This window comes from Cupressus sempervirens, chromosome 6, assembly GCF_028749045.1.
Source record: "Cupressus sempervirens isolate cs-2001-9-10 chromosome 6, ASM2874904v1, whole genome shotgun sequence".
NCBI classification, from domain to species: domain Eukaryota; kingdom Viridiplantae; phylum Streptophyta; class Pinopsida; order Cupressales; family Cupressaceae; genus Cupressus; species Cupressus sempervirens.
In genome coordinates this window covers 383,679,948-384,256,663 of record NC_143123.1, presented here as the reverse complement: position 1 = coordinate 384,256,663, position 576,716 = coordinate 383,679,948, and the positions used below count along the sequence as shown (strand labels likewise).

Genomic DNA, 576,716 nt, shown 5'->3' with positions numbered 1-576,716 from the left:
TGTATATGTGGTCTCTATGGCATGATAAACTACACATCATCTAATAGTTTGCCACTGGTTTTATTTTTCCTATCATGTCCCATATGATCTCCTTTCCACCTTGGTCTTGCTCTGCTACCTATACCTCCTCTCATCATCACCCTACTTTAGCCATAGACCTCTCTAGGTCTCTCTGCTCCACCATCTCTTAGTCTCTATACTGGGCCTTGTATAACAATCTACCACTATGCCAACATTGCTGCCTGACCTTGGCCTCCATATCTCCACTATACCCTGGCTTCACCTCTAGCTTTACCTCTAGCTTGACACCTACCCCTACCTCTCCCCTGGCCACCCTCATCATCATCATCCTCCCCTCCACTTAACTCCTCCTTAATGCCAGGTATCATCTCTGTCAAATCTATGTATCTCAAGAATGGGTGCTCTCTAAACCATTGTGCATAATCCCCCTCCATCCCAACATCTTCCTCTCCATCCCTCAAAGCCAATACCCACAATGTCTTAATCATCTACATAGATGCCTCATGACATGCCTTGTACTTCAATGTTAGCCCCCATATTGGCCTCTCTAACTAGATCTCAACATAGTATGGTGATCCTTATGGCATGCCCTACCAATGACCAAACTACCTCATTACCCTCTTGAAGAAAAATCTCTCTATCACCAAGAGAATCTGGCCAAGCAAAAATTGTGGACAAAATAAGTACACCATCTCATCATCATCCTCAACCCATGGCTCTATAAACCTATATGGCTTTCATATGACCTCATTAAGGTCATCCAAAATCCATCACCAATACTCTATCTTGTCCAAATGGGGCTGAATGATCATGCCTGAATATGTATATATAAGTCCTATCCTATGGCCATTGTCAAAAACATTCCATTGCATAATGGGAAGATGCTCCCATGTCTAGATCTATAATAATACCACCCTGCTAACAATGAAGCCACCTCCGCATACACCACCTAATGCAAATCATGATAGAGGTGGGCTAATATGTAGCTCCCCCATGAAAATATCTGTGGTCTATCGATCATAACCTAAATAATACAACCCCATCCCATAGGAAATCCATGTCCTCGCCTATTTTGCAGAATAAGTCCTCCTATCAATCAAACTAACACTATAGGCAATGACTCATACTATAGTATCTAAAACTAGGACACACTATCATCCTTGATGCTATCATCCCCAAATACATCTCTGAGTGCTATCTCATCTACAACCTAATAATAAACTAGATCCCCCATACTAGGAATCTTGAGAATCCTATAAACATCCTCTAAGGTGATTGTCATCTCTCCAAGTGGCATATGAAAGGTGTTATGATTTGAGTGCCACCGCTCAACCACAACTGTTAATAAACCTCTATTCACCCAAAACTGAGGCATCTATAATAGATAAGTAAAACCACATGTGTCAATCACTTGTTTCTCTATTGCAAATAATCTACCTATTAACTCTAAGAGCCATAGGTGCAATCCCCAAACCATGAGCTTCCACCTGCATACCTATTTCATCAAACAATGGCATCAATTTTTATCACAAGTGATCCTCTTACATCAAATATAAGAATCTAGCTAAACAACTAATGGTTTTATTTTGGACCAATTATTTGTCCTACTCTACATCTTGAGATAGATATGCTAGTTTTTCCTACTCTGTATCCTAAGGGGGGCACTATTTTCTACCTATCTAACATCAATGGATTATTTTTACACATCACTTTGTGACCACAAATTCACTATTGTTTGATTTTTTATGTGAACATGTATCTAGGTTGCTCCTAGATTCATCAATTTCACATCAGAATCCTATCCTACGCTCTAAACAATCCTAAATATATCCAAACTCACCTATTTGGTCATTTCGCTATTAGACACACCCTTAAACTATCCTTATACACTATCTAATACATCTAAAGCATTACAAAATCATTTTACACTATTTCATTTGTCATACACACTATTAACTCAAGAATTCATGCAACAAAAACCAAATGTGCTATCACTTAGATCAAATGCACTATTCCATAACATGGGAGCACTACAACAACAATAAGCACTATCTGTAGTAGTATATGCACTAGTCAATGAATTAGATGTACTACAGAATGTATATGCACTACTACATTCATCACATGCATTATTTGATCAATTAGATGTGGTACAATAGACCAACGTGCTAGGAAACTCAACATATGCACTATAACACATGCATCTACCTTGACATCTATCATCATTTCAGCCCAGCAAACCCTAACTCTTAGATGTGCTATTCTATTAGGTGTATGTGCTAAAATACATCTCACATGTGCTAAAAGGCTTAAAAGTGCTACAAAACCATGTGTATGCACTACAATTTAAATGTATGTATTATTTTATTATGTGGGTAGGGTTTCAAATGTGCTATTCTAACCTACAGATGCACTATCTTAAGTTGTGGATGCGCTAAAATATTTTAAATGCACTAAAATAAGTCTCAAATGCATTAAAATGCCTAATCTACACATTTACAGAGCAAACCCACACAAAAATTAAAAAATCCGTGCAGAAAATAAAAAATCTTAAACAAAAAAGGATCTCGATGACTCATTGGGGCACTGTAGTTAGTCAAACACTCGTATCTGTGACCCCTCTCAAATCTATGCTCTCACAATGGGACAACCATCCTCACTAGCTCAGAGCTCCAAAACACAAAAAGTAAAAGGGAAGTGTAAAATTGACAAGGGCAAAAAGTCTTTTGATCTATTTAACCCCCCCTTTAGGGAACTATATGATCCCATCTACCCAAATTAATGTTTTTGGCTCATTTTCTCAAACTGAGTATCATTTTCCAAAATAACTTGATCACTTACATCTACCCCACTTTACTATAAATTATTCTCATTACATTTTCAGAAATAAAATTGAAATATCCCCAATTTTTCACATCACGTTTTCCAATTTCATTTGTGGGGGTATTATAATGGGGCATCAAAAATTTTCAAATATAAAAATGTTCTACCCCAACCAAAATCTCAATATCAAATCAAACTGGAGCATCCAAGCAAGATATTTTAAACAAAGGATTTAAAAAAATTGCAATATTGAATCAAACATCAAATCATCAATAATCAAACATCAAATCATCAACAATCAAACATTAAATCATCAACAATCAAACATCAAATTATCAACATTCAAGCATCATATTAACCTCAAATCAAGAAAAAATAGTTGATTAGAAACTCAAGCAATAAAATTGGCTAAAAATAAATAAATAAAGACATGTAGTTAAACCTCCACCTCCAACAAGAAAGACATTTCCTCTACATAAAATGAACAACATAAGCTTAAACATAATCCTAATCGTAAGTGTACTAGAGCTCTTGTTATTTCATTTATTGATGCTAATATTTTCAAGGCTCTTGATGGTACTCCTTATATTGCTACTTAGATTGCTAAATATCCTTCTCATGGGTGTCTTTTTAATCCTACTTCTATGGTTAATGTTATTACTATGTAATATTTTTATTTGAAGCAAAAAGAATGTGATTTCTATAATTCAACTAATCCTTAGATTTAGACTTGTAATGGCTTATCACATAATCCTTAAGGTTCTATTTCTTCACTCATTGATATTTGTGGTAAAGTGGTGAATAATAACTTTGTCATCACTCCTACTTTTGATCAATTCCAAGTGAAGCTTGGTTTACCTTGGTTGACTTCCATGCAAGCTAGTTCTTCCCCCATTCATTAGTGTATAAAATTTCCTTATGATTGTGAGATTAAGATGATCAATCATAGTATTTATCATCCTTTTAGACCTTGACATTATACTACTCTAGATTTTTTTGGCCTTCTACTCCTCCTACACCTCCTACTCCTCTAGATTATATTTTTAAATCTTTTCAAGCTTATAAATGTCAAAATATTGTTGATTTGAGTATGCCTAGGGATATCTCTCATGGTCTTGTGCTTATACCTTCTATGCCTATTTCTTTTGATTCTTCTATTTCTAATGGTCAACCACATCTTGCATATACTGATCCTCCTAGTGTGGTTCCTTCTTCTACTATGGATATTTCTTCTAGTGTGGTTCCTCTTTCTAGTGTGGTTCCTTCTTCTACTTATCATCCTACTATCATTCCTCTTGTTAATCTTGGAAAGGAACCTATGGTTGTTGATCCTTTCTCTTCTCATTTTTTTTGTGTGGAAAAACTAAGAATAACTAATATGCTTGTGAATGTTGAAAGAACTATTAGGATAATGCTAAATTTCGTATGAATGCTTCTCATTAACCCATGTCTATAGAGGAACTTCATGCTAATGAGATAGATAGATCTAATATTCTTATTTTGGATTTTTTTTCTATTAAAATTGATGAAATAGATACTTTAGATGATGATGAACATGAGATTATTGATCTTGATGTTGATTTACCTAACATTCTTTTTATGTAGATCATGCTTACATCTATTCCTGAGCATAGTGACTCTCTCAAGGGTCCTTCTTTAGGTTTAGCTATTATTCTTACTATGTTGGATATAGCTCCTCTTGCAAGTTGTCCATATTCTTTTATTAATACTAACTAAGATAGGGGAGGGAGGAAACCTTCCTAAAGAAAGTACTCTAGCATAGTATCCTTTTCATGTGTTTTCCTGTTGTAATTTTCTTCCCTAGTATTATATTTTCTTAATGTCTTTTTATATTTCTTTAGATGACCCTTTTGCTCCATTAGAACAAGGTGATAAAGGAATAAAACTATCATTATTCTATTTGCATCTCATTTCTTCTATGTGTTGTTATATGTTATGTTGTAATGTGCTATTGTTCATACTTGTATCCTTGTGTTGTCTTCTTAGATTTATGACATGGTAGCACCAATTCTTTTGAGCTGCCATGACAGTAGTCAAAAGTGACTTTTCTATATAACTTTTATGTATCTTTCTTCCATTGTGCTATTGCTCTAATTACTTTAAGGGATGATGATATTTCATACTTGATATAATATTTACATTTATCATATGATCATACTGACCTTGAATTTTATAGATCCCTTTGTTCTCTCTATATGTTACATGCTAATTTACCTTGATTTTCCTTCTCTTGGGTGGAATCTTATAGTGGAAACATTTCTTAGTGATTGTACTATAATTTGTTAAAGACATTTCTCCTATTAAAGTGTTAGCAATGAGTTTAACATCGGGGAATACACTCTTTTCAATTTTTTATTCCAATAATTGGGTAGTGAATATGGATTCTAAGTATACCTATGGGTACTTTAGCTTTGGATTCTTAGTATGCTTCTCAAGTTATCCCAAAATCTATGCATTGCTACTTCATCCCTTTTTCAATGCATACATTTTGTGAATCCCTTTATGGATTATGCACAATCCTAAAGAATTGGTTCTTCATGCACACATTCAATACAATAAGTGAGTATCATTGACATTGGGCCCCACTTTTCTTTGCGTACACATATGATAAATATCATCTATGGCTAATGCATAATGATTTTCTCTATCCCATACATCAGTAACAACAAAGTTATTGGACTATGCCATTGTGATACGAAGAATGCTGATCTATGGATGGGCCCTCTAATGGGTTGACTAGTGGATTACCACACCATTAAACTATTCAATGAAATCTTTTTCAAAAACTCTTTCAATGATTCACAATAGTGTGGGAACTCTATTGGGTGGGATAATCAATTTCCTCTTCTCTCTTCTTCTCTTTGTCATTGATATCTCCCTTACTATAATCTAGGAGTTAAAAGACTCAATCCTTTGGGCCTTGACTAGTTCTTTGTCTTCTTAGTCATAATAAGAGTATCTTATGCTTTATGCTCTACTTCACCTAGATTTTGGATCAAGTCCATACTCTCAATAAAGTGGGGGATTAATATATCATCTTAAATTGGAAGATCTTCAATTCAATGAAGGTTTAACACCTATTTAATACAATATCATCAATCTCCTTACATATTTCTTTCTTTCTTTCCTTTTCTATCCTTTCTCTTAGGTGGGATTGGGGAAACCTAATAGATCCTCTTTAAAGATCCTATTTTCATGGCATTAATATTGAGGTAGGATCTATCCTCCTAGGTCATCCCTTCCCATCATTTAATCACTTGGAATCTACTCTCTACACTGAAATTACTATATCTTAGATTTTAACCTTGATTTTTTGGATTTGAGACCTTTTTTGGGATTGGAGAGGGATCTTGGAGGTTTTAGGCCCTAGTTTTTAGGGGTGTGGTGTGCCCTTGATCAATTAGGACATAATGCACCATTGATGGGCCAATTAGGGTCCTAGTGTACCCATGATTGGACTCTAATTTGGGTCCTCTATTTGGGTCTTATGTCCAGATACTTTAGGTGTGTTAATTCCTAATTAGGTTGGCTAGTGGGAGTTAGTTAATTTTGAGCTCTACATAAGCCCTTAAATTTTTGCCATTTTATAGAACAATCCACAATCCATCATATCTTGCATTCATAAGTTCAAGCACTCTAACAGTCAAACATTTAAGAATTCAATTCTTGAAGCCTTTAAGAATTCTTCGAGCATTACTCCATTGAAGATCAAGGATTTAAGCATTCAAGCAATTGTGGGAACCATCTTCAAGATATCCTTCAATCAATTATAGATCTTTTATTGCATCTTCTACATCCATTCATCTTCATCTTTTTGATGCAAACCAATTGATGAAGTAAGCACACTGGATTCAATTTGAGAGATCCTACTATTGTAAAGTAAAATTATAGATTTAATTTACATCCATTTATTTAAATTATTTAATTTATTTCAATTTAGGGTTAATTCCTAAACTCAGGTTTGATAGAGGAAAATCCCCATCAATAAAAAAGACCTATTCTTATTGTAGGTTGCAGATATTAGATCCTAAACAAGATGCATATCTAAGTACCCTTTTTGACTTTCTTCAGAATTTTGTTGATTTTCATGGATATATTGTAAATGTATTAAGCACTTCCTTATTAGGTATGTGTGTTCCAAATGTAACATCCTCTTAGATTTATATATAGAAAATAGGTCATAAATAGACATGTCCCTTCATGAGACATGTCTATTCATTGATCAAATATTTAATATGATAAAAAAATTAATCATATATTCATATATATATATATATATATATATATATATATATATATATATATATATATATATATATATATATATATATATATATATATATATATATATATATAACCTTATATCTCATATATAATAGGTTTATCCAACTAAAGCTATCAAACATCAAGAACCCCTCTTAGCTTAGAAAGATAAACATATAAGAGTCAATATTACTTCAACATAATATTAGAAATAAATTTTTAATGGATATCTTAGAAGATTACCACCATTTTATATCACATTCGATATCATGAGGATTGGTGTCCTAGAATACCAATGATATTTACCAAGTACTCAAAAGGGTTTTTGATATCACATTAGATATCAAGAGTATTGGTCTCCTAGCATATCACTGATATTCACCAAGTACTCAAAATGAGGTTTGATATCACATTTGATATCAAGAGTATTGGTCTTCTAGAATACCAAGTACTCAAAACAAAGTTTGATATCATATCAAGAGTATTGGTCTCCCATAATATGAATGATATTCACCAAATACTCTTTGAGTAATGACCTTCCAGAATGTTGAGATGCAAAACATTCACCATATACTCAATTTGTTTGATATCATAATACAAGTTATTATAAGACTGTCACCTTGTAGTAACTTATACAAATACAAGTGACATCATTTGTAAGTCATCACTTCCTCATGATGTACACAAGGGATAGGCCCATTAGAATCACATAGTCATGAGGTATATTCATGAATCATAGTTCTCTTCATTACTACATTTTATTGATCACTAGAGAATCCATCTCCACATGGTTTACTCCCTATAAATCAATATAAATGAGATAGCTAAAGGTTGACCAAATTATATCCTATATCTACTCCCTCTCTTTCAAGGTTGCCAAAAATGTCAGTCTCCCTCTTTTTCCTAGAAAAACATTATCGGAAGAAAAGATCAAGATAGTATAAAATTACCTTTAATTATTATGTATAAACATTTATAACTATATGTATAAATGAACATAAATTCATACAAAAATGAAATAAATTCATAAAATTACCACTTATATTCTTCTAATGGAACTTGAACTCTCTTCCTTCCAACATAAAAGATTGAAGAATATGGAGCCTCTTTATGATCCTTATCATGTGTCTTGGTTGTTAACTATGATGGAACCGTGGATTATATATATATTTATCTAATAATGAGTATCAAATGATGTATCATAGAAACCTTTTGAATTTGTCTCTTTATTTTCCATGTAATGGGCCACCCCTGCAAGTCTTTGATGATTACCTTATAATTTCCTTATAGAATATATGAATTTCCTATTACTTGATTAGTGACATCTTTCTATTCACCACTTCTTCAACAATATCTACCATACTCAATCTTGTTGATCTTTATCATTTAAATAATTTAATTGCTGCTTATTTTCAATGTCATCGTGTCTTGAAATAACTAGGATTTGCTTCAAGAGTAAAAATGAGCCTCTCAATGCAATGGCAAATGTATAAATTTGAACCTAAAATTAGGAGAGCCACAATAATTATGTAGACTACATTTGATAATGTGATGTCACTAGTTTAAACTTTTGATTTCACTATCTTGCACTATTTTTAGCCTTTATCATGGGTCTCTATCTATCAAGTAAAACTACGTAGTTAAAAATTCATGGAAAAATCATTCTTTATGAGCATATGAAAATGATTTCACCTCTTTTGAGCATATCATATATATTTAAATAAAATCCAAGTCCTGTTCTGCAACACTCCACCATCCATAATTGAATGTAATAGTTCGAGATTCATTCTATACAACAACCACAACTTTGTAGAGAAGTGTCATCATTTCATTATGTATTGGTGTTACATAGAATTTAACCTTATATAACATTTTCTTGTATCATTAGAATAGATTAGGAAGGTAGAGACATGCGTTTTAACAATGAATCTATTAACTCCAACATACTCTTCATGTTATATTTTTTTGATTCTATTGTTAAATACCTTTTCTTCTTTCCATGTGTTGATCTACCTTCAAGTTGTTAGGATTTTTAGAAGGAACCTTGCTTTGATACCATGTTGATTTTCATGGATTGACTACAAATGTATTGAGTGCTGTCTTATTAGGTATGTGTGTTCCAAATGCAACATCCAACTAGATTTACATATAGAGAATAGGCCATGACTATACATGTCCCTTCATGAGGCATGTCTATTCATTAGTTAGCTAATTAATATGATAATGAATTTAATCATATATCTATATCTATCTATATATATATATATATATATATATATATCTCATATAAGAATAACCTTATATCTCAAATATAAAGAACATACATACATATTATATCTCATATTTAATAGGCTCATCAAACTAAAGCTATCAAACATCAACATAAAAAAAAATAAACTTAACATTGCACTCATTCTATCAAGGCCGATTAGATCACTCTGATGCATCAACAATGACCGGGTCACCCATGATCATCTAGTTTGGTCCTAATAGACCACCAAAAAATTTCTAGGTTTTGTCTATCATGTAGTTTCGGGCCTAGATCTCACAATTTTCATGTATTTTGGTCATTAAAATAATAATAAAAAAGATTCTAAAGGTGTGTTCTTTACATTCTTTGTCTCTTTAGCATATTTAATTATATCCAAATCTATCTTATCATATCACCTAAGGTCTTCAAGGCTTTAGTTTTTTTTCCCTTATTCTTTCTAGACCTAGTTTGTATTAGTGCTCCTTTCTTGTTTGGTTAGTGCTAATCTTTCTAGATCTAGTCTCTTAGAATTGGGATTAATAAGACTTATTTTCTTAACTTACCTCTCTCCTTTATGTAATGTGGATGGTTATGTGATGAACTTAGTTCCCATACCCTTTATTCACATTTCTACTACTAGAAAAAATTAATATATTAAACTCACCAAATTATGATTTAATTACAAATATAGTTCCTTTGAAGCTCAATGACACATACCAAACATATATCTTCTTTTCTATGATTATCAAATCTTAAATATTGAATCACATCACCATACAAACAATATATGGATGCTATTAATCCAAGAGAGCATCTTTCCATTGCACCCTTCTCAAATAACTAGTTAGGTTGGCCTATTAAAACTTCTGTAGTGTACAATTAATTACATATGATCTCAGTAATGCATACACACCTTCTTCAACATCATTATAATTATTACAATAAGGTTCTCACATGTTACAATATAACTAACACAATCTTCAAGGAAGATCAACATGTTACATCAACATAGTTAACTACCAATAAAATATATTTTACTTTTTGAATTCAACAACCTCTCCAAAATTATCTCTACACATTTCTATCATGAAAAAAGAAATAAAACCATGTCTTCAAATATGATCCAAGATGACTACTCTTAATTCCATCTCACTGATAATATATAGCCAATTTACTAGTAACTATCTCTGTCAATATTTCCTCCACATTGGTTTGCTACTAGTCTTCAAAAAATAAATTCTAACTCAACCAATACTCATCATAATTATAAGAAAAAATAGATGTAGAACCTAAAATCATCCATGAATATAGTCCCAAGCTTTAATAACTTAACCTATTATGAGACAACTTTGTTGTATCAATAATCTTTTTTAATGTACATATTCTTTATCTTTCACAAACTCACAAACATATGTTGTCATCAATGGAAAAAATTATCATAAATACAACACATAACTATAAAATAAAAGTTACAACTAAATTGAAATTTCTAACAATCTCCCCCTTTGAAATTGATGGAAACATATGGTGGAAAACCATCAATCCAAAATAATCTCCTAAATACAATTTTTTGAATATCCTCAACATATACGACCTTTACATTTTTTTAATATCCAAAACATTTACAACCTTCCTAACAACATCCTTATCAATATTTAAGAGGGGTGGGGGGTGAATAATTTTTATTCCAATTAAATATTGAATCCAACTTTAATAACTAATAATGTGAATAACTCCAAGATATAGAACATACACAATAACAAAATGATTTGTTAATTGGGGAAACCCTTGATGAGAAGGAAGATCCCAAGGGGGATGAAACACACAATATGATGTACTTATATAAAATTTCAATGTGCAAGTATGTTACTCTATTAGGAGCCAAAAATAATACAATCAATACAAATAGTTCCTATTAGGAGACTCTGAATCCTTGTTAGAAGATTCTAGTCCTAGTAGGAGCAATAAGGAAGAGCACTAAACCCACTATCCAAACTGCTTCAATGTTGTTATAAAGAAAAATCTTTACAATAAAAATTACAAGTTGTGAATTGACCAAAATCACAACTTTATTTCCAATATAGTTACTTTGAAGTTTGTAAACCAACATCAACATAATCCTCTTCTCTACTCTAATTAAATTTACACCCTCTAATGACATCCACATTAATACAATACAATATGATACTTACAACCAAGGAAAATATATTTCCTTTATACCTGTTCCTAACAACTAATTGAGTCAACCTTTTTGAGCTTTGCCAATGTATAATTACTTATATAGTACCTCAATAAGATATTACAATTACAACTTTCAAAATAAATCCTAGTTCAAATTTTTGGCTTGATAGTGAACATATCCTACATTATACTTCAATTACCTCCATAAAATAATCTCTAGCATATCCTAGCATGAAAGCATAATGATGAACATGTCTTCAACCAAAATCTAAGCTTACCCACCTTCATTCCATCTTTCTTATAAGATACAACTAAAATAACAACCACCTATTTCCTACACACTAGCTTGTAACTAGTCTTCACTAAATCAACACTAACTCATCCAATCTTTTATATTGACATGTATGAACACATTTATACAATCTAAACATATTCCTAAACATGAATCCAAGACCACATAACTCAACTTGTCATATCCCAACCTTTGTAACCAAACCAACCTCTATGATGCACAAAAATATTTTCAAACATTGATATGTTGACATCAATGCCACACTTGTCATAATTATAATATATAAGCATCCAATTATAAGAACCTATGTCATTAAGGACTTTTAAGACCATATTTCTTAGGATAATTAGTTTAAACATAATATGAATTCATTAAATAATTATTTTTAAAAAATTAGTGATTATATTTATGATAGAAATATTCATAGCACCATTAGTGAACATGATGTGGGTTACGTATCATGTTTCAATGGTTGATTCTTAATCTCTAGTTAATAACATAATTAAGGAGGTTCCCTTATGATTCACTTAAATATAATTATCCAAATTTCATTCATCATTGGATATGATTAACTAGACTTCATAGGTCCTCTAAAACTATTTTGGGACTAAATCTTTGATCTGAAAATGTGTATGTAATACTTGTTATAAAAGGCTTGTCCTTACATAGAAAGTAATATGTTGGAATTATAAAACTTATGAGAAATTCTTCATGATTTCTCCTTGGATAAAGGTTAAATGTCATTATTTAATGTAAGTTCATACACATGATAGGGAATACTTCTTTTAAGAAAATTAAATTATTGTGCAAAATAGGACTTGACTCATGAATGACTAGGAATGCTATTGAAGGTATGATAATATATATATCTCTTTGTGTGTGTATAACATTAGGGTAATTAGATTAAATAATACTATTAGTAAATGGTTACTAATAGAGGTCTAAGGAATTTTAAACATCTCAACTTGATGACATGATGATGCATATGTAATAGGGATACATAACTTGAAAATAATTGAAAGAATTAGATATGATATATTTCATCCTATCATCAATTTTCTAATTGCTAGCTCTAGTTTTGAGTCACCATGGTTATACTTTATTTTCATCCTTCACTCTGAGAATCTACACTAGCAAGTTTTTTGTATTTACAAACTTGTGTGTCAACTTATCTTACCTCCAAAAATCAAACTTGTGATGCCTCTTCGTGAAATTTTCCTCTTGAACCTCTTTGAACAATAATTCAGAGCAGTTCAAATAAGTTCAACCAAAATTTTGAAACTGAGTCTTGATCTTGCAAGTGGTCCCCCATCAAGCATGGCAGTGATATTCTTTTGAAATACTTTGAATCTCTTTGAACATTAGTTCAAATTAGTTCAAAGTAGTTCTATTACTAAAGATTTACACTCATGAGTATTATTGATTTTGAAAAGATGATAGTTCCCAAGGTATCAGATGTGGCATTAGAGTAATGATTAAGGAATCTACTTTGACTCATCATCACTTGATGTGGATAGTGAGTTGGTGGCATAAGGAAGAAAAGGGTAAATATTTCACTTTGAAGCTATATTGGTTGTCAAGGGGTTCATAATTATTGCAAGGATGTTCCTTTAAGGTGATCATTTAATAAGGAAGTACCATCACTATTTTAAGTGTGTGTGCTAGGCCATGGTGATCTCATCTTAAATACCCCATTATGAGGTGGTACTTTCACCAATATGTTAGCCTACTTTTAAATGCCAAGTTTACAATATTTTTTTATCCTACACTGAGGTGAATCGAAGGCAAAGCAACAATAGAAGTTTTCTAGTTTTCTTTCAGTGGATTACAGGCTAGAGTGTGAAAAATCTATTATCTCTCCTTCTATGTTGTTGTTTTGAAAGATATAGTGCTATTGGGCTATTTGTTTCCTTTTTGTTAAAATGAAGTTCATTCTTCATTTTTTAAGGAATGCTTCCAATCTTGAATATAAAAAGCTTTTAATTTATGATACCAACTTGATGGGAGTTAGGGTTGACAAGTTACAAGAGAATTTCCTTGAACATGCTGATGAGGTTACAGGTGTTTAGATGTTCTAACAAGTGGCTTACTTGAAGCTACCACTTTCCCTCTTTCCCTTTTAAGCCCATAATTACTTCAACTATGTATTGACTATTATGGTGCAAGAACTAAGTATTTTGAATAGGAATAGGGATCCATTGTTGTCCATCACCAAGGAAACTGTTTCATTGGTCTTGTGATTACTAGAAATAACCTTTATTGCTTATGACCCTACCTAGTCCTTGGTTTAGTATCAAAAGAACCCTGCAAAGTACCGCAACCTAATGGCTTGGAAGTAGATGAAAAAAAACTATAAAGGAAGTTCAAGGCTAACCAAAATAGTTACCAAAGACCATATGAAACCTCATATCCATGACTTGATGGTTCTATTGCACTGAGCTAAGGAGTCTATTGATGTCTTACTTTTTGAGGACTAGATGTATCATTACATAGATATTATCCTAACTAGGAAGTAGTTTCTAGATTGGGTAGAGTTGATAGCTAGCTCACTAAGAAATCAACTCAAACACTGAAAGATCTCAAGACATGAATTCTATATGTCCTCTTACTTGACTTATTGCATTTCATGTATAAGTAATATTACTTTCATCCCTCATGAGCCTTGGAGTGAGGATATAACTATCTATCAATATTGCCCCTTGTTATAGAAGGACAAAGTGTTAGAGGAGTTTAGAAAAGTGCATGATATTTTAATGGGGAATGTGCACCTAAGTCTCAGAAAAACCCCAATGCTAAGGATATCCCAAGAAGCTAAAAAACTAATCCAAATCTATGGGAGCTTTTACATCCAATTTACAAGGTTCACATACTTGAGAGTGGGGGGTTTGAAGAAGATCTTGTTAAATTTCCTTGGTATGCCCTAGATTGCTTTGCAAAGATATGCAAAAATTTATTTTTTACAATTAAAGATAATCTTCCTTAGGAAAAATGGGAGTTTTTTTTCCTCATCAAACTTGGTCGTCAGGCCTATAACGCCGTGATTAATGCTTTTGTAATCGAAAGTAACCTGCTTAGCTTTAACCTTAGGTTTTTATCAAGGGAGGAGGGATTTTTATAGTAAAGGTTTTGACACATTAGTGCTTAGGATAAAGGGTCAACCTCCATCGACTTCTTCCCTGGAGGATTTGTGGGAAAATTGTGGTAACAAGCATGAAGTGGTTAAGAAAGACCATTTGAGATTGATGCTCCCCTAGCTTACCTCATTAAAGTTAAAGTTCAAGTTGGATGGAATGATTGAAGATGATTCAAAAATCATTGAACTAGGCTGGGAGGAAGAAAATGAGAAAATTCAAGTGGAAGTAGATTGGAGTAGAGACAAGGAAGATGATATAAACCTTAGGACTAGATCCATTTTGGCTTGTACAGACAACTAGTTGAAGAGGAAGAGTATGAGATAAATCATCAAGAAACAAATTTCAAAATCTCTCAAAGCAGTTTCTTTCTCTAAACCTCTAACCCATGACATCCCATTTTCAACCCATACTATAGGTAACATTTCAATAGCTAAAAGAAAGAAGGAAGTGACATATTCAAAGCATCTCATGGCTCCTAGAACTAGGTCTAAAATCAAGTCTATATCACTTGCTTAGGAAACAGTTCAAATAGGGACTGCTATGGATCAAGGGTAGAACAAAGAGGAAGAACTCACTCTATCAGACAACCAAGAGGGTGATGTGGAATTGATAGAAGCTTTGAATGTAGTTCAATCTAGTTTCATGAATCCTCCTAAAAATAGTCAAGAAGTAGTGACCATTTCTACCATCCCACCCTGTGTATCCAATCAGTAAGAAAAAAGCATAGTCTCTAGCCCGTGTCTATGCTTGTTAAAGACATAGTCACAAAGTATGCTGCTCGTGTCCCAAAGAATAAGAAGATGAAAAATGATGTGCGATTGATCAAGGATATTGTAATGGGTAAGGTTACAATCAAAGTGGCTACTTACAAGTAGAAAGAAGGCTCAGGGGAAATTGATGCTAAGGGCTTCAAAGTTATTACCATGGACTTGGGAGTCATATCTAGAGACACCGAGAATCAATTTTTTGAGTTTTTTTTGTAGATCATATGTTAACTTAATCCAAAAAAGATAGTAAGGAAAAGAGAGAACTAAAGAAGATGATAATCATCATGGATGAGTATATAGACTCCTTGATGAATGTTGGTGCTCTTCTACTGATACAAATTCTACAATCTTTTGATCCTAACTCATCATACAACCAACAACTAGTTTGGAAAATGTAGAGATGAAGGTTGATTTTAGAAGAAATAAATGAATGGGTGGAGTCCATTTTGAAAGAAGGAAGAAAATTTATCTTGGACTTCACCACTACATACATGGAAGGAGAAGTGCTTTTAGGGGAAGTTCAAACCCTCATTCCAGTATGGGAGACAAATCAAAGTTAGTGCTAGGTAGTCATGTTTCAAATACATGAAGTGAAGAAATATGATGTATTGAAGTTCCTAAGTGAAAACTTATAAAGGCCATGGACTCGTGCATGCTATTCATCTTAAAAATAAATATGAATTGGAAGTACTCTATCTATAGGATAGCCATAGAAGAAATGCTAACAATTGAACTTGAATTTTTTGGGATGCACAAGGAGATATTGAAAGATATGTAGATCATAAACCCCACCAGTATCTTGCAATTTGATGATAGTAGCATAGATTCTGATACCTTGACTAAAAGATTTAGTGACACGATGTCTTGGATCAAAGATAGTGACAACCCTTCCTCTTGAGACTTCACCACAATAGTTAACATCAAATTGATGTTGTACCTAAACAAAGAGCTCATGCCTTGGTAGAGTAGGAGGATCAGGGAACTAAGGTGGTAGAAGAATGTGTGCAAATCAAAGTTGCTCAGTTTGAAGAACCCCCATTCTCATGTGGTCAAGGAGTTTACAAGTGGCTTCAAGAGTTGGAAGTTGGTAAAAAAAAAAATGGTGGATGGGGAGAAGCCTAACAAAGAAGTTTAGTTATGGACAGTTATCTTTTGGTTTCTATTTTTTTTGAAAAACTATTTTAAACTATTTGTGTCTATAACCATTTGTAACCAAAAGGTTGGGTTTTGATGGAGGCCTTTTTTGGGTTTGTGAAAAAAAATAAATGATGGAGCATTAAACTAGGAAAAGGTTAGATTTTAGTCAGATAGAAAAACATTCATATAAATAGTATCTTTTTGAAGCTTTTTTTGAGATAGTAATAGGCAGAAGGTGGTGATATATGCAACTATTATTTCTTTAAGAATTGGTGCACGAGAAGTTTACTTTAATATATAGATCTATTAGTATTTTTCCATGGTTTGAAACTTGGAGTTTGAATTCAATCATTTGCAGTTAGTTTGAAAATTGTTATGATTAATTGTGGATAATATTTGTTACTATTTCTTGTGATTGCTGTACCTGTCTCTTCCTTAGTATGAATTGATCTATGTTTTTGTAGGATTTAAATTGTTCTTAAATATTGTTCTATTATGGAGAGACTATGTGCTTTCTAGTCATTTTCTTTAATCTCCAAATTTGTGAATTTTACCTCCGTACCTAAGAGTATGTGAGATATCTTTAAGCACTTTTAGGGAAAAGTGTGTATTTATGTAATTCTTTAGTTAATTTATAGTCATTGATAATCAATTGAAAAAGGGATATGTGCCTATAAAAATTCAAAGGGAAATGATTAACATAACATCTACCTAACTGTTGTGAGCATCATTAATTTCCTACCGTGGGCATAGAATGAATTATTGAATTTCACAAGGAAAGACAATATGTTCACTAACACTAATTTATGTTGACATAATCATGCACATATCTAGATTAGCTAATGAAATTAACTTTATAGATAAACATAGTATCAAATATTATCTCATAATGATAATCAAGCACTTTCAATAATATCATTATGGTCAATTAGATTGAATAATTGCCGTGTTACAATCAATATGTTCTATATAAAGTGACTCTAACATGGTAATGGTTCTAATGTGTATGTTGAATTTTTGAATATTGGAAAATAATGAATTGATTTTTTTGGTTAATGATACAATTTATTTACATTATATATGTGTATAGGTTTTTTTTTTTACTAATGTATGAATTGAATTATCCAGGAAATTCATTGAGAAATAGGACTAAATCTATGTGTGGAAGTTGGGTCTACAATACCTTATAGCAATGTAATTTTTGATGCAGGCAAGAATAGAATAACTAGGGCCAAAGGCACAACCAACTATCCAAACCACCCTACAAGACTTAACACAACAAAAGTGATCACAAAGAACAACAACCTAAAGGAGGCAGAAGAGTGAATTACTTTTATTGATTCATGAAGAATATCTCCATACATACCCAACTGTAATGCCTTTTGGGTTATAGCCAATTACAAAATACCAACTTCTTATCTTCAACCTATCTATCTTAACTCTAAGCCTAAGCTCTCTATTTATACTTGCCAAAATGGCTTATAGAACATTCTAGAACATTACATAAGAGAAATGTCGACACAAGATCCTATCATTAAATTCACAATCAAAATTAAATATGTAGGTCGACTCCCACTGAGAACCAAAAATAGACAACTCGACACTCGCTAGGAAACTGGCACTCGACATCCACTGGCACTCGGCATCAACTAGAAACTTGACACATGAAGAATCACTTGGCATACATTGAGTAACTTGATACTTGTAGGAATCACTCAGCTTACACTGGGTAACTCAGCACCTGAAGGAATAACTCGGCTTACACTGGGTAACTTGGTACCTAAAGGAATAACTCAACACATGAAGAAGTAACTCAACACCAACTAAGGATGAACAAAAATGAGCAGGATAACAAGGCAACCTAGGATGCTCCTACATCAAACAATCAAGGTTGAAAGAAATGATTCTCCTGAATCATTGAGATGTCCCAACTTGAGCTAAATCCAACTCAAATTGAGAAATCCATGAAGCATCTTCAATAGGTCTGTTCTTCCACTTCACCAAATATTCATAGTATTCTTTTCCTCTTGTACTCTTGCCAACTCTCTGATCCAATATCTATTCAACTTCCTCAATCTGTTTCTTAGGATAATCATCTAGTATAACAACTTCATCCTCTAACTCTTGATACTTATAAAAATCAATAATATTAAATATAGGGGATATATCCATGTCATTAGGTAACTCAACTTCATAAGCATTACCACTATCAAACTTCTTCAGGATCTTACAAGGTCCAAATTTCTTCATCTTCAACTTGCTATATGTTCCAAATGGGAATCTTCCTTTCTTTAGATGAACCATCACCTCATCACCAACTTGAAAATCATGGTGTCTTCTAGACTAATCAGCATTCTCCTTATACTTCTAATTACTTTGTTCCAACCTCAATTTCACTTCTTTATGCAAAGATTTCATGAAATCAATAAATTCTTCCCCTGCAACACTTTTCTTTTCTTCACCAGCAACATCTCTCAAATTTGATATACCTCTAAGATGCATTCCATTAACAATCTCAAAAGGTGTCTTCCCTGTACTCCTATTCACAAAATTGTTATATGCAAATTCAGCTTGTGCCAATACCATCTCCCAATTACTCGACTTATTTCCAACTAAACATCTAAGAAAATTACCCTAGCTTCTGTTCACAACCTCTGTCTATCCATCTATTTTTGGATGGAATGTAGAACTTAACTTCAATTTAGTACCCATCTTTTTCCAAAAAGTCTTCCAAAAATAACCAACAAACTTACTGTCTCTATCTAAAATAATGCTTCTTGGTAATCCATGCAATCTCACAATCTCTTTAAAAAAAAGTTCAGCAACATGCTTAGCATCTGATGTCTTCTTACATGGTATAAAATGAGCCATCTTAGAAAATTTTTCCACTACAATACATATAGAATCATACCCCTTCACTGTTTTAGGCAATCCAAGAACAAAATCCATATTGATATCAGTCCAAGGTTTCTTAAGAACAGTAATAGGTGTATACAAACTAGTATTCTGACTCACTCCTTTTGCAACTTGACAAACTCCACAACTCTTCACAAATTTTTGAACATCCTTATATATTTGTGGCCAATAATACCTCTCTTTTAGCAAACTCAATGTCTTATCAATTCCAAAATGTCTAGCTAATCCACCACTATGCTTTTCCTTAATTATATTCAACCTCATAGAACTTCTAAGAATACACAACTAAATACCTTTGAACAACGTACCTTCTTGAATGAAATACTCATCATACTTACTTATGTGATCTATCAGATTTGGTGCTCAACACTCTCTCCATGCCTCAGAAAAATTAGGATCAGCATCATATAACTCTTTCATCTCATCAAAACCAATAACTTCAACCTTCATTTTAGTCAACAAAGAATATATTCTACTCAATGTATCAACAACTTAGTTAGTAACTCCACTCTTATGCTTGATCACAAATGTAAAACTTTGCAAATACTCAACCCACTTCATATGTCTTTGATTCAATTTATGTTGACTTCCGAAGTATTGTAAAGCTTTATGATCAGTATACAACACAAACTCCTTAGGTATCAAATACTGTCTCCACTTCTTCAATGCTTGAACAATAGCATAAAACTCTTGATCATACACATAATATTTCCTTTTAGCATCATTCAACTTTTCACTAAAGAAAGCAATAGGCTTACCTTCTTTACTCAATACAACTCCTATTGCATTACCACTTGCATCACATTCAACTTGAAATACTTTGTTGAAATCAAGTAAAGCCAATACAGGTAATTCAACAACCTTTTGTTTCAAAGTCTCAAAACTCTTATCAGCTCAATGTGTCCACTTGAATTCCTTTTTATCTCCCCTCATTGTTTGAGTCATAGCATTACAAACAACACTATAATTCTTTATGAACTTTCTATAAAAACTAGCCAAACCATGAAATGATCTTACCTCACTCACATTCTCAGGTGTAGGCCATTCCAAAATTGCTTTAACCTTCTCAAGATCCATCTTCAAACCATTAGCTGAAATCACAAATCCTAGATACACAATCTCCTCTTGCATAAAAGAACACTTTTTCAGATTAATCAACAACTTTTCCTCTTTCAACCTCTACAATACTTGTCTAATATGCTCAAGATGTTCTTCTTTAGTCTTGCTAAATATTAGAATATCATCAAAAAAACAATCACAAACTTACCCAAGAATCTTTTTAGAACTTCATTCATCAACCTCATGAAAGTACTAGGTGCATTAGTCAAACCAAAAGGCATAACCAACCATTCATACAAACTATCTTTTTTCTATCATTTTGCAAGTGCTCCCACCATAGTGATGCATGACCTTTCAGCCTAGTGACTACAATCTTCACCTTTCTATTATCAAGAGTATTTTCATACTCAAAGAACTTCTCCATATTAGAGATCCAATCTAGCACAACATTGGTATCCAATTTTCCATCATAAGGAACAACTTCTATAGCAGGTTTTGAATTTTCCCTAGACAATACTTGCAACAATCTTTCCTCATCTTGATCTTCTTCAGGTTTTGGATTATGGTTTGGTGCTACTGCTTCATCATCACTTACATCATCAAGATGTGCTCCTCTCCTTTGGGCTATCTCCACAACATCTAATCTAGCTACAATTTTTCTCAACTAATCCAATATAGCATTATCAACATTATTTCCTCTACCATGAACCATCTTTACAAATTAGGTTCCTGCAAGATCGTAACCCTCTACAAGTTATAGGTCAAATCCATAGATCTGCCACCCTACAACCAAATCCAAATCAGGGTTCTACACGATCCAATCTCCACAAGGATGAACCTCAAGCTCTGATACCAACTGACACAGGCAAGGATAGAATAACTAGGGCCAAAGGCACACCCAGCTATCCAAACCACCCTGCAAGAGTTAAAACAATGAAAATGAACACAAAGAATAGCAACCCAAAGGAGGAAGAAGAGTGAATTACTTTTATTGATTCATCAAGAATATCTTCATACATGCCTAGCTGTCAGGCCTTCTGGGTTACAACCAATTACAAAATACCAACTTCTTATCTTCAACCCATCTATCTTAACTCTAAGCCTAAACTCTTTATTTATACTTGCCAAAATGGATTACAGAACATTCTAGAACATTAAATACGAGAAATTCCAACATAGCATCCTATCATGAAATTCATGATCAAAATTAAATACGCAGGTTGACTCTACTGAGAACCAAAAATAGACAACTTGACACCCACTAGGAAACTAGCACTCGACATCCACTAGCACTTGGCATCAACTAGAAATTGGCACTCAACATCATCTAGAAACTCGACACATGAAGAATCACTCGGCATACACTGAGTAACTTAGCACTTGAAGGAATCACTTGGCTTACACTGGGTAACTATTAACTAGGGCCAAAGGCACACCAGCTATCGAAACCACCCTGCAATAGTTAACACAACAAAAATAAACACAAAGAATAGCAACCCAAAGGAGGAAGAAGAGTGAATTACTTTTATTGATTCATCAAGAATATCTTCATACATGCCTAGTGGTAAGGCCTTCTGGGTTATAGCTAATTATCAAATACCAACTTCTTATCTTCAACCTATCTATCTTAACTCTAAGCCTAAATTCTATATTTATACTTGCCAAAATGGCTTATAGAACATTCTAGAACATTATATAAGAGAAAGGCGAACACAGAATCCTATCATTGAATTCACAATCAAAATTAAATACATAGGTTGGCTCCCACTAAGATCCAAAAATAGACAACTTGACACCTGCTAAGAAACTAGCACTCAACATCCACTAGCACTCGACATCAACTAGAATCTGGCACTCGACATCAACTAGAAACTAGGCACATGAAGAATCACTTGGCATACACTAGGTAACTCGACACATGAAGGAATAACTCAGCTTACACTGGGTAAATCAGTACCTGAAGGAATAACTCGGTACATGAAGAAGTAACTCAACACCAACTAAGGATGAACAAAAATGAGCAGGATAACAAGGCAACCTAGGATGCTTCTGCATCAATTTTTTCCTAAATGAGACCACTTGGAAGTATTCTCTAATGTGAATTAGTAAATTTTTAATTATATAATTCTATAATAGGCATGTCAAGTAGGTGGTGTGATATGTACTTGGGGACTCACTTCAAATTTATAATTTGATCAGGTAGAAAATGGAAAAAGTTCAATTGAGAAAGAGTAGGTTGGAGATTATGCTTTATGTTGAGTCATGTACGTTCCCTTTGTTAAGCCCTTGGTTAAAGAGCTTTCAATATGGTCAAAAATATGTGAAATTATTTTGTAGTCTTTAAGTAGGTTTTACGGGGGTTAAGGTGACTCCTAGGGTTGGGTTGAGACCCATTTTGAAGGTCCACACTATAGACCTATGCGTTATGATCATTTTTAGCAATATAAACACTCATTATGGACTTAAGAAACCACCTAAAAGTTGTTTTTTCCAAGATGGTTGAATTTGAAGGACATTCCTTGAGGAATGTGAAGGTTGAGAAGCCAAAAAAAATTCTCTTGAAGGTTTTGTAAGTAGGAACATAAACCAAGGGAATTTATTGTGAATAGGATAGGTGGGGAGGAAAAATAAATGCCACCCACACCCATACCGAGAGAGCTTGGAAGATATGGAGGGAAGGAAATGATTTTAAGAAGAAGGCCACTACAACATTAGAGGCCATTTTATGATGCCTATTTGTGATGACAAATGCATTTCAGTATAATTTTTCAATTTTTTTAAGTATCTTTGATTACATCAAAATTATGATAGCATTAGGTTTATAAGTTAAGAACAATAAAAGGTGTAAATCATTCAAAAATTGTGTGACATATTTCATTCCCAAATTGGAGCACACAAGTACTAGGGAGAAGAGAATTTTGGGAAGGAAAACCAACAAACCAATTCCAATGAAAAGTTGGTGTCATTTTTCCCCCTGTAATCTCTTCAAAATAATTTTTGTTATAACCTTAGGTTGGACAAGAATGCAAAATCATTCTGCTAGGGTTTTGCATATTATGCAACATTTTTCCTAAATCCACTTCAAGTTCTGTCATACCACATTTATTACGAGATTATTAGGGGTTTTTATTATGACTCCAACTAGTTTTAGCCTACTAATTTCTACTAGTGCTAGAGCTACTATGATAGATTCTCATGGTGCCTCCTTTGAACAAGCAACTGAGAAAATTTGTCCCGAAGGTGTTTCATGAGGTAAGCCTTCCTCTCTCGACATTGTTCTCAACTTTGAAGAGTTTGATGATGCATGAAAACGCTAGAGCACCATACCCTGATTGGGTATTTTGTGGGTCACACTCCTCCTAAAAACATGCTTAGAGAGTGGATTGCCATGAGTTAGACTCCTCATGAAGTCTGGCTTGATGGCATTCAAAGCCTCACAAAGGGCTTCTTCTTGTTTCTCTTTGCAAACCCCTCCTAGGCTGACATAGTTTTTAACCATGGGTCATGGTCAATTAGGTCCTCATTACTAGTTTTTTAGTGGTGGTCTCATGATTTCTCAGTATGAGATGACAAAAATTTGAAAGTCCTTGTTTGGGTCGAGTTTTTGGGTCTTCCAGTCCCCTGTTGGAAGTTTATCCCTATTATTGTACAAACCCTTGGTCGGGCTATCTGTGTTGAGCCATATAATTTTTTTGATGCTCGTCCCTAGAGGAGGGTTTGTATTGAGGTTGAACTCTCCCATGACATTTGTATGCACACTAAAATGGCCACCTAGACTATGGGCCGCCATTATTCAATTTATCAATTTATCAATTTCTTGAATCAATGGTTTGCAATATTTTATTAAATCAATTCAAATCAATTTCCTTGATCAAATTTGATTATTTCAATATTTTCTAAGGTTGATCATTTTATCCTAAGTCTTATTTAATTAAAAGAAAATCTCTCTTTTAACTACATAAAATAAGTCCCCATTTAATTAAAAGAAAACCTCTTTTTAAATTAAATAATTAATCCACATTTAATTAATTAAGAGAAAAACCCCTATTTTAATTTAATTAAATATTTTCAATTTAATTAAAAGAACTTGCTCCCTTTTAATTAAATAAATCTACACTTAAAGAGGAAATAAAATAAATAAAAATAAAAAATTTCTCTACACTTAAATTCACATATTTCTAAGTGGGATTCCATTTAATTCTTTTCCTATTTCTTCATTGGTGGATCTTTATTTCACATGGATCATTCTTTCTCCAACTTTGATTAAATATTTTTACCTCTTAATCTTGATCATCCAATCTTCTTTATAAGGGAGAGCCCTCTCCTCATTTTACATACACAGACTCTATGCTATTGTTATGCTATAGGTTTGAAGAGAAATTTTTGAAGAAGGAATTTGAATATTAAAGGATTTTGTGGAGAAATTTTATCTTATAGTCTTCTTCTCTCATGCATATATGGCTTCCATTATCATATCTCATTCATGCATTTTTATATTAGATTAGATCTTGTATTGATAAGATTAGATCTTGCATTGTTTTGCATTGTTATCATATATATTAGCTTTCATCTCTATTTGCATGCATATTGGATCATTGAATCTCTTATTTTATAGTGTACTTACATGGGCATAAACTAGGTCAAAATTGAGGGCCTTCATTACAAACCCTTGCACTCCATGAATAGAGAGCTATGAGTCACCATTCGAGACCTCATTCTTGAGAAATTTTGGATATAATGACTCATAAAATTGTGCTCACATTTTAAGCATAGATTTTTGACACCCACCATGGGGCAACCCACCTTTACTTGCTGGTTTTGGACATTTTTAGATCTAACCCCATTGTATGGATTTGTTTGGAGACAAAAAACCTTATATCTTAAAAATTTGATCATATCTCCTAAACAGCTTGGTGTTTTGGTTTGATTTTTTTTTTTTGCAAGTTGACAACACATCAGAGAAGTTTCAGTGAAATTTTTAGATTTTTTTGAAGTAATTTCTATTTTTAAATAATTTTTTCTTGATTTTTCATGAAAAAACATTTAAGAGCACAAATTAGTACAGTTTTTAGAAAAAATTGGATTTTTGGAAAGATCTTTGAATTAAATAGGGTTGGTTCTTTGTGTTTTGATTTTAGAGATAATATTAAGGCTCAATAATTGGATTTGTAAAAAATAGTCTATTTTACCAAAATGGCTCCCTAGGGCACAAATGAAAAGATATTTTTAAAATTTTGATATTTTTAGAAAGTTTTTAAATTTTTGATAGGTGTCTATTTTTTGCACTTAGGGTTTTGGATCCAAATTCATGATATAGGTCCAATTTTGATGACCAGGTAAAAAATCAATATTAAAAAAGGGCATTTACTGAATAGCTTGCATTTAATTTTCACAATGGATGAATGCATGATGTGAGCTTTTATTTGGATTATTTATTGATTATTGTCATTCTTAAAAATCAAATTTTTAGATCTAACCCTAGTTTTGCATAAGTTGGATATATATTGCATATCTTGTGTTTGCTTGTTGCTTTGTTAGTTACAAGAGAGCATTAAAGCATAAATGGAAGGTACCACAAAGAAAAGATGCATTGCAAGGATTATCAAGTATTTTTTTGGATCTCTATAACATTTGAATTTGGAACTAAAATGAACATCTCATGTGTTTGGCTTGAGTGCTTTTACATGCTTTCATAGATTCACACTTCATTTGGTGCTCTAAAATTGGATCTAGATTTGCTTTCATGGATCTTTGCTTAACATAGTAATTAGGCCCTATGAACACTATTTTGAAAATCTTGAGAGACTGAGCTTCATTTGCTTGCTTCACATGCAAACCTTCTCTTGACGATGGATCCCATTGTAGGTAGGAAAGGATATTTGTTATTATCTCACTATTCTGCTTTTGTCCTCAAAATTCATTTGTAATTTCTCTTTCGAGATTGGTGGTGTTTGTTGGATTTTCCAAAAATTTGGTGAGGTGATTTTGAATTAGCACATCAAAAAATCTTATTTCTATGTTTGGGTAAGGTGAAGATGTAGATTTTACCATCACACCAAAAACACATACTGATGGTGGAGAGGGATCTCATTAAGGATATAGTGCTATGCCAACACCCCCCCCCCCCCCACACGATGGAGTCAGATGCAGCCATTTATCATGTGGTATTTATACCCACTACATACCATGTTGATAATTCAAGCCTACATGGATAAAGGGTCAAAGGGCTTGAGGGACTCAGACCTGTGACTTGCGCTCTAATACCATGTAGATTTTTCCATGACACCAAAAGCACATACTGATGGTAAAGAGGGATCTCATTGAGGATATAGCCACTAAACCAATAGAAGAGGCTAGAGGAGTATGCTTTATTCCCTTTTGGGCACATTAGAAGCTTGGAACCTTTAAATCTAAACCAAGTCCCCATGTGGTACAACTTTGTGAGTCTTCCTTGATTAGAGAGGGTTAACTATAGTGGACATTCTTTTTATTGGGTTAACCATGTGGATGGAATCTCAAGCTATAATAACCATTTTTGACATGGTAGTAGCAACTAATTTATAAATTTCCTTGTGGCAGAAATCCTTACAGGTGTAGTATTTTGTTAGGTTGTTAGATCTCGTTAGCATCTCTGATTGATTGAATTCTTAGAATATGTCAAAACTCTGGTGCACCAAGATTGGATTTTTTCGACTCTAGATTGCAAAAACTATAGAGTTGAACATTATTAAGAACCATAGTACTACCAAATTTTCTTTTCTAGGACTATGTGCATGATTGGAAAACATCTTGAGAATATATACAGTAGTAGTTCTAGGGATTAGATTTATACTATGACACTATTCTTGTTCATGTGTAAGGTTTCTTTGTCCCTTGCTCATTATTTGAAGACATTTTCTTGAAATCTCTGATTGTTATCTTGCATGCCTAGTTCATGATAAAAAATCTATTGATACACCTAGTTGGACATTTAAAAAGAATAAAATTTGAGGTCCTCAATCAAGACTTTATGATGAAACAACTATGTTTTCCTATCATTTCCAATCTCCTTAGGTTGATCTAGTTTAGATTAGGCTACTTACCCCATTGTTAGAAGCTTGGTTGTACCTTGGGTTATTGTGCTTTAACCTCTTGAATTAGTAATCATTGATTTCACAAGTGACCTTTTTTGGAGTTGGTGAGTTAGAGAGCATCCTTTTTGAGAAAGATATACTTTTGGATCTTTTGATATTATGCTTAAAGAGTCTTAGTAATATCTTGTCCATCCACTTTCATCAAAATTCAATTTCAATTAATTAAATTTGGATAAATCATCTTCTTGGTCCATATATGCTAGGATATTCACCCAAAGTTGTGGGCACCTTTGTGGTAGTGTCGGTTTATGCCTATTGTAATATTTTATCTTATTATTTCTCTTTTGAACGACTGCGTTCTTTTTATATCCTAGTTTGGTACCAATGTTTCTTATGGTTATCCTATCAACTAGTACCTTTTCTTTCATGTTGGTTACACATGCTATTACATGTTGCTCAACATTAAAATGAACTCAAATGATATTGAATTTCACAAAATGACTCTTGGTCTTCTTTCTTCTTCATCTTCCATGTCTTTCTAGTCTCCCATTTCCATTCTTCCTCTTCTTCATGTCTTCTTGATTCTTTTCCTCCTATTATCATATAGTCTACCTTCTTCTATTCATCCTTTCTCTTCTTCCATGCTTGATTCTTCTTCTTTTAGAATCATGGATCTTGAATGTATTGTTAGGGACCCTCATTTGAGCACATATGAACTTGACCTCTTTATTGAATTTGAAAAGTGTTGTTACACCAATAGATATATAGATGCTAACCTTGTGACAAAAATGATGGAAAAATGGAAAAAAAAAAAAAATTATTGCTAGGATCATATGCAAGATCATATCACAATATCCTTCTTCCAAATATTCCTTATCTTCCAAGTCTCACCATGATTCTTCTATATATCATACACATTTCTCATCTTCTAAGTCTTATCATTATTCTTCTAGATGTCATTCACATTCTTCATCTTCCAAGTTTTATCATGATTGTTCTAAATATCACTCACATTCTTCATATTTCAAGTCTTACCATGATTCTTCTAAATATCATTCGTGTAGGTCTTCACCTACCTCTTCTTCATGATATCATTCTTCTTATACTTCTACCAAGAGTCTTATTCCTCTTTTTGAGACATACCATAATGAACAACATGAAAAGTCTTATGATATGCCCATCTATAATGCCTATAGTGACAGTGATTATTATGACAATGAATATTATATTCCTATGAGTCCTAGAAGTCCTCCAAGTCCTATGCTTGTTCTTAAAGGGGATGAGTAACGAATAGATATTGATGGTAATCCATATGACTCAAATCTTTAAAACAACATTGATAAATTTTTTGAAAAATACCTAAATGATAAATCTACATTTTTTGAGGAAGAGAAAGCATTTTTTTGTGCTTAAATAAAACATCAATGCCATAATAGTTCCTCTTTTAAGAAACCTCATACTGAAAATAAAGATTACACTCTTGAGCAAGACCATGTTAATGTTGAACCTTTATCTTTTGATGCTCCCCTTCCATCTTATACTTCCTCCACTATCCATACATCCCCTAAAGATTCTAAGTTTCTCAAATCTTCTACCAATCCTTCATCCAACAAAGATCCTAATGCTTTTCATGTGGTTTCCTATAGTTATCCTCAAAGGCTACCTCTTAAAGAAACTCAAGCTAACCTTCACTTGGATGCAAATACTTTTGATAATGCTAAACCTAAAGAGCCTAAGCCTTCATGCGCTATAATTCCTACTTTAGTTAGTCCTTCATCATCTATTACAAAGTCTTTCATAAAATTCCAACATGCTTCCTTCCCCTTAGGAGTGGCTTCGTATCAAGAGGACTCTAAAAATGATAAAGGAAATAATTAAAAGAAAGATCAAGATCAAGAACCCTCCATCTCATCCAATTATTTTCATGTTTTCTTTGATCCATTTCATGGTCCTTTTGATCGTCCGTGCCCTTCCTCATTCATTCCACCATGTCTTAAGTCTTCTCCTAAGCAAGATCAAGCTACTACTTACACCACTGAGCCTATTGACAATTAAAATGACCTTAATATAGTTGCACCTTCCAAAGATGATACTTTCATTAATGTTATTAAAAATAGTGTTGTTACTTCCAATGTTGAGTCTATTGAAAATCAAGAGAAAAAATCTACACTTATGCCATCCAAAGTTCCTTTTCAAGATCAAAATCTTCCATCTTCTTGTTCTACCACTCCATGTTCCCTTTGACTTTCTACTCTTCCTAAGTTTTCTAAAGCTTCAAGTACTCCTATCAAAGAAGTTGCTCCTATTCAAGATGTTCATTATCCTATTTCAAATCCTAATGCTAACTCTAAAGATATTGATGTCCTTGATTGTCATATAGATGTTGATGAACTTATTGATTACCCTTTTGCATCTTCCACATCCATGTTTGGACCTCCCCCACTAATACTAAATGCTTTATGTCTTCCTTCCATCTTGAGTCCTTATGTCCCTTCACTTTCTCCTTCTAAATCTCCTAATTCATCAGCCATCTTGGGTCCTTATGTCCCTCGCTCTCCTATCTTTCCTCAAGATCAATGTAGATGCATATCCTTGAATCCTTTTAATCCACCCACTCACCTAAACCAGCCATATCATCCTTCTTCTTCTACAAGCTCCAAGTCTTTCAGAAGTAACCTAAATGTTCAATAAAAGAAAAATAATAAATTCAAGAATCCATATAAAAAAGAAGACCACCATGTCTCCTCTAGTCGACACGGGGGCATAAAGTCAAAAGAGATATCTAAAAAATAATTATAAGACAAGTATGGGTTCCAAAATCCATCATTGAAGATATTATCTCTAAATCAACAAAAAGAAATGAAAAGAGGCCTATGGCTATATGGATTCTAAAGTCTCTCTTTAGAGAGTCTAATGTTGAACAACAATTGAAGTTGACACTCAAGCTTCCAAAAAATTCCACTTCATCTTCTTCCAAAAGTATTCTTCCATTCCATGTGCCTAAACCACAATGTCTTCTATCCGCTGACCATGTTCCTTCATGTATTCTTTCATTCAAATTTTCTCAATCCTCTGACCACCCTTTGAGGTGTGTGTTGATGTTGATATTGCCTTCATTTTGATCTTCCAATCTTACTCACTTTGCATAAAGTCATACCCTCCATTTTTGTCTTCTATCTTCCTTTCCCTATCAACATCTTTGAGCATATCGTTTCAGCTCTTTTGCATGTCATGGTTTAAAATTTCAAGGAGCATTATCTAAAAAGCTTAAATTCTTCCAAAAAATTCAAAAAAATTGAAAAAAATTGAAAAAAGAAAGAAAAAAAATAAAAATTTGCAAATGTGCTTTGGTGAAAACTTGGAAATCAGGCACCTTGGAAGCAAAAGTAAAGAAAAATAAATTCATCCTATGGTGAAAACCACTCCCTTGTGGCACCTTGGATAAGTACCATGATGAAAACTTTACAATTAGGCATCATACATAGTTGTTCTATATCTTTCATCCACTTCATCTTCTCTCTTTGATCTTGACAATGTTGACCTATACACAAATATTTGGCTATCTTGTGAGCTATCTTATGATGATCTTGTTTTCATTCCTTTCATGTTTAGCCTTCATATCTATTTTACTCCATTCATTCTAGTCTTTTTCTATCCTTTTCCCATTTACCCCTTTGGTCTTGATCTAATAAAAAAGAGTAAAATAAGATGCTATGAAGCCTCTTGACATGTCTACTCCTTTGGATTGCATCTTTCCCACTATTACATTATGCTTTCATGAATTATGCTATGCTAGCCTTTCATTTCTTGTCCAAATGTACTTTACATGACAATTTTTCCCTAGCTTGGGTATTGTTGATGAGTTTTCCCTTGAGGATTTCTTCCCTTTATTCTCCTTCATTCTCTTATCTTTCATTTCTTCAACCAGCTTGCTAATCACTCTTTTCCTCAACCTTGCTAGACATTGGGACTACACGATTTGATCTTGCTTGAGAGTTTGGTCTTGATTTTTGTCTAAGGGCATTATATATCTTGGGACATATTTATTGATCCCAAAAAATACAAAAAAATCACATATTTCAAAAAATCCAAAAAAAATGATATATTATGAAAATTCTAGAACTTGGAAAATGTACTAAAAAAATGATCATCTTAGTGAAACCCTAGCAATAGGTGCTTTGATGTATCTCCAAAAAAATTATATATTCCAAAAATACAAAAAAAAAAAAAAAAAACTTCAAAAATTCAAAAAAATAGAAAAAGTGCCTTGGTGAAAACTTGGGAACAAGTGCCTTGGTAGCAAAAATACAATTTTTTTAATAAAAAGTCCTAAAAAGAAATAAAAAAATCCAAGTGGTGAAAACCTGTAAATAGATGCTACTTGAGGCCTTTGCACCCCAATTTCTTAGTGCACATCCTCAACACTTATCCTTTCTCCATCACACCTTGTCCTTGTTTCCTTGGTTTGGAATTGGTCTTTGTCTAAGGTGCATAACTATGTTAGCTTTGGTCTCTTAGATGCGTTAGTCTTTAGGACACCTCAAAAAAAATATTTTTCAACACCACCCCAATTGTATTTTTCAATACAACCCTTGACATCGAGTGTTTTTCAACACTTATTGGTTTGGTCTTACCTAGTTTTGTCATGTAATCTTACCTATTTGCAAGCATTCGATCCTTATCCTCGAAAGTTGATATTAGTTAACACATTTAATTTTTAAACATAAAAACTTAATGTTTGAGCTATGTCATGATATTTTCTTTGTGTGCTGACTGTTATTTATAGTCATTGAGTGCCATTGTTCCTAAGTCTCTTTGAGATGCATAGCTAGAGGACTTGGGGCATGAGGCATATGTTTTATTTGCTACTTTAAATTGGGTAAGTTAACATCAAAGTCATCTTGAACTTTATGTCTTTGATGCTTATGTTAGAATCTTTCCACATTTCAATATGATATAAATCGCATTCATATCTTCATAGTTGCACTTGTGACTAGTGGTGATTGTGTGATTTTTTTATGTTCGTTAATAATGGCCCAATAATGAAAATAAGTTCCTTTATATTCTCTAATGAATGATGAACATAAAATCTTATGTTACAATTGTTCTATTTCAAGTACACCTTTTCATTTTCATGTACCTTTTATTGTTAGGGTTCATGTTAGTTTGCATTTTTAGGTTGCATTATGTGTGTCAGAGGGTTTTCCCTTCATCTTTCTTGTGGACTTTTAATCAACTGTGATCGCATTTTGGTCTTCATTCTCTTATCTTCTTTCATAATTTCAATCAAAATTTTCTATCTTAAACAGTTGATTGATTTTGGACCATTCTCTTTCTTCTTTCCATTTCTTTCCATCTCTTCCAAATTTCTATCTTCCATTTACTTTCACCCCACATATTTTCTTCTAATTGACCTTTGGAGCATAATATTTCATGCTTGATGACCTGCCTTGATTTGTGATTCTTATATCTTTCATCTTACGTTAAGAACCTTATCTTTAGTTTGATTTGATCAATTTGATCAATTTTCTATTTTTTCTCTATCTCATTTTGATTTTCATCATGCGGGGGCACTATTTATCAAACTTCAATCTTTGATTCAATTTTATCAATTTTATCCTCAACTTTTTCAAGTCAAAATTTATTCGTATTCTTTGTCTTGATGTGTTCCCAAATCGACCACACATCTGGGTTGTTTTGTGACCCTAAATTAACCTCACACTTCAATTTCTTTCTTTGACTATGTGTGTTCTCGAGTCAACCACACATTAGTTAAAGAGGGGCAAATGTATGCACTCTAAAATGGCCACCTAGACTATAGGCCCCCATTATTCAATTTATCAATTTATCAATTTATCAATTTTCTGAATCAATGGTTTGTAATATTTTATTAAATCAATTCAAATCAATTTGCTTGATCAAATCTGATTATTTAAATATTTTCTAAGGTTGATCATTTTATCCTAAGTCTTATTTAATTAAAAAAAAATCTCCCATTTAATTAAATAAAAGAAGTCCCCATTTAATTAAAAGAAAACCTCTCTTTTAATTAAATAATTCATCCACATTTAATTAATTAAGAGAAAAACCCCTCTTTTAATTTAATTAAATATTTTCTATTTAATTAAAAGAACTTGCTCCCTTTTAATTAAATGAATCCCCACTTAAAGAGGAAATAAAATAAATAAAAATTAAAAATGTCTCTACACTTAAATGCACATATTTTTAAGTGGGATTCCATTTTATTCTTTTCCTATTTTTCTTATTGGTGGATCTTTATTTTACATAGATTATTCTATCTCCACCCTTGATTAAATCTTTTTACCTCTTAATCTTGATCATCCAATCTTCTTTATAAGGGAGAATTCTCTCCTCATTTTACATACACACACTCTATGCTATTGTTATGCTGTAGGTTTGGAGAGTGATTTTTGAAGGAGTTTGAATACTAAAGCTTTTTGTGGAGAGCTTTTGTTTTCTAGTCTCTTTCTCTCATGCATCGATGGCTTCCATTATCATATCTCATCCATGCATTTTCATATTAGATTAGATCTTGCATTGATAAGATTAGATCTTGCGTTGTTTTACATTGTTATCATATAGATTAGCTTTCATCTCCATTTGTATGCATATTGGATCTTTGAATTTCTCATTTTATGGTGTACTTGCATGGGCACAAACTAGGTCAAAATTGAAGGTCTTCATTACAAACCCTTGCACTCCATGAATAGAGAGCTATGAGCTACTAGTCGAGACCTAATTTTTGAGAAATCTAGGATATAATGACTCATAGAAGTGTGCTCACATTTTAAGCACATAACATTAAGAATTTTTTGGAGATTCAATTTGGTGCACATATCTTCTCTTAGAAAGTGCTCTACCTCAATTTGTCAAACACTTGTTACATGTGTCAGCCAGTTGATCATAAGATTAAGGATTGCTGATGAGCCTATAAAATGTCATATCTATATTCACTTGTTATAACACTTTACCCCATGGTTTTAACATATATATCCCTACCATTTCCACATATTAACTTGGTTTATGAAGCATTAACTATGATAAATGATGTATTGATTAAAAATTGCATGTATAGCTAGTTGATGCTAGAAATGATGATTTATTGTGAAAAATGGTTAACATTGAATAATAATATTCTTGACATGGTTAACATGTTGTATGTGAGTTATTTGAGTTGTTCATGCAGGTAGAAAGAAGGAAAAGCAAGTTGACACTTGTCAATATTCAACAAGTGCAGGAAATGAAGAAAAAGTTAAAAGTCAGTTTCAGAAAAATAGGCATATCTTGCTCAATTCTTAATGAAATTAAGAAGGGTTTATGGTTTTGAAAAGATAAGAAGAAGGATCATAAACCCTTTAGAGCATTTGAGTTCGTTCAAAGTAGTTAATGGGCAACATGGATTAGAAGTTGGTTGAGGAAAAAGTGGCACGTTTTCAAGCAACATAAAACCACTTTCAACAAAATAACCATAACTTCCACATTACTGAATGAAATTTAGATTTTAAAAATTATATAAAAATATGAAATGAAGGAGCATAACATGGTAAAGGGGTTTGAACTAATTCGCAATAATGAAAGAGAACCATGCGTTTGAAGTGGACTGCTGAAAATGTGGAACTGAAATTCAACACTTTGTCATTACTTTTGTAATAAGATTCTTCCTTATTTAAAATGATGATGGGGAAACTTGTTAAGTGGTTAGAAAGTTGTGAGAGGGATGTAGAGAGGTAGAGGTAGAGATGTAAATAGTTTAGATAATATACAGTTCCTACAACAACTACTGTGCAGTTTCATGTAGCCATTACTGTGTACTTAGTTTGTTTCTAGCATTGTTATAGCTTATATTTTGCAACGATAGAATGGCTTAGAAATTTTTATGGTGGGTATACTTTGTAGAATTTTTTCAAGTATACATCCTTGGGTTGATAATTTGAATGAGCCTCATAATGGGAGAAATAGTCCTTAGTTTGAATATATTATTCCTAAGCAAGGCCTAGTGCATGACTATGATACACCTATTGTGAGGTAGTCAACATAGTACTTTGGTAGTGAAGGATGTCCAATCCTATAGCTAAAAAGGTATTATATTGGCTAGACATTTTTGGCACCATTGCCGGGGACAAGTCAAGCTGTGAGAGTCTTTGAGTTTTTAGCAGCTCTTTGTAGTTTTTCTAGAATCTTAGTTTCTTTTCAAAGCACTTAGGATCATAGAAGTTTGCATGTAACACAATATGATTTTTGAATCCATGGAGGATGAGAATGAAGATCCAATATAATTTTCAGAAAGTTTTGAAATCAATGAAGACGTGTTCTCTAGCATAGTAGAGAATTTTTGTTCACATATTGATGAAAAATTGCTGATTGGTGAGGAGGAAAAGAAATACAGTCTTGCTTTGCAAAATGAAGAAATCACCATGCATAAGGTTTTTGTTTAAGGTGAATGTGATATCAAATTAGAACTCCCACTTCAAGAAGAGAATTGCAATAAAGTGAAAATCAGTCCTCTCATGCATAAAAGTAAAGAAGATATTAAAGAAGATCAGCTTTGGGATGATTTAGAGGAGTTTTGCTTAACATTAGATGTTAAACCAACATCTTTTGTAGAGAAAAACTATGAGCCCTATGAACATGGTGCAAAAATTCTTGTACTTTTATCAAATCAGCCACATAAATTGGTTTTTAAAAGTCAAGAAGAGACTGGAGAAGCAACTCATCTATGCCAAGCTAGCAAGGAGAGTTCAAGATTTGTGCTTTCATGAGGGTGTCCTATTAGACATCTCATTCATATGGAGCAAAAGATATTATCACAAGCTAAGGTTGCAGCAAAAGAAGAACTTGTAGTTGAAGGCAAAGATACACATGCAGCTGCACCTAAAAGAGACACATTTCAACTTACTTATATACTTCAGTATAGCAATATATATTATCAACATGGAGTAATAAGTGAGTCTCTTAATGTATTTTCAAAAGTTTTGTTTCATATTAAGTTTCAATTGCTACTGCAACTCTTTCTCATTATGCATAAGCATGTAATGCATTGGAAGACTTTGAGAAGAGGAAGATATTTCAAAGAACTAGTAAATGGTTTTGTTTGAGTAGGTCATGTAATTAGGTTAGTGTAGGGTAGGATAGGTTTTTCATTCAATAAGTGTGCTTACATAGTGTCCTAGAGTTAGTAGTTGTCTAGTTTAGTTTGTTTCCTGGTTGTTCTTTTCTCAATGACTATTTTCGAGGAGTTCACAGTTGGTTGGTTGCTCATATTTCAAATCATTTTTCCAAGGGTGTGAGTGAGTCAAGTTTCTACTTGTGGAAGAAAGTATTTGCATATGTTTCCAAACACTCCATTGAGTAGTTGAGTCTTCATGATGTCAGGAATGTTCTATTCAATGATGGTGTCTAGTTGGTCTTATCTGTAAGTCTCATGTTGTAAGAGTCAATCCTACAACAACTACTATTTGATTGTAATAGTCAATCTTGTAGCTAAAAAGGTATTATATTGGATAGACAATTGCCATCTGGTAGTACCTTGCAAGCCAACTCCTGTTAATGAATTGCATGCCAATTTTGTTGATAACACCAAAAAAGATGAGCGGACACTAATGAATTGCAAGGGTAATAAAACATCCTTTCTACCCAAACAACATGGGTCCTCTTCTTCTCAACCTTTGCTAGAAATTTATCTTGTTTCTAGCCCAGTGGCATCTGTTTCTTCTATGGTTTAAGAACTAGTTTCAAACCCTATCTCCTAGGGGATGGATGTAATTTTTAAAACTTCTTGACCTTCTTGGGTCCACACTCCTCAAGTAAACTCCATAGTTTTTCCCCATGGGACACAAATGTTACATCACTATCAGAGCCCTAATGGGTTCAGAGAAAACTTAGATGGGAAGCATAGGCTCATCTCTATGGGTGATGCCTCTCTGGTAGTTATTGCTAGCTATCTCTTGTATAATAGTTTCTCCTCTCTTGGGGAAAAGGATGACATGCAAGAGTTATTTCTATAATTTCCTCTCATGGAATGTTTGAGGCTTGACTAACCTCTCTCATAAATACTATGTGTGAGATGCTAGACACAAGATTGGTATCCTAGACATCCTTTATCTCTAGGAAGTCAAGATTTATGATTTCATGTTAAAGGCTGCATGTCGTGTTATTTGGCCTAACAACACTATTTTTTCTTCTCAACATGTAGCTGGTAGAGGTGGTGTTGTTTTTCTTCTCTCACCTAATTTAATTTCTTCTATTATTGATCATGGTTTTGACCCCATGCATAGGATTGTGTGGATTTTTTTGTCCTTCCAAAATCATTCTTTTGGGATTGTTAATGTTCATGCTCCTAATGACATTGTTGAATGATCTCAACTTTGGTGTTGGATGGTAGATTCTCTGCCACCTACCACTTGGGTCCTTTGTAGGAATTTAATATGGTTGAGTTGGCTATAGATAAAGAAGGCCTTCTACCTTTTCATTGGGCATTTGGTGAATGAGAGACTTGGTACTACATGCGTAATAAATTGCACCTTTTTGATCTCAATATAAATTGTCTCTAGCTACGTGGACTTTGAAACACTTGGTCTAATTTTAGAGTTAGGTCTAATAGGATTTTTAAAAGGCTTTATCATGTGATGATCTCTGCACAATATTTTTCCCCCTTTTCTGAAAAAAGGGCTTTACCTATTATTCCCCTACTTTATGTCCCATTGTTAGACCACTTCCCCATTCTCTTTACTATCACTTGGAAAATACTCAACATCATCATTCTAAGACATTTTTTTCTCAACATGTTTCTATTGTGTCATGAGCCCACTATGTCTCACATTCTACATGTTTGAAATTTAGAGCCTTGGCCCCACATACAAGTTGGATGGATACAATGGTGGAATGATGCCATCATTTGTACAACCATATTTATCCAAATATATGTTAGGAAACTTTCTATGTATCACATGCATTCGTATAAAGCCACTATCAAGGATCTATGTGCTACTTCAGATGCTCTTTCCTTGAATCCTTTTGATTCTAATCTACAATAGAGGCTTCCCAATCTTTACTGATAAGAGAAAATTATTGATAAATATGTTGTAAGAGGAGCTCAAATCAAAGCTCATCTCCATTGGCTTCAAATTGGAGATTAGGCTCGAAAAGAGTTTTTTCAAGCTCTTTGTGCTCACCTTACCTCTATGGCTATCAAAAGATTTAAAGATGGAAAAAAAGTTCTTTCAAACCTTTTTGATATGCTTCAAGCCTTTATTTTTCATTACAAAAAGGTTTTCACTATCCAAGATTTCACTCTAGAACATGAGAAAGCCTTGAATGAGTGTATTGTTGTTACTCCAAATAGGCTTGTGGTTGAGCAACATACCTTTTGTGAGAAATTTCTTACCCTTAGTGACCTCAAGGAAGCTATGTTTTACATGGTGGATGATAAGGCACCAGGGTGTGATGGGTCTTTGATGTAGTGAAAAGTAGGAGAGTCCCAAATGGAGATATCCTATCCCCCAGCTAATAACCACACAACATAAGATAAATAACAATGCAAGATTTGAAGTCAAATCACAATAATTTATTCATAGATATAACCAATTACATGCAATGTGTTAGGTTGTAAGGAATTCTCATTTACACTCAAATACAAAGTAAGTAATAGTTCTAAAAGATCCCTCAAGATCCAATCCAAACCCTAGCTAGTCTAGATCCAAACTCTGGTAGAAACCACCAAGATCTCAACTTGTGCTCACAAGCCACCAAACAATCTCCTTGTTTCCCAAGCCTTAGCTACTAGCTCTCTTCAAAATTTACTCCTCTACCACCTCCTCTTCTCCAAGATGGATAAATAAATGACCAAAGACTTCACCACAACCCCTACTTATACCAATCTGAGCCACAAGTCAGCCTAGTATGCTAAAAACCAAATATCCCTTACATTAACTACTTAAAGAGCGAAAAGTTAGCCTCCAACAGGAATTAAACATTAAATTCCTTTAAAGGCTTACAATAATTATTAAATACATCTAAATTAACTACCCAAGATGCAAATAGGTCCACTCAACCCTACCAAAATCTCATAATCATGTAGGATAGCCAACTACCCAAGAATGCTCCTGCATTAGACTCCCTAGGTGCAAACAAAAGTTCTCATTAGATGGAAGAACATCTTCTAGGATTTAACACATAAATCCCAAACTATTTCTTCACATACATCTCCTCCAAGTCTTTAGCTTATACACTCTTTCCCTTTCTCTTTTTGCACTTTTCCATCCTTGGTGTTCCACATATTTTCTATCCACACTGATCGCTAACCTTTTTAGAATTTTCCAACTCAACTCGACTACCAATACCCAAGTTCCTTCTACTAACCTCTTAATTCTATAAAGGAATCAAGGAATGCTTCCTACTAGCTTTCTCAATTGCAAATACATTCTTGACACAATCATGCATAGCTTTACAAACATACTACCAATGTCTACTAAGAAACACATAACAACTATTCATGTCCACAATATCACACAACACTTGATCCTTATATTGCCCAATCTAGAAATCAACAAGGCACTACTCCCTCACTCCCAAAGCATACTCACCTTGTAACTAGCCAATCCTATAAGGATAAGGATGTCTCATTCTCTTTAAACCAAGTTTCTAAACCATCTCCTCAGTAAAAAGGTTATCCATACTACCACCATCCACAATCACATCACAAACCTTACCACAAAACTTACAAAAAGTCTAGAACAGATTACTCCTCTAGCAGGATTCCAGTGTTCTCTTACCAACCAATACTCACCAAGCCAATAAACTCTCTCCTTGCTTAGGCTAGCTATCAAGGACTAAAACCTCATTCACAATAGCAATTTTCCTTCTAATTAGACATTCAAAAGACCTATGCCCTTCTTGATCACACCTGAAATAGTTACCTCTAAACTTGCCTCCACCTATCATTCTTTTCTATTCAACTAGTTTTGGTTCATCTTCTGCCTTTGATTTAGCTTGTGCTAAACTATCTTGCTTTTGTTTCCCTCAAGAACTACCTTAAATCTTCCTCTTTAGCTTATCCTCTACTCTCAAAGCATACTGATAAGCATCCTTGACTAAAGAAATATTTAGCATACTAACCTCATCCTGAATATTAAGTCTCAAACCATTAATGTACTGTGCTACCTTCTCCTTTGACAATTTTCTATGTCTAAACTAAGTAGTCAACTTGTAGAACTCCTTAGTATAATATTTCATAGTCATATCCTTCTACTTTAGATTCTACAACCTTTTAAACAACTCAAGTTCATAATTAGTAGGAATGAACTTAGCCTTCAACTTAGTCACCATTAGTCTCCATCTAGTGATCTTTGTTTCACCTTCCTCTTCTTTGTCCCCTTACATTTCCTTCCACCAAAGAGTAGTATGTCCCTTTAGCTTAGTTTGTCCTAGATCCTCAAGCTCAAAGTATTCCAATTCACCAATCCAATCAATCAGGTCTTCAGGATTCAAAATACCTAAGAAATTAGAAAATCCATCTTATGCTTCGACTTCAACTAAGATCCAAGTCTAGTAAAATGGCTAACCCTATTTCCCATAGGTCTCTCCACATGATTAGTTCTGGCCTCACCACTCAATCCAAAAAATTCAAAGTCTTCAATGACTTCCTCATAACCATCTTCAATACCCATATGCTGAGGTACACCACCTAAAGCACTCACAATTTTGGCAATCAAGTGACTCTTCATCAATGCCATCTCAAATTTGAAAGTGGCTTTAACCTCCTCTATTTCAAATCTAAAATTTTCTTTAACCTTCTCTAAGATCCTTTCTTCCATAGCATAACTAAGATCATCAATAGCCCTAGGGTCCAATGTTCTTAGAGGCATCTTCCAAGATCCACTTCACAAAACCTAAGTGCAAACTACCTCAACTTTGGCACTTAGTCTATACACTCAAGAACAACCTTCACTCTGATACAACTTGATGTAGTGCAAGGCAAGACAATCTCCAAAGGAGATATCCTAGGAAAGATAAATAAAAATGTAAGATTTTAAGTCAAATCACAATAATTTATTCATAGAAATAATTTATTACATGTAATGTGCTAGGCTATAAGGCCTTCCTAGTTATGACCAAATACAAAGAAAGTAATAGTTCTGCAAGATCCCTCAAGATCCAATCCAAACCCTAGCTAGTGTAGATCCACACTTTGGTAGAAATCACCAAGATCTCAACCTGTGCTAGCAAGCCACCAAGTAATCTCCTTGTTTCCTAAGCCTTAGCTACTAGCTCTCTTCAAAATTTTCTCCTCTACCACCTCCTCTTCTCCAGGATGGATGAATGAATGACTAAAGACTTCACCACAACCCCTACTTATACCAATCTAAGCCACAAGTTGGCCTAGTATGCTAAAAAATAAACATCCCTTACATTGACTACTTGAAATGCCACAAGTTAGCCTCCAATAGGAATTAAACACTAAATACCTTAAAAGGCTTAAAATAATTATTAAATACATAAAATTAACTATCCAATACCTAAATAGGTCAAATCAACCCTACCAAAATCCCATAATCATGCAGGACAACCAACTACCCCAGGATGCTCTTGCATTAGTTTCCTTGTGAATTTTACAAAGTCTCTTGGAAGGCTATTGGACCTAATCTTCATAAGGTGTACCTAGAATCTTTTCACACCAAATCCTTAGGACACATCATAAATAAGGGAAACATCAAGTTCATACCTAAATCTAGTGACCTAGAAGACATTTAAAACTACCAGTTGATCACTCTACTAAATGTTTCTTACAAGATCATAACTAAAGCTTTAACTCTTAAAATTCAACATCTTCTACCCTTGATTGTTTAGTTTGAACATACTGGCTTCATCAAATCCTATTTCATCTTGGAGAACATCATTGTTGTTTAGGAGGGCATGGAATGGGGCCGTAGATCTAAGTAGCAAGCTCTCTTTCTTAAAATTGATTTCTCTAAAGCTTATGACCACATAGAATGGCATTTCATTCTTGCCATGCTTTGAGCTCTAGGATTTGGTCCTATTTTTCTTTAGTCGCTAGAGATAATTTTGGGGGATGCCTCTGCATGCATCACTATCAATGGAAGACAATTAGATGCCTTTGGGATCTTTAGTTCCATTTGTCAAGGTTGTCCCTTGGCCCCTACTCTCTATGTGTTGGCTACTAAAAGTTTTGGTTATCTGCTAGCTCAGTCTATTTTTACTAGTCAGATCCATGACATTTCACTCCTGGAGTCTTTTTCTCAGCTGGTCAATGGTTTTTTTGATGATTCTTTTCTCACTCTCATTAAGGAGGAATCAAATGTTAGCAATGTCCTCGAATTCTTGGAAACCTTTTTTAGAGCCTCTAGGTCTATCATTCAATAACACAAGATGCTTTTCTATAGGAAATTATTCCTCCTTTCCCCATATTGGCTATCTTAGTACTAGTGGAGATGGATTCAACATGGAGAAATATTTCAATTTCTAAGCATTTTTTTTCTTTTTAGGCATTAGTGGTGGATCTCTAGAATGCCATATTGGGCAAAATTGCCAAAAAGTTGGACTATTGGCTCACTAAGCCTCTCTTCCTTGCTAGAAAATTCCAAATCTACTCTAAATTTTTAGTAGTGACTCATGTTTACTACTCATCCTATTGAGCCCACTCTATAGCCTTCTATGCTAAGATGGAAAAAGAGACCTTGGACGTGAAGCATCATGACTTCCATTGGGTTGCTTGGGATTACTATTATTTTCCTAAAGAGTCTGGTGGTTTGGGTATTATATCCACTCAAAAGAAAGGTATTGCCTTGTGTGTTAAGTGGATCCTTACAATTCTTACCTGGGATGAAGCTTGGAAAATTATCCTCCAACATTACATCTCCTTTAGGTTTCTTGCCCATCGTTCAATGTGGAAGGGGATAAGTTTTCATACCCTTCTCATCACCTTAGAACTTGTGTACATTCAAGGATCTTTTATGGTCAAGAGCATATAGAAATCTTGGGGAGTATTTAAACCATAGCTTTTTAAGGTGAGCAATAGATTCAAAGATGGGATTTCCCTAACCTAGCACAACCTTTGGTGGTTGCACCTGTTTACCATTGATAGTGTTCCCCTAGATAAGATTCAAGGTGTTAGTGCTATGTTTTTTCAAACATGGCATTAACCAAGGATATTTTATCTAGAGTCACTATCAGTACAAGATCTTGGGATGATATGTAGATCTAGTTTTGTTTGTCTCAACCAAATCGACAGACTTTTGTTTTACTAGTCTCCACTTTCTCCTCTCATTTGCTTCACAAGCTTGACATCCAGTACATTAAGCCTTAGGGGAAGAACTAGAAATGTATCAACATAATCATTTTATTAATTAAAAGCCTAAGATAGTCTATATGTGGTTGGTGCCTCACTTGCCCATGGTTAAGACTCTCAACTAGCACTGGCATCTCCACTACACACTAAAAAATTAGAGATACAAGTTTAATACTATTTGGAAATTCATTACTGAGCCAAATGTTACACACTTTTTCTAGTGTGTCCTCTTCCAGGGTCTTCAGGCATCTAGGTATTCTTGACCCTCAATGCCCATTTTGTGGTCAACTAGAGTCTTTCATGCATATCTTCTAGTTCTATCATAGAGTTCAATAGTTTTTTTTTTGGATTCATGATTTCTTTAGACCCTTTAGGCTAGAGCCTTTCTCTTGGCATATGATTCTTCTCAGGGAATCCACTAGCATTCTCTTTAAGTTTTCTCAGATTTGGCATGCTTTTAGGCTAGAGATTTTTTTCACTTTATGGAAAGATAGAAATGTTGTGCTTTTCATTTGCACTTTTCTTGACATTAATATTTCTATGTATACTAAAACTTGCATATGTAATAATATGTTGCTCTAGATTCAAGCACAAGCCAACAAAGTGGCTTTGAAGGTGGTCCAATTACAAGAGCTTTTTAATCATTGGGGCAATACTCCATATATGGTTTCCTAGATTCCACTAGATTCCACTATGGTAGAGCATACTCCACCTTGTGGGCACTATCAAGTGTGTAGCTCTTTGGCTTGCCACTCGTAGATGCCTCATTCTTAGGCCCCCCACTACTCTCTTATCAACTAGGATGTTTAGCATTGCTACTCAAATTTTTCACAACATGTTTCTGGGTGGTCCCCAGTTGCTCCTCCTACTATTGCTACTACCTTTGTTGGTTGGTTGACTCCTCCTACCTCTGATCCCAAGTGGTCCTCCCTCACCTAGATCTAGCCATTTCACTCCCCAAGGAAGAGGGAGAAGAAAAAGATGATAATGTTGCTGCTAAAGATGGATAGGCTCCACCTAAGCCTCCTGCTAACCCCTTAGATCATTGGGGTTTTAATGATAAACAATACCCTCCTCCCTTAGCTGGCACTGCTTTGGTTGGTTGAGGGTTTTTTTGATGAATAGTTTTGGATTCTGGCATAGTGTTGAGTGGACTCTTGTGGGGTGATCTTGTATCCCCCTACCCATTTTTTATGAATATGTAACTTTTATATTTTAATTTAATAGAGAAGGGACTATTCATAAATTTTTCCTTTTGTTGAGATTTAGTCATTCTAATAGGATTCTTGAGTGAATATATATTTTTTCTCTTGCCATGTCCTTGTGAACTATGTATTAGAGTTAATATATATTTAGCCTCCTATTATCCCCTTGTGATCTACATTACTATAGTGATATTTTATAGTGTAGAAGGAAGTAAGGAAAAATGAAGAGGAAGGGTTTTTGGAATTGTAGGTTATTTGCTCTCAATTGATGATGTATGAACATCTAAAAATTGTGTATTGTTGTACCATCATATGATGTTGTCCTATCTAGTTTTTCAATTCATTCATTCATTTATGATTCAAAAGTGAATATATATTTTGTCTCTTGTCGTGCCCTTGTGATCTATGTCTATGCAGTGATCTTTTTTAGTGGAGAATGAAGATTTGTATGCTCAAACCTACATGGTCCTAAAACCACATGACTTGACATTTGAGATTAAAAAAATACTTGTGTTGTGGGTTTTAAATTGTGTAGGGGTTTATCATAGTGAAAAGAAACAATTGTCAATTAAATTAAAAACTTAATTTTTGCTATATAGTAGCTAAAAAAATTCTACTCACAAGAGTTTTCACAACTCACTAACAAATTACAACAATTCTACATTTAAATATTCTATCTTTCTCTATTCCAATCCTAACTCTTGACCAAATCAAACATGCTTAGGATACACTCAATTATTTATGTAACACTTCCATTCTTTGGTGAATTTACTTTGCCTTGATGATTTGTAGTTTGTATTGGTTTGCCAAATTACTTCATTATTCAAAATTTAGCTCATAGTATGGATGATTTGAGCATTTCAATCCTTAAGTAACTAGGTCTCCTATTAATGCACTCACATAAAATAATTTCTTTTTCATCACATTTCAATGACACTTTACTTTTGAAATTTCAAAATTGATCATGAATAGTTAACATATTTGAAATTCCAATCTTTTTTGACCAACTAGATTAAATTAAGGATATCAATTGAGAAATTTGAGGTGCACAATATAAGATCTTCTAAACATATAAGTTGAAAAATTATCTTCCACATGGTATCATTGCATAAACCCTAAGATAAAATCAATGAAAAGAAACAAATCTGAACACCGAAGTAATTCACCAATCTCACAACTGAACAATTTTTAATAATTCTATAGACATAATCATGTGATTTTTTATATAATTTTTATGCCACAACCAAAGTATTGGAATAGATTTAGATAAGTTTCATAGCCCCTTATAGAAAAAAGATAATCCTTATGTCTATGCTAGATTGCTATGTCATTTTCAGATACTTTTCTCAAGATCTTGAAGCTAATTTGTGTAAACATCACACACTAATTTCATTGTCTAGACTTGTCGTAAAGGATTATATTTTCAAGTAATCATGTAAAATTAATCATAGGGATCTCCTATATTCTTCAAATATGTTTTGGATTCAAAAAAATTCAAAAACCAAACTAGCTCCAGGATATTGTCCATAAGTTCCATGAAAAGAACTACGGTCAATGTATCACTACTAGCTCACAAAATTTGAATAATAATATGCATCAATTCCAATAGTCATAAAAATAAAAAAAATAAAGAGTGTCATACCATTGCAATACTCCAAAGATATATACAATATATTATGATCAATCACAAATATATCAAAACTCTAAATACATGCCACCCTCTCTTTTCTTGAGATTTCATTACCTTCATAACCTCCTAATATGTTCTATAATCGAGAAACTACCCATAATCACATTGATATCTTCTTGATAATACGTATTTGTTAGAATTGAATTTTGAAATTTAAGTTGCTAAGCTGACAATAAGTTGTCAACTATGGAAACATTACAACATTTATCAATTATATTGATTAATATATTATTTAAAAACCTTATGATGACCTTGTGACACTATCTAACCCCAAAACCCTTAATCACCTACTATTACCCTCTTATGCCATATTTTTTATATAAGGAAACTTATGACAATTTTATATTATTAATTCATCTTATTACATCTAGGGGGACTAATGAACCATTTTACAAAGTCTAAGTCCTTATAAGGTCATTTCTATCTCTATCCTCATACTATTTTCATGGTCCTTCATCCATTGTTCCTATTTTACCATGGTCTCTTTGCCATATCCTAGTGCTCCTACACTAGAGACCTAAGCAGTAAAGGGAAGGTAAGAAGATTTCAAGACTTGATCAACTCTAATACTTTGACACCAAATGGAATGTGAATCCTTATAAACACACCATATTTTATCCAAACAACCTATTTTCAATTTTAAAATTCTTATTCAATCTATTTTCACCTATTTGACTCATGATATCACCATGAACTTGATTGGAGAAGTTAGGATTCAAGAATTAGCTTTCAAACATACCAAGTTTCAAGAGAAGCCATGAACTCTATAAAGAGATCCAATAATTTATGTTAGAATTAACCAAAAACCATCTTAAATATAATAAAATATATTATAAGAATTGATGGTTAATGTAATTTCCAATTCTATCAACATGAATGGTTAATACTCTTTGAATTTGATGCATGTCTTTTTTTGTTTGGATTTGATGCATGTCTTTGTTTGTTTGAATTTGATGCATGCCTTTTTTTGTTTGGATGTTGATCCTAGTAATAAACCAAATTATATTAACTTCAATGACATTTCCTCTAGAGGTGAAGCATTAATGACTTGTGTTTGTCACTATTCTAAACATAATCTTACTCATAAGGATATTCCAGAACAAGATGATGATATCATAAATACCTTTCTTAATGAAACATTTTATTTCAAACACATAAATCACAATCTAAGAAATGATATTGAAATGGTTAACACATGTACCTTCCCTAATATATATCTTGGTTTCATTCTTGGGGGGAAATAATAATATTTCTATATTGGACTAAGGATCCACTTTTCCCTTGTTAAGTTGATCTTTTATAACTTAATGCCATTTCTTGCATAAAATTGTTCCTTTTTCTTGAAAATTATGTATTTGTTAAAAAGTATACATTCTTGGTTACAACATCTTCCTTTCTTGAAAGTGAATGTCTATTATAAATTATCTCTTAATTATAATTGAAAATTTGTTATCCTTCACCAAGAACCCATTTACCAAGAAATGGTGCAAGTCTAAATTTTTGTAAGCCTTCCCTTCTTTTAGTTAATGATGTCAAATTTTATCAAGATCTCCTCTTGGAGGTGAATTTGTTTGAGCAAACATGTATTCCTTCCCTCCTACAAATGATGCCTTTGCACTTGTTGCAAGGTATCTTTTTTTCAATTATCTTTTCCTTTCCTCAAAGAGTTATGCACTTTTTGGATTATATTACTTGTACATAGTTTCATAAATAATATGTCTTAGTGTTAAATATTGTTATCGGTTGTGTTCTTCTCCTTAAAATTCTACAATAGTGCTATGTTTCCATATCAAGTAGTGGGCATATATGCAAATTATTTGTTATGTTGTTGGATTTCTATGATGTTGGTGTAAAATAGGCATTTTACCTTGGTTAATCATCACTTGGTATAGCACACCTACTATTTTCATTGAGACCTTTCCTAGAAGGTTATCTTCATGTGGTTTAGGTAATCCTAATTTTTTTCTACTCATGTCATGCCCATTTCATTTTATACGATCATCTAAATATTTTGTCAACCTAAGATATCAATACCTCAATTCATTCATTCATTTGAGATTCAAGAGTGATTATATATTTTGTCTCTTGATGTACCCTTGTGATCTATGTCTTAGTAGCGATCTTTCTAAGTAGAGAAGGAAGGGTATCAGTACCTAGTATATATGGTGCCTTCATTAAGACCTTCTGAGGTTTGTATGTCCCAAATTTTGACCCTCTAATGTGTATTAGAAAAATCATGTGTAATATTTAACATTATCCTTTGAATTGATTTAATGTTGAATGTTACAATGTTTATTGTTTGTAGGACAACTCTTACTTATTTTTTATGCAAGTCACCTCCAAAGACATTCATAAATGAATTGCATTACAAGTTGTTGTATTCTTCTTGAGGTATGTTAACTCATTGGTTCACTACAATTGTTGACAAGAAAGAACATTAATTTTGTTAGAAAATTATTAAAATTTCCCTTCTACATTACAACTCTCAAAGTCACAATCTAAAATTTCTTTTATTACCCTTGAGTGTAGCTTATTTTACCCATCATTACAATAGTAAATATCTCTAAGTTTATTCCAAACTTCTTGAGAGGACTTACAATGTTTTATCTCAATAGACACACCTTTGAACAAACAATGTAAAATGACACATCTTTCTTTTGCATATATTTCATACCCCCTTTTAGCATCAACATCCTTAGGAAAAATTTCTAAGTGCTTTTACCCATTAATAACAAAAACCCACACATCAACTCCTTGAGACAACAAAAATATTTGTTTCTTTATTGTCTTAAACACATAATCAAAGCCACCAAAAAATTAACCTAATAGTTAAATTCACTAAGTAAAACTCATATCATGTTATACCATTATTATATCCACACACATATATAGATGGTTTCAATAGTTAGATTCATTAGGTGCAACTCATAATTTATTAGTACAACTTATACCACGTTGTTGATGACAGGCTTGTGCCCAAAGACATTTTTATGGTCAATTAAAAATATGATCTTGTTTTTGAAATATCTAGTAGTATTTGTAGTTATGGTTAATTATGATACAATGCTATCTCATAGATCATTACATTCCAAGAAATTTTAGTTTTGTCTATTCTTCATACAAATAGACTTCGAAAAATGAAAATGGTATTGTTAAATTTATAGTTTTATTCAACTTTTTATATTTTGGGTGTATGGTGGACACTTATAGGGATAATTATGAGACATATTTATAGTTTTATCCAATGAGGGGAATATTTAAATAAGGGAGAATTTATAGAGTTATCCAAAGAGGGAAATCTTTATACACTTTGTGAAGAGAATGATGAGACATGATGCAAATACATATCAGTTCATCTTGGTTAACACCACCCCATTACTAATCACATTTCATATTCATCATATTAGTCATTTTTTCAAATCATCATTGTCTTCTTCATGTAAGGATTAGGCCACATGTCTCAAATCCTCATGTGCAAGTACTTTTTGTTGACCATGAACCTTACATACAAATGGTTTTGGCTAACTAGAGACCTCTCAATTTGTTTCGGATATTAATGAGTAAATCTACAATAGATTCAAGAAACCATAGACCACCATAGACTTAATATTTTATAAAAATATACCAAGTTATTTCAAGTTGGACATGCATACATTTTGAGATTAAAAAAGGGCTAATTTTAGTTAAAGAGTTTTCATCTTAGTAGATGTCAAACTTAAATTTTTTCTACCATAAAATTCATTGTTCATTTTCAAGGTTTCCTCTCTAATGTTATTTTTTGGTATCTATAACCATGTTTTCTATTAGTGTCAACCACTTAGTCATTTACAAGGAAGACTTAGATGATCATCACTGTGATTGAGCTACTTTATATAGGTTGAGTCATGTACATAAGCGAGTATGTATTGAGCTCTATAGGAGTTGAGTAAGTGTATGGTCATAGAATAATTTCTATACGAGCCAAGCTCATCAGAAACTGAGAAAATTCTAATAATACAAGTACTAAGTTATATAGTGTGTGCTGAGCATAATACATGTCAAGCATCAAAAGGGTAATATAGGCTAAGCAACAACAATGTTGAGCATCAAGAAATAATAAAGACTAAGTAGTGTAGAGTTTACATAAAAGTCAAGAATGCAACAAAATTTGAGGCAAAATGAATATAAGGCCAACTTGCAAGGTATATTTAAGTTTTGAAGAGGTTGTTATAGAATATTTAATACTCATAGAGGTTGTTACAAATATTTACACGATGTGGATCAAAGATCCCTATGTTTTGTGTTCAATGATCAAGATGAAGAGGCAAAACATGGAAGCATCTAGAGAACTCTTTAAATAGTGATGATCTTAACCTAGATCAAAAGCATGTAGAGTAAGAGAAAGGGTAGAGAGGTGTATGTATGTGAACAAGAATAATATGCAAGAGAAGGATTAAGAAAAGATCATAAGTCAATGAACGATTCTATTATCATTTAATAGAGCAAGTGACCTAGTCATGGTAGTGAAGTGAAAGGGAAAGACAAGTTTATTAGATTAAAGGAGAGGATCACTTAGCAAGGAGAAGACTAAAAATTAAATTATAGAGAAAATTGAGATTTAGGTACTAAATTAGTTTCAACTGACTTGACATAGGGTAAATCTCTTAATAGATCTTTGTAAATCTCCTAATAGAATCCTTTTAGTTGTAAGTGTTAAGTCCTCTAACAAGGTGAGACCTAGTAGTCTCTTAAGACTTTAACATGGTAGACTCCTCATAGGGTAGATCATATCTTATGATCAAACATTGTAACCTTAACTGGATAACTTTATTATTATAGTATTGAAGATTTATGGGTGTCATCTCCACCCTAGTTTTACCTTCACCTTGGAGGGTTTATGGGTAACAAATATTGTGTTATGTGTTTTATTTTTATGCATGTGATTGATTTATATGTTACAAAAAATTTACATTACAAGTTATTGATAGATGTGAATGAATTGGTGAAAAGTATAAAGTGTTAAAAAATAAAAATTCACCCTACTCTCAATATCCTATTTACAATTCCATAAATCAATAATTAGTATCATAGCATTGGTTCTCTGAGAGAATCTTAATAGATTTTAGATTAGATCTTGGAGATGGAGGCATTCAAAATGGGTAAGGTTATTGACAATTAGGTGATTGTCATTTAACTCATACTATAGGAAATTATGAAGGCAAGACAAGATCTAAAGGATTCCCTAAAAAGGAGAAAGGAAATTGCCATCTAGATAATTTTTTTTTCCTATGAAGAAGTTGAGACAAGAGGATTGTTTGAATCAATCAATCCAAATGAAAAAGTATCTACAGATCTACTTGAAAAAAAAAAATCATGAACGAAGAAATAAGGGGACTGAAAAGAGAACATGAAATCCAATCAGTAAGACTATGTGAAGTGACTTAACAAAGAAAGAAAGCTAAAGAAGACATGACTATGGTTGAAGAAAACAAAAGGCAATGACTACTGGACTTGAAGAAAGGATATTAGATGTGTAGAAGCTCAGTAATAATCAACTGCACATGATGAATCAAATAATGGTTTTAATTAAGGAATTGGATCATAAGGATGTGGAAATTGAAAATCTCAAATCATAGAATGACATACTGAAGAATGAACTAAAAATTGAGAAGAAATCTATGGGAGATTCAACACACCTAAAGAGGCAATGAAGTACTTTTAAGAAATTATGAATTCATCAAGCTGTTCTAATGGGTTAGGAAATTCATGCACTAAGAAAGGAGAATCATCCAAGAATGGAGAACTAAGAAATAAAAAGTCAGAGAACAAACCAACATGCTATCACTGTGGAAAACTTGGTCATAGTGTAAATATCTGTTAAAGAAAACATGGTATGTGAAATTATAAACCTAAGTTTATTGGTTACTATTTTTATTGCAAGAAACAAGGACACTAAATACATAAGTATAGGTCAAGATTGAGGAATACATCTACTACACCTAGATTTGAAGGATATTGCTATAACAGTCAAAAGTATGGGCATAGAGCATTTGAATGTAGATCAAAAACAAAAATCTACTAGAAAAATTAGAGAAAGAATTATGCAACTAACAATGCATGTTCCAAATGTCACAAGTTTTGACATCAAAGTAAGAATTTCAGGACTCAAGTACATTCAAAAAATTTGGCAAAAGACAAAAGCAAAGGCAAAGTAAAGATTGAGAAAATTAGGAATGAAATGAACCAAAAATGGAAAAGGAAAATAGAAGATGGAAATAGTAGAGTTAATAGAGAAAAGGTCAACCAATCCAATGGAGAAGGTGATTATGTCATCTCAAACTAAGAAAGAGAGGTATGTATGGAACTGTATACTTAATTGATATATCATATATAAGTTCCTTACATACAAATTTTCCAAAAGTTCATATTTGCATACATAAGATACATGAGAAAAAAAATGTGGAAGATTTTTGAGTGTCAGTAAAATTATCTATGTTGATTGAGAATTGCAACATAGATTGAGAATTTTAGAAATGATATGGAAGAGACCAAAATGGAATGACAAAGATCGAGTAATATGGAAGAGACCAAGCTATAATTCAAATACCTAGTTGATAGGCATCAATATTGATCGAGATAACTATCTTCCACTCACCTAAATACACGACATTAATGGAGACTCTAAATTGATCAAAATAAGGTTTATAATAAATTTCAAAGACATTATTTCATACCTTGCATTTAGATTTTTGTGAAGCATAGAGCAATTTGGTGATTAAGAAATCAACAAATATTTCAAGAGCGATTTGGTTAAGAAGCTTGAATGAGTTAAGATATGAATTGTGCCGATTATCCAAATAATGAAGAACTTTAAACCCTAACTACAAACATGGAAACTTCATCAACTACCGAAATGAGTCGATAGGTATGTGAAAACTTGATAAGATCTATAAGATTATCTAGTTTTAGATTTTTAAAGTATGAAATATTAGATAACAATGATAGAAATAAAGTTGAGGAGGCTATGGTAGAAATGATTGCGAATAAAAAATTAGCTCCTAGTGAAGTAGAGAAGAAGATACCCAAGGATCTATATGATAGATTGGAGAGAAAATGATAGTAGGTTGAGGTAGTAGAGAAACATATAAGAACTATCACATTAGTCAGAGCAATGTCTCATCTATCCTAGGAATAAGATGACACATTTTTGGAGTAGTATAGAACATTTTTGATAGTATTGAATAAAGAAGAAGCTGTACAACATCAAAGCGAGTTGCTGTGGAAGATCATTTTTGGATTATCTGCAAAGAAATTAGAGACATAAAATATAAACATCAAAGATGATTATAGCAATGGAGAAAGCTCATATGTGCCGAGTTCACAAGGCAACATGTCTCCTATACATGCTGACACCCTTGACACTCTAGAAGCTGAGTAGTCAAGGCTTAGAGATACAAAGGCATATGGTGAAGACAAAGAAATAAGTGTAAATGATAAGATTGTTTCAACATCTCATATTGAGGAAGGGAAATAATCAAATAAAGATAAACCAAGTGTGAATATTGTTGTCTCAAGCATACATGCACAAGCAAGACCAAGTGGTGAAACCCCATCACCAACTCCTAAGGAAGTTCTAAGAAACAAAACTCCTTCAACGAGCAAGAAAAGAGAAATAAAAGATGATTCACCATATATTGAGGTTAGTTTGGATGAAATCATTGAGATTCTAGAAGAATTTTTGGCAAAGAAAAAGAGACAAGAAGAGCTCAGGAGAGAGCACAAGTGGAAACAAGTATTGCATGATGTCAATCATATTTTTATTGATGCTTTTGAAATTCGTAATTTTGAAAAAGATGAACCAATCATAAACCAACTTGTAAATATAGTTGATTAAGTGAATCCTGAAAGCATGGAATCAAATACAAAGCTAATGGATTGGCCAATAAGAAGATTTGAAGCTAAGGTTATGGACAAAGTTTCCATAACTATTGCCAAGCATAAAGTGCTACTACATGAGAGAGTACATATTATGATTGAGCTAATTTAGAAGGTATAATATTTGTACACAATTTTGTCAGATGTGCCAAGATTTACTAACAATATTTAGGGACAAATAAATAAAATTTAGTCTAAGCTGAAGAGATCCAACAACATAATTTCAAAGTCAATAGGATCAAGCATTGATCATTACAATAATCTACTGAATGCTCAAGGCACATTGATGAAGCCTTAGGTAGTTGAAAAAAACATAAGATACAAATTAATCTCTATTTAGGTAATGATGATACCTCATTTGGAGGTCTCTTTCTAAAAATAGCCCAGGATCTTATCATAGAAGATCACAATTTATTAGTGGCTGAGAGTTTAATTGATTTGGCTACAAGACTTTAGTTGTAGAATAATGTTTTTGAAGTAGAAAGAACTACATGAGATCACACACTATCCATGATTACCAGAGTTCATAAGTAATTCATTGGAAAAAATGGATTACTTCCACCCATTCAACAGTGACATATCTTGTTCAAAAATAAGGGGGAAATATAATTTATTAGGGAAATGTGATGTGAATAAAATTTCAAATGAAGGTAAAGGAAATAATAAAGATTTGAATCAAGGGTAAATGGATTTTTTATTCATTTTTGCATTATTTATATATGATTCATAAGTTATAAGACTTAGAGGGAGAGCTCATTTATCAGATTGTATTGTAATGATGTAAATATGATAAAGTGTTTTTTCCACTAATGTCAAAGGGGGGAGATAGTTGGTATCTCTAACCATTGTTGTCTATTAGTGTTAACCACTTAGTCATTTACAAGGCAAATTCAAACAATCATCACTATGACTAGGATACTCTATATAGGTAGAGTCATGTACATAAGTGAGTATGTATGTGCTCTATAGGAGTCAAGTAAGTGTATGGTCACAAAGTAATTTCTATATGAGCCAAGCTCATTAGCAATCGAGAAAATTCCAAGTATACAAGTACTGAGTTATATAGTGTGCACCAAGAATAATACATGTTGAGCATCAAAAGGGTATTATGGGCCAAGAAACTACAATGCAAAGCATTAGGAAATTGTAAAGACCAACCAATGCAAAGTTTACATAAAAGTCAGGAATAGAACATAGTTTGAGGAAAAACAAATGTCAGGATGACCTGGAAGCTATGTTTAAGATTTGAAAAGGTTGTTATACAATATTTAATACTTATAGAGGTTGTTACTAAATATTTACATGAAGTGGATCATAGATCCATATGTTGTGCATTCAATGATCAAGATGAAGAGGCAAAACATGGAATCATCTACAAAACTCTTTAAATAGTGATGATCTTAACCTAGATCAAAAGCATGCTAAGTAAGAGCAAGGGTAGAGAGGTGTATGTATGCAAACAAGAAGTACTATGCAAGAGAAGGATTGATAACAGATCAAAAGTCAGTAAAGGTTTCTATTATCATCTAATAGAGCAAGTGACCTAGTAATGGAAGTGAAGTAAAAAGAAAATACAAGTTTATGAATCAAAGGACATGATCAATTAGAAAGGAGAAGACTCAAAATCAGCTTATAGAGAAAACCAAGAGTTAGGTGCTAAATGATTTTTAACTAAATTGAATTACGATAAATCTCTTAAGAAAGTGGTCTTAACAAATCTTTGTAAATCTCCTAATAGAGTCTTTACTTTGTTTTAACTATTAAATTCTCTAACAAGGTGAGATCTAGCAGTCTCTTAAGCCTTTAACATGGTAGACTCCTCATAGGGTAGATCGTATCTATGATCGAACATTGTAACCTTAACTAGTTAACTTTATTACTATAGTAGTGAAAATTTGTAGGTGTCATCCCCAACCCAGTTTTACCTTCACTTTGGAAGGTTTTTGGATAACAAATATTGTGTTATATGTTTTATTTTCATGCATTTGATTGATCATATTTATATGTTTCAATAGATTTACATTATAAGTTTTACATGCACAAGTTATTGAGAGATGTGAATAAACTGGTATAAAGTGTTAAAGATTTTGATTCACCTTCCCTCTCAATATATTGTTTATCCTATTTACACCTCCATAAATCAATAGTTATTGTGTAGGGGAAAATGGTTATCAATGTTAGATCTAGAAAGTACAACCAATTGAATAAGAGTACAAACATAATATATTCCTATCAATAAATATAATGTCAGATAATAGAACTAAATTAGATCAAAATAGGGAAACAATCACTAGATTGGTGTCTAAATTCCAAATAGAAGGTGATAGAAAATTTTATTATCCCCGTAAAGAGGTGTAAGGGATTAAACACTAGAAATATCCTAATCCAAATAGCTAAGATATATTGTAGGGAAAATGGTCATATTGAAGGGGGGTTAGAATATTATCCATTGGTAAGTTTTTTAAATATTATTTTAACAATTAATATACATATGAAATATGATGCAAGAGTAACCTAGGGTAGTTAGAAATCTTGTATGTAGGAGCATAGAGATCAAATTTTTGGACTTATGGTTTGCATAATTGGGGATGTGTTCAAGACACATTGGGTAACCTTGTCCTAAGTGCGCATAGAGTTTGGAATAATCATTTTAGAGTTAGAACCATTTTGGTGACTGTTGGTAATGTGTTCCTATTTCTTGAGTAGACTTTGGAGATTATTTTCATGAGCTTTGATCCAAGGGAGTTGGCATGTGTGTTCTTGGATTTGGATCATTGGATGGAACATGGACCTATGTCTAAGGAAGTATCATTTTATGTTTTCATGATTTATTTATGCATTGTAAACTTGGGGTTTGTCCTAATTATTTAGTTATTTCATATATTTAATATTTGTTCCTAAGATGACTTGTAGCTTGAGGGTTTATTTAATGTGGGTATTGAAGATGGATATGAAAAAGTTGTTGAAGACTTTTAGGTTATTGGATCTAGTAGTAAAGATAGATTTCATCACATGGAGAGACCCATGGAAGACAAAATTGACCAGTTGGATAGATCTGGAGCTCAGTCAAAGTTAAAGCATAAGATGTATATTTTTGATTTATTAGGTACTTTGAAATATGAGGTTTGTATGAACTAAGTTGAAAGGACATGCTGGTTTAAGGTGGAAATACTTGCAAAGAGACAAAGAAAAGGAAGGTGAAATTAATATCACTAGATAGAAATTGATGGTGACAAAATTGAAGGCTAAAGTTCTTCTCTTCTAATTATGAACTTGAATTGTTTAAGAAGTTTCAGAATCTAAGACAAAAGGATATCACTATGAAAGATTATACTCAAGATTTTTAAAAATTAACTATTTGGTCTAGACATAGAGAATTTTTTAAGGAAAATGTGGCTATATATATTAATGGTTTGATATTCAATGTTTAGGATGAGATTGGTATGTTAAAGATTAATTTGGTTGAGGATGCTTATCAGTATGCTCTAAGGGAAAAAGAAAAATTGAAGAGAAGACATCAAGGTAATTCTTGTACGAAGGAGATGAAGGAATACTCTATTAAGGATAAGTTAGTGGTTGAGGATGATCCAACACTTGTTGAGAAGAGGAAGGGAGGAGGTAGAGGTGTATTTAAAGGCACTTGTTTCAAATGTGGTGAAGAAGGACATAGAGATTTTGAATGTACCTAGAAGGATGGTGATAAAAGAGTTGTGGTAAATGATAATTTGGATTTAGTGAATGAGCTTGAATAGGAGCAAGAGAACTTGTTGGTTTGACAAGTGTTTCTTGGTAAGACAATGTTGGGCTTGTCAAAGAAAGAATTTGTTCAAGAATTATTGTAAGTTTAGGGGAAAATATTGGATTGTGATTGTAATGTTCATAACTTTTTGTAATTTTAGAGATCAACATGGAAAATAGACCCATGGTACATTGACGAACAATATCTGAACAAACATAGTAAAAATTTGTTTGTTGTAGGAAAGGATTTGTAAAAGTAGAAGGAAGAAAAGAGTGTACAAGTTGACGTGGTAGAGGACATGCATGTGAGGAACCATTTTAGGGTTTGTGTGCTAAACCCTAAAATATGTTCTTCCAACTATTGAGAAAATCTTTTCTTTACACTTCGGGTAGTATTAGAGGACATGTATGTGAAGAATCATTTTAGGGTTTGTGTGCTAAACCCTGAAAGATGTTCTTCCAACTATTGAGAAAATATTTTCTTTGCACTTGGGGTAGTATTAGATTTGTGGACTTATGGTTCACATAGTTTGGGATGTGTTTTATACACATTGGGAAACCTTTTCCTAAGTGTACATAAAGTTTGGAGTAATCATGTTAGAGTTAGAACTATTTTGGTGACTATTGGTAATTTGTTCCTATTTCTTGAGAAGACTTTGGAGATTATTTCATGAGCTTTGATCCAATACAGTTAGCATGCATGTTATTGGATTTGTATTTTTGGATGATATGTGGAACTATTCCTAAGGGCAAATCTTTTTATGTTGTCATATGATTTACTTATGCAATGTAAACTTGGGGCTTGTCTTAAGTATTTAGTTATTTCATCTATTTAATGTTTGTTGCCAAGATGAGTTGTGGCTTGAGGGTTTAGTTAATGTGACTATTTATTTAGTATAAATTTCTAGGCCTAATTATGGATTTCTTTAGTATAAGTAGATGGTCTTGTGATGTCTTCAATCATTATTCATTCAACATGGAGTAGTTGAGAGAAGAAAAGTTGAGAAGAGCTAATAGCTAAGTGGGGGCTTGGGAAAAAAAAAAGTTGCTTGGTGACTTGCAAGAACAAGTTTAGAATCTTCTTGGAGTTCCTACCCGATCATAGTTTTGGAGTAGTTGGTGCTTGGATCTTATGAGGTCTTGCAAAATTGTTGTTGTAATTTCCATGTATTTGGCCATAACCCATAAGGCCTAAAACCATACATGTATTACGAAAATATTATGATTCTATTTTGAGAATTGGTGTTGTTTGGATCTAAATCTATGTTTTATTTTTATACTTTTGTTGTAGGGTTATTTTTTGGGGGCTAGGACATCTCCTTTGGGGATTCTCCTACCTTGTACTACATCAAAATCACTTGATGATGAGATCGAGATCATAGTTTTTTTATTTTATAATTTTTATATAAGTCAATCTCCCCATCAAATACATGATATGGGAAAAAATATCTTGAAGAATATGGTTTTGGAACTAGGGGAACATGAAAGTATGAATATTGAAGCTGAAGATCATGATTCCATGGAAGTTGATGATCACGTGCCAAATTTTTTTTTTGAAGATGACGATACAAACCCATTGATCAATGACACATTTAGTACTCACACAATTGATGATGATGATCAAGATGACATTGATGTCATCCATGATATACCTCTACTTGAGATGAAAAATATGACCCTTTATGAAAGCTTCCAAACAACTCTTCTCTTTGTTGTATTATTATTAGTGAATTTGAAGGTTATGAATGGTTATCCAACATAACAATGTCATGCATGCTAAGGTTTTTCATATATGTCATTATTTTCAATAAAGGGTAAAACATGTACCATTAATATTGTTTATATTAATGAATTATACTTTTTGTTGTAGATTGATAGGCAAGTTTTTGTTACCACCATCGAATATTCTCCCTTGCTCATATTAAGAATTGTGGGCCATTATGAAAGATATTGGAATTAAGTATCAAGAAATATATGCTTCTTCCAATGATCATATTATTTACCATAAGGAACAATTTTTTTTAACAAAATTCCATAAACGTGATACGAGTAGATATCAACTAGATCAAATAACAAAAAAGGTGCCTTACAAGGTTCTTCATTACATACCCATTATTATACTTTTGTGTGATTATTTAGGTGTAGTAGCTTGGAAAAATTTATGGATTACCATGCATGCAATAGAAGTCAATATGAATTTATTCAAATGCCTACAGAAGGTTTGACATTTATGGACATAGAGGAAAAGTGCCCATAGTTCAAATAAGAATTTCAAAATCTCAAGCTTTCATTGGCACCATAGTGTCAATCCATTTGGAGAGCTGAGATACGTTTACTCAATGAGGCCTATTTTTGTTATCAACAATAACCTTCCTCCATGGATGTCAATAAACGAGGAGTAAATTATGTTATAAATGATTGTTCTAGGTATTTTATCATTTAATATTTATCTACATGTAATTATAAGTCTTGCAAAAAAATGGTCATAGTAATTATATAATATTATTATTGTTTATTGAACTGGGTAAGTACCAAGTTAAGATATGAATCTATATATTGATTCTCTTATTGATGACTTGGTGGAGTTATCAAATGGTGTGACTATGTATAAAATCTCTAGGCCATGAGGAAAAATACAGTTTTAATTCCATGCAATGCTTGTATGGACAATACATGATGCTATTGGAATTCTTTTAGAATAACTGGGCAGGGTGAATTAGTTATTCAAGGTCCAGATGCCCAAATAAAACTTTTCACAATTCAGTGAACCCATAAAAATTTTTCAACCATGCATGCATTCAATATGTGTTAACCAAAACTAATATGTTACTATAACATTAACATGCAAAAGTATAAAGCATAAAACACAACATATCCATTAGCACACTTGACACAATGATTTAACATGGAAACCTAATTTGGAAAAGACCACCGGTAACATGCTACTCCTTTTTCACTCTTTTGAAGTGATGCCCTATTAAAGGCCAACCCTATTAAAGGTTACAACACACACTATTAAATGTGACCCGTTTAAGAGATTTCAATCACCCTATTAAAAGTGAGCCTTGTTAGATGACTTTAGCCCACTCACTTGGAATGCCACCCTATTAAAGGATTTTCCAATGAATATTAAGTCAACCTTTCTCTAAAGGATTTACCCTAATATGATACAATTGTTAGAAAGTAACAATAGAGCTTTGATCTGATACAACTTACAACCTTACTTGTAGATTACAGATCACTATTTAGTCCTCAACTTTGCTTGGCTTCCAACATTTGTAGTTGTGATAGCTTTTTTACCCTTCAAGTATTCATCCTCATTAAGCCTTCTTGCTTAGTTTTCCACTGTAGACTTCTCCTCTTGGGTCACTTGATGAAGCAAACCCTCTTCATTCTCCTTGTCAGATTTTTACATCAAAACTCTCCAACCTTTGACCTCTCAACCTTTGATTCATAACTAGAAATCCCTATATATAAGAAATTAGAACTCTTTTCTCGCTCATTATCCATCCCCAAAATTAGGGTTTTCAATGGATTAGGTAGGATACACTATATCTACCCCATATCTTGTCTTTTCTAGAAACTTCTCCTAGAATCCATTTGAATTTGCCTCCAAAATGGTTTACATAAGATTTTGTTGCCTCCAAATCATCAATATTATCTTCCTCCTAATTCAAAAGTTCCATGAAAACAAAATTTTTAGATTTTATTTGTTGAATCTTCGGTCTTTTTCATAATGCAACAACTCATCATTAACAATTTACTGATTCTCAGCACATACTGTGTTACTCGACATCAACTAAATTTTACTGATACTTGAAATCAACTAAAAATCACTTAGCTTCAACTATCTTTCTCGGCACCCACTAATTTTGCTTGACATCTACTAGTTTTCTTGGCATCCACTAGAAATTGCTTTCACTTAGCTCCAACTAAATTTTTTCTCGGCTTGCACTAAATTTGCTCGACACCTTCTATTAACTTGGTCAAGCTTAGCAAATGAACATTGTCTAACCTTATTCTTTTGAACTTTCTAAGTGTAGCCAATATTTTTGTAACCTCAAGTAGATCATCAATACATTATTTTATTACTATCTTAACTAATTCTTGCACTTCAATACATAATCGTAACTTAACCTTTCCTCTAGGTACTTTTGTTGCACCTTGTTGATCAAATCCTCCTCATCAATCAACTAAGAAATAGTGCTTGAAACATATAAGTAATTATCTTACTAGCCTATAGCAGGTTTCAAATTAGTGACAAAACAATCTTCTTTCAATAATCTTCCTACTCAAATGATATTTTCAATCATATATCAACAATCTCCCTCTTTGGAATTGATGGAAAACCAAACTGATCAACTAGTCAAACAAATGATGAACATCTTGTTCTATCAAACTAACTAGGTTGAAACAGTAAGGCAATACCAAAAAGAATTTTTTTGAATAAAACTTCTCCTTCTAACAACAACTCCCTCTTAGGTTACAAAATACAACTCAAAACTTCTCCCTCTAAGTTTCTTCTTTTGCTAATGTACTTTCTCCTTTGATTTTTTGCTTTGATCATCTCCCTCTTGATTAGTATGCACTTGATTAGTTTACTGTACTTTCTTCCTCTTTGACAACAATGCCAAAGACATATACTCAACTGATGGGGACTCAACCCAAGAACAGAATGGACACAATAGAAAAGGAAAATTGTATTAACTAAGAAAATAAGCTAGTACAAACAGTACAGAGAAAATAAACTTCAAAACATGCCCTAAAGGCTTACAATAGCATAAATCTGGAGATAATTTCTCCTTTCAGTACCTCCTCTCAAACTCCACTCCGAACTGCCTTTTATAATGCCAGAAATCTCCTTAAATAGACCCCAGAGGGTTAAAGACTAGGAGTATATTCTAGAAAGTGCTAGTAGGCTTCCACCGACCAAATAGAAGGTTCTGGAAGTTGTGGTAGAAGTTGGCGCAAATCTAGAAGAATCTAGAAACGGTAACCGAACTTTCGGGAGGCATAACTTTTGAATTGTAGCTCCGATTGACAAACCATTTACATTTTTGAAAAGCTCTCAAAGTGCTCTATAGCCCTATGGACAAGATTTGCTCATCCCCCATTTTTTGACCCTTTTCAAGGTCATTTAATGCCCCTAACCTAACTTTGAAGCATTCTTAGGAGGTCTTCAAAACTCAAAAAATTGCAATAACTTTCAAACCATGGGGCCTATTGACCTGATTCTTTTTTTGGAATGCTCTAAATCATGATTACATTCATCTGGTCAATTCACACCTTCTAGTTTACCAAAATGATGGTCCAATCACATGCTCCTATTTTTTTGAGATTTTCAAACACACTGATAGTGGAATTGTGAGAGTTGGAACCTTTACTTGACCCAAATGGGTATCCAAAAATGAAAAGACATGAAACAGAAACTAAGTCTAAGTACATTTTTTTGGGTGACACAGGATTGCCCTTATACCTCTGGATGCTCCTGCATCAGACACCCAAGGTAGATTGAAAAGTGACCCTGTCACTTTATGAATGGTAGAGGAAATCCCAAATGGGAAACCTCAGCTACTAAAATCCAAGTTGAGTCCTCGATCGATCGTCCTTTCCATTTGACCAAATACTCTTCATACTGCCTATTTCTGGTACTCCTACCCACATGATGATCTAGAATGTCTTCTATCTCCTCCTTCTTAGAAGTAGGAATTGGACATGGCTCTAACACCAGCTCCTCATCTGCACCATCATCATGATACTCTGTTAAATCTGCAATGTTGAAAATGGGAGAAATGTGAATACCATCTGGCAGCTCCACTTCATATGTATTTCCTGAGTCATGTTTCTTCAAAATTTTGCAGGGGCCAAATTTCTTCATTTTCAGCTTGTTGTAAGTACCGGCTGGAAATCTTTCTTTTCGTAAGTGCACCATGACTAAATCTCCTACTTGGAATTCTTTATGTCTTCTCCTTTGATCAGCCCTAGCTTTATACTCTTGATTCATCTTGGTAATGTGTGCCTGAACCTCCTCATGTAGACGCTTGATATATTTAGCAAATTCTTTCGCTTTAGCACTTGTCCTCTCCCCTTGCTCTATCTTCCTCAATTCTGGTGCAGTCCTTGGGCTATTCCCATATACGATTTGGAATGGTGATTTTCTAGTACTCCTATTTATAGAGTTATTATAAGCAAACTCTGCCTGTGGTAGAATCAAATCCCATCCCTTGGGCTTATCCCCAACTAAACATCTCAAAAAATTGCCCAGACTTCTATTTACCACTTCTATTTGGCCATCAGTTTGTGGGTGATGTGTGGAACTAAATTTCAAGTCTGTTCTCAACTTTTTCCACAATGTCCTCCAGAAATACCCCACAAATTTAGTATCTCTGTCAAAAACTATGCTACTTGGAAGACCATGTAGTCTTACCACCTCTTTGAAAAAAAAGTTTGCAATATGGACAACATCATGAGTTTTGTGGCATGGAATGAAATGTGCCATTTTGGAGAACCTATCAACCACCATGAATACTGAGTCATTACCCTTTTGTGTCCTTGGCAATCCAAGAACAAAATCCATACTTATGTCCTCCCATGGCCTAGATGGAACAGGCAATGGCTGATATAGGCCAGTATTATGACTAAACCCCTTGGCAACTTGACAAACCTGGCAACTCTGTACAAACTTCTTCACATCTTGTGAAATTTGAGGCCAAAAATAATGTTCTCTAAGAATGGCAATGGTCTTATCTTGACCAAAATGTCCTGCCATCCCTCCGCTATGTTTCTCCTTAATCAGATTTTCCCTCATGGAACTCCTTGGAATGCACAATTGACTACCTTTGAACAACATGCCATCCTGAATCAAATAGTCTAAACACTTGGTTCTATCTACAGCAACAGGTTCTTTACAAGCTTTCCATGCTTCAGCAAAATCAGGATCCTCGGGGTACAAATTCTTGAGTTCATCAAACCCAACTACTTCAACCTACATTGTTGTAAGCAACAACTGTCTCCTACTTAGTGCATCTGCAACCCTGTTAGATTTTCCACTTCTATGCTTCAATACAAATGTATAGCTCTGCAAGAACTCTATATGCCTCTGATTCAATTTACCTCGACTATTTAGGTACTGTAATGCCTGATGATCAGTATACAAAACAAATTCCTTTGGCAATAAATAATGCCTCCATTTCTTTAAGGCCTGAACTATTGCATAGAACTCTTGATCATAAACAAAATACTTCTTCTTTGCATCATTCAATTTTTCACTAAAATATGCAATAGGCTTACCTTCTTGGCTTAATACAGCCCCAATAGTGCTACCACTAGCATCACAATCCACCTAGAAAACTTTTCTAAAATATAGAAGTGCCAACACAGGCTATTCTGTCACCTTCTTCTTCAGCAATTCAAAACTTCTCGCAGCTGCTGCAGTCCATTTGAACTCTTTTCTATCCCCTCTTATTGTATCAGTTAGGGGTGCACATATGCCATTGAAATTCTTAATAAACTTCCTGTAAAAACTAACCAGACCATGAAATGAGCTTACCTCAGTAGCAGACCTTGGAGTAGGCCATTCCAAGATGGCTTTTACCTTCTCTAGATCCATTTTGAGACCTTCAGGTGATATAACAAACCCCAAATAGACTAACTCCCTTTTTGCAAAGTTACACTTCTTCAAATTAATTAACAGTTTCTCTTCCCTTAGGCTTTCAAGGACACTACGAATATGCAATAAATGTTCTTCCAAAGTCTTGCTGAAAATTAAAATATCATCCAAATAGACAATAACAAATTTTTCGAAGAACTTCTTAAGTACCTCATTCATGAGTCGCATGAAGGTGCTTGGGGCGTTCATCAATCCAAAGGGAATGACTAACCACTCATAAAGACCCTCCTTGGTCTTGAAGGTTGTTTTCCACTCATCTCCTTCTCGAATCCATATCTGGTGATAACCACTCTTCAGATCTATCTTTGTGAAATACTGAGCTCCACTCAAGCAGTCCATAATATCATCCATCCTTGGCAAAGGAAATCTGTACTTGATGGTGATCCTATTTATAGCTCAAGAATCTATACACATCCTCCACTCTCCATCCTTCTTTGGTGCAAGTACTACAGGTACTGCACATGGAATCAGGCTCTCTCAAATCAAGCCCTTCCTCAATAGCTCCTAAACCTATCTATTTAGCTCCTCTATTTTAGTAGGAGTCATCCTATGAGCAGCCTTGTTAGGCAAACTAGCTCCTGGAATCAGATCTATCTGATGACTGATTTGCCTTACTGGTGGCAATCCATCTGGAACATTATCAGAGATAATATCTCCAAACTCCCCTAGTAAATCTAAAACTTCAACTGGTATTTCACTACTGCCTTCTTTATCTTTCCTAGGAATCAAAGCATAGCACATATGCTAATGTTTCATGCCATCTAAAAACTTCCTTCCATCAACAAGACAAATCCTAGCACTACTACATACCTTTTCACCTTCCTTTTTCATGGGCTTCAATTTGTGGCGAACTCCATCCTTTGTTAGAGAGTATGTGTTTGCATGTCCATCATGTACTACATGTCTATCAAACTGCCATGGCCTACCCAACAATAGATGGCAAACATCCATCGAAATAACATCACAAAGAACTTCATCATGGTAACTCCCAATTTTGAATTTCACTAAACATTGTTCACTTACCAGGACCTTATGATCATCTTTTACCCAAGCAATCCAATAGGGCTGGGGATGTTTCTCCCTCTTGAGCTTTAGCTTAGAGACCATCTCTTTTGATACCAAGTTATCAGTGCTACCACCATCAATGATCACGTCACAACATTTATCCTCACACTTGCATATGGTACGGAAAAAACTCCTCTGTTGTCCTAGTTCAATCTCACCACTTAGTAGGACTCTTTCATTTACCAAGGTCTCTCCTCTTTCTGCATCCTCTGAATGTGATGATTGTGCCTACTCATCCACATGAGCAACCCTAGCTTGGCCCTCAGCTCTCCTATCTGTCCTTCCTTGTCATTGAGGGCATTCAAAGGCACGATGAACTTCTTCATTGCAATGGAAATAGGTACCACAGAAGCCTCCTCTTCCTTGTCCATGTCCTCTACCTCTTCCTCTCTGATTTCCAAAGTCTTGATCATGGCATCGGTTGAAACCCTCATTCCTCTGATTCTTGCTAGTACCCACATCTTCATTTTTCTTTTGGGTTTCATTGTGGCCTCCAGATGATCTACCGCTTCCCCTTCCTCCTTGACCGTGCCCTCTTTGTCTTCCTTCAAACCTTTTATTCAGCTTCTCTTCAACTTGTAGGGCAAACTGGTATGCCTCTTCAACGCTGGTCATTCTTACCAGACTTAATTCCTCCTGGATGTTAGGTCGCAACCCATTGATATAATGAGAAACCTTCTCCTTATTTGCTTCTACATGTCCCGCTCTAATCAAGAGTTAGTAAAATTCTTCTGTATATTCTTGGATGGATCTTCTTGCTTGCTTTAATCCATGCATCTTCTTAAACAAATCAAGCTCATAGTCCACAGGAATGAATTGTTTTTTCAATTTGTCCACCATGCGATCCCATCTTGTGATCTTCTCCTTTCCTCTTCTATTTCTTTCCAAATTGGACCTCTTGCCACTAGATTTTGGCATGGCCTTTTAGTTTGGCCTTTGCAAACTTAACCCTATCTAGGTCCCTGATATCCTCATACTCAAAGTATTCTTCCAGTTCATTGATCCAATCGATCAACTCATCTAGTTTCAAATTTCCTAAAAATACACCCATTTCAATTGTAGGTCTTTTCCCAAACATAGTAATGGCCCTAAAAAGCCTTTCCTCTGCATGATTCAAAACTTCCCTGTCAAATTCCCCTTCTGGTTCCATTACATCTTCTTCATTATCATCCTCATTGTCATCACCTACGGCAACATTTGCTCCTCTACGGAGCTCCTCTTACGATGCCTGTACCTGCCTTTGGAGGGCTCTAACCTCCTTAAGATTAATAGCTCTAGCCCTTCTGCCATGCTTTCTTCATGGAGGCATCTTCTAACTCGAACCCACAACCACACAGTCCTGGTGTAAACTGCCTCACAGTCGGCGCTCTGTCTACACACTCAGGAAAACCATCTCTGATACCACTTGATGGGGACACAACCCAAGAACAGAATGGACACAACAAAAAATGGAAATTATATTAACTGAGAAAATAAGCTAGTACAAACATTACAGAGAAAATAAAATTCAAAACATGCCCTAAGGGCTTACAATAGCATAAATCTTGAGATAATTTCTCCTTTCAGTACCTCCTCTCAAACTCCACTCCGAACTGCCTTTTACAATGCCAAAAATCTCCTTAAATAGACCTCGAAGGGTTAAGGACTAGGAGTACATTCTACAAAGTTCTAGTAGGCTTCCACTGACCAAATAGAAGGTTCCGAAAGCTGTGGTAGAAGTTGGCACAAATCTAGAAGAATCTAGAAACTGTAACCGAACTTTCGGGAGGCATAACTTTTGAACCGTAGCTCCGATTGACAAACCATTTACATTTTTGGAAAGCTCTCAAAGTGCTCTATAGCCCTATGGACCAGCTTCGCTTTTCCCCTATTTTTTTGACCCTTTTTGAGGTCATTTAATGCCCCTAACCTGACTTTGAAGCATTCTTAGGAGGTCTCCAAAACCTGAAAAATTGCAATAACTTTCAAACCGTGGGGCCTATTGACCTAATTCTTTTTTTGGAATGCTCTAAATCACGATTACATTCATCTTGCCAATTTACACCTTCTAGTTTACCAAAATGATGGCCCAATTACATGCTCCTATTTTTTTGAGATTTTCAAACACACTGATAGTGGAACTATGAGAGTTGGAGCCTTTATTTGACCCAAATGGGTATCCAAAAATGAAAAGACATGAAATAGAAACTAAGTCTAAGTACATTTTTTGGGTGACACAGGATTGCCCTTATACCTCTGGATGCTCCTACATCATCAACACTTGGCATCTTTATATATGTAGACATAGGCTTTTTTAGGCTCTTCAATTTTCTTCCTCTGTTACCTTACTTGTGATTGATTTGAAATTTCAGTTCTATGATTACTTTAGGCAATTTTCTAAAGTAAGATCCACTGCATCAATTTATATGAAAATGAGTGTTAGCTTGTTTGATGCAGGGTACTCCCTTTATGTTTTACATAGCCTTTGATAGGGGTATCACCCCTAATTTATCTCTCAGATACTCATAAGCATCCTTAGGTAATGCTTTGGTGAAGATATCAACAATTTTCTCCCTTGTGTTAATATATTCCATCTTCATCTCTTTGTCTTGAACCAACTCCCTTACATAATGATACTTTATTGCAATGTTCTTTGCCTTTGTATGCATAATAGGATTATTTGATATATTTATAGCACTTGTATTATCATAATAATGTGTCATTGGTTCAGTGATCTCTTCCTTCATTCCCTTTAGTAGCTGTTTGATCCATACAATGTTTGTGCAACTGAGAGCAACAACAACATACTCTACTTTATTAGTAGATTGGGAAGTACAACTCAGCTTCTTGTTTGTCTATGTAACAAGTCTTCTGCCTAAGAAAAATGCTCCCCCACTAGTGCTCTTTCTGTCATCAATATTTCTAGCCCAATCAACATTAGTGTAGGCTTTCAGTTCAAACTTTTCATTCTTCTTATAGTATAAACCATACTCTTCTATTCCTTTCAAGTATCTCATTATCCTTTTGATGACCATCAAGTGATTCTCTCTAGGGTTAGTAGAAAATCTAGCAACTATCCCCATAGCTAGTGCAAAATTAGGTCTATTGTGTACTACATATTACAATTTTCCAATCATGGATCTGTATAATGTTTGATTGACCTCAGCTGAATCATCATTCTTTGATAGCTTGAGTGTTGTTACCATGGGTGTACTAACTAGTCTTGAGTCCTTAAGTCCAAATTTCTTCAATATCTCCTTAACATATTTTGATTGAGTGATATATACTGTCATGCCCAAAAAAAGTAAGGGCAAAAACACACACAATTTTTTTTTTTGTAAGAAAAATGATTAGATAAGATAACAATGGACACAAGAGATTTTACATTTTAACTATAATGGGATCAATTGTTCGAGAAGCTTAAAATTTGGGTTACCATAGATACTTTGGAGATAGATACAAGTTCCCTAGAAGGTTACAACTCAGTGAACGCTACATAAGAGGGTTATATTTATCTTGAACTGAAAGTTTCTAATAAATCAATTATATTAAGTAAAACAAATAATTCCATTAAGCTAAAGTCATAATCCATCAATTAATTTTAAAGATGCAATTCAATTACGAGAATAAAACCCCTAACCCTAAAGATGGTTTAATTAGTTAGCCCCTCAATTAACTTAATAACTTGATCGACATTACAATCTAACCCACTTAAACAAAAAAAAAAAGAACCCGAGACTAAAGAAGGCCGAATAAAATTTTACTATACCACCAAGCTAACTACGAATATAATTTTGATGAAAACCTAAACTAACTCATTATCTTATCACTTACATTTGAAAATGAAGTTTAAATTAAATTCAAAATCTATAATTTAATCTACACTTCAATTGAAAATATCATAAATGTAAATCTACATTAATAAGCCCAGTAACTCAATCAACAATGTTCACAATGGTATAATAACTCAATCAACAATGTTCACAATGGTATAAAACTAATTAGTAACACACTTAAAATTATTTTACGTAAAAAAAACCTTTTTAAATTGGAAGTCCAAAGGACTTAACTAAATAATATAATCATCAAACATTCACATAACTAAACTTTATTAAATCTAACCTAAAAGACATCTTTTTGATAACACTACAATTAAATAATCAATATAATTGATTAAAATAGGAACTATAATCCTAACATTAATTTAACCAAATTTATTATCTTCATTCTTACCACCTAAATAAATTACAAACAAATGATGATAATATAAATCAATAACATGCTAAACTTAAATTCACTAATAAACCAATTAACTTAGACTAAGAATCTTAGCTCATTCTACTAATACAATTAATTCTAATTGACTCAATAATAAAAAAAATTTAACTAATACTAGTTAAACAAAACTAACTAAATAATCGAGACACTCCTAACATGAAATTCACTAAAACTAATCTTAATGCTATCCTAAGCTACCTACCACCTAAATAACCTACATCCCTTGCTAGCCAAGTGGCCTAGCCACCACTTGGCTCCCTCCCATCTAATCCCACGCTACCCAAGTACCTTTACGCTAACCTAGGTCTATCAACACAAACTTGCCCCTTCATGGCCCTTGCGTGAGTTGGGGTTTCAGCAAGGAAAGATTGCGTATGGGGGTAAGGTGTATGGGAAGAAGTAAATGCAAGTTTACTTTATATATATATATATATATATATATATATATATATATCATTTTGTCCCCTCGTCAGTGGTATGGTATGGTACGGTACCCATACGCAGGTGGATGGAAGTTGCCATGCCTTGAGTTTAATGGGAAGGGTTATCAAGTTAGAAAATGGGGGGGAATACAATAGTTAATGCCAAAAAGTTAGTTTGGTGGAAGTTTAAAAAAAGAATTATTAAATTATATATATAGTACTTTCCACCATAATAGTCATATATATATGAACAAGAATTCTGAATAAGGGTTATTTTAATGGAGAATCAGGGAGAGAATATGCTCTATTGTCTCATGAATTAAATTTACTTGCACATACAATTTCCAGAGAGCAATTTTGCTCCTGGGTGTGTATATTTTGTTTGTGTCAAGTTCCATTTTTGAAGCCAATTTGACTAAGTGTTGGCATAGATCTTTTCGATATATATTCATCTTTATCTCATTAGTGCATTCTAATCTAATGACAACATGGATTTCTATAACAAGTATCATGTTCCAAGGTTATGCAAGGGGTATGTTTGTGTCTTACATCTTATAACTTATGATTTATTTGTTCATTACATCACAAGGTGAATCTTCCTTCATTCTGAATTTAAGGAATACATGATCTCTAGATCAATTTTTTATATTCAAGATGAAACTTGGCAATGAAGGAGTTAACTTTGTGAATCTTATCAAGGAATTATGAACCTAAATTCAGAATTCAAAAGGTGATGAATAATTCTTATCAAATTCAATTGTATTACTAATGGAGCTTAACAATGAAAGTACTAGCTTGGTGATCATAATGTAGGATTATTATTATAACATGTTATTGTTCAAACATTTAAAATGAAACTTCAACACATCCATTTTCCTTTCATTATCATAATTGAAACTCAAAATTTCCCAACTCAAGACATTTACTATCATTCTAATTTCTCACATACGTATGCCAAAGTTTGGAAACACATGAGGGCATTGCAAGAAGAATTTCATAATCTTTTTCTTTCCTTTATTATTCATCCTGGTTCAAGGCTCCATCGGGAAAGAACCATTAAGAAAACCCAATGTCTTTGCCACTACATCAAAATCAATTACAACTTACAAAATATCACAATTCAATGAGATTTCTTCAAGGATTCCACAAGAGAACTTTTATCAAATGTCTACATTGCATCAAGGTAAAACATGAAAGGATTCCACAAGAGAACTTTTATCAAATGTCTACATTGCATCAAGGTAAAACATGAAAGAGACAAGAACCAACATGGAGGTAACAACACAAGGAGATAATCAAATTGAACATGCATTCCCACCCGATTGCACAATAGGTCCAACAATGAACCAATATAGGGGAAAGGTGGATTTTCTCAATAGGAGAAGTCAATCACCATACCTTCACTTAACCCTTTCGGGGCTAAAACTTCAAGAAATTCCATTCTTTCACAAGGCCCTTTCGAGGCTATATCCACAAGGATTTTCATTCTATTCCACATTCAAGAATTCTCAATAACAACAAGGTATGGGATGACAATTAGGGGCCCATACACCCTACCCTTTCTCCCTCCTCTCACCATGAGAGGAGACTCTACACCATTGAGGTCCAACTAAGGCCCTTTCCCCAACATGGCCACTTCTTCCCTATCCAAGGGTGAGTGTTACCAAAAACATCCCCATGAAAACTTCTCAAAAACAAACAAAACATTAAGGAGGCATATGAATAACATCCAAAGAAAACAAGATAAAATCCCTCCCAAATCCACCCCCAACACTCAAGCAAGAAATGCATAACTACACAATGTCTCCAACATGATTCAAGCAAGATTTCAACATGAACACACATAAAGAACCATCCATGGAGTGAAGAATTCCTACCTTCATAAAAGAGTTATGGAAATGGTGGTTTGAGAAGAGCTTCCCTTTCTTCCTTCAATCTTCAAGGCTTCCTCCAAAACTAGAGGATTGGGTGACAAAAAACTAAACTCCCCCAAAAATGCCTCTAAGTATGGTCCTTAACTCTACTAAGCTTCAAGTAACTCAAGATGGAGGTTTGGTTTCACTAACCCAAGTAAAGAGCAACCCATTTTCGAAATCAGCCTATAATAGGGTTTTTAAGAGACCCTAAGAGTCAACCTAGGAGGCTAAAGGGTTGGAAAGTACCCCCACCCATACCCTTACCCATAGGGGTACTTAAATTTAATGTTTCTAAGCCTTTAAAGGCCTATTAGGAACAATTAAAAGTTAGGAGAATAGTAAGATCCAATTACAACCTTTAAAGAATTACAATATAAGGTTAGCACAAAATTAACAAGTAGTTTAGCTCCGCTTTTCCATTGAGTTGTCTTGGCTAATTTTCCTGCACACTCATTGCACACATCAGTAGGTCCAAACCACATGCATAATGTGAATTACATATTAGAGGAATTATATAAATTAAAGCATCCATTTCTCAATAAATAATTGTTTATCTAATTTTACTCATATTTCTAACCTTTCGACTTGCATAACCAAATGTGTTAGTGTTGCATACATTTTCTTCATCGTTATGCATATTTATAAGCATTAAATGACAAAATCAAATAACTGAAGTAAACATCACACATCGTAAAAATAGCTTAACAATGTTCAATGTATCCAATAATGTTCTGACATAACAAGCATGAGTATCAAAATAACAATGTATCATCGGTGCTAGGATGGGTTGGGGCGAGGCCTCACATATATATCATAATTAATTTGATAGACTTGTAATCCCATAAAAAATTTGATCTCACCAAACATTGACATTTCAAACTCTTACTTCATCTAATTTGCAAAATCTTTACAAACCATCTTGTCCTCCAAATATTATGTCATCAACAAATATTTTAGATAATAGTATACCATTTTCTTTATCTATCTTCATGTATAAATTGTTGTTATCATATGTCCTTTCAAATCCAATCTTAACAAGATAAGTATGAAGTCTTTCATACCATACTCTTGGTGCTTGTTTCAATCCATATAGGGATTTATGTTGTCTACATACCATGTTCTTATTATTTTTATCCACACATCCTTCTGGTTATTCTATGTAGATTTCTTCTTCTAATACCCCATTCAAAAATGCAGACTTAACATCCATCTGGTAAAATTTGAAATCTTAATATGCAACATAAGCAAGTAGAATTCTTACTCCTTCCATTCTTGCAATAGGGGAAAAAGTTTTACCATAGTCAATTCCTTCTTGTGCAGACCATTTACAAACTAGTCTTGCATTATTTCTTGTCACTTCACCATTCTCATCTAGCTTGTTTTTGAACACCCAGTTTGTGCCAATCACATTCTTATCTTCTGGTCTAGGAACTAGACTCCAAGTCTTGTTCTTTTCTACCTACTGAATTTCCTCTTCCATAGCCTTGTACCAATCATCTTCCAATGTATCTTTCACTATCTTGGTTTCCTTCATTCTTAACAAACACAATTCACTTCTTAACCTATTCCTTGTCATTGGCCTTGCATCTTTGTCTCCAATGATTTGATTTGTAGGATTGTGTCTTTTGAAATATTTGGATAATCTTGGCTAAGTTCTTGTGGTTGTATTCTATCTCTCAGCTTCAGTATCACTATGTGCATCTCTATCAGGTGTATCAACATCTCTTTCATGTGTGCTAATCTCAAAGTCAGATTGTGCATTCTCCTTATTTTTCAACTTGACATCTGAATGCAACTTGACATTGACAAGATGTGACTCGGTAGTTGTTAAAACTTGCTGCTGGTTTACTATATTATTTGTAGCATCTTCTTCAGTAGGAATTCCTTCATAATAGTATAAAAATGTCTTATAATCTTCTAGTTCTTTTGTAGTTTCAACCTCATGTGCTTTTGTAATCTCATCAAAATTCACATTTGCACTTTTCACAATTTTGTTAGTGTTAGTAATTAAACACTTGTAAGCTTTATTTCTTGTGGAGTAACCAAAGAATATACCTTCTTCACTCTTTGCATCAAACTTTCCACTCCTAACATCTTTAAGAATATAAAATTTTCTTCCAAATACCTTAAAATATTTCACATTAGGTGGATGACCATATCATACTTCAAAAGGTGTTCAGTGAGTACCTTTCTTTACTTTCACATGGTTCAAGGTGTATACAATAGTACTTACAACTTCTCTCCAATATTTTAGAGTAACATTTTTCTCCATCATGAGTGTTCTGGCATAGTCCATTACAGACCTGTTTCTTCTTTTAATAATTCCATTTAGTGGAGGGGTCCTAGGTGCTAATGTTTGTCTCTTGATTCCTTTTCCATTGTAGAACATCTCACATTCATGTGAAGTGAATTCACCTCCTATGTTTGATCTCAAGCATTTCAAGCTCTTACCTATTTCTTTCTCAACTCTTGCTAAGTACCATTTAAACATCTAAAAAGCATCTGATTTTTGTTTTAGAAACATGATTGTCATCATCCTAGAGTAATCATCAACAAGTAGCATTATATACTAGTCTTCTTTATAACTTTGTACTTCAATAGGTCCACACAAGTCAGTATGAACAATTTCAAGTATTTCCTTAAAAGTGTAAGCTTTACTTTTAAAGCTTGACTTTGTCATCTTTCCTGGTTGACATTTTTTGTACATTACATTTTTTGATCTCTTCAACTTACAAAAACCTCCAACTCTTTTCATGTTACTTATACTAATTAGATTATCAAAATTAACATGACATAATCTCTTGTACCAAAGCCATACATCATTAGAGTTTACAATAAGATATGTAGCATCTTCTATATCCAAATATAACAAATTACTCCTAGTTTGATCTCCTTTTCCAATCAAGTTTCCATTTGTATCATATATCTTGGTTGATTTGTTTTCAAACTCAACTTTGCACCCAAAATTATTCAATCCTTCAACATAATAAGCATTGTCACATGGAATCTTGTCTATGAGTTTGATTCATCCTTCATTGTGACATTTATGTGAGGCCTCACCTCAACCTATCATATCATAGATATTTTATTTCCATTTTGTTACTTAGGACTGGATATCTCAACATATATATTTGATACTTGATGGATAGTAAATTTTGCTACTTATCCGATGATATTTACCTTTTGATCTTTCATTATGGTATGTATTAGGACTTAATTTGCTTAGTCAAAGAATTAATGGATATTTATTTAGTATTTCACTATCATGATAAGAAATGGAATTATGATGTGATTCAAATACTTAATTTGATCTTGTTAGAAAAGTTAGTAATATGCAATTTGTTTTTGAGGGTTATAGATTAAATGCTTTATATGTAAATGATGGAGAATAGGAAGTTAATTATGAAATGTGTTGTATGTAAATGGTAGAATAACAAAGTTATCATGTACTTTTAATTTCATATGTATTTTATATGTGATTTTACATTGGACTACTGATGCTCGAGTTTAGTGTGTAGGAAAGGAACCATGGAAATATAATGGAGAAATAAGGTATAAACACATGTTTATATGACACTGCCAAGGTGAATCTTTAGAAGATTCATAAACCTCATTGTGATGTGTTTACTTTGTAAATGTGAGATGTATGTGTGTAGTATGTACTTCATGAGTAGATTTAGAACATGTCATGTGTGATGTATAGTGAATTTTGTATGTGTCACTTGACACTTATACTCATTATGTGAAAATGACATGTTCTTTGAAGATGGATCATATAGCCACCTTATCTCAAGTTAGATTTCTTAATTAAGAATTAGACTTATTGCCTTGATTTATTAAGGGAAACAAAGATTACCACCATAGGGAAATTGAAATTGGACTTTACCTAGCATTGTGAGGGCCAAAAAAAATCTCCAAGGTGTATTTGTGATGAAAATAAATCCTACCCATGACAATACTTTAAGTTAGGAGGCTAATAGTGATCCCTGGGGTTCTTAGAAGACCCAGGAGACCCCAGAAAGAATGCATTTTATATTGAATCCGAAAATGGGAGTCATATATAGAGGCATGGCCAAACTAGAAACCCACTTGCCCACTCTATTTCATTTGCCATTGCTTGGAGTAATGTTGGTATCCATGATCCATGGTGTCTCTTCATTTCATCATAGATTTAATATGGTGTTCTTCCATTATTTGTAGCTTTGTTATGGAGTAGATGTGGTTTGTGAAGAATCTTCTTGTATATGTGTTGAATGTGAGAAGTTTATGAGATTTCTTTCTTGAATCTTGTTTTTTTTTTCATGTTGATTGTTTATGTAAAATGGGTGTGAAGCATCACTCACCCTTGGGAGGGAAGAGATGCTTGGGTGAAGGGGTTAGTTGGGCTCACCCACGAAGTTGAGAAAACTCTCCCATATGTGGAGATGATTTTGAGGTGTTTCAATGGAATATGGTCTTCATGATTACTTGCATTCTTGGGAGGTATAATGAGGTGTATGTAGAAGGAAGACATTGTTAAGCCTTGGAAGGGTATGTGACTTATGAGAATATGTGAATATATGTGATTTATGGATTTGAAATTCTCTTCATGGAGAGAGCCCACCTTCACCCTATATCTTAATTCTATGGTAGAATCTATGTGCAAGCCTTGGGATGGGTTGTATTGAGTTGTGTGGAATTGTGTGGTTATAGTTTGCATGATATGTGAATGTGAAAGTGTACAACCATTTGTACCTTATTTCCCCAAGCTTGGTGAGTGGCCTCCTTGAGGCCTAGGTTGGGAGGTGAGCCTCCATGGTTTTGCATTTTGTCTCTCATTTGTAGGTATTTTCTTGAAGTCTTGGACATTTGGAAGTTGAGAAGTCTTACCTTTGCATAGAAGAAGAGAACACTATTGTATTTGTATTGCAATGGAGGACAACTCCATTTTTGTTATGTGAATTTATTTGTTTTGTAGGAATGATATTATTGATTTCATACATATGCAATAGAGAGATTGTGAATCATCTTGCTTGTAAAGGTCCTTCCATTGTGTATCTTGGTATGATGATTTAACCACCCTATTTTTTGCTTGATATTGTGTTGAATGAAAATCTTGAGAGGAATATGAAGGAAAAATTTCATTGTTTTGATGTTTTCATATCATTACTTGAATTAGAATGTATTGAAGAAAATAATTTTTTATTATTATATACATTGGAAGAATGAATAGGATATTATCATTTTATTATTCTCATCTCCTCAAATTTCATATGAATAATTTAGTTTCATTGGTGTTAAATCTTGATTCATACTTAGTTGTAGAATATGAAATTGATAACTAATGGATTCATAGATAGTTTTAATCATGAAATGAAAATCATTTTAGAATTTGAATACTTGATGTTCATGGGTTTACCAACAAAAAAAAGGTGGTTTTCATTTATATACATAGAGGAATATCTTAGGATTTAGACTTTGTTTGAATTATGTTAGTAACCTATGAAATACATTAGATTTCTAGATATAATAGGTAATATAATGAATTATACAATGTTTAATTTTATCAACCCAAGTATAAACAAATTTAGAGAATGCATGAGGAAACTAGTAAAAAATTTATAACTTCATAAGTAACTTGTAGGTGCAAATTTGCTTGTTGGAAAATGTATGGCAATAAAAAAAAAAACCTCTCCCAAGATATAGTCAATAGACTATTGATATTAGAATAAAATACACATATTTTACCCTAGCAATAAAAAATAAAAAATGTCAACTATCATAATTATGAAGGCTATCCAAAAGTGAACACACAAAAAAATATAATATAATGCCATAGGGTTGCAAGGAGTACAATGCTAGTCAAACAATAATAAAATAATTAAAAGAATAAATAAAAAATACATAAGTCCCCCATCATAGGAGGTGACCTGATAACCATCTTGTCATGGTATGATGAAAACAATTTTTATTATTATAAAAAAAAATAAGTTTATGGGGTTAAAGTCAACCCCCTTCCCCTTCTAAACTTGGTGGCCTTATTAAGTAAGGTGGGGAGGCATTAAATATGGTATGGGAAACTATAAAAAGGACACCTCCCTCCCTCCTCCTTCCACATGGGAAGAGAGAGGGGTAGAAAGGAGGGCTAGAAGATAGGGTGGGGGGGTAGGGGTGTAACACCCAATGTAATGCCTCACCAAGGGATCCAAAGAATTAACCTAACATTTCACTAAGATTGGTAGCATTTTTTTAAATTTTAAAATATGAAAGTTAAACTATTCATAACATAGTAGCAAAAGCAATAACATCATTCAACTGAAAGTAAACATACATAACAGGTTACATTCCTTAAGGACCGCTTAATGTTGAATCACTATTAAATTAACTATTATTAATTCCAGCTAACATCACATCCTGATGAAGTAATAATAATAAGTCTAGCATTCCTAAAACAATATACTTTTGTTCTGAATGTCCCTTAGTAAATTACACTTCAGAATGCTCAATCATCCACTGTACATGCCATAGGGTATGAAAAGCTTAAAAGAATATACATGTGTGAAAATAAAGTACATCATCCTATTCTAATCTATGATGCAAGTGAAATAAAGTAAATGAAACCAAATACCATACATGATACATCATCATAGAAGATATAAACATCCATTGTAAAAGTATAACTATATATCATCAAACATAATTGACTAAGTGCATAGTTCCTCCCAACCGTAAATGGCATCATTAGACCATCGTGGGCCCTAGCCATCCCTTTGTGCATAACATCCCAAATCATCGATATTATCATTGTAAGAATGTCACCCCTAAAACATACTACATCATATGTAGAAAGAATTTAACATACTACAACATGTGCATAAGAAATCTAATCATACAAAATAAAGCATAAGATAACATCATCTAACATATGCTAATCATCAATATAAGGATATGTGTCCACCATCATAATCCATGAACAGAATAAAGATAGATGCCAAAAAAGAATGCTTCAGCCACGATGTCTCAGATAGATCTCGAATGGTAAGAGTGAAGAAGCACTACCACCTAACCGCGTGGAACCTAAATGGTCCACTCCCACCATGCCAAGGAGATAATATCAAGTCCCAAACAAGCTATCAAATCACATAGCACAAATACTCTCTAAGACCAGGAAATCCTAAAAGTATACTAACTCAAAGGTTCCAATCAAAAAATGACATCTAATCCCAGAGGCACATAAAGACATGTAGGAAACCTACTATGTAAGTGGGAAAGTGTCATCGCATGGATCATGCTAGAGTTACCCTGGTAGTCTCTCAATAGACCCTACCCCCCTAGTGATCCCTATGCGGCCACTAGTATCCTCTCATACTGACGAGGCATACTATGAAATGCAAGGTCACAACCAAGCATTCTCTCTACTCCCATCCTAGTCTGTACTAGCACTCAAGGCATGGGAAAGAACAAGAAATTATCTTATTAGGTTCATTTAAATCAGTATTAGGTGTAATGTTTTTACTTTTTAAAACAACTTACAATGAGTTACCCTGGCAGCCTCTTAGGGCCCCGGCCCCCATTGTGAGCCACTTCCTGACACTACAAGTAGATAACCTACCCTAAGCTCATGGAATCATAAATCACAAAATCACCATAGTCCTATACAAGTGACTAGAAAATTACCAAAAAATAATCCACAATAAGAGCATTAAATCTCCATGAACAACTAAAAAGCATACATAGATAATCATGACCACAATAGTTCTCTATTGGCAACTGAAGGTATCACTAATAATCACAACATCCATTGGTTCTCAACAAGCAACCAAAAAGTATCTCAAAGTAATACTGATCGAAGACTCCAAAATGGTCGAGTCAAAACATGTCACAACATGACATCATCAAGATCAAATAAACACTTCAGTCCCATCAAGGCGACTGAAAAGTAACCCAAATACAATTGATCGATTACTCATAAATAGTTACATATGTCACAGCTTACACAAAAAGACTGGAAGCAATATCAATCAACATGCCATCACATAACCATGGTTGAGTTTAAAAAGATCAAGATCAAAAGACATCATCATGACATCACAATCATAACCCTCAAGCCTCTGGGAGACATCCTATAACTAGTCAACAATCTAATCAACCCCAAAAACCCTAAACAAATAGCATAGAGAAAGCACAAAATACAAGCACATGTTTGGGTTTGCTAAAATTTTGTAGTTGAATTAAGTGTGGAGGTCTCAGTTTCATTTCAGATTTAGATATCAAGTGGAGAAATTTGTACATTTTACCTAACCCATGTATTTGTTTGGTAGATAAAAGTATTCTCCCCATAACCCATTAAATCTATATTTTAAGATGTTTCTAAGAGTATACGATACTTGAAATAGACCCCCATCGTGTTCCAATAAGACACATAGAAAATTCAATGTAAACAAATATAATTCATTCTCATTTATCCATCAATTAAATTATATTTATATTATTAAACTAAAATATTATAGAATGATTAATTATTAAGAGAAATATTAATAAATTTTACATATTAATTAATATTATTAATATTTAATAATATATAATAATTAATATATAATAATATATAATAATTAATATTAAAAAGTTATTAATTTTGAATAACAATATAACATTAAAGTCGAATCACATATATCAATTAAAAAATATAATAATAATAATAATAAATATAATATACATTATTAAACCGCTGTCGCGGTAGACAGGCCCTTGCTATCGTAGGGCCTGCGACCAGAGCAGGTACATTGTACCCCCTGTAGTCATAGTACTTGCGATGTCAAGTACCGTGCGAAGATAGAGAGGACGGGGCACGGGTTTCGTCCCCCCCCCAAAAATTCAATTAATTTTTTTTTTAAAAATGTTTTTTATTAAACGTTCGGCCCAATATGCGATTTAGATTTTTTTTAATATATATTCGAATATTATCAGCAGCATTTTTCAATATATATATATACATGTATATGTATATATATATATATGTATATGTATATATTTGCGCACGTGCGCACACACACACACACACACACACACACACACACACACACACACACACACACACACACACACACACACACACACACACACACACACACACACACACACACACACATGTGCAAAATTCATAAACACATATGCATATATTAAAAAGAAAACATTTACAATAATGCCTACGACCATGAACATAATTTTTTTAAAAACAAATAGGGCTTTTCAATTTTATAAATTAGGAATTCTCCCCATAATCATTGTTCTCTATTAATTTTTTTTAATAGGTTTGTCCATAAGCATCTGAAAACCCTAGCCCTATAGTTTCCTCAGATCTACGCATGTGGGAATTTCTCATATAGGAATTTAACTACCCATGTCAAAATGCATACAACCAAGATATTCAACACATGAAATCCTCAGAAAGCATTTAGAAGACACGAAGAAGATAGGACATGCAAGAAGTGAAATATCATATGCAAAAAAATCACAAGTGTCTACCTAGACACTGATGCTGAATCACTTCTCCTCAGAATCTGTAGAGCAAGCTCCTTCCTTCTCCAATGTTCCCGAGTCCTCCAAACACACTCTCCCCGAGCTTCTAGGAGTGTTTGAATATAAAAAACTCTTAGGAAGCACCTAGAAGGTCTCTAGAAACAACTAGAAGATGAGATAAGCATTGACAACTAAGCACGAGCTTTTTCCAACCTTCTAGATGAATCACAGGGTTGTAGACACCATGTGCTTAATTTGTGCTCTAACTCCTGTGTTGCAGACACTTGTGCATTCAAGAGGTGCATTTACTCCTAGGTAGACTTATAACTTTTATTTTAATTCTTTTATTAATATTATTAATTTATTTATTATTTATTATTATTATTAATTTTAATTTTTTTAATTTAATTCTTTAACTCAATTAATTTCCATTTAATTAATTAAAATCAAAATATCAAAAGATCATGATATTATATTAATTTTACCCAAAATAATTGAATTATTAATTAAATCTTTTAATTTTAGACTTAATTAATAGAAAATTCACCATTGACCTCCAAGATAAAATATGAAAACCCATCATAGAAAAATCCACACAAAATTAGTCTAAAGGGTTAAAATCATGAATTATGTCATCTGACACATTCAGATGGTAAAATATCTTGGATACTTGTCTTACCTCTCTAGGACAAATAGTTTAAGGGTTTAGAATTTGGACTTGAGAATTTATCTCCCCTCTCTTACCATTGAGATAGTGTGATAGGGTACGCTCATCCTGGCAATTCAGGGAAGTCGATATCCGATACTTGCAACTTGCATAAAATTCATGCATGTACATACAATATATATATGCTAAACTAAATAAGAAATGGCAGGAAGTGGTGCATCGTGTAGATCCTGACTAGCAAGTGACTATGACTCTCTTCCTTAACCACATTAGAAATGCCATACATATGAATTAAACATGCACACCATACACATGCAAGTATGGGGTAAGTATCCATAAGAAAACACATGTGATAATAAACCATCTAACTAATCATCATCAATAACTAAAAGTAATGTAATCATCATCATGCATAAATGAAATGTAGAGTCTAAGTAATCTCATCATATATCAACTGAATCCATAGCACAATATCTGATAGTCTCGAAACAATACTACTAACCAAAAACTAGTCTAATAAAGTTTGACCATGATAGAAAAAATGTATCTAGAAAAATGTAAATGAGGGTAGGCACTACAAGGGGTAGTTAAAGTAAATTTAGGAAATTCAAGGAGCTTAGGTAGATGGGTTAGTCAAGAGTAAATATGGGTTAACTAAAATAAATTGTTAAGGGGGTAGTCTTGTAGCATGGTCTTAGGGGTAGATTAGAATTAGTTTTTTTTAAAGTTTGAATTTTTTTTAATATTATTGAGTATGGAAAATTAAGCTGGGAATTTTGCTAATGGGGTGCCAAAACAAATATAGTTTTATGTTAAGTAAATTTAAAAGATGTTAAGTCTAGATTAGTTTTAGAAGGATTATTTTGGGTAGTGTCATGTATAACTACTTTAGATTAATATTTGAAAATGGTAGCATAGGTAATATAGGTAGATAGGAAATTTAACTTTAAATTTTTTTAAGTTAGTTAATTAATTGCTTGTTATTATTATTAGCCATGGTAGACAAAGATACGTGTTTGTAGTAAGATACTACAGGATTAGATGATAGTTCTAATCCAATAATTAATTGAACATTATTTGAAAATATAATAATTTAAATTTAATATTAAATAATAATAATGTTAACAAATGAAATAAAAGATGTATAGGTATAGGTGATTGTAAAATAATAATTATAATAGTAAATAAATAATAATAATAAAATATTAATATAAAGATAATCCTAATATTAATAGAAATAAAATGATTATTTGGTAAAACATCTTTCCATTGCATTCCCTAGATCTTTAACCACTAAATTGACACAATTTGAATTATACTTGCACATTAGAGTGACTCATATTGAGTTCATCTGATTAAGGACTCATAACCATAACATCTCAACGTAGTTTTGCATTTAGTAACTAACAACCAGGTGCCCCTCTCATAGGGAACTTGAAATCCAAATTTTGAGTAAAACAAACTTTGTTTCATCATCTTACTTCATCACCTCTAAGTTAAGGATAGATCATGTATCTTATCTTCAGTTTTCTCTCGTGTTTTAAAAAAAGAAAAAGAAAAAATTAGTTGTGTTTTGACTTGTAGCATATTGGGCATGAAAATATACCACTTCATCATCATTTTCATTAGATTTATATTCATCAACAATGTAGCATGACTTCTTGCCTTAATCTCTATAGTCTCTTCCATCATCTTCTCTTCTATTTTTGTGCTTGTTTCCTTATTTGAAGTTCTTCTGTGTACATCTTGCTACAATATGACTACATTCATTGCAATTAAAACAAATTATAGGCAACTTACCTTTTCCTTTGTGGAATTTTCTAGCCAACGATGCTTCCAACTGTCTAATGTCTTCCTCATTTATACCAATGCCATCTCAACTGTCACTAGATGCATAATTTATCTTTCTTTTCTTCTTCTTTGGCTTCACCTCCTCAGAATCCTTCAGTAACAATTTTTCTTTGAAAGCTGATTCAATACTTTCTGGTCTATAGTTGTCAAAATTAGATAACTCAAAAGAAATGAGTCTTCCTACTAGTCCTTCAAGGGTTAGATCATTTCCTAGCATATATCTTAACTCTTGGATTGTAGAGACTCTAATTGCATAAATAGGAAACAATGTTCTCAAGACTTTACTTAGCATGATATCATCATCTATTTTACTAGTAGCACCTTTTATTGCACTTATAACTTATTTTATTCTAGAAACATATTGAGCAATGTTTTCACCTTCTTCCATTCTCATGTCATCAAACTTACCTCTGAGGCTCTCTAACTCGGCTCTTTGAACATTTTTGTCTCCTCCATAGATGGTGGCTAAGGCATCCCACATCTGCTTTTCACTTTTAAGGTCTTTGATATTCTCAAACTCAACATAGCTTAGGGCAGAGGCAATCTTGAACATTGTCTGATTGTGCTCTTTATTTTTATTTAAATCTTTAGTAGTTAGGGCTCCTATTGGATCAACATGTTCTACTAAAATGCAAGATTGTGCATAATCTCCAAGACCTCTAAGGTGTAGCTTCATCAAACTTTTCCATGCAAAAAAATTATCTCTATTTAGCTTGGGTACCTCTCTTTTTGATATCCTGATCGTTATGATTTTAGTAACTTAAAACTAATCCTCTTAAGCAACTATGCTCTGATACCAATTGTTGGAATTCTTTTAGAATAACTGGGGGGTGGATCAATTTTTCAAGGTCCAAATGTCCAAATATTTTTTTTTACAATTTAGTGAACCCATAAAACTTTTTCAACCATGCATGCATTCATTTTGTATTAACCAAAACTAATATGTTATTGTAACATTAACATGTAGAAGTATAAAGCATACAACACAACATATCCACCAACACACTTGACACAATGATTTAACATGAAAACCCAATTTGGGAAAAACCACTAGTAACATGCTACTCCTTTTTCACTCTTCTAAAGTGATGCCTTGTTAAAGGCCAACCCTGTTAAAGGTTACAACACACACTGTTAAATGTGACCCAATTAAGGGATTTCAATCACTCTGTTAAAAGTGAGCCTTGTTAGAGGACTTTAGGCCATTCACTTGGAATGCCACCCTATTAAAGGATTTTTCAATGATTTTTAAGTCAACATTTCTCCAAAGGATTTACCCTAATCTAATACAATTGTTAGAAAGTAATAGTAGAGCTTTGATCTGATACAACTTACAACCTTACTAGTAGATTACAGATCACTATTCAGTCCTCAACTCTAGTTGGCTTCCAATCTTTGTAGTTCTAACAACTTGTTCACCCTTTTAGCATTCATTCTCATTAACCCTTCTTGTTTAGTTTTCCATTGTAGACTTCTCCTCTTGGGTCACTTGATGAAGCAAACCCTCTTCCTTCTTGTTGTCAGATTTTTGCATCAAACCTCTCCAACCTTTGACCTCTCAACCTTTGCTTCATGACTAGCCATCCCTACATATAGGAAATTAGAACTCTTTTCTTGCTCATTATCCATCTCAAAAATTAGGGTTTTCAATGGATTAGGTAGGATACAATGTATCTAACGCATATCTTGTATTTTCTAGAAACTTCTCCTAGAATCCATTTGAATTCACCTCCAAAATAGTGTACATAAGATTCTATGCCTCCAGCTCATCAATCTTATCTTCCTCTTGATTCACAAGTTCCAAGAAAACAAACTTATTGGCATTGATTTGGTCAATCTTTGATCTTTTTCATAATGCAACAGTTTGGCATTATCAATTTACTGATGCTCGACACATACTATATTACTCAACATCAACTAAAAATCACTTGGCTTCAACTATCTTTCTTGAAAACTATGAACTTTTCTCAACATCCACTAGTTTACTCGACATGTTCTAAAAATTTCTTTCATTTGGCTCCAACTAACTTTTTGCTTGGCTTGCACTAACTTTTCTTAGCACCTTCTATTAATTTGGTCAAGCTTAGCAAATGAACTTTGTCCAACGTTATTCTTCTAAACTTTCTAAGTGTAGCCAATCTTTTTGTAACCTCAATTAGATCATCAATACATTATGTTATCACTATCTTAACTAATTCTTGCACTTCAATACATAATCATAACTCAACCTTTCCTCTAGGTAGTTTTTTTACATCTTGTTGATCAAATCCTCCTCATCAATCAAATAAGTGATAGTGCTTGAAACATATAAGCAATTATCTTACCAGCCTATAGTAGGTTTGACATCAATGTCAAAACAATGATTGAAAACACACAATCTTCCTACTCAAATGATCTTTTCAATCATATATCAATAGATGCCCTAAAATTGACACATTTTTGTGGTATGTTATAGTGAATTCAAGTTGTACATGATAATTCTATTTATCAAAATTAACATATTTAATTTAGTTGGATCATTATCTTGTAGGTAAAGTACTAATTTGATTATCTCTTGAAAAATGGTTATTGAACCTTTCAAAATTTATACTAATGAATGGTTTATTTGATGTAGTTGGCAGTGGAAAAAAAATCTTGCAATATATCTAAGACCTGAATGTTGACATATTAGTCAAGTTTGTTATTAGTGACACACACTTATTCATAATCTATATAGCTATCGATCTCATTGAATAGTTTACAATGTTTTTCATGTAATTTAGTAGCCATCAAGTTCTACAATTGCTATCGAGTCCTTTGGACCAATTCTAGTGGTTACCAAGAAAATTCAGTTAGTGCAAAGTCCAATAGTTAAAACTAAGTATTTCAATATATACCATGCTTATTAGTGGTTACCAAGTTCACAGATCATGTGATGTGAAGCCTATGTTTACCAAGAATTGTAGTGTTTACTGAGCTCACATTTTAGGTGATGCAAAGCCAATGTTAACTGAGCCACTTCATGGTAACCAAGTGATTCAGTGTTTATCGAGTTGCACAATATCTACCAACTCACTAATGCAGACCGAGTTCAAGACTACTTGAAAGTGACTAGTATGGACTGAGCTTCCACATCTACCAAGAGCATGATGATGCCAAAAAGTGATAGTGGATGCCAAGTATCAAAACCTCACCAAGTTAGTCTTCAAAACTTGAGTATCTTCATGTGGGCCAACTTTGTAATATTTGTGTTAACTTATGTCATGGTCAACTTTGTAATTTTTTAATTTGGATTGGTATATATATGTAATATATTGTATCATTTCAAATGAATGTAATATGAAAGCAAGAATGCAAATATGAGCATATATATTGTGAATGCAAAAAAGTTCAAGTTTTGATAGCAACAGATAAAGATTTATAAAGGCCATATTAGCATAAGGAGTAGTAGAGACAAATCTATCGCAAAAAAGTGATCAATAAACTAAGGAATCTCTATCAACAAACTTAGTTGCAAGTCAGAGATCTACTACTTCATCCTAACATGTGAACCAGTCAAAATACTTTAACAAGGTAGATCTAATAGTCTTCTATAAATTTCTTTATCAAGTGCATACTTTATTGTATGTTTGTAAATCCTCTAACAAGGTGGACCTAGCAGTTCTAATTCCTCCTTATAGGTATAGATCATTAGAAGTGATCAATGTAAGCCTAAACTAGCCAAATTTATGCTATAGTACTAAATTTTGTGGGTATCATCCCCACCCCAATTTTACTTTCTATTTGGAAGGTTTTTTGGTCACCAAATCTTTGTGTTCAAGTGTCATGGATGCTTTCATATTTTCAGTTTCTCATGCATGCAATTGGATTAGATGTGATGAACTAAGTGTTAATTGATTTATTGGATTATGAATTGAAATTGTTAAAGTTTCAAAAGTTACTAATTTATCCCTTCCTCTTAGTAACTTAGCATAGTCATAAATATTTCCAACAATTGGTATTAGAGCTTTTTGGTTCTTAGGAGAAAGTTTAACAACTTGAGCAAAGATCAAGAATATGGAGATATTTAGACTTGATAAATTTATTGATAATGAAAAGTTGGATCTAGAAATGGCCATTGCCCAACTCAAGAAAGCTAAGGAGAAACTTTTTCAATCCTTGAAAAGAAGAAAGGAACTTGAAAATTAAATGAATGATCATCTTTACATTGAAAAAAAATTTGAAGAATTTTTCCCTTTAAGTAGCTCAGATGAAGTAAATAATGCAATCAAAGAACTCCTAGAGAAGAATGGTTCCCTGCAAGAAGAACTAAGAAAGCTGAAAAGAGAACAAAAAATTTAGTCAGTAAGGTTATGTGAAGTCTTGGAATAGAGAAAAAAGATAAAAGAAGAAATGGATGGAAGGAACAATGAAATCCAGAACCAATTCCTCGAGCAAGTAGACCTTATTGATCAAATCTCTAATGAAAATGAGGAAATCATGAGCCTAAGACTTGAAAATGAAAGAATAAGGAATGATCTAAATTTTGAAAGGTAAATCAATGAAGGAATAAAAATTGAGCTAAGATCTGAAAAAAAATTAGTGAAAGATTAAGAAATGACCTAAACACTGAGAAGAAAATCAATGAAAGAATGATGAAATCTCAAACTGACATGGATCAACTAAATGAGAAAAACCTCTATAAGCAAAAAGGAAAAGTAGGAATTGGATGCAAAGAAGAAGGTGAATCCTCCAAACAAGGTCCTCAAAAGAATCAAAGACCTACTTGCAATCACTTTTTGGGCATTCGTTTTGCATGAGGTCAATGACATGAATCCATTGTGTAATTCCTTTCTTGAAAAGAAAATCTTTTTAAGGATCCACTCCAAGGTTCAATATTTGTCTTTTGACGTACCAAAATCCACTCAATAGAAGATAAATGTGAGTGTTCACATAGAGGCCTTTGCTGGTACCAAAGACTCTTTTGTCTTAGAATCAAAGTAAACATGTTCGCTGTCTCAAAATATCACACCAAAAGAATAATATTTTTCTATTTTTTCAATGAATGCATTTCTAAAAATGTAGCTACTTTGAGGTCCTATTCTAATAGGGGGTTAGTAAATCAAATAATGAAATTGAAAGCAAGTAACATGAAATCAAATGACTTGAAATTGAATTTCCTAAATGAAAATAAGCTATAGAACACAACATGCTGTGAGTTAAACCTTTGAAGAAATCAGTGAGAAACCAATGAAAATAGGAGCAATGCTTCCTAGAATCCACTAATGCAATTGTCAATGAGAATCTTTAACAAATCAAATGATGTTTCACTCTTCATCAAATTGCAAGGCCACGAAAAGTGCACTCATGCAAGATGAAAAGCTATGTAGACACAATCAAGTGATCTCTTTTGAAGCTCGTTATGTCAGTAGAATTCATATATCTATAGAAAATACCTAAACTAAAAGATCACACAACAAGAAATAATGCAATAAACCTTTGGCTCAATTACAATCTCATGAATAAAATCCACAAAACAATTACACATTCAGGCAAGAATAACTACACTCCAAATGTGAGCACCATAAGCATAATTTTATTGCATAATAATGGTAGCAATTGTTACATTTTACAATGCGGTATTTATAAGAAATCATCTCCTCAATTTGTGTTGAGAGTGAGAGATATCTTGATGCAATAAAATCCTTTTAAAACATTAAAACAAACTAAATATATACAAACTAACAATCTAATTAGTGCTTAGAAGGACTCCATACCTATTTTATTCATTATTTAGATGCATGATCCCTTTACATGTAAAAAAAAGAGAAAGCATGAGAGAGAAAGTAGGAGGAAGCCTTCAGTCAAAGTGGAAGTGCATGGAGGCATCTAAAATAGAAGCTGGTTCTTCACATGATGTGTGTCAGAGTTAACTTGCCATCAAAACATGTTCCCAATCCATGGAAAGTGCTATTTTTGGAATTGGTAGTCAACTATTGGTGCCACTCTAAATTCTAGAGCTATAGACCTACGAAGCAGTGGACTTGTGGAGCTGCAGACCTCGATTGGGTCAAAATCTCAAAATTTTACTTAGTGTCAAAATTGAAATTCTGGCATCTGGGTTTTGTTCATCCTCATCCTAAAGCTATGTTTGGATGTTTGACCCTGAATTTTTCTATGATCTCAGTAATCTTAGTAGCATTTGGAAGATCCAAAGCCTCATACTTATCCTTAACCTTCTACCTATAGTTTTCTACCTCAACTCGAGCCTTTGCAAAATCTCTGAGTTTGGTGTCCAACTCAAACAATGCTTCCTCTGTCCTAAAGGATTTTTTGATGTCTTCATCATTAGCTGCTTCCTCTAAAGTCTTCATAAAATTTTCCATGACTACCTTAACTGGCAACAACTTCTCTCATTCTTCATCTTCAAAAATGTTCAAGCATGCATCACTATACAACTTTTTTGCTTCCAAAATTTGCTCTCGGGCTTGGTACTTGAGCCTATGTATCTCATCATGCAATGTTTCCATCACTTTATTTCCATCAAAAATATTCTCTATCCAATCATCTATCATGTCTAATTCTTCTCTAGTATATAGATCAATCAGAATGCGGTAACTTTACCCTGTTATGGCTTGTAAAGTTTGCAAACCTTTTCTCCATGCCCGTACCTCATCCATTATACTGAAGTCCTACCTCAAAATTTCCACAATCTTATTAATAGTATCTTGTGTAGCATGCAAAAACTTTAGACTTCTTGTGATTATAGTGAGACCCTTATCCTCAAGGCTATCCCACCATTCCTAACAAGCTTTGAAAAATGGATTGAGCCCTACACCTTCCCCTTCTCTAAGAATGGTATTCAAAGCCTCCTCAGGGTGTTTAGGATCAAGAGGACCAATAACTTTGGCTAGATATCCCTTTAGGATCTCAACTTGCCTACGAAGTGTTCTGATTTTAATCTCATCCTATTCCATGTGTTTGAGAATCTCTTTGACTCCTATAGTCATCATCTATTGGGATGTATCCCATGTAGGCTTTCCCAACATAATATCTTTCACTTGATAGTCCTCAAGACTAACAAATTCTATATCAGTACCTTTGAGAGGGTGAGCCACTTGTGCAAATAAGTCCTAGTTTCGTATGGAAGTGATGAATGCAAATGATATTGCATCATGTAATGGAGACTCAGGCTTGTTCAAAATCTCTGCAATATCACAAATGTCATCCTTTGAAGCATGGAATTGATGCTTGGCACTTCTCATTATTTCTTTCCGAAACCATCTTGGGATATATCTCTCTACAACCTTGGCTCTGGATGATGAAGGGATGTGTTCAACTACCTACTTCCCTTTATCACTCTTGCTCAAAGTCTCTTGTTGTGAAGACTCTTCTTCTGTAGTCTCAGTCTTTGTAGATCCTGTAGTTTGATCCTCAACTTCCTGAGAAGGTTGTTGTAAAAATTCTACTATCTATGCCTCCTTTGATGGCTCATTAGTAACCCTTGGTTTTGGTTTCTCTTGTAGTGATGGTTCCTTTTGAACATGTTCCTCTTCCAAACTTGGAGGTGGAGGAGTGACTAAACCCTTATCTACCATTGTGACCTATGGTGGAGATGGAGGAGTGATATGAGGACCTTATGTTTCTGGTGGCATCTACGTCTAATTTTTCTATTAAAGTTCACCTATAGGGGTTTCTCTGATCTTATCTCCAACAAACTCTGTACCCATAGGCATGAAATCAAAATTTGGGATGGAGAGAACATCATCACCTTGCTCCCTTTTCTCATTCACCCATCACTACACTTCATCCTTCGAAGAAGAGAGTTCTATAGTTTTTTCTTGGGTGGGAGGAGGGGGTATTCATAACACTCTTCCTTCTTTCCAATTCTGTGGCTTTTTCCAATCGAGTTCTCCTTTGTAAGGGTACTTGTTCTTCCTCCTCATCTGATTTTGTTTCCTCCTCATCTAATTCTTCCTCTGGAATGGTCTCAAGAATAGATGGATTAGGTACTACTCTTTTATGAGCTCTTTGCTTGTTGTTCATTCTAACTTTGATCCTCTTTTGTTTATGTGAACCATAGGATAAGTGGGCTCTTCATGCACTGGAGGAATGTAGGTCTCTAGAATTTCTCCCTCTTCTCATTGACTTGATAAAATAGGAGGTAATGGAAATTCAACCTAGATATGAGAAGCTCCACCATCCTAGGGCTCTTGTGGACTCGATTCCTATTGTTGGGAGGAGACCTATTCTTCAACATGCTTCATTTGAATCCTCTGAGGAGAGGTTCTCTTCCTCTTTCCCTTCCTTTTAGGAAGGGGATAATATCCCACTAGGCAATCAAGCTAATAAACTGTCTCTGGCCTAATAGGAGATTGGAGCACAAAGATAGGAACTATGACTTTCCTTCCCTTACCCCTTTCTGAGCAAGCATGTGCATGAAAAATCACTGTATCCAAAATTGGTTCAAGAGGAAAGGGTTTCTTAATCCAACTCTTTGTCATTTGAATGACATGTCTCGTTTGATAATTAATATCATCTCCTTCCTCTCTATCAACTTTTGCATTCAGAATGGGTCTCTCACCAACTTTATCTATATTGAATAGAGGATCCAATAGTTCCTTGGAGTCTAGTAGCTTTATCTCATCAGGGACAGTCAAATGGAGAGCCTTTTCTGCTAAATACAAAGTCATCCTACAATAGTCCTTGATGCAAACATTGTAGTCATTTGTGGCATTCATCCAATGATCTTCAATGGCATCCTCATGATAGAACTCCTTTCTAATAAGTTTTTCCACTTTACCAACATTATTGAAGAATGGCCAAGGAGAGTTATACTCTTCAAGAGGGTAGTTCTCCCATTCCCCCTCAAAAGTTAGGATATCTTGCTTTCTCTTCACCTGATATGCTCCAACTATGAAAGAGCAATCCCAACAAGGTCTCTATTTTCTTTTGATCCTCTCATAAGTTGACTCAATCTATTGGGATATTTCTATTAGGACCAACTTATCACTAGGGTACCTTGGGAGTTTGTTCAGATTGATAGATGCACCACCTACCTGAATGTATGTAAATGTCCAAAACTGGATTAAATATGCTTCGAGAGCTGTGATCTATGCTTTGGTTTCCTTAGACAATCTCTTCCCATAGTCCCCCTCTATGAATCAAATGATGGCAAAGATGAAGGCCTTGTTTATAATCTTGTACTCTTTTCTCTATGGCGAGAGTTTCTTCTTCACCAAGGGTAGACTATATATGGCCATGCATTAGGGTCCTACATACTACCTTTCTTGTATAACCTGGGATAGCTCGTTGTCCTCACTACAAGTAAGTACACCACATAAGAATTCATATAGAACTTCTTATTATTATTTACTATCCTCAACTGATCACACAAGTTCTCGCTAAGTGTGGTAGCCCAATCTAGTGGTATCTTTGCGTATCTGATGGTCTTGATGAAGTTGACCATGAATGGAGCAAGATGACCTACTGCAGGCAAACCCATGACTTTGCTCAGGAGAATGATTGAATATCTGATGTCATCCTTCATGTATCCTTGAGTCATATCCACTTTGCTAATTTTATTTCTCCGAGGTGGCTTCTCAATGAAGTATAAGGAATGTATGATGTCAATGGCCTCTTGGTGATGATCCTTATACCATCTTTCAGCTGCTTTATAGGAGAGTCAAATTAATTGATTGGCTTTAGGAAGATGAAAAATTCTCTTGATGTTGTCAGGTTGCAGATCCAAAACCACTTCTTTGGTGATGCTCTTAACTACCCTCTCCTCAAGAAAAAAAATCTTGAGATATGGTCATGATCAACTCAGCTGATTGTATTGACATAGGATGTGATGCTGCATTCACTAATCTAGATTGGATTAATGTGGAACTCAAGGATGACCTTTTTGTTGGACTATTACACACTCTCAAGAATTCTCCCAAGTCTGTGTGTCCAAGGTTCGTGTCTTTGATCTTAGTGTAGTCATCATGTAATCTTGATTTTGGGGTCATGCCTTGAAATTTGTAAACAACTGGTTTTGCTGCTGATCTGGATGTGGATGCCATTTTATTGTGTTACCTGCACATCACAAGAAAGAAAATATGATCAGTCATTGGATAGCAAGAAAAATGCAAGTGAGAGAAAAAAAAAAAGGTCCCCCTTGGGGACTTAATCATTTTTTATTTGAAAACTCCTTTTTTTAATTTTTAAATATTTTTAATAATTTTTTAATTTTCTTATTTATAATTTTAATTTTAAAAAATTTTCAACCTTTTTTGATTTTTTTTGTGATTTTCTTGGAATTTTGAAACAACTTTAACCAAATTTTCTTCTTCCGACTCTCGAACTATGAGTCTAGCAGTCAAAAAAAGTAGGGGGTCCCCATTCTTGGTGAAGAATGGGGTGTGTGTTGTGAATACCACAACAAATAGTCTCAAAAAAAATAAGAAATGACAAAGGCATTTCTTCATCAACAAACATCTCTCTAACATGTGTCAAACACAAACCAAGCTTTGAACATCTTGAGCATCTTTCAGATAACTCTTCAATCAAAATCTTTGAACTCGAAACCTTCCAACTCAGTGTGTGCATTGTGTATTCATTCCCCTTTGACATATTTAGAATGTAGTCAGTCAAAGTTTTCTGGCAACTGTAAACAATGTTCCATTCTTTTTAGCTCATTCATTCAGGAACTCCACAATGGATTTTGTCAATTGATTTTTTAACCAGATGAGAGAATTAGTTCGAGGGCTCTTGGCAAGATTCCATGCTCTTTTAATTTTTGGCTTTTGAGTAATTGCTCCATGTCATTTGAAACATTACTTTTGATGAAGCAATAGTTTGAGTTGAAGATACTTTGTTTTGAGACCGTATCTTTTTCCATTTTAGATCTTTGGAATCTTTCAGATTTAACATGGTATTATTTCCTTTTTTTTCCCTATATCTTGACTACACTTAGACTGTGTAATCAAAACATTGGTGTTGTTTCTCAGATTCAATCTCTTGTGAACATCCCTTGCTTTCCTCTTTTAGAACTCTTTGAAAACTCTCACGCCAAACAATGATATTTAGTAACCCTTCAAGAAGACCCTTCCTATTTGAACTTAGTTGAAATTTGGATTGTCTATTGCCATTTTTGAATTAACACCTAAAACAATCAAATCTTTAAATTTGCAAAGTGTTGAGAACTTGGTGGTTTAAGCCTCTGATTTTCAAATTGAGAGTCCCCTATTTCCACAAGAAATATCCACTACTTGGTTGGTACAAGACACACAATCATCTAAATGTTTTGACAAAGAAATACCTCTTCCTAAAATCGGGACCAAGAAGTGGTTAGTGAAATTTTAAGAGAAAATCTCAAGTACACCTTACCCCCTAGGATTGACGCAACTTTGAAAGGAGACACACGACTGAAAGTGTAGTACCTGCTCATAGTTCACATTTCTGTTATCTTTGTTGAACTCTTTTAGGCTAGTTTTATGCTGATGATTAGTAGCATCATTTTGAGATTATCAGACATTGTTTCAAATTTAGTTGATTATATGATAATATTTCTTGATACTATATACTTCATGTATGCATGATGATTATTACAATGCTTTTAGTTATTAATGATGATTAGTTAGATGGTTTATTAGCATATGTGTTTTTTATAGATACTTACTCCATACTTGCATGTGTATGGTGTGCGTGTTTGTTTTATTTATGTATGGCATTTTTGATGTGGTTAAGGAAGGGAGTTGTAGTCACTTGCTAGTTAGGACCTACATGATGCACCACTTCTTGCCATTGTCTATTTAGCTTAGAATATTGTGTTTGTACATGCGTGGATTTTATGTAGGTTGTAGGTACCAAGTATAGACTTCCTTGAATTGCCAGGATGAGCGTACCCTATCACATTATCTCAATGGTAAGAGAGGAGAGATGAATTCTTAAGTCCAAATCTCAAACCCTTAAGCCATTTGTCCTAATTGAAAATTAAGAAAAGTATCTGAGTCATGTACCCTCTGAATGCATTGGATGACATTAATTCATGATTATAACCCTTTAGTTTGATTTTGTATGTGTTTTGCTGTGATGGATTTTCATATGTTGTTTTATGAGTCCTTGGCATATTTTCTATTAATTAAGTCTAATTAAAAGATTAAATTAATGATTTAATTTAATGAAAAATTATTATGATATTTTAATATTTAATTATATTTAATTAATTTGGAGAATTAATTAAATAAAAAGAATTAAATTGAAGATAAAAGTTATAAGGATAATTTTAGAATGTGATAATATTTATTTAATTTAATAATAATATATTTAGAGTTCATTTTTAAATAAATGCTAAATAATATTATTATTTAAGTTAATAAATATTTTATCATTAAGTTTCGAAAAATAAATTTAAAAAAGTAAAAATATATTAATTTATTAAAGTTTTAAGATCGCATGATTTATGCATGAGTTTAAAATATAAGAAATAAATTAAAAAGATAAAATAAGTATATTTAATAAATATATTTTAATTGTATAAAGTATGCATGGGATTAAAGTTAATAAATTAATTAACAGTGAAGTCAAGTGAAAATTAAATAAAGTTATTTAATAATTCAAATTAACGTGCATGAAAAAGATTAAAGAAAGATTAAGAAAAGTTAATTTGAAGTTGAGTTTGGTGAGCACAAAGTTCTCCTAGGTGAATGCACAATTAGTGCCTCAATTTAAGGAGAGGACTCCTTATCATCAATGTATGGTTCATTTTTGAGGGTAGATTTTTGGAGGACGAATTTGGATGCAAATTGGTGGAAGCGAATTTTGGAAAGGAATTTTTGGGGAAAGTTTTTAGAGAGAAGATTTTGGATAGAAGTGAATTCTCTCACAATATAGAGGTGGTTGTGTATTAACATCAGATTCAGGTAGGGTCTTGTGCTTTAATCATTGGATGAATGATGTAATTTGACATTCCTGTCTACTTTGTGATTGTAAAAGAAAATTGTATTCTCAAAATTCATTGTATTTCAATTCCATTTGTACATCTAGATTGGAAAACTATTTAAAAACCCTCGTCCTACAATTGAATGAAATTAGTTTTAAATTAAGGAGAGTTTGAGATCTAGAAAGGAAAATTTTAATTTAGAAATTTGTTTATATAAATTTTATATTGAAAGAGACAATATTCTTTTAGAAAATTTAAATTTAGAAATTCGAATGGTTAATCGAACTTCTCCTATCAGACTAGGATTACAAATAATTATAAAAAATAATAATTATAATAAAAAAAGTATATTTATACTTTGAAAGAAATTGTTTTTAAAATGTTTTTAATAAACAAAATTATTTAAAAGAAAATTAAATATAAATAAAAATGTTATTACAACATTTTAAAAAAAATTAATATAAAAAAAATTAAATAAATTTGAAATGGGAGGCGGGGGCCACCACCTCCCCCACCCCTACTTACCTCCTATCATTACTGCCGTAGTAGCAGGTATTGCCATATGGCAGCACACTGCTGCTACTGTAGTAGTGGTGCTGCCACGACAACCACCCTTTGTAAGGGTCAACAACTTTAAAACTTGCATTGATTTTTTTTATGGTGTTAAAAAAAAATTAATATTATTTTATTTAATAATAGTTTTGTTAATAGTTTTGTAATTATAAATATATTCATTAATATATATTTTAATTTAGATAATATTAATTAATGAATTTAAAATGTTAAATGATTATTAATGTTAATAATAATATTATTAATATTTATAATAAATGTTTAACAGATGATTTATAGGGATTAATATATTATATTAATTTAATTAATTTAATAATTTTAATTAGATTGGAAGTTATAATATAAATTGTTGAACTCAATTTTATTAATGATATTGAATTTTAATTAAATTGCAAATAAATTTAATTAAGTTTAATGTATGCGTAGAGTTATTTGGTGAATCTAGATTTATTTTATTGAATAATAATATTGACTTTAATAAATAATTGATAAATGTTTATATATAGATTTATTGATAATTACTTATTAATTTAATTAAATATTATTTAATTAAGTTTATTGATAATGAAGATAAAACTAATAGACTTATAAATTATTCTATCAAGAAGAATTATTTTAATGAATTAAATTAAATAAATTACCCTTAGGTTAATTGAGAAAATTGATTATAAATAATTGGGGTAATTCTATAAATGAATGGGTTGACTTGTAGGATAACTGAGACACTTATAAATTTGAACACATACAATGAAGCCAAGATTGAAAACCTTACATTGAATTCAACTATATGCTTTCAAGTCAACCAAGTGAGACTATGATGTTTTCTATGTGTTCTCTATGTTTTGGGGTTTTGGGTTGTCCTAGTGTTGACCAGTTTAGGACGTTTACCAAAGGCTTGGGAGTTATGAGAATGTGATGACTATGATGTTTTGGTCTTGATCTTTATAAAACCAAACCATGGTAATGTGATGGTATACTCTATGATATGATTTTATTTACTGTTTGTTATTAGTTTCCAATCTTCTTGTGTGAAGCTGAGGTGTATGTTTATGAGATACCTGACTTAACCATTTTTGAGTCTCGATTAGTTATATTTGATTTGTCTTCTAATCGCTTTGAGAGGATTGAAGTGTTTGCTATGTTCTTGATGATGTCATGTTGTGACATCTTTGACTTGACTATTTTTGGAGTCTTCAATCAATATTATTTTGGGATGCTTTTTGGTTGCTTGTTGAGAACCAATGGATATTTTGGGATACTTTTCGGTTGCTTGTTGGAGAACTGATGGATATTGTGATTTATGATTTGATGCTTTTTAGTTGCTTGTGAAGAACTAATGTGATTATTGTGGATTATCTTTTGATGCTTTCCAATTGCTTGTATAGGACTGAGGTGATTTTATGTGATTATGGATTTGTGCTTTTATGAGCCTAGGGTAGGTGATCTACTTGTAGTGTTGAGAAGTGACTTGCAATGGGGGCCAGGGCCCTAAGTGGTTGCTAGGATAATTCATTGTAAGTTGTTTTAATAAGTGAAAAAATTACACTAAATGAGGATTAAAATGAACCTAATAAGATAATTGTATGTTTTTGCCCATGCCTCAAGTGCTAGTACAGACTAGGATGGGAGTAGAGAGAATGCTTGGTTGCAACCTTGCATTCCATAGTATGCCTTGTAGTTATGAGAGGATACTAGTGGTCACATGAGAATTAGTAGGAACCTTGGAGTTCTAAGCTAATTGCCAAGGTAACTTCTACATGATGCATGCGATGACACTTGCCCACTTACATAGTAAGTTTCCTACATGTCTTGTGTGCCTTTTGGATTTAGATGTTGATCTATCTTAGAACCTTTGAATTAGTATACTTTAATGATTTCTTGGACTTAGAGAGTACTTGCATTATGTGATTTGATATCTTGTTTGGGACTTGAGATTATCCCCTTAGTGCAGTGGGAGTGGGCCATTTAGGTTCCACACGGTTGGGTAATTAGTGCTTCTTACTCTTACCATTGAGATCTATCTATAGTCACTGTGGTTAGAGCTTCTTGGGATGCTTGTTTATCATGATTGGGTGATGTTATTTTTTGATTCATGTCCTTATATTGATTAGCATGTGATAGATGATGTTATCTACTTTGTAGGATCATCTTATGCTTTATTCTTGCATGTTAGATTTCTTTATGCTTATGTTGTAGCATGTTAGATTTATTTCTGCTTATGATGTAGCATGTTCTAGGAGTGACATTCCTATTACTATAGTACTAATGATCTCTTCAATGGCTTGGGATGTTACACGTGGGGGATGGCTAGGGCTCATGATGGTCTAATGATGCTATTGATGGTTGGGAGGAACCACACACTTCGTTAGTTGTGTCTTGTGATCGATGTTATATCTTCTATGATGGATGTTATATCTTTTATGATGGATGGATGTATCATGTATGTTATGGTTTCATTTAATTTATTGCACTTGTATCATGGATCCTAAAAGGATGTACCTTTACTTATGTATATTCTTTTAACTCTTTCATACCCTATGACATGTATAGTAGATGATTGAGCATTCCAAATTAATTTGCCAAGGGGCATTTAGATCAAATGTATAATATGGACTTTGGACTTTCTATTATTCTTTCATGTGGATGTGGTAGTTGTTAGACTTAGTGTTAATTAGATTTATATGTAATTCAACATCATGGGATCCTTAAGAAATGTAACTTGTTATGTATGTTTTAGTTGACTGTATGTTATTGCTTCCGCTACTATGTGTTTGATGTGCATGCTATACTTTCTTACTTCAAAAATAAAATAAAAATGTTGGTAAACTTAGTAAAATTTTAGGTTAATTCTTTTGGATCTCTTGGCAGGGCATTACAGAAAGCAAACACTCAACTTGAAAGAAAACACACTTCCAAAATACACACACTTATAGGAATTAAAATCTAAGCTAAATGCAAAAATGAAATCTAACTAATTAATTAATTAATTTTTTTTCCATCTCTTAGGCTTCAAAATAATGCTTGAGAAATTGCCCAATTATGAGCAAGGCAAGAAGTGCCCCCTGTAAGGAACTAAACCTAAAAGTGTTTTCTCCTAGAAAAATTGCAATTTGATAAGGGCCTATCCACAAGTGTTGAAACTTGGTATGACTACCTAGCTTTTCTTTTGCCTTATCCCAAAGTAGCACAAGGTCAAAAATCTGGAATGATTTGATTGTGTCCCTCTTGTCGAACCATCTTTTTACAACCACCTGATGTTTAGCCAGGTGCTCTAATGTAGCTGTTTGTTTCTCATCCATTTCCAAGAGATTCATTAATCTAATTTGAACTTTATCAGCATCCTCAACATACCTGCTCATGAATTTCAAAACTAAAATTCTGAGATTAAGTGGGAACACTAGTTCTTGTCCATAAACAAGCAAGTATGGAGAGATCCCCAAAGCATTTTTAACTCTCACTCGATCTGTCCATAGGGCATATTTTAGTTGTGTATGCCAATCCCTAGGATTCTCCTTCAACAATCATTTTATTACTATGATCAAGTTCTTGTTTGTGGATTCCACTACCCCATTCTGGTAGTAATTTGAAGAGAACTTGATAATGACCTTGTTTTCAAATGCCCATTGGGTCAAGAATGTAGATGTGAAAGCAAATCTATTGTCACACACTAGGGCAAATGGCATTCCAAACCTGGTAACAATGTGTTCTTCCAACAAGTTAGTCACCACCCTAGCAGTGCAATTTTTGAATGTCTCTGCCTCCGCCCATCAGGTACAAAAATCCGTAGCTATAAGGATGAATGTATGTCTAGTTGATGATGATAGATTTACTAGACCTATGAAATTTAGTCCCCACTTTGTGAAGGGGAACACCTTATACACTAGTTGTAATGGTATTGCTAGGTGCCTCTCTTTGTTAGCACTAGTTTGGCATATATGATCCTTGAATATTGATGGCCAAAAGTAGCCCGATCTTAGAGTCATATGAACTATTGCTTTTGATGAACCATGTCCTATACCATACTTGTCATGGAAATTTATCAATATATCCTTAGCTTCTTCACATCCTAGGCATTTCAAATAGATCCCTTCATAGTTCCTTTTATACAACTTATTATCAAGTAACATGTAAGACTCACATTTAATCTTAAGTCCCCTAAGTTATGAACTATTCATCCATTTAGGGCATTGGTCTTGTAATAGATAATAAACAATGTCTTGGTACCATACATCTGTCACCACACCTTGGTTGATATCAACTTGTGATACAACCATCTTCTTTTGATCATCTTCATTCATTTTATCGTCAAACTTGAATTCCTTTTCATTTCCATCTTGGTTATTAGCTATCATTTTTGACAACCCTTGACCTTTGACTAATATCATAGATTGAATTTTGAGATTGAATTCTTGAAGTATGGCCATCCACTTTCCTCTCCTTTCACCAAGTTTATTCTACATTAGAAGTGTCTTTACTGTGGGATTAGGTACAATTGTAAACACCTTACTTCTGAGTATGTAGTGATGGAACTTCTTTACTGCCTTGATTAACATTGTAGATGTTTAAAATTGTCCCTAAAGACCATATTAATTTATTAATATTGTTCATGATATTGTAATTAATTATTAATTAATTAATTATCTTCGTCACATTCTTCTACTTATTTAATTTAATTAATTAATTAAATAAGTCTATTCTCCTAAGTATTTAAATTTAATTTAAATACTTCTAGCCTTAATGTGTTAAATTAATTTAGCACATGATCCTCCATCATCCCCCTTTTTAAATAAATTTTGTTTATTTAATCCTCACATCCTATTAATTCCTCTAAACCCATGATTAAATTAAATTAAATTAAATTAAATTTTAAACCTAATCTAGAGCCTAGCCTATAACCATCATTGTCATCTTCTTAAGCCTACTTCTTCTCTAATTCCACTTAATTATTCCTAATCATCTCCCTAATCCTCCTCATTAGCATAAGAGTGTGCTTACACATGTGTGAGATGGCATGCCTACACACTCCCCTTTGCACTCTTGTCTCTCACTCTTCTTCTCAAGTTTGCTCACACATGTGTGAGAAAACTTTAAATTTTTGACCACTTGCATGGCTTGCATGTCACCGTATGTGGCATCTACATGGATGCCACCTCACCAAGCTCTCCCTCAATCTTATAAATAGAGGGCTTGTCTCAAGCATTTGCATCTCTCATTATTGCATTATTACCATGCCATTTTGAATCTTGAGTTTTCATGTTAGAGTTTTCATTGTAGTTTGAGTTTTCATAGAGATTTCTAGGTGAATACTAATTATTTGGTAGCTGGTTTAGCTTTTCATTTGCATTATTGGTCTAGTTTGCATGCATTTTCTCATCTCTATTTTATTTACATCTTAGTTTAGCTTGCATATCTAGTTAGTTTCCTTGTTGCATTTCATATTTTCATCATTGAATGCTTTCAAGTATGACTTTCTCTATAGCCATTTCTTGAAGTGTTCTTCAACTCATATAGTTTATGGGTCATATTACATCATCACTCACATTTGCACATTCACTTAAGAGACTCATCATTTTGTTGTGTTTGGGAGAGCACCCCAAACATACCCTTTATTTTAACACACCAACAAGGCCTCTCATGGGTGCCTTTGTTGAGCTGTAGAGGTGGCTAGAAGACTTGATTTGTTGGTTGCTTTGAGTTGCAAAACTCAAGCAAGAATTAGTTTAGTTTTCTTTCAGTTTGATGAATTCTTGTTACATGTTTTGATTTGAACTAATATTTTCTTGTTGATTTATGTTCTCAATAGATCACATTTTCTAGCACACATTTTGGCATGCCCGATGGGACCCATGTCCCTGTTTTCATTTTAAAAATCTGTTAAAAATTTGTAGTCTGTAGCAAAAAATCTTGCTTTGTCGTCTGTACCAAATGTAGTGCCGTCTGCATTCTGTCGTCTACGCAAATCGACGTCTGTGCAGCTTAGCGTCTATGCATATTCACATCTCCACATGTTTATGTTTATTTTTAAATTTTTTAAATTTTTTTCTCTTCTGTCATCTCTGAAGTTTGTTTTGTCGTCTCTGCATATTGTTGTTTGTGTTGTGTGTGCCTCTACTAAATTGTCATCTCTAACATTTGTTGTCTGCACTTTTAACCTATTTTGTCGTCTGTAATTTTTTGACGACCTTTTATTTTGTCGTCTGCGCTTTTCTGGTGACCTATTCTATCGTCTGCGCATTCTATCATCTCCGCCTGCATTCTATCGTCTGTATTTTTTTTATTTTTTATTTTTTATAATAAATATAAATCAAATTTTGAATTTTGGTGGTTCCATAAGAATTGAGTCATTCTAAGCTTATTTAGATATAGAAAAAATAAAGTAAAAAGTTAAAATAATTTTTTTCCATAGTAAAGCCTTCATTTTGATATTTTTTTGTGAGGCTAATCAAGTTTATTTTTCTTGCAGATTGGAGCATTTTAAACACCTAACCATATTTTCTTACAAATTTTTCTTAAAGTTTTATTGCTTTTGAGAATTCACCTTGAAAGACATAAAACAAACTAATAGTGATTTTTATCACTAAGAAAATTTGAAGTGATTTTTATCACTTAGACTCAAAAGTTAATGAACTTGTATGGCTTAATCACTTTCATTTGAATGGATGAATCTTAGCATAAAAAATATTTGGACTTGGTGCTTAAAATTGACATGAATGTTTAGGCTAAAACACATTTAGAATTGGTGCTTAAAATTGACATGTATGCCTAGGCTAGAACACATTTTGATTTGGTGCTTAAAATGAAGTTATACACTCTTGAATGCCTTAAAGTAAATTGACTTTATTTTTCACATTTTATTTTTATGCACTTGCTTTACTTTCTTGTTGACGAATCTACATTTTTAATTTACGTTGGCACCATTTCAAATTGGAAAGAACATTGTATGTTTTAATCATGTGCATCTTTAAGTAGATTACAAAACCTAAAGTTTCATTGGGAAAGAATGAGTTTCTTTTGAGCCCTAAGGCCACTTATGTATTCTCTCCCCTCGCGCCTTTGGGTGATCTTGGGTGCACAAGAAATAAGTGATCTTATTTTTATTTTCTTTAGGAGGCCTGGTTGGGGATTTCATCACCCCTTGGGACAACCTTAACTCCTGTGTTCTAGCAAAGTATAAATAGCGAGAGGTGAATCAAAAGACACCTCTCTTGGAAGAAAAATATTGTCACTCTTGGCTAAGCCCCAAATAACTTTACACCTTTGGGAAGTGAAGGAGGAGATTTGGGTTACCGTCTTCCCCCGACTGTGTGGTAGTATTTTCTTCCATCTACAGATTTGGGCCTCACGTACTTTGCGTATATCGAAGACACCCTCTAGTTGATCCTTGTACATCCTAGTTGCAACCTTATAGGTTTGTTGGTGTGTTCTACGTGCTTGAATGTTCAAAAACCTCCCCATTCGAAGGGGACAAACACCATCTAAACTTGTCTTGTATATATTTCCTTATTTGATTTTGCATTCCAAAATTGAAAAACCCAAAAACATTATAAAGCACAAAAATAAAAAAAAACATCATAAAACATGAAAATCCAAAAAATCATAGAAGTTCAAAAATCCAAAAAAAAACAAAAATCTAAAAAATCTCAAAAACAACAAACACAAGTCTTAGTTTAAGTCCTCTTAGTTAAGTTTTCCACATCTCTTCTACATCACTTCTTTCCATCAAAGTCATCACCCTCATACATCTCTTGTCTTCATCATTCAAATCATTACTTGACACCTTCATCATCACCCTTTGTCCAAATCATTCCCTTGTCATTCAATTTAATTCATAATCTTCATCCTAGTCATGCTTCATCATCATCTAGATCCAATTTCATCTACCAATCTCATAATTCATTCTTAATTCAATCCTTCACATCATCATTCTTCTAATCTAATCCCTTGTCAAATTTACTCATTTCTAATCAATTCTTAATTCAATCCATTTACATCTTCATCCATAATCAACATTTCTAATTTCATTCAAATCTTCTTCTAATTCAACTTTGCATCAAATCTTCTACTTTGGACATAGAAGCATTACCATAAAAATTGGACTTTAATTCACTTGTTTGCAATATCATAGGGTTTTTATCACATCAAATAAAACCCTAGTCAATCTCAATATCAATATGAAATCAAAATCAGATCATATCAAATCAAATTTAATCAAATTCAATCAAATCAAATCAAATCATATCAAGTCTAATCCATTTCAAATGAAATTATCATAGAGCTCCTAGTCCTAAGTTTGTATCCCATCCATCATCGAATCTTTCGTCACTCTTCCTCTAACATATATGGATCTGAATTTGCTTAATCAAATGGTTGACAATCTTCAAAGAAAATATGGAGTTATACCTCCTATTCAACCTACATATCAAATTCATCCTCAACACTTCATATCCAACTCTAATCCATCTCATGTTCATTATTCTTCTACCTTTGACAAGGGAAATCCACCTAATTATCCTTCAACTACATACAATTCCACTCATAGCCCACATAATTCCTCAAGCACAAATACCCTTGCCATAGAAATGGAGCAACTAAAGAATTATCTTTTAGCAAGTCAACAAAAAGAGGCCACCTTCCATGCCATGTGTCCTCTTCCCCCATTTTTAGAAGATCCTAGTCCTCATGTCCCATCCAACCCCAACCCTCCATGCAATCCCTTAACCATAGTTCCACCTTCACACAATCCTAATCCTCCAAAAACCTCATCCCCACCTTTTAAGGGGTTTTTCGCATCACTCTTGGCTAAGTGTAAAGAACAAGATAAAGAAAGCTAATCACCCACAATGATACCCCCAATTCCACCTCAAGACCTTCACCCAAAGCATGTCACTATAGATTCCTCTTCTCCTCTAGATCTGAACATTTCTCCATCCCATCATTCCCTTATCCTCCAAGACCCATTTATCCCTCCTAGTCCATGTCATGATTCCCTTCCTAAACAAGATCAAGACATTCCATGTACCACGCACCTTAGCTCTTCCATTCCATCTCAAAAGTTAGCCTCCATAGATCCTCCACTTCATAAGGAGATTCCTTCCACTCCATCCACTAGCTCTCCTCCATTTCAAGATCAAATCACCCTATCTCATGGATCCATTCCCTCCACTCCATTAAATGATCCTATTCCATCTAATGATACATGCATTCCACTCCATGATCCTCTTCTAAGTCAAGATCAAAGCACCCTTTCATTTTCCTTTCATGATCCCACTCCATCACAAGATCCTATTATCCCTCATAATCCTCCACATGATCCTGTCACACCTATCCAATCCACTCATGAACCCCATCTACATGGACTCACATCTTATGTTGAAAATAATAAGTATCCCATTGAAGAAAACACGGCTCAAGATGTTGGTACACCTTCCACTTCTTCCAAACTTAAAATTCCTCCATCCAAACCTAAATGTTCCCATCCTCCATATTCCAAGTCCATTTTGGGACCTTATATCCATATTCTCATTCCTTCCTCATTTCCATCCATTCTAGGTCCCTATGTTCCCCGCCAAACCCTTCATCCCTTCCTTCCATTTTGGGTCCTTATGTACATCCCTCCACCATACCCATGTTTTCCACTTCATCCTCTCATGCTTCTAATCAAGATCAACAAAGGCACACATCCTTGAATTCCATCCAATGTTCACCATCTCTAAGCTCTCCACCCCATTTATCTACATGCACCCATACCATGGCCAATGGTAGAAAATTGGATGCTAAAGAAAAAGAGCATAAAGCCAATAATCTACAAAAGCCCAAGGATCAATATGTCCCCTCTAAAAGACATGTCCAAGAAAAGAAAAATCTGATCCAAAGAAAAAGCAAAAGGCCACAAACACTAAAAATAAAAAATGCAAAATTTTTGTGGATCCCAAAGCTACTTAATGTAACAATGAATCTTAAAGAAAGATTCACAATGACATGCAATTTGGCTAATCCAAAGGCTTCCACATCCATTTTGGGTCCTTATGCCCTAAAATCCACCATCCTAAATCCATCATCTCCTTCATCTATTTTGGGTCCCTATATCCCAAAATCCACACTTTCCCCTACATATCCTCCACAATTTCCTCCTTTCCATCACCCTTCAAGGTGCGTGCCAATGATGATCTTTCCATCTACTTCATCCACCCATTCACAAGTCTTCCAACTTAGCATCCATCAACCATGTCTTTCTCCCACCCCCTCCACCCCATTAATCCAAACCTTTTCATAAGTCCTTGACCTTCATTCCCCAACCCATTTCATCCTTCTTTTCACTACCCTACCAACATCTAGGAGAAAATAGTAAAAATTCCTTGAAAATAAGAAAGAAAGAGAAATACATATCAAGGGATACCATCCATATAACTAGATGTTTGAGTCCTCCCTTCATTCTCCTATCATGTCTCCATTGTCTTCCACTTCCATTTATCCATCCATTCACTTTTCCTTCTCCCACTTGCACTCTACACTGGGGGCAAGCTCCCTCCATACGAAGCTTCCATACATATCTTCCCTCCTTCCCTCTACCATTCATTAGCCCTTTTCCATCTTTGATCTTTACTTTCACTTTCCTTTCATCCATCCATATGCTCACTTGACATATCCCTTATGCATTATCCACACATTTTCCTACGTACTTCCATATTTCTTTCATATATTTGATCTTGACATGTTATCCATATCTGGCATTCCCTACTCCTTGTCATGTTCATTTCATCCATTTTTCATCCATACACCTACATACTTCCATCCTTTTTTCATATGTCCTTGATCTTGGTTATCCAATCCATCCCATCCCTTTCATATCACACACTTCATCTATACCCTTCATATCGTTACCCCTTTTCCATACCCTCCCTCCCATATCCCTTGTTCATTCCACTTTCATACCCATGCTCGTGATCACTGTTAGAGGCACACTACCAAAATGATTATACATGCTTTGGAAGAGCACATGCCTTCCCGTCCTCCACACGCTAGCCTTCATACCATCTTTCCCTTTTCATGCATCCTTTCCCACCATATTGTTTTCCATTTTCCTATCCTTGGTATGGGGCATTTAAGCTCCTTTGAAACATGGTTCTTGGCTCCCCATTATCTGATACCATATCCTTCCGTCCACCCATTTATTCAGATATCTCCCCCCTTCTCATCCATTTCCCATTCCTTGGTTATCCCTTGTCATTGGTTCTACTCTATTCCACCTTCCATCAATTTTCAAGTCTTCCAATCCCTTCAATCAATTCATTTCTCCTCTAATCTCATCATATTATCTTCTTCTAATCATTTCATTCAAATCATTTCCATAATCAATTCCTTCATTTTTCATTCTATTTGCATATACCTTGATCAAATTTCTAGTCTTCCATTCAACACATTTTCCTCTAGAGAACTTTATCATTTTCTCTCTTGCATCCCCCTTCCATTCCAATTCAATTCATCCATTATCTTATCATATCTTATCCAAATTTTTCTATTTCTCTCATGACACTGAGCTTTAACCCATCAAACTAAGCTTATCAAATAGTGATTGCAAAAAAACTTACAAAAATTCACACTTAGACTAAATGATTTAAGAACATTGTTCTTTTCACACTATTGCCAGCGAACAATCACATACATTTCAATACAATTCAATCAAACAATCTATTTTTTTCCTTACAGGATGAATCCTTCCTACATAGGCTTAACAATTTTCACTATCAAAATCAAGTTCATGGAAAACATGATGGATTGAATGACTACTTGGTCATAAGGTCTTTTTGTGGATTTTATCTTTGTGTGTCAGTGATAGCCTTCCCAAGTGTGCCTCGATCTTCAATATCTTGGTATCATTTGAATGGTTTAACTTGATTACATGTGTCATTTTGCAATATGATCTATTCTCATGATTCTATGGCACATCTCTGTCAATTTTTGAGTTATGATTATGCATTGCTCACTAGGGGCAATGGGTTAGTACACTTTCCACCAAGATCCCTAACAAGACTTTGGGTGTGCCCAAACCTCTCTAGTGTGTATATGTCATTGTTCCATCATGACTCTGAAACCTATATCTATTGTGTTGAGATTCTAGTCCATGCAAAGGAATATTGTCATCTATGCTACTATAGCATTTGATGCATAACTCCTCTTGTAATATCAAAATAAAGTGTGCTCTCCCATATGAACACAATTGAATCTCATGCATTCATGTAGTTAATTTGCATTTAGATTAATCATTATCCACTTCACCCCGCTTCATGTCGAGCTTACCAACAAGTCATGCAAGGTCATCTTTTAAGCCTTTTCTCTTTCCCTTTTCTTTCCCGTGTCTATTTTCGAGAAAATGGGGCAAAATATATTCATTTTCACCCCATTTCCTTGAGGGGGAACCCTCCTCCCTTGTTGTCACTTTAGCACAACTCCTAGACTCCTACCTTCTTTGGGGCAACCTATATTTTATTTTCTTTGATTTGATGTTGTTTCGACATCACATCAAAGAGGGGCAAAATGTAGATGCTTAAAATCATCCCTAAAGACTATATTAATTTATTAATATTGCCCATGATATTGCAATTAATTATTAATTAATTAATTATATTGGTCACATTCTTCTACTTATTTAATTTAATTAATTAATTAAATAAGTTCATTTTCCTAAGTATTTAAATTTAATTTAGATACTCCTAGCCTTAATGTGTTAAATTAATTTAACACATGATCCTCCATCATCCCCTTTTTAAAACAAATTTTGTTTATTTAATCCTCACATCCTATTAATTCCTCTAAACCCATGATTAAATTAAATTTCATTTGATTTAATCTTAAGCCTAACCTAGAGCCTAGCCTATAACCATCATTGTCATCCTCTTAAGCCTACTTCTTCTCTAATCCCACTTAATCATTCCTAATCATCTCCCTAATCCTCCTCATTAGCCTAAGAGTGTGCTCACACGTGTGAGATGACATGCCTACACACTCCCCTTTGCACTCTTGTCTCCCACTCTTCTTCTCAAGTTTGCTCACACATGTGTGAGAAAACTTTAAATTTTTGACCACTTGCATGGCTTGCATGTCACCTTATGTGGCATTTACATGGATGCCACCTCACCAAGCCCTCCCTCAAGCCTATAAATAGAGGGCTTGTCTCAAGCATTTGCATCTCCCATTATTGCATTGTTACCATGCCATTTTGAGTCTTGAGTTTTCATAGAGATTTCTAGGTGAATACTAATCATTTGGTAGCTGGTTTAGCTTTGCATTTGCATTATTGGTCTAGTTTGCATGCATTTTCTCATCTCCATTTTATTTACATCTTAGTTTAGCTTGCATATCTAGTTAGTTTCCTTGTTGCATTTCATATTTTCATCATTGAATGCTTTCAAGTATGGCTTTCTCCATAGCCATTTCTTGAAGTGTTCTTCATCTCATATAGTTTATGGTTCATATTGCATCATCACTCACATTTGCACATTCACTCAAGAGACTCATCATTTTGTTGTGTTTGGGAGAGCACACCAAACATACCCTCCATATTAGCACACCAACAAGGCCTCTCATGGGTGCCTTTTTTGAGCTATAGAGGTGGCTAGAAGACTTGATTTGTTGGCTGCTTTGAGTTGCAAAACTCAAGAAAGCATTAGTTTAGTTTTCCTTCATTTTGGTGAATTTTTCTTACATGTTTTGATTTGAACTAATGTTTGCTTGTTGATTCATGCTCTCAACAGGTCACATTTTCTAGCACACAAATGCAAAGGAGTATTTATCAAGATTTGAATATTTCAACTCTAAGTTCTTCAGAAGAAAACTCATAAAAGAAATTGGTTGCTCATCTTCCTTCTCTCTCTTTTATGTCAGGACCCTATGCAAGAGTGTTCATAAGCAAAGGAATAGATCTTGAATGACAACTCGTAATCTAGACTCACCAAAACTAGGGCTATGGAAATGGAAACATTAATATCTTTGAATGATTTCTTTATCTCTGGTACCCATTCTATCTTAGCCCAATTTTTTGAGTAAATCATTGAGGGGACGAACTATCTCTACGAAACCACTTATGAATTTGTGTACAAAGTTTATCTTTCCAAAGAAAGATTTCAAATCCTTCTTACTATGTGGAGGTGCTAACTTCAAAATAGAATCAACTCAATTTGGATCAATGGAGATTCTGGCTTCAAAAATGACATGTCCCACAGGCTTTCCTTTAGTAACACCGAATGAACATTTCTTGGGATTAAGGGATATGCCGTATTTTGACATCTATTGAATACCTACTTTAGATCAGCAATATGGGTACTTTGATCGTTTAAAAATACACTTATGTCATCCATATAAATGACTATACACCTATTTATCAATCCTTTGGAAGCTTCATCCATTGCTCATTGAAATGTAGCTCCTGTATTAATCAATTTGAAAGGCATCCTTCTGTAAGCAAATGTTGCCCACTTGGTTGTGCAAGTAGTCTTTAGCCTATCTTCTTCATCAACCATCACCTGATTATATCCCAAGTAACCATCCAATAATGACATCATCTTTGAACCATTAACAATTTGCAATACCTCATCTAGTGAGGGTAGAGGATAGTTATCCTTTTGAGATGCTAGATTCAAGTTATGAAAGTCAACACAAAGATGAATCTCTCTATTCGTCTTTCACATAGGAACCAAATTTGCCACCCATGTGGAATGATGGATAGGATGATCTTAGCATCTAGTAGTTTCTTCAATTCTTTCATAATCAGTGGTTCGATAATAGGATTTACAGGTCTATGTCTTTGCTGAAATGGCTTTGCATTAGGTTTTGGCGAGACGTCATGTGTGATAATCATAGGATCATAAGTCTTCAACTCTTCATAGCTCCAGGAAATGACATCCTTATACTCAATGAGTAATTTGAGCATGTCCTCCCTTTCTTGTGAGGTACATTCTTTTCCTATCTGTACCATTTTTGGTTCTTTATTGGTACCCAAATTGTATGAAACACATTCTTTGATTCTCTTTTCTTGAGTTTCCCTTCTATTGGGTGTCGATTTTAAGAGCTATGACTCCCTTTTTGAGTGCAAAGAGGAGTCCTCTGATTAATGCCTCATATTTTACACCATTGTTGGTACATTTGAATTGCAATCAATATGTAGCATAGAAAGATCTACCTTTTGGGTTGATTAATTTGATACCCACACCAGCTCCCATGTTCCACCTAGAACCATCAAAAAGGAGTGTCCAAATTGCATTTTCCTTGGGTTTTCTAAATTTTTGCTTATTCGTCCTTAACTTCTCTTTTACCTGAGCCTTGAATGATTGTTTCTTAGGAACCCATTGTAACTTTCCTCGTGTAGGGCTTGATGAGTCCCCTTCATAACTTATGGATAGAGGAAGTGTGTGTTTTTCTTGTTTCTCCTAAATTTTCCCTATTAGCTCTTTGATTTATTCAACTTTAGGTTTAGGATGAATGACTACTAAAGTCCATCCTTTACCTTTCACATATCATCTTCTTCTTTGAACTTTAATCATCCCTGGAGGAGGAGAAGATAAATCTCCACCATTTGAAGAGGTATCACTATATGAAACATTTAGATCTTCAATTTCTTCTTCGGTCTTTTCAACAAAGTTGGATGAATTCATTGAATCTTGACTTTCTGTGAGTTCATTAATTGAGGTCTTTGTATCCTTGTTTTCCATCATGTGGCTCAATACCTTTGCAACTGCTTCTTGACATGATGAACATTCAAATTCACAGTGACTAACTTTTTGTAATCGACAAAATCCTAGGAGGAGGATGCTAGGGTCAGCTTCTTCTCCTAAACATTGTAAATTAGTCACCATACTTTTTATGAATTGTGTCACAATTTCACTTTTGGGTACCGACACCTTAGGTTCTTCATTTTGATCTTGAGGTGTATTGTTTGGAACCATATTTAGTACCATCACTTTGTACAAACCCAAATCTGATTGTTAGAATGCTATCTCATTTGGGGCATTGTAATCTATGATCATTGTTTTCAATTTGAGCTTAGCATCTATCTTGATTTGATTATTCAATCCTTTCTATGGCAACCATAATTGAGTAAAATCTATAGAGAACCATCCTCTGAGACATTTTATCCATTCTTTGCTCAGAAGTAATCCATATGTCTCTCAGATATCAACCACATGTATGTCAATAATATCCTAGATCTAAGGATCAACTATTAACTGTATCTACACATCTTTTAATGCTCTAGTGACTTTTATCTCTGTTTTATTCAACTGTATCACCACTCGGTTAGAGGGTTGAGAGCTAACTCCTAGCCTTTGGGCTATTGATAATGGCATTACATTACATGATGTACCTGAGTCAATGAGGCAATTGTGAAGATTCTTCCCATATATCTGTATGCTTAGCAAAAATGGGGGTACCTCAACTTTGTCCTTGAACATAGTGGGCATCACTTCTACAACATTTACTTGTTGTGGCACCAACTTTTGAGGGACAACATTTGTATTGTGGGAAACCTTTGTATTATCCAATGTCTTCATGAGCACTTCTTTTTGTTGTGGATAATTCTGCAACATGTTGAACATGGACATATTGAATTTAGTTTTCTTTATATCTTCTGCTACATTATACTTTATAGTATACCAAGCGGGGTTCTTCAGTATTATTGGCATGTTTACTTGATTCTGATACTATTGTCCTCCTTGGGCTGGTCTTATCGGTGGAAGATTATTGTTTTCTCTTAGATTAGGTGGAGTTGGTTAATTCCATCTATCAAGGGATCGTTTCTATTTTTGAGATTATATGTATTCTGATTGTCATTTTGAAAGGCAAACATCTCATCATGTTGAAGGTTAGCTTCTTGACTAAATGAGAATGAGTATTCCTCACTTCCTTATTGTTCCACTTGTGCATTCTGTGTAGATCATAATATTCCAATAGCATCGCATTGAATTAAATAGGAGGAGGATTGTCATTCACTTGTGATTTTTGATTCACCTCCTAATTACCATTATAGTATGAATCATCATTGCTAGGCACATTTTGGCTATCATCATACTAATTTATATCAGCATATTGAACGTTGTTGTTGTTGTTATCTGTAGGAATGCTTCCATTATTTAGTCAAGTGTTCCATTGTCAATTTTTCCTTTGGAAGCCATTGTTGTGATCTAAAGGATTTAAGTTGTTTCCTTTGCCATTGTTGTTTCCTGCATTGTTGTTACTATTATTGTTGAAGTTCCTATTGTAATTCTATCCAAAATTGTTTTTGTAGGGGCCAACATTATTTCTTTGGAAGTTGTTATTTTGTCCTTGTGACAATATAAGATATGTCAACACATTGTTCATTTGTGACATGGTCTTCTTCATTTGACCAACTTTTGAAACAAGATTATTATCTTCTTCCATAGGAACCATTGCTTTCTATTCAAAGAAAGCTATTTTTGGAGGTTCATACCCTGGATATGTTATCGCTTGAGTTTGTGGGGTGGGTGCCTACTACAATGGAATCAGGTTCATAGGTATGAACTGGCTAGGCATGGTGGGTGCTCCCATGGGGCATGTTTGTATCATAGGGACTGCTTGTGCTGGAAGCATCATTCCTCCTCCATTAGGAGTAGCTTTCTTTGTGAACATGATCACTTCTACAAAGACTTTGTCCAATGTGTCAATATTTTCTACAGGAAGTTTTCTTAGAAAGATCATAGGAAGAGGGTCCATAGCATTCAAATAAATCTGAATGGTAGTTCAACTGATATTATGTATGGTGTTTCCAACTTGTGGTAGGCCATATGAAAGTGATAGTTGAAGCATGAAACTATCTCAGCTGGGTCCCTTTTTATTGATATGAATTGTTGATGTATCACAACTGGATTGATAAATGTTTTGAATTGTTCCAAAAATATTTTTTTGAACATATCCCAATCTCCAATGTATTTGGGTGGCAAATTGACATACCAATTGAAGGAAATTTCCCCTAAAGAGTAGGGAAATAGACGAAGAACCACATCCTCATTAGCCACTTTCTTTCGATTGTAAATTTCTTTAAAAAATTTGACATGATCTTTAGCAGTCCGTGTTTCACCATAGATGAATCTTGGGAAAAACTTCTCAGGATTATTTGGGAGGTCATGGAGTGCAGCTCTCAAGTTTATTGGTGAGTTTACAACATTTGCAAAAAAGGTCATGGGAGGATTTGGTGGACCTAATAGTGGTTGTTGGAGAGTAGCTATTGGAGTATGTGGCAGTTCACTAGGTGGTTGGAGTGGAGGTGGAGTTGAAGAAGATGATGAAAGTTCAAAATTGAGTGGTTGAACTCGAGATGTTCCCTTGTCACTACGTGGTTTGCAAAAGTGGGTAAGCTTGAGAAATTCATGTGTACTTGTCATAGATCTTAATGCTCTCTAAAATGGTGATTTTGGATCAATATCCTCCAAATTACATCAAATTTTGGAGAAAAGTGCACCTTTGCAGAAGTACACTTTCTCACAGTTCTAGATTTTGCACACCATAGAGTTTTGTCAACTTGCGGATCTGTAGATCTGTGGACCTGCATACCTACATACTTGCAAACTTGCAAAGTTGCATACCTAAATTTCTAAAAATTTCATAAGTATTTTCTGCACTTGTACAAAATACAGTTTATTGCAAGGGTGCAAAAAATTTTGAAACTTAGTCAAATTTTCCTCATTTCTAGGAGTATGTTCTTTAGTTTGTGGCCCTCTTTCTAGCACCACTTCTATTGGGCATTCATTTTGCATGAGGTCAACACCAAGAATCCATTGTGTAATCCCTCTCTTGGAAAGAAAATCTTTTTAAGGATCCGCTCCAAGGTTCAATATTTGTCTTGTGACGTACCAAAATTTTCTTAGTAGAAGATAAATATGAGTGTTCACAAGGAGGCCTTTGCTGGTACCAAAGACTCTTTTGTCTTGAAATTGAAGTAAATCTATTCACTATCTCAAAATATCACACCAAAAGAACAATATTTTTTATATTTTTTCAATGAATGCAATTTTAACAATGTAGCTACTATGAGGTCCTATTCTAATAGGGGGTTAGTAAAGAAAATAATGAAACTAAAAGAAAATAACATGAAATAAAATGACTTGAAATTGAACTTCCTAAATGGACATAAGCTATAGAACACAACAAACTGTGAGTTACACCTTTGAAGAAATCGATGAGAAACCAATGAAAATAGGAGTAGCGTTTCCTAGAATCCACTGATGCAATCATTAGTGAGAATCTTTAAAAAATCGAATGATGTTTCACTCTTCATCAAATTACAAGGCCATGGAAAGTGCACTCATGCAAGATGGAAAGCTATGTAGACACAATTGGGTGATCTCTTCTCAAGATCGTTACGTTAGCATAATTTGTGTATCTGTAGCAAACACTAGAACTAAAAGATTCACAACCAGAAAAAATGCAATAAACCTTTGGCTCAATCACAATCTCATGAATAAAATCCACAAAACAATGATGCAATTAGGCAAGAATAACTACACTCCAAATGTGAGCACCAAAAGTATAATTTTATTGCATAATAACGGTGGCCCTTATTACATTTTACAATGGGGTTTTTATAAGAAATTGTCTCGTCAATTTGTGTTGAGAGTGAGAGATATCTTGATGCAATAAAATGTTTTTAAAACATTAAAACAAACTAAATATATATAAACTAACAATCTAACTAGTTCTTAGAGGGACTCCATCCATATTTTATTCATTATTTGGAAGCATAAGCCCTTTACATGTCAAAAATAGAGAAAGCATGAGAGAGAAAGTAGGAGGAAGCCTTCAACCAAAGTGGAAGTGCATGGAGGCTCCAAAAATAGAAGTTGGTCTTTCATATGATGTCTATTAGAGTTAATTTTCTATCAAAACACATTCCCAATGCATGGAAAGTGCTATTTTTTGAACTGGTAGTCAACTGTCAGTGCCACTCTGAATTGTGGAGCTGCAGACTTCGACTGGGTCAAAATCTCAAAATTTTACTAAGTGTCAAAATTAAAATTCTAGCATCTAGGTTTTGTTCATCTTCATCCTAAAGCTATGTTTGGATGTTTTCCCTTGAATTTCTCTATCATATCAGTAATCTTAGCAGCATTTGGAAGGTCCAAAACCTCATACTTATCCTTAACCTTCTACCTATAGTTGTCTACCTCAATTTGAGTCTCTGCAAAATCTCCAAGTTTGGTGTCCAACTCTAATAGTGCTTCCTCTGTCCTAAAGGCTTGTCTGATGTCTTCATCACTGGATGCTTCCTCTAAAATCTTCCTAAAATTTTCCATGACTACCTCAATTGGCAATAGCTTCTCTCATTCTTCATCTTCAAAAATGTGCAAGCATGCATCACTGTACAACTTTTCTACTTCCAAAATTTTCTCTCAAGCTTGGTCCTTGAGTCTATGTATCTCATCATGCAATGTTTCCATCACTTTATTTCCATTGAAAATCTTCTCTATCCAATCATTTATCATGTCTAATTCTTCTTTGGTAAATACATCAATCAGAATGCAGTACCTTTTCCCTTTTATGGCTTGTAGAGTTTGCAAATCTTTGCTTCATGCCCATACCTCATCCATGATACTAAAATCCTACCTCAAAATTTTCACAATCTTATCAACATTATCTTGTGTAGCATGCAACAACTTAGACTTCCTATGATTATAGTGACACCCTTATCCTCAAGGCTATCCTACCATTCTTGACAAGCTTTCAAAAATGGATTGAGCCATACACCTTCCCCTTCTCTAAGAATGGTATTCAAAGTCTCCTCAGGGTGTTCGAGATCAATAGGTCCAATAGCTTTGGTTAGATATCTCTTTAGGATCTCAACTTGCCTACGAAGTGTTCTAATTTCAATCTCATCCTATTCCATGTGGCTTAGAACCTTTTTGACTCCCATAGTCATCATTTGTCAGTATGTATCCCGTGTAGGCTTTCCCAACATAATATCTTTCACTTCATAGTCCTCAAGACTAACAACTTTTTATCAGTACCTTTGGGAGGATGAGCCACTTTTGCAAATAATTCCTTGTTCTATATGGAAGTGATGAATGCAAATGGTGTTGCATAATGTAATGGAGACTCAGGCTTGTTCAAAATCTCTACAATATCACAAATTGTATCCTCTAAAGCACAAAACTAATGCTTGGAACTTCTCATTATTTCTTTGTGAAACCATCTTGGGATATGTCTCTCTACAACCTTGGATCTAGATGATGAAGGGATGTGTTCAACTACCTCCTTCCCTTTATTGCTCTTGCTTTTAGTCTCCCGTTGTGAAGAATCTTCTTCCATAGTCTCGATCTCTGTAGATCCTATAGTTTGATCCTCAACTTCCTGAGAAGGTTGTTGTACACATTCTACTATCTATGCCTCTTTTGATGGCACATTAGTGACCCTTGGTTCTAGTTTTTCTTGTAATGATAGTTCCTTTTGAACATGTTCCTCTTCCAAACTTGGAGGTGGAGGAGTGACTGAACCCTTATCTACCATCATGACCTATGGTAGAAATGGAGTGAGATGAGGACCTTGTATTTCTGGTGGCATCTATGTCTAATCTTGTTGTTGAAGTTCACCTGTAGGGATGTCTCTAATCTTATCTCCAACCAACTCTGTACCCACAGACATGAAATCAAAATTTGAGATGGAGAGAACATCATCACCTTGCTCCCTTTGCTCATTCATCCATCACCACACTTCATCCTCCGAAGAAGAGAGTTCTACAGTTTCTATTGGGTAGAAGGCTGAGTATTTGTGGCACTCTTCATTCTTTCCAATTTTGTGGCTTTTGCCAACTGAGTTCTCCTTTGTAAGGTACTTGTTCTTCCTCCTCATCTGATTTTGTTTCCTCCTCATCTGATTCTTCCTCTAGAATGGTCTCAGGAATAGATGGATTAGGCACTAACCTTTTACGAACTCGTTGCCTCTTATTTTTTCTAACCTTGATCCTCTTTTGTTTCTATAGAACCACAGGAGAAGTGGGCTCTATTGGGCATTCATTTTTCACGAGGTCAATGGTAGGAATCCATAGTGTAATTCCTCTCTTGAAAAGTAAATCTTTTTAAGGATCTGCTCCAAGGTGCAGTGTTTGTCTTGTGACATACCAAAATTTGCTTAGTAGAAGATAAATGTGAATGTTCACTAGGAGGCCTTTGCTGGTTCTAAAACCCCTTTATCTTGGAATTGAAGTAAAATCCCTTTGCTGTCTCAAAATATCACACCAAAAGAACAATATTTTTGTATTTTTTATTTTTCAATGAATGCAACTCTAACAATGCAGCTACTATGAGGTCCTATTGTAACAAGGGGTTAGCAAAGAAAATAATAAAATTGAAAGAAAATAACATGAAATCAAATAACTTGAAATTGAAATTACTAAACAGACATAAGGTATAGAACACAACACATTGCGAGTTAAACCTTCAAAGAAATCAATAGGAAACCAATGAAAATAGTAGCAACGCTCCCTAGAATCCACTGATGCAATTGTCAGTGAGAATCTTTAAAAAATTGAATGATGTTTCACTCTTCATCAAATCACAAGGCCATAGAAAGTGTTCTCATGCAAGACAAAAATCTATGTAGACACAATTAGGTGATCTCTTCTCAAGCTTGTTACGTCAACATAATTCATATATCTGTAGCAAACACCAAAACTAAAAGATTGCACAACTAGAAACAATGCAATAAACCTTTGGCTCAATCACAATCTCATGAATAAAATTCACAAAACAATGACACATCTAGGCAAGAATAACTACACTCCAAATGCTAGCACCAAAAGCATAACTTTATTGCATAATAATGGCAGCCCTTGTTACATTTTACGATGGGGTATTTATAAGAAATCATCTCCTCAATTTGGGTTGAGAGTGAGATATATCTTAATGCAATAAAATGCTTTTAAAACATTTAAAACAAACTAAATATATACAAACTGATAATCTAATTGGTGCTTAGAGGAACTCTATCCATATTTTATTCATTAATTGGATGCATGAGCCCTTTACATGCCAAAAACAATGAAAGCATGAGAGAGAAAGTAGGAGGAAGCCATTAGTCAAAGTAGAAGTGCATAGAGACACCAAAAATAGAAGCTAACCCTTTACTTGATGTGTGTCAGAGTTAACTTGTCATCAAAATGCACTCCTAATGCATGGAAAGTGCTATTTTTTGAATTGGCAGTCAACTATCGATGCACCTCTAAATTGCAGACCTACGAGGTTGCGGAGCTATGGAGCTGTGGACCTCGATTGGGTCAAAATCTTAAAATTTTACTAAGTGTCAAAATTGAAATTCTGGCATCTTGGTTTTTCTCATCTTTATCCTAAAGATATGTTTGGATGTTTGCCCTTGAATTTCTCTATAATCTTAGTAATCTTAGCAACATCAAGAAGATCCAAAGCCTCATACTTCTCTTTGACCTTCTATCTATAGTTGTCCACCTCAATTTGAGTTTTTGCAAAATCTCTGAGTTTGGTGTCCAACTCTAACAGTGCTTCTTCTATCCTGAAGGCTTGTCTAATGTCTTCATCACTGGATGCTTCCTCTAAAATTTTTCTAAAATTCTCCACAACTACCTCAACTAGTAAAAGCTTCTCTCATTCTTTATCTTCGAAAATGTCCAAGCATGCATCACTGTACAACTTTTCTACTTCCAAAATTTGCTCTTGGGCTTGGTCCTTGAGCCTATGTATCTCATCATGCAATGTTTCCATCACTTTATTTCCATTTGCATTCTTTTCTATCCAATCATCTATCATGTCTAACTCTTCTCTGGTATATACGTCAATTAGAATGTGGTACCTTTGCCCTTTTATGACCTGTAGAGTTTGTAAATCCTTGCTCCATACCCTTACCTCATCCATAATACTGAAGTCCTACCTCAAAATTGCCACAATCTTATCAACATTCTCTTGTGTAGCATGTAATAACTTTAGATTTTCTGTGATTATAGTGACACCCTTATCCTTAAGGTTGTCTCGTCAATCCTGACAAGCTCTCAAAAATGGACTAAGTATTACCTTCCCCTTCTCTAACAATGGTATTCAAAGTCTCCTCAGGGTGTTTAGAATCAAGAGGACCAATAACTTCAGCTAAATATCCTTTTAAGATCTCAACTTGCCTTCGAAGTGTTCTGATCTCAATCTCATCCTGTTCCATATGGTTAAGAACCTCCTTGACTCCCATAGTCATCATCTATTGGGAAGTATCCCATGTAGGCTTTCCTAACATGATATCCTTCACTTCATAGTCCTAAAGGCTAACAACTTCTTCATCTGTACCTTTCAGAGGGTGAGCCACTTGTGCAAATAAGTCCTAGTTTTGAGTAGTAGTAATGAATGCAAATGGTGTTGCATTGTGTAATGGAGAGTCAGGCTTGTTCAAAATCTCTGCAATGTCACAAATATCATCCTTTGAAGCAAGGAATTAATGCTTAGCACTTCTCATTATTTCTTTCCAGAACCATCTCGGGATATGTCTTTCTATAACCTTAGCTCTAGATGATGACGGGATGTGTTCAACTACATCCTTCCCTTTATCGTTCTTTCTTGGAGTCTCCTATTGTGAGGGTTCTTCTTCTATAGTCTTGAATTCTATAGATCTCATAGTTTGATCCTCAATTTCCTAAGAAGGTTGTTGTATACATTCTACTACCTATGCCTCTTTTGATGGCTCATCATGTAACCCTTGGTTCTAGTTCTCCTTGTAATGATGATTCCTTCTAAACATGTTCTTCTAAACTTGGAGGTGGAGGTGTCACTGAAACCTTATCTACCATTATAACTTGAGGTGAAGATGGGGGAGTTGGATGAGGACCTTGTGTCTCGGGTGGTATCTGCGTCCAATCTTGCTATTGAAGTTCACCTGTAGGAGTATCTCTAATCTTATCTCCAACCAATTCTGTACCCACTGACATGAAATCAAAATCTGGGATGGATAGAACATCATCACCTAGATCCCTTTGCTCATTCACCCATCTTTTTACTTCATCTTTTGAAGAAGAGAGTTCTACCATTTCAGCTTGGGTGGGTGGTGGGGTATTTGTGACACTCTTCTTTGTTTCCAATTTTGTGGCTTCAGCTAGTCAAGTTCTCCTTTGTAGAGGCACCTACTCCCCCTCATCTGACTCTATTTCCCCCTCATCTGATTCTTCCTCAGGAATGGTTTCAGGAACAGAAGGATAGGCACTAATCTTTTATGAAATCTTTGCCTCTTGTTCATTCTAACCTTGACCCTCTTTTGCTTCTATGGAACCATAGGAGAAGCGAGCTCTTCATGTATTAGATGAATGGATGTCTCTGGAATATTTCCCTCCTCTTGTTGGCTTGAAAAAATAGGAGGCAATGGAAAATCAACTTGGACATGAGAAATTCTAGAGTCTTGGGGCTCTTGGGGAGTAGATTCCCCTCACTACAAAGGGGCTTATTTTTCAACATGCTCTATCTGAATCCTCTGAGGAGAGGCTCTCTTCCTCTTTTCCTTCTTCTTCTCTGAAGGATGGTAGCATCCCACTAGATGATCAAGCTGGTATACTATTTTTGGCATGATAGGAGATTGGAGTGCAAAGATAGGAACTATAACTTTCTTCCCCTTTACCCTTTCTGGGTGAGCATGTGCATGAAATATCACTATATCTAGAATTGGAACAAGTGGAAAGGGTTTCTTGATCCAACTCTTTTTCATTCTAATGACATGTCTCACTCGATGATTAATATTATCTCCTTCCTCTCTATCAATTTTTGCATTCAAGATGGGCCTCTTGCCAACTTTATCTATATTGAATAAGGGATCCAATAGCTCTTATGAATCCTATAGCCTTATCTGATCTGGGATGGTCAAATGGACGGCCTTCTTTGCTAAATAAAAATTCATTCTACAATAGTCCCTGATATGAACATCATAGTCATTTGTGGCATTCATCCAATGATCTTCAATGGTGTCCTCATGATAGAACTCTTTTCCTACGAATTTTTCCACTTTACCAACATTGTCAAAGAATGGTTGGGGAGAGTTATATTCTTCAAGAGGATAATTCTCCCATTCCCACTTGAAAGTCAAGATATCCTACTTTCTCTTTACCTGGTATGCTCCTATTACAAAAGGCCAATCCCAACAAGGCCTCTTTTGTTTTTTGATCCTCTCATAAGCTGACTCAATCTGTCAGGAAATTTCCATTAGAACAAACTTGTCACTTGGGTATCTTGGGAGCTTCTTTGGATGGATGGATGCACCACCAACCCAAATGTATGTGAATGTTTAAAACTAGATGAAATATGCACTAAGAGCTGTGATCTGTGCCTTGGCCTCATTAGTCAATCTCTTCCCATAATCCCCTTCGATGAATCAAATGATGGCAAAAATGAAGGCATCATTCACAATTCTATACTCCTTTCTCTGTGATGAGAGCTTCTTCTTAACTAGCTGAGGATAGACTATATATGGTCATGCATTAGGATCCTACATACTACCCTTGTTGTACAACTTAGGGTAGTCAGTGGCTCTTGCTGCAAGTAGATATACCACATAAGAACTAGAAGTCATATAGAACTTCTTCTTTTCCTTGATTATCTGCAACTGGTCACACAAGTTATCACTAAGTGTGGTGGCCCAATCTAGTGGCATCTTTTCGTATCTGATGGTCTCAATGAAGTTGACCATGAATGGAGCGAGATGACCTACTGTAAGAAATCCCATAACTTTTCTCAGGAGAATGATTGAATATCCAATGTCATCCTTCATGTATCCTCGAATCATATCTACTTTGCTGATTGTCTTCCCCTAAGGTGGCTTCTCAATGAAGTATGAGGAATATATGATGTCGATGGCCTCCTAGTAATGATCCTTATGCCACCTCTCAAGTACTTCACATGAAAGCTTGATAAACTGATAAGCTCTAGGTCGGTGAAAAACCCTCTTGATATTATTAGGTCATAGATCTAAGACCACTTCCCCTATGATGCTCTTTACCACCCTTTCATTAGGAACAAAATATTGATATAGGATCATAATCAATTCAGCTGACTATATGGTTCCAGGATGTGATGCTACATTTATCAATCCAGAACAAATTAAGGCAGATCTCAAAGATGATCTTTCGGTTGGGTTGTTACAAACTCCCAAGAACTCTCCCAAGTCTGTGTATCCAAGTTCTATGTCTTTGAACTTAGAGTATTCATTGTACAACTATAATTTTGGGGTTACGCCTTGGAACTTGTACACAACTAGTTTTGCTGCTAATCTGGATGTGGATGCCATCTAATTATATTACCTACACATCACAAAAAAGAAAAAAAAAAGATTAATTATTGGATATAAGAAAAATGTAAGAAAAGAAAAGAAAATGTCCTTCTAGAAAACTTATTTATTTTGTTTTTTTTTAATATTATTATTATTATTATTTTCTCTTACAACTAAATTAAAATTTAAAAAAAAAAATTAAATAAAAAAAGGTGGGTGGAGGCGTGGTGGCGTGCACCGCCACGTGTGCCCAAAAGTGGGGAGGGGGCAAGCACCACTGTATCCTAAAGGTTGTGCACAACACGGCACTGTGCACCCAACAAGGCATGATGGTAGTGGCTGCATGCAACCCAAAGGGTGCGCGCAGTGGCTGCGGTATGCATCCATAAAGGGCGCAGCGGCAACGGTCGTGCCATGCATCCAAAAAGGGCATAGTGACAGTGGCCGCACGCAACCCAAAGGGCATGCACATCGGTGGTTTCGTGCACTTCCTCCTGTGGTCACGCACACGCACGTGCCGGGGTTTGAGAGGGAAAAGAAATGGAGGTAGGGGGGAGGGGGTCTCCATACCTCTCCTTCTTTGCCCTTCTAAAAAATGAACAAGTAAGAAGGAGAGGGGAGTTTTATAACCCCCTTCCTTCTTTTCCTTTGCAAAGCACATGTGCCTTGATGTGCGTGCACAAGATTTTTTAAATTTTTTTTTTTTGGGTTTTTTGACTCTAAAATTCTAACTTATTTAATCGATTTTTCTTCTCCCAACTCCCACACTATGAGTCCGAGAGTTGAAAAAAGTAGGGGGTCCCCATTCCTCTCCTTCTTTGCCCTTCTAAAAAATGAACAAGTAAGAAGGAGAGGGGAGTTTTATAACCCCCTTCCTTCTTTTCCTTTGCAAAGCACATGTGCCTTGATGTGCATGCACAAGATTTTTTTTTTTTTTTTTTGGGTTTTTTGACTCTAAAATTCTAACTTATTTAATCGATTTTTCTTCTCCCAACTCCCACAGTATGAGTCCGGGAGTTGAAAAAAGTAGGGGGTCCCCATGCCTAGTAAGGAATGGGGTGTGTGTTATGGAGACCACAACAGGCTCTTCATGCACCAGAGGAATGGAGGTTTCTAGAATTTCTTCCTCTTCTTGTTGACTTGGAAAAATAGGAGACAATGAAAATTCAACTTGGATATGAGAAGCTCCACCATCCTGGGGCTCTTGCAGACTCGATTCCTTTTGTTGGGAGGAGACCTGTTCTTTAATATTTTTTGTTTGAATCCTTTGAGGAGAGGTTCTCTTCCTCTTTCCCTTCCTTTTAGGAGGGGGATAATGTCCCACTGGGCAATCAACCTTGTAGACTATCCCTGGCTTAATAGGAGACTAGAGCGCAAACATAGGAACTATGAATTTCCTTCCCTTTACCCTTTTTGGATGAGCACGTGCATGGAAAATAACTATATCTAGAATTAGATTAAGAGGAAAGGGTTTCTTAATCCAACTCTTTGTCATTCAAATGACATGTCTCACTCAAAAACCACTTCTTAGATGATTCTCTTAATTACCCTCTCATCAGGAACAAAATGTCGAGATAGGGTCATGATCAACTCAGCTAAGTGTATTGACACAGGATGTGATGTTGCATTCACTAATCCATATTATATTAATACAAAACTCAAGGATGACCTTTCTATTAGACCATTGCAAACTCTCAGGAATTCTCTGAAGTCTGTGTGTTTGAGTTTCGTGTCTTTGATCTCAGTGTAGTCATCATGCAATCTTGATTTTGGGGTCACACCTTGAAATTTGTAAACCACTAGTTTTGTTACTAATCTGGATGTGGATGCCATTCGATTGTGTTACCTGTGCATCACAAGAAAGAAAATATGATTAGTCATTAGATAGCGAGAAAAATGCAAGTCAGAGAAAAAAAAAGGTCCCCCTTGGGGACTTATTCATTTTTTATTTGAAAACTCTTTAATTAATTTTTTATATTTTTAATAATTATATATATATATATATATTTTAATTTTTAAATTATTTTTTATTTTATTTTTAAAAAAAAATTTCAACTTTTTTTGATTTTTTTGTGATTTTCTTGGAATTTTGATGCAACTTTAACCAAATTTTCTTCTTCTGACTCTTGAACTATGAGTCTAAGAGTTAAAAAAGTAGGAGGCACCCATTCCTGGTGAGGAATGGTGCATGTGTAATGAATAACATAATATCATTGTGGTAAGATAGATCATACATCAAACCAATGTTGGAGTAATGGAAAAGAAAAATTGAATGAAAAATGCTACAATTGTAATCATCATGGTCATAGGGCTAATGAATGCAAAGAGGAACCAAGATTTGAAGGAAATTGTCATAAATGTAAGAAACATGGACACAAGGCATTAAAATGCAAAAAAAAGACATTGAATCCTATAGAACAAATTTTGAAAGCAATATTTGGTTGGGATTACAACACCTGGTGTAGATGTCATTACTATGGAGAATTTAGACACATTGGTATGAATTGTGTTTAACATCATATGGGAAAAAAGGATACCACTAAAAGATGTTTTATTTGTAAAAAACTTTGTCATCTTGCCAAGAATTATATGAATATTGATAAAATTGAAGATGAAAAGAAAGTAAAGGTTGATAACATCTGAAAGTAAATGAGATGGCAATGAATTCTAAGTCTATCGAGGATACTAGTCTAATCAATGATAGTCAAGTCACTCAAGAATTGGGTGACTCTAGCATTCCTAATTAAGTTCTCAAGGAAGAACTAGAACCAAGCTATCAAAGAAATCATCTAAATCAGTTCTAGTTGAAAAGGTGACAAAGATCCAAATCTGTATACAAGATACAAAGGGATCATTGAGCAAGAACTATATTAGTTATTACTGAGTTATCTTCTCTACCAAGTAAGGTGGGGTCATAGATTATACCAAGCAAGATCAAGAGTAACTAAGTCATTTATGGTTATAGAATTGTTAAGACATTACCAAGTGATCATTTGCATAGTGGATGACAGATTGTCAAGCATAATGTTAACTAATCTACCATTGTACCAAGCATTAATGGCAATTTTTATTAAAAGGCATGGAATCAAATTTATATCTCACCATGAAATTTCAAGTGCCATTATGAAGAGCTATTTTTTATGTGATCAAGTGACTTGAGAAAATTTCTTGCAAAATTTTTCGAAGTTCTTTCAAGCTATCAAGTGAAAATGGCATCCAGCAGCAGCAAGGTGAAGAAAGGGTTTGATATGTTGGTTTGAGGTGTTAAATAGAAAGTGTCAGACTTCAAGATCAATCTCAAATCCCTCCCAAGGTATTTCTTGTTAATGACATTCAAACTCATTTTTAATGTGCAATTCAAGAAATTGGTACTATGGAGATGGATGATGCCCTAGGTCAGTTATGTGTTGATGGAACCCTAAAACCCAAGCATCAACATTTGGAAGCAAAAGGGTTAACACACATTCCCTACATGCCTTGAGAGTTTCAAATAAAATGGATTAGGTATATCCTTAGCTAGGTGAATAATGGAAAACTATGGTTAGAGCAGCCAATTTTGATAGCCAAGAAAATGACTCATCAAATAATTGGCCTTCCCATGCTCGCCAAAGCTAAAAAAACTATAAACCCTAGGTTGAGTAGAGTTGGAGAAGAAAAACCTAGCTAAGTGGGATGGTAGAGGCATGATAATAAGTAGTGTTACTAATGTAGAGCTGAAATTTGGAATTCATGTTATAGCTCATAAGATATACAATTCAAGTTGTCTTAATAGTGTATCTTGTGAAGAGGTGGATTTGGCATATAAAGTGGTTAAGAACAACCTATCTTATGACCTTTCCAAGTTGATGTTGAGGCAATTCAATAAGAATATGGAAAGTATTAGAACTTCCAAGAATAATCTGTACAAATTTGGTTCATTGTTAACCTATTTATTTGTCTATGTTCAGAAGTTCTTCCCCTCTAAAGGCACTATGATTTGGAGAAAAAATGTGCCTGTACTAAACCAAATAAATCAATATATTGCAAAAATGGGAGAGAACTAAGTAGTGTCATGGAAAACTACTTTGATGTGTTCAAAGAGAAAATTAAAAATAGGTTCAAAATTCCAAAGAAGTTAGTTGAAGATTACAAGGATGATGTGTGCTTCATGGTTGATTGTGACACGATATATATCTAGGTGGTCAAGCCTAGAGTTGTATGGGTCAAATATCTTGGCTATGAGGTGAATATTGATGAGACCAAGGATATCATTGAAGCCCTTGTTAATGAACCTATTGTACCCAAGGCCCCTTATTTTGGTACTTATGATGAAGCTAAGGAAAGAACAGAGCTAGAGATAAAGCTTCCACAGGTGGTTAACAAAGGGAAGATAAGGATAGCCAAACTAATATCTAGTGCACCTCTCATTTTAATTGAGGGTAAAGGTGAAGATGAGGAAGAGGTAGAGGATGAAGAAGAATCTAAGAAAGATGAAGAACCTTTGAAGAAAAAGGGTAAGGCAATCATCACCAAGTCTACAAAGGCATCCACTACAATCTTCACAAGGAGGTCATAGAAGAAAGGAAGTGCCATTGTACTCAATAGACCTCCACCCACCTTCTAAGAAAAGTTGAAGCAATTGGAAGAAGGAGCTGGAATAAAAAAATTTAAATCTTTGAAATATGAAACTAGGATAGAGGTAGAGAAAAAGCAACTGGAAGAATTGGTGCTGAGAAAAATGGGTAAATGGAAGTACTCACTAGACCAAATTGCTTCTCAAATCTCTACTGAATTACTAGAGAAAATAAAGCCAAGATGGGATTTTTCCATCCAAATAGTAAAAGACATATATGTACAAACCCTAAGGCAGTTACTACTGAGCATATTAGATGTTGAGGTAAAAGAGTCTTTAAAGAAAAATGAAGAGAAATTGACTCTAATGTTTAATACTTGTTTAATTTTGATTAAGGATATAGAGCATGTTGTTAAGAATGCCACAAACACTTGGAAAAATATTTATCATCTTCATAAACCAAGTGAATATTCAATTAAAGTAAAGGATGTTGATGAAGAAGAAGATAAGAGAAAAATGAGGAGGAAAATGTTGAAGAAGTGACTCTTTGCCCCAACTTAGCTCAGCATATCATTGATAGAAGTGAATTCCACTTCATCAACCAAGCTAAAAACACCCTATTCATCTATTGAGTTGAGTTCTTCAATCATAACCTCTCCAATTTTGACTTCTTTAGTTTTGAGTACATCCATGGTAAGCACTCTAGTTTTGTCTACTTCAATTTTGGATTCTACAATTTTGACTTCATCAATTTTGGATTCTTCAAGAATTTCTATAAGTATTCCATCAATTAGTACATTATCAATTTTTATTGCAAGCCCTAGTATGTTCGCTATTGTTTCCATTCTAGGTACAAAGGCAATAAGTACAAGGGAAATTGAACCTAAGGTTCAATTGAGTACAAAATTTTTGAAAGGAAAAGAGATAGAAGAAGATATAGATTTGGATGAGGAAATAGAAATTCCCAAATGGGATATCTCTATCTTTCTACAAAACAAATGCACATATTTGGTGAACTCCAAAAAAAAGCCAAGCAACCAAGATTGAGAGAGGAGAGAGACAGAGAATACAAGATAATAGATGATGCCAAGGATATTTTGTCTAAGGCTATTGGAATTGAGGTTGATTCTTCTCAACCTATTTTGTTTCAGCTTGGAGAGGTAGTCCAAAAGTTCAATGAGGACACCAAAAGTTAAGAAAAAATGGTTGAAAAGGCTTTAAAAAAAATTCATTAATAAAGTGCTAGAGAAAATTGCACAACAAATAGCCATTCATCAAGTTGAGCTTTCAACAATTTTGGTCAATCTTGAGGCATATTGTTCAAATGTGTCATCACTTTTTGCAAAACTATGTGATGTCATCGAGTATATCAAGGAAGTTAAGGAAAAATTGTCCAAAATTGATATTGATCTTCAAGCAAGTGCTCAACAGTTGCAACTTGACCCTAGTTCAAGCTCTACACACTTCAAAAAGATCATTTTTTTGTTAGACTTTCAAGCAGAATTGTTAAGAGAAGAAGCAAGGATCTGTTCAACATTGGTTGATATATAAAATATGATCCTTCTAGTCATGGATTCTTTGCAAAAACAGATTGTATATTCAAAGACTCTAATCCATGATAACAACTTCTTTATTTTTGACCACATGATTGTATTATCAGAAAAAGTGCAAATTGCCATTCATATATGTAAGGTATTACAAGAGAACTAGGATAAAACTTTGGAAATTATCCTCAAGGTACACTTTGCATTCTTATCTCATTTTGGTATCTCCATGTAAATAGATTGAATAAATCTTTAGCATTACTATCAAAAAGGGGGAGATGAGATATGGGAGAAAAGTTAAAGGGGGAGAAGAGAAGAGTTACAAAGAAGAGAAGAGTTACAAGGGGATATATGTACATAAGAGAAGAGTTACATGTACATAGTAGATCACATATTATGGGGGAGAAATATTATATGGTGTATAATTACTCTGTATATACCTTACAGAGATCAATTTTGAAAAATCTCAAAAATAGACCGAGCTGGTATCACATGGTGATGAATACAAGGTATTCAATTTTGGGCTAATAAGTGTTTTTGTCACTAATTCCAAATGGGGAGATTGTTAACATATCAGTCAAGTTTTTTATTAGTGACACACACTTATTTAGAATCTGTATAGCTACTAAGCTCATTGAATAGTTTACAATGTTTTCCATGTAATTCAATAGCCACCAAGTTCTACAATTGCTATCGAGTCCTTTGTACAAATTCCAGTGGTTATTGAGAAAATTCAATTAGTGTGAAGTCCAACAGTTCAAACAGAGTATTTTAGTGTGTACCAAGCTTATCAAAGGTTACCAAGTTTGTAGTTCATGTGATGTGAAGCCTATGTTTACCAAGCATTGTAGTGTTTACCATGTTCACAGTTCAAGTGATGCGAAGCTAGTGTTAACTGAGCCACTTCATGGTAACCAAGTGATTCAGTGTTTGTCGAGTTACATAATATCTATAGAGTCACCAATGTAGACTGAGTTTAAGACTACTTAAAAGTAATTAGTATGGACTGAGCTTCTACATCTACAAAGATCATGACAATGCCAAGCAGTGACAATGGATGTTGAGTATCAAAACCTCACTGAGTCAGTCTTTAAAACTTGAGTATCTTCATGTGGGTTGACTTTGTAATATTTGTGTTTACTTGTGTCATGGGCAAATTTGTAATTTTTTAATTTGGATTGGTATATATGTAATGTATTATATCATTTCAAATAAATGTAATATGAAATCAAGAATGCAAATGTGAGGATATGTATTGTGAATGCAAAAAAGTTCAAGTTTTGATAGTAGTAGAAAAGGATTTATGAAGGCCATATCAACATAAGGAGTAGTAGAGACAAATCTATCATAGAAAGGTGATTTGCACACTAAGGAATCTTTATCAGCAAATTCAGTTGCAAGTTAGAGATCTAATTCTTCATCCTAATAGGTGAACCAATCAAAATCTTTTAACAAGTTAGACCTAACAGTCTTCTATAAATCTCTTTACTAAGTGCATACTTCATTATATGTTTGTAAATCCTCTCACAAAGTGGATCTAGTAGTCCTAATTGCTCCTAATAGGAAAAATCATCAGAAGTGATCAATGTAAGCCTTAACTGGCCAACTTTATGCTATAGTACTAAAGTTTGTGGGTATCATCCCCACCCTAGTTTTACTTTCTATTTGGAAGGTCTCTAGGTCACCAAATCTTTGTTTTCAAGTGTTGTGGATGCTTTCATGTTCTCAATTTCTCATTCATGAAATTAGATCAAATGTGATGATCTAAGTGTTATTTGATTTATTAGATTATGAATTGAAATTGATGTTTTAGAAGTTTGTGAAAAGTTCCTTAAATCATGCATTTAATATTTGTTGTGATCCATAAAGCAAATGTAATTTTCTAATTGGACCACATGGTGGTGCTTAGTTGTATTTAGGTGGAAATTTTAGAAGGTTGTGGATATTGTAGAAGGTTGTGGATATTCTAGAATGATGTGGATAAATCATGCCTTGGGTGGTAAGTGCCTATTTAAGGAAGGCTTATGTTCATTTGTAAGCAAGCTCTTCAAGTGTAAGCTCTTGTAGTGAAGCTCTTTGAATGTAATCTGTTGTAAGGAACCTCTCAAGGTGTAGCAAACAAGCTCTTTTATTGTAAGCTCTTCTAGTTGGAAGCCCTTAGTGAGGAATCTCTCTTCTATTGTAAGAATTTGGAGTCATTTCATTTGGATAATATTGTAATGAATTTCAAATATTAATGGATGCTTTATGAAGCATTTTTTTCATCTCTTTCTCTCCATCTTTTTGTGATTTTGGTTGTGAGTTGGTACGGGTGGTGTGGCTCTACATCAGTAGTATCAGAGCATATCTTTTTTAGTGGTAGTAGAGAATACCTTCATCAGTGGTATCAAATCATACCTTTGTCAATGGTAGCAAAGTGTACCTACATTAGTGGTATTAGAGTGGGAGTTCCTGAGTGTGCGTACAGATTGTTGAACGTGAGGTAGTTTGCACTAGGACCTTGAATTGGGTGAAGTTTGTCAAGAAGTTCTTGATTGTGTAGACATATCGTGACTGTGAGGTAGTTTGCACAAGGTTCTTGTGTTGCACTAGATTTGTCTTCTAAAGACTTGATTATGGAGAAGAGAAAGAAGAAGATGACTTTTGTGATTGGATAGATTTTGAGGATTCCTAGACTTGAGAGATTTAGAAGGAGAATGCAAGAAGAAATATTTTTGGATTTGTAGAAGCAAGTGAATGAATTAGAAGCTGAGTTGCAAAAATGAAGAGCGTGTCACTAGAAAAGAGATGTTGATAATTTTTTGGATGTAGAAAAGAAAGAAGATCCAATGGAGTATCAAACATGTGGTACAAAAGAAGAGCAAGTGGATGAAGAGGAAATCATTTGCAAACCTAAAGTTGAAGAAAATGAAAAAGAAGAGGAAGAGAATCAAGATAATAAGATTTATGAACCTAAAATAGATCAAGATGATGTGAAGATTGCAGCAATGGAGGAAAAGTATAGTGCCTTTGTTGGAGATCAAGCAAGTGGAGTAATTACATGCATTGTTGATGACATGAAAGAGGCAAGAAAAGATGTAGATGTCAAAGAGGTAATTTTTTATGAATTATATGATGCTGAATTTGAGTTGAGTTTAAAAGATATTGATGATTTTTTGCATGAGGATCTTGTTTGTGATGTATGGTATGCAAAGGAAGATTGGTATGGTGTTGCTAGGTTTATTACAGGTTTGATTCATTCAACAAGATTGGATGAGGATGAGAGTTATGCTTGGATAGAGTTCATTGCGAAGGAGTATTTTCAACAGAAAATAGTTGTTCTAGCTAGGTGTTGGAAAAGAAGAAAGAAGGAAATATATCAGCACTGAATACTTGTTCCAGCTATGTGTTGGAGGAAGAGAAAATTTTTTGTCAACAGTGGCTACTTCATTTTTTGAATCCATATTCACAAAATTTTTCCTACCATGGGAGTCAAATGCGGGAGCATCATGCATCAGAAAAAAAAAAATGTGGAAGATTTGCATGTTGGTTTTTTTCTTGTCCCTGTTGAGGTGGAAGCTTGTGGTGAAGATGAAGATGGTTTTATCTCTTTATTTTGGTGTCAAAGTGTGGGACACACTTTTCTATCTACCAGGGGAGTTTGATGCAGGAGCATCTTGCATGGGAAAATTAAATTATTAGAAAAAAAGAAAAAAAGAAAAAAAAAATTATGGAGGAGAGAGAAAGTGACAAAAATAGAAAGAAAATAATAAAAATTGAAAAATAGGAAAAAAGGAGAAAAGAGAAATTTCTATTTTCAAGGTGCATAGGTGGTGTAAATAGAAAAATAGGAAAATAGTTGTTATTCCATTAATCGAGGTGTGTAGGTGGCATTTTAGAAGTTTGTGAAAAGTTCCTTAAATCATGCATTTAATATTTGTTGTGATCCATAAAGCAAATGTAATTTTCTAATTGGACCACATGGTGGTGCTTAGTTGTATTTAGGTGGAAATTCTAGAAGGTTGTGGATATTGTAGAAGGTTGCGGATATTCTAGAATTTTGTGGATAATCATGCCTTGGGTGGTAAGTGCCTATTTAAGGAAGGCTTATGTTCATTTGTAAGCAAGCTCTTCAAGTGTAAGCTCTTGTAGTGAAGCTCTTCAAATGTAATCTCTGGTAAGGAAGCTCTCAAGGTGTAGCAAACAAGCTCTTTTTTTGTAAGCTCTTCTAGTTGGAAGCCCTCAGTGAGGAATCTCTCTTATATTGTAAGAATTTGGAGTCTTTTCATTTGGAGAATATTGTAATGAATTTCAAATATTAATGGATGCTTTATGAAGCATTTTTGTCATCTCTTTCTCTCCATCTTGTTGTGATTTTGGTTGTGAGTTGGTACAGGTGGTGTGGCCCTACATCAGTGTTATCAAAGCATACCTTTGTTAGTGGTAGCAGAGTGTACCTTCATCAATGGTATTAGAGCATACCTTTGTCAATGGTAGTAGAGTGTACCTACATCAAAAATTGTTAAAGTTTTCAAAGTTATTGATTCACCCCTTCCCTCTCAGTAACTTAGCATAGTCTTGAATATTTCCAACATTGAATCATCAGAAGTTATGAAGCTAAAAGTGAGTGACAACACAAATTATTTATTTTTTTAAGTGTGTTATAAAGGAAGGTTTAGAGTATTTAGAACAAAAGGATTTTTAAAGGTAAATGTTTTATAACAAAAAAAGTTTTTAACTATTTTGAGCTCTTTATTAGTTCAGCTACAAAGATGAATTATGTTATGGTAAGTGTGATAGAAAATGGCCAATATTTTTTTGCAATTTATTGCTAGTTCATGGAAAATAGGTTTCTAATGCCAAATAAATATTGCCACTTTTTCATGATTAAACTATAGTCTATGACTCTTCATCAGTTGAGTCAAGCTTGAAACCTTTAAACTCCTCATCCCTAGTTAATTTTTTTCCACTCACATAAATAATAAAAAGTGAATCCTTCTTATAATTAATTATGAAATCACCAAAACATTCTAGCCTCATTCTAGAGCATCTTCTACTTGATATTGACCTTTTCTTGCTCCCCCTCTAATAATCCTCTCCATGATATAACATCCATAGAACTAAAAATTTCATGTCAAATTGATACTTAGTGAGAATCCATTATGTGTTTTCTTGATGACTTATTTTTCCTTGAGTATCCTTTTGAAAGTAACTATTTCATATGATATAAATTTCTGATTGAATTCTCCTATTTTTGGTGTTCGATGACTTGAGGTTATAGACTCTAATAAATTCCTAGTGGGTGCTTCACCGATATTCTCTTTTGATTAGATGACTACCCCAAAAAGATTTGGCTTGAGTTCAAAAAATGAATAATTTTCTATCCCTCTAAATAAGGCTCATGACCAAGAGTTCTTTGGATTTTATAAGAAGAAGTTTTCTCTAACAAAAACTCTCTTTAATTGAATATAGATACCATTTGATGATACTGGGCCTAACAAGCATACACTTGATTCTCAGATCTTCCATTATTAGTACTATTCCTCAATCTTTTATTTTTTGCCTCTATATTTGATAACGGATAAAGCAATAATTTACAAGCCTTCAAATACATGTATAAGCTTTGATAAAACACCCATTTTTAATGTCATTTTTCCTATCAAGCTTTCTGATCAGTGACTCATATCTTTTGGGAATGGATTGAATTTTTTTCCAAGGCCAATTAAGGATAAAAAAGATGAGTCATTTTCTTTCTGAAGTTGGGTATATACATGATCGTTGAGTAAGGTGGAAGAATGGTGAATTTCTTTCAAAATTATTGGAAACCCTCATACAGAAGGTGTTGAAGATAAAATACTTCACATCTTAAATTTCCACCATTCATAATTTTGATTCTTAGGTATTTTCTAGCATTTTGAACAATATTTTAAGTGGCATTGGTTATAATTAAACTATTTTGTCCATATTGAGTAAGAGGGGACCCTAGGTGGATTGCATGTTGAGATTTTTATGTTTCTAATAGTTATTATGATGATTATAAAGGTGGTTATATTAGACCACTCTACATTACACAAAAAAAGCAATCAAAATAGTATTCATCATTGATAAAGTTAAGACATTTTTTATTAACAACAAAATATATATATATAGAAGGATGCAACACTAAAAGAAAGGAAGTAGTACTAATTTCTAAGGTGTTCTAGTATTGGAGAAAGAAACATGATATAGGAGAGAATGAACCATTAACCACCACTCTTGGTTGGTCAACATTAGTGCTTACATGATTCAAGAGTAAAATTAAATTATTTTGATTTTCATGATTTGATTTTTTCTCTACTACAACTTAAAAAGCATGAAATTTGGTTTCATTTTCATCCTTGAATGATATTAGATGATGACCTTGTTCCTTCTCTAAGGGAGGTGAGAGAAAACTTGTCTTAAATTGTGATATTACTATCATGATTTAACTATGTGATTCTAAGTCAAACTCATTGACCCATGTTTCAAGAATAGTGATTCAACATGAATCCATCTCTCATGAAAATAAATGGAATACTTAGCACTCATTGGATCTAGGTGATGCTCAAAGGGGTGAAGCACCAAGACTTACTAGGAGGACACCCATTCTAGTACGACTCCAACTTGGGTGCACTTAACTACAAAGTTTCTTTGATGGTTAAACCCAAAGCTTGTAACCCCATTTTCAAAACCCTCATCAAGTGTTGTGCCTTATGAAAAATTAATTAGAAAGCCCCTTAAGCTCATCAATTGATAAGTAGGAGATAATTTCCACAACAAGTCAAATTATGGTATTGCTATTAGGATTTAATTGTGTGATTTTGAGTCAAACTCATTCACCTATGTTTCATGAGTAGTGATTCAACATGAATCCATCTCTCATGAGAATAAATGGATGGAAGAACTAGTTAACATTCCTTGTGAACATATTCCACAATTACATGAAAATCTATGAGAGACTTACAATCTCATGTTTTGACAATAACCTTCTATCAGTTATGATTTGGTCAATATCTATAACTTCTTCTAAAGAAAAATTAGGACATGAGTGGGAAGAATAAAAGTAAAAAAAATTTCAATAATCCCCATTTCTATAAACCTCTCTATTTTTATTAGAGGTATTTAAAATGGTTTTATAAATATTTACAATTGTAACTATAGGACTAAGTCCATGAAACATCGATGTCTTCTCTCTCTTTTTTCTTTAAGTTTTTGTTCACAAATAAAACTATAGTCTATAAATGATATTAATTAGAGATAAATATTTTTGCTTGGGGATTTTGTCACCATGATAAGAATAATCTCAAATAATATTATTAGTTCCTACTTGGAGTTTAGGCTATGGAGTGTTTGAATATATTATAATATATTGGTTTTGCAAGGATCTAAGTATTGTAAGGAATCTACAATAAAAATAATTTTCTCTTGCATAGTATTATTTTTTATGGTTTCCCATATTGAATCTTCATGATGAACAAAATAGATTTTTAAGATGATAGCTAGGTCAGTAGATAATGAGTTAATGCTAGAGGATGGCAATAATCTTGAGCTAGGAATGTTTATAGAAATATGAGTGACTTGGCTTGTCTTTTGATTCTTTTAGATACACTTTGTGTAAATGTCTTCTTTGCTTTCTTTTACCAGTGTATTATTGCCTATATTTCCACCTTGGGTTTCTTCTTTTCCAGCTAGTTTACAAATGGCTGTTGAGGGTCAATATCTCCAGGGCATTGTTTTGACTATTATTCATGTTTGGATTATAGATTACATAGCAACTAAAATCTAACATGGTGTCCTTAGAAAAATTCATCTCTAATTGGTCTTAATATAATTGGGGGTGTGTCTATCATTTCATTTTCCTTAGAGGTAAGACTATTGTATATTTTCATTTCGACTTTCTTTGTGAAAAATTCTCTTTTCATAGTTGTCTATTAGAATTATTTTTCTATATATAGATAATGGGACATTTTAAAATATTTTTACATATAGACTTAGATTTAAATTTGACCTAACTAATTCCTTAAACTAGCTCAATCCTACATAAACATGATTTTCCTAGCAATAGGGGTTCCTACAAATGTTTTTGCATCCACAAAATTTACTTGCATCTTAGTCAAGCAAAGTAAATAGATGCAAAACTGTATATGGCCATAACTTTTGATCTAGGTTCAACACTCTCTATGCTTTTATTTTGATGCCAACCTTTTTGAAATATTCTCTGTTTATGCTCACATTGTAAAGAAAACTTGTAATCATTATACTTTAATAAAATATTTTTTCTTTGTTAAAAGAGATCAGATGCTTTGTCTACACATTCACATATTTTATCTTTGCATGAAATTTCTTTATCAATGTAATGATCATGTGAGCTTCCATAAACCATTTTGGGCTCAATCTAAAATCATTTCAACATAAATGGTTCCTCTTTGAGGTAGCATGTTAAAAAGTATAGGTCACAAGAGCAAAAGTAGAGCTTGAAACATGAAATAGAAGCTTGACCATTTGGAAAGCTCCCTAACACCACATATATTATTGACCATTTTGAAAGCTCCCTTGACTATAGTTAGACCTAGAAAAGTTACATTCTAGCATGAAATTTCCACCATCCTGCCATACAATCTTTGGTAGGAACTTAGCTACCCTACAACTCTTGTTTGATAGTGGAAAGTATAGGAGGATTGATGAAATCAAATCCTTTTTGAAATTAAATAATACTCTAAACCTACATCCCATTCAAATACAATGTACAACAATCTTGACATTGATTATACCTTCATGATTTTGATTTACTCATAATTTGATGTAAGAGCCAAAATATTCAGATTTTTGGAACCACTCTACCCTAAGGTAATTGTAGAAAAAAATTATTTTCCATTTTTATTGAATCAATAAATTTATGAAAATCAATTATACACTTTGTGTGTTTCCAAATTACTAAATTTCAAATATTTTTGTGCATCTCATTTCTATGACATCTAAGCTTTGTTTCTTTGTACTAATTGTGAGTCATGATTAGATGTTTAAACAAATTTTGACAATGTAATGTTTAATTAATATGCTAATTGATATTTCTTGTTGGATACAATTATTTAATTGTGTGTTTTCTTTGATGCTACACAAATGTCATATCAGTCAGTAGACAATATCTACTAAGCTTAGTTGATCAGCAAAGCAAATTTTAGAGTCTACCGAGCATTCTTGGAAATTACTCTATGAAAATAGTGTCTATCGAGCTCACTTGAGAATCAAAGGATTTTGTGCTATAAGTCAGTGTTAATTGAGCTCACAAGGTTAATAAAAGAAAGTCAGTACTTACCAAGTTCACTCAGTCTCCAAATGATTTTGTAGGATTCATAGTGTTAATTGAGCTTCAATTGCTTAACACTACAAATTAGTTTTGAAGGAGTGTTTACCAAGCAAGGTTAGCCAATGAAGGATTTCATTGTTTTGGGAAATAAAGTTTAATTATTACATGTAATGATTGTAGCTGATTGATGTAATGATTATTGATAATTGTAAGTTGTAAATGAGCTAACTTGACAATTTGTAAGGTATAAATAAAAGGTCAAGTTGAGAATTCTAAAGTAGTAATGAGTGAGCATGCAAGTGTATTGATTGTGTGAAGAAGGAAGAGTGAGAAAACTTTGACAAAGGATCAGATATCCTTGAGGAGCAACAAAGATTTATCCAATTAGAGAGGATCTAGCCAAGTAGAAAAAAGATCTGTATCAACAATTTAGTTGCATCTCATACGGGGCTATTCACTGTTACTTTCTCACCATTGTAGCAGTGATTTCTAAATCTCTTAACAAAGTTGATTTAATAGCTATTTGTAAATCCTCTAACAAGGTGACAATTCTTTTGAATTGTTCTAAAGACCTCTAGCAAGACCACTCCTAATAGGGTGATTAAATCCTTTAACAAGGTCACACCTAATAGTGTGTTTTGTAACTTTTAACTGGGTTGGGTCCTAATAGGGTTCACTTCAGAAGAGTGAAAATTAGTAGCTAGTCACTTGGTGGTTTTTTCCATATTGGATTTCCACATTAAGTTTGGTGTATCATGTGTTCATCTTATTTCTTAAATGGTTGCATGTTAATCATTGTGAATGCTTAAAGATTAGTAATAAGTTAACATACATTGCATCTATCAAGTTATAGCATTTTTCTGTATGTTTATCGAGTGACAACAGTAACTAGTTTATTAGACATCTAAGGGATCTGTGGATTTGTTTTTGTGGTAACTGACTCACCCCCCCTCTCAGTTACTCCATCTATATTTCCAAAAATTTCTAACTGTATGATGTAGAACTTAAGGAGAAATATACATCATGTAGATAGAGGAAATTTAGCCATTACTAAGTACAATCATCATTAATTCTTCCATTTAAGAAAAAATAAGATAAATGTACACTAATTATATACATAAACTAGGTATAAATTACTAAAGAAATGATTGGGATTAACTTGAAAGATAAGAACCAAGACAATGTAGAAAGTTTACATATTGTATGGTCATTCTTTATAGGGGGCTAGCTAATTGGAAGAGCGCTTGCTTTCCAAGTAGATAGATGATGGTTTGATTCCATCGTTCCCTATTATGCCCAAATACACAATTAAATATGCTACTAAATATTTGATCAAATACACTACTAGATATGCTACTAAATATACCACTAAACATGTGACTATATATACTAAATATGTGATCAAATATATAATTAAATATGCTACTAAATATATTGCTAAATATGTGACTAAATCAACTATCAAATATGTAACTAAATATGTGATTAAATATACTACTAAATATGTGACTAGCCACATGATTAAATATACTACTAAATCAACTACTTAATCAATTACTCAATACACTACTAAATATACCACTATATATACTACTAAATATACCACTACATTAATGATCAAATAAATGACTAAAATTGCTTAGTATTAAATTTAGCAATGCTATAAATGACTAGATATTAACTACTATTAGTCCTAATATTTAAAATTGTGCTTATAGTTCTCTGTTTACAAAGAGGTGTATTAAATAAGAAGATTTTAGACTTATGCCAATTTGTTTTTTGTCCTGAAATGTCCCTCCCACAAAAATATAGTATCTTCTTCATCACCCTAGCCTTTCTTTTAGAATCCTCCCCTATTAAAAAGGTGTCATCCACAAATTGAAGGTGGGAGACTATCTCTACCCCTTTGGCAACCTTCACCCCCTCCCAAGAACCATTCATTCTTCTTTTAGTAATCAATCTTCCTAACACCCCAACCAAAAGAATAAATAAGAATGGGGAAAGAGGGCCCCCTTTCCTTATCCCTTTTTCTACTTAGAAAAACCCTAAGGGCTACCATTGGTCAATATAGAGAATAATGAAGTAGAAATACAACTCTTTTCCCATTTCACCCACAATTGATCAAAACCAAACCTTTCTAAAATTTTCAAAAGAAAACCTCTATCAACCTCATGATAAGATCATTCAATATCCAATTTAACCATCAATTCTAGCTTCCTTAATTAAATGGATTGTATCATCTCATGTGCTATGATTACCCCTTCATAGATAGAGCACTCGAGATTTTTTTTTTCTTTTCTTCAATTCAGTGGAGATCACATCATTCTAAACCCATTTTAATCCATTTTCTATTACTTTTTCTATGATCTTATATAAAATGTTACCTAAAGAACTAGGTCAAACATCCTTGAAGTTTGTGACTTCATTATTTTAGGAATAAAAGAAATAAACGTATTATTCAAATCCCTAAGAAAAAAGCCTCCCCTACTAGACTTCTCAACCACTTCCCAGATTTCATTTTCCAATAAGTCCTAAAAGGCTCTAAATAATAGTGTAGGAAAGCCATTAGGACTAGGAGATTTATCTTTTCCTAAACCCCATAGTGACTTTTGTACTTCCACTAAAGAAACCTTTGCAACAAGTGTCTTATTGTGTACTTCAAAGACCTTTTAAGGAATGCAGTTTAGCACCCCATCCATATCCACCTCCTCCCCTTGTTCTTTCACCCCTTTTCTTTTGAACAATGCCATCACTTCCTCATTTATCTCCTTTCCATCTTGCAGTAGTCTACCATCCATGTTTTCAATAGAGAATATCTTGTCATATTCTCTCCTCATCTTGACCAAGTTATGAAAAAACTCAATATTCATACCTCCCTCATTTAATCATGTCTCTCTTGATTTTTATCTCCAAAAGATCTCTTCTCTAGCTAAAACCTCCTCAAATTCCTTACCAAGGGATTTTTATCCCTAAAATTTCTCATTCTACATCCCATTCATGATTACCTATTTAGTAAGTTCCTTTAGATATTTCTCAAGCTTGAGCTTATGAGAAATATTCTAGAAATTCTCTTTATTCCAAACTTTTAGTGATTCTTTAAAATATTAAAATAAATAAATACAGAGACCTTATTCCCTTTAAAAATTAGGGGATGAAGACCACTAATTCTCAATAAGCTCCTTAAAACCATCATTTCTCAACCACATTGCTTCAAATTTGAAAGGGAATCTATCATGGGAAGAATCCTCCCATAAGAAATGATATAATTAATGAATAGATATGATTTATGCTTCTATAGTCTAGTTAGAGATAGCCCAATCACTTGATAGTAAAAATCTACTGAGATTTTCTACAATATTGTAATAAGCTGCCATTTTTATGACAAATTTTGAGGTGAAATTGTTAAGATGACCACCACTAATGCCTATCATTCTAAAACTTCCCTTGAGTTTGTAGGAATTGCAAAGGTTTATGATTTGTATGTATTATAGTTTCTTTTCCCAAAATATTATGCTTCCACTATTTACAGGCTTGAAAAATGGCATACATCTCTTTGACATAGGTGGGGTACCTGTGAACTATTTTAGAAAATGTCTCACTGTGATATGCAACAGGATGCCTATGTTGCATGAGTACAACACCAAGAGTGTAATCTAATGCATCTGTTTCTATTCCAAATGACTGTTACAAATCTGGAAGAACCAAAATTGGAGCTGAGCATAGTTTGAGTTTTAAGTCCCCAAACACTTTTTGTTTTTCCTCTATCCACTAAAATTTTTCTTGTGTTCCACCTTTTAGTGACTGATTAAGAGGCCATGCTAAAAGAGAAAAACCAAATATAAATATGTTATAGAAGTTGGCTAGATGCAAGAAATTGTGAAGTTCTATGAAATTATGAGGAGGTGACCAATCTCTAATTATTTGTATCTTTGTAGGGTCTACATGGAAACCCTCATGATCAATGATGTACCCTATGTACTAGATGCTTTTCATACTAAAAGATCACTTTTCTATGTTGGCATAGAGTTTATGTTTCTACAAAATCAAGAGTACTTGTTTAACATGTTGCAAGTGTTTAGACCAAGTTTTACTAAATATGAGAATATCATCCAAATAAACAACTACAAAAGGATCAGTGAAGGGTCTAAGAACATCATTCATCAACCTCATAAATGTGGCCAATGCATTTTTCAAGCCAAAAGGTATAACCAACCATTCAAACAAACCTTCCTTGGACTTGAATGTAGTCTTCCATACATCCATTGGTTCAATTGGTAATTGGTGATATCGATATTTCAAGTCAATTTTTGTAAAGAACTTAGCCCTTTAAGTTGATCCAAAAGGTCAACAATTTGAGGAATTGGATATCTATTTTTTATAGTAATTTTGTTAAGTTCCCTGCAATCAATACAAAGTCTCTATGTCCCATCTTTCTTTCTTGCCAAAAATATAGGACTACCACAAGTGAAGAACTTGGGGCTTGATATGTCCTTTTTCAATCAATTCCTAATTTGTCTCTTAATTTCATCATTTTCCAAAACTGATCTCCTATATATTGGTTCATGAGGCAATGACATTCCTCGAATTAGATCAATAGAATGATTGACTTGGCAGTGTGTTGGGACCCCTATTGGTGATTTAAACACACTGATACTTTTCTAAGATTTTATCCATCTCCCTTTTTTGGTCTACTATGGTGGCCACATTAGTATGTGTGTTAAGGACAACTGACTTTGTTTTCTTAGAATGAATCATGAAGAGTACAAAAGTTATAGTTTGAGAAATTGAATATTTACATTATTTTGTAGTAATTAAAGAAGCAACTTGAGTTGGAAATACCTCTAGTATTGATATCTCTTTTCACCAAGCTTGATTGTAACACTAAATGATCTAGATTCATAAACCCCATGCCTTTGATACATGTATGGCTATCCTACAAAAATAGCACATACATCTAAAGGTGCTACATCATAGATTATTTCATCCTTGAATGGTTTTATTGAGTATGATAGGTGACACTACTAATTTATCTAAATATCTTTTCCTTCACTAACCCATCCCATAGAGTATGGTTGTGGGTGTCTTATCATTATTAAACTTAATCTCTTGGTTGTATCTATAGAAATTAAGTTCTTTTGGCTCCCACTATTAACAATAAAATGTAGAGGCTTTCCATCAACCTACATCTATGAATGAAACAATCTCTCTTCATCTTCTCATGGAACTAATTTTTCTATTACAAAAATGACATACAATTCTACTTCTATTACTAAATCATTTTTAGGAGTTTCTATTGGTTTGGATTTAGGCTCAAATTCCTCTCATATTTTTGTCATCAAATTCTTAATTCTTCAATAATCCTTTGTGTTATGAGTTGGACTCTTATGTATCTCACACCACATACCCGTATTTGTTTTTGTCTTTTTGGTAGCCCACCACACATTCTTGGGTGGATTTGAGGGAGGGTCCTTCCCCATTATTTTTCCCCCAAATTTATTACTACCTTCACCCCTTGTCTTATTATTTGAAAAGTAATCCCTTCTTCCTTTTTGTTTTAACTTAATTTTTGTAGCATATTTTTAAGCAGTTTCCAATGTTTCAATATTTAAGAATTCCATTTCATTTTGAATTTATTTATGAAGCCCACTATGATATTTTATAATTTTATGCTTTTTTAAATCTTCTATACCAAATTTTATAGAGAGTGCATCGAATGTATTGGTGTAATCTTGCAGAGTTTGATCCCTCTTTTATTGAAGCAACTCCCATTCTATATATTTTTGTTCATATACATCTTCAAGAAGGTATGCTTCTTTTATGTATTCCAAAAATCCCCCCCAAGTGGCTTTTTTATCAGAGAGTATTTCCAACTCTTCTCCTACCTCACTTTCTTTATTTTATACTCTACTTTCCCATGCTAGTTTAACATGAATTTCAGCTTTTAAGAGGGAAAGTGTTATTTTTTCTGCATCATTAAAATTATCTATAGAGAAATATCATTATAACTTGGATAACCAATTAAAAACAACGTCAACATCAACATCAGTATTTCCTTCATAGTTTGGGATATCAAAGTTCACTTGTACTTTAAAAGGGGTGTTTCCATGAAATAGTGTTAGAAATAGATAGCACTAAGAGGGCATGGGCGGGGGGGGGGGGGATAACTGAATATTATTAATTAACTTGGCACATGCATAAGAAAATAAACTAACAATGCTAAATAGTAAAAAAAAACATACATAGAGATAGCTCATAACACCATATTTTGTTAACTAGGGAAACCCTAGCCGAGGAAAAATCCTGGGGGGATGAAACCCACTAGATGATTCACTATATAGAAGAATTTGATTAAGGATACTCACCCTGTTAGGAGACTAGGCCATCTTAGAAGCCTCAACCCTATTAGGAGTTGGTAGATCATATACAAATGTGTGCAAGAAGAGCCCACGACCCTAACATGAAACTATACAATAAGTTCTTCAAGAGAATATATATACATAAAATACAGAATCACTTGTTGCACTTCACAATACTTCTTGATTTTTATTTCTTCATACAAGAATGACTGCACACATATCAATTTGCATCATATCTCACATAACATTGCTTCGCATCACATATCATAATATCACATTCACATTCTTGCACTTTAACTTTGCAATTGAATTTATTTACTTATATCAAAATTATTAATAAATTCTTCCTTAGTTGGCTTACATATCATCCTTAGAGTTAGCACAACAAGATTTAGTAATCAAAACAATTCTGCAAGGTGTACAAGTCAATTTGCTGACATGATTTGTTCTGCATTATGAGATAACTACATCAATAATTCCTCCATAACTTGAACTTGGTTGATCATATAGAAATGTACATTGGTATGTTTTATTAGGATGACATCATGCATCTAGGGTTAATTGCACAAGAGAATATTCCAAGGGAATATTTCATGCTACTGTAACACTATCCAATACTTAGATAATTTTCCTTCATAAATAATCATGACTAAATAGAAAAACAAATGTTCTCATAAATGAAAACCACACATCACACCTAATTTGATCCATTGGTCATTTTACCAACAATCTCCCCCTTTGGCATTGATGGCAACTTTTTAAGGAAATTGGCTAAGTCCCAAACATGCTGTCAGATCGATCAAAGTATATAACCATAACATAGTAAATACATTGTATTCATGTTTTGAAAAGATTATATCCCTTAGAACTCTGATTACAAATATTTCTTAAATAAAAAATTACGACTATACTTCAAAATATAATTATATAACTTGCAATTACAATTTTACTTATTTCTCCCCCTTTGACATCAATGAAAAAGGTGTCAACAAAAGGAAAATCCTATCAAAATTTGGAAGCTATATTAAAACTTGGAAATACAATCACTAAAGTTAGTCTTCAACTATGCAAGGTTTTTCTTCCAACTATCTTTTAGTGCATTTGACACACTGATTAGCGCACATAGAGCATATGCGGCTAACTATACTACATTCAAATTTGTAGCCACAAAATTTTCATATGAGGACTTGGCTGCCAAGTATTCTTCCAACTAATTTTGTAATAATGTAATTTGTGGGGATATTTGTTCCCTTAAAAGAGTAAATCTTTTCAAAAATTTCTCCTTTTTTGCTTGTATATCACAGATGCTATCATGAAGTGCTTGAATTGTATGCTCAATGGTTTCTAACTTCTAATTCTAATTTAGAAAGTTCTCAGTGAGTGTCTGAAGCTTAGTTACCTTATTTTTTATTTTCTCATCAAAAATATGAAGACACTAATAAATTTGGACCTAATTTTCAACCAATTGTGGTTGAATTTTGACCAAGGTTCATCACTATTTTTCTCATCAAAATTTTGACCAAATTATAGGTTGGTCAAAATTTTGATGAATAAATTATAGGTTGGTCAAAATTTTGATGAATGTATTCATCAAAATTTTGACCAACCTACAATTTGGTTGAAATTTCGATGAGAAAAATAGCAATGAACCTTGGTCAAAAATTGGGTCTAGATGTACTAGTGTTAGTTTTCCTTTTTGGTTAGGAAAGATTACCATGATGAGAAGGAAGGTTGTAATTCCCCTATATAACCTTCTTATCAAGAAAACTAGGTCTAAATATTTGAAAATATTGTTTCAAGGATCATAGTTGATTCTGCCAAGACTATGTATGTGGAGATTGATGAACCACTAGTGCACAAACTGGTTAAAGAACTTAACCATTTAGATTACAAGTTCACCAAAATTGAACTTGGGAAACAATTACAGGTTGCTTGTTTGTAGGATGCACATGGTGCACTTTCCATTGTACCAAAGAGTATGAATTGTGGGAGAAGAAGAATTAGCTCAAGTAGTAGAAATTTTCACCTAAATGAGGTTATTCAATAACAATATTTACAACATGCATACATTATATCTCAAACACCTTGAGAGAAATGTATCATAGAAGTGGAAAAAATATGGTTTGGAGAAGTTGTCTCTAAAGGAGTGCAATCCATCAAATATTTAGTCAGAGTTCTTAAATGTATAAGAGAGATTGAAGAAACTATACATGATTATTTTTATGAATCAAGAGGAAAGCACTCTAAAATAAATTTTAGTAGATTGGGAGGAGATATCTAATGTTGATTTGGATGGGATGATGGCATATGAAGTGATTTTGTCTTCAAATATTTTTTATAGATGTCAAGATCTCATTAGGCATAAGGAAGAGACATTGCAAAAACTATTGAGTAAATTGTGGGAAACCTTGGAAGACTATCAAACATTTGAGATAGATATTATGTGCAATTTGGAACAAATAGGATGCATTGTTCTCATTGAGAAAGATAATTTGATCTTTGTAGAAGAAATGTCTTCAAAATACACAAATAGAGTCAATGTTGAACTTGATTTTGAGGAATTTTTCTCATAAATGGTTAATAAATTTGTAGCATATAAATCAATGGAAAAAATTTATATGATTTCAATTGTAGCTAAATACAAGATTTTAAGATCAACATACACCAATATAGTCAAGATTGAAGCCATATCAAAATCAATGGAGATCTTAGATCTTCCCATAGTGTGTGACTGCATCATTAGATACAAGGCACTTCAAAATAATCCTTAGGATTATTTCCTCATTTTATGTCTTCCTCTTTATTTTAATTTTTGTAGATTGAAGAGGATGTATTACATGAAAATGTTTAATTACATGTAATATGATTTAGATTTCCTTATGACATGTAATCCAATAATTTCTCTTCGTAGATAGATTGGGTCAAAGTTAGTTGAGTTGCTCCCACTTTTTCCTCCTCTTTTTTTCAACTCCTTTTCCTATATAAAGGAGTCCCCCCTCATTGTTAAAATCTGATTCTATTTGTATGCAAGAGAAATCTAGAGAAATTATGCAAGTATAACTTTGATAGTGTAGTACTATTTTGAAAGAAAAATGAATACAAAAAAAAATTGAATTTAAACTTTGATTGAGTAAAATTGTGACTTGTGCAAGTTGGAAGATTTGACTATGATTTTCATTTTTAAATCTTTGATTCATTTATTTTTGTGTTCTTGATAATAAAGTGTAAAATTTTAGGAAGCAATTGGAGCCAAAGCTTTGGCTGGGAGTGGTTGTGGAGATATATAGACTAGGAGCTTTGATTATAGCTTGTATCTCTTTCTTATTTCAAAAAAAAATAGAATTCTTTACTTCTAAAAGTCTTTGTGTCCTAAAAGTAAAGGTTATTCTTATAGCATAGATTAAGACCAAAATTAGAGCCAAACTAGTATGCTTTCAACTAGCCTTTGTGTTAGTGTTGGTTTATTAGTATCACTATTTACAACTTTAGATAGAAATGTAGTTCGAGGTTTCATCTTGCCCATTACTCGCTCCACAAGTAAGTGGATTATTGTCAGAAAGTTAAGAGGAAATATTATTGGTAATAAATTTTCAAAATCTCTTGACTTCTTTATTACCTTAAGTTGATCCAAGCAATGGTGAGAAGGGGGAGCATTCCCTATAAGGTAGGATAGACTTTGCCTCACACATTGTGGCTGGTCTACCTATTTTGTGACCAGATTTTACCCAAAACTTTCAATTGAAAAATATACACCCAATAGTATTTTGGCAATTCCACTAGTAATATGAATACATTCAAAGGTCCCTTTTTTTCTATTTGAAGTTTCAAGTCCTTATTCTAATTGGCACTACTATCTATCACACTAGCAAGCTTTGATCATGTGTATACGAGGAGAAAGAAGGCTAATAGTTCCACAAGTTCTCTTGGATAATTTTGGTCTCAACAACCTTGTTTTTGATTTACTTACTAAAATACCTTCTATTTCCCAAACCACCAGCAACCCACCTTCTAAAAAGAAGACTTCTATAACCAGTGAAGATTCCTAATTTTTCCTCAAGCCCCTTATTTTTGTTGTACAACTAGTTCATGTTATTTGTACTATCCATATCCATATTAATATCAATATGGTTGTTGGATTATAGGAAGCTTCTTTTGGTCCATTGAATCTTGCAACACTGTTACACACATTACCCTAAGGTTCCCATAAGAATTTTCCCAAACTCTAAGGAGATGATCAACAAAACCCTAATGAACACATTAAGGCTTTCTAGATTTTTTGTAGTATTTTTTGGTGTTGAACATGTAGATATCTTTGTAAGGCTCTTTATTGAGACCTCACAAGGTATAGTAGTTTATTGGTTCTACAACTTGGAACCCAATTCCATCATGAATTGGCATCCTTACAAACCAAGTCTCTTGAAAGATTTAAGCCTCCAGAAGATGAGCATGCTCTCCTAGCACAACTCACACAGATGAAGAAAGAGGAAAATGATAGGATGTAAGAATTTATTGCTAAGTCCAATGAATTGGCTAACTAGATTTTCATTACTTCTCAACCTACTACTACAAATTTGAAGTATTTCTTCATTAACACTCAACTTCCACAAGTTAGCTTCTTGTTGAGAAGGGTTGCTCTTGCTACTTTGAATCTTACACAAACATTGGTGACAAAGATTAAAGATGATTTGATAATTATGGGGAAGATCTGTAAAGATTTCAATTGGTTCAAGAATAATTCCTGTATAGAATCTTCTTCATTAGGCTCAACTGATCCATTGGTTCAAAAACTGGCAAATGAACTTCTTCCCCTTAAGAAGCAAATATCTCAAGGTTCATTTTCTTCTCCTTACAAGGGCATTCCAAAGAAGCCATATCCTAATGCTTCAAATAACTATGCATCTAATAACTAGAATAAGCTTCCTCTTCAATCAAATATTCTTGCACTTGAGTCACCACCAAGTAACTTAGCCATTGGTTACTATAAAGCTGATTTTATTAATGATAATCAAGAAGACTACCCTCCTAAGGATAATTGTGCTCTTTATCATCAAGATAATCAAGTAGATGGTGAGTCTACTATTGGATACATCCAATATGAAGATGAAAGTCATGATATTGATTTTGCACAAGCCTATACAATCATGATGCATTCATAGATAAATTTTGCTCAACAATAATAAAAAGCTATAAAGAAGATGGATGTTCCTCAAATGCATATCACCATTGTAAAGAGGGGAACACCTCTTCCCAACCTACCTATTAATCCAATAAAAAATCAAGTGTTGATCATCATACACCTTCATCTAATATTTTTCAGCCCAATGTACCTAATACAAATAGAAAGCCCCAGGATGAAAATTTCAATTCTTTCTTAGCTAGTTCTTTCCAATCATTTGATATCATAGATCATGCTAAAAAGACCAAAATCCAAATGTATGAGGTAGAATATCTACAAAAATATCTACATCAACTAGATAAGCTTACTAATTTTTTCAAAGAATCCCAACCTACTCAACCTCATTTGGTTGTCACTAAATCAAAAAATATGCCCAATAACATAGTTACTATTCCATCCTTAGTTCCAAGGAAGATTGAGCCTTTCTATTTATCCTTATAGATTAATGGTTTCAAGCTAAGAAATTGTGCCATTGATTTTGGTGCCTTTGAAAATGTCATGCTAGCTAAGATTTTCAATGCTTTGGGATTAATTGACAAAATATTTTGGTAATTGTTATTAGATGGAGAATAAGAAAGTACCAATAAAAGGGAAAATAAAAGATGTCCAATTTTTCTTTGTGTCATTCCAAAACAAGAAGATCAAAATGATCATCCTAGTTGCAAATGTTCTTGCTTGTTGTAATATGTTACTTGGTCATAATTTTTGTAAAAATGTACATAGAGAACTAAATATAGATACTAGTGAAGCTAGAATATCTATCAAATGTGTTATGAGTGTTATGCTAAATACCTATCACTCCTATTTTCAAACTCCAACATTGATCATCCATCATCTTGACCTTGATCTCTACCATTCATATGAATTTAAAAGAAAGATTTTTACCCTTGTCAAAGGATCCATCCACCTTTTGAATATTGTTATGTAACATGTTTTCTAATAGGTTTCTTTGGAGCTTTGTGGAGAACTCTTATTTTCTTGTCTTCATTCTCTCATTCCATAGCATTTTAGCTTAATATCATTTTTCATGTTAGTTTCTCTTTTGTAATGATTCATCTCACATAGCTTAACTAGGCTAGTGGTAACACTCTAATCCATGCTTAGCATAGCTACATTTTTGCATACTCATTCTAGTTTAGTCTCCACTTACATTGCATTATTGAGGCATTATTCATAGATATTTTCACTCTTGCATCTTGTCTCTAAGAGAACCTCCCATTGTATGGTTTACTAGCAAGAAGACCATTTCTAAGGCTCAGTTGAGAGTCCTCATATTCAAATCATAGTCTCTTACACTCTGTAGATAGGGAGCTCTAAGTTGGCATCCAAGCATTCTAAACTCATGGAATCTCTTGAATAGAATTCTTTAGAGTGTGAAACTCTATTAGTATACATTTTTGGCACCCACCATGGGGCATTATACTAGACTATTAGCCCCCTTCTCAATATTTTGGCTAATTTAATTAATGATTTACCTAGACCAAATTGCTAATAATCAATTAATTTGATTATAACCTATAGTTTTACTATGCTATCCTAAGTTCATTATTTGGTTAAAAGAACATGTCCCCTTTTAATTAATAAAAGACCCCATTCTTCTAACCCACTTAAAGTTCACATATAAATTCCTTTTTCTATTTTTCAAATTAAAAGAAAAGGCTTTGTGAATTTTGTCTTATATGGGAAGTCAACTTCTATTTTATTAATCGACTTGCTTGTGCACATGGATCATTCCTATTTTCAAAATTTACCATTGATCATCCATTATCTTGACCTTGATCTCTACCATCTGTATGGATTTAAAAGAAAGAGCTATCCCCTTGTCAAAGGATCCATCCACCTTTTGAATATTGTTATGTTGTAGGTTTTCTAATAGGTTTCTTTGGAGCTTTGTGGAGAAATCACATTTTCTTGTCTTCATTCTCTCATTCCATAACATTCTAGCTTAATACCATGTTGCATGTTAGTTTAGTTTCTCTTTTTCAACAATTCATCTTACATAGCTTAACTAGGTTGGTGGTAACACTCTCATCCATGCTTAGCATAGCTGCATTTTTTACTATAATATTCATTATAGTTTAGTCTCCATTTATATTTCATTATTGAGGCATTCCTTGTAGACACTTGCACTCTTGCATCTTGTCTCTAAGAGAACCTCCCATTGCATGGTTTACTAGCAAGAAGAGCATTCCTAAGGCTTAGCTAAGAGCCCTCATATTTGAATCATAATCTCTTGCACTCCATGGATATGGAGCTCTAAGCTAGCATCCAAGCATTCTGAACTCATGGAATCCCTTGGATAGAATGGTTTGGTAGTGTACATTTTTGGCAACCATTGTGGGGCAAAACACTTGGTTTTGTCCTTTACCTTGCTATTTTTTTGTTATTCTCAGCATGCTATTTGCACTTTTCTTTTTTTTAGTCATAACTTTTGGGTGATATTTTTTTAGTTTTGTACATCATTTCTATGACTGTAGTGCGATACTATTCCAATAAAAGTGTTGCACAAGAATTTTGAACTCTATCACGCCACTATAGTTTATTCCATCACCTAGCATAGATATAAATATCACACAAAAGGAAACTATCACACATGTATATTGTAAAATACCACATGACATGCTTCTAGAAAAAACTATCACCTAGTTTGAACTTGTTTGTTGATTGAGTGATTAAATCAGTTTCTCAGTCACACTTGTTGTTTGCTAGATTTTTAGAGGTCTATAGTGGCTTTATAGAGGTATATTTGAAGGTTACATGTCATTTTGAAGCTAACTCATGGTGTTAATGGTTGTGTTTGTAGGTTATTACCCTGAGATGTTTTCCTAAGTGCTTTTAAAAAAGAACACATGTCAAAGCTTCAAATGCACAAGGGCTACTAACAATTATTTGCAGGGCTTCCCAACACATAAAAATCCAAACTTGCTTGCTTTGTTTTTTTTTATTCCATGTGCAACATCTACTAGTTGTTTGACTTTTGTAAGCACATTAAACTTGTAATTGGGGTTCTTTGGTGATAGGAGAGTATGATCTTCACCCTTGTGGTGAATCAAAAATCTTGATTCACCTTTGGATTTTAACAATAAGGGGATTAATTGAAGCTTCTTGGTGTGTTTGGGGGAAGCAATCAAGATAGGAGAGTATGCTCTTCACCCTTGTGGTGAATTAGAAATCTTGAACCTTGAGAGTGGATCCAATCTATGGTAGTTAGAATCTTTTAGAGGGCTTGCTCTTGGACAACCTAAGAGGAACAAACCAAGTGGGGACAAGATAATACCTAGCTCTTCCAACCCACTATAAACTCAAGGATATCAAGGACACACAACCTTGGTAGATGTATTGTTTGTCTTTGCTTAGTGTGATAACTTGTGGGATTTTTTCCATGAGGAGATCACTAGGAAAGAATTCTTAAGGTTCTCTTATGACCATGAGGTATGTTACCCACCGTAAGGTGGGGTGCCTCTTAATTGGGTACAAGGGTAAGATTACAAATAAAAGCCCTTTCCAAACACTCTAAGTTAGTAGCTTCCCTATTTTTTTGCTCAACTTCTTCATGCAAGGATCGATCCTAGTGGATTACCTGGATCACTCCAAGATTTTACACTCACCATCTATGTTCCCTTTTTTGTCCTTATGGCATTTCCATGAAAAAACCAATATCTCTTATGGAAAAAAACTTGGTGTTAGGTGAAGGAGCATCAAGCATAGGCCAAGTTGTTGAGTAATGAACCATGACTTCTAGATAGATATATTGGCAAGTGTTCTCAAATGTTTTGACTCATGCAAAAGTTCTTTCACATCAAATATCTCATTAGCATGGTAGAAATTTGTTTTGATATCACATGAAATGCATGTTGGCAAGGTTGCTTTGTCCCTTGCTCAACTGATTGAGACATGCAAAATACCTTTACTATCTGTAAACCATGTTGTTTATTCACACAAACTAAAATATCACACTGTCTGATATGAAAACTACTTGATTTTCAAACTGAAATATAAGTTTTTGGGTCAAAACTGTCTTTTTTTTACACTTCACTAGCAAATTGTTGCATCCTTTCTGGAGAAATATTGTATGATATTTTTTTTCCAAAAAAAGTATCACCTAGTTACTTTGACTAATATCTCTTGCTTATACTGAGTTATGTTACATTGCTGAAGAAAAATTATTGTACCAAGAAAAACTGTCATCCTATTACTACGAACAATATCATACAACATTTTATGTTTTCAAATTGTTTCTTGAGTTACTATATTGTCTTTCCTGGTTGCTAAACTAGATTTATCTTGCTTCAAAATTGTTCTTAGGTTGTCTAAAGTATCTATACTTGGTTTACCATGGTTCCTTGGGTCTAGAAGCTACATGCTAGAGTATGTTTTTCTAAAATGACTACCTTGACTTCTAGATTGTCTTGCTTGATTGGGAGAGTCATTTACTTGTCTTTACCTATCTATCTACTTGGCTACTTGGATATGTGGCTTCTTTCCTAACTCTTGACTTGAGTCATTCATGTCATAAGTTTTTTGGACGCATTTTTTGAAAACTCATTCTCTCATTGCTACCCTCTATTTGACAAGTGAACATTTCCTTCTATAGTTTGAACATCAAGTTATCTTCTAGGCTCTTTTATTCTTGGCCTTGCATCCACAACTATGAGATCTAAATATTGTGCTATTATATCTCAACCAATTTTGGATGATCCTAAGTTGTTTGAGCTCTTTAGGGAATTGCAAATCTTACAAATTCAATAAAATAAACTTGAAGAGACCCAAACCTTGCTTACACTAGTCTCACTAAGGGCATGATAAAAATATATGCTAGATTTGAGAAAATGGTCAAGAAACAAAAAGATCATCAGATTATTATCTTTCTATGTCTCTACATGTACACAAGTCACCCTCTTTAAGGTCATCCTCTTCTTTTAGGTCTACATGCTCTACTTAAAGATATCAATTGTCTTCACCTACTATATCTAAAGGCCTTTTTAGAGAGCTAGAAAATGATACATCCTTTGAGGATATGCTAAAATTTCCCAAAAAGCCTATCTTTGACCAATAAGATGAAGACATGAAAATTTTTTATTTGCTTGAGAGACAAAAACTTGATTCTAGACATGTTTTTGAGAGAACTTTTACTCCCATAAAAAATTCTTATGATGACATTTTGAGCACACTTCTTGGCATCGAGCTCATCATGTTGCCTAATTCTAGCTCCTATAAAAATCCTTTTTTGGATTATTATTGTTCTTATCATCGATCTAATGACCACACTACTTCTAATTGTATAGAGCGGAAACATAAAGTCCAAGATCTCATTGATGATGGGTTTGTTGATACCTCTAATGAATTGTGTGATGAAGATACTTTTTTTGAGCAATATTACATTGATGACCCTATGTGTAGTAGTGGCTCCATTACATCTTCCACTTATTCTAACACTCATACATCTCCCAACACTTCAAATCTTTCCAACATGCCTCTATCAAAAAAAGAACCTAATGCTTTCCACATTGACTATGTGTATCCTCAAAGGCTGCCTCTAAAAGAAACTCAAGCTAACCTTCACTTGGCTGCAAACCTTTTCCATGCCACTAAAACTAAAAATCCTTAACCTTCATACAATTCTATGCCTACTACTTCACTCCCTCTTCATTATCCCTTGTTCTTAGAAGTGGCTCCATGTCAAGAGGACTCTCAAAAAGAAAAAGCTATACATTTTAATAAAGATCAAGATCAAGAACCCTTTCATATCTTTCAAGATTTTCACCCTCCATATCCTATATCTTATCCACCTCTTAAGTATGATGAAGACACCAGTTTGACTATTTTATTTGAGCTTATTGAAAATTATGAGAAAAGTTCTCTTCCTATGCTATTTAAAGCTAATTGTCAAGATCAAAGCATCCCCTCATGTTCTACTTCTCCATATCCACTTCAAAATTGTGCTCAAGCTTCAAGTGCTCCTATTAAAAATGTTGTTCCTATCAAAGCTACTCATGAGTCTATTAATGGATTTGACCATGTTGCTCACTCTAAAGATGTTGATATCCCTTTCCACTATCCATTTGCATCTCCTAAGTCTATCCTTGGTCCTCATTCATCAAAGCTAAAGCCTTCAAACCTTCCATCTATATTGGTACCTTATGTTCCTTAATCTCCTTCATTTTCTACTCCTATCTCTCCCATCATACCTCAAGATCAACAAAGACACTCATCCTTTTCATGCACCTATCCATCTAAACTAGTCATATCAGCCTTATTCATCCACAAGTCCCAAGTCCTTTGGAAGTGAGAATAAACATAAGAATCCATTAAAAATGAAGATCACTATGTCCCATCTAATCAACATGTGAATGCTAAGAAAGAAAAAACATTCAAGAGACTACAAAGGTCTACTACCCAAAGAGCTAAATCAAAGAAAATATGGATTCCTAAATCCATCATTGAAGAAATGCACTCTCAAGCATCCAAAGAAAAATAAAAATCTAAAGCTATATGGATTCTCAAGTCTCTCTTGAAAGACTTGAATATATCAAAGTTTACATTTGAGCTTCAAAATCCTTCCACTCCATCTTCTTCCAAAATTTCTTTGCTACCTCATACAGCTAAACCTCAAGCTATTTCCTCCATGATTCTTACATCATTCCAATACCCTTCAAGGTGTTTTTCAATGTTGATCTTGCCCAATATTTCAGCTACCCTCATGAAACCCTCTAAAGCCTAAACTTACATGGTATCCATACTCCAACAATCCTTTCTATACATGAACTCTTATCCTCCATATACTCTTCCTACTACCATTTCTCTTCCATCACCCTATCAACATCTTTGAGAATATCTTTCTATGGTCTTGGCTTATCATGACTTGTCTTTCCTATAGGAGCACTATCTAAATTGACAAATCTTGAGCTCTTTTTGAAAATTAAAAAAAAAAAAATAGAAAAGGAAAAAAATAAAAAAAGAAGAAAAAAAATAGAAAATGTGCCTTGGTGAAAACCACTTCTTGTGGCACCTTGGTAGCAAAGGTAAAAAGAAATAAATGCATCTTGTGGTGAAAACTACTTCTTTTGGTGCCTTGGATAAGTACCATGATGAAAACTTAGTAAATAGGCATCATTCATAATTCTTCCATCATCCATCTATACCCTCTTCCTCTTTGATCTTGACAATGTTGAGCTATCCTTGCATATTGGCTATCTTATCCATTAGATTCTCTATTGTGCTTGCTTATTCATTCATAGCCTTCATATCTATCTTCATTCTTATCTCTCTATCTCATTGCTATCCTATCTAGTTGATCCCTTGGTCTTGATCATAATAAAGGAAAACATGGTTCACATAGGTATCATGACATGGCCACTCTTTTGGACTACACACTTCATGCTATCTCACTTGTTGGCTTCACTACTTATCCTACATGCTATCTTACTCATTGCTTCCATTGCTTATCCAAAACCTACTTCACATGACTATCTTTCCCTAGCTTGGGTACTCTTGAGGAGGTAGTCATCAAGGATCACTTTTACTTGCTTCATATTCCTTGCCTATCCATCTCTTCTTATCCACTATCTTGCTGCTCCACCATATTCTATACCTTGATATACATTGGGAAAAATGGATGTGGTCTTGCTTGAGAACTGGTAATCTCTAAATTATTGTAAAAAATTCATAAAAATCATATATGATGCTAGAAAAATCCTAAAAATCAGAAAATCACTTGAAAAAAATGATCATCTTAGTGAAAACCTTATAGGCACTTTGATGTATCACCACAAAAAATCCAAAAAATCAAAAATCCAAAAAAATTGAAAAAAATATCCTAAAAAATCTATTAAGTGGTGAAAACTTGGAAAATGAGCACTACTTGAGACCCTTGTACCTATGTCTATCAGCCTCAATTAGTTAGTTCACAACAAATTTTCCTAGCTTTAAATTGTTTCTTGTCCTCATCTCAGTGGTACAACTGCTTAGCCTATCAAGGTTTCCTTGTGAATTAGGGTTTCTTTGGAAACTCACAAAACAATATTTCTCAACACTACCCCCCCAATTTGACATCAAGTGTTTCTCAACACTTTTTAGATAGTTTACTTAAAGTCTTTGATGTCATGATATTTCTCACTATCAAAATCAAGTCTTGATGAAATGGCCAAGTGACTTACACACACACACTTAAACACTTAAATGACTAAGCTATGTTGATCTTTATTTTCATGGTTTTCTATCTATGATAATTTCTTTGCTATGTGTTCCCTCTCTAATAGTCTTTCGAGGATGTCATGGACTAGAAGACTGGGAGCATGGGGCATGTTTTCTTGATTTCTTCTTGTGGGTATACTTTGTTTGTCTATGATGTTTTTGAGCTTTCATGCTTGTCCTATTTGACACTTTGACTTACAATATATTATCCTTGACTATTTTTGCAAGATCACACTTGGGGGTTATATTGGCATTTACACCTTGATATAGGTGTAATCTTGCTATACTAAACTTAGGAATCTAATCATGTAGTCATCTTGGCTTACATGTCTTTGATGCTTAGATTGGATTTCCACATACTTATTTGATATCGATCATATTCATATCCTCATAGTTATACTAGTGATGGTTGTATGATCTCATGATGTCCCTAATAAATGCTCAATGATGAAATAAGAGTCTAAATTTTATGTGCTTCTTGCTAGTGAACCACTTTTCATATTATCTTGCATTATAGGTTCATTCTCTAGCATAGTTTTCCTTTTTTTCATATGAGGAGAGCACTCTCTTCATCTTTTCCCATACATATTGGCTAACTAATTTCATCTCTTTCTTTTCTTTCTTCTTGATCATGTCTTTTCATCTTCTTAATCTTTCACTTCATCTATTTTTTATCCTATCATCAATCTATATAAAATTTTGACCTCTTACATAATTTTGACATCCTAGATCTATTTTTTGGGATTACAATTGAAATTCTAGTTCATCATGCTAGTAAAAAATTCTACCTTCTTTCGAGTAGTTAGTTGACCTTTTTGGGCCTAATCTTCAAATCTTTTCTGGGGCATCTTCATTTATTGATGTCTTCATCATTTCTACACTCCATATCTACTTCAATTCAACTTTTTATGTCTAAAATCACTTTTCTACTAGATTTGACCTAATTTTCATGCTTTATCCTTCATGGTCAAACTCTAATCAAACTAGGACATTCTGTCATTTCGTAATAGTCAATATTTGGTTCTAATCATCTATCTATCATCTTGGAAATTTTTATATCTCAATTTTATCATATCTTGCTCATTTCTACATCCCCTTAATTCATTTGGATTTTGATCTTGAGGGGGCAAAAACACTCTATCATTGCTTGCTACAACTATCTACTTCTCAAGAGAATATGATTGACATTTTCATTTTCGTTTGATCTATCTACTTTGCTAGGTTTTAGCATTCTTCTTGAATTCTGACATCATCTTTTTCTAGTGTTCAATACTATCGCTATTAGGTTGTACATTTAGGATTTTCTATCTCCTTTAGCATTTCATTCTTTGGAATCAGATATATATATCTATTGCTACCCACTTGGCTTTTGTTTTCTTTGACATAATGTGTTCCAAGACCAATCACACACTAGTTAAAGAGGGGAAAATGTAATCACCCAAAAATGGTCATCTAGACTATTAGGCCCCTTCTTAGGATTTTGGCTAATTTTATTAATCATTTACCTAGACCAAATTTCTAATAATCAATTAATTTTATTATAACCTATAGTTAGACTGTGTTATCCTATGTTCATTATTTGATTAAAAGAACATGTCCCCTTTTAATTAAATTAAAGACCCCCATTCTTCTAACCCACATAAAGTCCTTTTTTTATTTTTCAAATTAAAAGAAAAGGCTTTGTGACTTTTTTCTTATATGGGAAGTCAACTTCTATTTTATTAGTTGACTTGCTTGTGCACATGGATCACTCCTCTTTTTTAACTCCACCATTAATCTTCCATCATCTTGACCTTGATCTCTACTATCTATACAAATTTAAAAGCAAAAGAGTTCTCCCCCCATCCACCTCTTCACAAATGTATGATCCTTGACTATTTTTGCAAGACTGCACTCGAGGGTTATCTTGGCACTTATGCCTTGATATAGGTGTAATCTTGCAATATTAAACTTAGGAAATCTAATTGCTTAGCCATTTTGACTTTCATGTCTTTGATTATTAGATTATATTTCCACATACCTATCTAATATTGATCATATTCATATCCTCATAGTTATACTAGTGATGGTTGTATGATCTAGATTCTCAATGATGAATTAGAGTCTAAATGTTATGTGTTTCTTCCTACTAAACCACTTTTTAGATTAACTTGCATTTTAGGTTCATTCTCTAGCTAAGTCTTGCATTTCTACATATGGGGAGAGCTCTCTCTTCATCTTTTCATGGACATATTTGTTAACTACTTTCATATCTTTATTGCTTTCTTCTTGATCATGTCTTTTCATCTTCTTGATCTTTCACTTCGTCCCTTTGCTATCCTATAATCACATCTATATAACCTTTTGATCCTTGGCTAATTTTGATGTCCTGGATCCATTTTCATGATTGAAATCAAAATTTGAGTTCATCTTGATAGTCAAAATTGTATTTTAAAATTCTACCTTCTTCTAAATAGTTAGCTAACCTTTTCAGGTCTAATCTTTGAATCTTCACTGGGGCATCTTCATTTCTTCATGTCTTCATCACTTCTATGTATCATATCTTCTTTAATTCACCTTTTAACGTCTAAAATCACTTTTCTACTTAGTTTGACCTAATTTTTCATGCTTTATTCTTTGTGGTCAATCTCTAGTCAAACAGGGGCATTTTGGCATCCCTTAATAGTCCCTCTTTGGTTCTAATCATCTATCTATCATCTTGGACATTTCTATATCTCAATTTGCTCATATCTTGAGCTTGTTTTTGCATCCCCTTACTACATTTTGATTTTGATCTTGAGGGGGCAGAAATACTCTATCATCACTTGCTACAACTATCTATATCTTAGGAGCATATGATTGATCTTTTCATTTCCTCTCAATCTATCTACTTTGCTAGGTGTTAACATTCTTCTTGAATTATGAAATCATCTTTTCCTAATGTTTAGTACTATCACTATTAGGCTATTTATTTAGGATTTTCTATCTCCTACATTTCATTCTTTGGCATCAGATATCTATATCTATTTCTACCTACTTGGCTTTTGTTTTCTTTGATAGAATGTGTTCCAAGACTAATCACATTAGTCAAAGACGGGCAAATGTAATCACCTAAAATTTTTCATCTAGACTATTAGCCCCCTTCTTAGCATTTTGGCTGATTTAATTAATTATTTTCCTAGACCAAATTGCTAATAATCAATTAATTTGATTATAACCTATAGTTTGACTATGCTATCCTAAGTACATTATTTGATTAAAAGAACATATTCCCTCTTAATTAATTAAAAGACCCCATTCTTCTAACCCACTTAAAGTGTACACATAAATTCCTTTTTCTATTTTTCAAATTAAAAGAAAAGGCTTTGTGACTTTGTCTTATATGGGAAGTCAACTTCTATTTTATTGGTTGACTTGCTTGTGCACATGGATCACTCCTATTTTCAAACTCCACCATTGATCATCCATCATCTTGACCTTGATCTCTACCATTCATAGAACTTTAAAAGAAAGAGCTCTATCCTTATCAAAGGATCTGTCAACCTTTCAAATATTATTATGTTGTAGGTTTTCTAATATATTTCTTTGGAGCTTTGTGGAGAACTCCCATTTTCTTGTCTTCATTCTCTCATTCCATAGCATTCTAGCTTAATATCATGTTGCATGTTAGTTTAATTTCTCTTTTGCAATGATTCATCTCACATAGCTTAATTAGGTTGGTGGTAACACTCTCATCCATGCTTAGCATAGCTGAATTTTGTATACTCATTCTAGTTTAGCCTCCATTTGCATTGCATTATTGAGACATTCTTCGTAGACATTTGCACTCTTTCATGTTGTCTCTAAGAGAACCTCCTATAGCATGGTTTACTAGCAAGAAGAGTATTCCTAAGGATTAGATGATAGCCCTTGTATTCAAATCATACTCTCTTTCACTCCATGGGTAGGGATATCTAAGTTGACATCCAAGTATTTTGAACTTATGGAATCCCTTGGATAGAATTGTTTAGAGAATGACACATTTATAGTGTACAACTTGCAGATGTTCATTCTTCTTATGATATGTTACTTGGTCATAATTTTTGTAAAGACATAGATGGTGAACTCAATATGAATATGAGTGAAGCTAGAATACCGGTCAAAGGTGTTATGTAAATGTTGCATCCTAATGGAGAAACAATATATGTGGTGATGTAATCTAATGACCCACATGCTCAGATTCTTTTCAAAACATCTAGAATGGGTATTATTACCTACATGTCAATGAAGTGAAAATATTTGCAAAGGACTAGACACATTATGATAGTTCTTCCTTTCTTTCTTATTCTAAAAGATTTTGTGATGTTACTAATGATTCCAAGGAATGGTGGGAAAGGGGAGCCTTCTCTTTAAGGTAGGAGAGACTCTATCTCACACGATGTGGCTATTCTATCTATTTTGTGACTAGATTTTACCCAAAAATTTTGGTTACAAAATATCCACCTAATGCATATACGCAAACCATTGGGTGGTATTAGATCTTCTTTTTTATTGTAAAATCATTGAAAATCATGTAGTTTCCAAAATCCAACTCTTGATACAAGATTTAGGCTTTGGGGTTGTCAAATTTCAACATAATGTACTTCACCTTTTCTTTTGGTTCAAGGTTCATCTTCTTTTTCCCAACTAGAGTTATCATATGATACTACTCCAACTTAATTTTTCTTCCCATGTCCCTATAAAAGCTTTAGCTTAGCAACATATCATAGCTAGCTAGAATGTTAGCCACTAGAATGGCGACCTTTAATCTCTTGGCTGGGTGGGCTACTAGAGAGACATGTGCATCTTTAATTTGGCCAACCAAGGGGACTTACTTGGCATCCATTTTGTAATATCTATCAAAATTCTTGGTTAGAGGAAGCCTAAGAGAATGGACAATAGTTATTGGCATGAAATTATTTGAAGCTGCTAAGTCAATTATACAATTTATCAATTTGTGTATGTTGATGAACAATGTCACATAAAATAGGTCAAGTTTTTTTCCCCTCAAAGAGGTAGCCAAAATACGCAACTTTGCTTCTAAAAATTCAAGTAGAGATAGCTCTTCCTTGGGTGGATAACTTAAGAAAGTATTAACATTACTATTACCATCTCCTTTGTAATATTCTAATAACTTCTAGATTTCTATTGGATTTCACATTAAGTAGTCTAGTGGGGATATCTAGATATGAGTATTTTTACAAAAATAAACTATGTCCAAGGAGCTTGAGCCCTTACCTATTTGTGAAATATTGGATGGTGAAGCTCTTTCACTAGTCACTTGACTAGAACTACCCATAGGTTCATTTTTCTGAGGCTATGTGGAGGTAATCAAAGTTTTTCCTTTCTAGCTTCTCATCAACATAGTTAGTGGTGTCCCATCTAAAGTGGCAAAGTAATCTCCATCCTTTTCTAGATCTAATTCATACTCTAGGTTAAAAAATTTAAAGTATCCATTTGGAACTAAATCATCTTTGTGTTGAGGGATTTCCCAAGCTATCTCATTCATAGTGCTCATTTGCATGTACTTGGTAATATCAGGACACGTCTCTCCATCATGGTCATTAGTAAAGTGGAACATGAATGTGTTCCCATTTCTAGGTAGTGCTTCAATAGGCCGCCTATACTATGTTAGGAGAAACTACAACAGCTTTTTCCCATGGTTCTTCCTCTAGATATCATGATATGGTTGCTAAATGGAAGGCTCCAACATTGATATTTGTCTCTTTATTGCAATCATCTCATTAAAGAGTTTTTGCAACATAGCCTTTGAACCAGTTACATTACCTTTACTACTCTTCCATTTTCCAACATAAATCAAATAATCTTCAAGTTTAATTGATGTGTTTTGAGTTGTCACAAAATCCACCACCCCAGCTCTCTTTAGATTGAAATTAATATTAGACAGCATGGCTCCTTGAAAAAAGTTCTTCTAATTATTCAGGGTCATCCTATTGGCTCTCGAAATCTATTTTATGATCTTATTAAACTTTGCTACAAATTTCTATGTCAAAATGATCAACTCCTTCTTGATGTATGTGAGCTAGGTCAACAACATATGCTTATCCTCCATACTTTTGAATCTTGTCTCAAATTGCCACTTCATATCTTCCCAATTTGTGATACATACAATTGAAAAGTATTGAAACCAATCTACCATGTCATCTACCTACATATCCAAAAACATTCTCATAGATACATCTTCATGTTGTGGTGCTACCATGTTGCATGCTATAAAAAAGGAAGAAATTTATTCTTTAGTAGACAATTTTCCATTTCCACTAAACTTGGGGAATTTCTTTCTTGATGCCCACGGAAAGTCATTATTTGTGACCAAGAATAGGGGACCAATAGAATTTCCCCATGGTATTATCATTTCTCTAAGAAATTTAAAGGAATGGGTTAGAATTGACTCTCTATGGTGCAATGGTGTTATAAAAAGTTAGATCCTAGCACATCAAACTTATGATATGCTGTACTTAAGTGGTCTTTCTTCAATTTTGATGAATGAGATTATTTAATAAGGAATTTAGTTTCTAAATGTTATCAAGGATGCTTTTATCCCTCTCTTCTCCCTAACACCTCATCAAATGAGTTCCAAAAGTGGGAAATTAGCTTTTTTGATCTCTTTAAAGACCAAGTCCATCTTCTTGCATCCCTTAGCACTCTTGGTGTACTTGGACTCTAGATGGAATAGGTTATTAATGTTTTCATTATTTTTTGAAAGAACCAACTTTTTGGTGCTCTACTACTACTAAGTACACCTTTGTCATTGGAGGAACCTTTTCCAATTCTCAACTATGACTTCTTCTCTTTCTAGGACTAGGATAACTCTTTTCTAATGTTCTATATTTCTTTTGAACCTCCAAGATAAGCTATTCAAATGTTCAACAATATCTTCTTGCTCATCCTCAAAACCCAAGTTTTGTTGAAGGACTGAGATAATGCCTTCACAAGGAAGTGCCATTTTTCCTAATAGTCTGGGGTGGATGATCTACTAACATTTTTTCCTTAGTAGGTTCTCCAAAAACTATTAGTTTTTAGTTTTGTTCTCTCATCTTTTCTCAACATAAATTTGACTCTCTCTTACCCAAGGGGAAAGAGAAAAACTTGTGGAAAATAGATGGGAAGCTTATTTTGGTCTCTCTCCTCCTTTAATTTCACTTTGAATTTTAAAGGTACATATCCCTTCTAGAATGATATGCAATGAATTTTTTTTACTCCTACTCTAATGATAAGCATATGCTCTTAACTAAAGAGAAGAATAGGCTAATACTAGGTTTCTTGTAACCACAAAATACTTAGGAAAGATTTAGGATTTCCAACTCAACTACTCCCACAATCATGAAAAAAATGAACCCCCTTTTAGCACATGAACTTCTAATTCTACTCTTATAAAAAAATCCTACAATGCAATGGTAACTTGCAAGCTTCTCATGTGGGAGGTCTTGGGTTCAAATCTACCTATAATTAAAATTAATCTAGGCTTTGGTTGTTTACCGATCCAAAAAAAAAAAAACTTCTAATTATACTCCTACATGCATCTACCCATTTAACTAAGTGACCATGCAGCCCTACTTCTAAATGCAACTATAGATAGAGGAAATAGAGTTATAATATAAAAAAAAAGTAGCTCTCAGACCACCAAAACCACTAAAGCTAAATGATATATTAAAATTAATGGTTTTCTAGTTCATCCATATCCCAATTACCAAACAAAGAATGAAATACATACCCATAGAAAAGGGAAAATAAATATACATGAAACCATGACAATATTCAAACCACCCAAACCATTAAATCCCAATAACCCATTGTAAAATTAATGATCCTCAGTTCCATTATTATTGAGTTTCCAAAAATGCAAAAAAGAAATATGTAATGCAAAGAAAAATAGTCTTGATGAAGAGTTTTGAATCTGATATAGTGGTATCAGCCATAGGGGAAAAATTGACACCAATTTTTTTTGATCCCTCATTAATTGTCAAATTGTTACATATATAGGGCCTTTATCTTTTGGTCATTACAAATATTACATTGATGAGAGGATAAAAAGAAAGAATCTACAAGAAAAAGAACACGACACTTGTTATCTCAAAAAATGAGAAATAATTAGGCTTAGGGACATGGAACATTTTAACTTCCACTATCTATTGGTTTAGCCCTTTCTTGGCTCAAGTTATGTGCCTTCATTTCCCTAATGATGACTACAACATCATCAACATAGGGATTGACACATTGTCTAATAGAACCAACCAAAATTCATTATCTGCTACTAGTCCTTTTATGGTGTTGACCTGGTTTTGTAGTTTCTTTGACACCTTCTTCAAAATTCCATGTATGGAAGTTAGAGTGTGGAGATTGAAAGTCTTGAATTTATTAGGGTGCACTAGTCCATAAATGAAGTCCTGATTGGTAGTCTTCACGTTCTTGGGATCAACTACTTTGCCACTTTTGATCACATGAGACTTCATGTACAAACCCCATAGATAGAGAGAAACTATTTCTCCTTCCTTGTTTATTGATTCATATAACTTTTTCATCTACTTCTCATATTTCACCATACTATCTCTCTTAAGTTCAAGATATCTCATGTAATGGGATAGGGGCTCATCCCCATTCTTTAGAATTCTCAAACTGGTAGCATTCTCTAATTTCATGTTCATGACTTTGTATATCATGGATATGGAATCCTTGTACTTCTTTATATCTATCTTGAAAGAATCAATATTGTTGTGCATGATATCTTTTAATTTTTTGATCGTTATACAAAGGCATCCAAATTTTCAATTGAGGGTAGACCCCTCACCTTCATATTCTTACCCAAGGAAAGAAATGTGAGATTTTTCTTTTGTTTCTTAGGAGTTTGTGTTTGCTTCATTTTTTGAATGATCAGGTCCTTTGAGGGCACACCTTCTTTGATTATTTTTCTCTTCCTCTCAATTGCATTCTCCAACTAAGACTATAAGGTAACCACATTAAGTGAGGATTGAAGCATTGTAACATCAAAAAATTTCCTCACCATGGGAGAAGTATTTGTCTTCTTTGCAGAAAATGGAAAAAAAAAATAGTTTTGGTGGCAGTAGTGGCATGAATATTACCTTGGGTATCAGGTGCTTGAGGTATGTCATGTAGCGGTGGCCCTCCCTCATGTCTATCATCTGACTAGGCTCCATCTGAACCATCTAGACTAATCAATAGGATTGATGCATCTTTATCCTTATCACCTTTAGATTTTTCTTCTTTTCCCTTCTCTTTAGCTTAATCTTTCTTAGGCTCCTCTATTGATCCTATGATTGGGATTAATCTTCCTCTATAGGTAGGAGTGATAGGAACATTTCAATCTTGAGGTTGTTCTCTTGATCTCCCCCACCTCCTCCTATGGTCTAAGAAGGTCCTACAAATGTGGTCACCATAGTAATTTTCATACTAGTGGAGATTGTGGAAAATGTTTGTGCTAGTTGAGAATTTAATGATGAACCACTAGTTCACTTTCTTTGAGATTTTTTCCATTTGACCCATTTATCTGTTCTTTTAATCATTCTATTAGTTATCTCCATTAGAGTGTCAATGGTGAAAACTAGATGAGGGATGAATCAATGGGCATATTTTTATTTTACCTCAAATATGTGGAGCACTACATGTGTTGATCATCATAATCAATGTCTTCCACATCTATGCTTACATTGTATAACTTTATTTGCTTGAATTTTATTCTAGAGAAAAAATATATGCTAGCCTAGATGGCACATTTAGCACAATAATCCTCTAATGCAGAAACATGCCTACATCTTGACCCTAAGTACAAATTGGTCTTGATATAATAGACATTATCCAATTTGAATTTGAATACCTCATATTAATTAGGCTTATATTTCTCCTCAAAGGTTTGAAGCATGTTCTTTGCATTTGATTGGGAGGCACATGGCTATACTCCAACTACAATCAAGAAAGGGATGCCCTCCTTCTTAATGTTTGTACACAACTTGTTCACCTCCAAAATATGATGACACATCTTGATTAAAATAATATAGTCATCTATATATCTTGGAAGCTTCCATGGGAAGCCATCAAATCTTACAATCCCTATGTAGGAAAAATCTAGGAATGGAATAAAGTATCTTCCAAATTGGGTCACTACATCTACTACTTTTGGGGAAAGACATTGTTTTGGACACCCTTGTGGCATCTAAAAAATTCTCATAGTGAAGGTGTCATTTACCTTAGTAAACTCTACATAACTCCCATGCAATTTTAGGGATGGATTAAAGTTAAACTTGGATATCTTCATCAAATCCCTCAACATGCAAAAACCGAGGCCACAACTAAATAGTATTTAGAGCATAGATTAAGTATAAGGACATGTAAAACTACTTCTAAACATTTTTTTTTTGGATCCAACTAGTTAGGTCATCACTAATTATTTGTGCCTAGTGTACATGCTCTCCTTCAACACAAATTTCTTTCACTAGGTAGAAATAGTGCTCTAGAAAATTTAGGGCATCTTCATTTCCTTTCATCCTATGTAGAAGAACCATAATATCTATAATTTACCTCTTAAAATTGGTGCCATAAAGAGTCTTAGGCACTTTACTTTTATGACCCCAAGGGGTTTGGAACCATGTAGCCATCATGTCAAATCTCTTCATAGATTTATTCTAATTATACATAGAGGCAAAGTTCAAGAATTTCATATCATTATATACTTCCATTGTTGGCAACCAAAAATAATGTTTTAGTACATCTCGCTTGAGAGAAAGGAGAACTTTTTTGTCTAACATCTTGATCTAGCAAGTATCTAGATCAATCAAGTTAGGGGCCTACACTATCAAGAAACCCATTGCCTCATCTAAGCTTCTCTCTTTCAACTTATTGGTGACTAGGTAAATGGGGTTCACTTGTAATCTCCTATTTAAGTCACTAAGATCATAGAATTGTAGTTAGGTGTCAATGAGGTTTTTCTATGTGCAATCTATCCTTTTTAAAATATCAGATCCAATGAACTTAGTATCCACGATTGTTAACTTATAAGCACTCAAGAAATTAACTTCATTGTGAATATCAAAGATAATGAAATATGTGGAGAAAATCTTACTTTATAGATCCTTCCTATTTCTCATTGGTTGGAAATCTAACCAATCATATTTGCATTAAATTTAGGGGAGTGCTTTGAGCTTAACGATCATATTTTTAATTAATATAAGGGATTAACAAGAATAAATGACATCACCCACACATTTTTCATACAATTTTTCCTTCATGAATCTAATTTCCTTCAAAATCCACCACCTTAAGTGGGAGAAGCAAAGTCCTCAATTTATTGACTTCAATTTTAGCTAAGTAAAATGATGGTTTCTATTTCATTCAGAAAGATGGCTTCTACATGGTGGATGTTATGCTTAATGAGCTAGAGAAGCACTTTTACTACTTTCCTATAGATCATTGATTTTATATGCTTTTCCTTCATTATTGGAATCTTTAAAAAGAACTTCTCCCTAGACTATGCCTTAATTACCCCCACTTAATTATTCTTCACACTTCAAACTTATACCTTATTGCTGAGGTACTTTATAGTTATGTGGAGTTTCACTAGGATCACTTCATCTTTGGGCAGATAGGGAGTGGGATAGAGGAAATCTTGATCCCCATACCCTTGAAACAATATTGAAGGACTTAGGAACTTTTCTTCTCATTGGGGGGAAACCTAAGACTTCCTCTAAGGGAAAGAGCATAATTAGAACAAAGCCACCTATGCCTATACCCAACTTAAGGATTTTCCACACAAAGAAAGAAGGGAGGAGATGATGTACTAGAATTCTAAAAACTTGACCAAAGGGAAAAAGGGATACTAATTGAGAAGTAACTTTTACCAAACTTGACTATGGACTTAGAATATTTTTGAGAACATGGGCTCGGTAACTACACTTTATTGGGGCTACTAAGGGAAAGCTTGAAAATAAGGCTGATAAAAAATGGGGCAACATACATATAATATGAAAATAAAAGAACATAAACCTACAAGAGAAATTGATTAAATCAAATATGACATGAACATACAATAAGTGTAACTAAAATACAAACAAAATAAACTACTAAAATTAGAAAATGCAAAAAAATGGAGCTAGAAACTTGGATCTCCATGTTGGGCACCAAAAATGTATGCTCAAAAGGTGAACACACTTCTATAAACCATTATTCTCTAGGGAAACCACTATGAAGAGCATCCCAAGAGGCAGCCTATAGCTTCCAATATATGATGTGCAAGGACTTGAAGTAGTATGGTGGCTCTCAAATGAACCTAGTTAAACAACCCTTGCAAGGTGCACCATAGAATGGAAGATTGAAAGTAGTAGAGGCAAGAGTGCCAATATCCAAGAACCAATAATGAAATTCAAGATGCAAACTAAGATAAATGAGATGCAAGATCTAAGATAACAAAGAGTTAGAAAAACTCCTAATTAGACTATGTGAGCTAAATTAATACATAAAAAGTGTTAGAAATGCTTTAGAATAACTAAGAGGGGGGTTGGTGGGGTGAATCAGTTATTCAAGGTCCAACATGTCCAATTCAAACTTTTTCACTAAGTGTAGTGAGCCCATTCAGCCATAAATTCATCCAAGCTTTAATATTCCTATTCAAAAAGTTATTATAAATCAACATGCAAGCATAACACATAAAAGATCAACAGATAACATAGTGATTTATGTGGAAATCCAATTTGGAAAAAACTACCAGTAACATGCTACTCAATTCTCACTCTTTTGAAGTGATGCCCTATGAAAGGCCTGCTCTATTAAAGGCTACAACACACTATTAAATGTGACCTAGTTAAAGGATTTAACCACCCTATTAGAAGTGGGCCTGGTTAGAAGACTTTAGAACATTCACTTGGAATGCCACCTTGTTAAAGGATTTACAAATGGTTGTTAGGACAAACTAAGTCCATAGGATTTTCCTTCTATCCTAATTAATATAATTTCTAGAGAGTAAAAATTAGGGATTTTGACCTAATTGCAAAATACAACTCAACTTGTAGATCTAAGATCACTTCTTAGCTCTTCTTCATCTACCTATCATTTAGTCTCTACAACTCTTAACCACTTGCCCTCCTTTCAAGATTAGTCTCCTTGAGTCTCCATGCTCAATGTACTAGTGAAATCATCTCTCCTTGACCACTTGTAGAAGTAGAGTCTCTGTGCTTAGTTCTTCCTTCACCCAGATGTCTTTTCCTTGACACTCTTCTAACCACTTCACAATTTTGCACTCTAGTAGCTCTTGCTTCTTGGCCTATGACTTCTTAAATAGAAGTCTAAAATTCCTTTTCCCTCTTGATTCTTCACTCCTTTAGTTTAAATTTGTATGGATTAGATAGTATTCATTGTATCTAACGCATATTATGTTTCTTCTAGAAACATCATGAAGAATCCTCTTGAATTTTCTCCAAAATAGTTTACATAGAATTTTGTGCCATCACCTCATCATCCTTATCCTCCCACTATTTCACAAAATTCTAGGTAACAACTATGTCAGCTTAGATTTGGTGAATCTTCAATTTTTTAATAATGCAACAACTCAACACTATTGAAATCTTGATGCTTGGCACATATTGTGTTACTCAATATTAACTACATTTTTACTAATGCTCAACACCTAAAGTTCACTCAGCACCAACTAAGATTTTTTGATGCTCAACACCTAATACTTTGCTCAACACTTAAACTTCACTCGGCACCTAAAGATCACTTGGCACACACTAGATTTTCCTTTTTCTCAGCTCCAACTGAAAATTTGCTTAGCTTCAACTAGCTTGCTCGGCACCCACTAATGAATTTAGTTTAAGCTTTGTAGTCAACCTTGTTACAACTTATTTCTCCAATGTTTCTAAGTGTGACCAACCTCTATATCTTTGAATATGTTATCAATACATCATTTAACCATTTTCTTAAGTAATCCTTTCACTTCATTACATCATCATAAGTCAACCTTTCCCTTAGGTTCTCTTGTTACATCTTGTTGATCAAATCCTCTTCATCAATCAACTAAGTGATAGTACTTGGATCTTATAAGAAAATGCCATTCATACAAATAGTAAGTTTGACATCAATGACAAAACAATGATTGAAAACATATTGTTAACAACAATCTCCCTCTTTGGCATTGATGGAAAACCAAATTGATCAACCATCAGACTAAACTATTTAACCAAATGCAAACTAGGTTAGAATAGTAAGTCAAATGCCAAAAAGTAATTGTGTTACATCAATTTTCACATCTCCCTCTTTTGATATATTATCCTGATTGTTTCATTTTAGCTTCTCCCTCTTAGCTGCTATATCCTTTTTCTTTTCTTTTCTCCCTCTATATGCATTGCTCATCTTCATTTGATTAGTTTCTACTTTAACTCCCTCTTTCTTCATTCTTTATTTTCTCAACAGTTGTTGATCAATTTTATGACATCTCCCTCTTTGAAAACAATGCCAAAGACATATTATTTCAACATCTTATCATGCAAGTGCAACATTTACAAGTTCATTCAATTTCTCCCTCTATCGCCTTGCTTGTGACTGATCTGTAACTTTTGCAATTTGATTACTTCAGGCATGAATCCTAAAGTAAACAACCTCTACATCAATGTGTAATATCTCAACAATCAACTCATTTGATTTAGGGTAGTATTGCTTTTTCTTTGAGTATCCTTGGCTAGGGGTATCACATCTAGCTTACCTCTAAGATACTCAAAAGCATCTTTAGGCAGTGCTTTTGTGAAGATGTCAAATTTTTTTTCCTTTGAGCTAACATATTCCATCTTTAATTTTTTTTCTTCCACCAATTCTCTTACATAGTGATACTTGATTGCAATGTGCTTGGTTTTAGCATGAATTACAAGGTTCTTTGATATGTTGATAACACTTGTATTATCACAATAAAGTATCATAGGCTTGTTTACTTCTTCCTTCATAAATTGCAAAAAATGTTTGATCCATACAATATTTGTGCAATTGATAGTAGTTGCAACATATTTAGCTTCTATAGTCGACTGTGAGGTACAAATTTGCTTTTTGCTAGTCCATGTAATCAATCTTTTTCTCAAGAAAAGTGCTCCTCCACTGGTGCTTTTTTTATCATCAATATTACCTCCCCAATTTGCATCAGTGTAAGCTCTTAGTAAAAACTTTTCACTCCTCTTATAGTACAAACCATAGTCATCAATTCCTTTTAGATACCTCAATATTCTCTTTACTTCCATTAGATGATTTTCTATTGGATTTGTAGAAAATCTTGCCACTATTCCAATAGCTAATGCAATGTCTGGTCTACTATGTACAACATATTGTAAATTTTTAATCATTGATCTATACAATGTCTAATTGACTTCAACAGACTCATCATTCTTGGATAGCTTATGTCCTGTTGCCATTGGTGTGCTAACTAGTTTTGAGTCTTCTAATCCAAATGTCTTGAGTATCTCCTTGATGTATTTTTATTTGGTCACAAATATGCCATGCTTCAATTGATGTACTTGCAATCCAACAAAGAAATTGATCTCTCCAAACATGGACATCTCAAACTCATACTTCATTTGATCAACAAAATATTTGCATAGATCATCTTTTCCTCCAAATATTATATCATCAACAAAGATTTTTGATATCAAAATGTCTTTACCTTTTTTTTCCTTGACATACAAGTTGTTTTTGTCATTTTTTCTATCAAATCCTATCTTTACAATATATTAGTTCAATTTCTCATACCATGCTCTTGGTGCTTGCTTCAAACCATAAAGTGCCTTGTGTAGTTTGCAAACCATATCTTTGTTCTTGTCATCAACAAATCCCTCTGGTTGTTCTATGTAGACTTCCTCTTCTAGTATACCATTCAAAAAAGAAGACTTCACATCCATTTGGTAGACTTTGAAGCCTTTGTATGCATCATATGCAAGTAATGTTCTTAGTCCTTCCATTCTTGCAATAGGGGCAAATGTTTCCCCATAATCTAGTCCTTCTTCTTATGCATAGACTTTGAAAAATAAGCTAGCTTTGTTTCTTGTTATCTCACCATTCTCATCAATTTTGTTCCTAAACACCCATTTGGTACCAATTACATTCTTATCAGCTAGTCTAGGAACTAAGGTCCATGTTTTTTTCTTCTCAATCTGGTTTATCTCTTCTTTCATAGCTTTATACCATTCATCATCTTGTAGTGCATCCTTTACTATTTTGTGCTTAACCTTGCTCAATAGACATGATTAATTCATTAGTCTATTCCTTGTCATTGGTTTGGCATCCTTATCACCAATGATTTGATTTGCAAGGTAATATCTTCTCACATACTTGGCTAACCTTGGTTCAGTCCTTCTTTCCATGTTTGATCCTTTAGCTTCAGAGTCATTTTGTTCTTCTCCATCTATTATTTCATCATTTCTTCCATGTTTACTATTCTCAAATTTAGAATGTGCATTTTCTACATTTTCCAACATGACTTCTGAATGTAGCTCAACATTCACTAGTTGTGACTCGGCTAATATTGAGATTTATTGCTAATTCCCAACTTGATTTGTAGTATTATATTTAATAGACATTCTTTCATAGAAGTATACAAAAGATCTATAATCCTTTGATTGTTTAGTTCCATCAACCTAAACAAAGTTTCTATAATCCTTTGATTGTTTAGTTCCATCAACCTAAACTTCTGCATGCTCATCAAAATTTATATTTTCACTCTCCACAATCTTGTTAGTGTTAGTGTTTAAACACTTATATGCCTTACTTCTAGTGGAGTAGCCAAGGAATATGCCTTCATCACTCTTTGCATCAAAATTTCCATTTCTAATGTCTTTAAGAATATATAATTTACAACCAAAGACTTTGAAATGTTTAACATTAGGTGAGTGACCATACCACAATTCAAAAGGTGTTGCATTTGTACCTTTCTTGACTTGGACTCTATTCAATGTGTATATTGTAGTGCTTACAACTTCTCTCCAATATTTTAGAGCAACATTTTTCTCCATCATCAAGGTTTTAGCATAGTCTATCACTGATCTATTCCTTCTTTTAGCAATACCATTCTGTGGTGGAGTTCTTGGTGCTGATGTTTTCCTCTTCATACCTTTATCATTGTAGAATACTTCAAATTCTTTTGATGTAAACTCACCTCCTTTTTTTGATCTTAGGAACTTTAGACTCTTTCTTGTTTCCTTCTCAACTCTAGCCAAATACCACTTAAACATTTGAAATGCATCAAATTTTTTCTTCAAGAACATAGCAGTCATCATGCTGGAATAGTCATCTACAAATAACATTATGTATCTTTATTATAGGTAACTTTGCACTTCTATTGGACCACATAAGTCTGTATGGACTAACTCTAGTACTTCTTTGGAAGTGTATGTTTTTCTTTTGAAACTAGACCGAGTCATCTTCCCTAGTTGACATTGTTTGCACATTGTGTTTTCATGTTTCTTCATTTTGAGAAAACCTCTGACTTTCTTCTTCTTACTAATGCTAATGAGATTGTAAAAGTTAACATAACACAATATTTTATGCCATAATCACACATCATCAAGTCTAATAACAAGACAAGTTACATCTTCTATATCTAGGTAAAATAAGTTACTCCTAGTTTGTTCACCTTTTCGTATTAGATTTCCATTAGTGTCATAAATCTTGGCAGTTTTGTTTCCAAATTCTACTTTACAACCTACATTTCCTAATTGGGATGCACTCAAAAAGTTGTAGTACAGTCCTTCAACATAATATGCATTATCACATGAATTTTTTTCTATAAGTTTAATTGAGCATTTTGCTTTGATTTGACATGGAGCATCATTACCATATCTAACACTATTTCCATCATATTTAGTAAAGGTAATAAAATTACTTTTACCTAATGTCATGTGATGTGAGCACCCACTATCTATGATGTACTTTTCATTCTTGTTCACATAGGTTACCAATGTTGTTGCTTCATCTTCATCTTTATCTGATTCATTGTTCATGGCCACATAGACTACTTCATCATCGTTCTCATCAAAATATTCTTCAACAATGTAGCATCTTTTGCCTTTTTCCTTGTAGTCCTTGCTACCATCTTCTCCCTTGTTCTTGTAATTGTTTCCTTCTTTGTAGTTCTTCTTTTGTGTGCACCTTGCAGCAATATTTCCTTCTTCATTGAAATTGAAACATATGATAGGAAGCTTACCTTTGAATTTACCTTTACCTCTATGGAATCTCCTAGCCAATAGTGCTTCTAACTATTCCACATCTTCCTCATCTATGTTGCTATCACTGGATGCATATTTTCCTTTTCTTCTCTTCTTGCTTGATGTCTCCTCCTCAGTGTCTTTTATTGTCATCTTGGCCTTGAAAGTAGATTCAAGGTTCTCAGGTCTGTAGTTATCAGAGTTGGACAATTCAAATGCAGTAAGTCTTCCCACTATTCCTTCAAAGATTGTGTTTTTCCTTGTACACACCTTAGCTTTTGGATAGCTAAAACTCTAATAGCATAGATAGGGAGTAGAGTTCTTAAGTATTTTTTGTTGACAGTTTATTCTTCCAATTGACCACCCAAACATCTTATTGCACTTACCACTTCTTTAGCATTCTCACCTTTCCCCATTTTCATGTCATTAAACTTTCCTCTAAGGATTTCTCTTTGCTCTCTGAACATTCTAATCTCCTCCATAGATATCTATTAGGGCTTTCCACATCTTGAATGTAGTGTCATAATCTTTGATGTCATCATATTCTGCATAGATGAGTGCAGAGGCAATCTCCAACATTGCTTGATTGTGCTCCTTCCTTTTGCTCAAATCATATATAGTACGAGGTCAAGTTGGGTCTACATGTTCTATTCCAATTGGGGTTTTTGCATAATCACCTATTGATCCAAGGTGCAATTTCATCAAACTCTACCATGCAACAAAATTTTCTTTGCTGAGCTTGGGAACTTCTCTCTTAGACATCTTGATCTTCCTACTTCTAGTACCTTGAAACTAAACCAAAAGATGTCTCTGATACCAATTGTTAGAAATGCTTTAGAATAACTAGGGGGTAGGGTGAATTAGTTATTCAAGGTCCAACATGTCTAATTCAAACTTTTTCACTAAGTGTAGTGAGCCCATCCAACCATACATTCATCCAAGCTTTAATATTCCTATTTAGCAAGTTACTGTAAATCAACATGCAAGCATAACACATAAAAGATCAATGCATAACACAGTGATTTATGTGGAAACCTAATTTGGGAAAAACTACCATTAACATACTACTCAATTCTCACTCTTCAGAAATGATGCCTTGTTAAAGGCTACAACACACTATTAAATGTGACCTAGTTAAAGGATTTAACCACCTTGTTAGAAGTGGGCCTAGTTAGAGGACTTTAGACCATTCACTTGGAATGCCACCTTGTTAAAGGATTTACAAATGGCTATTAGGCCAACCTAAGTCCATAGGATTTTCCTTCTATCCTAACTGATACAATTGCTAGAGTAACAATTAGGGATTTTAACCTAATTACAGAATACAACTCAACTTGTAGATCTCAGATCACTTCTCATCTCTTCTTCATTTGCTAGCATTCAGTCTCTGCAACTCTTGATCTCTTGCCCTCCTTTCAAGCTTGGCCTCCTTGATTCTCCATGCTCAATGTACTAGTGTAATAATCTCTTCTTAAACACTTGTAGAAGCAGAGTCTCTGTGCTTAGTTCTTCCTTCACCCATATGTCTTTTCCTTGACACCCTTATAACCACTTTGAAATTTGGCACTCCAATAGCTCTTGCTTCTTGGTCTGTGACTTCTTAAATAGAAGTCTAGAATTCCTTTTCCCTCTCCATTCTTCATGCCTTTAGTTTCAATTTGTATGGATTAGGCAAGATTCATTGTATCTAACCCATATTAGGTTTCTTCTGGAAACATCATGAAGAATTCTCTTGAATTCACTCCAAAATGGTTTACATATAATTTTGTGCCATTAGCTCATCATCCTTATCCTCCAACTATTTCACAAAATTCTAAGTAACAACTATTGCACCTTAGATTTGGCGAATCTTCAATTTTTCAATAATGTACCAGGTCGACACTATTAAAATCTTGATGCTTCACACATAATGTGTTACTTAGCATCAACTATGTTTTTACTAATGCTCAACACTTGATACTTTGCTTGGCACTTGAACTTCACTCAGTACCTAAAGATCACTTGACACACACTAAATTTTCCTTTTGCTCAGCTCTAGCTGAAAATTTTCTCGGCTTCAACTAGCTTGCTCAGCACCCATTGATGAACTTAGTTCAAGCTTTGTAGTCAACCTTGTTTTTTATTAGATAAATAGGTTTTATAGGGATCCTAAAACCCAAGTTAAAACAATACAAAAGGCTGAAAATAAGCAATTAAAGCCCAGCCAAAGGACAATGGCCAAACAAAAGGCCAATACTTCAGATCACCAAACAAAAGGTGACCATTGACCAACATAGGTTTTGACTGGGCTCTTGAAACCCAACAAAGAAAAGGGAAAAAATTCCCCAACCATGATACACTACAAAGAATAATAGGCCAAAAGCTAGGGGACAAAACAAAGAACAATAGGCCAACAGAAGCCAGTCAGGCTTTGCCTTTAGATCCCTTCTTTTGAGAACATAATGCCATATCAAAAGAGGTAGTGGAGGGCTTGATCTTTTTTCCTTTTAATGTGGTCCATCCATTCCCCACCAAACCAGCAGCCATTTTCCACTGTAAATCAGCAACACCAAAGCCAGTCCCAGAAATCCTCAAGACCACAGAAGAGATTTGTAGTCAACCTTGTTACAACTTATTTCTCCAATGTTTCTAGGTCTAACCAACCTCTGTATCCTTGAATATGTTATCAATACATCATTTAACCATTTTCTTAATCAATCCTTTCACTTCATTACATCACCATATCTCAACCTTTCCCTTAGGTGCTCTTGTTACATCTTGTTGTTCAAATCCTCTTCATCAATCAACTAAGTGATAGTACTTGGATCTTATAAGCAAATGTCATTCCTATAAATAGCAGGTTTGACATCAATGACAAAAAAATGATTGAAAAAATCCTGTTAACAAAAATTTCTCTCTTTAATCAATTTTCTTCATTAATGATCTTTTCAATTAGATTTCCAACAAAAAGAATTTAAACTAAGTATACAAGTAAGCTAACATGAGTGCAAATGTGCTCAAGAATGCAAGCACAAAATGACAACATAACACTATCATGAGAGTCTAAGATCATGAAAGAGTGTGGAGAGATCTTCCTTTTAAAGAGAAATGGATGATAGAGATTAAGGCAAGATCTATGGTGGAGAATGAGTCTAATGTTCACTTTGGTGCATAAGAAACTTTAGAAGCACGATCGACAGATGTGTTTAAGAGGCAAAAGAATTGTGGAGAAGATAAAATATTCTACCCACCTTGAAAAGGGTTCCCTCACATGTGCAAACAAAAAATCTTTTAATTTTATTTTTAAAATAGAAATCATTCATTTCATGTGCACACTTAGGATAAGAGGGACTTTGGGGACTTTATTTGATTAAAAGGGGATATGATTCTTTCAATTAAATAAGATCTTAGAATAAAGTGGTCAAATATAAAGTATTTTTAATTTAATCAAGATTTGGTCAAAGATGATAGATAAAAGAAATGTAGTCTAGCATTTAGGAATTTAAAAATGCAGAAAGGGGTCTCATAGTTTACTAGACCATTTGTGGGTGATTATAGGGTGAACCAATTGTGCAATGAAATTTGATTCTTTAAAAAATTCACCATCATAAGACCTCAGAAATGAAAGATGAAAATTAATGCATAGAGGAAACCACCACCATAATACATAATAAGATATTTAATTACGTGGAAACCTTATTAGGGGAAAAACCATGCCATAGGATCAAACCCACTAGAAAATGTACTAGCCCAAACACCCTATAAAAAGTAGAGGGGGTATGTATGTGCATTTGGGAACACCACCTAAAGCTCACTTCTCAAAGATACAAAAGGAAACTAGGAGATTACAACAAGGTAAAAAACCCTTATATAAACTACATGTTGGACTAACTGGTAGTCTTCCCCTTTGGGATTCATGAAATGGCTTAACTACCTCTTGTACATTCTATAAGTCTAGTGGGTTGTATTAGGCATTAACAGGTTGATCTTTTGGTGTAACGACAACTCTAGCTTGTAACAAGCATAGGTTTGAATCCCCTTAGATAACATTGAGGGGGGAATTTTTGGACTAACTAGTAGCCTTCCCCTTTGGGATTTTTGATATAGCTTAACCACCTCTTGTGTGTTCTATAAGTCTAGTGGGTTGTATCAAGCATTAACAAGTAAGACTTTTGGTGTAACGACAACTCTAGCTTGTAACACTACTATCCACTATGGACACTAATCTATTGAATTATGAACTGATTGATATAATATGAAATGTCAATACAACTATAATGAAGTACATCAACTCTCTCACTTGACAAGTTCCATTCATACCTCTTCTCTTGGTCTCTGATATAATTTTTCTACATGCATTCACATCATATGCTCATATCTCATCACACATCACTTTCATTTAGACAAATGATTTCATCTTTATATACATTACATAAACATAAAAAGGTCAACCTTAATCATTACTTTAGTCATAATAACCAATTTTATTTGAGACATGTTGTTTAAGGCACAACTAGGAACTATTAAACAAATAATCTTCAACATGCCACAAACCATTTATCATGCTCAAGATCAAGTGCAACACAAGACATCACCAAGTTGGCCAAAAACACTTTAACACTTTTCATAGATAAATTTGGGGAGGGGGAGGGGGAAAAAGGGGGTGAATCAGTTGTTTGATTAAGCTTGATGCTTAAAAAAAATTGCAATAATAAGGACTTACTATTGAAAGATAAAAATTAATGCATAGAGGAAACAAACACCATTATACATAACACCAAATTAAATTATGTGGAAACCTTGTTAGGGAAAAACCACAATGGGGATAAAATGCACTAGAGAATGTACTAGCACACACACATTGTTAAAAGTAGAGGGGGAATGAACATGCATTTAGACTCACTACTCAAATATGCAAAAGGAAACCTAGAGATTAAAACAAGGCAACAACCTTGGGATGGGATACAATCCCCTATGGACACTAATCCACTAAATTATGAATTGAATAATATCATATTAAATTTCAATACAAATCTAATGAAGTACATCAACTCTTTGTCTCAACAAATTGCACTTATAACTCTTGTCTCAGTGTCTGATATAATTTTCATTCATTCAAATTATATACTCTAATCACATCATCCATCACTTTCATTTATAGAAATGATTTCAACTTTACATGAATTACATCAACATAAACAAGGTCAGCCTTAATCATGACTTTAGTTAAAATATCCAATATTATCCAAGACATTCTAATTAAGGCATCTAAGATTCATTAAACAAATAATCTTCAACATGCCACAATCCATTAATCATGCTAAAGATCAAGTGCAACAAATTACATCACCAAGTTGACCAAAAACACTTTAACATGCTTCGTGAATCTTTTTATATCAAATAAAATAGCTCATTGTGATCCAACAAAAATAATATGGCATCATTAAGAAACATCAATAAGTGTCATGAAATACCACATAAACAACAATAACATCTCTGCCTTGAATCTATGAACAAATTTGCATTGTTAATCATGAACATCACAAAACAATCTATATCCACTCTAGTTGAGGACACATACTGAATTCCTAAACACATCATCATGTTAACAACAAAAAATATTGCATAAGTGATCCATACTAATCCAAATACTCTAACATTTTTATTAACAAAATAACTTTAAAATATCAATAATCAATTTTGATCAATGTACTATAGCTCACTCAAATAATAATATCAACTTTTTTGATCCAAGAATGATCATCTACATACATTTGTAAAACCATCTTTAATTGCGCAAGATCTGATACATAATATAAAAACCAAATTGGTTCATCTCTTCACTGAACAAACTAAGAACATTGTCAGGAAGAAGAAATATGTTAACATTAACGCTAGCACACATTATGCAATCTCTTGCAACAATTCCAACAATATCCCACAAAAAGACCCTAATTGATTTTGTTGTTCAATGTGGTTTGCAACTAGAAGTATATCTACATGATAGTGGACTAATAATATCAAAAGAGTATTTATCCTTCTTTGAATTCTTTTAGTTGCTCTTGACCTAGAATTTCATTGAGTCTTTCAAGTGAAAGTTGACTTGAAACTTTGAATCTCAAGCATGTGTTATATGCTATCATGTACTAAAACATATCTATGGCCATTTATTGCACTCTTGTCAAACTTGATTGGGGCATAACCAATGTAATTTTCACTAGTAGAAAGTGTCAAGTTTTAGCTCTATATAGTACATCTAGAAGAAGAAAACATATGAATTGCCCTATAGGAATCATGATATATTTATCAATAAAAATTGTGTCAAAACCAAGAAAGGATCCATATATGAAAAATGACAAGAATGTGGAAACAATAGGTATTGAATACATCTTAAATAGTTCTAAAGATATTAAGTATTTGTTTTTAATGTAGTGGGGGCTATCTTTAAAGTTAAAAATATTTTTAGGAAGGCAAGAATCCAGTAGAAATGTTAAATAATTAGCATTGTAAAAAATCAAATGCAGAGAATCTCAAGAAGATAGTCAAAGATACAACTGGATAATATACATAATATAGCATGAAGGTGTGATGCATGAGCATCTTGGGTACTTTGGAAAACTTGCAAAACTTGCACCAACCAATTTTTTTTTCCTATTTATTGTTTCTTTCTACTATTCATGGAATGGCCCTTGTTGTTCATGTTCTTCCTTTCTACATAGTTGGATTCTTCATGTAAACCTATCATGGATACTTATCCTATGACCACAAAATTTAATTATATCATATCTAAGAGTTATCCTTCTCTTTACTTGAGGCCTACTCATCTCCTGGCATACTAGGTAACTATGAGTTTTGACTTAGCAAATTTTTGTGATATCAAGGCTTTCCATGGCCTTGGGGATCTCTTCCTAGATCACACCTAGACCTATCCTTGTCCCCTAGATGTTATTTTGTTTAATTGTTTGGTCTCTAATTTTTCCTTTGAGACAAATCTTGCTAGCTATATAATTCGAGATCTCAGATTAGAGTAAGTAGAATGTAGTAGAAGAAAGATATGATAAGTTTGTCTCTATAAGTCTGAATGTATTTCAATTGTTAATGTTTGCAACTAGGTAGGCCTTATGCCTAGCATGTTTTATTCATAAATTGGATTGATTTAGAAAAATAAAAAATTGGGATAGGGTTAGAAAAAGAAAACCAATTTAATTTATTATTTTGTATTAATTTAATTATGTTTCCCTATCAGATCTATATTGGTATTATGTTAAAAAAAACATTTTTACCATAATAATTTTTAAATTACTATGTAATTGTATTTTATTATTGAATGTTGTTGGGGGGTGTTTGTCATTCTTTTAAATGCTATATATATAGATACTATTAAAAAATAAGGAGAGGAGGGGATATGACCTACACCCCACCCCCACCCCCGCCAGCTATGATGTCAGGCATGCTATCTTAGGAGTAGACATTGCCAAGGCAACAAGTATTGCCAAGGCAGCAAGCTACCAAAGCAACTATGCCACTTGTGGCTTCCCCTTTGTTGGGGAGAGTTTATTTTTTAAAACTATTATTATTAAAATAATAATAATGATGATGATTATTAATAAATTAATATATATTATTTTATTAATAATTTAATAATTATTAATACAAATTTAATAATAATCATACTTAATTATAAGAATTTGTTAATTAGTATATTGTTTATAATTTTGAAATATTGCTTTTTTAAAGAAAAAGATCCATTTAAATTGGAGGGTGTTATTTTAAAAATGGATTCAGTTAATATGAAAACTATTTCTACGCTAAGGAAAATTGAGTTCTTTTGATAATTGCCTATTAGAATAGGTCTTCAGAATCAATAAAAAATAGACAAGAATTGGTTGAGATGGAAATGAGCCAATTTTGGGGTATTACATTTTGCCCCTCTTTGAATGAATGTGCGAGCAGCATGTTCAATTCAAAGAAAATCAGAAAGCATGATGCGAGGATCAAGAAATGAGATTGGTTTCAAAATTGATGATACAACGACCAATTGATAAGATTTTAAGGACTATCTCTATAATAGAGCTTAATCCTAAGGGATCCAAGTAGAGCACCTAGATACCTAAGATTGATAAGCATTTAAAAGACTATCTCTAGAACGGAGCATAATCTTTAAGGATCCAGACAGAACATCTAGATACCTAAAATTGATAAGAATTTAAAAAATTATCTCTAGAACAGAGTGTAATCTTTAAGGATCTAGATAGAACATCTAGATACCTGAGATTGATAAGCATTTAAAAGATTATCTCCAGAATGGAGTTTAACCTTTAAGCATCCAGATAGAACACCTAGATACCTAAGATTGAAAGCATTTAAAAGATTATCTCTAGAACAGAGCTTAACCTTTAAGGATCCAAATAGAACACCTAGATACTTGAGATTGAAAGCATTTAAAAGATTATCTTTAGAACAAAGCTTAACCTTCAAGGATCTAGGTAGAACACCTAGATACCTGAGATTGATAAAAGATAACAAAGTCTAATCATGAGTCATAGAATCATCCCCAGAATGAGGCTTAATCCTCAGGAGTTAGGGTTTAGACTGTCTGAATACTTGTCCATCAAACTCTAAGATGAGCTGTTATAAGGTTGATCAATTGATGAAAAGATAAGATAGATAACAAAGATGCCAGATAGAAGGGAGCAAGATGTCTTGAGTGATGAGATGCCCCGAATGATGAGGACATAAGATGGGAAAAAGATGCCCCAAGAAATAACCTGCCCCCTTGGTAGTGAAATTGAAAGATGACACACCAGAAATGTGACATAAAGTAGTTGAAGAAATGTGAGATGTAGTAGAATGTTTGAAGCAGAATACAATTTAGAGTTGAGTTGCAATGATTTCGAGGTCCCAAAGACCAAGTGTGACCAAAAGTTGACCACATTTGACCACAGTTGACTTGAGTTGAGTTTTCAAAAATAAATTTTAAAAACATGAAGAATTTCGAGTTGAAAAGATTCCAAGAATCGCAAAGTATCAAAAAGATTTGGGCTGCACAAGCGTTCAATTGTGTTGGTCCCCAAAATTTTAAAATGCATTTTTGAGGCACTTAGGTGTGTCAAATTTTGAATTTGATCCCAAAAATAGATTTAGAATGGTCAAATTAGCCAGGGGAGTGATTTTTGTGCAAATTAGAGCACTTTGAGAAATTAGATCAATAGCTATATAAGGGCCCAAGGGGTCATTTTCAATTCATTTGTGCTTTTTGTCTTGTAGTGAATTGAGCTCTGAGAGAGACATGGCAGTGAATGTGAGATATCATCATTTTGAGCACTCTAGATGACACAGTTGGCCAGTAGAGTATAGACTATTGGTGACTCATCGATTTCCCATCTTCACACTTTCATTTCACGCTTTACGAGGTCATTTATTGCATTTTAACATATTTTAGGGTTGTCTAAATGATCTTCGAGTGAGACTATCCTTTCTCATGCAAAGATGATCTCTTCTTGTGCGAAGAAATAGGGTGCGCTATTTCTTCGCATGCATCAGTGAGGTTTCTCGCGCGGGAGACACCCACTCTCATGCGAAGAACTAGATTCTTCATGCACAAGAACTTCATTTCTCGCGTGGGGACTTCATTTCTCATGCAAGAATGAGATTCTTCATGTAAAAGAGGGAATCTTCATGCGAGAGTCAGAGATCTTCGCACGAGAACCCGTGATAGTAGTGTTTAACATTTTTAATTTTGCACGTAAAATTTGTATTTTTATTAGCTTTATTTTTCCATTTCATACCGGTACTGATCATTTTCTTGTCGTTGTTGTTTATGTGTGTGCAAGAGGTCTTTCATGTTGTGTTGTTTAGATCACATTACCCACCATATGGAGAGTTATTACAGAGTCTTGATGATGCTGATTGGGCACAAATTGCTCGATTGGGTTTGTGCTCTCTATGCCAGATCCTAGTCGTGATGGTAAATCACGGCTTACTCACAACTTTGGTGGAGCATTTCCATTCAGAGACAAACACCTTTCACCTACCTATGGGGGAGATGATGATCACCCCAAAGGATACTAAGGATCCCATTCCATGGAGCCAGAGTCATGTATGATACAGTGCCCTGAGTAGGCACAGAGGCACTTTCTATTGTGTTTGAGAGGGAGCTGCAGAGAGGTCAAGCCATTAGCTGGGATGAGTTGATGCATACATACAGGCTGACACATAGGCTGGAATTTGTGCTAGCTATATTCATGAGCTACTTCTTGTGTCCTGACAAAGGATAGCATGGTTTGGAGTGTGGGTGGGGAGTGATGCTACGCTAGATGGTAGAGGCACCTAAGATTTTTGGATGGGGTCAGTGCATGCTGGCCCACTTGTACCATGAGATATACGAGATAGTCTTCCATGAGAAGAATACTATGGCCACCACAGTTTATGTGCTTCAGATTTGGGCCTAGGAGCATCTTCCTATATGTAGGCCAATTTTTGAGGATTCTAGAGAGCTGATGGAGCCCTACATCTGCCGATATCGAGGGCACATTACCCAAGTCTTCTTGGGTAAGATAGAGCATTAGAGGACACATCTCGATGACCTAGTCTCCGTTGTATGGCAGCTCTGGTGAGAGATTGAGGACTGGGATGATGCCCCTAGAGAGCTTCCTTGGGTGTTCAGCTCACAACCACTTTTGGGGAGGACAACGCAGATCATAGAGTAGTTTGAAATTTCATAGGTGTGGCAGTAGTATGGCCATCCATAGGATATTTCTCAGGAGTACTGCGCATATCCCAAACTAGCAAGGGATGTAGGGTGAGGGTGGCCTCCACGTATGGATCCAGGCCAATCCATGATAGATGTATGCAGCCTAGTTGCAGTTTAGTGGGACTAACTGCTAGAGGTAGCAGATGCAAGGATGATGCCTACATATCAAGCTTATTTGATCAGCTATTGGTTCCCAAGATTTACTGATCCACTGGGGATGGTAGGTCAAACAGAGAGATAGGTTTCGCAGTAGCAACTAGCATAGCCATAGCCACAGGTGCATCCATAGGTCTGGCACTGGGTAAAGTAGTTGTAGATTCCCCCATGGTAGATGGGATCAGACCCAGGTGCCAGGGGTAGTGGGATAGGACATTGTCAGTGGTGAAGGCAAAGGATGGAGGAGTAGGCCCCATAGCAGGAGGCTCCACAGTAGCAGGTGCCACCACAGTACTAGGCACCCCCATAGTAGCAAGCACCTAAGATGCTTGATGAGGATATGCCAAATTAGCTTGCAGCTAGGGTGCAGGACACTGTACGACGCTACTGAGAGCAGATTCATCAAGTCTCTTGGCAGTTGGGGGATTTATAGATACAGGTAGCTGTTTGGGACTCTTAGCTGGTGGAGTGGTAGTGAGAGATTGATTAGTGGAGAGAGTGTGTCGAGACTACTGAGCAGTGATTGGAGATTGCACAGGTGGAGATCTGCCTTCAGTCGGCTCAAGCGGCCTATTACTTTGCTGCATATTCGACAGTGGTGCCTAATGAGGCTTTGCAGGTGTAGTGATTTTCATAGTATGCTCAAGAGTCAGGAGGTGCATGACCTCCTGCTAGACCTGACTTGCCACCACCTCCTCCTCTACTTGCGGCTCCTGCTCCTGCTCCTCTTGGAGACAAGAGCACTGGGTAGAGTTAGATGTTGTGCATTTGGTTCTTAATTTTTGACCTCTAGCTATGTATTGATTGGTGTGCCAGCACCATTTTGTATCATTTTGATTGATAGCACTTGAGTAGTGCCCATTTTTGTACTGACACATTCTTTTGAGATATACATATGAGATTTTGAGTCGAGTATTCCTATGTTCATGTCATTGTCTATATCTATATCACTTTGATATACATGAGATGTCAATATGATGATTATGAGATGTATGTTGTACTTTGATATGAATGCATATGTATGCTGGTGTGATGTGATGTGATTATGAGCATGTAGAGTAGATATTATGAGTATATGGATGCAATGTATATGGAAATGGATTGACATCTCATGTAGTGTTATGTATTTTTGCTTGACAGTGATAGGTATTCCATTGAGGAGCACAAATTGACAAACCAAACAATTGTGCAGCTATGGAGAAACCTGATAAGTTTGAAGATGCCCCCAATCCTTCATGACACAGGGGAGAAATGGAATCACAACCAAATTGTGTGCATATGCAAGTGAAGTATGTAATGCAAGACTATGTTAAATGCAACCCTAGGTCTGGTTACCAAACCTCGACGATTTATCATCACTGGACATAGAAAAAAGCTCGTATGTTATACAATTCCCACTGACATTGCAATTATGGGAATATGAATAAAACATACATTATAGGTTTGTCAAGATTAAATGTAAGCATTCGAGGCACAAGAAGCCAGAATGACTAGAACATTTTTCCCTTTTAATATAACAAGTTAACATAAGCATCAAATCATAAACGCTAGGATGACTTGAATGTTGCTTTCATGATAGACACACCAAACACATGGGAGATCCACCTTATGCTAAGTATTCAATATTTAATCTATCTGCAACGACCCTTGCATTTGTAACTTGAGATAGAAGTGTGCTAGGTATACTCGTAGTGACTCGTAGGTTCACTTAGTAAGATGAGTATCAATATTTATTGTAGCATGAAGAGTTCACTCCAAAAAAAAAGGAGATGAACCAACATTATTGATGTATTCATATAAAAGGATTCGAGGTACATACAACCATCCAATACGAGATGGAGGCTCTTATAGTGGACACCCCTCTTATAGGAATATGTCAACTAATTGGAACTAAATCAAAAACAGAAAGCAAAGAAAAGATCATGCCCCTAGTCATTACTTCTCTAGTCAAAGATGACATCATCGAGTTTCTTGAGGAGATATGATAAAGCAAAAACAAAGAAAACAAAGAAAAAGCTGAGTATATCCAAACAAGTATGTCATTTTTAAGTAAATGTTTTTGGGATTAATGTCAAGTGTCAGTGTCCAGAACACATTTGAAAGAAATCTCTTTAGTAGGGTGACAATAGTAGGTAGACATAGTCAAAATGACTGGTGATTGAGGTCAAATAGGAATCTTCATGATGAAGAACCTAAGAAGGACTGAGTGATAGTAGACAGACACAGCTAGGATGACTGGTGACTGACACAGGAGAGATCTTCCATAAAGGAACCTAGAGTCGTAACCCAAGCAACAATAGGCAGACACAGTTAAAACAACTAGTGATTGTTGTGAAAGAGATTCTATGAGGAGAATCTTTGAAAATGAGGGACATTGGTGACAGTAGGCAGACGCAGTGAGGATCACTGGTGACTATCATGAGGGAGATTCTATGAGGAGAATCTCAAAAATAGTGACACTAGCGATAGTAGGTAGACGCAGTGAGGACCACTGGTGACTTCACAAAGGAGATCCTATGAGGAGAATCTCAAAAATAGTTACACTAGCGATAGTAGGTAGATGTAGTGAGGACTACTGGTGACTGTCACAAAGGAGATCCTATGAGGAGAATCTTGAAAGTAGTGACACTAGTGACAGTAGGCAGACACAGTGAGGACCACTAGTGACTGTCGCAAAGGAGATCCTATGAGGAGAATCTCAAAAAGGGTGACACTATAGGGGAATGTCCTCAAGCTATAATAAGACTGAATCCATGGATACATGAGCAAAAAGTAGGAAAAGCAGGAAAGTGAAAGCATGAAAGCGACTATACATGATAGCCAAAAGATGTGTTGCAGGATGGAGCATTGGGAACAAGAGGCACTTGTTTACTAGGTTTTCACCTTCTTGGGAGGATTTTCCTTCTTTTTCTACCATGATGCCTGTTTCCAGGTTTTCACTAATAGCACTTTTTTTGTTTTTCAAAAAAAAAAATTGTATTTTTCTCTCTTTTTTGATTTTTTTGTATTTTTCTTTTTTTGAATTTTTTTGTATTTTTGAGATTTTTCACTTTTTTTTAGTGTTACCAAGGTGCCTATTACTAGGTTTTCACCATGGTAACAATTTTTTTCAGGACTTCTTCAAGTTTTTAGATTTTTTTCAAGACATATAAATATGTACAAAGAGCTTGTTGATATTAGATCAACTATAAAATCACTTCAAGTGGAGAGTGTTGATAGGTTCTTTGAGCACTTCTACCTTAGTTGTGGAAAGCTGATAGGCACCAGATCCATATACTGCAGTACTAATATAGGGACCGAGCTAGTTTGGTTCAAACTTTCTTTTTTGTACTCGTTGTTGTTGATTCTTAGGGTTCTCTCTTAGGATGAGATCACCTAGCTCGAAGTCACGTGGCTTGACCCTTTAATTGTAGCTTCTTGCCATTCGTTGTTGATATGCTCATAGATGATCACATGCCACTTGTTGACGTTCATCTAGTAACACAAGCTCTTGAAGCCAAGCTATCCTATAGTCATCATCATTGATAAGGCCCTTCATAGAGATTCTCAAGGTAGGAATCTCAACCTCTATTGGGAGCACAACATCTACCCCATACACCAATGCAAAGGGAGTTGTGCCCGTTGGAGTTCTAATGCTTGTCCTATATGCCCATAGAGTTGGATTGATCTAGAGATGCCAGTCTCTCCCTGACTTGCTGACTATGCGATGAAGAATTTTGAGGATCAACTTATTTGATGCCTCAACCTGGCCATTACCCTGGGGGTGATAAATGGAAGACCAATGTTGTGTGATTTTGAATTTCTTGCACAATTCCTTGAGGTCTTTGTTCTTGAATTGTCCTCCATTGTCAGTAATGATTAAGGATGGTACACCATATCTACAGATGATGTAGTTTGTGATGAAAAGTGCTACAGTTTTTCCATCAGCAACTGTAAGAGGGATTGCCTCTACCCACTTTGTGAAATAATCTGTAGCCATGATAATGAACTTATGTCCATTAGAGGAGGTTGGGTGGATCTATCCCACCAAGTTGAAGGCCCATTATTGAAATGGCCATGTTGTAGTAGAAGGAATCAACTGTCTGGCTGGAGCATGAATCAAATTCCCATGTAGTTGACACTGCTTACAAGACCTAGCATACTTGATAGCTTCTTACTCCATTTTGGGCCAATAGTAACCAGCATGAAGGAGTTTGTGAGCTAGTGTCAAGCCATTGGAATGAGCTTTGCAAATGCCCTCATGAATGTCAATTAGTGTGTGTTTGGACTCTTCAAGTTCTAAACACCTAAGGAGTGTTCTGTCGAGACCTCTGCTATATAGATTGTCAGCAATAATGACATAGTGTGAAGCATTATGGAGTAGGTAATGTTTCTCATTTTGGGTTAGACCTTGTGGAATGGTTTGATTACAAAGGTAGGAATAAATGTGATGATAGCGAGATGATTCTTGTCCTATAACAGAACAGATCATCTTAGAATCAGGGGTGTCATAGGCTAGGTAGTGTAATGCTTCCACCAAGAACTCATGTCGGAGATCATTTTTAGGCATTTGTAGTAGGGAGGCCAGGGTGGCCATGGCATCAACCACTTTATTATCTGCTCGTGGAACTTGCTGGAAGGTGATGTGTGCAAAATACTTCTTGAAGTCATCAACCATGCACTTGTAAGGAATTAGTTTCTCATCCTTTTTTTGGTACACATCATTAACCTAGTTGATGACAAGATGAGAGTCACTAAAGATATATAACTAATCCACTCTCCATTTGGCTACAATTTTCATGCCATTGATCAAAGCCTCATATTCAAAAATGTTGTTTGTACAAGGAAATAGAATCTTGTATGCTTTAGACAGTGAGTATCTCTGTGGTGTAATGAAGAGTAATCCAACACTAGATCCTTGTTATGTGAAGGACCCATTGAAGAACATAACCCATGTGTGGTGCATGAGTGTCAGAATTGACTCATCTGGGAAATCAATTTTCATTGGCAGAAGACTCTGTATGGGTGCATTGGCTAATTGATCTGCAATTGCCTATCCCTTGATAGCCTTGCATTCAATGTATTGGATGTCAAACTCACTGAGTATCATAACCCATTTAGCCAATCTTCCTGTGAGAGCTTCCTTACTGAGCAAGTACTTTAGTGGGTCTATTTTAGCCATGATCCATGTAGTGTGGGCAAGCATGTAGTGTCTCAACTTCTAGGAAGCAAAGACAACTACCAAGAAAGCTTTCTCAATAATGTTGTAGTTCTTCTCATAAGAGACCAATGTCTGGTTCAAGTAATAAATAGCTCTTTCTTTGTTGTCCATATCTTCTTGAGCCAACAGGATTCCCAAAGATGTTTTAGTGGCTGAAATGTATAAAAGAAAAGGCTTCCCATGAATAGGAGGCATCAGGATTGGCGAATTGACAAGATATTGTTTGATCTATGTTAAGCTTTTCTCACAATCCTAGCTCCAATTGAATTTCACACCCTTATGTAAGGGCTTTGTGAAGGGTTGTGATCTATCTGCCAATTTTGAAACAAACGTGCAAATAGATTGAAGCCTTCCCTGTAGTCCTCTCATCTGACTAATGTTCTGCAGTGGTGGCATGTCCATTATTGCTTGTACTTTTTTTGAAAATACCTCAAATCCTTTTGCAGAAACAATGTATCCCAACAACTTTCTTGATGTGACACCAAATGCACATTTCTTAGGATTGAGTCAAAGACTGAATTTTTCCATATGATCTAGGATGGGCCCCAAATCTTGTAGATGAGTATTACGTTTAGCACTTTTGACCAATGTATCATCAACACAGTCTTCCATGGTCTTATGCATCATATCATGGAAAATTGTAGTAATAGCCCACTGATATGTAGCACTAGCATTCTTCAAGCCAAATGGAATCACATTCCAACAAAAGGTTCTCCATGCACATGTGAAAGCCATTTTCTCCTAGTCTTCTAGCACAATTTTTATCTAATTGTATCCAGAAAAACCATCCATAAGTGAGTACATCTCATAGCCAGCTGTCATGTCCATGATCATATCAATATTAGGGAGCGAAAATTCATCTTTAGGACATGCCAAGTTAAGATCACAGAAGTTTGTACAAACCCTGATAGATTTATCGTGCTTGAAAACTAGAACAATATTGGATATCCATTCAGCACAATAAATTGCACGAATGAAACCAGCCTTTATAAGTTTCTCCAATTCTACTTTGACAAGCAATGCAACGTGAGGGTGCATTTTTTGAAGCTTTTATTTAATTGGTTTGATGCTTGGTGCTATGGACAAATGATGCATGACAAGATCAAGATCCAATCTTGGCATGTCAGAGTATGTCCAAGAAAAATTTATTTTCTTTTCTTTGAAAAAGGAAATGAATTGCTCCTTCTCTTCAGGTGATAGTGACTGTGCTAGATGTATCATATGAGGATGTTCTTTTGTGCCCAGGTTAATTGGCCATGTTGGCTCTATCAACATTGATGATATCTCCTAAAAGTGACTAGGAAGTACATCAAATATCTCATCTATGGGTGCCTCAAAGAGGATTTTACCCTTGGATACATCTTTTGTTTTTACTTTTTTGGGTTTCAATACTACCACAATGTGGTTTTCACCATCGGACCTTTTTGTATTTTTTCTTTTTAATTGTGTGACTAAGATATTTGATGTCAACCTTAGTCATGTTGATGCTTTTCGCATTGGTGGAAGATGTTATAGGTTCGATAGCATTTAGGTAACAAGCAAGAGCATAGTCATTCCAAAATGTGGGGACTTTGCTAGATGCATTGGGGTTCCAGTCTATAAGCTCGAGATGTGTGAGTGAGAGAGTAGTGGTTGGTTCAATTATGTTCACAATATATTCATTAAGTGCTTGGACCAAAAATTTAAGACCTACGACGACCTTGTCCACAGGTGTGTTCAAATGCCTTGAAGTACGAACATTAGTATTTGATGACTCTAGGAAACTAGTTGGATCCTACCCATGTGACCTAACCCTAGACATTTCACCCACTTCAATTTGGTTTTCATAGACATGCACTTGGTCAATGTCTTTATCAGTAGTCACTTCTGAAAGAGAGTCAAACTCATATTCCTTAGAATCAGTGCTACATGGCGAGAGATTATAGAACTCCCCTACAATGATAGGGACATAGTCACCTTTGTCCTCTGGGTTCTTACACAAATACTCAACATGGCATGACTGACTAGATTCTCCCTTTTCTGAGTGATATTTGAGTTGTTCAGTATTGTCCTCAGAAGAATCACTAGTATCATCCACAATGCTAACACGTGGTACAAAGTCATTTGGCTCAACAAATAATTTAGCGAGATCATAAGGAATAGGATGAGGGTAGGAATCCTCATCTTTAGATTCTTCCTCTTGAGTATCTGACTCAGCTTGTGACTCATTTTCAGATGAACTCTTAGGTGTTGGTATGAATTTGTTTGGTCCCAAATGAAAAGGAACCTTCTTAAATCCTAGGCTAGTTGTATCATAGTTGCTTCGAGCTCTTGCTTTGAGAGGATCAATTAGGCCATTGTTATTGCACCCAATAGGGCCAGTTCCCTTGTAACCAAAATGCTTCATAAGCCTAAGACAAGGCCCATATTTCTTAGGAGTGATTTTGTGAGCTTTCTCTATTAGGTCTACTAGAGCCTCTTCTCTGTAAAGCCATGCAACAATGGCTCTTTTTTCACTTTCATCTTCTAAGGGAACTATAGCCTTGACAAAAGAACCATTATACTTGGTCTGGGGTGTCAGTATGAATGGCTTCTTTGCCTTTGAGGGTCTCCCATAATGTCAAGGAGACTTTGGGAGAGACATTAATGATAGCAACGGTTCAATGTGGTACTCTCCCATGCCAGTTTATTTTAGTTTGAATGACTGCTCAATTTGTTTCATCTTATTGTTGTGATAATCAATGGACTCATGGTTAGCAGGGATGAAAGTTTCAACATCTTTGAGCATATTGTAGGTGTAGCTAGTAGTGGTGAGAATAGTAACTTCAGAGCCATGAAATGGGAACTTGATGCATTGGTGGTATGTGGATGGCACAATATGCAACTCATGTATCCATGGCCATCCTAAAAAAATGTTGTAGGCCAAGGGAATGTCAAGCACCTGACAGGTGACATCCCTTTCGATAGGACTAATGTGAATTGGTAAAACCACAAGACCTAGAGACTTTTGTTCCACTTCATCATACACTTCGATAGTGATCTTTCATCGAGGATCAATAGAGTCCTCAAAACAATTCAATTGTCTAAGTAGAGTAGTAGAGACAATATTTAGGCTAGCACCGTTATCAATGAGTACCCGACGAACACATGTATGATGGATCATAACCTCAATGTGTAAAGTTTGATTGTGTGGGTGACTCAGTGAGTTATCATCCTCCTCAGAGAAGATCATAAGATAAGGTGAGGTTAGGTGACCTACCATGGATTGAAATTTCTCAAGATCAAGATCTTGAGGAACATTTGCCTTAGCGAGGGCTTTGTCTAGAATTTGCCTGTGAGCAGGCGAGATTTTAAGCAACTCAAAGATGGAAATCTGAGCAGTAGTTTGTTTCAATTGATCGAGAACACTATAACTGGTTGCTGTTAAGTTTGTTGTGGGTTTTACACCTTTTCCAGATGGTCCAGCAAGGGCATTTTCTTTGTGTTTTACAAGATCTGGAGTAGGAGGCGCAAGGCCTTTGAGCACTAACTTGGCACGAGAACAAGTGACAAAATTAGCACAGTGTTGTGAAGGTGTATTATCCATTCCATTGGAAGTAGGGCCTCTCAAGACAAATGGTGTCTTGGGTTTGTCATTATCTTGCTTGCCCTTAATGGTAATAATTTTGTAGTATTCAGAATCTATGGGTTCAACCATGTAAATGACATTATCATCATTGGAATATGTATAGTTGACCTTGTTGTAGGGTTGTGGCTTTAAAGTCTCTCCTTTTTCATAAGCTGGGAAAGGTTCTTTGAATGCCTTGTGATCTGAGAATTTGTTATGTCCATCTACCACAAGATCACTGACATCAATCATGTCCTGGACTTTTTGGCGCAAGTTTATATAGTTTCTAATTGTGTATCTTGGGTTTGTCATTATCTTGCTTGCCCTTAATGGTAATAATGTTGTAGTATTCAAAATCCATAGGTTCAACCATGTGAATGACATTGTCATCATTGGAATATGTATAGTTGACCTTGTTGTAGGGTTGTGGTTTCGAAGTCTCTCCTTTTTCATAAGCTGGGAAAGGTTCTTTGAACGCCTTGTGATCTAAGTTTTTGTTATGTCCATCTACCACAAGATCATTGGCATCAATCATGTCCTAGGCTTTATGGCACAAGTTTATATAGTTTCTAGTTTTGTGTCCCTTGTTTTGGTGATACTCACAGAATGAGGTCTCGTTCCACCATGGTGGACATGGTTGTGGATCATAGGGATGAGGGTTACCCATTGGTGAAATAAGCTTATGTTGTAGTAATGTTTTGTAAACCACATCCAAAGGTTCTCCCAAGGGTGTATACTCTTGCTTAGGGCATGTTGTCCACAATTTTCTTGGTTTTTTCTTGGATGTTTTGTTGTCAGGGGGAGGTTTCTTAACATTTTTGGCCACTTTGAGGCCATCTGTGAGATTAAATGCTGCTTTAGTAGATTTGGGTGTGACATTGTCAACAACTCCATCATGTACAATTTCTCAGTTCTTATTGACATGTTTGGTTTTATCCCTGTTGGAAGTGGAACCTTGTTTTATGTCTCCCTAAAGAGTGAGTTCACCTTTCTTGACCATAAATTCCTCAATACGGATAGCATGTGTGATCATGTCTTCAAAGGTATGTGGACCTTGAAGTTGGACTCTCTATTCAAAATTAGGTAGGAGGTTATTAGTGAAAATGTCAAGCTTCTCTATTTCTAGAATTTTGTGAGAATACTTAGTGTACAACTATCTCCAACATTGGAGGAATGTGAGAAAAGGTTCTCTAGCTTTCTGTTCAAGGTTGCATAGATCTCAAATATTGATAGGGTGTTGTATGTTATGAGAATATTGCTAAACAAATAGATTGGCAATTTCATCAAACATCTTGATACCAGGAGGTAAATGTGAGAACTACTCCAAAGTCTGACCACCTAGGTTTCTAGGGAATAAATGCATGAGGTATGTTTGATTATGTATAAAATCCATAGACAAAGCACCAAATTCCCACAAGTGATATTGGGAATTAGTAGTTCCAAAGTACTTGTCATATTTGGGTAGCTCTACACCTTGTGGGAAAGGTGGCATGTTTATGTTTTTATCAAATGGAAATGGACAAAGAGCGTCCAATGTGTATGTCTTTGTAGGTTTCTCTTTCTCATGCATCATCTAAGCCAATTGGTCTTGCATAATTTTCAATTGTTTTTGGATTTTGGAAGTCTCAGTTTCTTCTTCAAGTGTGATAATGGTTTCCACATTGAAATGAGAGGGCAGTTTAGCTCCCTCTCAAGCAAGTTTGAGAAAGTACTTTTCTTTCTCTTCGTTGAGTAGGATTCCCATGACCTTTTGAAAGTTTTTGTCTGTTCAACATTTTGCTAGGTGTTTAGGGAGTATTTCTACTTCTTCCTATTCCTCATCAGTATCATGGTCTTTCTCTTTCTCTTTTTCATTCCTAGGTGATTCTTGATGTTGACTATAACTACCATGTTCAGGTTCACGATTAGTCATTATAGGAATGTGTTCAGTTTTAGTGTGTTGTGTTTCAAAAGGTCCTCTAAAAAAGGAATCAGACATCATGTTTGGTAATGCAGGACCTCTACCTATCTCAGTATCCTCTTCGTACAAAGGATTCTTAATTTGTTGCAAATTTATGGAAAATTTTTACTGAATTCAAGGTGACCTGGCAGGTGAGGGGGATCATGAAGATGCCTCACTAGTCGAACTAGATACAGATTTTGTAATGAAAGGTAAGTGACCTCTGCTGCAATTATGACCCCTGGCATGACCTCGCCTAAGTCTAAGAGGATAAATTATGTTGCTTCTTTTGGTTGCGACAGTCATAGACAAGGACAAGAAGCAAGAACCTAGACAAGGACTGCACCAAGACTAAGTCTCAAAAATGACAAGATAATAGCAAGAATGCTATCCCCCAAGGAAAAAATGGTCTGATTTAAAGGCTAGAACAACTAGAGATTATGACCAATGTGATGCAAGGTATGACACGTATTAAGAGATAAAGACAAAAGGTAACTTAAGAGATGAGACCAGTCAAAGTACAAGACACAAGCCTTCAACTAAGCAAAGTGTCATTGTTTCAGGATTGTTCGTACATAGAGAGTGATAAGAGGATGCAAAAAAAGGTAGTTTACAGGCCGTAGATAGCTAAAATAGACCAAAAGTGGTAATGCTGACACAAATTCTCGCATGAGAAACCTTTACAGGCCACACGAGGAAGTATTCTGAACCACGTGAGATTATACTCTGTGCCACGCGAAAGTCAATGACAGTGTTTTAATTTGGCAAGAGAAAGTTTCACAGACCACACGAGGACAAATGATTTTGTGTGAGGACAAAATGATTTTGCATGAGGACAAAAATGATTTCGCATGAAACTAAAAAGTTTTCATGTGAGAAGGCAGACCAGTTTTACAATAGCGACTGATTTTGACAAGATTTTCAGATTGTTTAGATAGAATAGACAGTTTTACTAGACAAATTCAATTGGACAAATAGTGAGGTTGACTTAGCAAGATGTTTAGACAATGTTTTGAGTTTGCAATTCAAGAAATGTGTTTAAAGAAGACAATGGGAAGCAAGGAGTAGTTGAAAATAGTCCTGTCGAGGAAAAAGCAACTCAATAGGATAGGGGAGTCTTGACTTTTGTTTGTTGTAAAATGGTTTGGACTTTGTTGATGACTTGATAACAAACATGCTTTTATCCCTAGCAAGAAAAATGGGTAGAGAAGGAAAAACCTTTGTCCCACATCTTATGCGCATGTGTGTACCTCACATAACCATGTCACCCCCTAGAGGGCACCCTTGTTTTTGGTATATTCAAAGGACTCAATAGTATACGCTAAATGAGAACCCTTGTGGTAGGGGAAAAGTGTGTAAACCACCTTCAAACATCTAGTAGCATGCCTATGGTGAGTTCTATAGGAGAGATTCTTCCCCCTCCTTACACAAAGATTATGCCTCCTTTTGAAGGTGAATTGGGTGGCTTCTAACTAAGAGGTTTTTAATTGACTTCCATTTGTATTAATTCCTGGTGGCTCCACAAGTGGAGTTGAGACCAGTAGCCCACACCAACATTTGAAAGTGCACACTACTTTCTTAGCAATCCAGGGGCTAGTGCTGACCAATTCACAAATAGAGCTTCCCTTTGATATGTGATATCAAGAATCAAGGGGAATAAATTAATCTGGCTTTGGAGTCTTTCACTCTACAAAGCATATTGACTATCTCTTCAGCAAAAGGAGTGTGCTCACTTGGGTCATTCTTAGAGGTTGGATCACTCTGGCAGGCCCTCTGAAGGATTGACACAGACTAGTGGTCTAGATTTAAGGGTCAAAGTTTTTGGTTTCCCTCAAGGGGAAAGAGCATAATCCTCTACCTTATTTCCTCACCCAAACATGCAAAATAGATTAATTACCCACTTGGCTTAATCAATCCAAACTCATTCTTCCTTAAAGATTTTGATTCCCTTAAAGGAAATTATCTTATCATAGAAGAGAATAAGCATTGGAGAACTACCAAGCTACTTGCCTTCTTTGGAATGTCTTCTTTCGGAAGCATCTAGGTTTCTGATTCACCCTTGGTCATGACCTCCAAGTAGTGAAGAGCATAATCCCTTATTCTTCCATCTTGTACCCTAGGAAGTTCATAAGCCCTAATTAGACTAGTTTGAAAAATAAAAAAAGCAGACACACTATTTTGTGGGTTTTAAATTTGATCTTTAACAAGCGTATCTTCAATAATCGTCCTGTAAGAAAACCGTTAATCCATGTTTAAGTGGGTTTTACAAGGAATATTTAAAAAACATCCTGTAAACAATAGTTAGGTTGCAGCAAAAAACTAGAGAATAGATTAAGACAAGCACGTTAGTGAAATCAGATAATCTGAAGATCAAAAAATGCTCAAAATTTAAAGTTGTTGTTACAAGATCTTGCGCGAGATCTCTGACAAAGCCATGCAAAATTGTTTTTTGGCCCGCACGAAATTACTTTATGACCTGCATGAAGAAAACAAGTGCCACGTGAAGTTTCACTCGGGCACTTTCTCGTGTGACACGTAGAGAATCTTCTCATGAAGATTTAGAATCCTCGTGCGAAAATGAACAGTCGCGTGCGAAGATTCAGAACTTGTACCGAATTGTATGGATAGAGAACACGAAAATGATTAAAAAATGCAAAGGAGGCCTGAGAAATTAATTTTCTCGGCCCCATGGTGGGTGCCAAAAATGTACCTGTGAATTGTGGGCCTCTAAACCTCATACACACTTCAACGTGGTCATTACTTGTAAAGTCATCCCAAAATGAACATTGAATTGTTCATCTAGAACGATCAATAGTGTGACCTATTACCTCCTATCTAAAGGGATTTTGCTTGTTAATATCCTTAGAATCAAGGCATAGGCAACCAAACCCTCTAAGAATGAAGGATTTGAATGCAATTAAGCTATATGAATGTGCAAATTTACTCTAAATATATAATGCAAACTAACTTAAGAACTTGTAAAAGAAACTATATTAGATACATACAATTTTAATGCTAAATGATGAAAATATGTGAGAATGTATTGAGCTAAGTGAGTGCAAAATGTGACAGAAATTCGATAGCATGAAAATTCAACCTCTATAATGAGGAAATAAGGATCTCTTAAATAGACTTTCCTAGAATCCATCAAAGGTTGAGATTGATTTTAATCAATGGTCAGGATTGAAGATGAGGTTTAGTTAAGGTGGAAGATTCCAAAATTAGAGGGAGTTAACTGGCTCAGATCTGAGTGTAAGAGCCAGTCAACTTAGATAGACTTCAGTGTGAGAGTAAGTGATCTAGGTCACTTCTAATTTGATCAGCAGTGAACTAGGAATTTCCATTCTTCAGTTGAAGAGAAAATTAGGAGAGATATTTAATTTAATAAAATGAGATATGCTCTCATAATTACCTTTTTCTATTTAATTAAATAATTCTACTTAATTAATTAGAGACACTTTCTTATTTAATTAAATAATTCCATTTAATTAATTTAGGAATAACTTCCCATTTAATTAAATGACTTTGTTTAATTAATTTAGAAGTAGCTTCTCCATTTAATTAAATAATTTTATTTAATTAATTAGAATAGGCATATTTATTAAATTAAATAAATTTAATCCTGTAGCACATTAGCCTTAGGAGATCATTTAATTTAATGAAGTATGAATACTTTAGATTAAATTAAATTGAAATCAAATAGGTTTAATGTGCCTAATATGAGTGCATACTATAGGGATTAAATAATGAGTATCATGAATATAGATTAGGGTTTTCTATATCTGACAATTAAGTCAAGTAGTGAGTAGCAAAATGAGAATTGCCTATTAGAATAGGTCTTAAGAATCAATCAGAAATAGACCAGAATTGGTTGAGATGGCAATGAGCCAATTTTGGGGTATTACAATTGTAATTTGTCTTAATAAGTGATAAAATTTCATTAAATAGGTGTAAAATCAATTAATAAGAGTCAATTTTTTACTTGTCCATGCTTTGAATGCTAGTACAAGCTAGGATGGGAGTAGAGAGGATGCTTGGTTGCGACATTGCTTCATTACTATGCCTTATTTGTATGAAAGGATACTGAAGCTGTATAGATACACTACGGGGCTGGAGTCTAGAGAGGTTGCCAGGGTAACCTTAAAGTTGGCTCATGTGATGACACTTGCTCATTCCTATGTGTCTTTGTTGCCTCTATGTTTAGATATTACTTATATCTTGGTACCTTTGAGATAGATTTCTATCAAGGTTTCCTTGACCTAGATGTTGGTTATGAATTTTGGATTGATATCCATATGGGACTTGAGATTATCTCCTCAACATAGTAAAATTGGGCCATTTAGGTTCCATGAGGTTGGGTGATAGTGTTTCTTATAACATTGAGATCTAATAGTTGGATGTTGTTGGTGGATGCACTTGTGCAATTGTTCTTTCATTCTAATCTTGTATTCTGTTAGATGGTTGTATTCTATTGTATTGTACTTGATTATCAAAATTCTCATGAGATGATTGTATTTATTCCTGATGTATATTCTTTGGGCTTTTCATACCCTGTGACTTGTACAACATATGATTATATATTCTAGTTATTCCATGTGGCATCTTATGTAATTATATATTATTTAATTGGATTAGTACTTGAGGTTTATCTATGATGTGGATTTGTTATATATTAGATTTAATATTAATAAAAATTATAAATGTGATTCAAAGGCATGGAACCTTAGGAGATGTAATATGTTTATTGATGGTTGTATTCATGTAATTTATTGCTTCTGCTATGTTATCTCTTGTTGTTTATTATTTTATTTTTAAAAATGTATTTGGGAAAATTAGTGAAACTTTAGGTTAATTTACTTTGGGTTCCCTGGTGTGGTGAGTTGGTAGTGTTTCCTATACCATTGAGATCTGACAGCTGGATGTCATTGTTGGATGTACTTGTACATGTCATGCCCATATTTTGAGCAAGAGACACACACATAAATACTATTCAATTTTAATTTTTGAAACACTTTTAAAAATCATATTAAATCATTAACATATTATTTCTACAAACTTCAATTACTTTTAATCATATTCAAGGAAATATTTAAAGTGAAATGTATTCACAACATTGAAATGTCTCTTTAAATATTACAATCACAATTGGATATTTACAACAAATCAAAATTACATAATGAATATCTACATGTGATCTTTCACAATTTAAAAGTATTCATGATAAATCATCTTGAAATCTCCAATAGAAAATGAAATATTCCAAGATTTTCTTCAACACAAATCCATTTGAAAACCTATAGAAAAAAACACTAAAAACCATGGAGAGCTCACCTCCCAACCTAGGCCTTTATGAGACCACATGTTGATCTTAGATTGGTTTTGACAAGTGAGTGTCAAAACACTTAAACTATTTACTTAGTTCATGCTGAGCACAACATGTAAATATTAGACCATCGCGAGTTGCAATGAGTGTTGAGTCACTCAAGTGTCAAGTAGATAGACCATGCCAAGTTTATTCAAGTGTCGAGTAAATAGTAGATATTGAGCAGTTCATGTGCCAAGTTAGAACCATAAATATAATGTATGTCGAGCATTAGAGACTTCATATGCTGAGTGAAATAATTTGGACATATATTTTTGTAATGACACAAACAACTATTTAAACCATTTTTGAGCTGACTTAAGGATAGATTTAGATATTTTGGAGATAAGGATGAATTATATAAGGATTCCCTATGAAATTACATGTAGCTAATCAAAAAATGGGAAGTTTCAAGTGGAAAAATGGATGAATCTTAGCTATAGATTCATACCTAAACCTAAGCCATCAAAGTCTTCTTAAGGAGGATGAAGCCCTAAATTTTTAACGATGATGAGAATAGTACACAAGGGGTGAATGATCAAATTTGATGAGTGAATAAGACAATTTGCAAAGCATTACAGGTGACTTAGCAATAGTGAATTACATAATTAGTTAAGTGAAGAATAAAGGATAGAGAAGGATACAACATTGATACATTAGATCATGAAGGATCAATTAGAGATTGGATAGAGGTGATTTGTTATCAAGAAAGCAAGTGCTAACCAAAGGATCTATGCTAAGACATTTTGATAGGTGATTTCAGTTAAATCTCTTAACAGTGTAGTCCTAATAGGCTATATGAAATCCTTTAACAAGGTGCTTACTTTATTGTAAGTTGAATTCCTCTAACAAGCACACTTCTAATAGGGTGTTGAAATCCTCTGACAAGGTGGGACATAATAGTCTGTGTAAGCCTTTAACAGGGTGTGCCTTTCATAGGGTAGATCATGATTCATGGGAAAACCATTGTGACCTTAATTGGTTACACTTTAATTTTGTATTAGTGAAGATTTTTGGGTGTCATCCCCACCCCAGTTTTGCCTTCTCACTTGGAGGGTTTCTGGGTAATCATATTTGGTGTTATGTGTGTGTGTGTGTGTTGATTACAAGATTGATGCATATGTTTTATATGTTATTTTAGTTTATTAATGCATGTGATACATGAATGGTAAAAGTTTTACGGGTCCAAGTTTAAACTTCTAATTCACCCTCCCTCAGAACTTTACTCTCTTCCCACTTATAAATCCAACACCACCCACTAAACTTGAAGAACCAAGACCAACTAGGTAACAATCAAGTACAAACATAGAAAACAACAATGAAGGTGTGCCTATAACCCTAAGGAGAAGGCAAATATAGAAAATCAAATTTTCCTTCACAAGGCATACAAAATAAATACCAACTCACATAAAAATTCTTCCCTTATCACCCCCAAAGTACATAAAAATGTATTGGCACATGCAACCCATACTACATGCTTATCCCTCTTCCTTCCAAGGAAGAGAATCTTTACTCAAGGGAGAGGTCCAACTAACCCCTTCACTTGAAGGCCACTTCTTCCATCCCAAGGGTGAGTGATGTCCTTCTACACCCATAACATCATAATTTCAAAATCAAAGTGAAAAGAAGGCAATAGAAATTCATCCACACCCAACAATACAACATGGACAATGAAACATGCACACATGCATCTATAGAAAACTTTATAGGACTTTTTCTAAGAAAAATAATATAATACATAATTAATAAAACATGAAAAAAGCTCCAAACCTTCTCCAAGCTATGGCAAATGAACTGATTTGAGAAGATCCATCTATGCTTCCTTGATCAAATCTCCAAAAAGTAGAAAATCCCTGAAACTAGAGAGTGGCTAAATCACAACTCTATTTTTCAATTCCCCTCTAATAGGAAATAATTTCTTTTAGGTTCCCTAGTGGGGCAGGGTGGTAGTGTTTCTTATACCATTGAGATCCAATAGCTAGATGTCATTGTTGGATATACTTGTATAGTTGTTCATTTCAATCTAATCTTGTATTTCTATTGGATGGTTATATTTTTTCGTATTGTACTTGATTATTAGAGATCTTATAAGATGATTGTATTTATTCCTAATTTATATTCTTTGGGATTTTCATACCTTGTGAATTGTACAATGGATGATTATGCATTCTGGTTATGCCATGTGGCATCTTATAAATTGTATATTATTAAATTGGATTTGTACTTGTGGTTTATCTATGATGTTTTCATGCCCAAAATATGAGGGGAAAAACAATTTTTTTTTAATAATAATAAGGTTCACTAAGGTTTAAGAGTTGATTCACAAGTGCAAGAATAGGTTTACTACATACATCTTAAGTGTATAATCTTGAGGAGGAATAAATCATTAAAGATGTGAATTTTTTATATATCATATTTAATACTAAAAAAAATATTTATGTGATTCAACATCATGGAACCCTTAGGAGATCTAATTTGTTTATGGATGGTTGTAAGTATGTGAGTTATTGCTTCTGCTATGTTCTATCTTGTTATTTATTATTATTATTTTTAAAATGTGTTTGGGAAACTTAGTGAAACATTAGGTTAATTTCTTTTGGGATCTTTGGTAGGGGGTTATATCTAGCATCAGAGCTTAAGTTACTAAATTGGGAGCTCTATGTATATCGGAATGCCATTAGATGACAACTAGTCAAACTAAAATGAAACTTGAATATTTTTATGCATCTCTACAACTTGAACATTTTGAACTTCAGACTCAATTACTTAAACATGGAAAGAAAGGAAGAAATTGGATAATTCTTGACTTGGATTGTAGACATATTTTTTATTATTATGCTTAAAGGTGGTGTAGACACCCAAAAATTGGCAAAGACCTAAAACAACACAATTTTGATCAAACGACACAAAATTAAGAATAAAATCAGATGAAAATGATTGATTTTCAAATCAATCATTACATCACGTCATTAATCAATCAAATCCTATATCAAATAAAAAAGACCTCAATCAAATTTAAAAAGAGAAAGAAATTAATTCACAAAACCATAAAATGAAATTAAAAAAAGGAAAAAGGAAAAGACAAAAGTTGAAAATAAATGGAACATTTATTAAATCAATAAATCTATTTATTCTCACAAAAGTGAAAATCCTCCTTTTTACATTTAAAAGAATTGAAAAATCCTCTTTTATCCTCACAAACTAAGTTTGTTGAACTCTTTCTCTTGGTGCCTTATGAGATATTTATAGTTTCACCATTACCCTTCTATCAAAATTGAAATCTTGATCTTTACCCCAACCCCTTCTAAAATCCTATAAATAGGACTATAAATGGGAGGGAAATTCAAGAACAAAAGGGACCCAAGTTTTAGGCATCTGCACTATAGGAACATTTAGAGTTATCATCTTTTAGCATTTTTATTAGTGAATGCATGCCATTTTGAGAGCATTTTAGCATTCTTTTCATGTTTATATTTAGTATAATTTAGCACATCTTTAGTCTATTTCATGCTATATCATAACATTCTAGGGTTATTATACTCATATAATCTACATTCTCAAATAGATCTTGCATACGTCTTTGTAGATCTACATTCATGGCATACTCCTATTCTAGAACTGCTACTGACATATTGGTCTGAGAGAAATCTTAGTGGTTGTAGTTAGAGAAATATGGGATGTTCATAGAGTCTCTATTTGACAATGATTTCTTGGATTTAGGTTAGTTTCTTTTCATTCTATTTTAACTCTTCTCTAAGGTCTCATTAATATGCAAATCCACTGTGTACAAATTGGTGCCCACCGTGGGGCTTCATCTTAAAGCCTTTGTGTTTTTCAAGTTTTCTTCTAATCTTTTCTTTTTCTTTTAGATTTGTGTTTTTCTCTAGTCATTGGTGTAGATCTAACCCATTGTAGGTTCTATAGTGTTTGGGAAGCTTCATAACAAGATCAAAAAACTTCTAAAGATGTTCCCAAGCTCACAAAGATTAGATCTGCCATTTTCTTGACGTTGCAATGCTTTTAAAAATTGTTTTCATGCTTCTGACCAATCTTTTAATGCATTTGAAGTGTTCTATAATGATTTTGAAGATATTAGCAATGCATTCGATTATTCTTACAGTGCATTTTCTTATTCTTATAGTGCATTTGCATTATTAAATAGCATATTTGATTATTCTTATAGCATATTAACAACTTTCTGTGGCACATATGTTCTTTCCTATCATACATCTGATTTGGGCTATTAACCATCACACCTAATGTTTAGATTTTAATTCTAGTTGTTTGCAAACCTCTTTTAAGCTAATAAGAACTCTCAAGCTACTAAAATCATGAGGCAGGAATGTAGACCCTCAAAAATGTGCCTAGCCTTTGCTAAATTCAAACCAGATAAGTATACCTAGACCTTCGTCAATTGGAGTGTGGCATTTCTAAATCCATAACTTGTTCAAAGTAGTAATTTTGATCTCACTAATCTAATCAAAATTAGGCCTATTCTCTCAACTCACAAGAGTTGATCTGAATGCTAAAACTTCTATGAGGGTTAGTAATAGTCAAACAAGGAATGAACAAACACCTAGCTTAATTAGGAACCCCTTTGTCTTCTTTAGTCAAGGGCTTGGAATTGAAAAAATCTTGTCTATCTTTTTTGTGAGATTAAAGTAGTAGGGATATTCCCTCACTCTTCTAAAGTGATTAGACTCCTAAACCTACTTTTGATTTTTTCTTTTTTTTCTTTTTATTAGATAAATTAGTCTTCCATAGAAGGGCTACCTCCCAAGATTTTCTTTAGTAGGTCTAGTGAGAGGGAATGCCTTCCAATCTTGTAGTCTTGATCAAATGCAAGCCAACCATGCTGAAAATATAGCCTTCCTCTAGTAGTCTCACTAGAGATTGCACCAAACCTCCTTAACATTGGTGGGAAGCTCTCTATCACAAAGAGGCAAATTCAAACATTGTTGGGTAAACACTAAGACCTAGTAGTCACCAGCCTTAAACAACCTTGTTAGGAAGCCATTTGTTTTGTTTCTAGGTGTGTGTGGGCTTAATTTTTCATTATTTTTGTAGCAATTGTGTGTGGATGTGTCTATTGTAATACACAATAATTTCAAATTTTTAGACCACAACCCTTTTAAGAAGATGCAAATACAAACTAATACAAAATACAACTTTAAAATGTTGAATAACCCAAATATAGCACATCCAATCCATAAAATAATATATTTGACCTCTTCTGTGATACATTTACACCTTGAAATAGTGCATATGATTGATGAAATAACACATTTGAACATTTAAATAATGCATATGCTCTACAGACCAATGCCTAGTGAACTATGAAATAGTGCATATACTCATTGAAATAGCACATCTAAAACTTTTTGTAGTGCATTTGAGAAACATCCTAAAATAGAAGCTACTTGGATGTGTTATTTTTACAAATAGAATATAGAATTGGATACCCTTTTCCCTTGTTGACATACTACCAAACTGGGAGATTCAGAAATTGGCCATCACCATTTTTCAAACAAGCAATGTTCTAACTCCAACAAAGACCCTTATCCAATAGTTATTGTTATTTTAGCCTTGCACATCAAGTTAGAAATGAACCAAAAATACACGTCTATTCCCTACCTGACTTTGTGAGCCTGAATTCCACCATTATCAACATTTTCAAACATCCTCCTAGACATATCTTGTTGCTTAACAAACTATGATCTACAAGAAATTCTCATGTTTTCAAAATGAAAATGACCTAAAGGAACCCAAACTACATCTCATGCCAATGCAAAAAACTAGTGTAGCCATGAAACATAAATGATCACCTTTATAGGTGAGTACCAGAATAACCAAAAGAACCATCAAATGTACAAAATCTCCAAACCTTAGTGAGCTTGTAACTCCTACAAACTATTTGTCAAATACAACTACCCATGAATCACCCTTGTTCAACTAGAATTTAGAGCCATTTTCAGAATGGGTTCATCCAACACATGGGATGAAAAGAACATCAAAATTAAAATTGAAGATTTTCAAAAAAATAATGAGCTTGTTGATATCATGGACAAAATACTCAAAAGACGCAAAGAACATTACCTGCTAGCATTAACACAACAAGGTGCAAAATTGTCATCTGACTATGACATTACAACTTTTAAATGAGATGAGGAGGAATCACCATTAGATGTTGTTACACAAAAACTAAAAGACTTACAACTAAAAATGGAAAGGATGAAAAGAGGGAAAATCCAATCTATAAAATTTAGCCCCAAGAAGGTGTGTCCCCTTCCCTTTCACAAGAGCATCACCTTAACTATAAGGCCTCACCCCAACTGTCATAGTATAGATGACATATTTGCATTATGATACTTCTAATTCAATGCTTTGATACACTTTTGAGACTATAGGGTTATTTGATTTTAATATCTACATTTTGATGCTTTGCACATTAGGACCTAATTGATATAATTAATGATTCCATTTCATGTTCTAAATTATTTCAATTGCTTTAATAGAAACAAAAATTGTAGAAATGCTTGAAATGTCAAATTATAATGTTTAAATAGAAATTAGTTTTAAAGTATAGATTTTGATATGCAATAGAACCTAATTTACATGCCCGATGACTTAATAGTCATGATTTAATATTTCATCACTATGATAGAAAATAGTTTATAAGGGTTTTTAGAATTTTATTTAGATCATGTTCAGTAAAGATCAATATTGATATGTAGGGATTGATATTTTAATGTTATGAATATTCTACATGAAAATGATTAGAAAAGGAAAAATTTGAAATGATGAAATATGAAAGCCTAATGTTGAATGGGATAATGATTTGTTGCACATATTTACTTATTCCTTACATGATTTTCTTTGACTACTGATGCTCAAGTTTAGTGTGCAAGAATTTGACCGTGGGGTTTAATTGGAACCAAGGCTCAAGTCCATGTGAACATAACATAACCAAGGTGAATCTTTGGAAGATTCAAAGCCTCATTGTGATGTATTTATTTTGTGAATGTGAATTTGCATGTGTAGTAAATTAAAATTCATGAATGCATTAGAGACATGTCATTGTGAATTGTGATGTGTTTAAATGTGTCACTTGACACTTGTGTTGTCTATGTGGAGATGACATGTCATTCAGGGTTTTGCAAGAAGAAGCATAACCTAAACCTAACCCCAATGTAGTACCAAAGTTAACCTCACATGGATAAATGTTATAAGAAGTATCCATCAAGGGAAATTCGAATTCCAACTAATTATTGACTTGTAGGAATCAAAAAGTGGTCCTAGAGGGTTATTTTGGTGAAAAATGTGTGCTCTCATAATATGTCATGCCCAAAATACAAGGGCAAAAACACAAGTAATTTTTTAAAAAAAATTAATAACACCACTATGTTTGATATGTTGTTTTCACAAGTTAAAGTATAGGTATAATGTAAGACAGATATAGGTTCTCCTAACAATGTCCAGACATTCCATCTAGTTTATAATCATCATCCAAAAATAAATCATTAAATTAAACTTTCATTTTTAAATCGATTAATTAAATTAAACCATCCAATTTTAATTAATTAAAAGATCTAACACATTATTTCTTTTATTTACTTTTAAAATATTATACTCACAAAACAATAGTATAATAGACCCACTAGTAAACATAATTCACAATTGATCAAAATATTAATTAACCTCATAATTATATTCTTCTAATAACTCATAATTAAATCTAACATAAATAAGATGTCTTTTAATTTAATATACTTATAATAATTATAATAATCATAATCCCTAAACAAACAATTCCACATTAAATTAAACCAATTCATTGTCTTTGCACTCACCACATGAACATATATAACACAATAATTATATGAAACTTAAGTTGAACTAGATAAGAAATAATATAACTAACTCTAACAACGTTTAATATTATTTAATTTAAATATACTAAAATCTAATTTAATAAGACACTAACTACCTTTAACTAAATATAAAATAAATGCTAATAATAATATATACTAACAATAATTACCTAACAATAAAACTAACTAAACAATACAAACTTCCTCACATCTAACTTAATATTAATACTTAAAGTAATACTCACTACACTTAATTAAAACTAAAATATAAAATAACAACTAACTATAACTTTAATTATACTAAATTCTAAATTAATAAAACTAACTAAATAAATAATAATAATTTTAAAAAAACATACTAACTAAACTTTAACACTTATCCCTTTACTAACCTAACAATAACTACTCACTACAAACCTTTCCCATCATGCCTAGATTCTGCACCCCCTCACTTTTAATTTTGCCCCCCCTCTTTATTTCATTTCTCATATGACATGTTAGACTGACATGGGATTATGTGAGAGATTTTTTTTTTTTCAAAACCAAGGCCTTGTCAAGGGGAAAATGAAGGGCACGCATTTGTGTTTTAAAGTTTTATAGGTAAGTGTAAAGGTAGAACAAAACAATTTATGAATAAAGCTAAGTAGATAGGATATTTAGGATATTTGTTTCAATATTTTTTTTTTTTGGTTTTTTTTTTCCTTTTATTTTAAGAAAATAATATTTAATAAGTTCAAAAAAGATATTTGAAGAATCTTTGAGATTCTCAATTCCAAAAAGGGGGACGATTTTTTTTTTTTTTCCATACGAACTCCAGAGAACATTTTTGCTCTTGGGAGGGTATTTTTCTTCAAGTCCATATTTTTTTTTTCTAAGTATGGATTTTTAAATGAAATTTAAATTTTCAAAGACATGGGGGATTATAATTTTATTTTTTTCTAAGTGTTGGGTTTGTGCAAATCAAATCTATTTAACCAAGGTGAAATATTATTTTTCTTTGTAACGTTGATTATAGCATCAGGTTTAATAGTTTGTTTAAACAATAATGTAGATTATTATATCTCCTAAAAATCAAGAAAGTAAATCAAAGTTCCAATCATAACATAAATTTTTCCTTAACATATCTAAACTTATAATTGCATAATTGTATATCACCATTTTATCTATTTTTCGATACACATGCATATAACTAAATTGCAAGAAGAAACTCATATAAAAGAATACTACTCATTTTTTTTATTGAACTACCTGATTCAAAGGCTTCACCGAGAAAGAACCAAGAAAAAAATCCGACATCATTGCCATTTCCACAATAAGTTTAAAAATAACATTTTTACACAGGATTATTATCTCGAGAAGAAATCTCCCAACATAATTGAATTTCAATAACAATTTTGAATTTCTTCTTGGCTCCACAATAGGGAAACCATTATGAAGTCTGCAACACATCATGGTGGTCATGGAGAGAATGAAAACTGACTAGGAGACAACCAATCTTAACATGAAGACAAATTCAAACATTCACTCCCATCCAAATTTGTACAATAGGTTTGTTATTGAACCAAACTAGGGAGAAGGTGGATTTTTTCCAACAAGAGAAGTCGGCCACAACACCATAATAGGTGCCCTTTCTGGGCTATAAACTCAAAAACTTCCATTCTTCCAATTCTTATAATCTAAAACTCAAAACATGGTTTGTACTTATGAGTAGGGGCCCATAACACCCTATTTTCTTTCCCTCTTCTCATCTTGAGAAGAGATTTTGCACTATTGGAGTCCAACTAAAGACCTCCTCCCATACATGGCCACTTTTTCCCTATCCAAAGGTGAGTAATGCCAATACAACCCATACAATCCCTTCGAAAATCAAATGTAAAATACCTAGAAAAACATTTAAGAAAACTCATTTCAATCGCTTCCAAACATATGCAAACTAAATGACTTAAGCATGAAACACAACATGAACCAAAAGAGCTTGAAGGGTTCCTACCTTCACAATAAGGTTATGGCAATTGAACAATTTGAGATGAGCTTCCCTTCCTCCTTCTCCTTCAATCCTGAATTGCTCTTTAAAACTATAGGTTGGGTGAATACTCATTCTTTCTCAAATTTGCCTCTAAATAAGATACTAACTCAACCAACTCAAAAAATGCAATAACTCCCCCACTTGCCTAAATGTTCTATAGCCTTCTAACTCAACTAGTCATAAGGCTAACTTCAAGGTGGAGTTAAACTTATCCAACTCATGATGAAAACATTCAATTTTCTCAATAAAGAAAAAATTGGATATTTTGATGACCATAAAAGTCAACAAAAGAGGCTAGAGGGGTGGAAAATTCTCCCAACCCATACCCATACCCCTTAGGTACTTAGTTTTCATGATTTGTGGCTTTTAGGACTAATAAGGGACCCATCAAAATGCTAGAAAATTTTGGACTTTCTAACAATCTTTAAAAATGCAAATTAATCACTAATCCGGATTAGGGTAATTAATCTTGATTACAAACTAATTAATAAAAAGGTAACTAATCTAGTCCAACTTAGATCTTTAGGTTACTTGATTAATCCTAATTGTCATGCTAAAATGCATATACAAATCATGAGTGTCAAGTGACACTATAAAATCACTATTACAAACATTAAAACTTATTGATTACAGAATGGTACATTCATTCAACTCACAATACAAATAAAATATGAACAACGGGTTTTGCATCTTTTGTTAGACTCAATACTAGTTTCCACAAATGGTACATAGGGTCTAGTTCCAATTCTCTATTAGATTTCTCAACTAAAATATCCTGGACACTCATTTCACACATCAGTAGCTCGATAAAATCACATACATATATTCAAAACTTATCTAGATAGTCACATAAATCAAAACATAAATCTCTCATATAATTAACTATTTAGTTTATTTTTGCTCACATTTAATCATCAGTAATTACATAATCAATATAACATAACTTATTCATTAATTCAAATTAAAATACTAGATAATCATCATTAGGCATGAATATACCTAATATCATAAACATCACCAATTGAGGAATACTAATCTATCTAAATGCATATAACCTAATCTTCGAGGTACCATAATCAACATCACCATCATCAGGTGAAAACACCTTGTATCATTGTCAATAAAGTTTTAATGTTTAAACAGTCAGGATAATGTAGTAGTTCTCGAACCACTGAGTATTTGAAACATGAATGAATCAACTGATCTCAATTTTTATTAGGACATTCAAACCATAAGACATTACTTCATATCCACTTATATTCTCCTATAATAGATTTAGCAAGGAAATTCATATTAAATAAGTACATACAAGGAGGGACCCTACATGATAGTAATATGGATTGGGGGTCTAAATTTAACCTCTAGTAAGCCTAGATGACCTTGGGAACCCTCCAAACAAGTCACTTTCAAACCAATTCAAAATTTGAGTTGTCCCATGAGTTTACCCCCACTTTTTCCACTTAGTCAAAGTGGCAATTTTGGTACAGACAAGGGTGTAAGAAATAGTGGCTTGATGTTTTTGCCAAAAAAAAGATAGGGGGAGAGTTTTTTTAGTGGACTTGGACAAACTAGTAGAGTATCTACCCACTCTCTAGCTTTAGAGACTCTTAGGGTTTGTGAGTTGGGGAGGGAGCTCTTCTACAACCATTTATTACCATTTTTCAAAAGGATTCAAGACTAGTTTCTTCTTTCCCATGTAGTATTTTTCTTCAAAATTTCATAATGGTGTTTTATTCATGAGCATGTAGGAGTGTGAGATTCATATTGTATGTAGATTGTATGGTGTTTATTGTGATGTAGCATTCATATAATTTTTTTGAATGCTGATCCATGTTGTGGGAAGATTTTGATATTGTTGTGTTGAGATGAAATGTGTTGTTTCTTTGATTTTCTCTCTATTTCCTCCATTTCATTACGTATGCCTTTTTTTAAGGGTGTGAGGACTTCACTCACCCTTTGGGAAGGGAAGAGAAGTCTAGGGTGAAGGGGTTAATTGGGCTTGAAAATGTATTTGAGAACCTTGGAGTATGGGTTCCACTATATGCCATAATAATTCATATCTTATTGGGGGTGATAAGGAGAATATGGTGTAGAAAGGAAGTTTATGGAGTATGGGCTCCAAGGAAGCTACAACTAATGGTAGTGTGTTTGGAGGATGATTGTGAAAGCCTCGAAAGGGCATGGCATTTCCTAATATTTGATAGCCCTGAAAGGGCATGAAAATTATTTATTGAATATATTTTTTGATATGGAAAGTCTCCATTTGAAAAGCACACCCGAACCCTATGTTTATGGTTCCATTGGTGAACCATTGTGAAATATCCTTGGGATGGAATTGTTCAAGTTTTGAAATGTAATGTATATCCATTTGCAAGATTATATGTGAAACCCATTTTGAGCCTTGTTCCCCTAGAGCAGGGGTGGTCTCTTTGGAGGCTTGTGGTTGGGTGGAGAGTACCCATGGTCCTTGTTGTTTTTTTTGTTTTGTTTTGTAGGATTTGTGAGAATGGTTCCTATGAAGAGATTAGGGTTTCACCCTTGGCTTTGTTCAAGGATCAAGTTTTGTGGTGAAATCAACCTCTCCATGTCATCTCGTAGTGTGTTGTGCTATCAAACTTCTATTGTTTCTCTTTGTATTGTGAATGGGATTCACCCACTATTGTATATTATTGCAAATGTGAAAAGTGAGATTTGATATTATGTATATAGGTAGCAATGTAAAGAAGATGATTGTAAGTATAGGAAGAAAAAGGAAAATCATCAAGGGAAGAAATATCCATCATCCTAGAATTCATGTTGTAGATAGGAGGTTGAGTTATTATACACATGTAGATTTATGTATTCAATCCATAGTTTAAACCTTGTGGAAATTTCATGTGAGAAAGTTAGTGTTAATATTTTATTTCTAAGGTAGAATGAGTGAGATTATCATAAAGTTTCTTGTTATGTGATTTGGTGAAATACAAATAAAAATTTCCAACATTGTATTTGTATATAAGTATGCATGGAAATAATTTCATTTGTTTCTATGAGTAGTTATTTTCATATGTGATTCTAATTATCTTTTCAAAACATTTGAAATGGACCCTATACATTTAAGTGTTAAAATTTGAGTTTTCTTGCACCATTAAATCTCTAAGATTATATAGAACAAAGGATAACATAATTTTATCACCAAAAAAACATCTTATCTTCATAGTTGAAGTGAAATAAAATAACTCCTTATATGACATAGTTAAAAAATCCATAAGAAAATTTTTGTTGTAGGTGCACTTTTATTCTCTAGAATTTTTATGAGGATGGAAAAACAAGTTGATATCTATTATAGACTAATATTTTATTCAGAGTGAATATACCTTGGGAATCTAATGCATAGAATAATAATAATTAATACATTGAGAAATGAGACTCAAACAAATAAAAAATATCTAGCTCATAAGTATATGTAAGAGCAGATTCATATGAGTCACATGACCCTTGTGTCACAATTTCAAAAAGAAAAAGAAAAAGGAAAAACAAAGAATTAAATAAAATCATGTCAATTCAATTATGATGAAGGACCTAGAAATTCACCTCTTCCCCCTTAGACCTAAGTAGTACTCTACTATCAACATCAAATAAAGCATAGGGAAATATCATCCCAGGGGAGGAAGTCAACCTTTTTAAAAGGGAGGAGACCTTGCATAAAGCACCACATATGTGTAGGGGATGGGAAGGCATGTACACTTCCCCATATTATTCTCTCCCACTTGTTTCCTCTCGCATTTGCAAATCAAGTGCCTCCCCATTCCTTGATGTGGCCTTATTCTTGAAAAAGTGCCTAGGCTTAGGAATATGTGCCTAGAAAGTACATACACCTAGGAATTGAGCTAGGGCATGTGTAAGAAAATAAGGGTGGAAAGTGCTTAGGAATAGAAAGTTAGTGAGAAGTGGAATAGGTTAGTAGAATTACATTCTCCCATTGTTGGGTTACTTAGTATGGTACTTTGGTTTTATTTTCCTTTAAAGGGATAATGTTTACCAAGGAAAAGTAAATAAAGTAAACATTGTTTTATGTAGTTATGGGGAAAATCTTAGGGGTTAGTTTAGTATGTAGATAATGATAGTAACTCAAGTGTTTAGGGATAGTGAATGTTAGGAAGTACATGTTTAGAATTAGTTAGTTGGAAAGGGCTTAGTGTATTTAAAAGCTATAATTAGTAGTTAACACTATCATAGTTGGGGGTAAAGTATAGTAGAATACAATGCTATTTAAATAGTAATTAAGATAGTTGGATAGTTAATTGACAATAGGAATATATATAATAGATATGTGATAGTGTAATTATCCTAAGTATGTTATGATATATTTTATTGCATAGCATCATATATAGTAGGTATGTCTTAAAGGTGAGGAGTTATGTGGATTTAATAATGTAATCATATACTATATGTGGCTGACTTATATAACTTACATTTTGGGATTTAACATTATATGAACTAAGTACATAAAAGGGATAAGACTATTGTTTTGGGGGTGTATATTTAATATAAATGTATGTAGAATAGTATTTATTAATTCATTTATTTAATTACTGATCTTTATTAAATCATCTTAAGTTAGATGTGTGAACCCACCATCGAAAGAGCGATTATGTGTTTTATATTTGAAAATTGCAAAGCGAATCTCCCAAGGGTATTCACCCCATCTAGACACAACCCATAGTTCCCTTGGTCATAATGATGCCTAGAGCTTAGTTAGCAATGATAATGTAAACATAACAATAAATAAAACTCTATAATTGCTCAACTAACAAAATAAGCTTGTGTATACCTAGTCTTATAGAGATTCTTGATTAGGTTTTTTTAATTCATTAATTATATGATCTTATGGAATTACTGTATTAAGCTTAAATTCAATTCCTTGAAATGAGAATCTTGTGAAAACAACATAAGCATATTTTACATGAATATATGCAATGTGACTCTTTTGATGAGAGTAAAGTATGATATTGAGAATATGATAGTATATAGGTATTAAGTAATAATATGTTATATGTGATATAGAAAAATATTATTTTACATATGTGTGTGTGTGTGTGTGTGTGTGTGTGTGTGTGTGTGTGTGTGTGTGTGAATTGAAAATATATAAATATAGAACATTTCAATTAGTAAGTTAAGTGGAAAGAAGTTGATAAAAAGAAGAAGAAGAAGAAGAATTTGTATATTGAATAGTATAAAAGGAGCTAGTGGATAATTCCTTGTTAGAAAGAAAAGGTTATTAGATGCATGCAAGCTTAGTTAGTTTTAGTGTTAGGATTATTAAAAAAAATAAAATACTAATTATTGACAAGGGTTATTAGATGGTAATTCATTTGGGAAAAATAAATAGTTGATAATTGATTTAAGAAGCTAGTTAGTAGTACCTAGTTCATATGAAATCAATATGGTTGAAGTTAATAAAGGATAAAATATAAGAAACTCATTAAAAAAATTATACCTATATAATAATAAACTAGAATAGAATTGGACATATAATGTAATGAGTTAAGGTTATATATATGGTAAGACAACTTGAAATTGGAACATTTAGGATAAGTATAAACATCTTCACATTCACAAACTATTGAATTATTGCAACTACATTGATACAAAATTTGTACTTCACATTTATATACATAATGTATTAATACAAGGATAGGATGTGGAATCAAAATGACAACATCATCTAGCTCTTGAATTCCAATGAATATTAGAAAACTAATTGGTCTCTGTAGTGCCTGCCCTAGTTTATATTTTTCTAGTTACATTGTTGCTATCATTGCTGAACTCTGTTAGGCTAGTTTATGTTGATGGTTAGTGGCATTGTTTTGAGACTATCAGATATTGTGCTATGGATTCAGTGATATATGATGAGATTACTTAGACTCTACATTTCATGTATGCATGATGATTATTACATTATTTTCGATTATTGATGATGATTAGTTAGATGGTTTATTATCACATGTGTTTTCTTATGGATACTTACCCCATACTTGCATGTGTATGGTGTGTGTGTTTGTTCTCCTTATGTATGGTATTTATGATGTGGTTAAGAAAGGGAGTCGTAGTCACCTGCTAGTCGGGATCCACATGATGCACCACTTCCTTCCATTACCTATTTAGCTGAGCCTATGTGTGTGTGTGTGTGTGTGTGTGTGTGTGTGTGTAGTATGTACATGCATGGATTTTATGCAGGTTGTAGGTGTCGGGTATCAACTTCCCTGAATTCCTAGGATGAGTGTACCCTATCACACTATCTCAATGGTAAGAGAGGGGAGATAAATTCACAAGTCCAAATCCTAAACCCTTAAACCATTTGTCCTAGAGAGGTAGGACAAGTATCTGAGATGTTTTACCTTTCAAATGCATCAGATGACATAATTCATGATTTTAACTCCTTAGACTAATTTTGTATGAATTGTTTTGTGATGATTTTCCATATTTTATTTTGGAGGTCTTTGGTGATTTTTCTATTAATTAAGTCTAAAATTAAAAGATTTAATTAATAATTTAATTATTTAGAAAAATTAATATAATGTTATGATATTTTGATATTTTGATTTTAATTAATTAAATGGGAAATTAATTGAGTAAAATAATTAAACAAAAGAAATTAAAATTAATAATAAAATAAAAAATAAATAAAAAATAATAATGATGATGATAAAAGAATTAGAATAAAATTCATAAGTCTACTTAGGAGTAAGCGCACCCCTTGAATGCACGTATGTCTACAATGCAGGAGTTAGTACACAAATTAAGCACATAGTGTCCACAACCTTGTGACTCATCTAGAAGGTTGGAAAAGGCTCATGCTTAGTTGTCAATGCTTATCTTATCTTCTAGTTGTTTTTAGAGACATTCTAGGTGCTTCCTAAGAGGTCCTTATATTCAAGCACTCCTAGTAGCTCGGGGAACGTGTTTGGGTGGATCCACAAGCATTGGAGAAGGAAGGAGCTTGCTCTATAGTTTCTAAGAAGTGATTTAGCATCAGTGTCTAGGTAGACACATGTGATTTTGCATATGTTATTTCCACTTCTTCCACTTTCTGTCTTCATCATGTCTTCTGAATACTTTCTGAGAATTTTATGTGTTGAATATTTTATGAGGAAATTGCACCATGCATAGATCTGAGTAAATTAATGGGCTAGGTTTTAAATGTTAGATAGATTAAAGAAAACACACTTTATTCTTTCATCCAAATAATCTGTGCACATTCTTCAAAATTACACCTAAAATATATATATATATATACATACATATATATATATATATGTATATATATACATATATATATATATATGTATGTATGTATATATATACATATATATATATATGTATGTATGTATATATATACATATATAGATATATATATATATGTATGTATATATATATATGTATGCATATATATATATATATGTATGTATATATATATATATGTATATATATAAGTATATATAAACATATATATATACATACATATATATACATATATATATATATATATACATACATATATATACATATATATATATATATATACATATATATATATATATATATACATATATATATATATATATATATATATATATATATATATATATATATATATATATGTACATATACATATATTTAGCTCTGAAAGATTATCATTTATTTAACCGTTGATGTTAAATCAGATATACTATAATTGTTATGTTGAAAACATTTATTTTGAAAACGTTATACAAAATTTTAAAAAAACACGGGCGAATTCCTTTTTAAAAATTATAATTAAATTTTTATTGGTGAGGGGTAGGCAGTCACACCCCACCCCACTGGTGGTCACTCTCCATGATAGTGGACCCACCAGTAGTCATTTAAGACTGCATGGCGCCACTGCCATGGCAGCATTCCATATGGGAGTGTTGCGTTCGTAGTCTGCAGACTGTACTTTGTAGTACAACATACCGCGTGGTGCAAAAATTTATATAAATATTGCTTTCAAATTTATTTATTGGGTGATGTTAATATTAATTATTACATATTAATAATTAATAATTATTAATTGTTATATAATTTGTTAATGATATTTTATTCGAGTATTAAGTTATCAAACAAAGATGTAGTTATAATTAAACATTAAAATAAATTAGAATTAATTTAACAGATATGGGGATGTTTAATAAATTATGAGGATGTTTTATAAATGATTGAGATTATAAAATTAGTTGTTTGAAAAGTGATAAACTATTTAAATAGATAATTCTTCCTAGAGTAATTTAGAGGAAATTGATTTGTTAAAAGAAGGAATCGTTTATCAATATAGTGATTAAGGAAAATATTCTTAAAACATTTTAGAAAATTGAATTCTAAGAGTTATAGGGAGAAACCTTTATCTATCAAAACAAAAACAAGGGGTTAGGAAAAAAGTACAACTTCTTCCACTTGATATTTAAATTTGAAAATGAAAAATTGAAACCCCATATTTATCTCAACCAAGTTATTTTAACGAACCAAAACATGTGCTTGCATTTTGTGTTTTCTCTATGCTATCTATTTTGAGTTTTTGGGTTGACTAGATTGTTGACCAGTTATAGGACGTCTACCAGAGGCTCAAGGGGGTTATGATTGGTGATGTCATGATGATGTCTTTTGATCTTGATCTTTTTAAACCCAACCATGGTTATGAGATGGCATGTTTTGTGGTGTGTGTGTGTTTACTGATTGATATTATTTCTAGTTTTCCTGTGTAAGCTATGATTTATGTAACCATTTATGAATTATCGATCAATTGTATTTGGATTACTTTCCAGTCGCCTTGATGGAACTAAAGTGTTTATCTGATCTTGATGATGTCATGTTGTGACATGTTTTGACTCAACCATTTTGGAGTCTTCGATCAATATTATTTACTTGATATGCCTTTTTGGTTGCTTGTTGAGAACCAATGGGTATTATTATTATCATTAATACTTTCGGTTGCCAATAGAGAACTATTGTGGTCATGATTATCAATGGATGCTTTTTAGTTGCTCATGGAGATTTGATGCTCTTATTGTGGTTTATCTTTTGGTATTTTTCTAGTCGCTTGTATAGGACTGTGGTGATTTTGTGATTTATGATTCCATGAGTCTAGGGTAGGTTATCTACTTGTAGTGTCGAGAAGTGGCTTGCAATGGGGGCTGGGGCCCTAAGTGGCTACCAGGGTAACTCATTGCAAGTTGTTTAATAAGTGAAAACATTACACCTAATATTGACTTAAATGAACCTAACAAGATAATTGTTTGTTCTCGCCCATGCCTCAAGTGCTAGTATAGACTAGGGTGGGAGTAGAGAGAACGCTTGGTTGTGACCTTGCATTTCGTAGTATGGCTTGTTAGTATGAGAGGATACTAGTGGCTAAATAGGGATCACTAGGGGGATAGGGTCTATAGAGAGACTACCAGAGTAACTCTAGTGTGATCCGTGTGATGACACTTTCCCACTTACATAGTAAGTTCCTACATGTATTTTTTGTGCCTCTGGGATTAGATGTCGGTTTCTGTTGGAACCTTTGAGTTAGTGCACTTTTAGGATTCTTGGACTTAGAAAGAACTTGTGCTATGTGACTTGATAACCTATTTGGGACTTGAGATTATCTCCTCAATGCAGTGGGAGTGGGCCATTTAGGACCCACGCGGTCAGGTGGTATTGCTTATTCACTCTTACCATTTGAGATCCGTCTGAGACACCGTGGCTAAAGCATTCTTTGATGGCATTTTGTTCTTGGATTATGATGATGGACACATATCCTTATATTGATGGTTAGCATATGATAGATGATGTTATTTACTTATCCTATGCTTTATTTGCATGATTAGATTTCTTATGCATATGTTGTAGTATGTTAGATTTCTTTCTGCACATGATGTAGTATTTTTTAGGAGTGACATTCCTACTATGATAATACTGATGATCTCTTTGGTGACTTGGGATGTTACACACAGAGGGATGGCTAGGACCCATGATGGTCTAATGATGCTATTTACAATTGGGAGGAACCATGCAATTAGATAATTATGTGTTGTGATTTTTGGTTATCTGTTATGATGGATGTTATATCTTTTATGATGATGATGTACCATCTATTGAATATGGTTTCATTTACTTCATTACATTTTCATCATGGATTAGAATAGGATGATGTACTTTATTTTCATGCATGTATATTCTTTTAAGCCTTTCATACCCTGTGGCATGTACAGTGGATGATTGAGCATTCTGAAATACAATTTACTAAGGGACATTTGGAACCAAAGTATATTGTTTAAGAATGTTGTACTTTTTATTATTATATCATATGGATGAGGTATTAGATGGAATTAATATTAGTTAATTAAATGTGAAACAATGTTAAGGGATCCTTAAGGAATGTAACCTGTTATGTATGTTTATGTGTACTTTTAGTTGAATGTTGTTATTGCTTCCACTTCTATGTGTATGATGTGAATGGTTTAACTTTCATGTTTAAAAAAAGAAAAATGCTACCAAATTTAGTGAAATTTTAGGTTAATTCTTTTGGATCCCTTGGTGGGGCGTTACAGTCTCCCTTGGTAACTTGAAGTCTCAGATTTCAAATGAAAGAAATCCTCCTACATCAACTAGAATAAATTATCTTCAAACTATATCCTAAAGTTCTATCTTTCTACCCATGTATCTTAAGGCATGTTGAAGCATTCCTAAATGTTGTTAAGTATTACCTCTAACTCAATGATTGAATAAATAATACCTTAATGTTTTTGAGAAAACATGAGTTGTTGTATTCCAAACACCTGTCCATAGTTTGATAAAGTATTCGTAACAAAATATAGGTCTATTGGTAATGTCCTTTAGTTCACCTTTCAAAAAAAATAAAAAAAATTTGGTTATGTTTTGCCTTGTAAATTTTGGGCATGACATTTATTCCTTTTCTGTAGAACGTGCAACTACCAAAATATGATAAGTATGTTGGTACATCTAATCCTCATGATCACCTTAGATAGTTCTATACTCTAAGTATGGAATTTTTCAATGACACAACTTACCTAATGTAGTTGTTTCCTAGAAGCCTAGGAGGACAAGTGATGGAGTGGTTTTCAAAACTTCCCTCTAGCATCAAATCATTTGATCAAATAGTTGTTATGTTTATCACACAATACTTGTATAACATTGAAATGAAGACCACCATGGTTGACCTATGTAGCACCAAACAACTACCAGGAGAATCCTTCAAAATGTTACTACAAAGATGGAGGCATACCTTTGCCAAACATCATTGGGACATCCTAGATAAAGAAAAAATGGATATATTCATTAATAGCCTCTCAAAACTGATGAATTATTGGCTACAACTCCAAGGTTCTAAGGACTTTAAAACTACATTATAAAATGCATCCAAAGTAGAAGAGACCCTAATAAAAAATGATATCATGAAGCTATCAAAAGATGGTAAGTGTTTCCCAAACAACTCCTCATAGACTCAAAATGCATCTAATTGGTCCACCAATAAATAAAGGTCATGGTGGAGAAATAAAAACAAAAACATAGTCAATGATGGGGTGGTTGAAGCTATCCATGTTAAACCACAAACTCAACCCCATCAAAACTAGTAGTATCCTATCATCAATAACACTAATGTGAATACTAGACAAAACCCACCTAGACAAGATGATGTTCATCCATTTTACCAATGCAATTTGGCTGCTCCTTCAATGTCAAATCAACAAGTAGCCTATTATCAAGCTCCTCCCTTGAGAGGATACTAATCTCGTAATCTACCTAAGGAATATAAGCCTATTGGGGTGTCTTATGAGAGTGCATTACAAACAATCTTAGTCGATGAACTCATTTTACTCCCTAAGGTAAATCCCTATGAACCACAAGATAAATCAAAATGATGGTGTGACAAGCATATTTGTGCCTACAACTAAAATAGGGGGCACTTAACCAACAATCGTCACACCCTTAAAAGGGCTATACAAAAATTGATCAATATGGAACTACTGAAATGAATAATCTTTGCAACAATGGAGACCACACAGCCTTTAAAAGCCATTTCATGAGCCATAAGAAGGGTAAATCCTCCAGATAAAACCAGAACACACCTCTTTATGACAAGGTTAATTATGCTCATCATTACAATAATACCATTAACATGATCTCTAGATTTGATGATGCCAAAAAATGTCATCATAATTAAAGATAAAAATAAGAAATAATCATCAAATATTGTTACCCAAGGTCAAGCCTCTAAAGTCACTCTATGATTCTACTAGGGATTGTGATAGGTTTTGGTCATGCAACTATGAGTTCCACCTTACCCAAATACAACTTGTTGAACTAGTTACTCAAGACTCCCACCCATATCTCTCTTTTTGAGTTGTTGCAAATCTCCCCTAAGCATAAAGAGATCCTCACCAAAGCCTTAGTCCCAAATGACCTTGATGTTAGTAGGCTTTAAAACATGGTAAGTAACCTTGTTGCCCCTCATTGTGTATCTTTTTCAGCCCAAGATGACATGTTTTTCATCCATCTGCAAAATTCTTTGTTGCACATTGAAGTCTTTATCCATAGAAACAAAGTCAAGAGAGCCTTGGTTTATGGTGGGGTAGGCCTAAACATTTTCACATTGAATTTGGTAAAAGCCTTAGGATATATGGAGGAGAGATCCTCCACTATTAAGGCTTATCATGATGAGGAGAGATCCTCCAAGGGCATGGTTATTCTACCAATTAGGATAGGTCTAGTGGTAACATAAATTTTTTGTTAGGTCTTGGACTTAAAATTAACTTACAATATCATATTAGGAAGGTCATGGATCCATGACATACAAGTTGTTCCTTCCACTTACCATCAATGTCTAAAATTTCCATACACAGGTCAAGAGGTGACCATACCTAGGGATCAAAACCTTTTCCAATATTGTAACTTCCTTGTTCCTTATAACAGGGAAGAAACCAACACCTCAATAGATGGCATCAGTTGATCCACATCAACAAACACTTCATGTTCCACCAATTGAGATAACAACCACTTATCTACATCAACGAAGGGTAAAGAGAAAGTTGGTTGTTCCAGTTCTTCCATTCCTTCAAAATCATTAAGAAAATATCCCAAACAGTCCCATTATGAATAAATGGATAGGCTAATGAAAGATTTTGATAGGAAGTGAAAACTACAACACAAAGGGGTAGGCGAGTACTTAGTCTCATTATTTGATCCCCCACTCTCTCTATAATCTCATGATGGAAAGTGGTGTATCTTCAGATTCCATAGAGGAAACCAATGAACAAATACAAAATATTGAAATTTCCCATCACTTATATGGAAAAGGTTTTGATTTAATGAAAAAGACAGGATATATAGGTGATGGCCCTTTAGGGAAATAGAAAGGCATTGTCAAACCCCTAGCAGCATAGTTCAAGTCTAAGAAATCCAAAATAGGGGTAGGGTACAATGAACAAGACAATGCACATATCACTTCCAAGTTTGATTTTAAACACAATTAATTCTCCTTTTCCACCTTGGTTTGGGTGCCCAAAGAAAGGGATGGTAGTAACTAGAAAGTGACTGACACCAAAAATGTGAGTCTATCCTTCCTAGATTCACATCATACAAGAGAACCACTCATGAACACCCCTAATAAAGAAGACAATGATGATTCCACCAAGTGAGAATTTGAATCATTATTCAAAGAGTCCATTCATGACAAAGAATATGATTTTTTCATATTCTCTCATCCAATGGTTCCATTGCATAAGGATCCACCTCTCATTTAAACTTTACTTCACCAAGAGCCAACACACATCAAAAAAACTTAGAGGTTGATACAAAATAGATATGTCACATCACATCATATGAGGATGATGAACCTATTGATGGGTTTTAGTTTCAAACTATATTTCCTGAGTTCTTTCTAGAAAAAGTCAAAGATGAGTACAATGAGCCACTCGTAAGCTCTACTTTTCCTGATACTTTAGAGGAAGCACACATTATAGACCTAACTTAATTAGTAGAAAGGAGTGTGTCTTTCACCCACCTTCTCCATAAGGACATTAAAGACACACATTATAGAGGAAGCACACATTATAGAAATGCATCTTTAGTCTTAAATGCTTGTCTGATATCCTCATTAGTGGAAAATTCTTCAAAAGTCTTCCAAAATTGTTCAACAACTGCTTGTATAGTCATTAGTTTATCTCTTGAATCATCTTCAAAATTTTCCAAACAAACATCATTGTAATATCTCTCTACCTCCAAAATTTTCTCTTGGGTTTGATCCTTGAGCTTATGTATATCCACGTGTAATGTTTCCATTACTTTATTACAATATGCAATCTTGTCTATCCAGTCATCTATTTTATCTAACTCATTTATAGTATATACATGCATCAACATTCGATATCTCTAACCCTTTATTAACTATAATGCTTACAAGTCTTTACCCCAGGTATGTACTTCATCCATTAACCTAAAATCCTAATTTAATATAGCAACCAACTTATCTACATTACTCTATGTGTGGTATAGCAATTTAATATTTCCTTGTATAATCTACACACCTTTCTCTTCAAAACTTTCTCACTATTGCTAAAAAGCCTTCAAAAATGGATCTAGTTGTACAGTCTCCTTATCCATTTTATCAAGTGCCATATTTAGAGTCTCCTTGGGATTTTTAGGATCCAATGGAACAATTACTTCATTCAAATACCCTCTTAGGATTTCATTCTACTTTTGGAGGTTTATCAATTCAGTCTCATCCTGTTCCAAGTGCCTAATCACTTCATTGATTCTCGTAGTAACCATTAATTTGGTAGTATCCATAGTGGGTTTTCCAAGCATGACCTCCTTGATTTGGTAATCTTTTGGAGTCAAATCCTCAATATCTATATGTAGAGGAGGGATAGCAACATGGGCAAACAAATCCTAATTTTGATCACTCATGACAAAGGCTAGTGTTTATGCATCAGCTATAGGTGGCTCGAGTTTATTGAGAACTTCAATTAATTCTCCCATTCCCTCTTCTTCAGTAGAATACAATTTACTTTTATGCCTGACCATCACCTATTTCCTCGATGATCTTAGAGTATTTTCCATTGAAAATTTATCTTTAGATGAAGATGGAGTCTATACCGCTATTATTTTTCCCTTATCACCTCTCTCTAGAGTCTTCTCCTTTTGTGAGAGATCCACATCAAGCATCTCTATGTCTTTTGAGTCCATAGCCCTCACCTTAGTATCTTGGGAATCCTATTGAGGTTCCTCATATATTTTCCCTTCCTTTGACACTTCATCAGTAAGTATTTTTTGTGGCTTTTCTTCTTGTTCAACTTGGACCTATTCTTCATGGCCCGAAGGGAGAGGAGTAATCAAACCTTTATCCATGAAAAATGAATCTTTATTTGGTGATGGTGGAGCAATATCAGGCTCTTGTGGTTGAGGCAACAATTGACTCCAATCATCTTGTTGAGGTTTATTATTTAGAGTATCTATTATCTTATCGCCTACCAACTCGATGCCTATAGGCATGAAATCAAAATTTGACATCTAAAAGACATCAGCTCCTTGGTCTTTCTGCTCATTGATCCATTGTTGTAATTCATCCTCTAAATTTGTAACTTGAATAGGCTATGTATTAATGGATGGTGGTTTTATAGTGGAGCTTCTTCTCTATTCTACCTCTATAGCCCTAGCAAGATGAGTCCTTTGACTCAAGATAAGGTTATCTTCTTCATCTTCATCGTCCTCTTCTCCCTCTTCTAGAATAACTCTTGGGACTGATTGAAAAGGAATAACATTTCTCATCACATTTTGTCTCCATGTCCTTCTAATAGGAGTTTTAATCTTTCTTCTCTTGGGAGCTAATGGGGATGCTTCTTCCTCTTTTTTAGGTAGAGATACTTCTTATGTTTCTACTTCATCTTCTTGCCCCTATTTTGGTGATGACACTTAAGGGTTATCATGAGTCTGGATATCTTCTACATTCTTTGCCCCTTTGTTTTGGTTCTTGAGTTGCCTCTTCTCCAAGCTTAGCTTGTTGGGGGAAGTTCTTTTCCTTTTTCCTTTACTCTTCTGCACCCTAAAATACCCAACTTTCCTATCAAGTTGATGCATTTTTTTTTATCTTACTAGAGATTGAGCTGTGAATGTTGGCATTGTCACCTTTGCTCCTCTACCTTTCACTAGGTAGGTTGTAGCTTGGAAAACTATAGTTTGTAGAACTAGATCTAGCTTGAATGGACTTTTGATCCAATCCTTGGTTAATTGGATGACATGCCTTGCCCTATGACTAATATCTGCATTTTTTTCTTGATCAATCTCTGCATTCATGATAGTTCAAATATCTTATCTCTGTTATATAAGGGATCTAGGACCTCTTCAGTATCTTGCTGCACTATCTTTAAAGGGATCTTTATTTTCAAGGCACTACCTACAAGATAGAGAGACATCCTACAATAATCCTTGATTTGAATTTTGTAGTCATCCATTGCATTCATCCAATGATCCTCTATGACATCCTCATGTTGAAATTTTTTTCCCACCAAGTACTAAACTTTTCCAATGTTATCAAAATAGGGATGAGGAGAGTTATATTCCTCCAAGGGATACTGATCCCATTGAAACTCAAAAGTCACATTATCCTACTTCTAGCTAACACTAAATAGACCTATAGTGATGGGCCATAACCATGTCTTCTTATGTTACCTCCTTACTCTCTCACATGCAGACAAAAGTTGTCATGCAATCTCTAGCAATATAAGCCCATCATAAGGATACCTAGGGAGCTTTTTTGGATTAATAGTTGTACCCACTACCCTTAAATAGGTGAATGTTTTAAATTGGATGTAATAGGGACTGATTTTTGTAATCTTTGCCACTACCTCATTTGACATCCTTTTTGCATGTGAGGCCTCACCCCAACCCATCCTAGCATCGATGCTACATTATTATTTTGATACTCATGACTTGATATGTGAAAACATTATTTGATGCACTGAACATTATTATGCTATGTTATGTTGTGTGATGCTTTACTTCAGTTATTTGATTTTTTCATTTAATGCTTTATGAACATGTGTAATGATGAAGTAAATGAATGCAGACTAACACCTTCATTATGCAATTCTAATGGTCGAAAATATGAGTAGAATTAGATAAACAAATGATTATTAGAAAAATGGATGCTTTAATTTGTATGATTTTTCTAATATGTAATTTACATAATGCATGTGATTTTTTGATCTACTGATGTGTGCAATGAGTGTGCAAGAAATTTAGCCAGGAAAACCCAACGGAAAGATGGAACTAAACCACTTGTTAATTTTGTGCTATCTTTGCATTGTCTTTCTTTGAAGGTTGTTATTTGGGCTTACTATTCTCCTAGATTTTAATTGTTCCTATTAAGTCTTTAAGGCCTAAAAATATTAAATTTAAGTACCCTAGGGGTAAGGGTATGGGTGGGGAGTACTTTCCACCCCTTTAGCCTACTTGGTTGACTTTTAGGGTCACTCAAAAACCCTACTTTTGGTTGATTGCGAAAATGGATTATCTCTTTACTTGAGTTGGTGACCCAAAACTCCATCTTGAGTTTACTTGAAGTCTAGTTGAGTTAAGGATCATACTTAAAAAAATTTTGGAGTAGTTTTGGGTTTGTCACCCAATCTCTAGTTTTGGAAAAAGTTTGAAGATTGAAGGAAGAAAAAGAAAAGCTCTTCTCAACCCACCATTTTGCCATAACTCTTTTGGTGAAGGTAGGAGTTCATCACTTCTTGGAAATTGTTTTCTTCATTTGTTCATGCTTGAATCTTGCTTGAATCATGCATAAGGCATTGTGTTGTTTTTGTATTGCTTGCTTGTGTGTTGGGGTTGATTTGGAGGGATCTTAACTTGTCTTTCTTTTGATGTTATTCTCATGCTTGCTCTGATGTTTTGTGTTTTGGAAGGGGATTTCATGGAGATTATTTTGGCATCACTCACCCTTGGATTGGGAAGAAGTGGCCATGTATGGGGAAAGGGCTTTAGTTGGACCTCAATAGTGTAGAGTCTTCTCTCATGGTGAGAGGAAGGAAAGAGGGTAGGGTGTATAGGCCTCTACTTGTCATCCCGTACCTTGTATGAAATTTTTTGAATTCTTGAAGAAGGGAAGAAATGAATACCCTTGTTATATTGGCCCAAAAAGAGCATTTATAGAAGAATGGAAGTTCTTAAATGTTGGTCCCAAAAGGGCTATGTTATGGTATGGTGATTGACATCTCCTATTGAGAAAATCCACCTCCTCCCTATTTTGGTTCATTGTTGAACCTATTGTGCAAAATCAAGTTTGGAATACATGCTTGAATTGTTCATCTTATTATGTTGTTTTACCTCCATGTTGGTTCTTGTCTCTCCCATGGTTTCATTGATGCATTGAAGAATTTGGTAAAGATCTCTTGTGAAAGCCCTAGAAGAGAATTCAATTGAATTGTAATATTATGTAAAATATATTTGAATTTTGATGTATTGGCAAATACATCGGGTTTTCTTACTAGTTCTTTCTTGATGAAGCCTTGAACTAGGATGAATAATAGAAAAAGAAAAAGGATTATGAAAATCTCCTTGCATTGCTTTTATATGACTTTCAGGTTATGCATATGTATGTGAGAAAGTAGGTTAATAGATTATGTCTTCAAATTATGAATTCTCAAGTTTTTCAATTATGTAATGAAAAGTAATTTGATATGATGAAGTTTCCAATTAAAGGTTTATGTATCAAGAGGAAATTAAAATCCTACATTGTGGTCACAAATTTAACTCTCTCCTTGTTAAATTTCATAATTGACACAATCAGATTTGATTAAGAATTATGCATCACTTTGAACTCTGAATAAAAGGAACATATATCATTGTAATATGATGAATTAGAAAGCATAAATTTATAGGAGAGAAAAGAAAATATAACTATATGCACATCCTTGCATTAGTATGCTTGTTCAAAGAAATCTATGTTGTCACTAGGAATGAATATCACTCTTAGTATAACACAAAAAAAATTATTGCAAGAAGCAAGTTATATCATCACTTAGAAAATTGGTTTCAAAAAAAAAAAAAGTGCATCCCCAGGAGTGAAAAACCTCTTTGGAAAATGTATGGAAATTTTTTTAATCCCCCCACTAAGTCATAGAGAATATGCTCTGAATTATTCTTTGTGTTGCAACCAAAAATCATTATTAAATCTTTTTAAAAAGAATATAAATCAAATACATTTGAAATTCAAATATTTAAGAGGATATCTTGTTGACATATCTCACCCATAAAAATTTTGCATTAAACTCCATATAGCTTTAGGGAAAGGTACTTGCCTAGGGTTTACTACCTATTTAATTTTTAAATTAAAAAAAAATCAAAGCTACCCACTAAATTTTCTTTCCCCATTCTCTTACTTTATTTTTTCACCTATCCCATTTAAGGGCTAGGTGTGAGCAAGGGTACTGCTGCCATCTCATGGCATTCTGACATGTCATATCATGGGGGCGGGGGGGGTATGTGGGGTGCAAAAAGTAGTTTTTATAAAACCTTAATGAACTTACCTTCCACCCACCCCATGCCTTCTCCCTCTCATGTGCTTGTTCTTGCATGAGTCTTAAGTCACGCAAGGTGGACGTGAAGGGAGGGACCAGGTCTATAGTGCACAGGCCTTGGACAATGCGTGGTACTTGGGAAAAGTGGGGCCACACATGGTAAGGCAGGGCCACTTGGCTTAGGGGTTGGGGGGTTAGGGGTTGGGGGGTGGGGGGGGGGGGGGGGGGGTTTAGATTAGTAGTTAGTATTTTATTTTATTTATGTTTTGTTTGTTAGTATAGTTTTTAGGTTAGTTTTAGGGATGTTGATTAGTGTTAGGTTTATTAATATTTTAAATTAAGTTTAGCATTATATTAATTGATTAGATCTGTGGTTAGTTTCTTTGTTATTAGAAAGTAGTTAGCATTCTATGTTAGTGTTAACTTAGGATAGTATTAAGTTAGTTTAATTAATTTAATTTTGGGAGTTGTCATTTCATATTTAGTTGGTTTTAAGTCAATTTAATTAAGTAATATGCATTTTTCAATAAATTGTTGGTAACTCAATGTATGTGCTAAATGTTTAGTTAGTTGTAGATGTATGTTTAATTAAATTTAGGATTAGTCTTTTATTATTTAGTAGATCAGTAATTAATTTATGACATTAGAAAGTAGTAAGAATATTTAGTATGTTAATGTAGATTTTGGTAAATAGTTTTAGAATGTTGTTAGCTGGTGAATCTTATGGTTAGTAGTTTTATTTCTGTTACCCTTTATTATTATTTTATTTTATTTTATGCTACTGATTAGTCTTATATTATTGAGAGATCATTTGGATAAACCCTAATATTGACATTTTAATGTTGAATTTAACTTTATAATAGATTAAATAAAGTTTAGTTTAACTTATAGATTTATTGAATTTGTTCTAGTCATCATTTTTAATGGTAAATAATAAATAAATTAACTGATTGATTTACTAGAAATTTTTAGTTCATCCAACTATCTATTTTATGATATGATCAAATTGAGTTGTAACCTCGTTATATCATTGAGAACTTGCACCTAACTTCAAAGTACCTATGGATTTCTAAATTTTTAAACTACTCGAACAATTAGTTCCATCATAGATTAAACATCTAAATCTCTATCAACCATTTTATGTTATTAAATCTTAGTAAAAAAAAAAATTGTGTGTTTTTGCTCTTATATTTTTGGCATGACATTGCATAATCTCCTTCAATGAGCCAAATAATTATGAAAATGAATGTTTCATTCTCTATTTTTTATTCCTTTCTATGCTCTGAAATTTTTTTCCTTACTAATTGGGGGTATACCACATAAGGCCATGCGTTTGCATCTTACACATTGCCTCTTTTGAACAATCCCAAATAATCTATTGCTCTTGTAGCTAACAAGTACACCAAATAGGATGTCATGTAAAACCTTTGGTTGTTCTTGACCACCACTATTTTCTCATCTAAATTCTCACTAAGAATTGAAGCCCAATAAATTGGCATCTTTACTATTTTGATGGTCTTGATAAAGTGTACCATCCAAATGTTTAGGTGTCTAGCTGCTGGTAATCCCATAACTCTACTCAGGAGCACTATAAATGTCTGGTATCATCTTTCATAAAGCCCCTTGTCATATCTACTTTTCATGCTTTTCATCCAAGAGAAGTCTTCTCAATGATATACAAAGATTGGATGATTTTGGATGCTTCCTCTCCATGTTCTCTATACCACCTTTCTGCTTGATGATATGTTAACTTGATGTACTAATCCATTCTCAAAAGATGGAATACCTTCTCTATATTCTTAGGCCTCAAATCTAGGATGATCTCTTTAGTTATACTTTTCATGACCCTTTCCTCTAAACCATAATTTTTCACTAATGCCATAATCAACTCTTAGGACTGTATTGATACCAGGTGTGACACTGTATTAACTAGCCCTAATTTGATAAGTTCAAATACCATAGAAAACTTCTCAGTTGGTTTGTTGCATAAAACTAGGAACACATTCTAGTCGATATGGCCAAGTTCAATATCTCAGATCTTTGAAAATTCATCCTAGAAGTGTGATTTTGCTAGAACACCTTAGAATTTGAAGACTGCTAGGTTCAGAGCCATCTTTGCAGTAAAGGAGGACGAGGAGGAGGCCATTGAATCTACCCAAAATAAACATCCATTAGTCTGGAAGATCAAAAAACTTGATTAAAACAAACCCTAATTACTAAAAACTATTAAAAATGTTTAAAAACCTATTTTCTATCTCTAGAAGACAAAGAAAAATGGTGCACCTTGTGCACATCGGAGCTATGCTAGGTGTACCTTCCTGCACCAAACCTCTTAATACTAAGGGTGTGCATCTAGTGCACCTCGTGGGGTGCACTAGGTGCACACCCTTATAACAGTGTTGAATATACTAAACATCAAGGGGGGTGGGGGCATTGAGCCTTAGTAAAGGTGCACATGTGTGCACTTGTGCACCTTTCACTAGGTGAAGCTTGTGTTTAGGTTCTTTTAAATGTTTTTTTGTTTAGTTAATGGAAAAGGTGCACACCTTGTGCACCTCAAGAGGTGTGCACATTTTTGCCTTGGTTTACTTTTTTAATGTGTGTTGTGTGTGTGCAGGTGATGGAGATCTAGCAGATTGGCATAGCTCAAAAGTTATGGAGGTGTGGTAGCTAGGAGCTTAGAGGAGAAAATGATACGTGAGGAAAGGGGGTGGGGTCATGGGCTTTATAGGCCCAAGATTGAGCACACCTCTTGGAGGTGCACAAGTGCACACTTCCAAGAGAAATATGTTTTTCTTTAAGTGACTAGCACAATATTGTACCTTGAGAGGTGCACTAGGTGCACTAGTGCGCCCCTTATAATGTAAATTTGATTTTTCCCCTTTAGAAACATGGTTTCTGGTGCCTAGGTTTTCAGACAGATACCCAAATTAGGTAAAAACACCATTAAAACCTTTAAAAAGACTCAAATCCCAAACTAGGTATCTAGAAAGCTAAAAATTAAAGTAGAGGGTCCCCATTTCTAAGCAAAATGAGGTGTGCATTGTGAAACCATAATAATTTACAACACTAGAAATCTATAAATCTATAAGGATTCTCAATTGATCATCAATCAAGTCATGGACATGTATCAAACCAAAGATGAAAAATTATTACCTTACAAGCACATGTTTGATATGCTTAAGGCATGTTTTGTTCACATTACTTTTGAACAAATTCCTAGAGATAGAAATAGAGCAACAAATGCCATGGCCACCTTGGACTCCTTGCTTCGGTTACTAGAGTAGCACAAGAAATATGAGTTCTTAGTAGAAGAGGTAATTCAATCCACATTTACTCAACCTGATTCCATCATTATTTTCCATTTAGACACCCCCAACTCCCTCTAGTATAGCTCCATCATCACCTACCTCCACAATAACACCACTCCCTCTGATCTTTCATGGAACCAAATACATAATTTTATTGGACAGATGTTGCACTACATTTTGGTGGCTAATATTTTGTATAGGAAAGGTCTTCATTGTACTTTTTTTAGATGTCTTGAAAAGGATGAGTTGAGAGTTACTCTATGAAAATTCCATGCAGGCATCTGTGGGTCACACTCTAGCAGGTTTATGTTAGCAAATAAAATTATTAGGATGGGCTATTTTTAGCCAACCATGGAAAAGGATGCTATCGACTATGTTAAAAATTGCAAAAAGTGTCAAATCCATGGTAATGTTATTCATGCACCAGCCCAAGAGCTCAACCCTTTGGCCACACCATGGCCTTTTTATCAGTGGGGCTTTGATTTGATTAGAGCCATCCACCCACCTTCCTTTGGTGTACATAAATGGATAATCACCACAACAGAACATTTCACCAAGTGGGTTGAATTGGAGCCACTTTCCAACTCTACAAGAAAAAAAATCTCTTCCTTCATTTTGAACCATATCATTTGTCAGTTTGGCATACCTCATGCCTTCCTAACAGACAAGACCTTCTACTTTAAAAATCAAATAATTGATGAATTATCTTAGAAATTTCACATTATATACCTTTCCTCATCAATCTATTATCCCCAAGGCAATGGCCAAGTAGAGGCCACCAATAAGAACATTATCAACATTCTTAAAAGAACCGTCAATGATATTGGTAGAGATTGGCCTTTACAACTAAAGCCCACCCTCTATGCCTATAGGAAAAGTGTTAGGATGCCTATATACACTACACCCTTCTCCTTGGTTTATGGTTGTGAAGTCATTCTTCCTTTATAGGTTGAGATCCCATCCTTAAGAGTTACTCTTTGTGATATCTTATCTGATAAAGACTACAGAGTGACCTGTCTAGAGCAGCTGGAACTCTTAGAAAAGCATCAATGTACAACACATGAGCATCTCAATTAAGTGTACCAAAATAGGTTATCCTAACAATACAACAAAAAAGTCAAACCCAGTGTCTTTCAAGTTGGAGACTTAGTTCTCTAGGAAAATCCTACAAATTAGGCAGCTAGAGAAAAGAAAGGAAAATGGGAGGCCAATTGAATTGGTCCTTACACTATCATAAAATTCCTTAGCATTGGCACCTACAAACTTTGAGGTTGTGATGGAGAAGAACTAGTAGACCCTATCAATACCATCCATCTCAAAAGGTTTTATGTCTAAAGCTTTGAGGAAACACCTCATTGCCAAAAATTTCAAAAAAATAAAAAACACTAGAAAACATTAAAAAAAAAAAAATGGTACAAAAGGAATGAGAAATACTGCCTTTGGTTTAAAAGGAACAAGAAATAGCACCTTCAGGCTTCCCTAAACAACACAAGTACTTCAATTCTAACAAACACAAAGGCATGACATAGGAAACTCTCTCTAAGACAAATTTTTCTTGTTTTTGGTCTTTTCACTTCATATTGCCACCATACCTAGCACAATTGAGTTAATTTCACACATACACAATTGAGAAACACCTCTGGGTTACAATTTAGTAGTTTCTAGCATCAAACATAGTTTGTATTAGTAGAGATGACCAAAAAAATAGGAACAAAGGGAAGATATGCAACTCAAAGGAAACATGAAGTTTGATAATGTTCCTAGATATCACAAACATGAATTGTAGGAAAATTAGTGCACATCTCGACTATCTACACAACCAATAGTTCTCAATATCTATTTTAGCCTTCGTAAAATCCATTGGAAGTCCCAAAAATTCTTTTCTACCTCCATTGTCTCAAATATAGCTCTTTAAGCCCACTTTTAGCCTTTTTGGACCACTTTTAGTCTCCTTCACTTTTTATGTGCTCCAATAAGGCCCCAGTTATCTCCATATTCCAAAAAATCTCACTCACATCCTCATTCCTCTCCTACTTGTTTAGAACAATTGTTTAAAATATTTTAAAATTGTCAAAAACTATTAAAAACATTCAAAAATTATCAAAAATTGTCGAAAACATTCAAAAATTGCCAAAAATTGTTAATAATACCCAAAAAATTTCAAAAATATAAAAAATAGCCCAAAATTCAAGCTCAACATCACCCAGCTCAACCCAAATAGGCTACTTAGTGTTGCATAAATTATTTTTGTATTTTTTAAACCGATGATCCATTGATCTCATGTTGAACTGGTGTCTGTCTATAATTTTTGCTCCTTCAGGATAGGTTTGCATACGTCAATCAGTTTTATATGAAATCAATGGTGAGGCCCACTATATTGAAAGTATTTAAATATTTTATGGAATATTTTATTTCCCTATTACCTTAGGATACAACAATAAACAAGTGCATCAATTTATTAAGAAGTAGTGTGATTATGTCCTGAAACATCTCATTGGGCTTTGGAAAATCTGGCACAATGTAGATAGCTGATAAGGTTCTAGCAGAGTCCCTTTTTGTTGGTCCTACCAAGAACAAAAATTCCCAATAGATTTGCAGTGTTATTTATGTTGCAAAGTCCATGATTGATCTAGACCTCTTTAAAAAATATATCAATGCTATCCCAAAAGGCTCAAATATCTGTCAAACCCTTTCATTGTCACCTAATAGGGGGGCACAGATTAAGTAAGCATATGCTTGAATGAATGCAACATCTCCTCGCCTTCTTGAATAAATGAAGTCCATCTAGAAGTCCATTCAGTTAACTCGTAACCTTATCTAGTTGTATGCTTGGTACAATTTTATTACTCATAACAGTCAACAAATATTCACGACCATATTCTCGAAGTCTTGGGAGAGGGTGGGGCACGAATACTGTCACTAGTAACCCCGTACCCTATTGTTACACATCCACTTAATTTTCAAGAATCCCTTTGGTAGACTCATCATTTGTCACTTTGTTAATAAAATTCACAAGAAAGTGCCTTGAAATTTAAATTCAAGATCAAGGATGAAACATCAAATGCAAAAGTCTGAAAATAAAAGAAATAAAGAGTGGCCACAATAGTAAAATTTTAATCAAGAAGTGAAGGCATGACCTAGAGGCAAAATAGAATCATCAATAATAAAGTTGGCTAAATAGCCCCACATCACATTGTTGGGCAAAAAGGAAAGAACATTAAAATACCAATATCTGAAATCAGACATATAAGGGAATAAATCCAATTACTTACAAAATTTACATTACTGACATAATGCAGTCATACTAGGGTCACTAAGGAATGAGGAATCTTAGGTCTTCCAAATACATTACAGGGATATTGAATTAAAATTGGATGGTGGTCTAAAGATCATGTCTCTCAAACTCTGATTGATCCCACCTACTAACTATAAAGCTCACTTTATCGATGTCGCCCTACTATTAGTGTTTACTATACCAAGGGGTTTGGCTTGGTTAGAACATGCTTCAAAAATGCAAATGCGAGGATACTAATATAAGTCCCCTTCAATCCTCTTGTTGTTACATTGGTTTCCTTTACTTATGTTTGAAAAGTCTTAAACAATACTAGTTCACTTGATCACTTTGCATGTTTGATATGAGCTACAATGCTTCCACAAGTGATCAGGTCAGACAAAATCTACCTTCTACTAAAGATGTCGTGAAACACTATTTCTCTAATCATTAGGTTGTTTACTTGTTTCCACTCACATGATTGGAAAATGTTTTAGGGTTCTTAATTTAGTTTTCCTTCAAGGTGATCGTGTTCATTTTAATTTTGAATTCTTTATGAGATCATAATATATTTTAATATAAATATAACATTCTTGCATCTGATAAGTTATTTTTAGTCATTAAGATGGGGTCATCTGTTTATGGTTGACCATTTACAGTTGTTAATACTAACTCCAAGTTTAATCTACTTAATCCTAATCTATTCACTTTCAAAACATTAACATTTACTGATTATCAAAATTTATATCTCAAGCCCTATATATATTCGATTGTTATTATTATTATTATTGTCAAACCCCATCCTTATACTATATAAATATCCTAACCAAGTCATCGATTACTAGTTTGATGTAAACTGACTTGAAAACACTATTCATTTATATACCTATAGAACTACAAATCATGACCCTATTCCACAACTTATGTCCCATTTAATTATTTATCATCTACAATAGATTTAATTTAGATAGCTATAAAGAAATAATTTCAAAAAAAAAATTCTTGAATTATATTTTACTAATATAATATTAACTAAAAAAAATACTAAGTAATGGCATTTTCAAATCAATTTAGCAACAAATTATCAAATTTAAATCTTATTAATCAAAATATTAAAATTACAACAAATAAATGACTATACTAATATTAACATCTAATATACAAACCTATCTTAGAACTTTAAAATAATTTAATAAAGTAATTTAAACATTTAATTTAAAACTTTAAAATATACTATTAATCTAAAACAACATATCTTAAAGATTTAATATAATTTAAATAAATAATAATAAAAACATTACAATAAACTAAATTTTTAATTTTTTACTTACTAACATTTATATCTAACACATACTAATTAAAACTAATTAAAAATCTACTATTAACACTAGCATTAAAACTTAAAAAGTATATCCTAAATTCTAGCATCTTTAATATAATACTAATCTAACCCCAAACCTACCGTAAACTAACTCTAACTGAAATCACAATCTAATTACCCCACTAAGCTTCCCTGCCACTTGGCATCCTATCCGCTTACTTCCCAATAACCAATGCTATTGGAGTGCTCCCCCATGACCAAGCATGTTGCACTAAGTACATAGTACACTGCCCTAGGCTTGCATGGCCATCAACTTGCCTTGGGTATGCATGGCAAAAAAAACGTGTTGAAGCTTGCCTTGGGTACGCATGGCATAAGTGACCAGCCCAAGCATGCATGGAAAAGTTAATAAATGCTTAAAATTGCATGGGAGAGAGGGAGTTAAGTGAGTTAAAAAAAAAAAAAAAGACTTGCCTCCATTGTTGACTTGGTTGCCTCATATTAACATGCAAACACTCGAATAGTGATGGATATTTGCAGCAAAAGCAAGAAAAGGTGGTACTTGATACCATGAGTCACAGACACCAAGGAGAGGTAGGTGTAGCTCATTAGATTAGCCTATAACTTTGGCCACCATCCTACACTTTATACAATGCATTCTGAGTCTTTTTATTTATTTATGGATTTTAAAGCTAATAGTATATATTAGCATGTGAATTCAGGGCATTAAGAGAAGAATTTTCAATGTCATTATTAATTTGTCTGATACTTTTACGTTGCCTATATGTCCAAGACTAGTCAATTCATCTTACAAACAACTAATTTGAACACTAATTCCATTGCAAAAATGTCTCCCTCATTGTTGTTGTTTTTTGTCTTCACATGTCACTAGGTGATGATCACTTTGAGCATTTCTAAGGTTTGATTTGGGTATATGATTGGGTTATATAATCTTATGGGCTTGTTGAAGATTGATGCTATTATTGATAAGATGAAGAAAAACATGAAAACTATTTACTCATAGAATTAACAACATTTAATCTATTTTAATAACTTTTTCATTTACTAGAAATACTCTGAAATTAAAATAAATACACTTTTCACATGCAAAATTCAATGTTTATTATTTTATTTAACCAACTGATTCATAGTACAGAAGCAAAAAAAAAGATGTTAAAGACAACTGCATCCTGCACCAAGCCTAAGACATGAGGTGGTCAATTAAAAAGAAGATATATGTTATGTTATCCAAGAAGTCATGCCCACTTGCCTTGGACGCCTATCCACAATGATGTTTGCAAACAAAGGGTAATTTCAACCCTACACAAGTAGTTTTTAAACAAACAATCCCTTGCAACTTTCCTTGGGCACTTCCCCATGTTTGCACATGCAGACCAAGGATTAGAAAAATCTAGCCAAAAGATTTTGAGGGAATATACCTAGTAGGTGCAGACAAGAATTTAAGGCAAAAAAAAATGAGTCAAGGGGATTAATTACAAGTTTGCTCACAGTTTGATTTTTTTTAAACTTCTAACCCTCCTTACTTGGCCACTTTCCAAGCTGACGTCATCCACATTGGGCACTCCCCAAGGCTGGGCACTCTTTCCAAGCACTATGAGTGCTTCCCCATTTAAGTACGATTGACAAGGATTTTGATTAAAAGAAACAAAGGGGGGTGAAATTAATAAAAACTTTCACCCCATTCAAACTGCCTACCTTCTAATCAAATCTGCCCAAGTCCAGGTGCTTCCCAAGGGTCCTCCCACATGGATCAAGACACTTCCTAGAAAGGTACACATGGTAGGTTTGACTAGCACCAAAGGCTCTCCTCCAATAAAAAAGAACATATTTAGAATCTAGAGATTATATCACTATAACTAACACAAATAAGACAATCATTTAATGTTTTTGTGGGCATCAAGTATATTAAAAACTAATTTATCATTAGTTTTATGAATTTTAAGACATGGAACATTAAATTCCTTGCTCCTATGTTTATTTGTCCAAATGTTGATTTGTAGAGTTTGATATCAGGTCTTTCTATTTTGCAATCACAAGCTCCAAATATTTTTTGGATGAGTCAATTAACTTTTGCAACCATTGTCCCTCTCGTGATGTAGGAAGAATCTCGCAATGCTAGCTATGGCTACCTAATTTATATTTTTATATTATTAATTATTAATAAATATGGATGTGAGTAAAACATGTACTTTCTATTGTATATACTTGATTTAATGTGGTATTACAAAATCTATACAATCGTAGCCATGTGGAAATGAGAAGATATGCATAAACTCCCTTATAGGGTTTTAAACACAACTAATCTTTATTCAAGATTTGATTTTAAGTGCCCACTTTTTTGGGGAGTAAGGAAATTGGGGTGACATCAGCACCCAAGTGGAGGATGGTTTTTGTTTTAAAGAATTTATGAAATAAAGTTTTGTTGGTGAAACAAAAGAGGATAAGGTAAGATTTTTTTTTTTTGTTTATTAATTTTTTTTTATTCATTTGTAAATTGCAACATTTTCTTTTAAAATGATATTTAAGGATACCAAATGGAATCAAAAGGGAATATTCTCTATTCCAAAAAGGGGGAATTGTTTATTTTTCCCCATACAAAAGATCGGACTATTTTTCTCAAGGGATGAGCAAATTTTCTCAAGCCCCCATTTTTTCTAAGTGTAATTTTTTTAATTGCAATTTATTTTCTTAACAAGGGGGTGTTTTCTAAAAAAAATTGAATTATAACATATAGTTTCAAATGTCTTGTTAATACAATAACATAGGATTATTTTCCTTTCTAATCAAATATGAAAATGCAAGAGGAGATTTAATTCATGTACTTTTAAACGTCCACACTTTGGATGGACCCATTGTTGCCCAAGTGTTATGAAACTAGGCTCTGATACCAAAGTGTCATGCCCAAAATACAAGGGCCAAAACACACCATTTTTTTTAAAGTGATAATAGGATTAAATGTAATACATAAGTATTCGAATAGAATTACTTAACTTCCTCATACTCGTGTAAAATTACAAAATTTAAGTACCAATCAAATGTGAATTTTGCTAATCATATTTTAAACATAAATTGCATAACTTAATATATATCACCATGTTATCTAATTAACCTCAATCAAATGAATATGATTTCAAAACATAAGAATATTGCAGAAATGTGAAACATCATTTTATCCATTTTTTTGACACTCGCATACATATAATTGAATTACAAGAAGAAAATCATATGGAAGATTCATACTCTATTTTTATTTTTTTATCTCAATCATCTAATTCAAGGACTCCCTCAGGAAAGAACCAGGGAAGAAAACCTGAGATCATAGTTGTATCTACAATAATTTTAACAATCACATTTTTATAATGGAACCATTATCCTGAGGAGAAATCTCTCAACATTTGAATTTAAATACAACTTTGAATTTTCTACTTGGTTCCACAATAGGGAAACTATTACAATGTCTGCAACACATCATGGTAATCATGGAGAGGATGAAACTGACCGGGTGACAAACAATTTTAACATGAAGACACAATCAATCATTTACTCCCACCCAAGTTTGCACAATAGGTTCTTCATTGAACCAGACCAGGGAGAAGGTGGATTTTTCCAATAGGAGACGTTGGCCACAACACCATAACATATACCCTTTTCGGAGTTAAAATCTCAAGAACTTTTTTTCTTTCACAGATGCCCTTTCGAGGCTGATATCACAAGGACTTTTGATCATTCACTTCTCAAATTAAAAAAAACTCAAAAAGATGGTTTGTGCTGATGAGTAGGGGCCCATAACACTCTACTCTCTCTCCCTCTTCTCATCTTGAGAAGAGACCCTACACTGTTGGAGTCCAACTAAAGACATCCTCTCGTACATAACTACTTCTTCCCTATCCAAGGGTGAGTAATGCCAATACACCCATACAATCCCTTCGAAAATCAAAGCAAAAATACAAAGAAAAACCATTCAAGAAAGACCCATTTCAATCCCTCCCAAACATACTCAACACACACACAAACATAAATATGCAAACAAAATAATTTAAGCATGAAACAAAACATGAACAACATGAGCTGAGAGATTCCTACCTTCAAAATCGGGTTATGGCAATTGAACAATTTGATATGAGCATTCCCTTCCTTCTCCTTCTCCTTCAATCCTGAATTGCACTCTAAAACTAGAGGTTGGGTGAACACACAAACCCTCTAAAAAATGCCTCTAAATAAGATCCTAAACTCAACCACTCTAAAAAGAAATAACTCCCCCACCTGTCTAAAGTTCTAGAAGCTTCTAACTCAACTAGACATAAGACTGACCTTAAGGTGGAGTTAAAGTTATCCAACTCATGATGAAGACATTTGATTTTCGCAATAAATAAAAAATGGAGTTTTTGAGTGACCATAAAAGTCAACAAAAGGGGCTAGGGAGGTCAAAAATGCCCCCAACCCATACTCATACCCCTTAAGTACTTAGATTTCATGATTTTAGGCCTTTAGGATTAATCAGGGACCTATCAAAAGCTAAGAAATTTTAGGATTTTCTAACAACATTCAAAAAAAATATAGATTACTCACTAATCTTGATTAGGGTAATTAACTTCAATTACTAACTGATTAGGAAAAAGGTACCTAACCTAATCCAACTTAGATCTTTAGGTTACTTAGTTAACCCTAACTATCATGTTGGAATGCATATACAATTCACGAGTGTCAAGTGACACTGAAAAATCACTCTTACAAAATATTAACACTTAATGATTACAAAATGATACATTCATTCAATCCACGACAAAAATAAAATACGAACAGAAAGATTTAAACCTTTTGTTAGACTCAATCTTAGTTTCCACAATTGGTACATAGGGTTCAATTCCATTTCTCCATTAGATTTCCTAGCTAAAATATCCTCCACACTCATCGCACATATCAGTAGCTCAAGAAAATCACATACATATATACAAGACCTATATGGATAGTTACATAAATAAAAACATGAATCTTTCATATAATTAACTATTTAATTTATTTCTACTCACATTTAATCATCAGTAATCACATAATAAAAAATAACATAACTTATTTATTAATTCAGATTAAAATACTAGAATAATCATCATTAGGCATGCATATACCTAACATCATAAACATCACCAATTAAGGAGTATTGAACTGTCTAAAAGCATAAAACTTAATCATCAAGGTACCAAAATCAACACCCTTATCATCAGGTGAAAATGCCTCATATCTTTGTTAATGAAATTTTAATTTTTAAACAGTCGAGATAATATAGTAGTTCTCAAATCACTGAGTATTAAAACATGGATGTATCAACTGATCTTAATTTTCATTAGGATCTTCTCAACATAAAACATTTCTTCATATCCATTCTAATCTCCTACAATAGATTTAACAAAGAAATTCATATTTAATAAATACATGCGAGGAGGGACTTTACATCTTGAATAATGATTATACCATCTAAAATGGATCTTTTAGGTACAAAACTTGTTCTTTAGTCATCTAGATAATTCCTTTGAGAAGATTTTATATATCATGTTATAGAGAGCTCTAGTTTGAAATCACTTGAAACTTCTAAATCTTCTTTTTTGGGTTTGAGAGTTAAGAAAGTATGGTTGATCTTTGTTAGTATTGAACCACTATTTCTAGAGGCTTCTATAGCTTTCCATAAATCTAACCCAATAATACCCAAATGTTTTTATAGAATAAATCCTAAAAGCCATTTGGCCTAGGTGATTTAATAGGATTTAGGCTAAAGAGAGCAACCTTGACCTCTTATAAAGATAATGGTTTGTTAAGAAATGTGTTATCTTTTATAGTAACCAATTTTGGTATAGATTCTAGCATCTTAATTTGAGTAGATCCATTAGAGTAGTCATATTTGTTTAAGATATTTTTCAAATAATCTACCAATAATTCTATATTTGTGGGATTTTCAATAATGTTTTGATTACGTAAAAATGGGTTTTAAAGGACCCAAAACCTTTAACAAAGTATCAGAGTAACAAGAACATAAAAGTTAGAGAATAGAGGGCCTCAAAGCTAAAAGAGAACATACTAAATAAGCTAAAAAAATAAGAGGCCAGAATACAACTATGCATGAAAAGACAACAAAAGAAAAGCAAAAAGTAGCCCCCAGACAGCTAGAGTAATCAAAAGGTCCATTGCTTGGTCTACTAGGATGTTTATATTTTTCGCAGAAGATTTCATGTCATCCATTTTTTTTTTCTTTCGCTCCTTCTTTCTTCTTGGAATTAGCCCCTGTACACTTTCTTGGGCCCTAATCCTCATTCACAATATGGGATTCTTGGTATTTACTCTACTCCAATTTGTTCAATAGGGTGTTAAAGTTTTCAACCACGGTCTTCAAAATAATATAGTTTTGATCTGCCAGTTTCTTGACTATTTTCTTCATGTTACGTACGCTAGTATCTAGACCATTGATCCTTTTTAAAGATCTTTTCCTATCTGATATAAATTCATGTTCTTGGTTTCAAGTGTTGACATATGCTTCATCAAATTCTTTACCTCTTCTGCATTGCCAATAACCTCAAAGAGTCTATCAATGTGTTGACCCAATGTTCTCTCCCCCCTTGTCATCTTGATAAGCTCATCAAAGTCCCCTAATATATCCTATATTTTCTATTTTAGAGTACCAATATCCTTCATCAGTTTCCTTAAGTTACCAATGATTTCCTTTAGAGACCCTTGATCATCCTCATCCCTGTTATGCTCAAAGTAGTCCTCATGCTCCCCCTATTTATTCCTATCTATATCCACCTCCTTAAATCCATTCTCATCACCTGTATCCTAAGAAAGAACCTTTCTTCTTTTTCTATCAACCCTCTTAATTAATAGTTCATCATTAGAGGGGATGAAATCTCTTTCAGGATTCTTCCCCCTATTTCCTAAAAACTTTCCCAAAGATCCTCTCTTCTAAAAACTCATTTTTTGCTCCTCATAAGCACTATCTTGTTTCGATTCACTCTCCTTTTCCTTTCTTTTCTTCTTGGAAGATATTTTAAGATCACCTTTCTTCCTCTTCTTCATTTCAACCTCTGCCACCTCATCCTCTTTTTCCTAATCAAATTCCTCCTCAGATTCACTACCCTCTGTCTCACAATCGAAAGATTTCTTTCTCTACTTGGGCCTGTCCACCTTTTTTTATTTCAAAAGGTTCATTAGTAAAACCATTAACCCCTAATGACATACATGATCTACCTTAGGATCATTTTTAATGGCTGAAATGGAATTACCCAAAGATTGTTTGAGGTAAAAGGGTAAATTTATCCTAACCCTATGCCTAAAATGGTTAGTCAACATAAAATGGTGACCATATATCTTAGCGAAGTGTCTATATAAGGTAAGATACTCAATCACCACAAACATAAAAAAATCTACAAGGTCACAAAATGGAGCCAAGGCTAAAGTAAGAATTACCTATTTTCACTAGTTTGTTGTGTTCCTTAGTCTAGTTTGCAAACTCTTCAACCGCCCAGTCAAAGAGCTTCCTGTCTTAGTAGAAGTTAATACCCTCCATGTCAAGCCCCATTTCTTTAGCAATGATATCTTTAGAAACCTCCATCCTCTGATTCCCCACCAAAATACTCCCATCTTTCTATGTTTTGATGAATTATTGGGTAATGGTAGGGTTACTTCCTTTCAATTTTTTAATAAAATCGATAAAATTCCCTTGCTCCAGTATGTCCCAAATCTCACTCTTCTTCTTTCACTCTTTGCAACTTGTTGATTCACTTCTTTTTCTCCTTCATCCCATATTCTTGTCTCTAACATGAAGACTCTCTTTTCTCAAAAAAAACCCTATACAAAAGAAAATCAGAGTCGAAATTGCAGCCAAGGATTTTTATGGAAAAAAAAATCCACAATTAGTGTGGTATTGAATCGTAAATACACTATCCTTCTCATAATAAATTATTTCATCCCTATCCTGCCCATATAATAATTACTCCTTGTTGGCATATTCATCATTATTGAAACTTTTTTCTTTACTTCTAGCTTTGTCATGCTTGATCAATAAAAACCCCTCAATAAGGATGATATCATTGTGACTCCAAATTAACTTTTCATCACTCTTGCATGCCACATTAGCTGCCCAATCAACAACTTGATTCGTTTCTCTATAGTTGTGAGTGACAACACAGATTTCAAAGGAATTGATAAGATCTATGGCCTTACCTATAATATTATTAATAGTCCAAGAAGGATTAGTAACTTTATTAAGATAATTAATTATATTAAGGGAGTCCCCCTTGAGCCATATCTTATTCAAATTCAAACTTTTTTGCATGGCTAAGACCATAGAGGGCTGCACTTCTACCACATGGTTAGTTTGAACCCCAATATGAATGGTCATTCCACTCACTCTATCCCCATTCATATTCCTAATGATGATACCACAACCAACTATTCCTGGGTTTCCATTTGAGGCCCCATCAAAATTAATTTTATATCAATCCTTCGGAGGATAATCCCATCTTGCTAGATCCCTAAGGTTAGGACCATTTTGCACCAGACTAAGACCATTCAAATTCAAATTTTGAAACACTAATTCTTCCCAAACATTCTAAGGTTGGTGTCCTTTTCCATAGGATCTGATATTCTCAGACACCATATTCTTAATCTTATAGAATAACTAACCTAGATTAGTTTCTAGACTCCTAAACACCCTATCATTACATTCCTTCCAAACACCCCAACAAAGAAATGGGAGAATAAAATCCCATAATCTCATTATCAAGGTATTAGTAGAGGGAGACTTCTAACCATTGAAAAAATCTTGAATTGTAGCAGGGAATACCCAAGTAATATTCAACAAGCCACAAACCTTTTCCCATAATCTTCTAAGAGAATAATGAATAGCCAAATGATTAATCAATTCATCAGCATCCTTATAGAGATAACATCTATTAACAATGTTGAACCCTCTCTTTAACAAATTATTTGTTGTCAAAATTTTATCTTGTAGAAGAATCCAAAAAATATATGTTAAACTTTGGGAGTCATACCTTTAATCCAAGCTTTATCCTAGCAAGGCTCATGATGCTCTTCAAAAGCATTAGCATAAACCAAAGACACAAGAAATAATCCATTAGGATTATATTTCCATATCAGAGCATCCTCCTCATGGCTTAAAAAGATAGTATTCAAAATCTTGTTGAGATCATTAAGGTTTTTATCCACTCTATTGAGGTTCAACCAATTATTCTTCTCCCAATAGTCTTTTATAAAAATCCTAAAGAGATTCTTGCACTGCTCCATAAAACCATTCCACCTTTGATCAGCACTGAGGGGGTGATTAAGAATTTAAATATCATCCCAAAAAAGAATAGTCCTCCCATTTCCCACCTTCCATCTAAACCCTTTCTTAATAATTTGCTTATTTTTTTGTGCATGTTTCCAAATCATTGAACGCCCTTCTAAAGTCTCATTGTTAAGGAAGAGCTTAAGATCTTGATTCTCCCTATTGTACTTATCTTTCCATTCTCCTTCCTCTTTATGCCATCTCCATATCAACTTGGAAAGAAAAGAATCATTCATAGAGGAAACTTTTCTTAGACCAAGGTCACCTTTATTAAGAGCATGCAAACTTTCTCCCAAGCAATCAAAGCCAATCCTTTCTTTTTTTCCATATCCATCCATAAGAAAAGCTTTTGAATTTTTTCAATTGCCAAGGAAAACTTTCTAGGGATCTTAAAAACACTCAAAGCATATAGCAAAATATTTTTTAATGTTGATTTGAGAACAATAACCTTATTAGCCTAGCTAAGGAGGGACCCTTTCTACCCTGCTAACTTGAAATGGATTTTGTCAATCAGCAAACTCCAAAAAGTCTTAGGTGGGTCTAGAAAAAGGTTAATCCAAATAAGAGCCCAATAAGGTGCCAATCTTACAACCAATAATTATTTTAATTTTATTCTACCTATTATCATTAACATTGATGAAATATATCAAACTTTTGTTCTAGTTGATAATTTGACAGAAGCTTGTCCATAATCCTCTAAGTGTTCTTGATATTCCTACATTCCTCAATGAAGCTTCTCCCATCACTATAGAATCATCCACAAATTTTTGATGAGAAAAAATCAGCTCTTTAGATGAGGGTTTAAGGCCAATAAAATCCCCAACTAACACCATTTTCTCCACAAATCTTCCCAAGTATTCATCTATTAGAATGAAGAGGATAGGAAAAAGTGCATCCCCTTGTCTCAAACCACGAGAAGCCCAGAAAAAAGGAGTTGGAGATCCATTCACTAGAATAGAGAAGGTGGTAAAAGAAACCAACATAAGGACCAGCTCCTTAAATCTCTTAGTAAACCAAAAGCTTCCATCCCTCTTTGTAAAAAAGCTCTATCCACCCTATCATAAGCTTTAGATATATCAAGTTTAAGGAGGAAGCCCTCTCTCATGGATAAGGAAAGGAAGTGAATATTCTCATGCACTGAGATGATAGAATCCAAGATTTTCCTACCAAGAACAAAACCATTATGTTGTCTGAAAATCAAATTAGGGAGGAAAGAAAAAATTATGAGAGTTAGCACTTTAGATATAACTTTATCAAAAGAGTTACAAAGACTGATTGGTCAAAATTGGTCCATGCTATCAGCACCTGACTTTTTTGAAATCAAAGCAAGGAAGGTATCATTTAGCCCTTTGTGAATTTTCCTAGATCCAAAGAACTCCTTAACCCCATTATAAACATCTTCACGATATACCAATACTTATGGAAGAAAAGGAAAGGAAACCCATCTGGCCTTGGTGCCTTGTCTCCATCAAAGGGGAAGACAACCTTGCTACTTGCAGCATTAGATGGAATATCTATGAGGAAATTATACTAATCCTTTGATATACAATTTGGGATATAGTCGAGAAACATATTCTACTTCTCCTTGTCTAGATTGGGATTTTCAATAATGTTACCTTTTTTATTTTTAATCTTTTTTATTTTATTTCTAGCCTTATTAATTATAGTACTATTATGAAAATTTTTTGTATTATGATCCCCTTCTACTAACCACATTTCTCTTGATTTTTGTCTCCAAAAGATCTCTTCTTTTGCTAATATTTCCTCCTTTTTTGCAAGAAAATCTTTTTCTTTTAGGTATTTCTCAGTATCCATTCCCTTTTTTTATCACTTCATTGTTTAGTGTTTTTAGGTTTTTTTCGTTATCTAATTTTTCTTAAAATATATTATTAAAATGTGTGTTGTTCCATTTGAGTATATGTTCTTTGATCATTTTCATTTTTGACACAAAGCAATACATTTTTGACCCTTTGAAGTTTCCTTGGGACCACCATAGTTTAATGTGTTCCATGAAACTATTGTCAAGAAACCACATTTTTTTCACATTTAAAAGGATTTCTTAAGGGTTTTTTTGGTTCAGTTAATTCCAACCTTACTCAATAATGATATGATCCTGCTATTGTTAATATTGTTGACTGTAGTTCCATATCTATGTCTCTTAATTCCCCTCTGAAGAAAAATCTATCCAATTTTTTTGCTATAATTTTTTTCTTCTTTTATTCCATGTATAAATTTCATTATTAGTCAGGACATCTAATAAGTTGTTTAGTTCTATCCACCTCTTGAAGTCGAAAGAAGCTTGTGAGATGTGTTGCATCCCACCATATTTAAAATAACATTAAAGTCCCCACCTATTAGTATGTATTCATTTTTTATGATTTCTAATGAAAATTCTTATTTCTTCCCATAGGTGTTTCTTTTTTTGCAATTTGTGTTGGTCCATATATATTTATTAGGGTAATTTGGAGATTATTCCTGATACTCTTGATTTTATAGCCCATCCAATTATGGTTAGAAGATCATATCTAAGCTTCTCTTCCTAGGATTCCATATCATGCCTAACCGTCCTGAAGCTTCTCTTGATTCCTACATTATTATGTTCCAACTACCCATTTTCCTTTCTAACTTAATTCCTTCTTCTTTATTTAGTTTAGTATCTAGTATTAATATGATATCATATTCAAATATAGATATATTTTGCTTTAATAAGAATTTTTTGCTAGGTGCATTAATGTCCCTATCATTCTAAGTTGTTATCCTCATATTGACATGGGAAGGCTCTACCCCTTCCCTACTTTTAGAATTTGAACTATCTTTTGTTGCTCTTTAGCCTAGCCATCTGCCTCTCTTAATTCTTTAAGTGATTTCCTCCCTCGTTATAACTTTTTCTTGTTGCATTTTAGTGTCTTTATTCCTTTATGATTTATTGATATACTCAGGTGTTCTAGATTCTTATCCTCATATTGACATGGGAAGGCTCTACCCCTTCCCTACTTTTATAATTTGAACTATATGTTGTTGCTCTTTAGCCTAGCTATCTACCTCTCTTAATTCTTTAAGTAATTTCCTCCCTCATTATAACTTTTTCTTGCTGCATTTTAGTGTCTTTATTCCTTTATGATTTATTGATATACTCAGGTGTTCTAGGTTCTCCTTAGCAGTATTGATGCTTGTTGTTTGGTTTTCTCCTTCCCCATTTTATTTTTCTCCTTCTAATTCTTTGATTATCTATTCTGATAGATCAATCTATGTGCCATATTTTTTAGTGTTTTCCTCAATCTATGTGCTCTCTTCATCTTCTTTTTCAAATACATTCCTCTATTCTATATCCATCAAAATTTCATATTCTTCCCAATTCTACCATATACCTTTCTCATTATCTTTTGCTAAATTCAAAGTGGAAGAGCAATGCTTGTACCTGAATGCAAGCACTTGACTACATAGATATTGCAAGCTAAATGATCTAAGAAAGGCATAGATTCTAATGTACTCCTTGCAATACTTGATATAATGAAAGATAGGATTGAAAAAAACTTCAAGTCATCTAGCTCTGGAAATCCTAATGCTATACATAACCTATTATAGCTAAATATACTACTAAACATGCTACGAAATGTACTCATACAATGCTATACACATTGTATGATTATTCTTCAAAGGGTAATAGCTCAATGGAAGAGATCTTGCTTTTAAAGTAGGAGGATGGTGGTTTGATTCCATCATGCCCTATTGTAACTAAATATACTACTAAATATGCTACTAAATATATTAATTATGTGACCAAATAGATCACTACATATAAAACTAAATATATGACTAAATCAACTTTCAAATTTACAACTAAATATGTGATTAAATATACTATTAATTATATGACTAAATGCGTGACTAAATCAATGATTGAAAACAGTGACTTCAATATACTACTAAAATAGTTAAATTAATAGTATATTTTAGTCACAGATCAAAATCAGTGACTAAAATCGCTTAGTAGTATATTTAGTAGTGTTATAAATGACTGGATATTAACTACTATTAGTCACTTGACTGATTTTAGTCGCATATATACAATTTTTAGTGGGTTTTTTAGTCCCCATTATTTTTTCTATTTTCTTCTGAAGTTGTTGTTGTTCTAGATATCACTTTATGCAGCATCGAGGTGCTCATATCCATCTTTCTCAAGTTCTCTATGTTGAAAAGCCAAGAATTTTCTCTGTCCTCAATACCTTGTATCTTTGTTTGCTCCTATTCAAGATCCTTTGTATTGTTATTATGAGCTATCTTGATTTCTTCTTCTTGATTCTGATCCTTTGTAGTCTCTGAAATAGATTTTTCTTTATTTGTGTTTTTCTGATCCTATTTTTGTTTTAGGATCTCTATCCGATCTATGACATCATTGATTTTGAGTTTGATTTCTTCATTGAGTTTCTTAATACTTCTAATATTTTCCTCTATTTCTATCATTTCTACTTCTGGTTGCTTTGAGTCTTCTTCTAACCTTGTTACTTTTCCACTTAATGAATTGAGGAGTTTGTTTCCTTCCCTATTTCTCCTTTGTGTAATTTGATTGATTTCTTCTTCTAAAATTTTTGGTTTCTTCTTAAGGCTTCTGAGTACGCGTTGTATGATCTCAGGTTCTGTTATCTCACCTTCTTCAAACTCCTTTTTGTTAGTTACTATTAAACTATCTATTTTGTTTTGTACATTGATCTCTCCTCTATTGATGTCCTTTTCTTTTATGGTCAACTTTGGTTGTTGTTTTTCTTTTTTATTATCCAATTTGATTTCTTCAAAGTATGAACTATTTGTTGCCCTCCTTTTCCCTTAAGATATTTTACAAATTTGATTTTCCCTAGGTATTTGATAAAGTCGATATTATATATTGACCTATTTTTGATAAATTTAATTTGATCTTTGATCATGGAGTTCAGATTTTAAGTTTGCTAAGAGTTTTACTATTGTTGATTTGGAGTGATGTGGTTCATAACCTTTAATTCCACCTAGTATCTCTCCTATTTGGATAAAGATATTGATGTCACATAATTCAGCTAGAATATTATTTAAAGATACCCATATTGGTAGATTAAGTGAATTCACCGCTATTTCATTAAAGTTGGGTTTCCATTTCAAAAAATTTAGACTATAACCATTTATGAGTTTAAGGGCATTATTAAGAAAAAAAGACCTAAAAGTTAAATCTATGCAATGAAGATACACTAAAGAATCTAAAAGGAAAGATATACTTACCTATTTAGAATCCATAGATTTGAACCATTTCACCATTTTGGATCTTTCTAATTTTGGTCCTCTCCATACAACATACATAACATTTCTTTCACACTTGAACCATTTATCTTCACTATTTTTGTTACTGATGATGATTGTGGTGTTCACCTTTGTTTCTATTTTTGGTTCAAGTGTGGCTATATTAAGTTCAGTTTGTAATGAAATTGTTCAAATTAAAAGTGGGGTTGATAAGATGAAGTTGATTTATCCATAGGGATTTAGTATAGATACCCAGTTGAGGATTAATAGGAATGTTATTAGCTTCTAAAACTTTAAATGGTTTAGGGTATGTCAGAGTGTCAAAGAAATTTAGGGTTTGTCTATCCTTAGATGCGATGCTAGATTTTATGTTGTTAGCTTGCTCAGAGGGTTCTTTGTTTGCTACAATACACTTCAATTGAAAAATCCTTGCATACCTAGTCTCTTCAAAGAAGATAACTTGTTTTTTCTATCTATCTTTCTCTTCTTTGCCATTATTCTATAAATTTCTTCCTTTGTTTGCCTTGTTTGTATTTTGCTTTAGATCTATCTTTTTTTGAGTCACACTTCATGGACAAACTTGCTTCCATCCTTCTTTCAACAATGTTTCTTTCAATATTTATAGATTTCAGCATTTGAGGATTAGGGTTCTGAGTTGTTTCCTTGCAAATCTTTTGGCGGTGTTCAGCTATTTCTCTAATTCATTCTTCATGGCGCTCGACTAAATATCGAATTGATTTTTGAGGGGGAGTTGTTTCGACTTAATTTTTTTTGTAATGTTTGTCAAATTTGCATCATGACCTAGTTTTATTTGCGTGCACAGTCTTCAATAATTAAGGATATTATTATTATGATTTCCTAAGAACTTACTGCTATTCGCTATTTTCACTTTTGTCTACCATTTTGGTATTTGGAAATTTTATTAAACCAAGGAATAATCAAATATTATCAAATAGAATTAATTTTAATGATTGTTATTATTAATAAGTTAATATGTATTATTTTAATAATAATTTAATGCTTATTATTATTAATAAAATTTTAATAATAATAATAATACTTAATTATAATACTTTGTTAATTAGTAGATTGTTTATAATTTTGAAATATTTTTTTTTTAAAGAAAAAATGTCCATTTAACTTGGAGGCTGTTATTTTAAAAATGGAATCATTTAAAATGAAAATGATTTCTACACTAAGGGAAAATGATTTCTTTTGATAATTCGAAAACCTTAGTAATTATGACATTTTGGAATGGAAAACTGATACCTTTTTATATATTGAACCTATGTTTTGGAAAGCAAATGAACTATGAAAACATTTGTTAAAATTACTAATGAGATGTATATTGTATTTCATGTTCGGGGTTCAGGTTTGATTTAGTACGTTGACTAGTCAAGATGTTTACTAGAGATTTGGAGAGTTTTTTTATGTGATGATGTTATGGTGATTATTTGGTCACAATCTTGTATACCTGACTATTGTGACGTATTCATGTATTTCTATGACGAGTTTTAATTAGTTACTTAGTGCTTTCCAATTACTTGTATAGAACTGAGGTGAATGTTGTGATTTTTCTAGTGTGACCTTAAGTTTTTGATCAATTATCCTTTGATGATTTCCAATTACTTGTATAGAACTAAGGTGATTATTGTGACTTTCTTGCTATAGCCTTTGCTTCTTTGATCCATTATCTTTTGGTGCTTCCTAGTTGCTTGTATAGGACTGAGGTGAATATTGTGTTTTATCTTTAGGTGTTTTCCAATTGCTTGTAAAGGATTGAAATGAAATTTGTGTTTTTATGAGTTGCACTTTTCATGAGCTTAGAGTAATTAATCTATGTGTACATTGGGAAGTGGCTTACAATGGAGGTCAAAGTTCTAAAGAGGTTGCCTAGGTAACCCATTGTGAGTTTCTTTAATAAGTATAACATTTCATTAAATGAGTGTAAAATAAATTAATAAGAGTGAATGTATTTCCTCTCCCATACCTTGAGTGCTAGTACAAGCTAGAATGGCAAGAGAGGATGCTTGGTTGTGACCTTGCTTCCTAAGTATGCCTTGTATATATGAAAGGATATTGATGTCGCATAGAGAAACTAGTGGCCCAGAGTCTAGAGAGGCTATCAAGGTAACCTTAGAGTTGGTTGATGTGATAACACTTGCCCATTGGAATAGTAGATCTCCTACATGTCTTTGTTGCCTCGGGGTTTAGACATTACATGTGTCTTGGTACTTTTGAGATATATTGCTATCAAGATTTCCTTGACCTAGATGTTGGTTATGACTTTTGAATTAATATTTGTATGGGACTTGAGATTATCTTCTCAACATGGTGGGAGTGGGCCATTTAGGTTCCACAAGGTCGGGTGGTAGTGTTTCTTACACCATTGAGATCTGACAGTTGGATGTTGTTGTTGGATGTACTTATGCAGCTGTTCCTTTCATTTTGATCTTGTATTTCTATTGGATGGTTATATTCTGTTGTATTAAACTTGATTATCAAAGATCTTATGAGATGATTGTATTTATTCCTAATGTATATTCTTTGGGCTTTTCATACCCTATGACTTGTACAATGAATGATTATGCATTCTAGTTATGCCATGTGGCATCTTATGTAATTGTATATTATTTAATTGGACTCGTACTTGTGGTTTATCTATGATGTGGATTTGTTGTTATATATCATATTTAATATTAATAAAACTTATATATCTGGTTCAATGTCATAGAACCCGTAGGAGATGTAATCTGTTTATAGATGGTTGTATATATGCGAGTTATTGCTTCTGCTATGTCATCTCTTGTTTTTTATCATTATTATTTTTTAAATGTTTGGAAAACTTAGTGAAACTTTAGGTTATTTTCTTTTGGGTTCCTTGGCAGAGCATTAAAATTTGTTGTAAGGAAATTCTCTAATTATATCTGCATTTTTAATCAATATATTTCTTGTGGTTTCTTCCATGTTTGTGTTGGCTTTCGTGTGCATACTCTAGCAAGGTATTTGGTGAATGTCTCTTGGGTTCATTTCTCCAACTTAGCTTGTGTTGGTATCAAAATGAATGTTTCTTTTCTTGCAATTTTTTGGGATCACTGAGAACCCTGATTGGATTGGTTGTAGAGTGGAAAATTTGGGCTGTGACCTATAACTTGTAGAGTGTTATAATTCTTGCATAAACTATTGTCAACATGCTTCAAGGTAGAGGAAAGACAAATAATGCTACAATGGACATGTTGAGACAAATTATAGCTAGAGTTGAAGTTGTTGAAACAACTTAGAGAAGAGGAGTACACATTGATGATGTTTTAGATGAAGAAGCAATAACACCTAATCCTGAACCTAAAGGAGAACAAGATGAGGAAAGAATTTTTAAGGCTTTCATTAGAGAAAATTCAAGACTTGCTTTTGAATTTTAAATTTGGTGAGGGAAGCTTGATACTGATGTTTTGTTGGACTAGATCTCTGAGATTGAGAAGTATTTTGATTATGAAAGTATCCCAAAGGATAAGAAGGTGAGGATAGAAGCTACAAAGTTTAAAGGACATGCTTGTCTTTGGTGGGAACACTTGCAAATTGATAGAAAAATAAGAGGAAAGGAAAAGATCAAGACTTGGATGAAGATGGTTGGCAAGTTGAAAAAGAAATTCCTTCTTGTTGATTATCAAGTTGATTTGTTGAGAAGAACGTAAAGTTTCAAAAAGAAGACATGACTCTGAAGGATTATGCTAAGGAATTCTATAAGCTAGAAATTAGATTTGGACACGTTGATGATAAGGTTGAAAAGGTTGCTAGATACTTGAATGATTTGATGACTTCAATTCAAGATGAGATTAGTTTTGTGAAAATGCAAAGTGTTGAAGAAGCATACTTGTATGCCTTGAGAGTTGAAGAAATATTGGTAAAGAAGCAAGAACATACATAAAGGACAAGAGGTGGAAGATTTCAGCGAAGTAGAAGTAATTCTTGTGGAGAAAGTAGTAGATCTAACAATACAGATCAAGATAAAGGCAAATCTAAATGGAAGGAAGATAGTGCTAACAGTGGAAGAGGTAACTACACTAGAGATAATTATTGTGGTTACTCTAGAAATAACAACATTGGTAAAAAGAACATAGATATTGGTTTAAAGGCACTTATTTTAAGTGTGGAGAAGAACATAGAGCCTTTGAATGTACGTTTTCTAGTAAGAAGACATAAAGTAGTTGTAGAAATGATTTGATTCAAGAGGAAGGTGTTGATGGACCTAATCAACCTAAAAAGGGAGAAAACATAAAGATTAGAAGAACCTTGTAGAATGAGAAAATGAGTGAAGAACCTTTATAAAGAAAAAGTCTTTTCAAAATCAAAGGTAAGATTGTAGGAAAATGTTGCAAAGTTATCATTGACAATGGGAGTTCTAATAATTTGGCACATGACGTGTTGGTATCTAAGTTGAAGTTGCAGAGATTGAAGCATCTTAACTATTATAACTTTTCTTGGATCAAGGATGAGCACAAGTTACTGGTAGGTGAACAATGTCTTGTGAAGTTCAAGATTGGAACTTACTTTGATGAAGTCTTGTGTGATATTATGCCTATGGGTAGCTATCATATTCTTTTGGGAAGACTGGTAGTACGATAGACAAGCTTTACATGATGCTACATTGAATCAAAATACCATTTGAACAAACGAAAAGATGCAAATTTTGTTACCTTTTGTAAGAATTTTCCTTAGGGAAAAATTCAACCAAGACCAAGGAACTCAAGCACAAGCACAATAATAGACCAAAAAGAGTATGATCAAACTGATGATATAATATTCATTCAATGTGAAAGTACACTAGGAGTGCCTGTATATAAAGGCCTCTAGAATGCTTGTAGAATGCATAGGAATCAACATCATGATAAGTCGTACAACTAGGTACATGGCCACTAGACATGGGTTATCATCCATTAAGAACAAGAGTAAGTGTGATGATGAGAGGATAAGCCTTCAAAGGTGTAGCATGCAAAATAATGTTGTAGACACCATGTGCTAAATTAGGAGTGTGAATAACTATGTTGTTTACATGACAACTCAATGAATTATGCAAACTCCAATGTTGTAGACACTGTGTGTTGAATTAGAGTTGCTTACTCTAGTGTTGTCAACATGACAACTCATAAGAGTACACAAACTCCTAAGTGTCTCACCTAAGAAATAATAAAATAATGCATTAACTTAAGTAAACTTAAGTAAAGTGTAATAAGTACACTTTATTTACACCAACACCCCCCCTTAAGTGCAATTAAGGGGAACGCACTTAAGCTTATGAAAGCTAGGATGAAATGCATGATGGGTCTCGGCTACTAGGCCATGTTAGGTACCCATGTACATAATGCAATGCAATCTCTCATAAATCAGAGAAAGAGGGAAAACCTCATGGAAAAAATCCTCCCCCAAAAAGAGAGATGAAAAAACTAGATGCATGGATGGATGGAGTAATCAAGACCCCCCCATTACAATATACATCAAGTATATACAATAGAGAAATATGAGAAGAACACAATCCCAAAATAGGAAAAGGTCCCTCCCACAAGAGAGAAGAAGAAGGAGATAAGGTAGCCCCCTCCCCCTACAAATGTAGAATGCTAATCAATGATAGCTACTCTGATGTAGAAGTTGATCTAGGATTGCTAAATAATGTTCCTCCCCTTTGGAAGAAACAATATCACAAGTACATAAAAGATGCTTCCCTTGTGTGTAGAAAGAATGTCGATGATCAATAATGCTTTTGAAACCTGCTCAACTATCCCTGTGTCGATACTGACTGTTACCCCTTCCAATGCTGCTGAAAAGAACAATGTTGGATCTAGCAAGGATATATGTAGAACCTATCCCAAAGAATCTACTAGCTCCTCAACTGATAAAGAGACCACCTGCAATTGTTGTACATAAGGATCAACAATCATATCAACCTATGAAAATTGATCATGTAGAGAATGGACATGAGGGTCAGAGTGAGCCCTCACAACAATTGAAGAAGGATCTTCTCCATCAAAGAGAAGATGTATATCATTAATGATGTCTTCCAAATCTACTATTTTTGATTCCACAAACAAACTTAAAATGTTTGTCAAGAAGTCATCCACTAATGCTGAAGTCATCCACTAATGCTGGAGCTGGAAGACAAGGTGTACCTTGTTGTGCTGGACCTATCACTGTGGCAATATATGCATGTGGAATGTGCTAATGTTGTGACCTCTCCTTGCATTTGTCATTAGGATCCTACATATTTAAGTCTATTGAATCACTATTGCTGGTGTCACTATCAATTTCCACAATGTATGAAGTGCGGAGAGGATTAGAGAATAAGTTGGGTGAACTTTCCTCAAAGTTTACATTCCTCTCTATGAAAATATCATGAGTCTCAAGATCCATAAGTTAGTATGCCTTAGCACTATCTTCATATCTAATGAAAGTACAAGGCTTAGGTGGTGGTGCCTTGCATTCCTTGGAAGATATGTTTGCCCATGCTGGAAAATTAAAGACTCTGAAGTAAGTCACAGCTAGTTTTCTACCGCACCATGCCTCAAAAGGAGTCTTTCCATCTAAGGCATTATGAGGAGACCTATTAAGTATGTGATTGGCACTACTGATTGCTTTGACATCAAGTGATAGATCAAGAGACTTGGCTTGTATCATGCAACTTACCATAGACTTAAGAGTACGTATCCTCAGTGCTGCAACATCTTTCTTGTGCAAATTGAATGTTGGTGGATTTTGATGATCAATACCCTCAAGTTTGCAAAAGTCTTTAAGTCTTGTGTACACATATCTGCTTTCATTGTCCATCCTTAGAACCTTGATGGCTTTCCTTGATTGATGTTCAACATGACTCTTGAAGGCTAGAAACTTGTCCAACAATTCATTCTTGTGATGAAGAAAGTAGACCCAAGTGAAGCATGAAAAGTCATCAATGAAAATAAGTATGTAGCGACCCTGGCTGACTGATGTCACTGCAACAGGACCTACTAGTACCATGTGAACCAACTGAAGAACAACTGGTGCTATTGAAGACTTCCCTCTATGTAACTTATCCTCTGGATGCATATCCATTAAACATGTTGAACATTCACTATGGGAAAAGTTGATTGTAGGTAGACCTTTGACTATATTGCTTGAGCAAAGTTGTTGAAGATAGTGGAAGGCAAGATGTCCATACCGCTCATGCCATAATTTGATTTGTGGATTAAATTGAGTCAACAAGGCATGTGAAGGAGACTTAGGCATAAAGTGGGAGAAATAATACAACCTTGTGTTATGATTCACTTTCCCCACTACAACCAATGAATCATCTTTGAGAGTGCGCACCATTACTAAATCTAGAAGGAACTCAACCTTATTTTCATCTCCAAGGTGAGTGATTTGGTAAATTGAGAGGAGATTAGAGCTTAGGTCAGAAACATGGAGAACGCCTTTGAATTCCCCATTTTCCATCTCTACTTGTCCTTTCCCTTCAATTTCCATTTTTGTATTATATCCTACAAAGATGGGTGGTACCTTGGACTACTTCAATGAAGAAAAAATCTCCTTTTGAAGAACCCATATGATATGAGGCACCTGAGTCAAGAATCCATTCCACTGAAGAACTTGAATTTTCCATAAGCGCTTGCCCTTTGCCCTTTGACTTTGAAGATGAGGATCCTTTTTTCTTGTAAGTATTAGGCAATGGAACATTATGTTTTTTTATGATGTTCATTAACTCATCAATCTTTTTATGATAACACTCATGTTCATCGTGATGCATCTTCTTGCAATAAGCACACTTTTTCTTCTCCTTATTAGTGTCCCCCTTCTTGTTTGAATTCGAGGAAGACTTGTCTTGTTGATTTGATGGTGGTGTTTCCTTTTCTGCATCCTCTTGTTTGTTATTCTTCCACTTCTTATTCTTGCCCTCTCCTTTATTTGAAGATTGACTAGCGAAATTTTGAGAACCCTCATTATTGGCCACCAATGCTTTTGACATGGATGACTTGAGAATCCACATTGATTGCAACTTCTTTTCTTCTTCATCCAACAATATAGCATAGCGATCAAAAAAGACTTTCTGATAGGCAGACCCTAATGTAGTCTTTGAGGTGTTATAAGAAGAAACAAATGTGGAGTACTCAGATGACAACTTATTATGAATGAGATAGATTAACCTATCATCTTTAATAGGACTCCCACAACCATCAAGCTTTGTTCTTAATTCATTCACCTTTATGATAAAATCCTGTATAGAATCAAATGTCTTTGGCTCTAAGGAGACAAGTTCATCTTCAATTTTGTAAACATCCTCTTTAAGCACTTTACCGTATAGGTTTTTGAGGGTATCCCAAGCTTCCTTAGATGTATGAGACTTCTGGATTTGATAGATGATCTTATCTTCAACCCACAAACAAATATCACCTAAGGCTTTCCTATCCATTGTTTCCCAAGCAGAGATGTCACTTGTAGATACTTGATCACCTATTGGTTTAGGAAGGGTACCATCTACATATTGAGAAACTTCATTATGCATTAAGTGACACCACATTTTAATTGACCATGTAGCATAGTTATGAGCTGTTAATTTTGGAGACTTGAAATTTCCCATGATGCAAGAAATGAAAAAAAAAAAAAGCAACAAGAAAAGAGGAACACAACACCAAAAACACCCCCCCCTTTCACTCAATCAAGAAAGCCCCCCAAAAAAAAATGCTTTTGGAACTTTATATATAGTGCATTTACAATGGCCACTTGCCAATTTGGCCTTAGTAGGCTTTTGATTTTGCCTTTTTACAACCTCCTTATGGAATTCAAAACTAGAACATTACAATGTATCTCAGATATACAACAATTCTGAAGTTATGTCAAAGTATTACACTGCAGAAAAGGACCTAATTCTAAAAGTGACACTTTTCTTCCACACAACCCTATAATCTGATTACAAATATGGAAAGTATATGAAAAATAACGCACTTTCAAAAAAAACAAAACCTATTTTCAAGTTTAGATGAGCCCGTACGAAGCATTTGAAATTGCAAAATGCAAGATTGGATAGGTACAAATACCAAAAGATACAATTTCTGACAAATCAGTACACCAAAACTAGAAAAAAAATTGTACCACTAAAAAGTTTAGGAAATTCTACCCAAATTCAAAAATATTGCACCTTGTTTGGAGTCCGGATGACTAAGATATGGCCTCCCAAAGTTGGACTGTCAATTTGAAAATCAATCTAGAAAGTGGTTGTATCAACAAAAGATGGGGTTAAATTTGATGGTCAAACAGTCGTCGCATCAATTCTATTTTGCCTCTTGATGACAGTCAAATGACCATCAAATTTGGGCTCATGAAATTGATGACATCAGTGAAAACTCTGCCCTTGAATGACGTCAACACCATACGAATGGGTATTGACAGTATGAAATTGTACAAAATTTGCAGACGTTGATTGTGATGTGTTAATTGTACGTTGAGGTGTTGTATGATAGGCTAACTGGTTCGCTGATGTGGGTGGATGAGTCATGACAGACATGGATGAATTGTTGAAAGCCATGTATCTTTGGCAGAAGAAACGATAGTTGCCAGAGGTTTTATAATGCCGTCATCGGTGGAGGAAGGCAGGCCAGAAAATATAGTAGCATCGCCAGAGACATCGCTGTCCTTGCCAGAGATTGGAGCCTTCGATGTCATTGGGAGGCTGGAATGTGTTTTGGGAGCACTGGGAACTTTAGGAATTATTCCACATTGGTGGGAGAAAGAACCTCTGTGGTATTTAAAAGTTGAAGTCCGTGCAACACAAAACAAAATAATCCAGCGTGGATGGTCTTGGTCGGAAGGTGGTGGAGGTTGGCTGCTTGCTGGTTGTGGGATGTGCGATCGGTGGCCAAATTTGGAAAAGCCACCCAAAATTTGTGAAATATATGTCCGCCAAATAATAGGAATATTCTATGAATATTCTCTGCAAGGGCCAGAATGTCACTGTCCGGTTCTTGTAAAAAGAAATTCTCTATAAGGCCAACTAGCCGATTTTTTTTTGAAAAATTTCAAAAATTCGACAATAATTGTAGAGACTAATAAAATTCAGATTTGAAAATAAAATTTCCAGATCAAATAAATGACCATACCCAAGTTGCAAATCGAGTCTTCGAGTGCCAGCTTGCAAAATTCTTTTTGTCTCAAAATCGACTTTGGCCCAGCATAAGCGAATTTATTGTCGATTTTCACCGAATTGATGTTCTAGACATAATGGCAAGGTCCATTTTGGCTCTAAATGCTCCCAATTTCTATGGATTCTTCGGATTTGGGTCAAGGTGTTGAAGCAAGAATGGTCTCAAACGACTATGTAAAAAGAATCTCCCACAGCTCTAATACCATATAAGAATTTGCTTTACAGAAAAAATTCACCCAAAACCAAGAAACTCAAGCAAAAGCACAATAGTAGACCAAAAAGAGTATGATCAAAATGATGAGATGATATTCATTCAAAGTGAAAGTATACTAGGAGTGCCAATATATAAAGGCCTCTAGAATTCTTCTAGAATGCATAGCAATCAACATCATGATAAGTCATACAACTAGGCACATGTCCACCAAGTATGATTATCCTCCATTAAGTACAAGAGTAAGTGTGATGATGAGAGGATAAACCTACAAAGGTGTAGCATGCAAAATAATGTTGTAGACACCATGTGCTAAATTAGGATTGCAAATAACTATGTTGTCTACATGACAACTCAGTTAATTATGCAAACTCTAATGTTGTAGACACCATGTGTTGAATTAGAGTTGCTTACTCCAGTGTTGTTAACATGACAACTCATAAGAGCATGCAAACTTTTAAGTGTCTCAGCTAAGCAATAATAAAATAATGCATTAACCTAAGTAAACTTAAGTAAAGTATCATAATTAAATACTTATTTACACCAACACCTTTAATAGAGAAACTTGAGAAAAACTATTGTACAATAGTTAAATTTTGCTTAGTTGAAAGAAATTAGTTTGTGAAAGACATGAAGAAAGAAAATGCTTGTTTTTCTTTGATCCCTACAAAGATTGAGAAACAAGATGAACTTGAACTTGCCCCTAACATTAGATCTTTGTTGATTGAATTTCAAGATATTATTTCAGACAATGTATTCGATGGATTACCCCATGTAAGAAGTATTAGTCATTTGATGGATTGGATACATGGAGCTTATTTTCCTAATAAAGCACCACATAGACTAACACTTGCAAAAAATGAAGAGTTCAATAGACAAGTGCAATAATTACTTGAAAAAGGTCTAATTAGAGAAAGTTTAAGTCTTTGCGTACTACCTTCTATATTGACACCTCAAAAGAATGGAGAATAAAGAATGTGCACCAATTCTAGAGCTATAAAAAAAATAACAATGAAGTGTAGGACTTATTTTCCTAGAATGGATGACATTATGGATTGGTTAAATGGAGAAAATTATTTTACCAAAATTGATTTGAAAACTAGATGTCATCAAATTAGGATTATAGAAGGGGATGAATGGAAGATCGCTTTCAAGACTAATGAAGGTTTGTATGAGTCATTGACTACACCTTTTGATTTGACTAATGCACCTAGTAATTTTATGAGATTGATAAATGAGGTTTCAAGGAAACTCTTGTGTAAATTTGTAATTGTATATCTCAATGACATACTAGTCTACAATAAGACCAAAGGGAACACCTTTAAATGCATATTAGACAAGTATTGCAAAGGCTGAAAAAGGAAAAAGGTTTTGATAAACTTGAAGAAATGTTCTTTTATGAAGGAATAAATTGTATATTTGGGCTTTGTGATTTTTGCTAAAAGATTGAAGATGGATCCTAAAAAGGTAAAAGCTAAGCTTGATTGGCCTACACCTGAGAATGTTGGAGAAGTTAGATCATTTCATGGTTTGGGCAAGTTTCTATAGAAAATTTATTAAAAAAATCAATTTAGTATGTAATGGCATGACAGACAATGCGAGGTGATAAAAAGGAATTCAAATGGACACGTGTAAAAAGAAAAAGTTTTGAGATATTGAAATAAAAGATACCTAATTTACTTGTGCTTGTTTTACCTAATTTTAATTAAAAAAATTCAAGTTGATTGTGATGTTAGGGGGAATGCAATTAGAGTTTTTTTGAGTCAAGAAGATAAGCCTATAGCTTTTTATAGTGAGAAATTAAATGATGCTAAGAGGAACTATTGAGTCTAGGATCAAGAGTTCCATGCAATTATTCAAGCTTTAAAGAAATGGAAACATTACTTGATGTTTAGAGAATTTGTATTATACATTGCTCATAAAGATTTACAATACTTGGGAATTCAGAATAAGTTGAATCAAAGACCTATGAAATGGGTTCAGTATACACAACTTTTCTTTTATGTTAAAGCATAGAAGTGGATAGTCAAAAAAGGTAGTAGATGCATTGAGCAAAAGAAGTTTGTTGATAGAGATGAGAGTTGAAGTATTTGGATTTGAGGATTTGAAGAACTTGTATGAAACAAGCCTAATTTTGCAAAACCCTTGTAGTCTTGTAAGAATCACATAACAAATGAACAAGATAAGTGGGTTGATTATTTCATTCAAGAAAATATGTTGCTCAAAGGAATTCAGTTATGCATACCAAGAGTCTATATTAGAGATATTATCTTTAAGAAGAAACAGCGGTTGACAAAGATGACATTTTGGGATTGATAAATCAATAAAGTTGATTTCAAAGAGATACTTTTGGCCATAGTTGTTTAAGGATGTTTAGAAAATGGGAAGAGTTGCAAAATTTGCCAAGTAGCTAAGATAACTAGTCAGAATGTTGGATTGTATACACACCTCTACATGTTCTTAGTAAACCTTGGGAAGATAACAGTATGGACTTTTGTTATTGGGTTAGCTAGAACTTAGAAAGGCAATGATTCTATCTTTGTAGTGGTTGACATATTTTTTAAGATGACACATTTCATACCTTGTAAGAAGACATCAAATGGAGTACATAGCAAATTTATTTTTCAGAGAGATTGTGAGATTGCATGGATTAGTTGAGACTATTATTTCTAATAGATATACTAAGTTTGTTGGTTATTTTTTTATAACACTTTGAAAGAAGTTGAACATTAAACTTAATTTTAGTTCTACGTTTCATCCCGAGATAAATGGACCAACTGAAGTAAGTTTGGAAAACTTGGTAAAATGTTTGATTAGGGATGATCCTTCTACTTGGAACTTGATTTTGGCACAAGCAAAATTTGCATATAACACTTAAGTAAATAGATATACTAAGAAGAGATCTTTTGAGATAGTGAATGGCATGAGTCCTAGAGGAACTACAAAGTCGAGGAACTTGGATATTGAAATGAAGAATAGTGTTGAAGTAGAAGAATTGGTAGACTTTATAAAGAATTTGCATGAGGAAGTGAAGATCAATTTGAATGACAATAATAAAGGATATAAGGAAAGAGTAGATAAGAAAAGAAGACTTAAAACTTTTGAAGTTGGCAACGAAGTAATGGTACACTTGAAGAAAATTAGATTTCTAGTTGGAACATATAGCAAGCTAAAAACAAAGAAGTTTGGGTCTTGTAAGATCTTGAAGAAACATTATAGTGGAAATGCTTTTATGATATGGATATTTCACCCATTTTCAACATTCAAAACTCTTATGAGCATTTCAAATTTGATGAAAAGACATCTAATAATCCTAATTATCCTAAGAAGAAGACAAAGGGAATCAATAGAATTTTGGATACTAGAGTCAAAAGAGCACCAAAGGAAAGGATTACAAAGAGTACTTAGTTCAATGAAAAAATAAATTTGTTGAAGGCAATTCTTGGATATCTCAAGTTGAGTTGGATCTCTATGATATTTCTTAGAATATTAGGGCTTATTGATGTGAAGATCAATCCTTATTTGCCACAAGTGTCTGGTGCAAGAGCATCTTGGGTACTCTGGCAATCTTGCATCAAACTAAAAAATATTTCTTGTTTATTGTTCCTTGCTGGTGTTCATGGTATGGCCCTTGTTGTCCGTGTTCTTTTTTTTTCACCTAGTTGCTATCGTGGATCCTTATCCTATAATTGCAAAATTTAATTCCATCATATGTGAGACTTGTCCTCCTCTTTGCTTGAGATATGCTTATTTCCTAACATATTGGGTAGCGTGTGGGCTTTGGCTTCCGTGTGCATACTCTACTAGGGTAGTTGGTGAATGTCTCTTAGGTTCATTTATCCAACCCGCCTTGCATCAAGGAATTTATCTCATGTTATAGTAGAATTGTGATGAATCAATTTTGAGCCTCCACTTGTGTTGATCATAATTTCATGCATTTTTTTTATATAAATTATGTTATCTTCTTTTCATAAGTACATTACTTCAAGGTATGTTTTTCGTGAGATCATGTTCTAAGCTCAATATTATGCTAGCGTATGAATACCTACATTGATTTCTAAGTAATTTTCTTGTATGAACAATAGTCCCAATGCACCCTACTAAATAGACCAAAAAATATATTATGATCATTTCTCAATAGAAAGGATCATTATTTTTATTTTTATTTTTAAATCAAAATTTCAAATTTTAAACATACTAATGAATAGATAACAATATTTTTGTTTGAGTGGTAAATACCAAATTTTGAATGCATGTCTTTAATCCAAGGATGGTATTTTGAAATAGATTTAGGAAGACCTCTCTTCATTCTCTGAACACTATTATCTAAATCCATCAATCATGGAGGGTGGATTCCTCAATCAATGCTCACGGAGAGTCATCTCAGACAATGAGAAAGAATATCTAGCCAAAGATATTGCCCATTGCACAAATTCCCCAAACAAAGCAAGAACAAGGATTTCCCCAAAACCCATTGCCAAAGCAAAGGGATTAAATGAAGGAGATGCCTAAACCAATTCAAAATGAGTAGTTCTAAGAACTATACTAGCTCAAGTGGAAATGGTCTTAAGAGGATGTTATAAGATCATGAGATACATGGACTCATCAAAATTAAATAAAAACCATCCACAATAGAATGATTGGAGAGGGCATTCTACCACCATGAATCTAAGATCAATATACTTTTATATGGACAAAAAGCATGAATAGATAGCCGCGTTAGTTACTTTGACAACTATATATAAAAATAAAATAACTTTGACATCACAAAGAAAAAAATAATAGAACTTGTCATTATAACTGCTGATTGTTCACATTTCTTTATCAACTGAAGTTTTTGGCCAGCCCAACAAAGTAGCTGCAATCATTTATTGAAATATTATTTTTATTGCACCATTTTTTGGTTAAAATCCTAAAAATATAGATAAGCACCTGAAACCTAAGGAAAGTCTTTCCAATTTGGTATATCATCAATTTTGGAAAAGTCAAAAAATTTATGACCTCAATAATGAGAATTCCATTTTTTGAGCAATACTTTCACTTGTCTTGTATAGAAGTAGAGTATATCTGAAAATAACCTAAGGAAAGTCTTTCCAATTTGGTATATCATCAATTTTGGAAAAGGAAAAAAATTTACGACCTCAATAATGAGAATTCCAGTTTTTGAGAAATACTTTCATTGTCTTGTATAGAAGTAGAGTTTATCTGAAAATGTTGAAAGCTACAAAGAAGGCATTTCTTTCATCTATTATCTATGGAACAAATATTCATCGATGTGAAAAAAACATAGTAGACTTCTAACAAGATCTCTTATTTTCTATCCTAAGAATTATCATTTCATGATTGATTAAGCTAGATATGCCATTAATCTTGACTACTGATGCATGCATCCTCCCTCATTTGAAGCAAATGAATAACTGTTGACAAAGAAGCCCTTAAAATTATATGCAAAGTGCCTGGACTGACTCATACATGTAAATTACCCTGATACCATCGATTCATATTCACAAATGTTAGATTGTTTGTCTACTATCTAGTCTTCTTTACCGTATACCATCGCCAACATGAACATAACAAACTATAAATTACTATCTACTTCAGTTTGACCATACTTTTATTAAATTAAAAAAACTGGAAATACAATTCTTATTTTGAAACAAATGATAAATTTCTACTTCAGTTTGAGCATACTTCTATTAAAATTTAAAAATGAAATACAATCCTTATTTAGAAACAAATATGAGGGGGTATAAGCTTCCCAGGGTTCATGATATTATTGGGATCCAATGCTTTTTTTATCCTTGCCATTGTTGTCAATGCCTCGATGCCCAGTTCCTTTTCAAGATACTGCAAAAGCCACAAGGAAAAGAGGATTATAAAGCATATTTCATGTGGAAACTAAAATTCTTTTATTAAGAGCTCAAAACTTTAATTTCATATTGACTACCAATAAAAAACACAACATCAAATTATATATTTTTAACATTTGTTTAATGTATTTTCTTTTGACAATTAAAAAAATTCCAATTATATCTTTTATTTGATTTTTTTGAATAAATATTAGGCGTCATATACATGATTGGGATATTTCCACTGACTAACTACAATATTTTGTTTCGATAAATAAAATCTCTTAATAATAAAAATGTGCCACTGATAAAACAGTGGGAGATGACATGTAAATTGTAGAAGTCAGTATAGAACCAGAATGATAGCAGCAGCCTTGAAGGCTATATTTTGTGGCATAGCTTAGTAAAATTCAAGAGATGTACCAAACAAGTTACTAGCTGAAACTGAACACTATGCAACTTAAAAAACAATTAGAGATGACAAGCAAATCGTAGAAATTAGTATAGAACCAGAATGATAGCAGTGGGCTAAAAGACTAATTTTGTAGCATAGCTTAGTAAAATTCAAGAAACGTACAAAACAAGTAACTAGCTGAAACTGAACGAAAATGAAGACATATCAGCAAAAGTAAAGTAGCAGAAAACAACATTACATTGCAGGTTTCAACCATGTATATTCATGAAAATGCATTGTATTTTCCTAGTTTCGGTTTTAGAACCAGTGTAGCAATCAGAGTCCCATGGCCATCTATATTGCCAATTCATGCGTTACCCTTGGAAATTTAAATCATCCACCTATGTTGTATCCTCAGTGGCACTGAAATTCTTGGGGAAGTTAGATGTACTGTTGTCCAAGTCATGTTAAATAGCATGAGATTGAAATGCTTCTTTTCTCCACATTTGATATGCACCAAGGAATGTTTTTATTTCTTCATTGTGATTGAGAATATTCTGATAGAAAAGCTTAGCACTGAGATGTTATCTTCTCATTTGGAAAGATAACTTTGCATGGATGAAGCTCCTTTCAAGGTTGAATAGTTGCTGAGTGTGCCATGCTGGACAATTTGTGTGTCCTGGGCCTTACAAATTTCAGCAAGGGTATCATTGATGTTTTCCAGTGCAATATGCATGCATTAATGTTTAGAGTTTGAAAATTTTCGAGGCTTTTTCCCATCTTCCACATCACAGCTAGAAGCATGCATAGGGATCTATTCTTCAGCATGAATATTTGGTTATTCAGGGATCTGAAGTTAAGTATGCATGCAAGATCTGAAAAAACTCGTGGGGAGTCTCCAACACTAGGAGACTTCCCATAGAAGGGATCTGAGCAGTCCTGGGAGATAGACGATTCCCCCCTAGAACTCCTAACACCCAAGGTGGAAGTCTACAGGCAACAAAGAAGACAAAGGTAAATGTTAGCATGCCCCTGAGACTTGTGCCGTGAGAGAGAAATGCTTTGGGTGCATGACCCTTATAACTAGTGTTGAAGTGTTGGGGATGCCTAGTGGTACTGGGTCACAAGGGTGAGAAACGTCTCACTCATCTACCCTCCTCTAAGAATGAATTGATGGTATCTCAAGGGTGTTGACTACCTCCAGCATCTATGGCATAATGAAAGAAGAAAGTAATTACTGCCTCCACATGTTTAAACAAAATTGTCTACCAATTTTGCTAGAACAATGTAATTACGTATATCTCTGATGGCCGATACTCAGACAGTCATTTTCTTTTTGGTTGATACAGTGAAAATCTAATTTTGATGATCTGAAACTAGAAAAAAATATATGTATATTTTGATCAGCTATCTTTAATATACATAACAAGTTAGAAAATTTAAATAAAAACTCAAGAAATGGCATAACAAATGTGATACATCATGATTATTTCAGATTATTCATGTCTATTTCAAGTGTAACACTACTGTCCTCTCTACTTTCTGATCTAATGCTTTAACAAACAAAAATAACTACTAAAAGTAAACCTTCACATCTACTGCCTTAGGTTACATCCATGAACCCTTGGAGCTGTTAGAAGAATGAATGTAATAAGATTGAGAGAAAATCTATTTGGCCCACACTCCGATGTATTTTGTGTCCATTAAGATACAAAGAAGTTACATTGGTAGTTATAACTTACAGTAAGTTCTCACTGGTAAAAACTTGAGTCATTACATCATGATAATGAGAAATCAACTCATGCGTGCATAATAGTATAATCATTTAATATTATATAAAAAAAACCTAATAACTAAATTTGGAGACAACATTGAGTCTTTTCCAAAATTTGACAAATAGATTTGAACCAATATTTTTAGCCATCAGATCACTAGCTTGCTCCAAAGATGTGGAGTAGACAATAAGATAAGATAAATTTATTAATGACTACAAAATGAGTAATAGGGACTGCCAAGAATAACAGGGGCACCAAACAGTGTTTGAGGAAACAAAGCAGAAACAACAAGAGACAAACTGAAATACCAAAACAAACAAACAAACCAAAGAGAGAAATGTTGTCAAGATCAACCAATCAATAGTAAATGTCAATGTATTTGGCACAAGCAGAATAAATTGAATCAAGCTTATATAGCATGGTCTCCAATGTGTATACGTTGCAGTGTTATATATGTGAATGCATAGATTAGGCCAAACAGGGTATTAGATCCACGTACAATGATGTTGAAGACAAATACGGTACCAAAAGAGAGATCAGTAATCAATGATGGCACTATGAAATGATGAAAGAAAATTGTCACAAACAACATTTGTACTAAATATAAGTGAAGCATTGAAGTTATGGAGTCTTTCTCGTGTCCTTAGAATGCATGCATGGTTTCTACTTTTCAATATTATTCTCAATTTAGTGATTTTGATGGTGAAAGACAAAGATATTTGATGGATATTCAGTTCATACCATTTGTATCTTGTCAATATAAATTATAGTGTACAGTTAGCATGAACCATATTACAAGATTAGTTCAATTGTGAATGCACGTTTCAATTTCACCAATATTGGGTACTTGAAAGCATGCTTACATTCCAAAAATCCTCCACTTCCCTTTCAAAATTGCACTGTTTCCGTGGCATAGTGAGCAGTCTTCTTAAGCATAAATCAGTTTCATATTATCCATCTATTTGAAGCATCATCCATCATTGTCAAGGTTCTTAGGATTCTTAGATAGCTTTCTAAACCCTAGTTTTTTGTGCTAAATTTTTTAAACAATTTAGAGTAAGAGAGAACTAAATTTGTAGCCAGCAAACATTTATGTAAGCCCCTTTGATTACCAACAATATCACAACTATCTACAGAGTTATCTGAAAATTGTCAAGACCTAACATTAGGAACCTTGGGATTGTCTCATCTGATCATATCCAATTATACCTAAACTTTCCTTATCGAAAAGAGGATAGAATATACTTGGTCTATTTTATTCTTTGTTGGTGGCAAGGAAAACCCTCATCAACAAAAAGAAATTGGATAAAAAATAAAATTATACAAAAATTCAAAAAGAAGGTTGATTCTAGAAACCTTAGACAACTACCTATGCTAACATTCATTTCCTAAGTTTGACAACGCTTGTTTGTCAAAATTACAAGAACAAAAACATTGAACAAAAATCTAAAAATATAGTCGATTCTCAAAAACTTCGACAACATATGTTAGCCTTCATTTCCCATGTTTGGCAACATTTGTTTGTCAAATGTACAATAGTTGCTAATATTAATTAATTGTAGGATCTAAAATGTCCACATATGTCCACATGCATAAGTTTGTTCTACTTTTATCTCTACTATCATTGGCAAATGCAAACTAGTAAAATGTTCTATAGATGTTAAGTGGCTGACATTCAATTGCAAGGTTTTTGGCAACTTCCTATGAGCACAAGCATTCTTAAAGGTCAAGATTCATAATATAATATAATACAATATAGTTCTTTTAATGTATTACAACAATTTAACTCACCTTCACTTTCCCAGTTCCTACACCATGCTCTCCTGTACAAGTTCCTGCAAACAAAGAAACAAATTACATTAGCGCATGACACTAGCATATGTAACACTTATTTACAAATGCAATTAAATTTATTTTTTCTATTCAATTGTCAAATACCTCTAGCATTATGCGGTTTGCAAAATTTCAGTTGATCATTTAATGTCTATAATAAAAAAATAACCAATCAAATGAATATTACTAAGGAAAATGAATTTCACAGAGGTGGCGAACAAATGTATTCGTGATAATTAAGAAAATAAATAAATAGTTAAATGCTTCATAGTTATTATCTTAGACATCGAGTTTCATTTATTCCAAAATTCATGTAGTGATATGATTGCTGTTTATTTTTCATATGCATCAACATTCTAAAAATAATCATCATCAGAGTAAGAGTAAACTACACACAATGACAATGTTTCAAAATTTCCACAATTTAACAATTCACCTCATCTATCTTAGTGCAAATATGTTTAATCTTTTTTCCTTCAATGACTAAGCTCTAATTCTAGACCCAAATTCAAAAATATTTGTATCATTATTATACTAGATGTTGAATCACAAGCATATTATCCTATAAATAATTTCCTAGCTTATGATATGTTCACGGGTGATTATTGATTTGCCTAATAAAGTGGATTTCAATTAATGCCATTTTATTTCAATATGAATTCAAAGGAAAATGCCACCATCTTATTCAGTCCCTGTGAAATTCAGTCCAGCATATATTATTTGCATATCAATTTCAAAGTAAAGAGGAAATAAGTATGTTGGACAAAATGGATTATTGCGAGAATGGTATTTTTGTTGGGTCTATGGTTCCCCACTAAAATGCATTCTTTGAGGATAAGTGAGGCAGCTCGTCCAAAAATTTAGGATAAGTCTTATAGTCATATAATCCAAAAGCCTTTTGGAAGATACTAAAATATCAAGCATTTGAAAAGTGAGTCAATCAAGTCAGCTAGTCAAGTCAATCAAGTCAGCTAGTCAAAGTGTTTGTTGATATTCATAACAATGAACTAATTGTAAACTATACAAAAGTAGTTTTATTGATTAGAAATGGAAACTTTCTAGTGCAAGGCTACCTCCTTGCTAGAATAGTTAATAAAATGGAGATAAAAAAACTTATATTGTAAATCAAATTGCACTAGAAACTAAATGCATGGTAATAATATGCCACACTGTTCTCTACAAAATGTATTGGTAGCATCATAAATTACACGTCATTCCTCATACAAGATGCCTCTACGTTAGCCAAACAACCAAAATTTCATATCAGCATCCACATCCCTAAATTTGATTTGCAATTTTCCCATCTAGATCCTTGACCACGAGGCTTGATCATCTTAGGACACGTGTTAGAAAGTAAAGTCCACCAAGATAATTGGAGGCGGGGGGGGAGTGGGGGGCTTGGTGGGTAGCGGGGTGGGGTGAATCATTTATCAAATCAATTTAATTTTTATCAACCTTATTAAACCTTAAGCATGTGAACAATGTAATGACCAACCATGATAAGATACACATACACAATGACACCAGATATGTTGACAAGGGAAACCCTTGATCAGAGGGAAAACCCCAGTGGGGATGGTACCCACAAAATGATGTACTAATATAAAAGTTCCTTGTAAGAGGATGGACTTTGTTAGCAACCAATGAAATACATTCTGTACATATCAGTCCATGTTAGCAAACTTTGAATCCTTGTTAGGAGATTCCAACCCTGTTAGGAGTTGTAGAAGGAAGATGAACCCACAATCCAAATAGCTTCAGGGACAAGATCACCGAACTCACTGTCCAACTGTTCCTTATATTATTCCTTGCAGAATAATAGGAATGTAGAATAACTTGAACTCCTTCTCTATCCTCTTGATTGGCCCAAACCTCTTTTGATCTCAATACTAAATCACCAAATCTTGCATCTAATCCCTTAGATCGCTTACTCACATTGCCAATTCCTCTTCACATATAACTTGCACAATTACACAAATCCACACTTCATCACAAGGAAAGTAACTTTCCTTTATCCCATGTCCTCAAAATAATTCTTTGAGTCGGTCGTGAGGCTTTCCGAATTAATTATAATAGGACCTCATTAAGACATTACAATTCATTCAATCTTTTCACAATTACAAAACATTGTCGGCTCACAATAAATATTCAAATGTATCCACTTTTGCAACCAAACATGTTATCTCTGTAGGGTTCAACTGTAAAACATTACCTATAGATCTTGTACTAGTGTCAATCAACTTGCCATCTTTATCCTTGATAATGCATGTCTTCTCCGTGAATTGTAATTGATATCCCTTATCAAACAACTATCCAACACTTAATAGGTTATGATTTAATCCATCGACAAAGTAAACTCATCTATGTTAGTCTTTCCATCAAGAGTAATAGATCCTATCCCTTTGATAGGACAAGCTGCATTGTTACCAACTTTGACAATCCCTCCATCATGACTACTGAACTTAACAAACTTATTCATGTCACCAGTCATATGATGTGAACAACCACTATCTATGATCCAGTCAGCTTTCTTTTCAACCTACAAAACTAGCGCTTTCTCTTCTCTAACTTTTATTTCAGGATTTTCTTCTTTTATAGCTACAAATCCTAACTCATCATCACTTTCACTCTGAACTCTTTCATTAAATTCATCATCTTCATTTGCATACAAACAATCTCTAGGCCTTCTAGACTTGAAATTCTTCTTGTACTTTTTCTCTCTTTTAGCACACTTAGAAGCATAATTACCAAATTCATTGCAAGTTCAATATTTAAAGTTTCTCTTACACTTTGGTTCTCTCCTTAAAAGAAAGGCAATTCCTTCTTCAATTATTCTGTTGTTGCTACTAGCATAATCTCCACTGGTGCTTGCACTTCTTAACAAGGGCAAACACTTAATGCACTAAAAACAGTTTCCACTCTAGGCAAATTTCCAAATTGCTTCAATCTCACTTCTGTTGCTTCCAATCTTCCAAGAAGACTCTCTCTGGTAAACTTCTCAGTGTAAGGTATCACTTGCTCAATCATCTGTGCTGTTTTCTTGAATTGTGGTGTCAAGGTTTTCAAAGTCTTCCATATAATCTCATCTTCATCTTTAGATCCATTACAAGACTTAATTCCTATTAGCCGACTGGACGGTCCGGCGGTGTTTCTATATCCTGTAGCCGACGGTCCGGCGGTGTTTCTGTATTCTGTAGCCGACGGTCCGGCGATGTTTACCGGCAATGTTTCTGTATTTTGTAGCCGACGGTCCGGCGATGTTTCTGTATTCTGTAGCCGACGGTCCGGCGGTGTTTCTGTACTCTGTAGCCGACGGTCCGGCGGTGTTTCTGTACTCTGTAGCCGACGGTCCGGCGGTGTTTCTGTACTCTGTAGCCGACGGTCCGGCGGTGTTTCTGTACTCTGTAGCCGATGGTCCGGCAGTGTTTCTGTACTCTATAGCCGACGGTCCGGCGGTGTTCCTGTACTCTGTAGTCGACGGTCCGACAGTGTTTCTGTATTCTGTAGCCGATGGTCCGACGATGTTTCTGTACTCTATAGCCGACGGTCCGGCGGTGTTTCTGTACTCTGTAGCCAACGGTCCGGCAGTGTTTTTGTATTCTGTAGCCGACGGTCTGGTGGTGTTTCTGTACTCTGTAGCCGACGGTCCAGTGGTGTTTCTGTATTCTGTAGCCGACGGTCCGACGGTGTTTTTGTATTCTGTAGCTGACGTCATCGATAAATAGTTTGTAGCGGATAGAATATTTGTGGCCAACGGACTCCTTCGGGAAGGTTCGGCGGTAGTATTTATATCCCGTCTGGGATCATTGTAAAGCATCATTCATCTACCATTGCGAATATAATTCTGCTGTTCGTGTTCATTGTCTGTATGCGTTCATTTTCTTTATCTGTACGGTAAACATTTGGCGTCGTTGCCTTATGAATCTAGAAGGTGGGAGGAATGAAGATTAATGCCAAATCAGCTTAACAAGGATCGGAATAAGGTGAAGGGAAAAGATGGAATCCGTATTGCGCAAGAGAATTTAATTCTGGCACAGCAAGCCGAACGCCGACGAAGATTTCAGAAGATTGCCGACGGAAACCGAAGTGCGGAGGAATTGTTGGAGGAGACTCGACAGCGGGTGGAATTGGTGGAAGAAGCACGGGAGGAGTTCTTGAATTTGTGTTCGCTGAGGGAAGAAAATTCAGACGGGAGAGCATAAACTCGCACGGCTCGCAGTGCCAACGGAGCACGAGCGTGGAGTGACCTCTCCGTCCAGGATAGACTTCCACGGGAAACAATTTCGGAGGATCCTTCGTCTTCACCAAGGTACACAGCTGTCGACACCTCCAGTGTGGGAGTGTAGACCGCCGGTGTGGGAGTTCAGACTATCGGTGTGGGAGTGTCAACCGCCGGTGTGCGAGTGCAGACCGCCGGTGTGGGAGTCCAGACTGCCGGTGTGGGAGTGCCGACCAATGTAGGAGTGCAGACCTCCGGAGTTATGGCGGGACCCAAAGAAAAGCTCTCGAAATTTGAAGGTGATGGTACAGCCAACCCCATCCGACATTGCAAGACATGTGAAACGATCTGGAGGGCAAATGGCATAACTGATGAAGATGACTGGATGAGGCAATTTCCGGCAAGCCTACGGGGTTTCGCAATTGATTGGTTTTCGGATATGGATCCGTAGAAGCTGGATACTTGGGATAACATTAAAAAGGAGTTCCTAGCAGAATTTAAACTCTTGCGAGATGATAATGAAATCATAGTGGAGATTTTCAATACCAAACAAGGGAAGCACGAAACTGTCTATGTCTATGCCAATAGATTAAAAGACTTAATAAACAAAATGGAAAGCAAGCCGGCGGACGGATTGCAGAAAAGGTGGTTTGTGGACGGCCTACGCTCACAGTTGCGGAGGAAAATGAAAATTGTGCCACCATTGTCATATGCCGATGCTTATAATAGAGCACTGGACCTTGAAAGTGCGCAGAAGACAAAGAAGAAGAAAACCAGCTCCTCTGACTCTGATGATGACGAATCTGCTGGAGATGATAGCAGTGACGACGAAGGTAGTAACAAAAAGGTTCGTGCCTTACAGAAGGATATGGTTCGAATGATGGAGTTTAAAAATATGTAGAAAGAGCCAAAAGGTAGTGAATTGTGGTGCACGGAATGTAAGATTGATTGTCATACTAAAGGATCGTGTCCGAAGAACCAATTCTGTGACATCTGTCAGATCATGGGACATTCGACAAAAGACTGCCCCTTTAACATGAAAACAAGAGGATCTCCGCAGGTGCTTCTTACGCAGTAGGCTTCCCCGTTGGGCAGTAACGGAAATGCAAACAATGATGGTGCCACATCCGGAGGGTATACGAATAATAGCAGAGGGCAAAATAACAACAATGCAAACAATAACAATAATAATGGAAGCCGAAGTCGAACCCAGTATGATGCAAATGGACGGCCGGTCGTTCAATGCCGAGCATGTAATTTGTGGGGTCATTTTGCGCGGGATTGTACAGCGGCAAACACACCGAAATTATTATGCAGATGGTGCGGACCCGGCGATCACGAAGATTCCAAGTGTCCAAAGGCTGAAGTAAACTTGATCACTGTTGGCACGGATGTAGAGGAGGTTCTGGCAATTACACGGAGGCAAGCGGAGGAAAAGAGAAAAGTGGGGGAAGCGCAGGTGGACATTGCAAAGGCATCGTCGGTGGGGACATCTCAGTTGAAGGACATCACCGGCACCTTGGCAAGGAACTTCGCAGAACAAAACATTGTACGACAGATCTTACAAACAAAGATACCGGTCAAGATAAGTGACCTCCTCACAATGCCCCAGTTACGGACGGCCATTCTGAATCATACACCATTTCCGAAAGTAACGGAGGACATAGGAAGGGACAGTAGGGAAGTGATGACAACAGACCCGATGTTGCTCGCACTCACCTCTAGACGACATCCGGCGGTTGTCGAGATGGGGATTTTGGGAAATGTTTTGACAGAGACAATTGTTGACGGAGGGTCTGGTGTGAATGTCTTACCGAAGGATACCTGGAAGAAGTTGGGAAAGCCGACGCTGTGGCCACCTACATTTCAGTTTCTCACGGCGGACCAGCATGGAATCAAACCGTTGGGAATCTTGAGGGCGCAACCGGTAACCATTGGTACGCAACCATTTTTATTGGATTTTGTGGTCATTCCATTAAAAGAAAAAGGATATGATTCTATTCTGGGACGGGATTGGTTGGTGCAAGCAAGAGTAAAACATGATTGGAAACGAAATACTCTATCAATGGAGCATGGAGGCAAAAGATTCACAATTGACCTGCACACGCAAATGGTTGGCGAGGAGGCAGCATTGTCAGATTCTGACAGTGAAGGCGAGAGTGATGACGAAGGAAAGAGGAGAATGGAACAGGATGAAGGAGTATTGAGACTTGACGGAGGATCGAATGACAACGACCTGGAATCGGTAAATGGCCTTTACCACTGGCAGATAGAAGACTACGAACTCTTTCCGAGTTGTAATATGCTAAGGGTCGATGAAGATGAGAAAAAGGAGAAAAACGAATGTCCGAAGGAATGCAGGGAAGTGGAAGAAGAAAAAGCTGCCATGGCTGAAGCTGAGGGGAAGAACATACAGTCTGAACACAGAAAAACGAAAAATCCCACTGTCTGGTACATGGTGAATGGACCGTGCGGAAAGAAAAAGTTACACCGCAGCATAAAATTAGTGGAAGGGCACCGACAGCAAGGAAATAATCCAATTGCGCGACGACTGCAGGCACAATGGGCGACGGGGGTGGCACAAAACAAACGTAAGGCGTACGACGGTCAGAATGAAATCAAAGTGGAAAAGTTTAAGGGCAGATGGGTTGGACCATATCAGATTCGAAAGGTCGGCGACAATGGAGCGATTAGATTATCAACTTTGGACGGGCAGAAGATACCTCCGGCAGTCAACAGATCTAAATTCAAAATATATGGTGCCAGGAAGACTTCGTCGTTGTCACAGGATGGCCAGCTGACTCCGTCGTCGTTGCAGAATGGCGACGCCTGGAGGCAAAATGGAGGTACCTCTGTTATTTGATTTCTTTTAGAAAAAAAAAAAAACGACGACAGAATCAAGTTGTTCAGAATGAGTGACAGATGATGCCAAAGGGAAGGGGACGCATCTGTGGTTACCAGAAAGAGTGCAGAATCGACAGAAAATGACAGAAATGGTGGGTTCCATGCATTTCTGTGTGCGTTGCCCCCTGGACCCCCAGTCGTTGCGGATATCAGTCGTGGGAGTCTGACCAGTTCAAAAGAGTTGAAGTTGCTGCAGGCATGGATTGTTTGTGTACCAAAGGCAGTGGGAGCAGGTGTTGGCTGTGAGACTGTCTTGGTGGATGCGTAGAGAGCTCGGGAGGAGCTGATCATCCAGTTGGAGGTAGTGCAGCAACACTTGGCTCAGGGTACCGAGGAATTGAAAACAGAGGAAGCAGCACAGGTGGCTATCAAGGTCAGCTTGAGGAGACAGTATTGTGCTAGCAGAGGCTACAGATGTAACGGGATGAATGTGGAAGTGATGTGGCAGAAGCAGATTTCTCTTGTTGTAATCCCTCTGTTAATGTATTTTGTTTGTTAATTTGTCTCAGATATTTTGTCAGTCGTCAGGAGACGACTTTTCTTTTTGGGGGGGATGGTGTTAGCCGATTGGACGGTCCGGCGGTGTTTCTGTATCCTGTAACCGACGTTCCGGCAGTGTTTCTGTATTCTGTAGCCGACGGTCCGACGGTGTTTCTGTACTCTGTAGCCGACGACTGTTTCTGTACTCTGTAGCCAACGATCCGACGGTGTTTCTATACTCTGTAGCCGACGGTCCGGTGATGTTTCTGTACTTTGTAGCCGATGGTCCGGCGGTGTTTCTGTACTCTGTAGCCAACAGTCCAGCAATGTTTCTGTACTCTGTAGCCGACGGTCTGGCGGTGTTTCTATACTCTGTAGCCGACGGTCCGGCGGTGTTTCTGTATTCTGTAGCTAACGGTCCGGCGGTGTCTCTGTATTCTGTAGCCGACAGTCCGATGGTGTTTTTGTATTCTGTAGCCGACGTCGTCGATAAATAGTTTGTAGCGGATAGAATATTTGTGGCCAACGGACTCCTTCGGGAAGGTTCGGCGGTAGTATTTATATCCCGTTTGGGATCATTGTAAAGCATCATTCATCTACCATTGCGAATATAATTCTGCTGTTCGTGTTCATTGTCTATATGTGTTCATTTTCTTTCCCTGTACGGTAAACAATTCCTGCAACAATTTTTGATATTCTACCAATATAGCTTCTTATAGATTCATCTTCTATCATCTTAGGATCTTGAAACAAACATATCCAATTCTGTAATTTGATTCTCTTAGCATGCACATCACCTTCAAAGGTAGATTCTGAAGCTTTCCAAATTGCATGAGATGTTTCTAAGGATTTTACCTGACTATATTCATTTTCAGGAACATCTGACAATGATACTTCTCTGGCAAGCATATTGCACATAAATAGATCTCTTTTAACTTCACTGAATTCTTCAAGTTTGCTTTCTTCCACAATCTTCTTTCTATTCTTCGTCATCAGCCAATATCTTGGACCCATACATAGAAAATGTGTCTTCATCTTCTCTTTCTAGCTTCATCGAACTTAGAACTTTCTTTTCTGAAATGACTCGCCATTGGTCTCCTTAAGCTGTTAAGATTTTCTTTCAAGGACCCAATTCTCTGATACCAATTGTTAGAAAGTAAAGTCAGGGGGGAAGGGGTTAAATCAGTTATCAAATCAATATAACTTTTATCAACCTCACTAAACCTTAAGCATGTGAACAATATAATCAGCAACTATAAGAAGATACACATACACAATAACACTAGATATGTTGACTAGGGAAACCCTTGAGCAAAGGGAAAACCCGGTGGGGATAGTACCTGCAAAATAATGTCCTAATATAAAAGTTCCTTATAAGAGGATGGACTCTGTTAGTAGCCAATGAAATACTTTCAGTACATATCAGTCCCCTTTAGAAAGCTTGCATCCCTATTAAGATATTCCAACCCTGTTAGGAATTGTAGAAGGCAGATGGACCCACTATCCAAACAGCTTCAGGGGCAAGACCACCGAACACACTCTCTAACTAGTCTCTATATTATTCCTTGCAGAATAATAGAATGTAGAATAACTTGAACTCCTTCTCTGTACTCTTGATCGGACCAAACCTCTTCTGATCTCAATACTAGATCACCAAACCTCGCATCTAATCCCTTAGATCGCTTACTCACATTACCAATTTCTCTTCGCCTATCACTTGCACAATTACACAAATCCACACTTCATCACAAGGAAAATAACTCTCCTTTATGCCATGTCTTCAAAATAATTCTGAGTCGGCGTTGAATTTTTCCCAATTAATTATAATAGGACCTCATTAAGCCAGTACAATTCATTATATCTTTTCGCAATTAAAAAACACTATTGGCTTACAGTAAATACAACTTCTCACACGTGCAACCTCTGACCTTGTGCACTTGCTGACATCATCATTGGGTTGTTTACTGTCACTATCTAACTTCCCTCATCACGATTCTATCCTTGTTAAGAGATACAATTCAAATATCAAAAACTACTTCTCAAGTACTCTATTTGCACACTGTCCTCTATAATTCTTTAATAACTCTCGCATGTCTTCAACTCTCTGCACACACTTGTCCAAGACATTAAGACATAATGTAGAACATATCCTCAACTACACTTGACCTCATCATCAATACACAATCCATACGACCTCATTCTCTGTCTTCTACTCTACCAGTCTTTATAGAAACAATACAATGTTGACATCAATGACAAACTCAGTCATGAATGCAACATGCCAATCATGCTAATAGTCTCTTCAATGCTTAGGATACTCCCCCAAAGGATTACCATCAGCATTCATGCTAACAACGTGTGCACCACAGAAATGTATGGCAACGTGCATTCATCCCATGAATCTCTGGATGAGCAATCATTTGAAACATTACAAATGCCATCCTTGTAGTGTAACACCTACCACCGCCCATTGACATCAAGAATCATTTGAATGGTTTAAAACTTCATTCCTTGGATTCATTGGGTCTTCTTCTTCATAGTTTCAAGCATCCTAAGGCAATCCCACAACTTCTACATACTTTCTTCAACTCATTCTTGCATTTGGACAGCTCTTCACAACATTGTCAGCTTCATCATCTCACCTTAACTCCATTTGAGCTCCAACTTTGTATGAGATGTCCTTCAAGAAAAATCCAAGAGCGAGTTGCTATTGCATCTTTCATCAATCCACAGCCTCTATTCTTGTTTCCCCATGCACCTTTGCTTCAGTATTGGCCATGACAAATGAAGGGACAATACCTGTTTGAACGATTTTTCAATATTATTTAAGCTTGCACACTAATTAGAAAGAACCACTAACATATACTATAGTCAATGGAAGAAAATTATGAACCTGACGATGTTGGGCAACGAAACCTTTTCTATGAGTTCTTAGATATTGAATGCATTTATAACTACATTCCCCATGTGTTACACATTCCAAACCAATGAATAGTCAATCAAGGATATAGCTCAAGCCCCACATTATTATATATTCATGGAAAACTCCATGTAACATGTATAATATTATCTAGCCCATGGTCAGTCTCTACACGGAGCTGGCAGCCATCTCAGAAAGTGTTGGCTAAATATTTTGTAAGTCATTAAGACAACTTATAAAATGGTAATTTTAGGCAATACTATAGTGAGATAAATCTCTCTCAGCAATGAGGGAGGCTCTCTTCTTATTGTAGATGGCTACAACAAAAACTTAACTAAAATTGACAAATGGAAGGTTCTTTGAATCTCCTCTTTTTTCAGGAATGTTTTTGTGGTAACAAATACTACTTACAAATTAACAAAAGGTACTTATTGCTATGGTAATATTGATTGATTAGTAATTGATGTAAGAACAACTCTTAAGACAACAATTATAACTAAATTTCTTTGATTGATAATAAGAACACAAAGTCTCTTATGATTAATCCTTTTGAAGAATAAAGTGAATAGCTAACAAGGCATGAAGTCTCTTGCCATCTATCAATGTTGAAATAAAATACTAGAAGTTTAAGCACAAATTCTTTAGTCTCCAGTACTTTCAACCACTACTAAATTATAACAATTATGTTTCCAAAAGCTCGAAGTATACAAGAAACAAAACTAAATGCTCAAATTCTTTTCAAAGATACATTATAAACTGAAACAAAGATAAATCAATCAATGCAAGTTATGAAAAAAATGACCAACTTCAAGCATCACCATACAAAGTTTGAGAAAACTTGCTTCTTTATTCAATTCAAAAGTTTTGTATCTAGACAATACAAAGTTCCAAGTTACAAGCACTTCAACTTCGCCTCCTTGTACAAAGAAAAAGATGATTATTCACTATTAGCTTTCTTCTTTAAATAGGAAAAGAAGAGAAAGAAAGGTGGCGAGGAAAGGGAAAACCCTTAACAACCTTGACTTATTCTACTAACAAACTCCTAACTTTGACTTATTCTAAGTTGCACACCTAATGCTATTGCAACTTGATTACATAAAGTGTGTATACAAGTGCATGTTTCTTGTTATTATAAAGTACACTACTTCTACATGTAATCTGTCAAAACTATTTCTATCTCTACAAAGCATAAGAAAGAAGTGATCAAAGCACTTAGAAGATCATCACAACGTATCCATGAACCCACTGAATTAGTGTAATGATTCTTGTAGAACTGTTGCATCCAATTCTCCTTTGCTTCGTGCAACGACTAGTAACTTACAAGTGACATTTGTGCTCTGTGTAGTAACATTGCTAAACTATTTTACCTTGCTTTGGAGATCGCATAGTGAGAATTTGTAGCTTATGAGAGTATCAATCTCTCCAAAATCAAAGTTTTTCACCGCAAGCTATAGGCAAATAAGTTCCTTGAACTCTGCTACAAGAACTCCCTCATCAAAAAATTCTCCATCTTTAGTAATAATTGCACATGTCAGCTGCTAAAAACCATTGTTGATCACGTGCTCTTGGTCTTGTAAGCATTTTACCAATCCTTCGCCTTCAACTACTAGGATTTGCAACACTTTCTCCCTGTTGTCCATCAGATGCAAGGTGTTGTAGTACATCTCTACTGAAGATAAAATACCATAACCATGGAAAACATCTAGTTGACTTTTCTCATAGTCTTCCGTACATTCAAGTCTACATCAAGAGATTTAATTTTTCGATGAAGTGAACCAAGAAGTTCCCTCTACCTTGCTGAAATGTCTCTCCCATGTCTGAGTGTCCAAAAGCTATTCTTGATCACATCTACCCCTTGTGTCACCTAACAATCACACCAGTTGTCCATGGCTTTGGCTTTCTCTAAAATTCATATTGCATGTTTAGAAGATTCAGCTATTAGGGAAGAGGCCTTCATCTTCTCAATAATGTCTTGCAGTTTGACATTCTCCATCTTAAGTTTGTTCTTCCTTTCCCATAGTTTATTGTTCTTTTGTGTGGGCATGCTAAGAGCATTATGTGCATCTTGCTAACGGGCCAAGCGAGATTGATTACCAAGTTCAATGGTGGTGAATTTGTAATCACTAGTTTGCATTAGATCTGCTAGCTTTTCAACAGGAGGAACAGATATCTCTACATATTTGATGTTATCAACACTCACCACGATCCTTGATACTACCTTGGCCTTCTTTGTCTTGGGAACCTTGGCTTTTGCAACCACATTGGAATCATCATCTTTAGGTGGGAGTTCCTCCTTCTTTTGAGTAATTGCAACAAGCCAAGGAGGAAGATTAAAGGAAGAGGATCCCATGGCAGTAGTAGGAACTGCAGTGGTGTTAGAAAGTAAAGTCCACCAAAATAACTGGGGGGTGGGGGGAAGGAGTGGGGAGGGGGGGGAGATGAATCAATTATACCATTAAACAACTCTCAATATCTTTATTAATTTTGAAACATGTAAACAGTAGATGCAACAACCATAGAGAGATAACCATGCACAATAACACTAGATATGTTAACTAGGGAAACCCTTGATCAGAAGGAAAAACCTGACATACTAATATAAAAGTTTCTTGTGAAAGGATAGACCTTATTAGGAGTCAATGAAATACAATCAATACATATGAGTTGTAATGACCCTCCTCAAATCTGCCCTCAAAAATGCTGATGAAAGCTCACGGAATTTCATCAAACAATTCACATGCAAGGGACGTATGACTGATATAGTATTTCAGCTAGCTTCAAATGACTTTTTCTTCAATTTGCATCAATGAGAATCTTGTGCTAGAAGACTACAATGGACTACACAATGACCTAACATGAGTGTGCTACTAATTTTGACAATATTCAGTGCATATATATGATCTAAGCATGAGAAATGAACACCTACAGCCAACTGGCATTTTTACAAACAGTTGGTATGCAAACTAACTAGCTGATAAATAATGATATTAAATTGCTTAAATGACACCAGCAACTATTATCTTCTTAATTGCAATGAAAATTATAATGCTTATGAAATATGGCCAAGACTTTGGCATTTACATGGATTACAAAATGATAATGCTGGTATAATGCACACTTACAGTTGAAAGCTTATAACACCCTGAAAACAATACTAACAAAAGAACCTGGTTGTAGATGGCTGTAATAATTTCCTTCTATGCTGCCCCTTCTGCTTTGCTTTTTTCGAACTGCTTTTTCAGCCTGCTTTTTTTCGGTTCTGCTTTTTTCGACTGCTTTTTCGTACTCGCTTATTCAGCCTGCTTTTTCGATTCTGCTTTTTCGGACTGCTACTATGTTGAATCTCAAGACCATATCTTTCAATGACATCAAGATTTCCAGCTTGAAGGGATTTCGTCCTCCAAACTATTGAGACATAATCTCCAAAAAATTTTCCAATTTTTTTGATATTTCCAACCCTGAATAAATGAGAGCTATCCTCTTTCTTTTAATCCCTTCCTCACTTGCTCCACGCTTCCGTGTTGCCAATGTGGGATAATACATGAGTTTTAATATTACTTCTTTTTTTTCCTTTTACAAAGTCCATGTATGTACTCAAAAGGGGAACTCTTGATTTTTTTTATAAAGTGACTTTATAAAATATTTTATAATTCAATTCACTTTATTAAATTAATTAAATATAAAGTTACCTTTTAATATTTATTTATTTGATAACTTTATAAATAATAAACTTAATACCACTTATTTATTTAATTAAAATAATTAATTAGTCATCCTCATAAAATATTCATTATTTTGGACAACCTAATTAATTAAATTAATTAAATCAAATTGCCTCCAAAATGGGGACATGACAGTCCGCCCTTCCTGAAATTGTTTGTCCCCAAGCAATGGCTGAACAATAAACCAATCAATCCGCCTGGATCCCAAATGTAGTCATGAACTATACCACTGTTAATTAACATAGGCTCCTGCAATATTTTCTGCAATATAACCAAGAGGAATCCATAATCAAACTGACAATTACAGCTCAACCAAACTCCAAAATCACAACTGCCACAGTCAGAAACCCACGAGACAAACTCTTAGAACATCAGAAACCAAGTAAAGTGGGAAAATCAAGCTGCCAACACAGTAAATACCATCAACGCATCCCACTTGCCTATACGGAATGTATAATCCAACTCTGCAACAATGGTGAACGCTCCCGAATGAAATTGTACCAAGCATGGAGAATCCACACACTGTACAACTCCTGCAGTCAACACAACTCTGCAGATCACCGACCACTGTCTCATAACCATAACTCCCATGCACCGCTGATGGTGAAAAGACATCACAAGATAAACAGCAAGAAATGGAACCCAAACCAAATTTGTCTGCCATCAACTCCTCAACACAAGGATCAAATGCTAACTGATGTACATACCCTACAATATAATGCTGATAAAAAGAACCAACCTTAGTCAACAGCTCACCATGAACAAGTGATACAACCCATTGTAACTGATCACCAGTTAAGTCAGGAGATATCATAGCCAAAGGCGTAGAATCAATAACTACTACTGAAGCATCACTCCCAAACTCCTGCTCTAAGTCATGTATTATCAAGCTGTCAACCGCAGAACCTATCGCCATGTCATGCCCATCACAACTCTCATCCTCTGGCGTCAAACCATCCCATAACTGATGACAAGCACTAGGAATCAAAATATATCTCTGTATCATCATCTCATCAACATGGTCATCAAAGGTAAATTGATGAGCATACCTCACAGTGTAATGCTGATAGAATGCGCCAATCTTAGTCAGTGGCTCAGACTGCAACCCAGATGAAACTAACTGCAATCGATCACTAACCAAGCTGGAACTGACTACTACCTCCGAAGACATTGCCAAGGAAGTAGTATCACTAGCAAGAACCATGCCAACTGTCGGCTCACCAACATCACACATGATCTTTGATACAACATCTCTAGTCTCTGTGCCATCAGTACTAGAGGCCACCACCATGTCAGGCATACCACAACAATTTGCTGCAACACCCAACTCAACTGAACCTGACTCTAGTGAGAACGAACCCGATATGCCAATGTTAGTATCAAGGATGGATGCATCCTCATCTCCACTGTCTCTGACAATCTCGACCATGGACATCCTCGAATCACCAGACACCACAACTTGTGACTCTACAAAATCTGGTAAAGATTGCAGTTGCTCTAACTCCATGGTCACCTTAGCCAAATGAAACTGACTCCTCGAAAGCCAACTGTGTACTCTCAAGAATCTCAAAAGTCACCTCGAGCTGCTGAGTAAGCTCACTCACTTCATCTTCCTTGGCCAATAATGCTTCGTATGCTGTACTCCCCCACTCCACAAGATAATCTCTGTCGGCTACCAACTGCATATAATTCTGTCTTAGAATCTGAATAGCCTCCCATAAAGAGTGGATCTCCGTCAAGGAAAGATAACTGCCTCCCTGCTCAGTACTAGTAGGAGAACCCCATCCATAAATTGCTAACAACTGACGAGTAGCATCGAAATGCTCACAAACGATAGCAATTTCTTGCTTACTAACTCTCAGCTGACTAGACACATGATTGTGTTGGCTGGTCAAACTCCTATACTCTACCCCTGGTACACTGTCCAAAGGAGTAACCTCATAATAGCTATCGTCTGTAATACTGCCATCCAAATTCTGAAGTCCAACTGCTGAACTTGTATCATCAAACGGAGTGACTGAAGCATCAACATAAACCTCTGTATCAAAGGAAACTGTTGAGGAGACTAAGTCCTCAAAACTGTCCACAACATCCCCCTGGGTGTCATCTGTAATAATTAGATCCTGGGACTATTCTGTAAACTTTGTCATATCTGAGAGATCATCAACCCATTCCAACAAGAATGGTCGACTGGATACATGAACAATGCCCAACAAAGGTGTGTAAAAACTAATTCCAGCATCAAACAAGCTGCTGGCATGGATGAGAACTACACCTGGCAAACTACTAATCAAGTCCATGATGATGCAACAGATACTACTACCAAAGAATGATAAATATCTCCGGTCAAAACGATCCCAAGTACTAAGATAAGGATCCCAACATCTAATCCATGAACGGAAACCAACTGGCAATTCAAGTAAACTTCTCACCTGAGTAATGTGAACCATACCAACTGACTTCATGAACCTGTCTACAGTCTTTGAATCCTGAGTGTGAATGCTAGACGTACTCATATCATCATCAACATGTGACTCGACTGTAAAAGGAAACTGAGTCCCTGCTATATGCGCTAACTCTCGAACTGAACTCATCTCAAGACAACGCTCGTCCACATGTCTCTCAGAATCCTGGAGAGCCAACTTCATTGCCTCCATGCCTTCCTTGATTTGTTGTAAGTTGTCACAAGAAGAACCTGTTGTGACTCCTTTCTGTCTCTCTTGCAATTGAATCATCCAAATGTGATTCTCAATCAATCCATGTATCCTATCATGATGGGATAAAGTCGTGACAATATTCTTGTCCCTTGTCTTTAGCTGGCTTGCCAAACCAAGTAAAGAGCTACTAGCCTCTATCTCATGTGAAGAAGCATCCAACTGTCCGTGATACTCACTTTCTGCAAAGTCCTGAATGCTCAGTTTCTGATCAACTGTACTATCCTAAAACATGACAGTATCCTCAACTGCTATAACTTCATCCAGCCCAACTGTACTGGAATCACTATCTGTGTCAATCACACAATCCGGTGCTTGTAATATAACCTTCTGATGCAATTGGCTCAACCTGCACAACATCTGTAACCCCTTCTGCCTATGAAGATGATGCAGATAAATCATTACCTGAAGATGTGCTAATCTTGCCCTGTATCGAATCAGCATGTCTGTTAAACTCCTCATACAAGTTTCTGCCTGTCATAGAGAAGGTACGATCCTTAGGCCTATCAAAACGTTCAATCAGTCTCTCCGTAAACTCTACATATGAGGTAATGTGTGCATGACCCATAGTGACCATACCATGATGCCACCACTCGTGTGCTAACCCATCTAGGTGAATTGTTGCATACTTAATAGCTTCTTACTCAAGCATAGGGTTCATTTGAAAGTATGTGTCAAGCCTTTGAACCCAAGCTCTTGCTGTAGACTTCCCCGAGCCATTATAATATGGTAACTGAAGTTTCCCTACTTTCTTCCGTAGCTCGTAGCTCTGGTTCCTATCATGTCCACGTGGCATATGCTTCATCCGCACATCTATATACTCCCTAAACATAATTGCAACAATAAAATCTGGACCTCCGACTTCCCAATCTCTCCTCAGCCGGTCTTGTATATCAGTGATCTGGGGCTCTAGTACAAGCTGCTCTGGAGCTCTAGGAGGAAATGTGGGAATAATGGGCCTCAAACTCACTATCCTAGTTTGCTGGGGTGCATGACCGAAATTGTTCTCAATTTGTTCGCCTCCATTATGTGTCCCATCTTGATTATTACCACTCTGGTTATTACCATTCTGATTATTTCCTCCACCCACATTAGCATTCAAACCCATTTGAGAAGCCATCATCTACATCATAAGCTCAAATCTCTGACTTTGTTCCTGTGCTCTATGCTCTGCTGATCACTGTCCCTATGCTAAAGTGTCTAATAATTGTAAGAATCTTTTCTTTCCCTGATCTGGACCGGCATTCATTTTGTCAAACATTTTTCTCTCTATCTGGCTATTCCAAATTCCCTATAAGACCTCCATAGGATGGCAGGACTTATAGCTTTGATACCACTGTAATGACCCTCCTCAAATCTGCCCTCAAAAATGCTGATGGAAGCTCAAAGAATTTCATCAAACAATTCACATGCAAGGGACGTATGACTGATATAGTATTTCAGCTAGCTTCAAATGACTTTTTCTTCAATTTGCATCAATGAGAATCTTGTGCTAGAAGACTACAATGGACTACACAATGACCTAACATGAGTGTGCTACTAATTTTGACAATATTAAGTGCATATATATGATCTAAGCATGAGAAATGAACACCTACAGCCAACTGACATTTTTACAAACAGTTGGTATGCAAACTAACTAGCTGATAAATAATGATATTAAATTGCTTAACTGACACCAGCAACTATTATCTTCTTAATTGCAATGAAAATTACAATGCTCATGAAATATGGCCAAGACTTTGGCATTTACATGGATTACAAAATGATAATGCTGGTATAATGCACACTTACAACTGAAAGCTTATAACACCCTAAAAAAAATACTAACAAAAGAACCTGGTTGTAGATGGCTGTAATAATTTCCTTCTATGCTGCCCCTTCTGCTTTTCTTTATTCGAACTGCTTTTTTGGCCTGCTTTTTTTCGGTTCTGCTTTTTTGGACTGCTTTTTCGTACCCGCTTTTTCAGCCTGCTTTTTCGGTTCCTCTTTTTCGGACTACTACTATGTTGAATCTCAAGACCATATCTTTCACTGGCGTCAAGATTTCCAACTTGAAGGGATTTCGTCCTCCAAACTATTGAGACATAATCTCCAAAAAAATTTCCAATTTCTTTGATATTTCCAAGCCTGAATAAATGAGAGCTATCCTCTTTCTTTTAATCCCTTCCTCACTTGCTCCACGCTTCCGTGTTGCCAATGTGGGCTAATACATGAGTTTTAATATTACTTCTTTTTTTCCCTTTTACAAAGTCCATGTATGTACTCAAAAGGGGAACTCTTGATTTTTTTTATAAAGTGACTTTATAAAATATTTTATAATTCAATTCACTTTATTAAATTAATGAAATATAAAGTTACCTTTTAATATTTATTTATTTGATAACTTTATAAATAATAAACTTAATACCACTTATTTATTTAATTAAAATAATTAATTAGTCATCCTCATAAAATATTCATTATTTTGGACAACCTAATTAATTAAATTAATTAAATCAAATTGCCTCCAAAATGGGGACATGACATGAGTGCATGTTAGAAGACTTTGAATCCCTATTAGGAGATTCCAACGCTGTTAGGAGTTGAAAGGAGGACAACTGAACCCACTGTCCAAATAGCCTCACTACTATTCCTTTTGAATAATACAATGGGAAACAATTGTCCAATTAGAAACTTGTCTTGCCAAAATGCAGTTCCTTGTAATCTTATTGTGCCTCAACCACACCAAACTCTGCTCTAATCTTCACAAATTCGCTTATCAGGCTTGCACAATAGATATTACAAAGATATGACCGCATATCATTTCCACCTCTACCACAAGGAAATAACCTTTCTTTTATACCAAGTCCTAAATTTTTTTATCAAGTCGGCCTTGAAGCTTTCCCAATTTACAATAATAATATAGGACCACCTTAAGATATTACAATACACATTACATTACAATTTTACACTTTATTAAAGATTACACACAAGCTGTCAGCTCACAGTCTTCATAACTTTCCACTTGATGATCATCAAATTATGCCCTCTAAACCAAAGCATCTCTAACATTTCTTCAACCTCTGTCTCAGTCTGCTCAAGTTAATTCCATCCCAATTAAGAGATAGAATCAAAACAATAGTAAATGCCTTCCAGAAATGTTGTCTGAAAGATGCATTCACTAAAATCCACATAACTTTGTCCAATCTTCATATTTCCACATGAGATTTAGTTGTAGCATCTAGACATACTATAGAACATAACCTCAAGTGCGCATAAGCTGATCTTCAATCCTCGAACTGCGCCAAATGCTTCTTCCTATGTAACTTTGTCAGCCTTCATAGAATTACCAATATGTTGACATCAATGATGAATATTGTCATGAATGCAACATATAGCCACTGAATCATGTCACCAACAATGCTAATATACTCCTACATAGGAATATGATCAGTATTCATGCTAACAATCTCCCCATTTCACATTGATGGCATCCTAGATGGAAAACATCTATGTTCCATGAATATGATATAAACTTCTTCCTCATCTTCTTTTGCTCCCTCATTCATGTTGCTCGTGAATGTCATCTGTCATCAAGTAACGAACATACATAAGGAAGGTGTTAATCTCCCTCATACATCAACATCTTTCTTAAACCTTCTTCATCAATTACACATCTCTCCCCAAAGAATGTTCAGCTCTCCCTAAACACATCTTTCCCAAATGATGTTTTTCATGTACATAACCCTCCTCCATTGACATCAATGAAAAAGGTATCATTATGTCAATTCTCAAAGTTCAATCATTTCCAAAACAATCTGTTTAAGCTCCAGTGTCCAAAGACACTATAGAATACCAATCCCAAGAATCCTTAATGACTTAGCGCAAACACACATACTCCCCCATAGAAGAAGCATCAAGCATCCAGTCCAAATAAAGAAATAGTGCTCTGCTACCAATTGGATTGATGCAATCTTGACATCAACTACTTTGAAGTAGGTTAAATGTATCATTAGCCAAAGGTTTTGTGAATATATATGCTATCTGCTCCTTTGTGCTAACATATTCCAATCATATCTCTTTTTCTGCAACTTTTTCTTTCAAAAAGTTTACTTAATTAATATATGCTTTGTCTTTGAGTGTAATACTAGATTCTTTAACATACTTAAAGTACTTGTGTTATCACAATGTACGATAATAGACTCAGTGAACTCTATCCCAATATCTTCAACATTTGCTTCATCCAAATAATCTGATTACAATTGTTTGTTGCTGCTATATACTCTACTTTTGCCGTACTCTATGATATGCAATCCTATTTCTTGCTCAGCCAAGAAACCAATCTTCCTCCCAAGAAGAATGCTTCACCACTAGTGCTCTTTCTGTCATCTACACTTCCTATCCAATCAACATCAGTGTATTCACATAAAGTGAAATCATGCGATCTGTCATACCATAATCCATAATAAGGTTTGCTTTTCAAATATCTGAAAATTATTTTACTGCTAGATAATGCGACTCTTTAGGATCTGCTTGAAATCTTGTCACAATTCCAATTAGATTAGCTATATCAGGTCTAGTGTGTGTCAAATACTACAATCCGCCAATCATAGATCTGTACTTTTTATGTTCAATGGTAGAGGATTCATGTTCACTAGATAACTTAAATCCAATTACCACGGGTATTCCAATGGGTTTACAACTTTCAAATCCAAATCTTTTCAGCAAATTTTTAAGATACTTCAATTGTGATACAAAACTGCCATCTTCGTTTTGTACAATTTGCAATCCCAAGAATTATTTCATCTCTCCAATCATACTCATCTCAAATTCTTTCTTCATTTCTTCTGTAAATGCTTCGCTTCATCATTACCTTGAAAAATGTTATCAACAAATACTACAACAATCAATAATCTTTTTTCATTCTTTTTGAGATACAAATTATTATCAACAGTACCTTTCACAAATCCCAAATTTGTTAGGTGTTTATCCAATCTCACATACGAGGCTCTAGGTGCTTGTTTCAATTCATACAATATTTTTTTCAATTTGCAAGCCATACCTTCTTTATCTGTCAAGGAAAACCACCAGGATGTTCAATGTATACCTCTTCTTCTAGTTCTCCACTTAGAAAAGCTGATTTGACATCCATTTGATAAAATTTAAAATTCTTGTTAGTTGCATATGCCAAAAAAATTCTTACTGCCTCTAGTCTAGCAACAGGTACAAAAGTTTCTTCAAAATCAATTCCTTCTTGCTTTGAACAACCTTTACATACCAATCTTGCTTTGTTTTTCACAACTTCACCTTGTTCATTCATCTTATTTCTAAATACCCATTTAGTTCCAATAACATTTTTATCTTTAGGTCTAGGAACCAATTCCCAAGTCCTGTTTTTTTCAATCTCATCTAATTCCTCTTGCATATCTTTTATCCAATAATCATCTTTACAGGCTTCATCAGCGTTCTTAGGTTCAACTTGAGAAATTAAACATAGTTCTTCATGTACCTTGTTCCTTGTCATAACTCCTTTCTCCGTACTCCCAATGATTTGTTCAACAGGACAATTGTTAGCCACATTCCTATTAGTTGTCACTTGTTCAATTTTGACTTCTACTCTTGGTTTTGATCTAGGTGCTTCTCTTAATTCAGTCTACAAATCAATGTCAGTTTCATTAAACAATTCATGCTCAACATTCTGCATGTTTGTTCTTTGATTAGTTTCCACATCATAATTATAATCAAGTATCCTTTCTTAAATTCTAAACTTCTTATCAACTCTCACATTAGCACTCTCAACAATAGTCTTTGATCTCTAATGAAAACATCTATATGTTTTTCTTTTCAATGAATATCCAAGAAACATTCTTTCATCACTTCTAGAATCAAACTTTCCAATATCATCTATCTTAATATAGCATTTATTTTCAAAGATTCTAAAGTACTTCACAATAGGTGCATGTCCAAACCAAAGTTCATAGGGGGTCTTATCAGTGCCTAGTTTGATCTGCACTCTATTTATAGTATATACTGTTGTATTTACCGCTTCTCTCGAAAAGATATGTGATACACTATTTTTCAACATCATTGCTCTTGCTGCTTTAGTCACTCACCTGTTTCTCCTTTCTACTATCTCATTCTGCTCAGGTGTCTTAGGGGCTGAGAGTTGCCTCTTTATACCATTGTCTTCACAAAAATTGTTAAACTCATTTGGAAAAAAACTCCTCCATCAGATCTCGAGCATTTAATTTTCAAACCAAATTCATTATCAACTCTACTCCTAAATATCTTGAATTTCTCAAAAGCTTTAGATTTTTCTCTAAGAAATGCAACCCATATCATTCTAGTGAAATCATTAACAAGAATCATAAAATACCTTTCACTGTAGAATACTCTAGTCTTTGTAGGACCACTCAAATCTATGTGCACAATCTCCAGCTTCACTAAAGTAGTAAACTTTTTTCTTGGAAAAGAATTTTTCTTCCATTTTGCCAACACACATCCTGTTAGTAGGTTTCACAATCTTAGGCAAGTGTCTAACTGCAAATGCAGTACTAACCTTCACAATGTTATCAAAGTTGATATGACAAAATCTCTTATGCCATAGCCAACTGTCATCCATCTTAGCAACTAAACATGTCATTTCAGTAGGATTCAACTGAAATAAATTACTTGTTGTTCTTGTACCAATACCAATCAATGTGTCATTCTTATCTTTGATAATACAAGTATTCTCTGTGAATTGCAACTAATATCCCTTATCAACAAGTTGTCCAACACTCAAAGGATTATGTTCCAAACCATCCACAAAGTAAACATCTTTAGTGTCAGTCTTTCCATCAAGTGTAATAGATCCTTTCCCTTTTATGTGACATGTTGCATTATTTCCAACTCTAACAATTCCACCATCATAACTATTGAATTCAACAAATTTGTTTATGTCTCCAATCACATGATGGGAACAACCACTATCCATAATCCAATCAGACATTTTCTTTCAACTTTTGATACTAATGTTCTTTCCTCTATTATTTCTTCTTTTTTCAAGATTCTCTTCTTTAATAGCAACAAATCCAATTTCATCATCATCCTCATTATAACTATCATTCAAGAAGTCTACCATTTTGAAATCAAATTCACCATCCTCATTAACATAAAAGCAATCCTTAGGTACTCTAGATTTATAGGGCTTTCTAGACTTAAACTTCTTTTCTCTTTAGGACATTTAGAGGAATAATGACCACAATTCTTTACATGTCCAACAAACAAGGATTTTGTTACCATTTAGGTTCTCTTTTCATAAGCAGCGCAAGTCCTTCAATCTTCTTGTCTTCTTCATCTCTTGTTTGGCTACTATTAGCATAGTTTCCACTTGTACTTGCACTTCTTGTCAACATAGGTTTGTGTCTTTGTACGCTGAAAGTAGTCTCCACTATAGGCAATTCTCTACTTTGTTTCATTCACATCTCAGATGTCTGCAATCTCACAAGAAGAGTCTCTCTTATAAAGCTAGGTGTGCAAAGAATAACATGTTCAAACATTTGTGTTGTTTGTTTATAAACAGGTCTCAAGGTCTTCAATATTTTCCAATACAACTTCATCTTGTAAATTTTCTCCTCCACAATTCTTTATTCATGTAACAATCTTTGATATTTTAGAAAAATATCCTCTTACAGTTTCATCTTCCAACATCTTAGCATCTTGAATAAACATATCCAGCTCTGTAATCTAACCTTCTTAGCATGTTTATCACCCTCAAATGTAATATGTAAAGCATTCCAAATCTCATTAGCAAGTCTTAAATATTTTACCTCTCCATATTCAGTTTCAAGATGAGTTGATAACAATGCTTCTTTAGCAAGCATATTCTACAAGAATAGATCTTTCTATGTTTCTTCACTTCCTTCAAGCTTGTCTTCTTCAATGCAAGGTTTAGGCTTTATAGTTACCAAAAAAATTCCGGACGCATGCATAGCAGGTGGTTTTTCATCTTTTCTTTCCAGCTATCATAATTAACTCCATCAAACTTTACACTATCTTTCCTGAAATGTGCCATAGATCTCCTTAAGTTGTTAAGTTTGTCCTTCAAGGACCTAATGTTCTAATACCAATTGTTAGAAAGTAAAGTCCACCAAAATAACTAGGAGGGGGGTATGTGAATCAGTTGTGCAATTAAAACAACTCTCACTATCTTTATTAATTCTGAAACATGTGAATAGTAGATGCAACAATCATAGAAAGATAACCATGCACAATAACACCAGATATATTAACTAGGGAAACCCTTGATTAGAGGGAAAACCTCGGTGAGGATGGTACCCACAAAATGATGTACTAATATAAAAGTTCCTTGTGAAAGGATAGACCTTATGAGGGGTCAATCAAATACAATCAGTACATATGAGTCCATGTTGGGAGACTTTGAATCCTTGTTAGGAGATTCCAACCCTATTAGGATTTGAAATGAGGACAACTGAACCCACTGTCCAAAAAGCCTCAATACTATTCCTTCTGAAAAATACAATGTGAAACAACAACTATCTAACCAACAACTTGTCTTGCAAAATATAGTTCCTTATAAGCTCACTATGCCTCAACCGAACCAAACTTTTCTCTGATCTTCAGAAATTCGCATAGCAAGCTCGCACAATAGATATTATAAAGATATGACCACATATCATTTCCACCTCTACCACAAGGAAATAACCTTTCCTTTATACCAAGTCCTAATACAAAGTATTGAGTCGGCCTTGAGGCTTCCCCAATTTACAGTAATAATATAGGACCATCTTAAGATATTACAATATGTGTTACATTACAATTTTACACATTATCAAAGATTACACACAAACTGTCAGCTCACAGTCTTCATAACTTTCCACTCGATGATCATTAGATTATGCCCTTTGAACCAAAAGCATCTTTAACATGTCTTCAACCTTTGTCTATCTGCTCAAGCCAATTCCATCCTTGTGAGGAGATAGAATCTAAACAATAGTACAACTTTCCAGAAATGTTGTATGAAAGTTGCATTCACTAAAATCTTCATAACTCTGTTCAGTCTTCATATTTCTGAATGCGTTCTTAGCTGTAGCATCTAGACATACTGTAGAACATAACCTCAAGTGCACATAAGCTGATCTTTAATCCTTGAATTGCACCAAATGCTTCTTCCTCTGTAACTCTGCAAGTGTTCACAGAATAGCCAATATGTTGACATCAATGACAAACACTGTCATGAATGCAACATATAACCACTGAATCATGTCACCAACAATGTTAATCTACTCCCCCGTAGGAATATCATCAGCATTTATGCTAACAATGGACACTGGATCAACCTGTGCAATTGTAGCTACAATAGATGGGGTCTCAAACATAATTTTCGTTGGAGTTGGGCTGCTACGAGTGACCTTTGCCATTAATTGCTCAAATTGTGCCGGTGAAGTATCCATCAATGAATGGAAGGAACCACAACATTTGGGATGGACATGGAGTATGAATCAAACATGCTCTTAAAGCTATGATATTGCTCCAACATTACGACTATAGGAGCAATTGAAGAGATAGGCTTAGCCAGTGTGATTGAACTGGGATCATTGTGGAATGGTGCCTACTTAGAAGGAAGAGTGTGCATGGCGGCATGCAAGGGTGAATCTACCGATTCATCCAACGCTGGCACAGAATTAGGAAAGGTATCGTCGTGGAACAGCGCCTACTTAGAAGGAAGGGTGTCCATGGTGTAATGTCCCCATCATAAAATAAATGTATTTAATTTCCTCGTCATAAAATAAATGTATTTAATTAAACTTCTGTAACGGGCCGATTGATTTAATGTATCTCGGACCCATTTTTATCTTTGTTTTCATAGTTTGTGTCACCATCGGCTATCTTTGTACACCCTCGGGAAGTTTCCCAATGGTTATTTAAGAACGGCTTGTAGGTAGTCTATGGGTATGCTTTAGATTATTTTTTCTCTGTATTGCGAACTCTTGTTTAGGGTAATCTGTAATTCGTCATTTCTGAAGTGAAAGACCTTCCCTATTTGGCTCGTGCGGTTTCGGTGGGATTCAACCCTCACCCTATTCCGTTGTTGCATTGTACTTCTTTGCTCGGATCTAGGAAGCCAGAGCACCATCATATTATGAACAACTATAGGTTCGATTTATTCTTTGTTCTGTGCACTTCCATTTTGGTGTCTCTATTATTTTGTGGATTCCATCAACACTCTATGTATGAGCAACATTGTGTTTCCGTCACCAACTATGTGATTCCGCACTACTCATTCCTCACCCCATCCATCCTTCTGTGCCATCCTTCACCTCCTTGTATAGCTTGGGCCTTCGAGTCATCCATTTGAGCCATCATACGGCCTATTATTCTCACTGTACAGCCTGCTACAAACATCATACGACTAACTATCCTCCATTGTACAGCTTCCCAACCTCACTCCATACAGATTGCCTCTCCATACCATACGGCCACTAGGTCACTGTACTGACTGGCAACCACCATGTACAGCCACACAACCTCCATTGTACGGATTGACAGACTCCTGCTTACAGCTAGCAATCTCCACACCGTATGGCTCTAAATTTTGCCCTCCAAATTTGGCTCGTACAACCTCTCAGTCTGTGCATTCATATTTCTATACCACTATTCTGGTTCTAGAGTTAGTTGGAACATTACAGTGGTATCAGAGAAAAAATCATCGGGAGCATCTCCGAAACCGTTTGGGAAAGTGGTTGCACAGCACGGGCAATGGTTGCGCAACATGGGCAGTAGCCGTGCAGTACGGGCAACTGCGGCCGCGCAGCACGGGAGCATCTTTGAAACCGTTCAAGAATTTTTTCCGAAACTTTTGGGAACATCTCTGAAACCGTTCGGGAACATTACACATGGCAGCATACAAGGGTGAATATACCGACTCATCCGAGGTTGGCGCAAAATCAGGAAAGGTGGATGCAACCAATACTTCTGGAGGAGGTTTCTTTGGAGAGCACTCTCTCAGTGGAGGACGAAGCTCACTGTTGCTAAGAACAATGTGAACCTTCTAAGGTTCAACAAACTTTACCTCAAGCACACATCCTTTTCTTTGTCACCCTTGATGGTGAGCTTTCCAATGGTTGTCATTGAAGACTCTGTACTATCCTTTTGTTTACCCCTCATTTCGACCCTTAGTTGGACCGACCAAATCCAAATCTTTTATAGACTTCACCTTTATGCTCTTCAACCCTCTTTTCTTTAGTCAAATGTTTTTGTTGGTAAGAAAAGGCTGAAAACAGTCCCAAAAGGAGACACTTTCCTTGGATGAATAAGATGGAGACAAGATAGGAAGCCTATCAAGGTGATGCTTGGTCTACTCTAGATCCAAGACTCCATCATCATCTTCAACTCTAGCAAGGATCACTGCAAGATTGAAGTCCAGAATTTGCTTAAAGGTTAATTAGCAATAATCCATTCAATGTATGTTAATCTCCATGCACAAATCAATCCAAAGGTCCTCAAGGCCATGAGCATGAATGTATGATTTTATCATTCATTCCTCACTAATGAAAGCGAGCACATGACATGAGCTTTTTCAAAGGGATCCTCTAAAGTTCGAACTCCATGTTCTTGGCCTTTGGCACTATGCCAAGTGAGTAGCTACCAATCTTCAAAGGATTCTTTGACAAAATACCAATGCCTAGACTATACAAAGAAGATTGGTATGAATGTACTGTCATTAACTTCCTTGCTAACTCCACGAGAATGACCTTGTCGGTAGGATACCATGGAAGAGTATATGGCTCATCTCTAAAATAACCATCATGTAGGTAAAGTTGGGAAACTGGAGGGAGAGACAATCGTATTCATTTACCTTTGCCCATGCTTTATCAGACACCCATTTCTTTGGAAGCTCCTTGTTGAATAAGCACATATAGTGCCCAAAGAAGGCATCTTATACTCTCTTTTAATGCATGCAATCGGACCTCGTTGGTCAAAATACTCCCATACCATAGTGTCATACGGTCAACCCTGGTAGATAGGGCTGAGGATGAACACAAGGCAGCAACAATGTAGGCAAAATAAGAGTTAATATAGAAAGTCTCAATCGTAAAGAGTAGGGACATTTTCTCCAATAACATGTCACTTATCATCTCCCTCCAAATGATTTTCTTCTGTTTTGAACGGACGTTGAGAGAGATATACTTGTACGTCCAAAACTCAAACACATTGGATTCTTTAAGTCCAGTAATGCGACTAAGTAAAGGGATGAGATCATTAATTCCTTCCTTGAAGTCGGAACGATGCACACCCTTTGGCCATCTAACAAGATTTGGCCTCTTGTTTATTATTGTTGGCATTCACATACCTACTACACTCAACCATATTATGGATCCATCTTTCCAAGGCCTTTTGTTTAGTGATGTTAGTTAGCAAAAGAGAAGGTGGAACTTAGAAGATTCGATCAATAGTCTCTGGATCCAAACTGATGATGGTCTTCCCATCTTGATCTGTAATTGTTCTTGATGGAACATCCAAATTCTTGGTGCAGGCAAATATGAACTTGGGCTCATGAGCATCCAAAAGGAAAATTCAAACTAGATGAATGCCACTTTGTTTGATAAACAACATATCACTTGTGGATGCATCATCTAACCTTTTCAAGAAATCCTTGATATCCAAGAGTGAGATATTGGTATCCTTGATGCCTTCACAATAAGAAATGACTTGTGAAGGAGGAATGGAGTTATGATACTAATCATACTGGCACTTCATGTTCTATCTATCTTTACCTTAACCTTTATTGATGTCCCCTATCATGATACTTGTGTATGCACAAGCAACTATGACATGAATATTCCACAGCATAAGTACATCTTCAAGAGGAGGATCCATAGTGAATTTTTGAGCATTTAAGCATAGAATATGGGACTTCTGCATGGAAGGTATGGCCGGAAGTTATTGGGACAAAGAATATATACAATAATTTGAGCTCAACAACATGCATTTTTATGGTAGCATACCCAAAAATGGGCTTTTAGAACATGAAAGTATGTGCGGACAGCAATGGTGTTGTATGGGAAATGCATGACAATGAATGGAAGGATGTTTATTTATAATGAGATTATGTTTTCGTCACAAATAAACGTGTATGTACAAGCAACCACCATCATGGGTTTTTAAATCATGTGGCTATGGTATGCAAGATGTGGACGGAGCGTATGGAAGCACTTAAGTGGGTTTTTCGAAAGAAAAAGCATGTGGTAAATGTGCTCACTTTATGAGGATGTTTTTCAAGAACGGTTTTTTAATCCTGACTCCATGTACAAGCAAGACAAAGAGCTTGAACATGCCACTTAGAGAATTTAGATGGAAAATAAAAGGAGCACATCATATACAACATGCAAATCTGAAAATTGAAATGTGAGGACTTCAATAAGCAAACCAACAGATATATACAACAAAGCCCCATGAAAATGACAAAGAATCATATCTTTTTTCCTCAATAAGAAAAGGAAGAAGTCTTTTAACCTCATGCAAAAAATCTCAAAATGAAATCAAAGATATTTCTTGGATTTAGAATCATTGCAAGATGGAGAGTTAAATGGATTTCAAATCTTAACTCAATCTTTGTCAAATTTCAAGTGTAGGAAGACAATGATTAAAGTTGCACCATTTTAGCAACCATTTTGACCAAACAATGTACAATATGCAAAGCAAATTGAAAATGGCATCCAAAGCATGATATTAACTTAAAAGAGTTGTATGAAAGCTAAGAATGATAGGACATGTTTTAGAACTTACATTGAACCAAATAGTTGCTGATTTGATGAAGAGAAATGCTCAAATCTAAGGTGTTTTTGGGCAAAAACGTGCCCTAGATGGGTTGTAGAATAATCCTTGGTCAATTTCATGGAAAAAAACTCTACAGATCTTCAAAAACTACCAAGTATTGCCCAAGTTATAAGTGATTCAAGGCTGCCAATCCCGTTTTCCATGAAAAGTGGCCAAAATGGTGGGTTTTCGCATGTCAAAAACATGTGTTTTTGAGTTTTAAAAAGCCACTTTTGTTTGGACAACCAAAAAGCATTGTAAAAAGAAGTAAAGACACTTTTTGATACCAATAACATGTGCTTTTGAACCAAAAATTGTCACCCTGACAAAATGCATGTATAAATGAGTAAAGACATGGTTTTGCAAGTAAAAAGCATGTGATTTTGAGGCCAAAATTGCCACCCTTGTGCTTTCTAGTTATAAAAACACTTAAGACACTTTTTGGTGGCCAAAACATGTGCTTTTGGGTTGAAAATCACCACCCTTATGTATTTTGGTCTAAAATGCATGTTAGAAAAGTAATGACATGCTTTTCAATTGCAAAAGCATGTGCTTTTGACTTAAAAATCGCCACCTCTATGCATCTACAAAAAAATATAAGTAATAATGTGCTTTTAGGATTGAAAATCACATGTTTTGGAGTCCCAAAAACCCACCATATGCATTAACATATTCAACATCTCTTGTAGAAGAAGTATTGATGTGTTTTTGAGGAGGAATAACACATGCTTTTGATAATGCATGTGATTTTGGGTTCAAATTCCCCACCTATATGCATTTTAAACTAGCTAAAGTTAATAAACACATTAATAAACTTCAAGAATGTAATAACAAGTGCTTTTGGGTTCAAATTCCCCACTTATATGCATTTAAGTGACAAAATAACTTGTTATTGCCTTTAAAAAGTCCACTTATATAATTTTGAATTTCTATTTATTGGCACTGGGATTTTAATAGATGTCTATAATGTTGATATATGCTTTGAGTGATAAAAACCCCATATTTATGCATTTTCAATATCTCATGTAATTATATTTAATTAAAAACTATAGGTTTTAATAAAATAACATGAAAATGGACTTAAAAAAACCAATTTTCATAAAACAATAAAAACTATTGCAAATCAACTCAAAACGAGAGAAATTTTTTAAATGGATGTCAAATCCACTTTAAATACCAAATATAATTTTATTTCATCCAATTGCCAAAAAAAGCCCACCTTTGGAAGTGTTTTCTGATCACAATGTGTTGTGGGCCTAAAAGATCCCACCATTTTTTTCATAACTTGAGCTAGGCAACTCCATTTGAGGCCTAAGCTATCTCTAAATGAGCAAGATTGCAAGGGCTATCATCATAAGACAAAAACAAGACTCAAAACTATTTACAACAAAAAGAAAAACACATAACAAACATAAAATTTTAAGAAAATCAAGTATCTACAGTCAAAGAAAAAAAATAAAATCATGAATAAAGTTGCATAAACTACAATTTAGGGATAACAAATTGCCTTAATGATGCTTTACTTATACATTAAAACAAAGAGGCTACACCTACAAATTCATGAGAAAGTTATATAGGGTTGCCTCAATTTTGTGATGTCAAAATTGAGAACAGCAAAAAGATCCAAGAGGAAACCCGAGGAAGTGTTGCCAGTGACGAGAAATGTAGGTAGGGTGAACAATAATACCATCCTAAATCTCTATTGTGTAGTATAGAATGTCATCTTTGGCTGGAGGCCCCAATTGGGATTGACCCAAGTGGTTTGAATGTACTGCCTATATATATATATATATATATATCATCCCTAATGCATTAGTTCAAGTCCTACCTAGAGAGGAGAAGGTGGGGAGGGGCAACCAAAGAGTACTTGAATGGGGTAAGATGGTCAATGGAGATCTCGATAGTACTCAGAAGGGAGGTGGCCCCAACAAACCAACCATGAGACTGACTGGGGGGAGCAACAACCAGTGACTCTGAAGAATAGTAGGCAGGTAGGGGCATCTCCGACGACCATATCTAGAATTAGCAAAGCCCCAAAGAAATGGACAAACCATATAATGTCAAAGATGGTCTCAAGCACGAAGGGGTCCACCCTGAACTCAACAAGAACAATACAATGAGATGCGGACCGTGTACACTTGATAAATTGTCAAAGGAGAAGGATTTGCACCTACTCAATAGAGGTCCAATTGTACACTAGGAGAGAAGGTCCCCAAATCATCGACCCCTAGAGAACTATGGGGTGTACAAGAGTGCCAAGAAGTGTGATCTTGGACAAGATGTCCTCGACATGATACTTAAAGCATTGCCTCTCAACAAGAGCAAGGGAGCCAAACTCTTTGTGAATATAGAGCTAGAAAGTAGGCCTCAAACTGAAACAGGGACTAGAGAACATGATCCCTAAGTACATGTAAGTTGTATTAATCTTGATCTCAAAACCATTGAACATGAAATGAAAATGGGAGATCTTGGGGCAGTTAAAGATCATTAACATAGTCTTAGTCATGTTCATAGAAAGTTGTTCAAATCACAAAAGGAGGCCAAGCAGTCCAACTGTCTTTGTATGCCCTCAAGAAAGGAAGCTTAAAGAACCAAATTGTCCATGAAGAGAAAAGCCTAAATCGATACCTAGTGAAGAAGGCAACCATCACCCAAAGGGAGGTGATCACAGAAAAAGTCCTCGAGCTCATCAATATAAATCCCAAAAAGAGTAGGCGAGAGAAGACATCCCTACTTCGCCCAAATAGTGCTACTAATGAAGCTACAGAAGTCAGTAGGAATCTTGAGGTGACCAAGGACTAGCTCATAGAGTCTCATGATAGTAGTGATAAGTTTGTCTAAGATGTCAATGTCCCATAGTCTCTAAAAGAGTGCCAAGCGAGGTATTGTGTCAAATGCTTTGCGAAAGTCAACAAAGCAGCAATAGAGCTTCGAGGAGCATGAGCAAGCCTCCTTAATCATAGTGTAGAGTCAAGATGTGATTCATAGTCAGACAGTCCTATCTAAAGCCTCCTTTTCCTCTGGCCCTAGCGTAGCACTGATTAAGCTCTCTAGAAAGAAAGATATTAAGGGTTGTACCATATAACTTTGAGAAAGAGTGGCTGGTCATTATAGCCTTGTCGTTACCTAGACCAAAGGTAGGACCCTCCTTATGGATTCGATGGATGAATGGTGGGGGCTAGGAAGGAGGGAACCCCAAGAAAACCACCTAATTGAAGAGCTCTAAGAGATGGGGACCAAGCACAATGGCACCAAGCTTGAAGAGCTCAACTTGGAAGGTCTCCTCATCAACACCTCTACTAGTACTTGTGTATCCGATATCCTCCAAAATAGTTGAACAAGTGAAGAGATACCAAGAGGTTAGGGGGCATACTAGACGAGGGGTTGGCTAGGGTATCATTCAACAAGATGCAAAAGAATAAGGTGGTTTGCATGAGCTTAGGAAAAGGAGTGGAGTGACAAAGGAACAAGGTGCACTAGAAAGATGAATGGCGAAGGGAGGAGTGGAGGGGAAATTTGCAATGGCCAATGAAATGGTGCTTATTGTCACAGAGGAAAAGGCGATAGGACAACCACAAGGAGGGGAAGGAGGGGTGGTAGTGAGAGTGAAAGGCCTTACAACATAAAACCAACGGTTCAAAGGACAGGAATGCTCTGGCTTAGAGTCAAAGGGGATGACCTAATGGGGGACGGATAAAAGGGCAACTTCCTAGATAGTCGTGGAAAGGGGGGAGAACAGATTGCAGAGGGTGGTGTATAGGAAGGGGTTGTCTAAGATGCGAGGAAAAAAGCACAGGGTCACCATCCTCAAAGTAGAGAAAGGTGTAGGAAGAGGGGCAAATCGAATGAGAGGGAGGGGCCAGGGGGTAGGAGAGGGAGATAGGGGAAAGGGGGAGAAGACGCAAGGGATGGAGAGATAATGCAAAAAGTGGTCAACCAAGGGAAGAGGGATGATTGAGAACACAAAGATGGAGGAGATGAAGGACTGAGAGGAAAGAAGATAGTCAACAACATCAGCCCCACCACCTTGAGGTCTAATGGTGAAGGTATGAGATCTTGTAAAGCACTAGAGCTCATCATAAATAACAAGGGCAGAAGACTTGCAAAGTTCAAGGTGTCTGACATACTTAGTGAGTGGGCCCGCAAAGCCAGTTAAAGATTTGTGAAGGCCACATACACTATTCTCAATGTCCGTACCAAAAGAGTCAGTAGCTCTGTCATTGAGTGGTGTCTGTTCAATTTGAGTGTGGGCATTGAAGTCCTCAAGAATAATAATGTAACCAACGGTTGAGAACTATGAGATGTCAAAATGATCACTATACAGTTCTCCATCAATACCATTGTGAATAACGTAGGAGGATGTGGGGGAAATTAACAAACTACAATAAAGAGATCCCTGGAAAGACCAATAGGAACACACATTAATCTAGTCCAATTGTTAGAGTAGGCACTAAAACCTAACTCCAGATAGAATCACAAACTAAGCATCCAACGCACCCAAAGCCACAAACATCACTTGAAAATCTAGTCTCCAACCAACATATAAACAACCACTAAAAACCTGAGATGCATGGAAAGGGATGAAGAGGGCTCTCATGAAAGAAACCTAAGGCATCATAAAGAAACCTTGAAGAAGACCAGAAGGAGTCATTGCCATTCTAGCAATTAACCACAAGGTTAGAGTCTAGAGAGCTCACACACAATCATTGGTTATAAAAACATCATTCGACAACCTCTTGGTGCTTTTTAGACCAGCCAACAGGAAAGGAGTCTTTGATGGCAGCTTTAAGATTATGGATAACTACTCATTTACCATTCTTTCTAGCATCAACAACCAAAATTTGCATTGGTTAAGTTCAAAAATATGTGATTTAGTCAAGTCCTCATCGAGATAAACCTTAGAAGGTTGCAAGAAAAGCTTGTCTCTAGCTTAGAGATCACAAAGGCGATTAGCAGAAGTTTTGAAATGGAGAATCAGAGATCCAAATCAAAACCAAGCTCTGTAAACGATGATCTCTGTTAGACTTAGGTTATCACCAATAAAAGTGCTAGCAGCTACCTAAATGTTCGGTGATAGTTGTAGAAGCCTGCAAACCCATAGAATAAGTTCTTTAAATTTGTGTGCTCTTTCTTTAGTAATTTTAGTCTACACTAGTGCCTCCACACTGGTGGCAAGAGAAGAAGAGCCATTATCATTGTTGCTGCAAACTGATGCACATGACTATATTTTCTTGTCTGTTTCTACAATAAGGTTGTTGTGGGAAGATAATAGTTTTGGATGCTTGGCCTTTAGTTTTGAGAAAACAGACTCCTTCACACTAGTTTGTGAGATGTTTGCCTTGATCAAAGAGGAAGTTTAGAATTTTTGGTGACAAGACTAGAAACTGAGGTGGACAAATTGGAGACAGTGGCTTTCAAAGGGGGATTTTCATACTCGAGTTTCACCAAATAATCCATGATGTCATGGAGTGAGGCATATATTAACTTTGAACGCTAGTACATGAGCAGAGGATTGGAAATAATGTCTATGAGAGAGGCAGCCATGGAGCCGCATCGCATGTCTGACATTGGAGCGAACATAGTGGTTAGAACTGTTAGAATAATAAGATATTGCCTTATTAATTAAATCATTTTGATTTAATTATTCACTTATTATCTCGAGTTTACTTAAGCTAGACTTTAGGCATATAATGATTAATTATTATCATGCAACCTAGGTTTTACCTGTTAGGGTTTGATCTCCTTTTATAAGGATTGATCTCTTTGTAATTTTATTCATTTAGTTTTGATAATAGAAATCTCCTTTTTGCACATTAAGAATGTCTTATCTGTGGATCTGAAAATTCCAGCCTCTCACAACTTTTTGCTTCTCTCGTTCTGTGACAGGTATTTGCATGCAAGTGATTCTTGGGAGCTGTGGGGTTGATCTTTCATCAACTTCAACAAGAACCACATTGACCAGCCCACAAGCACCCAGAAATATTCAGCAAATGCAAATGCACCAAGCAATTTTATCAAATCAAAACAACATCTGAGTGTATTATGAAAAATCCTTCACTTCTTTGGTAGCATTCTCTAGAAAAACTCTTGGCATTTCATTTCTTTTCCTTTTCTTTTAATCTGGAATAAAGTGTCTTATTGTATAAATCTGATTGATATAAAAAGTCACTTTAATTACTCTATTAAATAATCAAGTTCTCATTATTTTTCAACAACTAAATATTTTAATTATTTAATTAATTTCTGATGTCCGAATGGGGACATTATAGGCCTCCCTCTTTAAAGACTGATTATCCTCAAGAAATTAGAATTTGGTATGCCAATGCTAGGATCCTGTTGGTGCTTGAAAACATTACCAGTTTCCAATTACCTTGATGTGAATATGGTACATCTAGGGGCAGCTAACTCCCATCTTTAACATATCAATTTAGACACCGGGCCAACTATAAGGCTTTGACCCTTCTTCACTTCAGGCTCTGCAAAACCTAGGCAGGTGGACCTCAGATTCAATCAATATGGTACCAATGCAAAAACATATTCGTGAATCTATTAAAGCAAATAAAAGCCCTTATATCTTCTAACACTTATGCAATGACACATATCTGCAATAGCTAAATGCAAATTCTATGATATTCACAAGCTGAGTGAGGGCATCACATTTAGGTTCTTCAACATGAAAGGGAAAGAATGTTTGATTAATAATGTTGAATTCAGCAAAACCTCAAATATGCAGCATTAATAACTAATGATCCTGTAGATGACCAGTGCCTTATCCATTGGGCAAATCCATGAATCAAATGCATACATATGGATACCTGATACTTATTTATATATTCAGATATACGATCTATCTATTCACCTTGTAAATAGACATCCATGTTCAATCTAGATCTCATTCTTACATGATATCCTTATCAGTAAACTTGCAACCCTGGTGATTTCCCTGAAGCATTTACATAACCCTTTGAGTTATAAGCAACAATGAAATAACATACAGCCTTAAGGGACTGCAACTACGACCTAGGCTCTTTGTTTCAAAGATCATAGAGCACTAAAGATTACTAATAAAGGAGACAAGATTCAAGATAAAACTCAACTTGCTGTTCTTTGTATTAATTTCTTTGAAACAATACAACCAAATGCATGAAATCAAAACATGAGAACACCTAACATATCATAACTAGCTGTATTATCTTTCCTATTGCTGTTCATACACGAGAATTATGCTAAAGAATGAAAGTGGAATCACAGATTTGGATCCACAAAGTGGTCTCACAGAAAGACTGAAAATTCCAACAAACAATGGTCTCATAGTGAAAAAACTAGAACCCTTACAATGGATGAAAGAAAGAAAGATATAGGAGAGAAAGAATTCTTGGATCTGTTCTATGTCTGACAACTGTCCACTTGAAATTCTCTCCTTTGTAATGAAAAGAATCTCTCTTATCTCTCTTTGTAACTGATCAATCAAATCTTTGATCATTTTTTGCTTTCTAACTGAAAATTGGAGCCAAATTATACCAGAATGGTATAATATCCTCAAAATTGATCCAACAGGCTTTTTACCAAGTGTTTTTACCAAACCTGTAATTGCATTTCCAATTTTCACTCATTTTACCGAGAAGACCCAAATTTTACGTTTTTGTCTATAACATGAACAAATGAATTCCTGTGCAAAAACGAACTCCATAATCGAAAAGTTTGTCTTCTCTCGATTCTAGCGATATATAATATCGCATATTTTTCTTACTAGGAACCCCTTAAATGTCACTTTGAAAATCACCCCTCTGGTAGAAGACTTAGGGCTGCAACTTTGAAAATTTTAATTATCGAAAATTTAATTTAATCTAAAGTTAAAACTTTAGACTATAACCTTGTTGCCATTTAAAAAGACCTAAACGTGACATTTTCTTGAGAAAATAATAAAATATTATTTTTTATTGTTTTCAAACTTCCCCTATCCTCTAAATTTGGGGTCAAACCTCTGTTGACCAAGCGCCGCATGGTGGCTTTTGACTGGTCCGCCTCTGCGATCGAGCACCACGTGGTGCTCACCCGCTTACTCGCATTTTCTAAGCACTGAGCATCTTGATCTTGCGGACTTGTGTCGTCTGTTGGATCATGACACGTGTCACAATCTAAGCACTTCCTGCCAGAGACTACTGTCGATTTCCACGTCACCACACATGGGACCGGCTGCCAGATGTCAAAATCTCGCATTCCCGCATTTATTAAACCTCCGGCAACTCTATTTTGTGGGAATGTGCTCTCCACACGATCTGGCCACATGTCGAAATCTCACGCAACCTCGCTACATCATTGCACTTGCGTGTTTGGTCAAAATTTTGCTTATGTCACCCTCCAATTAGCATCCACCAGTACACGGGTGGGGACCCACAACAAACCCTATGGCTTTCCAAAAGCCCATAGCCTTCAAGACACTAAGCTTGGTGTAAGGACTTGTATTTAAAGTACTAAATGACCCGCCCACAAAGAATGTGGGATAAATGATTTTAAAAAGAAACCATACCCTGTTCTACATTTTTTAAACTTGTGTTCTTTTTAAAATATGGGTTCTTGCTTAACGCTGGTCTACCTTTTTATTCCAACATGGGTTCCTTTTATTCAGTGGTGGCTTCCTTGTTTTAATTGCTAGTGGCTTCTTGTTAACTGCATGGAGCTTTCTTGTCGTGAGTCTCCCTTTTTGAAACTGCCCCTTCATGCTCTTCCCTCCAAACATGGCATCTTCAATGGCGTTGACCGCTTGTGGGCTTCCTTGCCCCTCACGTGAACTGCCCTGCTCTTACCTAGCGCTTGTTTGGATGCCGCCTTTAACTTCTTCACTGCGGCTCTATCCTTTCAATGCGTGGGCTCTGAAGCCATGATGATAACCTTTCAGGATTCCTCCATTATAGCCACTGAATGTTATTTGATTTCTACTGCGGGCTGTTACTCCTCTTTAACGCCGCCCTTTGCTCTATTTTGTCTCTCTTTTTACTTGCGGCTTTTTCTTTTCATGGGCTGGCTTGTTCTAGTCACCTTGCTGCTTCTAAGATGCCTATACGTCTCCTCCTTACGGCTTCATCTTATGGAAACTCCTTTGTTTACATGGTGTGAGTTCCTTTTAAAAGGCGTGTGACTGCTTTGTTTGAAGATTGGTTTCTTTTCATTTTTTTAGCGGCCTTTTTTTTGTTGCTTGCGGCTTCATTTTATGCGCAGGTTCTTTGCTAGATGTACACAGGTTTCCTTCTATTCATGCTGCTTGTCTTATGCTATGCGTTCTTTGGCCGGCTGCCTTGTAATCATGGGGTGGATTGCCTTATTTGGTGTCTTTTCTCTTTTCACACAGAGCTTCTCCAACGTGGACTGCTCCTTTTTGGCGTCCTTGTTCTGTTTTAAAATGTTGAGCCTCCTTTTACACATAGCTTGTGATGTCCCCACTCTAATATATAAATTAAATAATAAATAAGTATTATACTTAAAGTGATATTAATAAAAATATTAAAGTAATAATATTTTATATGTAATATTATATAATAATATCCTTGCATTATAATAGCAATATGAAATTATGAAATTATGAAATTAATTAAATAATAATCTAATATAATAAATAATTATATTATAATGATTAAAATATGATTTCATATAGAAACACTATTAATATAAAATATTATAATATAATAATATAATTTATACAGTTGATATATTAATAAAATGATACACGTTACACTATAATTATTATTAATAATAATTTTATTAATATTACAATTACTAATATATTAATAATAATTAATGTTACAGTATATTATTATTATTAATATAATATAATTACTATTATAAAAAGACACAACACTTAGAAATGAAAACTATATATATATATAGAATATAATATGGAGTGATATATGATAAGAGGAGAAATATAAAGGGAAATAAAGGGAACTAGTTGTAATCTGGGAGAAAAAGGAGAAAAATACACACAATAAGGTTATGAATTCTAATGTTCCAAAAATGGTTCATTACAAATGGTATCAGAGCAAGATTTTCTGCCAACTTGTGAGATTGAAAGGGAAAAAAAAATTCAAAAATGTAGAATCTTCATTGGAATCTTAATATATTAAAGGTTTTATCAGCCATAAATCGTGTTGGCATAGTGTAAAATCAACGTGGTGATGGGAATGGACAAAGGTTTAATACAGAGGGCAATTATGAAGAAATATGGAGATGGAAAAGCTAACAGGTGTTTGAAAACTAGTCACGAATTGGCAGATATGTACTTACAAAAAATCACACAGTTGCCATTTGACCTCCCTAACCCTAGTAATGAAGAATCAACCAAATTTTTGAAAGGACTGATTGGTTGTATTACAAAATGAAGAATCAGATGATGGCAGCTTAAGCAGCAGTGAAGGGTCAAAACAATCTACTAAAATTCTTAAACAATTGGATGCTCCTTTAAGGATTGCAACCAAAGAACTGGTGATACCAAAGAGTTATGATGGTGCAACAGCAAAAGAAGAAACGTCTCATTTGAAACCCTAAATTAAAGAACAAACCCAAGCATAGATAGTTACGAGTACAACCTATGTGCAAGCGAAGTATTGGTAGAGTTAGAAGCGGCTGTACAATATGATGCAGAAAGTGTGGACTTTTCCGTAGAGGTTGATATTGATTATCAAGGATCGTGCATTTATGAATAAATAGTTTTCAAAATAAAGTCAACAAAATGGATATCAACTCCTGTGTCAAATCAGTCCACGTAAACATCAGAACATGCAATGGAGATTATTGATGCAAGCGAACAAAGAGACCATTTGTTTAGTTATGTGATCGATGAGATGAAGATTCAGTTGTGAATGTGAAGGATTTATAACAAACCATGCTTTGAGAATTGATAATCTGAATTTTCTGTTTGGAGAAATACTCCATTCACTCGACTTCCAATTCATGGTTCACCAATGTCCACATTGTTTCTCAGATATCTAAGAAAGTTGCATCGAGTTGGTACAATTGGAAAGCTTGTGTACAATCAAATATTCAAATTGTGACTTGTCACAAGGATCGTGGTATCCTTTCTAACGCCTATGAAACAAACTCACCCTAGGCTGATAAGGGTTTCAATCATTTTGTTTTGGGTGAGGAAAGGAGACACTTGGGGCAGACTGGCAAACAAGGAGGATAACACCACCATAGTGTACGAATTCTACATGGACGAAGGCAATAAGATGTGAGCGGCTTCCTAATCAAAGTATATGGGAATTGCATAAAGAGACATTGGCCACATCAGGGTACAAACCGTATATCACAATGGGCTAGGTAAGTATGTAGAATAATACTGTAGGTAAGTATGTAAAATATAGTGCAGGAAATTTAGTTATGTAAAGTAATATTTTGTTAGTATTAGTTATACCATGAATATTTAGAGGTAAGAACATTTAATTGTATTTAGTTATTTTGTAATAGTATTATGACTATTACATAATAAGAGTAAGTTTAGATTAGTTCTATGATTCAATTTACATAGATTACAATGTCAAAATTATTAATGACATCAATTAGGGTTTGTAGTAGCAATGAATAGATATGATAATGAATGTAGTATTGATCTATTTTATATAAATTTAAATATAAGAATTCTTAAGATCATTAGAATTATGACTAGGATTCACAATAGAGGTGAATAGAAATAATAATGAATGTAAATCATTTAGAATGTAGAAAAATTATTGATTTATATTTAATATGAATTTATTAAAGAGAAATGTAGTGCATGTAGTCTCATAGGTCTTTGAAGGATGATGGCAAACTAATCGAGGATCATTCTGAGGGACCTGGAGGGTCTTCCTAGAGCATTGTGAAACCCGACTTGAAGGGTGAAATTGTTCTCAGAAGTGGGGACATTACAAGAAGCAGGTGAGACAAACATTGAAGATCCTTTTTCACTATTGTCTTTAGAAGAAGATGAGATATGATCAAGGGAACATCAATAACATTCAGTCAATGAACAGAGAGGGAAGCCAATGGAGCTTCGAGGAAGTTCAATCATAGTTAAAATATGAAATTGTAAGTTTTCTTAATTAATGTAATCATAAAGGTGTAAAATTGATTATTTGAGAAATGATTTAGGGATTTCAAGTAGCTTTCCTATGGAGTCTACAATCAAGGAAGGTCTGTAAGATGCCTTATTGTAGTACTAGTTAAGGGAAAGACTATATAGAAATCCTACCATATATAACTTTCCTATGGAGTCTACAATTAAGGGAGGTCTGTTAAGACACCTTATTGTAGTACTAGTTAAGGGAAAGGCCATATTTAACTTTCCTATGGAGTCTGCAATTAAGGGAGGTTTGTTAAGACACCTTATTGTAGTACTAGTTAAGGGAAAGACTATAAGGGCGTCTATCCTTCCTATGGAGTCTACAATTGGGAAAGAGCTGCTATGATACCCTATTGTAGTACTAGTTAAGGGGAAGATAGTAAGGGAACCCTACCACTTTCCTATGGAATTTGCAATCAGGGGAGAACACCCTATTCTAGTACTAGTAAAGGGGAAGATAGTAAGGGCACCATACCAACTTTCCTATGGAGTCTGCAATCAAGGGAGAGCGGTTAGGACACCCTATTGTAGTGCTCATTAAGGGAAAGATAGTGATGGCTCCTTTTCACAAGAACCTTTCTAGCCAAACAAGCAATCCACTAAGTAGACCACCTCGTGTGGATGCCTAACACCTGCCACCGGGGACAAGGGGGCCAAAGTTCCGCTCTTGGGCTTAGTATGGAACTAGCTTGGATTAACTTATTATCATTTGAATTTCTTTGAAGTTTATATATATTTACATGCATGTATTGATGCTTATTTTGTGGTTGCAGGGTTCATAAGCCTAATGAAGGAGTATAGTCATTGTGCATTGTTAATTTTAGGATCTAATCAAGGTTATGTATGATGTGTCTTCGTCGTGTTTGCTTCATGCCTTCATCTGTCTGCGTCTTGTCTACTTCGTGTTTTTCATAAATCTCTCTTGTCCTTCAATGCAAATGTGTTTTATGTCTATGACAAAGTTTGTGTATAAAAGATTTTGTTTGAGGGCAAGCAAATTCGAGAGGGGAGGATTGTGATGTCCCCACTCTAATATATAAATTAAATAATAAATAAGTATTATACTTAAAGTAATATTAATAAAAATATTAAAGTAATAATATTTTATATGTAATATTATATAATAATATCCTTGCATTATAATAGCAATATGGAATTAATTAAATAATAATCTAATATAATAAATAATTATATTATAATGATTAAAATATGATTTAATATAGAAACACTATTAATATAAAATATTAAAATATAATAATATAATTTATACAGTTGATATATTAATAAAATGATATATGTTACAATATAATTATTATTAATAATAATTATATTAATTTTACAATTACTAATATATTAATAATAATTAATGTTACAATATATTATTGTTATTGTTAATATAATATAATTAATATTATAAAAAGGCGCGACTCTTAGAAATGAAAACTATATATATATAGAATATAATATGGAGTGATATATGATAAGAGGAGAAATATAAAGAGAAATAAAGGGAACCAGTCGTAATCTAGGAGAAAAAGGAGTAAAATACACACAGTAAGGTTATGAATTCTAATGTTCCAAAAATGGTTCGTTACATGGCTATTGCCTGTTATAAACTTCCTGCCTCCGATACAAGACGTCCCTGCCGCTGCCTTAGACTGTTATGACTCCCTTGTTTTGTTTGCAATAGTCAGGAACATGGGAGATTCCATATTTTAAGTGGCGCCGCTCATTTCCCAGATGTACATAAAATACAAATCAATTGCAAGGCATGTGGGAAGAAAAGAATTATTTTATTCCCTTTCTATTCCATGGTGGGCATTTGTCTCCAATGGTAATGACATACCCGTGCTCTCTTTTCAATTGTAATTCCTTGTACAGTTGTGACTATAGACTAGACAAGCTTGGACATATTCAAAACCAAGGCCTCAAATACACCTCTCTTATTATCTCCTCCACCGGCAATATAACATTGGTCACCTACTGCAACACCAACATGCCCAACCCTAGGACTAACCAAATCATTTGGTTGTTGAGGATGTGACCACTCCATCTTCAAAGCCATGTGTACCAAATCAATCAGTTGAGAATAGTTTTCCACTTATAGTCTACAAATCAAGGACGTGCAAATCATTGAAACATGTAGAATGAGAACCACCACCAAAGATAAGTAGATATTGATTAGCATATATAGCAGTAGTGTGATCCGATCTTGGTGCTAGAGGTGTACCCACAGCTTCAACCACATTCATGTTCTGTAAGGCACTTTCATTAGATGCCTTGAAATGTTTCTTTTAATCTATAACTAATTCAATAGATTGACCTTTTGTTTCCACCCCAGGATCAGAAACCTTTGAGTACCACGCAGGATCTTCTTCCTCCAATATTTTGACAAACAACCTCATCGCCTCTGTGGAAAACAGCTTACCAATGCCATTCCAGCGGTTGTCACATTTCTGATGAATTTAGCTGGGCCCCAAAGTGGGTTCTGCTAAAAAAATTTCATTTTCGAACAACTGAGCTGGAAAATTGATCTATTGATCATCTTGAACTGATTAGAATCAAGTTCGATCACTGAACCATCAATTGAAACTCACTTTATCACTCATTTGCAAACTGCCAATTTAATGCCAAAGGGTCCTTTGACTGGCCTTAAAAACTAACCAGATCACCTGATCAGGCTCTGAAAACTGGCACACTGATTCTTTGTTCCACAAACTTGCACCCCATCAAATCTCGTCTTATGACGAATTATCAGTCAAAAGTTATCAACTGTCAAAGTTTCCTTCTCAGAATTACCTACAAGAAAACATGTCAGAAAACAATAAAACCCAGTTTGGATTCGGCTTCAAAAACTAAGTAAACGGGCACATGGGGAAACAAAAACTGGGGCATTGGTTTTGTCTCATGAGGACATTATGAATCTGGAATTTGGGCTCATGACGAATAATTGGGCGCATTTGGCAAGTGGTCAAAGTGGGCTACTCGGATTTTGTAGATTGGAAACAATAGTAGAAAAGCATTTTTTGCAAATGGAATGGACCTAGAAAAATGTGCAAATGGATTCGTCAAGATGTGAAAACGGGCACACTTAAAGTATTTCTAGAGGACAACACAATGGTACAATCCATTCTATCTTACCAATCACTGATTTTGAGATATAACATGACGAACAGGGGTACTGACAAATTTGCATGTGTTGACACTAGTGAAAAGTTAGAAATTGTATTTGGAATCGCGTCCAAAAACCAATGAAATGGATTCGTCATGAGCTGAAACTTGAAACATAACAAGTCTCTGACCTCTACAATGCAACACAAAAGGAATTTCAACATTTGGGTGAACTGGGTCAAAATTATAACACGTCAAACAGGGCTTCCCAAAATTCAGAACAATTCATATCAGCATGACATCAGTAAATGACCAACTTTGAGGGATTCAAAACCTAGTCAAATGGACTCAAAACGACTCGAAATCTAAAAGATAGGCTCTCAGGTATGGACACTAGACACTCCCAAAGCAGTGAGTCATGAAACATTTCTAGATATGAGATATTCAGTTGCAAACATGCCCCCCTATCGCTGTTTGACACTAAGGTGAAAATGCAGAATTGACAAGTGCTCAAATCAGGACATCACAAACTAGCTCGGAATGGCAATTTAACATCATGGAACATTTAAACACACTAAATGAAAGGTGTTAGAAACATTAAACACCTCATGGGGCTCAAAGGTACAGCCAGGTACACATGCATCAAAAGCTTTTATAGGGCTTGATTCTCCAATGGTGCTCAAAATCAAGGCTACAATTTTGAGCGCCAACAGATCCCTTGTCAACTTGAAAAACATTGCTACCCTAATCTGCTATGCCACTCTAAAAGAACAACACTACGTCTCAAGTTGTGAAGCAATTCATCATTATCCATAAGTAACAATACACTAATTCTTTCCACACGTGGATTCCACACTGATCTATCCATTCGGCCATGAAGTAGAAATAGAAGTGCATCATTATACAGTCTTCATACATCATCCATCCAAATAAGTATTACACCCAAAAGATGCAAAAAAAAATTCCATTATACGCATGGGTCAACTCACTAGACCACGTAATGCTGCTTCTATAAATTAGGCTGGCAATAGGAATGATGTCAACGGTATCATTGTACCCATGAATAAGGAAAACTTCCATCATGTATGCAATTCCCAATAAGGATTAAAATTTCTGCAAACTCCTATGCGATTCAACAGCTGTTGTAGACCATGTCAAATCTGAAAGTACATTTGAAAACCAAATAGGACAGCCACTAACAACTGAAGTATCGTGGAAGTTTAAACCACCAGCCAATAAATAAACAGCTTCTATATCATATGAAATTGGTCATAAATCTGAAAATGAATTGTTAATGTCTTCATCACCCATCAGTGACAATTCTTAAGTGACTGATTTGCTAAAAATGTCATCACTCAACTCAATTTGATCATCAATGAAATTGTCAACATCGAGTAAAGTTTCAGAGCTAGGAAGCCTTTGTTGATCACCAGCCAAGGAGTGCTAAGTGTCATGGAGGTGTTGAAGATGAAGCTCAGCTTATTGTGTCATCCACTTAGCTTGTCTTGCTCTTTCTAGCCATCCTACATCCAATTTTTGCAAGTTTTCTATATCAGCTGCTCCAAGGTGCAACGAAACAGTCCTATGATAAAATGCATTATCAAAATTCTCATGTTCCATCCTTCTGTCTTCTATACCACCAATAGTAGAGCATGTTTCACTAATTTTAACATTACTATAGTCTGCAATGTCTTGAGGAAGAAAAAGCATTTCACCTCTGTCCTGATCAGAAAGTTGGGACTGATTTCATTCTTTTATCCCTTCCCTTTAAATTCTTCAATGATATGATGAACTAAATCAGACCCTTTGGAGTTCGGGTCCACAATATATCCCAAATTTTTATCACCCACAACTTTAGTACCAACATACACTCAATAGCATCATCCTCATGTGAAAAAGTTGTTACTTCGTGATGGTGTAAAGAAAAATGAGTGCTGTTGTAGAAATCAGAATTGATGTCATACATTGGTGTTGTCTTCAACCTTTACAAGTACCTCTTACTTGAAAGCTTTATGGATAACACCTGCACACTGAATACCAACACTTGTATACTCCTCTTCATTAGTTATCCAATGTGTAAAGGTTGCAGATTCATAAGAATGGGAAAATAAACTATTGACGTCCTGAATTAGAGTTCTGACCTCTATGCTTCCCTGGAACTCATCAAACATCACCAAAAGTTGACTTCTCACATGCTCTTTCTAAATGATTAAAGGTGGTAGTGTCTCACTTTTCCTCAAATGATGTCACAAAGCTGTGCGGGGTCCTATTGTGAAGCTCTTCAATCCTTTCATCAACCTATTGAATTCCAGTTCCTCCTGTTATGTCATTCTACCCCACTGAAGTAGCTGCCATAGTGGACAGATTTTCCGATTTGTATAATGAATTATGAGACATACTCAACAGACAAAGATGAAGACCCACACCCCCTATCTCTTTTTTCCACCAACTTGGATAATGTATGCGATACCCCACCTACTGGCCAGCTCGAAAACTAGACCAAACTTTCCAAACCACATGATGATGTCTCCTAATGTCATTTCACTCCAATTAAAGTCTCCATCTCTCATCTCATTTCCAATTTTCTTATCTGATGGTCTCCTAAGTGGATATCCAACTACTTCATAATGCAGAGTAAGATTTATACCAAGCTGAAAATCAGATTCCAACTCAATTCCATGATCCCACACCTTATTATATCCACCAAGTGCAATGCTGCAATCAAGGGTAGTCCCTCACCCAACTGAAAAATTGGATTGTCATATGTGATCCCATCACCCAACTCAAAAAATGGATTGTCATGTCTACACATCACCCAGCTCAAAAAATAGATTATCCTGCCTCCCCATCAGCATCTCAAACAATGGGTAAATGATCACGTCAAATTGAGTCTTCTATCCATATTCATTCAAATCAAAAAGGATTTTTGCTATGATATATATCAAAATCAGACCCTATGTAATGACACCTTGCCAAATAGGCCACTAATAACCACTAATACTGAGCTGTGTAATTTCATCAAACACTTGGCATACTACTGTGGAAGTTAAGTGCTGAATCATGTGATATTGTTGTGCAACAAATCCAAACCAAATGATGCCAAATGGCTTAAACTAATTGTGACAAATTCTCAAACAGTTGGCAAGCAATTAGCAAATTGCAATAATACTAGATACTGAAATTTGATATTCAATTTCTTCTCTTTCAAAAACTGAACATTACAATAACTTCATTTAATAATAGGAGATGTAAATTAGAATCATACTCCTTAGCATTGATAGTTCCAACTCCTCAAAACATAAGATTAATCAATGGATTTTTTCTAAATACAAATTCTGATTTAAAACTTAACAACCTGGAAATGCAGGAGCTGATGTATTGACTTGCCAAACTCCACCAAAAATCTGAAATAACTAATCCCTGCTTAATGCTGTAATGGACTGGCAGTCCTTCAAATTTTATGTTTGTGTTGGTGACATTTTTGGCCTAGAAATGAATCGCAGCTATCCAGGAGTCCTGCGATTTAATTGTAGGAATTTTAAAATTTTTTTTTTTGCCCTGTTCAAACCCCAAAATGCTGACATAGGCCTGACTGGTTCAGTATGGATGTCCGTACAGACTGTACGGCACCTGCTGCTCACAATACCCTGCAAAAACTCCTTCGAAAATATGCCAAAAATATTGATTGAAAGCTCCTTGCGAAAATGATAAAAAAAAATTGAGTACCCCAGGCTGGGAATGAACAACCAAAAACTCTCCAAATTAATCAAACTTGAAATGGCTGAGTGCCACTTCCAAAGAGCAACCCTTTATTCAGAAAGTACAATAATACATCAGCTCTTGTACTCAAATATTTTACTCAGTGTAGCACAAATAGAAGACTGAAGTATCTTCCTCCCAGCTGCAATAATTCAAGTGATATTTCACACACTCAAAATTGCTATCAATAGGAAGTTTTCGTTTCCTATGACAGAGAAGTAATCTGCAGAAACCCTCCAAAATGGGGACATTACACCCTATGCCTGTTGGCTAAATTTTTTGTAAATCACTATGACCACAACTTAGAAAATTATGACTTTAAGCAACATCTCATGAGATTTCTCTCTCCTCAAAGCAATAAGGGAGGGTTTGCTTCTTACTGTAATTGACTTCCACAAGAACTTAACTGAAATTGAAAAAAGGGTGATTCTCTTAATCAATTCCACTTTTTTCAGTAATGATTTGCATACAACTACTACCTTCTAACTTAACAAAAAGTGTCTTATTGCTGCAATTATACTCGTGACCTTGGAATTCATGTCAAAACAATACCAGGGGCAGCAACTTACTTCTTATATTTTGCAAAACAAAAACAGGAACCCAAAGTCTCTTGCGCTTGTCTCATGAGGATCCAAGCAGAATAACTAGTAAGGCACAAGTCTCTTATTGGATACTCTCAAGTTTAACAAAAACACTTAAACTGAATCCCAAAGTCTGAAGTTCTAAGTAATATCAGCCAATATCAGCCACGACAATCTATCACAATTTCTCGTTTTGCAGCACAAGGGTCTCCAAAAGTTCAAATCGGCTTTGAATGCAATAGGCAGCTCAAAATCTGCGCAATTGAATCCAAAGCCCTCTTGAATCAAAGGATTAAAAGTCACAATCAACTCAAAAAAATGTCATCATGTAACAGTTTAAATTGGCACAAAGTCTCTAAAATAATCTGCCTCTTTTATTGAAAGCAATCTGATTTACATCCAAGCATAAAATCTTGAGTGCATAATACAAATTGGCAGAAATTTTTCCTGTCTTGCCAAAAGATGGTTATTGGCAGTGAGCTCCCTCCTTTATAGGAAATCAAGAGAGAGGATGGCAGAGAGAAATGGGAAAACCCTCAACCACCTTGACTTACTCAAAAAACAAATCCTAATGTCATTTATTAATTACAATTACTTGATGCAAATATGTCGATTACAAATTACAAATGCATGATGAAAATATTCGAAGTACAAAGACTACAATATAGGGATAACGAATTACCTCAATGACATTATAACAATACATTGAAACAAAGAGGGTACATGTACAAATCCATGATAAAATTGCATAATTTTGTGAGGTCAAAATTAAGGACAAAAATGTTGTAATTAGTAACTCCATAACTATCTCTTGTCACCTGTACCTCTCTGTTTAGAAGAGATTCACATCCTCATATTTTATACTTGTACACTCAACCAAATAATCATCCTAAAGTCCTTCGTGCTCCATAGAAATCTCTCTATCACTATTTGGTGCATTTGCCTCCTTTTTAATGAAGTAAGATTTCAGCTTTACACATTGTTTGAAAACATTGCTGACCAACTCATATGCAACTGTACAAACATATTGTTCTTATCTCATAATGATAACAGCCAACAATATACATATAAGAGGCTAAGAGACTATCACATTCATTAGTGACTAGGTTTTTAATGGTTTGCATGCAAGAGAATAAATTTTCTTCATGATCCTTATTAATCGTGGCTATTTAAGTTTGAAACATATAGAGAATGAGATCATCATGATTCAAACCAATAATAAGAACACAAATTTTGACACTAGCCATTAATTCTAGAATCTTCACCCTCCTACCATAAGATTAAGTCCTGGCATCTCATAGCCCATGGAAAGTATTAATCATCAATTGTCTAATCTCCGTCAATATGTCATCTCAATGAGATACACTAGGAGATGAGATCCTCATAATGTCACTAGGGAAAGTGTCCACTAAAAGTTTCCCATCTTCATATAAATGTTTCATCATTTCGAATTGAACAACCAAAGGACACTCTGTTGCACATTTCATCTCTTCAAAATCTGGCTGGTCCAATTTTGTTAAACACATTTCCGTTTCCCTCACCTTGCTAAGAAGAATATTTTTGGATTGATGTTGGAATTCAAGTTGCTTTCCTCAAGAATAAACCATGACTCACGTTTACCACTTCCAATGAAGGCTCGGAGTTAATAATTTTGAATGATTTCTTGGATTGTTCTCTTAAACATCTATCTCGTATTTTCCATCACCATTTAGTTTGCACAACTTCCACCAGTACAATTATGTGGGCACTTTGTCAAACAATTTACTTATAGAGAAAAATTATTGTTATTGATTTGCATACAATTTTGTGATCGAGATTAATGCATTGCAAATGAATATAAACTTGCTTTCAAATACAAGAAATATACACTTCAATGAAAAGAACACTTCCTAATCGTAGTGTTCAGTCAAGTTGTGCAATCGAACTAGTATGAATCCTCCAACTACATTAGAAGTTTCTAAAATTATGGTTTGCAACTGCATTCAATGCCAGCTTCTACAAGAGCATTATTCTATGATCCATCCAATAATATACCCAAACTGATAGAATATCCTAGAGTTGCACAAATGCCAATATTGTAGCCACCACCATATGAAGTATTTTTCAAAGAAGATGAGGCATGTTCCCCATCTAGTGGCCTAATCTAGAAGAAAACACCAAACATGCATAAAATTACATAGGAGTATGAGATATCCTCTTAGAAAAATCCAAGAGCAAGTTGCTATCGCATTTGTCTTTAATTGACGACCTTTGTTCCTACTTCCACATGCAACTCAACCTTAGCATGGGCCATGAAAAATGAAGGAATAATTTTTGTTTGAATGACTTCTCATTATTGTGTATGCTTGCAAGATAATTACCAAGAGTCAGAAATGCATACAATGTGAGATAATTTTGATCCTAATGATGTCTGGTAACGACACCCATTATATGCATTCATAAATATTGAATGCATCTACTACTACATTCTCCAAGCATTACACATTCTAAACCAATAAACAATCGATCTACAATAAAGCTCGAGCCCCAAATTATTGTTTACTCATGGAAAACTCCATTTAATATGCAGTTTCGAAGGTAAGGAATCTCAAATATTTCCTCACGTTCAACTCTAAAGATCACAACAATCACATTTTTATCAGGCATCCAATATTATTATCAACTCCACATAGATTTGGCTTAATCAATATCTCCCTCAATATAGAATTATGGAAAAGCATTCACTAGGAATATTAATATGAACTATAGGACAATCCATTAAATTAAAGCTTGGACCCACGACATTATTGAATACATTTTCTTTATAAAGATACCTGGCTAAATTAACGTTTCACCTCAAACATTAACCCAACCAACAATACACGCACACACACACATATATCAAAACATAACCTTATGTTTGTGCAAGCATTAAATCTTCATATTGTATCACCAACAATATTATTAATGGCACGTATAAGTTAATGTGTGCAAGTTTTTCTTTAAGCACTTCAAGACTAGGATTACTTATTTACCATGCAACGAACACTAATAGGAGTAAATATTTATGAATTAACAAAAACCTTATTTATTCAAATCTAGCAAAAGTGTGAACTCTGTCATGAATCCACTCCTAGGAAGAACCAAGTTTCCATCTAGCTCTTCGATCAATTCTTCAAGGTTTTCATCCCTAGAAATATCTAGCTAATGCAAGTGCACTAGGTAATTTTATCAAATCAAAATAACATATGAACCTATTTTGAAAATTCCTCCCCTTTTCCTTTAAAAGCATTATCCAAACAAATCCTTGGCCTTCTATCAACCTATCCCTTGGCATTCCATTTCTTTGCCCTTTTTTCTAATCTGAAATGAAGTGAATTCTATTTTATAATTCTGATTGATATGAAAACTCACTTTAATTGCTGTATTAAATAATTAAATTATCATTATTTGACAGCTAAAATTTAAATTATTTAATAAATTTCTCATGCCTAAAAAGGGAGACATAACAATATATAATTTGAATTTCTAGCCCCTCCATCTTATCCCAAGTTGATGATGAATGTGTTTGATCAAAAGCCTTCTTATACCATGAAATTAGAAAGGATGCACCTCTTCATTGACGGTGGGACACCACTCTTCATAACCTGCTGATTAGACCTTAGGATCCTCAACAAGAGAAAGCTAGCAGCTTCCCAAAGTTCTCCAAAGAGAAACTAGAAAATAAATCTCAAATCCATGCATAGCTGAAAATGAACGAGACTCTCTCTTTTAACGCTCAATGGCAACTCTTCAACTCCCTTCTATCTCTTCATATTATTCCCCCCTTTTGTCACTTTGACCCACTTTATAATAATAAATTGACTCTTTTTTAAATATTTATATTATGTTCTCATAAGTCAACTTAATATTACATGAACATGTCCTTAATTTCTTAATGTCTCAAAAAAGGGACATTGGAGATAATGGGGAAATAAACACAACAATTAACAAATTTTAATCTTGGAAACCTCAATGTGAGGATATCCGACAGGATGTAATATCCCCTCCAATAATGGAATAGCTAATTGAATATTAGATAATCAATAATAATAAATAAGTCAATATAATAGATATGGATGTATGCCATAATCAAATATTATATTTATCAATATTGAATATAAAATAATATTATTTCATTACTAATAAGTATATCAACGATCCTACTAAAATAAACAATGCTAACTAAACTAGCAAACAAAACAAATATAACCTAAGCTAATGCTAATTTAAGTTAATAAAACCTTTATAATGAAAGGGCATGTCAACAAATACCAATGTCAGATGGCACCCTCGAGTCATGACCTTGTGGTCATACCATCATATAGTGTAGACTAATTATTAGATATAATGGAGGAAAAATATGGATGTTAAACCATTTTAAAAGGGGGATATCGAAAGATATAGGAAGCGTGAAAAGAAATGGAACAACATGATGAAATAAACAATTATGTAAAGATACCATCGATCAAATGAAAGAAGAAATAACTCAAGTTCACTGTCAATTATTAAGGGATAGTTAAAAGCAAGGCATTTGAATTAGGACAGGCCTATGCACCACCGAAAAAGAGGATTAAGAAGAGAGTGCGCTATGAAAGACAAGGGGAGAAAGTAAGAAAGAGCGAAGCCTATATTCATTCAATCCATGTTGGCATGATAGTTAATACAAGACATAAATAAATTACACCAATCACGGGGACTTCTATTGAATAATAGATATAGAACAAACATGTGTTTTCATATGCTTCACTGCTAGGGGAACATAAACATTGGAATAAGGAGACAATTAAACTAGAGAACGTGGACTTTAATATGGTACATTATCATGCACATAGATAACAGATAAGGTATCGAGAACCGGTAACAAAGCATTGCCACACTTGCAAGGATAGATTGAAGACTAGGTCAAAGGGTTACAGACAATTAAAATAGCCATGATGGTGAGTGTGGACGGAAACCATACGAAGTAAATGACGAATAAGAACATCAAATAAAAAGTAAATACAAAATCAAAATAAGGCAATATCAGAGGGAGGAGCAGCCATGTGGAAAGGCCATATTACATTTGCATTGGGTTACATCATAAACCATAAGGTGAAGTCCACTCAAAAATCATGCAACAGTACAAAATAATTTTTGAGCATCGGATTGTGCGGACGGTGAGGAAGTGTGGAACCCATGCCTTGGGTCAAGGTATTATGCAATTTTTAATTGTATTATGTATTATTTGTATTTATGGATATTTGTATATAATCATTTCAATATAATGTATAATTTAAATATAAGGAATTGTGATTATTTGAATGTTATAAAGATGTCATTTTAATGAGACAATAAAGTGATTCCTTATGTAAGGGATATTTGATCCTTTGTGTTAGTCAACATGACTGACATCATGGAGATTAATGGATCCCTATTATGGGGTGTGTGAGGCATTAAGGTCTCCATCTGAACACCATGACTAGGACCAATAGATGATCTCCATGTGTCAAAATAGTCTGATAATGCCGATTGGCCTTGGATAGAGGATGTCCCGTCTAAGAAGAATCTTAAGGGTTGCACTTCAGGGAAGGTGGTGGAATAACTAAGGGTAAGGAAACTTGATCTGGAGACCCTTTAAGGTTGGGGTTTAAGATAGGGTAGAATAGTGCAGTTAGATTTATTATTTCTTAAGTTCAAAATTTATTTTGCAGGTATTATTTGTCCCAAACTAACCCTAATAGTGGGGACATTACACTGGATGAGGTAAATGCTCAACTTTCTTAATTTAAAATTTCCTTACAGCCAAATATTATACACAAGGAGAAGGAATACAACAATATAAAATCAGCTAGTGATGTTTTCTCATATCATCACTCTTGATTGAATAATTCTTTCTACAATCAATTCCTCACTTAAGTCATATAACAGCCACATCTACACACTCATGCTCTCTTTTGACAAGTGTTCTTTTATAATGATGAGTGAATGCCCTTTCATGAAACAAAGGATTTGCAAATATTCTGCAAATAAATACAACTGTTCTTCTCTTACTCCCATAAAAAAAATCTTGACAAAATTACCAGTTCATATTATAATGTCGCCTTTCTGGTATGGATGGTTTTGAAGACAATTACTTGATTTCCTTATACTCCCAATTAATTATAACTTATGTAATTGACAACACGGGAATGAAATATATGTATTTATTACCAACCATTTTCTGTCTCAGATGTATATAATGAAAGATATGCTGAAGTGAATTGACAGACTTATGCTATAATTGCCAATATATATATATAGTTTTATATATAAACATTCAGTACATGAAAAGGCTGAGAACAGTATTGCATACAATGATAATTTCCATCTCTGATAAATCTTTGGTCTGCATGTACCAGGTATGCCAAATTAACTGATATTTCTAAACAGAGCAAATTCAATGAGGATAAACAAATAAGAATAATCTCTTTGATGGCTTGAAAAGATAAATCAATGGCTTCTATATACTTGCATTAGATAAATGAAAGGATGTGAAGATGAGACATGCCTCGCTTTTTTGATCATGATGGTGCCTCTTCAGTTATGATTTGTTAACTCACAGTCCTTCATTATTTCTTAATCATATTCTGTGCAACTGAATATTGACTTAACTTAGTCGGCTGATTAAGACATTTATACCATCAATACCAATCTAATCTTATTGCCAGTCAGCTAATGGTGTAAATGCAAATATGAATATCAAGCATGACTGAGATATGATTGTACATTATAAAGATGAGGTATGGGCCTTTGAGATCGATACCAATCTGTGGTATTGCTGATAGACTCCGATCACATGCTTAAGTGAACTGTCTTATTCAAAAGACTTCAAAGTTTACTGATAATTATTATGGCTAATCAATTAAGAATGAATCATGCAATTGAAGTATAACTGTGTTGTTTACCGCATAGGTTAATTAAGAATTGCACAGAGACAATGAACACGAACACGAACAACAAAACTCTTCTTATTATTATTCGCATATGCCAGAACATTACATTATGCTTGAAAGATAAGATCATTACAATGCTTCCCGATGGGGGTTATAAATACTGTCCGAAGAACTTTCCTGAAGGAGTCCGTCGGCCACATACAACATGTCGCTACATAACAAAAACCTTTTCGAAGGGACCCATCGGCTACATAACAAGAACCTTTCCGAAGGGACCCGTCGGCTAATACACAATTTCTACCTACGACATCATCCCCCCCAAAAAGAAAAGTCGTCTCCTGACGACTATTACAAAATCTCTGGGACAAATCAACAACCAAAATACATTGACTGACTAACTGGTCTTCAACACTGTAACCTTAGCTAATCTGACATCTGACCCTGATAGCCACCTGTGCCACTTTCTGCCTTCCAATTCCGAGTACACTGAACCAAGTGTTGTTGCACTGCCTCCAACTGGATGATCAGCTCCTCTCGAGCTCTCTACGCATCCACCAAGACAGCCTCATTGCCAACACCTACTCTCAGTGCCTCTGGTACACAGACACTCCATGCCTGCAGCAGCTCCAAGTCTTCTCAACTGGTCAAACTCCCACGACTGATATCCGCAACGACTGGGGGTCCAGGGGCATACAAGGCGGGGTCCAGGGGCAGCACCCCTCACCGCCAAGACAAAACTAGCACTCCGAAACCCACACAAAACTGCACGGAACACACCATTTATGTCATTTTTTGCCGATTCTACACTCTTTCTAGCAATTGCTAATGCTTCCCCTTCCCTGTGGCATCATCTGCTACTCATTCCGAACAACTTGAATCTATCGTCTTTTTTTTTTTTTTTTTTATTTTTTTTTTAGAAAACCTCCTGTCACTCTTCTGTGCTACCAATGTACAGCTACACCATACATCCTACCACTGTATTGACTCCTTCCTTATGCAATATCCTGTAACGTCCTCCAAAGTCTGAATGCAATAACAGGGAGAAGTCGTACGCCAAAACCTATAGAATCAATTCGCCACATTATGCAAAAACCATACCCCATATTATGCAAAATCTGTACGGCGATGTTTTCCTTCAATCTGCACACTGCATCCCAATTGGTAATTTTCGTACGCCAATTTGCAAGTAGATTACAAAATCCGTATGCTAAAACCTTAAGAAAATCCGTACTTTGAATATGCTAAAAAATTCGTACAATGACCTGGCTCTAAAATCCGTACTACGACTGATGAAAGAATCTATACACTACTTGCTAAAACCCATGCGCTGGAACCCCCAAATGTGGTAATCAAATTTTATAAAACCTGTGATGAATTCAGAAAACTGTACGGTGGCTGGAACCCGAAATCTGTACACTACCCACTCACAAGAAATCCGTATGCTATTAAATCACTAAAAATTCGTACACTGTCTCCACAATCCGTACGGCAACTGTGAAAATAACTGTACGGGAATTGTCTTGAAAATTCGTACGGTATCTGCAACTAAAAAACCATACGATAGTATTTAAAAACCGTACACCACTTTTTTATTATAAAATCCGTATGGTAAACCAATAAATTCCATACACAACCTCCAAAAACTGTACGCTGAGTAGGTTAGTGCCTTTTTCCATTTTTCAAATTTTTTATTTTTTTAAAATTTTTTCAATAGCAAAGTCAGTTTTCCCCTCGACCGTCGGCATCGTCTATCTGCAATGACGAAGGGGTCACCTAAAGGCCATTCTCTAATGCAAAAGTCTTCTGGCCGTGGTATACCTTCAGCTTCGAGCCATTCACCGTCTGAGGCACTTCCTATCCATCCAAGGTCCATAATTTTATTGCTCCATTGTCCCCTACTTCCTGGATCTGATATGGCCCAACCCACTTAACTTTGAACTTGCCTGGTTTAATCTCATTCCGGTCATCGTACTTCAACACCCACTGTCCGAGTTGAAACCTACTACGCCTGTTCTGTGTCATCTCCATATCGCCCAGTTTGTTCCCGAAGCTCGCTACCATGGACTCCGTCAGCCGCCCCTTCTGTCCGTCAATAACACATTCACTCTCAACTGCTACAACTTTTATTGAACCCTTCGTCTTTGTTGCCTGTGCAGACCATATCATGTGTCTTCCTTGCTGCCGATACCTTTCTATTATATCTGTGGTTCGACATAATAATTTCTTCCTACGCAGTTGTACAGTAGAATCTTTCCTTCTTTTGGGTTCGTACTGTATGTTCTGTCCTTTAGCTTCAGTCATACCCGCGTTTCCTTCTTTGGCTTCCCTGTGTTGCTTCGAACATTCATTTCTTCCTTCGGCTTCTCCACGTTCCTTTAGACATTCATTTCCTCCGTCAGCTTCTCTGTGTTCTTTCGGACATTCATTTCCTCCTTCGGCTCCTCTGTGTTTCTTCGGACATTCATTTCCTCCTTCAGCTTCTCTATGTTCCTTCAGACATTCATTTCCTTCTTTCTTACCTTTGTCGATCCTTAGCATATTACAACTTGCAAAGAGCTCGTAATCCTCTATCTGCCAGTGGTAAAGACCATTTACTGAATCCAGATCGTCATCTCCTTCCAATCATAGGACTCCCTCCTCATTGGGTTCCATACTCTGCCTCCTCTCATCGTCTTCTCCTTCAGAATCCGACGATAGAGCTTCTTCTCCAACAATCTGAGTGTGTAGATCGATGACATACTTTTGGCCTTTGCTTTCAAGTGATAAAGTATTTTTCTTCCAATCGTGTTTTGCCTTGGCTTGTATCAACCACCCCCGGCCCAGAATGGCATCATATCCTCTCCGCTTTAGTGGGATCACGACGAAATCCAACAAAAATGGTTGTGTTCCAATCGTCACTGGTTGTGCTGTGAGTACTCCCAATGGCTTGATTCCATGTTGATCAGCTGTTAACAACTGGAAGGTAGGTGGCCACAACGTCGGCTATCCCAACTTTTTCCAGGTATCCTCTGGTAGCACATTGACACCAAACCCTCCGTCCACGATCGTGTCCATTAGCACAGTCCCGAGAATGCCCATTTCAACAACTGCCGAATAGCGTCCGGATGAAAGAGCTAACAACATCGGATCTTCTGCACTTGCGCCACTTTCCTTCTCCTTTTTGTCCACTGTACTTGCTCCTCTCCTACTTCCTTTCATGTTCTCCTAGTAGTTGAGCAGCGGGAACGATGTTTGTGAGTGCCGATCGGAGCTGAGGCATAGTGAGCAACAGATCACTTATCCTGACGGGTATCTCGACTTGCAATATTTGTCGTACCATGTTCTGTTCTGCGCAGTTCCATACGGAGGTACTCGGTGTGTCCTTCAGGTGTGCCGTTTCTATCTGCACTGCTCTCTGGATCTCTGCCCGTGCTTCCTCCTGTCTCTTCTTTTCTTCCGTCGGATCAGGGTATAGCTTTGCCTGCTTCCGAGTGATTGCCAGAACTTCTTCCTCGTCTGTCCCGACGATAATCAAGTTTACTCCAAACTTCGGGCACTTAGCATCATCATGATCGCCAGGTCCACACCATCTGCATAACAACTTCGGTGTGTTTTCCGTTGTACACTCTCGGGCAAAGTGACCCTACAGATTGCATGCACAGCATTGAACAATTGGCCGACCATTCACATCATACTGAATTCGACTCCTTCCACCTGTATTGTTGTTGCTGCTATTGTTGTTGTTTTGACCGTGCCGGTTGTTTCTGTATCCGCCCGATGTGGCACCTTCCGTACTGGTGTTCTCGTTCCCTCCTAATGGGGATGCCTCCTGCGTGAGGAACACTTGCTATGGTGTTCTTGATTTTAGGTTGAAAGGACATTCCTTTACCGAGTGTCCTAGAATTTGGCAAATCTCACAAAATTGATCTTTTGGGCAGGATCCCTTCATATGGCCTTCTTTCTTGCACTCCATACACCATAGGTCATTGCCCTAGTCTCCTTGTTCATGTTTTTGAACTCTTTCATCATCCGAAGCATGTCCTTCTAAAGAGAACGGACTTTCTTGCTGCTGCCTTCATTGTCGCTGCTATCTTCTCCTGAAGGCTCATCGTCATCTGCATCGGATGAGTTGGTCTTCTTCTTCTTCTTTGTCTTCTGTTCACTTTCGAGGTTCAATGCTCGATTGTATGCTTTAGTATATGTCGATGGTGGCACGATCTTCATCTTTTTCTGCAGCTTCGGGTGAAGGCCTTCAATGAACCATCTTTTCTGGAGCCCATCTACCGGCTTATTCTCCATTTTACTGATTAAGTCCTTCAACCTCCTGGCGAAGACCCGTACTGTTTCATTCTTCTTTTGCTTGGTATTGAATATCTCCGCTACAATTTCATTATCATTGCGCAGAAGTTGAAATTCTGCAATGAATTCCTTCTTAATGTTATCCCAACTATTTAACTTTTGTGGATCAATATCAGTAAACCAATCAATCGCAACACCCCGTAGGGTAGCGGGAAATTGTCGGATCCATTCATTTGTATCTGTTATGCCATTTGCCCTCCAAATCATTTCACATATTTTACAATGTCGAATGGGATTAGCTGCTTCATCACCATCAAATTTAGGCAACTTTTCTTTCAGACCTACCATTATCACTGTATGTTGAGGGTTTTGTTGTGTACCTACATTGTTTTGCACTCCCGCGCTATTTTGAGCACCCGCGCTGTTCTGAGCTCCCACGCTGTTTTGAACACCCGTACTAGTCTGGACACCCGCGTTGTTTTCGACTTCCACGTCGTTTGGTGAAGAAGAGGGTTCGTCAACCGAAGTTGTTCGTTCCGAAAGTATATCTCGAACGAAGAGGTCACTCCACGCTCGTGCTCCTTCGGCACTCCGAGCCGTGAGAGTCAATCTCCTTCTGTCAAGATTCTCTTCCCGTGGCATATGCAGGTTCAGAAACTCCTCCCTCGCTTCTTCCACCAAATCAAGTCATTGTCAAGTCTCTTCCAACAATTTTTCAGTGCTTTTGTGTCCATCGATAACTTGCTGAAATCTCTGTCTGCGTTCAGCCTGTTGTGCCAAAATTAAATTTTCCTGTGCTGCTCGTAATTCATCCTTTTCCTTCAACTTATTCTTATTCTTGTTCAACTGATTCGGCATTTAATCTTCATTTTCCTGTCATCGTACCAGGTCCATCAGGCAACGACGCCAAATGTTTACTGCATAGGTTAATTAAAAATTGCACACAGACAATGAACATGAACACGAATAATAGAACTCTTCTTATTATTATTCGCATATGCCAGAACATTACATTATGCTTGAAAGATAAGATCATTACAATGCTTCACGAAGGGGTTATAAATACTTTCCGAAGAACTTTCCCGAAGAAGTCCGTCGGCCACATACAACATGTCGCTACATAACAAAAACCTTTCCGAAGGGACCCGTCAGCTACATAACAAGAACCTTTCCGAAGGGACTCGTCGGCTGATACACAATTTCTACCGACATGTGCATGGCTGCGTAATGATGTATGGAGTACATCGCTGGTATGCAACATGTAATAGCAATGGATGTGTGTGGATTCGTGGAATATGAATGTAATCATGATTTACGGCTACTAAATGCAAGCATGAATGCAGGTTATATGATGATGGGCGGGCTTAGCCGATCATCACATCACCAGTCCTTCATGAAGTCAGCATGGTTGTGGTACCATTTAAGAGTGATCAGGTTATCGATCAATGTTAGATAGTATCATTACAATACTGGCTGCATGGAGTATCAACGTCCTGGTGATTGATTAAGTGCATGGATGGCCATATAATCAGGAACCTCACTGTGGTTCATTTATTTTTAAATATGTAATACAACTTATGTACAAGAGACAGGGTCTGCCACTCCTTGTCACAACATTTGTTTATTTATGAAGAATGTAAATAATTTAAAATTAGGGATATCACATGTACACACCAACAACAACAAAAATTTATACATGGTAGATGACTGATGTAGGGGTCCTCTGTTTCCTTGATTCTTAATGGATCAGATCATATCTTCACATTCCATGTTTATTGCTTAGTTAAGTTCTTGGTCCAATGATAGTGGTGGGACAGATCTCAATTGTGAATGTATCTTCAATAATATTTGTTTGAACTATTTGTTCTTTAGAACATTGGTCAGGGCCTTATCAAAAAGCTATTAAGTAGAGTCAACCTTCAATCGTTTTCATGCATTTCTTTTGCCGTATCTTGTTTTGTATATACAATTTTCTATGGCTTCAATATTATTTCTGAGTGACTTGAGGTCTATTTAAAAAATCCATTATCTTCGTCAAAGTCAAATTACATATACTATTCATGTCAGTGTTTTTAAAAGTTACTGGAATACATTTTTTTCAGCATGCATCATCATTCTAATTTTTGCACACACAATTTCATCAATGTCACTGTCTTGAAAATTTGTGCATTTTTTCTTGTCAACCTGTGAACCCAGGCTTGCCAGCAGGTTAACTTTTTGTCATCTCAGAAACAAAATTGTCAACCCAATCAGTTTTGTCTGGCGGAATTTCAATCTGCAATATTTTCTACCTTTGCAAGTGTTCTCCTTTGAACACTATTTTTTTTATAACTCCCCTTTCTTTTCCCAGACCTCAAGAAATCCTTTTAGACTGTTTGGAAACTGTATGCTACCCACTTTAAAAGCTATAGAACACCACTTGTTTCTCAGTCTCTGACTGAACTTTCCTAGGATACATTTAGTTATTATCTAAATTCCTTCCAAAACTGCGTCCAACTTGATTGTACCTTTACTCGAACAATAGTAAAGCCATCATGATTTTGTTATAAACTTAATCTTGTACTTAACAATCACTTTAAGGGTGTGCCTCTAAAGATGGGAAAAGGAAATGCCACTTTCATACTTTGCCATCCATTGGAATACAAGGGAAATATCTTACCTTCCATTGATAATGCAGTATTGACCATGAAATGGTTTAAACGCTCTGCTTCTTGTCTCTGCTCTTCATTATTAGGATCAAATAATATTACAGTATGGAAATTCCCATCACCTGCATGCGCTATAACTGGGCTGTATTTGACAAACATAAGCAATCTTAAATACCATAGACAATCAATTTTTCACAATGCTTAATAATAAAGAAAATTGCAAGCAACTAACAGAAAAGGAAATTGTGGAGAAACTTAAACCCCAGAGACCATCTACACACAGCAACCTTAGAAAAAAAGCATGGGATCTACAAATCTTAAAATTCATATAAGGCAGAAACATTAAAAATTCCAATACAACAGCTGAAGAGATTTTCTTCTTGAAAAATAATGAAGCAAAATCTTTCGACTTTAGAGACTATCTACAAAATCAACTTTGAGCATAACCGGAAATCCACAAGTGCTATGTCCTAGTTAATTAAGTCACTCAACCTTTTAGAAAGAAAATTATCAAAAATTCTAACCGAACAGTCACATAGATTCGCTCTTCCAAAAAAAAGTAGAGCAAACTTTTTAGAATATGCCAGTGAGCTTACCATGTCAAAGGGGAAGAGTCAATTTCTGCTTTAGACTTTGAAATGATTTCTGCAAGATGAGATAGTGGGACACAAACATCCTGTAAAGATTAACAAAATTAGTAAGGGGGCTGAAAATATGTTTTTCTTTTATGAGCCTTTACTCCTAAAACAAAAAAAGAGCATCAAGAAAGAATCAAATAAAACACATCGACAAAAAGAAGAGATTAGCTCTGACACAAAATCCCTGCTTCTTTGGTAGAAACGAGTAATGGCTAAGAAGCCCATATATAAACTAATTTGTTCAAATTGTCACAACAAATCACTGAAAAGAAATAATGAGGAGCTTCTGATTTTACACACAAAATCAAAGACATGTCTTTCTATCTTAGAAAACAAGAAAAGCACATGATTTATTTTTATGTTGTGGCTATATCTGAGGAATAACACAGGATTTACTTGTCATGCATGTATATTTCAGCAAATCTGTTAAGTTTGAGTAAACTGGCATGGAAAATTGTTGACTATTGATTAGATTAGGAAACCAAAAGTTTGATATTTTTACAATATTGGTCAATTGCCAAAAAATAGACAATATAAATAATTTGTTGCAAACTAGGAGCATCCAGCCAGAAGACTTTATTTTGCTCTGCTTATCAATACTCATAATATATTGAATGGTATCCTGGGTATAACTAATTAATCACTACACAGGCACATTTCTTGTAAGCAATCTTAAAGTTTTGAGCTATGTGGGTATCTCAGAGTGTCTGTTTATAGGAAGCATGGGTCTCACATGTGACTTTTGTTATTTGCATTGTCATAATTTCATCAATAACTTCCAACCGATCACAAATTCCTACTGCCTGGTTTAGCTAGAAGAGGAGCATTGCCAAGAAACTATGTTACAAAAGTCTTCCTTGGCAAGCCCAACGTCTGGTCCCATTTTTGCAAAAGTCTGGTCCTTATCATATTCTTGCAAAATTCTGTCCAAATTCTGTTAGATGAACCTGACACAAATTTTGCAGTTTCAATGGCAAATTGCCAAATCTGCTACAGGACCCAGGCTAGATTTTACCAAAAAATGGAATTTCTTTACTTTTTTAAAGACTTTTTTGGTCCACTTAGTAAATCCGATCCTCCAACTGTAAAGTAGACCACAAAAAAGGCTAAAAAGAGAGAGCATACGCTATTTGGACTTAAACACATACATATATACATACATACATAGTGGTGTATATTGCTATGTTGCTTTACTATTAGCATAGTGGTGTATTAACTTATATCTATAGTGGTGTATGTAAACAGGTTCTCTTTTGCAGGCTGCTAGCTTGCTCTAACAAATGTCTTAAACACTGCTACTCACTACTCATCACCAACATGTTTTTTGACTTGAGTCCAGCTACTCTCTTTCTGTAACCGCTCTTCAGCTTTATTCTTGAACCTGCTGATAGCTCTGTATTTGCTCAGACCTTGACAATTATGTGTTGTTAGCACACTTCTCTGTCATGAATCCCCCACAAATGCTGAATATAAATCAACGGCTTGTGGAATGCATGGCTAGGCTTGAAACTGAAATGCACAATTGAAGGATGTGGTCCTTTATCTATCCTCCCCTGTTTCTCATCTGAAATTACAATTTGCAGGGCTTTCCTCTACATTAGACAATGGCAAAGAACAAGTTTGTCAATTTTGCAACCAACAGGCTGAGTTGGTGTGCAAGCAGTCATCCCTAGCTTTTGAAACTAAACAAAAATTAAAATCATGAGCCTCAATTTGCAGCAATTCCATCTCAATACCACTCTCTAGGGTTGAGCAGCTCATCCAAGCCAAGCTGGCCAACGAGTGCGTTTGACAAGTTCATGAACTCAATTTGTGGGTTCAGGGCTTTCCTCCCTCCACTGATCCTCTCCCTGCAGGCTATTCCTTTCTCAATGATCAGCTGGGTACTGATATTATTCTAGACAAGGCTTGGGTTGGATAGGATCATACTCTTTTCCATAGTTCCGAAAATCGCCCAAATCGCGATAAGTTTCATGCTTGACTATTTTTTATGAATCTTGAACCGCTAGAGCCCAATTTTTGGCATGAATCGCCGATTCAGGCGATTGATGCCAAAAATCGCATGAATCTTTATCATGAATCGGACGTGGCAGCTAGGAAGTTGACATGAAAATTATAAAAAAAACACATGTTTTATTTGCTTTCTTTTGTTGCCTTTCCTCTTTGCTATAACCCTAAAGGGCCTTCTAATTGTTAAGCATGAATAGAAGGAAGGAAAAGTGAGAGAGAAGAAGAGAAAAGAAAAACCATAGGTTTCCAACCAGCAAGAAGGAAGAGCACCAAAGAGATCAGAAGTCCATCTGGGGAGGCCATAAATTGCATTGGGAGCATTAAGGAGTCAATATCAACACTCCTCAACTCATTTCCAAGAGGTAAGTGCTGGTTTTTTTTTGCATGTTAGTGTATTATGCATTTTTTGTTAAATTTTTTTAGTTTTCATTTGAAAATCTTGAATGTTTTTTATTTTTACTAAATTGCAAACTAGGATTTGTTGTTTTGTAACTTTTGTTTATTAATTTCAAACTTTGATATTTTACATGAATTTTTTTAATGCAACAGCCCTTTGCTTTCATTTTTCACAATGGGTAAAAAAGATGAATATTGGAAATATAATGAAGAGTTTCCTGGAAGAACCAAATTTCAAACAAAATGTATATTTTGTAAAGAAAAAATAAATTTTGGAGGTATTTATAGATTGAAATACCACATTGCTGCTATACTTGGACATGATGTCACAATTTGCACTCAACAAACTACTGAGGCAAAACACACTTGTTTAGTGGCATTAGAAAAAATTGAATAAGAAAATGTAACTTGAAGGGTTAAGAGGTATTGGCTCCCATGTTCCCACATCCACAACCACATCTACATCTGCATCTGCATTAGCTTCCGCATTCGTAGGTTGTGTTGGAGAGGGTTTTTCTAGGCCTTCTTTTCGTCCTAGTTTTAGTGCTCATGTGAGTGCTAGTGGTAGTCGGTCTTAAACTGAGACAGAATCCAACACCAACCTATTGCAGCCTAGAGTGCGGAAAAACATAATGGATAGTTACTTTGTGCCCCGCACTACTCCTGGTTCCCAACTCATGCTTGAGGGCATGGGTTTGAACAAGGAGATTCATGATGTTGCCAGAAAAGAGATTTGCAAATTTTGGTACTTTTGCAACATTTCATTTATTGCAACCAGGTAATTGATTCTTTTTTCTTTGTTTTCTTTAAAGTTAAACTTAAAAGTAAAAGTAAAACTTTAATTATATCTACTTGTTTTATGATTTGAGTTTTTGACATCTAAATTTCTATTCAATATCATTATCTATTTGTGATAGGGCACCTTATTGGTAGAACATGATAGATGCAATTGCTATTTGTGGTCCGGGGTTTAAAGCCCCAACTAAGGCTGAGTTGAGTGGATACATCTTGGATGAAATGGTAGAGGATATGAGGGTTGAGCTTGAGGAGAACCGAAAGGAGTGGATCAAAAAGGGTTGCACATCATGACTGATCGTTAGACAGATAAGAGGGGAAGAACGCTCCTCAATTTTCTTGTATCTTGTGGAGGTGATTGATCATTCTACTTTCCTACATACATTAGTTTGAATTGTGATTGATTATTTCAAATTTTGATTTGTTGATTGTTAATTTGTTGATGATCCATTTAACATTATAATTCGTTGTTTTGTTACTTGTAGGATATACGCCATGTTCCACAAATCCATTGATACTTCCACTCATGTAAAAAACACCACATACTTATATGAGGTTATTGAGGAAGTCATAGCAGAGGTGAAGGAACATGTGGTGCAAGTGGTGACAGATAATGCAGCAAGTTATGTTGCTGCAGGTAAACTTTTAACTTTTCAAGTTTTGAAAATTAATTTATTTGAATTTTGAACTTTTTCTAATTCTAAGTTTCCTAAGTTCTAACATGTTTGAAATTTGAATTTCTAATATACTTACAATTGTTGTAGGTAAACTTTTGAGGAAGAGGCACCCCACCATATTTTGGTCCCCTTGTGTGGCAAACTATTGGAGGAAATTGACAAACTTGAGTGGGTCAAGTCATGTGTGGAAAGGGCAAAAAAAATATGCAAGTTTGTTTATAATCATTCATTTGTCCTTAGTACAATAAGGAAGTACACAGGAGGCAAGGAGTTGGCTCGTCCAGGGATCACAAGGTTTGCCTTGAATTTCATCACCTTGCAGTCCTTGTTAACATCAAAGGATGATTTGAGGAGCATATTTGTTGGGTGGGAGTGGATTTCATCTTCCTATGTTGCGACCACTGCAGGGATAGATGTGGTGGATTGCATATTTGATGATGATGGTTTTTGAAAACTTGCTAGAGAAATCCTTAAGGTAAATTTATTGCAATTTAACATTTAGTATTTTACAGTTTACCACGTTAATTGTTTAATGATTTAGTTTTACCTTAAGTTATATTATTCTATATTTAAGTTTTGACTTAAATTTTTGTTTTACTTTATATGTAGGCCACTGAGCCCCTTGAATCTCTCCTACAAACTGCTGATGGGGAGAAGCCCTCTATGGGCTACATATATGAGGGCATGGATAGGGCCAAGGAGGCCATTAGAGCCTAGTATGCAAGAGTGCACGAGAAGTATGCCCCTATTTGGGATATCATTGATAGGAGATGGCAGAATCAGCTCCACAAACCCATCCATGTAGCAGCTTATTTTTTCAATCCAGCATTTTGTTTCCGTCCTGACTTCAAGGCGGATGAGGAGGTTCACCGGATTATATACAGTGATCCAGAGGTTGAGTAGTGATGAGGATAGCGCTGCTACAATTATTGAGCTCGATAAGTTCAATAATACAGAAAAGCCACTTTTCTCTAGCAGGATGGCCATAGATGCTCGGGCAAGAATAGAATCAGGTAAAAATTAAATAATATATTCAATGTTCATGAATCTAGATTCTAAACTTAAAGTTGATTATGTAATTTTAGAGTTGTAATCTATAAATGAGACGAATTTTTTTTATTTTCCCTTATTTCAGATAGATGGTGGCAAATGTTTGGGGCCACAACCACAAAACTTCAAAAAATTGCCATCCGTATTCTGAGTCAGCCAAGCAGCGCTTTTGGATGTAAGCGCAGTTGGTCCATGTTTGAGCACATCCATTCGAAGAGGAGAAATAGGTTGACAGTATAGAGGTTGAATGATCTTGTCTTTGTTCATTACAACCTCCGTCTTAGGATCAAATAGATTTTGGGGCACTGACTCCTCTCTAATCATTCTAGAGGAGATTGATCCAGAATTAGAGTGGCTCACAGAGGTTGTAGATCCAGTCTTCACTAAGGAAGACCATGCATGGGTTGACCAGGTGGATATAGAGGCTCAGGCAGCTAGAGCACGTTCTTTAGGCATTGGTACACGCACACGCACACGCGCACGCACAGACACAGGCCCTAGCGACATTGTTCGTGAACCCATCTTACATGCGGGGGATATGGCTCGGCGGTCCTCTAGGACCTACATTAGATGTCTTTCTAGTAGGCAGACTGGATACTTAGAGGCTGAGGCTATAGCCGAGGTTGAGGATGATGTTAAGGATGATGATGACTATGAGCCTAAGGCTTGAGCTAGAACCTTGTTTTTAACTATGAGCCTAAGGCTTGAGCTGGAACCTTGGTTTTATATTTTGTTTACAAATATTGATACTAAATCATTGATAGACATACGATTCAAACTTTCATGGATCTTCATCTTAGATTCTTACATACATTTATGATTTGATGTCTTATGGATCTTCATCTTACATACATTCTATGATTTGAATCATTATGATCATTTGATTTCTATTTACTTCAGCTAGCCTACAATTTACATTTTAGATAACATAGTTACATATGTGATGGATTTTATGTTCCAAACTTTCATGTTTATGTATGTTAAGTTTTAACTTCTATCTGATGATGTTATAGTGTGTTTAAGTTATATTCAATAAAAGGTGCATGAAATAAGTTTTAAATTGTTAAAATCTCTAAATTTAAAGGGTTTTTCCAAATTTTCCGATTCATTGCCGATTCACGATTCAATTCGGCATTGTCGATTCCAATCTGATTCCGATTCTCGTTACTTTGCTCTTTTCCTCAAAATCCTCGCACTTGCTGCCTGCTTGCTAGTTCATAGGGCAAGGAGGAATCTTTTTCCTCTTTCCACTAAGATATATCTTGACAATAACCTCACCTAATCCCAGATGATAGAGTTGAGGCATTCCTGATGACCTGTGGCACAGGCTATGTACAGTGGGAGTGGGTCGCTATTGGAAACCTCAGAATTGTTATTCAGAACTATCCCCCATATGGGTGGGAACCGAGGCTAGCCACCAAGGCCAAATGACAGTCTTAGCGGCAATTTGACATAGTAAAGCCTCCTAGTGGTTCTCTACATGTCAACTATGAACGATAATGGCTCTTTATGGTTCTTGTCATGTCTTTTTTAGGATGCCCTTAGTTCAGCCTACATTCTCCTTGTTACAAGGACTCATGAGAGCCTTGTCCACCCTCTTCCTAGCATTTTTGGTTATCAGTGGTTGTATAAGTTCAAGGATGAGGTCGAGTGTTCTAGTGGGGTAAGGGGGTCTAGTGATGTCACATTATAGTGACATCTACATTGTGTTGTGCTATTTTTTGTTGGCTTGCTCATACTATGCAGTCAATAGTGTAAAGAGTGATGATCCTTTTGAGGACCTGCATGAGTGTATCACTAGGTTCTCTATCATAGGTGACATCATTATTTTGGACTTTAATGTACAGGCCAGAGATTTCAAACCCCCCTCCACAACTATGGATCCAAATTCGTTTGTTCAACTGAATCAGATCCAAGCACCATGGGTTTACAACGTTTCTTAGAGGACAGTTAGGGACCCTTTACTAGATAGTCACCATCTATTATAGTTATGTGAGGCTTCTAACTTGGTGATCCTAAACGGGCTTCATTGCCTTCCTAGTTCCAACCATTTCACCTACTGGCCTCACTACGGCAGTGCAAGTGTTGTTGACTATATCCTCTCGTTAGACCTGCTTAAATACATTTTCTTCATATGAAGGGCTTCCTCATGGATCTACACATTGATGCACTTTATGAGTGGTTTCTACAAGATCTAGGTAATATAGCACAACAAAACTTTGATGGCACTATTTATATCAGAGTGGCACAGTTGTTATGTCCTTCATTTAGTAGGTTGTTGTAGCTAGGTTTAGTCAATTCATCATCACAACCATCATGAGCTAACAGTGAGATTTAAGGGTCTCATTTGTATACTTGCTATTTATAGTAAGTTTATTTTTGGATAGTTCCTAATTTCGGCAGTGTGGTGGTGGAGCAAGTGGTTGGTCATCATCTACACAGGATTGAGCCATGTATCGATGGAGTTCATATTTATTAATTTGTTATTGAGGCTTCATTGTTATTGTGCACTTGATTTTACTTTATGGTATAGTATGAAATTGTGAAGTGAAAGCTACTTAACTGAGAAGTGTGATGATGAAGCGAATTTGCACAATTGAGATTATAAATATGACTCCAATGTTGAAGAATGATTAGCCAATTGTTGTTATCTTTGTTTGATAATTTGTTGAGGGTCAAAAGGCTAAGTTTCATCTCCAATGCACTATTGAGGTATAGTGAGATTGAGTTATTTGGTAATCTGAATACTGAAGCTTTTCACATCTGTTTTAACTGTACCTAGGAAGCTTATAAATGGTGTTGAATGTCTAGTTTGAGCCCCACTACTATCTGTTGTATGGATGTGGGTTTCTTATGTTAATTGGTGAGCACTACAACTGCATTTGAACGACTAAGTCCCTCAAAGCTGTCTAGTTCATCTTATGGAAAGCAAGGCCCTAAGAAGGAAAAATCAGACATTAAGTGTCCTATGCAAGTCTCTTTGGATCAGGATACTATTAATGATTTGAGGAGAAAGAAGTTATGCTTCTACTTTAGGGGACCCTATGATGTTACTCATGATTGCCCTATGAAGCATGTGGGCAAGAATAAGATAATGGAGTGGTTCTATGACAATGAGGATTATTCTAATTATACAAGACAGCTAGCTGATTATGATTGTGAGGCACATAGAGTCATTGGTGATGATGATGTGGTGGATAATTCTCACCTAGAGGTTTCTTATGTCTCTAGAATGCGGAAAGAGGGAGCTTTTAGGATGCATGGCCTTTTGGCAGGGCAGTGGGTGATCGTACTATTTGATACAGGTGCCATGCATAATTTTATTGATTCCCATTTGGTCACCAAGAGGAGGATTAAGACCAAGGACTTTGAGGGACTACGGTTTTAGTTGGCTGATTGTTGCACCCTTAGATGACACAAGATGATTTCAGATCTTGAAATTAAGTTGAATACCTATGCATTTAAGGCAGATTTTTATGTGGTAGATATGAGCAGCACAGATATAGTCCTTGGCATGCCATGGTTGCACACCCTTAAGGGAATTTACATCAGCATTGAGAGAATGGAGATGAGATTTATCAAGGATGATAGACCAAAAGTCCTTAAGGATAGCAAATTTTGTCACGAGGATGTCATAGATTGGGCAGCAGAGTATAGGTTGATGTCGTCATTAGACAATACAACCTGTCTACCACTCTGATATTTAACAGTTGAAAACTAAACACTCCAAAGTGTTTAGTGACCTACCACCTAGCAGACCACCTGACTGAGGGATTGATCATATTATAGAGCTAGAGGAGAGCACTCAGCCCATTATGATCACTTCTTACCGACACTTGTAGCAGCTCAAGGATGAGATAAAGAAGATGATAATGGAGCTGCTTTATATGGGACACATCGGGTCAAGTAAGTCTCCCTTCACTTCATCAGTGGTATCGGTGAAGAGGGATGATACATTGCAGATGTGTATTGATTACGGGATGCTTAATAAGAGGACAATTAAGAAGCGATAACCTATCCCTTGGATCAATGAGCTTATTGATGAGTTACATGGAACTCAGTTCTTCTCCAAGATTGACTTGAGATTAGGGTACCATCAAATCTAAGTTAAAGAGCAAGATGCGGAGAAGGCAACCTTCAGGTGCCACTATGGTCATTTTGAGTTTCTCGTCATGCCATTTGGCTTGATGAATGCCCAGGGCACTTCCCATTCTACTATGAACAAGGTGTTTCTCAGTCAGTTGCAAAGATTTGTGTTGACATTCTTCGATGACATCCTTGTTTATAGTGAGACCTAGGGCGATCATGTTGAACATCTTGATATAGTATTGGATATTCTAGACAGGGCTTCCTTGTACGCCAAGGAGTCCAAGTGTGCACTTGGTATGACATAGCTGATCTACTTGGGTCACATTATCAATGTAGAGGGTGTTTGCATGGATCGTGATAAGATTTGTGTTATCTTAGATTGGTCTACACCATAGAACATGACATAGTTGAGGGGTTTCATTAGACTTTATGCTTTCTATAGCAGATTTATGGAACTATTCTCAAGACATGTAGCTCCCCTTACGGATTTGACTCGTAAGGGTGCTTTGTAGTGGACTCCTTAGGCATAGGAGTGCTTTGAGAAGTTCAAGGTGATTATGACTTCATGCCTAGTATTAGCTTTGCCAAATTTCACGAGGTCATTTGACATACATTGTGATGCCTGAAGGGGAGGTTATTGGAGCAATTTTATCCCAAGATTGTCATCCTATAGCTTTCAAGAGCAAGAAGCTACAAGATCTTGAGAGATCATTCAACATCTATGACAAGGAGATGCTGGCCATTATGCATGCTTTGGCTAAGTTTAAGCAGTATTTAGTTGGCAGAAAATTTTGTATTAAGATAGATCATAACAGCTTAATGCATTTCATGGGCCAACGAGACCTAAATGAGAGGCAACAGAAGTGGGTTAACAAGTTACAGCCCTGTGATTTTGACATCTCCTTCATTAAGGGTACTTAGAATGTTGTTCCAAATGCCCTTTCTCAAGGCCCCACTTGTGCTTGGTTACTAAGACTTTTGAGGACTAGAGGCACTTGATCATACTTGAGTATGCAAGGGATCAATGGGCAGCTAGCATTGTAGATGCCAGTATTCAGTACACCCTTGCAAATGAGCTGATCATTTACAAGGGGAAGATTTATCTTGTCCCAGGATCATGTGTTCGAGAGACTATTTTTGAGCCTTTCATGATTCAACTTTGGCTAGTTATCCTAAGTTCTTCAAGACATACAAATAGATTTGGGAGAGATTTACATGAAAAGGCCTGAAGATTGATGTGCAACGTTATGTCGGAGAGTGCTCCGTTTGTTAACAAAACAAACAAGAGCATACCTACCCCGCAAGGTTCCTACAGCCAGTTCCTATTGCTAAGTGAAAGTGGGAGAACATATCTATGGATTTCATTGTGGGCTGGCTTGCCGAAACCCAAGGGTAGAGATTTGCATCTTTGTGGTGGTTCAGCAGTGTGGTTAAAAGAGTTGTTCTTCCGAGAGGTGTTCAAATTACATGGCTTACCTCGAAGTACTATAAGCGACCACAATAGAAAATTCATTTGTCACTTTTGGAAAATGGTTTTTAGATTATGTGGGACAATGTTGACCCCGAGCACTAGTTACCACCCCCAAATTAATGGCTAGACTAAGATAGTCAATAGCTGGGTGGAGGGCTATTTGCAGAACTATATTTCTTCTTAGCAGAGGGCTTGGATGAAATAGAATCATCTGATAAGTATACAGATGTCCCCATTTAAAGGTCTATAGCTATGACCCTCCAAGCTTTATGGATTTTCTTTGCAGCGATAGTAGAGTGCATAGTGCAAGTGATATGCTACAAGACAATCAAGATATTATGAGGACATTGACAAGTAACATAGAAAGGGCATAGAATTAGTAGATGCAATATGCTAATGATAGGAGGACCACTCGCTCTTTCCAGGTGGGTGATATGGTTTACTTAATGCTTCAATTGAACAGGGAATCTTAAATCCAGAAGAGTGGAGTTGAGAAGCTCAAGTCAGTACTATGGTCCATTCCACGTTTTTAGGCGTATTGGTGAGGTGGCATATGAGTTGGATCTGTCAGATGACAATAGGATATATAACGTGTTTCATGTTTCGTGCCTCAAGAAGACGCTAGGCAGACATGTGGTTCCATCTCTTAGTTGGATGATGAGGGGAGGCTTGAGTTGAACCCTAAGGCAATTTTGGATACTAGGGAGAGACAGCTGCGAACGAGGACTACTAGAGAGTTTTTGGTTATGTGGTAGGGACTTTCGGATGAGGATGCCACTTGGGAGCCTAAGAATATACTTCAATGCCCCAAATTGCAATTGCTTTGGGACAAGCAATCTTGGGAATGGAGGACTATAATGTTCCCAATTTAGCAACTTCCTGTAGCCAAGTTTGGCCAATTCATCATCACGACTCTTGTGAGCTAACAGTGAGATTTGAGGGTCTCATTTGTAGACTTCTTATTTGTATTAAGTCTATATTTGATTAGTTGCTATTTTTTGCAATGTGATGGTGGCACAATTGGTTGGTCAACATCTACATAGGATTGAGCTACAAATTGATGGAGTTCATAGTTATTAATTTCTTATTGAGGCTTCATTATTACTGTGCACTTTATGTTAAAAATGAAATTGTGAAGTCGAAGCTTCTTAAAGTGAGAAGTATGATGATGAAGCCAACTTGCACAATTGAGATTATAAATATGACTCCAAAGTTCAAGAATGAATATCCAATTATTGTTATCTTGCTTTGATAATTTGCTAAGGGTTTGAAGGCTAAGTTTTATCTTGCTGAGATATAGTGAGATTGAGCTATTTGGTAATCTGAATACTGAAGATTTTCCCATCTATTTTCACTCTATCTGATTTGAGCATGATTACTGTCTGCTCTATGGATATGAGTTTCTTATGTTAATTGGTGAGCATTGCATCTGCAATTGAATGGTGAAGTCCCTCTAATTAATGACATGAGGGAGCCATCAATCTAAGGTGTTTACATATCGGGAATCAGGCGCCTGAATTTCCCGTCCTCTGGCGTTGACCTGCTGTTGATTATGGACAACATAAAACCTGCAGTCAATGCCTGTGTTTGGCACATGAATTGTTGGGGATTAATGGCTCTCAAATAGGCATTCCTTCTTGTTCTAATCGTGCACCGTTGCTAGCGATTCACCAGACTATTTGCTGCCAGCCCACATTCATATATGATTCCTATTGACTGCAGCGATTTGACAGAGACAAGCCTGCAGGGAAAATTGGAGAAACTATGAAAGACAGACGCACATATCAGATTCCTTTTGGATTTGTAAAAATTGAAATTTGAAATAATAAGTGCAATATTGATTGTGGAGTTTGATTACATATTTAATTCGGTGTTGGTTATTTTAGTTGGCTTGTTCATTTGCTTTCAACATTATTCTCAAAATATCAAAAAATAATAATATACTCAAAAAAAAAAGGAAAAAAAAACAACAAAATTTTCAAAAAAACATTACATTCATCCAGATTGAGCACTGAGAGTTGTCGTAGGCTCTTTACAACAGCAGAAGTTTGATGACAATATCGTGTAGCAGAAGCTTGATGACAATATTCTATGTTGAAGAAGAAGTTCGTTGGCAATTCTCTCATCTCGCCTTAGTGCTTTTTTTGGAACATTGGAGCTAATGGCTTTGGTCTGATGATGGATTGCTCGAGTATAAGCAATCTTTGGGTGGCATTGATTTGTGACATCCACAAATTTTTAATGCAATAACTTAACTATATTAATTAAGTGGTCCTAGAATTTAAATAATATAACAAATTATCTAAATATTTTAATTATTAAATATCGGAAGGCCTAATTAATGAGTTAATAAACTATTGTCGACTTGTGTCATATTGTAACTTTCGAGACACTTGGCGGCTTGTACATGAAGTGGTTGGGCATTGGAAATGGGGATGGATTGAATTTGACTGTTCTTTGATTTTCTATAGATTAAAGTTTGAGGAAACAAGTTTGCAGTTTCGGAGGTGGAAGATCCTCCCTAGTCTACTATTTGCAATTTTGGTGGTTCAAAACCACATTAGTCTGCAATCGGAAATATCATTTGGATTTTTATATGCCAATTTGTAAAGGCTTTATTTGAAGACTAATTTGTAGTCCCTCAATTGTTGACCAACACCATTGAAATCTGCAATACTTTCATTTCTCTACCAATAAGTATACAAGCATTGGCTTTTGCCAACAACCAATCCACGTTCCTTCTTATGATCTTAAGTACTATTGTTATCTATGCATCTGCATTTTGTTCTGGCGATTACTTTGTAATGACCCCTACCAATAGGCCACTAAAAACCTCTAATGCTGAACTGAGAAATTTTGTTGAACACTTGGCATGCAACTGAAGACTACTACTAAAAGTAAATGTTGAACATAGGAAATTGCTCAAAACCATATGCCATTCATATATCAACAATTTGCAACAATGCCATACATATTTCAGCCAATAATATGATCATCAAACCCTAGGTTGGCAATATAGATAATCTAAAAATTACAATACTCTTTCACTTGCAAAATCTTAGCCTTCCTTTGATATCAATAATGCCAAATGGCAAACAAAGACAAGTACAATGTAAAATAGTAAAGTGCTGAAGCTATATTTTGTACTCAGCTGAAAACAAACATTTCTCAGAAAATATACCAAATGCTAAATGAGAAGTGAAGAACCTGATTGTAGATGGCTGTAATAATTTTTACAAATGCTAAAGATGCCAACACCCAAGCCAAAGTCACCCCAAATATGAAAATGTACTTCCTTGTAAATTTTCGAAAATGTCTAGGAGTTTTGAAAAATTCCTTAAAAATAAATCATGGCATTCTGGTATCTTTATCTCCTCGACGATAGAAATCTGATGCGAAAATACCCAGGAATGATATGCTGAGTAATGAGGAAGATATGAACAAAAATATGGTTCCAAAGCCCTATCCTGAAATTCTAAAAATTGGATCAGACCTATAGCAAAAACGAACCAGCAGCACCTGTAGCAAAAATGAACTAGCAGCTATAAATCTTTCCTCCACCACAATTAAGCCTTCTAGAGATGTTCTACAATCAATTCATGATAGCACCCAACCAATTACTGCTACCAAAAAGTGATAAAGATCTCTAGTCAACTGAATCCCTAACGCCAATATAACAATCTCGAGTCCATATCTGTAAACTAGAATCAGCAACTCAAGCAAACTCCTCACCTAAGTAATATGACTAATACCAACTAACTCCACATACCTGTCTGACACTGTCCCTGTATCCTAGATGTGAATGCAAGATGAACTCACAACATTATCAACGATCACATTTGATCCGCCTGTCTTAGGAAGCTGAGTATTAGGTTTGCAAGATGGTACTAAACTCAACTCCAAGCCATGTTCATTCCCATGTCTTTCCAAGTCCTGTAATGCCAATGGAGTATTCACCAAGGAAGCTCGAGTGTCCTCAAGCTCGCGAGAAAGCTTGTCAACTTCCTTCTCCTTCCTCCTCAAGGCATTTTAATAGTCACCAGCAAGGCTAAGAAGATGGTCACGATCTGATAGAAGATGTAAATAACTCAACTTCATCATTCCCATTCCTTCTCTAATTGCCTGTAAGTCAACACAGGAAGACTCTGCCTGAACTCCCTTATATCTGCCTTGTAACTGAATCATCCAGATGTGATCCTCTATCATATATCGCATCCTGTCATGATGAGATAATGAAGTCACAATACTGTCTTCGCTCACCTTCAGCTAGCTGGACAAATCATGCGAAGTACTACCAGCCTCAACCTCATGTGACAAAGCATCCAAATGTGCCTGGTACTCCCTCTCAGCAAAGTCATGAATAATCGATGTCTACTCATCTCTACTAAGCATCTCACCATCGTGCACAACAACATCCTCAAAATCATCATCTGAACCCTCTACGCTGTAGTCACTACCTATCGTAACTAAACCATCTCGAGTACCTGTGACATCACCCTCTAGCGACCTGTATACAACTGTCTCAACTTGAGTATCAAGTTGACCGTTACTATCAATCTGTGCAATATCCTTTACCAGTACCTCCTGTGGTGGAGTAGAATCTGAGACCTCTGCCTGGCTGTAAGCTAGTTTCTCGAACTCCTCATGCAAGTTCCTGGTAATTGTGTCATCTCCCCTGTGAGAAGATCTGCCAAATAGAAATCCAGTCAACTTATCCACCTTAGCTAGGTCAGACAGCATGTCATTCATCATACGGTGGTGCTTAACCAACTGTTCAGACATGTCATGGCTTATTTTCCTAAGTTCATCTCAGATGTCTAAATAACCATCCTTTCTACTGTTCCGACTTTGGATCTTCCTATTTTTTCTATCAACTATCAAAGATCGTGTCCTCTGAGACTATGTACTATACCTGTCCATTCTGGATAAAGTAGAGTGCCGATCACTCATACAAGACGGCTCTTACCCAACAAGATGGCAAGAAAACCGCTCTAATACCACTGTAATGACCCCCTACCAATAGGCCACTAAAAACCTCTAATGTTGAACTGAGAAATTTTGTCAAACACTTGGCATGCAACTGAAGACTACTACTAAAAGTAAATGTTGAACATAGGAAATTGCTCAAAACCATATGTCATTCATATATCAACAATTTGCAACAGTGCCATACATATTTCAGCCAATAATATGATCATCAAACCCTCGGTTGGCAATATAGATAGTCTAAAAATTACAATACTCTTTCACTTGCAAAATCCTAGCCTTCCTTTGATACCAATAATGCCAAATGGAAAACGAAGACAAGTACAATGTAAAATAGTAAAGTGTTGGAGCTATATTTTGTACTCAGCTGAAAACAAACATTTCTTAGAAAATATGCCAAACGCCAAATGAGAAGTGAAGAACTTGATTGTAGATGGCTGTAATAATTTTTACCAATGCTAAAGATGCCAACACCCAAGCCAAAGTCACCCCAAATCTGAAAATGTACTTCTTTGCAAATTTTTGAAAATGTCTAGGAGTTTTGAAAAATTCCTTTAAAATAAATCATGGCATTTCGGAGCTCCAAAATTCACCTACCTTAATCTCCTCGACGATAGGAATCCGATGCAAAAATACCCAGAATGATATGCTAAGTAATGAGGAAGATATGAACAAAAATGTGGTCCCAAAGCCCTATCATGAAATTCTGAAAATTGGATCAGACGGTAATGTTCCGTACCTGGCACCTGCTATGAGCCTTTTAATCAATGTACCAGTTCCTAAATTGAGGCCGTATGGACTGTAATGCAAGGAAAAACTCATACGGAAACCAAATAATGTGGTGTCGTTGCTAGAAGGAGGCCGTACGGTCTGAAATGAGTGTCTGTACGATGGGTGGAGAATGCACAAAGGGCAGTACGCTAAGGCAGGATGGCGTACGGTTAGAGCTGAAGCCGTACGATAGGATGGCCGTACACCATGTGCAGGATGTCGTATGGGGGGGATCCGTACAGTGTCTCAACAAGCCGTACAGTGATTCTAGCGAATAGGTCGTACGGTGTGTACTACAGCAGTACAGTGAACAGGAACAGGGTCGTATGGTGTATTAAGAAGACAATATGGTGATTACTGAAAGGTGTATGGTAGTACCAATGATGGAATTGAGGGATATGTACAGATGAGAGATGCACAGTTGGCGAATGAAACAATATTGCTCATACACAAATACGGAGTGTTAATGGAAACTACAAAGGATAGAGACACAGAATGATGAAAGTGCACAAAACAAAGAATAGATTGAACCAATAATCATTCGTAATATGATGGTGCTTAGGCTTTCTAGATCCGAGCAAAGAAGTACAATGCAACCACGGAATAGGGTGAGGATTGAATCCTACCGAAACCGCACAAGCCAAATAGGGAAGATCTTTCACTTCTGAAATGGCGAACAATCTCGAACTCCAATAGGAATCTGCAGTACAGAGAAAGATAATCCAAAGCATGCCTATGAACTAAGTACAAGCCGCGCTTAAATACCCATCAGGAAAAGTTTTCCGAGGGTGTACAAAGTTAGCCAATGGTGACACAAACTACGAAAAACTAAATAAAAATGGGTCCGAGATAAAATAAATCAATCAGCTTGTTACAAAGATTAAATGAGTACATTTATTTTATGACGGGGACATTACAATCCTCCCGTCCCAAAATTTGCTTGTCCTCAAGCAAGTGCAATGTTGGGTGCTGGAGGATGTGTTCGCCTTCCCACGTTGCATCGTCCAACGGTAGATGTCGCCAACATACCAAGTACTCCCTGACAGTTCAGTTCCACAGGACCTTTTCACGCACTTCGAGAATCTTAGTAGGTTCCAAAATGAGTTTTCCTTCCTCATTGAGCGATGGAAGATTGGTAGTGACGGTGATGTTTTTCCCGATAGCCTTCTTCAGATGGGAAACATGGAAGACATTGTGAATGCGGCTACCCTCCAGAAGCTCTAGTTCATACATTACCTCACCAATGCGACAGATCACACGGTAGGGACCATAAAACCGTGGCTTCAGTTTCTCCTTCCTTGTTCCCTTTAATTAGGATTTCCAGTATAGCTGAAGCCGGAGATAGACCAAATCCCCCACTTCAAAACTCCTCTCTATTCGATGTCTGTCGGCGTACACCTTCTGTCGGTTTTGTGCCTGCTATAGGTTTTTTTTCAAGCTCCTCAGAATGTCCTATCCCTCCTAAAGCCAATCCTTCACCCTTGTAGTGCGGCTGTCGCCCAAAACTGTATCAATGAAGGAGAGTGGTTTGTGCCTGTACAGCGCTTTGAATAGCGCCATCCCGATCGACATGTGATACGTGGTATTGTAGCAGTACTCCTCGAGATGGATCCATTTCACCCACGCACGTTGTTGTGTCGAGATGTAGTTCTGTAAGTAGCCTTCAAGCCATTTGTTCACAATTTCAGTTTGGCCATCTGTTTGCCAGTGGTAGCTCGTGCTCAGTGATAATTCAATCCCTACCATCCGAAACAGTTTTGTCCAAAAGATACTGACGAATCAACCATCCTGAAAGCCAAATAGGGAAGATCTTTCACTTCTGAAATGGCGAACAATCTCGAACTCCAATAGGAATCTGCAGTACAGAGAAAGATAATCCAAAGCATGCCTATGAACTAAGTACAAGCCGCGCTTAAATACCCATCAAGAAAAGTTTTCCGAGGGTGTACAAAGTTAGCCAATGGTGACACAAACTACGAAAAACTAAATAAAAATGGGTCCGAGATAAAATAAATCAATCAGCTTGTTACAAAGATTAAATGAGTACATTTATTTTATGATGGGGACATTACAATCCTCCCGTCCCAAAATTTGCTTGTCCTCAAGCAAGTGCAGTGTTGGGTGCTGGAGGATGTGTTCGCCTTCCCACGTTGCGTCGTCCAACGGTAGATGTCGCCAACATACCAAGTACTCCCTGACAGTTCAGTTCCGCAAGACCTTTTCACGCACTTCGAGAATCTTAGTAGGTTCCAAAATGAGTTTTCCTTCCTCATTGAGCGATGGAAGATTGGTAGTGACGGTGATGTTTTTCCCGATAGCCTTCTTCAGATGGGAAACATGGAAGACATTGTGAATGCAGCTACCCTCCAGAAGCTCTAGTTCATACATTACCTCACCAATGCGACGGATCACACGGTAGGGACCATAAAACCGTGGCTTCAGTTTCTCCTTCCTTGTTCCCTTTAATTAGGATTTCCGGTATAGCTGAAGCTGGAGATAGACCAAATCCCCCACTTCAAAACTCCTCTCTATTCGATGTCTGTCGGCGTACACCTTCTGTCAGTTTTGTGCCTGCTATAGGTTTTTTTTCAAGCTCCTCAGAATGTCCTATCCCTCCTAAAGCCAATCCTTCACCCTTGTAGTGCGGCTGTCGCCCAGAACTGTATCAATGAAGGAGAGTGGTTTGTGCCTGTACAGCGCTTTGAATAGCGCCATCCCGATCGACATGTGATACGTGGTATTGTAGCAGTACTCCTCGAGATGGATCCATTTCACCCACGCACGTTGTTGTGCCGAGATGTAGTTCTGTAAGTAGCCTTCAAGCCATTTGTTCACAATTTCAGTTTGGCCATCTGTTTGCCAGTGGTAGCTCGTGCTCAGTGATAATTCAATCCCTACCATCCGAAACAGTTTTGTCCAAAAGATACTGACGAATCGACCATCCTGATCACTGATGATGTTTCGGGGTAACCCATGCAGGTGGAAGACTTCTTGGAAAAACAATTTGGCAACTTGTGCAGCCTGGAGGTCTGAGGGAATGGCAAAAAAGTGAGCATACTTTGTCAGTCTGTCAACCACCACAAAGATGCAGTTCTTTCCATTCAACTTGGGAAGAACTGTTATGAAGTCTATTGATAGACTTTCCCACTTATGTTCAGGAATCGGCAGAGGCTGTAACAGTCCGGCAAGAAAAGTGTGTTCGGATTTGTTTTGTTGGCAAACAGTACATTCTCTCACATGCTGCAAAACGTCCCCTTTCAGTCCCTTCCATGAAAGTCTCTCCCGAACACTTCTGTAGGTTTTAAGGAAGCCGAGATGTCTAGCCAAAGGGGAGTCATGCACTTCCTTCAGGATCTTCTACTTCAATTTGGATTTTGGTACCAGGTATATCCGGCCTTTATAGTAGATGAAATCATCCACCACTCTATACTGATCATCATCGATGTGGCCATCCATTATCTCACAAGCAAATGTATTCTTGGAATATTCTACCAACAGTTGTGCCTTCCAGTTAGCGGAGATTCAGTCTAGTGAGCAGATGGTGGGTTTTCTGGACAAGGCATCTGCAACAACATTGTTCTTCCCTCTTACATATTCAATGTCGAAATCAAGCATCTCCATCCACTATATGCCAAGAATGACTTCCATGTCGGCAAGATCCACTATGAAAAAGTCCTCTATAACCGTGTGATTCGCCATCGTGATGCTCAACTGAGGGACAAGGTCCGTGCAAGGCAAGAAAGTCCCTCTGGCAACCTTGACCTGAAAGCCTGCGTGTGGTTCCGTAGGGAGACTTCCGCGCTTTACCAAGCATGAGTTTATAAAGTTCAAAGTAGCTCCACTATCCAGCATTACCGTGACCCTTTGTCCTTGAAGGGTACCCTGTACACGGAAAACTATGCACTTCGGACTGCCTACCAAAGCAATGGATCCCACACGCTATACCAAGGCAGCAATCTTCTCCGTTCGGTTTAAACTGGCCATGTCAGTGTCACCGCTAGGTTGGATATCTTCCACTGGCATTTCCTCTTGTTCCTGTTCGTCCTCTTCATCAGACATTACCTCGATGTAATAGATCTTCCCCTTCTCGAGGCATCGGTGGCCAGGCTCCCAAGGCCCCTTGCAATTTAAACACTTCTTCCTTCGGAGTTCTTGTCGGGATGCTTCATCCAATGATGGCTTCTTGGGCAGAGGTCTGTCCCTCGAAAACGTCGGTGGTTTCAGATGTGAGTAACTCCGAGATGATGAAGATGATGTCGATGATGATGCTATGCTTCGGGCCTTACTAATCGCTTCCGAAAGGGTTGACGGATTGAATCCCTTCACCCAACCCCTCAGTAGTTCTACCAACCCGTCCATAAAGAGCACGGCACACCTCCTTTCGGAGATGTCCGTGACCAATACGGAAAGTTTCTAAAATTCTGCAATGAACTGATCTATCGATCTAGTTTGCCTTAGTTTCGCCAGATCTTTGAAATTGAGCTCGGGGTCTTTTCCATCAAATCGTTCTATTAATCTCTTCATAAATTCTACATAGGTCTTTATTTGATCATGCCCTAGTGTGATAGTGTCGTGGTGCCACCATTCGTGTGCAACACCCTCCAAGTGCAACGCGGCGAATTTGACAGCTTCTTCAGGCATAGGATTCAGTTGGAAGTAGGTATCGGCTTTCATCACCCACGCCTATGTTGAAATGGAGCCCGATCCATCAAATGAAGACAGATTCACCTTACTCAATTTTCTCTTGAGATCATTGTTAAAATATCCTCTGTTTCCGCCTCCTAAGTATCTCATCCTCAAATCTACGTAATCTTTGTAGGAAATATCCTCTTCAAGGTTTGCATTTCTCCAGTCCTCTCTTCTCTCTTCGAAAGTTGGTAGTCTCCCCCTTTGGTGCACTTCCATTCATGGTGGGAAAATCGGCATGGAAGGTCGAGAGCGTGCTGGCTGAGGGTGTGGTTTACACGATACTGAGTCAACACTATGCCCATTTTGTTCACCAGATATTTTGTCCTCCGCCAACTTCTTGAGGGTTTCCTCCATAAGTCGTTGTGTATATGTGATATGTGCTTGATTTTGGGCAAGTTCCCTTAGAAGTGCCACAAGTTCGGCGCCGGTTGGTTCCCATTCGTCGGCCATTCGGTCAACGAAATATGTCCTTCTCTTTCGACTATAAACTCTCATTCATCATCCACAGGCTAGCAAGAAACCTGGCTTTGATACCACTATAATGTTTCGTACCTGCTATGAGTCTTTTAAACAATGTGCCAGTTCCTGAATTGAGGCCATACAGACTGTAATGCAAGGAAAAACTCAAATGGAAACCAAATAATGTTGTGTGGTTGCTCAAAAGAGGCCGTACGATCTAAAATGAGTGTCTATACAATGGGTGGAGAATGCATAGAGGGTCGTACGCTGAGGTAGGATGGCGTACGATTAGAGCTGAAGCTGTATGACAGGATGGACGTACACCATGTGCAGGATGTCGTACGGGAGGGATCCGTACGGTGTCTCAACAAGTCGTACAGTGATACTAGCAAATAGGTCATACGGTGTGTACTGTAGCAGTACAGTGAACAGAAATAGGGCCGTATGGTGTATTAAGAAGACAATTGCACAAGTGGACTTAGTAAACACATTGGTCACTACATCTGTAGTAGGTTCATCTTCCTTCTCTTTACCTCTATAGCTAAGTGCAATAACATAGAAGAGAAAGAAGGAAGAAATCTCACCCAAAGATTATGACTTCAGATAAGTTGCTAGACCCAAGGCCCCAAAGAAGAAGAAAGCAAAAACATTTTCAAGGGTTGTGGTTGGGAATGATGAAGTCAAGTATGCCAAGGTAGTTGAGCCTTTAGTTGACCAACCTACAAAAGTGATGTGATCCGCAAACTACAAGTTAACTAGAATCAAACATGGGAAGCATACACGTTTGAATTGTCAACAAGATGCATAGAATTCGGTCAACATGATCACATAGAAGAATGATAAGTTGTAGGAGAAGAACAAGTTTAAGGAGGAGAATGTTGGACACTTGGATACAATAGGAAGAAAAAAGAAACTCTTCTCTATTAATTGATCATGTTTCTTCTAGGTGTGTTGTATGGGTGGAACATAAGGCAAAGGCCTTAGATGATTGGAGCAAATGCATTGAATTATAAGGTGTACAAGTGATTCAAGATATGTATCAAGTGCTGAAGCACAATAGAAATACAGAAGCTGCTTGAATGAGCTTTTCTTATCATTCAATCATCAACACAGTACATTGGATGGAGATCATGAGGTCTGGAGAAGCATGACAGAGGTAAACGTCGATGTCCTATGTGAATATGAGGTCATCTTTTTTGTAGACATATATTATGATTATTTATATCTGATGATTAACAAGGAAAATGTAATGTCCCTTGTTAGGACTTACATAATTTATTTCAATTCTTCAATCTGAACGTTTTGCAAACCAAATTTTATATATCTCATTTTCTCTTGTATATCTTTTTCAATGATTGATATTTATTAATATACCTTGATATGCAAAAAGATGTGAGCCTACAACACAACAATAAATTGTGAGCCTCTTATCTGAGAGGTATTGGGTTTGAGTCTACTCGAGCTTAATAAATATACTAATTAATAAAAAGTAGATAATAATTAATCTTGGCTTCGGCCTCTTACCGATCAAAAAAACAAAAAAAAAGAAAAGATGCGTCTTTTCATTATATTATTTGTTAAAATTAATTTATTATTATGCTATTATTTATTATTTATAATTTTATTAATATTAATACAATTCACTTTATATAATATTATTAATGTTTTATCATTTTATGTAGTCATATTTTAATATTAATATATTATCCAATACTATAATATGATTAATGTTATAGTATTATTATTTTATTTATTTATTATTTATCTATATTTACTTACTTGACAGGATATCACAGTCCTCTTTAAAAAATTCTTGTCCTCAAGCAAGATCATAAATTTTCTCATAGAGCCAATATACAAAGCATATAATTGGATGCAAGAAGACATAAGGGATTCATGGAGTATGCATGAAAACACGAAGCATACACAAAGTAAACATGTAGTGCATGAAAACATGAAGTAGACACATTAATGCATGAAGACATGACACGATGCAGACATATAATGCATGCATTCTTGATTAATGCCTTACAATTTGCAATAAGCTAGGGTTAAGAAAAGATTTACAAAATTTACATCTTCAATAGAATCCTGCAACCAGAAGTGGTCATTAGTACACACGTGTATGTATAAGTTTCAAAGAAAATGTGATTTAGAATAAATTATTGCAGGCCAATCCCATACTTAGTCCAAGAGTGGAAGTTTAGCCCCCTTGGCCTAGGTGGCGACGGTTACGCATCCACACAAGGTTACCTACTTAATGGGATGCTTGTTTTGTTTTCTTCTTATTATTATTTGTTGTCGAGAAGAACACTTAGGATGTAAATGAATTGCTTATGGACCAAACTCAATGGTTTCCCTCGAGACTTTATAGATCCAAGCCCTTAAGCCTTTCTTGGACATTTCCACAAGGCACTCAGGGATGCTGATCCTATCCTTTCTTAAAATACTTGATTGGCTGGATTTCCATAAGCCTCTCCCTAAATACACCTTTGTTCTCTCTCCTAAGGCTACCCTTATATGTAAGTTAGCAAGAAATTATATGTGAATTAAAAGGTCATGCTATCTTGGTAATGACCCATTGTGAGTCATCTATTTGTATTTGGATAAATCCATCATAATTGTGTTAACTTGATAACATAATTTAATCAAGAGTAAGCTAAGGAAAACTAGGAAAATTCAAGCCATTCGGATTAGCTTAGAGGGAATGCTAAGATACAATAGGCCACTATGAGACCAAATTCAATGGTCTCCCTCAATGTTTTTGTGGATCCAAGCCCTTAAGCCTGTCTTGGACATGTTCTCAAGCATTCAGGGATGTTGACCCTTACCAATCTCAAGATAACCTGTTGGCTGGATTTATGTAGGCCTTTCCCATATTGTATCCCTACTTATTCCTTCTAACTTAGACTTATAATGGGACTAAGCATGGATAGTATTTAAGTGAATTGGTTTTAATTATTGTAATAGATAATATACTTACCTAAGAGATACATAAAATCTTACTCTAGTAAACAATTCCTTCTGTGTTGGCAATGTAGAGTAAATCTGATTGTATCAAACACAGATGGTAGAGTTATTCTTAATTATTTATTCCCCTTTCTGGGTGTTCTGTGTATAGTTTGATATCTGCCGCTTATTGGCTATATGTGCCATTTATACCAACTACAATATTAATTGATTTTCTTAATCTTTCTTTCTCTGCTTCTAATTTTGTACAGTAGTAATATTATTTTTCTTTCAATAAGACATGTATTTTGAGACCCAGTACCTAGACAAACCAACAATCGTACTTTCAAGGTCCTGATGTGTGTGACTTTGTTTCTAATATTCCTCTCTTATACATGATTTGCAGTTGAAATAATCTCCAGCAATTCTCTTCTTTAGTATTAAGTCTTCATGTAATACACCTACTATATTATCTGTTTTATTTATTTTCCTGTCTCTATCCGATGCTCCATAAAGACTCAACATATAGAACAAATAGTCTTTCACTTGTTTTCGTTCCTCATTTATCTTCTTTTTTTGTATTCACTCCATTTTATGTTTCGATAGTGACTATTGGTTGCAGTTGTGATCACTTCTGTTATCCTCTCACTTCCTGAATGAAATGATTGTCATTACATATTCAACCAACCAACACATTGTGTCCCTCGGGGTATAGAGATATGTTCATAATAGTATTAAACTATAATTGCCCCGTCAACATATGAATGCATAGCCATAGTCTTTCACAGCAATTATAATAGCAACTCCCTGAATGCCTGTGAATAACCCACACATAGGAAGAGGATAATTGCGCACAAGAGACTTTCATGGAAAGTCAGAAAATCATCATCAAATTTTCGATTAGCACACTAGATATAAAGGCAGCCGTGGCTCACAAGCACAACAAATATATCATAGGGAGTTGAAAAAATTTGTGCCTTCGGAAATCTTCAAGTTTCTCTCGCCAATGTTTCAATCAAGGAAAAATATTGTTCCACCAAGCTTAGCTTGATATTTCAATATACTCACTTCCTTCCAATGATTCCCATGTAAGTATTCTTAACACTGCGATGAAGCCCGAGGTTGGGTTCACCCCACATTCATAGACTATTTCAGTATAAACCTTCAACTCCTCTTGCTGACACGCCAACAAAACATATAAGATGGAGCCACACCAAATTTTATCTTACACAGTGTGATTTAATTTGATGACATTAGGAACCTCCGTGATTGTTTTCATGGATTTTATTTCCACCAACACATCATAACGGAAAATGGTGTAACTCAAAATATATCAACCAATACAAAAATATACGACTTTTAATAAGCAGCAATCTTTTCAATCTTCCATCATCGGAACCCACCAACAAAGAGTTTATTTTTCAGAATAGTGAATAAAAAATTCAATAGAGCTGTCCTCAAAATATGACCATTTAAATCATCTGATAAAAACCTCTATTTTTTAATCAATTTTTGGTCTGTAAATATTTTATTTCTGCAAAATTTTGACCCTTTAGGATGGCAAAATACACTGCTTTGGTACCAATTGTAATGTCCCTTGTTCGGATTACATAATTTATTTCAATTCCTTAATTTGAACTTTTTGCAGACCAAATTTTATATATCTCATTTTATCTTGTATATGTTTTTGCGTGATTGATATTTCTTTATACCATGATATGCGAAAAGATGTATCTTTTTCCATTATATTATTTGTTAATATTTATTTATTATTATGTTATTATTTATTAATATCAATATTAATATAAACCACTTTATATTATATTATTAATGTTTTATCATTTATATAATCATATTTTAATGTTAATATATTATGCAATACTATAATATGTTTAATTATATTATTATTATATTTATTTATTATTCATCTATATTTAACTATATGAATCTTACTTTGACAGGAATATCATAGATAAAGTTATGCAAGGACTTATGGTTGAGATCAAAAGTGGCAATGGAACAAAGCGATAATCAAGAGTACATGATTAGCAAATGTTTACAAGAACTATCATGCAAGATCACTGCTAAAGATGGTGAGTTGGTTAATAAGGAAGACATTCCAGCAGAGTTTATAGGAGCTATAAATCTATGGCTTGAGGCAGACAACTTCAATTCCAGCATGATAGACACACAAGCAAGCTGGAAGCCTTCGTTAAGTGCTTTACAAAGTAAGCTGAAAGGATGTAACAACGTTATTTCACAAGGTGCAAGCATGCTTTGAAAATTAACCATTATCGCACAACATATTGGTGCACTAGATGTTGCATTTGTACGAGAGTCTTTGCAAAAGTTTGGGAAACTCATTAATGTTGTACATGGACATCTCTCAAGTGTCTTAGACGCTACCTTTTCTATGCTTCAAAAGAATAGGTGTAGATTTCATGAAAGATTGCATGAAGATGCAAAATTCTTTGTAAATATACAAAAAATGTACTTGTACAGTTGCTTCATGCAATCGAGTTGCACACACATTAGGTGCTACAACATTGAGTAAGTCATAGTTAGTCAGTTAGTTATTGAATAAGTCAAGGTGGTTGAGGCTTTCCCCTTCTCTCTCCACCTTGTCCTCTACCCTTTTTCTATATAAAGGAAAAAACTTATTATATTTTTTAATCTTTGGTTTTTAACAAGGTCAAACTCGGAGATCTTGTATTTTGAAGAACTTGTATTTCATAGCACAAATTTCAGAATCGAACAAAAGAAGCAAGATTTTCCAAACTTTTTGTTACAACTCATGGGATTGGTTAATGGTTTCTTATGTTACATTGATTAACCATTCTTGAATTCATGTCAGCTTCACTTGTGTGAATCAATTGAGCATTCACTCTACCTTTCTTCAAGACCTTGTACTTTGAGGAAAGAAAATTGTTATAACTAAGTCCTGGCTTTAATCTCTGAAAGTGGAAGACTTTGAGCTTTAACTTTTATTGTTTTGTGATATTTAAGAACAATTACTAAGATACTTTGTGCCTTACTATTTATTCTGAACCTTTCTTAAATTAGGTCAATCACGAGTGACTTTGGGTTATTGTTCTTGATCTACCCTATATAATTCTAAAATTGTTGTCCTAGGAATTGTCCTTAAGTCAACCTCCAAGCCACCTATATTATCATGGAAGTAAAAATTTTTTGTTAAAATTGAAGGTTGTAATTGTTTGAAAATCCTTCTTGAAAAAAGAGATTGATTAAGCAAACCACCCTTTTGTGATTTCAGTTAAATTTGTATCAAACCCACCTATGGTAAGAAGGTAGCCTCCCCTATACTATGAGGAGAGATTTATCTCATTGTACATTGCCAAAAGCTACAATTTCGCAAGCTGTAGGGGAAACAACCTAGTAGCCACCCAAGCTAACTTTGCGCACCTTGTTGGGTGGATAATTTGCAACCAACAGTTTGGGTAAAATCCAACCACAAAATAGGTAGACCATCCATAGCGTGTGAGATAGAGTTTCTCCTACCTTAAAAGGAACGTTCCCCCTTCTCACCATTCCTATGAGGGGTGTTACCAATATTCTTTCCTCTTAGCTTTCAAGAAAGAATCCACTTACCCGCAGAGCGAGTAATGGGCAAGAGAAAATCTCTTACTACAGTTTTGTCTAATAGCTAGAAACAGTGACATCAATAAACTTAAACCAACTCAAAGGCCGGTTGAAAGTGTACCACTTTGGCTCTAACTCCTATTGTAACGTATTCTATAAGAATAACCTCTGTCATGGAGGAGGGAACTATTTTTCGTGAATTTGAGATGGTAATACAAGCTACAATCAAAGCTCCTAGTCTCTATATCATCACAATCACTCCCAGTCAAAGCTTCGCCTCCAATTGCTCCTTAATCCACCATGCTCTATTATTGAACACACAATAATAACATGAGTTAAAGACAATAGGCACAAAGTAAAGTCAAAGCTTCGAATCCAATTGCTTCTTTTATTCACTTTTTTCTCAAATTGGTACTACACAATCAAAGTTATGCTTGCACAAGTTTGGCAGATTTTTTTGCATGCAACAAAAGATGATATTTACAATGAGAGGGCGCTCCTTTATATAGGTAAAAAAAGTGGAGGAAAAAGTGGGAGGAACTTAAAGGGAATTTGAGCTTTTCATGGCATACATTTGGACAAATGTGCAATAACAAGCCATAATATGCATGGAAATAGCAAGATAAGCATGAATTGATGAGTAAAGTTGAAAATGTCCACTTACTTGGAGATTAAAGAGCCAAAATAGGAAGATTGATAGGTTTGAAGACAGTCTCCTCCAAATTTGAATCCTCAAGCAACTAACTTGACTCTTTCAACCTTGCAAATGATGAATCTAAAATGAGAATTGAATAGACATTTTGCATATAGAAAATCCAAAACCGTGGTTAAAGATAACTTGAATAGAAATTGTTTTTTGCAAAAAAATTCAAGAAAAACCCGTTTTTATCAAAAACGTGGTCTCAAAGGGTCATTACATGAATCCTTTTTGCGCTTAGAATGCAAAAACATGTTTACCAATGGCAAGGATATAGATTGAAACCCCAAAACAATTCATCCTTGGTCAAAAACGTAATCCAAAAACTCAAAATCTGGGCATTTTTTGCTAAAATGTGGCTCCAAGACATCATAAAACTCAACATTTTTTGCATGAGAATCAACGCTTAGGGCATGGGATGTTAAGAATGTTAGCTATGTGAGAAATTGAAACTAAAATTTGTGCCTATAGATCTATACTCTAATTATGTATTACATGATTGATTCATTAATTGTATATATATATATATATATACATAAAATTAAGTTGAGCAACTAAATCATGTAATATTAATTATATTGAATAGATTAATATTGGCAGCAACATATATTATACCGTAAGTTGTTATCGATCCTTGTTCTGACTGTTGTGACCTTTTGCAAGGGATCGTTTTCTTTGGTTGAAACGACACTATTATCTCGTACCCATATATATATATATATATATATATATGTATGTATGTATGTATGTATTTATGTATGTATGTATGTATGTATGTCTGTAACATGATCTGCTATGAGAAGATCGATCAATAACCACGGCAATTAGATTCTTCCCTAGCAGATTACCATTTGAAATTAGATATTATCATTAATTCAGTATTTCCTTCTTAAATTTATTGACTCCTTCAAAAATCAATAATCAGAGATTATAGTGTGAACAGTTCCACATAGAATATAAATTCTTCATATTACTACATATATTGAAATTGAGATTTACACCAATCAGAAGATATAAACATATAAAACTTTACATAGTATCAGAGCCAAATTGGTAGAGAAATCTTGAATTTCAATTAAAGGAAAGAAATAATGACAAATAACATCAGAGTGGAAGATAGACTTGAAGGTGCATCAAATTTTTTCTCTTGGAAAACTCGTATTATTACGATTCTGGAAGAACTGGAACTAGAAACCTGCATTGAAGAAGATATTCCAATACCTCAAAATGAATCAAAAAAACTCACTTGGAAAAGACGAAACAATAAAGCAAGGAAAATCATTGTTGATTCAGTAAAGGATCACATTCTTCCTTCTATATCAGATATCAAAAGTGCATATGAGGTATTCAAGATCATAAAAAATACATTTGAGATAAATAATTCAAGTAGATTGATCACCTTAAAATCTCAATTACTGAATACTAAAATGGAAAAAGGAGATTCTATTCAATCTTATTTCGAGAAAATTTCTGAAATGAAAAAACAATTATCGTCTATTGGAAACAAAATAGAAGATCAAGAACTTTCATTAATAGCTCTGAGAGGGCTACCAATGTCTTGGGATACCTTCATACAAGTGGTAAGTAGACCTTCAATTCGTACTTTTGATTAATTAAAAAATGAATGCATATCAAAGGTTAATCTCCAAAGGAATCACTTCAAATCAAGAGGGAGAAAATCAAGCTCTTCACACTGTCTCAAATCCTATTATAAAGTGACAACTTTATTTTAGTTGATCTATCTTCAAACAATAGTTGAAGTTAGGGTTATCTTTGTTCTTCGGGCTAGATCTTGCCGAACACACAGATAGCCTTCATGGTTCTTCGGACCGGATTTTGCCGGACACCATGAAAATCCATTGTGTTTTTTTAATCCTTAGTTTAAAACACTATGATGATTACACCTTATTCTATAAGTTGTTTTATTTCAATTTCCCTTGCTAAAGAGGGAGTGTTAAGAATGTTAGCTACGTGAGAAATTGAAACTAAAATTTGTGCCTATAGATCTATACTCTAATTCTATATTACATGATTGATTCATTAATTGTATATATAATATATATATATATATATTATTATACATTATGTATTATACATATATATACAGAAAATTAAGTTGAGCAACTAAATCATGTAATATTAATTATATCGAATAGATTAATATCGGCATCAACATATATTATACAGTAAGTTGTTATCGATCCCTGTTCTGATTGTCATGACCTTTCACAAGGGATCGTTTTCTTTGGTTGAAACGACACTCAATTATCCCGTGGCCATATATATATAACATGATCTGCTATGAGAAGATCGATCAATAACCACAGCAATCAGATTCTCCCATAGCAGATTACCATTTGAAATCAGATATTATCATTAATTCAGTATTTCCTTCTTAAATTTATTGACTCCTTCAAATATCAATAATCAGAGATTATAGTGTGAACAGTTCCACACAAAATATAAATTCTTCATATTACTACATATATTGAAATTGAGATTTACACTAATCAAAAGATATAAACATATAAAACTTTACATGGGAATGCTAAAATATACAAAACCAACCATGATCTTGGAGATTTTAAGCCATAACATGGACAGATCTAGGCATTTTTGGTGAAAAATGTGTTCTTGGAGAGAGAAAACATGAAGTTTTTTGCCCTTGGATCTTCAAATTTGGGTTCTATATTTGTCAATGCATGAAAACAGATGCAAACCGCACTTTAGGAGAAAGCTTGCATATTTTAAATAAGATGGATTGGGCTTTTTATGCAAAACACACTCTAGGAGTGCATCGGCATATTTTTAAAAGCATGCACTTGTCCTCTAGATGCAAAACGCATTCAGATGGGCAATGCATGTTTTAAAAACTTGTTAAAATAAGCATTTTAGTGCAAAATGCACTCTCCAAGGGTAATTCCATATTTTTTTTTAAAACTCAAATATGCAAGTCTCAATCTAGAAGGCCCATTGCATATTTTGAAACTTGCATGTAAAGTCAATCCTTCATAAACGCACTCTCGGGAAGGCATTACATATTTTGAAAATATGTGATATGTAATATGTTTTTGACAATTTTGACTTTGGAAAGCCAAAATGTGGACTCAAGATGTAATTACATGTGAAGTGGATTATATGTAAAGAAGGTTTTTTATGCAAAACAAAGTCTAATAAGTCCATCACATGCATTTTTTGTGCAAAATGCACTCTTGGGGGTCCATAACACATTTACATGTAAATGGGTCAAAAGTATAAATTTACACTATATAGTTTAATTACTATAAGTATATGCAAATGTCATTCAAAAAGTAATATTTACTTAAATGTTTTAAATTAAAACATAAAGTAACTCAAAAATTTAAATCAAATTATATAGGTAATATAATCACTTAAGTAAAAAAAATAAAAAGCCAACTCAACATGAAAATATAACATACAATGCTATATAGTCACTTAAGTGATAAAGTAACTTAAAAACATAACATAAAGTCAATTTATGTTATATTTTTCAAAAAGTGAATGTAAACATTAAAATATAACTGTATAACATGATATTTTATAATATGCAATTGCATCTCAAGGTAACACTTATTGGGCATCATATCTTTCTACTGCCAAGCTTGATTAAGACTAAAAGCAAGAGATTGAGAAAAACCAAAAGACCAAAAGAAAACAAACATGCGCTCAAAAAAGAGAAAAAGGACGTTGAAGACTTCAAAACTCAAGCATAGGCTTAATAAAAAGAAAAAGGAAAAAGACTTGATGAAAGCGTTCAGTAAAATGAATCATTATATGAATTGGAGTTGATTGATTGATCAATGTTAGCCGATTAAATAATGAACTAATCTTAAAGAAATGCGAAACTAAGTTGAAAAGGTTTCGTACTATTACCTACATCTTATGGTGACAAAATGCAAGACAACACACCTACAGTTCCTAATACATATGTTGAAATTTGCCCCTTTTTTTGGCGAACCTCCATAGTTGAGTTAAGAGCTTAAAGCTAACCTTACGCCTTTCCCACATTTACGGAGCTCTCTATAGAACTCGTAGAGTGCAAGGTGGTCTATAAGTGTCATTTAAAACGTTCGTCCAAAACCTGCCACACTAAGACCCCCAATAGCTGCTCACCCAAAAAATAGTACTTTTTGCACAAATGGACCAATCAGCAACCAAGAAAACTAAAAAATGAACAAAAGCGAACGGTTATTGGTGTTCATGGTGATTTTATTTGGCATGTTTTTACACACGTAATGAGGATTTTTTTGGGCAGAAATTGGGGGGGAAAGGTAACAGCGAACATGGTGGCATTGCGTACATGGGCAGCAACCGGTTCATTTCCCCTAGTCTTAGTGACCTACAAAAATATTTAGCCAACACCGCTCTATAAAACTTTGAAAATAGGTGGTAATTTGGAAATTTTTTTTTGTTTGTTTCAATTAGAAAAATGTGATTCTACAATTGTCCAATCCCTCAACAACTTTTTTTAAATATTAAATCCTCTAAGGGACTTGTATAGCATAAGAAAAAAATTGAAGCCATATTTATTAAACTCCACAAGATGCCAAGTATCATTTATGCTCCCACAAGTGTTTCTAACCTATACTCCCTAAGCTTTTTTGCAAATTTTTTAGCAAACACACCAAGTTTTGTGCCTAGTACTCAACAAGTCCAACCCATTTCCTTAGACATCTTCCCAACAATGTTTAAAGATATGGATTTTTGTAATGTCTTCTTTTTCTATCCATATTTTCATGATGCGTTTTTAGCCCTTTTTTTGCCACGGTCCCATGTGCTAACAAGGATTTTATAGAGGTCAGAGTGAGATTTAGCCTAGCCACTTCCAGTTTAGGCCAATTGGAGTTGATTAGGAAAGATTTCCAGATACTTACTATTAATAGTAATTTAACAAGGCTGAATCTTTTGGCAATTTCAGAATTGGACTTGGAATATACCACTGAGAGCTTTCTAGCAAGCTATCATTCATAGGTTTCTGAGTTCAATTGGTTATTTATTTTAATGCCAGAAGATTTAATAGTCTATAATTATTTCACTTTATTATGAAATGAATCTATTAAATTAAAGTAGATTGATAAAAGATATAGTAAGAAATATGATGAGACAGACAAGGGAAATTGAAGTCACAGGGATGCATTACAAAAGGACTTGCAGTGGCTCATTCTCTTCATGCTTGGTTATGTCTTGATTTCAAACTTCTCTTGAAGATGTCGAAGCTTAGCTTCAACCATTTGAGGAAGGAAACCCTAAAGCAAGAAGACAGTGGACAAAAACCCATTGTTTGTGGGAGACGTCATATTAGGTGTCTCACTTATGCTTGAAATCTTATCACCTTATTATCTGATTTGACTCCTATTCTTTTGTTTACGATTGCATCTGATTATTATTCTATTGATGAGCTAATTGTAATATTTATTTGGGAAATCATATTGCTTCTCATTATTTTGTGAACTACTAAAAATTGGAAAGAAATGATATTTCTGAGACTATTATCTCTGGCATTCTGTTGGTTGTATTTGAAAGTTGTTGCATGAATTAGGTGTTTGTATTTCTGAAATTGTTTGTCTCAAAAGTTTGGTGAAATTTCTTGATGGCGATATTACACTGGTATCAATGTCAATTTTCTTGCTAGCTTGTGAGATTTTATCAAGACAATTTTTTAGAAAAGTTTATTAGAGCCAAAGTCCAATAGGCTTTATCAAATTTTTTATTCTGCTGCCAAGCCATGAGATTTCTTGTGTAATGATATATATCATTGAATATGATATATAATTTCATTTTTATAGAATTATTTTAGTGTATAACTTCAAGGCTTTTATCTTTCAGCCAAATCATTGTCGAGTCGTTATTGAGTAAATGTCAAGTCGTTGTCGAGTTGCAATAGAGTCATGAGTCAAGTCGGCCTTGCCAAGTCCAAGCTGAAACAGAGATTAGGAACTCTGGTCTATATGGACCTAACCAGATACCACAAACCATAGTCAAGTGTAAATAAATTAAAACTTAAATCGAATAGGCCACATCTTATCCTTTTTCAATTGGATTGCCATCCCATTTATTCTCCAATTAATGAGCTTCATGAAGTAAAAATAGGTAAAGGGTCCAGTGATAAAGAAGACTCTTTTATATTGATAACCATTTACAAATATGTTGCTCATATGAGGATCCACATGAGACCAATACTCTTGAGACCACAACAATGAGACTAATACTAGCTCTATTTGAGCGACAACACAAGAACCACTTATGGAAAAACAACAGTAACAACTTTTAAAAATCCACTTATTGCAGAAAATAACTCCACACTAGAAGCTAGTTGTGGAAGACAGAGTCACAACTTAGAATTGCATATTAGATGCCCTTAAAGATTTGAATTCCAGCTTCCACAATGAGAACTCAATGCTTTAACCAATTAAACTCAACCCCTTCGACTTAAAGAGTCTCTTGAAAATCTATAGTCAGTACAAAGGCATAACTCATTACCATCAATTACTTAACCTTGTACTCGTTGCATGTACTGGAATTATGGGCTATTTTGTAGCTCTTGGTTAGTTATAAATTTATAATTGTATTTAATAGTTACGGTTCATATACTTTTATATTGATAAATAACACAACATTATGTAGTTATTTGGGTTTTCTCACCCTCTCACAATCTATTTACTCTCAAGTTTTTTAGTTGTTCTCCACTGCTTTGTATTACCAATTATAGCTTAGCATTTGGATCTAGTTATAGTGACCAGATTTTCAGAACTTCAAATTTTCTTTGTATCTGTGTATAAATCAATTAAACATGAAAAGATTCATGTAATGTCCCCATTTATTGACAGCATCTGAATTTAAGGGATTATCCTAATATTGGATCCTTGTAGGTCAATGAGGATAGTTGGAGGGTCTTCTAAGGATTGATTCATCTCCAACATTCAGGAATTTATGGATTTGGCCTTCGTTCGATATCATTTGGACTCCATTTGCCATACTATTTATAGTAAGTCAGGAGTAATAGAGATGGACCCTTTCTATTTTTACAAAGTGTAATTGGTCACATAGGGAATTATGAGGAGAGATTCCTGTTTTAGACGATATGGCAATCAGACAAGTATTTCAAGAGATATAAAAGTTCAAGTGACTTAAGTGATTAATTTAAATATTTTAATGTTATTATAAAGTTATCAAGTAACTTATAAAAATAAAGTCACTTTAATATTATAAAGTGCAAATGTAAAGTTACTTTATTACAAAAGTAACCTAAGTGACTAAAAGACGAAATTGACTTTTTATCCTACATTGCCTAGTTGTTTGTGTCTTCTCTCATATCGAGGTTTAAAAAGTAGAGCTACATTGGGATTGAGACCATGAGATTATTATTTTGAAGACAATCTTGGTTGCTTAAATGTGACTAGTTTACTAAAGGACGAAAATCCTTAAGGAGAATCGAGAGGCTAGACGTAGCCCTAGCATCTCACAATGAGTTTTCAGACTAGAGTTAACATTAGCTCGTGCAAGATAGTTGGAAGGCTTCTGGAGATTGACGGCAGGTAACAAAGATCAAGTAGTTGAATTTGATAGTTTATGGAGCCGAGTATTGGGATATGAACAAGTGAAACAGCTAGTAGTTGACCAGCACATCAAAGGTCCACCATCAACCAACATAACAGAGGTACCATTCAAGATATCTCTGTGACATTACGTAAATAGACGTTGTGTCATGAGGTGGCTTGCTCATAGGGACATTGATATTTAGTCAGGTTGCACTAGAGGATAGTGTCGTAGAGCTTTTACTACATTCCATGACTCAGCCAGTTGTGAAAGCCATTAACCCCAGCATGGGACGTAAATAAGGTAGAACATGTAAAGGCTACAAGTCAAGTGAACAGCTGAACAACACTGGGAAACAAAATTGTGATTAGTGAGCAACAAATTCAACAAGGATCCTTGTGGTAACCGTTGCCTTGTCAGCTTCCAATAACAATAGACTCTCTTAGGGATAAATGGGTGTGTGTAACATCTCATCAGTCTTTTTAATAAGTTGCCTGTGTAATACGATATCTTCCATTTGTATGAGGTATTCTGTTCAGTATTTCCTGCACATCAGATTTAATATATTATGTCATTGTTCATTATGAATTTGAGTCTCCATTCTTGCTATGCACACAAATGACCTTGAGTTACCGATAACACAAGTCTTTGGAGATATTTAATAGAGACGTGGGTAGCCACTTTCTTATCATAAATTTGGAAAAATAACCTTAAGATTACTGCAGTCGTGTTAGCATACCTAGCAGCCAGCTTGCACATCAACTGTTTGTTGAAATTCCAAGGGAAAAATTGATGACTTAAATCCGATTAAGGGCTGAAACATTACAGTGGTATCAGATCTGGTATCTTCAGAAGGGATGGCCATTGAAGAACATGCCAATGTGAACAATACCTTTTGCCTGTATGCATGTTGCCACCCATCTGTAAGTGATAAAATGGAGGGATAATCAGGTCTGCAAAGTTTAACACCATTGATTTGGTATTCAGTGAAGTTCTCGTATAAATCTGAGATCATTATATTATTGGTTCAAGTCTTCTTTTAGTCACCATTTCAAAATTAAATTTGGTTCCTTGGCAAGAGATTGTTGTGTTATTTCTAGTTGTATGGAAATCTGATACACTTGGCAAACATCCTCAAACCAAATAGACATTTACATATTGAAGAAACTATGAAGCATACACAGCATCCAAGTTATACACAGCATCCGAGTTGTACACCAACTATTTGCGAAAATTCCTCAAGTCAAACCAAGGGGGATTATTACAGTGGTATCAAAGCCGTGTATTCTGCCAGCCTGTGTGGTTATCGGAAATTGTTTGTTAGAAATTCTAATCAGAGATTTCATCAAAAACATTTTACAAAAGGTTTAATTTGAATGATTTAAATTCTCTGATAAATGTTTTGAAAATTGTTTTCTATTGGAGGTTTGGAAGAGTATTTCTATGTGAGAAATAAAGTGTTGCTATTGCCAGAGCTGGTTTCCTGCCATCCTGTGGGATAGGAAACTTATTTTATTTTCAATTTTGTTGTTGCATTTGGAGTGACCAGCACTCTAGTTTTTTTTCCTATGGATAGACATAGGAGGACTGGTAGTTCTAGAAGCTAGTAGAGTAATGAGGAATTTAGCATGAAAAATGAATGCTTTGCAGGAGAGTATAGAAAAACGTAAGCTTCATCAATAGAGGTTGGCGGAGAACTTGTCGGATCCAGAAACAATTGAGAGGGTAGCGATGTATATAGTTTCTGCCTTTAGAAGGCCAACATCGAGGTTGCAGGAAGGAAGCTTGAGTTTTCCTCGACAGGTGTCCATGATGCAGATGTACCTATATTTAGTAAGACACCTGCTAGTTCTATCTACAATGTTGATGATGGACCCATTTCACAAAGGTCAGGAGATGTGTCAGTACCCTTGGTGGATAGCGGCAATAAGCTTCAGCACGTTGAGTCCCCTAGAGTTTTTGTAGTTAGTGCAAAGACAATTGATGCAGTTGTTACTACTAATACTTCAGGCTCTCTTGAGGAGGGAATTATTATTGGAGATTGGTATGTGAGTTGTCATAGTGTTGCTCTGGTGTAGGAGGCAGTTGCTTCCTTAGGTGGGACCAATGCATGTATGGAGTCACCCAACTGTGATGACGGTGATTTGGGTGTTACAACGGAGTTAGTAGATGTGGGATCATGCTCTAGCATTATTAATTCACAGCCTTGCATAGATTCATGTGTGCAAAGTCAGGTGATGGCAGTTGAGGCTCTAATAGGTGATGGGGATGCAAACAGTATGGACACCTGTGATGAGTTGTTGGATGATGCTATGAGTTGCACCGGGTATGATAACCCCTTGTCAAATATTGGGTAATGACTCTAAGGAGGTTTTGGATGAGTCCCAAGGTCGATGTTTGTAGGATCTTACTATTGAGGTGGAAACTGAGATGTGGGGAGATTGATATTGTGAGGGCTCCTATTTGTTCAGAGGATTTGTTTGAAGTACATGGTACTTGTATCTTGGATGCAGAGTTGAGCAAGGACGATAGCACATGTATGAGTGATCTTGTGGTGGACAATACTGATTTAGTTTCCTATCATAGTACAATTAGTGAGACACAGAGCTTGCATAGGAGTTAGGGGTTACAGTTAGGGGTTACAAATGCATCATGTTACTTATCAGCTAAAGGTGACTGATTGTGACATTTTTTCATCACTTGATCATTATGATGCTATACGTCATATGCTGGCTACATTCTAATATTCCCGTTATAAAATAAATTTTAATTCAGCTATTGTAATTGGGCCGATTGATTTAATATATCTCGGACCCATTTTTATTTTGTTTCCGTAGTTTGTGTTATTGTTGGCTATCTTTGTACACCTTCAGAAAGTTTTCCTTGACGGGTATTTAAGTACGTCTTGTAAGTAGTCATAGGTATGCATTTTTAATCATCTCTTTATTCTATGAATTCCTGTTGGAGTTCTGGATTGTTCGCCATTTTGGAAGTGAAAGATCTTCCCTATTTGGCTTGTTTCCGATTTCGGTGGCATTCAACCCTCACCCTATTCCGTCGCCTATAATACTTCACTCGGAACTGGCAAATCGAAGCACCATCATTTTGTGAATTGGAGAAATCATTGTGTTTAATGTGATCTAACTTTGTTGGTGTTAAGTGAATGAAATCTGTGGCAAACGTTTTGTGTGTTTTCTCTACATATTCTATACATTCAATTGTATGCATTTCCATACACTTCAAATTCCGTACATCACCCACTAAAATCCTCCATTTGGAAAACAACATAGTCTTCAACCGTACGACCTCCATTTGTCCATCATACGGCCTCTAGCCTTCCACTGTATGGCCACCCCACATCTACCATCCATACGGCCTTGTGGGCTTCCCACCATACGACCTCACTACTCCACAGTACGGCCATACTCTTGTACTCTTCATCACCATACAGAAACACAATACGGACATAACTAGTGCCTCATCTTGGCCCACTGTACAACCTCCACATTGCCTATACCTTTGCATCTGGCTTTCGTACACCAAATCCACCTAACCGGACTACCCTCCAAGATATCGTACAGGTTGTCATTTGATTTCCATTTTTGGAGAAAGATTGTTTAAGAGTAGTTGTGTAGGACGGATCATCACAGTGGTATCAAAGCTCTAATCCTGCCAGCATGTGAACAGCGAATGAGAGTTTATAGGCGGAAGAGAAGGAGAAACCATTCGATTGATAGAATGGTAGCAGAACCAGAACCCATAGCGACCGAACTCATGGCACTGCTAAGAACACTTGCAACGAATCAGGAACAGATCAATGATACTCAGCGACTTGTGGAAGAAACTCTCAAGAAATTGGCAGACAATAAAGTATCCGATGAACAAAATAGTCATAGCAGGGACTCTGCGTTGGGTAAGCCAAACCCTCATCCTACACGTTCACGACCTTCCATGTCGTCTTTTCCCCCAAGAACGAAGGCACCTCAAGGATGGAAGCAACCAACTTTTGAGGAGGTTCAAGAACAACTGAGAGAGGACTAGAAGAATGTGAATTTTGAGGAAGATATATCTTACAAAGACTACACAGATTTGAGAATGAGATATTCTGAGGCAGGAACCGAGGATATTTTAATGATGATCTCAGGAGGAAGTTGAGTAAAGTAAATTTGTTTCCATTTGACAGATCCGGATCCATATCTGTGCAAGTGTGGGTAATGAAGGCCAATACTTACTTCCAACTGAATCCTATGCCAGAAGAAGAAGCAATTAAATTTGTGGCATTACACTTGGAGGGAGTTGTGCATGAATGGTGGCATCACGACACCATCACATTGGGGCATGATCAAATAAATACCTATGCAGAATACACTGAGAGATTGATAGATCGATTTGCTGGTAAAGATCCAAAACTCAATTTCAAAGGTTTGGTACAGCTAAGGCAAACTAGATCGGTTGACCAGTACATTGCGGAATTTCAGAAACTCTTTGTTTTGGTCACGGACATTTCTAAAAGAAGATGGATAGTGCTTTTCATGGACAGGCTGATAGAACCACTGAAGGGTTGGGTAAAAGGGTTCAGTCCTGCCACCTTGTCAGAGGCCATTAAGAAAGCATAGAGTATGGCATCATCGTCGACATCATCCTCTCGAGGTTACTCACATTCCAAACCGCCTATGTGACCGAGGGACAAATATAATAAACCTCCACCAAAGAAGCAGTTGTTGGACGAGGCTACCATACAAGAGCTCCGAAGGAAGAAACTATGTTTCAAATACAAAGGACCATTGGAGCCGGGACACAGATGCTTCAGGAAAGGAAAGATCCACTACATTGAGGTTGTGTCCGATGATGAGGACGAACAAGAAGATATACCCACTAAAGACAACCAACCCCACGAGGACACCAAAATGGCTAGTTTGAAAGTACAAAAAAAAAATTGCAGCATTGGTACAGCACGAAAGAACTATTGCCCTAGCCAGTAGCCTGAGGTGAACAGTGTTTCATATAAGGGAACCCTTCAAAGACAAAGGGTTATAGTGATGCTCAATAGCGGAGCTACTCTAAACTTCATAAACTCCTCTCTGGTGAAACGAAGAGGTCTACCTACGGAGATGCGCGCAGGATTTGAGGTCAAGGTTTTCAAAGGGACTCTCTTGCCCTGCACACACCTTGTTCCTCAACCTAAGTATCACAATGGCGAATCACACAATGACCGAGGATTTCTTCATAGTGGACCTTGATGATACAAAGGTTATTCTAGGCATATAGTGGATGAAGACACTTGATGAATATACTCAAAGCTTCAAACAGATGGATTTCACTTTTGTTGTTGATGGAAAGAAGGTTGTCCTTCACAGAATAGCAAATGAAGGTCCTAAGGAATTTTTTGCACATCGGATGGAGGCAATTTTTCGGCGTGATGGCGTTTCTTGGGCTGCACATTGTTTTGTCTTGGCAGAACCTACAAAAGGGCAACGAACACCTCCCTAGGATGATGATCTCTGGAATATTTTGAGTGAACATGATAAAAATTTTGTTGACATCCTCCTGGCATACCACCTCATCGAGGGTGTAGAAAACCCGTCTTGTTACTGCTCTTTAATACACCAATTTCTATGCAAATTTACTGTTTGATGTTTTGTCAACATTTGGCAACCAGACTAATAGCAAATATTGATAAACAATAAATAAAGTCGGGGCTATGAACCTCTATTCATCAAATTTTAGTCATGGTACGAATTGAAATATGAAACCAACAAAGCAATTGTTGTCAATTAGGATTGCGCCTATAGCAAGATGTAAAATCTAGCTATCCTGCTGAAACAATGGTTACTCTCTCGGGTGGTGGGTTGTCCTAAAACAAGAGAAGAATCTCCGGAAGCTAGGCCGGTTCCTAAATTTTGATCACCTAATCCTAAATTGTACTCGAGATAAGGGTAAGAAATGAACGAATGAATAATAAAAAAACTAATCTAAATGAGGTGATACACCAATGGTTTTGAATGTAACTTTGACCACTTCAGCACGAACTACGAAAGACAATTGATTCACAATACTCAGAGAAACACGTAATCACAAAAGTGTTTCTATGCAAGGACTGGGATCTCTTGCTTTGAAGGGGATGCCTAAGTTTCACCAATTTTCTGCAAGAAAACAATAATCACAAACATAGACCTACAATCACATGTATCAGGATTCAAATATGCAACTAGGAATGTAACTAAAATGAAGGCGAACACAACATTAAAGTAAGAAATTCACAAACTTGCACAAGAATCTATGAGAAGGAACCGTTGAATCTCTATAATCAATGCTGCAAAAATAATCTTTGCTACAAATGCCCTTACAATCAACTTAAAATCTGCAATGTGCAAAAATCTGAATCCGAAAGAAGGTCCTTCATAATGAGGTGAAAGTACAATATATAGAAAAATAACCCTAACTCGGATTCCAAAATCATGCCTAGAAAGAATCACCAAAAAATGATGAAAAAAATGAATGAGCCTCTGAAAACTGCACTCAACCACCTGCCCAACTGATGGATAACTCAAAATTGCCTCTAGCTTTCCAAAATCATGCACAAAATGATCAAACTCGGATGCACTACGTAACCCACAAGAATAGCATGTGAAACTGCTCCTAATTATGCAATATATGCATAAAATAAGCCCTCAATCTGAACTGCATGCATAACTGATCATATCTGCTCCATGGACTGCTAAAAATATCAACAAATAACTCACAAATCTGCATGTGAAACCGGAACTGAACTTGGCCTCAAAAATATCCCTATATCCAAGCATTAACTAAATGTCTTCTTTCCCCTTCTAAATATAGCTCTCCTTGCATTTAGGCATATAAAAAATGTTAACTCCACTTAATCCCTTTTTTATGTAATTAATAAAAATTAAGGGCCTTATAATGATAGCCATTTAATTTATTAATTTTACAATTATAAATCTTCTTTTTATATATATTTAATAATATTAATGTGTTTCATATAATATTTCATTTATAGCACATTATTATTATTAAATATATTTAAAAGGGAATATAAGTTTTTATATATTAATTTTATATATATCAAATGATTATAATGGATATAAAACATTTAATATATATAAGATTAACATTCTTTGTGCTTTATTTATTATACTAAGTTCATAGCATATTTTATTTTTAGCATTAAAAGTTATGCATATGGACTTAATATATTGAGTCTCATGCACTTGATTTTGCATGGACCCGTAATGCATTTAAATGTGGCATATTTTGCTTATAAAAAATAAAAAGCAATAAACAACAACATCATTTGTGTTGTGTTTATGCTCATTTACGTGAGGTATGATGAAGGGTTTCTTTCAAACCCTAGTTGCAGCCATATTCTTGCTGTCGTATATTCACCATGTGGATTTTTCTACAGTCATGGACGCCATCTTTATTGATCCTTTGGCCTGCGGGTTACTTTGATACTGGACAGCATTGAGACACCATCTCCTTTTTTTTGGGTTCTCTCCATGCGTTTGATTTTACTGGAAGTGTTTAATGAGTTCTATTTTGGGGCAGCCGTGAGTTGCTGTTGTAGCTCGAACATACCAAGCTCTCCTGTTGGTATGAGACGCCATGCTCACGAGTTTTATTTTTGATTCCATCTTTACTGTGAGTAACCCGCAGATCTGGGCATATTATAGTTGAAATTTCATGGGTTTTTCTCCATTTGCGAGCACCTGTTGCTGTTCAGTGCTAGGTGACATTCTCACTGGTATGAGCCTCTGTCTTGGATCTTTACTGCAGATTTTTCAGTTGTAAGCTTTAAAATCTCCATTGTTACATATGGGTCTGCATATATTCTTTTAGTTTTTTTCTCATAAAATACACTTGATGTTGTATAAGAGCTTATTTTACTGCTACCTCAAACATGATGTGAAGGGTACATTTACTGGCTTCTTTTTCTTTAAGAAAAAAAATCGAACCCTGATGTGAGCAACTGTTCTTGTTGAAAATTAATGACCTACTGTTAGATTCTAGCTATGGGTTTTATTTCTTGCACTTCTGATATATGAACCATTAAATAATGGCTATACTTTCTTTTCATAGATTGCTTCATTTACTTGATAAAAATAAGAGATAACATCATTAAAATCTGCACCTGGGTTTTGCATCTCTTTGACTGATAATGGTTTTAAATAATGGCTCTCAATCCTAATGAATCTGCATAACATTTTCCCTGAGATTGTTTGCTTGCTGAATGCAATCTATAAGAACCTCATTTCGTGTATATTATGAATATGAAGAGAAGTGAAATAATATTCTCAAATTTTTATATGGGCTTGAATACTCTAACTGTTGCAGATTTTAATACTCCTTTTATACTGTCATAGGCATCTTCTTTGGCATCTTTCTTTTTCTAGTTTCAAGATGTTGCATTACCGTTGTTTCAACTAGTAACCTTGCACCTGTTGTTGATTCTTTCAAACCTCAATGTGGCTTGTTCTTTAAAGATTCGAGCCCTGTTACTGTAGTATCTCTGAATATAATTCTCCCTTCATATACTGTTATGCATGAATATTTATTGCTTTTACCATTGTACCTGAAGGGGCAGATGTAATGTATGCTTCCTTGGCATATATCAGTATCAACTTACTTGCTGTTAGCTTGATTATTATTGTAAATACCATAATTGATTACATGAGCAACATCTCTAAAATAATGTCAAAATCTTTTAAACATAAACATTTGATATTCGCATCTTATCTTTAAGGGATCCTGAACTGGTTATGTATTCCACAAAACCTTTTGTTTCCGTAACAGCAAGATGATGCTCATTTTGTTCCTGTTTGTTTACAACTTGATAACAGTCCCTTGATTTGACCTTGGATGTTAACACATGTTTAAGTACCAGTCCCTTTACCTTTCCTGTTATTTCTGTATGTCTTTCACATTGTTAAACAGTATACATTAATGTTTTTCCTTGATGTTAATGCCCCTATTTACGCTTATTATATTTTCCTGCAACAAATTTCTCTTTTCCTCTATTGATTTGGCACTTGATCCTTAGTTTTGACTATCCTTGTGACTGATTGCATCTGTACTTTCTTGATATACGCTGAAATATGCTTGCAAAAATAACTGAACCTTATGTATGCCTAAGAGTTCCAACTTTACATGTCCTCCATGATTTGACCGGAAGGTCCCATACCTGAAACTTATGTATGCCCCCTCGGCAGTCTCCTCTTGTCCTTTTCCTTTGCCGCTACATGATTCAACCAAAAAGGTTCCACGCTTGTAGTGTATGCGTGTCCCTTCAATGATCTCCTCAAATCTTTGGTCTTCGCCACTCTTTGATTTGACCAAAAAGTTTCATGCTTGTAACTTATGCACGTCCTTTCAATGATCTCCTCAATGTCTTCAATCAGCTACATTGGTTTAACCGGAAGGTCCCATACCTGAAACTTATGTATACCCCCTCAACAGTCTCCCCAATATCTTCTGTCTTTGCCCGAACAAACTCAGCCAAAAGGCTTCATGCATGTAACTTACGCATGATCCTTCTATAGCCTCAAGTCTTCATACCTGTATCTGCACATGGAACAAACTCATTAGTAAAAACATGTTTTATTTTCTTCGGATTTTCTTGCCTTCTTTGATAACCATGTTGTATAAACAGCAAAGTATAGATGATAGGAAAGTTTTCCATTGCTCAGTTCATATGAACTGACCCATTTCTTCATTCATTTTTTGCAGGTTTACTCCCAGATGGAGATGCGGGATCAACCCTTCAACGTTCAGCGCAACAACCTTCCATTCAAGCAATGGATGCCTTTTCTCTTATCTTCCTTTTTCAGTACTTTTCTGTTTGTACAATGTGTTTAATTCAGATATTTTTGTTAGGAGCTGAGAGCGTTAGTAATATCTGAATGCATTGTATTCAAGTACTATGTAAACATGAACACTTTGTAAAATATTTTTTTGAATACTTGAATAAAAAATATTATTCCAGTACTTGTATGATTCCTGTCTTTTGCTTACTACATTCTTTTTGTTCTGTACTGTACATTCTCAGCAACTAAACACACTTAGTCAGCAGATAGAACATATTTAGTTTAGCATAAAACATAACAATTTAAGAGGCATGTTAAATTGGTAACAGCAATATCATCATATCATTCACTATAAAAATATTGTGCAGATCACAATTTATTTAGAATAGAACTTTGAACCTAATGATATAAAGCCAATCCTAGCACTGCCTTATTAAACAACAAAACATCAACACCCAATTGGAAAGAGAATGTAGCTCCAAGAATATAGTCCTCACAACAGTGATTTACAATGTGACATCAAGTCATGAATTTGCAAACACACACCAATTTATATATGCCAACCACCGATTGCTGGTCACTCTGCACATTGTATTGATTCCACAGATTCGCTAACTCGCAAATGTCTATAGCAGCAGATTTGAAATGCCAATGCCTAAGGAAAAGATATGCAGCAGGTTTCAGCAAGGACGAGAGACAATGCAAACTGCCCTCTTTGCGTTATTCCTCCTTGACACTTCAAAATCCAGCAGCAAACCAATGCTCATCTTGATGTCTAACTGAAACAATCTTAGATGCAGCCCAAATGATAAAACAGCAGTCCCAGTCTCTCCAATTGATTATCAAATCGATTTCCAAATGCACACAGTACAATCAATTTCATTCAAAACACCTATCTCTATAACCACAGTAATCATAGCAGGAGATTTAACAGATGTATACCTTAGCACAAATGTCAATGAAAGAACTCAAAAATTCTTCAAACCCTCGCTAGGTGATATGAGCAAATATATATAATTCAGAATTATTCTCCTTAGCTATAGAAATACAGTAGGAGAAAGTTGGCCAATTGTATACTTTAGCACAGTCGCCAAGAACTTTTCAGTTGAGACCCTTATACTTCAGCAAGGGCTCATAAGTCAGAAATCAGGAAAAGCCACAAAGGCACAGAAACAAATGTATATTCAAGTGTTCTTTTTCCCGATGAAAAGAGTTCTCAATTATAAGTTTTTCGTTGGCAAAAGTTTCCACAAAATTCCACTTCAAAAAACGTGGAACTTTCCTAAAAAAACTCAACACTAGAAACTTTCCAACTTGTTTTTTAGAAATATCTCTTTAAGTCATTACTACAATAATATAAACATTATTATAATAATGTAACTCAATGAATAAATAAATAAGAGCTCATGTAATTATTAACCTGATCAACCGCAGATGACGACCAACTGCCAAGCCATCCATTGCGCTGATAAAAATAGCAACTGCCCATAATAGACTTACTAAAAAATACTAAGTAATCAAATGAAACCCCCAAAACACCCTATCAGCTCATGAGGGTTGCTATGATGAGCTAGCTCAATCAACTGCATAAACTGGCCAAAAACGGGGACATTATAGAGGGTTTGAACATACTATCAAGTTGGAAGATGGAGCCAAGTTGGTCATAACTACACCCTCCCACCATCCCAACAAATTCAAAGATGAGATTGAAAAGAGTATTCAAGAACTGCTGGAGAAAGGATGGATCCATCCTAGTTCTAGCCCCTTCGCGTCATTACTGGTATTGGTCAAAAAGGACAGGACGATGTGCATGTGTCTGGATTATTGTGCGTTGAACAAAAAAAAATAAAGAATAGATATCCCATTCCAAAGATAGATGAGTTGCAAGATGAATTACATGGTGATGTCTATTTTTCGAAAATAAATCTTCGTTCCAGATACCATCAGATACACATAAGGGAGGAAGACATGGAAAAAATGGCCTTTCGTTGTCACTACGCGCATTATGAGTTCTTGGTCATGCCATTCATAATAACAAATGCACCTACTACATTCCAATCATGCATGAATTGCATCTTCAACAAACAATTGCATAAGTACTTACTAGTATTTTTTGATGATATTCTTGTTTATAGTAGGACATAAGAAGAGCACCTAAAACATCTAGACGAAGTCCTACAGATCATGAAGGATCAGTCCTTGTTTGCCAAGCGATCCAAGTGTGAATTCAATATGATGCAAATATTGTACCTAGGGCATGTTGTCAATAAATATGGAGTTCAAGTTCATCAGGAAAAGACTCAGGCTATCCTTACTTGACCTCCCCCAAATCACTCACAAAGTTGCAAGGATTTTTTGGACCGTACAATTATTACCGGAGGTTTGTAATAGGATTCTCTCAGCTCAGCGCCCCATTAACAGATCTGACAAGTGGAATGAAAAAGAAAAACTCACTTTTGATAAGCTAAAAGAAGCAATGAGCACTTGTCCAATACTTGCATTGCCTGATTTCGCTTGACCTTTCATTCTGGAGTGCGACACATCCGGAGAAGGCATTGGTGTGGTACTGATGCAAGATAGACTCCCCATAGCCTATGAGAGCAGGAAGCTTACGCAAACAGAACACTTATATTCCATTTATGACAGAGATGATGGCCATCGTACACGCACTAACCAAGTTCCAGCTATATCTGGTGCACGCCAAGTTTGTTGTTCGTACGGATCACAATACTCTGAAATTTTTTCTAGAGCAACAGGACTTGAATGAGATTTCAGCTGACTAGAAAGCACATTTGTTGGTAGAATATTCCAAAAACACATTTGCCTGTGAGCTAATGGATGGCAACACCTAGGATGATCGGTACAAAGTGGTGGATGACATCATTTACTATAAGAATTGGATATTTTTAGTGCTAGAATCCAAATTGAAGCAGAAAATCTTGAAAGAAGTCCACGACTCACCCTTGACAGAACACCCAAGCTTCCTCAAAACTTACAAACGTCTCAAGGAGAGGTTTTCATGGAAGAGTCCTAAAGGAGATGTATTGCAGTATGTAAGAGAGTGTGCGGTCTGCCAACAGAACAAATTCAAACATACTCTACCCGCCGAGTCACTGCAACCTCCATCGATTCCAAAATAGATGTGGGAAAGTATCTCGATGGATTTCATTACTGGACTTCTCAAGGTGAACGAGAAGGATTGTATTTACGTGGTGGTTGACAAACTGACGAAGTATGCACATTTCTTTGCCATCTCTTCGGACTTTCAGGCCGCACAGGTAGTCGATCTATTTTTCAGAGAAGTTTTTCGTCTGCACAAGTTACCCCGAAACATTTTCAGTGATTTGGATGGATGATTTATTAGTATCTTTTGGGCAGAACTATTTCGATTGGCAGGAACAGAATTGTCGCCAAGCACTAGTTATCACCCTCAGACAAACGAACAGACAAAGATTGTGAACAAGTGGATTGAAGGTTACCTTCGGAATTACGTTTCGGCATAGTAATGGGCGTAGGTCAAATGGATGCACCTAGGGGAATATTGTTACAATACCACTTACCACATGTCCATTGGGATGGCACCGTTCAAAGCACTATACAGGTATGAATCCCTTTCCTTCATTGATACGGTTTTGGGTGACAATCGCGCACCAAGGGCGAGGGATTGGCTTCAGGAGGGATAGGACATATTGAGATGCTTAAAGGAAAACTTACAATGGGTAGAGAATCAATAGAAAATCTACGTCAACAAACATTGAATCAAGTTTCAAAGTGGGAGATTTGATCTATTTTAGACTTCAACCATACCAGCAATCCTCATTGAAGGAAAAGAGGAAAGAAAAATTGAAGCCACGATTTTATGGTCCTTATCGGGTAGTTTGCCACATTGGTAAAGTTGCCTATAAGTCGGATCTTCCAGACGGGAGTCATATTATAATGTTTTGTATGTCTCCTACCTTCGGAAAGTTGTGGGACAGAACATCACAATAGCGGCAGACCTTCCACCGCTCAATGAAGAAGGAAAGCTCGTATTGGAACCAAGATCATTGAAGTATGTGAGAAGACCCTATAGAACCGCATGGTGAATGAATATTTGGTATGTTGGAAACAATTGCCATTGGATGAAACAATGTGGGAGGGCGAGCACACTCTACAACATCTAGCATTGCAATTGCTTGAGGACAAGCAAAATTTGAGATGGGAGGACTATAATGTTCCCATTATAAAATAAATTTTAATTAAGCTATTGTAATTGGGCCGATTGATTTAATATATCTCGGACCCATTTTTATTTTGTTTCTATAATTTGTATTGCCATCGGCTATCTTTGTACACCCTCAGAAAGTTTTCCCCAACGGATATTTAAGCACGGCTTGTAGGTAGTCATAGGTATGCATTTTGGATTATTTCTTTATACTGCAAATTCCTATTGGACTTCTGGATTGTTCGCCATTTTATAAGTAAAAGATCTTCCCTATTTGGCTTGTTTCTGGTATCGGTGCGATTAAGCCCTCATCCTATTCTATCACCTATAATACTTCACTCGGATTTGGCAAAGCAGAGCACCATCATATTGCAAATTGGAGAAATCATTGTATTTAATGTGATCTAACTCTCTTGGTGTTAAGTGAATGAAATCTGTGGCAAACGTTTTGTGTGTTTTCTCTACATATTCTATACATTCAGTTGCATGCATTTCCGTACACTCCAAACTTCATACATCATCCAATGAAATCCTCCATTCGGCAAACAACAGTCTTCAACCATATGGTTTCCATTTCCCAATTGTACGGCCTCCATTTCTCCACCGTACGGCCTCTAGTCTTCCATCGTAAGACCACCCCACATCTACCATCGATAAAGCCTTGTGGGCTTCCCACCGTACGGCTTCACTACTCCACCGCACGACCATACTCCTACACTTCATCACCATACGGACGCACAATACGGACATAACTAGTGCCTCATTCTAGCTCATTGTACGGCCTCCACATAGCCTGTACCTTTGCATCTGGCTTTTGTACGCCGCCAACACCTAACCGTACTGCCCTCCAGGATACCGTATGCGTTGTCATCTGATTTCCATTTTTGGAGAAAGATTACTTAAGAGTAGTTGTGTAGGACAGATCATCACATACATCTGGTTAGGGTACACCTGTTTTAGATGAGCATGGTGATAGTAGTCTTTCCCTAGCAGAGGTTCATGCACTTCGAGAGCCTGTTAAGATCTTGAGGCATAGTTACTCTCAGTTAGTTGATGATAGAGATTACGTTCTGGAGTGGGGTAGCACCTGCTATGAGACGTTGCTAGGGAAAGAGGAGGTGATTGAGCTCACCCGGGAGCTTGAGGTGATAGTGGACTCCATTCAGTATACTCAGTTAGCTCTTCAGGAGTCATGGTTATGATTGGATGAGGTTACCCATAGAGTTAGAACATGTACAGTCAACACCAGCCCCCGACCTTGTTTAGTTACATATTGTGGTTGGTAGTGAGTTTTCTTGTACGGTTGAGGATGAGGAACGTGATGATTTGGTGAACAAATTCTTCTAGGATATGAGTGTAGTATGTACAGAGGAGGTGAGAACATCAATGGAGACGAGCTCTCATGGTGACTTACTTCCTTCTACTGGAAGTGAATCTATTTCTTCTTTTCATATAGCTGGTAGTATTGAACAGTTGGCATTGTCACATTTTCAAAGAGATCAGTTGTGGATTGTCGGGGAGCAGATTGATGCTTCCACATATAATTTCTAGTCACTGAGTCATTCATCGAGTATTTTCTTGAGAGCTCAGATTTGTGGGAAGTTTCATATAATATATCTATGGGTGCTCTCATTCAAGGCTCTAGTGCTATTCGACGATTGGTGAGGAAGATTGTAGAGTCCTTGGCTACAATGCTTCCCAATAGGGATTTTGTGGTTGGGCTTGCTGAGAGAGTTGCCCAGGATCCTGCCCGACAAATAGTTCAGAGTCAAAGATTGGAGCCACCTTCTAATTTCCAGTTTGATGATGATGAGCCTTCGACAAAGATTGGGAGGTTTTATCGGCATTACACTATGAGGAGCACTCATCACTTTTCTCTTGACCCACGACTTGGTTTTCAGCATTATGGATGATGACAGAAGGTTTGGTATTCATTACACACTCGGAGGGCGTACTTCTCCATCAAGCGAGGGAGATTCTGAGATTTAGTGTATTGTGAAATAGTTGGATGTGTTAAAATATAAGATGAATCAGAATCACAAACGAATGACCCAACTAATTTCGAATTCAAGATTTGAGTACACCGTGATATTTTTTTTACAAAGAGCGAAATGTGATGATACAGTTGCGGCTTCAGATTTGTGGGATATTTCTTATGAGACACTACATTAGTTGGGCACAATTGAGGTGGAATGTGATGAGAATTTATGTCAAGTTAAGTTAGATGATGCAGTTGTTGGCATGAGTGCATATTGTAAAGTTTCTACAAATTCTACTATAAATCAGATTGAGATAATACCTTTATAGTGCTAGCTGAAGATGATCTTCTATAAATCATCTTTTATGAAGTGTTACCAATAGGATAAATAATATTCTGAAACTGTTTTATCTCTTCAATAATTTGGATAGGGCAGAATTGCTAAAGGAGCAGACCATATATTATTCCTGTGTCCTTTATCCACAAACATGCCCTATATAAATATTACAACCAAAAGGCATATCCCTAGAAGGGACATGTCCCTATTTAGGTCAGCCCTGAACTATTTCCTTAAAATAGGTGTCCAAAGGAGAAAACCTTTACTTAAGGTTTAACCTAACTAATTTGATTAAGTTTAGACTTTTAAAAAATTATCCATGGGAGACACTAATCACAACTAAGACAAGGCAATTATTTATCGTCTTATATAGAAGGAATTTCATTCAAATTTAGATCTGCACAATCTGTACAATCAGATCAATATGAAATCAAAGTTACAGAATTAACACTCCCTTTAACTTGATAATCATACTGAGAGATAACATATCTAGTATCATCAATTAAGATGAATAATCATAGATTGATATTCTATATCTATTTGAATCTTCTAATCATGTAATATCATCAAACACATGATACTATGTCATATTACTATACCTGTGATATAACTTATCACTTATACTTGTGATACTAGTATTGTACAAAAGCAATATACAGGATAAAATCTGGAGAATGATTAAATTGTTCCTTTATCCAAGTTGTGACTCATAGGTACTAGCAGGCCTATATCACAATATGATCCTAAATTAAGATCTACTAGTTCACAGGATCAACTCCAAAGAATGATTAAATTCTTCCTTTATCCAAGGTGTGACTCATAGGCATAGAAATGTCTACATCACAATGTGACCTTGATCTCATCTAGATCTGACAGTAGATCTCTACCGTTCAGCACATTATCTAAGAGATCGTCATCTCTCATAATGTCTTTTATACAAGTGTTCATTATCTCAGAGATCATCACCTCTTAGATAATGAATACAAATGGTGAAGCCCATAACAATCAATATCCTAACAATAATAATTTTAATTCAAAATTATTAATAATTAAAGAATTCAAATGTATTACAATTCAACCATACCAAGTCTTTTCTTGAAGTGACCTATTTTCACTTAAGAGAGGTTTGGTAAGAATATCTATTGTCTGATCTGCAGTGCAAATGTATTCTAATTTTACAGTATTTCTGTCTACCATATCCCTTACATAATGGTAAAGAATTTCAATATGCTTGGACCTGTCATGAAAAAGTGGATTCATACGAAGCTTGATAGAACTCTGATTATCACAATGAATAATAGTAGGATTTATGGGTTGACCATATAGTCCCACAAGTAACTTTCTGAGCCAAACTGCTTCTCGAGAGGCCATTGTTGCGGTAATATATTCAACTTTTGTGGAACTCTATCCTACTAATGCCTACTTTCTACATATCCAAGATATCATCGATGAGCCTAAACAGAAACAACATCCTGAAGTGTTTTTCCTATTAGTAACACTTCCAGCCCAATCTAAGTCTGTGTACCCATGTAGATCCAAGTCAACTTTCTCATACTTGAGCCCAAAGTTAAGAGTGCCTTGTAAGTATCTCATGATGTGTTTGACTGCAACTAGGTGAATCTCCTTTCACTCACACATAAACTGACTTAAAGCATTAACAATATAATAAATAGCAGCTCTTGTATTTACCAAGTACATTGGAGACCCAATCACCTATCTGTAAAGAGTAGAATCTATAGAGGGTGATTCTACTGCTACTTTCTTAAGTTTATGTAGACTAGTCTCCATTGAAAAAGACATAGGCCTGCAGTTCCACATTCCAAATCTCTTCAAGATGTCTAATGTATACTTTCCTTCATTGAGTATGATGTTGTCAAAATTCTTCCATACTTCCAGTCCCAGGAACTAATGAAGGAGTCATAAATCTTTCATCTCAAATTCTCTAATTAGATTTTTCTTGCATTGATCTATAAGATGGTCATCACCTGTTATTAGTAAATCATCAACATATAGTATCAATATTATCATATCATCTTTATTATTTTTATAATAGAGATTTGGATCAGCTTCATTCTAGGAGAATCCTAAACTAGTGAGATACTTATCAATTATTTCATAACATGCCCTTGGAGCCTATTTAAGCCCATAGAGAGCTTTCTTGTGTAATGTTTTGTTCCTGTCACCTCTACCTAACCGCTTAAACTGATGACATACGGTTGATAGTCAGATGTCCGTACGGTAGGGTAAAGATCTAGCACGAAGATGATTGTTAGAAGTCTGCACGAGTGTCTTAGAAAAGGTCGTACAGTATGCAATGTAGGAGGGGTCGTACGGTATCTAGATCTGGGCCACACGGTGGATGATGGGAGATCGTACGGTAGGCAATGCCAGGAGGGCCCATGCTGTGTCTAGATGTGGACGTACAGTATGGTAAAAGGAGGCTATATGGTATGCTGAAAAGAAGACCGTATGGTATTGGAAGAATGCTCGTAGGTGATGATGTGAAGATCGTACAGTGGAAGGACAAGGGTGTACGGTGATGTGGAAGGTCGTACGCTGAGGGAATGTGAAGGTCGTACGACATGTTGGGGAAGGCCTCCGTAGGGTGTAGTATGGTATCTCCTTCAGATTCGCCAAATGCTAAGTCCTTTGGAATGAAATGACAACTCAATAAATTATACAAGATACACCAAAGAATAATGACATAGCACAGATAAATATAGATATGTTCCAAATAACAAATGGTGTTCCAGATTTGCCAAATCCGAAACAAACAGGCACAATGGACAGAATAGGGTGAGGTTGATTCCCATCGAAAATGAAGAGCCAAGTAGGGAAGATCTTTCACTTCTGAAATAAAAAACAACAAAGAATCCCAAAGGGAATTCGCAGTACAAAGAAATAATCCAAATTCCATACCTACAACTACCTACAAACTATGTTTAAATACCCATTGGGAAAACATTCTAAGGGTGTACAAAGATAGCCGACAGCTATACTTACTTACAAAAAGAAAACTAAAATGGGTCCAAGATATTTTACATCAATCGGCACATTAACAAATATTTGATTAATAATCTATTTTATGACGGGCATATTCCATCTTGAGCTTGCAAACAAAAACTTTAGGGTTATGAGTTTCAAATCCTTTAGGTTGTTCCGAATATACCTCTTTTGTAATCTTTCCATTCAGAAATGTTGTTTTTACATCCATTTGATGTACTTTCCATCCCTTCGATGTTGCAATAGCTAGGACTGATCTTACAGAGGTGTATTTGGCAACTGAAGAAAAGGTTTCTTCATCATCAATTCCCTCTTTCTGAGAGAATTCCCTGGCTACAAATCTGACTTTATATTTTTCAATACTACCATCAGCAGCATGCTTGATTTTAAATATCCACTAAGAAGAAACAACGGATTTTCCTTCAAGTCTTGGAACAATTTCTCAAACATCATTCTTAATAATGGATTGATATTCTTCCATCATAGCATCTTTCCTAGCTATATTTTTAATAGCATCTAAAACATTGGTTGGTTCTGATTTAGATAAATCACTCATGTTTGCTGCATAACTAGAGAATCTTTTGTGTCTTTTGCTTTCTCCGAAGGTTCCAGATGGTTCAAAGAAGTCTTGTGCTTCCTCCGTAGTCTTAATAGACCAAAGTGGTCTTTTCTTTGGATTTTGAGTTTCCTCAAGATTAAGATATTGAATTTCATCTTCAATTTCTTGAATATTCTCCCTCTGAGACTCGGATTCATGATTTTCTTCAGATTTAGGTAAATGTGTGGGATCTTCAAAACTTAGGGCTCTTTTCAATGCTAAATCTTCTTCAAATATTACATCCCTACTAGGTTCAATGTTTTTCTGACCAGGTATGAAAATCCTATATGCTTTAGATGTTTCACTATACCCGACAAAAATAGCTTTCCTCCTGAAGGGTTCTAACTTAGTTCTCTTTTCTTTTGGAACATGTATATCTACTGAGCGCCCAAAAATCCTAAGATGTCTTATGTTAGGTTTAACCTTAGTAAAGACTTCTTCGGGAATTTTATCTCTACGGCACGAGTGAGGACTTTTGTTTTGAATATAGATAGCAATACAAGAGGCCTCTGCCCAAAGATAATATTCTAAGTTTTGATCACATATCATAGTGCTTGCAGGTTCTATAATTGTTCTATTCTTCCTTTCTGCTAATCCATTTTGTTGTGGATTATAAGGAACGGTATACTCCCTCTTAATTCATGTTTCTTTACAAAACTCTTTAAACAAATCTAAAGTGTATTCTCCTCCATTATCAATCCTAAAAGTTTTAATTTTGTGTCCTGATAAGTTTTCAATTAAGGTTTAGAATTCTTTAAATCTTTTAAGGATTTCTTCTAATTCTTTACACTTTAAGAAGTAAATCTAAGTTTTCCTAGAAAAGTCATCTATAAAAAGTATATAGTACCAGAATCCTCCAACAGAAGGAACAGACATAGGTCCACATAAACCTAAGTGGATTAATTCCAAAAAATTGTTAGCACATCCTTTGCATATGCTTGAGTGATCTTTATTCAACTTAGGATAAATCTTTCTTTGGTTTGTCATTTCTTTGATTTCCCTTCTTCTTCTTGAAGTGCTTCTTCTTAGCTTTATACGAATTTGTGTTGAGAACATGAAGTTCTTCATCTTCAATTTTCAATTTTTCTCCTTTCTTAAGTTTCCTAGATTCTTCTTGCAGGCAATATCTTTTTAAGTCTATTAAAGTTTGGAAGATTGTCTCAAGCACTTACTCCTTGTGAGAATGTTTGCCATGAATCTAGTAACCCATCTATAGCCATAAGTGTTAGTTCCTTGTCTTCAATTATGGTCCCTATACTTGCAAGTTCATCTCTTAGACTAGCCACCCTTAAGAAGTATGAGTTCATAGATTCTCCCTTCTTTATCTATATATGATTTAGTTGCCTTTTAAGTCCAAGGGTTCTAGTTCCATTGTTAATCTCATATGCATTTAATAATGCATTCATCATATGAAATGTTGTTTGACGTTTCATTAGCATAGGTACGATTTCATTTTTCACTCCATCCAATATGATTTGCATGGCTTTCGTGTTTCCTTTACTCCAAATAGTTTTAGTAGGTTCTGATGCAACCCAATTTTTTGCAAATTTTAAGGCCTCCATTTATGAAATAATGTTGGACACTTAGATTAAGTATTTTCATTGATGTTATTTTCTCATTAGAGGTGTGAAAGAGGAAGTTATGTATGTCACTCTTGGAGTTTCTTGAACAAATCTAATACACTACCTATAGGAAGAAATTGGTTCCAATATTGTTTATAAGTTTCACAGATGGCTTGGTTGTTGCAACAAAGGTTCAATAAAAGAGACATAATTTATGGAATTCTTAAATGAAACATTTCAAATACAAGGAATGAAGTCAAACTACTCATTAAGACAGCTTAGGAAAGTAGATTAGAGGCAGAACTGGGTCAAATAGTGATGGATCTTTTAAAACAAAGTCAATGAAATATGGCCTATGTTAAGTGCAAGGAGCATAACATAGATAGCTGCTGAGGCAAAATCTATGCTCTGTCCTTTCTCAAAAGATGATGCAAATGCAGTTGTAGAATTAACTAATGTATTGTCTGGAATACCATTGTTAAATATTGCTTGCGTACAAGAGAAATTCCAATTTCTTTCAAAGACCTGCTCAGTTCAGATGAACTTCAGGAAGTAGACTTGTATTACATTTATAATTTTCATCTCATAACATTGGTGCCAGCCACCCAGCAATTGCTGAGCATATTATTCTTCAATGCCTAAGAGTTATAGCTTATGCCTACACTCTGCCAAACAACAATAATCAAACAAATATTGAGGGGCTATGTGTATGAAGACATTTCAAACATAGAACTGCGTAATTCAAATTTGGAGAGAAGGGAGTGATAAAAGATGCAATAAATATATCCTCAGAAATCATCCCTATGCTGTGAGTTCCATGATAGTCCACTACTAGAGTGCTTTTGACAGAATATTCAAATCAAACATTCAAATCAAATATTCAAATCAAACAGAAGCTGTCAAACATAGTGAGGGGATGCATGTGATATCAGGAGCAATGTATTTTTGAAATGATGTCTTTGACATACACACCTGGAGATGTTGCCGCCTCTAGAGACTCAAGCGATGAAGAACAATTCATGAATCGAATGAAAAAAATCTAGTAATAGGAAGGAATAAAAGCAAAGATAAATATTTAGAAGAATTTTCATATCACCATTACAAAATTGAGCATGTGTCATGAAGAAGGGCTTGATGAATTAAATAAAAGAATAAACAAAAAATTGCCATCGCAATCGATGACAATATACGGCAATAGAGGAATGGAAGGAAGTGATTTGTGGCAGACAAAACCACATTGAGTGATGTGTTCAAACTCTTCTAAACAAATGATCGCATCCTACAAAGTTGCATAAAGGAGGAAAGTATCACCAAGGAGTAGAAACATGTTTCAGAAGACAAGGGAGGACGAACGCACAAGTCATAGAGATTAAAAGACATACCTTTTGTCTTGTTTATTATACAAAACATGTTCAATGACGGTGATGAGGAAGACTATTCACGAGCCTCCCTAATGATAATATGTTAATATGGTAGTCAAATAATATTCGTGTTTAGTTTACATTTTAATCGATTCCAAATATTAGAATTAGATAATTATTTTCTATTGTAAAGGGACACATCGATTGAAAGGCTATTCTTTTAACCCTTCATCCACATATATATAGGCAATTACCAAAAAGAGAAGACATATTTGGAAACATTCAAATTCATATTCTCAAAGAAGAAGCATTTTATATTTTGTATGAAGGGATAAAGAGCTTAACATGGCTTTTCTAATGTTAATTCTATTATTTTATTTTAATAATAAAATAAAATGTTATTTGTTTATTATTAAAGGCATGGAGATTTAAACTGCAGATGAATTGTCCTTTGCAATTATTTTTTGGAATTTTGTATACAATTTAAATGTTGGATCAGTGGACTTGGTCATTTAGCATTTTAAATTCAATTATCACAGATAGTGTGAAATATTAAATTGTTTTTGCATCTGTGTTCAGTTTGTCTCCCTACCAGAGGAGTTAAAGCTCAATCTAAACTAATTTAAGATTGCATAATATTTGATTTGTCGCATCTTGATTATTTAATTTGTTGGCAGTTCAAGCATATAAGAACTTTATAAAGTTGTACATGAAAATTCACTGAAGTTGATTCTATTGCCCGAATGAGCAAAGGCACTGGTCTTTCTATTATTGAAGTCAGAAAATCTATATATTTCTTCCTACAAGCATCAAATTCATTATTATTCAAACCTTCTACAAAAACATTCAATTATTTCAAACACTCAACATTCAGTTCCATTTTAATCGAGTTCAAGAACCTTGCGAGCTAGAGAACTCCAAAGCTTAAATTTTCTTTAGAAAAGCTCTGAACCAAGTGATCAGGTTCAAAGAGAAGGTTTACCTACCTAGGTGTAGCGGAGCCTGAAGTGCAGGGGAATCAAGAAGTATTCTCGTTTGTTGGCCAAAACTGATTGCGGAATCCTATCAAAGAAGTGACAGGCTCTTGGATTTCCAATCTACGGTTTTGGGAACCAACAGGTTCAACATTAGGTTGCTTAGATGGTTTATCAACAAACTGTTTCACATCATTGTGTTCAAGAATCATCATAATTCTGAATTTCCAAGCAACGAAGTGTTCTTTTCCATCAAACATGTCCTAGGGTCTGATTGTCCTTGCCATTGAAGATAGAAGGATGTTGCTAGATATTTAAAGTTTGATTGTCAATTTGCAGAGCCTATGTTCAACTACCAGAGCTCTGATACCATGTAAAGTTTCTGCAAATTCTGCTATAAATCAGACTGAGATAATACCTTTATAGTGCTAGCTAAAGATGATCTTCTATCAATCAGACTTGTATGAAGTGTTACCAATAGGATAAATTTTATTCTGAAAATGTTTTATCTCTGCAATAATTCGGATAGGGCAGAATTGCTAAAGGAGCAGAACATACATTATTTGTGTATCCTTTATCCACAAACATACCCTTTATAAATAGTACAACCAAAGGGCATGATCCTAGATGGGACATCTCCCTATCTAGGTTGGCCCTGAATTGTTTCCTTGAAATCGGCGTCCAAAGGAGAAAACCTTTAGTTAGTGTTTAACCTAACTAATTTGATTATGTTTAGACTTAAACAAAATTATCCAAGGGAGATGCTGATCACAAGTAACACAAGACAATCATTTATAGGCTTATATAGAAGGAATTTCATGCAAATTTAGATTTGTACGATCTGTACAATCAAATCAATATGAAATCAAAGTTACAGAATTAACACATATGGTTCTCCTATAGCTACGTCTCTTCAAGGGATTGTTGATCAGAATTGCAATCTAGAATATAGTATATGGGTGGGGACCAAGATAAGGTTTGTTTCTTGTGGGGTATTCTTCTAGTGATATTATAACTCCTACATCATTAGCAAAGGTTTTGAGTGCTATACTACAAGTTATGTTGTTGGTCCTGATAATGTTAGTGGTATGCTATTGGTTCAATGTAGACAAGGGTGTCATATACTACTTCATTTGGGATCCAAGTGGAGGTTGGAGTTCACTATGTTGTTAGATTGCTTGAGGGCAAGCAATCTCGAGAAGGGAGGATTGTAATGTCCCCATTTGTTGCCATCATCAGAATTTCAAGGATTAACCTAATATTGGATCCTTGTAGGCTAATGAGTTTAGTTAGAGGGTCTTCTGAGGATTGATTCATCTCCAACATTCAGAGATTTATGGATTTGGCTTTCGTTCGATATCATTTGGACTCCATTTGTCATACTCACTATGTATAGTAAGTCATGAGTAATAGAGATGGACCCTTTCTATTTTTAGAAAGTGTATTTGGTCACATGGGGAATTATGAGAGATTCCTATTTCAGACAACATTGCAATCAGACAAGTATTTCAAGAGATATTAAAGTTCAAGTGACTTAAATAATTTATTTAAATATTTTAATATTATTATAAAGTTATAAAGTAACTTTAATATTTTAAAATGCAATTACAAATTTACTTTATGATTTAAAGTCACTTTATGACGTAACTTAAGTGACTAAAAGACAAAAATGTCTTTTTATCCCACATTGCCTAATTGTTTGTGTCTTCCCTCATATCAAGGTTATGAAAGCATGGAGTTACATTGGGATTGACACCATGAGATGTATTATTATTTTGAAGACAATCTTGGTTGCTTAAATGTGACTCGTTTACTTAAGGACGAAAACCCTTAAGGAGAATCGAGAGGTGTGAATGTAGCCCTAGCATCTCACAGTGAGTTTTTACACTAGAGTTAATGTTAGCTGGTGCAAGACAGCTGGAAGGTTTCTGGAGATTGACGGCAGGTAGCAAAGCACAAGCAATTGAATTTGATAGTTTCTGGAGCCGAGTACTGAGGTACGAGCAAGTGAAACAGCTAGTAGTTGACCGACATATCAAAGATCCACAATCAACCAACGTAATAAAGGTACCATTCCAGATATCTCTGTGACATTACGTAAATAGAGGTTGTGCCATGAGGTGGCCTGCTCATAGGGACATGGATATACAGTCGGGTTGCACTGGAGGATAGTGCCGCAGAGCTTTTACTACATCCCGTGACTCCTTCCCAGCCAGCCGTGAGAGCCATTAACCCCAACATGGGACATCTACAATGCAGAACATGTACAGGCTGCAAGTCAGGTGAACTGCTGAACAGCGTTCGGAAACAGAATCGTGATCAGTGAGCAGTGGATTCAACAGGGATCCTTGTGGTAACCATTATCTTGTCGGCTTCCAATAACACCAGATTCCCTTGGGGATAAATGGGTGTGTATAACATCTCATCAGTCTTTTTAATAAGTTGCCTGTGTGAGGTAGTCTGTTCAGTATTTCCTGCACATCAGATTTAATATTTGATGTCATTGTCCATTGTGAATTTGAGTCTCCACTCTTGCTATGCACACTAACGACCTTGATTTACCGATAACACAAGTCTTTGGAGATATTTAATAGAGACGTGGGTAGCCATTTTCTTATCATAAATTTGGAAAAAATAACCTTAGGAAGATTACTGCAGTGGTGTTAGCATACCCAGCAGCCAGCTTGCACATCAACTGTTTGTTGAAATTCCAAGGGAAAAATTGATGACTTAAATCCAATTAAGGGCTGAAATATTACAGTTGTATCACATCTGGTATCTTCAGAACATATGTCCATTGAAGAACACGCCAATGTGAACAATACCTTTTTTGGCGTGTTCAATACCTTTTGCTTGTATGCATGTTGCCAACCATCTGTAAGTGATAAACTGGAGGGATATTCAGGTCTGCAATGTTTAACACCACTAATTTGGTATTGAGTGAAGTTCTGGAATAAATCTGAGAACATTATATTATTGGTTCAGGTCTTCTTTTAGTCACCATTCCAGAATAAATTTGGTTCCTTGGCAAGAGTTTGTTGTGTTATTTCTAGTTGTATGGAAATCTGATAAACTTAGCAAACATCCTCAAACCAAATAAACATTTGCATATTAAAGAAACTAAGCAGCATTCACAGCATCCAGGTTGTACACCAACTGTTTGGGAAAATTCCTCGAGTCAAAGTTTAATTTCTTATATCAGACCAAGGGGGATTATTACAATTCGTTACAAAGTATTTATCAATTTAATTTTAATACAATACTTTATTTTACTTTTGGATTGACAGAAGTTCTTACTGAGAAAGATTGCTCTGCTTGCTTTTATTTGTAATGAAAGATATACTTCAGTGTAACAGTATATACAATGCAAGTTTAATTCAATATTTCAATGTAATTCTATGTACATTTGATGTACAGAATTACATTTGCAGGAATTTAAACCCAAATATACTAAACTTCAGCTTAGAATTTGAAAATAGGATAATTTACAAAACAATGTTCACTTAAATAGTTGTAATCGATGTTTTATATAAGGTTTAAACCACCATCATGGTAGAGAATAAAGTAACCAATTGAAAGACACTTTCAAAGAGACTTACCGTTGTCATTGCTTCATTTTCAGGCTCCAATGCCAAGTCTGCATAAAGTGCTTCCTTTCTCATCTAATAATTTCAAGTGTACAAGCAGAAGGCATAAATTATTCCTGTATGCCTATTCTTTATGGGTGTTAAGAATTCACGAATCATCAAATCTTAAGTATCCTACGGAATTCAGTATAGATTGTTTATTTATGCCTCAACTCATATATAAGTCAATCCAACAATTATAGAATTCGATATAGATTGTTTATTTATGATTCGAAATTTCAGCCAATTTAACTATCACATCGCATAATATACAAGAGAACACACCTTCCATAATTCCTCTTTCTCCGTAGCACTTTGAACAAATACAAAGTCTGAGCCATTGCGTTCTGTAGCAATCTTCTCTACACGGGCAGTTTGTTCACGGGCATAAGCTTCTGCAGACAACAGCTAAGACATGCATTATCATATGGTACAACTATAACAACATTAAAGACATTTCTGCAAAATCAGAAATAATTAAAAAGAAATTTGCATGAAGTATTTTGATAAAAGTAGAAAAGAATAAGATCCATGTCAAATGACCATAATGCAATCAATGGTACTCCCAAATACATCGCCACCATCTCAAGGGATTGTCTATAGCATCTCTAGAAATCATTCCAGATAAATTTACTATAAATAAAATAGTGTCAGTGTGAGATAGAGTGTTTGACAGTATACCATAAAAATTTTCATTAACAACTTCCTCTCATCTATCCATACAAACCCACAACTAGCGAAGTTACCAAATGACTCATAAACTGAACCTTATAGTTGTCTCCCATGTGGGGATGTCTCCAAACATCAGAATACTTCAGAAAAGTTTCTTTTTATCTCTGTAAATCTCCTAGAATTGATACCTAACTATTGGGAAACTTCCTATAATGATTTATCAAATAAATCATGTAAAATAAAGTGGGTATTCTTAACATGCTGACATGGTTGAGAGAAGCTAAACGAAACATAGAATTAAATTAATACAGATGTAATTGTGTGTAATAACTATCTTAAATTACATGTATGAAGATTAATATTACACATCCACAAAACATGAGTGTGCCAAACATCATGCCCCAAGGTCAACAGAAGCCAATTTAACAAAGAAATTTGAACAAACAAAAGAGAAGGCCAACAAGCAGCGAGAGCTAAATAATTAGTAGGACGTGGATAATGATCGTCCAACTTTTCCCAAACATCGGCAGGTTCTACTTTATCACGAACAGGCTCACAGCCAATAATCACACCCTCTTCATCATCTTCTTTAGGAAGGGTCTAAGAATCACAAACAAGAGAAATAGGAAAAGTAAGACAAGTACTTTTGCAAAATCCCAAGGAGCTAACAATGCAAAGAAAAGCAATATTAACACCTACATGCACTGAAGTTTTATCAATTCATTGCAAAAATAGGCATCTCCATGGAACACAATATCATTCTTTTGAGCTTTTTTTCATGAAGTTGGTGATTCATAGTTCAATGTTATTGTTGGTGCATTATTTTGGTGAGAAGGTCCTTCATCTTTGTGAAATTGGTACTTCACATTTAGGTATTGGTGCCTACACAGTGAAGGAATTAGTATCTCTTAGGAGTCAGTGCCACTAGTAGGTTGGTGCCTACAAATATTTGTAAAGAATTAAACATATAAAAGCATCAATTTTCTGCAATTTTCTCCCATTAGGGTCCCCACATAAATTTCAGATTCCTTTGTGTTTTTTACATGCATCTGTTATTGCATAAGATTTATAAGATATATCCATTACATCCGATCAAATTTTTTTTTTTAAAATTGGTAGCCATATTGATTTGTCCACCCGCCTTCCCCTCTTAGTATAGTCCTGTGCTCTTCAACCTTTCTGCCTATGTCACAAGGTTCGCCGGATTTTCGACTTCAAGTTCGAAAATAGGCGAACATATAAATTTTTAAGAAAATTTGTATAAATTTGGCTAAAATTCGCACAGCAAAAAAGTAGCATTTTCTTTTCTTATAAAATATTTTATTGATTGTGTTTTAAGGTCTTCTGCTAGTTTTCTTTGTAAATAATTCCCTTGACTCAATAAAACAGAAATCTTTTTAAGTCATTTGTTTATTCTAACAAAGTTGTTTGTTGTTGTGCCATGATGTCTTCACTGCAACTATGGTTTCTTGACTGTGAAGATCCCTTGGCTCAACGAAACAACAATGTTTGGAAGGTGTTTGTTTCTTCTACACAGTTATTTGTTGTCATCCCTACGACCATGGTTTCTCATATTGCCACGCCAAGAATGGAACGGAGGGAGGCCATCAAAGTATTATGTTATTATATTTTTGTTTATAGGGTTTGTTAAAAAAAAAGTATTACTTTTTTATATTTTATAATGTATTACCATGGTTTGTAAAGTACCATAGAAAGTATTATGTTATTTTGTTTTGTTTATAAAGTACCATGGTTTTTAATATTTATTATGTATTACTTTGTTTTATAAAGTTAAAACAAAAAATTTAATATATTTCCATTTTATGTTTTAAAAGATATAGATTAGTGATCTTATTTTGTATTAAAAGTTTAATGTTTTTAAAATGAAAACTAGCATTATTTTTAATATTTTGAGTGGAGGAAAAAATAAAAACAAAATACTAGATATACTTATATTTTTAAAACATTATATAAAGCGAATTTAATGCCATATTTTTGTCATTGTCAAACTTCATCCAAATTTTATAGTTGTCGAACTCGAACTCGAACTCAAACCTTGTGACTTAGCTCTCTTCTAAATTTATAATATCAAGCATTTTTGGACGATCAACATGAAGATAATCCAACGAACATTGAAAATGTAGATAGTCTCCCATGGTTGAAAGTAAATAAAAAACATTCATTCAATACAAGAACGTCATGTTCTTCTTTCGCCTAACACACAAACATGAACAAATTGTGCTAGCCTTTATTATTCCCAGAGGCTAGAGAAAACAATAAATTACAAGGTAATTATGTTATCAATTAAGTATGAAATTAAACCAAGGCATAAATTATAATTCAGCTCATATTTCATTAAAAGGCGAACCCTTCATATCATTTGATGAGCATCTAAGTTAAATATTATTAGTTCCTACCTTTGACAGGAAAGTATTGGAATCATTCAATTCAATTTTTCAATTCAATTGACCAATCAATTCATAGGATTTAAAAGATTAAAAGAAACTTCAAATGTTTATATTTTTTTCTAATTTTTCATTATTTTCTAAATCACATTTTTCATTCATTCTATTGGACCATACTATTTTTGGTAAGGAGAAAATTCAATTTTCTCAAACAAAAATACAAATATTTTCTAACGAGTCTATCATGCATTAATGAATGCATTAATTACAATTTTATCTTTTCCACATTTGTGACAAGTGGATTAACTTTTCAAGTTTTCCACTGATGTTTATTTTTGTCATTTGTAAGAAAATACAAAATAATGTTTTCTAACAAGTCTATCATGCATTAATGAATGGATTAATTACAACTTTACCTTTTCCACATTTGTGACAAGTGGATTAACTTTTCAAAAAAATAATCATTTTTATCATCTACGTGATAAATAAATGTCTAATCAATATTAATTATCACTATCTATTTTTCTAAATATAGAGTTAAATGTTTTATTTTCTTATTTTAAATATATTGATTAGTTTTATATTGATGTTTATTTTTGTCATTTGTAGAATGTTGTTTCTTTAAGTTTACACTATATTTTACTAGCTACTATTTTACAATCTTATTCTAATTTCTTTTATACCATTTTACAAATTGTAAAGTTAATACTACCCCTCAAACTAATTAGATATTTTGGTAGTTTGAATTAAGTAATCAACAATTTATTTTTTTAAAACAAATATTTCAACTTATAACTGAATTAGTAGAAATGACTAGTTCATTCATATAATATAATTTCTACTGTTATTTATATATTTCTTAAAATAATATAATTATTAATATTTTTTAAATTCCCTTCAACTCTCTCTATCATTCTACCATTAATTATCCATATAATAACCTATCATTCTCTTTTTTAGCTCTCTCTTCATATCCTTCCTTTCTACCTATAAATCTCCATTTTCCTTCTTTTCCAATAATTGGCAGGAACTTTGATGCATTGCATCTCTTGTTAAGTTATTGGATAGCTTGTTAAAAGACGGTTGGGTAATTTAATTATATTGAGCGGCTTGATGGAGCTTGGGATAAAATATTAAAATAGAGGTGCAAACTTGATGGAGGAAAACAAAGGAGCCATCAAAGAGGGATGTTGATGAATTTAGGGATCCATTATTCATTATTAAATTTTATCACAAATATCTTTGAGCATATGATTGAATTCTCCTAACTCTAGAAAGAAACCCTAGTGTTTTTGGCGTGTGCATGAAAACCATATCACCAAACTGGATGGATTCACTTCAGAATCCATAGACATGCTCCATATTTCAGTTCATAGGTGGATTTCAGGGCTAATTACTTGCAGATCTGAGCATAGAGCTCCATGCAATCTTTAAGTTTTGCAAATACAAATTTGGTGAAGGGTTTGGCATTTATCCTTGAGGAATCACAGCGCACCCTATCAGGCAATTATCTGTGAGGCTTATGGTGATGGAAGAGCAAAGCTAAGGTTTCATTTTGCACATTTCACCTGGCTGCTGCCTCTTCAAACTCAGTCATGGCCTCCTTGGTTGTAATGTCCCCTACGGAATCTGTCCCATTTCTCTGAAATTTCCGAACATGTTAATAGTGTGCCCTTAGAAATGACTATCAATATTTTTCTGAATTAGGAAAATGCTGAGGTCATCTTTAGATTTCTGTTATTGCAATCTATGGAAAGATTACCATCCTCTCTCTATATAGTCTATCTTACTAATGCTCTTAATTGAAAGAAATATCATTTGTTATCTACTGTGATTGACAGTAACTTTTATTTTCTATAAGATTTGTTCCCATTTATAATAATCATCTATGACCCCCTTTTTTAGCATTAAATATGTCCATATGTGCTCATATGTTTCGATATATAAATATTCCAATATTTCACTTCTTTATATCTGCTCTCATCTTATTCGAATGATTCTCCATATTGTTATAACAATGTTGCACCCATTATATTGGTGTGGTAGTTATAATAACTCTTTTATTCATAGGTCATTCTTGGTATAATTGATCATTTGTTAATAAAAATCTTTCATCTCTGTTCCTGTAATACAAGATTAGCATTATTGATTATCTTGAATAACCCATAGTCTTACCTATAATATTTTACATATGATTTTAGTTCCCATTTTTTGATGCTTCCTATCAAAGGATCAGTTATGACGTGCCTTACATAGAGCTTCCCTTAGTTCATCAATACATGTGATAGATAATACCTTGGTCATGGTTTGCCTGATCAGTTATCTCTGATATTTGCCAAGATTGTTTATGATGCCATTATGAATATGAAAATGGTGATTGGATGTCCCAGTCTACATGCATATGACTGCAGACTTCTCAGTCCTGGAGATTACATTCGATTCTTTTAATAAATCTTTCTATTGGTGTAAGTGCTTCTTTATCACCCGTTGAATTTATATTCCTTGTCTATTACCTGGTGCAGACCATTTACTGTTGGCAGTGCTCTTGAAAATATGCTCATCATTTCTCTCCAAGATGGATTGTTTAAATGCTACTATGTATCCTGCTTATTTCTATTCATTCCAACGTGTTAAACTTATTATTGCAAACTCCTTTTATTTCTTATATCACTGTTTAATTTATCTATGACCTTCCATATTCGATGACTACCTATTATCCTGACAGAGCGTTAATAGTTCTTGCATTGGCTGCAGTATCACCCATTTCTGGAATTAATCGTTTGGTATGAAGTCTTATATTATAAGACCTTCATATCATGCTTCCTTTTCCATTCGATGCCCCCTTCTTCCATTCAAAGACTCGTCTATTAATACCTTAATAATGTGACGGACATGCCTCTTAGTTTGCCCGTGACTTTTCATTTGGTATTATTTTATATTTTATATTTGTTATTTATAAAATGGACTAAAGTTTATAGTTATTTCATTTATTCTATTCATATAATAATTATTTCAATATTTATTTTTCATATATAAGTTTAATTCTTGAATTTAAATTTACTAATTCCTTACCCATTTTATATATATCTTTCTATTATTATTTTAAGTAACAATATTAATAGAGAATAGTATTTATCAATTTGGTATAGCATAACAATAAATATTTTTATTATTTTTTTTTATTATTACTATTTGTTCATTTATTTATTTACTATTATCTTTAATATTATTTATTAAATTTGATCTTAGGACTAGGGTCATTACATTGGTTGCCAACGAATGTCTATTATACTAGGTAGAGGCATATTCCCTAAATGTGTGGAAAGGAGAAGTGAAATGGAAAGAAACAGCTCAATACAAAGTAAGATAGCCAGAGCAGTTTGCTTCGAAGTGATGAATATAGTTGAGTATCGCCCTATGTATCTTCAGTTGTGAAAGTGATCAAACCAAATGAGGCCTTTTCCTGTGCTGAAGGATATTACTCATTGCAGCTGTATCTGAATTCTCTTGCTGCTGTGTATTGTGGCTTGAACCTTCATACTCTTATGATAGCATGAGCTACTGCTGCAAACCATGGGTATTTATCAAGTGGTATGTTGGCAATGTTTAATGTTTGACAGTTTTCTCATGGGCAGCATATTCATTTGGCCTGGAGGCATCAATCTACATAGCATGACTTTTTATCTGTGCTTATATCAACTATCTAGTGAAGGGTCCATAGATATTCATATAATTGGGCAAATTCTGGTTATGTAGTGCCTGGTGAATCTGTGAATATTTTTCTGATCTATAATAGCAGCAAATACTCTTCAGCAGCTATAGGTTTTATAATTCAGACTTCATAGCAAATACTCTGCAATAGTTATTTTTCTTTGCAATCACTATATGATTCCTATATCAGACTTAATATCATTGATTTCTTCAACATTGTTTTTGAATACTTATCATTGTGTTCCCCTCTCTATCCGTCTGCAAGATTGCATAACCAATATTTGATGCTATCAAACGAAAATTCACGGAAGCACACAATCGATTATCCATTAAACACAAATTCACGACTGACAAATCAGATTTCAGACAGTTGATGGCCAACTACTTGATGAAAGGTCATACAGCCAAAACTAAAAGTTTTGGAAAGAGTCAACAAAGTTTCTTATAATATAAAGATACTAGAAGATGCCCCTAGGACAACCCAAAATGATCTATAACTTGGTTACCCTTGTATGCTCCTATCCGCTCAAGACCATGCCTGGGTACAAACTGGTACCAGGCCTGGGTACAGTTCACTCGCTGGTACAGACAGGGTTCGACTTTTGGGACCCCAGTTCGAACCTGGTGCTCTGATGGATGGACCCGGGCAAACTAGGCTAGTGTAATCGAACCAAAGTTAAACTAGGCAAATTGGGCCCCACAGACAACCAAAAAGTGACTTATTTTACAAGTTTTATAATGTTTTCACATCCATAACCCTAAAAAGTGTAAGTGAAAGGCTTATGTTGGCTTCTACTCTCATTTGTGATGTGCAAGTACGTTATTTTGTCTTAAGCAAGAGCAAATAGGTGGTTGAGCAAGAGTTTGGTTGTACGAGGAGGAGATCGAAGATTGGTTTGCGAGCTATCTTGAGTTGCTTGTGCCTCATTCCTACACTTTTGCAAGGTCACAATGAGTTGGAGAGGTAAGTCCTTGTTCAATTTTATTTTTTTGGATTTTTATTTTTATCATTGCCAGTAATATCTAGCCATTTTTTTCCATAAAATTGTATTCTCAATATGCATACAATTTCTTGCGATAGGAAAAGTATCTACAAGGGGATCTCTCTTCCTCAGTAGGAAATACCCAACAAAGAATAAAACCCATTTTGATTCTCCTTTGTGGAAATATGTGGATATTGTACATCCTCTTCCAAGAGGTGGGGCTTTCCATTGGAAATGTTAGGGTTGTGATGTAGAAAGGAATAGTTCATACTTTCATATGGTGGACCATTTGTGTGGATACCTTGGAAGAGGAGTCAAGAAATGTCCGAAAAAAAATTGTGCACCTATGCCAAATTCATCAATATTAAAATGTATTCAAGAACATGAGGAAGCAGAAGAGAGAGAAGAATGTATGCAAAATAGCATTGATAGCAGTAGCAATATGTAATGTTCCCGTTATTAAATAAATCATTTATCAAACTATTGTAATGGGACGATTGATTTTATGTATCTCGGACCCATTATTATTTTGTTTCCGTAGTTTGTGTCGTCATTGGCTATCTTTGTACACCCTCGAAAAGTTTTCCTCAACGTGTATTTAAGCATGGCGTGTAGGTTGTCTTTATGCATGCTTTTGGGATTATTTTCTTTGTACTATAGATTCCTGTTGGGATTCTCTGTTGTACGTCATTTCAGAAGTGAAAGACCTTCCCTATTTGGCTCTTGCAGTTTCAGTGGGATTCATCCCTCACCCTATTCCATCGCCTATAACATTTCGCTCGAATCTGGCAAATCGGAGCACCATCTTTTGGCAATTATTGATTGAAGGTTATTTCTATTCAACATCTTCGTTCTTGTTGGTATTATCTGATATATTTGTGATTAATCATTTAGTATAGGTCTAAATCAATTCTGCCCCATACCCCCTCCGCGACTCATAATACTCAGGGCACATACCATTTCAACCTCCTGTCTGAGCTTTGTACGGCCTTATATCATACGGCCTCTCCTGCTAGACCATACGGCCAAGCCTCCTAAGACCATACAACCTACTTTAGGCAAACCGTATGGCCATCTCACAACCACCATATGACTCACCCTGCCTTCCGTACGGTCATATCCCAACCACTGTACTGCTCACCTTACATGTCGTATGGCCATCAATTGCTCTCTCAATGGTACAATCTCCCCATACACCATCATACGGCTAGCAAAGGACACAGTATAGTCTCCAAGCACTCAACCATATGGAAACACACAGTCTGGATGCCATTCTGACCTCGCCGTACATCACTTTGTTTGTCCATCACGTTACAGCGTTCACCTATTTGGAGTTGAATGTATTTAGGAACATTACAGTGCTATCAGAGCGCTTCAATACTGCCAGCTTGTGGATAGTGAATGAGAGTTTCTAGTCGAAAGAGAAGGACACATTCCACTGATGGAATGGCTGCCGAACTTATGGCACTACTGAGGAAACTTGTCAGGAATCAAGCACAGATCACTAATACTCAACGACTCATGGAAGAAACTCTCAAGAAGTTGGGGGACAATAAAATATCTAGAGAATAAAATGGTCATAGCGCAGACTCGGTGTCAAGTAAATCAAGCCCTCATCTAGCACGCTCTCGACCTTCCATGCCGGCTTTTCCTCCACGGATGGAGGCACAACACGGAGGGAAACAACCAACCTTCAAAGAGATGTAAGGACAACAGAGAGAATACTGGAAAAATGCAAATCTTGAGGAAGATATATCCTACAAAGATTACGCGGATCTGAGAATGAGATATTCGGGAGGCGGAAACAAAGGATATTTTAACGATGATCTCAAAAGAAAGTTGATTAAAGTAAACCTATCTCCATTTGATGGATCCAATTCCATATCTGTGCAAGCATGGGTAATGAAGGCCGATACTTACTTCTAGCTGAATCCTATGCCAAAAGAAGAAGCAATCAAATTTGCGGCACTGCACTTGGAGGGAGTTGCGCATGAATGGTGGCATCACGACACCATCACATTAGGGAATGATCAAATAAATACTTATGCGGAATTCACAGAGAGATTGATAGAGCAATTTAATGGTAAAGATCCAGAACTCAATTTCAAAGATTTGGCACAACTAAGACAAACTGGATCAGTTGATCAGTACATTACGGAATTTCAGGAACTTTTTGTTTTGGTCACAAACATTTTCAAAAGAAGACAGGTAGTACTCTTCATGGATGGACTAACAGAACCTCTGAAAGGTTGGGTTAAGGGGTACCTTGCCACCCTATCGGAGGCTATCATTAAGGCACGGAGTATGGCATCATCATCTGTGCCATCCTCTCAAAGTTACTCACATGCCAAACCGTTGGCATTTTCGAGGGAAAATTAACCTCCGCCCAAGAAGCTATCGTTGGACGAAGCTACTAGACATGAACTCCGACGGAAGAAACTGTGTTTCAATTGCAAAGGACCTTGGGAGCCTAGCCACAGATGCCTCGGAAAAGGGAAGATCCATACATTGAGGTCGTGTCCGAGGATGAGGACGAATAGGAAGAAATGCCTGTCGAAGACAACTAACCTCACGACGGCACCAGCATGGTCAATTTAAACCGTAGGGAAAGAGTTGCGGCTTTGGTACGGTGCGGAGGAACCATTGCCCTAGCCGGTAGCTCGAGGTGCACAATTTTTCATGTACAGGGAACCCTTCAACGACAACAGGTTACGGTGATGTTGGATAGCGAAGCTACTCTAAATTTCATAAACTTGTCTCTGGTGAAGCGAAGGGGTCTACCTATGGAGACACACGCAGGATTTCAAGTCAAGGTTGCCGAAGGGACTCTTCTGCCCTACACAAACCTTGTTCCTCAACTAAGCATCACAATGGCGAATCACATAGTAACCGAGGATTTCTTCATAGTGGACCTTGATGACATGGAGGTTATTTTGGGCATACAGTGGATGGAGACACTTGATGAATACACTCAGAGTATCAAACGGATGGATTTCATTTTTGTTTTCGATTGAAAAAAAGTTGTTCTATGCGGAATGGCAAATGAGGGTCCGAAAGAAGTTTCAACGCATCATATGGAGGCAATTTTTCGACGTGATGACATTGCGTGGGCTGTACATTGTTTTATCTCGATGGAACCTATAAAATGAAAACGAACACCGCCATAGGATGATGAACTCTAGGATATTTTAAGTAAACATGATAAAGTTTTCATTGACATTCCTCCTAGCATACCGCTTCATTGAGGATTTGAACATACTATTGAGTTGGAAGCAAGAGCCAACCCAATCATAACCACACCATATTGCCACCCCAAGAAATTCAAAGATGAGATCGAAAAGACGATTCAAGAATTGCTAGAGAAAGGATGGATCCGTCCTAGTTCTAGCCCTTTCACATCATCTATGGTATTGGTCAAAAAGAAGGACGAGACCATGTGCATGTGTGTGAACTACTGTACGTTGAACAAAAAAACAATAAAGAATAGATTACCTCATTCCAAGGATAGATGAGTTGCTAGATGAATTGCATGACGCGATCTATTTTTCAAATATAGATCTTTGTTCTGGATATTAGCAGATCCGCATGAGGGAGGAAGATATAGAGAAGGCAGCCTTCCGTTGTCACTATGGACCTTATGAGTTTTTGGTCATACTGTTCGGATTGACCAATGCACCTGCTACATTCCAATCATGCATGAATCGCATCTTCAACAAAAAATTGCGTAAGTACTTATTGGTGTTTTTTGATAATCTTATTTATAGAAGGACATGGCAAGAGTACTTGAAGCATCTGAATGAAGTCCTAGTTATCATGGAGGAATAGTCTTTGTTCACCAAACAATCCAAGTGTGAATTCGGTATGACAAAAATATTGTATGTAGGGCATGTTGTCAGTAAATACGGAGTTCAAGTGCATCAGGAGAAGATTCAGGCTATCCTTGATTGGCCTCCCCCAAAATAACTCACGAATTTGCAAGGATTTATTCGGACTGTGCAGTTATTACCGGAGGTTCATTAAAGGATTCTCTCAGCTCAGCGCACCCTTAACGGATCTGACAAAGAAGGGGTCTTTTCAGTGGAATGAAAAGACACAACTCACCTTTGATAAGTTGAAAGAGGCCATGAGCACTTATCCCGTACTTGCATTACCTGATTTCACTGGACCGTTCATTTTGGAGTGCGACGCGTCCAGAGAAGGCATTGGAATGGTACTGATGCAAGATAGACACCCCATAGCTTATGAGAGCAGGAAGCTTACACCAACAGAATGCCTATAATCCATCTACAACAAAGAAATGTTGGCCATCGTACATGCACTAACCAAGTTCCAGCAATATCTGGTAGGTGTCAAGCTTGTCGTTCGTATGGATCATAATAGTTTGAGATATTTTTTGGAGCAACGGGACTTGAACGAAAGGCAACGAAATTGGGTAAGCAAGGTTCAGGTTTTGATTTTGACATTGAATATTTGAAAGGGAAGAACAATGTAGTCGCAGATGCCTTGTCCAAGAAACCTGCCATCTGCTCACTAGACCAGATTTCAGCTGATTGAAAGGCACATTTGCCTATGCGCTAATGGATGGCCACACCCAAGATGATCAATACAGAGTGGTGGATGACATCATCTACTATAAAAATCGGATATATTTGGTGTTAGAATCTAAATTGAAGCAAAAAATTTTGAAGGAAGTACAGAACTCACCCCTAGCAGGACACCCAGGTTTCCTCAAAACTTACAGAAGTCTTCAGGAGAGGTTTTCACAAAAAGGACTTAAAGGGGACGTGTTGCAATATGTAAGAGAGTGTACGGTCTACCAGCAAAACAAGTCCCAACATACTCTACCTGTCGAGCTGCTACAACCTCTGCTGATTCCAAAACATAAGTGGGAAAGTATATCAATGGATTTCATAACAGGGCTTCCCAAGGTGCACAGGAAGGATTTTATTTTCGTGGTGGTTGACAGACTGACAAAGAATGCACATTTCTTCACCATCCCCTCCAACCTTCAGGACGCACAAGTTGTCGATCTATTTTTTAGAGAAGTCTTTCATTTGCACAGGTTACCCCGAAACATTGTCAATGATCGAGATGGGCGATTCATCAATATCTTCTAGATAGAACTATTTCAAATGGTAGGGAGAAAATTATCACCAACTACTAGTTACCACCCGCAGACAAACGGACAAACGGAGATTGTGAACAAATGGCTCGAAGGTTACCTTCGGAACTACATCTCAACACAACAATGAGCATGGGTCAAATGGTTACATCTAGGAGAATATTACTACAATACCACATACCACATGTCCATTGGAATGGGACCATTCAAAGCTCTGTACGAGTACGAACCCCTCTCTTTCATCGACACAATTCTGGGTGACAGTCACGCACCAAGGGCGAAGGACTAGCTTCAGGAGGGACAAGATATACTGAGATGCTTGAAGGAAAACCTACAATAGGCACAAAATCAATAGAAGATGTACACCGACAGACACAGAATAGAGAGAAGTTTCGAAGTAGGGGATTTGGTCTATCTCCAGCTCCAACCATACCGACAATCTTCATTGAAGGAAAAAAGAAAGGAAAAATTGAAGCCATGATTTTATGGCCCCTATCATGTAGTTCGTCGCGTTGGTGAAGTCGCGTACGAACTGGAACTTCTGGAGGGAAGCCGTATTCATTACGTTTTCCATATCTCATGCTTGAAGAAGGCTGTCGGGAAAAACGTCACGATAGCCACAGACCTTCCACTGCTCAATAAAGAAGGAAAACTCATATTGGAACCAACCGAGATCATCGAAGTACGTGAGAAGACTCTGCGGAACTACACAATGAAGGAATATCTGGTGCATTGGACACACTTGCCATTGGACGACGCGACGTGGGAAGGCGAGCACATTTTCCAGCACCCAGCATTACATTTTCTTGAGGACAAGCAAAATTTGGGATGGGAGGACTGTAATGTTCCCATTATTGAATAAATCATTTATCAAACTATTGTAACAGGCCAACTAATTTATGTATCTCGGAGCCATTCTTATTTTGTTTCTGTAGTTTGTCATCGTCGGCTATCTTTGTACGTCCTCTAAAAGTTTTCCCCGACGGGTATTTAAGCACGGCATGTAGGTTGTCTTTATGCACGCTTTTGGGATTATTTTCTTTGTACTGCAAATTCCTATTGGGATTCTCTATTGTTCGCCATTTCGGAAGCGAAAGACCTTCCCTATTTGGCTCTTGTGGTTTCGGTGGGATTCATCCCTCACCCTATTCCGTCACCTGTAACATTTCGCTCGAATCTAGCAAATCGGAGCACCATCTTTTGGCAATTATTGATTGAAAATTATTTCTATTCAGTATCTTCGTTCTTGTTGGCATTATCTAATATATTTGTGATTAATCGTTCAGTATAGGTCTAAATCAATTCTGCCACATACCCTGTCCGTGACTCATAACACTCAAGGCACATACCATTTCACCCTCCTATCTGAGCTTCGTACGGCCTTATATCCATACAACCTCTCCTGCTACACCGTACAACCAAGCCTCCTAAGATTGTACAGCCTTCTTTAAGCATAACGTACGACCATCTCACAACCATTGTACAACTCACCCTGCCTTCCGTAAGGTCATATCCCAACCACCGTACTGCTCACCTTGCATGTTGTATGGCCATCAACTGCTCTCTCTCAACTGTATAGTCTCCCCATACGCCACCGTACGAGCAGCAAAGGACACCATACAGTCTCCAAGCACTCAACCACATGGACACACATAGTCTGGATACCATTTTGACCTCGTCGTACATCACTTTGTTTTTCCATCATATTATAGCACTCACCTATTTGGAGTTGAACATATTTAGGAACATTACACAATAAATCTAAAAAGTCAAAGGAAATGAATCCACCACATATGTTGTGATAGAAGATCACCCCTTCTATACTTCCTCATCTACCCCTAATTCTCAATATGAAGCACCCCTTAAACACAAAAGAAATGAACCACTAGAAACTGCATTTCAAAATCAAAGTAAGGAAATTGTCAACATTGATATAGAAAGATGTTTGTATGTAAATGGGTTGTGTTTTAATGTTCTTCACTCTCCATATTGGAAGACAATGTTGAGATGTGCTAACGAAGCTCCTCCAAGGTATTCAAGCCCCTGTTTTGGGAGAGTACGAAACACCTTGTTGGATCAAGAGGTCCAATTGATTGATGAACAATTTAAGCCCATAAAGGATTTATGGATTGACACAGGGCTAAAAATTGTTTCAAATGGGTAGAAAGATGCTAGAAATCGTCCACTAGTCAATGTTTTTGCACTATACTTAAGGGGTAATATTTTTGAAAGCAATGGATTGTAAAGGGCAAGTATAAGATGGGTCATTTATTGCTAATATTCTCACCTCTTCCATTGAAGAAGCAAGTGCTTAAAACGTTGTCCAAGTCATAATGGACAACACAAAGAATTGTAAAGTTATTGGTTTGTTATTTTAAGAGACATACCAGCATTTCTTTTGGACACCTTGTGCAGTCCATTCACTCAATCTTATGCTACAAAAGATTGGGACAAATATTTAGTGGATCAAGGCGGTGTATGCAAAACCTAAGAACATCTAAATGTTCATCATAAACCCCTACATGAGTTGAGCAATATTAAGAATGTCCTCATGTTTGGAGTTACTGAAGTTAAGTGAACTTGAACTCAAGTTAGTAATTTAATTTGAAGTATAGTATTTTACAATTTCTAATTTTTTTATTGTGTAATGTGTATTCTTTTCTGAAGTATGTATCTAATAGTTTTGTTTTTTTTGCTCTATTTTAGGTTACAAGTTGCCAAGACATATTTTACTCTATTTTAATTTGCTCTGAGACACGTTTTTCTCTATGTTACAGGTTGTTGAGACAAAAGATTGGGAACAATATTGAGTGGATCAAGGTGGTGTATACAAAAGCTAAGGACATCCAAATGTCCACCACAAACCACCACATAACTCAAGGAGTATTCAAAATGTTCTCACGTTTGGAATTACTAAAGGTAAGTGAGCTTGAACTCAGGTTAGTAATTTGATTTTAAAACATAGATCTTACAATTTGTGAATTTCTATTGTGCAATCTGTATCTTTTTCTAATGTATGTATCTAATAGTCATATTTTTTCGCTATATTTTATGTTAAAGGTTGTTGAGACACGTTTTGCATCAAATTTAATCATCTTGAGACGACTTGTGCAAGTTGTCCTACATTTTGTCACCACAAAATGTAGTTAGTAGTACGAAACTTTTTCAACTTAGTTTTGTATTTCTCGAAGTTGATTCATTATTTAATTGGCTGACATTGATCAACCAATTAACCCCAATTGGTATAATGATTCTTTCTACTGAAGACTTTCGTCAAGTCTTTTTAGTTTTCTTGTTTGTTGAGCCTCTACTTAATTTTTGAAGCCTTCTACATCATTTTCCTTATTTTTTCAGTGTGTGTTTGTTTTCTTTTGGTCTTTTGGTTTTGCTCAAATCATTGCTTTCGGTTTTTCCTTCGATTTGGTCTATCTTAAGGTTTAATCAGACTTGGCAATCAAAAGAAATGACCAAATAAGTGCCCAAAAAGTGGACTCTCCAGATGCAATTGCATGTTTTTAAAAAAATCATGTTATATTTAATGTTAATGTTCACTTTTTGAATAATATAACATAAATTCACTTTACATTGTGTTTATAAGTTACTTTATCACTTAAATTTATCACTTAAGTGATTTTATTAACTATATAGCTTGATTTATTTTTTGAGATGCTTTATGTTTTATTTAAAATGTCTAAGTTAAATATTACTTTTTGAAATGATATTTGCACATAGTAATTAAACTATTAAGTGTAAATGTTATTTTTTACCCAATTAAGTAATATTTCCTCAAAAAATCATTAGACGTGTGCTTAATTGATCATTTAAGTTGTGCATAGACATGTTTTTCAACCTATTTACATGTTCACGTGTAAATGCCTTTAGAGACTATGATTTTGCACTAAAGCGGCATTTTCAAATACTTAAACATGTAAATGCATGTAATTTAAAACATGCAATGGGTCTCCTAGAATGCAATTTGCATCTAAAGGCCTCTTTAAAATATGCATTGACCCTCCAAGAGTGTGATTTTGCACTGCACGCTTGTTTTTGACAAATTTTAAAACATGTAATGCCCCTCTTAGAATGTGATTTACATCTAGACTCCAAATGCATGCTTTTTAAAACATACAAATGCAATCCAAGAGTGCGATTTGCATAAGAAACCAATTCTTGCTTCTTTATAGAATATGATTTTGCATTCCATCAAATGTTATTGCTTTTTGAAACTATGACTTTGCAAAGATGGTCAAAAAATATCCATGTTCATGCATATCAAGGGCACGTTTTTGCCAAGAATGCCCAGATCAACTCATCTCCTGGCATGAAATACATGCAATAGGAGGCGTTTTTGCATTCCCATGCCTTCTCATGCCTTAGGTGTCGCATTTCCTTGCAAAAACGTTACATTTCAATTCATTTTGAGTCCACATTTTGCCCATAAAATGCTCAGATTTGGAGTTTGGAGATTATGTTTTGGGCCAAAGAGAAGTCCTTTTGACCTTTGGATGCATGATCTTTCCATTAGAGGTCATGTTTTTATCATCCAATGCTAAAAACGTTTCATGTCAAGGCATATTGAGAACACGTTTTTGGATAAAAAACATTCCTCTATTTGATATTTAGAAAAAACGACTTGTTTATTGGGAGTTTTAGATCACGTTTTTGGCATGTACATGCAAAAATGCCCATTCATTGCTCATTAATATCCATCACTTGCAAAGTTGAAGAAGTCAATATAGTAGTTTGTGGATTTGAATTTGGAGAACTTTGCTTCAAACCTATCAATCCTCCACATTCAGCTCTTTCATCATCAAGTAAGTTGAAGTTTTCATTTCATTGCATTTTTCTTTAAATAAGATGAGAACTTCCATTTTTTAGTGTTTATAATTTCCCCAAATTCTAAATTCAAATTTGCATAAGAGAGCAACTTTGCTTTTGTCATGTTTGAGTCAAAGATCAAAGGTATGTTTTTGTTTTGTGTTTAGTTTCGTTGGTTGTTTGCTTGTTGTTTTGTTTTCGAAGAAGTTGCAAGTTCTTTCACAAGAAAGCAAGATTATTTCACTTCATTCAAATTTTCACCTTTTCATGCAAGTGCATTGTTTCATTCCACACCCATGATTACAAGCCATAGCACATTGTATCCCATTCTCCATACGCATTTACATGTAATCTCATCCCTCACCCACACTTACATGTAATCTCATTCTTCATTCTCATTTACATACATTTCCATCCTCCGAACCTAATTGCATGTTCACATAAAAACAACAGTTACATGTAAATGACTTTACATGTAATTGCATCCAAAGAACCCAATTTTGGCTAAAGGCCACTCTTTAAAACCCAAGATTCTCTTTTGCACGCATTCCCATGTGCCTAGCCTTCATTCCTCAAAGCATTTACATAAGAACCCGCCCTTTTCTCACATATGTTCCATCTCTTTGTATTTCATTTCAGCCCTTTGCATACACTTACCATTTCCATTCAAAGTCATTGCATAATACCTTTGAGTCCGTACGCCGAGCATATTGTCGCTCATAGATCCATTGTTGCTAGTCAAGAATCAACATCTTTATGGAATCTTTATCCTCTAATGATGTGTTCACATTTTGGAATTTTCATGTTGCAGTACAAGAAATGCCCTTATCCAAAGGAAAGATGAAGTACCAATAGGACAAAGAGTTAGCTCATGCGACTGCATCTCAGGTTTCATCACCTCTAGATAACGTTTCTGACATAGAGATCGGGCCCGTTGACATGGCTGATATCATACAAAGGGTTGAAGCAGCTTCAAATCATGAAATGAGATGCATCAAAAAAAGTAATATTCATTTGGTGTCTACTTTCCCTATGGCTGCCTTGGAACCACAATTTGTCTTAGGATGTGCACTGCATTTCAGTCCAAAGACCAAGACAATTAAAGATGCAAATGGAAAGGCCGCCATTAGCATTGACCCAGAAGTTGAACATATCTTTAAAGTTCCTCAAAATGCAAAGTGCGTGGATTTATCAAAGGAGACATCTTTGGAGTTATGGAATAAGAAGGTGGATTATCAGAAGTATATAAATGTATATTGGTTGAAGGTCGGAAGGAACAATTTTTCGAGATGGCCCAAAACCATTTATAGATCTAACTTCAATCTAGAATGTAAGTACTTGATTACTCTCCTTAGCAGGATATGCAGTCTCAAAGATTCCAGCGACTTCGAGTCATGGATATACAAATTCATTTTCCAGATCTTCGATAATGAAGAACCTATCTTTTGGGGGAGAGCTTATTAGTACTGCACATTGTGAACAATTGCTCAATGTGGGAACCTCAATACCGTTTTATATGAACTCCTACTTGATCTACATTGTTGCACCCATGGGATCTTTCTCAAGAATTTCAACCAAAGGAAATCGGCTTCAAGTGCTTATTTGGGAATATTATGATCAAATCACCTCGATGCATAGAAAATACTATTATAGGTTTTTGTGGACATTTCAAGTGTAGGTTTAATAAACAACTGGTAATCAAGAGAGTATCAAATGAATCTTGAAATAGGGTAAATCAATTTGGTGCTATCTTTTTGCAATTTCCAACTTTCACTTTATTGAGAGTTGGTTATTTCAAGGGAGAATTTCATACTAATGGAATTAGCCAGACAACTCATGGAAGTGCAGTTGTTACATCCCAATTTTGACCTAATTTAAAATATAGCCGTTGAGGTTCACATGAAGTCAGTTGACAGTTAAATTTGTTATAATCCTATGAAATGGTAAGATGGTTAGTCGTTATAATTTCATGTGAAGATAACATGCTAGTTGATTATTTATCACGAATTCATGTAATTGAAAAGGCAGCTAGCCGTTATGATTATTTATAACTTGATATGATAATATAATTTAATTGCGGAGAATTTCCTTACAGGAAACACGTCGAAGGGATGGAAGCATTGTCAAAAAAGAATTAGACACAAGAGCATCACCATCACTGGGCAAATGGGTTGAGGAACTAGCGTCTTGAAAAACAGGATACAATCGATGAAACTGCATAAGCTATTTAAATAAATAATTTGAGAAACATAAAATAATTGAGTTAAAACATTAAAACATACCTCAAGGGATTTTAATTGATCTTTCATCATATTATTATAATAAATTGGCACCATTATATTATAATAATTTAATAAAGTGATGTCACACCATTAATATATTTACATGTACTTATATAAATATAAAATTATTATAATATTCAAAATATAATAACATTCGAATTATGATAATATTCAAACTATAACCTTCCAACTCTTTTTTCATCTTTATTCTTCCCTTGTTTATAAGCAATTAAACACTTGGCATATTAAATTTGACAACTAATCTTTTATGTTACGGAAGCCAAGTAGTCTCGACTTGTCTTTTATATGGAAGCTGTAAGAGAGTCAAAGATAACATTCATACACCTGACTTCCTTTTATTTTCACGAGTTCCTTGTTCATTTCCGGCTACCATCTAAACAAGATACCTTGCATAAACATTCGAATTTTTGTATATTCCATTGGAAATCTCTGCAGTTTGTAACAGCATTTTTCTTTATACAAGTCTGCCGTACATTGTTTGTCGTTGTTGAAACCGTGTATGGAAGACAAGCATCTTTTTAATCACACCTGACTGCCTTGTTGGGAGAAGATACATTCAATATAAGTATTGAAGTATTGTGCATGCTGCCGCACATATTCTTTCTTCTAAAGTTGAAGATGCCATTATACTCCGAGAGATCAATTAAAGAAGGGCAGATATCTAGTGTCCAGCAAAGATCAAGCAACTTCAGATAATATACCAGGACATGTGAATGATCAGTCTTTCCATGCTACTAAATTTATTTCCTTCATAATCATTAAAGCTTTCCAATTTCCAAAACAATAGATTGCAAGCTATATTCAATCTTGAATAATCATTGGAAAACCTTGTTATGGTTCACAGTAAAGCACCAAGTCATGGAATCATTAAGTATTAAATCAATGGAAGCTAAAATACAGAGTGTTTTTTTAAGTTTTTAATCACAGAAATGTGAAATGTTGGAAGTAATCCATTTGCCAATAAATTTTCAAGTTGGCTGATAAATATTTTTGCAAGTCTCTTTCTTTAAAAAAAGATTGTGAAATGCTAGAAGAATGCAATATTCTTGAATAAATAAGAGCTGGATGCTCTAAAAATCTAAACTCTTGGGATTCACTGGCAATGTAGCCATGAAATGCTGAAGAGGTGTAAAAGGTAGAATGCTCATAAACTTCTAAAAATACTTGGGATTCACCGGAAGTATAGCCATGAAAGGGTGAAGAGGTGGAATAAATTTGTAAGAAAGAAAAAGAGAAATTAGACATGAATAAGTTAAATGAAATAATATCAGTTATGACATAACAATGTTTATCATTTTTAAAAGGAAATATTTAATAGCTCATATATGATCCTATTTATTGCATTCTCCTGCTGTTAAGTTGAGTGGTGTGTTTAGATACCAAGATGCTCGGTGGATGACAATATGTTCCCTGTCTATTCCAAGTAGGGAGGGCCTTTCTCATTAGAGATTGTGTGGGGATAAGCTTTGGTCCGAGGTTGGGTGGTTAAGCTCTTAACAATGTTTCACCTCTCCCCAAGTTGTCAGACGTATAACAGACAAAGATAAGCTATACACTCAATTATTTGTTGGAAATAGGTATTTTTACTTTTATGATGTATATGCAAAACTAAAGTAAGATTAATTGAGTTATATCATCGTTACAGTTATTTTACATTTAGTTGTGAGATAGATTTATCTGATGAATTGTTATATCAACCTTTCATTTATATGAATAATAAATAGGAGCATATCTTCTAATCTTATGTTATTGCCATGGAAAGCAATTGGAAGGAAAGGAATGATACATTGGTATCGAGAGCCCTAAATGATACAATGGTATCTAAAGCCCTTATTGATTCAGTGGTATCTGAAGCCTTAATTAATACAGTGGTATCCGATGCCTTAAATGATCCAATGGTAATTGAAGCCCTAAGTGATACAGTGGTATCTAATGCCCTAAATGATCCAATGGTAATCGATGCCCTAATTGATACAGTGGTATGTGATCCCCTAATTTTATATAGTGGTATTTAATAGTAATCGTCATTTGATTTTTGATATAGCGGTATTGGATGGAAATCATTACATGATATTGTTATAGTAGAATTTGTGGACTATCTGGGTGATTGCAGAAGCATCCCTACAAGGATTTCTCAATCCAAATTCCATGGTATGTGGATTTTAATTTCTATAGTAAATTCCTTGATGGTGTTTTAAGTTCTTAGTTAACAAAAGTTGTTTAATAGATTTTAACCGTCAATCTCTTTCATATGAACGGAACTGATTTCAACCGTCAATCTCTTTCATATGAACGGAACTGATTTAACTATCTTCCTATAAAAAAGAAGTTTTAACTGTATTTCTTTGAGTATATTAGTTGTTAATTAAGACCCGAGAAAACTGGTTGTTGCAGCAATCATATCAGAATACTCAACATAGGCCAGGATTTGGTATCACTACAGCCAATCCCTTGATAATTGGTTAGTATATGATCAATTCAGTCTACAAGGCAAAAAATATGGAGCCAAAACTTAAGCTTATCACATTGAAGAAGTTGAAAGCTAGGTATGATATAAATTATCGAGGAATGCACTCAAAGATCGAAAGAGCATTCACCCATGTTCATCGCATAGAGGACATACGGATTGACCTACGCACAGAACTGGACATTATGAGGATGGACTACTACAGGCTCGCATTGTAGCAGATCATTGATCTTAACATGCATGAAATCCCATCCAATCTCCACATTGAAGATGATGGCAATATTCGTAATATTGAATACCATTGTGATGGTTTTGACAAGCAGTGCCCTTTTCCCATACCAACAAATGGTTAAAAATCATATGCCTAAAGAGAGTGAATCCTAACCTCAGGGTAGACTCTAGTAGTTTTGAACCACCTAGAAGGAAATCCCAACTGGAAATTGCAAGCAAAAATGGTGCATCTTCCTCCATTTCAGCTAAATCCCTCAAGTTTAAGTACAAAGGTGGAAAAAGGTCTAAATCACCTCCAGAACCCTCACAAGCATCTATGCAAGCTCAAGAACCTGATGAGGAGGAATCTAGAGGAAGAACCAGATGAGAAGGATGAAGAGAAAGGAGAGGTTATGATCATTTCCCCTCCACGACTGATAAACCAGCAAAGTCCATCCATTTAGGAAACACCTTTTATGGGTGTCATAGATGATGATGTGGATTCATTCTCCACTATTTTCATACCTACCATTCCTACCTCAGAAGTAAACACATTGGCACTTCCTATCTCTTCAACAGCTCCTACTAATCTCACAGTTGAGCAGTGCAAGAATTTGGGAAACATGTTTGCAGATTTCTCAACACTCACAAAAAGTCAAGTTTCCCAACTTCATAGTTTGATGACTAGTTTGAAGCATTCATGACAGAATCTTCTCATTAGGCACCTCTCAGTACAACTATGTAAATAGAAGCATGCTCAATCACAACAAAATACAATTAGCATCAATGTCAATGGTTGCCACTATACCTAAATCAGAAGATGAAGGTTTTAGTTTCTCTGCATTGTTGGGCAAGATCACTATGAAGAAAAGGAAGGTTGTGTTGCCTCTAGATAATCTTCCTATCAAGGAAACTAAGTCTAAATCTTTGAAAGACAAGATTGTTTCAAGAATCGTAGTGCATTCTGCAAAGACAAAGTTTGCTAAGGTTGTTGAACCATTGGTGGACAAACCGGTTGAAAAACTTAACTGTTCAAATTACAAGTTCATCAAAATTGAACTTGGTACGCAATCAAAGTTGGGTTGTCTACAAGATGTTCATGATGCACTTGCTAATGTATCAAAGAGCAATCATGAGTTATGGAAGAAGAATCAGCTAAAGCAAGAGGTTGCTCACCTAAAGGAAGTTATTCAACAATAGTCTTCACAACACGCACTCACTACATCTCAGACACCTCGAGAGAAATGGATAATGGAAGTGCCAAAGACTTGGTTTGGAAAAGTTGTCTCTGAAGGACTTCAAGCCATTACAGATGTAGTCAAAGTCCTTGAGCATATCAGAGGTATTGAAGAGATGTTGCATGACCTGATTGCATCTCTGAATCAAGAAGCTAACACCTTCAAGGAAATTCTCTGTGATTGGGATGAAATCGCCAATTCTGATTTGGATGGTCTAGTTGCATGTAATGTTGTTCCATCTTGCAAAATGTTCTACAGATGCCACAAACTCGTGGGTTACAAGGAATAGATGCTAAGGAAACTCGTAACAAAGTTTCAGGTAGCCTTAGAAGACTGTCATAGAATTGAAACTGAGTTCATGTGCAACCTGGAACAAATGGAATGCCAAGTTCTTACTGAGAATGACAACTTGGTCACAATAGAGGAGATGACTTCAAAATATACAATGACACTTGAATGTTTTGTTATGAATTAGTGTTTTGAATTTTGGATGTTGAACTTGAAATATATGATGGTATGATCACAATTCATGATGCTATAATTACAAGTTTTAAGTTTATGGTGGTTTTGTTCTTTAAATGAAAATCATATGATTTTATGAAACTATGTGACATTCTAATTTTAACTTATCCTTCTAGGCTTCATAAACATGTATATATATCTTTTTATAATTTTTACAGGATTTTGTACAAATGAACACAAATGAACCCAAACCCCTTTCCAAAATTTTACCTACCAGCGAATCGGTTCTTCTAACTCAAACTTAGAATTGAACTCGACCGGTAACTTGGCTCTATAATTAATTTAGAATCAAAAATAATGAATGTGATCTTCTTGTGTAGATGGCACTAGGTGATTGGAGACAAATTCTGGAAGCATGCAGAGGATTGTGCTGGCTTTGAGAGTTCAAACACATGATTGCATGATTTTATCTAGTATATAAAGGTCCCATTAACTTACGAATATCAAGAAACACTAAACAGATAATGTTAACACTTACCAGTTCCAATAAACTCAAACATTAATGTGGGTGTTTCAGGTAGGTCCTTTCCATTTGCTTTATTAATGGCATGTACCTGAACTTCATCTAAAAGTTCAACTCTTGATACCTGCAGAACAAAAAATTGTAGAAAAACTTAAATCCTACCAATAAAAAGGAAGCCATTGGAATAAATTACCAATCTTTCTTCAAGGTATATTATTGTTGCAGTTCCTCCATAACTAACTCTGGTGATTTCATACAAATAAAAAAACAATTTTAAAAAGCTTTAAAAATGATCAAAACAAGTTATTTCTGACATCTAGTTTTACATGCTAGGAAGATAGCTCCACCTATACACAATGGTTATGTCTTGGCCATTTATCACAGTATTCACTTACATTCTTTGTAGATTCAGTCAAGAAAGCTTCCAAAATGTAAAACAAATTATACGTCCATGCTGAAATGCTTAAGGGATCACTCTCTCTCTAAATGCACTCTCAGTCATATAAAACCAGAAATTAAAATTCTTATTGAACTTACAGCTGCGACACAAAGACTATACAAGTAGGTCATTGCTAAAATCTGAAATCTGGATGGGATGTCAAAGAGCTTTGGCAGTGATATCGTTGTCAAACAGGGATGCCCCCTCTCACCAACCTTGTTTGGGTTATATATTTATAGGTTAGAAGAATTGTTAAAGAAGAATAATGGCGATGGGGTTCAATTAGCTAAGCACATGATTAAGCTACTTCTATATGTGGACAATCTCATTTTAATTGCTAAAACTGTCGATGGTCTGGGGGAACACTTGAAGGCACTTGGGCCTTCTATCGTGTGGTTGGGATGCAAGGGAACACTAACAAAACCAAAGTGACCATTTTCTGTTTGAAAAGAAACAAGAAGCAGCAAAACGCTTTGCTTTTCAATGGCAGCCCATTAGTGTTGAAGTAAATTAAAATTATATCCGATTTGAATGATTTCTAATCTGTGATTTATTGTCTACAAATTCTGATCAGAATATGATAGTCTCAATATGTTTCAATTGTATGTGATATACATTCAATATTTATAAATACTGAATGTCAATGTATAATTTCAGAACTCATTGTGAAGACAGAACATTAATGAATTTCAATACTCTCTTGCCTAGTCAAGTATGAGCATATATGGTTTGAATAGACTATGTCTTGGGTGGACATGTCTCTTCAAAGAGGAGACATGTCCACTCAAGACACGCCTCTTCCCTAACAGCGATTTGTTAATACAAATTAACCAATTACTAATCGGTGTCATTTATGATTAGTATGTACTTAATCAAACTCTACACAAAGTTGCCAATCTCCATGGGATTTTAATCAGACTTTGATGTGCTAAATATATGCAAATAAGTCGATCATGATCATGGCTCGATCAATACATGAACATAAAATGTCAAAGAATAAATCTGTATAAACAGATCGATTATATACTTTGATAAAATCAAAGATTTAGTTGATGACAACATAATTGATCTGTAGTCTAATATATGTGTATGTATTAATATAGGCTAAGATATATTGGTATGTATGCATGTATGTTATGTCCAGATCAAGATAGATTATATTGTCATCCAATTATCTAAACGAAGTGATTTCTTCAACAGTTAGAGATTGTGAATAGAGTACAAATACCTTGGAATTGACTTCCAGAATCAATGCAGGAATGCAGAATTATGGGATTGCAAACCAAAAAGATGCTCTCCAATTTGTTGGTTACCCCAGTGGTCCTTTATGGATGTGAGATTTGGGGTAGCAGCATATTGTTGCCGGAATAAAGGGTAGTTAGACAGTTGGCATATCTGAAGGAGTTACACGATCTCAACGATTTGCCTCGTGACCCCTCAGATGCTATATGTAACCATTATTCCCTTTCATGGAGACATGTTGGTATTGAATACATGTGTACAGTGACTAAGCAATGAATATAATATGATTGTTCTTACTTTCATTCTATGTTAAGTACCTTTACTTCTGTATGCATTAATTTTGTTACCCGCTAGGGAAAACATTTGGCATCATCGTCGTTTCGAATCTAGGAAAAGCGATGCAGCCGATGGTATACGACACATAGAATCAATGGGAATACCTTTGGATGAGAATGTGAGAGTGAATGAAAATGGACTTCTCGAGTTGTTTGATGGTGAGCACAAATTGACGGAGAACTTCCATATTTTATTCCGCTCGAGCATTGAAACCTTTGTATGGAGAGAAGCTGTACCGGAAGAGGTTCTGGAGGACACAGTGTGGAACTCCCTCAACATGAGCCCTACCACCAACCAACTGTTGCACCAGTTTCCCATACTGTTTGCACAAGCCTTCCTAACACAACAACGTCAGCATGAGGAGATTGAACAAGAACAACGAAGGCAACAAACCCTTTGGAACTTCTAAGAACACATTCGATGAGAAGCAGAAGAGCATGATGGAAGCCACCGACGCCCCCACCTACAAACCCGAGGCCGTGGGAATGTGAGTAAAGTGTGAGGGAAAAGAGCACTAACCTCTGTAACGATCGCACAGACAACCATAATAATGTGCGGAAACTCTATATAAATAAAGAGTTCTTTTATACATGTGTTGTTTTCAAATTCACCCATGAAAAGTATATATGGCAAACATGCTAAATAAGGATAGAAATAGAACGGAACAAATCGATGTCGTACAAGCCAAACATCAAGCCTTAAGTCTTGCGCAACAAACTAAGCGATGAAGAAGGTTAAAAGAACTCGCCAAAGAAAACCACGAAGGTGTCACAGAAGGGGACCACAAGGGTATTGCAAGAGTAGTGACCGAAGGAGAATGGTTCAATTTGCCAGAACGCCAGCAAGCGAGTAGTAGTGAGGAACTTTGGCAGAGACACAACTGAGATTAGATTTGATACAAGATAGGTGTGAACAATTGTTAAATCTATCAATCACACCTAGGGCAGAAGAAAACCAAGACAAACACTCGAAAAGAAGAGGAAGAGGAAGCGAAGGAGGCAGAAGGCACCGAGGCAGTGAGAAGTGTCAGAAGGCTACACGGTGATCAAGGAAACCCTCCATGATTCAATCCTAGCAGTAGCAGTTCGGGAACACAACAAGTGCATCAAGTCACAAGAAACATGTCGCAGAAATAGAAACTTCCCAAGTTTACTAGTGATGGGAAGGAAGATCCTATCAAACACTGCCTTATCTGTGAAACTATCTGGGTGGCAAATGGCGTGACCGATCATGATGAATAGCTTCATGAATTTCCTACAACCCAATGGGTTGTTGCCATTGACTGGTACACAGACATGGACAAATCAAAATAAGTTCATGGGCTGACCTCAAGAAGGCATTCCATACAAAATTCAAATTGCTTCGGAATGATAATGAGATCATCACAGAAATCTAAAAATGCCAAACAAGGGAGAGAGGAAACTGTCTGAGCTTATAATAGAAGGTTAACGGAGTTGCTCGAACAAATGGAAACCCAACCCATGGACGAATAGAAGAAGAGATGGTTCATCGATGGACTGAATGCATCTCTAAGAAGAAAATTGAGGATAGTATAGTCGACATCGTACGAGGATGTGCATTGCATACGACAAGGCTATGAATTTGGAAAGTGAAAACAAAACACTAAAGAAGAAGAAGAAAAGTAAGTCATCGTCTAGAAGTGACGAATCATCTGATTAGGATAGTAGCAGCGAAGAGGAACTCAATAAAAAAGTACAAGCACTACAAAAAGATATGGAGTGTATGATGCAAGAATTCAAAACAATGAAAGGAGTCGTCGGACGAAGTGAAGAGGGAGAATTATGGTGCACAAAGTGCAAAGGAAATGGCCACACAAAAGGAGCATGTCATAAGAAGTCAATATGTGGCATTTGCCAGGTGACGGACCACTCTACCAGAGACTACAAATATAACTCATGGACAAGAGAGCCCCAAGTAGTCTTCACCCAGAGCAACCATCTACCTTTGGGACAACCACCACCAATCAACAAATAAATAATGCATCATCTGGCGAGTTCCGAAACAATCGGCGCAGAAGAAGAGGAGGTAATGAAAACCAAAGCCGGATACAATATGACTCGAAGGGCCGACCGATGATTCAGTGTCGGGCATGCAGCTAGTGGGGCCACATCGCTTGAGACTGCGAGAAGAATGGAACACCACAGAATTTGTGTCACCGATGTGGTCCCAAAGATCACAAGCAAGCCAATTGTCCGAAACCATGGGTGAATTTACTCAACATTGAAGAGAAGGAAGACAAACTGGTAGTCACTTGTAATCAAGAAAAGCAAGCCATGCATCCTGATCACCACATAGAAAAACAAATTATGGGAAGCGAAGGACGAAATAGAGAAGGCAATAAAAGCCAAGGGCAACTCTCGTGGGACTACAAGCACATTGAGACTAACAGAGACCAAGAACAGCATACTGGGACGAATATTGCAAATGGAGGTTCCAATCAAGATACAAGACCTACACCACACAATACCTCAGGAAAACAACATTGTTGAATATGCACACAGTTCCACTAAGTACACAGCAACCAAACGTTGCCGGAGGCTCAACCATAGACCCTATGATACTGGCGTTGAACAATGGACAGTACCCCGCTGTTGTTGAGATGGGTATCCTTGGGACAATTCTCACGAAGACCATCATTGATGGAGGGTCGGAAGTAAACGTGCTTTCAAAGGAAACATGGAAGAAACATGGGAAGCCTGCCCTATGGCCTCCCACCTTCAACCTACTTAGTGCAGACCATTATGGAATTAAGCCCATCGGAACACTGATCGCTTAGCTCGTCACCACTAAAAACTTTTTGTGCTGGATTTTATTGTACTTCTATTGAAAAAGAAGGGGTATGATAGCATACTCGGAAGGGGATGGTTAGTAGCAGCAAGGGCAAACCATAATTGGAAGAAAAGAACACTCTCTTTGGAGAACGGTGGAAAGAAATTTGTTGTTGATCTTCATACTCAAATGGTAAGCAAGGAGATGGCTTCGGAGTCAAAACTCCGACAAAGAATCTAGTGGAAAGGATGAGGGAAGGAATGACATGAAACCTAATAATGAAGGTGTATTGGAACTACAAAGATGTTCTGATGTCGACTTGGATTCTTTGAATGAACTATTCCATTAGCAAATGGAAGATTACAAGATATTTCCAAGTCGCAATATGCTAGGAATAGACAAATGAGAAAACGAGGTGTTTCCGCCGGAGTACAGGGACTACAAGGAAGGAGAAGATGAGTCGAATGAAAGACCGACTCACAACTTCAACACAAAGAAACCAATAAAGTATGAAGAGCCATCTATATGGGTTACGAATCTTGGGGATGAACAAAACCCACGCAACATACTGGTTGGCAATGACTAGGATCCTGTGTTGAAGACGACACCATTTAAAATCTTCATGGAATGTAAAGATGTGTTTTCCTAGAGTTGCAAGAACCTGTAAGGTGTTCCACCAGAATTGTGCATACACCGTATACCCCTAGTGCTGAGAGTTGTACCTGTGCGGAAATGACCGTACAGGATGAATAAGAATTACGCAGCAAGGGTGGATAAAGAGATACAACATATGCTGGAGGCAGAAATCATATATCAAGTAGAAACAAGCGAATGGGTCTCGTTGATTGTGATATCATTGAAAAAAGAGGCAAATCAGATTAGAATTTGTGTTGATTTCCGATGCTTGAATGCCGTCACTAGAAAGGACCCTTTTCCTACACCATTCACAGACACAATATTGGAAGAGGTTGTTGGGCATGAAATATACTCATTTATGGGCGGGTTCTCTAGCTATAACCAGATATCAATCGCTGACAAGGATAAGTTGAAGACCACCTTTGTGGTGGAAGATGGTGTGTATGCTTATAACCAAATGCCCTTTGGGTTGTGCAACGCACCCACAACCTTCCAGAGGATCTTCATATCTTCAATAAAATGTCCATAGGAAACTTGCGTGCATTTTTGGATGACCAATCTATCTTTAGTGGACAAGACATGCATTTAGCAACACTCCGAGAATGCATGGAAAGGTGTCATCGAGCCAAACTAGCCCTAAACCCAAAGAAGTGTAGATTTATGGTACCTCAAGGTAAGCTGTTGGGCCACATTGTATGCAAGACTAGACTTAAAATTGATCCTGACAAGGTATGCGTTATAGTAGAGATGGAAGTGCCGACCGTTGTCAACGGGGAAAAATCCTTTTTGGGATACATTGGGTATTATCAAAGGTTTATAAAGAACTTTGCCCAAGTTTCATACCCCTATAATAGGCTGACCATTAGGCATTGATGTACTTAGTAAACAAATCCATTATTCAAGGCAAAGTGAGTCGATGACTATTGCTACTTTAGGAATTTACATTCACAATCGTGGTATGACCTGGGAAGAGCCATGTCATAGCTGATCAACTCTCTCGAATCAGATTGGGGGAGCTGCCGGAATGAGTCAATGATGACTTCCCAAATGCGCATCTATTCCGTATAGTGATCCTTCCAGAGTGGTATAAAAGCACCAGCGACTACCTCTCCACTTCGCAATTTTCGAGAGAGATGCTACCAGGTGAATGGAAGTTAGTACTAAGGAGCAAAAATTTCTCTCTAATCAATTGTATGTTGTACAAAATGGGGCCAAACCAAATTTTGAGACGATACGTCATGGAGGAGGTGTCGAGTGTCCTTCGGGAAGCCCATGAAGGCCCAACAGGAGGGCATATGGGATCGAACACGACGACAAGGAAGGTACTCCTCGTAGGACTGCAGTGGCCTACACTATATAATGATGCCAAGGAGTGGGTGGTAATTTGTGACACTTGCCAGCGTGCGAGTAAACCCTTGAAATGGGATTTCATGCCACTAAATCCATCACATGCCAAAAAGTTGTTTGTTAGATTTTGTGGGGCCCCTTAAGCCAAGTAGGACTCGAAGGTGCCGCTACATCGTAGTAGCAACGGAGTATTTGACGAAGTGGGTCAAGGCATGAGTATTATGGGACAACTTAGTTGTCAACACAACGAAAATTATCTATGAGCAGATCATCACACATTACAGCATCCCTATTCAATTCACGAGTGATAGAGGAGGTCACTTTGTCAACCATGTGATTCGCTTACTCATGACAAATTTTAAAAGTTTTCACTCCTTATCGAGTCCCTACTACCCGAGGACCAATGGTTAGGCAGAGGCAACAAATAAAATCCTTGTGTTGGTCATCTATAAGTCATGTGGGGTTGAGCAAGTTGACTTGGAAGAGAAACTGCCATCAGCACTTTCGATGTACTGCACAACGTATAAGGTGACAACCGATCAAACGCCGTTCCAATTAATGTTCAGACAAGGAGTGGTAGTATCAACAAAATTCATGGTTCCAAGCCTTCAGATAGCAATTGATAACAGTTTGGGCAACATGGAAAGTCTCTAGGAACAATTGTATAGATTGAACAAACTAGATGAACGAAGACCAATGGCGCAATGGGCCACCAAGGTGGCCCAGCCTCGTCGTAAGGCTTGGCATGATAAATACCTGAAGTAGACAAGATAAAATACAATGAACGCAATGAGATGAAGCCTAGGAAGTTCAAGGTAAGATGGCTAGGACCCTACAAGGTACGGGAAGTCAGCAACAACAGAGCATTCAAGCTATGGACCCTCAACGGACAGGAGATGGCCGACTCGGTCAATGGCTTGAAGCTCAAAATCTATCACCAATGGCACAAAGGGACCCAGGCAAACCAACAAGGTCCAATAGTCAAAAAAATTTAATAAATTAAAATTTTGAATTTATTTTTTTTTTAAAACGGAGGACATGTCCCACGGACATCGAGTGTCCCACAGGTACAAAATCTTGTTTGAAGGACATGTCACGGGGGAGCAAAAAAACATGCAACGAGTCCACGGTACGACAAGCCGGCAAGACGGGGAAAGAGCAAGTCGTGGCAACTAGCAAGTGGAGGTTAGGACAAAGGCAAGAGCTACAGACAAAGGCAAGAGCCACGGACAAAGGGGCATGAGCGGACCGTGTTGGACAGCAAATGGCCACGGATGCATAGCAGAACACTGGCAGGAAGAGGGTTTGAGCAGAGCACCAACAACACCACTATACGAGGAGTGTCCACTATCTGAGGATGCACCTGATGAGAAGGTTGCATCGGAAGTGGAAGTTGCTGCCATAGGAGGCATGGAGATTGATTCAGACCAGCAGATTGAGTTGGAGGATGATGAGGAGAGCTTCTCCTATAGGTCAAATGAGGAGAGATCTAGGGTATACCTCAGAGCTCTAGAAAATGTGTTGGAAAGAGGATGGGTGATTGGACAACATGCCTTGACTAGGACACGAGAACTGCAGCTGATCCGAGCCTACAATAGGCGAACATGCCCTCAGCAGTTTCACTCTTTCTTTGAGGCAAGAGGGTGGCCAATAGTAGTGACGCCAGAGATGCTAGTCAATTGGGCTATAAAACCTGAGTTGGGACCAGTCACCAACACCATGGAGAGGCTCGCATATGAGATAGTAACGGCGTACAAGGACACCTACTATGCTCAGGGACATGTGGAGGCAGACAAATTGATGGCTGAGAGGCCCATCGAAGTCGAAGTGAAGGTTTGAGAGTAGATAGCTATTGACTTGGCTAGTCAGCGGGCAACTTGGGCAGCAGAGCGAGCAACGTTCTTACGAGATAAGGAGTTGGTAGAGAAGGGGCTAGAAGAGGCTAAAGCACCCTTTACGCAGAGGGAAGCTCAAGCCATGGAGGCAGCACTTTTGCTGAAGGAGGCCGTAGAGGTCAATACGAGCACTAAGAAGGATTTACGCATTTGCACAGAATAGGTCTACTAGTTGTCGAACACAGAGATGCAACCTCCCCCTTAGTCTTTGTTTTGATGTATTTAGTTCATTATCTCCTATTTTGTAAAATTGTACATCGTCAGAAGATGACTTTTCTTTTGGGGGGGATGATGTTGCCAGTATAATGGGCGGTTAGACAGTTGGCATATCCGAGGGAGTTACATGGTCATGAGGGTTTGCCTCGCGACCCCTCAGATACTATATGTACCATTATTCCCTTTCATAGAGACATGTTGGTATTGAATACATTTGTGTACGGTGACTAAGCAATGAACATAATATGATTGTTCTTACTTCCATTCTATGTTAAGTACCTTTCCTTCTGTATGCATTAGTTATGTTACCCACTAGGGAAAACACATATCAGATCAGAAATGAGGACAAGTAGAAGGAATTGAAAAGCATTTAATCATCAGCAGTTTCAAAATTAAAACAATAGTTCCTCATGAGATCCTACAGGCAAAAATAGGCATATCAACTTCAGAGGCCTCATCAATGGTTTGGTTATTATGTTATTTAAAGAAAACTCAAAGTATGGAAAATCATCATTGGCCTAAGTTGATCATAGAGGAAAGGCTTGACAGAAGAAAGAACATATGGATGAAGCAAAATCTCAAATGGATGGAAAAATGGAATATTAGTATGCAGAAATGTATGGATAACAATGATGGAATAGAAAAGTTTGTGAAGGAAAAATTCAGAAATCTCATAAGGTCGAAACAAAATGGACACAATAAAGACTATTATATCAAAGAGTTAAACCCAACGAGCAAACATGAGGAGAAAGCATACATAGAAGCAAATGTCAAATGGAGAGCTAAAATGTTCATAGCACAACTTAGAACGAGCTCTCGGCATTTGAGGTGTGAAACAGGTAGATGGATGATACTGAAGGAAGAGTGGGAAACGAGAATATGTTTATTTTGCAACATGGGAGTGGTGGAGACCGAGGGACATTTTCTCATAGAATGCCCAGCATGCAATGACATCCGTTCCAGCTATGGGGATAACCTTGTAGCAAGCAATTTAGGTACATGTTTTGAGAAAACACAGCTAGACAAGACAAGAAATTTGGTGATCAACATTCATTGTCGAAAAGCAGACTTAAAGAAGCAGTTTCAAAAGGCCTAATGTTCCTACACCCTTTTTCTGGGCTGTGTTTTTTTTCCAGGTGGTCCCATAGACTGCTTTGGCCTCACAGATATTATTAAAATCTTTCATTCATTCATTCATTCAAACAAATTTAAGCATTAAATATGCGAAGCCTATAAAGCTTTTAAAAGGACATATTTAAGATTTGATTTAGTGTGAGAATATTAATGTTTCTAATTGTGGCAAAAATTCATGACACAAGTTGGAATAAGTAAATTGCTTCTAATAAAGGCAGAATAAACTGAACCATTAGATGACACATGTAAGGGATGGAGGTGATTAAATACATGAAAATAACTACTCACAATATATTGCTAACTGAACGTAAGAAAAATAGAGTATATCCAGTATCCACATTACCTGAATACCTGAATGCATTGTAGCAATGACTGCACTGGCTGCATCCTTTACAGACGGAAAATTGCACATTGCAACCTGAAGCAAACAATGAAACATTAATTATCCAAATTCAATGCTACCAGATCATAAAATAAAAGAGAATGTAATGTCCCTTTCTAATGCAACCTTCAAATATGAATATTTAATAAGGTCATGGATGTAATTAAATTAATTATTTAATATTATTCCTAAAAAGTAAGTCATAAGGGGAATATAAGTTTATTAGTTTAATAAAGTATTGAGTGACTCAATCGCAAGTTAAGTGAAAAAGTTAATAAAATCACGTTATTATTTCCCCAAACTCAATTCACATTAAAGAGGCGAAGTAAAAAGACAAAAGAAAGGAAAATGAACAGGCAAGCAGAGGGAAGGCCAAAAGTCTCAGCAGTTTGTTAAAAAAGAAGAATGAAAGGCTCTCTTTTTTTATGCTAGGTTATTTAATTTTATTGGAAGAGCTCTGAGAGCTTTTGGTTTTTTTGAACAGCCCTAGGATGAAAACCCTTAGGTTTGAGGAATTGGACGGAAACCCAGTACCATATTCAAAGGTGAATTCATCCAGGATTGACAGTTGCAAATGTTCAGAATGATGGAGTTTTCATCTAGATATTTCTGAAGGGTTTCAAGAAATAAGTTTATTCGAATTGGACAAATTTCAAGGTTTATGATCTTGAAGAATTTAAGACTTGTTTAAAGCTAGAACAGTCATACATCATTACAGTAACTCCGTACTTGCCACACTGACCTGAACAGTGCCATGAATAGTAGTGTGAACAGTTCCATGGAAAGTGAGCTTCCAGTGGTGTTGGGTTGCTGGTCGCCTTGCTATAGTGCCACTGCTAGTGTTGGGTGTGACTGGAAAGTTTTAATCAGACCCATGATTGTCGATTTCCTGCATTTTGAAGGTGTTGAACAAAGCTAAGTAAGTGTAATGCTGTTAGGTGCCTTTTGGTAATATTCTACTCGGGCTTGAAAGGGGCTTTTTAAGGACTTTCAATTGTTGTTGATTCGCAGAGGAGTAATTTAATCTCTGCACATCTTATCAGACATTTTCAGGCCTGTAAGTTTGTAACATCTCAAAAATCATAAAAGGTGGTCAGTTTGGAGGTTGCTTTCTAGTACTCATTTGTTTAATTCATGAGTTATATGCTATGTTACCCGGGGACGCGTTTCCGGCAAAAATTGACCCCGTCCCCTCAACCCCCCATCCCGGAAACTCGGAAACTTCCGGAAACCTTTCCCTTGGCTGTCCAATAAAATTAATGTTTCAGTTTTGATAATTTGGTTGATTTCCACTCTCATGTGAACTCTAAAGTTAAATTATTTAACACAAACATTATATTTTAATGTTCTATAATTTATATAAGCATGCATTATCCATGTTTTTATATGAATATTTAAAATTTCCCTGTATATTTTAAATTTTCCCTACTTTTTATATAGCTGTTCCCACTGCCGTCCCCTGCTCCAAGAAAAAAAAAATCTGTCCCGGAAACCTATTTCCCCGTACCCCGTCCTCCCATCCCGGAAAGCTAGGGTAACATAGGTTATATGTAGTATGTTGGTCAAAGTTGACTCATATCTGCTGTAGAATAGTACTGTAAGAAGTCAGATTTGTATATACAAATTCAACTAGCAGTTTTGTCAAACATGTACAAGTCTCTCATGTCACTATCAGCAAACTGTGTGTCGAAATTCTGATAGAGGAGTAAATTGTGTTTAAATAAACTGGGTTCCTGGAGGAGTTTGAATGCAAGCTGGACCTTAGTATTGGTGACTTCCCATTTGCAGGTACTCTAAGAGTCTAAAGTGTAACTGTTGACACCCACCTACAACACCAATACAGTTGTCAACAGAGGCAATATAGTGTTCGATAAGCTCATTATTATTATCATTTCTCTAGCAACTCAGCTTGAGGTTACTTTACATATAAATTTCTGATTCCATCAGCATGTTCTTAAAATCAGTTTGGATAGTGTCTTGCAGCAGATGGGAAATGTTTTCGATTAATGGTAAAAACAGGTTTTGAAGGGGACCTGAAACCCTTTACAAACTCTTTATAGATAGGTTTTAAGTAATTTCATCAGATAGTACAGTTACCCCTAGAGCAGGTAACACAGACAAGGCACACCAGAAAGCTAAACAATGGACACACTAATAACAGAAGACCCACAAACACAGAACAAATAGAGAACCAAAAAGAACCAGCAAAACAGAACCAGGAAGAACCAGCTAGACCAGCTGCATGAGGAGAGTCTCTATCTCCTCCAAATTTTCAAGCCTCTACAAAGATTCAATAATTTCAGATTGCTCCTTAGGCTTTTCCTTTATCTCTACCTCAGTCTTCTTCCTCGTGCTTAAACAGGTCATGTTATTAAATCAGATTGTCGTCTTTAATGTTCCTAGTAAATGACAGTAGTGAACATCAATAAACTTTAAATCATTTGAAGGTCATGGATGAGATTTAATTTTGAGATTTGCATATATTACGGTCATCAGAATAATGTGAATGATGTCAGTTTGTAATGCCGACAATTTGAAACCAGCAATAATACAAATAACACTGTTTACACATAGTTGTTCTCTATATTGCATTCATCCAAACCCTCATGAAATATCATTTCAAACAATTCATGAGCAGAAATGAGTGACAAAAAAATTTGGTAGAAACAAGGATGGTTTCTTACAGAGAACTTCAACAATGAAATGAAAGTCTGAGGATGCACATTTATTCCTTGGCAAAAAAACATAAAATCCGAAGGAATGCCAAAGGTTTCTTCTATGTAGACATCAAACTTTGAGCAAAATGGAAATTTTATTAAAATTCAAAACTTGTAATCCAGTAGCCCATGTCTCAGCAATGGAACATCCTTGGTAGCTTTTCCCTTGTGTTCCACAAGGACAATTTGACAGTGCACATTCTTTGTAGAAGATTGACTGACCTTGCATATATCAGATTTTGAATTCCCAAAATAAATAACCAATAAATTACCCAAGACAATTTGATTTACAACTGTTAGAAAATTGATAAATCAAAGATGTCAGATGTTCACGAATTGACATTAGTTTCTGGCAAGGACATTTGACTTCCACCAAAATTGTGGACCAAGGCTTTCCCTGAGTGAAAGCTTTAATTAAATATCAGCGCTCTGAAATAATTCGCTAAGGATAGCCTTTATTTCTTCTCTATAAATAAATAAAATGAGGGCCACATACCACAGACGATTCAGGAATCTTTTGCAGCCGTAATGTAACCTCCGTTATTACACCTAAAGTCCCTTCACTTCCGATAACTAACCTTGTTAAATCATATCTGGCATCACAAAAGTAAAGGATATCAGATGTAAGAAAAAAAAATTAAAAGTTGATCTCAACTGATATAAATGTGAGATTTTAGAGTTGTTCTTGTTCAAGAATAAATGGCACACTAAAGTTGTTCGATTTACGTAAGTGTAGATGCTTTCAGACATTCAAAGGGTTCGAATTTCATTTGATACTATTGTCATAAACAGTGCAATGAGACAAAAATCTGTATCAGGAGGCCTAAAATTTTAAAAACAGAATCCGTTGGTAGCGAATCGCCAATCAAATTATGACTTTTAAATTGATTCAAAATTTGATATCAACTAGATTTTCCTAAAAACTTCTGGAAAATGCTACTGTTTAAAATATTATTGCTGTTTTTCAAAAAACTAGTTTTCTAGTGAAAAGGGACAATGAATCAAAATATATAAATTTCAGAATTTTGTTCTGATCAGTGAGTTGATTTTATCATGTTCCCATTTTTTTATGAATCGCTACCTCAACCATAGAATACTGGAACGCCTAAATTTAAAATTAATAGAAAATGGAATGAACTAGATTCTAGAAATGTTGGCAAAAAGTAGTTATTAATAACAAGGTATCCAGAGGAAGGTAAATTACTTGTCATGTCATGTCATGTCAGATCTGTTCAGGCTGCATATTAAATTGCAGCAGCACAATTAAGTGTTATGACAATGGATTCAGCTGAATTCTCAGTAGTATCTTTACACATATATTCCACTTGGTAGAGGTGATCCAGAAGAATTATTTGGAGTCGAAGCAGCCAAGTTACACAAATAGTAAGTAAGCTTGCAACAACAGCTTGATTTGATCAGTGTTACTTCATATTTGTGAATTATGATCCACAAACAGATATGAGGGTATGCAGACTCGTGTTCTATCAAATCTGAGAGGTTTCAGAATTGGTGCTCATCAGACAGAAAGTATGAAGCGACAGAAAGGTCACTGTGACTGGTAATCAGATATGCAGCTGTTCCAGATTGATGCAGCAAAGGCTTGTAGCATGTGTCTTTCAGAGGTAGCATGTAGATGACTGCTAGAATTAAATAAGCCTATCTTGGGAGCCACAAGGCATGTTCTTTCTTCTCAAGTAGCATGTGGATTAGTGGGCCTGGCTTATTACATGTTTCTTCAAGGCAAATTGATGTGGCTGACTTGCAAATGTAAATGTTATTGTAATTGTAATTGTGATAAATATATAAGGTTCTAGGATCTGTCCTGGAATATTGGAAAGCTATGTGAGTGTACATCAAAGTAATTACTTGACATGTGTTAAAGAGAAATTGAATGCAAGCAATGCGAGTTGCATTCCAATCATTGCAGGAGTTTCTAGAAGATCGCTTGTGTGGGAGAGTTCTCTAAAGGCATATCAGATCAAATGTAAGTTGAATGTTGTTTTCTACGGTCCTCAATAACCACATTGTTCCAATTGAAGTCCTAGTTAGTGAATTAATGCTCACATCCAGGAAAAGAGGATTTGTATCTTCTGTAGGTTGGTTCCCACAAATACAATAGCAAACTGGAGTTTCTAATAAGTTGGTACCTACTTCATTCATCATGAGTGGTTTATTTATTTTGTGAGGATAAATTTGGACAGTAGATCGAAGCAACTGTTCTCACCGTAGCTTTTCCCCATGTATTAAAACTATTATATCTTAAAGTGTATGCCAAAGTTGCATCAAGGTTCTAAGACACATGCTTGGAGAAGCTATTAATTATAAATGATGTTCAATTAAGCTTTATATTAAAATATAATAATTCATCCCCTCCCACCCATCTTCACATATTGTGTGTCCTTCAATCTGTATAAGAGCTAAGTTCCTTGGAGAAAATTTAACATCTTGAGGTAGATCTGGGATGGTGCACTCAGTTGCCCTAGAAGGTTTTTCTTCAAAAGATTTTCCAATTATGATGGATCCAATTATACCTTTTGGATTAGAAAGATAGAATCCTATTGGATGGCTCTAGGATTTGAGATTCAAAGATCAGTTTTGGATGGGTATGAAATTCTAAATAGTCCCCCAAGGGATCAGGCCTGTAAGAAGGTTCATGAAAATAACTCAAGAGCAAGAAATGTTATAGTTCAGCCAACTCCAAGTTTGTAAAAGTTATACTTGCAGGACAGAAAAGGAGATATAAGTCAAACTACACACTCTATGGAAATCAGGTTAAGGAAGAAAAGGTTATGCATGTAGAGCTCAATTTGAAGGCATGAAGGCAAAGATTTTTCATCTTCTTCTACAATCACGTAGCAGTTTTGCCTCTTCATCTCTCAGTCCTTCTCTACTCGTTCAACCATGTGGCTCCTCTCTACTTTCCAATTCAACCTCTTCTGCAAGCGTCTCCAATGTGGCGGTGGCCCAAATTGGTAATTTGGCTCCTAAGATCTGCGACTTTGTGGCTTCTCAAGCACACACTAGTCTCAATTATATGGAGGAACCAAATCATTCCTCTTCCTCTATATACCATGGGGAGTCCATATTCATCATCAAATCTCCTCCTCCTGTTGTTGCCTCTCCAGATCACGGCGTTCCTACACCACATTGCATTGTTCCAGCACCTTCTCCTTTGTCGGGCCAACATGTCACTCATCTTGGCACTTCCAGTCACACACCATACCTCTTTATGGCATCAGATTCACATGGAAGGAATATCGATCAATTGATTATCCCTCGCTCAGGTCCCCCCAACACTCAATCATAGCAGTCACTCCACCACAACATGCCCATTTCAAGGTCCCCCCTCCCAAACAGTCCTCTTTTCTCAACAAGTCTCTTCCAGACTACACTAGTACGCTCTCTGATCGCATTTTCTCCTCTTTCATGCAAGATAAGTCTGGCATTTATTACTCTAGTAATGGTAATGGCATTCTGGCTTGTCCCTCACATTGAAACCCTCCCCTTGTTGGTTTTGGTCTTGTCATCCTTAGTTGCGTAGACTAGACGTTTCCGTGCATGGAGGCCCCCCAAGCCAATTCCTTCAGACTCATTTCAACCTCTCAAACGATGTCTTCTCTAAGGTCGGAGTCCTCCAAGCCTTCCCATTCCTTAGAGCCCTCCTCTTTGATTACCGTCTAGGCTGTCTTGCCTCCTAGAGGCCCTCCTAGTATGCCCCCCGTCCAGTCTGTCCCCCACAGTGTTCCACCCTCCTTGACGTCGGCACATGATTGGAAGAATAAGCTAGTGGTTAACTTATCTATTGCTAACATTGGCCCTTGTCCTTTAATTTTCTAAAATGTGGTCTTAATTTTGCCCGCACCCCTTGCACCATCCATCATGTTAAATTTATGATTGAGAATGAGAAATTAGGCAAGATTGTGTTGTTTCCCTGAGGCATGCCAAGCCCCCCAAACACAACATACCTAAATCCAAGATGCGTGCCTTCAACAATTTGATTAAAAATAATGACATTGTTATTACCAAAGTTGACAAAGGTAACCACTCTCATTATGAATAGGCAGGACTGTGTTTCTAAATTACTTGACATGCTCTCAGATTCGAGCAGCTATAAGATCCTCTCTCGCAACCCTTGTCTAGTGATCCTTAGGAGAGTCAAGTCCTTTTTGTCCAAGTCCTCATTTGACAAGGCAACAAAGAAAAAATTCCTGCCCTCAAAAGAAGTTGCCCTACGCATCTATGGGGTTTTGAAACTTCACAAAAGAGGCATCCCGTTGAGACCCCTCGTTGACACCATTGGCTCACCCACTTATTTGTTAGCCTCTCACCTTGCCAAGATCATCTTGCCTTTGTTGGGAAAGTTGGACTCTTTCATCAAAGATTCCAACCATTCTGTCCAATTCATACAGGACACCAATTTGGAACATGATGATATCTTGGTTAGTTTTGATGTGGTTTCCCTCTTCACCAAGGTCCCTATTCCTAACTCCATCCATCTTGTCAAGCACAAGGTGGGGGATGAGATCGCTGAGTTAGTAGAGCTATGTTTAAGGTCCACCTTCTTCTCTTTCCAAAATGTCTTTTATGAGCAAGTCGATGGGGTAGCTATGGGTTCGCCCCTCTCCCAAGTCACTGCCAACCTCTACATGGAGCATTTTGAGGAGATGGCCATCCATTCCTTCCCCCTAAAACCCAAATGGTGGAAACGATATGTTGACGACACTAATGTCTATTGGCTAGATGGACATGAGAACCTTGACAAATTTCACTCTCACATCAACAATTTGCTAACCAACATTTCCTTCACCAAGGAGCTTGAGTCGGACCATCAGTTGCCTTTCCTAGATGTCCTTCTTATCAAGAAGCCTGATGGTACTCTTGGTTGACGGGTATATCGTAAGGCCACCCACACTGACTTGTACCTCCACACATCCTCTCACCATCACCCCAGCCAAAAGGTTGGCATCCTTAAGACCCTCGCCTTGAGAGCTTTTAGAATCTATGATAACAAAAACTTGAATGAAGAGCTCACCCATCTTCGTCATGTCTTCATGTTAAATGAATACTCTCACAAGCAGATCTCTAAGGCTACCAACCCAACTAAGTCCTTCTTTCTCTCCCGGTGTAGCCACGAACCCTCCCTAAACTGACCTCCCTAGTTTGCCACCCTTCCTTTTGTTGATGGCATCTCCCAAAAGCTAGGCAAGATATTATCTAAAAAGGGCCTTCGTATTGCTTTCAAGCCCCTTTCACAGTTAAGTAATCAAGTCCCTCCCCTTAAAGACCCCAAAGACTCTTTCCTTGACTTGGGAGTCTACAAGATTGTGTGCTCTTGTGGGGCACCCTATATAGGGGAAACTATTTGCTCATTTCGCACCAAAAACCGTGAGCATGGTGCGGACATCAAACATGATAGGGTCCACAAATCGGCCCTTGCAGAGCATTCCTCTTCTACTAAACATCACATTTGTTCGGAGAACACCCAAATTCTTTCCAAAGAGGATAACTTCTTCAAGAGAAAGCTTAAAGAAGCTATTGAAATCAACTACCATCCCATCAACCTCAATCGAGATGATGGGTGGTCCATTAGTTTGTCTTGGCAACCTCTTTTGGGCTCGCTTGATAACCACCGTCACCCATGATGCTTCCCTGGCTGAACCCCCCCATTTGTTTCTGGGTAAGACCTATTCCTACCTCCTTTCTGGCTTCTTCTATAGTGTGCCCCCCTTCTTCTCTAGTTTCCTGAACCCTCCCTTAGTTATCACTCTAACTCCGGTGCACCTCTCATCCCTTGTTCGCTGAGTTCTTGTTCTGGTTTGGTTCGCATCCTACCCCCCCTTCTCCTCCCCTTTTTTCGTTTATCTTTCTTTCTTGTTGTTTTTCCTTTCTTTGTTTTACTTCTCTTTTTAGCCTTCCAAGTCTTCCCGACCCTTCACCCTTCTCCCTCGTCCTTTTTTCCTTTCCCATTATCATCGGGTTCTTTTTTGTGTCGTAGTTTATAGCTTTTTGTTTCTCTTTTTTCATTTAGCTGGATGTATTGGTGTTATGCAATTATATATGTTATATGTATATATATATATAGGTACATGTATATATATTTTCTTTGCATTTACATGTGTCCACAGATACTTCTATAGACACACCTAAATATATAGATACATTGCATACACCTTATATACCATTGTCATACAGGTATATAGACCTATTTCCATATAAGTGTATCTATAGATAAACCTATAGACATACCTATATATAGATATAATACATATACTTAAATAGTATATGTATACATATAAATATGTATATTTACACACATACATGTGTATTTATATATATACATATACATACATATAATATATATATGTACATATAATATATATATGTACCAAAGTAACGAGAATCGCCATAAAATCGCCTGAATCGGCGATTCGGCGATTAGATTCAGCAATGGCGATTTTTTTGGAGTCGGAAATCGCCATTGCCGATTTCTTCAAGTGAATCGCCTGAATCGCCGATTCAGGCGATTCAGGCAAAAAATCGCATGAATCGCCTGGAAAACTCGGCAGGAATCGCCCGCGGCCAATAAAGTATAGAGTTGTAAAATTTTAAAAAATTGCTTGGTTTTTTTACTTTGTTTTTGACCATTTCTCTTTGTTATAACCCTAAAGGGCCTTCTATTTATTTAACATGAGTAGAAGAGAGGAAAAGTGAGAGAGAAGAAGAGAAAAGAAAAGCCATAGGTTTCTAACCGGCAAGAAGAAAGAGCACAAAAGAGATCAGCAATCCATTTGGGGAGGCCATCAATTGCATTGGGAGCATTAGGGAGCCAATCTCAACACTCCTCAACTCATTTGCAAGAGGTAAGTGCTCTTTTTTTTTTTGCATGTTAGTGTATTATGCATTTTTTGTTAAATTTTTATAGTTTTCAAGATTTTTAGTTTAGATCTTGAATGTTCTTTATTTTTACTAAGTTGCAAACTAGGGTTTGTTGTTTTGTAGCTTTTATTAGCTTCAAACTTTGATATTTTACATATAAATTTTTATTGCAGCAGCCTTTGCTTTCATTTTTTGCAAATTCGCAATGGGTAGAAAAGATGAATGTTGGAAATATAACGAAGAGTTTCCTGGAAGAACCAAATATCAAACAAAATGTATTTTTTGTAAAGAAAAAATAACTTCTGGGGGTATTTATAGATTGAAATACCACATTGCTGCTATACCTGGACACGATGTTACAATTTGCACTCACCAAACTCCTGAGGCAAAACGCACTTGCTTAATGGCATTAGAAAAAATTGAAAAAGACAAAGCCAATAGGAAAATGCAACTTGAAGGGTTAAGGGGTATTGGCTCCCATGTTCCCGCATCCGCATCTGCAGCCGCATCCACATCTGCATCTGCATCAGCTTCTGCATCTGTAGGTTGTGTTGGAGAGGGTTCTTCTAGGCCTCCTTTTTATCCTAGTTCTTCTGCTCGTGCTGGTGCTAGTCGGTCACATACTGAGACAGAGTCCCACACCAACCTATTGCAGTCTAGAGTGCGGAAAAACAGAATGGATAGTTACTTTGTGCCCCGCACTACTCCTGGTTCCCAACCCACGCTTGAGGGCATGGGTTTGAACAAGGAAATTCATGATGCTGCCAGAAAGGAGATATGCAAATTTTGGTACTTTTGCAACATTCCATTTATTGCAGCCAGGTAATTGATTCTTTTTTCGTTGTTTTCTTTAAAGTTAAAATTAAAAGTAAAAGTAAAACTTTAATTATATTTACTTGTTTTATAATTTGAGTCTTTGACATCTAAATTTTTATTTGTGACAGGGCTCCTTATTGGCAGAACATGATAGACGCGGTTGCTATTTGTGGTCCGGGGTTTAAAGCCCCAACTGAGGCTGAGTTGAGCGGATACCTCTTGGATGAGATGGTAGAGGACATGAGGGCTGAGCTCGAGGAGAACCGAAAGGAGTGGATTGCAAAGGGTTGCACCATCATGACTGATGGTTGGACAGATAGGAGGAATAGAACACTCCTCAATTTTCTTGTATCCTGTGGAGGTAATTGATCATTCTACTTTCCTACATACATAATTGTAAATTTTGATTTGTTGAATGCTAATTTGTTGATGATCCATTTAATTTTAATATTCTAATTCGTTGTTTTGTTACTTGTGGGATATACCATGTTCATCAAATCCATTGATGCTTCCGCACATGTAAAAAATGCCACATACTTATGTGAGGCTATTGAGGAAGTCATAGCAGAGGTGGGAGAACAAAATGTGATCCAGGTGGTGACGGATAATGCAGCAAGTTATGTTGCTGCAGGTAAACTTTTAACTTTTCAAGTTTTGAAAATAAATTTATTTGAATTTTGAAATTTGAATTTCTAATTGACTTAAAATTGTTGTAGGTAAACTTTTGATGGAGAGGCACCCCACCATATTTTGGTCCCCTTGTGCGGCACATTGCATTGACCTCATGTTGGAGGAAATTGGCAAACTTGAGTTTGTCAAGTCATGTGTGGAAAGGGCAAAAAACATATGCAAATTCATTTATAATCATTCATTTGTCCTTAGCACAATGAGGAAGTACACAGAAGGAAAAGAGTTAGCTCGCCCAGGTATCACGAGGTTTGCCTCGAATTTCATCACCTTGCAGTCCTTGTTGACATCAAGGGATGAATTGAGGAGCATGTTTGTTGGGCGGGAGTGGATTTCCTCTTCCTATGCTACGACCACTGTAGGGATAGATGTGGCGGATTGCATATTTGATGAGGATGGTTTTTGGAAACCCGCTAGAGAAATCCTGCAGGTAAATTTATTGCAATTTAACATTTAGTATTTTACTTTTACTTTAAGTTATATTATTTTATATTTAAGTTTTGACTCAAGTTTTTTGTTTTACTTTATATGTAGGTCACTGAGCCCCTTGTAGCTTTGCTACGAACTGCTGATGGGGAGAAGCCCTCTATGGGCTACATTTATGAGGGCATGGATAGGGCCAAGGAGGCCATCAGAGCCCAATATGCAGGAGTGCAAGAGAGGTATGGCCCTATTTGGGACATCATCGATAGGAGATGGCAGAATCAGCTCCATCGACCCATCCATGCAGCAGCTTACTTTCTGAATCCGGCATATCGTTTCCGTCCTGAGTTCAAGGCGGATGCGGAGGTTCTCACTGGCTTATACACAGTGATTCAGAGGTTGAGTAGCGATGAAGATAGCGCTGCTGCGATTGTTGAGCTAGACCAGTTCAACAATAAAGAGGGGCCACTTTTCTCTAGCAGGATGGCCATAAATGCTCAGACAACACTACAGCCAGGTAAAAATTAAATAATATATTCAATGTTCATGAATCTAGATTCTAATCTTAAAGTTGATTATGTAATTTTAGAGTTAACTTGTAATTTGTAAATGAGACTAATTGTTTCTATTTTCAATTTTTCCCTTATTGCAGATAGATGGTGGCAAATGTTTGGGGCCACAACCCCAAAACTTCAAAAAATTGCCATTCGTATTCTGAGTCAGCCAAGCAGCGCTTCTGGATGTGAGCACAGTTGGTCCATGTTCGAGCACATCCATTCGAAGAGGAGAAACAGGTTGACAGTGCAGAAGTTGAATGATATTGTCTTTGTTCATTACAACCTTCGTCTTAGGATCAGACAGATTTTGGGCACTGACTCCTCTCCGATCATTGTAGAGGAGATTGATCCAGAATCAGAGTGGCTCACAGAGGTTGTGGATCCAGTCTTCACTGAGGAAGACCGTGTGTGGGTTGACCAGGTGGATATAGAGGCTGAGGCAGCTAGAGCACGTTCTTCAGGCATTGGTAGACGCACACGTGCACGCACAGGCACAGGCCCTAGCGACGTTAATGAGCCCATCTTACATGCAGGAGATATGGCTCGGCAGTCCTCTAGGACCTACATTAGACGCCTTGCTACTAGGCAGACTAGATACTCAGAGGCTGAGGCTGAGGCTGCAGCCGAGCTTCAGGATGATGTTGAGGATGATGATGATGACTATGAGTCTGAGGCTTGAGCTGGAGCCTTGTTTTTATATTTTGTTTACAGATATTGATACTGAATCATTGATAGACATATGTTTCAAACTTTCATGGATCTTCATCTTAGATTCTTACATACATTTATGATTTGATGTCTTATGGATCATCTTACATACATTCTATGATTTAAATCATTGTGATCATTTGATTTCTATTTACTTCAGCTAGCCTACAATTTACATTTTAGATAACATAGTTACATATGTGATGGATTTTATGTTCCATGTTTATGTATGTTAAGTTTTAACTTCTATTTGATGATGTTATAGTGTGTTTAAGTTATATTCAATAAAGGGTGCATGAAATAAGTTTTAAATTGTTAAAATCTTTAAATTTAAAGGGTTTTTTCAAATTTGCCGATTCATTGCCGATTCATTGCCGATTCACGATTCGATTCGGCCTTGCTGATTCCGATCCGATTCCGATTCTTGTTACTTTGATATGTACATATAATATATATGTACATACATATATATATATATATATATGCATGCATTTTGATACATGTATAGATTTTAATATATATATAATTTATTTATTTTATTTTTATTTTTTAAATTAAAAAAAATTTAGTCATGTATATATATATATATATATATATATATATTTCATCATAGACTTTATATTAATTGTTGTATATATTTTTTAGTTTTATTCTAGGGTTTTATAGGCTCTCTTTCTATTATTTAGGCTACCACTACCCTCATATCCAGTGTGTCTTAGCACATATATGTGTGGCCTCGTTGTTGCTCTCTTCTATATATTTGCACATATATATATATATATACACACACACATATATATATATACACATACATGTATATATATATATATACACACATACATGTGTATATATATATATATATACATACATGTATATATATACACTGTCTAACCCGCACACACACATATATATACATACACACACACACACACACACACACACACACACACATATATAGGTATATGTGTGTGTGTGTATATATATATATGTGTGTGTGTCTTTCCTCCTTATCGTTTTGCCTTCTATTGTTTTAACTTTCTTTCCATTTTTAGCCTATGGACTAGTCTTTTTACTCTTTCATTTCCTTAGTTTATAATTTTATTTTCTTATTTTCTTTGTAGTGTTGTCATTATTTATTGGTCCTCTTCATTTCTGTGCCCCTACTTTCCCCTCCTTTTATGGCTTCTTGAGGATTCTTGGTCTGCATAATTCCTATTCTTGCATTCTCTCATCCTGATGATGGATCACGTAGTGTGATCCGAAATGTTGATGCTCAAAAAACTCTCACAATCTAATCCAGTGTAATGTCCCCTTTCTAGCAACATAACTTCTATCGGAGATTTGCCTATTATTGACTCTCGTAGGCAAATGATTTTAGAGAGAGACAGTCATTTTATTCCCAGATGATTACATTCTTGCTCTCAGAGAATAATAATTCAGTAAGTGGGGCCTACTTGTTCTAATGTTAAATTAAGATTGTACTTTAACTTTATAAAGTTATTTATTTAATTTTATAAAGTTAATTAATAATAAAAGTGCATTATAAAAGACAATTCTGGAAAACTTCTAGTAACTTCTCCAAAAAAGTGAATAAATAGAGGACATGAGTACTGCAGCAGACAGAATCATTCAGCAATTTTTACTCCAGTAGGGTTACAAACAGGGGTGCCATCTAAAATTTCATGCATTGCATATTTCTTGATTTCCTTTTAAGAAATTAAGTGCAGGTCTGTAGGTGCTTAGACACTATTGTCTTGAAATATTTGCTATTGTCCTTAGAAGGTTGTACGAATCAATTTCTAAATGCAAATAACAATTATTTTTCTAAATATTGTTGATATTCACTGCTCTTGTTTTCATCCCTACACTTGGTGAATTGTTCAAACATTATACCTACACGCATAAATGGTTGCATGATAAGTGTTTGACGAAATTCCAAAATCAGTTTGGATAAACCTTATAGTAAGGGGGTCATTACAGTGGTATCAGAGCAGTATTCCTGCCATCCTGTTGGGTAGAATATTTTATGCAACCATATTCCAGATATTATATTCGTAGGAGAACAATATTCAAGGGCAGAAATATGGGTGAGAGACAGTCACAGAGTCCACCTAGATTTCACAGGGTTGATGACGATGAATCCAGAGAGTTTTACAGAATCATGACTACCGGACAGCAAGAAATAGCTCAGTCACTACAAGCTTTGACCACCATAATGGAGAGAGTTGTTCAGCCCAGGGTTTAGGAACAAGGAAGAGGTACACCTGATCATGATAATAGAAGTGTGGCAGGCTCACAGGGTGCTCCTAGGCGCAGATAATGGACAGCAAATAGGCCTACTCGTCCCACTTTCCTAAGGGAGGAAGCTCAAGAGATAGGAGAGGATGAATTGCCGGATGATTTTCAAGATGATCTCAGAGTTGCTTCTGCAGAATGGCAGGCATTACCACCACATGTGCGCGAACTATTGAATTTTGATCGCTATCTGAACCAAAGGAGAGAGCATATGAGGAGCAGCCGTCAGAATAGGAGGCCTAGAGGAGGACATGATAGTGAATTGCAGCGAGCTGTTAGCAAACTCACTTTACCATCTTTCGATGGTAGTGGTCAGATGACAGCGCAAGCTTGGGTTCATAAGTTGGATACCTTCCTAGCATTAAGGCCTATGTCTGAGATCGATGCCATCAGGTACGCCACCTTGCATTTGGAAGGCGCAGCTCATGACTGGTGGTCACATGGGATGGTTACTTTGCAGCACAATCAGGTAACATCTTACCAAGACTTTGTGGATAGATTGGTTGAGCATTTTGATAAGAAGGATCCAGAGATTTATTTTCGCGACCTTGCACAGTTGAGACAGTCTGGCAACTTGGAGGTCTATATTAGTGAATTTCAGAGGTTGTCAGTTATGGTACAGGATGTGTCTGAGAGACGGCCGGTTATTCTATTCACAGAAGGATTGTCTGAACCCCTCAAGGGGTGGATTAAGGCATTTGATCCACCAACACTCCAGGAGGCTATGAGGAAGGCACGAAGTATGGAGCTTACAGCACTGTCTAGCAGGTTCACTTCCAGAAATACTACTTCTTTCAAAGACAATAAGAAGTTTAAAGGGAAGAGCATTGATACCAAGGGAAAATCCACTACACCCATGGATGCAGAAGCATTAAACGATTTGCGCAGAAAAAAATTATGCTTCTATTGCAAAGGTCCATATGACAGGGATCATGATTGTCCTTTGAGACCTAAAGGAAAGGCCAATAGAGTCATGTGGGCATATTATGAAGGATCAGATTCTGATAGTATGGCAAATGAGGACGATCACAGTAACTCAGAACCTGAAGGAGAAACAAGAAATTCAGAACAAAAGGAGGAAACTGAGTTACATTTACAGCAAGGGCGTTCGTCTAGTATTCAGCAGGAGGGATCTTTTAGGTTACGTGGTGTTCTAGCAGGACAGAAGGTAATCACATTGGTTGATACAGGTGCCACACACAACTTCATTGATGCACGATTGGTTGAGCGCCGTGGAATCAAGACAGAGGAGTTTGAGGGTCTCCGAGTACAGGTTGCCGATGGATACACTCTTAAGTGCAATAGAATGGTCAGAGACATGCCTTTACGTCTGAATAATTACGAGTTTAAAGCAGATTACCATGTGGTCAATATGGGCGACTTGGATATCGTTTTGGGTATGGCATGGTTACGTTTATTGGGCGAAGTCACTTTCCGTCTCAAGGACATGGAGATCAAGATTGAGGTAGATGGGAAGCAACATGTGTTGAAAGCTATCAGGAATAGTGACATCCGAACTGTTTCTCTCAGAAGATTGGAAAAGTTGGTGAGGCATAACGATATTGAATGGGCAACCGTGTGTACTCTCATGCCTACAAACGAAGAACAACAAAAGATGGAATATCATCCAGACATCCAGATATTGAGGGAAAAGTATAGTAAGGTATTCAGTGATATTCCACCTGGTACACCACCTAATAGAGGGATTGAGCACATCATCGAATTAGAAGAAGGTGCTAAACCGGTTATGATCACTCCATACAGGCATCCAAAGAGACTCAAAGATGAAATAGAAAAAGCCATCAAGGAGCTTCTTGCAATGGGACACATTAGACCTAGTAAGTCTCCTTTTGCTTCTTCAGTAGTTTTGGTAAAAAAGAAAGATGGTTCTCTTCGGATGTGCATTGATTACAGAATGCTGAATAAGAAGACTATTAAGAATAGATATCCTATTCCACGAATTGATGAGTTGATAGATGAACTACATGGGGCATGCTACTTTAGTAAAATAGACCTGAGATCCGGTTACCACCAGATTAGAGTCAGAGAACAGGACATAGAGAAGACTGCCTTCAGATGTCATTGTGGACATTTTGAGTTTGTAGTGATGCCATTCGGGTTGACCAATGCACCAGCTACTTTCCAGTCCACCATGAATAAGGTTTTCCATCATCAGCTTAGGAAATTTGTGTTGGTTTTCTTTGATGATATCTTGGTATACAGTCGGACATGGCATGAGCACATGGAGCATTTAGAGACAGTATTGAAGACCTTGCAGGCAGAGTCTTTGTATGCCAAAGAGTCCAAATGTGATTTGGGTATAACCGAGTTGTTATACTTAGGTCATATTATCAGCAGAGAAGGAGTACGGATGGATCTTGATAAGATTCGTGCCATTGTGGAGTGGCCTATTCCTGAGAACCTGACCCAGCTGAGAGGATTCCTTGGTTTATGTGGCTTCTATCGCAGATTTGTTTGCGGGTATTCGCGACATGCAGCTCCTATGACAGATTTGCTTAAAAAGGGAGCTTTTGTTTGGACAGCAAAGGCACAGGCTTGTTTTGACAAATTTAAAGAGATCATGACTTCATGTCCAGTGCTAGCATTGCCCGACTTCTCGAAGCCATTTGAACTTCAGTGTGACGCCTCAAGAGATGGTATTGGGGCTGTTTTGATGCAGGACAAACACCCTATTGCATATGAGAGCAGGAAACTCCGTGGGCCAGAAAGATCATTCAGCATTTACGACAAGGAGATGTTAGCTATCATGCATGCATTAGCTAAGTTCAGGCAGTACTTAGTAGGTGGTAAGTTTTGTATTAAAACTGACCACAACAGTTTGAGACATTTCCTTGGGCAAAGAGATCTCAATGATAGATAGCAGAAATGGGTAAGTAAGCTACAAGCATACGACTTTGATATATCATATGTTAAGGGCACTCAAAACGTGGTAGCAGACGCCTTGTCACGCAGGCCACATCTTAGTGCAATGGTAAAGATCTCTGAGGATTGGAAGCATTTGATTGTTGCAGAATACGCTAGAGACTCTTGGGCATCTGGGATAGTTGATGGGACAATTGTTGATACCAGGTATACACTTGTAGATGAATTGATTATTTACAAGAGTAGGATATTTTTAGTCCCAGGATCAAAAGTGAAGCAGTCTATTATGCAAGCTCTTCATGATTCACCTATAGTTGGTCATCCCGGATACATTAAAACATATAGACGGGTGAGGGAACGGTCTACATGAAAAGGACTCAAGAAGGATGTATTGCAATATGTTCGTGAGTGTCCTGTTTGTCAACAGAATAAACAGGAGCACACCTTCCCAGCAGGACTCCTACAGCCACTTCCGATCCCTAGACAAAAGTGGGAATGCATATCCATGGATTTCATTACAGGGTTGCCCAAGGCTCAGGGACGTGATTGCATTTATGTGGTGGTAGATAGACTAACGAAATATGCTCATTTCTTTCCCATCACCACGACTTATTCAACGGTACAGGTAGCTGAGATATTCTTCAGAGAAGTTCTCAGGTTACATGGGATACCCCGTAGTATTGTCAGTGACAGGGATAGCAGATTCTTGAGTCATTCCTGGAAGGAGGTGTTTTGATTATGTGGCACTGAGCTCACACCCAGTACTAGTTATCATCCGCAGACTGATGGACAGACAGAGATAGTAAACAAGTGGGTGGAAGGCTAGTTAAGGAATTACGTGGCTAATCAGCAGAAGGCATGGGTAAGATGGATTTATTTGTGTGAATATTGTTACAATACTACTTTCCACATGTCAATTCAGATGTCACCGTTCCGAGCATTATATGGGTATGATGCACCAAGCTTTATTGACTTGCTAATGGGGGATGTCTGGGTTCCACGTGCCGGGAATTTGATTCAAGAGAGTAAAGACATTATTAGCACACTTCGGGATAACATTGCTCGGGCACAGAATCAGTATAAGCAATATGCAGATCAAAAGAGGACAGAGAGGAGCTTTGAGGTGGGTGACATGGTTTACCTCATGCTTCAGCCCTTCCGGCAATCTACTCTCAAAAGAAGTGGGTCAGAAAAGCTTAAGCCTAGATATTATGGGCCTTTCAGAATCACCAGACGAATAGGGGAATTGGCTTATGAGCTTGAGCTCCCAGCAGAAAGTAAAGTGCATAATGTGTTCCATGTGTCGCGCCTCAAAAAAGCGCTGGGACAGAATGTGGTACCTTCTACCATATTACCTCCTTTGGATGATGAAGGGAAATTGATCTTAGTGCCGGAATTCATTTTGGAAAGCAGGGAAAAACAGCTCTGCAGAAGGGTAATCAGAGAATATTTGGTCAAATGGAGAAACCTACCAGTTGAAGATGCCACTTGGGAAAATCAAACAATTTTGCAGCATCCAGCGTTGAGATTGCTTGAGGACAAGCAATTTCAGGAAGGGGGAACTGTCATGTCCCCTTTCTAGCAACATAACTTCTATCGGAGATTTACCTATTATTGACTCTCGTAGGCAAATGATTTTAGAGAGAGAGAGTCATTTTATTCCCAGATGATTACATTCTTGCTCTCAGAGAATAATAATTCAGTAAGTGGGGCCTACTTGTTCTAATGTTAAATTAAGATTGTACTTTAACTTAATAAAGTTATTTATTTAATTTTATAAAGTTAATTAATAATAAAAGTGCATTATAAAAGACAATTCCGGAAAACTTCCAGTAACTTCTCAAAAAAAGTGAATAAATAAAGGACATGAGGCACCCATTTGAACAAGCGATTTTGTGGATTCTACTATTTATCATATTGGAGCAATTTGTGGTCTTCGGTCTGCATTTTTCCATTAGGTCTTTGGGAACGAAAACTCCCTTGGATCTGCATAACTGAGGAAGTGAGATATCTTCCGAAGGGTTGCTCATTGGAGATGGTATTCTGCCATTTCATGAAGGATCATTTCTGAAAGATGGGTTTGTAGTTTTCAGTTCCTTGCAAGGGTTTGGAGGTCATTTTCTTTTTACAGCAACTACTGGCCGAGTCTAGGAGAAGAAATTGTGCTTTTTTCGAATAGGGTTTGGATCAAGACCAAATGCATATTTGTTCATAACTCTTCACAGAGCAAGAGTCTGAATTTCTGCTTGGGACGAGTTATCTAAAACCCTAAGGCGTCTCAGATTTATCAAAGCCGATTATTTACTGGACAGAGCTGTACCTGACTGAGCCGTACAGGGCACAGATTATAAAGTATTATCTCCATATCGCAGACTGTCCAGAATTATTTTTATTATTTCCGGAGGCTATTAATACTGAGTGATTCATCATATAACATCTGGAACTGTTCGGAGGGTTGAGAAATTTTAATTAAAAACGTACCAGTGCCGTACAGGTACGGCAGTACTGCAGCAGACAGAATCATTCAGCAATTTTTACTCCAGCAGGGTTACAAACAGAGGTGCCATCTAAAATTTCATGCATTGCATATTTCTTGATTTCCTTTTAAGAAATTAAGTGCAGGTCTGTAGGTGCTTAGACACTATTGTCTTGAAATATTTGCTATTGTCCTTAGAAGGTTGTACGAATCAATTTCTGAATGCAAATAACAATTATTTTTCTAAATATTGTTGATATTCACTGCTCTTGTTTTCATCCCTACACTTGGTGAATTGTTCAAACATTATACCTACACGCATAAATGGTTGCATGATAAGTGTTTGACGAAATTCCAAAATCAGTTTGGATAAACCTTATAGTAAGGGGGTAATTACATCCAGAAACATTGCTTTCATTCCAAATGGATTGTGGAAATCTGATATTGTTAATATATTACATTCAATTCAATTCCAAGATACAAACGAATGTAAATAACCTAGCACTACAAAATGTGTTAAAACTTCAAATAGGACTGGAGAGCAAGTTAATGTAAATACAGAAATTTTGACAACCTAGATTGCAAGAAAGCCATGAATAATAAACCATACTGTGAAATATAGTGTGTTCTTCATATACAATTATTTTTCTATAGCATGGCCAGAAATGTATGCAGAGCAAGTTGACTGGTAGTTCACATAAACTAACTAAGATCAAAATTGATAAAAATGCCAAAAGAAAGAGCGGAAAACTACCAAGAGACCAACTCAAAAAAGTATCAACTAATCTGAGATAATCAAAGAGCAAGTTGAATAATATATATAGTTCCTCGCTCTATATGAAATTTGGAAGAAGCATAAAATGCTTCGATCAAAATCAAGAATCCAGTAGGATGGTCAACCTGGTATGATCAACTGCCGAATAGCAGAGGACCATAACAAAAGTTAGATTTAGTAGAATACATCAAATGTAGGTAGACTTAAGAGAAAATGCACTTCCTACAAAAAGGTTAACAAGAACCAATTGAATTATTTAGGCCTTGGCTGCACATGAAAAATTGGAATCTACAAAATTGTTATTTTTCTTAACAGACCACAAAAACAGAAAACAAATAAAACTGCTAAAACTCTTAATTGAAATTACCACTAACTGTGCTTGGGATCCAATTAGCCGGTCTAATATATGGCCACTTTACATTATACTCTCGGTTCTCAAGAAATATTCTATAAATTTTATTGGAAGCCAAGACGATCAAAAGGAACTGGATTAATTGTTCCAGTAGCATTAAACAAATTAGTCACTTTGCTCAGTGATGGATAACTTCACATGTATCCTTTCATAATGACATTCAGCTCCAACCTAGAAGAACGGTATTAAGTATTTAGATCATTACAACAGTATTTATTAAAAATGCATTTAGTAAAATATTGGCATAAACATGCATCACAGCTAGAGAGAATGTTTTATACTTCCAATCATAACCCTAAAAATATTTAGTTCCTTGATGATGCATATAAAATGTTAAAAATGCATATGCATTCATCTTGGAGCTTCTAAGAACAAATTTAATTTTATCAATCTTGTTAAACTTCCTCAATTAATGCCCCTTCTAGATAGTCCACAAATTGCTAGTAAACATCACTCAACAGGAAAACTGAAACATGCCCCCCAGGTGAATAATTCCAATGTGAGTTCATGGCATTCCTAGATGGTCAGTATCATCTATATTCTATAAGTACATACCCAGCAGCACTTTTACGTGCACGAGAAGCTGTCTTGACAACATCTCCATTTGCTATCACCACCTGTCAGTATTACAACGATATTTAGCATTTTTTAAAGGGCTTCTAAAAAGGTACAGAGAGAAGATATCTATAAAACAAGAAAAAAAACCTCTAGATTAATGACATTGTCACGCATAGTCCCATACCTGCAATACAGATGCTCAACATATCAAAGGTACTGATAATTGAAAATATAATTTTGAAAATAGAGAATTTCACCTTTGCTATCTGTCTTGAAAATCCAATAATAAATGATACAAAGGAAAAGTTACAATCAGTTCTAACATTAAGAGAAATTGATCTTAAAGTTTTCAATAGTGGGCATTCAAATAGTAAGCACAACTATTAAGTTATGCATACCACATGTATTAGTTCACCATTATAATAGTATAACCCCGAAAAGCAATAATCTTGACAGTTATAAACATGATATAGATAGAAAATTTTGACAGTTATAAAGATTAGAGAGATAACACTATACCTTACTGCAAGGGATCCAGAACAACGTGTTGCACACATACCTCCAATAGTAGCTCCAGGTCCTGTTTAGAAGGAACAAACATCAAAAAGAGAAACATCTGAAGAGGGTTCTAGTCAAGCTACTTGAGATAATAGACACAATAATGATTGCAACATAAAAATGGAAAAGAATAAGCTAATGAGCCCCAGTCTTCAATAAGTTAGATATTTTAAAGATTTTTCAAAACAGAGCTGAAATCTTGAATAAACTGGAGTTCTCAAAAAAATTTAGGTTAAGAAATATCAAAAACTTGAAGGCAGAATTTAAATATTACTAAATCAAACATAGAATGAACTGCTCAATTTGAAATATAGCTATTTCTTTCCCATTATTTAACTTTGAATTGAAGACCTATTTTACCATACCCAGTACTTAAAAGGAACAAAGCTGAAATGAATTTAGAGCCACCTAGAAGAAGCATCATATGTATCTGAGATGGATTTTCCAAAGATTTGATCTTTATTCAAATGACTGTCGGCTCACTTAAAGAAGGCCCTCTGACTGACAGGTTCCTCTAAATAATAAAGATAAGTACTGATATTTGTGTTCTTATTGTATATTTTTGGATTAACCATTATTATTTATTAGAATGATGAAATGATTACAACATTTTAAGATGATTTTTTGAGGAAAACTGTAGTGCATAATTAATATCAGTAGAAAGTGACAAAATTTACTAAATCTTGATAAAGAAATAATTACTCAAAATAAAAGAACTGAATATAATTATTCTATGGATAAAATATACGTATGAGGGAAAGTAGTCGAAGAATATAGTTATATTACATAAAGAAGTCAAGGGATGTAAAGAATTAACAAATCCTGAGAGTAAAAAGCAATAGCCAATTTTACAAGTGCAAACATAAAAGAAACCAAACGACACAAGAAAATATTTGATTGGAGTGGATGATAACTTTCTTTTTTTATTACTGGATATTGTTAATTATCTAGGTACAATGTTCAATAACTACCCAGAAAATACTATAAATATGTACATTTGGATCAGTAGGGTAAGGTGGAATTTTCTTGGCTATTTGATTGAGATCAATATTGGTTATAGCCTATTAAGTACACAGTACATCCAGGATTGTCTTAGCTAGAGTTGTGATGATAGGACATGGTGCATGAGCACATAATGTATTTTAACACAGGTATCTCCAAGAATACATGACAATTTGATAGATCTGAGGTCAAATTAGAAAGAGAATAGAGCAGCACACAGCAATAAAATGTATATGCTTTAGACTCTTTAAGAATATAATTTAATATAACTCAAACGTTTTTTACAATGTTTTACAACATTTATGGACAAGATTAGTTTTAATTAACATGTCTCTGTACAATAATTTAGACATATAAATAAATGTTAATTTGCATATACTAGTTTCATATTAATTAGGGGGGATAAGCATATAACAAGCAAGGAAAGAAAGAGAAAGGAGAGCAATGTGCACCAAACTCTAGAAGGAAAATGCTACTATTAAATAGTTTGTAAACTAACAAGCATCACGTAAATAACAGTTAACTACATGCTTGAAAGGGCCCAGAAGGAATGACATAATTGGTATCAATAGAAAAATAAAATTCTTTTATGAAAACAATTCAAACATGGAAACCTTTATTACACATATTATGGAAACCCTAAGACTCTTCAACCCTGGCTTCCCCCACTACCTCCTTCCCTTCTTTCCCCCAGTCGCATGGCTTAATTGCCTAGTAGTTAGGGAATGAATGAATTAACTAGTTATTTTAACAAATACTAAAATAAACTTTAGATTAATCAATAAATTTAGATTCATTAAATCTTCAGAGTCCATCATGACAAGTTTGTGGCTTCTGGATTTTGATTGTGCAACATTTTTTATGGCTTCTAGATTTTGACTGTGTGACACTTATAAAAAGTGCCAAGCGGTCAAAATCCAGAAGCCACAAACTTATAACCAATAATTATTTCACTTTAAATATTTATCTTAAAAATACATTAATTAGTGGCATTTCAAAATGATGTCTATAGGAAAGGAACCCTAGATCTGCAATTAAATAGGAACTTCCTAAAACAAATACTTTGATAGATACTCAAGGTAATTTTAACTATATTGTTTTTTGACAATTAAATATTTTTTGGGTTTTTGTCTAGCTCATGACTTTAACATAGCTGCAGTATATAAATTCCAATGAACCACAGGAGCGCATCCCCTCCTCCCCATAAATCCCCATGTTTCTGAAATGCAGGGACTTTAGGATAATCTTTCCCCACCATTCTGCCACCTCTATCAAGACACCATTGAGACACTGGGGACACTAAGACATCCAGAGGAGTCCCAAGAGTCCATTGACTGCCTCAACGATGCCCAAGTATCTCCTACAGCCCACAAAGGACACTACCTCTTGACCCCAAACCTCCACCCATCATTGCTATCATTAATGCAAGCATTGCCATTGTTTTTAATGGTTATTAGTTTAAACCTGACTTAGTATGCATATATCTCATTTGTAATTCTTATACTTATTCTTGATTGGCTCCGCTCATTGTTGTTAAGTTTTCAATGCAAAGATTGTCTTGTTATCAATGTTTATTAGTTTAAAACTTTGAGCTTTACATAGTATGCCAAATTCTTATACTCAAGAACTAATTTTTGAAGTACTATATGTATTTGTGCCACCCCTCACCACCAATGCTCCACCATCCCCAAACTTAGGCCCTTCTCGTCCCCCCTCCATCCCCCGCCCTCCATCCCCAAAGCTCATCCCCATTTTTCCCATCAGGAAACTACAAGGAACAATGTTAAATGATCATTCTTGTAATGTGCCTCAAAAAATCAAAATAAATAAATATTTATGAGGCTAGATTTCTAGAAACTCTTCCACTTATATTCAAGTGTCAGTCAGATACTGCAAAGCCCGTTGATTTCCATTACATATATCATTTCTTCAATTGATTATGACCTAGGTGAATTCTCCAAATACAAACTGTCAAACCCAAACTCGTGATCTATGGTTCTTCCAAACCCTCTCCCAAGGTATGTATATTCCCCAAGATTAACAATCTCAACTAAATACTAAACACTTTTCCACTGGCATGAGACAATATAGGCAGAAGTGATGTGGCCCATCCATGCATGCACAAAACTTAGTGCATAGTTCATCAATGTCTGTCAGGGTTCAACACACTAACAGACCAAACCACCAAGGTTCAATCACAACTCATGGTACCGCTAAAGTGTAAATAATGATGCAACTTTAATCTTCAAATAAATCAAGTTAATTCTTCACATTTTCTCACCATCTAGCAGTACTCACAAAAGGCAAAAAATTGCATGGAAGCTAAATAATTTCAGCTTCTAACAGTAATTCATCCTTTGCAGCTTTGTAACATTACATGCACATCTCTACTTTCAGATTTCATCAGCATATAAATAGCTAGTGGGAGAGAGCCAGCATACTCACAAGTCATGTATCTCAAGAGAGCACGCCATTTAAAGAATGCAAAAATTAATATATTTTCTGTTCCAGTTCTAATTCATCCTTCTGTTCCTTCATCTAACTATCTGTTTATTAATGCGCATATTAAACCTGAAACCATACAGTTTAGAGTCTTGTTCCGTACGTAAGCCCTCAGATCCATATTAGATTTGGTTGTATAGTGCACCATTTCTACATGTGTTAGGTGTTTCGCACTACTTTTAAATGGCACTCCACTGCTGAATTTTTGGTTTTGCTACACTGAGGTGCTGCAGAAAACATAGCACAAACTTCAGTGTAATATCCCCATTTGAGCCATGAACACAGCTCCCAAATAAACATACAAAATTAATATCATTACTCATCCATCAGGAGCAGGGAATTTGAAGTAATCACAAGAATGGCTTCTTGGGTGACTTGAAAAAAACAACCAATCATTCTATGCAGCCTGCAATCATATACTTATTAGAGAAATGTTCCAAAATAAGCTTCACATAAAGTATTATCTGGAAGTCAACTGCCGTATGAACATTATATATTGCCTAGTTTGGAAGGACAGACCAAATATGGAGGTTCACATATAATAAGTGATAAGCATCATCTATGTGTCGATATTAAGAATTGATTCCCATAATAGACAGTTGTATATCATATACCATGTTCACATTTGTAATCGTGTCCAGCATCCTTAGCCGATTTGCTACAGCACTTACTAAGTTGGATAAGATTAACCATTTAAAATGCCTTGATTAATCGACTAAGTTGATATAGAAACATAGAATTGTATTTAACAAATGCATGATTATGGTTAACCGAAGAGGCACAACTGTAGCATGAGATATGTCTGATCATAAATGCATTTATATAAAGTGTAAAAAATCATCTTTGGAAGACATGAATTGGAGACTATGTGATATTTTGTATCCTTCAAGGATTCATCTATCTTAGACCATATTGCCTTTGGCAAGCATTAGTGGAAGCATATAAAGATCAGTCAGAGTGTAATAACCCTGGTCTGGTTATGGCGAATCTACCACAATTGAATTCCTTGGTTCATTGACTGAACCTTACATCAAACACTTGGCAAGCAATTGGAAATTACTGATATGAGGTCCAATTACAATTTACTCCAATTCCAAACAAACAATTCCCCTCAGATCATATACGGACTATGCATACAGATTAAATTTGTGATTGAAATATCATAACCTAGAAGTTGCATTTCAAGACTGCTTCTAATTTTTATCCAAATGGTGAATTCTGATGAACTGAAATGAGATCTTTGGTGCATATATACCGATTTGCTCACAAAAAAAAAACTGAATGATAAGGCTGACATACACAATGCTAACAAACCACTTTTGTAATCTGAATTAAGCAATGAAAGGGATCTGAAATTACAATTAAATTAGGAACCTGGAATAGTAATTTGGCTATGACTCCCAAACTATGTCACAAGGTTCGGCGAATATCAAGCTTGATATTCAGATATTGCTGAATGTGAAACTTGGCAAAAAAATTCACTAAAATCCACCATTGATTCGGCTGCCAAAAACGGACTTCCTATTTAGAGTCAAATAAATTTAGAAATTGCCATTTGCAGAGTTTGTAGGGTTTTCTTGAGCAGAAAAATCTATAAAATGCTGTTGGAACCCTCAAAGAATCCAATGCGAATAAGCAAAGTTTGAGACGGCATTTTTTTGAGACATTCATCCTGACTCCTCTCCCACATTGTGCCTTCCTTACCGTTTTCCCTCTCTCGGCTCTTTTCATGCCCGCCTATGTGAATGCCTATGTGAGAAGTTTTTTTCGATTTGTATAGTTTGTAATATGTATAGAGTTTTCATATAGTTATTAATTTTATATTTAGTTTTGTTTTTTTTATATAGTTTTTACATATAATTTGTATATAGCCTTTTACTTAATATAATTTGTATAAAAAAATTATTTCATTTTATATAGTTTTTTTAATCAATTTTTTTTTTTTATAATTCTTTGTAATCTATTTTGTAATAGTAATTTAATATTTGATTTATTTTTTAAAATTGATTTAAAATAGTGATATATTGATTTTTAATTAACATAGTTTAGAAAACTTTTAGAATATTAGAGTTTAGAGTCGATTAGATATATATTAATATGTTTAATTTATTTTGCTTTGTAAGTTTATAATTTTTATTATAATTTAATAAATAAATAGATATATTATATTATGTTTAATAAATGTATATTTCAATTTTTTAATAATATAATTATTAGTGTAAAAAGTTGAACTTTAACATGTTTAATTTTAAATTAACATTTTTAAATTATTTATTGAATTACTTTGTTTTAAAGTTTGAAATAATAATATATTATTTTGTTTTTAATTCTATAGATTGTAATATGGCTCCCAACAAATCAACTTCGGAGGCGTGGAAACATGTGACTTGAAATTGTCCTAATAAAGCTCAGTGTAACTTGTGTCCAAAAGTTATTACTGGAAGTTTAACAAGGGTCATGGATCACTTGCTTGGTATTACAGCAGGTAAAGGTGGAGGTGTTACTGCATGTCTAGGTGTGACCCAAGAGCTTAGAGTGATTTTAAAGAAAGAGCATTCATCTTCTATTGCTGAAAAGATGAAGAAGGCACAATAGAAACAAAGAATTGAAGACGTCTCTAGATTCACATACACTATACATTCATCTTCATGTCTACCTCAGGTTGTAAAGGCAACAAAAGAGAGTGGAACTCTAAGTAGCTTTTGGAAACCATGTGAGAAACAATAAGTTGATGATTTACTAGCTGATTTATTCTATACTAGTGCATTTCCATTCAATGTAGCTAGAAATCCACTTTATTGTGTTGTATTTCAAAAGTCTGGAGAGTTTGAAAAAGGGTACATACCTCCTTTTGAGGCTTTGAGAACAATTCTCTTAGAGAGGTCAAAAGATAGAGTGACTAATAAATTAGCTGTGGTCAAAGCCTCTTCGAAGGCAACAAGGTGCACTATATTGAGTGATGGATGGTCGGATATCTGTCAAAGACCATTGATTTATGTTTTAGTGGCTTATCTTGAAGGTGTTGTATTCTTGAAAGTTATTGACACTACGAATCATAAAAAAAATTCCGAATATATATTTCAGATATTAGAGGAAGCAATTCTTGAAGTAGGCGTTGCGAATGTGGTTCAAGTGGTTACTGATAGTGCAGCAAATTGTGTGGGAGCTGGTAAGCTAGTTGTAGAGAAGTACCCAGAAATTTATTGGAGTCCATGTGCAGCTCATGGCTTGGATTTGTTGCTTCATGATTTGGCAAAATTCCCTTGGATACATGAAGTAATTCATAGAGGAAGAGAAGTTGCAAATTTCATACAAAATCATCGTCTCACATTGAGCCTTTACAGGCAACATGCATCTAGAGAGTTGTTGAGGTCTTGTGATACAAGATTTGCTTCATTTTATATCACTTTGAGAAGAGTGGTTGAAGAGAAAGCAGCTTTAAGATCTGTAACTTGTTCCAATGAGTGGGAAAATTCAACTCTCTCAAAAAGTGGTAAGGGGAAGATCATAGAGCAAACTGTTTTAAATAGTAGCTTTTGGGAAAGTGGGGCAAAGGTCTTAAATATATGCGGTCCAATTGTCGACGTGCTCCGTATGGTTGATGGTGACACTCCTTGCCTTGGAATGCTTTATGAAAGCATGGACCATTGCAAGGAAGCTATTCAGAGAGCACTAAATAATGTGGAAGCAGAGTACATAGAGATATGGGAGACTGTTGATTCAAGATGGAAAATGATGCACACTCCTTTAAATGCAGCAGCTTGCTATTTGGAGCCTAAACTGTTTCACATTGATAGACAAGGTGATGCTGAAATTATGACAGGGTTTTATGAAGCCATTAGTAGATTTGAACCAGATCCAACAATTGCATCTCTAATTAGAGAACAATGTTGGAAATACAGAAAAGCGGAAGGGATGTTTGTAATTGAAGCAACCAAATATGATATGACACGAGATGAAGTACTTGGTTATAGATGATGGATGAGCTATGGGGCAAAACTCCTGAACTTCAGCAATTTTCCACTCGAATTTTGAGTCAAGGAGCAAGTTCATCAGCTTGTGAGAAAAATTGGAGTTGCTTTGACCACATCCATTCCAAAAAGTGGAACAAGATGTTGTCTGGAAAGTTGGGAGATCTTGTCTATGTTCGCAGCAATTTAAAATTTCTTATGAACAAATCAACAAATGAGTCATCTTCACAACAACAGACTTTAGAAGACTTAGCAGTACCAAACGCAGATGAGCCCAACTCTTTTGAGGAAGAATTGGGTAGTGATACTGATTATGATGCTACACCATCTAAGCCAACCGCTCTTGATGACTTCGAGCTTTCTTGAAGCTATGAAGTCTTGACTTTTGATTGAAGCTTCGCAACAAAAACATATCTTTGCTATTGTGATTTCACATGTTTCTTATGTTTTGTACTTAATAAATGTCTCATCAAACTTATGAAGTTGTGAGATTTATTTAGCAATTTTTACTATTTTGATAATTGATAAGATATATTACATACATCTAGAAAATAATTAAAATTGTATAAGGTGAATTTAATTCGAATTTTTCCCCGAATTTTTACTCTTTCCCAAACTTCATCCGAATTTTATAGTATGGATATTCGAATTCAAATTCGAACCTTCTGACTTAGCTCCCAACTATTTGCAACCTCCAGAATTTCAACTGATCCTTATCCACATTAAATGCTGGCTTCATATGTAAATCACAGGCCCAAATGAGGTTGCTGCATGGTCTCCTTGCAATCATAGGGGTTCTAAAAAACAATCGCACCCTGATTAGTTTGGACACAAGCCTGATAAACTAAGCCACAGGCAGATATATGAAACGCTGGCCTGTGAAAATTGATCACCAACTTCTATATCCAGATCGCAGCCCTTGACTGATTAACGTCAGCCCTCCACAATTCGCATAGACCCTAATGTGCAGGCGCAGTTCTAAGGAATGGGAAATCGCTGCTGGATAATAGACGGCAACCAAAAACAGTTCTAATCATCCTCCTTAATTGGGACGTTGATTCCAGACTCTGGCAAATCAACCACCTCTTCAATCCAACCGGTAACCTTCAGCAAACACCCTACTTAGGCATAGAATGAACAGTAGGAGGAAAGGGCAAATTGTTTACCTCACCACAATTTGCAATAAAAATTCTCAAAATAACCCTTATACTTCAACAAGGGCACACAACTTGAAAAACTCAAAAAAAGCCACAAAGACAACAAAAGCAGATAAAATACCCAAGCGTGTTTTTTCCAAATAAATGAGCTCCTATTTATACTACCTTGTTGGCAAAAGTTTCCCAATAAACTCCATTTTAGAAACTATAGAAGTTTCCCAAAAGAACTCAACACTTAAAACTTTCCTACACACTCTTTTAGAAATACCTCTTATGTCATTATTATAATAACATAAATATTATTATAATAATGCAACCTTAATAATTAATTAATAAATAAGAGCTCATGCAATTATTAATCTCATCCACCGCAAGTGACAACCAACTGCTAGAGCCACCCATTGCATTGTCAAAAATAGCAACTGCCAAAAATAGACTTACTAAAAATAATAAGTCCACAACTAGGACCCTCAAATCACCCTATCAGCTCACAAGGGTCCCTATGATGACCTAACTCCATCAACTCAACAGACTTGCCAAAAACGGGGAAATTACACAAAGATGGCATCACAATTGAACATTAATATTGTCATATTAGAGACAGCTTTAGTATCATTCATAGCATAATAATATTGTCATATCAGACACAGCTTACCACAATACTCAGAGCACATTATCATTGTACAAGAGATGGCCTGTATATTTGCACATTATCAATTATATATCAGACACAGCAGTACCAGGTACTGAGATCACTCTCAGTTGTGCATATTATTACTTGTATATCAGACATGGCATAAATATTGTTATTTGATTGCTATGCAATCATTATCATTTTGTATCAGTGTATGCATTTGGAACTAAACAGCATTTAATACTACTTAATCATCAGCAATATCAATCATTATCATTTGTATCAATGTATGCTTTTGGAAAAAAGCATCATTCAATAGTATTTAATTATCAGCAAATGTTCATACACTCCTGGAATTGTAAAGATTACAAGTAGTGTCACAATTTATAGAGAAAAGGAAGATTACACTCAGCTTACACGTGGGTTTCTAAAACTTTCTACATTAACCTATTTAACTTGGTGTTTGGTTGCTATGGAAACACTTTTAATTTTCCATGTTAATGTTTCAAGGTGAAGTCCAGAATCTGTCATCCGTCAATGGCAGAGATATCAGAAACAAAGTATATAATATTAAGGATCAAAAAGATACATAATTCGAAAAACCAAAAAAAAATAACTGTAATAAATTATTTTAAATTTTCTAGGAAATTATTTGTCACAGCTTACTAATAGCCGTCTGCAACATGCATTTAACTATAGAACCTTAATCCTAATATTGCTACAAATCGAAATGAACTCTTGCAATATTTTTACATTTAAGTCCAAAGAGCTATGTATGCCACAAAATTGGGCTACATCCAATTATATTCTACATTCATGAGCAACGTGATTCCCTATTCTACCATTCTTTCTAAAAGATGATGTCTATGATTTTACTTCTTGAAGTGTTGACATCTGTTTCTGCCAATTTTGCCTCCCCATCCTCTATTTCCTCCTCTGCCTCTTTCATTTCCTTCACCCTTAACAGATTAAAGCTTATTGGGAAAAAAAAAAGTATTTTTATGAGGATAGCAAACATTTTCTCCCATTATTCTAATCTTTGTTCTAAAAGCCTTTTCTCTTTCAGTCATCTTCTCAACCAACTGATGTAGCATCCCCTGAGATTTTTTTCAAATAAAATTTCTCTTGGGACCAATTGTAATTTCATCAAACAGTTATGATTCAATATAACATCCAAACATATTATTACGGATTCACCACATGATCTTATTTTCCCAGACATATCAATATGGATTTATGAAAATATCAAAATACAATTCTAGCTTTCAGCCGGAAACTTGAACAATAAACCAAAGCACTCAAAGTTCCAGACTTATTCTTACTATCCTCTACCAATGGAATTCCACATAAAATAAAACCAGTGGGCGTACAAGGATTAGAATTATATATGAACTCTGTTACACCAAGAATTACACAAAAATGCAATGACAGACCCAACCTGGTAACCCATAGTTTGCCAATGATAATAGTTCAAGACGAAGGTTGTGGTAGAAGCTCACGTCCAATGTAGTTGGAGGTTCGTTCCAGTCTTAACATCCCACCATGACTTGCCGAAATGACCTGACTCCTGATGCCGCACACCTTTCTACATGGTACTGACCTTACTGTTTCTGTAGACTATCTTCAATATTCCCGTGCTTGGAGGAGATGCCACCCGCACACGACTTTCACTTCAACCTGGAGTTGTATTAATGTTCGTTCCCTGATGTTGACGCTGCCTTTTTCCAAACACTTGCAGGAATGTTGGAGGAGTATGATCCGTAGGCTTCTCTGAATTACGACTAGGCCGCGTATCCTACTCTATAAGGCAGTCCAGACTCCCATTCTTTGTACCCGCTAATTCTTTCCTCACGTGGATAGAAAATGAAGATTTCACTGCAAACTAGAAAGATCTGAGATTCACTGACCAAATATTCTCCTTCCCTGCAAGTCGATATCAGGAGCAGCTGGGGGCTACATCCCATTTCTCAATGCCTAGGGATTTCGTCCTATGGCAATTCCAGTCACAAAGTAACCGCTCAGAATTTGGTAATTAATATAGATAGGCATTCTACAATGGCATAAAGGGGGGTGGAGTGGGATGTTGTGAGTGTGATAATGTTGACATTTATATTTCTAGGTTAAATTTGACAACCATCTACATGTCAAAATCCTAATATATATTATACACAAAGTATATTTTTAAAATAATTAATAAACACTCCATTTAAAATATTTTCTAAAATTATAAACTTTAAAGATATAAATAATCATTTTTAAAAATTAAATAAAAAAATTAAAGTCCAAAAAAGAATGAAGATACATAGAAATATAAATATAAATATTTCTAATATAGTAAATTAAATCTTAATCATTTTATAATGGATATCTATCGGCATTTCTTTAGATATATTTATTTAAGATATCTATACTAGTATCATATATTTGTATGTTCTTCCCAAGACTGTATCTCCTTTAAATAACCACGAAGTGAGGGAAAAGGCATTGGAGCAAGGAATGTGGGACAAACTTCGTTTTTGTCCTCTAGTCACTTAAGTCTCTTAATAAAGTGAATGGTTTTAAAAGCATAAAGTAACTTTACTAAACCACCTTTAATATATTAAGTGACGACTTAGGGTAAATTCCCCTTTCTGACTGGTAAGCATCCTGACAGGTGATGCTGTTAATCTATCCAGATGTGGAGATAGATTTACCTAGCGCCCAAAGAACTAACGAAGGGAAAGGGACATGACAGTCCTCCCTTCCCGGAATTGCTTGCCCTCAAGCAATCTCAATGCTAGATGCTGTAAAATAGACTTGCCTTCCCAAGTGATGTCTTCATACGATAAGTCCTTCCAGCGAACTAAATATTCTCTGACAAATCTATTTCGCAGCTTCTTTTCTCTAATCTCAATCACCTCTGTCAGATCCAAAACAAATCTACCCTTCTCATCAAGTGGAGGCAAGCCTTCTGACAGAACAACCTGTTGCCTAGTTGCCTTCTTGAGGTATGAGACATGAAACACATTATGGATTTGACTGTCACCGAGTAAATCCAACTCATAAGAAAACTCTCCGATCCTCTAAGTGATGCAATACGGTCCATAAAATCTGAGTTTAAGCTTCTCTGACCCACTTTTCTTCAGGGAGCTCTGTTTATAGGGCTGGAGTCGAAAATAAACCATATAACCCACCTCGAAGCTTCACTCTGTATGATGTCGATCAGCATATAACTTTTGTTGGTTTTGCGCCTACTGCATATTATCCCTGAGAGATCTGAGAATATCCTGTTGATCCTAGATCCAATCTTTGGCTAAGGGAGTCGTGTTGTCTTGTAAAGCCAAATCAATAAAAGAGAGAGGCTCATAACCATAAAGAGCGCAAAAATGAGTCATCCGAAGAGACATATGATATGTGGAATTATAGCAATACTCCCCCAAATACAACCACTTAACTCATGCTTTTTGCTGACCTGCAATGTAATTTCTCAAATATCCCTCCACCCATTTGTTCACTATTTTGGTTTGGCCCTCCATCTGTGGGCGATAGCTAATACTAGAAGTTAACTTTGTACCTGTCAATCTAAAAATCTCTTGCCGAAAGGTACTGAGAAACCTATTGTCCCTATCACTCACAATAGTTCTAGGTAATCCATCGAGATGAAAAACCTCTCGAAAGAACAACTCAACTACTTGAGAGGCTGACCAGTCCACAGCAATAGCAAAGAAGTGCGCAAACTTAGTTAATCTGTCCACTACCACAAAAATGCAATCTTTTCCCTAGACCCTCGGCAACCCTGTGATAAAATCTATGGAGATACTCTCCCACCTCTGGGCTAGAATAGGGAGAGGTTGGAGTAAACCTGCTGGAAAACCCTGTTGTGACTTGTTCCACTAACAAATCTAGCACGCTCTGACATGCTGCAATACATCATCCTTTAGCCCCTTCCAAGAGAATCTCTCTCTAATCTACCTATAGGTTTTAAAAAAACCTGGATGCCCTACTGAAGGAGCATCATGTATAGTGTGCAAAATATCCCCCTTAAGTTTAGATTTGGGTACTAGGTAGATTCTATTCTTATAATATATAATATCATTTATTACCTTGTATCAATCATCCCGAAGCATACCATCCATAATCTGACATGCGTGAGTATTTTTAGAATATTCCACTAACAGTTGAGATCTCCAATCTGCTGAAATCTCAGAAATGGCACAGCACTCTATCACTGGGGGTCTTTGGGCCCTTTGACATATTCAATGTCAAGATCATATGCTTGGATCTTGCTGACCCATTTCTGTTGTCTTTCGTTCAGCTACTTCCGTTCCAAGAAATAACGTAAACTGTTATGATCAGTCTTCACTGTAAATTTACTTCCCACCAAGTATTCTCTAAACTTGGCTAAGACATGCATTATGGCCAGCATCTCCTTATCATATGTAGAATATAGTAACTCGCTGCCCCTAAGTTTCTGCTTTTGAAAGCTATGGAATGACGATCGTGCATCAAAATTGCCCCGATTCTACTTATCAAAGCATCACACTCCAAAACAAAGGGTCTAGAAAAATCAAGAATGTTAGTACTGGACATCTGCTCATCACCTGTTTCAGTCTATCAAAGACTGCTTCTGAATCCTCTATCCATCTAAATGCCCCTTTCCGTATCAAATCGGTAAGGGGTATCGCAACTTGGAAAAAAGCTTTCACAAATCGCCTGTAATAAGAACAAAGGCCAAGGAAACCCCGCAACTCGGATACGTCTCTCAGTGGTGGCCAATCCAGAATTGCTTGTATCTTCTCCTAATGTACTTTAACTCCCTCTGCACCAATCACGTGACCCAGATAGAGAATCTCAATTAAATCGAATTCGCACTTAGACTCCTTGTTACATCCCAATTTTGCCCTAAATTTTAAGTTGAACATAGTCATTGATTTGAGGAAACAATATCATGTGGAATTGAGTTAGTTAATTATAGCCGTTGTTTATTTCTTCATATCATGTAAAATTGAGTTAGTTAATTATAGCTGTTGTTTATGTCTTCATATCATATGAAATTGAGTTAGTTAATTATAGTTGTTTATTTCTTCATATCATGTGAAATTGAGTTAGTTAATTATAACTGTTGTTTATTCCTTCATGTTCGTGTGAAATTGAGTTAGTTAATTATTGTAATGACCTTGCTTAAATCTAACCTTAAAATACTGATTGAAGGCTCGAAGAATTTCGTCAAACACTTCACATACAAGGGTCATATGACCGATATAACATTTCAGTTTGCTTTAATGACTCTTTTCTTCAATTAGCATCAATGAGAATGTTTACAAATGACTCTAAATTGACTAAACAATGACTTAACATGAATATGCAACTTATTTTGACAATATTCAATGCATATATGTGACTGAAACTACTTGCAATATGCAGCTACAGCAACTAGTAACTATGACAGACACTTTGGATGCAACCTAAGATGACATTTATGCACTTACAGCCAAGTGGTATATTAACAAACATTTGGTATGCATAATTATAACATTATTTATGCCAAAAAAGAGAACCTACAACCAATTGACATTTTCACAAACAATTGCCATGCAAACTAATAAGTAGATCATGAATGGCAATAACATATTCAATTACAATAGTAGTTGACCAACAGCTTATATCTCCTTCTTTGCAATAAAATGTCTACTACAATGATGCTATGAATTGGTCAAGACTCTTGGCTTACAATTGTTTGACAATAGTGCCAAATTTGATTTTCTGAGTATTCACTTATAGCAGTAATTAAAATGTCTATGATGACAATGCAAACTACTTAGTGAATGCAAGAAGAACTTGGTAATGATGACGCCCCATGTTGTTGATGAAGAAACAATAAAAATCCAATGTGATAGGCACCTTCCAAGCTCAAATTGAAATACTCAAATTGTTGCCCTGTTCTTGCTTGGCAAAAGTTTAGATAATTAATTGCAGCACCAAACGCCTTCCAATTTGCCCCTAATACAATTGTCTCGATGATAGGAATTGAATGCAACAATACCCAGAATGATTGGCCTCCTCAATCGAAAGGTATGAGCAAAAACATGAGACACATAGGCTGATCAACCTCCATGACAGCAAATTATGAAGGTTTGTAATAATCCTGCTCAATAACATAATCAATCTCAGCAATACATCAACTGCTAAAGTAACTTCTCCATCAAATGCAACAATACATCAGTTGTTGCAAGTACAATAATACATCCACTATTGTACTCAAATAATCTCCATCGTAAAGCACAAGATTGGACTTCTGAAGTAAAGCCCACAATCAGCAATAATTCAACTGGTATCTCACAGCCTCAAAATTGTGTAACCAATGAGGGTTTTTGTTCTCAATGGCCAAAGAAAACTGCAGAAACCCTAGGCTCCATAACCATCAAACATCAACATCAACAACAACAAATCTGCCTATTGAAAATGAATCCCAGGATGCCTATTTATTCTTTTTTCTCCACTTTCTCCAGAAACTTCTAAAACATTATTTTATTTATTAAGTGACTTTATAAAATATTTTATAATTCAAGTCACTTTATTAAATTAATTAAATATAAAGTTACCTTTTAATATTTGTTTATTTGATAACTTTATAAATAATTAACTTAATATTCATTATTTTGGACAACTTAATTAATTAATTAAATCAAATTACCTCCAAAAAGGGGGCATGACAATTATAGCCATTGTATCGATTTATTTATCATATGAAAGTGAGTTAGTTAATTATAGTTGTTGTATTAATTTATTCGTGATCATGTGAAAGTAAGTTAATTATAGCCGTTGTATATATATGATGAGCATGTTGAGTTAGTTATTCTGACATTGATGAAATCCCTAACGGTCACTTGATGATTTTGAATTAGCAATTTATAAATCTTGAATTGATGTCTTGGCGAGAATGTTGTTTTGAATGATTACAAGAACAAGACTAAACAAAAAGGAGAAGCATTGCTAAACGGAGTCATCGGAAAGAGATGGTCGAATAGTTCAATCATCAAAATCGATAGGTTTGACCTAAAACTATCTTGGCAAGGTTACTAGGACTTGGCAACATATTTCATGGTGGAACTGCATGAGCTATAAGTGGAACACTATAATAAATAATGTAAAATAAACATAAATTCTTACCTTTAAAGAATTATCAAATATTACTATTATTTAATTATAATTTTACATTCTCAAATATGATCATATGTAAATAATAATAAGATGACACCATTACATTATAAATAATAATCCAATGATGTCACCCTATCATTACATACACATAAGCATAGATGAGGAAATATAATAATAATAAAATAATTATAACTTTTAGAAACTCCTCTTTCTTTCTTTATTTCTTTCGCTCCTTTCTTTTCTTTTAAGTCGATTTGAATGACTTTCGAATATAATCTTGTAACTCAAGGAAGTCGTATATAGATCTTCTTAATCATCTATCGGCATTCATATTCTTTTGGCATTTAAACTCCTTTTCTATTATATCCTCGTAATTACAGAGTCAACCCAATATCATTCTATGCTATCAACTAAATTCCATCTTACCGCAGGTCTCAGAGCAAGATTGGCGGATTCATTTCAAATGCAAGACTCTTATCAGACTTTCATGGTAGAATCACGTAAGGCATCTATTACAACCTGTGTACCCTTATTATACTCTTTTTTCTGTTAAGATTGGATACAAAATTTAATCCTTAAGCCGTCAGTTTTGGTCATAAACTCTCTTAGTATTAGCGTGTGATGATATGACACTGAATTTATAACATAAAGTCTGTCATTTTTCTTTCTCATATATATATATATATATATAAAAGGTGCTATCAAGCTGGTGATTCCTAGGTGCTATCAATTTAAATTCATAGTGATACTTTACACCTTCACCATATTCTGACATTATCGCCTAGTGAATTCCTTGGTATTCTAATTTCAGAATATCATTCTCTTAGTTATAATTATTTCAGGATGCAATTGATTCTAAACTGGGTTGATATACTTTCTTGTCATGGATCCATAAATGATTCAAGGTAGCTCTACAAATTCAGATATATATATATATATATATATATATATATATATATATATATATATATATATATATATATATATCGGTATTCTGGTTTCAGAATATCATTCTCTCAGTAATAATTATTTCAGGATGCAATTGATTCTACACTGGGTTGATATACTTTCTTGTCATGGATCCATAAATTTTATATATATATATATATATATATATATATATATCTGAATTTGTAGAGCTACCCTGAATCATTTAAATATATGTATATATATATACATATATATATGTATATATGTATATATGTATATATATATTTAAATGATTCAGGGTAGCTCTACAAATTCAGATATATATATATATATATATATATATCTGAATTTGTAGAGCTACCCTGAATCATTTATGGATCCATGACAAGAAAGTATATCAACCCAATTTAGAATCAATTGCATCCTGAAATAATTATAACTGAGAGAATGATATATATATATATATATATATATATATATATATATATATATATATATATATATATATATATATATCTGAATTTGTAGAGTTACCCTGAATCATTTATGGATCCATGACAAGAAAGTATATCAACCCAGTTTAGAATCAATTGCATCCTGAAATAATTATAACTAAGAGAATAATATTCATAGATCTGAATATGTAGAGCTACCCTGAATCATTTATGGATCCATGACAAGAAAGTATATCAACCTAGTTTAGAATCAATTGCATCCTGAAATAATTATAACTAAGAGAATGATATTCTGAAATCAAAATACCAAGGAATTCACAAGGCGATAATATCAGAATATGGTGAAGAAGGTGTAACGTATCACTATGAATTTAAATTGATAGCACCTAGGAATCACCAGCTTGATGGCCTAAAAAATGTGAGGTGTAGAGAATCTGCAAAACAAGAATGGCATCAAAATAAGATAAATAACATGATAAATAATAACATTAGCTCATGCATGTTCCACTCCTAAAGAATGTTGTCAAACCGAGTGGTGGAGATCGGATTTGCAGAACAAGTGATCTTTGTTGATTGTCCAAACACTTCAGTTATTTTGGCGAATAATTGTTGGGACTTCAACCCACTTGAATACTCTGATGGCTAGAGTAATGAACATCCCAAGCCCGATCCCGAGGTAGGGAAGGTCGTTCTATTAAATTAGAATAAGTGGGGATAAGTAACAGTCCATGGTTGGGAAGTTAAGCCTATGTCAATGCTTCTCCTCTCACCAATGTCGGGGCTTGGCCAACAAGTGAAAGAAGTTCCACAAATTATACTGTATGTTCTTTAAACCTCTGTATGTTTAGATGAAAGTCATTTACTTTACAAATAGCTATTACTTTGATTAGAAGAAGTTAAATGTTTGTATTTATCTCAATTTGTAATTTGATAGTTACTCATTTCAAGAACATCTGTTATTTAAATTCAATTGAATATCTAGTAGTTAAACGATCACAGTACATAAATATCTCATTTTGTAATTCATTTCAAGAATATCTATTACTTACTTTCAGCTGAACATTTAGAAGAAGTTAAAAGACACTAATATCTCATTTTGTATTTTCGGAAAACTCGATAGAATATGTATTGTATATTGAATAGAGTTTTATTTCAGTTAAAAAAACAGTTGATGGAGATCAATGACATGTGAAATGAATTAGGAAATCAATTGATTCAAGATTAAAACTTGTTTAGGAAATTCAGTATGTTACACACCTTCGCGAATAAAAAGTGTTCTTCCATGAGGCTAAGGATCTCATTTAGGTGCTGCAAATGTTAATCCCAAGTCCTACTAAAGATTAATATGTCATCAAAGAAGACCAACACACTCTTTCGTAGTTTCTTTTTGAAGATATGGTTCATGCATGACTAAAAAGTGGCTAGTGCGTTAGTGAGCCCAAATGGCATCACCAAAAACTCGTAGTGTCCATAGTGGCATCTGAAAGCTGTCTTATGCACATCCTCCTCTCAGACTCGTATCTGATGGTATCCTGATCGAAGATCTATCTTCGAGAAATAAACAACTCCATGACGCTCATCCAATAACTCATCAATGCGTGGAATCAGATAACTGTTTTTAATGGTTCTCTTATTAGGGCACAATAATCTATACACATCCTAAGGGTGCCATCCTTCTTTTTAACCAACACCACTAAAGAGGCAAAAGGGCTGGAACTGGGCCTAATATGTCCCATATCTAGGAGTTCCTTAATCGTCTTCTCTATTTCTTCCTTGTAATGCTTGGGGTGATGATAAGGAGTGGTAATGATAGGTTTGGCGCCCTCCTCTAGCTCAACGATATGCTCAAACCCTTTATCTAGTGGAATACCTGGGGATAAATCCTCAAATACCCTCCTGTGTTTGTCTATTACCGTCTAGATGTCACAGTGCTACTGCTGTCCTATATCTTGTGTCTCCTTAGAAGAGATGAAACACTGCGTCGCCCATTCGATATCATCGTGCCTCAAAATGGCTTCCATCCTGTGAGCTATTATCAACCTGGGTCCACTATCGGGTATGGCTTTTAGGACTACCAAACAATCACCCTGTGAGAATTCCAGCTGCATGGTCTCGTGATCAAATGTGTACCTATGGAGAGTCCTTAACCACTGTCTACCCAAATGGTGTCCAACCCATCCAAATCGACAACATAGAAATCAATCTCTAAAAAATAATCATCAAACTATATCTGGAGACTAGGTACTTTCTCAGTGCAACTCAAAACCTCACCACCTGCTACCTTTACTTCGAGTTCGGGTATGCTAATTGTCTGCAATCCTCTCTTAAATACCATCCATGTGCTGATGAAATTATGGGATGCTCTTGTATCCAAAAGACAAACAATGTGTTGTCTCTTAACAACACCCTTCACTCTGAAAGGATGACATGCTAGATCACTAGAAAGAGTGGCTATAATAGGAGGTTGTTCCATAATGACCACCTTCTTCTTATCTTTAAGGGGCTGCTCTTCAACTTCTTCCTCCTAGCTGTCATCAACATCATTACCATCTTGTTGCTCTCCTTTATCCTCTAAAAGGACCTCAACATAGTGAATCTTGCCTCTACCAAGGCATCTATGATCGGGAATCCAAGGTTCCCTACAAGTGAAGCACAATTTCTTCCTCCTAAGTTCAATACGTGTCTCACAATCCAATCTAGAAGGATTTGGTTTTTGCTTGTTTTTGCTCCCTTGGGATGATGTAGACCCTCTATAGGTTTTCTTCGGAGTTTGCAGAAGTGAAGAAGGTGAATCCAAATCATGGGCTATCTTAATCACCTCATCTAAGGTGTTCGGCTTAAGGACCTTAACCAAACCCCTAAATTTTTCCTATAACCCTTCTGTAAACAACATCACCTTATGTTGCTCTATCATATCCGGTACCATCACTGATATACGTCGAAACTCGTCAATGAGGTTATCCAAGGACCCACTCTGCCGTAACTAAGCCAAATCCCTGTAATAAACTTCAATATCTTTCCTGTCAAAGCGAGTAATCAGGTTGGAGATGAAAACCTCATATGAAGTTATGAGGCCATGATCCTGGGTAACTAATCTGTGATGCCACCAATCATACACTGCTCCTTCAAGGTGCATTGTTGCAACTCTGATGGCTTTCACTTCTATCATAGGCTTAAGTGTCAAATAGGTATCAAGCTTGTGAATCCAAGCTTTAGCTAATGTCTGACTACTGCCATCAAAGTTGGGGAGAGTTAACTTGTTCATAGCATGTTTTAGGTCCCTATTTGATGCCCTCGGTCTCCAATCCTGTTGTTGTCTATCAACTTCTCTTTTCTGATTTAGGTACTGGACAAAGGTCAGCTTTTGTTTAATTGGGTCCGAAAACAAATCTCATTCATCAAACATAGCCATAACATTGTCCTGTAGTAAATTTGGTGCTGCTGGTGGTACTACTACATTAAAAACTAGCATTAAGGGCCTGTCAGTATTACGTGTGGGAGCTCTAACAGCTCTGGGAGATCCGGCTACACTACCGCCTCCACTATGATGGCTTGGTGCTCTTCTATGGGCCGGAACCAACTGTTGCATAGTACCTGCTAGTTGTTGAAGAGCATTAGCAATGTTGTCCTGTCCATCTCTGATAGCCTACAATGTTTCCTGAACTTCCCTGTCCTGTTCAATTTCAAAATGTGCCATTTGAATGTTGTATTCCAATTCAGCCTGTCCTGTAAGATCAACTTGTTGAGTAATATCAGTTTGTTCACATGTTCCAAATACTACTTCCTCATCCACCGTAAAACTATCTTCAATCTCGATATGATCTGAAGAACCTGCTTGTTTCGGTTGTAGATGACTGAATTTATGTTGTCATTTACTCATTCTCAACTGTCATTTTTAGATTAATAAAAAAAGTTTGGAAAAAATTTTGTTATTTCCCACAAGATGGCAGGTCTTGTGGCTCTGATACCACTATAGCATCCCTTGAGATTTTTTTGAAATAAAATTTGTCTTGGGACCCAATTGTAATTTCGTCAAACAATTACAATTCAATGCAACATCTAGACATATGATTATGGATTCACCACATGATCTTATTTTCCCAGAAATATCAATATGGATTTATGAAAATATCATAATACAAATCTAGCTTTCAGTCGGAAACTTATACAGTAAACCAAAGCAGTCAATGTTCCAGACTTATTCTTATTATCCTCTGCAACAGAATTCAACATAAAATAAAACCAGTGGGCGTACAAGGATTAGAATGATATATAAACTCTGTTACACCAAGTGTTACACAAAAATGTAGTGGTAGACCCAACCTAGTAACTCGTAGTTTGCCAATGACAATAGTTCAAGATGAAGGTCGCCGTAGAAGCTCATGTCCAGTGTAGTTAGAGGTTCGTTCCAGTCTTAACATCCCACCATGACTAACCGAAATGAGCTGACTCTTGATGCCACACACCTTTCTACATGGTACTGACCTTACTGTTTCCGCAGACTGTCTTCAATATTCCCGTGCTTGGAGGAGATACCACCCACACACGACTTTCACTTCAACCTGGAGCTATATTAATGTTGGTTCCCTAATGTTGACGTTACCTTTTTCCAGACACTCACAAGAAAAATTGGAGTATGATCCGTAGGCTTCTTTGTATTACGACTGGGCCGCGTATCCTGCACTATAAGGCAGTCCAGACTCCCATTCTCTATACCCGTTAATTCCTTCCTCACGTGGATAGAAAATGAAGATTTCACTACAAACTATAAAGATTTGAGATTCACTGACCAAATATTCTCCTTCCTTGCAAGTCAATATCAGGAGCAGCTGGGGGCTACGTCCCACTACTCAATGCCTAAGTATTTCGTCTTATGGCAATTCCAGTCACAAAGTAACCACTCAGATTTTGGTAATATCATATATTCGTATGTTCTTCCCAAGACTGCATCTCCTTTAAATAAACTTGAATTGAGGGAAAAGGCATTGGAGCAAGGAATGTGGGATGAACTTCGTTTTCGTCCTCTAGTCACTTAAGTCTCTTAATAAAGTAAATGAAAAGTTTCCATGTACTGAGGTCAGGTATCTACCAACTGGAAGGCCATACAAGCGCCTAGAATGAGGATTGTACGGTGTAGGGATAGTGGTCGTACGAGGGCTACTGTTATAGCTATACGGTGTGGGGATAGTGGTCGTACGGAAGCTACTCTAATGGTTGTACAGTGGAGGATTGCAAGGGACATGATCAGAAGGTCGTACAGAAATTACTGAATGTCATATGCTAATCAAAGGTGAATGTACGGAGCCAAATATGACCGTATGGTGGTCAAGATTGGTGTACGGTAAAGAAAGAGGATAGGGTGTACGGCGTGGGGCGGAGTTGGCCGTACGGCAGGCCGTACGTTGGACTAAGGGACGACAAGAAGAGTGTACAAAGGTGGTGGGAGGAAGGTGAAAGTCATACAGCCACAGAAGGAGTAGTAAGGACAAGGACAAGAAGTTGTACGGATGGATATATGAGCCCTACAGTGAGAATACTCCTGTTCATTCACAAACACAATTTTTTATCGAATCCAAATACCAAATAATAAATTCTCGAATACAGATAATTCCTTCAAGAAGTACATATGCCGAAAAAGATGGTGCTCTAATTTGCCAAATCCAAGCGAAGTATTACAAATGATAGAATAGGGTGAGGGTTGATTCCCACCGAAACCGAGATGACCAAATGGGTAAGATCTTTCACTTCTGAAATGGCGAACAACATAGAATCCCAACAAGAATTCGCAGTACAGAGAAAATAATCAAAATTGCATACCTAAATACTACCTCTAAGTCGTGCTTAAATACCCATCGCGGAAAACTTTCCGAGGGTGTACAAAGATAGCCGATGATGACACAAACTATAGAAACAAAAATAAAAATGGGTCCAAAATACAAAAAATAATCAACCTGTTATAATAGGTTGATAAATGATTTATTTTATAATGAGAACATTACAGCAAATGGTCTTAAAAGGATAAAGTAACTTTACTAAAGCACCTTTAATATATTAAGTTATGACTTAGGGAAAATTCCCCTTTGTGACTAGTAAGCATCCTGACAGGTGATGTTGTTAATCTATCTGGATGTGGAGATAGATTAACCTGGCACCCAAAGAACTAGTGTAGGGAAAGGGACATGACAACTGATCATATGTAAGTCACTATAAGTTAATCACATAATTGCAATGACTCCAAAAAGATTAAATATCTGATAGACGAGATTGTATGAAAGCAATCATAAACAAATTGATTATTCTACCAACAATTTCCATAGTGTGCTTGATTATGTGGATTTATAAAGCTAGATTCGTTACATCACCATTGCTCAACTCAAGGTTGAACAACTTCAATGGCAATTGAATGAAAACTAGTTCTGAATGGTAACAATACAAATCCTATGTGTTGGTTACTAAGTTGTGTTAAACCCTTGTAAGAGTTCCTCACCAACTAAATCCCTTATCAAGGCTAGTCCCTTTAAAGCAGTATGCCTCCAAATTCATATTTCTATCTCTAATGTTAATTCAGCTAGTAGTATCTCCATCACAAATGTCAACCCATAAATCATTGAAGATGACAGCATTCTCAACTTGCCTGCACCACTCTAACCAAGTGTTTTTCCTAGTTAATGTCTCCCAACTATTGATCTAATTGTATCCCTTTTCTTATCAAACTAAGATGGATTATATCCTTATCACTCCAATGGTTTCCCTGTCTTAGTATGTTCACCCTCCCTATACACCTATTGATACATGGAAGAAGCTAGTTATTTCCCTATACCCATCAATATGTGAATGAGACCTTAAAACACATGAGGGTGGAGTCATACATGGTACTTAGACAGCACATGAAAAGGTTCACTGTATCAGTGACAAATACTTAAAACAAACTCCTTGTTGGTGCAGGAGCACCTAGGATAGGATAGGTCATTAGGAAGCAATAAGGGTCTTGATAAGACATAGTAGGAATAAGGAGTCATGCATGGGAAGAACTAATGTAATGCATGATAACCAATTAGGTGTAATGTTGCATTTATTGTCAATTAGGGGCAAAAATGCAAAAAATTGATTTAAAGGGCTAAATAAGCATATAGAAGGGTAGGTAGACATGGAAAAGGTCTAAATATGGCCTAAATGCTTTCCATGGATGATTTGGATTCATAAGGTATAGTCGTAACAAGTCCAAGATGTAAAAATGAAAAAATTGTTAATTTTGCAAAAATTGCATATTGACAATTTCGCAAAATGTGCATTTTTTCTTGTCAAAGTTGCAAAGTTGGGTAAAGGATACTAGGAGGTTACCAACAAGTAAAAGTTAGTTCAGTTAGTTGTCAAATGAGTATGTAAAGCCCTCCAAGGCATTTTTGTACGGTTGATAGTTTTGGCATTGTACGGATGCATACATCAGTTCAGCAAATCCATGACAATTTGGAAGAAAAATTGAGTTTTTGATTGGCATGAGATTGGACCAATGCTTTTGTTTTGATTTCTAGCTTGTGCATTGTAATTACTTGTTTCCTGTTTTGGTTAGGAGTGTGTAGCAATCTTTTTTTGTTCACATTAAATGTTTTGCTGAACTGTCTGCTTGCTGGCTAGTACAGGGCAGACTTGGTGATATGGTGTCTACCAGCATTCCCCACAGTTTAAACTTCATAAAACCTTAAAGATTGCTTGTAGACACCTTGAACATTATGTATTAGGAAGGATGGAGCCGAGAGTGAAGGGCCAAAGCAATTCCTTAGAAGCCCTAGGCGACACAATGTTCTGCTCGGCTAGAAATTGAGCCAAGCAGAGAAGTTTTCTTGCAAGGGTGAAGTGATTTGAATAGAATGGGTATTATGGAAGGTTAGAGGACAGAGTAAAGGTGCTATGGTTGCAGTGAGAAACTCTGAAAGTTTCTAGGAAGTGAGGAAGAGGGAATTTTCTCTTGACTGGTTTTAACTGCTGATAAACACTAGCAAACCCTTAAAAATAGGGTTAGAGGATTTGGTAGAAGTTGGAAACCTTAAACCTCAAGAATCTAAAAGGCCTTTGAAAAGGGTATTACAATCTGGAGTTTGTTTGGAGCCTTCTTGAGGAAAGTTTTGCACAAATCCCAATTTAATCCATTAGGAGGGCTAATTGAGGGCTACTAGGCCCAATAGGAGATTTTCATGAGTTTGAGGGGATCGTATGGAAACCAAATGAATGGATTGTGGGAAATGGATGGGAAAAAATCTAATACACACTAGGAAGAGCCTCCAACCCTTGCAAGATCAAGTCATCCAATAGGGAGGCCTAGAATAAGTACAAGTTAATGAGCAAGCCTGAATAGATAGGTTAGCCAAAGGGAAAAGTTGTCCCTAGTTGATTAGGGTTAACTTGTGTAAGTAGCAGATATCTAGGATTATTTATCCACTATCTACAATACCCTAGACTACTCTCAAATTGGTATCAAAGCAAAATTTGATTTTGGGAAATATCAATGTATGTCTGGAAGTGAAGGAGAAACCTCCATAGGATCCACCATAGTGACAAGTGTAGAGTTGGCTAAGAAGGTTCAGGAGCAAGATGAGGAGAACTTGGAGTTAAAGGCTAAGATAACAGCCTTGGAGACAACACTTGAGAGAGAGGCTCTCAAGATTGAAGCACTAACCAATAAGATCAATCAGCAGAAGCAGGAGGTGTCTAATGAAGAGGAGGCACCCACACCTAATCCTGAGATAGCAAAATAACCATTTCTTAGAGCAATCAAAGCATTGAATTAGAAAGACTTGGAAGGAGTGCCACATTTTAGTGGAAAGTTGGATACAGACCATGTCCTAGAGTGGTTGGAAGGCATGGAAAATTATTTTGAAAGTGAAAATGTGATATTGCTATCAGGATTTAACTGTGTGATTTTGAGTCAAACTCATTGACCCATGTTTCATGAGTAGTGATTCAACATGAATCCATCTCTCATGAGAATAAATGGAACACTTGGCACTCATTGGATCTAAGTGATGCTCACAGGGGTGAAGCACCGGGACTTCCCGAGAGGTCACCCATCCCAGTTTCCTCCATGGTTAAACCCAAAGCTTGCAACCCCATTTGCAAAACCTTCACCAAGTGTTGTGCCTTATGAACCATTCATTAGAAAGCCCCTTAAGCTCATCAATTGATAAGTAGGAGATAATTTCCACAGCAAGTCAAATTGTGATATTGCTATCAGGATTTAACTGTGTGACTTTGAGTCAAACTCATTGACCCATGTTTCATGAGTAGTGATTCAACATGAATCCATCTCTCATTAGAATAAATGGAACACTTGGCACTCATTGGATCTAGGTGATTAAAGCCCAAAACATAAAGGTTGCAAAGGCAAGGATGAGAGGAGCAGCTCTCACATGGTGGAAGTTCATTCAAGATGAAAGAGTGAAAGAGGGGAAGAAACCCTATGCAAATTGGAAGAGTATGGTGAGCCAAATACAACAAACCTACCTTCCAAAAGATTTTGAAGTGCAGATGCATACCAAAAGGCAGAATCTCAAACAAAGGGATAAAGATGTGGCAAGTTAGACTGAAAAGTTCCAAAAGCTATGCCTAAGATCCAAGGTGCAGGAAGCTGAAAGCATCAAGATAGCAAGGTATGTTAATGGCTTGAGGTGGAACATTCCAGAGGAGATTCAATTGTGGACTCCTCACATAGTGCAAAAGTGTTATCAATTAGCACTTAAGGTTGAGGTGGAACATTCAAGAGGAGATTCAACTATGGACTCCTCACACAGTGCAAAAGTGTTATGAATTAGCACTTAAGGTTGAGGAAAATTTGAAAAAGAAGCAAGACTCCAGCAATAGAAGTAGGGGTAAAGGCAGAGAGCAAAGCAATCAGGGAGGTAACTTTGGTGGGGGAAGAGGCCAAGCAACTAGACCCCAAGGGGATAGTAAGCCAAGTGAGCAGAGTGGTTCAAGCAGTCCAAGAGGAGGATTTAACCAAAGAGGCAGAGGCAATAGCATCGTTAGGGGCAGAAGTAGCTGTCAAGGCAAAGGACCATCATACTTTGCCAACATGAAATGTTACAATTGTAACCAACTAGGGCATCCCTCTTATAGGTGTCTAGAGAAGGCTTCTACCTCAGGGGAAAGAAAGGTGGCTTGTGCTCAAGAGGATGGTGGTAATAAGAAGGCAGCTGATCTCCCACTTGATTTAGAAGAAGGGGAGAACCTGATGTTCAGAAGAACACTCATAAGGGAGCCCATGAAGGAGGAGCCAAGCCAAAGGAGAGCCCTATTTAGAGTTAAATGCAAGGTATAAAACAAGGTATGTAAGGTTATCATTGACTCTGGTTCTACTGATAACATAGTGTTAGAAGAAGCAGTAGAAAAGTTGAAACTTAAAAAGCTTCCTCATAACAGTCCATATAGAGTCACATGGCTAAATAAGGGTCAGCATGTAGAGGTGAAGGAACAAGCATGGGTGGACTTCAACATTGGTAGGTATAAGGACAAAGTTTTTATGTGATACACTACCCATGGATGTATACCATCTCCTTTTAGGGAGGCCATGGCAATATGATAGAGAAGCCCAATATGATGGCAAGAAGAATGTCTACAAATTCAGGAAAGGGGAAGAGTCTTACACCATTCAATCTCTGTTAGAGGGAGAAGGCACACCATGAGGAGAACTTAATGGACTAATGGTAGGTGAGAAAGAGTTCCCAAACATCATAAAGGAAGGGGAAGGCACAGGGTATGGCATTATTGTCAAGCCACAAAATGCACAAAACACAATCAGATCACAGTTGCCTAAGGAAGTGCAAGACCTACTGAATCAGTTTGAGGACATTGCAAGTGATGGAAGCACACATTGCCACCTAAGAGAGCTATCAGCCATCAGATAGACTTCATCCCTAGAGCAGCCTTTCCTAATAAGGCAGCTTAGAAGATGACACCTAGTCAACATGAGGAGATAGCCAAGCAAGTGCAAGAATTGTTAGACCATGGATTGATAAGGAAGAGTGTGAGCCCATGTGCAGTACCGTCTTGATGCCAAAGAAGGGAGGTAGTTGGAGAATGTGTACAAATTCAAGGGCAATTAATAAGATTACAATTAGGTACAGATTCCCGATCCCAAGAATTGAAGACTTGCTTGATTGTTTGGGCAATGCAAAGTACTTCACCAAAATTGAATTAAAGAGTGGATATCATCAAATAAGGATTAAGGAGGGAGATGAATGGAAGACAGCTTCTAAGACTACTGAAGGGTTGTATGAGTGGCTGGTGATGCCCTTTGTTTTGTCAAATGCCCCCTCCACATTCATGAGGCTCGTCAATGAAGTTTTTGTTGATTATTAAATAAGCTTGTTGTAATCTACCTTGATGATATCTTGATTTTTAGTAGTACAAATGAAGAACATTTAAGGCATTCGAGTCTGGTTTTGAAAAGGTTATCTATTGCTAAACTCACTATCAACATGGAAAAGTGTGATTTTATGAAGGAAAAGTTGGTCTACTTGGATTTTTTCATCTCACAAGGTCGGCTCACGATGGATCCTAGCAAGGTGGAAGCTATACTTAGTTGGCCAACACCCAAGTTTGCATCAGAGGTAAGAAGCTTCCATGGCTTAGCACAACTCTATAGAAAGTTCATTAGTTTAGCCATATTTGTGCACCATTGTTGGAGACCATAAAAGGTGGGATTAGAACCAAATTCAAATAGACTGATGAAACTACTAGGAACTTTGAATTGTTGAAACAACAGATTGCCACTCAACCTATTTTGGTTTTGCCTAGTTTTGAAAAGTTGTTTACTGTTGAGTGTGATGCCAGTAACCTTGCCATTGGAGCAGTCCTTAGCCAAGAAGGTAAGCCAGTTGCATTTTATAGTGAGAAGTTAAATGAAGCCAAAAGCAAGTATTCTTCCTATGACCTTGAGATGTATGCCTTGGTCCAAGCATTGAAGAAATGGAGGCATTATCTATTGCCTAAAGAGTTTGTAGTATTTTCTAATAATCAGGCCTTGAGCTTCCTAAATTTCCAAGATAAGTTAAGTCACAAGCACATGAAGTGGGTGGAGTATATTCAGGCCTATACCTTCATCATTAAGCATTAAAAAGGCATTGCAAACAAAGTTGCAGATATACTTAGTCATAGGTTGCTGACTATACAAGAAATGCAATTTAGGAGTGTGAGGATTGAGAACTTCAAGGAATTGTACCCTGATGATCCAGACTTTGCCAAGCCCTATCAAGGGTGTACTGATTATACTAACCATTTTCATCATGAGTTTTCTGACTTCACCTTGCGGGAAGGGCTCTTGTTTAAGGGCAATCAGCTATCTGTCCCAAGGGGATCTATCAGAGAAATCTTGATCCAAGGAAAGCATAATGGTGCTTTGAGTGGGCATTTTGGAGTTCATAAAATAGTGGATTTGGTCCAAAGTTTCTATTACTGGCCTACATTGAGCAGGGAAGTGAAGAGGTATGTAGAATGTTGCCTAGTTTGTCAAAAAGCCAAGGGAGTTGCCACCAATGCAGGGCTCTACCAACACTGCCCATTCCTCAAAGACCTTGGGAATGTTTGAGCATGGACTTTGTGGTGGGGCTACCTAAAAAAGGCAATGTTATGACAGTGTTTATGTCATTGTGGACAGATTCAGCAAGATGGCCCATTTTGTGCCACGTAAAACTACTCATGACGCATATGCTATTGCTAATTTATTTTTTAGAAAGGTAGTACAGATACATGAACTGCCTCTTAGCATTGTGTCTGATAGGGACACTAAGTTTATGAGTCATTTTTTGGAACTCTGTGGCATAAATTGGACACTAACCTTTCATTTGGATCTGCATACCATCCACAAATGAATGGGCAGACAGAAGTGGTCAACAAAAGCTTGGGAAACCTCTTAAGATGCTTGACCAAAGAGTATGGTCAGAGTTGGGACCACATTACTGCACAAGCAAAGTATGTCTAAAATGATACTATTTATAGATCTACTAGGAAAAGTCCCTTTGAAATGGTCTATAGAGTACATCCTAGAGGCATTCTAGAGCTAAGGGACATGAAAACAGGTGCAGAGGTCAGTGGAGTGGCTGGGGACTTTGCTCTTTCCATGAAAGAGGTTCATGACATGGTCAAACAAACCTTGGAGCAGAATACAGCAAAAATGAAGCAATGGGTAGACACAAAGAAGAAAGATGTGCAATTTGCAGTTGGGGCCTATGTCATGGTCCATCTTAATAAACATAAGTTGTCCAAAGGAGAATCATAGAAACTGCAGATGAGAAAGATGGGGCTATGCAAGATTCTAGCCAAGTATGCAAATAATGCATACCTGATCTACCAACAGATATGGGCCTATCCACTACAGTTAATGTTGCAGACTTGGTAGCCTACAAGGGTCCCATTCCATCTTCCACTCTAGCAGAGGATGCAAACCTGCAAGACATTGTAGCAACCCTACCCAAGCCATCTACAAGAAAGTTGCAAGATGAAAAGATTTTGAATTCCAAGGTGAACAAGGTGACTAGGAATAAGACATATATGAAGCATCTGGTGAAATGGTATGGGACACCAGATAGTGTAATGTCCCCTTTTTAGCATTCATAGCATGATGTTGTCGTTAGCCTATTTCCCCACGGCCCCGTAGGCTAACCAGGACATTAAAGGGACTTAGAGGCCATTTGGCCGAGATAGTTTCAGTTGCAGGTCTTTCTGAGGGGTTTTGAGGCAATTTTGGGCATACTTACTATTTATAGTAAGTCATCTTGGATATGGTCGAACATCCAGGGGTAGCGATATGTCGATGGTAATTGTTTAAAATCGGCAAGAAGACTTGTTTATCATTGATAAGATTTGTTATGCATTGATAAAGCTATTTTATAAAGTTAAATTTAAATATTTAACTTTATTAATGCATAGACTATTGTTTGTGGGAAGTATTTAAATTAAAAGAGTCCCCTTTATTTTATAACACTTTGGAGACATAAGTTACATAAAAGGGAGTAGACATAAGTTACATAAAAGAGAGTGATGTTTTATCCCACATTGAGAAAACGAAAGATGGAGCCCTCGTGAGAATACTATAAAAGAAATGGAAGAGCTTCTTTTAGGCAGGCTTGGAAATATCAAAGAAATTGGAAAATTTTCTAGAGATTATGTCTCAATAGTTTGAAGGACGGAATCCCTTCAAGTTGGATATCTTGACGCCATTGAAAGATATGGTCTTGAGATTCAATAGGGTAGCAATCTGAAAAAGAAGATACGAAAAAGCAATCCGAAAAAGCGGAACCGAAAAAGCAAGCCGAAAACGCAGTCCGAAAAAGCGGACCCGAAAAAAGCAAGCCGAAAAAGTAGTTTGAAAAAGCAGTTCGAAAAAGCAAATCGGAAAAGCAAAGCAGTAGGGGCAGCATTGAAGAAAATTATTATAGCCCTCTACAACCAGGTTCCTTTATTAGTATTTTTTTTTAGGGTGTTATAAGCTTTCAACTGTAAGTGTGCATTATACCAGCATTATCATTTTGTAATCCATGTAAATGCCAAAGTCTTGGCCATATTTCATGAGCATTATATTTTTCATTGCAATTAAGAAGATAATAGTTGCTGGTGTCATTTAAGCAATTTAATATCATTATTTATCAGCTAGTCAGTTTGCATACCAACTATTTGTAAAAATGTCAGTTGGCTGTAGGTGTTCATTTCTCATGCTTAGATCATATATATGCACTAAATATTGTCAAAATTAGTAGCACACTCATGTTAGGTCATTGTGTAGTCCATTGTAGTCTTCTAGCACAAGATTCTCATTGATGCAAATTGAAAAAAAAGTCATTTGAAGCTAGCTGAAATACTGTATCAGTCATACATCCCTTGCATGTGAATTTTTTGATGAAATTCCTTGAGCTTTCATCAGCGTTTTTTTTTAGGGCAGATTTGAGGAGGGTTATTACAGTGGTATCAGAGCTATAAGTCCTGCCATCCTGTGGAGGTCTTATAGGGAATTTGGAACAGCCGAATAGAGAGAAAAATGTTTGACAAAATGAATGCCGGTCCAGATCAGGGAAAGGAAAGATTCTTACAATTATTGGGCACCTTAGCACAGGGACAGCGATCAGCAGAGCAAAGAGCACAGGAACAAAGTCAGAGATTTGAGCTTATGATGCAGATGATGGCTTGTCAAATGGGGTTGAATGCTAATGTGGGTGGAGGAAATAATCAGAATGGTAATAATCAGGATGGGACACATAATGGAGGTGAACAAGTTGGGAACAATTTCGGTCATGCACCCCAACAAACTAGGACAGTAAGTTCGCGGCCCATGATTCCCATATTTCCTCCTAGAGCTCCAGAGCAGCCCGTACCAGAGCCCCAGATCACTGATATACAGGACCAGCTGAAGAGAGATTGGGAAGCCAGAGGTCCAAATTTTATTGCTGCAATCACCTTTAGGGAGTATATAGATGTGCGGATGAAGCATATGCCACGTGGACATGACAGGAACCAGAGCTATGAGCTACAGAAGAAAGTAGGGAAACTTCAGTTACCATATTATGATGGCTCGAGGAAGTCTACAGCAAGAGCTTCGGTTCAAAAGCTTGACACATACTTTCAAATGAACCCTATGCCTGAGGAAGAAGCTATTAAGTATGCAGCAATTCACCTGGATGGGTTAGCACACGAGTGGTGGCATCATGGTATGGTCACTATGGGTCATGCACACATTACCTCATATGTGGAATTTAAGGAGAGACTGATTGAACGTTTTGATAGGCCTAAGGATCGTACCTTCCCTATGACAGGCAGAAACTTGTATGAGGAGTTTAACAGACCTGCCGATTCAATACAGGGAAACATTAGCACATCTTCAGGTAATGGTTTATCTGCATCATCTTCACAGGCAGAAGGGGTTTCAGATGTTGTGCAGGTTGAGCCAGTTGCATTAGAAGGTGATATCATAGGCACGCCGGATTGCGTGATTGACACAAATAGTGATTCCAGTACAGTTGGGTTGGATGAAGTTACAACAGTTGAGGATACTATCATGTTTTAAGACAGTACAGTTGATCAGAAAGTGAGCATTCAGGACTTTGCAAAAAATGAGTATCAAGCACAATTGGATGCTTCTTCACATGAGATAGAGGCTAGTAGCTCTTCACTTGGTTTGGCAAGCCAGCTGAAGACAAGGGACAAGGATATTGTCGCGGCTTTATCTCATCATGATAGGATGCATGGATTGATTGAGAATCACATTTGGATGACTCAACTACAGGAGAGACAAAAAGGAGTCACAACAGGTTCTTCTTGTGACAACTTACAGCAGATCAAGGAAGGTATGGAGGCAATGAAGGTAAGTTACATACACCTACTTTCAGATCGCGATCATCTCATTAATCTTGCAGGGATCTATTTAGATGCATTGAAGAAGAAGGAGGACGAGGTTGACCAGCTTTCTCATGAGTTGGAGGATATTCGGAATTCCTTGGTGTGTATTCAGTTGGCTCTCCAGGATTCTGAGAGACATGTGGACGAGCTTTGTCTTGAGGTGAGCTCAGTTCGGGAGTTAGGGCATATAGCAAGGACTCAGTTTTCTTTTACAGTCAGGTCACATGATGATTTCTCAGAGATGACAGAGTTTACAGGAGAGTCCCAGGATTTGAGTATTACAGATGATAGCTATTCTGAGGTTACTCCTTTGGACAGTGTACCAGGGATAGAGTATAGGAGTTCGACCAATCGGCACAATCATGTGTCTAGTCAGCTGAGAGTTGGCAAGCGAGACATTGCTATTGCATGCGAACATTTTGATGTTGCTCGCCAGTTGTTAGCAGTTTATGGATGGGGTTCTCCTACTAGTGATGAGCAGGGAGGCAGTTATCTTTCCTTGACAGAGATCCACTCTTTATGGGAGGCTATTCGGATTCTGAGACAGAATTATATGCAATTGGTAGCCAACAGAGATTATCTTATGGAGTGGGGGAGTACAGCATATGAAGCATTATTGGCCAAGGAAGATGAGGTGAGTGAGCTTACTCAGCAGCTCGAGGTGACTTCTGAGATTCTTGAGAGTACACAGTTGGCTTTCGAGGAGTCACAATTTCATTTGGCTAAAGTGACCGTGGAGTTAGAGCGACTACAGTCTTTACCAGATTTTGTACAGTCACAAGCTGTGGTGTCAGGTGATCCGAGGATGTCCATGGTCGAGATTGTCAAAGACAGTGGAGATGGGAATGCATCCATCCTTGATACTAACATTGGCATATCGGGTTCGTTCCCACTAGAGTCAAGATCAGTTGAGTTGGGTGCTGCAGCAGATTGTTGTGGTATGCCTGACATGGTGGTGGCCTCTAGTACTCATGGCACGAAGACTAGAGATTTTGTATCAAAGATCATGTGTCATATTGGTGAGCCGGCAGTTGGCATGGTTCCTGCTAGTAATTCTACTCCCTTGGTGATGTCTTCGGAGGTAGTAGTCAGTTCCAACATGGTTAATGATCGATTGCAGTCTGAGCCACTGACTAAGATTGGCGCATTCTATCAGCATTACACTGTGAGGTATGCTCATCAATTTACTTTTGATGACCATGTTGATGAGATGATGATACAGAGATGTACTTTGGTTCCTAGTGCTTGTCATCAGTTATGGGACGGATTGACGCCTCGGGATGAGAGTTGTGATGGGCATGACATGGCGATAGGTTCTGCGGTTGACAGCTTGATAATACATGACTTAGAGCAAGAGTTTGGGAGTGATGCTTCAGTAGTTGTTATTGATTCTACGCCTTTGGCTATGACATCTCCTGACTTAACTGGTGATCAGTTACAATGGGTTGTATCACTTGTTCATGGTGAGTTGTTGACTAAGGTGGGTTCTTTTTATCAGCATTATACTACAGGGTATGTACATCAGTTAGCATTTGATCCTTGTGTTGAGGAGTTGATGGCAGGCAAATTTGGTTTGGGTTCCATTTCTTGCTGTTTATCTTGTGATGTCTTTTCACCATCAATGGTGCATGGGAGTTATGGTTATGAGACAGTGGTCGATGATCTGCAGAGTTGTGTTAACTGTAGGAGTTGTGCAGTGTGTGGATTCTCCATACTTGGTGCAGTTTCATTCAGGAGCGTTCACCATTGTTGCAGAGTTGGATTATACATTCCGTATAGGCCAGTGGGATGCGTTGATGGTATTTACTGTGTTGGCAGCTTGATTTGTCCACTTTACTTGGGTTCTGATGTTCTAAGAGTTTGTGTCTCGTGGGTTTCTGACTGTGGCAGTTGTGATTTTGGAGTTTGGTTGAGCTGTAATTGTCAATTTGATTATGGATTCCTCTTGGTTAATTTTCAGAGGTTGTTGCAGGAGCCTATGTTGACTGACAGCAGTATAGTTCATGACTACATTTGGGATCCAGGTGGATTGATTGGGTTGTTGTTCGACCATTGCTTGGGGACAAGCAATTTTGGGAAGGGTGGACTGTAATGTCCCCTTTTTAGCATTCATAGCATGATGTTGTCGTTAGCCTATTTCCCCACGGTCCCGTAGGCTAACCAGGACATTAAAGGGACTTAGAGGCCATTTGGTCGAGATAGTTTCAGTTGCAGGTCTTTCTGAGGGGTTTTAAGGCAACTTTGGGCATACTTACTATTTATAGTAAGTCATCTTGGATATGGTCGAACATCCAGGGGTAGCGATATGTCGATGGTAATTGTTCAAAATCGGCAAGAAGACTTGTTTATCATTGATAAGATTTGTTATGCATTGATAAAGCTATTTTATAAAGTTCAATTTAAATATTTGACTTTATTAATGCATAGACTATAGTTTGTGGGAAATATTTAAATTAAAAGAGTCCCCTTTATTTTATAACACTTTGGAGACATAAGTTACATAAAAGGGAGTGATGTTTTATCCCACATTGAGAAAACGAAGGATGGAGCCCTTGTGAGAATACTATAAAAGAAATGGAAGAGCTTCTTTTAAGCAGGCTTGGAAATATCAAAGAAATTGGAAAATTTTCTAGAGATTATGTCTCAATAGTTTGAAGGACGAAATCCCTTCAAGCTGGAAATCTTGACGCCATTGAAAGATATGGTCTTGAGATTCAATAGGGTAGCAGTCTGAAAAAGAAGATACGAAAAAGCAGTCGAAAAAGCGGAACCGAAAAAGTCGGCCGAAAACGCAGTCCAAAAAAGCGGAACCGAAAAAAACAGGTCGAAAAAGCAGTCTGAAAAAGCAGTTCGAAAAAGCAAATCGGAAAAGCAAGCAGAAGGGGCAGCATTGAAGAAAATTATTACAGCCATCTACAACCAGGTTCCTTTATTAGTATTGTTTTTTTAGGGTGTTTTAAGCTTTCAGCTGTAAGTGTGCATTATACCAGCATTATCATTTTGTAATCCATGTAAATGCCAAAGTCTTGGCCATATTTCATGAGCATTGTATTTTTCATTGCAATTAAGAAGATAGTAGTTGCTGGTGTCATTTAAGCAATTTAATATCATTATTTATCAGCTAGTCAGTTTGCATACCAACTATTTGTAAAAATGCCAGTTGGTTGTAGGTGTTCATTTCTCATGCTTAGATCATATATATGCACTAAATATTGTCAAAATTAGTAGCACACTCATGTTAGGTCATTGTGTAGTCCATTGTAGTCTTCTAGCACAAGATTCTCATTGATGCAAATTGAAGAAAAAGTCATTTGAAGCTAGCTGAAATACTGTATCAGTCATACGTCCCTTGCATGTGAATTGTTTGATGAAATTCCTTGAGCTTTCATCAGCGTTTTTTTTGAGGGCAGATTTGAGCAGGGTTATTACAGATAGTGAAGCCACTTGGGTTGCAGAAGGAGATTTCAAGAAGCGCATTGACCTTTCTCTTATTCCCTCTTAAAGTCCTAGAAGGGCTTTTCAACTCATTGGGGGAGAATTGTGTGGGAGCACCGAAAATAGGATAGGTCATTAGGAAGCAATAAGAGTCTTGATAAGACCTAGTAGGAATAAGGAGTCATGCATGGGAAGCACTAATGTAATGCATGATAACCAATTAGGTGTAATGTTGCATTTATTGTCAATTAGGGGCAAAAGTACAAAAAGTTGATTTAGAGGGCTAAATAAGCACAGAAGGGTAGGTAGACATGGAAATGGTCTAAAAATGGCCTAAATACCCATGGATGATTTGGAGTCATAAGGTATAGTCCTACCACGTCCAAAATGTAAAAAAGAAAAAATTGTCAATTTTGCAAAAATTGCATATTTGACAATTTTGCAAAAAGTGCAATTTTTCTTGTCAAAGTTGCAAAGTTGGTTAAAGGATACTAGGAGCTTACCAAAGAGTAAAAGTTGGTTCAGTTAGTTGTCAAATGAGTATGTAAAGCCCTCCAAGTCATTTTTGTACAGTTGAGAGTTTTGGCATTGTACAGATGCATATAGTAGTTCAGCAAATCCATGACAGTTTGGAAGAAAGATTGAGTTTTTGATTGGCATGAGATTGGACTAGTGCTTTTGTTTTGATCTCTAGTTTCTGCATTGTAATTACTTGTTTCCTGTTTTGGTTAGGAGTGTGTAGCAATCTTTTTGTGTTTACAATAAATGTTTTGCTAAACTGTCTGCTTGCTGGCTAGTACTGGGCAGACTTGGCAAAATGGTGTCTACCACATTCCCCACAATTGAAACTTCATAAAACCTTGAAGAATGCTAGTAGACACCCTATACACTATGCATTAGGAAGGATGGAGCTAGGAGTGAAGGGCCAAGCCAATTCCTTCGAAGCCCTAGGCTAGATAGTGTTGTGCTCGGCTAGAAATTGAGCCTAGGAGAGAAGTTTTCTTGCAAGGGTGAAGTGATTTGAATAGAATGGGCGTTATGGAAGGTTAGAGGACAAAGTAAAGGTGCTATGGTTGCAGGGAGAGACTCTGAAAGTTTCTAGGAAGAGAGGAAGAGCGAATTTTCTCTTGACCGGTTTTAACTGCTGATAAACCCTAGCAAACCCTTAAAAATAGGGTTAGGGCATTTGGTAGAACTTGGAAACCTGAAACCTCAGGAATCTCAAAGGCCTTTGAAAAGGGTATTACAATTTGGAGTTTGTTTGGAGCCTTCTTGAGGAAAGTTTTGCACAAATCCCAATTTAGTCCATTAGGAGGGTTAATTGAGGGCTACTATGCCTAATAGGACATTTTTATGAGTTTGAGGAGATTGTATGGAAACCAAATGAATGGATTGTTGGAAATGGATAGGAAGAAGTCTAATACACCCTAGGAAGAGCCTCCATTCCTTGCAAGATCAAGTCATCCATTAGGGAGGCCTAGAATGATGTACAAGTTAATGAGCAAGCCTGAATAGATAGGTTAGCCAAAGGGAAAAGTTGTCCCTAGTTGATTAGGGTTATCTTGTGTAAGTAGGGGATATCTAGGTTTGTTTATCCACTATCTACAATTCCCTAGACTACTCCTATCACTTGTGCATGAGAATAACTTCCCTCTCTACTAGGAGTTTCTTAGTATAAATGTTCACCTATAATGATATAGACAAATTGGTAGTAAATGGAATATAGTCTTTAAAAAAAGTATAAACTTATGTCTCCCGAGCGATTTATAGGGTGGATGCCACAAATGTTGTTTCTGTTCAGCTAGGTGTTTAATGTGGTAGTTCAAGCATGACAACATTACTCATAAGCATGAACTCGAGGTAACACATACATCTCACCTGGGTATGAAAAAGAATAAGGTTACTTAATTTTGTGTAATAAAAATTGAAGGCAAAATTTTTTATTGTTTACCATGTTCAGATAGTTTTAAAAGGTCCCCCAAAAAAGAACGTTTTTCAACTAAAAAATACTTGATAAAGGTTTTAAATTAAAACACCAATCCATAATATAAAGATGCAGCTAGTTGTTTTGGTACACCCATCAATATGTGGAAGAGAACTTAGAACACATGGATGGAGTTGCACATGGCACTAAGACAGCACATGAGAAGGATTCACGATATCAATGACACCTAATTAAAAAGAATTCCTCATACACGAGAATAACTTCCCTCTATACTTGGAGTTTCTTGATATCAAAGTTTACCTCTAATGATACAGACGAATTGGTAGTAAATGAAGGATAGTTTTACCAAAAAAAATATATAAACTTACTTCTCCAGAGCAATTTATAGGGTGGATGCCACAAATATTGTTTCTGTTCAGCTAGGTGTTTGATGTGATAGTTACCATGACAACATTACTCATACGCATGAATTCGAGGTGCCACATATATATGTCCTAGGTTTGCAAAAATTATTATGGCTACTTAATTTTGTGTAATAAAATTGTAGGGAAAAAAAAGAGAAATTATTTGCAAATATTCAGATAGTTTCAAGAACTCCCCAAAAAAGAACAATTTTTAACTAAAAATACTTGATTATCGTTTTGAATTAAAAGACCAATCCGAATATTGCACCTACTTATTTTGCAATACCCATCAATATGAGAAGGAGACCTTAAAATGCATGAGTGGAGTCATACATTGAACTTGAACAGCACATGAAAAGGATTCATCATATCAATGACACCTTCTTAAAAAGAACTCTTTGTACACAAGAATAACTTCCCTCTATACTTGGATTTTCTTGATATAAACATTTAACTCTTAACAATACCGATTACATAAGAAGTATAATTTATTTCTCCCTAGTGATTTATAGGGTGAGTGCCACAAATATCGTTTATGTTCAGCTCGGTGTTGGATCTGATGGTTCAAGCATGACAGCATTACGCATAAGCATGAACTTGAGGTACCACATATATCTGACCTAGGTTTGTAAAAATTATTAAGGATACTTAATTTTCTGTAACAAAAACTTAAGAAAAAAAATGAAATGTTGTTTGCAGTGTTCAAATATATAAACATACAATAATAAGCCTAAAACTCTAAACATTAAACCCAAAAAACAATTCTCAGGTTATTTTAGGGAGCTTAGATTTGAAGATCACACTATAGCAGTAGTGGAAGGAAAAGTTCAAGAGATATCATATTCAAATGATAAAAAACTCAGCTTACAAGTTCCAAGAGAAATCACATGTGGCCATTGTTCAGCTTGGACAAAAAAAGTTCAGCTTGCCATGAACAGAAATCAAAGGGTGTTTGCACCCAGTCAGATAACTGATCACACACGGCTCCTCTTCTTCATGGTCATAAGAGTCATCTTTGAGTTGTAGTTTTCCTCCTGGTTGGAATCCCAATGGGTATGGGGCATACAAGGGCTACCCTAAAGCCCTTTCAGCTCCAATACTTTTACAAGCAAAAGGCCTTCTTAATCACAGCTCAAGGAAATCATAGGACAGTTTAGAACCCTATTAGCTTCGCATGGTTTTCAAGCAATCTCACAGAAGAACAATTTTGCAAGTGGACAAGCAAATATTGCAAAAATACATGAAACAAAGATGCAGATGAACTAATACAAAAAAACTGAGCATGGTTCGAGGGGTTAATGTGATGGAAAATGTGATGAAGCCAAGCACGAGAATTTTCAAAGGTTGCATGTGTTTTGATACCAATGTCGAACCAGGAAATGGATTGCAAAGTAAATGGCGAAGATGGACCCAAATTCTATTGTAATATTATCCTAATGAGATGCAAAGCAAATATTAATCAACAATGTATGGCCATTGAGTTCATCTTTGTGACAATGTTCAAATTCTACAAGAAACATTTATTTTGTAAAATATTAATTTCTATCTGGTGAATATCTATTTCACCTGTGCTTCACTATTCAAGATCGAATGCAAATTTTGGTATAAGGTGTTCATTACCTCGAAATGAGATTTCCTTTCTTTGGTGATTTCTCACATGGAGGAAAATATGCAACTTGGTCTATGAGATTCATGATTATTTTTGAGCTACACATCCAGCAAAAAAAAAAAAATTGAAGACATTGCAGATCATTGCACTCCTTCCTCAAGTTGTGTCTCCTCCTCTTTGAAGTTCTATGGACACATTAGAGACTATCATTGGTATTTCACTCTATGACCTTGTCCCTGATAATGAACGTTTGTTTCTTTCATGATATGGATATCTCTTACTTATCAAAGGGATTGGATAACACAAATTTGTGCTATAGGATCACCGTTTGTCATTTTTGGAGCACTATGTCTTAAGAGGATCATCATTCTTATGGATAATTCTCTTATCCAAGTCTGCTAGTGTGTTCTAAAGTTCTCCAAGAAGATTTCAAATTCAGTGGCATGAGATACATAGATCAAGGTTGATTAAGTGTAGTGTTTCAGTATTGCCAACTTTGTGGAGATTATTCCTAGTCATCATTTCAAGTTCCTTATGCAATCAAGCTTCAATAGTGCCTTTTTGTGTGGTCATGGATAAAACTCAAGTTTTTTATGGTATCATTTTTCATCATCCATGTCCAGATTTCATTTGTTTGGTCATTCTGTGTAGTTATTGAAAAATTGAAAAACTGAAAAAAAAAAAGCAATAAAAGATCCAACAATGAAAACCTTCAGACGTTGTTGGCTAGTTATTATCTAAAAACCGGTTTCTGGCGGATGTTAACTGCAAAGTAAATTCTTAGTGATGAAAACTGTTTTTACAGCACCATTAAGCAGTGAATGATTGAAAACTCGCTTCCCAGCGGTCACTTGTTGTTATCAAAATTTATTCAAAAAAAAATGAAAAAAAAAATGCAATAATTGGTGTTCTTGATTTTTCTGCTAATCATTCTTTTTAGCAACACTCGTTGGCTTCAGTGGTTCTTTCGTTCTTGACACCTCCTGTTGCTCACTCTTGCAACTCTGCTCCTATTCAGCGTGATTCTCAAATCTTTGATCACCCATAGTATGTGTTGCCTATTCAGTTGAGGTGTTTTAGTGAACAATGCTACCTCATGTATGGTCTACAATGCTTCACTTTCTTATGGTGGTCCCCCAAGTTTCCCTCTTTGTCCTAGTTTTATGGTTCCTTCTAGTGGTGTGCTCTTTAATGATTTAAATGAGATGGCGGTATTTTGTGGTGTTGCAGTTTTGGATGCCTCTCTTTGTTCCATGTTGTTGATTCATCCATTTTGGAGTTGGTTATTGAGTTTCTCTGTATTTCAGCCTTGGTCTCTCTGCACATGCATGTTGGTAAAACAATCAATTTCGTTTTAGATTATTTTATCTCTTAACTTTATTCATATTGCTAACTATATTGATCACTATGCAACACCCCTCCCTATCCTTTCCTAGTTTCCCGTGGACGGTCAACGTTTAAGTTGGGGGGAGGTATGCCATCCTATTATCTTCCATCCATCACCCTTAATAATTCCATCACAATATCCATTATATCCATCATACAACAGCCTTTTTTTTGTATCTCATCTCTCCTATTTTGCCCATTTAAACTCCTCTTGTACAATTGAGATAAATTTCTCCTATATGCAACCTTTTGAACCATGATGCTATAAAAAAATAAAAAGAAAAGAAAAAATAAAAATGAAAAGAGAAACAACTTATGAAAAGTTGAAAGAGATATCCCTATTGAAGAAAAAAATAACAAAGCTTGTCAAGGGATTTGTGTTTATATATGAGTTATCATGGTTCAAGGCACAGACAAAGCCAAAATCTATAAACCTAAAGTGCTTCCAATTAAAACTAAAGACCTCATGATCATAAGGATTGCACGAGAACGTGCAATATGCTAAGTTGAGGGGAATGATGAGAGCCATTTAAAACCTATTTAATGCCATATTTTAATCCATTTTATGCACTTTCCTACTTACTTTCCTATTCCATTTCCATCCCATTTTGACACATTTTACTATTTTACGTTGCATATGGTTTAAAATATATAATTAGTATTTAATGAGGTTTTGGGATTAAAATATGGAAAATGCATTATTGATTTCTTTTACTAACTATTATAATTACAACATGTTGATTTATGAGTGTAGATGTTCCTGTCGCCTATTTTACAAGCTCTCCATGTTGCACTCTGGACAAAGAACTAATGTATGTGGTTGATAACTAGAAGATCATTTCTATTTACCACATTATCTTGGTGCTACAGCTAATTTATTAGTGTGACAGCAAAATCATCTATGTAGCTGCATTTATCAGCTTATTTACTATTACAAGATGATTTTACCGTCTTAGTTTATGGGTAAGAAAATTGTAAAGTATTATTACCGTGAGATTCAAGGGAGCTGTTACTTCCAAAGTTTTATAACTCCTTTTATATCTAAATAAAAGGGTGTTGTCGGTAAATGTATAATGTAGCCGATGGGTAGAATAGTATCCGAACGAGCGCATGACACTTGAGTCACCCCTTCGGAAAGGTATATATACACGTCCGAGATGGACTTTGGAATCATGGATTGATCATTGTAGTCATTGTAATCGGATTGTAATCTGCAAGTGCATACATGAATAAAGTACTTGTTCTGAATTGAATCGTGTTATACATGTGTTGAACTTCTTACCCTATGCGGAAAACATTTGGCACCGTTGCCAGACGTACCTGGAACGAACGAAAGATTTGAAGATTAATGCCAAATTTTCCAAACAAAGATCGAAATAAGGTGAAAGATAAGAATGAACTAAGTACAGCAAAAGAAATTTTAATTTTAACACAACAAGCAGAGCGCCAACAGAGACTTCAGCAAATTGCCGAGGGGCACCGAAGGGGTGCAGAGGCACAGACGGAGGGAGTGCACTCACCTAGTAGACTGAGGAGTGTCGAGGAATTGCTGGAAGAAACTCGACAACGCTTGAATTTGGTGGAGGAAACAAGGGAAGAATTCCTTAACCTATATACACCGAGGGGAGAGTGTTTGAACGGAAGGGAAGCAACTCGCACGGCTCGGAGTGCCAAGGGAGCACGAGCATGGAGTAATCTATTCATTCCTGATACACCGAACGAACGGATACAGGCAGAGAATAGAACGTCACTTGAAGACTTTTCACCAGACAATGCAGTTGTTGGAAACAAGACTGTTATCCAAAACAGCGCGGGAGCACAGAACAGCGTGGGAGCTCAGAACAGCGCGGGTACACAAGTACCTCAGAATCAAAGGCAAGTAACAATAGCTGGCCCTAAAGAAAAATTACCCAAGTTTCACAATTATGGTTCAGCAAACCCTATCAGACATTGTAAAACATGTGAAACCATATGGACGGCAAATCGTGTGATGGATGAGAATGATTGGGTAAGACAATTTCCAGTGACCCTACGGGGTGTGGCGATAGATTGGTTTTCTGACACTAGTCCTCAGAAACTTAATACATGGGAGAATGTTAAAAAAGAATTTATAGCAGAATTCAGATTACTCCGAGATGATAATGAAATAGTGGCAGAAATCTACAGCACCAAAAAAGGAAAGAATGAGACAGTCTGAACCTATGCCAGGCGACTAAAAGAATTGATCGGAAAGATGGAGAGTCAACTAGCAGATGGGTTGAAAAAACGGTGGTTCGTGGAGGGGCTACGGTCGGCTCTTAAAAAGAAAATGAAGATTGTACCACCGGCATCGTACACCGATGCGTATACTCGTGCTATGGATTTGGAAAGCGAACAAAAGACGAGTAAGAAGAAGAAACATAAGTCCTTTGATTCGGATGTTCATCCTCGGAGAGTAGTAGTAGTGATGAGGAATCGAACAAGAAGGTGAAAGCGCTACAAAAAGACATGCTGCGGATGATGAAAGAATTCAAAAATTTGAAAAAGAATCCAGATATAGTGAAAGGAGAATTGTGGTGTACAGATTGCAAGGAGGAGAGCCATACGAAGGGTTCATGCCCAAAGAAGCAGTTTTGTGACATCTGCCAAGAGGCGGGGCATTCCCTGAAAGAGTGCCCGTTTAACTTGAAAACAAAAGGACACCAGCAGGTGTTACTAACCCAGGAAGCGTCGAGCAATAGCAACAACGCGGGCAATGATGCAACTTCAAGTGGATATCGAAATAATAATAGACGCGGAAGGGGTGGAAACAATAACAATAACAATGGAGGCCCGAGTAGAATACAATATGATGCGAGTGGACGGCCGATGATACAGTGTCGGGCATGTAATCTTTGGGGTCACTTCGCGAGGGACTGTACTATGAAGGAGACTTCGCAACTACTGTGCAGATGGTGTGGTCCAAGGGACCATGAAGATTCAAAATGTCCAAAACAAAGCGTAAATTTATTAAGTATTGAAACAAGTAATGAGAACATGTTGGCGATCACGTGGGAGCAGGCGAGGAAGGCAAAATATCCGAATGCGGAAGAAGAAAAGGAGAGGTTACAGAAAGCCCAAGCAGAGGTAGAGAAGTAGATGATAGCGAAGAAGTCACAAGTAAAAGACACTACTATAACTCTAAAAAGAAACTTGGCGAAACAAAGCATGGTGAAACAGATAATGCAAATGGAAGTGCTAGTCAAATTAAATGATCTTCTCACCACGCCACAGCTACGTACAGCTATTATAAATATGACACCATCCCCGAGAATGATGGAGGAATCAAAGGATAGTAAGGAAACAGCCACGGCAGCAACAACAGATCCGATGTTACTAGCACTGACGACAGGTAGACATCCAACAGTGGTGGAGATGGGTATTCTGGGTACGGTGCTAACGGATACAATAGTAGATGGAGGATCGGGAGTGAATGTGATGCCGGAAGATATCTGGAAAAAACTTGGAAAACTAACACTATGGCCACCCACCTTTCAATTACTTACAGCAAATCAACATGGGATAAAACCCTTGGGCAATCTGATGGCACAACCGGTAACAATGGGGACACAACCATTTTTATTGGATTTCGTGGTCATTCCATTAAAGAGAAGAGGGTACGACGCCATCCTAGGATGGGGGTGGCTGGTGCAAGCTAAGGTAAAGCATAATTGGAAAAGGAATACCCTGTTAATGGAGAAAGGAGGTAGGAGATTTATAATTGATTTGCATATGCAGGTGGTAGGAGAAGAAGCAGCGTCGTCGGACTCAAAACGCGACGGTGAGACTGATGACAAAGGGAAAAAAAGGATGGAACCATATGAAGAAGGGGTGTTGAGATTAGAAGGAGGGTCAACTGATGATGACCTAGATTCCGTAAATGGACTACTACACTAGCAAATGGAAGATTATGAGGTTTTTCTGAGTTGCAATGTCTTGAGTGTTGAGGAAGAAAAGGCAGGCAATGAGTTTCCGAAGGAGTCTAGTGAACTGAAGGAAGGAGAAGTGCAGGTGGATGAAACACCGGCCCATACGTTCAGTAAAGATAAACTAATGAAGTATGAAGAGCCAACAGTGAAAACAATAAACTTAGGTGATGAGGAAAATCCGAAGAACATTCTTGTAGGAGATGATTGGAACCCAGTATTGAAGGTGGCAGCTTGGACGTACAAGGACTTAAAAGGAGTGCCACCAGAGCTATGTGTCCACTGTATACCATTAATCGAAGGTGCGGTACCCATACGGAAGCAGCCATACCGAAGGAATAAGAACTATGCAGCATGGGCCGTGGAAGTTGCTCAAAACAAGTGGAAGGTATGGCGTTAGAAGCGTTTAAAACTAAACAACTTTCAACCCGGTCAATTGGTACTGAAGTATAATGGACGAAATGAAATGAGGCCTGGAAAATTTAAAGTTAAATGGGTTGGACCATACAAGATACGGGAAGTTGGATATAACAGAGCAATTAAATTGTGGACACTAGACGGAAAAGAAATACCAGATGCCGTAAATGCATCAAAGTTGAAAATATACAGGGAAAGGAAGGATCCTCCGCGGCAAATAATTGAACGAAGAAAAAATGTCTGTAAATAGTTTATATATGTATAATATTAAAGTCGAATATAGTTTAAAATATCAAGTGATAAACTGTAAAAGTATGAAGTGATAAAATAATGAAACATGAAGAATAAAACGTATTGGAATTTTGAATATTAAATGGGGGAAACAAAAGCCTGTAGCACGACCGTAGAAGACATCATCAAAAGAAAAGGTATGAAGAAAAACAGAGCAAAATAGCAAAATAATAATAAAGGGAGAAAACAATAATAAAGTGAGTTTACAAAGAATGGAAAAGGAGTCTTTGATGACCGTACGGCATTCCTTTATCACCGTACGGACTCAAGGCTTAGACTATAATAAAGACCATACGGCTAATTGGATGACTTGAAAAATACTGGAGGAGAACCGTACAGCCTTGAAGGGAATTGGGAAGTAGTTTGCATGACCGTACGGCCTTATTGGATGACCGTACAACCCCAAAAGAACTTGTGCTGAAAATCAAATAGAGTTTTACATGACCGTACGACCCTTAGATGACCGTACGGCCTTGAGGCTTTGGTGTTGCTAGTGACCGTACGGTGATAAAACAATTGAAGGAGAGATTCTACAGGGTTCATTCATCAATGTCAAGACATCAAACACCATTCATCTGAGCTGGTATGGGGGTTTATGCTTATGTTTCAGTATATTTCCTCTGAATCTTGCGAAACCTTGTATTCGAGGAAGATTTCTTTTTAGAGAAGCACCAAGCACAGACTCATTACCATCGGTTGGAGAAAGAAAGGAAGTAATTGCACAGAGGTCTTATACTTATTTCAGAACACATCAGGAGTTGGACTTCTACACCTACAAACGGATGGAAAAGGATGGAAATACAAAAGATGGACGTCATAAGGGTTGATTGAAGCATTGTCAGGAACATAACAAGAACTAGAAAGATTAAGAGCCGTAACATTAGAGGAGCTAACCGTACTTCATCAAATCAAAAAAAAAAGTTGTAGCGTACGGCAGAAAGTAGGACCGTATGGCTAGAGGGAGGAACACACCATAAGGATTGAAGACCATACAGATTGAGGACCGTACGGTGGGTGAAAAGACGAATTGAGGAAGAGGGTGAATAAGACCATACGGATTGAGGGCAAGGTGAAGGTGAATAAGACCGTATGGTCTCAAGCTGAACGCCATCATACAGAGTGGTGCCAAAATAAATCCGCAAGGAAAAGAAGGTATTCATCTAAGATCATTCCCTCTATCATTTAGTACTCAGAATATCCAGTAACAAAGGGACAACAAAATATCGATTTGAAAAAGAGAAATGTAGTGAACAGAAGTATTAGAGCCGTACGAAGGGTATCAGGAAAGGAAGAGGAATTGTTGTAGCCAATTCACAAAGCAGGTCTGCAGGAAAGAGGAAGTGGAAGAGCTAAAAAAAAAAAACGACAGATTGAAACAATTCGGAATGAGTAATGCATGATGCCAAAGGGAAGGGTAGACATAAGCAATTGCCAGAAAGAGTGTGGAATTGAAAGAAAATGACAGAAATAGTGTGTTCCATACAGTTTTGTGTGGGTTTCGGAGTGCTAATTTGGTCTTGGCGGCGAGGGGTGCTACCGCTTGACCCCACCCTGTATTGCGACAGGGAGCGCACCTAGGGCGCTGCCCCAGGACCCCACGGGGGCGCTGCCCCTTGACCCCGCTAGGGGCGTTGCCCCCTAGACCCCCAGTCGTTGCAAATTATCAGTCGTGGGAAGTATGACCAGTTGATGAGACCTGGAGCTACAACGGTAGGCATGAATGTTTGTGTGTCAGAGGTGGCACTCGGAGTAGGTGTTTGGGCGTGAGGCTGGCTTGGTGGATGCATAGAGAGCTCGAGAAGAGTTGATCATCCAATTGAAGGCAGTACGGCGACACTTGGCTCAGTGTACCCAGGGGTTGGAAACAGAGAAAGCGGCATGGGTGGCTATCAAGGTTAGCTAAGGAGACAGTATTGTGTTAGCAGAGGCTACAGATGCAACGTCGTTTGGAGACCAGTTGGGTGCAAGCACAAGATGAATGTGAAAGTGATGTGACAGAAACAAATCTATCTTGTTGTAGTTAGTCAGTTAATGTATTTTGTTGTTAATTTGTTTCAGATATTTTGTAATTGTCGTCCGGAGACGACCTTTCTTTTGGGGGGGGGATGATGTTGTCGGTAAATGTATAGTGTAGCCGATGGGTAGAGTAGTATCCGAACGAGCGCGTGACACTTGAGTCACCCCGTCGGAAAGGTATATGTAAACGTCTGAGATGGACTTTGGAATCATGGATTGATCATTATAGTCATTGTAATCGGATTGTACTCTGCAAGTGCATACATGAATAAAGTACCTGTTATGAATTGAATCATGTTATACATGTGTTGAACTTCTTACCCTGTGCGGAAAACAAGGGGGGGAGTCTGTTTTGTTGTATAATGCAAAATGTGCAAACTGTTTCATGCCTAAATCTCCTCCTTTATACAAAACAGCAAAACCACCATATATCTCAGTTTTATATTAGTGGTTTCAGTCTGCACAGGTTACTAGTTTGTTGGCCTCTAGCCAAACATAGAACATCTATTATTGTATGCAGTTTTTACGTGCTTCCTATATAAGCAATGTAACATGAATATGTAGAGACAATTATGTATCATTTCAATGGAAATAAAAATTATTGGTTATGCTATCAATCCAGTGTTCCATATTATTTGTCTCCCCACCTAACGAACTGAGGAGGAGGCCCACTTCTTGGAACCTCTGGTGTATTTCCTATAATTCATTATTTCATTATGGTGTGTTTGGAGTTTTCATAGCATAATGTTTCATTTTGATTAATAGTTGGATTTGCACTATCATTATTATTGAACGATATGATTACTAATGCTTTATCTTATTTCTCATTCATTCAGTAACACAAATTTCCATTGTTAATTTCTCATTTTTGATTATTCAAATATTTTATTAATAGTTCTTGTCATATTTGGATTATTAAATTAGATTTGCATTTAGAAAATTTGTGTATTAGATTAACTATTCATGTGTGATGTTCTTTTATTGATTAGAGATTAGTTTTCTTTGGATTTGTGAATTTGATTTCTAGAATTATTTCAGTTGGTATTGTTATTGCTGCTTGAAAGATATTTTCATTTTTGATGTTTTTATTGTTGAAATTATTTTAGTAGGCTTCGATTGAGCTCTTGTCGCAGTTTTATTTCAGTTTTCCATAAGTTCACTTTTGAGTGTTTTAGCAACATCCATAATTGCTCAAATCACAACTATCATCCCTTGATGGCATATTGCTCGGACACCTTTCACAAGCTTATGCTCTCGGATTGACATGTATAGACCAAACTGTATTTCATCATAAATTGCTAATTCATTCATATTATTTGCTCCAGTGTTGGCCTATCACCGATCACTAACAGTGTTTCAGGGTAACCCATGTGGACGAAAGACTTCTCCGAAAAATAGATCGGCTACCTGCGCAGCCTAAAAATTTGAGGGGATGGTGAAGAAATGTGCATACTTCGTCAGTCTATCGACTACCACAAAGATACAATCCTTTCTGTTCACCTTGGGAAGTCTAGTAAATAAGTCCATCAAGATACTTTCCCACTTTTGTTCTGGTATAGGCAAAGGTTGTTATAACCCGGCGGGTAGAGCATGTTAGGATTTGTTTTGCTAGCAAACTGCACACTCTCTTACATACTGCAATATGTCACCCTTAAGACCTTTCCATGTAAACCTCTCCCTGAGTTGTCTGTAAGTTTTGAGGAAACTTGGGTGTTCCGCCAAGGGTGAATGGTGTACCTCCTTCAAAATTTTCTCCTTCAGTTTGGATTCAAGCACTAAGTATATCTCATTCTTATAGTAAATGATGTCATTCACCACTTTGTACCAATCATCTTGGGTATTGTCATCCATTAGCTCACAGGCAAATGTGTTTTTGGAATATTCTATCAACAAATGTGCTTTCTAGTCAGCTGAAATCTGAGTCAGTAAGTAGATGGCGGGTTTCCTGGACAAAGCATCTGCAACCACATTGTTCTTTTGTTTTACATATTCAATGTCAAAATCAAAAGCCTGAACCTTGCTTACCCCTTTTTTTTGCCTCTCATTCAAGTTCCATATAAAATATCTCAAATTGTTATGATCAGTACGGACGACAAACTCAGCACCCACCTAATACTGTCAGAACTTGGTTAGTGCATGAATGATGGCCAACATCTCTTTGTCATAAATGGAATATAGATGCTCTTCTTGTGTAAATTTCTGACTCGTAGGCTATGGGGTGTTAATCTTGCATTAGTACGGCAACAATGTCTTCTCCGGATGCATCAAACTCCAGAATGAATGGTCGAGTGAAGTCAAGTAAGGTAGTACTAGACAAGTGCTCATTACTTCTTTCAACTTATCAAAAGTGTATTGCACATTTTCATTCTACTAGAAGGAACCCTTCTTTGTCAGATCTATCAATGGCACGCTGAGCTGAGAGAATCCTTTTAGAAACCTCTGATAATATCTGCACACTCCAAAAAACCCTCGCAATTCAGAGAGCAATTTTGGGGGAGGCCAATCAAGGATAGCCTGAATCTTCTCCTAATGAACCTGTACTCCATATTTACTAACAATATGCCCTAGGTACAATATTTATGTCATACCAAATTCACACTTGGATCACTTGGCGAACAAAGACAGATCCTTCATGATCCTTACGACTTCATCTAGATGCTTCACGTGCTCTTCCCATGTCTTGCCATAAATAAGGATATCATCAAAGAACAAAAGTAAGTACTTATGTAATTGTTTGTTGAAGATACAATTCATGCGTGATTGGAACATAGCAGGTGCATTCATTAATCCGAACAACATGACTAGGAACATATAATGCCCATAGTGACAATGAAAAGCCGTCTTCTCCACGTCTTCTTCCCTCGTGCAGATCCGATGGTATCCGAAACGAAGATCTATTTTTGAAAAATAATCCACAACATGTAATCCATCCAACAATTCATCGACCCTAGAAATAGGATATCTATTTTTATCGTCTTTTTGTTCAACGTACGATAGTCCACACAGATGCGCATCGTCCTGTCCTTTTTAGCCAATACTACTGATGATGAAAAAGGGCTAGAACTGAGAAGGATCCATCCTTTCTCAAGATGTTCCTGAATCGTCTTTTCAATCTCATCTTTGAATTTCTTGGGATGGCATTAGGGTGTGGTTATGACTGGCTTAGCGCCCGTTTTCAACTCAATAGTATGCTCAAACCCACAATGGAGAGGTATGCCAGGAGGAATGTCCATAAAAACTTTATCATGACCACTTAAGATATTCTGAAGATCGTCATCCTGGTGAGGTGTCCGTTATCCTTTTATGAGTTTTGCCGAAACAAAACAGTGTGCAGCCCAAGCCATGGTATCATGCCAAAAAAATGCCTCCATCCAATGTGTTGAAACTTCCTTCGATCCCTCATTGGCCATTCTACAGAGAACACCCTTCTTCCCATCGACAACAAAAGTGAAATCCATTCGTTTGAAGCTCTGAGTGTATTCATCAAGTGTCTCCATCCACTGTATGCCCAGAATAACCTCCATATCATCTAGGTCCACCATGAAAAAATCCTCTATCACCATGTGGTTAGCCATGGTGATACTTAGTTGGGGTACAAGGTGTGTACAGGGCAGAAGGGTCCCTCCAACGACCTTGACCTGGAAGCCTACATGCATCTCAGTAGGTAGACCTCTTCGTTTCACCAAAGATGAGTTTATGAAGTTTAGAGTGGCTCCGCTATCGAGCATCACCATGATCCTTTGTCCTTGAAGGGTTCCCCGTACAAGAAACACCATGCACCTCGAGCTCTCGGCTAAGGCAATGGTTCCTCCATGTCATACCAATGTTGCAATTCTATCCGAGGGAGTTACATGGATGCAACAGTTCGCTTCACATCTTCTCGGACTCTATATGTATGCATTCTTCCTTTTGATCGAGACATGGTTGTACAAAATATATTTGTATATGGTAACAAATCAATAAATATAATACTATTGTGCTCTATTTACTTTTTGTCTTAAGTACTTTACTTCCGGTATGCAATTAATCTCTGTTACCCCACGACGGTAAACATCCAGTTGAAAGATGATGCAGGAGCATCTTGCATGAAAAAATTTATTTATTTTAAAAAAAAAAAAATGGAGAGAAAGTGACGAAAATTAGAGAAAAAAATAAATAAATAAAAAGGGAAAAAGGAGAAAAAGAAAAAAAGGAGGAATTTCTATTTTCGAGGTGCATAGGTGGCATAAAATAGAAAAGTAAAAAAAAAATGGCTGTCATTCCATTTATCGAGGTGTGTTGGTGGAATTCTAGAAAGTTATGGATATTGTAGAAAGTTGTGGATATTGTAGAAGGCTGTGGAAGTTGTAGAAGGCTGTGGATATTGTGTAAGTGAAATTCTAGAAGGTTGTGGATAAGTCATGCATTGGGTGGTAAGTGCCTATTTAAGCAAGGCATATGAGCATTTCTAATCAAGCTCGAGAAATAGAAGCTTTGGAAGATGAAAGCTTCAAGGTGTGAAAGTTGTGGAAGGTGAAGCTTGGAAAGGTGAAAGCTTTGGAAGGAAAAGCTTCAAGGTGTGAAAGAGAAGGAGGAAGTGAAGAGTGAGTTTTCCCGAGTCTGTGGACAGAACGCCAAATGTGAGGCAATTTACACTTGAATCTTGGATAAAGTTGGAGAAGAGCTAGTGATTGCGGTTTAGAAACAAGGAGGTTGCTTGGTGGCTTGCGAGCACAAATTGAGATCTCGAAGGGTTCTACTAGAGTGTGGATCTGGACTAGCTTGGGTTGGATTGGATATCGAAGGATCTTGCAAAAATGTTATTGTAATTGCTATAAGGATTTTCAAGTATAATAAAAAAAATTGGGAAGCATTTTATCTCTCTTGTCTCCATATTGTTGCATTCTTGGTTATGAGTTGGTAGGATGGTGTGCCCCTCCATCAAGTCGTATCAGAGCGTACCTTCATCAAAAGATTTCCTAGTGGAGGATGACACGTTGAAAAATAAGCAGAGTCTAAAGAAAATTAATTTGCGATTGCTTGAGGGTCAAATTCTGCAAAGGGAAAACTGTCATGTCCCCTCTTTAAGAAGATCTTTCTTACTTGCTATTAGCTCTTTTGGTCCCCCGAGAGCTAGTTAGTCACAGAAGGGGGGCCATTCAATGGGGCACACTAGTGCGCCAGCTTGTATTAAGACCAATCTTATATTGTCAATTTGGGCGCCCACTTTGGGAACACTAACTCTTGGCTTCTTTAGTGATTAGAGTAGCATATTTAATTAAGCATGTTGTATGTTCATCTTCATCATTGCAATATATATTTTCTTATGATTACAATCCATATTTTAGAATTTAAATTGGAGAGTTTTGGAGGTGACAGATCCTCCCTAATTTGCTGGTTTCTCCAATTAGACGAAGTCACTGCATGACCTGATTGGACTAATCAAAAAATTGTCTTTTGCAACTCAAGCATCCCCAGTGCTCTTGAGAAAATCGACTTCACTGTAGATCATACATACTTCATTGAGTTTGACATCTAAGAAACATTTCAAATACATCAATCATACTCGTATCCACTGCACAATGACAATCATAAGTTCTGGCTCTCAGATACACTTCAGCAATCTTGCAACCAAATCGATACTAGCTGGAAACTTCAATATCATCCTACTACGATTGACATTCTACGTAGCTAAGCTATCAACACCCAAAGATTAGATTCGTCAACATGATAGATTGAAGCAATTGTGCATCACATCAGTGAGAACATGGTTCAAAGTCCTTGCACCAAACATCAATTGTCTGGGGCATATGATCAATCACAGCTGCAAGAGAATATCTTGGCATACAGTTTGATATTTCAGTCATTGAAGCACACAATTCACTGCTTGCATATCGCAATCCCAGTCACAAAGGAAACATTGTATCACAGTTGCAAGAGTTACATTGCATATATATATCAACATTACAATTACAGAGTCTGCAATTGCACGCAGATTCGAACATAGTTCAAAGGCTTCGAACCAGACATCAATTGGCTGGGGAAACTAATCAATCACAGCTGCAAGAGAACATCTTGGCATACAGTTTGATATTTCAGTCATTGAAGCACACAATTCACTGCTTACATATCGCTATCCCAGTCACAAAGGAAACATTGTATCACAGTTGCAAGAGTTACATTGCATATATATCTATCGACATTACAATTACAGAGTCTGCAATTGCACGCAGATTCAAACATAGTTCAAAGTCTTTGCACCAGAGATCAATTGTCTGGGGCATATGATCAATCACAGCTGTAAGAGAATATCTTGGCATACAGTTTGATATTTCAGTCATTGAAGCACACAATTCACTGCTTACATATCGCAATCCCAGTCACAAAGGAAACATTGTATCACAGTTGCAAGAGTTACATTGCATATATATATAGACATTACAATTACAGAGTCTGTAATTGCACGCAGATTCCCATCACCTCATATCCAACAGTTCACAGGCCTTTGACAAAGCCAAAATCTGTTGAGATCTCAATTGCAACTTAAGCACACAGTATTCTGAGAACTATGTAGCATCTGCATATCGGCCCATCCAAACATTGCCACTAATAGCCCCGCATTCAATATCTTCACATTCATACACTGCTTAGTTCCTGATCACCATTATTCTATAATGCTCGATCTCACCTATTGCACTTTGAGAACAGTCTTTCACTCTCTGTACTTGGATATTGAATATCAGAAGTGGCGAATTGCTTTGCATCCACACATTCTAAGACAGATACCAATCATTGGAAGAGTAATTGTTTATCATAACTGCATTTTGAAATAAATCGATTTCTGGTTCTTAGCTTGCAATTTGTGTCATTTCTGTTTTTTTGTCCTTTCCAGCACTTGGAACATTTCACAAGACAATTCATGTAGACAGGATTGTTCTAACAGCTACATCGAACTACTTCTAATTGTCATCATACCTAGCAAGAAAGATGCATCCCTCCATTGCACTTGTAGAAAGTGCATCCTTAAGCAGATGGATATTGATTGTAAAAGAGTGCAGCTTGGGCAGTATTCGAAAGGGGCTGATCTCATGTAATGACAATGACTGCAACCTCAGTGTATCAGAGCTCAGAGCTCCCTTTGATCCAAAGATCAACAAAGCCTTCCTTCTGTGCTTTCCAATTCGGAAAGCATTATTTAGAGACCCGGGTGCAATCATTTTGCAATAATTGCTTGAAAGATTTTCTCACTGATTGTAGTAAGCTTTCAATTTTGTATACAATTTGGTGCAATATTGTGTTTGAACTTTGTTTAGAATTTTGTGTATTCCATTGCAAAGTTTTGTTAAGGGATGTTTCATATTGAATTTTGCAAAAACTAGGATACAGTAAATGATAGCAAATCAGGAGTCTTTAATACAAATGATTGAATATTAAGAAATTAAGAATCCATTAAGAATTTGGACACTGTTACACATTTCAATGTCAAATGATTATTACCTGTCTTCATCTCATTCCTTATGTTAAGACAAAATATTAACAATAGAATTTGAAACTTCGGAATTTTGATTTGGTTGGGATCTTATTAGTTACATGATGAAGTTTTTCCTTTGTAGCGAGAATATAACTTACAACATTAATTACTCTACACAGAAGAGGTTTGCTATGGCTTGTTCATCATACATTTGCAAAGTGAAATACATATCTGAAAAGTAGTCAACAGATGGAAACCATGTTATGCAAGGTTGATTAAGCAACAAACCAATAAGTAATTAACAAAGTTGTGGAAAAAGATAATAAATTCAGAAAATAGTGTTTTGAGTCTCTTTATTGGCATTAATTTAGAACTTACTAACACTCTCTTCCAGAAAACATATTTCTCCACAAAAGAAAGTTCATTGTTAATGAAATAAAATATTAAAAACTGGTTTATAAATTCAGTAAGCCAGAAGAATATGAATTCTAATTTTATGTACCAACAATCATTGACTTTTCACAAACAAACAACAAACCCATTAAGCATCACACGGGAAATACAAGATTGTACAAAAGCATAACACTTACCAGGATCAAGAGGAAAGAAAAGACCATATGGTTTTAAATATTCATTCAACTCCATCCATCCAATGCCTGGCTCTACTACCACATCCATATCTTCTACATGCAATTCTTTGACATTCTGAATGATATATAAAGATCAAGATCATTATATTATTGAACTATTGATTAAAATCGTATATGAAGAATATAAAAATGCAAACATCTATCACGTAATTCATATCTTGCCGTTGAAATACGATCCCAATTCATCCAAACCCTTAAGAAAATATGCAAGTCGTGGGATATATTGATTAGTCATGCAAATTTGATTTAAAATGGTGACAAACTGATAAGAAAAACCATACAACTGACCACTGCTGTACACCTAAATCACTTGAAGATAAGAAACAATGTGAAACACTTAGTATGAAATTAAAACTCAAGTAAAGAGTCATAACCAAGTTTACCTTTTTGTGAGCTGAGGATAGTCTCCACTTATGTAGTTACTGAAACTTTTCATCAAAAACTTCATCATATGAAAAATGACACACAATCTTCGCTAATGCTTCCAAATGGCAACTATCCATCATATGACCTCACCAAAAATTCCATATGGACACATGACAAATGTTGCATGTGATGAACCAGACTTGGATCTTGTAAATTGTTTTACTTTTCATAAAGTTTCAATGTATTTAGTGTGATAATTTTGAATGGTTTTATTTATTGATCATTAAAGGCATAAGTTATCCAATGTTTGGTACAACATTCAAAACAATGTGACATTGAATATCATTTTCCAGACTTCATACAACATTTAACAGAATAATAATTATATTCAAATTTTGACAGCAAAATAGAAAGCGTAGCAGCCCCGACTGTGAAAATTTTAAAATAATGGCTTCACTGCTCCAGCGCCCTTCAAGAATTGACATATATTACTAGCTTTCACTTCAACTTCAACCACTATCATTCCTTGTGGCAGTCCAAAATAATGACCAAATGAGAAGGCTACCAGTCCAATACAAATTAGAAGGCTACAACCTTACATAAATAAAGAGACAACAATCTCAACCAAATCAGACATACATCTGTCTGAGACACAAACAAATAATGTCAGAATGAACCTTGTGATTCTGCTTCCTCATTCCTCAGGTTCATATGCAGCTCTACAACTCTCACTTCTCCTATGCATCAAAAGATGTAGCAAGCTCTTTTGATAGAATTTCTTTTGGGTGCCGGTTGTATCTCAATTATACCACCATCTCTTTTCTCAGCACACATCAACAGAATGATCTCTTGTAATTGTATATGTTTGTGCATCATTTACAAGTAAGTTAGTGTTTCCCTTAGAGCAATATTTTCAAATCATATCAGGCTTCAACTAATTTTAACTGCCATAACAATACATGCTAAATCATACTACATTTCTTCCACCACTTCACAGTTGCTATAATGTCCCAATTATGGAGCCAGAGAATTAATAAGGTAAACATAAAAAACAAAAAAGCTAAAGTAAAATTCAATTACAATTAATTAATTATTGGGGCCACTTTAAGTCATAACTTAGCATCTACCTAGGCGAATGTCATGAATCAAAGGAAGTTTAAATTAAAAATATGATATTATTAAAATGTCAACTTTAAACATAAAGTTGTCTTTTGGAGGGAAAATGAAATAAAAGAAATTAAACAAAGTAGTTCTCTCAAAATAGGGAAAAGGGTATTATAAAAGCCTAAAGGAGGAAAAATGGAAATCTGAATGCATCTAGAGACTGTTAATTTTAATTTGAGAATTTTTTTTGTGACCTTGAACCTCTGCTTGAAGGTTCAGTAAAATACTAGGATGGAGTCCCTAGATGGTTTGGTGATTTGGACGATAACCCAGATCAGCCCCCTTGGTGGATTTGTTTCAGGATTCCGGGATGCATTACACATTTCAGTTTTGTGGACGGCTATCCAATCCTTGGCATGACTTGGAGATATTCATGGTGCCATTGTGAGGGTGTGTTTGTAAGAACTCTTACTAGTTCTGACCCAAGATTAAATAACGAAACACAATTTCATAGAACAAGCATTTCATCAAACACTTGCGGGGAAGTCTACTTCAAAATTGTCACTACCTTTTCAAAGTAATACCACACTTCAATAAATCATTAGATGTCAGGTTAGTCAGATCAGATAAACAGATGAATAACAATGAAAAACCCAACAAAGCGATCTATTGCCTCCTCTAATGCAAGTATGAATGCTCTTAGATTCCAAAGCTATCAGTGACTATAGATGACAATAGAATGAAGGATCTGAATGCAAGTTATTCTATTTCTTTGGATTTTGTATGCAAATAAGATGACAAGTTAATCTATATGAATCAATTATCTATTATGCAGGATGATATATATGAAAGACAATAAATAATAAGCAATAATCAATTTTCCTCAAATGTGATGCACAATGTCGCTAGAGCAATTTCGGCAGAAACTCCTTACTCTTCAATTGCACATTAGAAATGATAGATAAGAGGCCTTCTTTTATAGAAACCCCTGATCAACTGATGGTTGAGATTGATTCAAATGAACAGTTGAGATTGATCCAAAGGTGAGTTAAAACTAAGTTACAAATCATGCACCTCCTGTTGATCAGATGCTTTAGGAAGTGGAAGCACAGTTTACTTCTCTATTTGTTGAGAGATTTTAGAAAATAAGGGAGTTAACTGACACCTCTGATTTTATAAGCTTAGCTAACATTTCAATCACTTTATTCCTGATCATGCATGATTTGAGTTAACTGTCCACATGGTCTTTGCATAGATTTTAATTTGTTTTAATTTCTTTTTTTTCTGATTGCTAATTTTATGCCAACTGGACTTTTTCCTTAAAATTGGATCTTTCTTGTTCTTATCAACTTTTGTAGAACAATTGAATTATTTATCTCATTTTGATTGATTTTGTCAACTCTTGAATATTGAATTCAATAATTGATATTTTTGAGAGATTAAATTCAATTTAATTCATTTTCTGTTTTGTAATTGGCAAATGGGTTCAATTTCATTAATGTGTGTTTACCGTATAGGGTAAACGGATATTTATCGCTTTAAGAGACTAGAATGTAACACAAAACAAGATACTTTATTCATATAAGCAGATATGCCATCAAGAGTACAATGATAATTCATAATTCTATTTGGACGATGTACATAAATCTCCCAAAGGGGTGACTCAACCGTCACACAACCTTTCCGCCACTAATACTAATTTTGTCGGCTATAATATAGTTTTTACCAACATCATCCCCCCAATAGAAAAGTCGTCTCTAGATGACAAAATAGAAACAACTAAACTACTAAGTACATCAAGACTCAAAACAAACTAAGAAGAAGAGGGGTGCGTCCCTGGTATGGCTAGCGTAGTAGATGTCCTCTGTGCCCATAACTCATTCAGTTGTGCCCACAACTCGTGTACCTATTGTGTTCGGGCGTCCAAATTCACCTTAGCCTGCATCTAAAGTTCTAATGCTCTCTTCATCATGTCAACTATGTTTCGGAGCTCCACCTCCTTCACATTTGACTCCCTCTTTGCATCCCCAACTAAGATACAAATACTACCTTCTCTGACTCACTCTCAGCAATGAGTGTCGCCTGCTCCTTCTCCCAAGCTGCCTGTTATGCAGCCAAACTAGCTTCTACTATGGCTAATCTAGTAGTTATCTCCTCCTGAGCCCTCTTTGTTGCTACTTGATCTGCCTCACTCCTATGTAGAGCATAGTATGCCTCCTAATACACTTATACTATCTCTCGCATCAGGTGCTCAACTCTAGTTTCCAGTATAGGCTTCTTGGTAGTCCACTACTGCCGCATCTTTGGGGTCTCTATGTTCAACCATCCTCTCGCCTCGAAACATATTGAGAAGGCCACTGGAAAACCAACTTGCATGAATGAAAACACCTGCTCTAACTCCTACACCACTGCCTCCAAAGCACGTCTTTGTGCTAAAACTACTACTCAACGACCTCAAGTCACCACATCCACTAAGTGTGTCTCGACATCCTCCTCCCCAATAGCTCTCGAGGGGTCAAATGATGTGGGGTGCTTTGTGGCCATCGCTGCCTCTACTACTTCTAACATCATCTTTGCAATACTCCCTATCAGAGGTGGGGGTGGTGGCTCAACTGCAACGATAGGATGACTCTACTCTAGTGCGATTGGGGGATCCACCGCCTGAGGTACTTCTCTGATAGGTGAGATAGTGGCAGATGTCAGTGTTACCGATCTAATGTTGAATCTCCTACTCAAGTCTTGCTCACTGAAGTTTAGTGCTGCAGTACCCTGACTAATGGCCAATAATGCATCATCTATCGTGACCACCGCATCAAATCCCACTACCTCTAGTCTGACCTGTGGTGTCCCCGAACTCTCAAGAATCTCCTTTGTCAGTAACTCCATAACCTCCTCTGGCAAGGTTGTCGTGGGTGATGAGTGGGAATCTGTCTCAACTATGGCCATGGCCTCCGGAATGGTCGGGCTCGTTATAGCCAGTTGAGTCGCTACTATTACAAGGGTAATCAATACTAGTTGCCTAAGCTGTCCAAATCCTGGAATGTGTGCATTGTGCATACCCATAGGAACCAAATGTGTTGTCATCGAAAGTCTAGGTTGCAGAAATAGCAATGGTGTTGTCATAATAACTTCCACCTCTTCGTCATCCTCTTCCTCCTCTCCGTCAATCCCACTATCATCAAAAAATGTCTCCTATCGATCACTATTTGTATCTCCTGCATCCTGTCTGGGTTGCTTCTACCCGATCATGGCCTTTTGGCCGCCAAGTGTGTCTAGGTGTCTCCACTACATACTAGGAGGCACATCTAGCACAAGCGGGCCAAGCTGGACCTCCAGCTTGTCAAGAGGAATCATCCACGTTTTTGCATCCAGGAATAACCCAATCGTGTAGTGAGGCATGTAGAATGTCTTGTGTTGAAGTGTCGTGAACTCATACATTCTTTCTGCCAGTCATGTGGCCCAATCGTACACTCTCCCATTTAGGATCTCATTCATTATCACTACCTGTGGAAATGAGATACCAGATGTGCGGCTTGATCTTGTGAGCCGACTCTTCACTAGGTCCATGAGGCAACGTCAATGCCCTTCATGAATGTTGGACTTCTTTGGTCCTCTGCCTTCGAAGTGTCCATCAAAGCTTCTTTTTCTGCTTGCAATAGGCCACCACACACAAGCTATATCAGTTGTGCCTTCACCTCTCGATTTAACTTCTTCGGTTTGTTATCAATTTTCTTCCTCCCTGTGCCTGGCTAGATATTCCAAATACCCGTGTGAAATCTGGTGCTCTGAATGAGATTACCAAGTCCCACCTGAGACAAGCAAACGAACTGCTTCTAGAGAACCGATCGTAAGTCTCAATCATCGTGTGTAAAAAGCCATCGTAATCACAAATGCAAATGACTAGCATTTGTATCACCCATTGCCTTTCGGAATGCTATTCTTCACCAGATGGTCCTTGAGTATATCCTATCACCATTTCCTACATTTGGCTCCATTCAGGCCTTCAAAAGAAACATTTTGTGGTGTGGGGTGTGTTGGTGCAGCCAATGGTTGTGCTGCCTGTTTGCCCTTCCTTTTGTCTATGCCTGCACTCGTGCCTCCTGCAACCCAAACACTTAATGGGAATGTCTTCACACTTCTATTCATGTTCATGTTGGTTACTAAATCTTCATCTAACTTCTTCTTCCAAGCTCTCTTCCCGGCTTACTACATAACTATCTCTTCTTTTGTCCTTTTGTGTGAAGAGAAACAGTTAGGTTATTCTACTTGACTCTTCCGTAAAATTCCTTTAGATTTGTTGGGTCCGTATAGCTTATGAACTAAACAAATTGTGTGCTTAAAACCATAACACAATATGGTGCCTTCTTTGCTTCTAACGCCTTTGTTTTGTAACTCTGTACGATGCCTTTGCTTTGTGTTTGCAAGGAATGAGAAAGTCCATACTTAATATAATCGCTAATATATGTTTTAGAAAAACATGTAATGGCTTGCTCCTGATGGATCGTATGGTTTCACCTTGTCTCCTTTAGATGCATCTGTATCGTACAACGATCTTTTCTTGGCCGAGCTATGCCTTCACTTAATCGTACGCTATCTTTTATCTCTAGGCGTACAATATTTTTATGATGTGGTGCCTTCTAATACCATTCCTTCTATCTTATACGTGTTCGTACATGCTTTATGTGGTGTCACTTTGGAAGCCGTATGGTGTCAATTTGGAAGGTCGTATGGCTAATGCTGGAGATGGTGTATTCTTCCTTCTAGTTGTACAACTAATATTGGAGATGGTGTACGCTTCCTTCTAACCGTACAGTCATACGGTGCTCTCTGTTTCTTATAGGGGTCGTATGGCATTCTTCCTTTCTTTTTTGTTTGTGAGTGTCAAGTGACCGTACAGTGCTTTCCTTCTGGCCGTATGGTGTGTATACTCGTGCTTCCTAATATAGCTTGACTTCAAAGTGTCATGTCCCCTTCCCAGTGACATGATTTCTACAGTAGATTTTCCTATCATTGACTCTCGTAGGCAAATGATTTTGGTAAGAGAGTCATCCTGTGCCAGTTGACTGCATATTGCTCTCGAAGTGTTATAATTGAGCCTATATCTAGTAAGTTGGGGCCTACATGTTTTAATTTTGAATTGAGATTGCACTTTTAATTTTATGAAGTTATTTAATTAATTTTATAAAGTTATACATTAATAAAGTGCATTATAATAAGACTTTATAAAAAGATGTTTCTAGAAGCTCCTAGTGCCTTCTTTAAAAGATGAATAAATAGAGGGCGGTAGGCACCCATTTGGACAAGCAGTTTTGAGGATTCGACTTCTATTCTGGTTGGAGCAATTTGTAGTCATTTGATCTGCAAATTCTCATATTATCTTTGGGAACGAAAACTCCCATTGATAAGCAATTTTGAGGGTGTGGAATATCAACTAAATCATTGCAAACTGGAGGTGATATTCAGTCACTTCACCTGGGCAAAGATCTGTGGCCTAAGGCCAAATCTAGTGGTTTGTTGATCATTGGAGGATCAGTTAGAAAGGAATTGACTATTACAGAACTAGAGAAGAGGCACATTTGTGATCATAAATTTCCCATGCCTGGTCGAATTTGCATGCGAATTGTTGCATGGTCTTCCTTGAACCCAGACGGCTCAGTCCACATCAGGTTTGGCATTGGGATGGAAGGTTTGAATTTATATTAAAATATCGCTTTAAGCCGACAGTGTGAGCAGACTGTAGAAGGGCAGATCGAGGGGCAGGTTGAAAAGTTTCAAATCCATCCATTCTTCAGCAAGCACTCGAATTAAAGATTAGAGGAATGTGACCGTGTTGGAGAAGCGTCTTCATTGTTAATAGTTTCGGCGATTCCCTTCAGCATCCGCAACCATTTTCGTCACCTGCGTGGAGTCTGGAAAATCATTAAAAAAATCGCAGGTCTGAATTGCCAAGGGTGTCTCATGTATTACAGGGGACGATATTAATTGTGGCAAGGATTTATAAATCACAGGTCAGGATTGGAGCCAGTTACAGTTGAATGTGCATCGAAGAATGATCAATTTTCTTTGAACAGATAGGAACGAATCTGGGGCTCATTTTGACCCAGCCTGGACCAGCTTCAAGGAAGGAATTTGCCAACAGTACTTCATTTGAGGCTCGAATTTCAGTGTATTTGTTACAGCTAGTTCATTGGGTGGATTGTTTGAAACATTACATTTACCACATGTGTATGCCAAGCATTTGACAAATTTCCACAGTTCAGTTTGGTTCTTTAGAGGCCCTCATAGTAGGGTCACCACAATGGTATCAGAGCAGTCTTCTTGCCATCCTGTTGGGTAAAACATCTTATGCAACCTTATCCCAGGTATTATATACGCAAAAGAGCAACACTTAAGGGCGAACCGAAATTCAAAGATATGGGTGAGAGACAGTCACAGAGTCCACCTAGAATTAATGACAATGAGACCAGAGAATGCTACAGAATCATGACTACCAGACAGTAAGAAATAGCCCAGTCATTACAAGCATTGACTACCATAACGGAGAGAGTTGTTCTGCCCAGGATTCAGGATCAGGGTAGAGGTACACCTGATCATGATAATAGAAGTGTGGTGGGCTCACAGGGTGCTCCTAGGCGCAGATCATGGACAGAAAATAGGCCTACTCGTCCCACTTTCCTTAGGGAGGAGGCCCAGGAGATAGAGGAAGATGACTTGTCGGAGAATTTTCAGGATGATCTCAGAGCCGCTACTGCAGAATGGCAGGCATTACCACCCCATGTGCGTGAGCTACTAAACTTTGATCGCTACCTGAACCAGAGGAGAGAGCATATGAGGAGTAGCCGTCAGAACAGGAGGCCTAGAGGAAGTCATGAAAATGAGTTGCAGCGAGCTGCTAGCAAACTCACTTTACCATCCTTCGATGGTAGTGGACAGATGACAACACAGGCATGGATTCATAAGTTGGATACATTCCTAGCATTAAGGCCTATGTCAGAGATAGATGCCATCAGATATGCCACCTTGCATTTGGAGGGAGCAGCTCATGATTGGTGGTCACACAGGATGATTACGTTACAACACAACCAAGTGACATCTTACCAGGACTTTGTGGATAGATTGGTTGAGCGTTTTGATAGGAAGGATCCAGAGATCTATTTTCGTGACCTCGCACAATTGAGACAGTCAGGCAGTTTGGAGGTTTATATTAGTGAATTTCAAAGGTTGTCAGTGATGGTGCAGGATGTGTCTGAGAGATGTTTGGTTATCTTTTTCACAAAAGGATTGTTTGAACCCCTCAAGGGTTGGATTAACGCATTTGACCCACCAACACTTCAGGAGGCTATGAGGAAAGCACGGAGTATGGAACTTACAGCACCTTCTAGCAGGTTCACTTCCAAGAGTACTACTTCTTTCAGAGATAACAAGAAGTTTGATAAGAATAAAGAGAAGAACGTTGATACTAGGGGTAAATCCACTCCACTCTTGGATGCAGAGGCACTGAATGACTTGCGCAGGAAGAAGCTATGCTTCTATTGCAAAGGCCCATATGACAGGGACCATGATTGTCCTTTGAGACCTAAGGGAAAGGCCAATAGAGTTATGTGGGCATATTACGAAGGATCAGATTCTAACAGTATAGCACATGAGGATGATCACAGTGATACAGAGCCTGAGGGAGAAACAGGGAATTCAGAGCAAAAAGAGGAACTTGAGTTACATTTACAGCAAGGGCGTTTATCTAGTATTCAACAGAAGGGATCCTTTAGGTTACGTGGTGTTCTAGCAGGACAGAAGGTGATCACATTGGTTGATACAGGTGCTACGCACAACTTCATTGATGCACGTCTGGTTGAGCACCGTGGTATTAAGACAGAGGAGTTTGAGGGTCTCCGAGTACAGGTTGTTGATGGATACACTCTTAAGTGTAACAGGATGGTTAGAGACATGCCTTTACGCCTAAATAATTATGAGTTCAAAGCAGATTACCATGTGGTCAATATGGGTGACTTGGATATCGTTTTGGGTATGACATGGTTACGTTTATAGGCTGAGGTCACTTTCCGACTCAAGGACATGGAGATCAAGTTTGAGGTAGATGGGAAGCAACATGTGTTGAGAGCTATCAGGAATAGTGACATCCGAACCATTTCTCTCAAACGATTGGAAAGATTGGTGAGGCATAATAATATTGAATGGGCAGCCATGTGTACTATCATGCCCACAAAGGAGGAACAACAAAAGACAAAATATCATCCAGACATCTAGATATTGAGAAAGAAGTATAGTAAGGTATTCAGCAATATTCCACCTGGTACACCACCTGATAGAGGGATTGAGCACATCATTGAGTTAGAAGAAGGTGCTAAACCAGTTATGATTACTCCATATAGTAAGGTATGCTGAAGGATGAAATAGAGAAAAACATCAAGGAGCTTCTCGCAATGGGACACATTAGACCTAGTAAGTCTCCTTTTGCTTCTTCAGTAGTTTTGGTAAAGAAGAAAGATGGTTCACTTCGGATGTGCATAGATTACAGGGTGCTGAATAAGAAAACCATTAAGAATAGATATCCTATTCCGCAGATTGATGAGCTGATAGATGAACTACATGGGGCATGCTACTTTAGTAAGATTGATTTGAGATCCGGTTACCACCAGATTAGAGTCAGAGAACAAGACATAGAGAAGACTGCATTTAGATGTCATTGTGGGCACTTTGAGTTTGTAGTCATGCCATTCGGTTTGACCAATGCACCAGCTACATTCCAGTCCACCATGAATAAGGTCTTCCATCATCAGCTGAGGAAGTTTGTGTTGGTTTTCTTTGATGATATCTTGGTATACAGTCGGACATGGCATGAGCATATGGAGCATTTAGAGACAGTATTGAATACCTTGCAGGCAGAGTCCTTGTATGCCAAAGAGTCCAAATGTGATTTGGGTATGACCAAGTTATTATACTTAGGTCATATTATCAGTAGAGAAGGAGTACGGATGGATCCTGATAAGATCCGTGCTATAGTGGAGTGGCCTATTCCTGAGAACCTGACCCAGCTAAGAGGATTCCTTGGTTTATGTGGCTTCTATCGCAGATTTGTTTGCAAATATTCACGACATGCAGCTCCTATGACAGACTTGCTTAAAAAGGGAGCCTTTGTTTGGACATCAAAAGCACAGGCTTGTTTTGACAGATTTAAGGAAATCATGACTTCATGTCCAGTACTAGCATTGCCCGATTTCTCGAAGCCATTTGAACCCCAGTGTGACGCCTCAGGAGATAGTATTGGGGCTGTTTTGATGCAGGACAAACACCCTATTGCATATGAGAGCAGGAAACTCCATGGGCCAGAGAGATCATTCAGCATTTACGATAAGGAGATGTTAGCTATCATGCACGCATTAGCTAAATTTAGGCAGTATCTAGTAGGTGGTAAGTTTTGTATAAAAACTTACCACAACAGTTTGAGACATTTCCTTGGACAGAGAGATCTCAATGATAGACAACAGAAATGGGTGAGTAAGCTGCAAGCCTACGACTTTGATATATCATACGTTAGGGGGACTCAGAATGTGGTAGCAGACGCCTTGTCACACAGGCCACATCTTAGTGCGATGATTGAGATCTCTGAGGATTGGAAGCATTTGATTGTTACAGAGTATGCTAGAGACTCTTGGGCATCTGGGATAGTTGATGGGACAATTGTTGATACCAAGTATACACTTGTGGATGAATTGATTATTTACAAGAACAGGATATTCTTAGTCTCAAGATCAAAGGTGAAGCGGTCTATTATGAGGGCTCTTCATGATTCACCTATAGCTGGTCATCCTGGGTACTTTAAAACATATAGACAGGTGCGAGAACGATTCACATGGAAAGGACTCAAGACAGATGTATTGCAGTATGTTCGTGAGTGTCCTATTTGTCAGCAGAATAAGCAAGAACACACCTTCCCAGCAGGACTCCTACAGCCACTTCCCATTCCAGATCGGAAGTGGGAATGCATAGCCATGGACTTCATTATAGGTTTGCCTAAGGCCCAAGGACGCGATTGCATTTATGTGGTGGTGGATAGACTGACGAAGTATGCACACTTCTTTACCATCACTACTACCCACACAGCAGTACAGGTAGCTGAGGTATTCTTTAGAGAGATTTTCAGACTACATGGGATACCTCGAAGTATTGTGAGCGACAGAGATAGTAGATTCTTGAGTCATTTTTGGCAGGAGGTGTTCTGATTATGTGGCACTGAGCTCACACCCAGTACTAGTTACCACCCGCAGACTGATGGACAGACGGAAATAGTGAACAAGTGGGTGGAAGGCTACTTGAGAAATTACGTGGCTGATCAGCAGAAGGCATGGGTGAGATGGATTTATTTGTGTGAATATTGTTATAATACCACCTTTCACATGTCTATTCAGATGACACCTTTCCAAGCTTTATATGGGTATGATGCACCGAGCTTTATTGACTTGCTGATGGGTGATGTTTGGGTTCCACGTGCCAGGAGTTTGATTCAAGAAACTAAGGACATTGTTGATGCTCTTCGGGATAATATAGCCAAGGCACAGAATCAGTATAAGCAGTATGCAGATCAAAAAAGGATAGAGAGGAGCTTTGAAGTTGGCGACATGGTTTACCTCATGCTTCAACCATTTCGACAATCTACTCTTAAAAAGAGTGGATCAGAGAAGCTTAAGCCTAGGTATTATGGGCCTTTCAGGATCACTAGGCGTATAGGGGAGTTGGCTTATGAGCTTGAGCTTCCAGCAGATAGCAAAGTGTACAATGTATTCCATGTGTCGCGCCTCAAAAAGGCGTTGGGACAGAATGTGGTACCTTCTGCAGTATTACCTCCCTTGGATGATGAAGGGAAATTGATCTTAGTGCCGGAATTCATTTTGGATCGTAGGGAAAAGCAGCTCCGCAGAAGGGTGATCAGAGAGTATTTGGTTAAATGGAAAGATCTACCAGTTGAAGATGCCACTTGGGAAAATGAAACAATTCTACAGCATCCAGCATTGAGATTGCTTGAGGACAAGCAATTTCAAGAAGGGCAGACTGTCATGTCCCCTTCCCAGTGACATGATTTCTACAGTAGATTTGCCTATCATTGACTCTCGTAGGCAAATGATTTTGGTAAGAGAGTCATCCTGTGCCAGTTGATTGCATATTGCTCTCGAAGTGTTATAATTGAGCCTATATCTAGTAAGTTGGGGCCTACATGTTTTAATTTTGAATTGAGATTGCACTTTTAATTTTATAAAGTTATTTAATTAATTTTATAAAGTTATACATTAATAAAGTGCATTATAATAAGACTTTATAAAAAGATGTTTCTAGAAGCTCCTAGTGCCTTCTTAAAAAGATGAATAAATAGAGGGAGATAGGCACCCATTTGGACAAGCAGTTTTGAGGATTCGACTTCTATTCTGGTTGGAGCAATTTGTAGTCATTTGATCTGCAAATTCTCATATTATCTTTGGGAACGAAAACTCCCATTGATAAGCAATTTTGAGGGTGTGGAATATCACCTGAATCATTGCAAACTGGAAGTGATATTCAATCACTTCACCTGGGCAGAGATCTGTGGCCTAAGGCCAAATCTAGTGGTTTGTTGATCATTGGAGGATCAATTAGAAAGGAATTGACTATTACAGAACTAGAGAAGAGGCACATTTGTGATCATAAATTTCCCATACCTGGTCGAATTTGCATGCGAATTGTTGCATGGTCTTCCTTGAACCCAGACGGCTCAGTCCACATCAGGTTTGGCATTGCGACGAAAGGTTTGAATTTATATTAAAATATCGCTTTAAGCCGACAATGTGAGCAGACTGTAGAAGGACAGATCGGGGGCAGGTTGAAAGGTTTCAAATCCATCCATTCTTCAACAAGCACTCGAATTAGAGATTAGAGGAATGTGACCGTGTTGGAGAAGCGTCTTAATTGTTAATAGTTTCGGCGATTCCCTTCAGCATCCGCAACCATTTTCGTCACCTGCGTGGAGTTTGGAAAATCATTAAAAAAATTGCAGGTCTGAATTGCCAAGGGTGTCTCATTTATTACAGGGGACGATATTAATTGTGGCAAGGATTTATAAATCACGGGTCAGGATTGGAGCCAGTTACAATTGAATGTGCATCAAAGAATGATCAATTTTCTTTGAACAGATAGGAACGAATCTGGGGCTCATTTCGACCTAGCCTGGACCAACTTCAAGGAAGGAATTTGCCAACAGTACTTCATTTGAGGCTTGAATTTCAGTGCATTTGTTACAGCTAGTTCATTGGGTGAATTGTTTGAAACATTACATTTACCACATGTGTATGCCAAGTATTTGACAAATTTCCACAATTCAGTTTGGTTCTTTACAGGCCCTCATAGTAGGGTCACCACACAAAGAACCTTCAAAGAGCCTTTATACGGTATGTATGGTGTTTCATGTGATTTCAAAGAGCCGTCTCTAATTTACAATCATGTACGGTACGACTTAGAATGTGTAATGCATAGACACTGTACAGGTATGGCCATGTAGCCATACGGTCCTACTACTTTTATCTCCATCTCATAATTCTGATGTCGGTATTCTTCGATAGTTTATTACTATTATTATTACTTATTATTATTAATAATTATATTATTATTAATTACTTACATTCTTTTTGAATTGTTCATCCAGGTCTCCTTATTTCTTCGGTCTCCGCTCCGCTCATGATAGATTGTTAACTTCGACCCATTTACTACATCAGCCTCCTCTTTCCCATCCAACGTCCATAATTTGATTGCTCCGTTACTGCCCACTTCACAAATCTTGTATGGCCCGACCCACTTCACCTTAAATTTGCTAGGTTTGATTTCATTATGCCCGATATGTTTTGATACTAATGCTCGATATATTTTAATACTAACTGACCTAGTTGGTACCTATTCAGTTTCAAGTGCTTGTTGCGCCACACCTTGTGTCTACATTATGAAACTTTTATGGCCCATTGTGCTTGTAGTTGTCGTTCATTGAGTTTTTTCAAGTTATATAACCTCTCCCTGAGACTTTCCATGTCTCCTAATTTGTTTTCTATTGCTATTCACAAACTCGATACCATGAACTCTGTCAGTAACACGACCTCCTGACCATACATTAACTAGAACAAAGTGTGTCCCATGGTAACTTTGTAAGAGGTATAGTATGCCCATAATATTTTTGTCATTCAGAATTCACACTTGGATTGCTTGGCAAACAAGGATTGAGCCTTCATGATCCCTAGGACTTCATTCAAATGTCTCAGGTGTTCTTCCCAAGTTTTCTTGTAAATAAGAATATCATCAAAGAATACTAGCCAATACTTACGCAATTGTTTGTTGAAGATGCGGTTTATGCAAGACTGAAAAGTAGCTGGTGTATTCATTAATCTGAACGGCATGACCAAGAACTCATAATGCCCATAGTGACAACGGAAAGCTGTCTTCTCCATGTCTTCTTCCCGCATGCGGATCTGATGGTATCCTAAACAGAGATCTATTTTAGAAAAATAAACCACACCATGCAACTCATCCAACAATTCATCGATCCTGGGAATAGGGTATCTATTTTTTATTGTCTTCTTATTCAGTGCACGGTAGTCCACACACATGCACATTGCCCCATCCTTCTTTTTTACCAATACCATTGATGATGCAAAAGGGCTAGAGCTAGGATGGATCCAACCTATCTCGAGCACCTCTTGAATCATCTTCTCGATCTCATCTTTGAATTTTTTTGGATGGCAGTATGCCATGTTGATAACCGGTTTGGCGTTAGCTTCCAACTCGATGGTATGCTCAAACCCACAATGGGGGGGTATGCCAGGAGGAATGTCTATAAAAACTTTATCATGGCTACTCAAGATATTTTGAAGATCATCATTCCGGTGGGGTGTCTATTGTCCTTTTATAGGTTCCACCGAAACAAAACAATGTTCAGGTCATGCAATGTCATCATGCCAAAAAAGGCCTCCATCCGTTGTGTCGAAACTTCCTTCGGTCCCTCATTGACCATCACACAAAGAACAACTTTCTTCCCATCGACAACAAAAGTGAAGTCCATCTGCTTGGAACTCTGAGTGTATTCATCAAGTGTCTCCATCTACTGTATGCCCAGAATAACTTCCATATCATCTAGATCCACTATAAATAAATCCTCCGTCACAGTGTGGTTAGCCATGGTGATACTTAGTTGGGGAACAAGGTGCGTACAGGGAAAATTTGTTCCTCCGCCAACCTTGACCTAGAATCCTATGTGCGTCTCAGTAGGTAGACATTTTCTTTTCACCAAAAACGAGTTTATGAAGTTTAGAGTGGCTCTACTATCAAGCATCACAATGATCCTCTATCTTTGAAGGGTTCCCCGTACACGAAATACTATACATCTCAGGCTCCTAGCTAAGATGAGTTCCTCCATGCCGTACTAATGCGATGATCCTCTTTGTACGGTTCAGATTAACCATTTTGGAGTCCTCCTGGAGGTGACCATCCTCCGTGGATAGATTCTCCTAATCGTTTTCATCATCAGACACGACTTCGATGTAGTGTATTTTCCCTTTTTCCAAGGCATCTATGCCCAGGTTCCCACGGCTCCTTACAATTGAAACATAACTTCTTCCTTCGGAGTTCTTGTCTGGTAGCTTCGTCCAACAAAGGCTTCTTCGGCAAAGATTTGTTATCTTTGGCCCTTGGAAATACTGATGGTTTGGAATGGGAGTAACTTCGAGAGGATGATGTTGATGATGATGCCATGCTTATGAGTAACAAAGTCACCTGCAATTTGAATTATGAGCATTTACTCTAAAATCATACGTGATCTAAGCAAGGGACGTGACAATTAACAAGAAATATGGAATGATACAAATAGCAAATATTTTATCATAAATTTTAATGTGCATTTTGCAATTTAAGTTTTTTATGAAAGTTTTGCATAAGTTTGCCATCTTCCTAGTGTGTATATTCTGCCTCTGAGACTCAGCATGCTTCTTTTAAGTACTAAAACCAAAGTGTGGTAAGAAAAAGGAGCAGCATTTTATCCATAACGTAGATGGGACATTAAAATAAAATAAGCATAGAGAGAAGCAAAAGATGTAAAATACATTCATCGATGTCATGTCAATACATATTCCTCCGTGAGGAGTTAATGTATGTCCTTCAATTGAAGTAGCTCCACCATAAGGTACAATAGGAATCTACATCAAAAAAGAAATAATAATTCAGTTTTCCATCAGATCATATAAATGTTCCAAATATATGTTTATATTTACAATTAAGATTTATTTGCTTTTCAATAGTGCTAATTTTCAAAATGTCAAACTGCAGAAGCTATGTGTTTGATGGAATGGACAGAAAAACAAACAAAAGCATACAATGCATGGCTTCAAATAAAGCTTCTTATTAAGCATGATGTTTGGGCCCAAGGTTTGAGGTAGACATGAAAAAGGATGGAACTAAATTAGATAAGACAAACTATTTGAATGGCTGATATAGGAAACAACACCTTGCAAATCATACAAATGAATGTGAATCTGCCGAAGAACATTATGAGAAAGAGATCACCGAAATATCAAAGCAACTATTGAAACAAAAAATAGGAAGGCAAATAATTTTATTAACTTTTGTACTTTTATAGGAATGTGCTAATTAAATATAAAAGGAATCGTATGTCATTGAGATGACAGAAACTATCAAATCTTTGTATGCTAATGCAACATGTATTCAAGCCCTTGTATATTCCATATTAGATATTCTTTATTTATGTGGCATTAAGTTACATTAATCATCTTTTGCAAACCAATAAATTACATTCACACGTACCCCCAATGTTCACTTACAATTCTATACCTATTATGAAGTTTTTTCAAACATATTGAAGTAGATGACACCAATCTACAGAATTCGTTTACATTGGTAAAACAAAACTAATGAATGAATGGAACTAGTCAAAAGAAAAAGCAGTTAAAACAAAGAGAGCATACAAACTTATGGTTCAACAAAGTCTATGTTTCATGCTCTAATTTTACAAATCTAGATGATCACAGGGCAACTAACATGAAATATTCAAACCTTGTACTTGTCACAAGCCTTGATGATTTCAGACACTTCTTGAGTTGATCTGCATTAATAACAAACTTATGATAATGAGATTAAACAATTTTTGTGTGCATATAGAATCTAGATAGCTATAACTTTGAAGATAATATGCTGAAATGACCATCCACAAGATAATAAAAGAAGAAAAAGAAAGTTGTATGCTACAAATATTTCAAATTTTTGAACACTCAAAGTTTAGATAGCATATAAGCCTTATAAGTGAAAATAAAGTTGTACATTGAGAGATCTTTAATTTATAATTGAGAGCACACGCTACCATGCAGTGTCACTAATATACATCTCTTACTTAAAATTATAAATAGAAGTGTATAAGCTTCCTATCAATTTGGCTTTAACATTCAGCAGCCAAACCCTCTCTTCATTAATTTTTTTAAAATTTATAAGATTTTTGGAAATTCACATCAATTTCATTTCACGAAATTCTCTACCAGAAACATCAATTTCGTCAAAAAGTAGTGTAATATTTAAGAATACTTATAATCTCTTCTTTGCTTGAACTCTAAGTTCTTGAACCTACAACAAGTTATGCAGGTAGTGATGACCTGCAGGACAAGCAATGTCTGGCATGTTTTCATGACCCGACCAAGTGACCTAATGGGTCATGAGCCATGACCCACCAGGTCCATGGTCCATGACTTGGTCGGCAACAGCCATAGGTTGCTAGTAAAAATCAAAAAAAAAAAAATCACTTTTTACTTTCTTTTTTTTTGCAGTGCCTTCTAATTTGCCCTAAAAGCATTTCTAATTGCTTGTTATGAGAAGAAGAGAAGAAAAAAGAGAAGCCATAGGTTTGCAACCAGCAGCGAAGAAGAGTATCAATGAGACTATGTTGTCCTCAATTTTGGCCTCACAAAATTGGAGCAACCTTATGCAATTTTCATATGGATTCATAGGAAAATCCTCTTTGTTTTAATGTGTCGATAAGGTGTCATGGAGCAAATCATTATCCTTGAATTGTACTCTTTGTGATCCTATCTCTGCATTCTTTTTGAAGGTTTCTGTTGAGTTAAATCCCAAACTACTTGCTAGTAAGAGTTTTTCTTCTCTGACTGCACATGCTCGATTTTTGGCAAACTTTTGCATCTTTTCTTTGTTTTTCTTTGTCTTCTAAATAGTTTTTAGTCTTGTTTTTGCCTTATATGAATAGCCATTGGAATTCCACTCGATTCGAGCTAACTTAGGTCCAAATTGGAGTTGTCTAGCTCAAGTTATAAGGGAAAAAGTGGGATTTTTTAGGTCAACTATATATTTTTATTAAAAACCTCATAAAAGTGGGTCTTTTGTTGGCAATTGCATGATATAAATTATATTTAATATTTAAAGTGGATTTTCTGGCTCATTTTTAAATTTCAACTCATGTTGAGTTGATTTGACCATAGTTTTTTATGTTTTATGAAAATAGCCTATTTCTAGACTATTTTTCATATTACTTTATTAAAAACTATATAAAATATTGAATATAAATACATGAGACAACTTAAGTGCATAAAGTAGGATTTTTATTACACATTGCATACATCACCATGCAAATCACTATGTGAAAACCTACTTCCAATAAAATATAAGTCCCAACATTAATTTAAATGAACTTTTTCAATACAATAACACATTTTAATGCATTAAGTGAGTTTTTAATATACATTTGCATATTTAAAACTTACTAAATCAATGCAAGTGGCAAAATCTAACCCATTTACATATGTTTTTGCATGTATAAGTTTATTTTAAATATATTAATGCATTTAAATGGGGTTTTTCTAACCCATTGCATATACATCTTTTAAAATTACCACATAATGGACATTTTAAATCAAATAGCATGTTTTTATAACATGTATATGCATGCCTTAAGTGAGTTTTCACTTAGATATAAGTCGTGATTTTGGACCCAATTACATATGTATGTGATAAAAGAAAACCCATTTCCACAAACCTTACTCAACAATGGTGATCTTGGGCCTCATTACATGTGTTTTAAAATATGTTTTTGAGTCTTAAAAGTGAGCCAAGGAAAAGTGGGGACTTTTAACCCATTTGCATATCATCCCAACATGTAAATGGCTATGCTCGAGAGACAATTCTTCAGGCATCACTTCTACGATACCATGACCAAGATGTCCCTCATGGACTCCATGGTAAGATCAGTTGTCCTCTGACTCGGTCATTTGGGGGCCCTCTCTCTTGGAGTCTAACTAGGCTTTGATTGAGAGAGTCCAAACTCTCCTTCGGCACATTATCAAATGTCATTAGTCCACCCCACACAACATCATATTGGCCAAGTTCGATACTCACCCCTTCAAGCTCAAGACTATCTTTGATTTAGTTTGGTTTCTCCATCAACTTTTGGGCTTCGTACACTCCTCTGAGGGTCATCGCACATACTCTTGGCTTATTTCTCTTCTAAGGCAATTGTAGGGTCTGACTTCACTGGAAAGGCTCGTTGTTGGTTTGCCCAGGCCTCTTCTCTACTTGGTTCAATTGGGATCACGATTGATCACCTCCCCCCTTCCAATTCTCCTATCGACTAGAGTTGAATGAGCATGTCCAGACCGACATTTACAAACAATATATCATCACGACATGGAGTAACACTCTGGTGGATCTCCACCCGAGGATGGCCTTCTACACTTAGTACTTTATGGGTATCCAGGACGGGATCATTGTTTCCCCTCAGTACCTCTCCTACCACTAGACTCATGCCCTTCGCATCTCGTTGGGATCCTTTAGAGTGGGCTACCATCAGCTACACATGCAAACTGACCATCAAGTTGGCACGGGGAATGGAACTTTCTGCCTCTGCCTTCTTGAGGAGGTGGAGTCAGAGACCCATTTTGTTTTTCATCACCCCATCTCCAATGAGATCAAGGGGAGGCTCTATTGTTTGTTCAAAGGGTGTATGAGCCTATGCTCTTTATTCAAATACACTCATCAACAATGTCTTTCTCTTTACCTACAAGACGCCATGCAGCTTTGTGATCACACTCTTGAGCTTCAGTGCCCACTGAGACAAACTCCAGACCAACTCATCACCTCCTTCTCTCTTGGGTCTCTTCCCCAAGGGATGAAGAGATCTCTTGGCCATTCTTTAAAGCACATCAGATCTGTGAAACCTCCCAAAGGGTAAACTTGGCATCCTCTTTCCAGCAACTCATTGAGATAGCCTAAGGCTTACCCTCGCCCCATGTTGTATCCTTTAATATTGGACTACGTCTCTTATGAAGAGTTCTTAGGGTTTTCTTGATTTGACTTTTTGCTTCCCTATTTTGTTCTTTTTGCAGACATTGTTTGGTGCTCCTGTTGTTGGTTGTGGCCTTGTTGAATGCCTTTCAATCCCTCAGACCCGTTTGTGGCCTCTTGCTGGACATTAATAAATTTATCTTATCTATCATAATGTTAATCTATATTATATGTTAAACCAAAAATTGGAAACAAGTGGTCCACATTCTAGCCTATCAAATCTAGATTCTATACTAATTCTCTGATATACCAAAGCAAATGGTCAATAGATTTGTTTGAATTTGCAAATGAGCTCAGTCTTTTCAAAGTTGAAGAACAAGTGATCTCATTTAAATAAATAAATCTAGTTTAACAATTATAAAAAAAGAAGGATAAAATCGAACCCCCAAACAATTATTTAAGCTAGAATTATAAGACAACCAATGTCACCATTTCCATCAATTAAAGAAGGATGAAATTCATAACAGGAGAGTTGACATTGACAAGAACATGAAAAAGGTTTAGGCTTCTGATGCAAGGTCCCTTAGACTATTCGGTCTCCTGGACGTCAATAAAATACCTTCGCTCACTCAACCCCCTAATAATGTTTTAAGATAGACTTGTAACACAACCAGTGCCACCATTTCCAACTCAATCATAGATGGGGTAAATGGAAATCAGGATGGCCAATTATAGTATCTATATTGTCAACAAACAAAAATATATAAGATATTCATTCCCTAAAACAATGTCTCATCCTAGTAAAGAAAATAAAATGGCAAACTAGATTGTCCAGGGTCTCTAGAATCAAATGCACTTCCACAGTTATTCACAAATGCAATTGTTTCCAAAAATATTAGATTAAATAGCACTCTACAAGAAAGAAAACTTCAAATCAAACAAACTTGATAACTAAAGGAAGCTCCAACTTAATCATCCAACTATAAGCAGTAGAGGAGAACAAATGGGTTGATCCATAAACTGGCATAGCAACATCTTGATTATCCTGCATTGCCTACAATTTGTCAATGAACTTTTGAGCATTTGTGACCTATAGAAATGGAAAAGTACCCATACAAATACAAGGGCATCAAGAATATACTCTCGTGTTCACCAATCGCAATATATGTGCATCCCTTCTCTACCCTCCTCAAATGCCTAGACATGCCAACCAATTTGTCCATGTTTTCTTGGTATGCAATAATACCCACAAGGCATTTGCTCAAATCCCAATATTTTGTCAATTCTTCTCTTTCTAGTCACCCAATTCCTAGTATGGGCAAGTGTAATATCCCCTTTCCTAAATACAATCGGAAATTACTTTCTTCTAAGGCATTTCATCAAAATAGTTTATTGACCGTTAAATTTCTCATTTCCTCTTTCTACAATTTGACAAACAATTTGCTTGCCACTGTAAATGTACTGTTTATTCCAAGTTTATGTATTTTATTCCATAAATGAATATAATCTTCCAAGTGTGACATCACAAAACAAAAAATGAGTATTTCATAAGAAGATAACAAATCATTGTGAACCATGAACATTAAGAGCAAACTTAATTTCAGAACAGTGATATTGATTAATCTTGACCTTATAAAAGGAAATCAATCCCATAAGAGTGAATCTAAGGAATCAACATCCATAACTCCTGAATAGTACGGTAACCAGGACACACAATAGTAGCCAACACAGTTATTTCCTGGTGGATACCAAACTTAAAATCAGATATGCTCAGCAAGAAAGATAATATCATGCTGATAGCATTCACACAATCATTCATTGACACTAGCTATACAAAAAATATATCCCAGTTATATTTCCCACTGATCACACACAATCCCCACTGATAAGTAGAAGGCAATGTTCTGAAATATAAAATAACTGGTGTAACAATGAGGAATTATTTTCCATTGTCTATTTCTTGTAACTGATACGCTATTCAGAGTGTTTCACATAGTCACACCTCATATAATCATCCCTTGCCATCTTTCACACACAAAATGAAGCTCTATGATAACCAGACCTTAACTTCTCCAAGGAATGTGCACATCACAAGCTTTGTTTTCATCAGTTCCAGATCATTCACGCCATGTAAGCTGGATTTCTCAATGCTAAAGGAATAATAATATAAAGGCAATAGAGGATTATCATATGGTAACCATTCCACAAAGAGTAATTTGAGAAATAACAATAGACAAGAAAGCTCAAGCCAAAAAGGAGACCCAGTAGTGATACATGTTAATGTTTTAGCATCAGTAGAAGTAATACTTGTTTATCTGATATACTAATGTGTGTTTATGTGTAACAGATAACAGATAAAAGTTGTTACTGCTGATTATTAAATTCAATGCATACATACATACATACATACATATGTATATGTATATGTCTATGTGTATGTATATGTATATATAATATCCATTTGCATTATAAATAATCATCAGCAGATATATGTATACTTATCGGCAGCCAAATGTATAATATCACATTATTATGTGATTGGGCTCTTTGATTTATTGTTCACCGGCAGGCAAGTTGTGTTACGGTTATCTTAATCATACGTAACAAATCATGCCCCCGAAGAGGCATGACTCTACGTGGCCTTTGGCCACGTAGAGCCATGACTCTTTGGGAGTCATGACTCTCCACCATATATTTATGAACCATGCAGAACGCTGATAAAACAATAATCATCTAGAAACATTCTATTCTAGAGAAAGCAAAAAACGAAAACAAACTAAAGCTTAAGATATTTACAAAATAACCATTAACTAATAATAAACGACTTATCTATTATTGTAATAATTCCTCAACGGCAAGATTGAAGAAGTCTACATTGAGCAACCAAAAGGGTTCATTACTCATGACAGCAAAACTCATGTCTGTAAGTTAAAGAAAGCACTTTATGGTCTCGAATAGGCTCCCAGAGCTTGGTATGAAAGGATAGACAACTACCTACTGAAGTTAGGATATTCCAAAAATGAAGTTGATCCTAACTTATATTTCAAATCAAATGGTGATGATATGATTATACTTGTGTTATATGTTGATGACTTATTGATAACAGGTGAGGAATATCTCATAGTTTGAAATGAAAGATTTAGGTCTACTTCACTACTTTCTTGGATTAGAAGTCTGGTAGCAGGATAACTGCATTATTCTGAATCAGGGAAAATACACCGTGGATATCTTAACTAAATTTAGGATGATGGAATGTAAACCTGCAGCTACTCCTATGGAAGTGAATTTAAATAAGTTGAAAGATGATGTGATCCAATCTGAACCTATAGATTCTACTTACTATAGGCAGATTACTGGATCTTTAATGTATTTGGTTAATACTCATCCTGATATATGCTATGCTACTCACACCTTGAGTCAGTTTATGTGTGCACCAAAGAAGATACATCTACATGCAGCAAAATACATTTTGAGATACTTAAGAGGTACTATTGGAACGGGAATCAAATATGAGAAAGTCAACATTGAACTTCATGGATATTCAGATTCAAACTAGGCAAGCAATCCTATTGAGTGTAAAAGTACCTTTGGATATTGCTTCAGTCTAGGACCTGGAATGATTTCTTGGTCCAGCAAAAAACAGACTACAATTGCTTTAAGTTCCACCGAAGCAAAATACATCGCATCTTCTTTGGGTGCTAGAGAAGCGGTGTGGTTACGAAAGTTGTTGGCAAATTTGTTTAAAAAACCTTTGAAGCCCGCTATGATTCACTGTGATAATCAAAGTTGCATCAAGCTTTCAACCAATCTAGTATTCCACAATCGCTCCAAACATATTGAAATTCTTTTTCATTACATTCGAGATATGGTGAATCAAGGAATCATTCAATTGAAGTATATCTATACTAATGAGCAAACTGCTGATATCATTACCAATCCTCTTGCTAAAGTGAAGTTGAAATACTTCAGAGAAAAACTTGGTATGATTAATTTGTAATATTGAATATTTAATCAAATTTTTAATTCATAAGTGTTTATTCTTCTATTGTTTGTTAGTAGCATCATATGTAATTAAAGGTGACGATCTTTCATATACATATTTATTCAGAAGGTAATTACTTACAAGGTGACGATCTTGTAAATAATAACCCTGTTATCATAAACATCTCCAGACATTTCCTCGAGCAATTAGAGATCATAGATAACAAATTCATGTTATTATCATGGACACCTCTAGACATTGCCTCGAGCAATTAGAGATCATGGGTAATAGATTTTCATGGACATCTCTGGACATTGCTTCAAGCAATTAGAGATCATGAATTCCTATGGACATCTCTAGACATTGCCTCGAGCAATTAGAGATCATAGGTAACATTCTTATTGTGGCTTCTCTAGATATTGTTTCAAACAATTAGAGATTTTAAATATGCATTATAATAAGTGTTCATAATTTTATAATATGAAGATCAGATAAAGTGATTAAATTTCTATACTGAAATTCTAATGGTTTTTACTTCTCCCTCACTAAAGAGGGAATGTTAATGTTTTAGCATCAGTGGAAGTAATACTTGTTTATCTGATATACTAATGTGTGTTTATGTGTAACAAATAACAGATAAAAGTTGTTACTGCTGATTATTAAATTCAATGCACACACACACACACACACGCACACACACACTAACAAATAAAAGTTGTTACTGCTGATTATTAAATTCAATGGACACACACACACACACATATATATATATGTATACATATATGTATACATATATATATATATATATATATATATATATGTTCTTTGGATAATATCCATTTGCATTATAAATAATCATCGGCAGGTATCTGTGTACTTATCGGCAGCCAAATTTATAATATCACATTATTATGTGATCGGGCTCTTTGATTTATTGTTCACCGGCGAACAAGTTGTGTTACGGTTATCTTAATCATACGTAACAAATCATGCCCCCGAAGAGTCATGGGTCTACGTGGCCTCCACCTTATATTTATGAACCATGCAGAACGCTGATAAAACAATAATCAATTCAAGGCATTTTTGTATCAGCGGTCTGCACTCTATCAATATTCTCCATTACATATATAACTTGCAGGTGTATCAGAAGCCGATTCAAATCAGTAGCAATACATAAAGGGAAATCAACTTTGCTTCCACAGTCCCAGAGATCTGCAAGGAACAGGCTGCTCATTGTTAAACAAGTAAGAGTTATATTGCTCCTGTGTTAATTGTTTTATCTATCAAAGATCCAAATAAAACTAATAATACATTACGATTCTAACTAAAGTGCGGCCAAATATTTAGTTCTAAACTTCATATTTGTAAGTCATCTCTATGCACGCATTATTATAAAGTTATTCCCAAGGTTTCAACTTTAATATTTGATTCTCCATTGCAAATGCCCAACCATGGAAATATTATCAAATTTAGTGGACAAATAAACTCTTCAACTTAATAAATGTTTCTGGCAATAGAGTTTATTAATATTTATTTCTAGTGTAGTATTGATGTGTCCATAGAATACGCCATTTGAATTAACACAGTATTGAACTTCATTCAAGGAATTGATAAACACCTTGTAAATGCCAACTATGCTTGCTTTTGTGACTCTATAATTATTCTATTTATTTGGCTTTTCCAATCTCCACTATGAGTCCAATTGAATGAGCACAAAACGAAAATCCCAAATATCCAATTGCCCTTATAAGAAGAAACTCTTGAACGGTATCCAAAAAATGTCAACAAATATTTGAAAATAAAAACATTACCATGGCGAGACCAAAATGTCAATTAACCATCTCACTCTATTAATTTGTTTATGAAAGAGACTTCTCTAGATTTTCAAACCACAATCATTGAATCCAATTGAGGAATTTAAATGACTCTCCCAAACTATTAGCAAGGTAAATCTTTCACCACCAAAGCCGATCTTCTCTAAAGAGGGTTTTCATCTTCGAGAAGGCTGAATCAAACCAAATTCAATACCAAAACCTCATAGGTTTTCACAAGAGAGAAACCAATAAACTTCAACATACCATAGGTGTTGTCAAACACCTTATTTTTAATATATCTTAGAGAACACTCCAAAAACTCCATTATAAAAACACTTTATTAATTCATTAAGCCTTATAACTCCAAAGGTGAATTATTTAGATTTTATAACATTTGCATCACTTTTCTCACTTTTTGCATCTCATCTTTTGAAACTCTCTATTCTCTTTCCAAAGATTCATAATATTGATGTGTTTGACAAATTAAATTAATTAAAATAGCATCCTTAGTGAAATCGATTAAATAAAGCTCTAAGTATAGCCAAGTAGCAACAATGGTCAAAAAGCATTGAAATCAAAAACTGTGTAGAAGTGATCCTGATGATGCAACATGATAAAAAGACTCGACCAATGACTCACTAAAAACAAACACTCTATCCAAGTATCTTTGAGACCATAGCGAGAGCTGAAAATACCATCTGAAAGTGTGTTATCGTATACATTATATACATTGACAATTGGATATGGTACCTAATTTTTCAACTCCACTAGGGAAGGTGGGGAAAAGACTCAAACAATCATTAGCTAACAAATGTATCAACTGTGTTGATATAGAGAATCTTGTACTATCCACGTCACCAATACATGCAATATGTAAGGAGCTATTCAAAACGAAAATCGATGATTAAGACTTGGTCAACCATATATGTGTAATGTTCCCATCATAAAATAAATTTTAATTAAGCTATTGTAATTGGGCCGGTTGATTTAATATATCTTGGACCCATTTTTATTTTTGTTTCTATAGTTTGTGTTGCCATCGGCTATCTTTGTACACCCTTGGAAAGTTTTCCCCGACGGATATTTAAGCATGGCTTGTGGATAGTCATTAGGTATGCGATTTGGATTATTTCTTTGTACTGCGAATTCTAGTTGGGATTCTTTGTTGTTCGCCATTTCGAAAGTGAAAGATGTTCCCTATTTGATCTTTTCGGTTTCGGTGGGATTCAACCCTCACCCTATTCCGTTGCCTGTAATACTTTGCTCGGATCTAGCAAATCGGAGCACCATCTTTTGCCAAATATAAATTGAAGAATAATTTGTGTGTGATCTCCATTATTGTCTAGATTTTATCTAAGGAATTTGGAACTACAAGTTTATGCTTGAAAGACTAGAAAACACCTTCCCTCTGTACAATAGCAACACATAGCCTTTCCATATCGTACGGCCACAAATCTCCTTCGTACCGCCATTGTGCTTCTCCCCCATACTGCCATTGTGCCTGTCCACCGCACAAACCCCACTGTCCACGGTACAAGCTCCTTCACATCATTGGTGTATGGCCCCCATCTGCCATCTCCATTCCCTCATACCATACAGCCACTCAAACACTGTACGGTCTTCCCCTTGTGTCACCATACAACACATCTATCAAACCATAGGGCCTGTACCATACAGCCTCCACATTGTCTGTACTGTTGCAATTGGCATTCATACACCAAACTCCAACCTTACCGTACTGCCCTCCATAATCGTGTACGGATTTTCCATCTGATTGCCATATTGGGAGAAAGATTGTTGAGAGTAGTTGCGTGGGTCAGATCATCATAGTGGTATCAGAGCTTTGATCCTGCCAGCCTATGAACAATGAGAAAGAGTTTATAGCCAAAAGAGAAGGAAAACCCATTTGGTGATAGAATGGCGATAGAACCGGAGCCCACAGCGGCTGAACTCGTGGCACTACTAAGAGAACTTGTGAGGAATCAGGCATAGATCAATAATACTCAGGGACTCATGGAAGAAACTCTCAAGAAATTGGCAGACAATAAAGTATCTGGTGAACAGAATAGTCATAGCGCAGACTCTACGTCGAGTAAAGCAAATCCTCATCCTACATGTTCACGACCTTCCATGTCATCTTTTCCCCCACAGACGGAAGCACCACAGGGATGGAAGCAACCAACTTTTGAGGTTCAAGAACAACTAAGAGAGGACTGGAAGAATGCGAATTTTGAGGAAGATATATCTTACAAAGACTACAGTGATCTGAGAATGAGATATATTCCGGAAGCGGAAACCGAGGATATTTTAACGATAATCTTGGGAGTAAGTTGAGTAAAGTAAAATTGTCTCCATTTGACAGATCAGAATCCTTCTCTATGCAAGCGTGGGTAATAAAGGTCGATACTTACTTCCAACTGAATCTGATGCCAGAAAAAGCAATTAAATTTGCGGCATTACACTTGGAGGGAGTTGCGCATGAATGGTGGCATCACGACACCATCACATTGAGGCATGATCAAATAAGTACCTATGTGTAATTCACTGAGAGATAAATAGATCGATTTAATGGTAAAAATACAAAACTCAATTTCAAAGATTTGGCACAACTAAGGCAAACTAGATTGGTTGACCAATACATTGTGGAATTTCAGAAACTCTTTATTTTAGTCACAGACATTTCTGAAAGAAGACAGATAGTGCTCTTCATGGACAGGCTGACAGAACCACTGACGGGTAGGGTACAGGGGTTTAATCTTGCCACCCTATCAGAGGCCATCAAGAAAGTGCTAACCAATTCCTGCAATTTATAAGGGAGGCTACCCAATTCTTGCAATCTATAAAAATAAATAAAGTGCTAATTGTTGACCCTAAAGTTAGATGCCTAGGTTGGAGAAAATAAGCCTAAGTTGTTTTTAATAGCTTATTGAGAGGTTATTTGAAAGAATTTAAATATTTGAGTTCGTAAAAGTTCCCCAAAAACTCTATAAATTGGAGTTTGGGCTCTCATTTCTTCATTTAGAGGTTTGCACATATAACAGAATTCTATTGGAATGAACAAAGGAATTTCTTTTGAGTGTTGTTGAGGATGAAAAAAACCTCTTCAATCTGCTGGTTTTGGTGGTGAGAGACCCATTGTAGCTGGTCTAGTGTTTTTTTAATACTTTTATAGAACTGATTTGAAATCTGTGGATCTTGGAACAAGAGTACAATAATAATTTGCAGATCTCATTATGAACCTACAGCTGGGTACACAGGTATAGGGAAGTTGTAGTTTATTACTTACAGCTATCACTGAAGAATAGGAGCAATACTCAGAACTCATTGATGTAGCTGAAGATTTCATCAATTATGCTATTAATAAGGTCAGCTTTAGACAGTCATTTTCTGCTGCTTTTTTCTCTATTTAAATGTCAAATGCAGTATTTCCTGAAGTTGTGATATATAAATCTGTCCAGCATGTTCTTAAATAGACATCAAATTTTGGTATTTCAATTCTTGATATACCCACAATATACACAAAAATACAGTGAGATAATAATACAGCAGTAAACTAAACATCTCCTCTAAATATGAAAGCAACTGTTTGACAAAATGCTTAAGGAAAAATTGTGAAACTTGAGTGAAAAGTATAAGGTTCTTACAACAACTTGAGCTTATAGTACTACTTTTGTATTTGATCAACAGATGCACTTATGACAGTGAACTTGAAAATGAGAATACATTTATATTTATTTACTTGCACTTTCATATTATTAAACATGGATAAAAGAAAGTTAAAAAATAGAGGTTAGTACAATAAATTAGAAACGTGAATCTTACCTGGGACAAACAACCACATCAGGAATATTTACAATAGCATGAAAGCTGTATTGGGGCTTTCCATGAAAGTGTCTCTCATCATAATCTAATATGATTCCATCCTACATAACAATAAGAAAAAATATAGAGAAGTTATTCCCACATTGCCACATTGAATTTGAAACAAAATGTATTATATCCCAAAATTGTATACCCTGAATTTAAAGGAATTTATGTCATATACATTATAGAAATAAAATGGATTCAAATTGAGTGAGACCTCAAATCAATATCAAAATTCTAATATTACAGATAATCCATGTTAGTGCAATAAGAAAGACCATCTAGATAAGAGTTTTGATAAGAAAAAGAAAACTTTACTATGAAGTCTGATATTTTGGAACTCATACAAAGCTGGGCAATGACAAATACGACCCTCGTCCCGATTTGCAGTCCGATAAACACAAACAACTATGAACAAGTTACAGATAATAATATAAACCTTTTTTATTTCTCATTTTCAAGGAAAAAGCACCAACGTTCACTTTGTACAATGAGAAGTTTTCAGTAAAATAGTAGAGACAAACTTGAAAGCTTCTCTAAGAAGGTTGTTGTTGAACTTAATCCAAAACATATGTTTTGCATGCCCTCAAGATAAAGCATAAGCTGCTTTTGTATGTTTTAGTTTTAATAAACACCCCTTACCATTTGTGTTGCTCACTATGGCTACAGTCAAATTTTTCTTAATTATTGGAGTAGCCCATACTATAATAAATCTTAGTTATAGGAGAAGTCCATATCAAATCATATTTGTTGTGCCCAAAACCTTCACTACTCACCCCTTGCAATATAGATATGTTGAGAATCTTGAGATACTTCAGCTCATACAAAGAAAGCAATGTTTAGAAAGATTATCTAGCATCTCATTTTGATTTTTCAAATCTTGGCTTGATTTCCTTGGAAATTCTAGATAAGATAAAGATGAAGATAAAATATATTAATGTAATGATGGATTCACAACTATCGCTGGACACTTTTTCCATGGTCAACCATGAATCTAGTACAATGCACGTGCCCTTCCTCTAATGCCCCATGCAAAGTAGTATCAAACCTATTATTCCTATGTCACGAGGGCATTTGCCCTTGCCAGGAAGGAACGAGGAATGATCTATGAATTTTTTGGTCCAATTTATGCACACACATTGTTTCCTATAATTACTAAAAATTTTAAACCACAAGATCTAGAATGTGTACCTAGGACACCAAAAATTTTGAAACATATTTGTGGAATCTATGTGATTGTCAATAGGTATTACAAGTGTGAATGCATGCACACACAAACATGCAGGCAAGCAACAACTTACAAAGTACACATACAATAACAAATTATAAAATACATTGTGTGGCCCTAATTGATCCAAATCTAAGCAAATATCCAATGCAGAACACTTTGATCTACACAAGCTTAGATGTGTTTTAAGCAGAAACAAAAGAATCATAGATGACAAATAGCATGCATAAAATAAAGCATAAAAAACATAAGAGAACTAAAACAACAAATTAAATAGTTTATCTATATTTATAATGTAAATGCCATGCTATAAAAGGAAATACATAGTGTTCCATTCATTCTCATGAGAGATGAATTCTTGTGAACTATTGCTCATGAAATTTGAGTTAATGAGTTCAACACAAAAACTACACAGTTGAATACTAATGGCGATAACCTAAAGGGGCTCTACAATGAATGGTTCATAAGGCACAACACTTGCCGAAGGTTTTACAAATGGGGTAGCAAGCTAAGTGGGCTTAACCTTGGAGGAAACTCCATTATCAAGTGTGCTTGAGTTGGATCTATACTAGGATGGGCAGCTTTCCAAGAAGGCCTTATGCTTCACCCCTATGAGCATCACCTAGATGCAATGAGTGTTAAGTGTTCCATTCATTCTCATGAGAGATTTGCTTGTGAACAATAATTCATGAAATTTGAGTCAGTGAATTTGACTCAAAAACCACATAGTTGAAACCTAGTAGCAATATCACAATGTATAGTAGTTGTTTATCTATCTCACTAATGCCAATGCAAATTATACATGAGAACATAAATGAGAAGATGGAGACTATATAATTGCAAGAAGTTAAGAAGAAATAAGTTGTTATAGAGAAATTACTATTCCATGATTTTTGGTCATTGCTAGATGTATAAGACAAAGTGTCAATTATGTCTTTGACTCCCTTGGTAACATGGCTTGTCATGTAATGATGATAGGGCCTAACATGCTAGATACGTACTTTGCAAATTCCTCCTTGAAGCTATAGAATACATTGTGAAGTGAATTGCAAAGTCGACCAGAAAGTGAGCTACCAAGCATATTGTGAAGTGCATTGTAAATTTAAAAGAAAAGTTCATTACAAAGCCAGCAAAAAGGGTATTGCTCTACACCCCAAAGTAGTTCTACTCTTAGAGTCAATCTAGGAGCTCTGTCTCTTTTGAAGAAAGAAACAAGAACATTTGCAAGAGTATAAAGAGGTCACCTTAACAATTCATATCACCTTGAAATCAATTCATTCAATTGCATTAAGTTTGGGAATTCAGAGTGGAAGCTTAGCTTCTAGAGAAAGCATGGTGAACTGTTTTCCTTGCTGACAAAGTTGACCCACACTAACAATTATGTAAAATAACATAGAACAGTTCCAATGTACAGTATTTTCATATGACCCTAAGTTTACCACTTAAAGATGCTATGATGCAAAGGGTGAAAATCTAAATATTTGAGATGCATGGCATATGGAACAATCTTCTTAGGAGTTTGGACAATATGATTGAAGGAATCATTTCCATAACTTTGTGCATCATTGATTGATTGAGTGTTGGCTATTTATACACCTTTGTGACTATGACAGTGTTCATGCCTAAGGATAAAACCTGAAATATTAATTGGTCACAGATTATTTCATCACTAAAAAGTAAAAAGGATGTATGACATTGACAAGCAATATTGATGACTGGTGAGAATAGCTTTCATGTTGCCAAAACTAGAGCATCCCAAATTGGTGAGGATAAGGCATGGAAAAGTTTAATCACATGATAGTCATTGCAAAGATGAGATTCTTCATCCTACTTCTAATGCACCAAATTTGCACCCTACTGCAACTCTAAAGTTCAATAATTTGGCATAACATGGGACTCATTTTTTGCATGTGGGATATACAATATTAAAAATGAGACCTTCGGGTGCTAGGCCAGTTCCTACTGAGTAATCACCTATTTTGCTCTTCAAAACAAAACTCTAAAGACTTGATAGGGAAAAGGAAAAAAGATATGCAGGAAACTCACGAACTTGAAACTTGAAACTAAATAACAGGTGGTTCACCAAAGATGTAGACACAGAAAATACAACTGATTTTTCTTTTTGAGGACCTTATTTTTATAATTCAACACTTCAATTATGTAAAGGCTTGCATAAATATTTCACAATGAGGTCCTGAAAAGAGAGCTAAAGAAAAGACAATATTCACTTAACAATCCCAAATTTGATAGACACATACTGCAACCTGCAAACAAACTTACACTTCTACAACTTGGTAGGAGTTGAGACAAGGCAAATAGGAGTTCTCAGATTCATAGGTTACCTCTATCCATCATAAGTTTACACAGATATGCAGAAAGAAAGGAAGGCTTGTATTTGAAAATAGACCTACTAAAATGATTTAGTCATAATATTAATTATCTAAAATTGAGTTACAGAAAAAAAATGTTGAAAATACATTAAGAACACAAAATGTCACAAAAAACCTTCTCTACATAATCAGGACTGAAAATCAATATTAGTCCAAAAGACTAACTACAAACCCCGTTGGGGTCAAATCCATGAAAAAAGCCTCCAAAATAGGAGTCAAAACCACCAAAAATGTTGACTAACTGGCTCATAAACTCCACTAAGTCATTAAGAACCCCATGACTCATGTCAAACTTCCCATAAAGTGCTCCAACTGGCCATAAAGACCCCCAAACTGCCTTGGCAAAGTCAAATTTGACCCCGAATTAACTACTAGAATTACTCCTAATAACTCCAACTAATTCATAACACTAAGTCTTCACATAATATCTCCATAACTTCTAAGACTAAGAGGTATGACACATGTCATATTTGACTCATTACAACACAAGAAAATATCCCAATCTTTCTTTATTTGCATTTTGATAAAAACAGAAATCTTAAATGATTTATATTACACCGTTTAATATTGTGTTTTACAATGTGGGCCAAATGCAAATGTAAGGTTTCAAAATAACACCTAACGTCAAACTTTTCCTAAATTTTCCCCCACGGCACACTGTGAAAAGAAATAAATAAAACAATCCCATAAAATCAAAGTATCAAGAATCGGAATCGGATCGGAATCAACAAGGCCAAATCATGAATTGGCCATGAATCGGAATCAAATCGGCAAATTAAAAAAACTCTTGAAATTTAGTAACTTATTTCATAAACCCTTTTATTGCTGATTCGATTCACCGATTCACAAAAAATCGTTTCGCTTGAATCAAATCGCATGAATTGCCACGATTCTTGGAACTATGCATAAAATGCATCAGACTTCAAATTATATGAAACCTGATTTGGGGCAATATACATTGGTGATCAAACCTAGAATTCATTTCATTTTCACATAAGGAAATTCGAAAAAGCTCGAGGAAGAAATGATGAGGGTTCAAGCATTTGGTAGAAATCGTTGTTAGCCATCATGGATGGAATTTAATGCTCCTGCTGATTTCACTCCATTCTTCGCATGGTTTTCTGGGCATATTTTGGTGTTTTAGCCACCATTGCCAGCATTTTGCCACTTCTCTATACATTATTGCTGCCATTGCTATTATGGAAGGTGAAATCTGGAGCTTCCATATCATTTTTCTGAAGTTTTAATGAAGACTTGACTAGTACCCGTCATGCGATTCCTGGGCATATTTCTAATGCTCTGGCCGCCATTTTTGAAGAAAAACTTGCCCTTTTGGCTTCTACAGTCGGCTTCTGTAGCTCTTCTGCCATATTCTCCTTCTACGTTTTTTTGCAGGTAATTGTCCTTGTATAATTAGAATATATAATTGTCCTTTGGCTGAAAGTCTTCATTTGTCCATTTCTTTTTAATAACAGCATCCTACAGATTTGTCATTATTTCATCCATGCTAGAAAATTTTCAATCCAGTAACTGCTTCTGTTATATGCATTTGGTAATACAAGAGTTGGTTTTACATCTGTTACTTAACCTATTTATTTGAAGTCATTGATTCTTTCTTGGGGGTTTTTGGCAGTTCTAACCCTCTTCTTCCATGATTCTGCAATTGATGGGTCCCGTATGGGGTTTTTTGCATATTTCCATTATCCATCCTCCATTTTTTACATTTTGCACAAGGGTTCTACAAAAAAATTGCATCCTGGAGGTGACACTCGAACTGAGTATAGCAAAAAACACTGTGAAATTATCATCACACCTTTCCTTTCAGCATGCTTGATTTAGGTATTGCAATTCTTTCTTTATTTTTGGGTATCAATTCTGATTTCTCTCTCAAATGACAATTATCGGGTGAATCTGGAGATATTTTGGACTTGTGCACTGAGTGTTTCTGTCGAGCTGTAGGTGTCAAATAATTCATGCTTTTGTCATTCTATCATATGCCTGTACTTTATGTTTCCTAGCACATTTTTCTTTCAGAGTATTGAGGACGTTTTTGTCTTTCCCTTGATGACAAACATTTCTGACTGTGATACCCTTCTCTACAACCCATCTTGCTATTACCAACACACAGCTTTTAAAACTGATAAATGTTCATGCATACCATACAAGCATTCTTGTTTTGCTTTTACTAAATCTCTGGAACCTTCTCTCTGCAGGGCAAATTCATAACTGTCATTACATTTTGAGTATGCTTGGTAGCTCTGCCGACTCTTTAGCTGAATATGTCAAACCTATTTTTGAGAAAAACTCATGACAGCAGCAATTCTTTCTTTATAAGCTTTATATCACTGCTTCATGTAAAGTCTACTTGATCCAGAATGCTTACTCTTTCTACGATATGAAGGTCAAGACAGAATTCTCAGACTGTTAACATTCCTATCTCTTAATATCTCTTCTTGGCATCAGCACTTATTTGATTCTCTCTCTAGCATAATGTTTAACATTCTTTGTGTTTGTGACACATATGATGGAGAATTTAAAGTAACATTATCTGTTCTTGTGCAAAATTTGTTGTAGTCTCATGCCTGTAGCTTGACTAACAAATGCAACTGAATTGACGTCAGCACCGTTTTCCATCACCTTGCTGTTTACACTAGGCTTTGTGTGGCACTGTAATGAAGAACACACTTCCTCTTCGATGCTAATGTGAAGATACTTCCTTTCAAATGCAAAAACTTCTTTCTTATGTATGATATGTAGCACTGGCTGATTTGCTGATTGAATGCATGATGTGGAGCACTTTTTGATTCAAAATATGTATACAATGTCGTGTTCATCTTTTCCACTGTTTGATATAACATTCAATCATATTTAAGATTTCAGCACACTTTTAGATTCTGATCATCTTTTCCAAATAGTACCGCAAGCTACTGTTTATGAATCTTTGTTATGCATCAGCTCTTATTCTTTGTCTGCTTCTTGTAGCTAGCTTTCATGTTACATGGCAAAACAAAAAAGGTTTCAAGCTGAAAGAACTTGTCCCTTTATTACTTCTATTGTATTTTTACTCAGCTTTGATGATCCTATCTCTTATAGGCACGCTGGACTCAATAACCCTCGTGGGAGCCTAAGGTTATATCTGCGTACTTATAAGAGATAGGATGTTGCACAGGGAACAAACATGTTAGAAAATAAATCAGGATCTTGGGATTTGGATGTGCATGCATAGGATGGTGAGATTGTCGGCCATTGCTTAGATCATTTTGATCTAACCCACTTCTGTCGTACTTGCGGGATTCGGGCGGGAGCATGGAAAGCAGGACAGTGGGATCGAAGATGCGAACAACCAGTAAAACAGCCAGTCATTCCAGACAATGGCTGGCACCCATGACCCATTTTACTTTCTTGTTCTTTACTTTCTGCATTTACATTTACATGCATAGATCAGATTTTGGTTTATTTTCATTGGTTAGTTTCACGGCCTGTGTGAAACGTGATAAACACTTAATGAATAAAATTACATTTTCAGAAAAGATTGTGGTATTCATTTGCTCTATGTGATGCTTTTACTTTTCGTCATAAAATATAACTTATATGCATGAAATATCAAGTATTTTCACATAACCAAATGCATGATCATGAGCATTCTATTCAGCAGTCAGGCTAGCAAACATAACTCTGTCAATTTTGAGCCAATGAGTGAAAAATGAGTAACACTACTATAATTCAAAAACTCCAAATAGTACCCTTTCATCCACGCCTATGAATAGGATAGACATTTTGCATCATCCTATGTTGTTAGTGTAACATATAGGGTTGCAATCATAACATTTGGTCCACATTCAATGGGCCCATCAATGGGCTTGAATTAATTGTGAATACTTCATTTCTTCCCATGTAAGCTTTGTGCTCTAAGAACAAAACACATCGGAATTATGTCTTGGGTTTCTTTAACTATCATCACTTTTGCAACAAATATGAGTCATGCTTGCCTTTTAGTTTAGCTTTTAATTGTGTCATCCCTTAGAAACCTCAAAAATTCTATTGCGTGACCTTAGAATCACTTTATGATATACAAACCATAGTGCAGTGGTTTGATCTTCTCGCAAAGACCTTAGAATCACTTTTGCTGCAAATCTAGTCATTCCTTTTCACCAACTTCAAATGCGTGTGATGGATAATATTACAATGCAAGTCATGTCACTATGTACTTTTGTTTCGGATAAGATAGACTATTTGGCAATTTGCTAATTATAGTTGCACTTGTTGATTATGATGTGGCAATATGTTTTCCCTATCCACTTATTCTCCTGGTGGCACAATCCAATGTTCGTATGCATACAGTACGTGATGTCAAGGAGCATACCAGGCTGGAACCGAACATATGTTGAAGATAGATTATACCCCATAGAATTGAGCAAACTGCGATGCTCTACTGTGAGCATGTTCAATGAATGGTGATTTGTCATTCCATGTGTACGAGTGTGTGATATATATTTATATATAGAAAATCAGTGAGAAACCAATTTACTGGTGATTCAAGGAAACAACTTTTGCACGTAAATTCAATATAGTGGACCTCGTAAACTGAAAAAATACAGTAATTAAAAAATCGATAGAGTGGATTCCTTATATACATCAAATCGATGAGATTTCTATTGAAAAGTGACCCAAGGTAGTAACTTTCGTACAGAATATTCAATATATTAGATCTCACATATGGAAAAACACAGTGAAAATGCTAAAACAATGAGATGAACCTTATATATAATAAGAAAAAGAAAATTATCTCTACCTCTCGAGTGTGTCCATCTCTGTCTGTCTATCTACCTGCTTATCAATGTCCTTTTAGTACTACATGTCTTCTTATATATCTATCCGTCTATCTACTTAAACAGAAATGCTACTACACGTACCCTTTTCTTCCTCGGACTAGATATTAAATTAATAACATACCGGACATGCAGCCTTCAAATCTTCGAGAAAACCTCCGGGAAGCTCCTTGCGGAAACCTTTAACCACAAGCTCTGTGCTGCCTTTGCCGCCAATTCTGCCAAGGCAAGTTTCAAATATGATTACAAAACATTCTAATTTACATTTCTAAACTTATTCTGCCAAGCAAACTTTCAATCATAATTACGAAACAAACCGCTAAGCTTTTCCAATATTAAGCACCGGGCTAACGCGCAGACAAATGCTACATTTAAACAATCTAAAATGGCGCAGTCCAATTTAAATAATTCAGCAAGGGGAAAATCAAGGGAGAAAACTTTGGTAAAAAAATAACGATCAAGATCAAACTTCGAATTACGTGCCTGGGAATTTCAGGAGGCTCGCAGGTAGCGGTCTGTGAGTTAAATGCCAGTGCAAAGGCTCCAGCCGAGACAGCCATGGCGAAAGGTAGTGCCCGAAACGATCTTCTCCCTTGCGTTTGGTTGAACCTCCCTGCTCCACCATCTGGACCAATTTCGGAGAGCTGTGCTGAATAAGCGCGCGTTTGCAGGAATGGAGGAAGGATTCGAACCTTGGACGTGGGGGAGGACATGAAATGCATAAGACGACGAGAGAGGCCCATTGGAGTTAATCCTCAGAGACGAGTAATCAACCGGACATGGGTACTGAATTTATTTTTAGTCGAGAATTCCAAAATCTTAGGCAACTTACATTACGATTGTTTAGTTGGCTTCTAGCCACATTATCCCATAAATTAAAAATGGTTATTGCTAACCGCCAAACAGTGTTTGCACCAGACATCACATGCCCAGATTGTCGGAAGTATCATAAAACACACTAAGTTGGGGAATTCGTAAAAGGAAGAAGAGACGCAATGGGTCAAAGTTCTTCCCGATAGAAAATAGTAAAGTATTTGAATAGTTTCTATCTATAGAAAATAGAATAGTATTTGAATAGGGTTATAGAGGTAAGAGTGAGAAATATAGGGAACAAAATTAGGATGTGATTTAGATATTTAAGAGTATTATATTCTTAAAAAATATATATTTTAAAAATATTTTTAAAATTAATAAATTTGAAATGAAAGATATTATAGTAAAACTTCTTTGTAAACATATAATATTTTAATTTTTAAATGTATTAAAGTTAATTAAAAGAAAAAAATTTTAAGAAAATTTCAATAGTTAAAATTTATTACCAATGTAATCAAGTTATGTTTATAAGATAGAGTGTGACCAAAAAAAATTATTTTACTTTTATCAGTAAATGATCAAGGCCTTGATTATATTTATTAATAGAAATTAATAATTTACAACAGTGTTTCTCCATTCAAACGAGCACTGGTAGGAAAAAACGGAGAAGAAAACCTCCAGTCTAGCCCGGGACAAATGTCATTTATTATTACATCATAAAAGGGCCATACCCTAGTCAAATTACATCATATTTTATTATAACAGCAGATAAGATTACAGAATCGACCAATACAATCGTCAAGATCATTCGAACATTTGTGCCCGAATTAAGTAGAGCCAGTTTTGCCATTGCACTTTACACTCCTTCCAAGCTAAGAAAAGCACCCATCACTCCTTCTTGACTTAGCAATCAACATGGTTAGTGAAAAAAAGAAACTACAAACATCTTTAGTAGTTAGTGAAAACCTTGGAAAAATAACCGAAGGATTCTAATAATTCCTATATTATTTAAAACAATTCCTTCTTCATGATGAATATCATCAAACCTTTACTAACTATTTAAAAATTTGACATTATTAGTGGATATTTTCTAGTAATGCCTAAAACCTAGTATTTTGAAGATGATTCTAAACTTTAATATATTAGTTTAGAAAACTCATTTGATAGCCATAATATACAAATAGAAGCTCGAGAATCTTTTCTCATTTGATAGCCATAATATACAAATAGAAGCTCGAGAATCTATCTTGCTAAACAAAGTTAATATGCTAACTCACTATTTGCCAAAAAACAAAGAGCACCATCACATAATCTCCAAAAAATCAATCATAACTAAAGTAAGATAAACTAAAAATAATTGCTTGGCATCAGTCATCTCCTCTAGACTCGGCATCTTACGCCAGGATGTTTAAACATCTGTCAATGGACTTGTAAGGTGTCTAAATCCTAACCCATCATGCCCTACTGGAAAGAGCTTAAAGTAGAGAACATACTTTGATCCGAGTGTTGATGATCCTAAGAAATATTAAATTCAGAGGAGAAATTCAAAAACCTCAGAGATCATCTAATCTATATTTTAGAATACTTCTCCATATCTACATTAGGATACGACTTACATGTAAAGAAATGGTAGAAGCTCATGTCAGAAGATTTGATTAAAATTTTCTATTAAAACATCTTTAATTAATTTCGATCATGATGATTAGCAATGGAGTCATAAACTGAGTAAATTATTACTTATCACCAATCTTCCCCTCTGAACTCTGGCAATGAACTGATGAAGATTCTAAGTTTTAACTCATCACTCCTTACCCAAACAACATTTGAAATCAAACCCTACTTGGTTCGAAAGGATATAAACCTTACAGATGTTGAAATAAGAGATGGAATCATGGATGCAGAATGACAGAAACCAGATAATACATACAATATTTTCAAACAAAACTATATTCAATAACATGTCTCATAAACCGATACGTTGAATGTACTTAGAAATATGTCCTTTACCAAGATATAGAATAAAGCCTAATTTATCTTATTTGAGCTTAAACCAGGTATACAATCATCTCTATATATATCTTCATATTTACAGATGAGAAAATCAAAACTACTTGTTACTCATTCCATATCAATATCATGTGTTGTAATTAATAACAACCCTAACCCTAGAATGACCTAACAATAACTGATTGAGCCTAAAATTTAAAGAGACTAATACTAAGACTATATGCTATATAAAAAAAATGCACATACTACCCCAAAGCTCTATATCTGAAGAGGACAATGCTGCAAGGACCAGTCGTCTTACTTGCACAAAACAAACAAAAGCTTGATCCCAGCACCTCCACGCCACCTCTTACTTTTTTTAATAAATCATAATGACTTCAACAACATCATTCAGGGTTTCAGCCTTAAAGAATGGCAGAAACTTGAAAGTGGATTTCTCTCTGCTAGTTTTCTCAATATTAGGGTTACAGAAATCCAATCTGTCTAGATTGTCAAAACCCACACCTGGTTGGATGTAAACCTTATACAGACTAAGATAGTTGACCAGCCATCCACATCTAGCCTCAACCGAGATCTTTCTCCAACACGAGAAAATGGAAGCAAGATTCCATCTTGGGCAACTCCATATTGAAAACAACCAAGTCCTTAATAATTAGGGTTGGTCGTCTAGGAATATTAGCCACAATAAGACTCCCCATGGGGTGCTCCATATACATCTCGGGGAGAGGCACACACAAAGCTTCATCTAGGCTCATAATTGCCTCCATAATACCTTTGCACCAAGTTGAGTCGAAAATATTTAGACATAATCGTATCATTGCCCATTTCTTGATACCAGCTTTAGCCATACATCCTATGAAAATGCCTATAACATCATTATTGGTCCGCCATGAATACTCATACTTAAAAATTCCTTCTTTGATAGCTCTACTAACTACAATTCAGGTCATTTCATCGACTACCCTAAGGACTATGTTCCACTTTTTTGGTTTGATATTACCACGAAAGGCCATGGTTCGAGCTTCAAAGGTATGAAATACACAAATATTAGTGTCCATCTTCAATCTCAATGACACCACCTGATAGTGACCGGGTACTATGATTTAACGAATAGCTCTGAATGCCAAATTCTCTAGAAGATCCTAGAAAACCTAAACTCACGGAGAAGTTATCCTTCACCATGTCATGATTGATAAACAAGCTGTAACGGAAAGAGTTAACACATGATTATCTTGCCATATACTTAGAAGTCTAATAAATTCTAATTAAAGGGAACGTTGTCCACCAGAAAACCTAATAATGTCGCCCCACAAACCCTTAATAGTGTCGAAGACTATATCATACCAATTATGAATCCCTTAATTACTTAATTACTTCACCGCTTATCTATAAAGCAAGGTGAGATATAAGAAGCTATACCCCAAAAAACCTATCTAAACATATGGATAACCTAATCTAACTACCTTACATATGCCTATTACTTAATACTGAATATGACTTCATGATATAAGAGCTTTATTAAGAAGAAAAAGAAAGAATCTTTAAATTAATATCCTTGTCTGAATTCTAGTAAGTTGGCACCATCCACCCCTTTATTAGCTAGAAGGTCTGCCTTTTTATTACCTTCTCTATTTATGTGATATATCCCAATCTCCTCAAACCTATCTAGCAAGTGTATGACTTCTTCTAGCTTCGAGTTGAGAATCTAGTTTGGAGTTGATCCATTCCTTATTGCATTTAAAAAGATTTAAGAATCTCCCTCAATGACAAGTTTAGATAAGCCTAAACGATGGCATATTTTTAACCCTTCTTCTAATGTTGTGAGCTTTGCCAGGTTATTAGAAGTAGGATCAATGGCCATAGTTTTTTTAGCTAACCACTTACCTGAGTCATTATTGATGATGCAACCAATTCCTATTGCCCCTGGGTTGCCTCTAGTTGCTCCATCAAAATTAAGCTTCACCAAACCTTTTAGAGGGGGAAACCATTTACAACTTTTCCTTGCCTCCTTATGTTTCTTTAAGTAAATGAGAGGAGGATTAATTAGATTGGGCCATGTCTTTTTGATAAGGCCATCCCAGAAAGAAAAGGAACCTTCTTCCATTCTTGACTTCCTAAGATGGGAATTAACAGTTTCAACTATGCTAGCTTTGAATTTTAGAATTAGCTCTTTTGCTTTCATCTCGCTATCACAAAAAATTCTTATGTTCCTTTCTTTCTAGATTTCCCACATAAGGATAGAGGGACTAATATTCTAGAGTTTACTATAGATGTCCTTACAAAGAGAAGAAGGTCATCCACTAAGGAAATCCATAAGGATTTCAGAGAATGGAGAGAACCAACCTAATTTTTGAGTGAGTCATTCCCAACATACTCAGGAATATGGACATCTATAGAGAAGATGGTCTTCATTTTATATTTGCAAAAAACACATCTCGACGATCCTACAATACCTATTTTGCGAAGTTTATCTATCATCAAAATCTTGTTTTGAAATGCTAACCATAAGAAAAAGCCATCTTTTAGCAAACATTCGGGATCCCAACAGAGTTTAAGCAGGATTTCCACCTCTTCCCATCTCTTTGAGTTGATCAGAGCTTTATAGCCATTTTTAACACTATATTTGCCATCATTTGATGCCACTTAAATGAGTTTGTCATTCCTCTCAATCTATTTGACTTTCCTTGTGGAGAAAATCTTTTCATATGCCTTGATCTCATCATTATCCAGGTCTACCTCTACCAAAGGTTTCCAAATCCACGTAGATTGATTTTTCGTGTTAGTCTTAGATTTATAATCACTAACTTTCCAATGCAATGACTAATTAGTTTTTCTTTAAGACCAATGTGTGTGACCAAAATTTGTTACCAATATAATTATATTATGTTAATAAGAGAGAGTGTGTTTTACAATAAGTTATTATTGATATATTTAAATAATATATATTAAATTAATAATTTTTATCAATAAAATATATTACACTTCATTATTTAATATATGATATAAAGTATCATGATATTCTTTTTATAACATAACATAAAATTATTAATATAAAAAATAGATATTACATAGGACCAATAACCATATACAAATATATTTTGATAAATAATGTAAGTTATGTTTTAAGACAATATTTTTACATTTGTAATTAACTAACCAAAGAGAATAATTGTAAAATGATATTCGACAAGTATTTTATAATTAAAAATATATATTTACTTAAAGAATTAATATATGGTAAAAGAATAATAATAGAAACAAATATAAAAATACATTATTAAATAATAAGTAATATTAAATGATTATTATATTATTTATTTATTTTTAAATTAAAATATAAATATATTATATATGTAAAAAAAAATTCAAATGAATTATGACAATTTATTTTATACAGATTATCTCATACATAATTGTATATAAGATATTAAGAATTGTTTTCTTTTCATCAATCTAATAATATAATCCTCCACAAACTTATAAGAAATCTTAATTTAAGAACTTAAAAATTTTCCTTCATTTAAAATGATTAAAAATAATTAATCAACAATTCTTTTGTGCCATCAATTGAAACATACATTTACAAAAATATATTACCAATTTTATAAAAAATTCCTCAACAAGATGCTCACTTTGTTACCACTAAACAATATAAGGGAAAAATAGTGTTCAACATACACAAACACGTGGCACATGACTCACTAAAGCCCAAAAAGTATGAATCAGGCTAGGTTAAATGCATTTAATATTTCATCCTGATGTATAAGCACTTCTATTTTCATAAACAAAAAAATACTTCATGGAGGAGTCAAATACATAGTGAGCCATTGCGAAAAGTAAAACAACAATAATGTGAATGGATGAATGAACGCCAAAAAGAACAATTACCAAGAAATTTTTATGGTGAATAAATAAGTGACATAACCTAGGGTACCCTAGCTCATAAGCTTGCTAACATGCTCAGACAGGTGGCACTAAAATTAAGATAAATGTTAATGTAGTGACATCGTGCTTATTTGTTTGTATTTTTTTGTTGAGGAAAATTAATTTTCACCCCTACTAAAAATAGTATGGTCTAATGAGATTCAAAATAGAAGTGATTGATATAATCATATAAAATTTAAAATAATTATAGATTATAGAATTTGTGTTTAAGTTTTTAAATCTTATATTATGATTGGTTGAATTAATTGAAAAATGAAACTAAATGGATACAATAGTATCCTGCTTTTGGTTGACCTGTATGAAATGTAGAGTTAATAAAGTGATAATTTAAAAAGGTTACTAATTGGTAAGTTAGAGATATTTTTCATAGAAAATTAAATTGTGATATTATTGTAGTTTTGAGTTAAATTTTTTTATTCAAGTTTCATGAGTAGGGGAGACAAGACGAATTAGTAGCCGCCCACGTACCATGACCATTAGTGTTACACAGTTATAGATCCTCCAATTACTACTCATACCACCTCGCACTCTACAAGTTCTATAGAGAGCTCCATAATTGAGGAAAAGTTGAAAGGTTAGCTTTGAGATCTTCACTCACCTATGGAGGTTACCAAAAAAATCAACAAATGTTTGACATACGGATTAGGAGTTCTAGGGGCCTGAAGTTAGCCTAGGTGGCTACTAGGTTGTCTCCCCTAGTGGTTACAAGCATAGTAGGTTTACCTATGGAGAAAACTCCATAGTTTTTTATTAGATAAACAGATTTTGAAGGGTGCCTGAAACCATGTACAAGACTAAAGATATTCAATAAACTCATAAACAAAGATACAACAAACAAAAGCAGAACTGGTCACCCCACGAAACATAGGGTAACCAAGGTGACAAAAGCCTATCACCAACCAAAAGAAATGATCCAGGAAGGGGGCAAAGCCAGATATATCACGATTTGCCCTTTGATTTCGAGCCACACTTGCACGATCTAAGGTTCATATCTAAAGGAGGAGCAGATGATCTAGTGTTCTTTCTTTTAACCGCAATCCAACCATCCTCCACCTTAGTTGCCTCAGCAATCCAATCCCCAGATGAAATTGAACAATGAAGCCCAGGGGGATCTGAAACACCAACATTCATCCTAGAAGAGCCCATAGCCAATTGGCCCCCCGTAGAAAGGACAAGGCCAGGGCCAAGAAAAGGGCTCTGGCCCCCAACAAGACCAGGAGGAACATCCAGTACTGAGACAAGAGAAGGAGCAAGAACCTCCTCAAACACTGGCACCAAAAGAACAACTATAGAGGAAACATCCTCGGATACAACCGCTAAATCCAAAGGCGCATCACTGGATTTTACCACCGTATAGTGTTTAGAAGAGGCCCCTAACCACCAGGAAGGAGGATGCCTAGAATTAGTCTTCATAGAAGCACAACGAGTAGCAATGTGACTAGTCTTATGACACTTCCTACAGCGGAAAGGAATACCTTCGTAATCCAAAATAAGGGACTAAGAGCCCCTCGAAGAATCCAAACAAACCTTCTCAGGAAGGCCCTTAGAAATATCCATAGTTAAGCACACTCATGCTAGAGTAGTACTGGGATGGGTGACCCCCTAAAAAGTCTCAATGCTTCACCTCTGTGAGCATCATCTAGATCCAATGAGTGTTAAGTGTTTCATTCATTCTTATGATAGATGGGTTCATGTGAACTACCACTCATGAAATATGGGCTAATGAATTTGACTCGAAAAAATAGTTTAATCTTAATAGCAATATCACAAGATTGCTAATATTAATAATTAATTAAAATAAAAAAGGTATAGTCTTTATCATATGGCTATGGTTCTTTATTATATGGTTATGTTGATAATTAGGTATATTCTTTATTAAATGTGTTGTATCATTGGATAATGGGAAAAGTTTGAAGATATGGAATTGCTTTAGTTGGATATTATTTTTTTGCTTATAGATGATTTAAGAGAAAATTGAATATATATAGATGTGAGTTACATTTTCACTTGCAAAATTATGTGTAATTATTTTGATTATAGCTAATGTGAGAGAAAATTGAATATGTATGGGTGTAAGTTACATTTTGCATTGACAAAGTTGCATGTAATGTCATTCCAATACATATTGATTACACAACATTTATGTTAGTCTTATTTTTTACATCTGAATCTTTAACTCTAATATTGTATAGCATGTCTTCAAAGCTTGTAGCACAAGGATAAAAACAAAATTATGATGTGCCAAGATTATTTATGATTTTTTTAGAGTAATTATTAGTTGAGTACTGTGAAGGGGATTTAGGGAGAGCCTTACACCTTAATTTGTGATAAAGAGTGTTATTGCAATCAAGCCTCCTCTTTTTTCCTTTTTTATTGTATATGGATTATTTTGCATTTTGAAGTATTTCTCGAAGGGGAATGTCAATTAAATGAAAAGGTTTTTCAACACTCTGACTTTGTACATAGTTGTGAACATTAGGCCTGATGGGCTAGTTTTATGGACAAGTTTATATGTGTTTTCCCTTGCTATGCTTTTAGACTCATTAAGTTCCACACTATTTTTGTTGTTTTGAAAGACTCTTTTTAATATTCTAGGTCCAAATACTCTAAACTATGCTAATAGTAAATAATGGTCATGAACTTTACCTATTTTAGATAAATACTTGGTATATTGAACTATAGTTGTCTTTATGTTATTCCTATGTGTAATGCCCTGCCAGGGAACCCAAGAGAAATTAACCTATAATGTCACTAAATTTGCTAAACTTTTTTTCTTCAAAAGATTAAAAAAATCAAGAGATACAAAGCATAAGCAATAACTCACATACATACATAAGAAATACAATAGCAATTACATCTCTCAAGGGTTCCATAATGTTGAATCACACACATAACTTTTAATAAGAATAAATCTAATAAGTAAAGAAAGTCTATGTCATAGAATAACTACATGTACCAAAAAACACATGAAAGGATATACAAATACATAAGATGCCACATGGCATAACCAAAATGCATACTCATCCTCTACACATGTGGCAGGGTATGAAATGCTAAAATAATATACATCATGATAATATGCAACCATCCCATAGGATCTCAACAAATCAAACTAAAATTTACTAGAATATGACCATAGAACATAATCACAAGATCAAAAGAACAGAACAATTGCACAAGGTACATCTAGCATAGACATCCAACTGTCAGATCTCAATTGTAAAAGAAACACTATCACCTAGCCTCATGGAACCTAAATGATCCACTCCCACCGTGTCGAGGAGATAATCTCAAGTCTCAAACGAATAACAATCCAAAAGTCATAACAAGAATCTAGGTCAAGGAATCTTGATAGCAATCTATCTTGGTACCAAGTACACAAGTAACATCTAATCCCAGAGGCAACAAAGACATCTAGGAACCTAATATGCATGTGGGTAAGTGTCATCACATGAGTCAAATCTAAGGTTACCCTGGCAATCTCTTTAGACTTTGGCCTCCTAGTGATTCTACATGACATCAGTGTCCTTTCTTATAGACAAGGCATACTAACTAGGCAAGGTCGTAAACAAGCATCCTCTCTAATCTCATCTTAGTTTATACTAGCACTCGAGGCATGGGTGGGGTAACATACTGACTCTTGTTAATTAATTTTAGCCCCATTAATGAAATGTTATCACTTATTAATACAATTTACAAGGGGTTACCTAGGCTGTGTCTTTAGGGATACAACCTCCATTGCAAGCCACTTTCAAGCATACACATAGATAACCTACACTAAGCTCATAACAAAATATCTCATAAAATCACAATAACCACATCAGTCCTATAAAAGAAATTGGAAAGCACAAATAGATAATTGATCAACCCTCAAAGGTTATATCACAAAAATCACAACACATGAGCTTACATAACGGAATTGGTTCTCACCACACAAGCAAATGAATACATCATAATGATTGGGAATGGAATAATTGTGACTAAACAACAACACATAATAGCATCATAAAAACAATCACTTCCCAAGCCTTTATTAAACATGCCTATCTAGTCAAACTACTAGGTTTCCCAAAACCCATTGCAAGATTAAACATGACATTTCGACATACATTTAAAACAAGGGTAGTTATTTAGTCATTTTGGTTTTTTACAATATAATTCCATAAAAATTGATTTGTGTCAATTTCAAATTTTCATTTCATAATCATTTCACAGTTGGATAAAAATTTCAAGTTTAGATTAATCAAATCCTAAGTTTCATGTTTATAACTAAATACGTCTACGCATTCCAAATAAACTATGTGTTTATTGCAGTCCAATGATAATCCTCATGGAAAAATTATTTCATCTAAACTTTACCTACAATTCCCATTTAATAATATTCTAAAAGTCCAACTATAGATTTTTAAAAAAATCATTTTATTTGATAAATGTAAATAATAAATTTTATTTAAAATCAATTAAAATAATATTAAATACCATAACTAATAATAATCATAAAATTTAATATTAAAAATCATTTAATTATTTATTATTGGTTTTTTTGAAACTTTAGTAAAAAAATTAAAAGCATAAATTGAAAAGTCCTTAAACGGGTTGGTTGATCACATGTGGCTCTTTAGAAGTCGATGCAACAGTCCTTGGCTACTACAACAACCTCAGTTGTTGTAGCAGCTTCAGATGCTCATTGCAGCCTTCACAACCAAGCTGCAATGAAAGCAAGGTGGCTAGGGGGGTCATGGTCTCTGCCTCCAAATTTTTTTTATTAAATTTAATAAATATTTTATTTTCAAAGACAATCAACAACGAATACAACTAGATTTTAAAATATTAAATATTTACCACAGTAAATATTATTCTAGGAATACAAAAATGGAATACGTATTCCTGTTCTCTATTTGGTTCACCTAGAATTTGATAGGGAATATGTATAACCTATGTTTGGTTGTGCAAAAGCGGAATTGGAATACGGTTATTTTTTATTGTTATTTAATTTTTTTTTTTCATTATACATTTGAATGAGTTAGATTACTTTTATAGTTTTTTTTTTTTTTTAATGTTTTACAATTTTTAGATTTAAGTCAGAAAGATCACATATACATCATTTTTGGTGATTCAAACATAGCTCTCCAACATGAGAACCTTATGGCCTTATCATTTGTGCACAACTTATAATATAATAAATATTATTAAGCTAATAAATAAATTGTTTAAATATTTTTTTTAAAGATCATTAGTCTAATGTTTAAATGTCATAATTTTTGTAAGTAAGATTCAAACTTCATTAACGCATTATGGTAAGTAATTATATTAAAACAATGAAATCCTTAGCCAGATTCTTCTATTAATAAAATATTTTTAAAAACACCACTTTTCCATTAAATTCAATGTGAAACATTTTTGTTCCTTATGAAAAGTAAAATCCTCCATTAAATTCTTTTTAATAAAAAATCATTCTTTCCAATGTAACAAATTCTTAATCAAAACTCAACTCTACAAAATAAGGAAACATGAAGAAACAAGTTAAAATATGGAATTGTTTTTTTTTTTAATTAGTCAATCAATTGAAATAGTAATGAAACTAGTATAATTTATTCATCATTTTAATAGAATTAGTCACCACAATACAATTAGAAACAAGTTCCAAACAACAAAATAGTCAAATCGTTATTAAATATGTCCACCATTTCTATTCAAAATCATAAAATAAATTACAATAGTTGCTTTGGCTTTTAACGACATTTACGCATATGGTCCCAAAAGACTAGTACGATTGAAACAATTATAATTCCCAACATGCCTCCCAATATGTTTTCACTCTCTCAGATCCTACACAACTTGCAATCAGTACTTTCATGTGCTACGAATTTAGCTATGACAGATGTTGGGGAGATCTCATCGACCCACTGAAAGAAATTTCAACCACTATCCCCCTGCAATATGAATTCTAAATTAGTAGTGTCCAAAACAATTAGTTGGTACAAAAATGTAAGTTCATACAACAAAAAATAGTAATAACCTTTCTTGCATTTGGACAACAATAGAATTACATTTTGAATTATCCTTTGTGTGTGAGGTCTTCAATATTACATGGCCAACACCACACTCACACATAGGCAAATCTAAATTCATCAAACCTGTATAAAATATGAACAAATACAACTAAAATGAAATTCATTATAGAAAAATCCAATTTATGAAATGATAATGACCTCAACTAAGTCTTTTATATGATTATTTGAGCTAAATCCTTTCTGAATTATCATTCATCATAAGGGAACTTCTCTTCGCATTTCAATATTTAGAAAAAATTGTGTGGTCTTCAATTCTTTCCAATTGCTTTGCACAATCCACATAATCCCACTCTTCAAATTTAGGCTATTTATCCAATAATTATTGGTGATCCAAGTGAAGCATTTGGGAAGCACATGCAGCCATTGGGAGAGTCCTAGTGAATGCTGAATTAGAATACATTCAGCTTGGAGTGCATAAAAGAAGAAATTGCAGGAATGACAAGAACCAAGAGAAAATGGAAATTGCAGGCAGTGAAGGTAGTTAGAAGAAAAAGATATGAGTCATAAGTATTATAATAAGGATAGTAAGGATAAATGGTTGAAGAATGACATTCAGGAGGAGATCCATAGCCATTACCACATGAGTAAATTATCTTGGGAAAACTTATGGATATAAATCATATTCATGATCCATCAATAGAATCAAGTGAAAAAACAAAAAAATTATTACTAACTATTTAGCTTTGATGTTTTCGATTGTACATATCAGTCAAAAAATAAATTAAAGGAGTTCTAAGGGAACTGAAAAAATTCATGGATGTAGAGAAACAAGGAATTGAATACTTTATCTCACTAAACTCAAATCAGTTTTTCTACAAAACAAAATTGATAGCTTTTCATTGATAATATGGCTCTAAGCAAGAAGATTGCAGCATTGGCATTTGTCTTGGTTGCTTTGGCATTGATACTATCATCAACAGGTGACTGTTTGCTCTATTTTAGGGATAGTAAAACATACTTTATAGTACCAAAATGCTTAAAACATTCTTATTCTTATGTACAAATTTTGATATTGGAGTTGAAGCTTCAAAGTGCCCATACCCAGGTTGGAATTAGGAATAATTTTTTTTCACCATTTTTTTAAATATTTGTGTCTGTTTTGATTTGTATTTTCAAAAATTGAGTAGATGGATGCATAAGGAATGAACCATGTCAGGCCGATACAGGAGTAGAATACCATGCCTAGTTGATACAAGAGTAGAATGTAAAAGGTATATTCAATGCCCACTTTGCCCTGCTCATGCTCTGAAGTAAAGAGATTTGATACCAATGCCATTAGATGTAGCGATAGTACAATTGTAGGCCTTCATTCTTATGGCTTTTGATCAATCA

At 35.4% G+C, this 576,716-nt stretch overlaps 2 protein-coding genes across 4 annotated transcripts; one reads left to right on the top strand and one right to left on the bottom strand.

The window, feature by feature from the left end:
* Positions 1-274,958: 274,958 nt before the first annotated feature.
* Positions 274,959-563,312, bottom strand: LOC149552665 (FAD-linked oxidases family protein). The gene is made up of 18 exons (XM_089788230.1): positions 563,029-563,312; positions 562,670-562,763; positions 554,057-554,157; positions 541,214-541,262; positions 540,247-540,339; positions 523,592-523,706; positions 465,895-465,955; positions 465,523-465,559; positions 465,373-465,434; positions 446,406-446,502; positions 443,154-443,228; positions 432,791-432,899; positions 408,147-408,256; positions 407,835-407,897; positions 344,160-344,239; positions 343,575-343,705; positions 279,354-279,397; positions 274,959-275,391 (listed from the first exon to the last, which is right to left on the bottom strand). The coding sequence occupies exons 1-18, from the start codon at positions 563,286-563,288 to the stop codon at positions 275,272-275,274; spliced, it is 1,701 nt and encodes a 566-aa protein (XP_089644356.1). The 5' UTR covers positions 563,289-563,312; the 3' UTR covers positions 274,959-275,271.
* Positions 452,310-454,056, top strand: LOC149552666 (uncharacterized). Of its 3 annotated transcripts, none has more exons than XM_089788229.1 (3): positions 452,310-452,769; positions 452,962-453,607; positions 453,730-454,056. In XM_089788229.1, exons 2-3 carry the CDS (start codon positions 452,991-452,993, stop codon positions 453,968-453,970), a joined length of 858 nt encoding a protein of 285 aa, XP_089644355.1. In that variant the 5' UTR covers positions 452,310-452,769; positions 452,962-452,990; the 3' UTR covers positions 453,971-454,056. The 3 variants fall into 3 exon arrangements, with proteins under 3 accessions (XP_089644355.1, XP_089644353.1, XP_089644352.1); XM_089788227.1 differs by having other exon boundaries at positions 452,959-453,607; XM_089788226.1 differs by lacking the exon at positions 452,310-452,769 and having other exon boundaries at positions 452,787-453,607.
* Positions 563,313-576,716: the final 13,404 nt, after the last annotated feature.

Excerpts from the sequence above, each read along its gene's own strand:
- LOC149552666 (XM_089788229.1), top strand. The coding sequence starts at position 452,991 with ATGGGTAGAAAAGATGAATGTTGGAAATATAACGAAGAGTTTCCTGGA. Across the intron at positions 453,608-453,729 it reads ATTCCATTTATTGCAGCCAG|GGCTCCTTATTGGCAGAACA; the intron begins GTAATTGATTCT and ends TATTTGTGACAG.
- LOC149552665 (XM_089788230.1), bottom strand. The coding sequence starts at position 563,288 with ATGGGCCTCTCTCGTCGTCTTATGCATTTCATGTCCTCCCCCACGTCC. Across the intron at positions 523,707-540,246 it reads TTGACATGACATCGATGAAT|AATGTCAAAGAATTGCATGT; the intron begins GTATTTTACATC and ends TATATCATTCAG. Across the intron at positions 443,229-446,405 it reads AGATTCCTGAATCGTCTGTG|GTTGCAATGTGCAATTTTCC; the intron begins GTATGTGGCCCT and ends TGTTTGCTTCAG.